Here is a 519,910-nt window from a genome sequence, read left to right on the forward strand (position 1 = left end):
TCCCGGTCAGGGCACAAGCCCAGGTTGCGGGCTCGATCTCCAGTAGGGGGTGTGCAGGAGGCAGCCGATCTATGACTCTCATTATTGATGTTTCTCTCTCTCTCCCTCTCCCTTCCTCTCTCTGAAATCAATAAAAACATATTAAAAAAAATAAGTTACGGTGTGGCTTCAAAACAGCATTGGAGAGGCCCTGAGACATCTGAATACTAGAGTGTCTCAGAGATGTTTCCAGAGCAGGGCTAGTAGGAACCCCAGTTGATCTGGATTCTGTTGTTAGATACAGGGCAGAGTCCAAACAACCAGGTATAGTCTGGGGGGGGGGTCAGGGAGGGCTTGATGTGACAAAGCGAAGGGTGGGATCTGGCACTACTTGAATCAGCCAAGTTGCCACCCATGAGGTAAAGCACGTGATTTCTGGCAGAGTAAGCTCCATGCATGAGAGAAGAGTAGCAGCAATTAGATCATTATTAATATTGTGGATGGAAGAGGGGCCACATACTAAACCTGACAAGCTCAGGGGAGGCCAGCATGGTGGGTCCTACAAACTCAAAGATCCAAAGATAACCACATAGGATGATGGTCTGAACATAAAAATTCCCCACTAAAAGCGGCTCATGGAAGGTAGGTAGGTCCCAGACAAAAATCAATCTTTAACTTAACTGAACGTATCTATTTGTTGTCTTTTTGCATCTAAGGTAACATACCCTTGAAATGTCAGAGAAGTCCCGTTTTTCCAGACCCCTTAAGGGAAACCCACCACTCCAGAGCATGAGGCCACAGAACTCCTCATTGTTACCTTGTTCCCCAAATACCACCTCCATGTGCTGTAAATGTTCATTGTTAACTGTCCTGTACCCACCCATATGAAAGAAGTATGTGTTTCTCCATTTCCCAATCTCAGAGACTTCCCCACTGTGCTTTCTCCTGCCTCCCTAATCTACCACCAGTGAATTTCATGTAACCCTCCCCCCTTAGGGCTCCCCCTTTGATTCTAATGTATAAAATAAGCTGTAAATCTACCACTCTCCACATCATTCTCTCAATCCGTTGAGATTTTACTTCCTGGCAACTGTTGTCAGTTTGGATAAACTCATAAAAATTCTCTACAGGTTTGGACCCTTCTTACGTCAACAATATTATTACCAAGCCCCAGATTAAAATGGCCCTAACATTAAATGGCCAGTTGTGTGTGGGTGGAGGGGTTGACTATTCATGACTCAGATAGTTTCACTGTGAGATAAGTGGACGAGACTTGGTCATCAAAGGTAGTGAAATCTGGTCTTATACCAGTCAAGATGCCTTACTTTAGACAAGTCACAGATTTGTGTTAATGGATGACACTTTTGTTTCTGTCCCTGTGGCACCGAGAGGCCTCACTGAGAGTAGTGGTGAGAAGATTGAAGGGCTTTGTCATGGAGAATTGTTGCCCTGTTCCAACCCCAGATAAGACCTCCACCCCTCTCTCTCTCTCTCCTGGACCAAGAATGTCCTCTTCACTATTGGGGCGACTGTGCTGCTCTGTGGGTGCAACTGTGTCTTCTTCTGTTACCAACTTTCTGTGGCAAGACACTCACCGATGTCTTTCAAAGGCTCAAACAACTTCTGAAGAAAACATCCAAGAGCCACTTCCTTGTAAGACAAACCACCATGGGACCTCATTCCAACAAGGTTCAGACTAGGCAGAGACATTCTAGGTCAGACACTGCAAATATTTTCTATAAATAGCCAGAGAGTGAACATCTTGCCGACCTCACGGGCTCTGCCACAACCACTCAACCCTGCCATTGAACCACACAGTAACCCAGACACTATGGGTGTGACGACAATTTTACTTGCAGGATGGTGGGTTGGATTTGACCCATGGGCCATATGGTCTGCTGACCCCTGAGTGAGAGCCACAGAAGTCTGGCATCACTGAAATGGTGCTTCCGCATCACGAATGTTCTGCATATTGGAATGTTCTGGGTTCCTCTGGGAAATGAGCCTGAGGATGCTTGGCCTGGAGGGCTGAAGGTCAAAGGCAGGTCAATCGCTCCCCAGGCCAGGGCTGGTTAGGGGCGTGAGGGAGAGACAGAGGAAAAATCAGAATGCATGACGATAGAGACCCAGCCACCCGAGGTCTGCAATGGTGGGACAGAAAGGGGGTTGGGAAGAAGGTGGTGGGGTGGGGAATAGGGCAGGTTGGTGGATGGGGACCTCTGCCTTAGCCAATACCCGTTTCCTGGGACTGGGGCTGGGAAAAAAACAACATTTTTCTGGGACACAGATGACTTCTTCCAGTTGCTCCTGATCAAAGTCTCTAGCAGCTGAAGCTGGGCCAACCCGCATCTGGTCCATGGTCTTGGTGGGTAAAGTCCTGGTCCATTCTTTGTCATGCCAGTCCCTGCACTGCCTCCCAGCCTCTCAAACTCACTCACACAGATTTACTTTCAACTGAAGCAAATCAAACAGAAGGTGTGCTTCGAGGTGCCACGGGGCAGAGCCTCTTCCCAGGACTGCCCTGCTCTCTGCTGTCGCAGGGCTAATCTTTCCAAGTATCGAGTCCCCAGGATGGTCACGGTCTCCCAGGAAAGTGGGAGTTAATACTCAGCGATTTCTTCTTTCCTGTGCTTCTGCTTCTCCGAATGCCGAGGACTCTCCTCTGGTCGCTGTTGACAGCTCCCAAATAACGGGTGGTCAGATCACAGGATGACATCAGAAATGGCCATCGGTGCGATGACAACGGGCAGGTTCCCCAAGGAGGTCCGAGTCACGCAGTGTCCACATTGTGCCTGCGTGAGGACCAGGGTGGAGGGATGCCTGGGGCGTGTGTTCCCACAGATGGGAATTCTGAGCAAATGTTGCTCTGAAAGGAAGCGTGCGGGTGGCTGGGTGGCCTGGGGGGGCCTCTCCCCTCTCCTGGTCAGGGCTGCTTTTACACAGACCCAGGGGAGAGCGGCAGAGGGCTGAGGAAGGTGGGCTTAGGAGTCTGATGACCTGTCAGAGACTCTGGGCAGCTCAGTTAACCCCTCAGTTCCCTCGTCTTGAAGGCAAGCACGCTAATACTAGTTAACTCAAGGAGTGAACAGGAGATTAACCTACATAATCCGTGTGAATCGCTTAGGACAGTAAATGCTTATTTTCTGCATCTCCTTCCTATTGTCGTTAAGTGGACGTGACTCGAAGGATACAGAGAAAGCCCCATAAAAACCCCACACCCCCAGCTGACCTGTCCTGGCTGCTGGGCTCCCCACCGGAGATCTCTGTGGAACAACCGTAAATCTGTCTGGGGACAGAGCAGGTGCATGTTCATCAGTCATCCACTCCCTTGTTCATCTGCCAGACGTCGCTGTGGGGGGACTGTGCTGTTCTGCGGGTGCCGAGACCTTGCTTTGTGAGCAGCACTGTGTTAGCGGCCACGCGGCACCGAGAAGTGCAGAGGCCATCGTCCCTGTCCTTGCAGAGCAGAACACAGAGGCAGGGAGGCGAGAGCAACGGCTTGTGACCGAGTCAGTGCCGAAGCCTGGACGGTTCTGGGTAAACAGCGCCGGCTCTCAGGACTCAAGGGTCCCCATTCTTCACGGTGCTTGGGAAGCACCCGGCGGTTTTGTGGGAATTCGCACAAGGCCGCCCCCATCCGCGACGCAGCAGGCCTCGGGCCGTGGGCCGGGGGCCTGGGGATGCGGCGGCACCTACAGAGCCTGAGGCTCCGTGCTCTGGGCCTGGGGTTGAGAAAGATGCAGCCTTTGGCAGTGGCTGTCCCATCTCCCAGCAGGACTGGGGTGGAGCCTGTTGGCATCGCGTTAAAGCGCAATGAGGAGGAGACGCCAGAGTGCAGTTGGCTGCTCCAAAGCTCTAGGGAGTGGCCTTGGGAGAAACAGCGATGACACCTCTCTCCCAAAGCTGGTTGGCACGGTCCCAGGGAACAGCAGAAAGCCTTCCTTGGAGACAGGGACTCGGGCTGAGTTGCAGTGGCCCGGCCTGGCTCTCTCTCCTTCCTGCTCCCCTAGCCCTCTGCTCAGCGGGCCCTAAACCAACGGTGCAGGTGGAAGCACTGGTCAGGCCTGCCCAGACCTGCTCCGCCAGGAAAGCCTCCGCGGTGTCACCCAAGGGGACGCCGGTGCCCTTGTCTCTAGCATTAGAGAATAAGCCTGCTGTGTGTGCCGGGGCAGTGGGGAGTCCCTTGCCAGTGAGCAGGAATCCTTGGACACAGGTGCTCAGTTTCCGGGACAGTGCACCTCTCTCCTCTCTCCTGGGAAAGAAAATCCAGGGGACTGTATCTCCCACAGCCCTGTGGTAGGCAAACCAGTTTGAAATCCACCTGAGATCTGATCCTGGGGTAGCTCTGGGGCCAGGTCGCCCGAGAGTTTGGATCAACCCCGGTCATCCTGAGTCCTGTTCTGCCACCCTAAGGTCCCAAGGAAGTAAAAGCCCCCCCAACACACACACACACACACACACACACACACACACACACATCTGTGACTCACTGCTGCCCATCAGCGGGCCTTGGCACACCTGTTGAGAAGCTCCGGCACTTGCCGTGATCTTCTCTGCTAGATCTGGGAGTATTTAGTAGGAATGGTTAGCACTCTAGTCGCATCAGCACCACACCTTTTACGACCTGATTCTTATAATGCTGGTTTCGGGCTGTTCTGGTTTTATTTTCAGCAGGTACATTTTTCTGACCCTGCCACCCACCCCCCAAATCTGGAATGCCTTCTCTAGAGAATACTTTGATATTCTCTCCAAATCCCGTCTTCAGGGCTGGGGCACCCAGTTCCCAATGGCTCACAGCTGTGTCCTTTACGAGGCAAGTGCCCTTGGCAGAGAACTGCCTGGCCCAAGAATGAGCCCCTCCAGGGGGTGGCTTACAGCCAGCGGCTGGCTAATGCAGTGAAAGAAAGATCAGGCTCCCTGGCCTCAATCGCAAACAATTCTGAAAGCTCGCCCCAGCTCCAGAGCTCCCTGCAGGATAGTCTAAGGCCTCAGTTACGACCAAACTGGGGGTCAGTTTCTCCCTTTGCCCAAGAAGACATGCAGTTCTCCGTCACCAATCTGCTTCCAGGGAGCCCAATCTGAGCCACACTCTCTCTGAGGTCTCCTCAGCATTTCGTGCACTTAGTGTCATATACCTTTTACTGCATATAACGACCAGATGTATATAAACACCCGGAGTAAATTGTTAAAAGCCACTTGAGAATGTGAGGACTGGTGAGCAGCTAGAACTTCTGAGAAAGGACAATAATTTGAAAGAAAAAAATGGAGTTTCCCTGTGAGAAAGGAGGGAGGAGCCAGGGGCCCCAGGTGATCTGTCCCCTACCTGTTCTAGGACAAGACCCACTTTCTTCCTGCATCCCCCCGATTTCTCTGCTCGGAGCTTCTAGGGTTCTATGTTTTCTCCAAGGCACTGGTTCTCAAAGTTGAGCATCAGAACCTCTGGAAAGACTGGGGAAAACCCAGATGCTGGGCCCCACCCCCAGAGCTTCCCATTCAGCAGGTCAGGGGTGGGGCCTGGGAATGTGCGTTTCTAACGAGTTCTAGGCGATGCAGGCGCCAGTGCTGTGGGTCTGAGGTCCACACCGTGGTAGGTCGAGGCTGTTTGTTCTCTCAGATAGAAGCAGCACCATCCCACAAATCATCACACAGCAGCAGTGTTCTATGGGTGACTTTGGCGAGTTAATTTGACTTCTTTATTTGCTCAGTGAGAAGCTCCCTAATAAGGAACAGTGTTCCCCGCCCATCTGAGGCCAAACTATCTAAAGCTAAATCTTAGGTGAAAAGAGGTCACTATTTCCCAGAGGAGACTATGAAGATCAGGAGCCAAATAGGTTTGGTTTTATGGCAAGCTCTTCATGCAGGAGAGGGAGGGAAGAAGTCTTTGGAGAGGGTCTTTCTAGAGCCTGGCCACCTGAACCTGACGTGGGGTGCTGACAGGGTCAGGCGCCAAGCAGCCCCTGGGATCCTGGGGAAAACGCTGCAACCTTCCAAGGCTGCTCAGCGCTATCAGAGTCGTCTGCATGGGGCTGCAATGCTGGAAGCGCCTGCCCTGGCCTGGCCGGGGGCCTCGCCACCCAGTCTGTTTTGACTGGACACCAGGGAGGTCTGAGGGCCCCGGCGTCAGGCGCTTCCTTCTCCAAGTGCAGTGTCTGGGAGGCTGGGCTGGGCCTGCCAGTTCCCACGCACGCCTCCAGGCCATGACGCAGCCTGCTGGCTGGGCCGGTCCGGCTGGACGATGCCCTGGAACTGTCCTCTGGAAGCTCCAGGGCACAGTGGGGGACCAGGGAGATCTTCAAATAAATCTTCCCTTTTCCTCAAGGCCGTTCACCCAGCTTTAGAGCATCAGGATTGCAGGACTCCGAGGGACCTGCAGAGACCACTCAGCCCAGCTCCTTCTCTTTAACACTCGCTCGCATTCCCAGTAAGGAAAATGACGCGTCACCGCTGGCAAAGTGGGCACAGGGCGTCCATGTATATTACACTTTTCCCTCACGTGCAGCACGGAATCCGCTGGAAAGCCCTCTGGACCCCTCCTCAAAAGCACGTCCCATAGGCCTGTGGGCCATCCTTTTGGCCACCATCCATCGCTCTCCAGCATCCGCCTCCAGGCTCGTTTCCTCCTGTGCTCTTACCCCCACCCCCTCCAAACAGCAGGGACCAGCCCACTTCGCAGGTGTCCCTGGAGTAAGGAGGTCAACGGAGTCACTTGAGAACATAGACCCAGAGAGCAGCAGAGGCCAAGTCGAGCTCACGCTTCCCCGGAGTCTAGAGCCCGCTTTACGGACTGAATTTCCAGGGCACACCTCTCCTGGGCTGCGCCAGGCAGGCCTGCACCCGGAGAATGAGGCCCCCAGCTCTCCTCCGTGGGCCCTTCCCTGCATCTGCAACCTCCCTGCTGCGACAGTGGGCGAGCAGAGGAGCCTGAGGAACAGCTGCAGCGCTCTTCCCGAGGCCTCGGCGCCCTTTTGTTTTCTTGTCGTTGGCCCCACACCCTCGGCGCTTCAACCAAGTCAATGAACAACATGTGCGGGAGAAAAACCAAGCCGGGCTCTCGCCCCTGCCACTTAATACCAGAGACCTGCTGTGTGGCAGGCGGCCTCAAAGAGTAGGTGTTCGGTTTTTTCTTTTTGTTAATCTTCATCAGAAGATGTTTTTCCATTGATTTTTTTTTTTTTTTTTAGAGAGAGTGGAAGGGAGGGAGGGAGAGACAGAGAGAGAAATGTCGGACTAGAACCCGAGGCCCTGCGGTGGCGCGGGCCGGCGCTCTGCACACTGAGCCGCACAGGCCGGGCAGGAGTGGGGACCCTGAGCGCCACTCGGCAGCTGCAAAACGGGGGCTTGGAGGGCAAGCAACTTGCCAAGGTCATGACTTGTAAATAGCAAGACGAGCTCAACTCTAGTCTGACTCCAGAATTAGTCTCCTCGCTGCACCACAGGGCCTCCTAAAAGAAGTCAAACCGGTGACTCATTCCGTCTGAACGCCCTCCCCACCCCTCTCCTGTCCCCTGCCAAGCTGAAGCAGGGGTCCCAGGTCCCTTCCCAGCTGCTGGAGCAAGGCATTGGGTCTCTCTACCATCCTACGGCTGATTCCTGGACAAAGCTAGGAGAAAGGGTCACCATTCGGATGAGAAGAGCTGGAAGTCGCCGTATATTGTTATAATCTACACACGTCCTGAAATCCCAATGCTTAAACATTTTGAGAGGATGGGTATTGGCTCCTTCTGTTTTAGGGGTGACAAGGTACAGTGTATAAAAATGACTGAGTCAAAACTCCCGGGCTGCAGATTTGCAAGGCATTTAACATCCTTAGCGTCAGTTTTTAAATTGCTAACGTGATGGTGCCGAACTAGCTTATTGTGAGGCTATTATTTCCAGCTCAAAAATGTTACGATATCACAGACAAGAGGCTAACTTTCTTAACATACAAAGACCTCCTACAAATCAACTAAAAACAGCCCGAAACCCAACAGAGAGGGTGAAGGGTACAAGCAGGCAGTTCACAGAAAAGAAAATATAGGGAACTTTTAAACCAAAAGGGGAATGCACGTTGAAAGTACAAACACATTTGATGTTTTCAACCACCTGATTGAAAACAGAGTTCTGCCCTAGCCGGGTTCACGGTGGTTAGAGCGTTGGCCCTCCGACTGAAGGGCCCCGGGTTTGTTTCTGGCCAAGGCACGCTGCTTGGTTGCAGGCTCGACCCCTGGCCCAGTCCGCGGCGCAAGAGGCGACCCATTGATGTCTCTGTCTCACATCGATGTTTCTCTCTTTCTCTCTCTCTCTCTCTCTCTCTCTCTCTCTCTCTCTCTCTCTCTCTCTCTCTCTCTCTCTCCCCCTTCTGCTCTCTGAAAAGCAATGAAAAAAATATCCTCAGGTGAAGATTTTAAAAAAAGAAAGAAAGAAACTAATCAGAGCCCCATAACATACCGTGTAGCTAGGACTGCAGGGAAGCCAGCACTCTCGGACCCGGGGCTGGAGTAGCCCCTAGGGAGGACAATTTGGCGATTCCTATCAAGATTGAAAGTCCACGTATCCTCCCACACTCACACGCGTGACAAATGTGTGCAGGGCAATCACCGCAGCATTTCTGTGGGATTGATGGATTTCAAACCACCTAAATGTCCAACCTAAATATCCACCTGTAGATTGTTATTTAAGTAAATGATGGTATACGATATTCCCACACAATGCAACAGCAGCAGTCTTTAAAAAGGAGTCATCTCTACAGTCGTAACATGCATAGATCTTCAGGACACATTGTTTAATGAAAAAAGACTGTGTGTATAGTACCACCTGAGTTAATTAAACAAAAAGAGTGTATATTATATGATACACACATTCCTTTTTACTTAGAAATACTTTAAAACTTACAAATATGGTAAAAATAAAAACAGTGAAAGAACACCCATTCACCCTTGACGCAGATGGACCTCCTGTTAGCATTTTACCCCATTTGCTTTATCATTTGAACATATATATAGTTGTAATGTTTCTGGAAGCTCTCGTAAGAAACTTGTAATGACGGCTGCCTCTAGGGCGGGAACCCAGGGATAAGAGGCAGGGGAGGAAGGCTTTCCTTTGACTCTATGCCCTCTTGAATTTTGTGTTATATACCAAAAAAAAGTGAATTAAAAGTTACCTGGGCATCTCTGCAAAAATTCTGAGGCCCGTACTTTTCAAATCAGGGTCACCATCCCAGTGAAGGAGGTCAGATATCTGAAAGGGTAAAAATGAAAGTCAGAGACAGCCAAGAGTAACCAAACAGTGACGAGGGAGAGTTTCTCTTTATAGAAGTCTCCCAGCTGATAAACAAAGAAAAAATGATAAATCTCCCCAGCGTTTCAACTCTTGCTGTGTCAGCGGGTCAATGGCTGTTAACACCAACAAGGACCATGACATTTATATGTCCCTGATGGAGGGACAGTCCACTGCCTGGGAAGAATTCATGCTGAAATAACAGATCCTGAATTGGATCAGCTTCTAGACCCACTTATCAATGAAAGACTACAGAGGGGTCAGAGGGACAGGTTAAATGACATTCTCTGTCCCCAGGTAATAGTCATAAATGCAGAAAAATACTTAACTTCAAGGATAACCAGTATTAGAAATAAGAAAGGGAAATGAACTATTAATATAGAAAATATTTTAAATGGTAAAATATAACACATAATTTAGCATAATAATTAAAAAAACCTCAGTGAAATAAATGATTTTTTTGGAACATATAGATAACCAAATTGACCCTAAATTAGAAGAAAAACTGATCATCAACCCTAAAAAAGGGGTCTGGGCTCAGGTGGGTGCCAGTCCTGAGCCGTCTGCCTGGGATCCAGCCCAGGCCCGTCCCCCGCCTAGTCAGCGGGAGGTGCTGAGAGGTGCGCAGGCCGCTGGAGGTGGGGGAGGAAAGCCGGGGTCTTCCTCTCCTGCTCGGCCCCTCGCGGAGTCTCCCGCACTGGTTACCTCTTTTCTGCAGCTCAAGGTCCTGCTGGTTACCAAGGGGACTCCAGCTTCCACCTCTTGACTTTGGCCTTTGGGCTCCACTAACCCCCCCCTCCCTTAGCTCCCTCCGGGTTAGGGGGCCACAGTTGCTTCCTACTATCATTAACTTCACTTGATTGGCTTGTTTATTCCATCACCCGTGTAATTAATTCTCCCCTTTTAAAAGAAACACTCTGTGCCCCGGCTGGTTGGGCTCAGTGGTGACAGCATCAGCCCACGGCCTGAGGGGTCCACAGTCGGTTCCGGCCAAGGGCTGCAGGCTCGATCCCCGGCCCCCGTTGCGGGGTGCGCGGGAGGCAGCCAATCTCACATCAATGCTTCTCTCTCTCCCTCCCTCCTTCCCACTCTCTCTAAAAAAAAAAAAAAAATCAATGGAAAAAATATCCTTGGGTGATAATTAACAACAAAATCCAGTTGAGTTCACCATCCTCCCAAATCTTCTCCTCTCTGGAGGCCTTGGCAAGGTCACCCCTCACCCGAACCGTGGCCCAGTGAGGACACCCCGTGCAGAGTGACCGCCATGTAGTTTCCCTGGAACAGCCCCCGATTCAGCTCAAGTTCTAGTCTCCTTAAATGTCTGATGGCAGCGGTCACACCGCATGACCCAAATGTGTGTTTTTTTTGGTGGCGGGGAGAGTGTTAAACTTTAAGACAGGAAAGTACAGTATTGTATGCCTGTCCAGAGGTCACCCAGGAGAAAGGTCAGGACGCACAATTCTCTGCTGGAATGTTTGTTTTCAGCGCCTCACAGCAAATCGGGATCCTTCGTATGAGATAATAATTTGGCACGGAGGTGGCCGACTCCTGGCCTTGACTGCTGAACACGATGTCCTGGTCTCCTCCAACTCACCCAGTGACGTATCTGCTTGAGGAATCTTGACATTTTCGCCGCTTCTTTTTTCGATCTTCAGGTTGGTTGCCAGCCGTTGCTGACAGTGCAACAGGATGTAACCGTTGACCAAAACGCACAGGACTCTGTGAACTGCTTCTGGTGCACCGTGTTCTTTTCAGGAATTTGCCTTGGCTGTGTCCTTGCATTTACGATGTTAGTGGGCGGCAGGGGCCGATCCTGAGATGTCATTCTGGTAAATCCTGACAAGAGCGTCTTGATTTACAAAGGATGCGATGACGATGGTACTTTACGAACGGGACAGCGTGCTTTGCAGTTTACGATCTACCTTCAGCTACACCGCGCGGTAATAAAAGTACAAGAAGAGAGTGAGGCCTGGGGATAAAGGCCCGATAGGAAAGAAAACTGGGAAGCTGGGGCTCAAACCCAGGCCTCCTGGCTTCAGAGCTCGTGCTCCCTCTGTGACCTCGACCGAGTCAGGTGCTTTGAGCAAGGAAGGCGGGAATGGATCTCCAACCTGGACACGAGGCTCACTCTTGAGCCCCTCTTTCCGATCTGGGACAGGCGCTCTCTCACGTGCCGAAGAGTGCATTTTTGGTAAAAACAGAGCCACCCTGTATACCTTCTTTATAGATAACTCAATACCAAAAGTCATTTAGATGCTTAGATATTTAAACCAGGGCAAGACACGGCTCCTCCTGCCTCTTCGTCTCCCCCCTCCAGCTGTAACGCATGGCATTGTAGATGCGCGCCTCAGTATTTTCCAGTGATATTGCGATATATAGTCAAGAAACACATAAAAACGGGTGTCCGACAGTTCGATGCCGCCGATACCTCCAACAGCAAGGAGGCTATCTTCAGCTACTTATGTAGGGCAGTCAAGGAGTACGTATTTGTCATGTCACGTCCAGAAGTAACGATAAAGGGCAGGGCTTCCAATGAATGTGAGAGTCTAAGGTGACACTGAGCCCAATCAGTGAAAAAAATACCTACTTAGGGCCGGTGTTGTGCTCAGCACCGTGGATACTGCACACGCAGTGTACAGTCTAGGTGGGGTGTTGACTTTCGCCGAATCCCACATGGGAGGTTAATAAAACTCCTTTTGTAACTGCAGCAGTGAGGAGAAAATATCTTATAGCCAGTGGCATCCCAAGGCCTCCTGGCAGAATTGATGAAGATTGGCAAATGTAATTACCGCCAGGGTTTCCCAAGCAGGAAGCAAGTGGAGAAATGGCTACAGCCATAGAGATAGACCCGTTAAAGACTCTACACTTTGAAGCTTGGACTTAGAGCAACTGCTCACAGTGACAGGTAACTCTCTGAAATTGGCTGCAGGCAGGTCACCAGCCTGCAGACGACGGGGGGCCCACACGAACCTGGCTCCCACAGCAGGTGGGTGATACAGGCCAACATGATCAGAAAGGCCCTCGATGGAAACAAGCTCCCATCAATCATGGATCAGCCTCCTGATGATGACATTCTGCGGGGAAGGGTCGACAGGGACTGAGTCATCACAAATACAAGCGGGGAGTTGTTGGCTCTCCTTCTGAGAATGGCCCTGTGGTCCCAAAACACGGTCCAAGGGCAGGTGTTAGTATTTTAAAGAGACTTTGGAAAGCAACACAGGAGCTCTAGGGTTAGGGTTAGGGTTAGGGTTAGGGTTAGGGTTAGGGTCCTCAGAATCACATGGAAAGAAGTGAAATGTAGGGCACAAGAACCCAGAAGCCTGGCCTAGCCCTGATGAAGTAGAAAGCATATATATAATCTCACTATATATATATATCGCCATATATATTCTTGGTTCATTAACACTGAGCGATGCAAGCAGCTGTGGTCAGTCAGCATCCAGAACACAACCTTTCTGCAACACGTGGACTAGGCTTTTTACAGACACCTCAGGCGAGTGGGGAAGGACCTACTAACTTGTGTATCGAGATTCTCACTGGATGCGGGACTGGGAGAAGTGTCTGTTCAGGTCCTCTGCCCATTTTTTTTCTTAAATGTATCTTTATTGATTTCAGAGAGAGGAAGGGAGAGGGAGAGAGAAACATCAATGATGAGAGAGTCATTGATCAGCTGTCTCTTGAACGCCCCCTACTAGGGACCGAGCCCGAAATCCAGGCATGTGCCCTGACTGGGAATCGAACCACCATCTCCTCGATCATAGGTCAATGCCCAACCACTGAGCAACACCGGCTGGGCCCGAATACATTTACGTGCAGATGGAAGGACTGAGATGGGCAAAAACTGGCAGAATAGACATTTCCCTAGCCCCCCCCCCCCCCCCCCGGCTAAGGATTTTGTCTATACCTCGTTGTGGGGGAGAATTAGTCATTAATATCAGGTTTCCACTTGTCCTATATGTTTGCAAGAGATTCTAATAATTTAATGTTCCTACCAGGCTACTCCAGATGCATGAAGTTAAGGACTATGACCTTTTTGTGCAACTATAACCCTAGAGCCTAGTGCATAGTAGCTGCTTAACAAGTATTTTCTGAGCAGGTAGCAAACTTGTGTCTGTGAACCCGTTAGCAGGACAGACACTGAGCAGGAGCCCCAGTCATAGTGCCGTGGAGAAAAGTTAAAGGGCATGACATGACCAAAATGGGCATAGAGTGACTTGTCCCAGAAACGGTGAAAGAAAATAGGTTTCAGAGCAGAATTTTTTTGTGGGGGGGGGGGGTGTGGTGAAAGAAAATGGGGAGGGCATAGCAGGCAAAGATGGGACCTTAATGCTTTCTGCGTCTCCATAAACAGCAGATTCTGTTTTTAGGGCATTCTGTGAAAACAAAATAGCCTTCATCTTACTCTTTACCTGGGTGAGTCACGATCGCAAGGACGTGTAAACAGCAGATGCTTTAGAGGAGAGAAGACTAAACATCAGCAACACCTGACTTTCTCGTCTATGGTAATAAGCCCCTCTCAGGGTCTTACAGGAGCGAGGGGTGGGACGGGGGGGGGGGGGTGTCCGAAACACGGGGGCCAGGCTGGGCGGCCTCTGTGCGGGGAAGAGGGGCCATCGCCCTCCCAGCCATGCTCCTGAAGACAGAAGCCGCCTGTTCATCTCAATGGGTTGTGGCTTCTCACTGTTCACGCTGAAGCACCTTGGATCCGGCAAAGGTCACTTTTAAGTAGTAATTTTTGAGAGAGTGGCTTTTAAGGGAACCAAGAGTTTTAAACAAATGCTCAGGAGCCATGAGCCGGAACTTAATGTTCTTTACATCATGCTTTTGAAAAAAGAAACAAGACATCTCCGAGTCCTGTTTCTGTGCTTAGAAAAGAACTGTAACGGATATTATGCAGAATATGTGAACAGCACCGTCTTTCAGCAGTTGGCCAAATACTCCGTGCCAGGTTCGTCCGTTTGAGATTGGTGATCGGAGAGATGGGCCAGAATTTACGTTGTTTCTCAAAGGCGTCCCTGACCTAAGAAAAGATGAAGAACTACTGGCATAACAGGAAAACTCACTCATTCATTTATTCACCAAGCATTTGTCCCCTGCCTACTACATGCCAGGCACTAGTCTAGTCTAGTCATGGCACCGGATGAGTCCAATGGGGCCCCCACTCTCACGGGGTCTGTATTCTACTGAGGGCGGGAGGGTTCGTGGGCGTATGAGTCAGACCCCTGGGTTTAGATACTGGCATTGTCACCTCCAGCAGGCTATTTTCCTCTCTGATTCTCCGCAGAGTAAGACGCTTTGATCCTAACAATTAGAATATTCAAGTAAGACAATAGCTGATGTTTACAAGAACTTTAGAGGTATCAAGTCACTGAATCCCTACAACTCTAAGAGGTAAATACTCTTCGCCCACGAGAGAACTGAAAATTAGTTTGGGAAATGTGTCCAAGGTCACAAAGCTGGCAAATTGCCGAGCTGTGATCTGAGTTGAAGCCTGTGCTTCTGGAAGCGAGGCCAATGCCACACAACGGGGAGCCGTCTTACTATTTTAAGTAGCTTTGTACAGGTGGGTTTCCCCATCTTCTCTCCTTTCCGAAACCTGTTCCCTGATATAATCTTACGGCTGGTTTCTTTACTTCTCTAAGACTTTTTTGTCTTCTGTAAAATGGGGAAAATGCCTCGTCTGCAGTTACTTAAGGCTTACAGGCAATCCGTTTATAACGCCCGGTTTCCTTCAATGGCAGCTACTGTTCTGTGCTACTGGGGAGGATCTGCTCCTGCAAGGTGCGTGCATAGCAAATCTGCCACGGCAACTCTGGGGCGGGGAGGTGACAGCTACAGGAGAGGAGACAGTTAGCTACGCCCCTAGCTGGGCTGCCAGCTGCCTGGGTGAGGCGGAGTTGCCTCCTGGGGAGCGTTTCGCACTCGCATCAAAGGAAAGGAGCCGTAGGAGCCGCTGGCGCTGGGTGCGGGGCTGGGGGCCTACCTAGGAGGTGGGTGCCTCACAGCCGGTGGGCTGTTCATGAGAATGAGGTTTCCTCTTGGGGTGTTGAAACATCTTAAATGCAGACGGTGGTGACGGTTGTACAACTCTGAGAGTACACGAAAAAACACCAGACGGTGCACTTTCAATGAATAAATTTTATGAGACATGTGAATTATATATCTCAACAAAGCTGCTAAAAAGGGAAACAATGAACCAACCAAGAGAGGATATGCTCCGTAAGATTCAGAGAGAGAGGCATCTACCACAGGAACCTTTACACTGAAAAAGAATAAAATGTAGGATAATACAATGTGATTTGGGTGCATGTCACAGTAAGTGGTTATAAACATAAGAACAAACAAGGACCCTGGTGCAGAGTGGTCTTGCTGAGCCGCCCCCGCTGAGAGCTGAAACACAGGGTTCTTGCCTTCCCAGCCTCCTGCAGCTCTCACGGGGTCGTGTAGGGCTCAGAACTGCTTGCGTGAGAACATCTTTTTCCAGACCAACAAGGTGGAGCCAAGAAAACGCCCGAGCCGTGTACTGTCCTGTACGAAGCACCATACAGAGAAAACAACTGGGCGGCCTGTCGGCGTCACCTGTCAGAACTCAAGCGGACTCCGCTACGGACTGGGGAGCGGCAGGGTCGGAACGCACCAGGGTGTATGCAGATTTTGACTCACATGGAAACAGAAAAGAGTTCCCTCGATCTGAAAAGTTCCCACTGATTCATGATCCTGGCCAACAACGGCGTAATTTGACAATTCGGGCTAAATTCTGTGCCTCATGCCTGTTTGAACTCAAATGCGAATGATGCTGGACTGGCCCCTCTCCTTGAGGGAAGGGCACAAGAATTAAGGCCTTTCCATTTTTCCCAGTTTTAAAGAATTGGATGAGCCTAAAGTAAACCACCCATAACATCTGGGAGAATCTCATGTTGTCATTAGTTACAGGTCATAAATGCGCAAGACAATGTACAAGTTGAGCCAATGGCCCTAATATCCCTTTACTGGGCCACAACCTAGCAGGACAACCTGTAAATAAAATTTATATTTATTTTGTGTCAATTTGGTTATTAGCACATTTGCACAATTGTTAAAAGGAACCTTAGCCATTTCCCCTCCAAAGAAACATGAATTTTATAACAAATATTGAGAAAATATAATTTAAGATTTAAAACCTTATAAACAACTGATACTGATATTGATGGTCTATATTAAATTATTCTTCATAAGAGCTTGAGCTTTGGAGTCAGACGTGGATTTGAATTCCGATTCTACCACTCAATATATAAAATAATATAAAGAGTTTAGCAAAATGTTAATTATTTCTAATCAAAGCAACAGTCACTACTATTTATAAACACTTACTATACATGCTTCATGAACATTATTGCATTTATTTCTCTTAATTATTCAATGAGTATTATTAACCCTATTTAATACATGAAAACACCGAGGTTCAGGAAATATGCCCTATGTCTGAACCCAGATACGTGAGAAGCCAAAGCACCAACACTACTAACCACCAGTAAAAATTCTTGTGGGGGGCCCTAGCCAGTTTGCCCAAGGCCTGAAAGGTTGCGGGTTCGATTCCAGTCAAGGGCACGCACCTAAGTAATTGATGTGTCTCTCTCACATCGATGTTTCTCTCTGTGTGTCTCTCCCCCTCCCTTCCACTCTCTCAAAAAAAAAAAAAAAAAATCAATGAAAAAAATATATTTATCCTCGCGTAAAGATTAACAACAAAGACAAATTTTTGTGGGGATCTTCTGGGTACCTACCTGAAAAACTTGAAAACATTTATTCACAAAGATATCTGTACCCCTATTTTATTGCACCATTATTTACGGTGGCCAAGACATGGCAACAACGAACGTGCCCTTCGACAGACTGGATGGGGAAGGTGTGGTACACACAGCGGAACACTACTCAGCCGTGGGAAAAGACGAAATACTGCCATTAGCAGCAACATAGACAGATCTTGAGAGTACCATGCTGAGGATATAAATCAGACAAAAAACGTCGAGAACCACATGATTTCACTCACACGTGGGATACAAAACCGAAAGCAACAAGTGAACAAACAAAAACGCATAGACACCGACACCAGTGTGGTGGCTGCCAGAAGGAAGGGGGGGTAAAGGGGTCAAATGAATGGTGACGGGAGATCTGACCTTGGGTGGTGAACACACAATGCGATATACAGATGATGTATTCTATATTGTACACTTGAAACCTATGTAATTTTATTAACCAATGTCACCCCAATAAATCTAGTTTAAAAAATTTTTAAATTCTTGTAGGGAGATAGGAGGGAGGGAAGGAAGTGTGTGTGTGTGTGTGTGTGTGTGTGTGTGTGTGTTGGGGGAGAGGGACCCATGAGTTTGCTATGAGAATTAGACTTTTTTTCATGTTGTTAAAAGTTTTTTAAATAATTAATATTCATGTTCTGAATTATCCGTATAAATGCTTTAAAACCAAATATTACCAGAATGCTCCAGGGCCGAGGTCCGCATCTGTGTTCACTGCATGTGTATTAGGCAGGGCTCTGCCTTGGCTATGGAGGGCTTATGCAGGACAGATAGGGAAGCGGTGCCTTCAAGCCAGATGAAGCCCAAACGACATCACTATGTGCCCAACAAAGGAAAGTAACAGTCCAACAGAGAAAAACAGTGGGAGAGTTGAGTCACCGCTGTAGCACATGGCAATACGCGCACGCTGAACTCAAAGGAACTCTTACTATAGCACTCGGCACCAAATCACATTACGAGGGACAGTTTTATTCTGACAAAACATCATCCATCATATTTAATTAATGCTAGTTCAAATTTTATTAGTTCATAGTTTTGCTTGTGTCTGATCTGTAAACTACTTTTGGTTTTACACTTGTGCAAGAGCTACGAGCATAAGGCAGTGATACGTAGCTTTATGCTTATATATACTTAGATAATGTTATCATAAATAAAGTAAAAACTGAGGAGCTAAGAGAATTTTCCTTATGAGAAGGGACGTGCATTATTCAAGTCTGAGAAACACTGCTCTGTATGCACTGCCTGTGTGAGGGCATCAGTGGGTCCCTCAACCTCCAGCACCGCCTACCTCACAGGGTCTGTAGGTTAAATAAGATAATCCATGTGTGAGGGTCCAGCCCGCAGAAGGGATTACAGTGACAGTTCTGTCTCTGCCTCAAAACGGAGAAAACAAGGTAGCTAAAGACAGTCTGGGCTCTTTTACGCTAAGTGTGGTCCTGGGACCAGGAGCATTAACATCGTGTAAGAGCTTGTTAGAAGCAGAATCCAGGCTCCTCTCCAAGACCCACTGGATTGGAATCTGCACGTTCGCGTGTTCCCAGCTGAAATCATACGTGCGCGTTCAAGTTTGAGAAGCACGGCTCTAATCTCCAGAGAAGGTGGACGGTAAAATGCGCTGCATTTTGTCCTACTCTGTTGGTTAACTGTGGTGATTAGAGAAATGGCCTGGCAAAAATGGCCACAAAGACTGTCCTCCCCTGAATTCCATATTAACATAACCACTTTACTGATGGTAATCATAAGCTGGGTTACAGAGTAGAAACCTCTTGAAAAGGGCCCAATTTTCAATTCAGAAAGACTAATGTGTATTTTTAAATGAAAAAGTCATAAAAGCTTTCTGAATTTTGAATAAAGAAATCCTAAGATCATGTCCATCAAAACACTTTTCAGTCTCCTATGCCCAATAACAATTACAATCACTTACATATATTAAGCTCTAATTTAAATATTTTGGTCCACCTGATTTGGTCTGACGAAGTCCTGGATCAGTTTATGATGACTGTGTGCCTACACTAATGAAACAATTTTTAAAAAGTGTGACTGTGTATCTAAAATGTATTAGTTTTAACTGTTAAAAACATGAGATCACATTCAGCAGTTAAGATTTTGTTAGTGTAACTCAACTACAGAGTATCTATGCTTTCTTCTTGAACTCAGTAGTCCTATAAATTTAAGCCATGCTGTACCTAAAAAGATTCAAAGATACTATTCTTGGAAACATAGAAAACAAGTTAACAACTAATATCCAAGAGAACCACCAATATCTAAAATGACCTTGCTACCATCTATAAAGGGCTATTTTGGTAGAATCAACATTTTATTGCTCTATTTTCTCCATATATGGGTCATAGAAACCACAAAGAATGTAAAGCAAAGCAGATTACTGTGTGTGTCTGTACAGAAACATGCGTGTATGTGTGTCTGAGTTCTCTATTCTTTGATATGACCTAGATTACAGGTAGAACCCCCCTTTATTCTTCATGGTCTCAGGCAATCGCAAACCAAGAATCAATCATATACCGTGAGCTATACACCAAAATGACCAGTACAGCTAAAAAACTCCCCTGCACATTGATGACAATGCCCATAACTTAAGGGACCCACAATCTGAAACTTCCTGGCTAACTCCAACTTCAGAGGTTTATATGCTATCTGGAATCCTTTTGGTCCTTTATACAATCAATCCACTGCTCCTAGAACCATACAAACCATACAATTCTTCTTTCTAATACTTCAAATTCTAATAATTTCTGTTCATATATTAAGCAATGTAAACTCACATACATACACAATGTATCAAGGGAAACGCAAAAAGTGGTTTTTAGCTTATACTGAAACTATACTTTAACTAAAGCTTTCCTATTAACTATTGAAAAGCTTAAACCATTACCTAGTTTGAATTAATTAAACAATAGCTGAACAGAAAACAAAGAGAAATAGGCCAACCATTTTTTTTCTACTAAAGTGATTATACTCACCCATCTCTACAAATAGGAGATATTTTAATCCCTTTAGGTTTCAGATATTTGATAAAAAATCTATATCCATTTTTCTTATCAAAAATATTCTGAAAATCTGTTATTCTCAAACTACTGAAGATGGATTCCTTAAAAAATAAATAAATAAATAGAGCACCACCCAATGAAATAAGATATATATTAAAGAAAAGAAAACCTTTAAAATATGAGCCACTTTGGTCTCTAAATCTTAAGGGTCTAATAAAAAATGAGCTTTTTTCAAGAGGTTATTTTTGCTGTCAAGAAACTTGGATATAGCCCTGGCCAGTGTGCACAGTGGTTAGAGCTTCGGCCCGCGCACCAAAGGGTCTCGGGTTTGATTCCCCATCAAGGGCACGTACCTGGGTTGCAGGTTTGATTCCCACCCCCGGTTGGGGTGCATGTGGGAGGCAACCAATCTGTATGTTGCTCTCACATCAATGTTTCTCTCTCTCTTTCTCTCCTCCCTCCCCCACTTACACTCTCTCTAAAAATCAATGGAAAAAATATCCTCCAGTGAGGATTAACCAAAAAAAAAAAAAAAAAAAAAAAAGAAAGAAACTTAGATACAGACAGTTAAGAAGAATCCAAACATATGCTGAAGCAAGAAACGTACTTGTTTTAAAAATCACATTATGCCCTGCATGAATTAATGAATGAATGAACTTAGTATTTTGTAAGTTGTTGCTTCCTCCATTCAAACTAGCATTTGGCATGACCGAAGTTTAATTGAATTAAGGGCCTGGTGGTGCTTTCAATTAACATCAGATGCTAGTGGTCATCCCCACCCAGTCACCCTTTCATCTTCAAATATGTCCTTGAACAAGACACGTGTCACCCAGGCTATCCAGCCGTTCAACAAAGGCAGATATACACTGAACGTTACTTAATCATTTCAGTATCAGGCCACTATGTTCCACTCCTAGGACTTCAGTACACTGAGAAACAATTTCATTACATAACACTTTAGACAGCTATAAAAACATGAACTTAATCCCACACCAAATTTAGTTTCAATGAGAAGAGCATCCCGTATTTCTAGACTCCATTAAATTATGAAATGAGGTGGATATGCATGTAGTCCTACACTACCTTTCCATCTGAACTAGACATCAGCTGACCTAGAATCTCAGTGCATGCAGACTCCTGTTGGATCACTAAGCATTGATACACTGGTATACACACAGCAAAGAGACATCTTTTCAAAATTATTGCCTATAAGAAAGTATCCATATAAACTTGCTAACTTTCAAACGGCCAAGTAGCTTGCGGCCTCTATTACCTATAGAGAAAATGGTGCCAATTTGAGGTAGCCACGCCCAGCTTTAACAAAGAAGAGCTGGCATATTTTTGTAACTGTTCCCAGTGAAAAGATACCTCAAACTGACCTAACAATTGCCCAGAGGATGAAGTTAATTTTTCAGATTTGCAAGGTTCAAGGCTCATGGGGCTAAAGGATTACTACTATTTGAGAGGAAACTTAATACGAGACATTGGACTGGCTCATTGGGCCTGATGATCTAAATCATCAACAAGTCCTTAGCAAATAAGCATATAAAGGAACAAGTGGTTTTGATTTCCCACAGAAAGCAAATGTGTCCACTACATGCAGATGAGAGCTCGTATCTACAAAACGTAAAGCCTTTCTTGTTTACATGGGAAACTACGGGACGCAGTTAACACACCAGGAGGATTTCTCTGTCATAAACAGGGAAGTTGTCTTTTACTTCCACTGAAGAATTAACTTGGGCACAGGGGACAGGACCCTTGGAAGCACCAATCCCGAGCACTTCAGAACAGACTTCTACCTTTTCTTCTCCAAAACGCCGACGGACACACCGGGGTGAAGGAGATGGGCAGGTATAGGAGCCAAAAGGAACATGAAGCCCCCCAGATGGAAATGATAACAGTGCAACCTTAATTCAAGAAGAAACGCTCACAATGGCTCACAGGCGCCTCTTGTTAAAGTGCAGCACAGGGGGAAGAGGCAGCCGGGAGAAATCCAGACAGAGCAGGATGAAGTCCTCTGGGTTGGGGTTTCACTCTAACAGCTCTCCTCCCAAGAAAAGAGAAGTCACTCGGAAGGTGCCAAGGACAAGAGGAGTGGCCTGGAGCACTCCCTCAGGCATATGTATTATCACCGAAAAAGCTAACAGAGGACACCCCACCACACAAACTCCCCTAGCAGTTTTCATCCAAAGCCATCCAAAGCCCTTTCTACATGCTATCCTCATGGTACCTCTGGGAGGTAGGGAGCATAATTCTCATTTTTATTCATGAGCAAGCTAAGGCACAGACAGAGCCTGAGTGACAAAAATGGTCTAGAATTTTGTTCCATGCAACATACTCCCTCCATGCTGACGTGAGCAACGAGGACGTGTCCTTAGAGGGGCAGCTCTAAGACCCAAACAAGATTGTTCATGACTCTGGGAAGCCAGTGCACCCTCTAAAGGCTCACAGATGAGTGTCAGGGGATACCCTCCACTGCAGATTACCAATATACACAGTCCTCTTGAATAAGACCGAATCCCCTATGATTGTAGGAAAAAGGCTGAAGATACCTACCCTCTTCCTGTTTCCCCCACTGTTGATACCAGAACAATCTTAACCATGTGCTCCATAGAACTTTAGTTCTTAAATCTTTGTCATAACTGGTGCAGTAAAATTCTAAGACTTATATTTTGCCAATGATTTTAACGTTTTTGATCAGATCATTTCCACATCCTTGGTCCCAGACAATTCTCTTTTATCATCACAACATTATCTGTATAAAACATAATGACAGGATCTGAAGTAAATAATGCATCCGGTCAGCATCCATTGGTTCTATATATTTTGAGATATGCTTACATACACAAAGGAAGGGTGTGATGTTAAAGAGATGACGTGAGCGATATTGGTGCCTTGTCTAATGGAGAACCCAGTGTCCTTTCAGGAAACTGAACATACTCAAAAGTTGCTCCCCAATTTCTATTAGCAACCCTCTAAAAATGAACATTTTCATTTGATACAAATATACAAATTTAAAATAAGTGTGCAATTCAGAATGGCCTACCATTTTCAGATTGCTTATATACCAGAAAATATACAGTCAATAAAAAAATACCAGAGAGGTGGGGACAAAAGGCTCTCTGGATCTGTACAGAAAAATGAGTATCATTTTGACAGGTAGTGATTCGTGGAGAACGTGGTATCCATGGAAACCAGGAGCACTGAGAGACGGCAGGTCACAAATCTGGTGATGGGGGATACGATGTATAGTAAGGCCCATTTTCCTGTGGAAGGAAAAACAGACAAGAACACTAAGTCACAGGGTCAATTTAACTGGGAGTATGAAAGAAAGGGATTTATAGTCAAAGACTTAATAAATATAAAATGACTAACACAAGCCATCAGAGTAGTTCCATGGTAATCAGTCAGGTGGAAGTCATCAGGATATTATTATTTTTAATATGTTTTTATTGATTTTGAGAGAGAGAAGGGAGAGGGGAGAGAGAGAGAGAAACATCAATTGGTCACCTCCCGCACGTACCCCGACCAAGCATGGGCCCTGACCTGGTATCGAATCAGCAACCTTTCAGTGCCCAGGACGATGCTTAACCAAGCCACACCAGCCAGGGACGATACTATTTTTTAATATTTCCACTTACTGAATATTCTATATGCCAGAAACTTTATCAACATTTTTCTTTTCTTATCTCTTTATATCCTCACATGACACCATGGAGTAGGTGACACGTTCATTTTACAGAAGAGGAAGCTGAGGCTCACACAGGTTGCACAGCTAGTAACCAGGAGAGCCGGAGTTTAAATCCACAGCTATTGGAATGTGATGCCCAGGTTCTTTGTTGTTAGACTGAGTTTTTTACTGTGTGCTACTTAATTCACAGCCACAAAGCAAAGCGAATGATCGCTGAAGAACTTAACTATAACAGCCTTGACAGAAATGAGTCTTCTCCATAACACGCCTGAGTGGCCAGGTTTGTACCAATGACAGTTCTCAGGGCATTTAGTTCAAGATCAAGATGGAGAAGGAAATGCCAGAACTTTAATGTCAAATGCAGAAAGCACCCATCAGTGTCAGGACATTTCTTGACCTCATTTTGGCTAACTTCAGCTTAATAAAAATCAAAGCCGTTCACTTTATAGCAGATGGGCCCTAGATACCACGTATGAGACTGAGATGCACTTCACATTTTTCAGGAAAGCACTTCTTTGACAAATAACCTTTTTTTAGTAAACCTTAAACAGAAAATGTGCAGCATTAAGGTAAGACAGTAGTCGCAAACGGAGAGCGAAAGGCAGGATAAAACCAGCTCTGCTGCTTTGTTATCAAAGCATGAATCGTTACACCTGTACGTAAAGGTGCTTCTTTTCCACATTATCTTTTCATTTTTGTGTCCAGTGTTAGTAATACACGTAACATCTACAGTGTTTTGGATCCTTTAAGACAATATTGATGTAGGTACCGACAGATGACCTACCGTGTAAACAGACGCTGTGAATTATGGGATTGTGCTGTACTACAAATACATTTTCTCGTATGATTTTCTTGATAACATTTTCTTTTCTTTAGCTTACTTTATTATAAGAATACAGTACATAATACATATAACATACAAAATATGTTTGTCTATTGACTATGTGATCAGTAAGGCTATCAGTAAACAGTACGCTCTTACTAGTTAAGTTTTTGGGGAGTCACATGTATATGTAACTTCAGCGGTGTGGGGCATGGGCGCCCTAACCTCCACGTTGGTCAGGGGTCATCGGTCTGCGGCATGACATGTGAAACCTCGGCATCTCGTGATGCCCTCTGCCTGCCCTTTCCACACCACCTCCTGACGCCTCCGCCTTCCCTCTCTTTGGCCTTTATACACAGATGGTCTAATATCTCAATTCTAGAAAGCTCTAGTACAGGGACGAAGAGAGGATCCCATGCCCCAAGTGTTAGATTACAGGTTATTTTATTTAATTTTGATTAACCATGTTAATTAGGCCTGCATTTGATACAAAATATAACAAAAACCTAAAAAAAACACACAAACAAAACAAAACCAAGCTTGAATGTGGTGCTAATATTTAATGAAATCCTGCTTTCTAGGCTCCCAAGTATATATAAAATGTGTTGGCTTAAAAAACAGTCCTTTGGGTTTTCTAACTAATACAATCCAACTTGTACATTTCTACCCCAGAAAATAAATGATAAATCCAGATATTAGCTTTGAACTGTCATGCCAAACTTTTGGCATCAAAATGCCTTTCACTGTTTTTCACATTTTCTGTCATCCATTTCTTGAATTATTAAAAAAAGTGACATATGTAGTTCAAAAGAATAACAATAAGACTCTTTTCTGCTCCAGCAATCTGCAATAAATACAAACTGATGATATTTTCCCTCTCATAGACTCAACAGTCTTTGAATCTATGATCCAGATGCTCCAGTTACAAGTCTTCTCTGTGCAAAAGCCAAACATGAGGCTGTATTAGCCATCAGAGCACATGAAATCCTTTGCTCTTCACATGAAAAAGGACAGAAATCATAGCTGACGTGAAAGAAGTTAGAGATATTTATTTTAAAGATATTTGTTATAGGATATTTATTTTACTGTATACACACTGTATACACTTAAGGAACACGAATTCACTTCAAACTTAATATAACCTTCAAGTATAATCCCTGGTTCATGCATAAAGGCATGTAATCAGCAACAATGATGGTTTTTGGGTCAAGCATGACGCTTACTTTGTTTTGTTCTAACTACTGCAGTGAAAGTGTGACTAAACACAATGGAATTCAAGAGTAGCCCTTCATTGGTGTTTAAGTAACAGATTCATAAATGCACCTACAAGTAATAATACTAATACATTATTGGCTGATACTCTTAAAAGCATCACACAAACTTTCAGCAAAATGAAACTTTTAGTAAAGGCTACTAAGATAGCCACTTGGTTTACAATTAACACTAAAATGGGCACCAAGAGATTCTTCCAGTTCTATTTATGAAGGTGAAAAGCCACTCAATCTTAAGTAGGCAGAGGTATAGCTGAAAAGTGGTAGAAAATTCACGATACAACCAAGGACTGGCTTCAAAACTACAGCAGAAAAATCTGTGATTTAAAAGTTTACTGGGGGAAAAGCCCTCTTTTAGGATAAAGTGTTTTCCTAAAGTTATTGTAAAAAGAGGATGTTAAGTGATATGCTCAAGTTTACTGAAACACGCTGCTTGCAGTAACGTCATCTTACAACGAAAGGGTGCTGCACTTATAAGCACCTCTCTGTGGAAGTTAAGATGCTACACCAGGGCAGGGGCGCCCCCGGTACTCACCCTGGCATCATAGTCAAGGACAAAAGGCGGAAAGTCAATCTGTTCTGGTGAGATGGCAGAAAACAGCTGGCGGAGGCTGTCCACGTGGCGGATCTTGTCCTTCAGTCCTGAGACAGAAAAGGTGGTAAAAAACCATGTTGATACCTGATTGACAGAAGAGAAAATAATTTAAGCCAGTGGCCAGAGATGGAAATGCAAACATGATTTTGAGAATTTATAATAAAGGCTACTTCAAAACGGAAACTGATGTCAGAAACATCTTGCAATAAGCAGGGTTTCCCAAAGTGCAGGCTGCTGTCCACCAGTAAATTGTGCAATTCGTTTAGCTGATTATGACCGGTAAAGAAAGAAATTGGTACACACTGGAGTACCGATTACTAGGAACTGCAGGAAGGACCTGTGCTCCATGAAGCTTGGTTTCCATGTGTCCCTAGGCTCCTATGCGAGTAGTGTACTGGGACACAGCACACGGCGGGTATGGTCGAACCATGGGACGTTTGGTAGAATAACTGATTCACAGCTACCCCGAAAATGGTCACATCCCCAAATCTCACAAACTTTTCTTTTCAAATGAGACTGAAAAGGAAATGTCTGCCAATATTTAAGACATTTATTTTTCAGCTGACACTTAGCATGCAGTCTCTTTCTCAAAGTGAATCTTCTGTGATGGAGCACCACCTTGGTTCATTTTACTTTACAACATGCAATCCCTCTGGAAAAGCTACTCTGCAGCACTTGTTGGTTCCCAAATAAGGAAGAATTTTCTATAGCAAATAGTACTGACAAAGACTAGGTAACAGCTAGAACTTACAAATTATTATCAGTCTCCCTAAACAGATAATTGGACATGTTTACCAACAGCTTACACAATAGTCCTATGAGGTGGGCACGATACTGTTATCTGCATTTTATCTTTATAAATAGAAATTTGTACTTATACATGTCCAATACAGAAGGTAGAGCATAGGAGAAGGCAACCTTCACAGACGAGTCAGATGCATGGTAACGTGCACACGTTCTACGTAAATACGTAACTTATATTTACATAAAGAAAGTACCATGCATATGATTTCTCGGTGCACTGGCAGAGTACACTCCAAATGAATAAGTGGCCCACGAAGAGTCCACGCCACTGTGGGCACTTGCCACTGATGCCCATCGCTGTCAATTCCTCTTTGACACCTTATCATGTTCCTCAGTGGTTGTTCCAAGCCTCTCACACATTCCAAGCCCCTAATACAACCTACTTTTTCCTACCTACTTAGGAGAAACAGCACAAATAACAGAACCGGGAAGAGCTCATCTCTGCCAGACTCCTATCCAAACTTCCAGGCTCAACATCCTTCCCTTCTAGCTCCGAACACATTATCCCTCCGAGTTCATATAACCTTATGTTTACATTTTATTTACAAAACTTATTCCTACTTCCTGGCATTTCAGTTACTTACATTCACTTCTATAATTTCCCTAGTAGATAATCCTAAAACAATAAAGTTTTATAACATATACTTCCTAGTATTTCAGTTACATTCATTTCTATAATTTGCCTAGTAATCATAAAACAATAAAGTTTTATAAGGTACACACAGAACCACGTATTCTCAAGTATATGATAAAGAAAGAATGAAGATAAGGCCTATTGTATAATGATTTTACAGCCTGGATCACTATCCTATTTTGGCCACACTACAATGGCTGGCAGAAGGCCTCAAATATTAACATTATCCTCTCCCTTCCCATCTTACCAAGTTCATTTGGAAGAAGGTGGGGGGAGGGGAGGGAAAGCACTTGGCCTTGCTAGAACCATGTGAGTTAATTCAAATCAATTAAAGTCATTTAATTACATAACTAAAATCAGGGTGTTTTTTTTAAACACATGTAGTTATAAAGTCAAATGACACAAATTTTTGCAAATCAGATTAGCAAAAATTTCAGATTAAGAAGTCTCCAACCAGCCACAAAGATAGCTGATAAACCAGTAAGAGCTACAGAGAGACCATGGAGATTTTAGAGATTCTAGAAAGAGCTTAAAAAATAAGACCATAGAGAGAATAAAGAGCCTCCAGGATGTGTTAGGAGATACATCTGTGCAGGGAATTAACACCTCCTGGTTACCTCTGTGTGCTGAGCACTGTGAATGGCTATAGGTGGCTCAGGGAAGTAGCAATATGGCCATTCCTCTGAAAGGGGCCTCGCTTCTGGCAGAGGAGTGAGATTCAGCAGAATAATAACCACCTAAGGCAAATGTACCAAACGCAGTGACCGGCCCAAAGAGCAGGCACGGATACCTGTCACGCACAAGGAACTGTGCTACTTGGAAAAAGGAATGAGATTACAGCTAGAAGAGACTGCGGGGAATCTCCGTGCCACTGACTCTTACCTCAGGGCCTTTGTATATACTGCTCTCTTAGTTCTCTTAGCTCTTTCCTTCAGTTCTCTGCCTGGGTAACTGTCCTTCAGAGCTCAGATAAGAACTCACCTCAGTGAGGAAACTCTCTTGACTGTCCTACACCCAAAGCTAGGAAAGGAGCTTCCTTGAGGTGTCCCAACACTGTGTTTCCTCATATTATCCCATAATTAACAATCTGTATTGTATTACCTGATTCTCTAAGTAACATATTCATAGGGTGTAATAAAAAGGAATTCCGTATGTGTTCAAAGAGTTAACAAATGGAGGTATAAGAGCTTCTGAACTCACTGTTCAGAAATGGTCCAATATGCCCTCATTCTACAATAAAAATAAATTGTTCTGCAATCTGAGACTCAGTTTCTCTATCCATAAAATTGATCAAGTTAGCTCTCAGTAATTTTAAGTGATTCTTAAGTAACCAAGTCTACTAAGGACTCCTGAATGTGCTATACCACAAGACACGGGGGTGGCTGGAGAGTTCAAAGAGAAGACTGGGTTGGGGAAGAATCATACAATCTTTAAAAGAGAAGGTTTTCCCCCATTACCCCCTTCACACCCTTCCAGCATCAGCAAGAGAAGATTACTCTAAGTAGACAGAAGCGGAACCCAGTTAAAAGTTTTCTGTTCAGGGAGACTCAAGAACACTGTCTTGGCTTTTTCCATTTTAGTTTTACTGTATATAACTTGGCTTTTAATTTTCTGTTATTTATAAGTTACAAATATACATTTAGTTAGGTAAGTTGCATTCCTTAGTATCTACTATTTTAAGAAACTGAAGAAAACAAAGAATCTGAAAAGGACTGCTGGGATAGTTTGTGAATGCTGGAGATTATGTCATCCCATTATTTACAGACCTGAAGCCAAGAACACAGGATCACAAACAACATAAACTACGAAAAGAGCTCACAGGAGCAATGGTGTGTGTGCACAGCGACCCATGAGAGCCAGGATCAACGATGGGCTTGGCTTCTGTTAGCTGGCGTTCTACTAGCAAGTTGCAAAGGAGAAAAAGAGCAGTGATTTATGTGCGAGCCAATTAGTACTTTGGGTGGAGTGGCTTGGAAAAAAATCTGAGGAGTAGGGAAATCAGGACGGCGGGATTCCACTGTTTTATTACCCCTTGATTTCATCTCATTATAATGAGAAACACTCCCTTACGGTTTCTGACTTAGCCTAAGACAACGGATTTCACTACACATGGGTTTCATTCTCAGCCCTCCCTCGTCCTCCCCACCCCAGAAGATCAGATGGGTGAGCGATGGCCGTCACTTTACTGGTCGGGCCTTTGGCTCTGCCCAACCTGGCGTTCACCCCGACTCCCATATGAAGCAAGTCCAACGACGAGACCATCAAGGATAGTGGCTCTAACACTTTCTAAAGACAAGTTCTTTATCAGATAAATGTTTTATTAAGATTTCTCTCTCAGGCTGTAGATTATCTTTTCATTCTCATATCTTTAAAAAAGCCAAGTTTTTAATTTTGATGAAGTCCAGTTTATCTTATGAGTTATGCTTTTGGTACTATATCTAAGAAATCTTTGCTGTGCTCAAGGTCACAAAGCTTTCTTAAATTTTCTTCTATAAGTTTAACAGTTTTAAGTTTTACATTTCGAACTTTAATTCATTTTCACTTAACTATTGTATATGATGCAAGATATGAAACAAAGTTCATTTTTCTGCATATTGATATCCAGTTGTTCCACTAACATTTGCTGAACAGACTATCCTTTTTCCACTGATCCAACTCTGAACTTTTGTCAAAAATCAATCATCCATATATACATGAGTCTATTTCTGGATTCTCTATTCTGCTCCACTGATCTATTTGTCTCTCTGGATGCCAATACCTCAATGTCTTGAGTACTGTAGCTTTAGAATAAGCTTTGAAAGCAGGTCATGTTGGTTCTCTAGCTCTATTCCTCTTTTCCAAAGTTGGTTTGGCTATTTTAGATGCTTTGCATTTTGATTGGTCAATTTCCACAAAAGAGCCTGCTAAAATTTTGGTTGAGATTGAATTGAATCTACAGATTTAGCAAGAGTTGACAATTTAACAATATTAAACCTTCTAATCCACAGTATATGCCTTCATTCACTTAGGTCTCCTTTGCATCTCTCATCAATGCTTTCAGTATGCATGGCTTGTAAAGTGTGTAAGTTTTTCACATCTTCTGTCATATTTATCCCTAAGTACTCAGTATTTTTTGATGCTGGTGTGAATGATACTCCCTTTTAAATTTCAATTTGATTTCTCATTGCTAATATACATAATTAATTTTTGAATAGTGATATTAAAATCTGAAACCTTGATAAAACTTTCTCATTAGTTCTAGTAGCTTTTCTGAGGATCATGGCACCTGTGAATAAAGACAGTTTTATTTATTCCTTACTAAACCTAGATGCATTTTGTTTTTCTTGACATATAACACTGTCTAGAAAAGTCCAGTACCATACTGAATGGAAGTGGGGAGATCAGACATTATTGCAAAAGCATACTGAAAATCAAGCTAATCCTTCTGTTTGTCCATATTAAAGAATAAGTTTCAGTAGTTACTAGATGAACAAAAAAATAAATGGATGATGAGATTGGGGAAAACAGTCAAGCATGTAATCAAAACTCAACTGCATGAAGAGAGCACTTCATTTGACTGACTTCACAAACTATACTCTTCCTTTTTTTAGTCTGGCAGGCAGTGCTCCCATGAGCATTTAATTAGAACTTTCTGTGCTGTTCGAACACTGAGGGACCAAAAGGAAATGTGCAGTTTTGAAATAATTACTTAAAATACTTCATGCAAATTTTAATGATATTTGGATGAGAAACTCAACAATAATCCTGTAAGTAATGAGAAATCCCAGAGTTGAAAACATTCTCTCACTGAAGTCTTCACTCATCTCTTAATGATGAAATATGAGGACTTTTCACTACTTATCTTAATTTCTCCACAATGTTCTAAAATAATGACTTTCTACCATCTTTGATGCTTTTCCCATCCACTGGCTCCCACGGCATTAGTCAAGTCTTGGTTTTCCTGTTGATTTTTAGATTACTTACTTCCCAATCTCCTTCCTTGACGCCAGGGCTCTGTCTTCAGTTGTTCTCTTGGCCCTAAGTCTCTGTGGTTTTATTCATTAACACCTTTAGAGAGCTAAAGCTCAGTTTACTTGATATTGACTTAAATGTATTTCCCAATCCACGATCCTATCTGATGCTACCTGGGAGTCATGGATGACTCAGTTCTTGCTCTCACTCCTACTCATCCAATAAGTCACTAAAGCCGGGGTTTTAATGCCCAAATAAGTTTTTTTTTCTCTAAACCCCTCTGATAGACTCTTTATTCTTTCTTTTTGCCTAAGACCAGGTCTTGGCAAACTTTTGCAAAGAATTCTATAGTAAATACTCTAGGCTTCTTATATTAACTTTATAAGAAAACTTCACTAGTCAGGCCTGATGACAGTCATGGATTTGGACAAGAGCAGGCACACAAAATTGATGTAATCTGGTGAGAGGTGAGGTAGGGAAAGTACTCAAGGATGCCTCCCTGGTTTCTGGCTCAGGCACCTGGGTGGGCAGTGGTCCCATTCGCTACGATGGGGAATACAGAAAGCAGCCTGGGAGTGAGGGAGGGAGGAAGGAGGAAATGCTGAACTTCAGAGGCCAGTAGGACATCTAAGTGAAGATATCTAATCAGTACGTCAACACACAGTTATCAGTACAGGAATGATGATAATTGCTAATATTTGCCGAGTGTTCAATCTGTGTCTGCTAATGTTTTAAACATTTTACATGTATTAATTTCATCCTTCTAGCAACCCTAACAAGGTAAGTACTATTATCACTCCCATTTTATAGAAGATGAAATTAAAGCATAGAGAGGTTACATAAGTTGCCTTAGATAAGAAGCTAGCAATCAGTAGAGCTGGGATTAGAACCTACATTATCTCAATCTCAAACCCATGCTTTTAAACATTAGGCTTTACTGCCTCTCAGATGTAGACTTGGGAATTGCATATATTCTAGAGGGCTGCTGAAGACACAGAAATAAAAAAAAAAGGTACAGAATGAAAGAAGAGGGCAGAAGATTTGGGGACACTAATACTCAAAGGATAAAAAGAGAAAGGGGACAGCAAAGGAGACCGAGAAGGAGCAGCTAGAAACAAGAGAATAGGTAGGCTAAGGAGGTGTGGAAGAAGCCAAGACAAAGTGCTTCGGGAAAGAAGTGGTCAACAATGTTTAAGGCAACCGGGAAACAGGTTACACAAAGACAGAAGAGTGTCTACTGGTTTAGTAACAGAAATTACCAGTGATTTTGGTGTGAGCAGCTTTAGTGGCCATAGTGGGATTCGAACGAGACTGGAGTAATTTAAGGTGTATGAAATATGGAAATGGTGAACATAGAAGAGATTACACTACAAAATTTTGGTTGTAAAGAAGAAAAGTGGAGACTTTAGCATGTTTAAAAATTGATGAGTTAGATCCAGAAGAAAGGGAGAGGGGAGAGGATAATTACTGAAGAGAGCTTCCCGAGGTAATGGAAGTATGCTGTGTGGTTACAAGCGTAGGCTCTGGAATTAAAATGCCTCGATTCAAATCCTGCCTTTGCTACTTATTAGCTGCTGACCTTGGACAAGTGATTTTGTCTCTCTAAGCATTAGTTTCCTTGTCTGTAAAGTGGGAATATGACTACGATCTACCTCACTGGTACATTATAAGGCTTACAAAATCCCATGGCTCTAGGACTCTCCATTGGTGCTCAGCAACCCAGACACGGGAGTGACAAAAGCAGAATGATGGACTATTTCAGGATTAAAACCTTCTACTGGGCAAGTGTGATGAAAAGGTGAGAGCTTATATATAGGGCATTTAGGCACTGACAAGAGTGGCTGAAGTGACGGAACATGGGTTTTAGGCTGAATAGGGGCAAAAAATCAGGACAAAAAAGAGATAAGATTTTCAGTAAAAGGACCAAAGGACTAGATGACCTGGTGAAGTCAAGATGTAGGATTAGATATTAGGGATATAGCTGTGAGCCAGAGGGCCATCTTCTAGCTCTCAGGGATCCTGCAGGCTAACAACTAAGGCAGAAAATTAAACAAACTGAATTAAAAACATAACGATGATAGATGACTATAAAATCTTAACGGGGTACAATGCAGGAGTGCCTACTAGGAACAGGACGGTCAGGGAAGGTTTCTGTGGAAAGCAACTGTTGAGCTGAGACCTGGAGGACAAATAAGAGCCGTGAGCAGAGGAAGGAAAGTGAATTCTGTACCTACGACATGAGCAAAGCCCGGATGGACAAAGACAAGAAGAGGCAAAGACTGAGAGGCCAACAGCTTGTGAGGGTTGTCTACAAAGATACCAGAATTACATGAGACCAATATCAGGACCACAGTTACAGGGTAAACAAAGAAATTAGCATCACAATGGCAACAGCAAGAATTAAGATGCTGAAATATATCTTAATCTGGCATGCAGTGCACTTAAATTCATGATTTAGCTAAAAAGAGAAATACTGTACCTTTGAACGAAATGTTGGATGAACAAAATAAACAGCCTTCAAGTTCCTCTTATACCTGATTTAAAATTAAAAAAAGGGTCAGTGTAAGTCACGCCTAAAACCAGTCACCATTACGGACAATTAACTCTTTACCTGAGTATATATATTCATTCACAGAGGGAAATAGAGTTTTTAAACAGCTCTAGTTTACATACTAAATTTTAGGTGAAATGTGAAAAAAAATTCAGAGAACATTGCATTATGTAAAGTGTCTGTTTTATAGGAGATACTGTGTTTCTCTAGGCTGTAAAAGAGCCACCTACAGGTAGGACAAAGGAAATTTGTCCTTAACAAACATTTATTGAATACCATTTTTTATGAACCTAAAATCTCAGGGATCAGGTTATAAATTAAACAACAGTAAAACCACTTAAAATTATAGCAAAAACTGGAAACTAAAGGTTTCAATGATCATATTACTACAACAAATATAGGACGTTTACTGTGTCCCAGAAATTGTACAAAGGCTTTATACTTAATTCTCATAACAATTCTGTGAACTAATATTGTCTCTATTTTAACCTTCCAAAAGTTACCCAGCCATCAGCTGGTAGAGCCAGAAACTGAACACAGGGGCATGGCTCCAGAATCATGCTCTTATCCACTACTCTATCTAGCCTCCCCAGGCGTGCCTGGAATTATTTCAACAGCTTATTAATCACCATTGGGTCACGTAAGGTGAATTGGAGAGGACTTCAGAGAAAGAGTACAAACTCTTCATTTCACAGTTGAGGCCTGTTTAAAGTTAGCGAGTTGGTTAGAGGTAGAGGCAGAATTATAGTGGAGTGAAGTTTCCTTATAAAACCCACATTCGAAGCATGCTAAAGAGGAGTCTGGTAGGTAATGGAAACTTAATATTGCTAATTAAGATGATACTTAAGGGACGAAGTGAGATAGTTGGAAATTTATGGTAAACTCCCAGGAGGGTGGACAGCTATTTTTATTTAAGAAATCTATTAATGAGGAAAAAGTTTAAAGCAGAACATTTTATCTTTGCTGTAGTGGGGTATCTATATATTCTGGTTAAAATTTCCATGATCACTTCAAGGGAAATATGGTTTAATGAAAGTAATTTTCTGGTTCCAAGTAAGTAGCCCAGGTTCAAGTCCAAATTCTGCATTTACTGTTGTGAGACTGTAAGCAATGTATTTCACTGTTCAGAATGTCCATAGTTTCCCATCTGTCAACTGTAGATTTTATCTATGTTTATCTAGCTAGACAAAGGACGAAGTAAATTCATACTTAGCAAATAAATTTATGATGTGCTTTTTTTTAAATGACGCTAGAATCTTTGGGACTGGACTATGAATTAACAAACTCACGGGTCACTAGATCAAATAAGATAATGTTCATAAATGTATTTTCCTAAGTGTAACACCTTATAAATAGAAGGTAGTATTTTTGTTATTTTATATGCAAAGGTTAGTAATGACCCCAACCCTTTTTTCAAGATGTTTAAAAGCAGATGAAAGTTTACACATGAATTTACTTAAATGTGTTAAGTCTAAGTTAAGGAGCACCTACTATTATTAAAATAGCTAAACTGTGAATGATGATAAACTTTGTTCCATGAAATACACTTTCACAGAATACACAGCAATGACTGCTACTGCTTCAATTAGGAAAGACAGAAGCTATTTCCCTCTTCATAATTTGTGAAAATAACTAACTTGACGTCAACGACATCGTAGAGTTTCTTCAGGAAGTCAGAGTCCAGGTGATTGTACTCGCTGGTCAGTGTGTGGAAATATACTAATACATATTCCTTCACAGCAATGTGGTCCATCACATGGATAAAATATAAGAGCGCCTAGGAGGAAAACAGCAAAGGTAAGGATCATTTTGCACAGCAGCCGATTTCACAGAGGCCGAGGGGGGGAAATCCAGATTAACCTGATCTGTGCCCCAGGCACTGCTGATGGACAGTTCACGCTGGTGAGTATCAGTTCTCTTTAGGAAGATCTTTGGGGAGTGAATCATGCCACTGCTTAATAATTCTCATCAACGCTACACTGCGATCCCTTTCTGTCTTCTCCTAAGTGATGGAGGATATTCTGTCTCCTCTCAAATTCTTCGGTCAACTACCAGGTTTTTCCTCTCTAGGACAATACCAAAATCATTAGCAGGATTCCTAGACTTTCAACCATTCGTGAAGTTTTTGCTTGAATTCAATGAAAGTCTTTGCAGTCTCTACTGAGGGCCAGACTCGTGGCTCTCTTCTAACTAAGAGTTATATACTATAAACGGACTTTCAGGGGGCACCTCACAGGGCTCACTTTGAGGGCTCACTTTCTTAGCATCTTCAATGTTGATCTGGATGAAAATGAAAACAGGTTTAGCCAGTAGATGGCAAAGGGCTGGGCAGCGTTTCTAGAGCTCTGAAAGACTCGAATTTAATGTGACCCAGATCGCTTAGAGAAATGTTCCGTTACAAGAAAGATAAAATTTAGGAAAAACAAACACAAAGCAGACACACAATATGGGCAGGGCCAGTAGGACCCAGTGGTGTAGCTATGAACTGTGGCAAGGAGGAAGCTAAGAGGTAGCAACCGAAAGATTATCAAACAGGCTGTTTCCCAATTCCTCCTCAGGGGTCCTTGGCATTAACATGACCGGATTAATATGGATCAGGGTGCAGCTCCTATCAGAACAGAGGCGGGCACTAAGAAAACAGCACCTTTCCAGCTGTTACCTGGTCTGACCCCACAATACTTCTCATTATTTGTATTAAATGATATATCATGAATATCCAGACCACCAGGGAAGTGCACACTGACATCGATGCAGGATCTATGTTTTCATCGGTATCAATCACACTATTAATGATAAGAATGAATGTTATACTGATTATTAATAACACAAAACAAATAACTACAAGCAGAAACTTACTAATAATATAATTTGCATTATATATATATAAAACTCAGGTGAGTTTTTCCTTTATGTGTATGTGTTTTTCTTTCTTTTTTTTTTTAAATCCTTACCCAAGGACATGCTTAGAGAGAGGAAGGAGGAGAGAGAGAGAAACCTCGATGTGAGAAACACTGATCGGCTGCCTTCCATACATGCACTGTGGGCATGGGCCCTAAACAGGACGCGCACCAGCAACCTTTGGGTGCACAGGACGACGCTCAACCAGCTGAGCCACTCCGGCCGGGCTGTGTGTGCTTTCATTATTTGTTTTTACCACATTGCTCTGGTCCTTTCTATCCACTCTCCATCCCCTCCCAGTACAATTAAGATACCTATTTTTAGCTTTGAATTCCCCATTTTTAACTTAAATTTTTTTCATTATAAAGAAATATGACCACATGACAGAAAAATGTAGAAAACAACTTCTTCCCTAAACAATGAAACCCACTTTCAGGTATTTACTTCCAGTTTTTATCTTTAATGGATTCAAAAAATCGGTATACATACAATTTAATGTGTCACTTTTTTTCCTGCTGATATTACATTGTAAACATTTCTCTATAACTGTACTTTTTAAGGGCCACAGGACATTCCATGTGTGGATGAACCATAATCACCTGTTAGGAATTTAAGTTACAATTTCATGGTACCAATGAGCCTGCAGCTAACATGCCAGATCCAGTTCTCTCACCATTTTTTTTTTTACCTGAACACCAGTGACCAGGATTCTACAGGCTCAGCCAAAAGCAATTATTTGCTTTTGCACAATTGTGTTTTATCTGAAAAAGCAAACTCCTAACTCACTGAAATGATACGTGCAGATGTGCAGAACCCCAGGGCTGCTACTCTGCCAGAAACACACAATCATCTCACATTCTAAGTCCTGACTCCAAATTCAAATTCTTCTTATTTTTAAATCAATATCATTTGCAAAAAACTCTGCATGGACAAGGCTTACCTTGTCCATATCTATTAATGTCACAGGAATGTTTCTTCCAACTACCACCATCACTGTGCGACCGCAGTTATCAACACCTATAAACAGGAAATGCAATCAGTATCCAGAAACTTGATTCCAGAAGTATCAGTCATCCTGGGCACTAACCTTATAAAAACATTCCACACATATGTAAAAGACTGAAAACCAGGGACACAAATTTTTCAAATTTCATCTTCAGATTTCTTTTACTATGTAGAAAACACCACCTTTTAGTTTACCCTTAGGAGGTTTTGATGACTGGTTTACTTTTAAGAGAAGGCCTCTTATGGGTTTTAAATCAGAGATGTCAAAGGTAACATTGCAGGAAACCACCTTTTCATATATAGCTTTTTGTTTAAACTTACTACAACTTCTAATAATGTTAGTGATCTGGGAAAACAAAATGGAACTCAAATATGAAAATTAACAAGTACTGTCTGAAAAAAATATAATGAAGAGAGAAGGGGAGTCTGAGAACTTTCACTGTCTCTATGATATATTTATGTAAGGTTTGAATTTTGTATAGCAAGTATATGGTACTTTTTAAAGCAGAAAGGAAATTTTAAAGATAAGCAAAAGGACATTAGGAGGAAATGAAACTGGCCAATGTAGAACTACCAGTTGAAAATTTTATAGGTTCTATCTTCATTAGTACAAAAACACTTTATTCGTAGATAAAATGGACAAAATCAGAGAAAAATGAAGTCCCTAATACACGCCAGGTAGGGTCCTTAATTAGTAGAAGCCTAAGTTACCATATCATCAAGCTCACCTGTCTGGTATAAGGCTTTTAGAGAAGCAATATCCGATAGGTCCTCAGATCTTGCTTGACACAACCAGCGATTATAACTGGAGAAATAAAAGGTATAATTATTATAATAAACCCTTGCAAATTAAACAATTGGGGCCTGTTTTTATCTTACCCTGTTCCTAAAGAATAATGTTTTATTATAACGAGGAAGGAGTTAAAGAGACCGTTATACTATGCAGAATATCTACTACATATTACTGATAAAAATTGTTCAGACATATTTAAGAAATCCTTTATGATCAAATGAAGGCTACTCATATAAATGGCTCAGATACCAAGTTCTCAAACTAACATTGTTTTTAAATACTATTACTTTCCTTTGCTAAAAAAAAAAAATGCAAAGAGAAAGCCTAAGGCAATAGCAGCTATACCAAACAGACGTTCACTCATTCCGCAAAGATTTATTTCCTATATGATGAGTATTGAGAATACTGTAGTGAAAAGACATGGTCAGTGCCCTCCAGTTTACTTTTCAGAAGGAAAACGTGTCTTGCACATGCCATGTGGGACCACAAAGGAACTAAGTAATTTTATCTGTGAAGTCCAGGCTTCTTTGATGATCAGTTAATCAAACTAGCTGTACTTATACCTCCTATATCAGATCATGAGGACCACAAAAAAATCTCTAGTCCCTTCCCAACTTCTCCATGGCAGTGGGATGTGGATGGTGGTGGAGAAGTGAGATACGCTGCAGTGGCCTCTTTGAAGGCTCTTCCCAATGAGCTCTAACTCTGGGCCTCAACTGATTCCCCACTCTTGGGGGTCAATTTTCCCTTAGTAAAGTAAAAGGCTCAGACTAGATCAGTGATTTAGGGCACAGAAGAATCATCTAAGCAACTTTAGAAGAAAGATTCCTGAGCCCTTTCCACAGAGGCTTTGATTCAGGAAGTTTGGTAAGGGGCCTATGAATTTTTAGCAAGCGCCAGATGACTAATGCTTGTAGACTGTGCTCTTCACTTTGGACACGTGTATCAGAGGGTCACCAAAATCCCTTTCAGCTCTGAAGGACTGTGGAGAGACCACACACCAGTGGTTCGCAAAGTGGGGTCCACAGTCCTGGGGCTTTTTCAGGGGGGTTGCAAGGTGAAAAACTATTTTCATAGTAATAGTGAAACAGCATTTGCCTTTCCCACTGTGTTGACGTTTGCACTGATGGTGCAAAAGCCACTGCTGGGTAAACCTGCTGGTGCCTTCGCAGGAGTCAAGGCAGAGGCACAGACTGTGTGAGCAGTCACTGTGTTCTCACTGCCAAAATCCTCACAGGGGGGGAAAAAGCCATTTTCACTTTACTTCTTTGATGAGGAAGTAAGAATTATTAATTTTATTAAACCAACCCTTGGGAACACATCTGTTTAATGTTATTATTAATGTGTCACAAAATGGGAAAACACAGGAGGCACTTCTATGCACTAAAATCCAAGGCTGTCTTGAAGAAAAGCACTGTGCTGGACTTGCAAGCTGAAATACGAGCTTTTTTTCATGGATCATCGCTTTTCTTCAAATAATGACTGACAAAGTACGGTTATGCTACATGAACAGTTAGCAGATGTTTTGTCAAAAATGAATAAAGTGACCCTGACATTTCAAGAAAAACAATCAACAGTATTTATTGCCAATGATAAAACTTGAGAGCTAAAAAATATATATGGTTTTGAAAAATTTGTATCTATCACCAGAAGCTTACAGTGCCTAACACTTAAAGACATTTCTGATACCAGTGGTGATATTAACAAACACAACCTTTTGAGTGTGTAGTAAAAGGCATCAATATTTGGAAGATCTGAATAATTCAGTGAATCAGTATTTTTCTAAAGATCAATGCATCATGTTATAAATTCATGCTTGAAATTCCTATTATAAAATCCATTCAAGGAGCAGAATCAAATATATTTTAATGTAACAATATAAAAACTCATGGATATGATTTGCAGTTATACATTACAACTAAACTTTAAGAAGTAACTGTCGAGCTCTGGTGTAACATCGAAGAACAACCTCCCCATTCCTTGAAAGGAACTGAAATCCCTCTCCCTTCTCCAATTATGTACCTGAGACAAGGCTTTCTTCATATACTTCACCCCGCACAACTTACTGAATCCTGATACGAGAATCCAGCTGTCTTCTACTAAGCCCAACAATGCAAGATTTGCAAAAATGTAAAACAGTGCCATTTCTATTCTAATTTAAAAGAAGTTATTTTGCCTAAAAATATGATGGGTTATTTTTCAATGAATTCATCAATACGTTCTCATATGATAAGTATTGGCAGGTACACCCCAGGTAAACAAAAGCTCTCTGGGGTCTTCAGCACTTTTTAAGAGTGCAAAGGGGACCTGAGACCAAACAGTTTGAGAACCATTGCCCTAGACCAAAAGAGGTACCCAAACCTAGCAGAGCATGAATTCTGATATGAAAAGGCTTTAAAATATAAATAGATGTTGCAGTGCCAGTCACATGAGGGATAGCTCAGTCACTGTTTTCAAATAAAAATGTTTGCCAAATGATGCTTACACATGGCCAAGTTTAGAAATCACTGAAACTATCATCTGATTATGTGACTGCCTTTGGAAAAGCTGTTTATTGGTGCCCCCTAGTGGCTACTTTGCTTTTGTTTATAAAAACGAAATCAGAATAAAGTGAAGACTAGGAACTCAGGAGACAAGGAATTTTAACTCTAAGGGAATCCAGAGATCATCTAGTCCAACTCCCATTTTATAGAAGGGTACTGACAACAACCACACATCATTAAATACAGTGGATAAATGCTATGCTAGGCTTTGGTAAAGTACAGTCTAAAAAAGCATATAGGAGGAGACATCTACTCCAGACTTCTATTCCATCTATTCCAACTTATCTCTAACGAGGTAAGTTCCAGAAGCTGTCCCTTCTGAGCTGAAACCTGGAGAATGACAGGAACTGAAAGATGAGAGTGCTCTAGTCCAAAGGGATGGCAAGTAGCAAAGCTCAAAGGTAAAAGAGACCATGATTTGCTCAGTACTGAAGAGAACAGCAGTGACCAATTTTAAGAGCTTGCTAAGTACCAGGTGCTGTGCTAAGCTCATGACATTATCTTATTTCATGTTCACAACCGTATGAGACGTCATCCCCTCAACCAACCCTGTAAGGAATGGATGTTATTAACCATTTATAACTTATGATTCTTTTTCTTTCCTTTACTTTTTTTTTTGAAAAAGCAGCTAACTCTCCAAGAACTGTCAATCCTTGGAAAAGCTTACCCAGAAGGACAAAAGCTGCTTTTCATTATGTTTCAAAGAGGATTTATTCAGAATTGCTTAAACACCTGAAAGAAATGGAATGGCTTTGTAAGGTCCTTAGGATAAATCGAGGAGAAATAAAACTCTTTTTAATTTAATAAAACTGTAGATTCTGTTTTCATTATAAACAGTAAAGTTGGGTAAAAACTTTGTAAGTCTGCCATTCCCTTTCACCAGTTTCCACTTTTACAACAAAACCTCACCCAGAGGCACTAACTACAGTTACAGTAGAAAGAGCAGGAGCTCTGAAATCAGGTCTGCATCTCAACACTGGCTTCAACACACATCCACTCTGACCGCTGACAAGTTAACTTTGAGTTTCTGCATCACAAAACGGGGACAATATCCTCCTCACTGGACTGTCACGAGGAATAAATTAGAACATATTATACACAGATCATTTAGCAGGGGCAAGGCCCTTTCTTCTTTCTCAGGCCCTTACGTGTCTTTCAGGCCGGAGGGGTTTGCCTTACTTTCTCTGATGCTGCTTCTGCAGGGCTGCCTCGGATAACTGCCCCTGAAGGATCAGTCTTCTCTGCTTGTCAATATCTCCTTCCATTCTGGCAAAAGCATGAGAGCCGATGAAAGAGAGATCAGCTCCCAAGCCTTCTTCCTCCTCTTCTTGGTCATCTGTAACAAAAGTGCCATCCATAGGGAGCTTAGGACAAAACTTGACAGTAAATGCTACAAACAGGTTGTGAATGCACAACAGGGATGGCTGTGAGCTAACGCAAAAAAAAAATGGAGTTAAGGTTATGTTTTGAAAATGAAAGTGAAATCAGATTTAGGCATTTGAAGAACGGAAATAAAGAAGGAAACCAACAAATGTTTGGGGTCATTTATCTAGCCTGTTTAAGGAGGAAGCACTTGATTGGTCAGCACATAAACTCCTTTGGTCAGATAACAAAGGAAGGAAGATGTCTGGTGTGGTTTTAGAGGAAATGGTTGAAGCTGTTGGAAATTTCAGATGATAATGTACGTGACTACTGTCTCAACAGTGACCTGAATGAAACTATAAACTTCATGAGGGTAAGAATGTTCTATTCACCTCTGAATTTCTATTGCCTAACACAGACTTGACATTATACATGTGGGTGTAATTTTTTTTTAACTTAAAGAGTAAATCTTAACAAGAATAAGACTCTAAAAACCTCTAAGTTGGTCTTGATCTTAGTGTCGCTAATAGCTTTCCAAAGGTCAAGCTATACGCCCCAGTTCTTTGGTGATCAGTCCCTTCACTGCCGTAAGAGGGAGACTGAGAGAGGTAGAACTCACCTTCCGGGGCGCCAGGTTTCTCACTTATTCGAATCTGCCGTTCAGGTACCACAGGCTCCCCTTCTGCATTTCCAATATCTGCAGGTAGGTACGGCAACGATCGACTCTCCTCCTTTAATGACCTTGGGAAGTACAGAGGTAGCAGCTTTTGGTAAGTAGCCTGTGTTGGAAAAGCAAGATGTTCTGTGACAAATCATGAAGTAATGAAGCCAGCACCCACAGTGCTTGGTGCTGTTCAAATGCTGTGGAGACAGCCTCCATCAAGCAGAAAGACCTCACCTCTTCCAAGCTCAGACTAGATGCTGCCTGGGACCCTCCATCAGTTCTGTGTTAAAGATCAGGACATCATTAGCTAGTTAAACATGACTCCCGTTCTGGCAATTCCAGGTGACTGAACCTGGAATGCACGAGTCCTGCCACTCCTGTCCCCTTCCTTGTACTTCACCTTACTAACAATATCTGTCTTTCAAAGTTCAGCTCAGATGCTCCTCCTCAGTCCTCAGTGTGCCATCAAGGTCCACTGACCTGGTTTAGTTTCTGAGATTTCTTTTTAATACTTCTCTTTGTGAAGAAATGCTATTTCAAGACTTTTATTCTTCTTTAGAGGTTTCCCAAACAACAAAGGTAAATTTTTATTAAAAAATTAGAATGAAACTCATTCTATCTTATAATTTCCAAATGGGTTGGTTCACTGGGCTCATTTATGAATCCATGATACATTATAGGCATTTAGTTCTCTTACTTTTCCTGTATCTTTTTCAACACTCTAGAAATTATTTTATCATTAGCCACCAATCATTCCCAGCTATACTTTAAAAATCTAAAACAGAATAAGAAACCAAAGAATGATGGAATTGCTTAGAAAAACAATGAAATCATTAAAAAAATCATGATTTGTCAGTTTTCTTATTCTGTCACCTGTAATACTATACCATCTTTCACGTATAAAGTATATAAAGTAGATATGTAAGACTGAAGACACCATCTTATAGTCTTTTCCAGAAATGTCCTATAATTGGAATCATAGTGTGTAACCTTTTCAGATTGGCTTCTTTCACTCAGCAATATACATTTAAGATTCCTCTTTATCTTTTTATGGCTTAATAGCTTATTTGTTTTTAGCACGGAACTACATTCCACCATGTGGATGTACCACAGTTTATTTATCTATTCACCCACTGAAGGACATCTTGATTTCTTCCAAGCTTTGGCAAATATGAATAAAGCTGCTATAAACATCCTTTGTAAGTTTTTGTGAGGACATACATTTTCAACTCTTTTGGGTAAATACCAATTCTTGCCCATTTTTAAATTGAGTTATCTTTTTACTGTTGAATTATTAGGGACCAATTGATCTATATTTATTTTGGCTGTTTGTACTTTTTATGTCATATCTAAGAAACTACTGCCTAATCCAAGATCATGAAGATTTATATGTATGTTTTCTTCTAACAGCTTTATAGCTTTAGCTTTTACATTAAGTCCTATATCTATTTTTAGTTAATTTTTGTATATAATGTAACGTAGTGGTCCAACTTCTTTGTTTTGCATGTGGAAATCCAATTGCTCCAATACCATTAGTTGATAAGACTATTCTTTCTGCACTGAATTGTCCTGCAGCCTTGTCAAGCATTTGTCCCACGGATCGATGTTTATTCTCACACCAGTGCCACACAGTCATGATTACTGGACTCTGAGTTAAGTTCAAATCAGATTAAGTGCGAATCCTTCACCTTTGTTTTTTTTCCCCCCCAAGTTTTTTTTTGACTATTCAGGGTCCCTTGCATATCCATGTAAAATTTAGGATCAATTTATTAATTTCTACGAAAAAAGTCCACTGGGATTTTGATATTTTGTTGAATCTGTAGAACCACTTGGGGAACACTGCCATCTGAACAACATTAAGTCTTCCAATTCATGAACAGGGATATCTTTCTATTTACTGAGGTGTTTTAAATTTTTTCTCAAAGGTATTTTGTAGTTTTCACTGTACATGTCTTATACTTTTTTTTGTTTTGTTAAGGTTAGCCTTAAATATTTGATTCTTTTTGATGTTATTGTAAACAGAACTGTTCTCTTAATTTCATTTTCAGATTATTCACTGGTAGTATAGAAAATACAATTTATTGTTTATGTTGCTCTTGTGTCCTGTAATCCTGCTGAACTCTATCAGTTCTAATAGCATTTTTGTAGACTTAATGGGAACTTTTATATAAAAGATCATGTCATCTACAAATAGATATAGTTTTATTTATTTCCAATATGGGTGCTTTTCATTTCTTCTCGTTGCCTAAATGCCCTGGCTAGTAGCAGTACAATGCTGAACATAACTGGTGACAGTGGACATCCTTGTCTTGTTCCTTGGTCTTAGGTAGAGAGCTTTCAGTATTTCACCATTAAGTATAATATTAGCTATGGGTCTTTCATTGATGCCCTTTATCAGGTTACAAAAGTTCCCTTCTATTTCCAGTTTGTTGAGTGCTTTTATCATGAAAGGGTGTTAGACTTTGTCCAATGTTCTTTCTGCCTCTACTGAGATGATCACGCAGTTTTATTCTTTATTCTACTATTATTATATCCATTATTCTATTACTATGGTGCATAACATTGATTTTTGTACATTGAACCAGCCTTACATTCCTGAGATAAATGGTATATAACCCTTTTATACGTTGCTGGATTCATTTTGCTAATATTTTGTTAAAGATTTTTACATCTCGCCCAGCCGGGGGGTGGCTCAGTGGTTGAGCATCGACCTAGGATCGAGGAGATCGGGGTTTGATTCCCGGTCAGGGCACATGCCTGGGTTGTGGGCTTGATCAATGACTCTCTCATCATTGATGTTTCTATCTCTCTCTCTCCCTCTTCTTTCTTCTCTCTCTGAAATCAATAAAGATATATTAAAAAAAGAAAAAAAGATTTTTACATCCCTATTCATAATGGATATTGATCTGTAAGATTTAAATAATGCGACATAATTAGCAAAATACCTCTTCAAGTTCAGAGACAGCAAATACTACTTTTTCAATGGTCTCTCCATGAATCTCTAGAAATCTCCTTACAGTGCCTAAGGGAAAAAAAAAAGATTATTCAATAAATAGAAGTTACTTCCATATGAAGAAAAACCAAACTCTTCAAAGTTTTATTTTTGTAATGGATCACTCCTCATTTCTTTCAGGTCTCTGCTCAATGAAAAGATCTAATATAATATATGAAAATACATACTCTAACTACGAAACATATAAATTTACTATAAAATCCTTGAGCAGTAAAGATCTTAGTTTTAAAAATAGCTTATTAAATAAGACTATTTAAGACTAAAGCCATGCCCTTGCCCCAAATTTTAGGCTAAAGAATAAGAATTTTATACATGCAAATATCTTTGCAATTTTTTGGCGGATATGACTTTTAGCTCCTAATACTTATTTTTTGGTTAATGACACATTATATGTATTTATAACCATGTAAAACATGCATGAAATAATTATTAAATCCAAAAATCACAAGGCAATATATAAGAAATGTCACTCTCTAGTTAATAAATCATATGTCTGTATATACACAGGGAGTTGGTTGCAGGTACAGGATTAAGACAAAGTCAACTTTTACTCTATATACTTTTGTATTTTTTCACAAAGATTATGCATTACTTTGGTAATAATAATCGTTTTTTTATTAAGCTCCCACTCTAAGAAGAGGTGTGGATACTGAGGAGTTAGCACAGAGTGGAGCGTCTTCAACAGTAGATATATGTCCCTCCTGTGCTGTTTCCAATAGAATCCATGCCCTAACCAAGTGAGATTGCTCCTGCATCTAATTCAGTGAGATCACGGACCCTCTCAAGCTGAACAGCATATTTTTATATCACATATGTGACACTTGGCTAATAATGATTGAGCTCAGTCTTTTTTTAAACCTAACTGCAAGGTTTAATATATTCAAATAGCACATGTGAAAGCAGCTGTGGTTTAAACTGCAAAGTGCTATGTGACTCTGATATTATAAAATCTATTTTGATTTCACTGCTGCACCTGTTAAGATTATTCTGAATTATGATTCAAATACCCCATACATTGGCCATACTTCTTAGCTTGGTATCATTCTCAAATTTAATAGGCAAATCTTCCGTTCAAATGGATAGAAATGCCAACACGAGAAAGTAAATCGAGAGCTCTGCACTTTGTCAATACCAGCTTCCCTACAGGTGCCATGATCAGTTAACAAGTTTTCTTTACTGTAACTATTTCATCAGTGGTAAAAAATTGTTAAGACTCATGTTATGTACAGCACCACAATCCCATGATGAATGCTAAGCAATTTTTGCACAGCATCTCCAATGTTACTTACGAAGCGCTATGTGTGTGGCATCCTCTAAAGGATAACCTCGTTTTGCAGAATTGATGACACAGAATCCAACAGAAGACATTGATTGCTCTCTGCAATCAAACAGAAAACACAAAAATTATACTACAAACATTTATAATACATAACGAATTTAAAAATGCAGCTTAACTTCTCATTCCGTCCCTTCAACAGATCTACTGTAATAGTTAACCAAATTGCAGTATTTAATAATTATATTAACATATAATTTAATTGCACCATTTGGCGGAGCTATATTCCAAATAAAGACTGAGTATAATGGGAGCAAGTTAAATTCTCAAATTACCCAAAATCATTCCTTTTACTCTGCTAAGTTTGAGAAGACAATTAACTCTATTGTCAGGGTCCTCTGAAATTGTCTAAATCCATCAAATTTTGCCTTCCATAGCTAGGTTTCATTTTAAAACCAGGGCCTTTAACAGTATATGGCATGCCACGAACAGGAAGTGAGGAAGCCGTACTTTGCCAGCTGAAGGACGTTCCTGTAGCAGCTGTACAGGGAACTCTCAGCTGCTGTGCGGTAGCGGCTCTTGTACTTAGGTCCCACTGTGTGAATTATGAACCGGGCAGCTAGATGAAATCCTTTCGTCAGTTTAGCTTCACCTGTACGGCACCCTGGGCACAGTGGAGCATATATAAGTCATGGTGGCAGTAGACAAACATCAATGAAACAATGCATAAAACAGAAAGCAGAAAGAATGCTGTGAAATTTCAGTTAAAAATATGGGTTCCACACAAACACTGACCTGTTCCCAAAATGACAGTGAAGCAACACAATAGGTATGAAAACAGAGAGAAAAGAATGGGCAAGACCATGAAGCAGATGAGCATCATCAAAGTTCTGGAAGGTAGAAAGACAATGAACTAGAGGTAAATGATTTAGCAGTGCAGAGAAACCTAACCGCCTGCAGCAAGAGGGAACTAAGATGAAGAAAGGTGTTCTGTACTGAAAGGCAGTGCTCTATTCTGGACAGACTGCTTTAGTTCAAATCCAGAGCCCACCATGTCCCTGCTGTAACACATATTAAATGAGTTAATGTGCAAAGTGCACACATGCATTAGCTACTGTTGTTATTAGTGTTGAATACTAAAAAGGCTCAGAAACTGGAGGTTCTAAGTATTACTGAAGGCTATAATGTGAAGTGGGACTAAAAAGAGGAGGCTGAGTTAACAGTTTGCATTGTAAACAGTCAAATTGCAACAACCTTTCCCAGCCAGTACAGCAAGGTGATGATGCTTTCCCACCACAGCAGCAGGAAGGTTTACTCTCTGCAGACGCTGAACTAGAGAGTTTCCGGACTCCAGCCAGAACCACACACAGATGAAGAGAGGTGATTTACTTAAAGTGTAATACTCAAATGAGATAGCTCTAGATCTCTTGCTCCAAATTGGCATCTAAAATGCAGACACCCACACTTACACCGCTGGAAGAGTCCTTTCCAGAAAACGAAGAGACTAAAACCAAAGGACCAACAGATTCTGAGAACTGAGGGAAGTTCCCCAACAAAACAACAAGGCTGCTATTCATATCTACTTCAAGAGCCACCAAGCAATAACTGTGCCCATACACACAAAACTTCCCATCAGATTCTCAGTTCCTTCCTCTGAAACACAGCTGACACTCAAGGGTCACCAGGAAGGGAAGCGTCTAACAAGGGGGGAAAACAAATGCTCAAAAAATAGACAATGCAGAGAAGGAAACTTTAAAACAAACCAAAAAATTCTCTCTCTCAGAGAAACCAAACCAGAATGTTATATAAAGGGAAATATTTAGAGACAAGAAAAAGCACTTACATAATAACTGTTATAGCCAAGTAGAAAATATGACACTAGAAATAAAAAGTTCAATAGACACATAAAAGCTAAAGGAAATCTTCCAGAAAATAAAAGACATGGAAAATAAGAAATAACGGGTATGAAAACTGGAGGATTATACAAGGAGGTGAACATCCAATAGGATTTCTTCAGAGAAAGAACAGAGAACACAGAGGGAAGAAAATTATTAAAGAAGTAAAACAAAAAAAATCTTTCAGAACTGAAAGATATCACTTCCAGACTCAGAGAGGCAACAGAATTCCCACTCCACACCAAGCGGCAAGGCGTGTGTGTCACTGATAAATTAGAGAACATCACAAAGAAAGACAAGATCACAGAGGTTCCAGAGGAAACCAGTACACACAAAAGACCAAGAACAAGAATAAAACATGGTATTTCAAGAGCAAAAATGAAAACAGAAAACAATAAAGCAATGCCTTAAAAAATGTGAAAAAATAATTGCTAACTTAGAATTCTATTTCTAACCAAACAGCCAATTAAGTGTGATGGTAGAAGTAAGAGCTTAGTAATTTTTTGCTCCCTTCTCAGAAATCTCTTGTATACTTATCCACAAAAATAAAAGAGTGCATCGAAAAAAAGAAAGACATGAAACCTAGGAAATTGTGGGGGGATCCAATCCATCAAAGAGAAAAATGGGTTTCCTGGGATGACAGCTGTGTAGCAGGCACAGAGAGCACTCGAGAGGAGAGGGTGGGGAGGTCCAGGAGGGACCTGATCAAGAAAAAACTGGAACCAAAAGATACAGAAGTGTTTGGCTTTATTGAGAGGAAGTTTTTAGTTATAGTTAACAAAATTAATAAAGACTATGTTGGTGCTTGCTATACACATTAGGTTTATCAATAAATTAATTTCATTTCAAAAGTGCAATACTCTAGGTCCAGGAGGTATATAAAAAATTCTCTATCAGCCTGGCCAGGTGGCTCAATTGGTTGGAGAGCTGTCTCATACACCAAAAGGTTGTGGGTTCAATTCCCGGTCAGGGCACATACCTACATTTTGGGTTTGATCCTGTTGGGCACATACAAGAGGCAACCAATCGATGTTTCTCTCTCACATCACTGTTTTTATTTCTCTCTCTCTTTCTTTAAAATCAATAAACATGTCCTTGGGTGAGGATTTTAAAAAAATTCTCAGTATGAAATCACGCACAAAAAAATTTTTCAACAGTCGTTTTACAAAGATTATCAGTGCAAGAAAATATAAAGCCAGGAAAATGTTACCAAAGGTCTAACTGGCTACAAAGACTGTCATTTCAAAATTTAAGAACATAACAGAGGAGTTTTACTGAGAACTTCAAAGTCTCAGTGTTCAGCTTCTATCACATTATGGAGTTTCAAAAGCTGTTTTTATTTAGTTCTAACAACAGGTAAACAGCTAAATCTACATAATTTTCTCACATAAAATGCAAAATATGCTTCTTCAAATATCAAAACAAATATTTCCTAAGCAATAAATACCTAAGGAAATTCACTCACCTTTAAGTTTCTGGAGTTCCTCCTTCAAATCAGGCCCTGCAAGCATGAAGATACTTTCTGACACAGGATTCTTATCCGTAAGATTTTCATTGCTGGTATTCACAATGGCTGTACAGTTCAGCAATGCCACATCTCCTTTCCTGAGGAAACAATAGATAAAGAGCAGGTGTGGGGGTGAGGAGGGAGATAAGAAAGCTAGTTTCTAATTCTTTCAAAACGTGCTACTCACTCCCTTCATAATGTTGGTTTTGCTAGCTCACAAGCTTAAGCAATAGCAGAAAAGTAGTTCTAACTCAGAATGACTAATGTGGCATCCTAGATAGATTTTTAATGCAATTGCTACAACCCTGAGACTAACAAAACCATATTATTCCTACGCTTCCTACATATTTCTGTTTCACTATAACAAAATGCTCACAGTGCCAGAAGTGGTTGGGTTAAAGAGTTTAGACACAGCAGTATTATTTATAATATCCAAAACGTGAAAACTAAAATGTCCATCATCTAATGAACTGATAAACTAAATGTGGTATATCCATTCAACGGAATATTGTTTGGCCATAAAAAGGAAGGAATTTGTCCACACTACAACATAGGTGAATCTTAAAAACATTACACTAAGTCACAACTGATTCAATTTATATTAAAATGTCCAGAGTAGGTAAATCTATATAAAGAGAAAGTAGGTTAGTAGTTGGCTAGAGTTGAGAGATTGTGTGTGTGGGGTGGGGAGGTAGAGGGTAGTGATGCTGAAGGGTACAGAACTTTGGGTTGATGAAAATGTTCTAAAATTGACAGTGGTGATGATTACACAACTTTGTGATACACTAAAAAACACTGACTCATACAATTTAAATTGGTGAATTGTATCTCAATAAAGCTTTTTATAAAAACTAATGTATTACTACTAATACATTCAACAACATAGATGAACTTTCAAATAATTGTACTGAATGAAAGAGGCCAGACTAAAAGAAAGTACATAATTCCATTTACATAAAACTCTAGAAAATGCAAACTAACGTAGAGTGACAGAATGATCAGTGGTTGCTTGGCGAAGTAGAAGCAGGGAAGGACAGGAGGGAGGGATTACAAAGGGACATAAAAAAAATATTTGGGGGTGATAAATATATTCACTATCTTGATTGTGATGATGGGTTCATGGGTATATACATATGTAAAAATTTACCAAATTGTACCCTTTATGTATTTATTTATTTATTTAAACTATATCTTTATTGATTTCAGAAAGAGGAAAGGAGGGTGAGAGAGAGAGACAGAAACATCAATCAATGATGAGAGAGTCATTGATTGGCTGCAGCCCACAACCCTGGCATGTGCCCTGACCAGGAATCAAACCCTGATCGCCTGGATCCCAGGTCAATGCTCAACCGCTGAGCCACGCCCGGCCGGGCCCAAATTGTACACTTTAAATGTGTGCAGTTTATTGTATGTCAGTTATATCTCAAAAAAGGCACATGTCTATGTAAAGCAACATTTCAACAATGCTAGGGCTTACAAAAAAAGGTTTAGAAGAAACTCTGAGAAGAAAGAAATTAGGAAGAAGTTCTGAGAAAGCATCATATCATGATATGATTTAATCAAAAAATTACCAAAGAGCCCAGCCAGGCGTGGCTCAGCGGTGAGCGTCGGCTTAGGATCCAGGAGATCAGGGTTCGATTCCCGGTCAGAGCACATGCCCGGGTTGCGGGCTGCAGCCATCAATGACTCTCTCATCATTGATGTTTCTGTCTCTCTCCCTCTCCCTTCCTCTCTCTGAAATCAATAAAGATATATTTAAAAAAAAAAAAATTACCAAAGAATCACTTTTCCATTGATAGTCTTGTTATAAAGAAAAGGTGATCTAATGGTGTCTGTTTCCACTGCAGTATCAGAAGCATTTAATTCATCTTCACAAGAGACACCCCAGCTGGGTAGTGTATCCACATCCACAAACTGGGAAGGTGCACCCAAGGGATCCATGGAATGGGAACTTCAGCTTGTCTTTTCCCAAATTCTTCAGCAATTCAATATTCACTGGAGACTTCAACTTAAGAGAAAAGAAACAAATATTTTAATAGAGAAGCACAGATACTACTTCACTCCAATTAGAGCAAATAACAAAACTCTACTGCGAAGTGCTCTAACAGTACATTGTGTTATTATTGTTACTTAAACAGTCCATAAAAATCAATGTACAACAAAGAATTGCTGAGGAGAAAGCAAGCAAAAGATATATCCCCAAGGAAAGAAAGGGGGGAGGCAAGGCGTGCTCTAGAGAGTGCTCACACTGGTTCCCTTGTCTTAAGGGTTTTTATCTGTTTTTTAAAGGCTGAAAATTTTAGGGGAAGTCTCAGGAGCCGATCTCCATAGAACATTCATCAGCTTTTTAGGAATGTCCTTTCAGGGTTGTGATCTCTACTGATTGGTCAGCGCTAGGGGAAGGGGTCATTAGACTGTATCTGATCCTATCAGCCGCGGTGTCGCTTTGTCTGGTTTTGCTTCTTTTCTGCGCCTGGAGGCTGAAACACAACTATGACCTAAATGTCATCTTAGTTTGACCAAAATTCTGTCTCTGTGCTCAACAGACCAGAGGCTTTGTTCCTGATTATTAGACGCTGATCAGGACCTCACTGTCCTGAGGGCTTAATGCTTAAGGGAGTCCTGCGACTATTCTCCGCCCCCCCCCCTTGTTCCTCCTCTAAGAGAGTCTAAGCCACATGACTAGCGACATGCTGAGGGAGAAAAGGTCACCCTGGGGATGAGGTCCTAGCCTATAATAGTTGTTTTCTCTAGTTTTGCCCATTGCTAGGCACCTGGGACGTTCCTCCCTGGTGACATTTCATACCTGGCCTATCATTCCTGCTCTGCTCATGCCTGTCTAAATGCCTACTCTATCAATACCATCATAAAACTGCTTGAAAATGTCATTTTTATTTGATACTAAGTACTCCTTTGAAATTATTTTGAAATAAAGAAACTAATTTTATCCAGAAGTTGGTGTTCAGTCAGCCTTTGAAACCGGAAGCAACCACAAGTTCTGCTGACCTGTTCACAAGTTGAACAGGGGACAAGCGGAGACTACACTCCTTTTGCACTTGACAAGTTCTCTAGGAGAAAGCATTATCCTCAAGTCTTCTTCACATCTTGATCTTTCCTTCCCACCTGCCTATTCTCAAAAAACTTTTCCTACCCCATTTCTGCTTCAGAAATGTAAACTCCTCTTTTTACCACTTAAGAGTGATATGTTTTGCAGTGCTACTTCCTTTTCTTCCATTTAGTCAACCTACTGCAGTTTTGCTTGCATCTCGATAGCAAGGCTAAAACTGCCCTTTCAAAGTCAACAATAACTCCCCAAATGTCAAATCCAAGAGCTGGCCAACTACTAGCTGCATTTACTCCTGACTACTCTCTCCCTGAAACTCTATTATCTTCTTTGACAGTACACACCAGGAGTTCTCCTTTATCTCCAATCTCCTCTTGTCAATCAAATTTGTTGGATATTCTTTCCAGATCTTAAAAAGTCATTGTGACCCACAAGATACTGGATGTAAACAAGCAATAAGTACTGGTCAGAGCCGTGCTGTGGGGCAGAGTTGAATGGCATTATATGGGCAGTGCCATGGCACTTAACAAAGGCTGAATTCTTTTTTTCTTCTCCATCTCTGTACATAAATTTATTTTCTAATAAAAAAGAAATTTAAATCCCCCCCCCCCCAACACACACACCTTGGCAATGAAGCAAATGGAGCCCCAAAGCCAAGCTAGGCAGGAAAAATCTGGTTCCTGATCCTTAAGGAACTGTGATTTTTAACATTCTTGGGGTCACAGGCCCCTTTGAAAATCACATGAGCGATAAAGACCCTTTCATCACCCAAAATGTGAGGACATGAGCTCATACAAGTTTCCCAGGCTCGGATTAAGAATCCTAGTGATGGAAAGAATGCAAACAGAGGGCTCAGGTGAGGAGGAAGGATGGAAGAGGGGAAGCCTACAGTAAACTACAGCTCCAGTCAGAATTTTGGGTAACATTACAAAGGAGCAAGGCTTTCCACTGAAAATCAACTGATCAGTTCTATACTTTAAACAGTCTCATAAGCAAACACTAAAGCTTAGTTTAAAAAAAAAGAAAAAAGAAAAAAAAGCTCCTGAAGCAAGATATTTCTGTCCCAGGATCAAAAACTCTACATGGAATAAACAGAAGATTCCAGAATGGATCATATCTGTCTTTTTAGCCATACTATCTCAAGGGTTCTCTAAAGACAAGAATCATTATGTAGCCTTTATAATTCAAATATATGAGTATAAATGGTTCTAATTACACTGTAGCTTGTCTTTTTTCTCAAATTTTGTCATCTTTTAGTTTTAAGTACTGCTTTAAAAAAACACACACATCTTGTCATCTTTTAGTTTAAGAAGTCCTTCTAAATAGTACCTTACATAAATAACTGGACTGGCTGGAGAGATTAGATTTTTTTTTCAAGATTGAACAGAGGCTCTGCCCCAGTAGTTCAGCTAGTTAGAGGATTGTCTGATACACCAAGGTTGCAGGTTCAATTCCCGGTCAGGGCACATACAAGAATCAACCAGTAATGCATAAATAAGTGGAACAACAAAATCAATGTGTGTGTGTCCCCTCCCCCCCACCCCAACACCCCTCCACCCCTCCACCCCCGCACACACTTCCTCTCTCTAAAAAATAAAATAAAATAAAGACTAAAAAGAATTAGGCAGGACACCTTGTATCACTGTCTCAAATCAACCTGATTGCTATCTGGATCAAAAGAACACAGTATCACTTTCCACTGTTTATTTGTTCTTCAAAATACTTACTGATGGGACAGAGACAGCTGGCCCTGGCCTTTGACCTCTCTTTCTGACCAGCTCCATTTCACTGTTTTTGCATAAATTACAGGTTTACCATTCTTTACATATTTGTATTTCAATACTTAAGGCTTCACGGCACATCACACATTTGTGCACGATACCTCTATCCCAACATAAAGTCTATTATATTTAAGTCATTCTACACAGATGGAAAGAATGACTTTTTTTTTCAAAGTTACTTAAAAACAAACGAGCGGTCAAAATGTCCACAATAAATATAGAATATAACAAAGGTATTTCTAAGCCGTGTCAATTGGCCAGGTCAAATTTAACACCGTAATTCAAAAACATCCAAAACGTGCTGAAATGGTGTTAATAGTACCATGCTCATATGAAAAGAGTTCTACTATTTTCAATTCTAACTACTAATACATCGAGCAACTTGACACTTAAATAAGAAATCAGGGTGATATTCTTGTATAGTGCATGTATTGGGAATTTTGTAAGATGCATAAACTTAGCACTCAATCACAGCTGCTCTTTTGCCAACTTTTATTAAATTATTTTTTTCCCACTTTTGGTTGTCCTTTCTCATAATATTTAATATGTTAAGAGTTTTTTAAAAAGGTAAAATCATGACTCATTCAAATATAAAAATGAATATGTGTTCAAGATTTTATTTAACTCACAAGAGAACCAGGCAGATGGAAGACAAAGTGAATCCCAAAACAAGGTTCATTAATAAACCAGGAATATCGAAATGTACAAAGTAGTAAAACTTTCACTGAGCCTCTAAGGAGACAGAATTTGTATGTCTAGACAAAAATTATTTAGTACTGAGATTAGTTATCTACAGTTTACACAGTTGTAAAACCGCTTTCTTAGAATCAGATAATCCAAGGGGTATGATCTAGATAGTATGTAGACTACTAAATTTTCTACTGAAGCAGACATGTTTCTCTATAATACAGTGCACGTCACCTATTAAGAGATACTAATATACACACCTAACTAACATACACAACTAACTTTCCCCACCAAACTTTTTAAAATAGCCTGTTGCCACAATGTCCTCCCTTCATATCCATCCAACCCACAGTAATCTTGTTTCAAAACATCTGCGCTGTTACATCTATCTACGGTCTCAGGATATCCACTCTCTTCTGTTGCAATTTTCTTGAATATGGAAGACTAGCTGAACAGGTCTTAAAAACTCAAGAAACGTCTTAAGGGAATCAGATACTGTAGGTAAAAGTCTAATTTCTAGGCCGGCTGCAGCTATCTTGTTCAGTAAGCGAAAGCAGAAGCTTGTTTCCTTTGTACAGCTAGAGGTTAGCTGTAATTTCCCCCCGCTATACCCACTAGGACTCATTTTCTGAACACTTCCATGCAGCCCAACGACAAAAGCGGGCAGAACCGTAGGAGAGAAAAGCTGGTTCCCGCCAGGGGACAGAGCCCCCGAGCCTCAATTACCCAGCGCGGGGAGAGGGAGGTCGGAGCTGGTCACTTCCTCCTCAGGCGGCCGGGGAGCGGAAACAGCGCCAGACCAATGTCACTCCAGGGACTGCGGGGATCCGGGCAGCTCGGCTCGCCGGGCGCAGCGCCTACCCCGCGCTGACTCCAGCTGCTCCCGGCCTGTGGAGCCCCGTCCACCTGGCGGCAACACGGACTCCGCTCCGGGACTAGAACCAGCAGCGCTCCCGCCGCCCTATTTCCCCCGCACCCCAGGCAGGGCACGCGCCCGTCCCGTGACTACAGCGCCAGGGTCCCTGTGCCGGGTCTGCCGACCCCCTCTCTCCTCCTGGATAAGCCGCCCGCCACGGCGCGTCAGCAGCAGGCTCATTTTTCCAGAGAACCGACGGAGCAGACCCTCCGCCCGCACCCCCAGGCGGGACGAGTCCCGTGCGGCCCGCCGCGCCCCCGCCGCGCCCCCGGCCCGCTCGCCCCGCCTCCCCTCCCGGCCTCTGCCCCGCCTCTCACCGCACTCCCGCGGTCCCATCCGGGCGGCAGGCGGGGCGGGTTAAGCTCCCCGTAGCCAGCGGGCGGGCGGCATCGCCGGACAGCTCTCCCCGGAGCTCCGCGGGTGAGGCGAGTCAAAGCGCCAGGAAGCCAGAATCACCAGCTGCAAGAGCTCCCGATTGCGAAACACCGACTTCCGGTCCTGGAGGGTACGCGCCAATCAGAGCCCGGCTCTTGCGTCATTTCCGCCTAGAAGCCTTGGGAACGTTGGGCGGAAGCGGGGCCGGGGGCCGGACCCGGAAGGGGCGGGGTCAGGGCTGCCCGGAGCCTCGTGGAGGCTGAGGTGAGTGCTGTTGTCGGTGCGCCGGGAACCCAACGCTTTTGCTCCGCTCCTTGGGTTTGGAGCCTGGCGGAGGCCTTCGTGGTTTGCCAGCAGCGGACGAGGCGAGGGGGATTTGGGGTCGGTCGATGGGGTGACGGGAAACCTGGGGCTAGAGCGCCCCACCGCCGTACCGGAGGCCGCCCGCGGACGCCGGGGCGGGCGCGGGCCGAGTGGTGCCGCCGGGCCCCGCGCGTGCTCCGGCTCGCCCGAGGATGCTCCGGCAGCGTGGTGTGCGCCATCCCTCTCACCCTCTCCTGACTCGGAAGACTCGGTTTAGGGACGTCCGACAGGCCTGTGACCCCGTCGCAGCCCCGCGGTGCAGCCGGGAAGCAGCGGGTTTGGGGGAGCTGTGGGTTAGGGAGCAGGGATGGTAGGGGCGCCGGGGAAGGGTAGGTCGTGAGCGCTCTCGAAAAGGCGTTCAGATCTGTGCCCGTGAGACAAGGGATGGATGTCGGGTTGTATGGAAAACAGTTTAAATATCGAGGCGATGGAAAAGGCCGCAAGAATTGGACTAGCCCGGCAGATGTGGGGCTCGGAGGATAACGCCGATTCCAATAGGTAGACGGGAGAAAGCTTGTTCTAGGTGACAGGAACCATATGAAGGCACGGTGGCAGGACGAGGGAGGAAACCAAATAGCCCGACAGGGAGAAAGGAGGGGTGGACAGGATGAGTTCTTGGAAACTGCAAACAACTTAGCCTTTTCAAGGGCTTTGGGGTGGAGACAGTGCATGTGAAAAGATTAGGGTGGTAGTATTAGGACTTTTAAATGAAAAGAATAAAAATCATGCAGGGGGAGGTGCTAGATGGAAGACTAGTTAGTGCAGGACCCCCGTGATTAAAAAAAAAAAAAAAAAGCTGGAACAGAAAGTAGCTGAAAGAGAATAGGATCCTGCTTCAGAGAAACAGTCGGCATTCAGTAGGAACTGTTTAAATGATGAATAAAAAATTAAGATGTCCAGGCATTTTATGTCGTGATTTATTATGCAGGTTAACCACATGATAAACGGGTGGTGTTTGCTAGCGTAGTAGAACCAATGTGCCAAAGAACTGAGTTTTCTTCATTTTCCTGTGCAGCTGCCTCACCTGCGGTTTCAGACCTTCTAACATGGGGCTCACCAAGCAGTACCTACGCTACGTTGCCAGCGCAGTCTTTGGCCTTATTGGCAGCCAAAAAGGCAATATTGTCTTTGTGACACTCCGTGGTGAAAAAGGACGCTATGTGGCAGTACCAGCCTGTGAACATGTTTTCATCTGGGACTTAAGAAAAGGAGAGAAGGTGAGCCAGAGGTCACCTGGGTCGGTGTTGATGGATGGGTATTTGAGGATGGAGAGGCGGAAGAGGGAGCGCCCTGGTTTATCACGCACAGATTTTTTATATGTGTACCCCTAGAAGGGAAATCTTTCTTTGGGTCTAGATAGGCAGGTGTCAGGTTCTGTTGTGTTCTACACTAAATTCTGAAAACCACAACCGAAGAGGAGCTTACCTCTTAGGTGCCTCTTTGTGATGATATTTACAGGTAACTGTTTGTAATTATCATTCTCCATATGTTTGTTTTTCTCTACTTTACCACTTTCTGTTTTTCAGGTTCTTGTCCTCACAGCCAGTCATAAAATTAAGGCATTTAAAAGGAATAGTTCTCTGCTGTGTTGACTGAATCTTTTTTCTTACTTATACAGATGAGGCAGGTTGTTAAACTAGGCTTTGATATTTTGTGTAACTCTAAATTCCATAAGCCTACCACTTCTGCCAAACCAAATACAGGCATTTTGATCTTGTCCACTCACTATGTGACCCCCAAGAGTTAATACTTTGATAGTTGTTGCTGTGCCAGGGTCCTTTGGGGAGAAACCACAATAGCATTCTGGTGGCACATAGGTTGGTTTCTTATTAGATGGAGCTCTGTTAACGCAAGGATGTGTTTATAGTACTGTGGAAAAATCACTCCATGGTGACACAGGATAAGGGACTTAGTAAGTTACCCCATCGCCTGGGGGATTTTCCATGTCTTATGTTGATGTAGAGCTTCAGGGTAAATGATTTTACCTTGTCCTGAATGTTTCATTGTCCAATCAAATGATAGTTCCATGTTAAAGAACTTGACAGGTTGCGGAGTTTCATTATTATTCGTAAGGCTGATTTGGGGTGATGGTGCTCTTAAGTTATTCCCCCCCTTTTCCCTGCTGACAGGCTTAGCTCCTCTGCTTTTGTTTTATTCTTGTGATTTCAGATCCTCATCCTTCAGGGGCTGAAACAGGAAGTCACCTGCTTGTGCCCCTCCCCAGATGGGCTGCACTTAGCTGTTGGCTATGAGGATGGGTCTATTCGAATCTTCAGTCTCCTGAGTGGTGAAGGAAACGTGACCTTCAATGGACACAAGGCAGCCGTCACTTCCTTGAAGTATGATCAGCTAGGAGGCAGGCTGGCATCTGGGTCCAAGGTGAGACCTTGAATCAGGTGCCCAGACTTTGATCTAGTAAAGGAGTGTATTGTCACTGCTTAAACAGGATGTTCACAGAAATTGTTGAGTGAAACAATGGGCACATCGTGTACAAAATGGTATAGGTGGTAAAAACAGAGTGAGAAGGATGGGTCAGAATTGGGAGGTTCATTTTGTTTCCTGTCATGTTCTCTGATTAGAGCCTATTAACTACAGAAACAGGGAGAGGATGCCGTGGTAACTGCTATACAGTATCATTGTGGAAGTGTTACCCAAAACAACACAAGCAGAAATGTAACCAGGTTGGAAAAGGGAGAAACAAAATGATAATTCTTTTCCATTGAGTTTGGTAAAATTGGAAGCTTTCCTATATTTCAAAGTTTGAAAATATAATGTGAGAGATTCCACTTATAATAGTATATTAAGCAACATAGTATATTAAGGAAAATACTATGAAACTTAACTGAAGAATGTAGCAGAATGCTTGAATAGTGATACAAACTGTGTACTTGAATGGGAAGATAAAGTATTGAAGAGATGCTGGTGTTTTCTAATTAATATAGTAAAAGCAATTTAAATAAGTAGGAAAAAGTTAAATAAGTTACAGTATATCCTTAGAATTATTATGAGACCATTAAAAATATGAGCAGTCTGGAAGGATGTGGAAAAATGGAAATACATTAAATGAAGGGGTGCTTTAAATGATACGAACAGCATGGTGTCAGTTTTCTAATAGGAAAACACCAACCTGGATATAAAGACTGGAACAATATAAAACAAAATGTCCGTGGTGATTATATCTTGGTGGCAATATTAACTGATATTTATTTCCTCTGTACTTTTTTGTATGCTTTCCAAATTTTCTACAAGGACTATGTAATAAAAACTTGTAGTAAAAATATTACATCCCATTGTTAGGTCTTGTGCAATAAAGAAAATTCTTCTGTATTATTTGATCCCTGTAGGACACAGATATTATTGTGTGGGACGTGATCAATGAAAGTGGTCTCTACCGTTTAAAGGGGCACAAGGACGCCGTCACACAAGCATTGTTTCTACGAGAAAAGAACCTGCTAGTTAGTAGGTAAAGAAATAACAGCTTCATTTCCAGTTCTGTTCTAGGTGAATTCATCAGGGAGGGTTTTAAAGAGAATTTGCTTCATTCCTTACTCATTTCTCCCGCTACCTACAAGCTCATGTGCTAGTTTCCTTCCTCCCCTGAGGATATTTTTTCCACTGATTTTTTTTAGAGAGTGGAAGGGGGTGGGGGGGAGAGAGAGAGAAACATCAGTGTGAAACAGACATGCGCCCTGGTCAGGGATCAAACCTGCAGCCCAGGTACATGCCTTTGACCAGGAATCAAACCTGAGACCCTTTCGTACTCTGGCTGACACGCCAAGCCACTGAGCCACACTAGCTGGGGTGTAATATTTTATTTTCTGTATGAAAATAACCACATGGAGAGTTCAGATTCATTTTAAAAGAAAGGTAGGATGGCAGCCTTAGACATTATTGCTGTACGTTATCTTTTTAAGGCTACAAATGAGATCTTGATCTCCCTGTTAGTTTCGTGATTCTTCCTAATAAGATTTTTTCTATTCTTTAAGTGGGAAAGATACCGTGGTGAAATGGTGGGACCTTGATACCCAGCACTGCTTCAAAACAATGGTTGGTCACCGAACGGAGGTATGCGCAGACTCACGGGCCTAGGGGAAACGGCAGGGCAGCAGGAAAGCAGGTTTTCTCCTCTGGTTTTTTCATGGCTCTGCTCTCATGGCTGTAGTAATCATCTCATGCTGCTCAAGAGTCAAGTTGGTGTTGTGGGGAAGTGCCAGCCATCGTAGCAGACTCTGGCCTTTACTATACATTGGCCTTGGATACGTTTAGCCCGTGAACATGAGTTTCATCGTTTTGTTTAATCCTTGCCCAAGGCTGCGTTTTTATTGATGTTGAGGGCGGGGAACACCTCTATCAGTTGCCTCCCCTACACACCCTGACGGGGAACAAACCTGCAGCCCTTTGGTACACAGGACAGTGTTCCAACCGAGTCCCTTGGCCGGGGGGGCGGCGGTCATGATTTTAAATACCAAGTGTCCACCTTTATGACTGTGTAGAAGTTTAATGATACTGTGTGTACGGTGCCTGGCCCAGTGACATGTAAACAGCAAATTGTAGTCGTCATAATACTGCAATTGCCTGAACATAGATCTCTTCAGTAGAGATCACCGGACATCAGACATCATTGCTCCTATTCTGTGCTTTGTTCAAACCGGGCTTTCAGACACATACACCTGGAGTATACAAAGAGCAAATTCGATTTTCTGACTGTTGATTTGCTATAGTACTACTATTTTTATTGTTCAGGTCTTGGATATTTGAGGCTGAACATTATGCAGTAGACATGAACAGAGCTTCTTTTATTTGCGAGGCAGAGAAGTAGCAGACTTAAAAACCTTTTAGTGGACTTTCGTTAGGATTTATGTCGAACAGCCGTTTTCTAAATTTAAGGATAGGAAGTTGCAGAGAAACATCGAGTTATCACATAGCAGGTCTGCCACAGGCCATTTTTTCTTTCTAACAGTGGAATTTCTCTTAGCACATGTTGAAAGGGTTGCCTTAATATTGGACTTTGCAAATACCAAAGAGATTTCATACAGTATTCTGCAATTTGGAATGCCACGACATATATCCTAGAGTCTTAAACATTGTACTGTTTGAATCTTTTCATACTCTGTAGGTGTGGGGGCTGGTTCTGGTATCGGAAGAGAAGCGACTCATCACGGGGGCTTCCGACAGTGAGCTGAGGGCCTGGGACATAGCCTATCTGCAGGAGGTAATTCCTTTCTTCTGATCATGTGCCCAAGTGCCCACGTGCCTGTCCTGTTTGACCAGTTTTAGGGGCTCATTGAGGTTAGAATCCGATGTAATTACTGAGTGCTTCACATAGCTTCACGCAGCACAAAAGGAATGCTATCATGTTGGTAACCTACAACTTCTGAACAAAGTTTTCTCTGTTCTGTGCTCCGTTGCCCTCATTGATTTGGGCCTGGAAGGATAACTTTGGGCTTCTAGCTTCTGGTCATGTTAATGTTACAGTTAATGGGATTCTTAGCCTGATATTCCTGGACCTTTGGATGTCCATGGATGGACTTCAGAATATCTCTGACCCTTCCCCCCAAACAAAAATCTATGTAAAGTTTGTGTGTTTATAAATATATTCTGAGAAGATCTATAACTTTTATAAAACAGATTGAAGATCTAGAAGAACCAGAGCCCAAGAAAATCAAGGGGTCTTCCCCTGGCATCCAGGACACGCATGAAGCAGAGGATGGTGCCCTCGAGGTGGATGAGGCTCCTGAGGATGTAATTCCTTTTTGTTCCTTATCTTTGAGCTGAGTGGTGGGAAAGGGGAAATTGTAACTAAATTTGTGATCTTCATCTTTGTAGGGAACGTCTTTGTCACCTGCGTTTCTCGGAATCATCTTTTCAGGGGGTCAGCAGAACTCAGTTAACCTTCATCTTCTCTATTGCTCCTTCTGTAGCGCATCCTCACGTGCAAGAAAGCCGGGTCCATCATGCGAGAAGGAAGGGACAGAGTCGTGAACCTCGCGACCGACAGGACAGGCAGGATGCTTGCCTGCCATGTGAGTACCAGCCTTAGAGAAAGTCACAAGGACCGGGCTGTTCCTTTCAGAGACTCCTGATTTCATACTCAGTGTGGAGATGAGTCTTTCTTTGGTCATGTTAAAAAGTCACGATGATGCTGCGTGGACCTATAATCTGTAGCTTCTGTCTGACTGCTGTCACTTCTCATTAGAAATGGTTCATTACATGCTTGCTTTCCTAAGCAGTTTCTAAGCATTAATTCTGAGCCTTCAGAGCAACGCTGTGATAGGAGGTGGTGTCCCCACTTTACAGGTGGGACAGTAAACCCAGAGAGATTACGTTGTCCAAGGTGATACCACTAGTAAGGGAAGAAAAAGAAACATTATGGTTTAGTTCTTACTAAGAAAGCTAAGCTACAAATTACCCATCCTGGACTCACGGCAGCCTGTGTCTTTCTAGGGAACCGATTCTGTGCTCGAAGTGTTCTGTATCCTTTCCAGAGAGGAGGTTCAGAAGAAAATGGACAAGAAAATGAAGAAAGCTAGAAAGAAAGCCAAGTATGTCTCCTTAGTACTTACTGATAACTAAGTATCCTGGGTGGGCCCACGTTGTACCCATAACAAAACTGCGGGCTCCTTAAGGAAATGTTTACTCTCTTACCAGTTACTGTTGAAAGCTAGAGGCGGTGTTGTGGAGTGCCGGCAGTCCAAGTTTTAAATCTCTGCTCTTTCATACAGCTTTATAACTAGTGCATTCCCAAGTCTTGAACTGAGAGCCACACAGAACCAGAAAGACTGTACAGATTTTTAAAGACTGCTTCTAAGTGACTTAATTCTCAGAGGCCAGCTGTGTGTCTTCAGTGACAGCAGCCTACACAGAAGGAAGCGGTTCCCGTGATGCTCACCTGTGGGGTTGTGTGAAGGAAGACTAGTCAGACAGTCATGTAGTTTAAGTTTGCAGACTGTGTAACCCTGAAGTAGGTTGTTATAACCGTAGAAATTGGTTCCTCAATAGTTGAAACTTACCAGGTCTTGGAAATAAAAATTCTGACTTGGCAACTCTTCTGAGATCTCTGCTTTATTTGACATGTCTGGATTGATAAGTGCATGTAAATGGATTTTCTAAAAAGTCCTGAAGTTAGAAAAATTTAGCAGAAACATTTCAGTGGAATAGTTGAAATAAAAAGACTTGTCCCAGGAAAGTGTATGGGCTGTTGCATTCACAATCCATATCTTGCGAGGACTCCTTAAATGGAACACTACTTTCCATTTGTGACAGTGTAGTTCACGAAGCATTTCTCCATACACTACATTTCTAATGCTCACGCTCATCCTGTGTGGTTAAGTGTCTCCCAAGATTACACAGGTTGTTGGTCTCAGAGCCAGAACTTGACTCTAGTAATAGCAAAGCTGCTAGGAAAGTGGTAGCATGAGAGTCTTTTTCTTCTAGATTAAATTCTGGCAAAGGGGAGGAGGAAGACCTTGAAGTCAGTGTTGAAATGACTCTGCGAGACGAAATCCAGCGGGTGGCTAACATCAGAACTTCTGCCAAAATCAAGTGAGTAAACGTGGTGTATGAAGGATCTGGGAGAAGTTTCTGGAGTATTATAGAAATAGTGAGATACAGAGTTGTATTGGCTTTGTTGTGCTGTTTGTAAGCAGTCTCCACCAATTGTATATTGGAGACAGTGATTGTGGGGTGCCTGTGTCACGCTCGGCTCCCACTGCCCTCACCACTGGCCATTGCTATCTCACATTTGTGCTTTTATAATAACCTGTCTATTTGTTTACTCTTCTTTCCTGCTGCCAATTACAAACAAAAAAAATGTATACCTCATATTCTGAAAGGATTTAAGGTCACTTATCAAAGATAAACAAAAACAAGATATATGTCAGATCCAGTGATTAAGCCGAGATTTCTTAAAAGCCTGTACTCCACTGCTGTCCAATACTCAGAGCACTCTTACGTGTCAAATTCTTTATATTTGTGCAAACTTCATATAGATTGAGGACATTGCAAAGCCCTTCTCCTAGAAGTTAACCTCATGAGCTAAGGTGGTAGCTGAGACATTTGTGAATGTTTCCCATGCAGATCCTTCGACCTGATTCACTCGCCTCAGGGGGAGTTAAAGGCTGTCTTCCTGCTGCAGAACAACCTGGTGGAGTTATACTCACTGAACCCATCGGCGCCCACTCCTCAGCCCTTGAGGACGAGCAGGATCACCCTCGGGGGCCATCGCAGCGATGTGCGGACTCTGTCCTTCAGCTCAGACAATATCGCTATCCTTTCCGCGGCGGCTGACTCCGTTAAGATTTGGAACAGGTTTGTGACGTGGTCCTTCTGTTGCTTTATCCAATTCTTCCCTTTGAATTAGTTCTTAATACTCTTCATGGTTAGTTAACTAGTTTCTTAAGGCCTTAAATACAGTTCCCTCCAAATGGATCTCCCGTGCTTTTTAGCACAGGCCTGTGGAGTTGAGCAGGGAAAGTTGCCTTTTTGTTTCATGTAGAAAAAATTAACACTTGTTCCATGTATGAAGCTGTATCTGTACTTGGCTGAGGAGGAACAGACACACTGCCCACTTTTACATTCAACTAGGCTCTTCGTGTGGACCAGAAACTTCACTGAATTCTTTCCCTCACTTCGCTAGGTGACTGCTCCACAGCCTCTTTTCTCAAGCACCTTCAAACTGATGGCCTTGCCTACTGCTTCACTGGAAAATGGAGTCCTCTAGAAAATGTTCATGTGCTCCCATTACATCTGCCACTTAGCTGCATCTGAATCACATAATCTGTCCTCGCAGTACTGTGTTGGGCTCCTGACAAAATGAATCGTCATTTGTGTGCGAGGCCCTTTCTCATCTCCCTTCCTCACAGCTTCCTCCACCATTGTTAGCTTTCCCCTTCTATCGCGTCATTCCCGCAGCCTAAGGATGGGCTGTGCCATGTCCCCTCCTAAAGGAAACAATAGCCCTGCCTCCTCTCTCCAGCCAGCCCCCGTCCTCCTATTTCTCCGTTCGGTCTTCACTGTCTCCACCAGGCTTTTACCTCTGCCATTCCATCAGAACCGCTCTTGTCACCTCGCCAGTGATGTTTCCAGACACTGACCTGCAAGCTGCATCTGCCATTCTCTTCCTGAGTTGACCACTTTCTCCTCTTTGGAACACTCTGTGACTTGCATTCCTCTTCTGGCTGTTTTTTCTCAGTCTTTTCTGATTCCTTCTTACTTTTAGTGTTGGAATGCTTCAGGGGACAGCCTGGACCTTTTCTGCCTACACTCACTCTCTGTGACCTCTAGTCATGGCTTTCTCTATGCCGATGACACAGACATTCACATCTCTCGCCTTAGCCTCTCCCTGAACATCAGGCTCATTTATCCAGATTCTTAGTTTGTATCACCACTTGGTGTCTAGTAGGCACCTCGTATTCATGTTCTTCCTTCTTTCTCCCAGGTCCACGCTGCAGTGTATCCGCACCATGACCTGCGAGTATGCACTGTGCTCATTCTTTGTGCCTGGGGACAGGCAGGTGGTCATAGGAACAAAGGTAAACCGAGACTTTCTTGGATTTTTGGTGTCTTTTCTAATCAGCATTCTTAAAGATGTCTGAGAAATCTGGTTTCTTTTTTAGCATATTGGAAATGTACTGGAGCCGGATAATATGAGGGTGCATTGTCCCTTTTTGGAGGGTTTTTTGTTTTTATTTGTTTTTAAGAAATCAAACCTTATGTCAAATTATGAGGAAAACAGAGTCACAACCCTGAGATGACTGTCATCAACATTTTGATGATCAGCCTTTTTTGCATCTTTTTTGAGCACGTGTGTAATTGTGTTTTGAGAAGACTAATGATAAATTCATGAGTACCTAGTTTTGTGCTTGGCAGATAGAAACATTCCGTAAAAACACCAACCAGGTCCTCTTTCCCAGCTGCTAATCAGATTGGGGGATGACCATATGGGAAGGAGCAGGCAGGGATTTGGGATCAGAATCTCTCCCTGAAGAAATGGGTAATTTGGAGCAAGTCACATAACTTCTCCTAGTGTGGTTCCTTATCTATATAATGAGATAATGACACTCGCTTCCAACAGCACTTTCCCACCAGATGAGCCCAGGCTTGCATCCAGCCCTTCCACTCGCTGGCTGTTAGACCTTTGGGCAAGTTCCTTAACCCTGTAGGCCTTGAGTTCTTGTGTAAAATGATGTAAATAAGCACTTGGCACGGAGACTGGCTTGCAGCAAGTGGTGAGGAGGAGTGGGAATACATGGAGTAAAGTCTAGGGAATGTTTTGAAAAGTGCTTTGCAAGTATTTGCCATTTTTATCTTTGTAAACCAGTGCCAAATGTGCAGAATTCTCTTATTAGAAATAAGCTGCAGAGATCCTGGGGTCAGTGTCGGGGAAAGAGCATTAAATGTCATTTAAAAGTCTCCCTCATTTTTCACTCGTTCTTCCAACAAATGTTCATCTACCATCTGCTGCTGGGAGACCATTTTGCAAATTGCTTTGAAGATTACCTATATAACTAAAATACAGTCCCTAGCCTCGCCTCTGTGCTATGCAGTTAATTGCATTATCTCATTTAATCTCCGCAACAGTGTAGAGGGGGGTTTTACAGATAAAAAACAACAGGCTCCTAAAGATGAATTCACCAGCAGTCCCTGAGCTGGAACGAGGCAGCCCCGGGAATCAGGTCTCCACTTGATGCTCTTCCGACTGGACGTGCACGCGCTCAGAGCAGGCTTTCCCACTGTGTGGTCCATGCTGGCGCTGGGACCGTGGCTTATACAGAGTTCTAAACAGAAGGGTGGCTCGTTTTTTTTCTAAGCTACCATTTTTTTTTAGGTTCACTGCCCTCCCTAGCACTGTAGGTAGATTGCCATTTCTTATTGTTGGTGTATGGTAGACAAGAAAGCCAAAGCTAGGTGGAGAAGAGTTGATTAAGCCAATAACCACAGAAGACAGTCCACTTGAAGGACTGGTTAAAGGTTTTCAGGTTTGCCATTTGCTGTTATGTTTATTCTGATTTGACTATGGCCATGATAAGTCCTTTTTGAAGTCAGGGAGCCAATGAAAATGTCAGGAGTCCAGTGCTACATGGCTGTATGATTGCATAGTTGTCCAGCATGGCCACCCTCCTGGCGTTAACTCCGCACGGCAGCAGGGGGTTTCATAGCGTTTATTCGGGTGGAAGTACGGAGCATGGGATCCATTTCCTAAGCAGTTGGCCGCAGTGTTGGCGCTTGTTGTGAAACCTTTCCTGACCCATGTGGGCAGGAATCATGGAGGTTGTAGGTGGGCTCCTCAGAGCTGTGCTCATTCTGTGTCCCACAGACAGGACGGCTGCAGCTGTATGACTTGGCCTCGGGAACTCTGCTGGAGACAATAGATGCACATGATGGGGCTCTGTGGTCCATGTCTCTCTCTCCAGACCAGGTAACTAGCCAGATGTTGACATCTGAACTTCAGGAATCTGCCGCATTTCCCTTTTTTCTGTCAGGTTTCACTGCTGCCTAACAGATTTCTCTCAGGGTTTCTTAAAGAAAAGTTTTGTCTAATCTTTAGATATCCTATGTGATGCCGTATCACATGCTGTATAATGTCTCATCATGAAACGAGTCCTTGTTCAGCTGCTCTCGATCATCAGTTACACAACATCAGATTCCTTACCTTTGTGATTTTTTGCTGGTAGTTTATGATACCTCCTAAGAGGAACTGTTTCCTTGGGCAACACAGTGCAGAGATCAGAGTAGACTCTCCTGCCCCTCTTTTAGTCCGTTCTTCTGTGACTACATAAGTCTAGTGTGTTTAGCAAATATGTCAATCCTTTCAAGTCATTCACAGTGTGCTTCCTTTGGGTGTCACCCTGGAGACTGTCCACTTATTCCTGTGATGGTGCAAGTGCTCAGAACATTTTGGATACTTTTTGAAAATACCTAAAGAGATTGTTTGTTCATTTGAATGTTCTCAGTGGTGGCGAACCTTCATTCATTGAATGTAGACATATTTTGGGGGTGAAAAGGAATCTGGAATTTAGAGTGGATAATGCCATTGCAGTCAGAATGGAGCAGCATTTAAAACTTAAATAGTAATACAGTACCATCTTGCATTTGTACAGTTTTCTATCTAAACTAGGTGGTCTTCATCACCACAGCAACAGCAGGGATCACTGTAAAGTTGTTTCCTGTCTTAAAAGTCTCTGAATTGGCCGATGAGATGCTTGAGGTCTAGTTTTTTCTGCCTCCACGTTCTGGATACTTTACACCAGCACTACCATGTGATGAGGCTCATTTTCTTGATATTGGAAAACAGACATAGTAGCAAATTCTTTAGCCTGCTGCCTTCTTAGGTGGAGCAGAAGCCCCACTGCTCACTGAGTTTCTCTTCTTGATGCTGAAGGAAGGTATAACCAGAACTTCCTACCAGCTATCATCTGTCTACATTAGTGTCGCTAGGAGCTCTCAAGTAAGGTCTGTGGCAGCTGCCCCGAGAGAGGGAACGTGTTAGAGAAACCACATTTTTTCCTAATTCTTACCCATGCCATTAAGTACAAGTGATCTTTAGGCTGTTTTGTGTGTCTCACCCAGGTTTCTGTACTAACATACTTTTTCATTGGAATGTCATTTGGCTTCCAGCGTGGCTTTGTGACAGGTGGTGCCGATAAATCCGTCAAGTTCTGGGATTTTGAGCTGGTGAAAGATGGAAATAGTGCCCAGAAGAGGTGGGTGGACATTGTTTTGTGTCCGTTTCTTGGACTGAATGGACTTTCGTGTATTTCAGTTGAGCTCCAGAGTTTTTAGGAATTTTTGTCTGCCTTGTAGAATACTCATTATTTTTCCTGGTGATTTCTGTGATGCTAGACTTTCCGCAAAGCAAACCCGAACCCTGCAGCTGGATGAAGACGTTCTGTGTGTCAGGTACTCGCCCGAGCAGAAGCTGCTGGCTGTGTCTTTGCTGGACTGCACGGTGAAGATATTCTATGTCGACACCTTAAAGGTACAGTGGCCATGCCTAGTGATAGTTCTTCCTTTCTGGCTGGCCTGGGGCAGAGACCAGAAAGAAGAGACCCTGACTGTGCCTGGCAGGAGCATATTTCTAAAAATTTGTATGCAAATCAAACGTAGGTGCACTAGGAAAGCTAGAGTCTTAAAAGAATCCTTTGGTATATAACTTTTGTTTGAAGCAAGTATTTCATATGTTTAGAAAATCTGTGGACAACAAATCCTGCGATAGCCAGTAGGTTTAAGAGCATCTCTAGGTGTCTTGGGCAGTGATTCCACACTCGGCTGTATGTCAGGGTCTTTGGGTTGCTTTAGAAATAACAGATCAAGAGGCCCCAGCCCCAGAGTGTTGGGAGGACTGGACTGAACCTGGGAATTGTGTCAAACAGGTTCCCCAGGGTCTTTCCAGCTGAGAGACCCAGAGAACATCTCTACTATATTCTGACGGAGGCAGCAGGCTTCTGGGGCGCCCCTGGCTCCATTGTGTTGCCGTGTCCTTGGCAAGGGCCTATAGGGTCCATATGCAAGACATGGGTGCAGACTGCCTTCTGTGGTTTGTCTTCTTTGAGAATAAACACATGAAGCAACCCAGACACTGTTAGCATTGCATTTTAAAGTTCTATTTTAGATTCACGTGTAATAAATCATGCCTGTGTTTTATAGACAACCATGAATTATATTCCTTTTTTCTTTTTAATGTTTAGTTTTTTCTCTCACTGTATGGACACAAACTGCCTGTTATATGCATGGACATCTCTTATGTAAGTAAAGTTTAAATAGTATCTCAGTAACAAGTTGTTTTTCTAAGGCACATTCTTAGTTCTTGGCTTGATACCTTCATTTTAGAGTATTTTTTCATTCTGTTGTATATCTTTCTCACTCCCCAAATCAAAGTAATATCTGTTATAATCATACTACTAATATATCTGTTATTTAAATGCTTTCAGAATATTTTCACAAATACCTGAATTAATCCTCACAACTAGCCCGCAGTTGCAGATTCCCCAAATAGTACTTTGTCTAAAGTACTATAATGGATAGAGCACCCTAAAATATAAAAGACTTTAAAAAGGCCCCCTTCGCTTTGAAGGAAGGTGAGGAAGATGGACCTAAGCTTTATATTTGGATGTCTGCAGTATTATGCACTATGTAAACTTTTAGTCTCGACCAAAATGCTATTTTTGCAATGTCTAGTTATGATCAGGGTGGCGATGTGTATATTTAAAAATGTCTAGTCGGTGTGAAAGGCACTGGCTGTGCTCCGGCTGTCTGTGATCAGTGCGTTAACGGAGTAAGTGGGTGTTAAAGTAACTTCCGGTTTTCTCGTTGACGGTCGTTTGAACTGGGCATTGAAATAGGAAGGGCAGAGGAATGGTGATGGGGATCGCGGGGTAAAGGCCAGGTCCCAGCGTCCAGGAGGTTCTTCCACAGCCTCATTTTTGCTTCTCTTTCCCTCTTCTCTCCCCCAAGTCCTGTGACAGGATTCTTTTTCCTACCGACTTAAAGTCAATAGGCAGCGTCCATCAGGGCACAGCACTGCCCTGTAGCAGCAGAAACATTCCAGCCAGACTTCTTGCTTTCATGTAACAAGCTTTTAGGTAGATCTGTGGGTAAAAGCAGAGAAGCAGGTGCGCTTGGTAGAGAAATGGAATCACTTTTTTGTCATCGATTTTAATGTTTTGGAGGGAAATGGGTTAAATGTCCTGGTAGCTTTTCTTTATCTACTTTACAGTTTCTGATAATCAAGTAAAGTGATGTGTCCCTTCTCTTCCTCAGGACGGAGCACTGATAGCAACCGGCTCTGCCGACAGGAATGTGAAGATCTGGGGCTTGGACTTTGGGGACTGCCACAAGTCTCTCTTTGCACACGACGACAGGTGGGTGCAGTCTCTTCAGACACCTCCCTTTGAGTCACCTGCATCGTTTCCCTTGAGCACCTGTGTCTGTCATTTAGCGTCTCAGACAGTCATACATTTAAATTCCAAAGTGTAAATAAGACACTAGAATTGGCTGTTCAGAAGCTGCTTGTGTGTGTAAGACTCTTTGATAACGTGGCATTGAAGGACATTTGACTACTTTCCTCGCTTTCCAGTGTGATGTCCCTGCAGTTTGTGCCCAAGTCTCACCTCTTCTTCACCGCCGGGAAGGACCGCAAGATTAAGCAGTGGGACGCGGACAAGTGGGAGCATATCCAGACCCTGGAGGTAGCCCCCGCCCCGCGGCCCCTTGGTGCCCAGAGGCCTGAGCGCGGGTCTCCGCCAGCGCGAGCCCGGGTGGCCTGCGAGTGACACTCCTGCTCCGGGTGGGGTTTCTCTCTCCAGGGGCACCACCAGGAGGTATGGTGCTTGGCTGTGAGCCCCAGTGGAGACTATGTGGTGTCATCGTCCCATGACAAGTCCCTGAGACTGTGGGAGAGGACACGGGAGCCGCTCATTCTCGAGGAAGAGAGGGAGATGGTAAGGACTCTGGGCCTGCTGACAGATGTGCCGGTGGGGTCTGACATGCTGTCCCAGCCGAAGTTTTCTGTCTAGTGCGGTCACCCCTCAGCGCAAGTCCAAGGACCTCCAATGCTTCCATGATGACTGTCACTGTTTCAGCAGCCAGGCAGGGATAGATGGCACAGGAGATTATATTTTGAAAGCAGCTCCTCACTGTCTTATTCTCATTTCACATGGTAGAGACCATGGTTTTTCTTTCAAATTAATTTCTGTCCATCTCTTGACAGCAAAGGGAAGCAGAATATGAGGAGAGTGTGGCCAAAGAAGACCAACCAGCAGTAAGTACATCTTTTGGGATCCTGTGATTGTGCCCTGTAATTATCTCATTGGAATGTACTGCAATGTCAGTAATTTCTGATTGAATTAGAATTGGGGCCAGATGCCTAGGTCATCAACAGCTGATGTGAGAAAGAATCTGAGTAGTATTTTTTATTCGACTACATACTGGCTTTTTTTTTTTTTAAAGGAGACTTCAGGGTATTATTTCATTGTAGAACAAAAATTAAAATCAGAAAAAATCATTGGGCATTATTTTTAAATATTTGTAGAGGAAGATATTCTTAGGATAATACATTTAAAATACTTAACGTAGTGTCTGGCCCTTACTAAATCTTCAGTGAACGTAGCTGATAACCCAGTGTTGTCATTATAAAACAATAGTGCCTGTTCTTTTATAAGATTAACTTATTGGCTCTTTAATGCTTGTCAACAATATTATTCAAGGATCTCTTTGTTTCTGGCAGGTCCCAGGGGAGACTCAAGGAGAAAATTACTTTACTGGAAAGAAAACTATTGAAACAGTCAAAGCAGTAAGTTGACGTAGAATGTCATTTCTCATTTTTTCATAATATGTGAACTTTTTAGTAAAAGTCTTTGTCAAGCAAATAGTCCTTTTGTGGCAAAATGATTGAATTTGTTCAAAACTCATTTCCTTTCTTTGTAACCACGGACAGCGTTGTGCTGAATCTGTTTGATGAGTGCTACTCTCTGGAAAGGAAAGCTGATCTGCTGAAAGTAGCCCCTTTCAGACGTTCCTGGGAGCTGCCCTACTCTGGGTGTCTGCACCCATTTTTACCTGAATCCAAAACATAGTCTCCTCCCTGAAAATTAGAAAGAAAAGAAAGGAAAAAACGAAGATGTCTTTGCGTGCAGTTCGCTGTTCTATTGGCGCATTTTTATTAACCTGTGTCATGCCGTTTGGTGGTTTTCCAATCAGGCCCTCCGGGTGCAGTGTTCTGGGAGGAAGGCATGTGTTGTGATGACTTCTGTCCTTTGTCATCTGTATAGGCTGAGAGGATCATGGAGGCTGTTGAACTGTACCGAGAGGAAACTGCAAAAATGAGAGAGCACAAAGCCATCTGTAAAGCTGCAGGGAAGGAGGTAAGAGAGCCCATCAAGCTGCGCTCTGGGAGACGTTTATAAATAGACAGTTCCTGAGCAGAAAACCATCGTTTCAGGACTTAGTAACTCAGATCAGGAAGTGAGAGAATGGAATAGAATTCTTTCTAATTCAGACATTAGAAAGAGGGACTTGAGTGTGGGAGAAGGAAGCTTGGTCTTAGTAAAACGGGGAGAGCAGGAGAGAGCGGATTGAGGTGATGGTGGTATTGAGCGGATGCTCACGCTCCTGCTCTGGTTCGGAGGCAGGGTGACCATGTCGATTTCTGGATGAAACCTGTTGCCCAAACTCGCTCATAAGCACTATCGACACTGAAAGGCCCGATAATTCTTTTACACTCTCTTTCAGTTTTGGGCCCAGTTTTTTCTCTTTTCAGAATGTAAGATACTAGTATTGCCCTGCCTGTGACAACCACTGTCAAAGTCTTGTTTTTTAATGACTGGATTTAATCATTTCTTCATAGGTCCCTCTTCCCACCAACCCCATCCTGATGGCTTATGGGAATATCTCTGTGAGTAGAATGTCTAACAGCTTCCCCTTGGTCAGCCAGAGGTCACTCTCAGGGGCAGAGAGGAGGAAGGGTGGTGTCCTCTAGAATGTTCTGAATTTCAGAAGCACCATTTCAGTGTGACTTCCAGGTCACCCTTTTAGACGGGGCTGGCCCGGCCTTCTTCTGTTTCGGGGCGCTTACTCGTGTCCATGTCTAAAGCCCTCTGAGGATTCTGTTCCTAAACGAACTTTGAAATTGAAGGTATGGGAGGAAAAATTGGCATAAGTCAGTCAGATAAAGGGGAGAGAGGGAGAGCAGTGGGACAGCGTGTGCTCTCAGCAACCTCCAGTTCCTTAGGATTTACTTGCATGTCTCGTTGGTCACAATAGTCATGCGAGGCAGGGTCTCTTCATTGTAGAGACAGGAAACTGGCCCCAGAGCCAGAAGGTTTCGTGGTTGGTAATGGCAGAGCTGCACCGTGAGCCCAGGCTGACTAGCGCTAGGTCTGTGCATGTCATCCCACCTTAGGACACTGCATCTCGTAGGAGAGGGGGACCCTGGTTTTAGGAGATGGAAATTAGAGAGTTCAGTGGACTCCAGTCAAGAGTGTCACTTATGCTCTTGTCCTTCCTTTGTAGCCTTCAGCGTACGTGTTGGAGATTTTTAAAGGAATCAAGTCAAGGTGAGTCTCAGTGCACAGTTGTCATCATTGGCCGGCTAACCACATTTACTGAGTGCGTATCTCAATATGGGACAGGGGGAGTTATAATGGACAGTTATCCTTACAGGTTTAACTGTCAAAATTCGGATGGAAAATAATTCATTATAATGTTCTTTATGAAGTAGAGCTAGAAGGCTCTACTTTTAAGGACAAATGAAGGGTTGTGCTACTTTATATTGTAGGTAAGGAAATCATTTCTGTTCAGTTGGAAGTAGCAGCGGGTAACACATTTCCTTTGGCCTGCTTTCTGTGCACATGCATAGTTGGAATCATCTTGTGTACAATTTTGGAGCCTGGCCTTTTTCACAGAACGTTTCTTGAGGTCTGCCGACATCATTGTTTAAAAACACATCATTAAATGAGTTGAGAATATCCCGTTGTACACATGAGCACTGTGGGGTTGCATTTGTTTTGCTCTTATGAATGTTGCTTCTGTGGACACCTTTACATGGAAATCTTTGTCGTCATTGTCATTCTGAAGATGAGAGCTCCAGCAGTCTGATGACTGACCAGTGGTCAGTCGGCATGAGCGAGCCTTCGTTTGGAAGGTTTATGTTGCTGAACTGCTTTCTGGAGTTTTCATACTGGTTTTTACCAGGGGTTAAAAATCCTTTGTCAGCTTGAGAGGTAAAAGGTTGCATTGTATTATTTTCATCTCTTGATTATTGATAAAATTAAAATTTCATATCATATTTGTTTAGCCTTTTTTTGTGTGACTTTTGTTACTTTTCTTGTGCTTTTTAGTAGTTTCTCTTACTGGTTTCTAATAATTTTTAATGTCTTTCGTCATATATTTTTGGAATAATGTTTCTTGTGATTTACCTTCTGACGTTATTTGTGAGTTTGACCTACGATATCTAAATATGTCCCTCACTGATAAACTGACCCGTCTGAGTAATGATGAAATGTCACTGGAGAAATGTAAAGGGAAATTTAGGTTCTTGGAGGCACAGTGCATGCCTAGATGGGAAGGGTCTGTGTTAAGGATTGCATTTTTCTTAAACTAATTTGCAGGTTTTTAATTCCAGTGAAATCCTCTTGAATTGATGAAATATTCCTAGAACTATTAAAAGTAAAACACACCAAAACCAGAACAAGAGGGGGTTATTCTAGATTAAAAACAGAACAAAACTATGAAATTAGCAAAATTAAAATAGTACAGGATTGTTGTTAGAATCAGTTGATCATCAGAACAGACTCGCTCAGAAGCCCTGAAACAGACTATTTATTATATATAAAGATTCAATAAATGGTAAGAGAAGTGTCATATAAAAATGGACTATTCAACAGAAGGCTTTGGAGAAATTAGTTACTAGAAGAATAAAGTTAGATTTTCCTACTATGCCATGGACCCAATAGATTAAAATATTAACTATAGAAAACAAAACATTGAAAAAAGAGAGTCGTCTAGAACATAGAAGATTCCATTTCGTTCTGAACGGGTGAGACCTAAATAAAAGCAGCGGGACCGGTGGAGGGGAGGCTCAGGCGGCCGCGAGGACTGACCGTGGCGCCCGCTTTCCCCGCAGTGAGCTGGAGGAGTCCCTGCTGGTGCTGCCTTTCTCCTACGTCCCCGACATCCTGAGGCTCTTCCACGAGTTCGTCCAGCGGGGCTCTGACATTGAGCTGCTCTGCCGGTGCCTCTTCTTCCTCCTCAGGTAGCGCCCTTCCCGGCCTCGACGTGTCCGCTCCGCTAACTGCTCCCCGGGAGCCTTACCCGAAGCCGCCCCCACTTCGGGGCGCTGCAGGGTTCAGCGCTGCCTCGCGTGAATCGTCCCTTCCCCTTTGCCGCCAGCCTTCCCTGGAAGCAGGCGCTGTGGGCACGACACGCAGGCCGCAGCCTTGCGTGGTAGCTCTGGCTCTGATCAGTTTGCCGGTGGCCTGTAACTGTTCGAGTTCGTGGTTTCGTTTTGTCCTAACAGCCTTTCCGGAACAGTGGGTTTATTTTCCAGGTCTCTATAGGTACAAATGCAAAAGCAGGACATACGTAGAAGGAACTAAATCAGAAAGTATGTTCATTCGCTTACGTTCTGAAATAGGAAGACTCCTGGTGCATGGCTTAGCGCTGTGGTGTGTGCTGCGGCCTCGGGCTACTCTGGGGGAAACACCGAGTACCGGCAGGCCAGGGCTGTGGGTGGTACTCACTGCCTGTGGGGAGATGTGGCAGGTCACAGTCGAAGGCGAGGGTGACCGTGGAGGGTCAAGGAGCCTGCACCAAGGACATCCGGGTGCTGTGGGTCAGAGTGTGAACGTGTGATGAGGTCTAGGACAATAAACTGTCATCAGGTGGCACTGAATAGTAGGGGAGAAATGCCTTTAGCTCCTTTTCTCGAGCGTTGCTTTACTCCCACGATGTGGTAAAAATGTCCCCGCTTTGATGTTGTGCCTGTGCACTGTCTAGAAGGGATGGGAAGAGCCAGCCTGCTGCCCCTCCTCACATGCTGTTTTGTTTCTCTGTTAGGATTCACTTTGGGCAGATCACTAGCAACCAGATGCTCGTGCCCGTGATTGAGAAATTAAAGGAGACAACTATTTCAAAAGTCAGCCAAGTCCGGGTGAGTGTTCGTAGTGATACAGCGGGGAGCGGGCATCCGGTGCGCACATGACTTAGAGGTGGCACTGTGTGACTTAGAGGTGGCACAGAGCACTGCGCCTCGTCCGGACGGGACTGGGCAGGTGCCATCCGCACGGAGGCGAGGTGGCCGGGAGCCGGCAGCAGTGGGATGCAACCGGGCCTGAGGCGGGAGGGTGGGCGACGCCCCGAGGCGCTGGGCCCACTGCCGCTGCCGTGTTGAAGGCGGGCAGGAGGCAGTTTGTCTGATCTTCCCCGGGCCCTCCCCAGGATGTGATCGGCTTCAACTTGGCGGGCCTGGAGTTTCTCAAGAGGGAAAGTGAGGCCAGAAGCGAAGTCCTGTTCTTTGCCGATGCTACCAGCCAGTTGGAAGAGAAGAAGAGGAAGAGGAGGAAGCGGGAGAAGCTGATTTTAACCCTGACTTAGAGCCGGAATGTGGAGCGTTGTCAACCTCCCTGCTTGCTGTGGCTGCGCTCTCCTGCGGCGACAGCGAGGCGCACGGCTGAACGTCCTGTGCCCTGAAATGCAGAGTCATGGGCCCGGAGAGCCGAAAGGACCGTGACGGATCTAAGGCAGCTCCTTGCACTTCACCTCTTGCAGGCTGTTCTGCCTGAATAGAAAAATATCCTACTTGCTAATTGTTTCTATCCCCTCAATAAAACAGTTGTTTTTGCCAGAAGTGAAGTCAAGCTGAGAGGCCCTGCTGGCTTCTGGGTGACTGATGCCCTGTGTGTATAATGTGTCCCCACGCGGCAGGCTGGGGAGTAGGGAATGTCTTAGAAAAAGAAACGGACAAAGTGTTTGCATCGAAGCTTTGACCTGGTTGAGCTCTTGAGTCGCAGAAGTTGACTTTGCACTTCCTTTTTGGGGGGTGGGAATTTACCACATGCCTCAGTGTTGACTGTTGGGCTTAAACGGAGACTTTATGGAGCCTGCATACAGCAGGTGACTCTACAGGCAGGTCATGACCACTGCCAGTGGATGCTGATCTAACGTCACAGAGGCCAAGATGGGTCGTGAATCCGTTCCTTGTGCAAGAATTCTGATTTCTATGTGGAGTGTGGACATAACAATTTTGACCATCTTATCTGTTCTTCGACTTTGCATTTTTAGTCAAATGTTATCTCTTCCCTTTTTGAGAAACACTGTCATTTGTGTGGCAGGATCCTTGCTTTGTTCTAACAACATGTGTATATGTCTAAATAGGTTGTGTAGTTTACATGTTTCATCTTCAGAAACATTCAGAAAGGTTATATTTACCTTCCCAAGGGTGGAAGGCATGGGAATTGCCCAATTTTCTAATTTTCCACTAAAGGAATATGTGTAAATGAAAAATTCATCACTACTTACATATATAGTGCGTGTGTATGGTGTGTGAGAAAGAGCTGCATACTGATTTTTATATTGAAATGTTTTATGATGTAAATGTAATAATACATTATTAAAAAGGAGCTTTTCATTTATATGTATTTTGGGGGATAATAAAATTTGTAAATATAGCCCCATAAAATTGCTTTGGTAATTTAAGATCATTTGTTCTTCCATATACATATTATTTTTTTATGTGTTTTTATTGATTTGAGAGAGAGAGGAAGGGGGAGAGAGAGAAATATCAATTCACTCACTGCCTCTCGTACACACCCTAACCGGGGATCGAACCAGCGACTTTTCAGTGCATGGGACAACCCTCAACCGACAGCCACACGGGCCAGGACCATATAAGTTTTAGAATCAGCTTATAAGTGTCTACCAAAATACCTGCTGGAATTTTAATTTGGATTATATTATATCTTTTGACCAATTTGGGAAGAATTGACATCTAAACCTTAATTGAGTCTTCCAACTCACAAGAAGTTATATTTCTTCATTTATTTAGTTCTTTAATTTCCCAAAGTAGTGTTCTGTAATTTTCAGTGTACTGTTCTTACGCATTTTTTCTGATAAGACAATGCAGTGTTTTCCAAATGTTTTATAAATGCCAAACTAGCACTTTTATATTTGTGAAGTGCTTTATGCTAAATCACATGATCATATCAATAGATGCAGGAAAAGCATTCAACAAAATCCAGTACTATCTGTGAGAAAAAACTCAGCAAAGTGGGAATAGAGGGATCATACCTCAACATAATAAAGGCCATATGTGACAAATCCACAGCCAACATCCCACTCAGTGGGCAAAAACTAAAAGTGACTCCCTTAAGATCAGGAACAAGACAGGGATGTCTACTCTCACTACTCTTCATCGGACACATGCGGAAGGCAACCATTCGATGTGTCTTTCATTGATCTCTCTTTCCCTTCCTTGGGTGAGGATTAAAAAATTAAAATTAAAAACCATCCCATTTACCATTGCAACAACAAAAAACATATCCAGGAATAAACTTAACCAAGGAAATAAAAGACCTGTAGGACATAAAACTATAGGACATTGAAAAAAAGAAAAACAGGAAAATACAAACAAGTGGAAGCATATACCATGTTCATGGATTGGAAGAAAACATCCTTAAAATGTCCATACTACCCAAAGCAATCTATAAATTCAACGCAATCCCTATTAAAATACCAACAGCATGTTTCACAGATCTAGAACAAATATTCCAAAAATGTATATGGAACCAAAACAGACCCCTAATAGCCACAGCAAGAAGAATAAAGTTGGAGGGATCATAATACTGGATATCAAACTATACTACAAAGCCATTGTACAAAGTACTACAAAGCCATTGTAATCAAAACAGCCTGGTACTGCACATATGGACATACAGACCAATATAACAGAGACCGCAGAAATCAACCCACACCAATATGGTCAATTAATATTTGACAAAAGAGGCAAGAGCATACAATGGAGTTAAGACAGTCTCTTCAATAAATGGTTTTGGGAAAATTGGATGGGTACATGGAAAAAATGAAACTAGATGACCAACTTACACCAGACACAAGAATAAACTCAAAATGGATAAAAGACTTAAATGTAAGTCATGAAACCATAAAAATCCTAGAAGAAAACACAGGCAGTAAAATCACAGACCTCTCACGTAGCAGTATTTTCACTGATACATCTTTTGGGGCAAGAGAAACAAAGGAAAAAACGGGACAACATCAAACTAAAAAGCTGCTCAGCGAAAACAACAAAATGAAAAGAGAACTCACACTGTATGGGAGAACATATTCACCAATGATACATCTGATAAAAGAGTTAATTTCCAAAATATATAAAAAACTTACATAACAGGAACCCAGAATTGGATCTACAATCCCATTGCTCCTCCTGTACTTGTTGCTTAAGGGCAGAGCAGGGTCTGCTGCTGCCAGCCAGCCAGGCTGCTTCCTTCTCCTCCTGGTGCCCACCTCCCCTGAGAGCTGGTTGAGGGGTACAGCAGTCCCACAGGTGGGAGGAGGCATTGCCCTCCATATTTAAGCCAGAGGTGCTACATAGCCAAAGGGGCAAAAGATGTGACGCTCCCCACTGTTCAGCCTGGCTGCCCAGCACCAGGAGAGGAGGGACTGCGGAGCCCACACCTGCAAACTTGCCCTAGAGGTCTCAGGGTGCAGCGAGGGGACCCTCCGCATTCCCCATAGCCTCCACTTCTTGGGTGGTGGTCTCAGCCCCAGTCCTGGGACCCATGCCAATGACCCTAGTGGTGGTTTCTCTTTCTTGGCGGTGTGAACATGTGTCCACAGAGTGATGGGCAACCAGGTGGAGAAACTGACTGACCTAAGTTATAAAAGAGTTCCTATGGCCTACCTGATGGGTGTGGACCAGAACTACAGGCCTCGCATGGATGTCTCCTACATCTTTACATATATATATAATTTTTTTTTTTAATTTAGAGAGCAAGGAAAAGAGAGTGATAGAGAGACGGAAACATCAATGAGAGAGAAACTTCGATTGGCTGCCTTGTGCACGCCCCCTACTGGGGATTGAGCTCGCAACCTGGGCATGTGCCCTGACCGGGAATCAAACCAGGGACCTCCAAAGCCCTGCCTCTAATTTTCCCAGCACCATTTATTGAAGAGACTGTCTTTACTCCAGTGTTGTTATATGGCCAGGTCACTCCATGTGCTTGCAACAGGATGAAAACAGTGGAATTCACCCCAAAATAAGGAAATGCTCGAATGCCATTCTCCTAAACAGAAGCAGAAGGCTGCATGGCACAGATGGCAGCTGGCATGCGACTCGAACACAAGAAAAGAGTGGCATGGTACTTTTCAGTCTTTTTTTTTTTCCATTCAAATATTTGTGGATTCATTACTAAGCTTTGTTGACTGGTCCCTCGGGTAATAAAGAACTCATGAAAAAACTGAACTTAATTAAATTTACAGCCCTTTCCACATTTTCCAAATTCATCTTAATTGAGGCCAGGAACACTAGGTTTCTAAAGGGTAGTTTACGTCGTCCCATGAAAGTGGCATAAGATGAGCATGCAATTGGCATAAGTTCAGAAGCAGAACTTGGACCCGCGGCGTGGCATTTAGGACCCAAACGAGGGCGAACTTACTTCTGTTCCGCATCACTTTCCAGACGTGAGCGGGCGGCTCTGCTCCACGAACCGTCCAGGGGCCCTGACGTCCCTCAGGGGATTCAGTCACCCACACGGTCAAAACTGTCCCAACACCCGCGCTCCATCCCGCGGGGCGAGGAGACGGGAGGACGCGGGCACAGAGTCTCCTTCTAAGGGCAGGCCCTTGCCTGGAGCTTAGAGACAGGCCAGGCCTTCCTGTGGGGAGGCTGGGGCGGGCGGTCAACAGCGGGCGGGCCTGGGCCCAACCACAGCTCGGGGGGAGGGCTCGGAGCTTAAAGAAGATGGACACGGGCGCTGAGGGGTTCGCGCAGCCACACCCCATTTAACAAGGCACCTGTGTGCGTGTCTAGGCCGGAGTCTGTGTACTTTCAAAGGGTTGGATTTCCAGAGCTATCGGCAAGTTTTTTCTCCGGTCGCCACCCTAGCACCACCTCCCCAAATCCTCTTTGCCCGGGTGCAGGCGGCCTCCGGGCCCCGCAGCAGGAAGGGGTGGCTACTTCCCCGCACCGAGTAGGCCGTGGCCTGCAGGCAGGCTCGGCCTCCCCGCTCCCCAGCCCACCCGTGCCGCCTCCTCCTCCTCCAGAAGCCCGGCTCCTTGAAGGATCTGCCACCTGCTGTGGCCCGTGCTGACCCTCAGGCCTCCCATGTGCTTTCCTTCAGCCACCAAGACCCTCAGCGCCTCGGTCTGTCTCCCCCCGCCCCTGCTCCTGTTGCCATGTTCTGTGACTTCGGCTCCCTGTGGGAACCCCACCCCCAGCAGTGACCCCTCAAATCCTTATCCTCCTCCCTCGGACTCTTTCCTCTCACACCGCAAGGCCCATTCCCGTGGTCGTGCCTTGGGCCTTGCCACAGAGCCATCAGCACGCTGCCCCCAAGGTATTGGGGTTAACCCCTGGTCTCCCACGCCTCCTCTCGCCCTCCCGGAGCACCCCTTCTAGGGCACCGCTCCTGCGACTGCGACGCCGCGCCCCACGAACCCACGGACGCCACCGGGTCTGTTACCCACCATCCCCTCCCGCCTGCCTTCTGCCCTTCTGCGATTTCTCCTTCACTTCGCGTGTCTTCAAGGTTCCTCCACGTCGTAGCACCTATCAAGATTTGATTCCCTCTTTAAAAAGGCTGAAGGAGCCTGGCCTGCATCTCAGTAGTTTAGCGTTGGCCCATGATCCAGAGGCCAGGGTTCGATTCCCGGTCAGGGCGCAGGCCCGCGTTGGGGGCTCGATCCCCAGTAGGGGGCGTGCAGGAGGCAGCTGATCAGGGGCTCTCATCAGCGACGTTTCTTTGCAGATGTGCTTACGTTAAGGGCCTTAATATGAGGAAATTATCCTGGATCCTCCAGGTGGGCGCCAGGTCATTACCACAGGGCGCCTTGAAAATGGAAGGGGCAGAAGAAGTCAGAATGATGCGATGTGAGGACTCTTCCCGCCGTTGCTGGTTTTGAAGCTGGAGGAAGGGACCACCCACCAAGCATGGGGGGGGGGGGCCTCTAAAGGCTGGAAAATGCAAAGAACCAGATTATCCCTGAGAACCCGCAGACGGTGCGGCAGCCCCGTGCACACCTTGACTTTAGTCTGCTGAGATCCCTGGCAGCTGCAAGATAGCACATTTGTCTCCTTTTAAGCCCCTAAGTGGATGGTAACTTGTTATGACAGAAAAGAAAACCAGCGCAAGGGTCTAGCTCACTCCAGCAGCAGCAAGGCCTGAGGGGAATAACCACCCTGTATAAATTTCGCCTTGATAGCTCGAGAGCTATTTTCACCTGGTTTACGCGCTATGTCGGGTACCTACCATTCCCCCTCCCCTTCCCATCTTGTCTATTGGGCTCTCACCCGGTTCTCCCCACAGGGCTCACCCTGGCTCTTATTTGAATGACGGCAGATCGGAAGACATGGTGGTCACACTGCCTGAATTTAAGAGCAGGCTCTGTTTCTGTCACATGGAAAGACTATAATTCACTAAAAATTAAATGTTGGAGACTCCTCCTCTCAAAAGAGGAGGGGTATTTTTGCAACTATTTTTTAAGGCACAGGGCTACTTTTGGACATTTCTCAAAGGGTGAAACACAAGGATGGCTTTGAAGACTTTTCCCAAAAGTAATTTGTGGCTGGATCCTGACCAGGTCGGAGATTTATATGATGTCCTATGTTGTTTTCATGAAGGTTACATACATAAATGTATTTCTCAGAAGCAACGCTTGAGTTCTCCACTGATCGCTGATTGTACGACCCATGCCTGCCGGCCCTGGCACAGGGGCGAAGGGAGAATTGCCCAGATGCTGCAGTAACCACAGGGCAAGTGGTCCTCAAATTTTACTACTTTAACTTAATGGTTTTGCTGACTTTTTACCCATTTTACTGAACCTGCCAGCGAGTCCCTCTGTCCTGAGAGCCAAAGACACAGAATCATTCAAACAACTGAGTGTGAACACAGATGCCGGGGCCCCGCCGTCTACTGCAAAAGGCAGGCTTGTCTGTAGCTCAGGCGTGAGTCTGTTAATGGATCTTTTTTGTTGTTTTAATTCTTTAACTGTTTCTAGGAAATAATTGTGGAGTGGCAGCTTTATTTTAATTCTGGAAAGCAAGAGGGCATAACTGAGGATTTTCCCCAGGAATATGTTAAGATCTTTAGGTCAACATTTATGGAATGACTTATATACTTTTTAATTAAATTTTATTCATTAAAGTAAAATAAATGTTTTTATAGTTTTGATTCAATGCTTTAAACGTTTCTTGAACTGTGGTCTGCAGCCCACCTGCTTCAGAATCACCTGGGATGTTTATGTTAAAAAAACGCAGATCCTGGGGCCCCCACAACTAACTCTCTTGGGTTTGGGGCCCAGGAAGTAGCTTCTGTAACCTCTACAGCTGACTCTAAGGCACCCCAAATTTAAGAACCACTCTTGATATTTTTAGACTACGGATTCTTACAAAATGGCAAGGAAAACTCTTTTCTTTTAAACGCAGACGTCAAGCATGAGACCGAGCTTCTCAAGGGCAGCCTTACTCTCTGTAAGACTCTTACACACTCAGCCAGAGACCGAGGCAGACGCTGGAGACAAAGCAGGCGAAGGAAAATTCTTTATTCTTTATGCACATTTGCTCTAATCACCACCAGAAAAAAAAGTTTCGTTTCCTCTCTCGGACCCTGTCCACCAGTTACATCAGCCTTCAACCCATCGCTATAGCAACATATATAAATATATATTGTACATCTATACACACACACACACACTAAAGCACCGCGAGGACAGACTAGGTTTTAGCACATGTGGGCATCTCTCCCACAGGCCACCTGGAAAGGGTCACTGGTTTGCTTTACACAAGACTTCCCATGGGCCTGGTCTGGCCTTCAGTCCCCAATCCCCGGAGAGAAGTTAGGGTGTTAAAAAGGGACAGCGTATCTAGAGTGAGGTCGGGACGCTTTGGAGATCCTAAAAGAATAAAGTAGGTGCCAGGCTAAGCGTGAGATGGTAGCCAGGAGGTGACCCCTTTCACTATGAGGGTTCAAAGGACTCAGGTGCTGCTGGGTGGGCGATGCCCAGCCTGACTGTGCCCCAGCTGAGCTGCCCAGTCAGGGGTGGCTCTGTGAGTGGCGTTGGCCGAGCCCCCTGTCCGGCAGGGCACCGCTGCTGTCCTGTGCTTGGACTGCTGAGGAGCTCCAGTGCTGGGACCGCGCCCCACCTGTGGGAAGCAGGGCCCCATCTCCCCTGAGCTGCCATCTGAGGATGGCTGCTGAAGCGAGCCAGCCACGTGCTGCTGCTGGTTCCCATCCCCTGGGCGGCTGGAGGCGGCGCCCCAAGGTCCTCTACAAACTACCGTGCTTTTGCTTGGAGAAAGCGTGGCCCTGGCTGAAGTGTCCGTGAGCGCAGCAGGGGCCCTCTGCCGTCTGCCCCGCACGCCCGGCTCTGGCTCCTAGACCCCAGCGACGTGGAGGCCGGGCTGGGCCGGGCCGGGCCGGGCCTTCCTCAGCAGATCGGCGGCTGCACAAAAGGGGGGCAGGCCCATCCTTCCTGCTGCTTTAAGGACCGCTGGTGGCTGCGCTTCTTGCATGGCTCCTGGAAGGCAAGGGTCACAAGACTGGAGCGCACGGCAGAGCCCTTAGGGATTTCACCTGGCGACAAAAACAAAACCAAGTAAGGCCCTGTTATCGGGCCCTGCTGGTGGCCATGGAGGCTGGAGGGACAGCTGAGTGGTGACAGGAGCCAGGAGCACAGGAAGGGCGGGCCTGGTAAAAGGATGAGCTGCGGGGATGCTCTGTGGCCAGGGAGCAACTGGCGCCACCAGGTTAGTGGAAAGTTTCCCGCCTCCTCGTGTGGTGATGTCCCTGCCCAAAGCCACTGCACATGCGGTGGCCAGGTCCTACCACCCCCTCTCCTCGGGGGCCAGCTCACTCTCCAGTCACTCTGGAGCAAAACGACGGCTTTGTGCTCTCCCGGGAGAAATGCTCAGTATGACACATGCACACACAGAAACGGCCCATTGTGAAAAGGAGAGGACACTGTGCATGGGAGTCCCCGTTATGCCACATTTACTTAACGAGGAGAAAAGGGGCCAAGTCAGCAGGGACCTCAGGGGTCATTTAGGTTAGTGCCACCTCTCACAGATGAGGGGCAGCAGGCTCAGAGGCCAAGGAGCCAGCCAAAGCCACACAAACAGTTAGTGACAGGCCTGGCATTAGAACCCAGGCCCGGGCCCTTTGCAACGGCCCAGGCGACGTAGAGAGGAAACTCCCACACCGCAGAAGCCAGGGGTTGCTAAAGCCATTGGGTTACCTTTGCTGGGGCAGGCGTAAGGCTTTACAGAGGCAATCCTGGAACTGTTCTTCTAAACAGGCTCAGGGGAGAGGAGTCATCAGAGAAAAACAGAAGGGAATTAGCCAAAAAAGGGGAGGGGGTGCAGAGTTCAATCAGGGTCCCCACATTCTCCTTGGTTACTGTGTAGGAATATGCTCGGCTGCTTACGGTGAAGTGTTCAAGTCCAGGTTAAAGACTTAGTTTCTGATTTGTAAGCCATTTCTAATATCTCAAGTTTTTCTTCAAAGTACTTGCTGGGAAATGTGTTAGTGTTTTAAGTAACTGGGGAAAATGTCTGCTGTGTACATCAAATCTTCCCCTTTAGGGCTCAGTCTTTATTTATCACACTCTTTTTTAGGTCAGTAAGACCCAGTGATTTTCTTGTGTGATATTGCTTAAGAGAAAAAGACATATCAAAACCAAATTGCTGCCCTCAGCCCAATAGTGTGCAGTGGAATCCATTTATTAGGTTGCATCTTGCTTTTACTTTTTTCATAAAATAACACAGAAAACCCCAGACCATATAACCGGCCTCAGGAGCCCTTTTACTGGAAACTAAGTCAGAGGCCGACTCCCACGTGGCCTCTGGCCTCCAGAATCAATGAGCTGCATTTCTCCCGCGGGCCCTGATGTGGAGAGGTAACTGGAGCAAAGAGAGAAGATGAACCAACGTGAGAGTGACCCGGGATGGCCGGGAGGGAGCCCCTGGTGGGAGGGCCGAGGGGGCTGGAAACCAGAGGATGCCTGCTGACTTCCTGTGCTCCCACAAGTGGACCAGAAGCCTGGGTGGTCCGAGCAGGTAGCATCACCCACAGACCCTGACGACGGATGGAGATGGGTGTTGGGGTGGGCTCTCTGGCTCTGACTGGTGCAGAGGCTTCCTTACCTCTAAATTAGTCCTTGCCTTCTTCAAAACATCGTGTGTCCTGGTCACTGAAACAACAGAACAGCCCGACAAGGCGGAGATTACCAGCTGGGCCCACACTGGCCTTGGGTGTGTGTTCTAAAGTGTGTCTTCCTGGCAAGCTCAGCTCAGGGTCTCCAGCTGTCCCCCAGGTCCCACAGTTGCTCTGCTTTCATAATGACTCATGGCACAGGAGGTTCAGGACATCACATCAGTCTCCCCCTCCCCCAGCCACTCTGGTCACTGTCGGTCCACAGCACAGGTGGGGAGTCTGGAAGCACCCTCCTCCCCCCCTTCCTGTCCCACTCCCTGGCTGGGCGGCACCCACACTGGCTGAAGATGAACTGCTCCATGCTCTCCTTCTGCTGGTTGGCGGTCCTCAGGCGCTCGGCTGTGCTCTGCAGGAGGCTCTCCTGTCTGGATAGCTGGGTTCTAAGCTCCAGAAGCTCCCTTTTCATGGACTCTCCCTGGGGAACAGGAACAGGTTGGCTGTCAATGGGCAGAAGGCTCAAAGCACCCCATGCTTGTTGCTCCTTACAGGATTCTACAATCTTCCCAACTATTCTTGACTGGATTCCATGGAGGTCTCTAAAACCCTGCAATACTGACAGCCCAGGATGAACCATTAGGTAGGAACATGGAGCACCGGGAAGCCCCCGAGCAGATTGCAGGCCTAGTCTCCTGCTGCTGAGAGGACCTGACCCAGGCCAGCTCGGAAACTCCCAGCTGTGAGCAAGAGTTCGAACTCAGTGCCGACATCAGTTATATCACTCGGCATCACGAGTGAGCCTTGGTAATAGGATTATTATGCCTGGGGAGACAGGGCTGTCCTGAGAGTCTGCAATTTTGTAAGTATTTGTGCCAGTCTCAAGGTGGCAAAACCCCCTCCTTTGGAATTAGCATAGTCAGGTCCCCTAAGGTGTTGGCAGTATAAATCTGGAGGTAAAAGCCTGGGAGAGGATTCTGAAACCTGCCTATCCAAGGTGCTGCCACCCAGAGAGCAGGCCTGAGGTCTGAGAGCACCCGGGGGTGGCAGACACTCCCTGGGCCTGACCCAAAGATGCAGATCTAAGTGCTAAGGTGGGTTCAAGCGGGTGGTTACAAGTGTCTGCGCATCTGGTGACATTCTGGGATCCTGCTGTACTCTGCGGATGGCGGGTGGGTAGGAGTATTGATGCATTAACCTGTCCCTGGACTTCAGCTCAGCCCAACTTGGGAAAGTTAAAGAAACTGAACATTTACAGGCTACCAGGGTTCTCATGTCTCTCCCTTCTCTATACCCTTTCTTTTCCTCTCTGATCTCTTATCCCGGGGTTGGGGCTGGGAGGAGAAGGGATGTGGTTAGAACTGCACATAAAGCAGCCACCACAGATGAGAGGTCCCCCCAGGGACACACCTCTAAGGTCTGGTCTGTCTACCTTACCACTGGGCTCCTGATGTCAGGATTGGAGGGACTGGGGAGGCGGCAAGGTGATTAGGGGGCAGAACCGGTAAAGGATGCTGGTCCTCTTACCGCTTTGCCATGAGGGCTCGGCAAGGCCGCCCGCCAGAACATGGTGAGGAGGGAGGCCGACTCCTCCAGCACGTGGCGCAGGGCGCTGGCGCTGCTCTGAAGCTCCTGGACAGGGCTGCCGCCCAGCACCTGGGAGAAGAGGGAGGGAGCGGTGGGCGTCACTGGGGCTGAGAGGTCACTTTCCCCCAAAGCACAGCGGGCCCCATTCGCTGTCATCATCCATATTAAGCTTCATGGGCCTGCCTGCACCTGGGAAACCCTGACCTGGAAGCCCAGCGGCTCCGACCTCAGCAGTGACCTCCCACCTGCAAGGATTCATCTGATTCCGGCTCCCCCCACATTCTCTTTACTTCCAGGCCTGCTCCAGGCTCGGGAGTCATGATGGCATATTGATTAATTTGAATTAAAGGTACCTAAGGAAGAGCAGGTGCGAGACAGATACTCTGAGCCCCCTTTGCCCCCCTGGAAGCAGGAAAAAAATCCCCCATGTGCTGATGACAGGTGTGTGAGCGTGGAGGGGGGTGGAGGTGGAAGGGGGCACAGAGGGGATAAATGGTGACTAGAAAAGAAAGTAACCAGTGAATGAGTGAAACGCCAAATCAACGTTTCACTCTTACTCTCCTTTCCTCTCTCTCTCAAACCTGCATCCCAGACACAGGCCCTTGAGTGGGAATCGAACCCGTGACCTTCAGTGCCCAGGCTGACACTCTAACCACTGAGCCACACTGGCCAGGGTGCAGTCCCTAATTTTTGCACTGACACCCTCTGCCTTCCCTAAGTCACACCTTACGCCTCACCTGGGCTGGACCATGCGTAGCACCAGGGCCTGAGGGGCTGCTCTCCTCGCCTGGAATGGCCTCCTGCACCCGGGGAACCTGCACCGCCCCCGTGGCGTCCCTCTAGGAGCCTGCTACTTGCCTGGGATAACGGCCCTCACACCCGGAGGGCGGCGTCCAGCACTGTGCCAGGCACCCCTTGTTGTACTTATTGACTTTGATGTGTGCCTCCCTCTCTAGTGTGAATTCTCAATGTCTGGCCATCCGGGTAAGTGGTTTTATTGTCACCATGGATGGCCATGTGCCAATGGGACTGGACCAGAGAATAAGCTACCAATGGGTGCTCAGCACAGCAACACATGGATGTCCACACCTAACAAGCGCTCTGCTGATGAGGAGGGTGAGGCTGGGTGGGCTCCTCTGGGGTCCTGAGGGGAAATATCAAGCCAGCTACATGGGGAGCAGAGCAGAGTCTACAGTGAAAACAGGAGATGGAGAAGCCGGGCCTGGCTGGGCATAAATGTAAGATGCATCTTCAGCTGTTGGGAGGTGGAGAGCATGAAAAAGCACTGGGAGAGGGAGCTAAAATGAGAGGAAGGGCACGAGGAAGGGGCACCGAGGGGCTGTGGTGTGCCTACCTCTGCGCCCTGAGCTTCGAGGCCGGGGCAGCTGCAGGCGGATCTCACAGCAGACGCAATCTTCCTGACCAGCAGCTTGCCTTCTCCGATCTGCTGCCTGAGGGCGCTGTAGTCATCGATGTGGCCCACGACGTGGCGGCCGTGCCTATGGGCAAAGGAGCCGTCGGCAGCATCGCCCTCCAGCTTGGGAGGGGTCTTCATCACTGGGGAAGCATCAAAACCCAGCTCTGCAAAACCAAACCACAGCAAAAAGCCCCAGTGTTACTTATAATCACGTTTCCAGTTCACCTCCATCCTAAAGGTACATCAAACACTGCGGGGCACCAGGAACAGGGAAGGCAGGCGTGGAACAGCATGAGCGTGGTGCGAGGTCCAGATGTTCTGGGTTTATCATCTTTCTTACATCATCTCACAATGACAAAATTGCCAGGAGGCACATTCTGTGCTTTTTACAAACAAAATAGTCATGACAAATATTATTAAAAATTAAAAGACTGAAATTTCTGGGATGAGACACAGAGCAGGAGATCAGGCTGGACTAGAAAGCACTTTCAGGAAGGGCCCGACTACAGTGCATGAAACAAGAGCAGAGCAGAAGGAAAACCACAGGACAAAGTGTGATGACAGGAAAGGCGGCTCATGAGTGGGGCTAAAGGCCTTGGGACACGCAGAGAAAACTCCCTAAATTCAGACAACGCGTGTAGAAGACCAACGGTTACTTGCAGTAGTAACTGTCCATCGCCAGTTCCTGAGTCCTCTAGTTGCATATTTACCATTTGTGCTACTGAAGATGCCCGAGTCTGAGCCGGGAGCCGCGGAGGAAGAGCCGGGGAAGCCCAGCGCCGGATTCATGCCGACATCCCGGACTGGAGGGGAGGCAGCGGGATCTGGGGAGTGAAGACAAGCAGGGTTTTCAGGAACCCAGACACACTGCTCACCAAGCGCACACCCAGCCGCCACTTCGCTGGAGATCCGAGGCGGCCTGACTCGCCTCTTACATAGTCATCACCCACGTGCCACCAGCGAAACAAGAGCAAACCAACCACTTGGTTTGGAACAAGATGTTCCTAAAACTGAAGGGTGTTCCATGAGAAAGCAAGGTCTAGCTTAAGAAATTATTAGGTATATTTTTCTAACCCCAGTTTTAATTACAATTTTGTATGTAGTGTCTAATACTATGCTTTGTAACTAAGTAAAAATATACATAAATATAGGTAGCATGTATGTTAAAAATATTGAATCAAGGAATGAATAGACATATGGGCAACTAAACTCAGCATTCTAATCACCATTGTGATGAGTCAGGACTGGAAAAAACATAATAGTATGAGAATAGGAGACAGGAGCCTTGGCAGGAGCCCAGTGGGAGACCAGGCAGCAAGCCTACAGGGCAGGAACTGGAAAGTATCACAGACAGAAACCAGCCTGCTCAGGCCAGGGTGGCCTAGGGCCTGCTCCCCACTCAGCCTCTGGGGGGACCGGAGGTGCAGTGGCTGAGCCAGTGGGGCTGAGTCCTGGCTGGTGCTGGGGAGGCAGCAAGAAAGGGGAAAGCCTGGTTAGAGGGAGGAGACAACCATCATGGCAGCCCGCGTAGGGCAAGGCGTCCTACAGGCCTCCCCGCTGGCTAAGGGCTGCCTGCTGCCCTTTCCTCCTACCTTGGAAGAGTGGCTGCTTGTCTGCAGGGTCCCTGTTGGCCGGGGACTCCTGGCTGGCAGAGGAGGCGCCGAGGCTGGCTCTGCTGGTGCCACCATCCAGCTGCTGCTCCAGCTGCAGTCGCAGACTGTTGTTCACCTGAATGCTCTGCTCTAGCTGGCCTCTCAGGGCTCGGATCTCTGCCACCAGATGGCTCAAGTCACTGCTCAAAGTGACCTGGTGGCAAGCATCCCAGGCGTAAGCTGAAAGAAGAGACAGGACGGGTTGGTAGCCTCGATCCAAGCATTTCTCAGCATTTGTCAGAACACTCCTCCGTAACATTCCTTTCTGCCAAGGGCTCTGCTGTCCTCTCAGAGTCCCAGGCCACACATCTGTGATGGAAATGTCACTTTTCCCGTGTGGAGTCAGGCACACATCCAAGTCTGGGATTTCACTGAAGCTCAAATTACCCACATGCACCTACAGGGCATTTGACAGGCAGATGAAGTCAAGCCTGTTATCTCATCTCCATATTGACTTTAGTCCTGCTGGCTAGTGAGCAGGGTCTTCTAAGACAGGAGGTCAGCACAGAACTAAAGAGGGGCAGGCGCTGGGGGAGGAGGAGAATTGATGACCACCCCCACCCCCTTAGGAGTCCATGTCTTCATTATGTTCCTGAGTTTGTCAATGTCCCTTTTACAAGGTGGTGCCACGATCTAACCATATTTCTGACATGGTCTCACCATAGGGACACCACACTCACATCGCTGTGGTCTCAGGCTGAGGTGGCCCTTCTAGAAACCTTGGCCTACAACTTCCTCGTGAAAACGAGCATCTACCTCCCTCCCTCGATCTCAAGCCCACAAATGGCTACAGACCCAGGCTCCACAACCTGTGTTTCTATCACCGATATTTTTAATCAAGCTCAGGACTTTTCAAAATCATTATTTCAATAGGCGGCAAACGTCTTCAATAAGAGTGTAAAGTTTAAATCCAGCCTTGAAATTTAGGTCCTGTTAGTGGTATTTCCATAAAACAATTTCCATAGCTTTTCATTTTCTCACTGGGGAAGGGGTCAGAGTGGGAGCAGGCTGCCTGCTACATGGGCTACGTGGGTGGTCGGTATGTATTAGTCATAATATTCAAGGCCTTTTTCAGATGCTGACACCATCAGGACAGTTCTTCATATTTAAACAATGTCATTGTATAATCTGGGCCTTGATGAACTTGTTTCTGGCCTACATGGTGGGTGAAGTTTGACCCTTGTGGCCCATTTTTGAGGATGTCTAGGCTCCATCTTGCTGTTGTCACCCCTCTCTTTTGATTGGCAGCCCCAGGCCTGGTTGGTGGTTTTCTGAGACAGAATTGTGTAGCTTCCCAAGCTCTCTAAACTCCTGAGCTAAAGAAGACCTCACTGGGATTCTAACAAGGATAGGAAGCCACGGGGCAGGGGAGTCGGGGAGAACACACACCTTTCAGCCCCTTCTTGGAATTGCCATAAAGGGCCTCGTAGATCTGCAGCTCCGACTGCAGGGTCTGGAAGAGCTGCTGCTTCTCCTCACACTGCTGCTGCAGGAGGGCCAGCTTGTGCCGCAGCCTGGGGGGAGACGCAAGGCCTGCTGAGCTGGCAGCACCTGGCTGCAGCAGGGCAATACACTGGGCGCCAGCCTTTGCATCAGAGAGTTCAGCCCTAGCTGTGAACCCAGGGGTCACGGAGACCATGGCTTTGATTTTACAGATGTGAAGACAGGCTGGAGAGGGAAAGTGACTGTGCTTGGAGTCGTGTCATTAGCTACAGCAGCTGGGACACACCGGCACAGTGCTCCTACTGCCCTGGAGTGAGTGCTCTTCTCATGCAGCCAGGCAGTTAGAGAATCTATGCTGGGGACGAGCATCATGGCTGAAGTTCTGCCCTCTCAAATTTGGAGTGACAGAGGCATCCCAGAGAAGTCCTTCCTTCTGTGCAAAGTCACCCATAAATCAGGAATAGCAAAGGGGAAACTGAGGTTTCAAAAAGAGGCCATTTACTATCTTGCAATCCCTTCTTGTACATGTGAAACTGGGGCCACCTTCCCTACCAGTGGGCTCCCCCGAACCTGGAGTCTTTCTCCTGGAGGGAGAGTCGCTCCTCCTGGAATTGCAAGATCTCCTGCTGCTTCTCCTTCAAGTCTTCCAGAAGCTGCTGCCGGTCCACCTTCTGGTGCTCCAGCTCCACCTCCAGCTCCTGAAGCCGGGACCGCGAGGTCAGCAGGGCCTCCTTCAGGCGCTCTGTTTCCTGGGAGTGCTCTGGTGGGCAGAATGCAGGAGCATTTAGAGTGGGGGGCAAAGGCCAGCAGGAAGATGAGCCGAAGAACACAGAGCTGCAGGAACATCTGGAGAGACTTGAGAGTGTTTACAAGCACTCAGGTTCCTTCCTTTTCTGGTTCAAAATCAGCTGTGAGCTGGGGGGAGGTAGACCAGACACCCAATATATACTCTGACAGCCAATGGCTACATATCTGCAGGCAGGTTTGCATGGAAGGGGTGGATTTCCTAGAGCTGCCTGCCCCTGGAGCCTGGGAGTCTGAGGGCACACAGTGGGCACCTCTCAGGAGCAGCCAGTCCAGGCTGAGAACGGCCATGGGAGTCTGGGTGAGTGGGCCTGGGTAGCTGCTCTTTCCACCTCCTCTTTGCTTCTCCAATGGGCAGGCGACTGGTGTGGCAAGGGAAGAAAGGGGACCGAGAGTGACCACAGCTTGTGGCTTTTGACACCCACCTCTGGAAACATGACTCAGCTGAGCCTGGAGGCTGCGGTTTTCTTCTCGAAGGGCTCTGTTCTCATTGTAGAGCTGAGGTGTGGACTCCAGGCCCTGGCTGCAGAAGGTAGAGGTGGAGCCTGTCCAGAAAGTGCAAGCAGGCCAGTTACGCATTTGGGAAACAGATGCCTTCAAAGTTGCCACTTCTGTATCTCCAAAGATACTGCCCCACCCGGCAGAAAACCACGAGGACGCGAGCCTGGTGGGCCTAGGCCTGGTTTCACACCCGTCTTCCTCTTGGTGGGTTCTCGGCTGCATCATTTCCTGCCCTCGATGTGGTCCTTAGGGAGGTTCACTCCCCTAAACAGCTGCTGCTGCACTGTGGGCAGGACAGGGTGTGTGGGAGGGATGGCCTCCCAGCAACAGCAGCCTGGGGGGACAGGAGGGGGAACCACCACTGGGTAGGTGGCTGGGGAGGGCCCCGAGACCTGGCTCTACCACCTGCCAACCACACGACAGGGGCGCAGAGGAGTCAGCAGGAAGTATGTGAGCAGGTTAAGGATGGGTGAGAAGCCCGGCTCTGGGGACAGACCTGGTTGGTTCTGCCAGAAGGAAGGTTCCTCTCTGAGCTCCCCTACCCCCATCCACACAGTAAGGGCAATGGTACTTGCCCAGCTGCCTTGCTGGACTGTCTGCAGGGAGCAACCAGAGCAAAGCCGACCGTGGTGCTTTGAAAACCCAGAAGCTGTGCCCGAGGGCCCTCCCTCCAGAAGCTCCGACCCACGATCAGACAGGGAAGCCCGTGGCCGGCCTACCGCTGCCGCGGGCCGTGGAGCTGAGCCGGTGCTCCAGCTGCTCCCGCAGGCGGTCGTTAATGCAGATGGACTCCTCCAGGCGCTGGCGCAGGTTCCGGATCTCACCAAGGTGCTCCTCCAGCAGGTCGGCCCCTGCAAGGAGAGAGGAGGGAGCCGGGATCCTGGTCACGGGTGGGGCCACACCTATCTGAAGGCGATGGGAGAGGAGGAAGGGCCCACCCCCAGGGAGAGGGTAACAGGTGCAGAGGTGGGAGGGGTGCTAACGACAGCCGGCCGTGCCTGCAGCGCCCGCATCACCTGAGCCATTCTGCTTCGGGCTCAGTCTTTTTCTGCAAATGACAATCGTCTCACTGTTGGAACAGAGCTGCGCCCCAGCGTCACCTGTATAGCTAACCTGTCCACTGGGTGCAATGTCCTGGCCCTGACGAGGAGAGCCAGGAGTAGAGGCAAAGTCTGAACTGGGTTTCGTACACAGGATCTCTTTATGGGGTGGGGAGCTGGGTAGAAACGGCCACCCCTTCTGTAGCAATTCCTGGATGAGGGAAGCATGTCTGGGAGTGCCGGTGCCCTTTCACTTTATCCCCAGGGACCAGAGAAATGAGAAAGCCTCACCCAGGGAGGAAAGGCACAGACTCTAAATCAGGTTTCATTTCACTTGCCTGTGGGTTTGGAGTTCAGCTGGCACACAGAGGAGCCTGAGGACAGGTCCCCAGATGTGCTCCCTTTCTGGGGCCTCATCATATCCCACTGGCCGCTGCTGCCCAGGTACCTAGGCTCCAGGATTCTGCCCAGCTCTAGGGTGCCCCTCGGAGGAGAGAGGGGCTGGGCAGGGTTGAGGTAGTGGGAAGAGCTGGCTTCCAAGTGGCTGCCCCGCAATGTAGCCGGGGGGGTGGGATGGACGCTGTTGACACCTGGGCAGAAAGAAACACGAGTGAGAAACAGAGGAAAAGAATCAGTGAGGAAGTGTGTGACTGCTAAGAACAGACACTGGCGGGTACATGTGGGATTTCAGAGATCCCAGCCACTGCGGAATACCAAGGAGATGGAGACATACACTAAAGGCCGTGTATTTGCCACCATGAGACACCAAGAGGCAGGGGACTGATAAAGTATCTGAAAGTCACCACTGTGCACAAAAGAGAAGCCCAGTGGGCCCACTCCTGGCTCCTGCTATAACTCCTATGGTAGAGTCTAGGGAGGTTCCAGGAGTAGAACTCACTCCCGAGTCAGGGGTCAAGGGTGTGATGGGTACAGCACTGAGCACACCTGTGACCAGGACTATTTTGTTGGCCTGTGAGTCCTTGCCTTCCCCAGAAGCTGAGCAGTCCGTTTTTCCTTTCCCTTCGGGGCTGTCAGAGGACAAAGGGAACATGAAATCCAACTAGATAGACATGGTGACCCCAGCTCCTCCAGACCGAAGAACTCCTTGTTTAGGCTGCGGGAGGCTCGATGGCAGGCGAGGGGCGACTGGGACCTCACCCAACATGATTCGCCACTCCTGTCTAAAGAACCCCTGAAGACTTGCACGGAGGGAGTGGGGGAGGGCCTCTCCTTTCACGGGCTGAAGCCTTCATAGATCTTACGAAATCACGGGCCTTCCCTTGAGCACCATCATCGCTGCTTCTGTGCAAAAAGCAGCCCAGCTTGGGGACAGACAGAGAGAGGCGGACAGGGCTGTAGTTTAGGATGGCCATAGTCACATAGCTGCTCTCTTGCAGGGACTATAAGGATGAGCAGCAGAGCAAGCAGGTAGTTCCACCCAAGCAAACAGAAGTGAGGTCACATTTCCTCCTGCAGAGCCAGGCTCCTCTGAGTACTTATTGCCAATTTTTATCTCCATCTGTAACTGGTTCTCAGATTTGGCTACATACTGGATACACTTGGAACAATGTAAAAAACATATATACTGATGCCTGGACCCCCAGAGATGTTGCCCTAATTGGTATGGGGTACAGCCTGGGCACTGGATGTTTCTCAATCATCCCAGGTGGTTCTAACAGACAGCAACACTTGGGAAATGCTGCCATGGGTCTCTCCCTCCCCAGTTTTAAAATACAGATATCCATTAGGATGACTGGGAGTTAAAGAAGAGGGTGAAAAATGTAAGCCTCTACGTTTTACTTGGGATTTAATAAAGATGGGATTTCCTTCAACCCACCCAACACAAGGCAAAGGGGGAAATCAGTGGTTGTTGAGAGCCAGCTTACTGTTTCACCGAAGTTATACTAGGTTCCAAATCCATAAGCACCAGTAATCAGTGCTCTCATTTTCCCGTCTCCCTGGCCCCACAACACAGAGCACATGCCCCCCAAACATGCAAGGACACCCGACAGACTCTTGCACAAGATTTTAGCTCCACAGTGACCTGCGAAGCCGCCATGCACTGCTGTCCACACGAAAGCTTGGTTCAAAGCAAACAAGAGACGCTGGTAAGTGACGGTCCTTCGGAGAAGACTGAGCCTCAGGAGGGCAAAGAAAGGGCTACAGTCTTCCTCACCAACGCTGGGACCACCCCAACTCTGGTCAATGCCCCAGACTAGATATGATTTCAACCAACCTCACCAGACCCCTTTTTATGCAGTGTTCTCCTGCGTTTCCCTTGGACAAAGGTAAATCGACAACAGTGGAAACGGAAAAGTAAGCTCGATAACACGTGCCATGTTGGCATGGGGCAGGTTTGTTTTCATCAACTGTTGGTTCCAGAACTGCCACAGAAATACATTCTAGGTCAGACACACCAGCACTTCCCACTGATCTCTGAGAGACACAGAGAGAGGGGTGAGGGGAGAGAGAGAGGGAGGGGGGAGGGATTGTTGCAAGGGGCCTCCAGAATTTGTTCAGCTGAGCTCAGCCCATGATCTGAGCAGGAGAATAACAAAACCATCCTAAGCAGAAAAGGTATAATGGAAACATGGAACTGGGAGCGGAAGACCCAGATCCAGGCAGGCCCATCTCTCCCGCTCACTAGTGACCTTTACCTAGTAACTTCCATGAGCCTCAGTTCCCCTTTCTGGCTCTCCCTATCACGCAAGCTGTGCTCACAGCCTGAGGCTCAGGTATGATCGGTTCGGTTCATGTTGCCAGGTAAGCCTGGATTGCTGGACCTGTGTGAGCTGATAAGCAGAGGGCAGCCTCTTAGGCTCCACTGACCGCAGGAGGGAAGATGTACAGACTCTCCTAAAAATGCTCTTAGTCTACCTGGTTCTGGAAGTCAAAGAGGGAGGGGGAAGTGCATCCATTTTCAGGGCAGACAAAAGAAACAAGCTGGTCCAAACGGCTCTGGAGGCTTCAGGTGTACACACTCTTGGCTGTGGTCTCGGGTCACTGGACTTCCTTTGTGTTATTTTAAGGTAATTTCAAACTGCTTTCTAGTTGTTTTTAGGACTACTAGAAAGCAAATTCATCATGTGAGGCTCTTTTCTTATTTTTTCTAAGCTATAAGTAATCACACAAAAATTTTAATGACGAGGCACCTAACGCATATATACATCAACGCCTTTTCTAAAAGGTGTACACAGTCTAGGAATTCTGTGAGTCAGAGGACTGAATCCACAACAGACATCAGGGCCTGGGCTTCTGGGTCTAGCTGCCCAAGTGTCCCCTGTCCAGGGGCAGAAATGAACCCTGTGCAATAGGAAGAGGGGCTTCCACCCCCTTCTGAGTCCCACTACCATCACCCCTTTTGGCCTCCACCTGAGGGTGTCAGGATCTGAGCTGACTAAAAAAGCATTTCACAGCAGGAGGGCACAGAAAGGATTCCCCTGAATGTGGCCATCTTCGTCAGGGGCCCTGCACCCTGCACAGGAAGGGCACAAGGGGGCGCTCTCTCCCAAGCCCTGACAGCAGGTGTGTTGCCAGCACGCCCAGCTTTCTGCACACCTGGTGGTGTTCCACACAGTCAGCAGTGGGGAGCACCAGGTCTGGGGCCTGGTGAGCTAGAAGCCTGGGAACAGAGGGACACACACACCAGAAAGATGACAATAAATACATTTCAGGAAAAAAAAAAAAAAAAAAGCAAGCAGTTATCCCGCCCTCGTCCGCTGGTAATGTGCGCCCCTAGGCTTTTCATAAAAACTCTGCCATCAAACCAAAGCCATGCAGAGCCACATGGGGGTGGGGCTGCCACTCGCAAGCACACAAACGCAGAGAAGTGCTCACTTTCTCCCAGCTGCTTCTGCAGCATCTGCAGCTCCTGCTGAGCCTCGGCCAAGGAGCCGAGGAGGGGAGGGCCAGTGGAGCGGAAAGGCAGGAAGCTGGGTGGAGCTGAGAGCAGCGGTGCCTGGGGGAGGCTAACCAGTGTAGGTATGGAGGGAAAATGAAGGCCTAGAAACAGAAAGTTAGGGAGAAAGCAGAGACATCATTAGACAGAAAGGAATGAGTGAAAGATTGAGAAGGTGAAGCTGTTCCCTGACCAGGTGTCTCCTTGGTGAGTGGCTGCCTGGGATGCTAAGAGTGATCATGGCCAGGGCCAAGGGTGAGCACTGCTCCCCAAGAGGCTGGCCTGGCTGACTTTCCTCCCTTCCAGGGCTACCCTGCAGACAGTTAGTCTATGCTCATCTTGGAAACAACTGCCTATAGAAGGCAACATGGCATTGCCACGAGCCAGGCAGCCACAGCCCCATCCCAGTAATCCAGGGCCCCGGCAGGCCAGGAGTGTGGGTCTGAATGCTTTCCAGGCCCCCTGGGGAGGTGCTCCAGCAGCTGCCAGTCCTTCCCCTGTGACTAGGAACTCCTTTTTCTGAAAGCATTAGGGCTCATCTTGAGGAGTGCAGGAGTGGAGTAGGACTGTGGGGAAATTTGCATTATTAATGCATGTAAGTCAAGACTCTGATGGAAACAGATTTCAGAATCCCACATCAATGAGTTCATTCACCAAATGAAAAACAGAGGCCTCCAGGAAGTGACTTCGACACAGTGGCTTACAAACCTGTCTGGGCATTCGCATCACTTGGGAAAAATTCTTAATATACACAGACTCCTCGGGCCCTAATGCCAACCTACTGAAACTGGGAATGGAGCTTGGAAACTTGCATGTGAACAAATCTTCACAGGTGGTCACTATGCTGCTCATCTACAGACAGGTCTGCAGGAGCCCTGATGCTTGAGTCTGTCTCCTTTCCTAAAAACAGGTAGAGGGCAGGTGGTTCATGGAGGGAGCAGAAACCAAGACTGCCCCGTGGAGAAGGTCTCTCGTGGAAGAGATGCTGACATTCTACATCACACCCATTGCCCCAGGATGCTGACCCTGAATCAGAGCAGTACTGCGAGATGCCTGAACTGCCAAGTGACACTGCCCAGGTATCCTCCGGGGAGGCCTTTTGATTTTAAAACCCTGGCTTTCTGCTCTGTTTGACCCTGAAGCATTTACACAGCTGTCTACAGCACTAGGTGAGCAGCTTTTCCCCATGAGTCCCTGGTCCAGCTGCTGCTCACTATGGCCAAGAAATGTGAGCCCAGGCTCAGGAAGACTCAGACACACCTGCCTCGTCAAGATTTTGGCTGACTTGTCCTCAGAAGAGATGGGGGGGTGACAGAAGGAAGCACTATGCTTTCTGGGGTCACCTCTACACAAATCTGACCCCCATCACAGCAACCAGTGAGGGGTGAGGTAGGGAGAGGGGAAGGCAAGACTAGGTTTACCCTTCCCCTGCCCTGGCTGGTGCAGGCCTATGATTAAAAAGAGCACCCATGGCCACTACACCGAGGCAAGGAAATGAAACATACCCCTCCAACTGGCCCCAGGATGCACACCATGTACATATCAAGGACTTCCAACCCATTCATAAACCCTGAATGATGACATAATATGGACAGAATCTTGTCTGAGAGTACTGAGGCCTCCCCAGCTAGGAAGTGAGCGGCCCCACCCACTGCAGAGGCTGGGAGCAGGTAAAACGGGTAACATGTATGGGGCAGCAGTGGACGTGAATTTCTTTGTTCTTTGGCTACTATAATCCTGGGAGAAACATTTTGCCTCTTTGCTCCCGAGGGTGAAATGAAAAAAAGAAATGAAATGTTTGTTTAAAAATGACTAGCTAACTACTGGTCAGAATTAGCACGCAGCTCAAAGTCTGTTGAGGATCACTTATCTTTCAAACAAAGAAAAGTCAGGCACAATTAGCGAATTAGGATGGTGTCTTGATTTTGTCTAGGATTTGATGCAAATAAGCCCCTAACATCTGTGGAAACATCTGTCTCTGAAGAAAAGTCGGACAGCTGGGGAGAGGAGACGGCCCCTGCCCGCTGCCCGCTGCATACCTGGATGGGCCTGGATGGCCTCCTGGGGGGGGTTCTGGGGAGCAGGCAAGCTGCTGGGGTTGCTGCTGGGCTCGGCCTTTACCCCCCGAGGTGCAGTGGATGACGATGGTTGAGAAGACAGTACAGCAGGATGGCTTGAGTGATGGATGGAATCTACAAAACCCATGAATGAAAGAAAATGTTTGATGTTCTACAGAGAACTGGAACCTGTACCAAGGGTACCCGGGCAGAGCCCTGCTTTCAGGGAAAGAGCCAAGCACAAGCACCGTGAGCAGGGCTCATTTCCTTACGCAAAGATGCTCCTTTAGTGACACAGCCACCTGAGAGGTGACATGGGGGGCTCGGGGCCCTGAAACCATGAAAATGGTGCCTCTGATAATACCAGGCAAGACGGGCAGCATCTGTGGGATGCTGCTCAGGAGACGCAGCTGACAAGGATCAGCTTTCCCACCTTAAAGGAGCCAGGCCCTGAGCTCAGCAGGCACGGGGGGAGAGAAACCCGCCGTCATCTGCTCACTGTCCCCACGGAGGCTCGCCTTGGGCCTCACCGCACGCACGTGCTGGTGGAGCCCCCCGACGGCGCTAAGTTGTAGAGTCGGCTCATCAGACAGAGCAAAGATCCTAACTCACTGGGGCCTGTGCTTGGCACTGGGTCCCAGAGCCATGTTCAGCCAGATCCACCCCAAGGCGGATCTCTAAGGCCGGGTTATGCAGGTCTCCTCTCAGCCTAGATAAAGCTGGAACTGCTCAGAAAGCGGCGGCTACCTGGGTGGCCGGGCGAAGCCTTCTTCTCTTCATAGTGTGCGTGCTCGCTGGCTATGTCCATGTCGGAGCAGGCTTCCAGCTCATCGGACAGGAGGGAGGAGCTGCTGGGGGAGCGGTGGGAGCCGGACAAGGCGTGGCTGCTGGACGGCGTGAGGCACTGGGCGTCCAGCCTGGCCTGCAGGACTTCAATCACTCTCTCCTTCTCCTGCAGCTCCTTACTGAGCCTAGTGGGGTGAGGGGGCACAGCAGGCAAAGTCAAGGTCACCGGCCAGCTAGTCCTGACTGGCGCACATGGGAAAAGCCACAGGAGTCAAGGGGACCATTCCTGCAGAGTAATGGGAATAACCCATCTCTGATTGGGGGGGATAGGTGGGGTGCAGAGGGAGGGGAGGCAACAGCTACCCAGTGCACTGGCCACACGATATACCCAGCACTAGCGGGGACCGAGCTGGCCCTCTAAGGCATGGCAGCTGAAAGTGTGGCCCCCACTACAGCTACAGCCTGAAACTGCTGGTTACCCGTCTCTGAGAGGACGAGTACAGAATGGGAGGTGGGCACTGAGAAACATGGCAGTTTGACCCACTGCCTTAACACGCAAGAGCAGCGAAGTCACCTGGATGACTGAGGCACAGACCGTGTGTGTGTGTGATGGATTAGGAATGGAGATAAAAGCAAAAACAAAGACACTTTGTTCTTCACCACGGATATTTTGAGAAGCACTGTGTGGCCAAAGCACACTCATGACACAAAGTGGCTTGAACTAGTGGCTACGACAAACTCGGAGCCCATATTTTACCGGGCATTATAAGGCTATATGCAGTGACTCATTGAAAACCGGTTTCTGAGGCATTGTAGCTTCCCAGAGATCGGCAGTGTCTAGGCCTTTTGCACTAGGAACGGTAATATAATTATTTTTTCCCAAGGAAATTGGGCGGCTATAAATGAGCAACCAACTCAACTGGGGGGGGGCGGGGGCTGGTGGTAAGCCAACTAGGCGAAAAGTACACCCTGGTCTTTAAATCCGGGGAGGGGGGGAGCAAAGGAGACCCTGGGGGGGGGGTCACTGAAACGTGGTTAGTTCACTTTTAATCAGACTGACTCTAGGTTACCGAGCCTGGAGAATAAATATGCAAATAGAAATCAATAGGATTATATCAAAAGAGAGTAAAGAATTAGTTGAAAACAACAGTAAAGTGTTCCATGAATAAGTGAATTAATATTATCAGCATTTTCCTCACCCCCTCCACCCCCCATTTGTGAAGCTGCAGCCACGTGTAATCCCTCGGGCCTTGTTCCTGGTGCCTTTACCAGATCTTATTTGGAATTACCTGAGGGCCAGCGGCTCCAGTCCAGCTTGGTCTTTCTCAGTTTTATGATCCTCTGCAAACCAAATTCAGAAAAGAAACAGTAAAAAAACTTAAACGGGCCCTGCTCCACACATTATAAATGCAGAAGCCTACTTGTGTACAGAACAGTGATCAGACTTTCCCTGGCCTGGCGATCACCATCATGACTTCCTCTGCCCTAAATCAATGTGAAAAAGTTTAAAAGGCACTTGCCCAGCTTCCCTGTGGAATAATCCAGCCTCCAAGCCTGCCACGTACTGACTCCCAGTCGTACAGTTTTCATGTAGGACCTACTTTTGCCCTGAGATGACTAACAGCCCTGTCCCGCCTCGGCACCTGCGACCGACTGGATGTGGGGTGGTTGGCCCCGAAGACTGGTCCCGCTGTACCCAGGAAGTTCTCTCTAAGCAAAGAGCTTCAGTAATAAGCCATGTTCCTAGCCCTTGAACTATGGCAATCAGTGCCCAACCGTGTCCAAAAGGGTATGGTGCTTTAGCTATATTTGAATTGCATTTGTGTACGATACCAGGCAATATATAAAGAAACAGATGCCAAAAACGTAAGGCATTTATCCAAAGCAAGTTCATGGCAGCGTCCAGGGCAGAGTTTGGGTCTTGCAAGTCTAAGTTCAGGGCTCTTTTCACTGTCACAAGGTCCCTCTGATCTCACCTCCCTTTCTCTCCCTCAGTACTGGGTGGAGGAAGCTTCCTCCCCTAAAGGTCACACTCCATGAATGATGACGTTTCTACAGTGGTAATTATGGCCCCTCCAACCCCGTGTGCTCCTCTTCAGTGCTTCCCACTAACAGGCCTGATCCTGTAAGGCCCCCAGGGGATGAGGTGGAGGCTGGATGCTGGGTTAAAAGGCAGCCGCCCAGGCCTGAGGCTGTGAGAGTGACTGACAGTGCCCCAAAGCCCTGTGGCCAACTTACTGGTGCTGAGTTTGCTGGTGAGCCTGTCTGTCAGCTGGCCTCCCTGGGCGAGCTGCTCCCGGAAGCTCTGCCCCAGGTAGTAGTCGATGTCATTGCTCCTTAGCAGGTCCTCAAAAGATTTTACCGTATCTTTTGCATGCTGGGTGAGAAGGTAACAGATACCTCTCCCTTCTCGTATTTTCTGGCGTAGGTAGGATAGCTCTCGGGCCTGATCCTGAATCAGGGAATCGTATTTCCTAACACAGGAAAGAAGGGGAGAGAGTAAGAATGGAAAAGAGGGAGTGATAAATTATGGGGCTTCCGTGGCCAAGTGGAATTCTGGCACATAAACCAAAGGAGAGATTTAAGAGTAAATTCTGCTCTGAGAGACTATGGTATCAAACAATTGATACCACTTTCTTCCACTGTTTTACATATGTTAGTGATACATCCAAAAATGAGTCAGTCATAAGTTCTGTGGGACAGCCATGATATTTTATACCCCTAAAAGCCCAGTATAATGTAGACTCACGGGGGATACTCAATAAATACTGAGATTTACTGAGTATATACTAAATACTAAAAATGAATTGAGTAGGAGTAGAATCACTTCATCTTAGGTCTGGACAGGACCTTCCATGTCATCTGTTTCTAAGATGATCTATGCTATGGCAGACAGTATTGCCTGTATGGCCACTACACAGCTCTCATTCTGCTGCTCTTCTGCAACAAGGCTTTGCATCTCCTTAAATCTGACTGGGCTCTGGGACCACTTTGATCAAAATAATATAGTGGAAGGGACACTGTGCCAAGCCCAGAGCAGCCCTTAACTGGACTGGCAACTTGCGCTTCCTGTGCTTTGGAAGCCAGCTGCCATGCACAAATGAAACTCCCCTGAGACCACTATCCTGTGAGAAGCCCAAGCCCGGAGGAGAAGCCCTGGAAAGGAAGCCACGTGGAGAGACAGAGACGCCAAAGGGCAGAATTACCAGACCGGTTGAGGAAGAAGCCATGTCCAGCCCAGCCAGGCCTTGCAGACGACTCCAGCCGACCTACCGTCGGATGGCAGCCATGTGAGAGGCCCCCAAGCGAGAGCCACTCGGCTGAGCCCAGTCAATCCACATGAATTACTGTTTAAGTTTTGGGGTGGTTTGTTACTCAGCAAAGACAACCAGGACAGATACCAAGATGGATGTCTGCCTAGTGTTTTTCAGCACGAAGTATTGAGAACAGTAATAACTACGGCAGGTAGTACTGAGAGCTTACTATATGCTAGGCGTTATCATGAGTACTTGTATTAATTCACTTACACCTAATAACCACCCTTTGAGATAAATTCTCTTATTAGCCTCATTTAATATGTAAGAAAATAGGCTCAGAAAGGCTTACATGGGTTGCACAGCTACTGAGTGCCAGAGCTAGGACGCAAACCTAGGCCGTCTAACTTCAGTCTATTACACTGTATCTGCTGTCAATTTCCTAATACATTCCCAGGAGAAAATCCCAGAGACCTGGCATCTCCCAGGCTGGGCCGCCATCCAGTGCCCTGCTGGATGCCTCCCTGTCCTTTCTTCAGACCTGGTCGACCACTGAAATAAGTGCCCTGATGGGTTTTCTCTTCTACCCACCTGGCTACCCTACTTCAAGCACAAACTCAGGCATCATCAATCTAGTAAAGGTCCGAGGAATGCCCTCCTTACCCAGGCCATGAGGCTGATCTCAGCTCCTCGGCCAGCTTCCCCTCTAGTCCAGTTTTGGGGAGCTGGGCCTCCAGCTGGGACACTCTCTGGATCAGACTCTCCAGATCCCTTTTAGCCTGATTCCCTGGGGGGTAGAAAGCTCCAGTGCCATCAGACAGCCACCCCTCGTCTTCATCAGTGACACTATGAGGTGAAGATCCCTCGAGGGTGCCGACAGCCTTTAGCTTGCGGGGTCTCTCCAGGCTAGACGAGTAATCGCTTGTGACTGAGAGAGAGCGGACCCGGCTCTTGAGGTTTTGAATGATCTTGTTGGCGGTCTGCAGCTGGGCCTTCAGATCTTTGATGTCCTTATGGAGGACAGAGATGTCTTCTGACTTTCCATATGCCTGGAACTCCTCCTGCTTCCTCAGCTGGTTCTCCAACGGCTTCCTCCCAGGGGGACCGGCCAGTGTCGAGCCCAGGCGCTCCTGCTGAGAGCACAGCCCCTCCATGACGACTGTCTCCCTGAGGCTGTCATGCTCCTCGCACTCTGAGAAAAGACAGAGACATCTTCCTGAGTAAAGCTGGGCATGCTGCCGTAGCCTCTCCCTTCAGGGGGAGGTAGGTTTGGTCCTAAGGACAATAATTTCGAGACCAACACTCAGAGCAGTTCTTTATTCAGCCCTGGCTCTGGACTAGCATTCGGATACGGTATTACTTATCCTCACAACAGCCCTGCAAGTCAGCTATGGTCACCCTCTGTTTTCCTGAGTGTTTTTCTTCTCTTCCTGATTTCTATTTGGTGGGTGTCCCTACAGTCAAAGCCCTTCTATCATAGAAAGATAAGTTTTTAACTTATGCTTTGCACATTACCAAAAGCTCATTAGGGTTTTTTCATTAATAAGTAAGCCTTAGCATTTTTTTTTTCTATAACAATCAGTTGGATAGAAGAGTTTTTTCTTTACTAGTAGTATGCTGGAAACTAATTCTAGAAATTCAAACTCACACTCAGCGTCATTCTTGGACAAGAGTTTTCCTCCAAACTTCCTATCCCTCTCTGGTCCTGTGTCCTCCCCGGTCTACAATCCCCGCACCCCTCCTCCTCATCAGGTGTGGGATTGGCCAACAGCACCCCAATGTGAAAGCTGACTGGAGAAGGAAGGTGAGGCCCCCACGTGCGCTCTTACCGGGGCTGGTGCTCTCCTCCCGCTCTGCCTCATTCTCACTTCGGCCACAGGTCTCGTAGCCCAGGTCCTGGAGGTCCACCTGAACCTGCTTGCTGTCCTGCTTCACCAAGGTTTCACCTGCTCGGAAGAGATGGGGGCGTTACCAAGTATCTGAGTTTCTCACATACTCAGTGGCACATATGCTGGCCCTTGGGGGCAGGAAGTCAGATCCAGAGCAGGATATATGCTCCTTTGGACTCATGCGGTAGAAGAGACCACCTTCTCCAGGCAGCAGGACTTCCCTCCACCAGGATGAGCCTGTGTTTGCCGCCGATGATCTCACCTGCAGAGGACCCAGGTGTAGTTGGGCCCAGACACTGTTAGACAGGTATTGCACACTCTCCTCTCTGGAAGCCCCAGTGAAACTAGCAAGTGCCTTAGCCACGGAAGCTCAGGAAATATGTGAAGGACGCTGAATTAGTTTAGAATCCCAACACATCTAGATCTGCACTGTCCAATACGGTAGCTACTAGCCACATGTGACTATCTTACATTAAATTAAAGTTAAATAAAAACATAAAATTCCCGAGGTGAACCAGCCATGTTTCCTGCGTCCAATAACCACACGTGATATAGACACAACGTTTCCATCACTGCAGGACGTTTGACTGGAAAGCACCGATTCTAGACCAACAATGATGGTGTATTTTTGAAGAATCTGATGTGGTGCAGAGAGGAGCAGAAGAGAAACTACTAGCATACGCTGAGCGAGGTAAGGCAGTTTGCTGACCACGCCGGCAATCACCAGGCCTAGCTGAGAGCCTGTTTCCTCCCTGCACTCTCGCTGCAAACGTGCTTTATGGGTCCCTTCTTCCCTGCCACCTGCAAATGAGAGTTACATATCCACCTCCACGACTCGAGGACCAGGGACAGGGTTAAGTTTGTCTTGAGGCTGGGGAAGAAAAATGAAGTCCGCAAGGCAGGCACGTAGCTTCAGAGGGAGAGGACTCACATTTGGTGAGGAGGAGCTCAGCACTTACTGAACATGACCCTGTACTTCTCCAGCTGATTGGCCTGGGCGAACACCGTGGCTTCCGATATCAGCAGCTTCTCCTGGAGATCTTGATAGCGCTGCCTGCACTGCGCCAGCTGGGAACGCAGGTGCTTGGTGGGTCCCGGGAGGCTGAATTCTGACGGTGGCCCAGGGTCACGGGCTGGGGGCTGGCCATCCAGCTGTGAAAAGGAGCCGGCACAGGGAAGGGAAGGGATCGGGACAGTCTGGGGTCACCTCCCAGGCAGCAAGGGCTGCTTCCCCTTCTGAGCCCTGCGGACTTCACTCGTGTGTCTGTCACAGCCCTGCTCGTGCCATTTGGCAGTGACTTGCTTTCCAGACGGAGCTCTGGAGAGCTGGGGTGATGTTTTATTTACCTCAGGATCTATAGCACACAGCACAGGGCCAATCGAGTCTTCGGAGGGGACACTCAGTAAATGTGTTCAGGGGTTGGAAAGAAACCTCCACTTCTCTCTCCCTGCATTCCTGCCCCTGTCATCTCTCCAAATCCTCAGCATCTCCATTTTACTTCATGCTAAGCAAAGCCTCCCCTTAAAAAGGATCCTGACAACCCCTTCTGAGACCCAGACGCCTGTGATGAAAATGGTAGGAAGGGGGCAGTGAAGGGAAGTGGGAGAGGGGGGGAGGTGGGATGAACGGTGATGGACAGAGACTTGACTTGGGGTGGTGAACACACAATACAGGGTACAGATGCTGTGTTGTAGAACTGTGCACCTGAAACCTATATAATTTTGTTAGCCAGTGTCACCCCAATAAACTCAATAAAAAGGGGGGGAAAGAAAATGCGGTGATAAAAAAAAAATGTGATTACACACCACTCATCTAGGCTGCCTTAAAACCCCGTGCACCCCTACACCGCATCCTATTGGGGGTGACCTGTTTCTGTGCCACCTTTCCCCTCCATACTGAGTACCTGAAGGACAGAGACCAGGTCCTATTGCCTGCTCCCAACACCTAGTGTATTACTAGAAAATTAAGCACTTGAGATACAATTAGGGGGAATTAATTACTCAAAAAGTATTTATGGGACAACGCAGTAAAAGCCCTTCTAAAGGCTGAGCATGTGAGCGATAGTATGACCGCTGCCTGTGGTGCAGAGGTGCCCTTCCCTCGGTACCTCCTGACCCGAGGCAGAACTGCCTAAGGTAGAAACTGACGTCTCCAGCCCTTCTCCAAACGCCTTTCGTTCCATCTAATCCCACACTTACTTGGCGGGCATCCACTGCAAGGGCAGCCCCAAGGTCAAGGCTCCGGGGCCTGGGGCGGGGTCTCACGGTCAGGTCCTCCTCCTCTTGGCCTTGGTGCTTCCCAGGAGAACCACCTGGCTCTGTGTTCATTCCGTCGATCTCCCTGGCCAGGCGCCCAAGGAGCTCTGGACCAAGTTTACTATTCCCTTCCTTGCTGCTGAGCACCAGCTGCTCTTTGAGGAGGCTGATGATGTTGTGGGCATTCTTCAGTTTTCCCTGGAGCTTTCTGAACTCAGCCTGGAGGCTCTTCTCATTCAGACCCCCTTTGGCCACCACAGTCTCCACCATCGCCTCGCCCTTCCCCCTGTCCTCTTCGATCTCCCATCCATCAGACATCGCTTCTCCCATCTGCTCTTTCAGCTCGGCGTTCTCAAGGCAAAGGCTCAGCATGGTGTTCCTGAAGGGGACATACATCGTCAGGGATGCACTTTTCTCTAAAGAATTTGTAGAACCATAAATGCATGGAGCCTGGGTGTGGACCAAGAAGCCCCATGGCAGCGTGGATGCCTTGGCTGCAGCAAGGTGAGCCCCTTGGCTATGGTGGCCTCTCAACTGGCAGGCTCCCTGTCTCTGGAGGGTGGTCCTTACCTGATGTGGGCCACAGAGGAGAATCCTGCTTCCTCAATTTGAGCCTTCAGCTCTTTCAATTCCCCCTCAGCCTTCCTCTTCTCCTCTAGGTGCTGGTGGATCTCAGCTCTCAGGTGGAGCATTTCCTCCTGGAGACCCCTGTTATTCTCCCCTCCTGTAGGGGGCGGCGAGGAAAGAGACACGTTCTGGCTCTCCACAGCAGCCAGGCTTTTCTCCAAAGCCACCTTGATGAGCTGAAAGAAAATCATTGTTTAAAGAAGTCAGGTCATTAAAGAGGATCCAAGGGGAACATCAGATCCCAAGGACAGCCTCTAATGGGAACAAAAAAGAAAAGGTAGACCTAAAACGAACTCCCTCCAAGGTCATCCTCAGTCATAAGGGCCCTGGAGATCGGTTTGGGTGCGAGGACGCACCGAGAGAACAGGGAGAACTGTTGCCATGGGCAGGAAGAGGAGATCCCAGAGGTGGGAGAGAAAAAGACACGAGCAGATGATAAAAAACAAATGCCAACAAATGAGGTATGAACAGGACTGGAAAGCGTGGGTGCTGTGACCCTTCTCTTCCTGAGTGCGCAGAGTTCCCTGAGTCAGTCTTCTCACACGCCAGGAAGCTTCGCCAGCGCCACGAAGACACCAGAGCTCGAGACACTAGAGCTCGAACCCTCAGGCTGTGCCTGTAACTCAGACTCCAAAAAGGAGGGTCAAGAGGGAGGACTCAGGACACTCAACAATCAGGAGTCACAGTGACAGAATCAGAATGTGGGCGGAGCTGCAGGTAAGACACAGCAAGCGTAGGTTCACTGGCAGCAGGAGAACCACAGCCAACTGCTGAGAGGTTCAAGGGAGGCCACCTGCCAGCAGCCAGTTTCACCTGTGGGTTAATCACCCTTGTTCTGACGCTGCCAGCCAAACTCTCCCTACAAATCTAAGCCCAGGAGAAGAAAACAAGGCAGGAACAACTTCCCTACACGCCCCCTTTTTTTTGAGTATACTCTTGACATTACTCTTCAACGTTTCAACGAAAGCAGATGGCACGGTTTTCCCTCAAATGAGAATTTTTAACTTTTAGACTTCCTTATTGTCTGTCTTGGGCTCCTCTCCAGTTTTTCCCACGCTTTCAAAAGTGTAGAAACCAAAATCTGAGTATGATAATTGACTTAGTGTATAACTAAATTATTTTAGCACAATTTGCCTGCCTGTCCAATATTAATCTTATATCCCAATGTCATCTTGACTTCTTTTCCTCTCAATTCTGACCTCCCAATTTCCCACCTCTCCCCACAGCCATTTCTGGGTCATGTTGTTTGTCATCTTTTATCTCTGTAAATACTATGACTTGTACTTGTCACTTATAAATTCATTCTGGCTATACAAAATCATTTCCCAATTATGAAAGTCATCAAATTATTTATGTGCATCTCCATACACCTTGTAGTGGCCACTTGACCAGGGACACATTGTAGAATTAATTAACTGCTTTATTCCTTCATTCAGGTCATGAAGATGTTGAACAGAACAGGGTCCAGAGGAGAGCAAATGGGTTGATGATCGCGTGGCTGCTTGGCTTGGCACAGAGCCATCGACCTTAGCTTTTGACTTGGTAACAGAGCATAGTAAGGTCTAGGCCCTGGTATGTGGTGGGGCTGGTTCATGGCATATATACGCAATGGCCATTAGTAGCATAGATGTCGGGGTTGTGAAAAGATGCGCATCCACGTCAAAGACGAAAGAGATGAGTGAACACAACTGCTCATTTCCTAGGCATCCTATCCCACCTGGGATTGTGAGCCTGAGATTTGGGAGGCTCTGGGATGTCTGTCGCTATGCCTCTGCTGCCAAGTGGGTGAGACTGGTGGCCATCCCTGCATGTGCCTCAAAGCATCTGGGACAAACTAAAGGAAGGGGACTGGATAAAACCTCTTTCGAAAGTTTATAACCTCAACCCTCATTTAAACTGTGGTATCTTTCTGTGTAAACTCTTTGCAACTGACTGAACATTGCCATCAGCTCTGACTATGGACACAACATTTGATCTTTTCTAAACCTTCTTGGTTCCTTCTGCTTAAAAATAATGTCTAACTTTAATGATGCCCACCTATTTTTAATGTGCCTTCTGGATGCATGTCTTTTTCTATTGACTTAAATATACCTACTTTCTTTAAATAAAAAATGAAGCCCCATGGAATGTTAACACTGGAAGGAACCATAAAGTCCATCTGGTCTAATTTCCCACTTTAAATGAGGAAAGAGAGATCTGATTTGTTCCCAGGCTAATTTGGGTTTCATAGTTCCAAGTCAAAAGGAGCTTACTTTGGCTAGCTTGTCTTTAAATTTTAAATACAAATGCATGAAAGCTAATATCCCTCTCCTCCCAAATAAAACTCCAAGTATGTGTGGTGGTAGTATAAATCCCTTAGGTCTATTGTTAATTGTATTCTTATAGGGTTTTTTTTTCTTTTTTTCACATTACCTAATTCATCTGTTCTATTGTGTCCACGGTATAATTCAACTTTTGTGTGCTGGGTTTCCACTTGTCCCACAGAGATCTATGTTGTAGCTCTGATCTCCTATTTGGGTAGAGTTGTGTTGTTTTCACCCCACTGCTTCACATCTCTCACAATGCAAATCAGTTCTCTGACAGTATCGAGGGCATTAAAAATATTCTTTCCTCAAGTTCGTCACACTAAATCTACTGTCTTTTCCTTTGATTTGAATCTTGAATCATAACTTTTCTCCACTGCAAATGTTCAAATAAGAAAGACAATAATTGATTACTCTAGTTTCTTTTTGCAGGAATTTCCTAGGTATTTATTAGGGATCTCACATTTCCTTGAGAATGGAAATTACCACCACAGCCAGACCTGAGACTTCCCAAGGTGGGTGAGTGCAAATATCAGGACAAGGCAACTTGCTTTAGCCAAAAGGTGGTTCTTGCCTTGGAAGAAACACAAAGTTGGAGGTGTTTGTTAGGGGACTTGCGTGTCTGCTTGAGGTGGGAGGGAGCTTTGTGTCGAGAACAAAGTCAAAGTCAACCTTCTAAGGACGCAACTAGAATAAATTCAGAGCCTAATCTTAAGGGACCATTTCCCTGGACACAAGCAAACACATTTTGAGAATCTGGACACAAAACAGTTATGGCAAAACAAACTTTATTTAAATGGTAGCAGAAGAGTCACACCCTCAAGCCCCAGAAAAGTTGAAGTAGATTTACAATGTTTTCACACACCTCTTACCCCAAACTGAAGATCTGAGTTTCAAGGAAAGGTGATGGAAAACAAAATGGTGCTTACCCAAGATATCCTGTATCCAATAGGTATAGACTTTATCATGAGTCAAGCCCCAACCCAAAGATTTTTTTAACCCATAATTTATTATCTTCTATGCCAAGTAATAGAGAAAACATTGCAAGAAAAATACATATGCCCCAATGTAAAGATTTACTTAGGGTTGAACTGACCTTCTCAAAATGTGCTCTGGTCATGTTCTCCATGCTAGGCTATAGGAAAGAAGGTTAAAGAAGAAATGGCTTGACTAACCCGTTTGCCTACAACTGAGAACTAGAGTGAAGGACTTGTCCATCAGAACCTGGCTCTCTTCAGATCTGTGTCTCTTGCTCATTTATTCTAAAGTTAATCCTGTCCCACCGTAGCAACAGCCCTCAGTGGCCTGCTGACATCCCAACTGAGCTCTGTCTTACGGTGGACATTTGATCATCCCGAAGATCCCTCTTGCTCACCCCAAATCCTCAATGAAATCAGGAAGTGAGCAGCAGAGGGACCTGTGCAAAGGGGCTGGGGTGTACATAATTAAGGTTACAAGCATCGGTTAGGAGGACTCCGAAGAAGCTGTTCAAGCAAAAGCGTAAGTAGGGCTCATGCGGAAACTCAAGGGGAAAGTAAGGGTCAGGTATGTCTAGAGCAATAAAGAGAGGATCCTGAAAGAAGGTAAAGAATCTGTGTTGAGGACGTGAGGAATTCCAGACAACTACTCATGTCAAGAGCCAAAGACTGTGCCAAATCCTGGGAGATCTGGGGACTGCTCACTTGGGCTCTTCTTGTTGGCTTATTAGATGTCTCCTCTTTTTCCTGTGCAGGAGATATACAGGCAGACCCAGAAAGCCTCATTTCCCCTAGTTTTCCTAAGAGCCACAAGGAAGTTATCACTGGAAATGCCCAGCTGCTTCCGAAGAAGGACAGATACCAATAATCCACTTTCTCCTTAACAACTCAGAGTCACAGGCATGGTCCATCTAGGAGATGTGACGGCTAAATGTCACTGGGCTAGGTGGAGACACACAGGAGTACCAGCAGATGCTACGGGATCATTATTGGGGACTTGCTCTCTGAGGTCCAGGCGGTTCAATTCTTGAGCTTGAGAAGATGCTGGTCATTCCTTCGTTAACAGTTGGTGAGAAGTGTTTCGGCCTTGGGTTCCAAACTCTGAGGTTTGATAGGGGCTTGCTCTTAAGTGTCATCTCCTGGTCACTGATGTGTCAGGACCTGGGTGGTCTGTCAGGTTGCCCAACAAAGTTCTCTTTTGTATAATGAGGTTTCACTGAGGATTCTGATCCTCTTAGAGTTTCCCAAAGCGCGCTCTCCAGAAGCAGGTCCCAGGCCCTGCCACCTCCCCAAGTAACCCTTCAATGACTCTCTGTCTTCAGTGGTGTGTTTCAGTTACAAAAGCCCAAGAGGGGAAGTGTCTGTGGTCTTATTGTAAGCAAAAGTTCTCCTGAAGCTACAGCTATAGGCAGTACATAGGGACAAAGGCGGGCGGAGGGGCAGGGAGCAGGAGTAAGGGGCAGAGTGGAAACAAAAGGGCGCGGTGGAGAGAGAACTGGAGTGAGGACAGAGGCTGGCAAGGTGGCCGGGAGGCTCCGGGAAGGCAGGGAGAAGGCTGGGAAGTGGTTTATATAAAAAGATAGCGTCTCACTCTAGGTCCACAAAGCTGCAGGAGACCGGCAGACCCCGAAGAGCTACAAGCCTTCCACCCTGGGACCCAGAACCTGACTCACACTTACTTGTTGGTGGCCATTGTGCGCAGCTTCCTCCTCAATACTGTCGGTGAACTCGGTGCTGGCATCTTCGGTGTCATCCCCTGCAGCTACACCTGGAAGCAAGTCCAGAAGAGAAAGGTGACTCCCTCCGCAGATGGCTTCCAGACAGCAGCTAAAATTTCACTCTTTTTGCCACCCGCCTCTGATTTCTTCCCTTCCCCTTACGCACGGCCCCCTGACCGGCAGGGGAGGTCAGAACCAATGTGCCAAATCTGCAGAAAAGCCTTCTGGCTGTGTCCCTGGCACTTTCTTACGAACACCCAGGCTGAAGCCTCAAACCAGAAGCTGGCTCTGGTTGCACAGACCTGTACCTAAGGAGCCAGCTGTCAGCGTGGTTACCCCTCTCACCTGCTTCCAGAAAGTCTGACTACTCCCCCCCCTCCCCCTGACCGGCTATGTCACAACTTTCTCTTCTATAACACGGGCCCAGCATGGCTGGCCTTTTCCCCCACCACTGAGTGCAGAGAGGGTCCCAGATTTTCTGGGATCAGCTGCACACGGGGCAACAGTCTCTCTGAGGAAGCCTCTCCTAGGGGCCGTGTGTCCTACAGCAGCTCAGGTCTAGTCAAGACCGAGGCACAGAAAGGCTCAGGTGCTCAATTTCTCCTTTAATGTCCCGCCTCCCCATCTCTCACCCTTGTTCAACGCCAGCACCCATCGCCTGAAGGGCTCGAGCACTGCTTTTTCCAATAAGGATTTAACCCATTTCTTTCATTCCCCAAAGACGGGCACAGTTGCCCTAGGGCACAAACATCTATGCCCTGCACTAGGGGACAAGAAGCTGCAGCTGACGATCTGGGCGAAGGTCTAGAGCTATGCTGAGCAATAGACTTTCTTCTTCTGCGCTGCCCAATAGGCACCAGCCACATGTGGGTGGCTACTGAGCACTGAAAATGTCGCTAGTGTGACTGAGGAACTGAAATTTTAATTTAATTTAATTTAAGTACAAACAGCCACATGCGGCTAGTGGCTACCATATCGGACACCTAGGACATTTCTTCTTTTTTACAGCTGTTAGAATAAAAGACTGTCCATCCAATTTCAGATTAAAGCCTGTGGCCCACCACCACAGATGTCCTCTGAAAGTCTAGGAATTTATAAAGGTTAATTCATTTGAATATAAAGAAAATCTACCTCGACCCTCCCTGGGTCTTACAGAACCTGCCCAAGTCAGAGAACCCAGAGATCTAGCTGTGAGCCCGGCCTTGGCAACCAACCTATTAACATTCCTCTTCTGACCACTGAGCAGTAACCTGGGCCTCAGAGGTCAGGTGGCCTGACCAAGGTTCTAAAGCCAGTCTGACAAGAGCTGCACCAAGAAATCAAGTCTCTGGACTTTCAGAGGCAACTCACTCCTCCTTCTAGTGACAAATCACATCTTTACCTTTGTTCCTTCCTTCAAGACTCAAGACCCTGCTCCTGGGCTCAGACATTCCTGGATGAGAGGCCTGCGTGAATGACGGGCATTTAGTACCATCTGCAGATGAGGTGAACAGGGGTGTTCACACCCACATTCCATCCCGGCACCTGCAAGTTCATGCCAGGGTGTTTGCCAGGGTCGGGCCAATCTCATTAAAGTGCTGACAGGTAGTAAGCATGTTGTCCTGACAGCTTAATCGTATGACTCATTCCCTGTGGATGAGTCACTGTGGATCTTCACTGTGGATGTTAACTTTGGATCAAGGCAGTAAGTACTCTGTTCAATGAAGTCCTACTTACAAGGTACCTCTACGACTCAGTGTCATTAGAGACCAGTGACGGACAGTGTACAGTAGGGATTCCCAATACCTGCTCTTTTAAACCAGCCCCAGAGCCATCTCGCTCAGGACACTGGTTGCGTAGAGGTGAGTGGACACACTCCCCAAGCTTTGGCTGTTTTGGAAACTCATGGACTCCAGGATGCTAATTCACTTGAGGACTTACCATATACTAGCTATGATATACTATGCTTACTTTCAATTTTTTTTCTCCTGTACAACAGTACAGATCGGAATCTTTATTTTTTCCCTGCAAAGAAAATGAACTGCCCCACTCAGTGACAGATTAAGAAAACACACTTTGCATGGTCTCCCTTCTGAGCGCTGGGCAGAGAGTGGCCCTGCGGTTGGAGGAAGCTCAGCTCTGAGGTCAGGATCCGCACCATTCTCGGTGGGCTGTGTAGCCAGGCTGGGCCCACGCCCCAAAGGGATTCCTGTACTAGGTTCCAGGAGTAAGGTAAGTGGGAATCAGAATGGGTGACTGTCACTGGTCTGGAAGGCTTCTGTCTTTCTGCCCTCCACTTACTGCCACTGCTTTTCTGATGCCACATCTGCCTAGAAAGATAATGCTGCTTCCTTACTTCACTGGGGCAGGATACCATGGTTTTGACTCCATCAGGAGTTCAATGGAGACCAAGCAAGAATGCCCATTTCATCCCCACACTTCCTGACACAGGGGGTTTGCTTTCCTTATTTATTTTTTTAGCTAGTTTATAGTCGCTATACTTCCTTTGGGACAACATTAAGGGCTGTTCAGCCTTTGTCAATTTGAATTAGAATGCAGAAGGCTTTTCTGTTTATTTGAGTGGGGTGAAATAAAAAAAATTATAGAAAATATTGGAATGAATGGTATCCCACACAAAGTCCTATGTATGTTTTACATTAGACATCCCTCTTTCTGTGACCATTTCTGGTGGTGGTTTTTTAAATTTATAAACAATACTTCTCTTGTGGGAAATTCCCCTTTCTAAAAAGCTTTTACAAGGCAACAAAATACTGCGTTGAAAACTAACTTGGAATACTTTAGATTTCTAATTTAAAGGTGCTATATTTTGTATTAATGAATCTAGTACTTATTTTTCATAAATGTGAAATAAAACAGCCTGGCACCTTTAAAATCTCTGAAAGCTAAGAACCTGTTCACTCAAATTTAACTTGCTCCTCCAGGCTTTATCTCCAGGGTTAAGCTTCATGGGTGAAGACTGGAGATTTTACTAAAAACTTTGGAAACTTCGATAACAGTTCTCAAGTTGTGGTTCTTGCAAGTTCCTAGGCTTTGAACCACACATGCTGAGGCGGTACCAAAATCTTCCTCTTTTTTTTAAAATTTAGAAAGTTATTTTCTGCCAGCTACCGGATTATAAAGTATACAGAAATAAAACAAACCTCTAAAATACTATAAAATCCTTGGGCGAAAATTGAAGCATTATGCAAATATAATTTTTTATCATTGAGGCAAAAATGCATGCGTTTGCAGAGCTTTTTAAATTGAGGATGGCTGTAATTATTAGGAACATGGGCTCTGGAACCAGAATGTCTAAGTTTGATTTCTGCTTCTGTCATTAGTTATGTGACTTCAGGCAAGTCACAACCTTTCCGTAACTCAATTCCCAAAGTTATTAATGAGGTTTAACAGTGACATCCACTCCCTATAGCTCTGAACTTGAAAGCATTTGCTGCTTTTGAGGTGCTCAGAACAGTGCTTGGCATACAGCGTGTACCAATAAACACTGCCCTTAACCTATAGTATTGTTTTATTATTGTTGTTGGTAAACAGAAGTGGCCCATGGGCTGAAAAATTGAGGGTTGAAAAAGCAGGTGACCAGCAGAGGGGGATTTTATACCCGTGGGATTAACTGGAGGACCTGGGTTGAGTCTATTGCACTTCTGCATGTTTCCCCCAACAGGAGGTTGGAAAAAATCCTTTGTTCCTGCTTGACAGGTATGTTGAAAGAACACAGTTGTAAGTAAGTAGGAGGAACTCTTTTGAGTAACAGGCGCTTCACACACAGGGCTCATCACTACATTATACCTGCCCTCAAACTCCATTATGCACGAGTAGGCCTTAGAGGGAGAGCCATGAAGTGTTATTTTAATTCAGTAACGAGCCCAAACTGGGTTGAGCAACATTCAGAGAGCCAAACACTTCACATGAACAAGTTCGTGGTGCCAAGCGCCCGGCTGTTCTCGCCCCTGGTGCCAGGCTGGTGAGGCAGGTGCTCTGGGCCCGTCTCACTTTCACTCCTGGGCACGCCGCCCGGGGCTCATTCCGAGGACTCTCACATGTTCACATCGTGAACCAGATACTGCAGCCTCGAGTATCGTGATGCGCTACGAGATTATCCAAGAGATTCTCCTACCGAACTCGGCCATTTCACCTGCAGCCACTCCCTCCCGGACCGTAAGAAAACTTTAAATCTCATATAGTCCTCCACAAGCGTCTGCCGAGAAAAAAACCTCTTTAACCAGATTCTGATCTTAGAAGTAGCTAGAAAACGGTTGCTGCGGTCAAGCCCCCTCATGGTGTCTGTCTTTAAAGCGCAGCCTCTCTCCCGCCGCCTCCCAGCCTGCACCTGCTTCGGAAAGCACCTGCCCCCAGTGCTGCTCAAACCAATAGTTTCTGTTTGGCCTTGGATTTGCCTTTATTGGTCAGTAACGACTTTTGTGTGTCTCAGCTAAAGTAGCTGAAACTCTAACACTTGTATGTAGAAAAAGTACACTCTCCTTGTCAGCACGAGCGTCAACACAGCTCAGCACAGCACAGCACAGGGCCAGGGAGAAACGGCTTCCAGGGCGCGCACAGCGTATGTCGATGCGGAAAGTCCCGGGAATGATCTAAGGCCAAGTTACTGGGTCATGTAGCATGTCGCTTCCTCCTTCATTTAAATTCTATGAACCACTTTCACTTTTCTCAGCAGCCCTAGGAGCAAACTTCTAAGTGATAAAAGTAAAGCTGTTTGGATTATCAAACTGATACTACTTCAGGGAAACAGATTCGTGATTTATAAAACACACCTGCGTATACACATGCAGCTTGAGAGAGGGGTCGGTGTTTTAGAGCAATGACTTTGATCACTGCAAAAAGAATCGGTGGGTACTCATGTTATATATATACTAAAAGCAAACCTCCTGCATTTGCTAGACACTTATGAGCTCCTCAGAGGGAACGAAGAAGCTGATTTGGTTCACGAACTTAACACCCCTACTCTTCAGATTATTTTACATCAAACATTTTCTGATGTCACTGAACTTTCCATTCTATCCTTCCGGCTTTAGCAAGAGGAAACAATATGGTCAAGATTTTTATTTCTGGAATTTGACTTTATAAACAACAAAGAGGGAAAGGAACACAAGAATTAGCACTTCACTTTATAAGTTTAATTACTCTTATTTGAAATCTGGTACAATCAGTATTGTCAGCTCTACAGTTTCGTGTTTCCCTTCCATTCCCATCCTTTGCCGGAAGCTAATTACAATGCTAATGTTTTACTTGGGGAACCATCCTGGCTCCTGTGATTATATAGAAAGAAGTTGAGAACTTACCTTCTGTCAGAAGACTACTTAACAGCAACGTGCTTGCCTTGTAATCATAATAAAAATGGTTTAACAAAGTTATCGCTCTAAATGTCTAGTGAGGGTGGCGTAAATCATAAGCCAAAGTGCGCTAAGACTCAGAAACTGTCAGCCCCCAGGAATCACTCCAATGTACTGCCCCATGAACTCGCTCCTTGTTTTTCACTATTGGTCGCCTCGTGAGCTCCACAGCCCTAGCTCTTCTTTCTACAATACAAATGGTTCTGTATTACCACAGGGAGAAAGCTCTGAGCTTTAACCCAAAGAGAAATGAGAGAAAATGCTCCACAGCTTCATCTTGCAGGATGTTAGCATCCAAAAAACAAAGCTGATGCCATTTATTCTACCTTTAGAACAATGTTTACAAGACAAGATGGAAAGTGAACTGTGTGGGGACGACTCATGTCTCTTCCTAACTTCATAGGAAGTCTGCCCCATTTCCCTGCAGGGCACTTGCTGCAGACCTGTGTAATTATTACTGAGAGTCTAGTTGAAAAGGCAACTTGAATTTTTCAGGGACGTCAAATGTGAAGTTCTGTGACTTTTTCATATAAAAAGACCATGAAACCAGAAAACAATGACTTTGTCCTAACAACAGGAACAAGAGTTTCCTGATACCAGCTCAAGGAAAACCAGGGTATTAACATATTGTCCCCTCTGAGGCTTCCAGTCCAAAGGGAAGTGATTTTAGGTAGGTGGATCAACCTTCGTTCCTTGAGGAAAGGAGCAGTTTGGGGTATAATCTGATCTGCTCCCCCTTTTCCCAGAGGACTCTAGGCCCAGCTGGAAGACAGAGAAAACCGAAATCAATTTCGTGAACTGCTTTAGAGCTATAAGCCACACTTCTCAGGATCAGATACTGAATTAGGAGCATAAACAAACATAATAATGATGGGTCTTTGATAAAGATTTGCCACAGAGATCACTTACATATAAAATGTGCAAGTTAATATACTAAAGGACATTCTAAGAACGTCCTGTAGCTAAAATCTAATATCCTACACAGATCAAGATTTTCTCCATCTTTCATAAAGCTCTTGCTACACATAGCGGCACTGACAGATCTTTTAAACATTTGAATAAGGAAGCAGAAGTACCAAAACTACTGCTGCTGCCCACAACCGACGGACACGAAGTGGGTGGGAGAGGGGCGGGTGGTGGTAAGGATGAAACATCCCATCAAACGAAAATGCTGACGATATCAGAATAGCCCAATCTTGTCTTTTCAGAAGTTATAACATTGGCTAAACAGCTATGACCTGAGGAAGAGTTTAATTCATTCACTTTCTTTCGAGATTTTTTTTATTCAGGCACAAGGTCCTAGGAGCAAAGCACACGATGCTTCACCTAAAACGATGGCAATGTTGAGAAACGCCTGACCAGGTAGAATAATCTAGTAGGAGAAAGGACTACTACTATATCATGCTAAATAAGAATGAAGCTATAAAGGATGCGGTCAGTCACAGCATCACCCATATGCAGGTTACAGAACAAAACACATCCGAATTGTTCCCTAGTAAGACGTCAAATGAGCACGTGGAAGTGTCAGACCAGCAAGCTCCCCGCAGGTGGCGCTGTTTGCAAGCCTCGCCCCAGCTACCATCACACCAGAAAGCTAGTGCCGCCTTTCAGTCGCATCTAGGGGATCCAGATCAAACTCTCAATTTAGCCTTTGCCATTAAAGCACTTAATTTTCTAAAATGTTTTCCAAAGACCAGTATCAAAAGCAAGTAACAAGTTGGTCTTTTCAGAATACAAACCAGGACCAGAAATTCACATCCACTCTCCCCCAGTCTACTTTGATAATTTTTCAATAGGAGGCTGGGGTTCTCATTACTCATCCAACTACCCTAATATTCCTAACACTTAGCAAACATTCAAGACACCATGGGAAATGCCTACTTTTGTTCGGGGTTGACAGAAGCAGCCATGGCAGCTAACGTTAAGTTTCTGAAATCACAAGTGTCACCATTCTGCTTACATTTCCTATCTCCATCCTTAAATGACTCCTTTCCTCCCTGAAGCCATTAAACCTGGAAAGCACTTCCAGGAAGAGGAAGGCTTATGGCTATCAATCTATGCAAAATGCTTCATCAGAAAATGCTAGGTTTCTCTTGGATGGAATTTAGATGTCAGGCAAGCCATGTCAACACATGAATGTGAAAGAAATCAAAGTGTCCTGGAAAAAAATGGAGGGGAAGCAGGAAACTCACTGTGCTCCACCCAGTTTTCAGAGAGCAAGTCCACAGTCACACGTGCAGGGCTAGAAAGCCTCAGCCCCTGCTCACCGGATTCCATGTTTAAAAACTGGACTCTCAGCTTCTAATCTAAGAAATGTCCACCCAACGAAATAAGAAACCTCATATGAACCCACAAAACTCCCAGGTGATCCTAGTTACTTTTTATACTGTAGACACTGGAGACACCAGAAGTACAATCTCCAGGGCCCCTGTCCTTACAACTGTCATGTGGCCGTAAGGAAGCACTGAGACAATGGTCAAAACCTAGGAACACACATCTGTGACATTTCTTTCTAAACCATTCTAACACCTCAAAGCCTGGCATCTATTGCAGATTTTAATATGGAGGGTGTAGAAGCACTGAGAAGAGAAAAACAGGACTCCATCCAGCTGAAACAGACAAGCAATACACTCCTCTGACTGACTTGGTGAAACACTAAATTTAAAGGGGGGCGTTCATTTGAAATTGTCGTTTTACTTAGGGAATTCTGACTCTGGAAGACCTAGGAGCTTTCTTAAAGTCATGTTCTAACTAAATAATATACCCCTGGCTTAAAGAAAAACAATGTAATGGAATTTAACCTGCTCCTAATCTAATTTCACTGTCATCCAAGAATCAACCCTGAACCAGTATCAGAGGTAAGATTTACTGTCACCTCGTGATTAGTCCTTGCCTCCGCTCTTTAACTTGGGCCTCCCAATACTGGAGTCTACCACGGCAAGACTTGGCTCTGATTACCTTCTAATAAGGATGATACCACTTTTGCAAAGTCCTTCTTAGAGGCTTTCAATCCCTCTCCCATCTTGAAACTTTAAATTACTCTCCCTCAAAGAGCAGGTGTGATTGAATGGCAAAAATAACACACACGCATGCAGTTATGACATGACATGGAACATACGGAACGGACTGTGAAAGAGGGGGAGGAATAAACTTTATTGGCCCAGAGAAGGGATGAGGGGATCCGAAGGAGGGGCTGGGGAAAGAATGAAAACTAAAATGGAATGATGTAAAATGTGCAAATACATTGTCACCTCCACTGTTCAACTCAGAGATAGATATGCACTGTGAAATTCAAGCGGACTAAAGTGAGTTTCACTTTGTAGCTGATGCTACTTGTACCAGTTTTATCATTAGTTAGTCACCATTTAATGGTGCCCAGGGCAGGCAAGGCTCTCTCTGGTTAGTACGAACACGGTTTTCCGTCCTGGTTGCAGTCTGACCCGCCAGTGCTCAGAAGGCATGCTTGTGACGAGCTCGCACACTCTCCAGTTGCCCACCTCCATTGGCGGCCAGGGTCTCCAGGCGGCTTAAGCGCTCCAGGCTTCTTCCAAGAATTTCTTCGAGCCGACCGCGTAGCACCTGGGCCCCTTCCAGTTCCACCTGCAGAATTCGGTCTCTCTCAGAGCTGATTGAACATGCCACATGGAAGGAAAATGGATTAGCCATCAACAGTAATGAGTCCACATGTGTTTCCACAGAACCATCAATGCCAGGAGACCTTCTACAGTAACTGTTCTCAGGACACAGTAAATGAATGTAGTCTTTGTTACGGTGTTTGTGGTCATTGCCAGTAGATTCGCAAGGCCTGCTCCTTTCTTTAAAGTCTGTCCCTTTATCCTAGGCTCTGGGTCAATCTCACATAAAATCACAGTTCCCGAGATTTATCTCACACCCCTATAGCACATAAGAGAATTTCATTATTTGACTAAGAGTGTTAGTTTCTGAAAAACCAAAACCCAGGAAAAGCTAAACGCAAACTGAAGCAATACTGAGCCAAGTAAAACTGTTACTGAATATATTTGTTTTCTTGTTTCTTAACCAGACTTGGACAGTGCTCTGAAAAGGAATCCAGTTCACAGAGACTAAAGATCCAGGCTTTTTTTTTTAAAAAGTAACACAATCAAGGGGTCATATTCTACCTTCATTTGCTTGGCATAGAAAGAAAAAAACCTTAAACTCAACAATAAACTAGAAGAAACTGAATAATGAAAGAATAAAAATCAGGAAAGAGAAAAAGGGGCTAGGAGGGAAGGCAAAACGCAGAAAAAGGGGGTTGGGGGTGGGACACAAAAGGAACTAGAACGATAAATTATACATGACCCAAAATCAAGGGGTACAAGCATACAGGTTCCTCATGACGGCTATCAGTGATCCTGGGGTGATATTTGCCATCACAGTATAGTTTCTTCAATGATATTCAATGGATATCGGCTCCCTTTATAGCTTTAGTCTTATAACAGAGCCGCCTTTAGTAGGGCATGGAGCAGAGAAATAAAAGGCCTATACACTGAGCGCTTTCTATATGCAAGGCATTATTTAGACACCTGCCAGGTCTTCTCATTTGAAATCTGCAATAGCTGTATGACTGACCTAAGACTTAGACACTCGGGCTCTGAGTGATCCACACGACCGAGGACAGACTGGGCAGTCCCAGCAGCCGTCTCTGCTTTCTTTCCCCCTCTTCACTATCGTAAGCGTCTGAGCGTAATGAGAATGAAAGGAGAACCAGTGCGGCCACTCTCTTACCTGCCGGGATGGGCATGGAACTTCACCAGGCTGCCGTAGAGCTGTCTCTCTGCTTGTAAGGCCTCGTTGAGCCGACTTCGCTCATCTACCAGGCCTTCTAGCATCAGCAGCAGCTGAGAAAAGAATTGAAGAAATGTGCAAATGGAGACATGAGACATGAAGCCAGTTAATCCTGGGAAAGACACCAAAGGAATGTATTTGCATGTACTGTGACTAAGAGGAAGCTCACTATATTATTACTGTTATTACTTTCAGTTTTCCATGGTATTTTAGTTTTTAAATCAACGTCACATGCATTACCTTTTTTCATCTTTAAAACCCTATGAGGCAGAATTTAAACATGGAAGAAAGTAGAAAACAGGGAGGAGCCAGAATCATAGGAAAGAGGCTGAGAGAAAGGAGTGGAAGGGAGAGAGGAAGGGTGCAAGGGGAACATATAACAGGACTTACTCGTCTCCATTCATTCAGTAAACACTTACGGAGCCCCTTCTTATCTGTTCTAGGAATGACCCTACTGTCTAGTCGGGGGAACCGCGTTTGTCACGGTGTCACTGTGAGCTCTAATAAGTGCTATCAAGAAGAAGTGCTATGACAGTGTATGACCAACAGAGACCGGTTTAAGTGAACTGGAAGAGTTAAAAGCCAGACTGGAGTGAGATGAGCAGTTAGAGAGAGGGCTGACAGGCAAGACCAGGAGCACAGGCAAGTAGGCCTTTTTGAAAAGTTTACCACTGATAATAGGTTAGACATGGGGTAGGAACTACAAAAGAATTTGGGACAGAGGCAGAGGTCTTTTTCTTTTCTTTTTTGAAACACTTTAACCATTAAAAAAAAATGTTTAAATGCAGGCAGATGAGGATTCAGCTGAGACGTGACTCCAGGATGAGGGATAACTGACAGTGTGTGACAGAAAGGAACTCTTCTTTCACAATCACAAGTGTCACGAAGGAGGCTCGTTGGCTGCCACCGACCAGGCAGGACACTTTACAGCAGATTCTCTATGAAATTCCATCAACAGACCCTTTCACAGCTGAGACTGACAGCTTTTCCATTATTTAATTCACAGTAAAAATGAGGTGAGTATTCCAGTAACTTACTTGTTGTCTTCGGTTTCCTGAAGCTTCCTGACCCTGTGATTCTACCAAAGCCACTTTTTCCCGAAGAAGCAAGACTTCTTGAGTCAGGCGGTCCATAGCTGGTATGTCCACAGGATCAACCAGTTGCATCTGCAGGTCCTAGAAGTAAAAAAACAAGAAGAGTAATAAAAACACTATTTGGCAAAGGGGCAAATGCTCCTAAAATAGTCTGCTATGCTTTCAAGTGGGATATTGGTAAGCTACATGAAGGTTATGATATATTCTTAACGAAGTCTTAGTAACTCTGATACAAGTCAAAGAGAAGGTGGTAATATCAAGAGACTCTAAGAGTGTATCAAAGAAATAAGCACTGGCCAAGGGATTCAATGCATCCAAATGTTGCTTGTAGATGCCCTACAGGTATCCTGAGCTGCCATTATTTCCAATAGTCTTTAGAAAGCTTTGAAAGACCTTTATGAGGTCTTCTTTAATCTGTATGCTCCGGGTCAGGGACTCCATATCAGCAGCTTGCACCTGCAGTTCCTCCTCTTGCACAGCCATCATGGACTGCAGAGCAGAAAGTTCCATCTGTGCAAAGAAGAATTCACAAGTCAGTGGGCTGAGAAAGCAGTATCCATCACATTTATATTTTAACATGGAGTTAGTAATGCAAGTAAAACTAGATCATGAACAGTGCTCTCCTGGATCAGATCGATACACCATACAGTGTGGCACCCAAGGATGCTTTATGGGAAACTGTGACAGTGGTTTTAATGATGTCCTCCAATTTCCTCAACATTAATAACACATCAAATTTGTTGAATTAATGAATTTTTATGTATCATAAAAAGATGGTCACCATTAGCAAATGCAAGAATAGATGGAGTTTTTCTTTACACAAGAAAAGATGATGAAAAACTGATGGAGTAATTTCATTTTGCAACCCTTAATGAATGAATGGATACAGGCATCGAGCATCAATAGTTGCTAATATCACAAGACATCACCAAAGTTACCTGTCTCCTGACGGAAGAACACACCACCACCCATGAAGTCCTAGCAAATGTTAGTAGTGTATGCCCTAAACTTTTGGTGCTGTATCATCCATCTCTCCTCACCAGAAAATGACAAGTATTCTATTATGACAAAGTTCACTAATAATCATGATGATAACCGTGGCTGTTAACATTTACTAGGTGCTTAACCATATGTCCTAGGCAGATCTACTGAAGCCCAGTGTTGCTTGTGACTGGGTAGGTAAGTCTACCTAATTCCGGGGACCAGCTAGCAGGCCCACTTGTCTCAAGCGTTCAGTTCTTTACCTAAGCCTCCATCAGTAACCCAGTAGATAAAGTATCACACTATCTGCCATCACTTTATTTCTCAGTTTGTTCAGGACTTGGTTATAGAAAAAGGGGTGCTATGTACCAGGCCCTCTTCAGAGATCTCTACCATTAAATGTCCAGGCATCTGCTCCACTGAAGAAAAATGAAAGCATGAGTAAGAAACATCATTGCCGCATGATAAAGGTCTGCAGTCAGACACTCATGGGTTTTAGATCATGGCATAATATCCCTGACAGGACATTCAAACTGAGCTTCCATTTCCTCAGTGGTAACATGGGCATACTATCTACTCTTCAGGGCTTGTGAGAAGAGAAGAAATGTGTCTCAAGTGCCTGGCACACAGCAGGCACTCAATGAATGACAACTACTACTGCTACTACTACTATCATCTCAAGATAGTGGGGGGCGGGGGCGTAAAAATTTGGGAAAATCTTCATGGCTTTTGGAAAATACCGAATATTAGAGGAAAGGTGATAATAAATATAAGACGCTAAACTGAGAAGTTGGTAGTTACGAACACATGAAGGTATAATATAGCTAAATATCATTCACTCAAAATACACATTTCGTCATTATAATTTTGTAATCCTGAAAACAGGACCAGACAAAAAATTAACATTGCTCTGAATCCAGTATATATAGAAAAAACAAGAACAGCATATGAAAACTAAACATCTGACATGAATAATCAGCTAATGGTTAGGGCAGAGCCCGCCTCCCCCCAAAAGGGAGGGGAGCTAGGGGATTTTTAAAACTGGTATTTTTTAAATGCCACACAATTTCATATCCTCAAACTTTAATCATATAAAGTGAAGTCTGTTTGAAAGGAGATAAATGGTGTAAAAAGAGACATTAAGAGGTATAATAAGATAACTTCATCACAACTATGAACACAGGTTTTATACTACAGACCTAAGACAAAGAGGTGGAACAAGACTGAGGAGCTATACGGATTAGCCAGCTGAACTTGACTTAGGAACCCGTGACACTGACTGATCTTCTAACATAGATGCCATGGTAACATAAAGGCTTTTGGTTTCCGTCTGTAACACTCTACTGTGGCCCCAATATTTCTTCCACATCATAGCTGGACACACAACTGGCTGCATAGGGAGGCAGAAGGGAAAGAGGTTCTGTAAGGCTGAGTGGTCACTTCTAAGAAAATTGATGAAAACTCTATTGCTAGAAATAGAGCATAAAGATGGGGGGGGTAACATCTGTTCTGGGAAATGACCATTTAAAAGGCATTTCAAGTCACAAAAGACCTGAGTTTAAATCTTAGCTCTGGCATTTCTTAATTATGTGACTACTCCCCACCTCCATGTTTTAAAAAAATCCGTGTTTCAGCTCCTTCACCTATAAACTAGAGCCAATACCCCTCGCTTTGCCTAGAACTGTAAGCGTTAGTGCCAACTTAAGTACCCAACACGGTGCACTGCAGACAGCAAGTACACAATAAACACTGTTGTTCATTCTCAAATTTCCCTTATTCCATGTTTCCAAAACTAATTTCATGGATCTGTCATAATTCTAAGCAGCAGTTATATAGCCTGTCATTTACCCCCAAGTACTTGACAATTATTTTATTCCAGTTAGCAATGGGCAGAGAAAACTGTGTTATTTCAGCACTTACAAAGTTTTAAGAGTCCCCATTTATAAAAACAAGAGCATCTTGTGAGGTAATGTGTATATGAAGTGATTTATATTTTTTTCTCCAGAAAGAAAGAAAAAAGGCATACCTTGTTTTTGGACCCAGATACTATACTTGGAGAACCGAACTCTTTTAAATACAAACTATTTTGAAAGAAACCCCAGGAATTTAGAGATTAGGCTTGACTAGAAAACTCACCCGACTTTCTCTTTCTTTTTTAGCCATGAGTTCGAGTTCCTCTTTGGCATTACTCAGTTCTTTTTCCAGCCCTGCAACTGTGTCCAAGTCTCCTAAAATTGAAAAATAGTGCTAGTTTTAGGCACTATCAACATAATGCGATCTCTGCTGCCTCGTTTCTCAGAAGTTTACTCTGAAGATACTCTCCGACAATAAAAAACAACTTATACGTACAGGTTGTTCTTTGTGGGGTTATTTATAAAAGCAAAACACTGCAAGCAACCTATATGCTTATAAAAAGAAGATGAAATAAACCAGAGAATATCCACACAAAGGTTAAATTTCCTGCGTGATAGTTATACTGTAGTTATGTAGGCAACTGCCCTTGATCTTAGGAAATAGATAATGAAGTATTTTAGTGATAAAGTGCCATGATGTCTGTGATAAAATTGTAAATGGCTCAGAAAAAAAATTATATCTTTGTGTGTGTACATACAAAGAAATAACATGAACGTGGCAAAATGTTAACAATTGCTGAGTCTTAATAAAAGTGTATAGGGGTATTCAATATACTATTTTTGCCACTTTCTATAGGTTTGAAATTTGAAAATAAATTGGGGAAAGGTACTTTTTAAGAAAAGGCATATAGAGAGTAAATTAAACAAACCTGGCATTCTTCACTCTTTGGCCAGCATAAAGTTTCCTATTAAAAAATGACTACCTCCATGACTTATCTATGGAATTCAAAACACTCTACACTGTAACACAGACACTAAGTTTCTTCATTCTTAATATCATTAAAAATCATACGTCCACAACCTTTCTTATCATAGGACTACAATGACCACTTCATTAGTCACGGAACTCACTGGGGAATGTCTTCCTCAAAGCTACCCTAGATCCTAATCTTTTGCTCTGTGAAGGTCAGAGACTCTATTTGAAGGTCAGGCATCCATTTGAATTTTGCTCCTACCATCCATAGAATGTGGTTGTTTTTAGGGAGTTCAAGGTCTACAACCATCCCTTGGGTGGAGCTGAGCCTGGCAAATAACTCAGTGTACAATGTCTGCCCCTCCCAACATGGTAATGTAGGTGATGTCAAGTTACAGCACGCGTCCTCAGCCTTCTTGAAAGACACCAAGGTGTCAGCCCCGAGGTCCTGCTGTGCAGGACTGAAAACACTACTCCTGTGTTTCTGAATCCTTGCAAAGCTGTCTGAAAAGGAGGATTCGACTTCCCTGGGCCAAACTGCGTGTCCTCCCAGAGCAACAACCTCAATTCAAGGGGCGTCCTTCCTAGAGCAGACATGTCTCTGTCCTTTCAGGGGAATGCAAGTTGGGTTTTTCTATTAGGTAGGAAGGGAAAGAGAGTCTTGGCCAAACACATTAACAGAGAATTACAGGAAGGAAAACAGAGATTCCGTAACGAAATGAAATTCGGTACTTACCTAATGAGGACTTGGGTATGCTGGCATCCCCTTTGGTAGTCAATGATGTGCTATCATCTCTGGAGAGCATATGCATTGAGCCCTGAAAATGGGAAGAGTTGGGGGGTTTAGGAAGATGCAGGCACTGTGATCACAATGACAAGGACTTGGGATGTTCTCAGACAGTTAATTATCAAACTTAGGCCTCAAATATCTGCACAAGTCTACAGTCCTTACTTGATCAATCTGCTCTCCGAGGTGGGGGCTGATGGAGGTAACTTCAGCCGGTTGGTTAGAGGTGAGTACTTGGGATATCGTGAAGTCTTTTCCTCCTAAATACTGGCGCAGGGCCTGTAATTCTGAATTTCTTTCCATTAGGGCTTGTACCATCTTCTCTGCAGCAGCCTAGTAAGGGAATCACACATCAGAAAGTTACAATAATAAACAAAATTTGTGTTCTGATGTTATTTGTAAAGAGCCAACCATTTATGAAGCCATTGGGACCCTAGAATATAGTTTCCTTGCTTTCAATTTACAGGAGAAAACATAGTCAATGAGTGAAAAGTCCCTCCTAGGTAGAACATTAGAAAAACCCATATTATTATGAGATTATTTATTCTCATCATGGCTTTGAAAAAATATAATCTCTTTTTCCTCTTAAGGTTTTACAAGAAGAAAAAATACACAGAAGTTTTCCCACACCTTGACTGGAAATACAAAATATTACTCATGTCTTAATTCAGAATGAAAACATTCCCGACCCCATAACCCTTTGTGTCAAAATTATCAGAGTACTAAGGAAAAGAAAATGTACACAATGGAGTTAATGGGTGGGGACATGCATTGTTGGGCAGCCTTCCAAATGCAGTGTTCCAAACACATTTCATACTTTGATGACTGACGTAAAACTGTAGTCTCGCTAATAGATCGAAGGGAAAAATCCCTAACAGAGTGAACTGTAAATGACATGAACAGACACATTACAAGGTTCAGTGCTCTCTATTTGCAGACTAAAATGCACTAGGTGACCCTTTCCTGCTCTGTGCGTTGGTCCTTACTTGGCTCTGCTGCTCCCTGGTGCTCATGGACTGAAGCAGGCCCTGAATCTCCACTTCGTGTTCCACCGCTTGTTTGTTTCGATCACTGAGAAGGTCCTGCAGCATCCTTTCCTTGCGCTGCAGACGTTGGCACAGCTCCTCAGCGATCTCGCTCTGCCCAGGTCCAAGTTTGCAGAGCAACGTTGCGCTAACATCCTAAGACAGAAAAAACAGGGTAAGTTTTGGAGGAAAGAATTCCCTCTACTATACATCTAAGGGCTTATAAGAGTCTATCATAGAAGAAAGAGCTGTGAGATTCTGAAGATTCTGAAGATTCACTTGCTTTTGTTTCCCCAGATCTAGCACCAGCCTGCACATGAAGGCTGTAAAAAGATGCTCAGCGAATGCACACTAACAATACAAAAAAATACTGATCATGGCAACTCACATATTGTTTTCAGAAATAAGTCCTTCCTCTATTGGCTCAGGGCACATAATTAATATTAGATGAGAATAAACGGACACTCAGTTCATTTATTTTCTCCGCAGTGTAACCTTATAGGCGAACACAAAATGATAAGCTGGAAACAATCAATGCGCACTCTCTTAGCATGGTGACACAGCTCCCATTTCTACACTAACCACACCTGGTGGTTACATAGTGCCGGGCTACACACTGGCTCTGCCACTTACGAACTATGTTAATGGGTGGAGACAAGTTACTTCACAAGTCTGTTTCCTTATCTGTAAGAGGGGTTAAAATATGTACTTCATAGACTTGAGAGGATTCAATGAGTTAATATCCATTAAGCTCTTAAAATGGTACCTGGCATAGCATGAGCACCATAACCAATAAAGGTTATTCATCACGTTGTAGGTGCACTTAAATTTTTTTTAATTTTATTTTTCAATTACAGTTTACATGCAACACTATTTTGTATTAGTTTCAGGTATACAGCATAGTGGTTAATCATATACTTTACACAGTATTTCAAGTACCCACCTGGCACCACATACTGCATAGTTATTACAATATTGACTATATTCCCAATGCTGTGCTTTACATCCCTGTGACTATTTTGTATCTACCAATCTGTACTTCTTAATCCCTTCTGTAGGTGCATTTTTTAGAACTCACTAATCCTCACACAACCTCTTGGAGAAAGATATATAGTTTTCCTGAGTTTATAGGAGATGGGAGAAAAGTCCCAGTGAAAGCCAATGACTTGCCTAGGCACAGAATGGCATTAAAGACTTGGGTCACTGGCTTCCCAGACCTCAAGAGTCCTAACCCAAGACAGAGATTGTGCAACCACTAAACCAACTGCCTGTAAGTTACTGAAGTCTTGCCTCCACTTCTTTGTTCCTGTCATGCAGAGATGTCTGTAACTGCTGAGTGATGCTTTCTTGCTCCTTCTGCCAATGGCTAAATTTGGTTTCCATTTCTTCTTTCAGCCACTGGAGGTTTTGACAGGTAGCAGATAACTGTTCCACTTCCAGGCCTTTGGCCCTCAGGAGACTCTCCATACTCTACGGTCACAAAGAAAGCAGCGATAAGTCCCAGCACTACCCCACACACCTCAGGTTACACAAGAAACCCGATCTACCTTTAAGTTATCTCCTATATTATCAACTATTTTTAAAAAGGAGAAAACTTAGTATCTAATCAAAAAATGACATACTAATCTATTTTTTGTTTTTAGAAACTCTCATCTAGCTTGTAGAGAGATAAATATACATGATAAATGACATTCTGGAGTAAGTAGGCTGTACTATACAGGAAGTGAAGAGCTGCTGTAAGAAGAGGCAGACAGATACATCAGCTCCAAAATAAATATCCCAAAATAGCCCACAATAAATATTAATAAAATAAACAAATGTTCTGATTTTGATCATACATGACATGTATGAAACATTAATGAGAAAACCACAATGTAACAGTTGCGCCCTGGTAATGCTTATGTAAAAGTATACAGATATTGACAAGGATTAGAAATTAATTAGAGCCCGGCCGGGCATGGCTCAGTGGTTGAGCATCGGCCTAGGATCCAGGAGATCGCAGTTCAATTCCCAGTCAGGGCACATGCCTGGGCTGTAGGCTCAATCCCCGGTAGGGGGCATGCGGGAGGCAGCCGATCAATGACAACTCATCATTGATGTTTTTCTCTCTCTCTCCCTCTTCCTTCTTCTCTCTGAAATCAATAAAGATATATTTTTTAAAAAAAGATTTTAAAAAAATTAATTAGAACCATGTACAGAAATCCATATTCACTGGCTCCCCCTTCAAAGCTCATGAAAGTGCTAAAACTCTTCACTTCCTAATCTCTAATGATGAAACTAATGACTATTAATTTTGTTTTTGTATTTTTTTCTTATAAAGCAAACACGCTGGTTTTCAGAAAAACGATCAAAGGGCTGATGCTTCAGGAAGACAAGTGAGAGAGGGATGCCGAGTCACGCAGAGTGCACTCTTACCTGCATGGTAGCTTCGTTGGAGGAGAGGATGCCACGAAGTCTCTCTAGGTCAAGGTCTCGCTCTCTCACAGCAAGACGCAGCTGCCGCAGCTCTTTTTCTTTTTCTTCTAAAGTGGAGAACTTCTCATCTATAGCCCGCTGCGAGGAAAACAAGGATCCTAAAGCTCTGTAAGAGTCACTATTCTCATCACCCTTTTTCAGTAAGAACCCAAATATAAAGAAATGGAGAATCAACTCTGAAAAGCAGCAAACCCAGTAGACACAGATTTCTACAGGACCTATGTGGATAGAACAGTCCGTAGCATTGTGAGTAAAATTAAGGGACATACCTCTAGAGCAGCATCTCTATCTTGTATTCGCTGCCGCAGCTTCTCAAGCAACATTTCATTTGCTTCAAGGGTTTTGTCCGAGTTATCTCGATACTGCAGGAGCTCCCGAAATTCCTAATGAAGCCAAAAAGATTTTTCTTTATTCATTTATCCAGTACTAACTGAATTTCCATACTCGGCCAAGCAATTTGTTACTTATTCGGGAAAAAACCTAAAATGTGATCACTTTCAAGGGGAACAGTTTAGCAGACATATATATATACACACGCACATATAAATATACACACACACACACAGCTAGCTAGGGGAACACAGGATGCATTGTCTAACTCTGCCTGAAAGTGTGACTAGAGGTCTCACAAAAGATCACATTTGCTGAGTCTTGAAAGCACTAGGAGTTTCTCAAGTGAAGAGGTGATGGAGGTATTTCTATCAGAGAAAAAAAAAAGTGCACAATATATGTATATTATGACAAATTGTATGCACAACAAAATAGAAGGGATTCAATGTGACTGGAGCTTAGAGTTGGTGGTAGAAGTGATCACTGTCTTTTTTAGTGTTCCATTTTCTCCTAAAACTTTCATTTTATCATCTGGGGAAATTTCTACACAGATCTCTTCACCTACTAGACTGAGAGCAGGGGGCATATCTTCTCTGTCTTCCTAGCACCTAGCACACTTTCTGACTCACAGAGTATTTACTGCCCAAGTCTTTCAGGTCTATATTTATTGTTTCCTAGACTTCCTGGTTAACATCGTGGTTCAGGGATTGTACTTTCTATTTATTTTTAATCCTCTTGATTCCCACCTCTCACTACTCTACACATGGCAGGTGCTCAACGGAGGTGCACTGATATCTCAAGATTACATGGACAGGAACTTCAGAGCTCTAGGAGCCCAGCTTCCATTGAAATCATCGTGTGACTCACCTGAAGCAGCTGCTCTTTGTGACTCAGACTATGGTTTAGGTGCTGAATGTGTTGCTCCTGGGTTCGAATCTCATTATATTTTTCAGCCTCCAGGGTACAAAGCTGTTGGCTCTTACTCTGCAATTCTCCTTGTAGCTGCTGCAAGGCTTTTCGCAATTCCTGAATTAAACAGATTCCTTTTGCTATTTTATTTGAGTTTTTATTTTTTGAATTTTTGTAAGAGTTTATTTGAGCCAAACTGATGACACAAGCATGGTCTTAAATGCTCCCTTCCTCAGCCTTTCCTATTCCTTTTAGGACCCCACATATACCTCCCCCCCACAGTACTTACCACACTGAGATTCTGTTCATGTGACTGTAACTCATATTAAATTACAAGTAACTTATGAGGCAAGAGCCTGTGATCGTAACTATTGTATTTCCAGAACACAGCCCTATATTCGGCACACGGTATGAGGGCAACAAATGTTGAACTGAATTACTCAGATAAAGTAAGTGCCTAAAGGGTCAACAGAAACTGTCCTGATAAAGAGTTATTATCAGGGCAAAGTCAGTCTTCAGGGCCACAAAATGATTAATGATTTACCTGGTTATGTTTCCAAGAAGCCTCTTTCTGCTGTTCTCTCTCATGGGCCGCAGCCTCGACAAACTGCGCACATCGTTTGGCGTCAGCCAGCTGGCGTTCTTTCTGCCGTAAGGCCCGCTGGAGCTTCTGTATTTCAAGCTGGCTACAGAATAAAGCACTCTGGAGGTCAAGCAGAGCCACCTGTTGCTGAGCTGGAGAGGTACCCTCTGAGCTCTGAAAAGAGTAAAAATCATGATCACAAGGAGGGCAAGCACTGAGCAGCTGAGAAGACCAACAAGATGAGACTGTGACAGAGAATGGCATGCCCTCCCCTGGAGTCTGCCCATGGGACCCCACATACATGAAGCTGTCCAAGCTGGCTTTGGTGCAGCATCTCTCGAAGCTTTGCCATTGTGTCATTTTGACCTTCGATCACCTGGTACAACTCCTCAGTCTGAAAATGAGACAGGGAGTACCAAATATGTTAGTAAACGAAGTATTAACTCCACTATCTTGTCTGTACTGATTTCAGTAACAGGATTAGTTCAAAATACCAATTCAGGTTAAGCTACACTTTCTCTAGGGTAAGATTTATCAGTTTGACAATATCCATTTCTACAAAAATATAGAATACTTGGCAACTTTAATGGGACAAATAATTTCCTCGTAGGTCCTCAATTGCCATATATTTTACCTCACTCTCCCTGCTTTTCAGAGTTTCCTTGAGGCTTTGAATTGTACCATCTTGCTTCTGAGATGACTCCTGAGCAGACTTTAGTTCATAGCTCATTTCATTCAGTTTCTCTTGAAGAATCTGAATCCGGGAAAGTAAAAGAGTTTATTAGACCAATGATTTCTTTTAATCTCAAAGGCAACCATAAAACCCTCCCTCAAATCTAGGTTTAGAGGATTTCTTGGGGAATATTACCTTGTTAATTTTCCCCAAATATAGTGACTACTAAAGTGCTAAGCCAATTAACAACAGAAAGCAGCAGGAAATGTGAAATACTTCCTTCTACACTCAGCTGCTTCAATTCTCATGCACTGTGCTCTCTCTATAATGGCAGCCATACTGGGCACTTACACAAAGACCAAGGAGCTTCTGCTGTCTAGTATAGAATAGGACTACACCAGGCCAGAAGCTCAGCATCCCAAATTGTGGGACTTTCCTTCTAAGCAGGTGTTAAAACCCATGGGCTATGAAGGGGTGAAAAGTTAAGCTAAAATCAAAAGCACAAACCTCCTGTGTTGCCACCTTATACAGTTAAAGGTTGCATTCAAGTTTTAATCACAGACCTAGATGGCACTAGAAATTCTGATCTGTGCATAACAGCCTAAGGTCCTGACGCGAAATAAAGAGAACTACGCTTTCAAATCAAGTATTACCAGGAATACACAGTATCCATATTCCAAGTCCTTCCCAGAGAGGTCAGCAGACTCAGCTAGAGCCAGTCCCACCCTCAGGAAAGCCTGTGATCTCCAACAGCCACCAGGTGATCATACCTTGTTGGTGGCCTCTGTTTGCTGGATTTTTTCCTGGAGTTCTGCCACATGGGAATCAGACACAGACTGCTGAGTAAGAATGGTCTCGTCTGAATTTGGCTTTTGCTGTTTGAATAACTCTTCGGTCACGGGCTAGCAAGAAGCAGCAAGACGAGCAACTTGAGTTGAAAGTAGCCAACAATAAATTTTATCTTCAAACCAGAGCTGTTGCATGAATCGTCGGTATGAATTCCTGAAGACAGTCTTGCTCCTTACTAATAATACTGATTCCCTCCTACACACTCACACCAACACTACCTACTCGGTTAAAAAAAATGAATTCAGAGTTTAGAGAGAAAGGAGGATTCATAATAGAAAATGCTTCATGATGACCAAATATTCACTTTATCCTGTTTTCGATGAGGGAATTCAAAAGGCACACTGATCAAACTTATGCCCTCCCTGAGAGGGAAGTTATAGTCCAACCATCTTTCTTATAATGTGCCTGCTCACATTATTGGAAACACTGGCAGATTCTGAATATGGACTATACATTAAATAGTATTTTATCAATATTAACTACTGTAGTTATGTAAGAGATGTCCTTGTCTTCAGGAAATAAATGCTGAAGTATTCGGTGTAAAGATGCGTAGTATCTCCAACTACTTCTCAAATGGTTCAGGAATGAAAAAAAAGTGTGTCCATATAGACAGGAGAAGCAAATGTAGCAAAATATTAGGCAACTGGTAATCTGAGAGTTCTACGTACCTCCTTCACGACTTCTCTAAGTTTGTAATTATTTAAAAATAAAATTGGTGGGAGTGGCTCAGTTGGCTGAGCGTTGTCCTGTGCATGGAAAGGCTGCAGTTGCCGGTTCAATTCCCGGTCAGGGCACATGCCTGGGTTGCAGGTTCCATCCCCCCGTTGGGGAGCGCGTGGAAGGCAGCTGACGGATGTTTCTCTCTCCCTCTCTCTCTCCCTTCCTCTCTCTAAGCATGTCCTTGGGTGAGGATCAAAAATAATTAATAAGATAAAATGTATAAGTATTTAAAAATAAATTTTAAAGTCCATGGTGCTCTAAGAAGGAGGTATGTCTTACAGAAAGAGCAATTCACCAAAACAATTCTGGATAAAAAACCCCCACATATTATTTATATATGGGATGATCAATCGGACTAAGATGAACTTACTGAACTGTACCAGTATTCATCATGAGCTAAGAGTCCTTACTAAAATAAAGCTTTAGGAATTCACTGTGGCATTAAATTCCACCTCCTTCCCCCTGCTCCACCCTCTTCCAATTAGAAAAAAATATAAACCCATTAGGCAGAGAAAAAAGGCACTGCTATTCATTTTTTCTTTCCTTTACACTTTCAAACACTAATTACCACCCTGCAGGCAGTGGAGTTATAGCTAACCTTAAATCCCTTCCTGCCAGCCACTGACTGGGAGTATAAAGATTTCGAAGAAAAACCTTTTCTGTTTCTCCAGTGCTATTATCCATTCTTCTATTCACTGTGCATTGTATCTCCTTTGCTCACTGTACTCTAGCCCTGTACTATCCAGTGCATCTGTTAAATGCCATAGTACACAAAGCACTGCGGAAACTGGAGTGGGAGCTACATATAAAGGAACATGGAAACACACAAAAATGTCAGATAGGGACAAGCCTTATGCAGCAAAACAGAAAGCATGGAGACGCAATTAAGTTACCCTAATTGGTTGATCAGCGGAAAGTCTCTATGAGGCAGCCTTTACATAAACATCTGAATGACAAGGAGCCTGTCCTGAACTAGATCTGCAGAACTAGCTGGGCAGAGGGAACAGCTAATGAAGAGACCTAGCGTGGATACAAGCCTGGGAAAGAGAAAGGTGTAAGTGACTAGAATATCACTTTCCAATAGAAATGCAATGAGCCACATAAGTAATTTTATATTTTCTAGTACCTTCATGGGCTAAAGTAAAAATAAATAGGTAAATGCAATTTTAATTAAATACCTTATTTAACCCAATCTATTATTTCCAAAATACTATCACAAACATGTATTCAATACAAAAATTAACAAGACACTTTACATTTTTTTCATACTCAGTCTTTGAAATTAGGGGTTTACTTTATACGCACAGAGCATCTCAATTCCGATTAGCCGCATTTCAAGCGCTCAGCAGCCACACGAGGCTAGCGGCTGCCTTGCTGGACAGGGCACAATGGCCAAAGGAGACAGTAACACACGGGGTGGAAAGGAAGGCAGGGGTCAAGTCACGCACAGCTTCTGTACACCAGGGTTAATGAAACCGAATCCTTCTCACTGAAACGAGAATGGACTGCAGTGTTTTTTAACAGAAAAGTAATCCAATCATATTTAATTTTTTTAAAAGGTCACTCAAGCTGCTCTGTGATGAGTGGATTATGGGGGAACACAATAGAAATGGGGAGACGAGAGGGGAGGCTGATGCAGCAATGCAGGTGAAATGCAGGCTGGATTATAGTGGTAGTAATGGCAGGGGACAGAAATGGATAGGTATGTTCCGAAGGCACAGTCAACAGGACTAGATGGCGAGAGAGAGAGAGAGAGAGAGGGGGGGGGGGAGAGGGAGGGGCACGGCAAGGAAAATGACTCCTAGAAAAAGTGAGATACTTGTTGTGATGTAAGAGGGAGAGGCTTGCCCTAAAGCAGTGTAAATTATGTCTATTAACTATTTAATTGACCTGTACAAGAATTCTAAGTGATAAATACTTTTATCATTTATTAAATGATAGAACATTGTCTATAAAACCTGGCTTAATTCCTCAAGTAAAACAACTTTCCAATAACATCTATTATACCTTTCAAATTTAAACTGTAACAAACAGAATTAGAGAAAAGAGTCTCAAGTTTAAAATGGCAGGAAAGGTGGTAATATCTGCACTTTAAACCAAAGAATCTTAGCACTGTGAGGAAAACTTTAAAACTAATCATCTGGTCCAATCCCATCTTACGTTTGAGGAAATGGTGACTTGGAGAGGTAAGCAATGTGTCCAAAGCTACAGGGAAACTCAGGAAAAGGTTCCAATTTAACCAAGTGCACTTAAGTTGGTAATGTATCTCTCACCTCTGTTAAACCACTACCTACCATGATGCCTGAAATTTAGAGGGACCAAAAGTTTTTGTTTAATAAGAACAATAAAAAACAAACAATCAAAAAATAGGCCTGTCTCCTAATTCTCAGGCAAATGTTCTAATCCTTCAGCGGCTCTCTTACAAATAGATAGGTGGGTAGAGAGATGATAAGTATTTAATATAGACGTTTCAACAACAGTTTTAAAGCCAAAGAATGCCATTATGAAAGTACAAATGAATCTGGAACCCATCTGAACCCATCTTGGCATAGATGATCATAGGAAACTCCTAATTCTGTAATGTACTGACCTAAAAGCTGGAAGAGGCTTGTTTCTTCTTTATTCATACTACTTTGTTATTTTACATCTCTGAAAAATGTCCTTTCAGGTAACATAGTGCCAAAGGAGCACTTAGTCAAGCCCCACTGAGCCAACAGCTCATGAATTCTTGGGAAGCATCAACTGCATGAACCAATCGCTCCTACGAACATTTTATGGAGCCTGAAATCAGAAATACTTGATGTGGTGGATCAGTGTTAATCTCCAGACTATCAGCTACTAAAATCATGTTGTAATAATTTCAATTAAGTTGCCTTTGACTCAGGACAAATCCAGGATCAGAAAAGAAAATTGTTTCCAGGCCTAATGTTGTGTATATTGTTAAGACCTTTAGGCTAAAAGGCAGTAATTTAGACCTTCTGGGTTAACAGCATTTTTCTCGGCACTTTTCTAGTCCTCACAATAGCAAGTCATAGACCTCAAACTGCTATAATTTTCTATCCTATTGTTAATAAGAGGAGATACAGGAGAACCATCAGCTAGCATAAAATTAAAGACCTAATCTTTGACCAGCATCTAACACACCTTCCGGAGGGCCTGACCTAGGCTATGTAGATGAACTATGAGAGGTATAATTTACCACAGTCACACAGGAGCAGACGCTGGCATTGCAAAGCTGGAAGCAAAGATCTGCTCTTTGAATTCACCCAGAAAAGGAAACTGCACGTGGGCCAGAGTTGAACTGCTGTTTATGAAGGAACCACACCCCTCCTATCATAGCTTTTCTAGTTTGGGGCCAGACAATAAAGGATGAATAATTACCAGCTACAATAAGACTTTAAAACTTTCTTTAGATGTTTAGACAACCTTGGGTATTCAGGCACAGATTCTGCAGAAGGCAAGTAAGTCAATTTACAGTCTTAGAATGACACTGTTGCTACCTGTCCATAACATAAGGAAGCAAGAAGGAACGAGAAAGGGAAAATAAGAAGAGCCATCAGGAGGCACCGTGATGCTGACACTTTAACAGTGCACATCGTGGGATAAGTAGGGGGCTGAACAAAGGAATCAAAATGACCTTACAGAACAATCTTGCTCTTAGGATAAGCGGCTTTCTTCCTATTTGCAGTAGAATATAATTAAAGGAAAATTTTTTTCTTTTATGGTTTTTTCTTTCTACAAACTAAAAAGACAACTAACAAAAATAATTTACATTGATTTCTGTTCTTTCTGCATTTGTTCGGAGAAATAGACAAAAACCAGTCTGCCTTTGTTCCACTTGGCTCTGGCTTTGCCATAAAGCACAACAGGCCTCGGGAGCTTAAAAGTCAATCCAGCCTAAAGAACAGACGGGGGCCCCAAAATACACATTTTATTTACAAATATTTTGAGCCCAGTTTATCTTCCTATTTCCCCCCGCATCTTTAATTATTAGAGAAAAGGGCATAGTAATTAAACGCTGTAATTCAAGCTGGATGCTATTTTCTCTTTCCTCTCAATGTTTTACAAACAGTAAAGAATGTAAGCCAGGTGACGTCTATTTTTCTAATGTCCAAATTTAGTGAAGTAAAGGGACTTAGACCTAAAGATATGATCAACATAGTTTAAATGTGCTCCATTTTCTTCACAGAATCCCTAAAGAACCCTCCCAGAATCCTTAGGTTATAGAAAAAAGGCTCTTTGTTTAAAATGTAATTCATTGTATATCAGGCAATGTGGCTTAATATACAGAATAAAAAGGTCTTGGCTGAGAATGGTTAGGGATCTTTGGCTCTGCCTGGGCTAAGTATTTAAACTATGAGCTTTCCAATCTCTAAAGTGAGGGCCTGCATGAGATGATCTTTAAAATCCTTTCCAACGCCAACAATTGCTGAGTACAGGCACCAAGAGGTAGAACTTTTAAATAAATGTGGCTTTAAAAATTCCTCTTGTTTTGCCTGTAAGTCTTTACTTTTCTATAATATTGACTATATATAAGAGGTTAAAAAAAAAAACCCACTTATTTCCCACCCACCCTGCCCGGCCTACTTTTAGATCCTAATATGAAAACAACACCATGTTTAATTTGTGACATCTATGTCTGGTCACACAAATACTGTAAAGCCCAAATTTAGCTGCACGGCTCCACTCCAAGAAAAGCAAGCAAAAGAAAAGCAGCACATAAGCATCAGGCATACTGATACTTACTACTTTATACAAATGAAAACATTTTAAAACTTTCCCTAACACTTCCATATGTACTGTTTCTGACAATTTTGTCACTGTGATGCAAACTTTACATATAATAAAACCACTTTCAAAAATTTCAAGTGAAAATCAACAATCTGTCATCAAGCTGTAAATTTCTAGGATGCTATTGACTTTGGCAGGCTTTCCAAAAAACGCTTTCTAGATGATCCACCTTTATTAGGGCATCACTAACGAATTTGTATCAAGTGAACATGCCAGATGTTTCACAAAGCTAACTGAACCTAGCATTTACTGTTGCTGTAGAAACAAAATAGCATCTGTCAGGTCCCTGTATGTAGCTGAATTTAAAAAGGTGGTATGAAATCAACTGGCCAGATATAAGCAGCTCAAATGAAGATCAACTGCCATCTTCTAGTCACTTAGAAATTCAAGAGTATAATGGATGAAAGCTCCTGTTACTTGATAATGGATGAATCCTTTCTTCACATCAAACATCTTCTAAAGGAGCTCAATAGACAAGCTGGCTATGAAGCTTTCTCCTTAACATTGTAAAATACAACACTTGAATTCCCTAATCACTTTTATGAGCGAGTCACCATCAGTCCTCTATTAGTTTAGTATAAATATTGCCCAGCTGTTGCAATACTTTGGTGAATTAATAGGTTTTCCCAAACCTTTACCCTAGGCTCTAATCCGTTTGAAGCACACCTGAGGGTGAAAGGCTTAATGCTCCAGGAAGAACTCCCTCCCTCAGGGAATGGGAGAAAACCTCTACAAGTCTAAAAATAAAAACACAACAAAAAAGAAGTAGTGTGTGTGGGGGGGGGGGGGGGTAAGAGGGAAGAGTTCTAGTGCCAGAAATAAGATTATGCGTTTTTTTCATAGGATCAAAGTGAATTAGAAATCTTTATCTTTTTTTTGGTCCTCACTGCCGTTTTGATAATGGAAAGGCCACTAGATGTTGCTACAAAAGGGGCCTGTGGGAGGCAAACTACCTTGGGTGTGCATCACAGGTATTAAATGGGACACAGGCGGAAAAAGGTGCAGCAGAAATGGTCTCGAAGATTAACTTTCTTATCAACCTTCACCTAGACAGAAATCATGTGAAGCTTGAGGCCGGATAACCACAATCAAACAGGCACTCTGCAGCCCTGTTGTGTATGTACCTGGACCCGGAGTGGCAAATACTCTTCACAGAGATCGTCCCACAGCTCCTGCAGGTCTGAAATCTCCAGGGAGTAAGTGACAGGTGTGCTGTAAAGGGGTTTCAAAGACCTGTGAAGGTCACCGGAACTGACTCCATCTGCCAAGCCCTGGCCAGGCCTGGCTCCGAGCGGGCTGGACTTCACTGGGATAGGAAGCTTGCTCCCTCGGGGGCTCTGGATGGGTTTGTAATCGAGACCTTTAATCACGCTAAGAGCTAGCTCCAGCTTGTGGCTGCACCCAGGCGGCGGCGCCTGCTCCTCGGAACAGCAGTCGCACCTCGCAGGTTCCTTCGCACTTCGCTCCGCTTCCTCCTCCTTCTGCTGCGGAGGACTGGCCTGGACGCTCGCCTCCAAAGACTCCACGGAGGACGCCGGGGTCCCTTCCTCCATGCTTTCTCCCTCCGGGGGTCCCTTCGCGCTCGCTAAGTCCGGAGGCCCAACCTCAGACAAGGCCGGTTCCTCCGTGCAGATGCTGGTGGACCACCTGGAGGAAGGGCCACCCGCGATACTCCGCGCCACCTTTCGAGGCACTTTGCAAATGGCTTCATAGTCGGCATCGGCGACGCGCAAGGTTGCGCAGCCGCGGCACCGCCTGGGCCGGCTCCCGGGCCCTTCGGGAGCGTGGCAGCTGTGCAGCTCCTGAATCTGGTCCTCGTTCTCCACCCAGCACTCAAACCCCGAGTAGGCGAAGTCCTCCTGGAGCAGCGCCGAGTACCTCACGTCGGGCAGGCCCGAGAGGTCCACCGTCCCGCCCCCCGCCCTGGCCTCGGCGCCCGCGTCGTCGTTGTTCTTGCGGTACAGGCTGGCGATGCAGAGCTTGAGACGGTCCTTCTCCAGCAGCAGCTTCTGCAGGCGCTCGATCGACAGGGCTTCGATGCGGGCAATGACGGTGTCGAACCTGTAGATCCGATCGAGCATGAAAGCGCACTTGCTGCAGGCGAACTCGGCTCTGCCGTCGCGGGACACGTCCCGGCCGAGGACGTGCGACAGCAGGACCTGCAGGTTGAGCTTGGACGTCGTGTGGAAGATCCAGCGCCGCTGGTTGCCGCACAGCTCCCGGGCGCAGATCCTGCAGATCTCCTTCATCTTCCCGGTCGGCTCCCCGGAGGCGGCTGCTGCTCCGTGATCGCTCACCGGCGCTGGGCTGCGCTGCGTCGTCCGCCTCGGTGGCCTCGGGCCGCCCGCATGGCACAGCCCGGTGCGATCCCCGCGGGGCAGCGGGTCACCTCTGCCGCCCGCGCGCGAGCTCCGGGTACCCGAGAGGCCAGCCCCGCCCCCCCGGGGAGCTCGCGGGCGCAGAGGCGCCTCAGGGCGATGCCGAAGGACCGCAGAGCGCGGCGCGCGCGCGGAACCTGCCGCGTCTCCCCCAGAGGTGCCCGCTGCCCGCTGCCCGCTGCCCGCCGCCGCGTCCTCCCTCTCTGCAGGCTGGGTTCGCGGCGCACCCGCTGCCCCCGGCGGCTGACGCGGAGCTCGGGGGCTGAGGATCGGATTTCAAGATGGCGCCGGCGACTGCAGCGCCACGGCCTCCCGCAGGGCCCTCTGGGAACTGTAGTCCGGGCGGCCGCCCTGGGCTCTGCGCATGCGGAGTGGCGGGTGTACGCGTGTCCCTTCGCCCCGAATCGGCTCAGCGCTCCTCGAGGGGGGAACCCAGACCTGGCTCACAGTGCGCTGCAGGCAGGACGGACGCTGGCCCCTGTCGGGCCGCTTGCCCCGCTCAGATTTCCCCAAGAAAGCGCTCGAGGTCCCGCACGGGTGCTCCCCGCACCCCCTGCAGCAGGACGCGAGGCTCTGCGCGGGGAGGAGAAAGCCGAGCCCCTCCCCGTCTGCACCGCGAGCGCCACGTCCTCGGGCCCGAGCCGCGGGGCAGCGCCTCCAGGTCCCGCCGGCCCGCGGCGCGCAGCCCCACCTCCTCCCCCCCAGGCCCGGCCCGCAGGGCGTCGCCCTTTTTCAAAAGAAATCGGGAGACCGCACGGAGCAGTCGCCGGGGAAAGGGTCCTGCGGACACCACGGGGATGCCGCTGGGTAGCCAAGATTTGAAAGGCAGTAGAAGAGAAAGTGGGCTTTCTCAGGAATGCATACGCCTCCCGGGAGGCGATTACCCGCGCGAATTCTCTTTCCGGTTCTGGAAGGCGACACCAGAACCAGAGGCCCGGCTCTGCGGCCGGGCCGGGGGCGGCGCGCTGCGGCTGCGCGCTCAGGGCTGGGGGTTCGACTGCAGGGAGAGCCCTGTCCCACTCGGCGCTGCACGGCTGCAAGTCACCCCACCCTTTTTGGGGTGCACACAGAGGCTGGAGCTCTGACTCAGGAATCCAGGTTTCAAATCATTTATATTAAAGAATGTTCTTGGCGGGAGAAGCTTGCAGACACCCTCCGGGAAAGAAAACAGCCCAGCCGTTCACCTGGAGTCCCGCAGAGCAGGGCCTTTCCCAGTGACAATAATGCTGAATTTCACCAACGTGACCTTGTGAGAGGTCAAGGCCGGCAACCGTCTAAGTCAATCTGAGCCCCTGCTTGTGTTGGGGAAAATGCTAATGAAACACTGATGAATGAAACAAACTGCTTTTCAGGAGCAAACTAAATACTACTTTGTATTATTCTCTACTCTTTAATAAGATTTTGCTTCTGACGGATAGTCTCTAAACTATGACTATATAGAGGTAGAGACAGCTTGGTGTAGAAACTCAAGTTAGTCTAAATGGAGGAAAGGCAATTTACCGTTGAAGACTATGTTTGCTATAAGATCAACATACCGAGAGAGCTGTACATATCTAGGCTTCCATCAACAGGAATAAATCAGTCAACAATCAAAGAAAACCTGAACGTGCTTATGGAATGAGATAAGGTGATAAATGCAGCTGTATGTCCTAGGTCAGATCACTTACATCCAGTCTTTACCTTCCCAGTCTATGGAGTAAACATGTTGAATTTAAACAGTGGTTTCCCACCTTTGGCATGTGTCAGAATCATCTGGAGGATCTGCTAAAACACGGACTGCTGGGACCTATCCCTAGAGTCTCTGATTCAACTGGTCTGGGGTGAGGCGGCAGATTCTGCATTCCTAACAAATTCCCAGATCATGCTAATATACTGCCTTTGGAAATCACAGTGTGAAAACCACTGAATTAGAACTATCCAACTGTATTCAGTAAAATCTCAGTCAAAGATCAGAAATTCTGCAGATGAACTGAAAAAACCGTCAATGAAGAACTACTTACAAAACTGTTGACTTTAGAGAACTGTATACTAATCTGGAACAAGATTCCTAAGTATTACTATGGTCAGGATCTTTTGCACTATCTCTATTTTGATCTCTAGATTTTGGGGGCCCTGGGAAGTCTCTCTGAGGACCGTAGTCACTTTTGTGCCCCTAGCACTCTAGTGTTTCTAAGACCTGATTCTTGGCTGGGAGTTTCCAAGAGAGTCAGATGTGGAAAATCCCCATGTCTCAAATCAGTTGTATTGGGTTTCAGTGCCCTAGTTATGACATTGGAAATAGCTGTTCTAATTACTAAAAACTACGCCCAAAAAAAGTGATTATGTCAGAGAAGTAAAGCAGATGAGGAAGTGAAAGAATATCAGCCAAGCCAGTTAGGCTTTATGGTAATACCACAAGCACGATTTCCCTGTACTGCCTGGAAATCTTTATGATGTCAGAAACAACCGTGTTTTGCATTAATTACTAACATAGCATTTCACAACACTTGTTTAAAAACCAGGAGATTTCCAGTTCAACTACAGATTGTAGTAATATGGGTATCAAGCAGGATCCCTTAAAATAGTAAACATCAGAGTCTTCCAAGTTAAGTTATTAAATATCCATAGCTATTAAAGCGAATTTTAAAGTATTGTTAAGTCAATCAACCCATGAGCAAGAATTTATGCAAACTCAGTAATGTCTTTTCTCTGCCTTCAGGGAGCTTTCAGCTTAGTTGAAGGGGAGAAAATGTGGACACTACCATGAGAACAATTGATTGGTAAACTAAATGGTACTAACTTAAATTCAACGTGACTGCAGAAAAAGTTGAGATCAGCAAGGGTTATTGTAGTTGAAGGGGACAAGAGTGTGGCATTGGAAATGGGTCTTAGAATGTGGGAAACAAAGGAAGGGACTGCAGACAAGATGGTATCATCAGACGTCTTGGAAGTTGAGTTAAATACAGTTGAGTTAAATAGCCTATAGGTGAAGGAAGATTAAGATCTTGTGGGACATTTGAATGGCCAGTTCATCCTACTCTGCGTATCTTACCCTGTTTCTGATACGTGTTATCAATGGGAGTTAGGTCTGGGAGACTGGGACGTTGGCTGAAGATTTGCCAGTGAGTCTCCAGCTTCAACATTCATCAGCTTAAGGAAGGGGTTGCAGAAAAGCTGCTCTAAAAAAATCCTATATGAAGCTGGCTGGGGCCGCCTGAGCTACTAATCCCTGCAAGGTTTCCAGTCTGCGCCTTGAGCTTTTGGAGCGAATTGTTGCCTTACCCTCCCCACTTCGGACCTCTCCGTGGTGACGCCTGAAGGCCGCTATTTTGGGAACCGTGCCTCGCTGAATGGGGTGCGTCTGCTGGCATTCCGAAGGAGCCATGGACGCAGTGGCTGAGGGGCTGCCGCTTTGTGGGGTGCCTGACTGTTCAACGAACGCCTCTCCCTGATTCTGTTGTCCTGTTTCGTTTTTGAGGCCAGCCACAGTGAAATTACGTGTTCATGAATATTACCTTATCCTGGGGGGACGGGGGATGGATAAAAGAACAGGAAAAAGACAAGACGAGAGCTTCTCTAGACTTTCCTTTGCAGGCACATCGTTTCCCCTGCCTGCACCCCCTCCGGGGTCCGTTTCACCTAAAAGGTTCTTTGGGATGAAGCTGCCACCGTTCTGTAGGAAGGAATCAAACCAGCCACTGGAAGCGCCGGCCGCTTTCCCCTGCAGCGCTCAGGGAGCCTTCATTAGAGGAGAGAGAAACGCTTTGTAAACTTGGCCTTATTTGGTTTTCTGACTCCCCAGTGAAAAAGCCACATCTAACGGCTGCTGGGCTCCCATCGCTGAATGGATGCGTAGCAGCGAAGCAAACACGGAGCGCTGCCGTCGGCTGGTGGCATACCAAGCTTATGGCATCCTTGCGCTGTTCTATGAAATTAATTACATAATAGAAGCTGCGAGGCACTGTGCAAGTACGCCCCAGCTAACACGGACGCTGTGCCATGTTTTGGTAGAACGGAAAAGGAAAACGGAGGGATAGTGAAATCAGTTACATCAGATAATCTGTATCAAAGCCGAGTGTCTTATTTGCGGGAACTAAACTGCAGCTACTATGGGCAGATAAGGTCAACACCCAGAGCAAAGCCTTCCCGTGGCACAGATAGCAAGTTGCACACATCCCTGTATACAGAGGGGGGAGACAAAGTGCTTTATAACTGGTTTTCTAATATTCTTTCTGCCCCTATCCAATTCACAGGATGGATTAGATGAGGCAGTTCACAGCTGTGTCACACCACAGTTTTACTACCTCCAGGAGTGATATCAAATATCTGCTCAGCCAATCCTCAGTCTAAACCAACAGCAGGATTATCTTTCTAAAATGCAATCGTGTGGTTTCATTCCCCTTGCTTAATTGTTTAAAAATTCTCTGTTGCCTACAACATGAAGTCCTTAGCTTGACATTTATGGAACTTTCCAGCTATTTCACTCTCCAACATTTATCATATATTTGGTAATACCAATTCCTCCCAGTTCCTTAACTATGTTCCACACCACTATATATATACTGTTCCCCTTGCCTAGAATGCAAGTCTCCAGTTTTCTGCCTGGTGTGCTCAGTCTTTAAGTCCCAGGTCAAGGGGGCTTCCAGGTGAGGCCTTCTCTGGCTTCCATAGGTAGACTTACTCCCTCTATCTATGAGTTTATTTGTCATCCTGTATTTTAGTTCTTTACATGCCAGTCTTTTACTGGACTGTAAACCCTGTGAAGGCTAGGACCCCCCTAGACCATGGTTCTACTGAGCAACTGTACAATCTCCTATAAGTGTATTTTGCAAATTCCTGGGGGTCTTTCTTGTTTTTATTATAGTCACAATGATAAGTGGGGCAAAGGGTGCTACATAACTTGCAACGGACAAAGCATGACATTTGAATGACTTTCAAATGTCCCATGGGGCACTGATGTAGGTAATAAAGCCATTTATATAATCATCTGAACCTAGGACTGACTTCTACTGTACATATGACCACATTAATACACACTAAATTTTCCATTAATTGAACTGCTATGTAAATTAGGAGAGGATTGTTTTTGTTTTATTTGGAAATTTACCAAGTTTTTCACCTTGGCCTCACCACTAGCTCATTACTAACAGCACTGCCACTTGCCATTTCTGAAGTGCCAATGTAACATGCCTGCATATTATAACATCAGACTGCATCTGAAGCTGCGATATTCACAGTGATTTTCATTACAGGTATAAGCACATATTTCTTTGTGTTTTTAAATATCGTTGTGCTCAAGAATTTACATATTAAAATAAACATTATTTTATAAATTACTCTCTTTTTATGTCTCACACGTCAATATATACTTCATAGGGTTGTTTTGAGACTTAAATGAATCTGAGTTAATATATAAGGTATTTAGAGCCACTCCTGGCACATAGAAAATGCTACAATATGGGCTGATTTCACTGCTACAGAAAAGTTGTTGATTATTCATTGATAAATATTTTAAATTAACTTGGGATATGTAGTTAAGAAAGCGTATAAGTTCACTTCTGAGTTTTATATTACAATAACCTGAACCATCTGAGTGTAACCAAATGTTCCCAAGATGTTACAGAAAGTGCTTCAATATTTCTTTTTGTCTAGATTAAGTGGGGTGTAATTATCATTGTGGCCAATTTGCCCTGAACCATTCATACTCCACCATGGTCCTCCTGAGGTGCAATAACTCGAATTGAGAACTCTGAGTTTGGTTTTTGCCTATGAAATAGTTTTTCTATGTGCAAGGCTAACAGGTCCAGAGGGAGAATTATGACCATTAATCTCACTAATAAACAGCGGCTATATTTATTAATTCTGTCTTTGTTATAAAACAAAGAGAGTTACAATGTGAGTGAGGTTTGCAATATCTGACTCACTATGTCTTTATAGCTGCCACTCATTTTAAAACAGCCTCACTCTCTTTCAGGTTGTCAATAAGGATGGTGGTGATAGTAGTTACCATGTTCTAAGTGATATGCCAAAAGCCTCATATATGTTATTTCTAATCCATACAAATAGCTGAACACTAGGGATTTTAAAGCCTATTTTATAGAGGAGGAAACTACTCAGAGGGTTTATGTTAAGTGCCCAAAGCCATACATAAAAAAACATGTTGCCACTCAGACTCAAAATCCAAAACCCGAGCTCATTCTTTCATACCACTTTCTTTCCCAGGTTAAAATTCAAGAGACTTGCCCTGGCCGGGTGGTTCATTTGGTTGGAGTGTCATACCACACACCAAAAGGTTGCTGGTTCAATTCCCGGTTGGGGCACATATGGGAGGCAACCAATCAATGCTTCTCTCTCACACTGATGTCTCTCTCTCTCTCTCTCTCTTCCTCTGTCTAAAAATCAATAAAAACATATCCTCAGGTGAAGATTAAAAAAAAATTCTTCCAACAACCAGAGGAAGCTTAGTCGTGGATCATTTTTGAAGCCTCCAGAAGAGAAAGTAGCCCAGATGAAACCTTGGGTTCAGACATGTGAGAACCTGAGCAGAGAAACCAACTAAGCCATTCCTGGACTTCTGGCCTACAGAAGCTGTGGGATAATAAGTGTATATGGTTTCAAACCACTAAGTAAGCAGTCATTTTTTTATGCAGCATTAGATAGCTAATACATTTAGATATAAGAAAGCAGGACTCCTGAAAGCATGGAGCGCTCAGGAAGTACGGCGCAGACCTCACCTGCACTTCCATGCTAGTCGGCTCCTCCAACAGGTGTAGCAGTTGTTGCTTCTCTTGAGAGAGCTGTTCTACAAGCTTCTCCTGGGCAGCCAGGCTCTGACTCAGTTCTTCAATTTGTCTGGATCAAAGAAACAGTTAAGAACAACAATTATGGTCATGATACTATTATGACCTTCAGCCCACTCCAAAGAGAGCCTGGTTCAACACAGTAGGTTCTTAGCTTTTGGGGTCATTGAACTCTTGGACTCTTTTCTTCGGAAAGCCATGTATGATCTGCTCCAGCCCTAGAGATTTACACAAGTGACTTTTTGCTTCCATTGTCACCAGGTTTATGGGCCTCCTGAAGCTGATCCATGGATCTACAGACCATAGGTATATAACTCTTAAAATAAGGGCCCAGAAGTTGTGGGGGGTTTTGGGTGGTTGTTTCAGTCAAGAAACAATTTTTAGGTAATAACCATTATGTATACTCAATGCACTCTACCAAATACTGGGAACATAAGGTTGGAAAAGACACAATCTCTGCTCTGTAGAAACTCAAATTCTTTTAGTGTGTGTGCCAAGAGTTTGGGGAGTGGGGAGACACAGCAAGAGAAACAAACAACAGTAATAGGATGTAGTAAGTGCTACCATTCCAGAGGTGTACGTGTACCATGTAGTACATTGCGTGCTTTTTACCTGGTCAGTTAAAAAGCACTCAAGGCCTTTTTTGCCACCATCATATCATGCACCTAAGAGGCTAAGTTATTTGTCAATTTGATAATGCTGAATTCTGCACTAGTTATGTAGAACTATTTGCAGGTCTTGAAATATGCCCTTCCCTGTGTCTCCCCTCCACAGTTTCTCTTATTTATTTATTTATTTATTTATTATTTATTTATTTATTATTTATTTATTTATAGAGAAAGTGGAAGGGAGAGGGACAGACAGAGAGAGAGAAATATCGAAGTGAGAGAGGCACATCGATTGGCTGCCTCCCGCACCCATCCCAACCGGGGCTGGGGATCGAGCCTGAAACTGAGTTACGTTCCCTTGACCGGAATCGAACTCGAGATCCTTCAGTCTACAGGCCGACACTCTAACCACTGAGCCAAACCGGCCAGGGCCGCAGTTTCTCCTTCTGCACAGAACATTTCTCTTCCCCACCCACGTCCTACGCTTTCTTCTAACTTCTATTCGTCCTTCAAAACTCAGCTCAGATTTCAGCTCCTCTGAGAAACGTTTACTCTGGGAGAGATGACAATCCTCCATGTCCCAAAGCATCCCATGTTACTTCCATCAGAGAATTTATAAAGACTGTGCGACATGTTTCCTGATGAGAGAACTGGGCCTTTCATCTCCGTAACCTTAGTGCTTAGCCCAGTGCCTGGAATGCAGCAGGTGCTCAATAAATGTTCACAGAATAAGAAAATCCAGGTCTCGTGCTCGCCAACATTTGACCACTGTTCTATTTATTCCTCCTCAAGGCTCCTGACTGCCAACAAATGAGCTCCTTAAATGAAGACCATTGAAGACTCAACCCTAAAAAGAAAACCTTTGGTTGTGGGAGCCACAGAGTCTTAGAAATGGCCAAGGTAAGTCCTAAAAAGGGAACAGTGCAGCACTATAAGGGCTCCTAGCCTCGAGAACAGGCAAAAGTCAAGTGACAAAAAGACCTACTTGTCCCTCTGGGCCAGGGCCTCAGTGTATCGGTCGGGCTTGCCCGGGTCTCCTGATACACCCTCCCTGTCCTTGGTGATGCCCTTCAGTTTCTCCGAGAGCTCCAGGTTACGCTCCTTCTGGGCTTCCACCAGGGCTGCCATCCGCGCAGCTTCATTCTTTGCTAGCCTGGATTCCTGCAAAAAGGACACGAACCCAGAGGCTGCAGGGTCCCAGCGGGGGCAGGAGCCCGAGGGCGCAGGGACACCTGATGAGCCTGGGAAGCCAGTTAGGGAGGGAGAGGTGATGCAGGGGGCAGAGCAGCAGGGAGGGGTCAGCCAGGGGCCCCGGCCTCGGGCCGCTCACCTCCTGCAGAAGCTGGATCTTGCTCTCCAGGAGCTCGTGGACGTGCTGCGTCTCCTGCCGCCTCTCCGCGGCCTGGCGCCGGAGCTCGGCCTCATCGTGGCCGCCGGGACTCCCCGCGTCGGCACTGAAACCACGAGCGTTAGCCGGTCAGCGCCGGTCACAGAATTTAGCACGTGAACCCATGGAGGCTGTTTCACACTGATGAGAAAAATGAAGCATTTCCCCCCTCGGCCATTATTTGTGGAACGGCTCTCTCCAGCCTTTCCAGGTCATCGCTTAAGAACTCTAAGCTTTGGTTGCTCCTCCATGAGACTACACTTGGCTCCTACAGGCTCCACCACTGCTACAGCTTCAGGGGGGAATCTTTCATTCGGAAGGTGGGCAGCCATCAAACGGTTCAGAGCTCAGCCATCCAGGTCCACTATCATCTTCCTTCCAGAGTGTTTGGCTGGTTCCCTGCCTTTCTTGCTATTTCAACTGAAAGTGTTCCTTCCACGCGGGTTGCTGGGACAGAATAGCCATTTGGACAGCCACAGAAATGCTCTCCTCCTTTATAGCCAGTAACCCCTAAATATCTACCCCGAATCTGGGCTACCTGGCCGGGGTTCAGCCCGGCTTTCCCATGGTCCCATGCAGAGAGCAGGCATTTAATCTACAGAGGCTCGGGGTTCGGGCCCAGCGCTGCTCCTCTGACGTCCGCAGGAATGAATGTCCAGGCCCTAGCATGAAGCGGGTAAGGTGTCACCGGCTTATTTTTAGCCAACAACAGCTGCCCTTGGATGTCTGAGGATTAGAAATCTGGGGGCAGTATCGGGTGCTGAGTGATCTTAATTCCGGTTGGGTTTTATTATTGCTTTAAGCCATTTGTTGAGAACCACAGACCATCTTCTGGTTCTCAGGGCCGAGAGCAACACTGAACCTTCACAGGCTCGTGATAAATCAAAGCTCCTCGACCCAAGCCCAGTGGTACTTTAATATTTGACCCAGAAGGTTGGGTCCATGGAGACCAAATGGAACTTCCCTGAAGATGACAGGATTCCTTGGTCACTGGTGGACACTGCTCGGTACCATCCCAGAGGCTATGTTTAACTCGAGCCTTCCAGGGTTAGAAGGGTCTTGGTTGTACAAGGGACACATAGTCAAAAGAATAACCCTAAGTAGAAAGACCCCTAAATAGGCAGACCTCGGGAACCATCGACTTTTACTTTGACTCCATGCTCCTTGATAAATGCGACAGACAAAAGCTCACTGTAATATCTTGAGAATGGAAGTTACACATTTTCTGAGTAGCTCAGTTGGCCAGGAATTCCTGATTTAACAGGCTGCAGCTGTTGTAGAATCAGAAGAGCCTGAATCGACGCCCGAAGATGCGGGTTCTGCCACTCATTTGACAAGACTTTAATACTCTGTACCTTATTTTTTTCCATTTCTAAAAATAAAGCCACCTAATTAAAAGCTGAGATGACATAAAAGATTTTTAAAGTGTTACACAAATCTCAAAATCTATTACTCGATTGTTATTTTACAAGTTTTCCTAAAGTCTATCAGCTCACTTAATGCTTCAGCAAGTGTTTAATAATACCAGTATATCATGAATTATTGAGTCTGGTTTTGAGTATTCTGATCTTGCTGGACTTGTCATCACAAATATCGAGACACTATGGCGACAGGAAGAATCTCAGATCAGAGTGAGTGTACACTGATCGCAAGATAGATCTGAAAATTTTTTTTAATGACAATTTTAATACCACCAGTTAAAACTCAGTTTTTTTATTATAAAAACTATAAATTATAAAAGTAACTATTTCAACAACACAAACATATATAAAGAAAAAAATCAAGTCTTCCATCACAAACTCCAATCTCACTCCCTTGATATATGCAATATTAAAGAGTTTGATACATAATCCTCCAGTTTTTTTCTATGCATCATCGAGCAAACACATGTACACACAGAGAGGACTGTTGGTCTTTGCTCAAAGGGGATGATACTATAAATAGCATTCAGCACTTTTTCGCCTTACTTAGTCTTATCGGGGCCACAGCAGGATAGAGCTAGCTTATTCTTTTTAATGACTGCATAATATTCCACAGTATGGTTAGATCAAAACGCCTTCCACCACTGCTCTATTGATGCACAGTGGATTCTAGGTTTTTGCCATTACAAATAATGACTCAGTAATCATCCTTTCATACTCATGCTTTTATTTATAAGGAATAGATTCCTTCTAAGGATTATTTGATCAAAGGAAATGTTTTTGTTTTTTGTTTTTTACTTTGCTAGGTAGTGCCTCATACCAAAAATGTTGCCACAATCCACACTCTCACCAGCAGTGTATGAGAGCGCCCATTTCCCCCAACTCTATGCCAGCCTTGGTGTTATCAGTGGACTACTGAATAGGACATTTATAAGCTTAGGCCTGGTGAATTTACCAGTCTACGGCAAGGTCTGTCAGACTCAGACAGAGAGCCCAAGGGAAAGAAAACACATCATTTCAGGTCCTGAATTGGACACGGCATCCAGACGCCAGAGTCCAGGGTAAGGAATTTGGTTCCAAATCTACTATTCTCAAATTTGCAAGCCAGACTCTGGAAAGGACCAGAACTCAACCAGGGCAAACTACAACTCACCAAGTTTTATCCAAATGCTGTTTCTTGTCCTGGAGTTCTCGTTTTAGGCTCTCTACTTCAACCTTCAGCTCGATGTTCTGAAAGGCACACAGGCATTCATTGTCATTAACTGCCACAGACCCTCTACCCTGGAACCAGGTTCCCGCCTGAACTAGCCTTGGTCCTCAGCTTGTCATCTCAACTCAGCTCTCTTCCTGGCCTTTGACACAGGTGTGGATTCAGCCCGGTCAGTTACCTGGCCAATGATGAATGAACTGTACGCCTGAGGACTTCCCCGAGCCACTCACCCACCCTCCTAATCCGTCCATCACTGCCCCTGGTGATGAGCACTGCCCAAACCTGTTTGCTCTGCATGATAAAAACCCTTGCTATTCCCTAGCTCCCAAAAGAAAATGTCAGTGGTCTAGAAACAATCCTCTTTTGTTATTAGCTCCCTCTCCCCACCCTTCTTCCTGTAAAAACCTCCCATTTTGTACAAGCCCTGGGATCATCCTAGTTGCTAGATGGGATGCAGCCCGATTCAGGAGCTGCTTAATAAAGCCAATGAGATCGTCAAACTTACTGGGTTGAATTCTGTTTTTTAACAGTCCTTAGACCCTATGATAAAGGAAAGACTTTAGAAAGAGGTGTAATTTCTGCCTTTATACAGATCCCAGGTTCACTGTCTTCTCCCAGTGCAGTTAAGTCCCAAATTAGACACATAGGTTGCCCCAACATGTGACAAGCGTCCTTCATGGCCAGAGAAAGGACAGCAGGGCAGCGTCCACAGCCTCTGTAACCAGAAGACTCTACAAGGCCAGGCACTTTCTTGCCAGAGCCTGCTTTAATGTCCAGTCCCCCAAAGAGATGGAAAAAACCAAGTGGAAAATTTCAGTTTATACAATACATAATACAAGGATCCACATCCAAATGGCAAAGTTCCTCTGTTCGGGTCACTCCTTCAAGCCCAACCCATGTCAGTCCTTAGTAGGGGCCTGAAAACAATACCGCTCTCTTCCCAGCCCGAGCAGACAAACACGGTCACACCTGAGTAAACACTGAGGCTGTGAATGGCATCTAAGAAGGTAAGGAGGTCAGGTGTATGAACAGACAGGAGAGACGGAGCGAGGGGGAGAGAGAGAAAGGGTGCTCACTGGGCAGAAGGCAGGGGGACCTGGGAGACGGTCGCATTTGTTAATTTATTTTTCGATCAAATATTTCTGAAGCACCTACTTTGGATGTGCAAGTTCTTTAATAGGTACTAGAAAGGGCAAGGCTGGCACAATCAGTCCTCAGGGAACTGACAGTCTCTGGGGACAATGAAACAGATGATTAGAGTAGAGTGTGATAAACAGAAGGGACCCAGAATCAGACAGTGTATGGAAATGCACACAGGTGGCAACTGCAAATAGCAGCAGATACATAAGTCAATACGGGTTCATTCTGTAAGTCCAGCTTTAGCCCCCGAGAAACACTCCTAGGCCCAGCTCAAGGTAAGTCGGACCTTGGGCTGCCCTTCCTCTTGGCTCCCTAGTGCTAGTGTTTTAGGGGGTGAGAGAGATAAATCTGAAACTACAGCACTGAAAGGGAAAATAAAGAATCCTGTGCTTAGGGCAGCATGTGGTACACTGCAAAGTGTGGAGACTTTAGAACTAAAGCACTAGCTCGCTCACATTCTATTGGGTTGAATCACAGGAAAGTGCAGATAGTCAACCATTTTTCAGTTTCACATAGTTCACATAGTTCCTGGGAGTTCAACCTCTGTGTTCTAGAGGTAAATCACTTAACCCAAGTTTTAGTTCCTTCAAGGGCTAATGACTACCTTTCAGGAATATTGTGAAAATTAAACGAGGAGATATAGTGAAAATATCTGACATAAAGTAGGTGTTCAATAAATGTCAGTTTCCCCCAAGGTAGTAAGATGCATGAGTCATAAAAAGGAGAGAGCTATTTCTGGTCAGCGCTAACTTTAGGAACCCAAGAAAAGACAAATTAAAATGAGGTGTCTGGCTCTGGCCAGTGTGGCTCAGTTGAATGGGCATCGTCCCATGTACCAAAAGGAGACCGGTCTGATTCAGGGTCAGGGGACATGCCCAGGTCGTAGGCTCCATCCCCAGTAGGAGGCGTTCAGGAGGCACCTGATCATGTTTCACTTTCACATCGATGTTTCTCTCTCTCCCTCTCTTCTCCCTTCCTCTCTCTCTCTCAAGAAAAAAAAAAAAAATCAGTAAGAATTTTTTTTTTAAATGAGATGTCTTTGGATTGTGATGGTGGGGAGGCTGTGTGTGTGTGGGGGGGGTGGCAGGAGGTATATGGAAAATCTCTGTACCTTCAGCTCAATTTTTCTGTGAACCTAAAACTTCTCTAAAAGAAAAGTCTGTTACAAAATACGGGGAGAATTATGAGGTGTCCTGGGCTTGTGTTAGTTAGACTCTGAGCTCAGGGGTCGCCGTGTCCACACTGCCTCGGTGTCCACACTGCTCTCCGCTGGAACTGTTCCCAGTGTGTCTCCAGCTATTCCTTCCCCACGGTCACTCTACCAAAATCTTGGTTGAGTCCCCGAAGCCGCTGTTGATTTGGCAAGTGAGAAACGGTACACACAAATACCAATGATCTCAGTGCTTCTCTCCCCTCCCAGAACATTCCTTAGCTGGACGAGTCTCTCTCACTTGGCTGGAGCCTCTGGGTCCACAAATAGGCCTGGCGGGGCTTAATTTAGCCAGGAGCAGGCCTCCTGTGAAAGCTGGGGTGAGGCGGGAGCCCCTCAGATCCCCAGGACACCTGTGTGGAGACAGGAACCCAGCCCACTCCAGGGGCTGAGAGGGATGCTCAGGATGGCTCGTTTCCCTCGGCCAGTCAGGAGGTGGAGCTCAGGGAACCATCCTGAGCTTTCCTGGGCTTCTCTCTGGGCAGCGTGTCTAGAACTGGAACAAAGGAAAAATTTACTATGGAGTTAAAAAGTATAAAAGCTATGTTAATTTTTCTATAGTTATATTGGTGCACAGGAAACATAATGGCCTACTCAACGTTTTTAAATTATCCGTGTGGTCTAACGCCATCTGACATTTATCCCCACATTCAGCTCACTGGCTTTTATTTTTCAAAAGGATAAAGCCACTGATCGGTGTCCTGCAAAGTGCAGGACAGTTTTTCTTACACTGAAGCTTACCCTCCACCTGGAAGCTAGTCCCTCCTCCCTTGAAAGCCTTGCTGTGCCCTGCCGCCAGGCCCATGATCAGGGGACTCCTCTGAGGCTGTGCTTCGGTGTGGGACCAGGGACAGCACTTAGACAGTAGACTCCACAGCTCGCCGCCCAGGACAGCAGACACGAGCCACATGTAGCTGCTGAACCCCTGAGCTGTGACCAGTTCAAACTGAGAAGCTCTGTAAGGACCTCAAAGACTCCATGGCCACTATCGCAAAGGCTGACCGCAACGGAAGAACATAAACTCTCCATGCGCGAATATTCATTTCAGGTCGAAGTAATATTTTAAATATATATTAATGTTAATTTCACATATTTCTTTTTACTCTTCTTTTAATATGGCCACTAGAAATTTTTAAATTTCGTCTGTGACTCGCATTATATTTCTACTGGACAGCGCTGCTCTGAGATGTCAGGAGAAGGATGCACCGGGCCTTCGGCACATTACACAGAAACACGCTCTGGCCTGCGTTACACTTAATCCTGTGGCACAGGAGGATCTTCTCGCGTTTTACGTGACTATGGCCTTCAGCAACCAACAAAACACAGACGTGACTCCAGCTCATTATCAGTGAAGCAAAACGAGACGGGCGGTAACAAGCATGACACCGAACGGGGGTCAGGTCACGGTATGACTCACACTGCGTTCAGGCACTAACCTGTGAGTGTGTCAGGAGGACAGGGACCCCTCTATTTTCTCACCACTGTATCCCCACTGTTGGTAGCACAACGCCCATACACAGAAGTTGATTGTGTCTTTATCAAATGAATGAATGTTGTTCAAAATAAAACAGAGCCCACTTTTAAGCGATTCTCCCTGTCAAGAGTTTCCTCTTCTTACCTATTTCTCTTCTCGATTTGTTTGCTTTCTACTTCTGCCAGCCCTTCCGTTGGAGACACTGCCCAGAGCCTGGAAGAGTTGAAGGTTCACCCAGCGCGCTCGGTGGAGGGGACAGCAAAGGGTGCAAAGGCAGCCACCGCCTCCTCTTTTTCTGTGCAGACGAGCCTCACCTGCAACTCCTAGGGTGTCTGCGATCCATCCGCACTAACGTCCTGAGTTTCTACCACAGGCTCAACAAGGCTGAAGGCCACAGAGGACGTCTGAGACCACCCCACCCCACAAAGTGTTCATAATCTTAAAAGAGGGACAAGAACTGTATACATGGAAAGATCGCTGCCAGCCAGGAACTGAGTAGCATTTGCTGAATAATGTATCTGCACTGTATTTCTGGAGTTCCAGCCCGACTCGGGACGGCGCACTCGGGTAAGGACAGCGCAGTTTCTATGACATGCCACATGGCAATCTGCACCGGGCTCGCAAGTGAAAATGAGGTCAATGCTGCCTTTTACTGCAGATGCACAGGGAGACAATGCCACCCCTTCCTGTCACAGTCCTGGTGAAAGCCACTATGAAAATAGATACGGGTTTACTACAACTCTTTCTTTTCTCTTTAGTCAGGCCTTAATACAATGCAGAGTTGGACACTAAAAAACATCATTTGCATTTGAAAGAGGGACTAACTTTTAATTCTAAAGGATGTGCCACGGCCTCGGTTCTTAACTGAAGAATCAGGCCTTGTAGCTGCTGGGATACCAGGTACCCTCCCTGAGGCGACGGATGGCAAAGCTGGCCCTGTGAAAAGCGAGGACCAGACGCCAACCAAACAGGGCTCTTAGGCGGTCAAGATTAAACATGTATAAAATGCAAAGCCTAGAGCCTGGCCCAGTAACACTATAAACGGATTTCCTTCTTCAGAGGGTTTAAATGGAAAGCATTTAGGTGTGGAATTGGGGAAAACTGAGAGGGGGTATGGGACAAAGGACAGAAAGAGACTAAAAGTGGGCAGAACACTGACACCAGAAGGTGGAACAAGGCCCAGCTCTAGAAACTTCTGGAGAGCAGTAGCCTAGAAAGGAGAGAGGCCATGTATTTTCCTCCTGACCATGTATTTTCTTCCATCTTAAGCCAAGACTCTGAGGCACTGGTGACATACCCTGACACACCTTGAAGAAGTGGGGAAACAGGAGAGGAAAGAGAAGAGAGCAATTTGGAAGCAGCAGTGGAGGGCCAGCTGAGGGTGGAGAAAGCCTGAGGTAGGGCTCCAGTTCCGATTGACACCACCACCCCCTACCTGCAGCAATGCGGGCAAGCGCCCGCACGGGACCCGCTAATCTGAGCCCACAGGCCCGCTACGTTCATCTGAGTTCTGCGCTAGAAAGACCCTGGGATCCAGCTCTGGACTCAGGAGTTCCTGACTGCGGAGTGGCGTCATGACAGCTCACCTTGTGCCGTCAGTTGAGCTGTGCCAGGTGGACGGGACCAGGTTTATGTTTAGTACTGAGCATTGACTCCGTTTGATAGAATGTGCATGGGGAGGTCTGATGCAAAACTCTGAGAGGGGCAGCCACCTATGTGGCCTCAGAGGAAGCTCAGAAACCTACCAAGAACAAGTGACCTGGAAGGACTTCTCACTTCTGTCCCTCGGCCAGGGCCGGGACTCTCCTTTCGCTGCTCCAGGTCATGGCCTTCACACTGGCCAGCTCCCTGAGCTTACCTAGGGCCCCCCCTGAGCAGGCTTCTTCCTCAAGCCTCCAGAAGGGCCTCCAAGGCCCTGTGTACAGAAAGGGGTGGCTTCCTGCCCTTCACGCAGCGGGGCCTTGCCTGAAGTTGGGAGATGAAAAGCTGGCATTGCAAGGCAGCCAGTGCCTTTTATTTACTCCCAACCTCCTCAAGCCAACTTTCCAAATAACAGGTATGGTAACTGCCCAGTGTGGCCCAAAGTCCGTTCTAAAGTTGCTGGGCCAACAGCCACCTGGACTATTACTCAGTTCTGCACGGAACAGCATGTACCAAGCCTCCTGGTGTGTGGGTGGCTTAGCTGCAGTTTAACATGATAGGGTGGACTCTTTCCAGTGTGCACCAGCCCCCAGTCTGTGCCTTCTCCATGTACATCACAGCCTCATTTAGCTATGAAGTGTGTGAGCTTGAACTTGCTTAGATGAAATGGCAAAGGCCAGAGCAAGAAGCAGAAATAAAATAAAATAAAAATCTTCGCAGTGGCTTTTGGAAACAAATGAAACTCCAAGGAAGGCTTATATAGGCTGAGGAACTAAATATATTCTTTTCATCTGTCTATGAATTACCCTAGCTCCTGCTGTGTATATTCTATTAAGAAAGTCTGAATCTTTGACAAGCATGTAAATTCCTTGAAACTGCTGAAGACCAAGGAAGTCACTGCGAATGCCTGGATGGGTAGCAAGGCCTCCTAGATTCTAGTCCCAGCCTGACCGACCATCCATTTGCTGTGTGACCTCAGGCAACTTACTTTACTATTTGGGGCCTCAATTTCCTTATCTTTAAAACAAAGGGTTTACTCATTAGGAAAGGCTGAATAAATGGTATAGAAGGACTCTCTATAATATTTTTTGCAACTTTTCTGCAAGTCTAAAATTATTATTATTTTAAAATAAAAGGCTTTCTTAAAAAGTGAAAGGACTATATAGGTTACCTCCAAGATCCTCTCCAGCTCTACGCTGTGATTCTAAGTTCTTATTTATCTCCCTTCATGTAAAAGGAAGTCTCTTTCCAGCTCTCCAAATATAGCTCAAGCAGAATGTTGCCCACTCCTCCTGCCACACAGAAGATGCTGATTAGCCCCAGCACAAAGCTGTTTTCTGCTTTTAGCACATCTTATACCCTAGGCAAAAACTGAGTCCTCTAAAACCACATTAAGACACTATCCCTACCCACGCTGTTCCTGCAAACCAGTCGCTTCTCCGAGCAGGGAAAAGTTGTTTCTGGCAGTCCAGGCTCACAGAATCTCAGTTTTCCCCTAGCAACTGGGCTAATTATAACCCCAGCTACCTGGTAACGGCACTAGATCTTCCTGACCTTGGCTGGTAGTTTTAAAGCCATCTCGGCTCTGCTGGCACCTCCCACACTGAGAAGGCACCATGAGCTGAGAGGCTGGGAGAGGCAACGACCTAAGCTAGGGTGAGAGTTTCCAAAAGAGGCCGTTCAGAATTGCAGAACTTCGAGCTGGGAGGGATGCTGCCATCAGTCCGGGTCCTCCCCACTCATTCTATCCATAAACAAACAGAGGCCCCGAAAAAGTGACCCTTCTTAGCTAGGGCTTGACAGTGTTCTTGATTCTTGCTCCCCAATCTTCCCATCCCATCAACCACCAAGTCCTACAGATATTTCACCTCCTCAATATTTCACAGATCAGTTCCCTCCCCTCTATTCCTACTGCCCCTGGTCCTCATCGTCTCTTTTTAAAATTAATTTCTATTTTTTAGCTTTTAAAAATAGACTTTATTTCCTGGAGCAGCTTTAGGTTCACAGAAAATTGGGCAGAATTGTACAGCGAGTTCCCACATACCCCGCCCTCACACACAGCCTCCCCCATATCAACATTCCCCACCAGAGCGGCATGAGTGGCAATCGGTGGACCTACATTGGCACACGACCATCACCCAAAGCCCACAGTGTACATCGGGGCTCACCCTTGGTGTTGGGCGTTCTACAGGTTTGGACAAATGTATAATTACATGTACCCACCACTACAGTATCCTACAAATAGTTTCTCTGCCCTGAAAGTTTTCTGCGCTCTGCCTAGTCATCCCTCTCCCACCCCCGCCATCCCCTGGCAACTCCTGATCTTTTGTCTCCACAGTGTGTTTGGCCTGTCTGTCCTGCTTTCCTGCCCTACCCGCCTTAAGTCCCTCTTCGTCACCCACCAGAAGAATCTGAGTGTTCCCTGCTGTCTAAAGCCCATCCACGGCTCCTTATCACCATTAAGATGAAGTCTACACTCTTCAAAATGGCACAAAGGCCTACACCCTGCGTACTCCCAAGCCTTATTCTGCTACTTCAATTTATCAACACAAAACCACTTTCATTCTCAACACGAACCACGCGCTTTCTCGTCTCTAGGTTTTTGTTTCTGGCAAAACCCCTTTCTTTCCACCACACCCACCATCCATCAGCTAACTTTGTACACATCTCAATTTTTGCTTTTTACCACACTCTCTCGCTTGTATTTTACAATCTTTGAACCCCCAAGTTCTAGCACAGTACTTGGAATATAGTGGGTACGCAATTCGTGTTTATTAATGAATGAATGGATGGATAAATCCAAGCTCTCCATGATCTGCTTACCTTCAGGTTTCACCTTACCGCCCCCACAAGCCTTACCGCGTGTTCCAGCCAAACTGAAGACCTGCAGTGGGCCAAGCACGCGATGCTTTTTCATGCCTGTCATTGTGCCTGCTGTTTCTTCTGTCTGAAACGCTTTTCCCCATTCCTTGTTGCGTTAATTACCTTTCAAGATTCAATTCAAAATTCGTACACTAGGCAAGGCCTTTCCTGGTGGATTTTATTACTCTCCTTAGTACTAAGGACCAGTCTGTGCAAACCTCTATGGAAGCCCTCATTACACTACTTTTATTTATTTTTTTAGAAAAATATATATCTTTATTGATTTCAGAGAGAGGAAAGGAGAGGGAGAGAGAGAGATAGAAACATCAATGATGAGAGAGTCATTGATCAAGCCCGCAACTGGGCATGTGCCCTGACCGGGAATCGAACCCCGATCGCCTGGATCCTAGGTCGACGCTCAACCGCTGAGCCACGCCCGGCCGGGCTACACTATTTTTATTTATTTGTTAATATCTTTATCCACCAACATCGAGCACAGGAACTGGCACGTAGTAATCCATAGATGCTTGAATGAATGCATGGCTGTGTGCAAACGTGAGTTAACAAATGGCCCAGATGACAATGCAAATAAGGGAAACATTTGAGACAGGAACTTAGAGTGCCTCCTTTCAACTCCACCATGCTATGGCTATCAGTGTGTAGACCTGGATGGGCATAACCAATGGGAAGAAGGGGCTTTGCACTAAGTTCATGCAAAAGTATAAATTAGGCAGATACAGTTAAGGGGATACCTGAAAGTGAATTAGAATTAAATCAGGCTCCAGCATGTAGTTTGAAATTTGTTTCCCAGTGATTGGGGGGAAAAAAAGATCTTAAGTATTCAAAGGAAAAAATGTCTTCTTCCCAACAGGCAAGTATTATGACTTCTAATTAAAAGCTCTTAAAAAAAATGAGAAAAATTGTATTAAGCAAAAACAGGAAACAAAGTTGTTTTGGTCAAGGGTTCCACAGTGTTTTTAAAGTAACTGTGACAGTTATGGGAAAGTTGCTGTAAAAATTTTTTTATTGTGGTAAAATATATACATTTTACATAAATTTTACCATTTTAACCACTTTTAAGTATACAGTTCAGTGGCATTAAGTACATTCGTATAGTTGTGCAACCAACCATTTCCAGAAGCTTTTCTCCAACTGACTATATCCATTAAATAACTTCCCACCTGCACCCCCACGCTCCACCCCCGCCCCTCCACAGCCCTGGCAACAGCCATTCTAATCTTTGTCTCTGTGACTTTGACTGTTCTAGGTCATATAACTGGATCCATACAATATTTGTCCTTTTGTGCCTGGTTTATTTCACTTAGCATAATGTCCTCAAAATTCATCCATGGTTTAATACATGTCCGAACTTTCCTTCCTTTTTAAGGCTGAATAACATTCCTTTGTAAGTGCAGGCCATATTTCCTTTCTCCATTCCCCTGTCAATGGACACTTAGGTTGCTTCTACCCTTTGGCTACTGTGAATAGTGCTGCTATGAACACGAGTGTGCAAATATCTGTTCGAATGCCTGCTTTCAGTTCCTTTGGGTATAAACGAAGAAGTAGAGTTCCTGGATCATATGATAATTCTGCTTCATTTTCTGAGGAATCATCACGCCATTTTCACAGTGGCCACACCATTACACATTCCCAACCTGCTATGCATAGGGTTTACAGTTTCTCTACATCCTGGCCAACACATTATTTTTTGTTTTTATTTGTTTTGTTTTTTTAAGAGCCATCCTAATTGGTGTGAAGTTTAAGCTTTTTTAACCAAGAACACAGGTACTGGTTACAACGGTTTAATGAATAGAGTCTCCCAATTTCTTCCTACGTCCCCTCCCGAGGAGAGGACAGGGACAAGCACTGACAAGGAGGAGTCAGCACGCACAGGTGCACAGGCATGGCACACACAGACTGGCCATGCCAGGCTTCCAGGGAACTGTTTAAAAATAGTTTGGCCAAAGTAGTTCTTATTTTTAGGGAGAGAGAGAGAGGGAGGGAGAGAGAGAAATATCCATCGGTTGTCTTCTGCACACACCCCGACTGGGGCCAGGGCTTTTTTTTTCTCTTTACTTATACTTCTCCCTTCCCTACTATACATATTTCTCAAAGTTTAGGTAAATAAAACATAAGGGGGGGAACCTTAGCAGCTAGTTAAACAAGGTAGCCAATGGTAAAAAGAGAGTCAACTCTGTCAAGTATAAGAAAACCATTCACTGTGCAGCAGCAGCCGCAACAGCACTTTAGAGAATCATCTGAGAAGTGCATACTCTCTAGTGTGTGTCTCCAGGTGGATCTGGCCCTGTCAGATTTTAAATTCCATTCTTAAATCTTTTTTAAAGCACCTTAATAATAAACTCACAGAAGTTTAACAAGTAAGTAGTCATCATAAGGCGGAACACAGTGGATGGTGTTTTTAGGTGCTGTTTGGGAGTTGGGGGTTTACCACACAGCAGTGGATTTCATAAATTCCAGGGCACAACATATTTCTAGGGGTGGCACACTCAGCTATAATGAGAAGACGCAGGATTAGATAAACAACAACGAGGAAATCGACCAAGTTGCCACCCAGAAATTATTTGCCAGAGCAGCTGCAGTCCAGAAATGCGAACAAGCCACTCTCTGTAGGGGTGGGCCATGCTCAGCTGCGGACCAGCCACAGCAATTCCTCACTTTACTTTGCTCCAGAAGCAGCAGCTAATTGTACTGCAACGGTTCCTCTTTTCCTTGCTTTACACATTCAAAACTGTCTTCCCCAAACACTGAACCTACAATTACTATTTGCTACCAAGAGGGGGCAGTGGCACTTAGGTAGGTATATGCCTCAATTTTTCTGAGCTGAGGATATGCAGCCTCTTTCTGTATTTGTTTGTTTTTAATTATTTACAAAAGTGGAAGTTTAAAGGATAGTTTAAACACTCAGCAGAAAAGTAGCCAGTCTCACAGAACCAATTTTTATGTGTACTTTAATACTACTAGTTTATTAGTCCATGGTTAGCATGAGTCTTAAGATTATTTCTGAATTCTCTGAACAGCTTGAAAGAGAGAAACCTTTAGCTCCTTTTTTATTTACTAGGTTTTTATATAACTCTCTAACTCTTACAACTTCTCTTACAATTAGTTAAAATCCCTATGAATTATATCTATTTTAGTCTCCCCCTTAAGCAACTACATAAAGCGTGGCTTGCCACTTGGAAGGACAGAACCCTCTCTCCAGTCTTTTCCTCCTAAAGTTTCCTGTATTTCCCTTCCCTGCTGCCATCATGGTAAAAAGCTTGACTGTCTCTCCTTAAGACAGTAATTTTTCACTCTGAAGTACAAATATCTCAACAAAATTTGAAGTAGTAGAAATATGTAAAATGATTAACCAACAGACTTACATGTTTCACAAACGCTGGTTTTATTTAAGAGAATCGTGCAGACCGCACCCAAATTATTGCAGATTCTAATTCAGCTGGGTGTGACTTAATGTTTTTACTCTATTTAAGGAAGTGTCCTTTCAACATTAAAGAAAAACCAAACTAAGTCTGGTCACAAAACAGGGCCTGGAATTCCCATCTGAATCACCTGACTTATGTGTGATGATGCAATGCATGTCACCCTTGATGTCTCTTTGCCAACATGGCTGTTATTTAATCCACCTAATCTTGTGGAGTCATGATGTGACTAACAAGGATGAACATTGGACACTGTTGGGGCCCAAGACAGACCACCCCGAAATGTCCCACAATGGCATATTGACTACTTTGAATTAAAGTTACCTGACAAGCAGCTGCTACCAGAAGGGCACCTTGACCTTCCCTTGTCTCACTGAAGGCAGAAAATAAATCTCGCAGGTGAAAGGTGTCCTCCCCGCACCTGGAGGTCACCCCTCATCACTGGAGTTCAACAACTCAGAGCTGAGAAGCTGCATAAACAAATCTCGGTGCCTCTTTTCAAATGTACTACTCGGCTTCAATTACTCATTACTCAATACCCAAACCTTGCTTACATCCCAATCTAATGAACCCCAACTTTCTCTGACCTGTAAATTCCTCACAGGTGGACTGTTTCTTTGTCTAAAAAGTATGAAAAGGTGCCTGGTTTCATAATTTCTTTGAGCCGCATTTTATGGTCTGAGTATCATGTTGTGATTCTCCTATACACATGTATTAAGTTGTTTTTTTCCCTGTTAATCTAGTTTTGTGTCAATTTTATTACTTTATTACTAGTCTAGCCGTAAGAACTCAAGAAGTGGGGTGGGGGTGAGGGTCTCCCCTTCCCTAACAACACATTCAGGGGAATATCTGAGGGTGAGATTAAATGTGCCAAACCTCTTCCTCATTTGTAAATATCATAATAACTACTAGTAGACATATAACTACTACCCTTTCTTATTTGTATGAAGCTATGAAGTTTAACGAAGTGGTTTGATATGTCTTCTTATTTAATCTTTACGGCTGCTATGTATTCACACTCTCAACAAATAACTTTCAGGGCCTATGGTGCTGTGCGCTGTTCTTCATGCCAGTTCTACCGGGGCTGGAACAAGCCCAGAGCGGTTAATGACTTGACTAGGTCCCCTGTTTGTCCAGGGTCCTCATGGGCTGGTTTTCTAATGCCTTGTCTTTCCATCCAAACAAAACTGCCCTCGTCACTATGTGGTGTGAGAAACTAATTTCAATGATGATGTTAATGATTGAAACAGCTGTATGAGTTCTGTTTCCCAAATAAGACCATCTGAACCTAAGCCTTTAGGGTTTCCCAAGTCACAGGCAAATGGGATGAGTGTGCGACAGGTGGGGTGAACGATGGTTTGGTGAGAGGGGAGATACAGGAACACAGTAGTCTGAGATCCCTCCAATCATGGGGTCTGACTTCTCGGCTCTTAACATCAGGAGGGGACAGGGCCGTGTCTGCTTCCTAAACCCGACAAGTGGCAACACTGATCTAACAAAATGGTTGTCGCCTCTGCAGAGGACAGTGTGTTGTGACCACTCCCTCCCCACCCCTCAGCAGCTCCTACAATCTAAGATCTAAATCACTAAATCACGCTTCTTCCAGACACCAACACCGCCTCTGCACAGCGCCCCCCCCCAAGTGTTCACTGGGGAGGGTCTCCTGAGCCGGGACAGAGCAGGGGTGAGACCAAACAATTCAAGCAGTCTGTTGATTCAAGCTAAAAAACAAACAAACACAAAAAACCCTTTCCCTCAAATTCTCTAAGAAATTACTCTTCCTTCGGCCTTGTTTTGGGGACAGTTAAAGCAAAAATGCTCCTCCGTCTGCACAGTGCACAGATTCATTCACTATTTCCACCCCCAGGCAAATACTGACATTTACTCTCTCCCTCTCTCTGAGCCACCAGCTCTCACTTGGCAATATCGCCCTGGGCCCTGGCAGTGCCACTGAGGCACGTCACTGCTCAGCCATGCAAACGGTGAAAGGTGAATCTAGACCAGTTTCAGGGAGATTCAGGTGAAGACATGGACATCCAGGAAAGACAGAAAACAGGGCTAACTCCTCCCAACGCGGCTGTCCGCATTAGTTGATCCACCAAATAAATGATCACTTGGGCGTCACAGACACCAGCTACTCTGAGCAAGATCCTACCTAGGAGCCTGTAATGCTTCCAGAGCGCGCCCCCGGCCTTATCTGTACAGGCTTCTGTGCAAACAGCTGGAGACTTGGGGTCTCTGGTAAAGTCCAGGCGGCCAGCTCCAGGTGGCTCAGGCCACTTCGGCCCTTGCCCAGACACAAAGAGGGCTGTGGAAACCAATGTTGTGGAAACCAGTTGGGACGCTTAATCCGCCTAACCCACAGCCCCACGTCCTGCTGCCAGGGCGCTGTCTCATCTCACCCACAGCTGGGCCAACCCCCACCCCCGTCGCTCCGCTGTCAATCAAGGCAGCCCTGCGCGCGGGGAAGCACCGTCTCCCCTCCCCCTCCTCAGGCTCCATCGGGAGCACCCAGTTCTTCATTCCAAGGGTACCTGTTCCTAAGGCTGCAGGTGCCTACGGTTCTGTCGTCAAGCCTTATGTGCATGACGGTCTTCTAAGCCAAACATGAATTTCTCAAGACGCAGAAGCGCCCTGCTCTCCGCAGCATCACTCCGGGCCTTCCCCGAGGCGGGGCGGGAACGGGCCCTTCTCTATCCCGGCGAGTGGCCTGGGAACTACCCGCTTCTGAGTCCCCTGGGGTGGGGTGGGGGGAGCTTGCACTAAAATGCAGATTCCCCAGCTCCCCCTCCCGTTCCCAAGTCAGACTCCCTGGGGCGCGGCCCGGAATCGACGCTGCAGCCCGCACCCCGGGGCGCCTGTTCTGCGCCCTTGCACGCTCGCCGGAGTTGGGGAGCCTCGGGCTCTACCCCGCTCCCTCTTTAGAGAGAGAAAGGAGACCAACAGGCACGAGGAAGGTGAGCTGGGCCCGGCCAAGGTCGCGCGGCGCTGGAACCCGCCTCCCCCGCTCGTGCGCACGGCGCGGGCCGGGAACAGCTCCGCGCGCGCCGCCTGGAATATCGATGCGCGCCCGGCCCCGCGGGCGCCCCGCGCTCTTCCCGCGCTCGCCCCGCACTCACCCGCTTGTACACGTCTTCCCGGCCGGCCTCGCATTTCTGCTGCATGCGCTCCTCCAGGAAATAGATGCGCAGCTTGAGGCTGAAGTTCTCCTTCTTCAGGTCATTGAGGTGCTGGGACAGAGTGCGATACCCATTAGACATGGTGGGCGGCCCATGGGGAGGAGCATGCCCAGGCACCCCTTCACCCCAGGAACGCGCTGCGGCGGCCCCGCGGCATGAAGCGAGCGGCCGGCCGGCTGGGGCTACGGCGACATGGCCCCCACGGCTGGCGCGCGCTCGGGGACACGGGGCCTCGGGGACTCGGGGCGTCGGGGCCCGGCTCGCTGCTCTGGGTGCTGGAGCGCAGCGCGCTTTCCTTTTTTAACCTCGGGGAGATATTTGCGGAATCCCTGACAGCGGGACATGCTGCGTGAACTCAAGACACACACAAGTGGTGTAACCTGACGCCGAGCCAGGACTCCAAGCTGCCACCCTCCCCGAGCCGCCCAGGCCCAACTGCGGGCAGTCAACAGCTTCTCTTCTCGGAAAAAGAGAGGGGAGTGACCCCCAGACGCTTCCAGGAAATGGGAAAGGGGCGTAATTCAGGGCGACTGGCGGGGTTACAAAAAAGGGAAGGAAATGAAGGGTGTTTGTGTGGGGGGAGGGGGCATTTTAGCTCCTGTTGGCTGATTTGCACAATAAAACACAACAGAGTGTGGCCAGGAGTAAAGAAAGAACCCGTGGACTCGAAATGGTGAGCCCATGTCAAATAGCCCCTTTCTGTCCGGTGCAAATCTTAAAAGAGCTACTAGCCAGAGGGGTCCCTAATTTCCTTGGATGATCCCAAACCTCTAATCAGTTCCTTCAGTTTTCTCCCCTGACTTTTCCATCCCAGAGTTAACTTGAATCAATTGCCTTTATTTCCATAAGCCTCCCCTCCCCCACCATGCATGCGAGCCAGCCCAAAATAAAGAGCGAACTTTCTAGTTCACTGGAATCTTTGCAAACTCTGTTGACCAGTTACAGGAGCTCACAAAAAGGCAGGGTCAAGGGCTCCTCCCCACAAGGGATGAGGGAAAGGGAGGGGAGGGAGGCGGCAGCCTGGAGCCCAGAGATTTCGGCCAGCCCCTGGTTCTCACTCAGGCACCTGCCAAGTGGTGCCAGGCACTCATCACCAGATCCTGCTCCTAAAGCAATTTAAGATCCTTGAATGACAGCTGCAGCATTAGCAGGAAGTGTTATTTATATCACATCACACAGGAGGTGAAGGTCACTGGAGACACACACACCAAACACAGGTTCTCCGTTGCGGTAAATATTAGGTTGGAAAAAAATTAACATTATTAACATCCAAAGTAAAGGAGACTAAAAGTTTATACTTAATTCAAGTACCCACTTCCTCCCCAGCCTACCTGCTCTTCATTCGTCTAATTCTTTGTCAATTCTTCACAGTAATTCCAAGAGACATCTCCGGAGTCCCCTCCAGGTAGTAAGAATGCTGGGCATGAGGGGACTCGAAGATGGACACAGTCCCCACCCTCAAAGAGCTATATAGATATAGGTGTGTGTTTTACACTGTAATCCTCCAAGCTTGTGTTAGTCACACTTTTTACATGTTACACTGCAATCCAGCACACACACTTAAATGATGTGAAGGTGTCATTAAGTAAAGTCACCATCACTGCATGTGGAGCACGTTGATGTTATTCATTCGTGACACACTGATGTTCCCACCTAAAGTTTGAAAAACACGGACTCTCTGGGAACCCAGAAGACACAGTGGGTAATAGTTACTGGCCTAATGACAGAAAGCTTCATTCGGAGCTGCACTTGCCCTTCGCTTTGAAAGATGGAAGAAGTGAGTGGATCAAGTGGCCCTACGAGGGTGTAATTAGAACTGAGCATTCTCTCGAATAGATTTGAATTGTAAGTCGTCAGTATGTTTTTTACCATAGACTGTTAGCAACTTAAGACAAAATATTCCGCATTTTTTAAAAAATGCAGACATTTAAAATTCATTTAGCTATTTTCGTTAAATCTGTGCTCTTAGAATAAATTAACGTCACTTAGGCTCAGGGTGAGGAAGAGAAAAGTCTAAGTTAAAACTCAAGAATCCTTTTCTGGTCCCAGCTCTGTTACTGAAGGGTTGTCTGACCTTAGAAGTGCGCTTCTCCGGGCCCAACTGTCCTCATTTATAAAATGAAGAGGCTGGGAACTGGGTGATTATTTTATTTATTTTTTTATTTTAATGTCTTTATTGTTTTCAGCAAGAGGAAGGGAGAGGGAGAGAGAGAGAAACATCTATGAGAGTCACTGATTGACTGCCTCCTACACACCCCTGACTGGGGATCGAGCCCACAACCCCGGCATGTGCCCTGACCAAGAATTGAACCGAGATCTCCTGGATCCTAGGTCGATGCTCAACCGCTGAGCCACGCCCAGCCAGGCGAACTGGGTGATTTTTAAGGCACTTTCTGGGTCTCTGCTCTGAGAAGAATAATCTAGTTATCATCACCTCCGTCTTGCACACAGGGAGCCACGGTGCCGGGTTCGTGATTAGTATTTGATAATGTTTTCAACGTCTACTTGGATTCTTTTATCAAGTGAGAGAATTTAATAAAAGCTTTATGAAATGCAACACTGCATCCGAACGCAGGGCATTCTTCTCCCACCTAGATACTCCTTCCCGCACATGAACGTCGATTCCCTCTTCGGCCCTGTGATCCCTTGCTCTCAGTCTCTGGCCCCTTTCCTGGTTTTTGCTGCTCCTTATAGTGAGTAACCTAAATGATGGTTATAACATCCTTAGTCTGCTGTTTTTTTCTCTCTTCATAATTTCTCCACTACCACTGGCACCTCTACCACCCTGGCCCAAGACAGTATGATCTCTCTCCTAAATTATTTGAATAGCCCCTTTAACTGGTCTCCCTGCTCCTAACCTTGCTCCCCTATAATCTATTCTTAGCACAGCGGTCACAGTGACCCTATTAAAACATATCAGCTCGCTCCTCTGCTGGAAACCCCACTGTCATCTGTGTAGTTTAGAGGGAAACGCTGAGTCGTTTCATTAGCCCATAAGGCCCAAGGCCCTACATAATCTGGAGCCTCTCTCCTTGCTTGGTCTTTTACTTTGCTCCTCTCCTCTCCCCCTACACATTCTGCATGAGCCACACTGTTTCTCTCTGCTGTTTTTCAAACACAGTGAACACCTCCCTCCCTCCTCAGAGCCTCTGAGCTTGTTATCTCCCGTATGGTATGCTCTGTCTATATAGTTAAAACCATAACTCACTCTGTGCGTCCCCCCAGCACTCCATATCTCCATTGTTTTTTCCCTTCCATAGCACTATCACCGTCTAAAATATATTTACTTACTTATTCTGTTTCTTGTCTGTCTCCTCCCACTAGCATGTAAACTCCAGGATTTTTGCCTATTTTGTTCACTGCTATATCATCAGTACCAAGAGCGGTACTTGGTACATAGTAGGTGCTCAATAAATATTTGCTGGATAAAAGAATGGATGAATAGTTAAGCTACTACTGACTTTGACCTAAACAGATTTAATCCTAAAAGAACTCAGTCTGTATACAAAATTATAGAGGTGTTTTAGGATGAAGAGCATATCTAAAGGCATTCTCTCTTTATAAAAAGATTATCTTCTAAGTAAAATAAATTATTCTAACAGACTAATTTTAATACACAATGCAGAATCTTAACTTTGTATGAGTTCTGAACAAATGGGGTATGATATATGACAAATCACAAGGAAAGGACAATCTGAACTGTATCAAGGAGTAAAAAACATAGAAAATAGGAAGGAGAGCAGGCAGGAGGTTCCACAGAGAACTGGCATCCCAGCTCTCCCTAAAGGCTGAATCAAGTTTGGCCAGGCTTCGGGGAAGAGCACAAGGCAACCTAGGCAGGTGGAACTTAAGCAAAGGTTCAGAGAGCCCACTGGACTGAGAAAATGGCACATACTATCCTGTAATGGGGGAACAGAGAGGATGGGGGGTAAAGGACCATTCTGGGAGATCTTGAAAGTCAAGGTAAGGAGCCAGATCTAGGCACATCCTGGCTCTCAGCTTGGACAAAGCGTAAGGAGAAAGGCCGTGCGGGAGGGCCAGGAACTGCTTACTAGGAAGATCGTTTTGTTTGTTTATTGCTTAAGTTGATCTTTTATAGCTTTAAAAAATGAAAATGCACATACCTACTAAATGGGATGCGCACTAGACCTACTAAACCAGGGCCTCTGGCGGGCAGGCCCCAGGCCCGTGTGTTTCCCTCAGCTCAGAGTTACTTAGGGGAGGAGCACTGCGGGCCCTGAGCAAGGCTTAGTCTTCTATCCTGGTTCTTTCTTTATTACACAGGACATCGAAAACCTTTACTCTTACCTCAAAATATTTTTCCAAACATTAATGGCTCTCCCCTGCTCTTTCCTTAATTTCCTCTTCCCACTGCTTCTTAATGTATTAGCTCAAACTGGAAATAAGACTTTAATAAGGGCTCGATCAATGCCAACAATAGCAGGAGGATTACAACCCAGCTGTCGCATGTCATGCCCCATTAACACAAACAACTGTCAAGTCAGCTTTCAAAAAAAACTCAGTCTCACATCTGCCTAATCATACTCAGACCCCCCACATAGCTCTCATAAATGGAGATGCTTGAAAACATATTAATCTCTTACCATTCTCTCTTCTAAGACTAAAGTTCCGCTCCACCAAAAATGATTAATCATCTTAATGGACACATTCTTTTCAAATATAATAAGGCTTCTGCAACTTACACTCTATTAATTTGATATCTGTGATAATTTGTATCTTTACATTTCGTGAAAATAAAAATATTCTTAAATAATATGGTAAACAGAGGAACAGGAGAATAGCCTTCTAAGTAACCTTTGACACTATACTTACTATCCATTTACAAACAGGCAATAAATATTATCATTATTGTGTGTGTTTATCTAGGTGAAGTAGCTGGGAATTGCAGAAAGAGAAAAAGCTCTTGAACCAAGGAGGTGTAGGTTCAGATCCCAGCTCTGCTGTTTTCTAATTATGCAACTTTGGGGAAATTACTTTCTAGTAATTAATTAACTCTAGGAAAGGAGTCGGGAGACAGATCTGAGTAGGCTACTAAGAAGCTTGTAACTGCGTCTGAAATGCTAACCTTTGCTTTTTAGTCTGAGCCAGATAGAGTGGAGCATCCTTTAAGTGGCTTAAAGGATACAGGAAAAATGTCCTCGTTCTGCCGTCCTGAAGAATATGCACAACTTCTGCAGACCACTCCAACAAGGAAAGCGTCAACCCAAGTCAACGAACTCGGTCTTCCGTTCACCAACCCTTTCACTTCCGCCCAGGGTTCCTGACCCGCGTACCAGATGCCAACTCTTGGTGCCAGCTTCAGAAAGCAGATTGCAAATTCCACAAAGACCTTTTTTCCCCCCTTTTGGGCCGCACGATAAACATGTCTTTCTTCTGAAACTATGTTTATGAAATTTCAACATCATTCCCGAAGTTCCAGCATCTTTTAAATGCTATGGTATTAATATCATTCCAGTTTCTCCCCTAAAACTCAGAAGCAAACTAATACCCATCCTCTACAGGGCCTTTTCTTGAAACAACTGGCCTGATGACAAGAGAGCTAACAACAGACCTATGACATCAGGTCGATAAATAACCCTGTCTCGGCAGCGTCATCATGTGGATGGAGGACGGGGGTTCAGACGATGTTCCTGCTGACCTCCCCCACCACAGATACACCCCCACACCACCCCCAATCCTGGAATACCAATGTGCTGTCGTCATCACATTAGAGAACTATGAACTATATAAAACGGAAACAAAACAAATAACAGCTTCCCTGACTACCAAAAATACATGGTCCAGCCAGAAACGGTGCCGTCAGACAGTTAAACGAGCTCCGTGGCAGAAATGACAGTTGAGCTGCACCAATGCTGGCAGCTCCCAAGGACTCCCAGGCTCGAAGCTAGATTTTCCATCGGTCTGGCTCCATCAACACCAACAGGACTTGGTGGTGTTTTTTCATCGTTGGTTCAAACCAGCAGGATTATTTGCTCAGCTTCTAGTACTCAAAGGGAACATATCGATTTATGGCCTACCCTGTTTTTCTAGGTTTTCGACAAACCTGTCTCCATGCTTCTCTAGGAAAGGAGGTGATTTCAAGAGCACAGTTAGGGCTCTCTCTAGGCCTAAGAGCTGAGAGGTCACAGTCCCCATGAGCGACCACGGCTGCAACAGTAAGGCTTTGACCAGGAGCGGGGGTGGGAAGGGGGAGACGCTGCCAACTGGAAAGCTCAGTCGACACTCTGGTGCTCCAGCCACGATGAAAAGCCTCCTACTTCTGAACTCACTGTGCTCCCTGCTGCCTGCAGGACGTGCCATTGGTATCACCATGAGCCTGGCAAGTCTCTCCTCTTCACCACCCACTTGGCTCTGGCTGAACGATCTCCAGCTCGCCCTGGAGTTGACACAGCACCTACTACAGGACGCCCATCTGATCCTAAGGCCCGGGTCAGGGCGCCTCCTGAGCGCGTCCCAGTCTTACCCCCGGGACTATCTGTTTGATCGTCTTATTGATTGGATTTAGAGTTCCTGAAGAGCAGAAGGATCCCCTCAATTTTCCTCCAAAAAGGCAAACCCCTTCCCTAGCTTTCGGTCTTCGTCGTTGTCGTTTTAACGATTATAGAAGAACTGCTTGTGCCTGCTCCACTCGTTCCCTTTCTCAGTGATGGCATCACCTGGCAGCTGCCCAGGCAAGAAGGCTTGGTATCATTCACTCACCCAAAGCACAACCAGAAAGAAGGCGGCGTGCCTGCTATGGCCCGCACTGCGCCAGCACCGCGTCCAGCCGGGCCGAGACAAGCCGGCTGCTCCAGCGGAGCTCAGGCCCCAGCGGGAGAGAGCGGCCTTGCACGCGTAAACCATGTTATTAAAGGGAAAGTATAAGGCGCTCGGGAAGTGCACCCAGCCGCCATGGGCCTGGAGAGAGGAATGGGTGGGAGGCCACATTCGGGCTTCTCCATCACCAGTCGTACATCCAATCAGTTGCTTAGTCCTGTCACTTCTCCTTCTGAAATCTCTCTCTTTCACCTGCCCATTTCTCTCACGCCCACAGTGTCATCTCTAGCGACCTTTGTCTGGACTACTGCATCCTACCTGCCCTCTCTGCCTCAGACTTGGCTCCGCCAACCCAGGGTCCATACAGAAGCCGAAGGGATGTATCTAAAGGGAAAATCTGATCATGTCGTCCTCCCTGAACCACTGAAGCTTTCAGTGGTTCCCCGCAGAACTCTGGGAAAATCTAAAGCCCTTTACATAACTCACAAGGCCTCTGCACCGGCTTCTCTCTCTCCTCCAGGCTCAGCTCTTCTCCACATTTCTAGGTGGCATGGTCTAAGACCAATGACCTTACTACAGTCCTTTTTCTCATCTGGATCTGGATCCATGCTGTTTCCTCTGCAAGGGCCATGCTTTGCTGTCCCACTCGCAGCCCGTGTTAGCGGCTAATGCGAATTCTTTCTTCAGGGCCCTGGTTAGATATAGTTTCCTCCAGGAAACGTCCCCTGAATAGCCCCGCCTCTTCGGACTGAGTTAGGAGCCCCAGCTGTAGACTGTGTAACACTCCTTCCTTCTACCATAATGATTATATTCTGTTGTAATTGGCTCATCTGCAAACTCTATAAGGCAGGACCCATGCTAGCATATTCATCATTGTATTCTGTCATTCTTAAGACATTGTGTCGTACACATAGTAGGTGCTTTAGAAACATTTGTTGAATGACTAGATAAATAAAATGAATACATAATTATTAAAAATTCAGATAATACAGAAAGTTATAAAGAAGGCGAAAATCATGGCTCATCCCATCACCCAGACATAATCACTATCAATATTTTTATGTATATTCTTCTAGGCATTTCTATTTTTCTCTCCCTCAAAAATGAGGCCTTATTTTATGTAATATTCAGTCAAATTGTTGTTGTTGTTTTGTTGTTTAATCTTACATTTGTTGTGATGGACATCCTCCTAGCCAGTACATTGCTCTATGATGTCCTATTTATGTATATGTCATACTTGAAATAACCAAGCCTTGATGGATAATGAGATTATTTCTAATATTTTATTAGTATAAAAATACTGAAATAAACATGCATCCTTGAACATTTAAAAAAAATTACAGTCATACTTGATCACTGGGCATTTAATAGCTAGAACTGGGCCTGGCATACAGGAGGCTCTCCTACACTGAGGGGACGCATGGCTACACAGTCAAATGAATGAGAGGATCAGCTGTCCATAGAGAAGCATAATAAAAGCGTGGCTAAGCCCTGGCTGGTGTGGCTCACTTGGCTGGAGCATCAGCCAGTGTACCAAAGGGTTGCGGGTTCAGTTCCCGGTCAGGGCACATGCCTAGGTTGTGGGTTCCATCCCTCTCTCTCTTTAAAATCAACAAAAACATATCCTCAGGTGAGAATTAAAAAAAATAGTAAGTACACTTCTGCTCAAATCCCAGTTCTAGCAATCAATGGTCTTTTTCTAGCTTCAGTGCCCCTCTCTGTACAAATCAAGATAATGGTGGCACCAACCTCAGCAAACTGTTACAAGAGCTGAATGAGATAATACAAGTCAAGTGCATTCACAGATCCCTGCACACTATAAGCACTCAATCAATATTAATTGGCATCACTATTTTCATTGCTATTCTAAACATTTACTTTTGGAATGGAAGTTATTACTGGAATGAAAATTCCTCGAGGCCCATAGAAGACAGAGCTTTCTTCATACAGTGAAGAAATGACATTTACACATGTATACATGATACAAATTTTAAAATGTTTTTCTAATATTTAGGTTTTTAAGACATACGTTTGCTTGGCAAATACTCTAACCTTGTGATATCTCTTTCACTGTTGCCTTAGCTGTCATTTAAGTTAAATCCTGCATAACATACATTTCATATGCCCCGATCAGACTGTACACTCTTTGATAAGTTGTATGCAGCTCTGTATCCTCTACAACACTCAGAACCAGTCCTTTCCTTCGCAGTTTTTAAGAAAAGATGGTTGTGTTGATACACAGCTGGCAATGATGCTTAGGAATGAAAACCTTTCTGAAGTTCTGTGGAAAGGCTGTGTGGAATCCCTCTGAAAAGTCATGTTTAGAAAGAAGAAAATTCTGTCCTTATGATTGCTGAAAATTTAGGACTTCCCCCTTCCCTTCTCATCTAGTAACTTTCTAAAAATTTATTCCTTATTGATTTTAGAGAGAGAGGGGAAAGGAAAGAAAGAAGCACAGATTCTCTTGTTCCATTTGTCCATGCTACTCATTGGTTGAATCTTGCATGTGCCCTGACCAGGAATCGAACCCTCAACCTTGGTGTATGGGGATGAAGCTCCAACCCGGCTGGGGTCATCTAATAGCTTTTCGAATGCCTCAAACACCAGTGGAAACAAAATCAGTGTGCTTGGGGGACTGTGGTTCCGGGGGCATAACTGCCGGTTGGTTATTTTCTAAATGAAAATGCACTTCACTGGGGGCGTTCATTTCCCAAGGCTGCAATTAGACAGAAACTCACAAGCAGCACGAAGCTGCTGGCCTAAGCCAGCGGCGACAGGGTCCAGATTCACCTAACCCAGAACAGGAGCCCAGGCTGAGAATTCAGATCTCCAGAAAGGCCGAAGAGTCCCTTTTAGGATTTGCTCCCCCCCCCCATCCCCACCTTCCCCGCCCCTCCCCCCCCCCCCCCCCAATTTCAAGATTCAAGTAGAAAAATTTTCCAGGATGGGTGGAGCTTCACCAGGCTGACTGACTCACTGTGGTTGGATTCAGACTACCAGGGAAGGCTGGCTTCAGACTATAATTAGGCCAACACTGCAGCTGGTTTTACTGGCATTTTCACGTTAAAGACAACATTACTAAAAATGCGTAAACAGGAGGGGGCGCTGGAGGCCCCCTTATGACCTTATGGCCATAGATTCCCCACCTCTCTGTAGCTTTTCCATAGCATCTGCCATTTGATTCTATAAATAAAACCACATTACGTATTTTGCCAATGTAAACCCCTTTCTCTGAATGGTTGGTTCTCTCATTTCCCAAGGAGCCTTGGAAACTACTGGAGTAATCTTGGTTCTGTCACGTTAAACCTATATACCCTTCGGTAAGTTATGTGAGCCTTGGTCTCTTCACGGGTCTAATGGATGTAGTAATACCCATCTCATAATTAGGAAAATGAACTGAAAAAGAGTTGAAATAAAGTATATTAAGTATATCTAGAAAAGTACCTAGTGTATGATAAACACCCAATAAATATTATTTATTATTATTAGCTACTATGAATGATCTTGCTAATAAGTCCTGTCAAATATTTTAAAGGGTTTCTGCTTCTTTCTCTTACTTGGCTGTAGAACTTTATCATAATCCCAGTTTAGGTGGAAAATGGCCTTCCTTTAAACTCACTGTTAAAAATAAATGTACTTTTCTTGACTTCCCAGTTTCCTATCCTAACCATTCAATATCCTCCTTAGAAACATTTGACTTACTGTGAGTACATTTCAGTGAATCCTGAGTAGAGGCTGGGGGGATCCACATCCAACAAGTTTAGTTCTTGTGGTGGTGTGTCTTTACTGAGCACTTACTATGCCCCAGCATTACGCTAAATTCTAGAGGCTAGAAAAAGAAAAGGAGGTGTTTTCTACCCTGGAAGTGCTTAGAGTCAGGGCACATATTTTGAGATTGGAGAGTCAGGGAAGGCATCCTAAAAAAAACAGAAAATGGCTGAATCTTGAAGGATGTGTAGGTTTTAACCAGGTAAAGAATAGCAGAGAAAAGGCATTCCAGGCAGAACCAAGACTGGGAAATATCACACAGCTTGGAATTGCAAGCCGTTCAGGATTAATGGAGTAGAAAACATGTGCTGGAGAATATTGGGAAATAAAAGTAGATTTCCAGTTTACCCAGAGAACAGAATTGCACTCTGTACCTGTCTAAATAGGAGGAGCTAATGGTTCCGGTTCCATTATCACCAAACCTTCATCGGCTGAGCTCCCTAACCTAGAAAGTACGCACTCTTTTAGATCACAGAAATGACGAGTGTTTTCAGGCCCACATTATGAGACATTAGGTAAGACCCTTGGTTACTTTTTGTGTCTTTATTTCTCATTTCTACACTGGGGTAATAATCATGCTTTCCTCGCAGGGCTGTCATCAGCATTAAATGAGATGATACTGCACATGCTTAAAACAGTACCTGACACATAGAAAGTGACCGAGATACGTCAGCTAGTACTATCCACGTGTGCTCTAGTCTCACTCATCCCAGACACGCTGGGGGTGGGGTGGGTACTGTAATCGGAAGGAGTTTTTCTCAACACCGTTTACATGTAAGAATCTTTCAGACCCGATAACCTGTCAGGATTTATGATCATGGTACAGAAACTCTATGGCCCTGAAAAAGTCACCATTTCTGAGCCCTGGCAAGGACCTCTCTGACAAAAAAGTGTGTCACAGCTGTTGTTATTTATTAATACTTGACACACAGGGAAGAGATTTAAAATATCTCCTATTGGCCTTTTCTCTGAGTCCCGGCTTGGTTTCTGTCGGTGGTTCCCAGCGTAAGGACTAATCAGGGATCTCAGGCCTGGGTGTTAAAAGAACTTAGAGCCCCGCACCTGAAAGTTAGGCGACTTCTGTTTGCCACCCAACTCAGCCCTTTCTTTTCCCTCTCCCACAGCACCCGGCCATTTGTTCTGTCAGTGGAGGTGACAGCCCTCGCTTCTATGTTCCAAATCCCCTCTCAACCAGGACGGCGCAGGGAGGCCTGCTTTCGGGGAGCCGCGCCCCAGCCGGGAGGCGCACTGAGGCAGAATCCGGGGCGAAAGAGGAAGGGGCTGGGGGCTCACCCGCCCACCCCCACCGTCAGCACCGCAGCCGTTCAGAGGTTCAGTCTTCAAAAGCCACTTAATGTTCCTGAGAACTCTGTGTCCTAAAAAGCACACACCCAGGATCCATGACAACTCCGGGTGAAAACCAAACCAAACCAAACCAAACCGAGAACAGGCTGTTTAATTGTCAGCCCACGGGACGTGGAGCATCTTCTCGGTCCACAGGAAAATCTGGTAGGACGCGCATTAGCTCCCAGTGAAACATTTCCATCTACAAACTGAGGGAAGGCAGGGCAAACCCATGTCAACGCTGCTTTATTAACCCTGTTTTGAAAATGGAATTTTATTATTTTATGTCAAAAACTGTCAATTCAAGAATGGAAGAAACCCACGGATCTCAGGGTACAGACACACAGAACTCCCCTGTTGACTGATGCCTGGGTAACCCCCAGGGGGCACCAAAGAACTGTTTCTATTTTTAGCGCACAGCGGTGTAAGAAATCCTGGGTGCTCTTCTGGGTCATAGAAATGCCAACAGATGGGTTCTCTCTGCGCAGCCTTCCTGGGACCAATCCAGGGTGCCGGGAGCTGGGGACCTGCATTACGTTATCAGTAATCTGGCTCGGCCAAATCTAAGGATAAACATATCAAGACACAGAGCCAGCACTTCAAGAGTTGAGTGTGGAGTTTCAAGCCACAATGACAGATTCTTGTTGAGAAGCAAACGGTTGTGGCTGAGCCACCTCACACTGTGGACAGTATCCACATAAGTAGAGTTGTCCGAGCCAGCTACAGAAAATATAGCGCCAGCCAAGTGGGACTAGGTTCCCTGGGCTTGGGTGCCATTTAAACCTCCTGACTTGATCTGAGGAATAAACCAGGGATGAAAATGGTGTAGCAGCAGAATCGCTGGTACAGGCAATGACCCACACACCACACCGCTCAGCACACAGCTACTATTGGGCACACGCTCGCACAAGAGACACCATTATGGGAAGAATGCCCACAGTTTTATAAGACATCACTACCCCATGGGGCTCCTTCTAATCGGGGTAACAATTACCCACCCACGTGACTTACCTTCTCAAAATCTCGAAGAGCCTGGGTCTGCACCTGAGGGGCTTTTTCAAATGCTCTCAGGTAATGCGTCTGCCCAAAGGGGACCTTCTCGCCACCTCTCCAGGTCTGGGGCTGCACTGGAGGGCCTCGATCTTTAGTGTCACTAAGGAAAGCTGCCAGTGAAACAGAACAACAGCTGTTACACAATGATGGCATTGTGATCATCATAACCTGTATGATCCCGCAGAATCTGGCCAATTCTTGGGCAATCTCTCTACAGAGAAGCTTTCAGGTTATCATTTAGGAATAACAGTTGTAACAACCAACATCTTTAACTGGCATTGCAGGTTACAAAATAGTTGTACACGAATTATTTCATTTATAAAGGTCCTGCAACCAGTAAAATAGACCGATGTAATCATTAAATCCATTTTATGAACTAGTAAATAAAGGTTCAGAAAGTTTGCCTGATCAGGATTACATCTCCAAAAAGTGGCAGAACCATGCTCTCTCCACTCAGCTCTCCCAATCGTATGCTAGTACTGTGTTGTTTTAGCATCAGAGGGGATTGTAACACCGGTAAGAGTTGGGGAGAGACAGGCAAAGGGACAGAGATGCCATCTTTCCAATAATCAAAGGAAGCACTGCCCTGGGGGAAGCTTGTGAGGGCGAAGCTGCTGCTGACCTCAGGCCCGCCTTTGAAAGTAACTCTGGGAATGAGTAAGAGCCCAGGGCTTACGTCAAGCGCAGCCCTCAGAGGGTCTGGATTGAGCGCAGGGCTGCACACTCAGGTAGACGACATAGGAAAATGCGTCTTTTCTTGGCTGACGGGCGGAAACAATGAGCCTTTGTTACCGAACAGCTGTGTTTTTTGAAGTCAGAAAGGACAGCCGTCAGGACACACTGAGCTCACCGGCGTCAGGGCCAGTGAGAGCAGAGCGGGCCCAGTGCGCCCCACAGAGGAAGGGGTAACTGGACACAGACACAGGGGCCAAGGGGGTCCTGAGGGGCCAGGAGGCAAGAGGCCACCTCGCACTCTTCTGTCCTCTGTTTCCCTCTCCCGCCTGCCCTCCTGCCTTCCACCCTCCTTCGCTCTTTCCCTCTTCTCCGCCCTTGTGTGCTCTTAGCTCCTTGTCAAAAATTAACTGGCCGTCGGTGCGTGGGCACCGGAAGCAAAAGCACCAGAAGCAAAAGTGAGCAAGTGGGGCTGCGTCGGAGCAAAAGGCTTCTGCTCCGCCGAGGAAACTGCCAAGAGAATGAAGAGGCTGTGGGGTGGGAGACAACACCCCTCTCTCCCTCCCCCCCTTTCTCTCTCCTCCCGAACACTTGCCAGAGGGAGCGCAAGAAAAAGTACCCAGACGCTCCCATCGACCGCTCAGAATTTTTTTAAATGCTCGGAAAAGAGCATTTTCTGTTTAAAACAAAAATGATAGGAGAAGAAAGACAAAGGGATGGGGAAGGGACAGTGAAGAGAAAGATGAGGCCTGGAAAGGACGCGGCGATGACACGCAGCACGGTGTCGGGGCAGCCTGTTCCTGTCTGAAAGTATTTAACCTCCCGTCACACCACCGATTCTACAGGAAAAAAACCCCAAAAAACCCTGAAGTGTAAGGCCGCACGGTTTCTTTCTGAACTGGATTCTGGACAGTGTCTTTTCGGTTTTGTAAAACTAATATACTTCCCCGGCCACCCACTAACCCCGCGTGGCAGAGAACAGGGGTTCAAGTCGGCACGGAAACCTACAGCAGGGGTTGCCAGCGCCCGGCACGCGCTGCACACAGAGGTGCTCCTTCCCCCCGCCGGGTCCCTGTGTCAGCCTGAACAAAATGACGGCCTTTCTGTCACCCGCGTGCCGCTCTGGGATCGCGAGTTCGTGACAGGAGCAGTAATACTGATGTTGCACCTCTTCTGGTGATATTCTGAGTGTTTCTAAGTAAGTGCAAAAATTTCAATTCAAAGACATCAGAGAGAATTATTTCGCCCATAGTTAGGTGAAATTAAACAGAAGAGAATTTGATAAAACAGAACAAGAATATATTAAAGTGAGGTGAGTGGGATATGATGGAAAAAGAAGAGCTTTTGAGGCTTGCTAATCGTGGGAATTTAGGCAGATCTCTAAATTTCAATGAGCCTCGTTGCCTCTGTAAAAACGGGCATAATACTACTTACCTCGCCGAGCTTTTATATGGGTTAAATAAAACAATAAGTGAGAGCGCCCGATCTAATATCGTGCCTGTACTAGGCATTTTTTCCATGCCCCTTCCATTTTTACCTCGGCATGGGGGATCTTGATGCTAAAACGAGTATGGTAGTTCCTTGGAATTTGTAGATTTAACACACACAATGACAAACGCTAATGTTAAGTGACTCTGAAGTCCCAACACGCTCGAATTATAAACTTATTCCGCGCCACGCATATGAGCCACTGTGCTCCAAGGCTGTATGAAAAAGGGGGATCCCTTAGCACAGTGGAACCCTCCAATGACTACGTTTTTTGAAACCCTGTCCCCAAAAGGACACTGGAATGTGGTGGTGTAACTTAGGCAGACCGCTGGCTAATGCCAGGGCAGTCATGGTGAGACATATTATGAATACATTAACAATTCCGTCTACTGGGTGCTACTCCTGCACGGGCTCTGTCCTAAGAGCCCTGCCCCCTTAATCTCATCTGTGAGCTCCACACTGTTATTATATTCATTTTAAGGGTATAGTCCAGTAAAGATGTCCCTGAAGTGGCAGACTCTGTTTTAATCATTTCACAAGTGACTTTAATCTTGTGATTACAGAATCATTAGAAGTATGAAGAGTTCACATAGGATTTCGGATATGATTCACCGCACTGTGCTGGGCAGGTGAGGAATTACATGCCACAGGGGTATGTTTGGAAATTCACAGAAAGTCTGAGGACACTGCCATGGAGGGTTTTAAGGGTCCATGATTCAAGGGACTCATGAGCAGCGAGAAACCAGGAATTTAGAAGACAAGGCCCGTTGCCTCCTTACCTGTAGCATGGCTTGTCCTGGGCACCATCTCCCCTTCATCCTCGGCAAAATAATCTCTGTGGAGAGAAACAAACAGTGAGATAACCTCTCTGCCCGGTCCCCAGTCCCTGGGGTGGCAGGACACCAGTGTTCTGTGTTCATTTATTTCTCCACAAGTATTCATTAAAGTCTTGCCATGTATCAGGGACAGTGCTAAGTGTTGGGGATACTAAGACAAGTCCCACAGGAAGGGTTCCTATCCTCAATAAGTACACCTAGGGACAGCCCCTGACCAACCAATTCCATGAGTATTGAACTACCATGTGGCAAATGCTATGAAGGAAAACGCAGAGTGAGTCAACTAGTAGAGAGGCTCAGAGAAACTCAGAAAGAAGAACATTAAAACTGAGGTAAAGAGAACATTGACCAGCTGAAAAATGGGAACAGAGGAGTATTCCATCAGGGGTTACAGCAAAGACCCTGGGTTGGAAAGGAACAGAGAAAATTGGATTGTGACAAGACTTTGTCTGGCCTTGTGGGATGGGGCAAGGATACTGAGTTTTACGTGACAGGCAATGGGAAACCAGTGAAGGATTTTAAACGAGGGAATGAATGGTACATGATCAGATTTAGCTTTTAGGCAGATCGTTCTGGCTGTTGAGTGAGGCTGTGGAGGAAACAAGAATACATGGGGAAAGCAAGAAGTTGTGATGGTCTTAACCAAGGAAAAAGACCGTGGAGATGGAAAGAAGCGAAAAAAATGCAAGATATATTTAGGTAGCAGAATTGACATAGAAAACTCAGAAAGCAAAGTCCATTAATGGAAATGCTAAAAACACCAAAATTCAGCAGCAAGAGTTGTATCTATCCAACACAGCGAAGACCACCATCCCTAGCACAGAAGCGGGGGAAAAAAATCTCAAAATTATTTAACAGATACTTGTCAAGGGCCTACTATGTTTTTAGGCACTATTTTGAGCTCCATGAATGTAGCAGTGAACAAAATAGACAAAAACGCCTGCACTCATGGAACTTAGAGCAAAGTAAGGGGAAGCAAGGAAAATGTGTAGCTAGCAACTGGGGACAGGCTGTGCTGGAGGTAACGGGGGGGTAACGATTTTCAGTAGATAAGATTTCTCTGAAAAGCACTAAGGATAGCCATGGGGTATTTGGGGAAGAGTCTCCTAAGCGGAGAAAATCAAATGCAAAGGCTCTTAGGAGGCGCACGCCAGAGCGGTTTGGGAACAGCAAGGAGGCCAGTGTGGCTGGGCAGGGTGAGCACGTGGCGAGGAGCAGGAGGTGAGGTCAGGGGAGTAATGGGAAGGCCGGGGGGGGGGGGGGGCGAGATTCTGTAAAGCCTTTTGGGACATTGAAAGGCATTCAGCCACTGAGGTCCTGTGAGTCAGAAAGAGAGATGAACTGAGTGATGAATGTTTTAAAAGGGCTGGCTACTGTTTTGACACGGGGCTGGCTGGGTGGGGAAGGCAGAAACAGAGAGAGGATTGCAATAATCCAACAATGACACTCTTTCAACATTTAGTTTATTCCTTAAACCTTGGGTACTCCCAGCTGCTGGTTGGAAAAATAATTCTGTCGACAGAGATTTAGAGGGCTTTTCTCTTTAAAAGCCAGCCGCCACTCACAGGGAGGCAGAGGAGAGCCTGGCATTTGTTTAGAAACTGTTGATGGTCTTTGTTCTCTGTCTCAGGTCTGGATCTTGGCACAAATCTCCACTTTGTTAAGTTCCAGATGGACGTGAAAGTACCAGAAGAACATGTTGGTACACACAAGCCACCTGCCAATTTTTGACTACTCAAGAGCAGGTCACCAGTTTGGGGTTCCTTCCAGGCCCCCTGCCTCTTTCTTCTTCCACTTCTCATTAAAAACGTTCCTCATGAGTGAACGATGAAAGAGAAAAATGTACTACTTGGGTGTTGAAACTACCAGCCAGAACGATCTTGAAAAATGTGTAAGGACTAGCACTTACACGTAGCTGCTTCTGTTCACGTGTTGGGTGGATTCCTTTACGCTCAGCCCGCACACCCAGGTAACCATCGGGAGCAGGGTCATTCCTCGGGTCAAACTCAGCCCATCCAGCACGTTTTATTTGGTCAACACAAAGTGGACCCATTTCTAACTTCTCTTGGAAAATGAATGGGTCTAGCAATACTGGGCCCGTCTTCCCACATGAGGATGACCTGCCGCCTTTAAACAGAACAGACGTGCTCTCTAGTTTGCCACAGTCCCACCTTGTAGTCCCAGCTCATGAACTCATTCGTGATACCTGCCAGGCTCCTTATAGGTCTCGGAGGCTGTTATCCTGATATAGATCAAGCGCAGACAGAATTTCATTTCTGCTTTTAGACACAGCCTCGAGTAACCTACTGGCTTTAGCACATGATTCATTAATTTGTGATTATACGCTACTAACTGGCTTATAAGTCAGCTTTATCTCTTCTGGGCTTTAGTTTCAGATGTCACAAACTGCAATCCCCTAGACATGTATATGTCTAGGGAATAAAGGTCACACATATGACCTTTCCCCCAAGATGCTTTTACCTCAAATATTTGTAAAAGAAGTGCATGACTTTCTACGGTTCCTTGCAGTAGCTACTCAATTCTATTCTAGTAGATGCTGAGGCATAAAACCCATTTTAATACTTTCCATGGGTCCGGGGATCTGTTCAGACGTGATCTCATTTAATCGTCCTCGCTCTGAAGACTCCACTTTCTAGGTCAGGAGCAGGTTACAGCAAGGCCACGCATATGGGCCCATGAGACACCACCTCACCTTCCCCCCCGCCACGCACACCCACTCTGAGCTAGCTGCCTGCCCGGGATGAATCCATAACTGAAAGGGGAGAAAGGTCACTTTGGATGGGTACTGAGTTAATGGGTTTATTGTAGTCTCAGGAGACTTTTTTAAAAATCACTCTAACTCTATTAACAGCTCAAGTTCCCTCTTATTGCCAGAGAGTAGGGCTCACTCAGCTGCTCCAAAAGGCCGGTGAGGAACCTGATGCTACCCTAGGGAAGGGGCTCAGAGTGAAGAAACACAGGGTATATGTCTAGGGGATTGCAATTTGTGACATCTGATAAACCAAAGTGCAAAGGGAATTGGAGTGTGCTAGAGACAGACTCCCAGCTTGCCCGCCCCACCCCACCCCAGCACACACACAATCACACACGCAAAGCAATCATACATATTGGTAAATTCTTCCATATTGCCCAGGTCTGGAAAAAAGCTTGTATATCCTTTCTCCTAGTTTCTCAAATGCAAGTGTTTCTAGGTTTCTTTTTTCAACAGGAGTCCCTGAATGAGTCATGCTCAGCGAGCACGTGGGTCACCGGGGCATGTATAGCTCTCCCGCAGAGATGGGCACATGTGACCTTTCCCGCAAGATGCTTTTCCACCGCAGACGCACCATACTTTCCCTCAGTGAGCTTCACCCTCTTCTCCCTCCCTCGTCAACCCGTCAACACTGACACCGAGGAAACGAAAATTACACTCAGCGACTTTTACCAAGACACTGTTCTGCTGAATTTGAAGAACCAGGCATTTTCCAAATACAACCCACCCACCGGCTGTTCACTTACTCTCTGCATGGCTCATCCCCCCCATTTCCATGATTCGCTCATAAGCAGCTCTAAAGACCCTGGGCTCAAACAGCACATCAGCACTCAGCACCCCCATGACGCGCTTCTCCCGCGGTCTTCCGGGGCGATCGGGTGGAGGAGCATCGGGAGCAACCGCTCCTCTCAAAGCCACCGCTGCCCTGGGCTGCTCTGAGGCTGTGCGCTGCGCTCTCGTTTCTTCCCACAGCGGTCTCAGCGTGGGAGGTTCGCCTGCGTCGGGCATGTCCAAGGCAACCGCACTCACTGACGTTGCTGGATCAGCACTAGTCTGGTCCCCACCACTTCATCACTCGCCACCTCCCTGCTTCACATCCCTGAGCCTGGGGACAAAGGCCATCTCCCAGGAGCATTTTCTATCGTTCGAACTTCTCTTCATCGGGTTTTCTTATTATAAACAAAAATTCAGAAGGAGGGAAAACACTATGCTATAGCAGTACTTAGAGCAAAAAAACTAGGCCTCTGATTGCTACTTTCAGGGGTTTTCATTCCATTTCATAAACATTTATTGAGAGGTTGCTTATGTGGCAAGCCAGCACTGGTAAAATACAGGTTGAAAAAGAAATACGCCCTGTCATCAAGGTGCTAGGAGTCAATTGGGGGAGGAAGGCAGGATTCAAAGAGATAATTGTGAGAATAATGAGATTTACAACAGATTTCAGAACATAAACAACATAACAATGAATTTTGTCATTCAATCTAGGCCTTGAAGGATGGGTATGAATACATAGAAAACATGACAAATGCCCCAAAATCTTCCTCACGTTCAAAGATCTACCTTTCATATTTTTAATTTATATCCACACTCAGCCCTTGCAGATATAAAAGGGCCTGGAGGCAGAGGAGAACTCTGGCCTACTTTCTTTAACATGTGCAGCTCTGGCTCTGAGGGTTTTTGCATGGTAGGGTTTCACAGGAGGTGCCGACTCAGAAACAAAGGCATCGCCGGGTAACAATCTCTGGACTGCCCTGTGCACAACTTCACAGTCCAACATGTTTTCTTACATTGGAATTTTCCTCAACACTAATCTAGAATCGAATGACCATCATCATTATTTAGACAACCACCACCACCCACCACCAATGCTGCCACCATAATTTAGTGAGTGCCCAATATTTTCCAGGCAATATCTCACTCAAGCCTCACAAAATCCTTTAAAATAGGCACCGTTACCCCAAGTTAACACATGAGGAAACAAGAGACCCGGAAGGACGAAGTAACTTGCCCAAGGTCATACAGCTATTTGGCCAGTTGGTTCGGAAACTGGAAAACTGTTACCTGTCTGACTCCAGACTTTTACTCTGTCCTATCCACCCTATTTGCACCCACGTGGTTACCGGGTAAATGAGCCTCCTCTGGACCTGCCTGGACTCCAGGGAAACGACCCCTGAGAAAGTGAGGTGAGAGGAAGGGTGGGCATCGGTGCTGTGGGAAGGAGATGGGATTTAGATTCAAATCCTAACACAAATGTGTTCACACTTGAGTATGTGAGTACTGGTATAAACAGATGCCACGTGAAGGATGATTAAAATCCTAAAAGGGAAGTGGCCGGTATGACTTTTTAAATAGATCCTACCCTAAACAGTGAGTCATCTATTATTTTATCTTTCCCTACTTCTGGCCAAATTCCTCCAAGTATTTGCGCCTTCCTTGAACCCCTTCTGTGATAACACTTGGCACTGTCCCTAACAGACAAGGGGAATGACCTGCAGGCAGGAAGGAGGGGTGATGGACATAGACACAATCAAAATGGGAGAGGCCATTAGTGAACGAGTTCTGACACTTCCCAGATCTTTTTTCCTCTTGCCAAGGGAGACACTGAGTATATGTCTCCTATGTGCCAAATATTGCCGGCTACCCCCTATTTGGCACCATAATTGCAAAAACATACGTTCAAATGCAAATAAGGTAGCAGCCACAGATGCAGAGCACAAGACTACTACATAATAAATGCAGGAAGATTATGTTTTTTCTTACCTCAAGACCTATCATTATAAAATTGCACCCTAGATGCTTAATTGGCAGCCCCTCTGACAAGAGAGGGCATCCCTCGGAGCCTCCCTCCGCACACTAAGTGCGGGCTGACTTGGCACTGCTACAGGAGCATCCAGTTTTCTCCATCACAGCTGCAATCTACACCCTTCACTCAACAGTGTCCATTCAGTGAGACTGACCACGGCCAATGGGGCTCCGGGAGGCAGTTTTTCTGGAGTGCTAAGTCCTCAGTAGCTGCAGGGAGCTACAAGCGTTATTGTGCATCTGCAACAACGTTGAGTTTTATGGCCTACTTTGCTCCTGCACTAAGTCTTCATCCTAAAAGGAACTAACATTATTTTTCTTGCTGCCATCCATCAAGGCTCAGAAAAACCACTTACTAGTGTAAAAAGATAAAGGCAGTTCAAGTAATTATATTCCTCATTTTGACCTATGAGGTTATCAGACATCCAAATATCTAATGAATTCTCTTCCCAGCCCCCCGAATCAGCCAATACGCTGATATCACTCACTGTTTTAAAAGAGACATGAAAATAATGTGCTTTAAATTCAGTCACGTCACCCAGGGATGGTGCATGGGCTCTCCACCCACTTCTAAAACTTAGCTTGTGCTTTTTGCTTTGGGTTCTGGCAATGCATTCTGTGCCCCTCAGTTTTCATGAACAAGCACCACTCGCAAAGCACTGGGGTAGGCCGGGCAACGGCTCAGCCTATCTCAGAGCCCAAGACCAAACATCCAGAGAGGTGACTTTTTCCTGCTTTCGTCTTTTTATTCACAATATCTTCTACTGTTTCCTTTCTTAGTAGTGCCTGATTCTAGTGATTTGAGAAGAACCACAGGCTGCTTCTAGGAATTTTGGAAAGGAGAAATGTATACAGAAAAAATTTAAAAATGATACCACCTGCCCGGCTGGGCGTGGCTCAGTGGTTGAGTGTCGACATAGGATCCAGGCGATCGCGGTTCGATTCCCGCTCAGGGCACATGCCCGGGTTGCGGGCTCCATCCCCAGTCGGGGGCGTGCAGGAGGCAGCTGATCAATGACTCTCTCATCATTGATGTTTCTCTCTCTCCCCCTCTCCTTTCCTCTCTCTGAAATCAATAAAAGATATATATTTTTTAAAAATGCTACTAAGCAATATTGATAAAGGCAATATTGATAAAGATTTTTATGTATTTACTTTCAGTTGCTCTTCAGGTCACATGCCTGTGTGAACGCTACAAAAGAGAAATAATACTGAATGAACTATTTGCACCTTGACTTTACATTATTGAAATCGAAGGTTTTGGGGAATGCATTTTTCAGCAATGAGGAAGAGTAGAGGAGGAGGCAGGTGAGTAAGGAGGAGAGAGTGTGAACATTACAGACCTGGCGGAGATGAGAAACAGAACTCGGGCCCAAAAATAATTCCAAAGGAGGCAACGCTGAGACGCACCTCTGAAGGATCCACAAAGTTATCTTAGCGAAGGCAAGGCTAGTGTGTAGTGGGAACTGGTATACTGAGGCCCACTCACAATAATTTTAGCTCAGGGTAAATAAAATGACGCTCTACAGCCAGCGCCCTGGGTCTGCCAGCACCAATGCTCCGCCCATGGCACCAACAATCTGGAAATCTCCAAGCGAAGGAGCGCACAAGAGTCTTTCCAAAACCAGCTCGGTTCCAAACTTTACATGTTGTCGCTTGGTGGACATTAATGTAGCCTGATATAAAAACATACATTGACTTGGTTTTAAAGCAGGATATCAAGAGTGTTGCCCAGGTAGTGGAAACAAGACGGCAGCGTAGGTAACCGCCTCCCGCAACCACATCAAAATTACAACTAAACTACAGAACCACCGTCACTCAGAGCCTCCTGAGATCCGGCTGAACAGAAGCCCCACAACCAGGGAACTGAAGCAGCACTGAGACCGGGAGGAGGGGCGGAGATGCGGGGGGATCTCACCTGGATCTCGGAGATGCGGCCTCGGGCCCACAGCCGGTGCCGCAGGGTAAACACGGGAGGGACATCCCCGTGGAGGAGGTTTCCTGGAGGAGTGACACTGACGCAGGCAACAGACGATCATATCTCAGAGGGAAGAGGGAAGGGGGTGGAGGGTGGGAAGAGATTAACCAAAGAAGTTATATGCATATATGCATAATCCATGGACACAGTCAATAACGGGGTGAAGGCCTGGGGAGGGGGGGTGGGAGCACAGTGGAGGGGGTCAATTGGGGGGGGGAAATGGGACACCTGTAGTACTTTCAACAATAAAGATAAATTAAAAATAAATAAACAGTGTTGTCCATAATCCTACAACCAAACACAGCATGTCTTTTTTTTTTCTCTCTCCTCGGAATAAACATCCTAATATATATGCACACTTTTGATGTAAATTATATCCACTTTTACTTTCTTATATTAAAATATTCTGTTTATTTCAGGAAACACCTCAAATTGGTAACAGAGATCATAGCAATAGTGAGGCATTTTACCACAGAGAGAATTCAAAGTTGGGACTGATGCTACTGACTCACCTAGGATATCCTAGTGTAAGTCAGTCTGTGCCTCCATTTCCCCTTCTGCAATAAAGGGACTCAGGTCTTGAAAGAGATACTTAAATTGAATGTAACATCCTCTATATTAGTGTGAGTTATATGATTCTAAACCCTAAGCAAACCGCAATGTATTTTCAAGAACCAGAAGTGTTTGATATAGCTATTCTACTTCTGAACACTTATCATTCAAAAACAAACCTATGAAAGAAGATGCTTTATGCACCTAGATGTTTATCAAATGTACATAATAGTTAAGAAGTGGGAACCTAAAGGCTTTAGTATAGGGGAATGACTAAGTAATGTCCTATTCCACATGACATGCTATTCAACATTTAGGAAAGTAATATACTACATTATGAAATGGAAAATAAATACATTCTTCAATTGTGTGAGATTCTAGGACTTATTCAATTTTCTCAGTCAATCAATGTTTTCTACATATCAGCAGCTATTGCTTCTTTACTCCCCTCCACCTGGGCCATGAGGAGGAGACACCCCCCCCTTCCCTAGGGCCCTGGGGAAGCCAAGCGAGAAAGAAGTTTCTACAGAGTGCAACAAGCAGAAAAGGGCTGGAACTAATGACATAGGTGAAAGGAAATGTGTTCGAAACTATTAAAGTGCAATGAAAACACAAGTTATTATTATAGTTTATGACTAATGAAGTGCTTCAGCCATGAGGAGAGAAAATAAAATTCAGATCACGCTCGTCTTGCTGACCACAGAACGCAGAAGATGTTCTAAGACGGAGGAAAACAAGTCCTCAGAGCATTTGAACGCTTTAAAATAGAATCGATAGAGCCACGTTGGGTCATCATGACATCTCTTTTATTCTGGACTTTCTTCTAACTTTAAATGCTATTTGAGTTTTTGCCAGAGACAACTTGTGGAATGTTCTGAGCCCAATTGGGAATTTTATTTATAAAATAAGGTCAATTTCAATAGGAGTAGTGAGGGCATCCACTGAATGAATGGGTGCTCCACACAGCCTTGAATAAATTATCCCTGAGTCACCCCAGAGTGGAGAGGGCACTGTGATGGAGCAGAATTAGCCAACTTATCCTCTCACAGACAAACACAACCTTGTCCCAGTCTTCTGGCATTTTAAATCCCGCCTTAACATGTAAACTGAAAGAAGGGGGGAGGGAGGCTCATTGGATCTAGTATGTGGGAAATAAGTGGGGGTGAAAGCACGGCTTGAGATGAATTCCTCAAGCCAAAATCCAAGTATGGTCCTACTTAAATCAGATCCGAGCTGTGAAGGCAGAAATAGTCCTTCACCAAATGCAAAAAAGGAACTGCTAGAAGTGCTGACTGTTAAACAGGAAATCCAATGTCCAAAGATGTCCTGATGATAGAATTATGAAAAGGAGCATGCCCTAAAATGCAAAGCTGCAGCACCAGGGTGAGCAAAGATACGGAAATCAACCTGATCTTCACGCTCCAAAGCTTACTGAGCCTCCCGAGCCCGAGCGGCTGCATCTATAAAATGGGGGAGACTCTATCTCTGGCTGTCACAATGCGTTATTAGTACACAGGACTCTGCTAACTCACCATGAATTCAAAGAGAAATCAACATCCTTGCTTCCTCTAGCTTAAGAGTTAATATTGAGCAGAAAAAATGCAAATAATCTATATCAATGGGATCATTTAAGTGCAATTTAACTGTATCTCGTCTTATTTGAAGACTACTCGTTAGCTATGTGGGAGAAAAACAAAATCAAAGTTCTTGAATTGTGAGACCAAACCACTATTTTTCTTGGATATTACTTCCCTTCTCCAAATTTTCACAGCCACAGCAGGCGAATACAATCAATGCTCATCTTTTATTAAATCAAATTGCAGGTTAAAACAAGACAAACAAAACAGACTAACTTGTTTTCCTTCCTAACCTTCCTATAGGTAGCCCTTAAACATTTCGAGTTCACTTTTCCTTGATTTATGTGCTCAGGGAGACTGCGTAAGGGTCACGTATGACTCACCTGACTTGTATTCAGCTTTCCCATATGCTAGAAACAGGGCATTTCCACCTAAAAGGCGGAGAGAATGCAATGACTTTTCCAGCGATTCCCAGTGCGGTCGGCTGGAGAGTGGCCTTCCAAAGCGGCCCACGTGCCTGCTATCTGGAGCCTGTGACTGCTCCTCCGTAGGACTAAGGATTTCATGCGGGACTAAGGATTCTGAGAGGGAGCGATTAGCCTGGATTATTCAGTTGGGACAAATGTAACCACAAGGGTCCTTGTAGGAGACAAGCAGGAGAGAAAGAATGAGGGGAGGAGAGGAGATGAACAGAGGCTGGAGTGATGCCGTGTCTGGAAAAAAGCAAGGAATGGAACACAGTTCTGCTCACACCTTAATTTTAGCCTAGGAGACCAATTTTCAGACTTCTGACCTCCAGAACAGCAAGATAATAAATTTGCATTGCTTTAGGTCACTAAGTTTGGGGTGACTTGTGACAGCACCAAAAAAATACTAATACAAACAGAGGCCCTGGAATGCCCCCATGGTCCTAGGGAGTTGCTAGTCCAGAGAGATGAACACTAAAACTCAAGAGCAGTAGAAGAAATCATTTGTCTGATTGCAACGATCCGCATCCCCAGGCTCCTCACACGTCATGAGCTCATACCTTTGACAGCTCCTCCCCTAGTCGTGGGTATCAGTTTGATTAGTGACCAAACCAGCTTTTTGTAAGGCTTAGGCTATGTATTCATGTGAAATGTGTTATTCCAGAACCGACCATGCTCTCCCCGAATGATTTAACCACAGAGTCTGGTAACAGCGAGGCAACACCCCTGGGAAAAAACAGTCCCACTGACCTGTGGCAGGGAAGATGCGTACAGCTGGAGACAGGGGATATTTAACTTGGAGAACTCAAATACCCAGCACCCTGTCCCTTTCTGGAAGACTGGGCAAGATAAACAGTATGTGGGTCACGTGAAGGACCCTGCAGGGAGGGGGCTTTCCAGAGCCGCCGAGAATTAAAACTTGGGAATAGAATCACAGTCTTGCTCATAAGCTTACGCGCAGGCAGGTTAAGTGGTTCGGGTCAAGCAGTTCAGGTTAAGCACAGTCAGGTCAAGTGACCAGCTTCAGAACCAATTCAGAGACTGAGTCACCTACAAGACTCAACTCAAACAAAGCGATTAAGAGCATAGCCTTTGGAGTCAAATAGCTCCAGACCATATTTCTTCCGCAGCTGGGTGCATTACCTGGGGATATTATTTAATATTTGAAGTTCCATTTTCTTGGCCTAAACATGAGTGTAACGTTTACCTTATACGTCACAGGGTTTTGAGGATTGGGTAAGATAAAGTGTGCAAAGGAATTAACACACCCGCTAATGAGTGCAAGCTCAGTCAATGGCAGCTCTCCGGGTATTTTTATTCTCTGAATTGTCCAAGCTGAGCTGCTTCACGGTGCCCCCAGAGCTGCCGATGCACGTGTGCCTTAGCCTGTCTCCATCAGAATCACAGTGAGGAAGGGAAACCCGCAAAGGCAGGGACCAGCCTCCCTCGTGGATCTACCCTGAGCACTGAGCACAGGGCCCGATCTGCACGGGGCCCTCACATTTTCCATAAAGAACTGGTCTCAGCTGCGAGTGAGCGCGCATCTGAGACATCAGTTACGATACCGATTATAGGACTTTTCCATGTGTGACCCGTTAGAGGTGGTGAAATAAACTTAGTGAGTCATGTCAGCTTTTTTTTTTTTTTTTTTTTTAAGAAAAATAACAGGGTAGAAAAGATCAGAGTACAAAACACACGGCTTAAGCGTCGTTACAAGAAACACTTGTTTCAGTGATATATGAGAGTGACATATTACACGTGGTTGTAATGTAAATACATTTCTTACTGTGGGTAGGGGGGAAAAGAAAAAAAAGTGAGCCTTCTGGCTGTTTCACCTCACCGACACTTGGCATTCTCAGTCCTTTCCAGTGCCACCATTCGACATGTGCCAGTGGTACGCGCTGTGGCTGTAGTCGGCGCGTCCCTGACCGCTAGTGACGTGGAGCGCCTCGCTGTGTCTCTGTCCCCCTGGAACGCTCTTTCTAAGCACTTTAGAAAACCACCTGGCAGTACCTACTGGGGTTGAACATGCGCTTCCTATTACCCAGCAATGCTACTCGATGTGTTTACCCAACAGAAATGTGTACACACGTTCATCAAAACACAAGTACAGAAAGGGTCACAGCAACACCATTCATAATAACCCCGAACTAGAAACAGGCCGAAAGCGCATTAACGACAGACCAGATAAATAAATGTGACGTATTTACACACCATAGAATCCTACATAGAAGCAAAAATGAATGGACTACTGCGACGACACACAACAATGTTTTAAGAATCCCACAAGCATAAGACTGGGTGAAAGAAGCCAGATACACAGTGGATAATTTCAGTGACATAAAGTTCAAAACCAGGCCAAACTAATTCACAGTGTTAAAAATTAGGATCATGGTTATCCTTAAGGTCACAGGGGCTTCAGGGGTGTTCCTTTTTTTTTTTTTTTTTTTTAATCTGAGTGCCTGTTACATAGGTATGCTCAGTCTGTGAAATTGGCTGGACAATACACATATGATTAGTGATTTTCCTAAAGTTCAAAAAAGCTAATAATACTTTTTTAAGGGTAAAAACCACATAGAGAGCAAGAACCCCTGATACACCCTCTCATTACCATCAAGTGGTCACCAAGCCTTTGCTTGACCAACTCCAGGGTCAGGAATCTATTTACTGCCCAGGTAGGTCACTGTTAAAAAGCTTTTTCCTTGCACTCAGCCATAACTTGCTTCCCCACAACTTGTTCCCGTTGGTTGTCTGTCCTCATAACAGATTCCAAATACCATAGATCTACTCTGTCAACCAGCAGCTGCTCTTCAAATATCTGCAGGGAGCTACCATATAACCCCTTCCCCAGGTCTTCACTTCTCTGGACTAAAGAGCCCCGGGGCCTCCAGGCACCCCTCAAGGTCTGGTTTTCGGTCCCTCTTGTGTCTTAATTGCATTCCTTTTATCTAGTGATGCCCAGAAGAGAGCCCAGGCCCCTAGGAGAGGCCCGAGAAGAGCAGAAAAGAGCAAAAGGTAGAATAATCAGTTGTAAATCTAGATAGTGTACTTATCAGCACAGCCTAAGCTTCCATCGGCCCCTTCTTTAAAATTCACATTATATAGCTCACTCCTACTGAACAACTGGCTAACCCCCCCCCCCATGTCGTTTTCACAAGTATGGTTAACATTTACTTTCTGTGTCTGCCCAGCCTCGGAGCTCTCTTAGGACTCAGAACACTCTTTGGCCCCACTCCAATTCTCCAAAGCGAAGTCTTGGAGACGGAGGAATATCTGCTATGGAAACACCTCCGAATGCAGTCTCCCCACCGACCCTCCCAGTGGAAACAAAAATGAAGTGTTCCTCTCAACACCACATCTCATCCCCGAGTGAGCTCCATTTCAAAGTCTATCCGGGGGAAGGAGTGTTGAGTGCAGAAAGCACGATTCCACCAGGCACCTCCTACGGCCTGAGCAATGAAGGGCGCGGGGTGTTTTGTGGGTTTTTTCCTTGTGCCCTTCCTCTCCCAAAGTCAGCTCCAACCGGAGGCCGGGGAGATGAGCGTGGCTGGCTCTGCTCACTCAGCGCCTCGCCTTTGTGTGCCGGGTGGAGGGTGAGGTTAGGAAGGAAAACGTGGCAGGGCGAGAAGGAAAACTGATCTTTCCCAAGGTGTCTAGAAATCATAGGTATCGCCACCGAAAAACCCGCAGGGATCCCTCTCATCTGTGCCACAAGGAAAACACACAGAAACCTTTCTACAAAAACTCCCCATGAGGCAGCCTCGTGGGTATTTTTAACATCAGGACGAGATGGAGGGGAGATTCCTGAGGCAAAGGAAACACCAGAGAAGCGAACATGTGCAGGGCACCAAGAGACGTGGGCTGGAATTAGGGAGGGCGAGGCGATAAAAATAAAAATGGGGAAAAAAAATAAAAGCAGCTGTCCAAGGCCCCTAGGGGGCGAGGGGCGACCTGTGCGTAAAGGCGCGGGCGGGGGGTGCGGGGAGGAGCAGCGACCCGGGACGCGCGAGGGGGAAGCGGCTGCCTACCTGGCCCGCGCCTGCTCCATCTTCCAGGCGCCGCCCGACTCCCCGCGCTGCTCGGCGGGGCTGGAAGCCGCCGGGAACGGGCGCAGCCCCGCGCGCCCCCAGCGCGGCCCGCGGCCGCCGTCTCCTCCCCGGCTCGCGGCTCCGGGTCCGCGGAGACAGGGCTCTGCCCGCTGCCTTTCTCGAAAACCGGGCTCGGGCTCGACGTGGCCGAGCCTGCAGCTAACGGCGCGCCGGGCACAAGGGAGGGACTGTTCTCGGTGGGAAGCTGGACGCGGAGCGCAGCGGGGCCGCGGCGGCGCGCGGAGCCGTTTGGGGAGCAGCGCGGGGCTGGGACGCGACTGGCTGGCACGAGTCGCTCGGCACCCGCTGAGCTGTCAACCGCGAGCGGAGGCGGGGCTCCCACAGCCCGAGCCTGGGGCTGAGCCGGCCGCCTGAACGCGCTCCCTCCAGCCTTCGCGGCCTTGGTGATGTTGGCACAAGGGCAGCGGGCTCAGAGGGCGCCCAGCCCTCTGTCTCTCGCCCACCCCGCCGAGGGGCTTTCGGAAAAAAACAGCCAACTGCTGGGCGAATTTAGAGAGGCGTCACCCCACCCACAGGGAACCCCGGAGCCAGGGCTGGAGTGTAGGAAGATTTGAGGCGCAATCCTGGCTGAACCTGGATGCACATACCAGACGGTCAGAGGACGTGAGCTCGGAGATGTCAGTCTCACCATTAACTTGGGGGCAGGACCCTTGCTCAGGAAGGGAAGCATCCTAATAAAACCTTGCGGCCTTGTCAGCTGTCTCCGTCTCGGACACCCCTGGTTTTATGGCATTTCTCTCTCTCTCTCTATGGGTTTCAGCTCCTCCGAGCACAGAGGCAGCTGGGCTCTACCACCAGCTGCAAGAGGGCAGAGGGCTCCCGAACTTCCCAGGGCACTAGCAAAGCTTCAAGACAGTGGCCGCCAGGACCTAGAATCTCCCCTGTAACTGTTCTAAGATCATGGAAAAGGGTCCTTTGAAGATGGCACTGACCCAGACCATGTTCCATCTATTTCTGTAACAAGGTTTAAACAAGTCAGACGCGCTATAATTAACGTGCTTACAGCCCTGAAGCTCCTGTTTAGTTCTAAAAGAAAACCTTTTTATTAAGTGACATAACCACCGTTATTATTAGCACCACCACTGGCCTTTCTTTAATTTGCAGAAAGTTTCATAGTGCCCACGTGTGGCAATGCTGACTGAGTTATCCTTGTGTCACAGATGATAAATCTGAGAACCCCAAAGGCTCAAAGGCTCTGCTAAGGCTCAGATACAGGTTGTTTTCTACACGGTGTGTCCCTAGAAACATTTTCTCTGAAGATCAGACCAATGAGGCTTCTCTGGAATGAACTGATTCTCTCAGGTATCCTAGGAGTTAAACTCAGGAAGGACCCTAGCATGCGAGTATGGATGAGATTGGAGGGCGCTTGTATTCTTGGGGCACACTGTCATCCTGCTTCCCATCTCTTGGATTAGTTCTCCTAAGTGTCAGTACAGAATCGGGGCCGGGAGGGCAAGATAACATTAAAACATCTGAGAGTTCAGAGGAACGGTTTAGGCCCCTCGTCTAGAGTCCCCCAACCTCAACACGTAGCTTCTGCCTCCATGCCACAGTGCTCTGGAGCTTAGAGTATTTCCAGGAAGCATTTTTAAACAGTTAAGGAGACAAGGGTCACGGGCCACCTGTCTTGAAAAGAATCTGCTGCTGTCCCTGCAGGATAAAAGGGGGAGGGCAGGGAAAGTCAGATTGCCCTCCTCCACCCCAAAGTCGGTGCTGTATTTAGTTTTGTCTCAAATCAAATTATGGGCTACTGAGTTTGGAGAGGAGCTCTGTCTATAGCCAGACATGCACTGCATTTAAGAAATGACACATCAGCCCGCCGGCGTGGCTCAGTGGTTGAGCGTCAGTGACCTATGAACCAGAAGGTCACGGTTTGATTTCCAGTCAGGGCACATGCCTAGGTTTTGGGTTTGATCCCTGGAAGGAGTGCGTGTGGGAGCAGCCGATCAATTTGATGCCTCTCTCTCTCTCTCTCTCAAATCAACAAGCATATCCTCAGGGGAGGATTAAAAATAATAAAATAATAAAATAAAATGCCTGTAAGAATCTTAAGCAGCCTCACAGGCAGCCCCAGGTAGAGAAGAGTATGTTTCAGAAGAAAGCATGGGTGTGGTTTTTGTCTAGAGGAGTTGATAATAAATGAGTACAAAAGATGCCCTCAACGTCTTTAACTGAATTCTACCAGCATGGACTGAAAGGGATTAGGCAGTGCAGAAAGAAAAAATGCCTCTGGACCCTCAACCTGCTACTAGGACGAAGCAGGCTAAGAACATTGCCTAACTGCAAACAAGTACCATTTCTTATGGGGGGGAAAAAGAAATGACTCAGAACAAACCAGGAGCCCAGAGGGCAGACCAAGAGGTCTTCAGGTCAAGAGGAACCATCCTTAAGGACCTGTACCCCGGGAGCCTCACCTGAACTTGATTTAGATGGTGAGATTCTGAACTTCTGAGCTGATGCAGTAAATGTTAGGAAATTTGGGGGGCTTTGGGAGGGAGTGAGTATTGCATGTGGTAATGTTTATGGCCAAAAGGAATGTGGTAGATTGGAGATGGCTGAAAATTCTTTGCTACTTGTCCCATTGAGACTTGGGGTCTAATTCTTCACCCCTTGAATCTAGCTGGTCTTGGTGACTTGCTTGACCAACAGAATGCAGTGCTAGGTCATAAATTCTGAGGTCAAGGCATAAGGAATCCTGCAGCTTCCACCTGAGTCTCTTGATACACTAAGCTGCCGTGAAAGAATTCGGACCACTTTGCTGGAGAGACCCCAAGGAGAGGCTCTGAGACCACCTGAGAAATATCACCCAGCAGTCTGCATGAAGACATGAGGCATCACTCACACTCGGTGCCCGATGCGCGTGAAGTTGTTCTGAGACCTTGGGACCGGCCTTCAGATAAATACCACAGAGAGACCCAGCTGACACCACATGAGACAGGCCCATTGCTCAGCTGAGACCTGTTCAGATGCCTGACCCACAAAATCGTAAGATGTAATAAAATGGTTGTTGGTTTAAGCCACTAAGTTTTTAAGTACATCATTATGCAGAATTAGGCAACTGGACGAAGGCCTGCTAATGTTCACAAGAATTCTGATTCATTATCTCACTCGTTTATTCATTAAATATACATGGAGGACAACTGTGTGTCAGGCACTATTCTATACACTACAGCAGTTTTTTAAAAAACACAGCAAAGACTCTTTATTCGTGGTGTTTACAGTCTACTGATAGACAATAAACAAAGAAATAACCTTAATATGCCAGATGGTGATAAGAAACCAAGCAGTGTTACGAGAACATCCCAGCAAGGCAACCCTCTTTTATAAGTGAGAAAACTAGGTCTTAAAGAGACTACATGACAGGCAAGTAAGAGAAGCAGGTTCCCACGTATAATAAAGCTGGTTTCATGCAGCGAAAACAGTCGAGTTCATTAACTCAAATCTGCGAACTGTATTATTAGTGCAGCAGAGGAACCTAGTGGGCAAAGCTGAGGCCCAGGCGGATGCGCCTGGTTACCCAGGCCACGTGAGTAACCTAGAGAGAAAAGGTAGTCTGTACGTAGATGAAATGAAGGATCCACCCTTCAGTAGCTGGAGCAGGGCAGGGCTAGGAGGATGCGTGGCTCTGAGGACCATGCACGTAGTAGGCGAAGTGGCAGCTGCGCCTCAGAGCCAGAGATCAGAACCAAGAGCAGTTCCTGAGGGACTGGGAAACACCCCTGGGACAAGCAGAAACGCTTGTGTGGGAAAGGGGGCTCTGTAAAGACTTCGCTCCTAAACGAACCGGTGGGAGTTCAGAGGCAGCTAATGCTCAGGGGACTTCACTTATTCCCACAAGCTGATAAGAAAGGCATTCATCAACCCATCATACAAATCAGGCTGTGTAAGTGCTACAATAAAGACACAAAGGGGAACATCAAGGAGGGGTGATTCATTAAACTTGACTAGAGAAGGTTTCATAAAGAAGCAGCGTCTGAGCAGGGTCCGGAATGATGCTAGTAATACAAAACTTTATCACACATTAGGATTGCAAAAGATAGTGCTTCTTTCTACTAAGCAATATGAATTTTCACTGGCAGGAGGAGAGATGTTCCCAGTCTCCTCTGAGTGACTGCCTAGGGTCCCATTCAGCCAGAAGAGCCATGCAGCGCAGCGCTGCTGTGGCTGGCAGGCCAGTTACAAGAGAGTGGTTAAGATTTCTGCCTCTGGAGGAAGAGAGACTTGGGTTGAATCCCCCCCACCTTGGTCAGTTTCCAGCCCTGTGATTTTGACAAGTGACTTCAACTCCGTCCTTTAGCTTCCTCATTTGTAAAATAAGGTTAATGATAATAACTACCTAATAGGGTAGTTGTGAGAACAAAATGAGATATGACGTGTTTAATTTGTTGCCTAGCACATTTTAAGCATTCAATACATCATAGCTATTTTTTCTTATTAATGTTTGCATACCAGGCAGGATTCCAACCCTGAATAGAAGACGCGAGTTTTCATTTCAGTTCTGTTCCAAACTGCTCTCTAGGGCTAGGCCAGTGACCCAGGTTTTCCATTTCCAGCTCTGTGATTTATCATGAGACCAAGGCACTGGCAAGGAAGCTGAATGAGCTGGTTCCCTCACCACCTGGCTGGAGTTCCAGGGACAAAAAAGTGGGTATTTCCATCATCTTGTATTCCCTCTCTTTATCTCCCAACCTTTCCTTCCATCTTGAGGACTGTGTGTGTGTGTGTGTGTGTGTGTGTGTGTGTGTGTGTGATTCAGACCCATCTCCTTCCCTAGCTAGCCCTGTCAACTGTAAAAAAAAACAAACACAAAAAAAACCCCTTCAAGGAAAGAAATTACAACCAAGCCTTCAGACAGCTGGCAGCAATTTACGCACACAATCCCCCTCATTCTTTCAACACCCACTATTTATGTGTATCTGATGTGGGAGGAGGGGGAGTTATCCAAGAAATGTGGTATGGAAATTTCTAGGAAGTGAGGTTAGAACAGTGAAGAAAGATGTGTATGAAATACCTGGATAATTCTCATTGCTTTGAACATAGATATTGGGCCTTAAAAATAGAAGGGGCTGATGTGAGGGTTAAAAAATAAAGTTCTGCACTCAGGAACAATACTGGAATAAACTCTCAAACAACTTTCAAGGCAATCCTGACAATTGCACCATCACAAAAACCTGAGTCATTTTCCGAGAGGGGACAAGCAGTTCCAGTCCACAGCCAGGGAGCGTGTATCAGGCAATCTAGGCCACATAAAAAACCCTTGGGGATAACTAAAGCAGTGCAAGGTTCTGGTTTAGGGCTCAGACTAGATTCTGAATTAGAAAACATATTGCTAAGGGTAAGGCAGCCATACAGCTATGGTCCCTGCCTTTGTTTCTTGTTTCATAGCCATGCCATGTCCTTCATGCAGGGTCTAGTTAATTTGAGCTGCTTAGAAAACTATCAAATTGGAGCCTCTCCTTTGGCAAGAAGTGCCCATCCAGCCCTAGCTGGGTGGCTCAGTTGGAGTGTCGTCCGGTACACCAAAAGGTGGAGGGTTCGATTCCTGGTAAGGGCACATACCCAGGTTGCAGGTTTGATCCCCAGTCGGGTGCGTACAGGAGGCAACCTGTCAATGTTTCTCTCTCACATTGATGTTTCTCTTCCTCTCTCTCTAAAAAGCAATAAAAACATATCCTTGAATGAGGATTTTTTTTTAAAAAGTGCCCATCCACAAATACCAAACCTGGTGTTGTGACAGTGCAAACCATCTACAGATGCCCCCTGCTGGCAGAACCTATCCTACAGAGAGGCCTCACTGTGTATATCGTTTGGTCCTTAGAAGGGACATAAACACTCCAGGTGATCACAGTCACCAACACTACCTGCTAAGGTCTTACACCGGACCTGCTTCTAAATTTACATTACCTGCCAGGCCACCTGAAGGCAATAGGTATTTGCCTTTTCCTCCAGGTGGCCTGCCTGGTTCCTAGTGGTGAGGAACCCTAGGCCTGCTTTCTGCCTCTCTACCTACATCTGCCCCACAGAGCCAGGCTGCCCTGCTAGTTTGGGGTCCCTTGTGCCATTTTTTTTTTTTTTTTAGCCTACCCTCTGGGCAGTACACTGGAATCACCTTTCTAGCTGAACCATTTGCTGGGTTCTTGACAGTCCCTTCAACGGACCAGACTCTGCTTCCAGTTTTCTTTTATTGAAGTGTAACTCAGGGCTCAGTCCAATTGAAGGCAGCATCCTAGCTCTTCAGCTCAGTTTCTGGAAGCTTTAGTTTTAGGGATTGGGCCCTGCTTCTGGTCTGCCTGGACATCCAATTTCTGCTGGTGAGACCAGGACAGACCAAGTGGGAACTTTCCTGGGAGGATGGGGAAAGGGAGGGGAAGGCCTGGGAGCCAGCTGAGACAGTGGGGAGGGAAGATACATGAAAGTCTTTCAGGGTTCCACGGAAGCATGAAAAAGAAAACAATGCTGCAGCCGCTGAAGGAGCTCGAGTTGAAGGTTGAGAAAAACTAGCCAACGTGTCAAACCAGAAGAGCAAAAAAAAAAAAAAAGGGTACAAAATTTACAGATGCCCCAACATTCAGGATCGCCATTAAGCCAAAATCTGCCATTTCTTTGGCTTTGCAAAACCCAATACAGTAGCCCCCGCCCCCCGCAATCTGCCTTTGTAACACCATTCTGTACAATATACTGCCTAAGCACTCTCTCCAAATTTGCTTTTAATTACTACCAAAAACATTTTTCCTTTAGAAAATATGTAAAATCCATTAAGAACTTTCTTGTTGAGATTGTAGTAAAGCTGTACATTTCAGCTGCAGTATATAGTTGGCGATTTCAAAGTCAAGGTTTATATAGCAATGAGGCAAAAAGATGTCAGAGATTGGAATATTATAGAAACTAAAGGATGCTAAAAGAGGGTACTGCTTCTGTTTGTACACTAAGGTCACTCGTGCATGTTAACATTTCTTTTATTGGTTCCACTTTCTCTGAGCTAATGTATGGTTAAATGTGGGTACACATGAGAACACACACAGTGAACAAAAGCCCCCCATTCTGTGAGCACATGTCTGTAGTTCTGGGCACTGAGCTTTAAGTCTTTGTGATTTGAACAGTGCCCCAGATTCTCCTTGGAAATGTGCATTTCACCCATTTTTATTAACCTACACATTGAGCTATCCAATGGGTTTTTAACAGATTCTTGCTCATGTCCAGGCACACATCCTTTTCTTTTAAATAGATCATGTATTTCTTTGTGTTGACCTTCAGGCATTTTGTGGTATAAAATGAAAGCAAATCCCCACAAAGTCAGATTTTTAGTAAGGCAGCTTTTTAAAACTATTTTTATTTTTTTTAAATATGTTTTTATTGATTTCAGAGAGAGGAAGGAAGAGGGAGAGAGAGAAACATCAATGATAAGAGTCATTGATCCATTGCTTCCTGCATGCCCCCTACTGGGGATCAAGCCCACAATCCCAGCATGTCCTATGACCGGAATCAAACTGGTCGATGCTCAACCACTGAGCCAAGCTGGCCAGGCAGCAGCTTATTATTTTAAAACAAATGACATTTCACACTTGATATGCTAATTTGGAGACAAGAACATTTTTGTCAAAGCTCAATCTGGGGTGGGGTGGGGGTTGGGGCAAAGTGGGAAGTGGGGACACATCTGTAATACTGTCGATAATAAAAAGAAATGAATCTTGATCAATACTTTGCACTTTAAAAGTTAACCCAAAATGCATCTTAGATGGAAATGTAAAACTATGAAACTCCTAGAAGAAAACATGGGAAAATATTTTTGTGTCACTGGGTTAAGCAATGGTTTCTAAGACATTACATTAAAAGCAAAATCCATAAAAGAAAAATTTGATAGTTTGGATTTACTTCCACAAAATTTCAAACTTCTGGTCTTCAAAAGACACTGTTGCTAAAATGAAAAGACAAGCTATAGATTGGGAGAAAATATTGGCAAATTACATCTATAATAAATACTTGTATTTAGAATGTGTAAAGAACTCCTAAATTTAACAATAAAAAAGCAAACAACTCAATAAAAAATGGGCAAAAGACTTTAATAAACACTTCACTAAAAATATACAGATAGCAATTAAGCACATGAAAAGGTGTTGAACATCAGTAGTCAGTAGGGAAATGGAAATGGAGATACCATTTCACACCTGCTAGAATGGCTATAATAAAAAAGACAGTGACAAATGTTGGCAAGGACGTGAAGAAATGGGAACCTCATACTTTGCTAGTGAAAATGTAAAAGGTACAGTCCTTTTGATAAAGAGGTGGCAATTTCTTTTTTTAAATTTATCTTTATTGTTGAAAGTATTACAGATGTCCCCCATTTTTCCTCATTGCCTCCTTTCACCCCGCCCCTGCCTTCCAAGACAATGGCAATTTTTTAAAAAGTTAAACATACACTTTCTATTCTACACCTAGAAATTTACCCAAGATAAATGAAAGCATATGGGACACACAAAGACTTGTACATAAATATTCACAACAACTTTATTTGTAATAGTCAAAACAACAAAAAAACTGGAAACACCAATGGCTGGTAATTAATAAACAAATTGTGACACAGTCGTACAATGAAATACTCAGCAATGAAGGAAAATGAACTATTAATACCCACAACAACATAAATCTCAAAATAACTTGGGCCTCCACCATCATTGCTCAATAAATAACACTGAATTAAATCAAATCTGGATAGTATGCAAAGCTTTCTTACATTTTTTAGTTGATTGAAAATTAGAAAATTGGATTCCAAAAACACCCTTTCCCAAGGGACAAGCCTCTAAAACGCATAAACCTCTAATACTATAGCTAAAGCAAATATGTTTTTTAAAGTATGTTGCACATTTCTGGAGAACTGGTTTTTAAATGAGGGTCAGAGAAGGACCGACCTTGGCGAAGTTCCTGACCACTGAGAATTTCATTTGAGAATTCCTGAAATGTTTAAAAGCATTTCAAGGTTCAGCATTACATCAACTGAGATTAATGTTGAGGTCTGATGGAGGAATAACTATTAAGGAAATAGTGAAAGTGTGCTATGTATTTTAACAATAAAACCACAATTCAGAGAACTGAATTCTAACCCTACAAACTTTGTGTTACCAATGACAGTAAGAAAAACCATTCCTTTATGACAGTCATGACGTATTTAAATTTTGGCTTCTTCTGATTAGAAGAGTTTACCCCAGTGAATATACTCAAGAAAACTTTAAATTATAAATATATATATCAGACTAAATTTTTTTTGTTTCAGACTTTTAAAAAATAGTCTGTGAAAAATAGTCAATACCCCACAGATACACACATGTTGTTTTTTAAAGTAATTCTGTTTGGGCTAAAATTCTACTTTATAAAAAAATCAAATAATAAATACTTCTTGTTTCATTCCTTCTTAAAAGCAGTAATTCATTATCAGTTTCTTAATAGAAGTGTGATTCCTTTAAGCTGTGTTAACTGAACATCTGACTCAGTTTTCTCCAACAGTGGATAGTGTGATGAATAAATACAACTAAGTGTCTGTGAATAAACTACGTTTCCTAGTTCACAGATAAAGCAGAGTCCTGAACACAGAATACAGGCCCATTCATATTTACTCCTGCAATTAACACTCAAGGGATCCAATTCCTGATTTTATGCATAGGAAACTGAAGCCTAGAGAAATGAAGGAACTTTTTCAGGTCCCAGTTAGTCAATGGTGCTTAGAGACTGACACCCTCCCCCCACTACCACCCCGTTGCCTTTTAGTTGGATTTGTGAGTACTAGGCTCCCCAAAAGAATCAGCTAAAGATGCTGACAAGGAGATGCTTATTTAAAAAAAAAAAAAAGCAGCAGCACAATCTGTCTCTTCTTTAAAAAAAAATAAAAATCGTGTGTATGACAAATTTTCATCCTGCTGCTGTTACATCAAGAAAATTTGGGCCTAATTTGTCTGGTCTTCCAAGCCAGAGCCACGGGAGGGACTAGGCTTATGTGGCACTTATCCTGCCCGGCCTCATCCAGCCAGCAGGCAGAGCTCCAGCTCTGCAGGGGAAGATAGGCAGCCTAGGAAAAATGAACCATCAGCACCCCCACCCTGCTGTCTGTTACCTAATAGATTTTTTTAAAAGGGGGTGTAAAAGAAGGCAGAGCGCGCTTTCAACTGCCCACCCACGCACACATCCCAATCCTTTATCTCCTTTTACTATCGCTAATGCTCCCACCCTGGCATGGCCTTCGGAATCATGTGCTCATCTCTCCTTTGACCAACAGACAAGGCCTTCAACCTCATCTCCACCAGCAAAGCGGGTGCCAACACATTACGCAAGGATCTTGGGATAGAGATGGTTTCCCAAGCGTTAGCCCAATAAAATCCAGCTCCACACCTTTCTTTCCAGGCAACTCCCCACCGTCTCTCCCCCCTTCGCCCCCGCCCCCATCCCCATCGCCTCCCACCACCCCCGTGCCCTCCAACCTTCCCCAAGTAAAGGTCGCTCCTCGAGACCCCTCCCCCAAGCGCTCCAGTCTCCAGCCCCGAGCACGGTGCTCCGGGCCCCGCGGTGCTCTCACCTCATCCAGGGGCCGGCCACCGCTGCTGCCTCTTCCTCCGCGGCTGCCGCTGCCCAGCTCCGGGCCGCCTCCGGGTGCCGCCCTGCCGGGCCGGGAGACCGCCGAGAGGGCTGCAGGGGTCGCGCCGCGCCCCCGGACCGGTAACGCGCGCCGTGCGCACGGCGGGACGCGCGGCGGCAGCGGCTGCAGACGCAGGGGCGGCGGCGGCAGGACCCGCTGTCGGTCCTGTCCATGGATTTCCCGGGCCTGGCCACCCCAGTCCTAGTTACGGCCCCCGCTTGGCCGCGCCGCACTGGAGCGCGCACCCCCGGGTGTGGGTGAGCGCCCACTGCGGCTGCCACTGTGTGGCCGAGACCGGGAAGGGCCAGGCCTCCCCGCCACCTGCTCCGCCCAGGCCGCCCTGCCCCGCTCCCACAAACACCCGCCGCCGCCGCACCCTCCACCACCTCCTCAGCGGCCCCAACCAATACCTCCACCTGGACACCTTTCCGTCCCAGGCCTTTTTCCCCTTCTATCCGCTCCATTGTCACCTTCCTCGATGCCCAGCCTCAAAACGCTTCTCCCTTTCTCACTCCCTCGCCCTGTGTCTTACCGGTTTGTTTTCCTCCCCCAAAACCAGTCACCCTCTCATACGGTCCTCTCCCCGAATCACCACTTCTCCAGATTGTTCGCTGGCCTCCTATTTCCCTCTTTTAAAATCTACTTTTCCTTTCAATTTTCCCGTTATTGTAAAAATCTTTCTCCTAAACAAACTCAATTTTCCTTTCAGTTGAGACCTTCCGATTCCATTTTTCATGAAGAACTCAGAGTAAAGTATATATAGCTTGGCATCCACCATCAAGTCAAGGGAATGTTTTCATGGTTAAAGAAGTTCATAGGTCAAATAAATACACTAAATGTTCATTCTGAAAATGTTTTTCTTAAATACCCACAGTGTCCTCTAAGGACAGAGGCTAGTGAGTCTCCAGCAGAGCAGAAGGCCTCTGGTGCACTGTTCCATACAGCACAGGCCTTCCAGGGAGGTGGATACTGTGGGTCCCGAGGTTCGCAGGCCATAGTCACTATTGCCGACTGACTCATTATGAACAAAGCTAAACTCAAATCCTTAACTCATTTTCCTTCCAAATCTGCTGTTCAGCCCTGTTTTGTTTTTTAAACAAACAAACAAAACCAACACTACCATCTACCCAGCTGCCCAAGCTCCAAACCTGGGAGTCTTTAGAGACTTACCTCTCTCACTCACTCAGCGCATCCTGTCTTTAATTCTACCTCTTTTCTATTTCTTTATCTGTAAGTGGTCCCTCCCATCATGATTCCAACTGCCTCCAGAAAATGACACTATCAGGGACCACACCAATCTTTCTTTTAAATCTTCTAAATTAATCTGTCTTTACCGCTCTCCCCCCCCCCAACCTATCTTACTTGGGCAATTTACCCTACCACTTTCATCTGTACTAAGAAATTCTTAATTACCTTTTTTTATCTTTGTATCTTTAGCCTTCCTTTCTCCCTTAGCTCCATCCCCCGCCAATAAACATGCTTAAGTCTCCTCACCCCCAAAATAAAGTCCTTCCCCCACTAACCACCATCATCTCTCTCACTTCCCTTCATAAGCAGTTTGCTTAAATACATTGTGTTCATTTGATGTCTACACTTCCTGACTTCTGTTCATTCTTTACCATCTAATTCTCCACAACCAGGCCTCTAAACCTATTACTTAGCTGAAGCTGCTGTCCTAGCAGACTCAGACTTTGGTTTTGCCCACAGAAGAGTTGTAGATTTTATCTAATACACAAATTAAAAGGAATAGGAATGGGGTTCCTTAATTTAAAGGGAATCTGCAATCTTAGTTGAGGCTGATAAATAGTTCGGTGAAATTACTGCAAACCCAAAAGCTAAGAAGTGCCGAGGAAAACATATGCTTTTCAGAGAGACATCCCGCAGGCCCGGAGATTGAGCCTGCAACCGAGGTACATGCCCTTGGCCAGAATCGAACCCTGGGCACTTCAGTTTGTGGGCTGATACTCTAACCATTGAGCCAAACTGGCTAGTGCTCAATTCTTTCTTTCATGGCTTACATCTGTGTTCTATCTAAAAAATCACCAAAGTGAAGGCCATCTAGATTTTCTTTTAGGAGTTTTATAGTTTTGCAAGTACATTTAGGTCTTTAATCCATTTTTATTCCATTTTGAGTTAATTTTTGTGAAAGGTGTAAGGTCTATATTTAGAGTCATTGTTTTGCATGTAGATGTCCAGTTATTCCTGCACCATTTGTTGGAAAGACTATCCTTTCCCTATGAATTTGCCTTTGCTCCTTTGTCAACAATCAGTTGACAATATTTTGTTGGTCTATTTATGGGCTCTCTATTCCATTCCTCTGATCTATTTGTCTGTCTTCCACCAAACTCACACTGTCTGTCCTCTTTGTTCCTCTCCTTCAACATTGTGTTGGCTATTTGGGGTCTTTTGCCTCTGCATATAAACTTTAGAATCAGTTTGTTGATGTCCACAAAATAACTTGCTGGTATTTTGATTGGGATGCATTGAATCTACAGATCAGGTTGGGAAGAAATGGCATCCTGAAAATATCGAGTCTTCCTATCCATGATCACGGAATCTCTGTGTATTTAGTTCTTCTTTGATTTCTTTCATCAGTTGTTTTTTAGTATAGTCCCAGAATTGTGGAACATCAGAGCTACCTAATTTCAGAACATTTTTATCGCCCCAAAAAGAAACCCCATAGCCATCAAAGGCACTATTTCCATCCCCATCATCTGCTCTCCCTCCTCCCAGCCTCCGGCAATAAGCTCATTGCTTATTCTATTTCATAGAAATAGAATCATATGATATGTAGTCTTTTGTGTCTTGCTTTTTTCACTTAGCATAATGTTTTCAAGGCTCATTTACTTTGTAGCACATACCAATGTTCCATTCATTTTTACTGCTGAAAAGATATCGCATTGTATGAAAAGACCACCTTTCTTTATTCATTCATCAATTTTTTGACATTTGGATTGTCTGCATTTTTTACTATTATGAATAATGCTGCTACAGACATTCATGTACATGCATGTGAGTAGACATATTTTTTTTTATTGTTGACAGTATTACAAATGTCCCCCATTTTACCCTCTTTGCCCCCATCGACCCAGCCCCTGCCCCACCCCAGGCCTTGTGCCTACGGGATATGAATATATGCATATATGTTCTTTGGTTAATCTCTTCCCATCCCCCCCACACACCCCTCATCTGTCAATCTGTTCTATGCATCCATGCCACTGGAGCTTTTTTTAGATTCCACATATAAGTGAGATCATGTGATATTTGTCTTTCTCTGACTGGCTTATTTAGTTTAGCATAATCTCCAGGTCCATCCATGCTGTCTCAAAGGGTAAGAGATCCTTCTTTTTTATATCCACATAGTATCCCATGGTGTAAATGTAGCACAGCTTTTTTATCCACTCATTTCCTAATGGGCTCTGGGCTGTTTCCAGCTCTTAGCTATTGCAAATAACACTGCTATGAAACATAGGGGTGCATATGTTCTTTCTGATTAGTGTTTTGGGATTCTTAGGATATGTTCCCAGAAGTGGGATCGCTGAGTCAAACAGCAGTTCCATTTTTAATTTTTTGAGGAAACTCCATATTGTTTTCCACAGTGGCTACACCAGTTTGCATTCCTACCAGCAGTGAATGAGGGTTCCCTTTTCTCCACAACCTTTCCAACACTTGTTATTACTTGTCTTGCTGATAATAGCCATTCTAACAGGTGTGAGGTGCTTCCTCATTGTAGTTTTGATTTGCATTTTCCTAATTGCTAGTGAGGTTAAACATCTTTTCATGTATCTGTTGGCCATTTGTATGTCTTCTTGGGAGAGGTGTCTGTTTGGGTCCCCATTTTCTAATGGGGTTGTTTGGTGTTGAGTTTTATGAGATCTTTATGTATTTGGGATATTAAACCTTTGAGCTATTGTTTGCAAATATCATCTCCCACTCGGTTGGCTGACTCTTTGTTTTGTTGTTGGTTTCTTTTGCTGTACAGAAGCTTTTTAACTTGATATAGTCCCACTCATTTATTTTTGCCTTTACTTCCCTTGCCGTTGGGGTCAAGTTCATAAAATGTTCTTCATGACTAAGGTCCGTAAGATTAGTACCCATGTTTTCTTCTATGTAACTTTTTCCATATCTTATATTTAAGTCTTAGATCCATTTTTAATTAATTTTTGTACATAGGGACAAACTGTAGTCTAGTTTCCTTCTTTTGCATGTGGCTTTCCAGTTTTCCCAGCACCATTTATTGGCTTTCTTTACTCCATTGTGTGTTTCTGGCTTATTTCTCAAAAATTATCTGCCCATATACATGTGGTTTTATATCTGGGCTCTCAATTCTGTTCCATTGGTCTGTGTGTCTGTTTTTCTGCCAATACCACGCTGTTTTGATTATGGTAGCTCTGTAGTATAATTAGAAGTCAGGGAGTGTGATACCTCCGGCTTCATTCTTTCTTTCTCAGGATTGCTTTGGCTATCCCGGGTCTTTTGTGGTCCCATACAAATCTGATGATTTTTTGTTTTATTTCTTTAAAAAAAGACATTGGCATTTTGATGGGAGTTGCATTAAACCTGTATACTGCTTTGGGTAATACGGCCATTTAAACTATGTGGATTCCTCCAATCACGAAGGAAATGGTTATGGATATGTCTTTACTTAGTACAGTACCACTGTGAATTGTGCTGTATGCAACCAATGACGAATTCTCTCAATCCATGACCATGCCATTCATTCAGTCATTTTATTCAATAAACATTAATTGAGCATTTGCTAAGTCCCGGGTACAAGATACTAGGCTCTGGGGAATCACAAATGACTACTTTTTCTGCTCTTAAAAGAATAGGGGCTCGTAGGGGAAGAAAGAAACCTGTTAAGAAATTACTTGAAACTTCAGCAACATATTTAGATGCTATCAAAACCACCCCAACTCTCCTTCTCAATACCCCCCCTCCCCACGCCCGGGGTCCCAAACGCCAAGGCGGGCCTGGCCTTCCCGACACCGCGGGAGACACACACACCGTGAAGGCGCAGGCTCGCGAGGTGGCTTCTAGAAGGCGGGCTCGATCTTTGAAGCAGGCCATCTAAGGGGGCCATTCCTTTAACCAGGGGCTTTCACGTTACTTACAATACGCGCTCGGTGCTTTAACCCGCCTTCCTCCCCAGATCTACACGTTTCACGTCGTCGCCCGACGGCCCACGCGCACAGGCGCAGGGAAGGTCAGCGAGCGAGCTCGAGAACGAACGCGACAAACACCTGCCTGCGCGGAGCTCGCGCTGTGGGAAGGCTTAGTCAGGGATGACAGGTCAGAATCGCCACCGGCACAGGCCGCGTCACCGGTCCACGCGAGGCGCCGCTTCTCCGCGGGGACTCGGCTGCAGCGCGCGGCGGACTCGGGGCGCGACCTCGGGACGCGCGCCAACGTGAAGGCGGGCCGCTCTGCAGGTAAGCCAATGGCCGCCTGGGGGCGGAGCTTTTACAGCTGACTGGCACAAACACTGACCAATCAGAACCTCACCTGGGTGACCTGCGGAGGCAGAGCCGAAGGTGGGGGGCTGTAGAGGGGTTTTTAAGGCAACAGCTGTTTATTTACTAATTTGTAAGGAAGCGGTTCAATTTTTTAATAACAGGTTCCGCCGTAGTCGTGCATATAGCTTGCTCTCAGTCCAGATATAGTGCCTGTCTGTTTTTGTCTGCTAAGCGCATCATCACCTCCTGCTGAGAAACGCTTAAAGCAATAGTGAAATTCGAACAGGAGCCACTACTTATTTACAGACTTTCCCTCTTAAGCGACAGTGTTTGGTCTGGGGGGTAGATAAGGGCCACAGAGCTGTTATTCCTGTTCAAGGAGCTGGTGGTACAGCATAAACAAGCCAAAAAAAAAAAAAAAAGACCAAAATCTCTCCCAGAAATATATGAACATATAAAATACCATGTATAGAATACATAATATAGAAAATAGAAAAATTAAATGTGAAAATATGTAGCCTGATTTTGTTTGATTTTACACACCCTCCCCCTAAGTACCCATTAACGCCCACCTTCCTTCCCAGCCCTCTCCCCAAACTTCAAGCCTCAGGAACTAGAAAATTCTGTTTCAGTTTGTGTGCCACGCCCGCGGGGCTTATTGGAAGCTTGAAACCCAGAACAGCGAGTGGGGCCTTGGAAGTCCCTGAAGGTGGAAGGAGAGAAGGCGGAACTAATGTTCCGGGAGTTGTGCTTCTCGGTGGGAAGCCGATTCTGGGGACCGGTAGTGGAAGCTCTGGGGCTTGTTTCCGGCCACCTCAGCAGGAAGCGGAGACGCCAGCAGCTGGATCTCCGGGAACTAAGGTAGAGACCTAACTGTTGGAGCGGCGGCGGAAATCGAGAGACGCCAGCAGCCCTGCGGCCCGGTCTTGGGTCCCCGTAACCCGTGAAGATGTTGTTACTCACGATGATCGCCCGAGTGGCGGACGGGCTCCCGCTGGCCGCCTCGATACAGGAGGACGAACAGGTGAGTGACCGGGTCCCCGCGACCCCCAGCCCCTGCCCGAGCGCTGTGCTCTCAGCGCCCGATTCCTACTTAGGACTCGGGAGACCCTGGCCGTTTCCCAGACACTCCCGTCCTCTCTCAACTGCTCTTTTATCTGCTGACTTTGGAGAGACTACCTGTTAGAAGAAATCTGTCCTGGAGGCGCAGGTAGATTTTTGTGTTACATGTTTCTCTTGAACGAACAAAACGCTCTGGAGAATGGATCAGGTTCGGCTGATGGTGAACACCCAGGGTTCTGTAACTTGTTAGGGACTTTGTTAAAATTCAGGATTTCTAAATTTTTGCTGCCAGGAAGGTTGACTGACAGGCCCCGGGTTAAATCAGCTCCTGTATCCTTCAGCTCTAGCACCTGATCCTTGACCTAGCTTGCTGATATCTTTTCAAAGTGGGTGAGGTAGTATTGCCACATATAGGCACCTGTTTGAAGTTCAGTACAGTACCTTCATTCAAGGTTATGCCCAATTCCTACAATAAATCTTACAGTTGGAATTATAACCCCTGTGTTATATTCCTGTTGGGCTTTATACCTTCATCTTAACTATTTTTCTTTGCCTTTTAATAGAGTTTCCTAGCAGGCAAGCGACAGATCTTAGTCAAATTGTGTTTAGCATAGCTTTTACAACAGCAGCTTTATGCTAGTAGGTGCTCAGAAATGTATTGGGTTGGTTAAGACACAACAGCCCCACACATCTTGAAAGAGAGTTCCTTTGTGCCATAGACTCACAAGGGAAATTTCTGGTGTGAAACGAGTCTCTGGAGCAAGGTTGGGAGGTCCCTGAAGAAGGGAGGCTGAGAATGAACTTTTTATATCGTATTTAAAAGTAATTGATTTTATATTACTTTCTCATGTAACCTAAGTCTTTTTGGAAAAAAACCCTCAAGGCCTAAAAATAAGATGAGTTGTAGAAAATATTATTTTGCACATGTCTTTCCTTGGAATTTTCATTCATATATTCATGGGGGGGAAAAACACACTTATTAAGCACATCAAATGTGCCAAGCATGGTGCTAATACAGGGGATCAGGGGACATAGTCCCTAGTCCCTATTTTTATGGAGCATAGAATTTAGTGGAAAAGCCAGACAACTAACAAACAGTTAAAATGTAGTGTAACTGCTCTGGAAGAGGAAGAAGTTTCTGTGGTGGAACATGGAAAAGGTACTGTATCTAAGTTGATTTGGGGAGATCAGGAAACTTCCCAGAAGAAATGACATCTAAATTGACAGTATTGTCTAGAAATAAGGAAGGCTTCTCTTTGGTTATATGCCTTTGTGGGTTTGATATAGAAATATGTTTACTTTCACTTTTAGAAGAATAGTGATACAGACTTTAAAGTTGCAGGTCATGCCAAGAGAAGTGTTTTCTATTCAACAAAACAAAGTTTAAACATTATTATAAAATGTGAAAAAATGGAGCATGCCCTCCATTTTAAATTGTGAAATATTTTTCTCTTTCCCAATTTAATATTTTCTAGGACCACTCTGCAAAAGAAGTAAAAGTTTAAAATGGAGCATGATTGGACAAGCAGGATGATATGGGGAAATACCCGTTAAAGTATATGTCATTTGACTCAGAAATAGATTTCCCAAAGTGGAGGAAATCTGGTCAGTTTTCCAACTGTTGCATTAAGTTTCAGTGTGGGCAAAGAATACAAAATGGATTTGAAGTCAACTTAATATTAGTAGGCCTTTATCTCTACCTTGATACTTTTTTGAAAAATTGACATATTATTGTGTGTTTCTTAACTTAATTCCAAAGTAGACATCTACCAAGATGGGTTTCTTTGTTGACAAGGAAAGAAACTTGACACAAAAATGTTTTTTGTGATTGTAATCCCATAGTGATTTCCTTTAGAAATGTTGACTTTGAGTGATAAAGTCTTAAACTTATTATCTGCAAAAATATCAATTGTAGACTAATTTTTACTTTACAGTAGTATACAGGAGGTTTAGAGAATGCTTAGTACATACCGTGTACTGTGCTAAGCCCATTAAGTGCATGATACCATTCAGTTTTCATACCAATAGGTACTGTTATCCCCATTTATAGATACGGAAGCTCTGAAGCTTAGAGAGGACAGGTCTCTTGAGTAAAGTCCCACAGCTTTTAAGTAGCACAATGGAATTTTTTTTCCTTTTTTAATTCTCACCAGAGGACATGCTTAGAGAGAGGGAGAGAGAGAAACATCGGTGAGAGAGAAACATTGATATGAGAGAGAAACATCCATTGGTTGCCTTCCCTACATGCCCTGACTGGGGATTGAACCGTAACCCAGGTATGTGCCTTGACCAGGAACTGAACCAGCAACCCTTCAGTGCACCGGATGACACTCAACCAACTGAGCCATTCTGGCCGTGCACAATGGAATTTTTTATCAGGGTTTCTTAACTTTGGCACTGTTGACATTTTAGGGTGGATAATTCTTTGTTGCATTTTCTTAGTGGCTGAGTAGTACTCCATTGTCTTCTTTATCCTGCCTCCACTGATGGACTCAGGTTGTTTCCATATCATGGCTGTTGTAAATAATGCTGCAGTGAGTATTAGGGGTGCATTTATCTTTTCAAATTCCTGTTTTCATTTTCTTTGACTAACTACCCAGAAGTGGAATTGCTAGATCATATGGTAGTTCTATTTTTAACTCTTTGAGGCCCCTCAGTACTGTTTTCATAGTGGCTGCACCAATTTACATTCCCACCAATAGTGAACGAGGGCTCCCTTTTCTCCATACTCTTGCCAACACTTGTTATTGCTTGTCTTTTTTATCTTAGCCATTCTGACAGGCGTGAGCTGGTACCTCACTGTGGTTTTGATTTTGATTTTCAATTCACCATTTTAAATATAGCTATGCTTACTTGTACATTGCTTATCTGCCACTTAAACAATTTTTTATTGCTTCCTTGTTTTTACTTTTAACTCAGCAGTTTACTATGTAGAATTTTAAGATTTCACTTTGTACTTTCTCAGTACTAGAGCTCAGATCCAGACCTGGGGCAAACCTTGTATAAACACTTTCCTGTTTAAACATGTATTTATTAAACATCTCTCAAGGAAAGACTGTATTCTGTCATTCAAACCAAAATAATTCCTTCCTGTCCCATGGCAAAAGGCCCCTCCCCCTGTATGTGGCGAATAAATAATGTGTATTTGCTTCTTGTGTGTCAGGGATTCCTTTTCCTTCTGAATCTAGTAGGTTAGTGAGGTACGAATTTCCTCCATTTGATGACACTGCTCTTTCCTTCTTAGCAAATAACTAACTGATTTTCTTGAAAACTAGGAGTCTAACCTTCCTTTTTGCTCTAAAACTGGGCCTGTTTGTCTGTTAAAATGAATCTCACTAATCTATAAATGAAGGACCTTATTCCCATAGGGTCCTCATAATCTGATGCCTCTCGCCAATTCCTAGAGTATTTAGTGTGTGTGTGGAAGGTCCTTAAAGGAAGGTGTCTCCTTTCAGGCTTTCCGGGACCTTCAAAAATACCAGAGTCAGGCTAAGCAGCTCTTTCGAAAGTTGAATGAACAGTCCCCTACCAGATGTACCTTGGAAGCTGACACCATGAGTTTTCAGTGAGTATAATCCTGATTTCTTTTTTATCATTTAAGTATGAAACACAGTAAAGGTAAGTAACACCTAATGAGAATGGTAACAATTTTTTAAAATTAAAGACAACAGTAAAAGTATAGTCTCTTCATGGAAGCAACTCCCTCGCTCCAGTTCTGCAAAACTGAAATCTTGGTTTGTCTATCAGCTTGCACACAGTAGTGTAACCTGCTGTCCTGTGTCTAGGGACTGCTGTTCCTGTCGTGCAGTAATAGATAGCTTTTGCTTTAGGAGCTTCGTAGAGCCAGACATACTCAGGCGAGTACCCTGCTCAAACATTTACTAGCAGCATAACCTTGAACAATTCCCATGCACTTCTGTAGGCCTCAGTTTCCTCTACGAAGTAGGGAAAGTGATCACAGTTATGATCACACCTGAAGGGAATCCATGCACATCTCTTAATGTCTTGCCTGGCACATGGAGAATAGTCAGTGTTACTACTTAGGAGAAAAGAGAATGATAAAAGATACTTTAGGAGCATCTCAGTCAGTGGTTATAGATAATGCATGTGGCTCAGAGAGGGATCAACGGTACTTCGTTGGATTTCAAATTATCTACAGATAAATTGGTATTAAATATTTAACACACTTCAAGTTTGAAGGTGATAAAACAGGAAGGATTAAAGAAAAGAGAGGACAAGAAGATAAGAGGGGAAAAAAAGGATTAGCTGAATAAACTTGCTATTTTAGGAACTCAGATACCAAAGTAATATAGACCTGGGAGCAACCTTCTGTATTTAACTTAAAAGGAAAAAAAAACCTACACCAAAAACAAGGGGGTTGTGAGTAATGATTTGGGCCCTTAGACACCTACTTAAAGAATTTATTTTATTTTTTTACACATTGGTCTTCTGAATGTAATTTTTGCTGAAATAAAGAGTACGATGCTAAACAGGCATTTGAAAAGCCACTGCAAGAATATCTCAGACATGTACTCATGTTACCAGGAAGGGAACCTGGCCCTGAGTGGGTCTGCCTAGGGCCAGCCAGTGATGTGTGGGTTCGTGACTTCGTGCTGGAAAGATTTCACAACACAAATCCAGGTGATTTTCAGAGGACTTTATTAAAGCTGGGGACAGTGAAACAAGGAAGGGCCTAGGGTAGAAGAAGCAACAGGAGAGGGACTAGATGGGGAAATGAGCCTAGGCTGGGCTGCTTTGGCTCACTAAAAAGTCAGGGAAAGGGGGCCTTGGGGACAGGGTCAGGGGGTTCGCATTGAAGAGCTGCTACTGCCCATTGCTCCCCCGTTGCAAGCCTCATGGGGTCCCTTAGAGTTTTGGAGATGTGTCCCTGTGGGGGAGGAAGATGGGAAAGGGGAAGGGGAAGGTGTGCTCCTAGGAGAGAGAACGTGCCCTGGGACTTCCGTTTTGAATGTTTTAAGGCTGAGAGTTTAGGGGAGGATCTCAATAGAATATTCATCAGTTTTATGCTAATGTGCCAAAGTGATATTTATTCTCTTAACTTCATCAGTCCTGGGGTGTGCTAAGGACAGATGGCATTAATTGGATTTCTCCTCTCTGTCTCCCTAAGTAGGGTGATTTAAGCTGTTTACCCTCTGGTTGGGGAGGAGAAGTGCAAACCATTTACTCTTAAGTAGCCTTGGTTAGGGAAGATAGGATTGTGCGATTAACTAGATGGCTGTAAACTGCTTGTGTAACTTACCTGTCTCAGTTTCCCTATTTCGCTTGTCCTGCCTTACTAGCCTGTCTCAATCATATAGCCCCTTCCAGAATGCTGGGAAGCTCACTCTCACAGAGGAAGTCAGTTCTGTTATTGTTCAGTTTCCAGTTTACAGAGTTTCATACAGAGTTCACCTACCCCAGATATAAGGGAATATTATTAGTCCTGAGGTCATTATTTTCTGTATCCAGTAATGTTGTGGCATTAAATTCCAACTTTTAAGTATCTGTGACATTTTTCAGTTTCACTGTTTTTCTTACAGCTGGAAGGAGTTTAAAACTGTGTATATTAGTTTACCATACATAATCAAAGGGTGGATGGATGGAGTCACAACTCCAAGTTTTCAAGAAAAAGCCTTAGGTGTTAGGATATTTTAGTTTAAGAATTATCTAGTGAATAGACAGTTATGATAAACATGCCTAAGTACTCCTTTTGGAATATACTTCTAATAATAAAAAGATATTTGCTTTCCGATTCCAGAGATTTATGGTTTGAAATTGGCTTTCTGATTTAGTAGCCTCCAAGGGCTTAGGTTAGGCTATTTTTTAAAAGTTTGCTGAGAGTCTGCTTCAAATTGTTGGAGGTATTGTTACTCTACAAACAACGTTTTTCTTGCTTTTTGTCCCTCCAGCTACATTATTGAGCAAGGGGTGTGTTACTTGGTTTTGTGTGAAGCTACCTTCCCTAAGAAGTTGGCTTTTGCCTACCTGGAAGATTTGCACTCCGAGTTCGATGAACAGTACGGAAAGAAGGTGCCCACTGTGTCTAGACCCTATTGCTTTATTGAGTTTGGTAAGTTTTGCCCCTCATCTCTTTATCAAGGGAGCAAAGAATGTGGAAAAGCTATTTGTGACGCTGATACAGTCTCCACAGAATTGTACTGATGTTCACTTACTGAAGTTTCAGATTCTGCCTCTTGTATTCCACCTCCTTTTGTCCTTGTAAATGAATGGGGCTTCCTTCTTATAAGTAATTTTCTCTAGTCTTTTAATCATTTTCCCATAGAACTTGTTGCCCTTTCCCCTTTTCGGTTATTTGGTCTGATTCCTCATTAAGGTCAAGAACTGTGCCTAACGATCTACTCAATTGCTATATAACAGTTGAGTTCTGTTCCCAAACCCACAGACACATACACTCACAGTAAGGCTCATTTTATGGAGGTCAGAATTTGGAAATCAGAAAGAATGGTGTTTTGTTTCTTTTAGAAAAATAAGATTCTCTAATTTTAAAGAAAAGTCCTAGAAGATAGATGGCATTGGGGGATAACATTTACTACACGAGGAAGTAGTGAGATGAGTGGTGATATTTGTGTAAGAATCGTAGACTCATCACTGCTCAGACTTGTTAAAGTAGCAAGAGATTAAAGGAAATGTCCCAAGTTCAGCAAGTAGAGGAAATGAAAACAAGTATGGTCAGACTACACCACTGACATTTTTAGTTAAAGAAATTGGAATAACCTTAAATATAAATGGGTTAAATGTCTCAATCAAAAGTTATAGGGTAGCTGAATGGATAAGAAAACAAGACCCAAATATGTGCTGTCTACAAGAGACCCACCTCAGAACAAAGACTCACACAGGCTGGGGAAAAACAACTTCGGGAGGACTTTAAAGGAGAGACTGACAGCAATACAGTCACAGTAGGGGATTTTAACACCCCACTGACTACTGGATAGATCTCCCAGACAAAAAATCGACAAGGAAACAGTGACTGCAAATGGCACACTAGATCAGATGCATTTAATTGACATTTACAGAACATTCCACTCCAAAGCTGCAGTTAGGCATTGTCCTCAAGTGCACGTGGGCTTTCTCAATGATAGACCACGTGTGAGAACACAAAATAAGTCTGTATAAGTTCAGGAAGATGGAAATCATATCAAGCATCTTCTTGGACATTTACACAATGGAATACTATTCAACTGTAAAAACGAAGGATTCCTAACCCATTGAGACAGCGTGGTGGGACCTGGAGAGTAATGCTAAGCAAAATAAGCCAATCAGAGAAAGATAAGTGTCACATGATCTTACTCATATGTGGAATCTAATGAACAAAATAAACCGATGAACAAAATAGATCCATGGAACAGATGAATCTCAGAGGGAAGGTGGGGGTGGGTGGGTGGGGAGATTCACTTAAGAATTTATATGCATATATGCATGACCCATGGACACAGACAATGGTGGGGTGAAGACCTGGGCGGGGGTCCAGGGTGAGGGGGATTAATAGGGGGAAAAAGGGGACATTTGTAATACTTTCAACAATAAAGATAAATTTTAAAATAATAATAATTTTAAAAATTTTGGTTTTTACTATCTCTGAATTTTCTAGATAATAAGGTCATCTTGCTTTTTAGAAATAAATAAATTTAGCAAGATATTCCAATGTTTTATAACTCCCACTCTCCAAGCAGTAATTTTTTTAATGTCTGGTTTTTCAAATTTTACTTTTGTAGACAGTAGCAGCCCAGTAAACCCAAGAAAAAATAAGACTGCTGTTGTCAAGGTCACACAGGAAATAGTTGGTACACTCATATTAGGTCAAAGGACTATCTACAAAGATATGAACGGGTTATGATGAACTGCAAGGTACTGGGCCCTGTAACACAGTAATTGTTACCATCCCTAGGCCTGATGGAATGAGAGAAAAGAGCAGTTTCCAGACTGGGGAAGGAGGAAATTTATAGAGAAGGCCAACTTGAGCTGTAACTTGATGGAGGGACACTGCCTGCCCAAGGATACTTCTCAGGGAGGAGCTAGAGGAGTAAATACCCTGATGTCACTGTTTGCTCTTCTTTCCTAGTCTTGGGGCTCCCCCTTTGCTGAACCTAACTGGAAGCTATGGGGTAAGGAGTCCATTGATGGAGTCCTGGTAGGTCAGCTTCCCAAGGCAAAAGCAGGGTGCAGAAGGGTGGAGAGAGATTGAAAGGCAAATGAAAGGTATCCAGCACACATAGCTTAAGATTTTTGCCAAGTGTTGAGAATATATCTTTAATAATAAGTCATTCTTCTTATAGTTCTGAGAAATATAGACATGGCCTAAACACGAATGAAACTGCAGCTTTATAGTGGTTATTTGGGAAACTCCCTAACACGTTTGCTTTACCTGAAGTTTACGAACAGAGTGAAATTGGGAATGTATGTTAAAGAAAATACTTTAAGTCGAGTTTTTTCAACTTTTTAATCATAGAGTGATTCTTTTGCCATGTTAGGCTGTAGAAATGTTAGATTGTTGCCAGAATCTTTTTAGAGAATGTGTCTAGTTAACCAATGAAACCCTAAGGGTCCTCAGAATAGTTTGAAATGTTCTGCCTTCAGGAAAGGCATACTATAGTGAGTTTTAGTTTCTCTAGGATCCTGAGAGCAGATATTTCTAATTCGAAGGTGTGCAAAGGACACGTTTTCCTGAATGGTAATCTCATATGTTTACATTTTACAAGCGAAGAAGTCAGAACTCACATTTTCATACTCAGTAGCTTGGTTAACCGTGGATAGCTGCAGTCCCAGACTACACTCAGAGGTCCCTGTTCCCTACCTCAGTACTTCGATGGACATGAGAGAAGTCGTTAATGTCATTTTTCTTCATCATTCTAGAGACCTACATTCAGAAAACCAAGAAGCTCTACACTGACAGCCGTGCTCGGAGAAACCTCGGCTCCATCAACACTGAGTTGCAAGATGTGCAGAGGCTCATGGTGGCCAATATCGAAGAAGTGTTACAGCGAGGAGAAGCACTTTCAGGTAGCAGCTAAAGGCAATACGGGTCTTATGAAGGGGCGGTTCTCATTCCATATGCTGTCAGATTCTCTCCAGCACAGTTAAGACTTCATCTCGCAAATAGATTACATTATAAAGCTTCCAATATGATGTTTTTTCCTAGCATGATTAGATTTGTTGAGTTGGCACAGTGTAAGGGTCTCATTCCATATCAGAAGCAATTACTGTTTCCAAGATTTAAAAAAGTAAGTATTTGCAGAAACACATAAGTTAAGGGAAATGAAAAAAAGAATGAGAGGAAATTGTCAATTGCTGTGGTTTCCTGAGTAGCCACTTGGGGAGACTTTACTGCTGCCAGATCAAATGTTGTAAAATCCTCTGCTGAAAAACTTGAAGACCTCTGGCTGCAAGATAAGATCTAGTGTGGTCTCAACTTACTTTTCATTCATTACGTCATTCTTATGGAGTACTTGTAATGTGCAGAGTGCTGTGTTCCCTATAGTGGGAGGTAAGGAGATTACAAACTCCTCTCCTCCTCCCTAGTTGGCAAATGTTCTGACTCAGGTCATCCTGCACCGGTTCTTTAAATCTAAGTGAGAACTACCTTTGTGAAGGAGCCTTTTCTGACTTACAGCCCACGTTCAACTTTTTAAAGCGCTTAGCTACATACGGTTTCTTTTAGCACATTAGAGGGGTGTTTGTGTATATAATGTGTATGTACTTATTTACCTGAAATATATATATTTAATATTAATAAATGTTTATATTTAATATATTTAGATATTTATTAGTAATAAATATATATTTATATTTAATGTTTAAATGTTACTTGTTTAAATGTTACCTAAATGGGCATGTACTCTTTAAAGGTAGTGCTTATGTTTTATGTGTATTTCATATATTTCTTTTATGTCTCTCATAGTAATGATCACAAGTAGAAGTCTTAATGAATATTTCTTGAATTTAACCTTGCAACATATGTATGAATAAAATCTTTTATTATATATTGCAAATTTTAACCTTTATGTTAGTAGTAAGCAGATGGCCCAGCATATAGCCTCACACTCTTTAAAAATCAAATTTTCAGTGAGTCTTTGTATATTTTTATCATAACAGACTTAAGTTTCTACCTGGGATAAAGTCGACCCGCACAGAAATTTTTTTTAGTTCAAAATATATATATTTATCAAAAATGTAAAGAAGTCTCTCCTAGTGCTTTGCTGGTTGCTACAAAGCTGAAAGTACATTTATGCTCTGAAGTAACTTCATTTGATTGGGAAAGTCAGAAACGTTGCCACAGAGAAATTTGTAGATGGTGTAAAGAAACAAACATCAATGGAACACTGTGCTAGGCAATATGGTAGGAGGACTACATATATTTTATTTATTCTTTATAGAGTAATCCCAGGTGAAGTGGGTGGTATCAGACCAGTTTTACAGGTAAAGAAGCAGAGACTCAGAAAAGCTGAGTATCTTACCAAAAGCCACACTGCTTTTGTGCTGGCCCACGGAGTTGTCCGTTTTCAGTGTGTGATGGTTTTAAATAGACATACAGACAACGAGAGCTCTAAAGATATAGAAGGGAGAAGATAAATGTGAAATGGGCAGGAAAGATTTCTTGAAACCTGACCCATCAGGAAGGAGTCAAGGGCAGTATGTTACGAGGAAGGAGCAGCATTTCTGAACAGAGCCTATGTGAAGGACAGTGGAAAGCTGAGCCTGCCTCAAGTGTTTTCTTTCTCTTTAAGCTTCTTCATAATAAGAATCCATCTTTTATGCCTTCTCTAATTTTTGAAGTTGTTCAGCTAATCTACTTTGCATTAAAGACCCAAGAATAGTTCATACTGTTTCTTTCATAAAGATCAAGCTATTACCTTTTTTACTGCCTAAGTATATCTGTTTCTCTTAAGCCATGGGGTTTGTTTTTTCATTCGAAGGTGTCACCTTGCTGGGCTGCAAAGTCCACAGATGCAGGGATTAAAAAGACACGTTGTGCCCATCATTGTATCTTCTAGCACTTCACGGGGTGCCTTCACACATTTGCTGAATGGCTTCTCCAGGCTTTGTGTTAATGATATCACGTGCTTCTAAATGCTCCGGTGCAAAGGAAGTCTCTTAACTGTTACTTATTTCCTATGACCTAATACTTGTTCCTCTGCCCAGTTATTCTCAGCAGATTTAGATTCATTTAGCAAGTATTTATTTATTGAACACTGACTATACTCCAGACCCTGTCCCGGTTACTGGGGATATAGCAATAAACACAGTAGTTAAAAACCTCTGTCCAGTGGGTTGTACACACTAATAGACTGGCAAGAAAGATCCCTTTCAGCATTGTCATGGTTATTTCTCATCCTGTAACTTTTTCTTTTTACATGACTAAGTTTTTTTCTTATTCACAGGATGAGTTGATAGTTTAGAAGTAGTGTCATGCCTGTGTTATTAAGTAATGCCACATTTCTCAATCAAAACCAGTCTCTCTTAGGCAACTCCAGATAGTCCAAGAACATTCTCCAAGGCAGAACAAACATTCAGATTGCAAAACAGGTTTTCAAAATGTAAAGAAGTAAGAAGTTTGATCAGAATTCATTTATGTCAGACTGAGAGTTTGTTTTTATTATTAAAATATGCCTTATCTTTTAGTCCAGTCTAGCTTGTGTCTATCTGGCTATTTCTCTAAGTGCTTGGTTAATAAATTATAAGAAGGTAACAACATTACAAATGTCCTTGTAGGGAAAAGAAATATTGAAAAATATTGTAAAAGCTTAATTTACTAGATATTGGTGGTTTTCTAGCACCTTTTATTGTATTTTAATTACAAAACAACTTTCCTATGTCTGTTGAAATATAATTGCTGGTAGCTTTACTGTCATAGTCTCTACTGTGTGGAGAATCTTAGAAATTTGGCAGCAGTCACCATTTAGATGTAGCTTAATACTCAGTGTCTGGTTCATTAAATTCTCTGGTTATCAGAGTCTTATTTTACATGGATTATTGTTTTTCAAAATATGAGAGAGTATGATTTAGACCACTGAGAGATTATGGAGATGCTTAATGGCAGCTGACATTGATCAGATATTCACCAGGTGCAGGCACTGTGCTCACTGTACAGGCATTCTCATGTACCTATAATCCTGTGACATAGTTTCTGTTGTCCCTGTTACATGGATAGTGAAACTAGGTTAGAGAGGCTGAGTTGACCAATGTCACATGGCTGGTACATCTGAAATTTGAACCAGAGTCGGAGGCCAGAGCCTGCTCTTCTAACCATTTCACTATGCAGCCTCAGGAATTTGAACATAATTTGGTCTGATAATTTTAAAATGCACTGTAGATTTCTCAGTGCTTTAGGATCATGAGTTAACCAGTACATGCAACCTTACCCGTAAAATAAAAATAATAATTTAAGCTTCGTGGTGGTTTGGTATCATGCCACTCATTTTGGTTATTTTTATTTCTTAATACATTTGATAAAATACTTCCATGGACTAATGTTTTCCTTTCTTCCTCTTTGACAGCATTGGATTCAAAGGCTAACAACTTGTCTAGTCTGTCCAAGAAATACCGCCAGGATGCGAAGTACTTGAACATGCGGTCCACTTACGCCAAACTTGCAGCAGTAGCTGTGTTTTTCATCATGTTAATAGTGTATGTGCGATTCTGGTGGCTGTGAAGTAGTGGATCCCGTCACTGGCAAGGGATAACCTAGAACCCGGCAGGTGTGTGTTTTCAGGAAGCTGAGCTCACAGAGATGTTAGAATCCAAGTGGAACTTCTGCCTCTTAAGGACCTTGCAAGAAAAGACAAATCCTGAAAATGAAAGGTTACACCTCTAATGAAGCTTAACCCTGTGTAGAAAGTCTCTCTTGGGGGCAGAGACTTTCTCTGGGTGCTAAGCCATATATGTTAGGGAACAGTAGATTGTTTTATTTTGTTTTGTTTTTTCCCCCTCCCAGTGTTTTACATTTTTAAAACAGCACTGACTGGGGCATTCTCATTCTCTAATGGAGCCATCAGTGAGACTTAACGCAACCAACCTGTCTAGCAACAGCCTGAAATTCCTTCAGAGAAGGCAGCCCTTTGGGAAGTTTGTGACTGTCTAAGCAACATTCCTTTTGTTGGTGACATTTGTGATTTTCAGTGATCTGAGTTTTCGATGGCCTTTTAAATAAGACTCCAGTATGTGAAGGTTAATTGCTGTGCTGCAAAGGTTTTTTCTGTTGGCCCCTGTAGGAAGTTAACCTTTGTCATTTCCCTTTTATATTTTGCTTATTGCACATTTGCTTTAGGGTTAAACGAATTATATTAAGATGCCTTGAAATTTTATTGTAGCACTCCTTGATTAAGCAGCTAAAATGTTTTCTGTCATTTGTTCCTTAAAAGACTTAAATTAGTTTAACGCATTTTTAATTTTATTTTTCAGCATCTGGTTTATATTAATATAAGAGTGAGGATAGTATACATATAGCCAGAGGCCCCCAACTTAGCGAGAAGAAAGTCCCAGCTCATAACTATGGTTTTGTCCTGCCCCTTTCTCACTTTCTCCACTGGAGTTTTCCCCACTCTCTTTTCCTCTTGCCACAGTTTGCTGACATTTTAAAAATTCTTCTGTGCCCAGTAGTTTCGTGTCCCATAAGCATCCTCTCTGGACAATCTCTAATTTCAGAATGGAGACTGTTCAGCTGCGTAGTTATTTACGCTTCAGGTTTTGCAGAGTTACTCCTCAACTACTGAGTCCATTTACCTGAGAAGGTCTCGGAGGGCGCCTCACACCTACTTCGGGTTACCTAATTCCTCCGAGAATGGTCAGAGCCAGGCAGCCCGTTCATGGCGGCTTCTGTTGACAAGTGAAAACGCCTGTGATTCCCCCTCTTTGCTCAGGGATGCGGGGGTTTTCTTTCACCTTCTGAGGTGAATTTTTTAAATGGGAAAAATGGGCCCTTTAAATATTGTCACAAGGGCCTGCCGTACAGCCTATAACTCCTACAAGTACTGCAAATACTTCTTTAAGTTGTATAGGGAAATGAGCCAGCTTCTTACTCCTTAACATCTTTGAGAAGAACTTTAACCAGTGAGCAATTTTATAACTCTGTGGGGTCGTCAGAGCTACTGTCCTGATTCCTGATAGAGAAGAGAAATTCTGTTTCCTTAGAACAAGGCAAAGGGAAATGCTTATTTTATTCCTGATAATTTACAGAACTAGAATACTTTTTTTCTTTCCATTTTGGACCTAAACCTGCCAATTGGCATTTTGTGCATGGAATATGAAGCTACTTTTTATAGAGATTAAGTGCTTTTAAGTCCCGAAAGGGTTGTCCCTAGGGAATGACATCGGTAACAAAAGCCCTTGAAAGGCTGAAAGCTCAGTGGTGGCACCGTAGCATTTGGTGCTTCTGTAGGAGTGGGGAGTGGCCGCTCGTCATTGAGAGCCACACGCTGTAACCAAGTGGTCAACAGTGAAATAAATACTTCTAGAATGTTCCCTTCAGTGTGAAGTTTTTTTATCTAGTTTATTTATGTACCTATAACCTTCTAGATACATTTCTACCTAAACTCAGTGGGTTGATTAAAAAACACGGAGTGACGAACAAAGGAATAAGAAAATGGTTTAAGATTACAATGGTAGAAAGAGAACAAGACGGCCCCAGTACGGCCCCTACTTCCATACTGGAGGTGGTGGGAAGGGGAGGTGTCTGGGTGAAATGTGTCGGCCACCACACAGCATCTGGAATAGAGTGTGTAAGTCGTGTGCGGCCTACTGGGAGCACGTTGAGAAGAACTAGTTCACGTGGGGAAGGAGCGTGGTGAGAAAAGGAGAGGGGGGTATTCTAGACAGTGGCTTATACAGAGTCAGGAGGTAACAGAATAAGGCACATTTGGGGTCGTAATTGGTTTGGGTCAGTGTACCTGGTAGGGCGAGTGGAGGCAGTGGAGACAAGGAAGCAGAGCTAGACCGGCCACTGCCACAAAGGGGCTCGTCTGCCGTGCCGCGGAGCTTAGGCTGCACTACATCAGGGCAGGAGATGGCATCAGGTTTATAGTTCCAAAGGGTCATTCTGGCCACGGTGTAAAAGATAAATTAGAGAGGGGTAAGCCTAGAACAGGAAGATGAAACAGGCGCCGTCAAAGGTAGAATGAGACCTAGGAGACAGGCCTCAAGTGATTTTCAAGAAAGGAGTTATCCCAGGTACCAAATAGTAACTAATATTTACATGATGCTTTGTTGGGAGCCAATTTAATTCTCACATTGACATTTTGAACTAAGTACTGTTCACACAATATGAATGAAGACACTTTACGGAGGAGAGAGAGGCAATTTGTCCAATGTTGCAGAGCTGGAAAGTGACAGGGCTGAGATTTGAACTTAGCAGTTTGGCTCGAGTCCGGCCTTTCTTCATTATACTATACCACCAAGTGGTCAAATAAATACCCCAAAATGTAATTGAAGTTAGCAAGTAGGAACTTAATCGTCCAGGCAGAAGTCATTCCAGAGAACTGGGGACAGTCGGCTCGCAGTCGGCTGAGGATTGTGTGGATTACTAGGAAGTGAAGGCGTAGAACTGCTCCTATGAATAACTTTCCTGGTTATGACACTGAACTTCCCAAGGTGCTTATTAAATTTAAAACATCTTGCAAATATTACAGATACAGCAGTATTTGGCAAATTGTACATATATCTGTTCATTAAACGTCTAACGTTCTTAAGCTTTTTGGAAAGCCTTTGAAAATCTGATGAAAGGTATGTGCCTTTACTCAGAAAAAAGTTCATGCGTGCGTGCGCACTGAGTGTCACGTGCTGTGTCAGGGACCCGAGAACTCCATGAAGCCTGCTGCAGCCTAGTGGCCCATGATCCCCCAGTTAAGAACCCCAGACATGTAGATGTGGAATTCAAAGGTAAGTACCCAGAAGCCTCAAAAACTGTCCAGCCTTGGTGAATTGGGAGAATTCTATAGTTTGAACTGTGTGGATGAGATGCATTCTTGAAAGATTATGTACAAAAAAATTCTATCCATTTTTTTCTCTAGTACATTTAGGGATCTAGTTGTACAGAAAAAAACATTTTGGTCTCAGTTCTGCAAAATCCCTTTTAGGATCTTAAATTTTATGTTCTCTACTTTTATCAGTTAAGACAAATGGTTAATTATTTCTGCACACACAGTATTTAATAATACCTGTATACGAAAACATCTCATAATTTAATTTACCATCTTACTGGGAGTTTTTATGACTAAAAGCTTGAATGTTGGTGGCCACACAATTAAGGCTTTTTGATTAGTGCATTTAGCAAAACTGACTGAACCCTCCCCCGGTTGTCTTTTCAAACAGCTCAGCAAAGGGCGAAGAGCAGTGGGTATACAGAAGTAACTGCTGTAATCGCAGGTTAACTGATTGGACCGAATAGCTTGAACTGGAAAGGTCCCCAGAAGAAACCTGTAGCACGTGTTACGTAGTTTGAGATAGAATGGGGAAATCGAGTCTCACATCCTGTTCTTACTCGTCACAGGTGGTAAGACCTATGAAAGCAAAGACTGAAGAGCATGTCGATTTGTGTGCCTTTTGTTTGATCATTTCGTTAATGTGCAGAATGTGTTTATTTGCACACTTGGAACTGTAAAATAAAAGCACTTGGACCTTCAAGTTGATTTTTTTTTTTTCATCTTTGCACTCTAGTTTTTCTCCCATCTTTCTCAAACTCAATTTCCCCCTGTAGCAGAGTTAGGATTTACTGTTACAAAACTCAATGTGCCAAAGATTCTTTAAAAAAATAACAATAAAAAAACAAAACTTTAAAAAAATAGTCATGAGATGTAAAGTACGGCATAGGGAATATAGTCAATAATACAGCAATAACTAAGTATGGTTGCTGCCAGGCGAGTACTGGACATGGTGATCATTTCATAATTTATATAAATGCCCAATCATGACGTTGTACACCTGAAACTGACATAATATTGTATGGTAACTGTAATCGAAAAACAACGAAATACTAAAGAAGTTCCAAGCACAAGTTTAAGAAGTTCTGCCATAGTCCATCCACTTGCTTGTGGGATTTCGGTAGATAGATTTTTGTGGTTTTTGCCGCAGTAAGCATGGCCTTGCTAGAATCCGATGCAGCCCTGTGCAAAGCAGCGCGTCTACTGTCAGGAGTTAGGTGAGCGCTGTGGAAGGTGCTGATGGGCTAGAGATGTACCTGGAGGCGCAGCCCTGACAAATCACTGCCCTCACACCTGTGGGGCGCACGGGGCGAAAACGCTGAGCCGGGAGTCGGGAGGCTTGGCTTCCCACCCAGCCCCCCACCCTGCCCCGTGGGGCTTCAGGTAAGTGGTTTAGCCTCAGTTTCCCAGGGTCGAACATGGGAGTGATATGCGCTCTGCCTACTTCACCCGGACTGTTGGAGAAAAGCAGGTGAAAACGAGGCAGCGTTTGTCGGGGTTTTATGAGCTGTGAATTGACCTGTATGATATTATTTTTATTATTGCTTTATTACTTTTCTAACTTCAAGGAAGCATTGGGACCAGTGCAATCTCTGTTCCTCTAGAAACTAACAGCCCAGTTCCGTAATTACTTTACTCCTGATGGAGCAGCATAAGGGTCCCCTTAGCACGGCCGCATCTCAGGTCATGACTTGCTGTTTCCAGAAGAGGGAGCAAAACTCCAGCTCAAGGGCTCCTGGTCCCTTCCTGAGCATCTAACTGTTGCCTTGAGAGGAGACAATTATACTGTAAAGAGAACAGCCTTTTTTTTTTTTTTTAATCTATTTTTTACTCTTAATTCTTTTAAAAAAATTTGTTCCAATTACAGTTTACATTCAATATTATTTTGTACTAGTTTCAGGTGGACAGTGGTCAGACAGTCGCATACTTTACAAAGTGGTCCCCCCCGCCCTGTATTTCCAGTACCCACCCGGCTCCATGCACAGTTACTGCAATATTATTGACTCTGTTCCCGATGCTGTACTTCACCTCCCCGTGACGATTTTGTAACTGCCAATCTGGACCTCTCAATCCTTCCCGCTTTTCACCAGCCCCCCCAAACCCCCCACCCCTCTGGCAACCATCAGTCTGTTAAGAGAACAAACTTTTTAGAAAGTGTGCTCTTTAAGTGGCAGATGAGGCAAATCCCATTATTATAAATACTATAACAGATTCACTCATTTCAAATAATGTTGTCTTTTCTGTATCTTCTGGAGAAAATAATTTGGGCCATTCTTTTAATCTCACTTTAATGATTTGAACTGTGTAACCAGAAATTCCTATTCATGTTTTCCCATTTAACTCCAGAATTTTAGATCTCACATAGCACTAGTTTTTAAATATAAAAAATATATATTTTTTATTGATTTTTAGAGAAGAAGGGAGAGGGAGAGAGAGAAAACATCGATGTGAGAGCATAACATCGATCGGCTGCCTCCTGCACTCCCCCTACCAGGGATCGAGCCCGCAACCCGGGCAGGTGCCCTGACCGGGAATTGAACCGACGACCTTTGGGTGCACAGGGACAGTGCCCAACAACTGAGCCACACTGGCCAGGGCTTAAATAATGTTTTTCATAAGAAGAAAGTAAGTTGTTCAGGCCTGATTCTTTCCATTTAAGATGCCTACCTAAGTCCAAAAAATGATTCCCAACACTTTCTAAATAAGTCTGTCGTGGACTGTGCCTGTGCCACTCGGAATAAATGTTACCTGTATCTAATCTTTCTTACTGGTTCATTATTCAAATTTGTTTTAAAACATCCTTGTGCTTTTTTAAAAAACTGATTTGAGAGAGAGAGAGGAAGAAAGAGGGAGAAACATCGATTTGTTGCTCCACTTGTGCATCATTGGTTGGTTCTTGCATGTGCCCTGACCGGGGACCGAACCCTCAGCCGTGGTGTATCGGGACGATGCCCTAACCAACGAGTTACTCAGCCAGGGCCTCTCGCCCATGCGTACTGTGTAAGAGCACCGGCGCTAACACTTGAACTGTTTCGATAGCATATGAGGTGCTCTCCACACGTCTCCGAGAGGCTGACAGCCACGGCCCCCATCTTACAGATGCGTTTTCTCATCTCTAATCAGAATAGCTGCTCGTTCCTTAGAGGGAAAGAGCAGGGAGATGCCCCTCTGCCAAGAGAGCTCGAGGGGCGGGTACTTGCTCTCTCATAACAAGTGACAAAAGAGCCAGTTCTGAATCTGATGCTTTTTCTGTCCCCTGCCTCAGTCAGGGTAGAAAGGCATTCCGTTAGCTTTTCCATTTCTTCTGCTTTTGTCAGTTCATTTCTGGCTCTGCTCTTTTGGAAAAACAAAACAAAACAAAACACACCACTGTTTCCCATTCCACCCCCTCTACCGCCACCCTCAAGTCAGAGTCATCTTTCCATTCCAGCTAAACCTCTTCCTGTCCTTCAGAACTGCATCACGCTCTTGGCGAAATGCAGACCAACACCCCCACAGCGCTCCGGGGGGGCGCGGGCCTCCCGGGCTGAAAGTTCCTGCCTGGTGAGCACGGAGCAAGTCACTCACTTCCTGACTTCCAGCCCGGGCTGAATCTACTTTCTGGAAGAAAAAATAAAATATATATATTCATTCCTTGGATTTTTGTTGGTCTGTAAGTCCCCTTCACTTCAGACTGGCAGTTGCAAAATAGTCTCGGGGATGTAAAAAGTACAGCACATGGAGTGTAGTCAGTGGCACTGCGTTAACCATGTCTGGTGCCAGGTGGGGAACAGCAGTATCGAGGGGTCACTGTGGAAAGTGGCTGATTAACCACTAAGCTGTACATCTGTAACCAACACAACATAAAATTGAAAGATAGATGATAGATAGATGATATAGATAGATAAGTAGATGATAGATTAGATAGATGATAGATAGATGATAGATGATGATAGATGATAGATAGATAGATAGATAGATAGATAGATAGATAGATAGATAGATAGATGATAGATGATAGATAGATGATGATAGATGATGATAGATAGATAGATAGATAGATAGATAGATAGATAGATAGATAGATAGATGCTAAACAACTAAATAAATCCCCTCCACTTCAGCCCAGTCCTGGAACATGCGAGACTTCACCGAAGAGGCGCGGTGTGGAACGGCATTTGGAGAGCTAAGGGGACGCGCACCCCGCCGAGCAAGCCGCCTCCCCTCCCTGTTTTCTCTCTCTCTCTCTCTCTCTCTCTCTCTCTCATTTGAACCGAGTCCAGTCGGGCCTCGGCTCCCACTGCGTTGACGGGGCTCCTGCTAAGGGCGTAGTGCCCCTTGCATCACCAAATGCAGGGGACACACCAGTCTTTATCTTCCTTGACTCTCAAGTATCTGGTGCCGCTGACCGTGAAGGACCCACTGCCTTCCTTCGGTTCCCTGCAGTGCTGTCTTCCTCCTGCCTTCGTCATGAATCTCCCGCGGTCTGTGCAAGCTCCTCTTCCCTGCGAACTTCTTCAGTGTCGGCGTCCCTCGGGCTCCTGGCCTGCACCAGCCTCCTTTCCCTCTGTGCGTCCTCTGAGAGACGTCACCCCATCCATGACCAGTGGGGGTCTGTGTGCCGGTGCCGTCCAAGTCTCTCCCTCCCTTGAGCCCCAGGCATATATTCCGTCGCCTTCTAGAGCTTCTCCAACTGGAAATTCCCGAAACTATTCACTCATTCGAACTACTCCTTTTCTAACATTCCTTATCAAATTCGCGTCACAACATCCACCCCATTGCTCTTGCCAGAAACCTAGGATTCGTCCCCGATCCCCCTTTTGCTCACCCCCCACACTCAATCAGTGACCAGACCCCGTGGCACCTACATCTTTGCATCTACCCACCTGCCCTTGTCCCCACCGGCCCAAGTGATCACCTCTGGATCTCAGCAGCTCTTTGCTGGTTTCCTGCTTTCGGCTTCTCTCCCTTTGGATCGTTTCCCACCAGTCACCAGAAAGTTTTTTATACATACAATTCTGATCAATTTACCTCCCTCCGTTCAAACTCCCTTGGGCTACCGTCCAGTCCTTTCAGCTGGGCTCGTAAGCCCTTTGTGCTCAGCAGCCTGCCCACCGCCACCAGTCTGCACGCCGCCCACGCTGGATGCCAGCGTTTCCGACGCACCCCGCTTCCCTTGCTTCTAGGCCTTCACGGATGCTGCTCCCTCTGCTTGGAACCGCCCATCGCGCGACCTCGAACGTGACTCATCTAAATCCCACCCCAGGTCGTCACTTATCTTATTTCTGAATTAAAACTGAACTTAGACTTCGTTTTTAATTAATTCTTTTAAAATTAGTAGACATGCTTTTAAGTTAAATGTACTGGGGTAACATTAGCTGGAAACATTGTATAAATTCCAGGTGTACGACTTTAGGACGCAACATCTGTACCCTCTATCTTGTGCTCCTGACCGGAAAAGTCCGGCTCCTTCCACCCCCTTGGGTTTCACCCTTTATCTTCCTTGTCCTACCCCCACCCTCCTGAATTTAATTAATTCTTGAATTAACCTTATCTCATCCTATGCATTTCTTATTTCTTTGAAAAATACACTTGAGGGTATGTCCTAATGAAAATGCATTTGAACGAATTAGCAGAGATAAGGACTGACTCTAACCGGGGCTGAATGTGAACTGGAGCCTATTTCTTAAATTACTGGAAAAAAGTTATCTCGATTGTTCCTCATCATGACGTTCTACCTTTGGAATTTTCCTCCTCACTTCCAGCTGGCTTCTACCACTTTCCTTTCTCACCTCTCACCCTCGAGGATCCAGCTTGCACTGGGCGGTAGCTGCCGTGGGGCCGCGGTTGACTAGAGCGGCCCGGGCTGCAACAGGAAAGCCCTGAACCGAAAGCAAACGGGAGGAAGCACAAACCAATGCCCGCCGCAGAGCTGCGAGTGCCCAGCGAGGCCCAAGCTGCACCCCGATGGGGAGTCTTGTGAAGGAGTCAGAAGCCACAGGCTTTAGTAAACCGTCAGCACGGCCCGCTCTTCACTTCCCCTCATCCGACCTTCCCGGGTGACCAGGAGTGTCACCAGGTACTGGCCTAAGAAGGGGGGGCGATGACAGAAAAGCCACCAGAGAGGTAGAGGTTGGGGGAAAGCCCCTGAAATGAACAACGGTGGACCATTCATCTCAAGCTCCCCGCACGGCCCAGCTCCCCGAGCAGGAAGGCCCTGGGCTCAGCAGTGTTTCTGAGAGCTCTCTACCCGCGGCGATTTCCAGGCGAAGGCTCCCAGGTTCCCTAAGCCCACCTTCGCTACCTGCCCGAAAGGCTGCTTCAGGCAGTGCCCCAAACTTGTTTATTTTATAACTGCAGATAAAGGCCCCGTGAGATACAGGAGAACTGGACATTCACATTCAGTTACAAATGAGTATTTTCTGATTCTTTCCTGACTTCAGTAGAAGGGGGAGGAAGGAAAGACGCGGGAGCACCAAAGATATATTTTGCTTACTTTGTGATTTTGGCCATGGCCTCCCCGGCTACCTGCATTTGTCCCGGTTGCTACCAATGGAGATGCTAACTCTCCAGCAGCCTGAGTTACAGAGAAGGGGTGAGAAGTGTGGGGAAACGTGCAGGAACCAGCTCTAGGTTTTTAGACGTAAAACCTGGTCAGGTTGGGAGCGCCGTGGAATGACAGTCTCACGGGGGCTCATCACCTCCGAGTCTGGGGAGGCGAGCGCCCGGCCTGCTATGGCAGCTGGAGACGCAGCACTGAGCACAGGGGCGGCCAGCTGGGTCGGAGGAAAAGCTGCTGTGCTTGGCTGCAAGTAGGCACTTGCGTCTTCACACAGTGCCAGCCAGACTCACATTTCAGATAACAGAACAGGAAGTATGGTTAGTGCAGCTGGGAGGGGGAAGAGAAGTAGCTGTACCCAAGACCATTAAGTGACTCTCTGGCCTCTTTGCACTGTACTTTTCTACCCTGTAAGTGACCCGGGGGCAAGTCTGAGAAGCACTGTGGAAGCAGGTAGTGCCTGCCTCAGGCCTCCATCCCCCGGCCCCTGCAGCATGCTCGCCCCCTCCAGGCAGGCTCAGCTTCTTGAGGCTCTGCAACCCAGAAACTCTTTCAAGATCTAGATCATTCAGGGAGGTTGAGGGGAGGGATCATGGGTGCTTTGAGAGGAGGTGAGGGAAACAATAATTGTGGAGTAGAGAGACCTTCTCCTCTTACACAGCCAGAGCTGCAAGTCCCAAAAATGTGGCCTCTGTTTTGCAACGTCAACAGCAGCGAGCTGGAAGGGATCCTAACAAAGGGGTTTGTGGTCAGAAGACTCTGTTTTGAAAGAGCCCTTCCTTCTTACCTCCCTCCCTTCTTTCTTTCCTCCTTCCCTTCAGAGGGGAAGGGAGGGGAAAGTAGCCATGGATGGGAAGCTCCTTGGAGCTCCAAGGAGCACTACAAACTTCCCAAGACCGACGGCCTGCCCAGGGTTTGCGCCCTTTCTTGAGGTCAAGGGCATTCCTCTCGTTAACCCCTCCAGCTGTGTTGAACACGTATGTGCGGTCCCGGCTGCAGGAGCTGGGTGACCACGCTCCCCAGGTGAGACCTTTCAGCTTGCCACCTGCCCTTTGTACGTTACACTCCTCAGACAAGGGAAGGAATTAACAATATGCGTGCAACGATGGGGAGACAGGGAGAGTGAGCTACTTTTTGAAAAAGCTTACTTATGGGAGAAGAGACCGAGGTAGGCTGGAGAACAGAACGGAGTTCATTTTTTTAAGCTGAAGAGAGGCCCAGGTATGTTTATACACTTGAGGAGAAAGCAGTAGGAGAGCTGGAGCGAGTCACTTCATTCCTAAGCTTTGACTTTCTCATGAAGGGGGAGGTTTCTGTAAAGATTAAAATGAAATGAAAAGCAGCACGGTAGCGACTTGCACACTGCAAAGCCCTTCACATGTGTTAATTGTTATAACCACCATCATCTAGGGATGGACAGATGAGTAAGCCGGGGTCACAGGGCCTCTGCCTCTGTCCCTTCCACCCGATGTAAGAGGCTGTGAGGAAGAGATGGACTTTCGAGTACCCACAAGAAGAGGCTACTGCTGGTGTGGTTTGCATCTTGCTGTGCTTTAACCATGGAGTGATGCTCTGTGGTGAGCGCATGTGCGCAAGGAGTGACCATTTAACTTGCCCTGCATTCTTATTTTAAAAATCTTATTTAAGCCCAGGATGGTGAGGCTCAGTTGGTTGGAGTGTGGTCCTGTGTGCTGAAAGGTAGTGGGTTCCATTCCCAGTAGGGGCACATACCTGGGTTACGGGTTAGATCCCCTGGTCGGGGCGTGTGCGGGCAACCAATCAACGTATCGGCGTTTCTCTCAAACACTGATGTTTCTCTCTTCTCCCCCTCCCCCCTTTATCTCCCCATTCTTCTCTCTCTAAAACCCAATTTTAAAAAATAGGCACATTTCAGATCCAGCATCTCCCTTAAAAGCTCTAATTTAGGGAAAACATCTTTAGAAATTAAAAAAATACCCTTCTTGTGATGCGAGGGGCTGTACAAATAAGATTAACACATGCATTTCTGCTGGGACAAAGGAGCACTGTCTAGAAGTTACCTAACCTTAATCCACAGCTTTGTTTGTAGGAAAGGTTAGCCTTTTGTTTATTTTTCCTGGCTATTTGCAGAATCGTATTATAATTTGGAGGCAGCAACGATGATTGCTTTTTCCAACTGGCTACAGCGATCATACACTTTTACCAAATAGTTCCCATCAGCTCTACACAGCGTTATATATACTCAACGAGTCAGCGAGGTCTTAGCCTCGCAATTATTTGCTCTGCAGCTTTGCTTTGAACCAGCTGGCCCCCATTTCTACACAGTTGGCAGTAAATATATCCTGCAAATTCCACTCCCCCATGTCCTCTCCCTTTGCCACCTGGCCGTCCAACCTTGAGATGACTTATGCCTTCATTTCTGGGTGCATCTCCTGGCCTGTCCCTTGTCTTCCCTCCTCCATCCCCTGGCCCCTCTCCACCTCCAGCTTTTATTACTAGCGACCCTTAAGGCAATCCTCATAGCATGCTCCTCCGTGCATTACAGGGACAGATGTTTTGAGGGCACCGAGTGGAACAATCTGGTGTCTTTTTCCAATAGTGAACAAGTCGCCGCTTAAAAACTATAGCTTTATTGAGATGTGATTTATATCCAGTAAAGTTCACAAGTTTAAAGTGTACAATTCGATGGTTTTTAGTATACAGGGAGAGCTGTGCACCCATCCCTTAATTAATTTAGGACATTTTCATTACGCCCAAAAGAAACTGTACCCATTAGCGGTCACTCACCACTTCCACTCCTCACCCCACCCTTTTGCTCCCCCTAATTCTAGGCAACTGCTCATCTACCTTTTGTTTTTATGGATCTGCCTGTTCTAAACATTTAATATAAATGAGATCACACAGTCGGTGGTCTTTGGTGACGGGCTTCTTTCACCCAGCGTAATGTATTGAGGCTCAGCCGCACTGTAGCATGTATCTGTATTTGGCTCCTTTCCGTGGCAAAATGAGATCCCATTGTGTGGCTGGGTCACATTTTGCTTATCCGTTCACCAGTTGGTAGACATTTAGTTTGTTTACATTTTTGAGTCTACAGATAAAGCTGCTATGAACATTCACGTACAGGTTTTTGTGTGGACGTACGTCTTCATTTCCACATGAATTTTAGGATCAGCAGAAACTAACAAGCTGATCCTAAAATTCATAAGAAACCCCCTACTTTTAATAAATGATTAAATGGGGTAAGGCCGACAGAGCAAGTAGACTTTGGAGCTGTGGAAAGAGGGGGGGGGCACCTTGGAAAAGGGGACCAACCGCTGAAGGAGAGGAATAAAAGAGCCCGGAGTTTGGTGAACTTCCCACCCCGGGCAGAGGAATGTTTGTCCAGAGGAGGCAGTTTGATCTAGCACCGGGGGACATTGTGAAAGATAATTGAAATTGCTAAGTCCATTGATCTCCCCAGAAGGGGAAAAAAAAAAACAAAAGACGGTCTCTGAGTAAGCAGTATTGTTAGTTTGTTGATTCTGACCAAAGGAGATCCCCGTCTGACTAAGGGAAGCAGCTGGCCCTTTCTCAGGGCTGCAGCACAAGAGAAGAAAGAAGACATTCCTCCCTGCCCTTTCCTACCTCTCTGCGGCCAGCCCTGACCTTTGCTCATCCGTGTTACCCTGCCCCTTCATAAGTTCCCCGAAGGAGAGCGAGGCGAGGGGGGAACAGGAAGCAGGTCCTAGTGGGTGAGAGAGGCGGGGGTAGGAGAGGAGTCGCCGAGCATTTAAGCGGAAGATCCCCAGGGCGCTGCTGGCAGAGCCTCTCGGAGCGACAGGCCCTAGCAAGGGCGCAGGGACGCCAGCCCCTAGCAGCCTGTCCCCAGGGAGGAAGACATGCAGAGAGCATGGGCGGCGACGTTAGTGAGGGCGTATCTGTCACAGCACCAGCTGGAACAACCCGCATCGAGGCTAAAATAAATGTTTCGCGACCTCGTGCCACGCAAAGAAGGGAGATGACTGTGCTGGCTCCACTGTCAAGCTATACCCTGAACTGCATCACTTTCCGCATCCTGCGTTCCCTACTGTTCCCAAGTCCCATGGTCTCTCATCCGAATCGCGGTGGCAGTGGCCTCCCAACCGGTCTTTCTGCTTTCTCCCTCGTTCCCCACCCCCTACTCGACTTTCCACGCAGCAGCCACAGGAGCCACAGAGGACTTTTTTTCTGTGTGTGTCAATTACAGTTGACATTGGAACCACTGAGAAAATGTAAACGTGTTAATTCTCCGTTCAAAAGCTTCCGTGGCTCCCTTCTCGTTTAGTGTAAAAGCTGATGTCTTTTTGGTTGGTCCCACGCCGCACCTCACCGGGCTTCGATTACTCCCTGATCACATCCGATACTATTTTTCCCCTTGCACGCTCCACTCTGGCCATATAGGCCTCCTCGCTGTTTCTTAAACATACCAGGTCTTCTCCTGCCTCGAGGGCTTTGAACTCACTCTCTCCCCGCTTCTCCCAGGGATCCCCTTGGCTCGTTCCCTCGCCCCCTCCCCTAAAATATCACGGGGGAGCGTGACTTATTTATCCGGGCTATTGTCTGACTCTGGCTGTAGAATCTGCGCCCTGTGAGAGCGGGGATTCGTACATGCTGCTCACTACTCGGTTTCAGTGTCTTGACTGCCTGGCACGGAGGAGCTGTTTGATAAGTATTTATTGAATGGATGAAAGTAATAATTATGAAAACTGGGTCGTAAGTTTGAAAGTGGGAGAGGGTACAGATCTAAACTGTGGTATGCGCAGCAGCGGTGGCAACGTGGTGCATTGGACTCTGGAGCTGCAGAGTCAGAGAGACCTGGATTCGAATCGGGACTCCACCACCTTCTAGCTGTGTGACCTTAGGCAGGCATGTCTCACCCCTCCATCTCATCCTCCGTGAAACACTAATTTTAGATTAGTGTGAAAATTCAATGACGGGATGTAAGTGAACAGTTGGTGCAGGGTGAAGGAAGAAAATATACCAGTGGAAAAGAGCTGGGTGGAAGCCCTGCCAGTATGGCTCAGCTGGTTGCACATCCTTCCATTCTAGCTCTCACAATTTAAAAATTAAAAAAAGAACTGGGTGGAAATATGCAAAAGTGGAATTGTTTGGGTGTGTCAAATTAAGGAATTAAGACTATTTAGAAACATTTAAATTTTTTCAATAGTCAAGTCCTCCCTATGTAAAGAGTGGCAGACCGGGAAGGAGATTCTCCCAGTTGTCTCCTGGGTTCTGGCTTCAGCTCTGACCCAAGATGTGTGACCTTAAGCAAGTCCTAACCTCTCTGGGCTTGTTTTCTTATCTGTAAAACCAAGAGATTGGATTTAGTAACTTTTAGTCCCGTCAGTGCTTAAAATTCCAGCGTTCAAGTAGGCAGGCCACTCCACCTGGCTTTGCCAGACTTCAGCCCAGCCTGACTCAGATGTGACGGCCAGATGTTTCTAATCTTAGGCGTAAAAGGCTCTGTTCTTTGGTTTCCAGGGGCCGAAAGAAACTGCAAAGTTTAGGAAAAGAACTGAGCCCTCCTTCTCTCTGACTCTTAAACACAGCATTCGTTTTGTTCAAACTTAAGGAAACACGAGAAGCAAAGCAAATAGGCACCTTGGGGTTTGAATCAACTGTGTTGTGAAGCTTTAAGCCACGAAGGAAACTGTGTGCGTGTGTGTGTGTGTGCGCGTGTGTGTATGTGCGCGTTTAAGCAACAACCAAAAAGTAGGCGTCAGCAGTTCTCCCCTGTAACTATAACCTTGTGCCCGAGTGGCTGGGAGCCCAAGGGAGGAGTGAGGGGCTGGAAGGGAATGGCTGCAGCCTTCCCCTGCTCTGAGAGCTCCTGGCTTTGTTTTCCTCGCATTGCTACACCGAGGGAGGCACGCGAGGCAGAGGAGAGGAGGGTGTTTGGGTTTGCAGGCACTGTCAGCAAGTTTGCAGCCCTGGCTTCACTTCCCTGAAGTGGGGCATGGGGAAGGACGGGGGAGGGACGGGAGGGGGGGCAGCTGCCCTGGCCTCCCTCCACAGGGGATTCAAATACCCCGTCAGTTGCAAGGCTCTGACTTTACCCAGCTGAAAAGGGCCCATCTCATCTGGGAAGGGTCAGTTAAAAAATGACAGAACTGCCCAAAGTCAACAGAGGGAATGACCACAACAGAAACGTCCTCTGCAGTGTTTCCTTATAATTACCGGCCGGCCACCCGAGCTCTGGCTGGAGTCCCCACTCCCTCCCAGTTGCCCCCACAGGCCTCGCTGACCTGGGCAGCGCCTCCCTGAACTCAGGCCTCTCTCCAGCCCTCCCCCCGGCGATTGGGGAGCGTTGGGATTGCAGGCTGTTTTGAGAATGGAGCGTGGAGATCATCAGACAAGAAGACCCTGTAGAGCTCATTTATTAGGGCTCCTAACAGATGAGTCAACTCGGCCTCAACGATGTGCCCAAAGTCGGAGTAAGCTTGAGGCAGAGCTGGTCTCGTTACTCTTCACTGACGCTCTTCGCAGGTTATCCTACGCTGTTGTCAGGGACTGGAAGAAAACCAGAGCCAGCGAACTTTAAAGTTCTCTTTCTCCACCTTCCTTTCTAACCAAACCCTATCCTGTTGACCTTTCAGGGCTTGTAGCAAAGCATATTTTGCACCGAGACTTGTGTCAGAGCACCTCCTGGGCTTCGGGTTCGTGGTGTCTGTCTGCCCTCCAGGCAGCACCGTGAGGCCAGCAGCCGGGCGGAGCGGGTAGACCCCGGGTTTTCGAGTCCTCAGAACTTGGGCTCTGCACATTCTGTGTGCACTTGTACAAACAAACGATCCGCTCCCTCTACGACCCTGTTTCCACGTCTGCACAATGGGAACCATTGCAGCATTGCCTTCATCGTATTGTCCTGAAGGTTTCGTGAGATGATACATGTCGTGTACAGTGAAAAAACTCAACAAATGTTAGAAAGTGTTGCTGATCCTGGAAGGCACTTTTTGTTCGTTTTTGCAGATGAGAAGAGAAAGGCTCAGAGAGTCGTAAAGGGCTGTAGTCATACAACTGGTTACCAAGGGAAGCAAGGGTCAGCTCGGCCTCCTGATTCCACATCCTGGCCCTTGAGTATAGACTGCTGAAGGTGGCTCTGGGCCACGGGTGGGGACTGTCTCTAGCATCATGAAATAACATGTTATTGATTAAGCCCTCACACGCTCAAGGGCCTGGGAAATGGATGCTTCAGGGGTGAGGCAGGAGCTTGTGTGCAGTCTTTTTAGAAGGCAGCCTTTGCAAGGACACCAGCCTAGGAAATGAAGCCTGGCACCATGCCCTAGCCCACGCCCAGGGGAGCTGGGCTCAGGGCTCGGCCCAAAGTCCTTCCACATTCTCAGCCTTCCTCTCCTTCGGCAACGCTTCCTTGGTGCTCTCAGAACACTCTGCTTACCCTGACGTTAGAGCCCTTTTCGCACTCTCTTGGGTTACAGTATTTTAGGGTATCCATCTGAGTCCCCTGCTGGAACAATGGGCTCCAAAGGGGGGTGCCCGAGACGATACACTGAGGTGCGGGAAGAGACTCTATGGGCACTTGTTTCTCTTTATTTTTAATACTAAACTATTAAGAAAATTAAGCTTTACCAATGTGTAAAACTTAGTACAGTAGAGCACATCTACTTTATAGTAAGTATGTAATTACGGGGCATGCATGCCAAATTTTTCTTGCTGGAATGTAATGATGAAAAGAATTTGGAGGTACCTGCTCAACAGGAAGCTCCTAGAGAGCGAGACATGTAACTTGTTCTGATTTGTACCCCTCCCCCATCCTCATTTTCCAGCACTTAAGGGCCATTCCCCAAATAAATGGATCTGGCATCTAGCTGAACTTGGTTGTCTCCCCCCCCCACACTCCTTTTGTCAGCCATCTGACAGAATACTGTCCTGTTCAGTATTCTGCCAAGACCCATGCAAATAATAAAGCCGTGTTTGAGGACTAAAGAGTGTAAAGTGCCGTGACCAAAAAATACAAGACTGATGGTTCCAAAACCAAGAGTTCATGGCCGTGAAGAAGGCGGACAGCAGGCGGGAGTGAAACATCATGGAGGAGCTCACCTGCACCGCCGAACCCTGTGGTCTGAGCATCTGAATGTTTTCAAGCTGAGCACCGCCCTCCCTCTTCCTCTCGAAGCAGCAGAAAGCAACACAACACTATGAGCAAGGGTCTTGGAGAAAGAAGACCAACGTTGTCACTCTCCCTGGCTGGGTGATCTTAGGCAAGGCCCCTAACCAAGTCCTCCCCTTCTCCCAGGAAAATAGCTCTTGACCTACAATTGAGGTTGGACTGGATGATTCGGGAGGTCCTTTCACGCTCTGAGGCAGTCCTGAATGTAGAAGTTGGTGTTTTTCTATGAAAGGTAATTTATACTTGGAGGGGCACCCTGAAGCCCACTGAACCAAAAATATCACCTTACCATCAAGCCTCCCACGGAACATGACATCCCCTCCTCAGACACAGTGTCTCCATGTGCAGCTTACCACCCGGCCAGTGATTTATTGGCGTGTAGCCACTTCAAGTCTCAGCTATGTCCATTTTACATGCCGATTGAGACAGCAAGTTATAAAAGATTACACACGTGTTACACATATCTAGAAATAAATATAAATATATGTGTGTATGCACAGAAAAAGAACTGAGAAATACCTAACATACTTTTAACATTGATTATTCCTACAACATAGGGAAGTGGAAATGAGGGTGGGGATTTTACCATTTATTTTCAGTTCTTCTATAATGTTTGCTTATTTTTAATAAATAAACTATTTTAGTAATTAAAAATAAAATTGTTTAAGAAATAAACCTTAAAAGTCCTATACAATGTTTCAGTACTATTTAAAATAAATAGTACCAACTGTTCAGGAAGAGGCTCTACCAGAAACAAGTCTATATCTTGACATTTCCTCAGAGCATCTGCTAAAGTATTGATTGTACACAAAGGTTCTATGGAGGCTAGGGACCCGCACAGGGAGGCCCTAATCACATCATCAAAAACTCTCATTGGGTCATCTTGGTCAACTTGAGTTTGCACAAACTTAATTCATTTGGATTTCTCCATGATAGCACAAGGCTATTAAACCAAATGACATATACAGGCCTTTCTATTCTGAAGACCTATGATTCTGAATATTGTGCATGTGAAGACCCAGCTAGGGAAGTTTGTCTGATGGGAGCCAGAAGAGAATCTTTTGCTCTCCTCCAAAGCAAAGTGAAAATTGATGGGAAACTACCCCTTTCTTCCCTACCCCATCTCCCTTGCTACACCCCAGTTATCTAAACTCTCTATATTTGGGACATTCCCCACTTTATGAGTCCTGATGGAATACAGAGCCTCTCATGACAGAAGCTGAATATATCAGATATTTCTTTCCAGCCTCCCTTGCAGCTATGCACAGATATAAGGATCTGCACTAGACTTTGACTCAGGAACTAGTGACCTGAAATAGCAAAGACTGCTAGATCTGCTCTGCAGAGAGGGGCATTAATTGCAAAAACCATATTCAGTTTCCAGATGCTCCAGTAGTACCAGTTGTAGTAGCAAGGTTCAGCATCCAGACTTGGGGTGTCTACTGACCAGCAGTGGTGTCCATGCACTGGAGGCATTGCTATCTCACAGGATTGTTACAGAAGCTGTTTCTGCATGTGTAACCTCTAAACCTGGATCTCCAATCCTCCTGGATTGGACTTTGTTAAAAAAGAAAAAGGTTTTGAAAAGTATTTAAGAGCCCTGGCTAGTGTGGCTCAGTTGGTTGGGTGTCATCCCATCATGCACCAAAGGGTTGCTGGTTTGATTCCCGGTGAGGGCACATGCCCAGGTTGCAGGCTAGATCCCTGGTTGGGGGAGTGCAGGAGGCAGCCAATTGATGTTTCTCTCTCTATCTCCCTTTCTCTCTCTCTAAAAGTCAATAAAAAATATATATTTTTAAAGTATTTAACACAAAAAAAGCAAATCTCCTTCCCTTTCTTGACCTCTTATTTCCCCCGTTCCCCTCTCTAGAGGTAGCCAAACTTGTTAGTTTCTTATGTCTTCCTCCAGAGATATTCTGTGTGTATGTAAGTATATCTTTGTAACTAAGAAAAAACACTTGAAAAACCACCAAACACAGAAATGGGGCCATTCATAGACATTTGTTTTATATCTTGCTATTTTTTAATCTTTTAAAAATATATATCTTTATTGATTTCAGAGAGAGGAAGGGAGAGGGAGAGAGAGAGATAGAAACATCAATGATGAGAGAGTCATCACTGATCGGCTGCCTCCTGCACACCCCCGACCAGGAATTGAACCAGGATCTCCTGGATCCTAGGTCGATGCTCAACCACTGAGCCATGCCTGGCCAGGCCATATCTTGCTATTAAACCTAACAATACATGTTGGAAATTATTCCATAAGTATAAAGGTGCCCCATTCTTTTTAATGGCTGCGTAGTATTCCATAAAGTATGTGGAATGACCACACTACAATCTATGTAGTTAGTCTCCTACTATGAACGGTTGGGTTGCTTACAGTTTGTATGACTACAAATTAGGTCACAATGAGTATCCTTGTAAATATGTCTTAAATATATCTTAATGCCCAGTGCAAGCATATTCACAGGATAAATTTCTGATGGTGAAGTTGCTGGGTCAAAGGCTATAACTTTTTAATTTTGACAGATGGTACTAAACTGTAATACAAAGAGACTACACCAATTTTCAACATCACAAAAAATATTTTAGATTTCCTGTCTCCCCGGATCCTCACCTCATTAATATGTACTATCAGATTTTTATAATGTTGCCGTTCTGATGGGTTAAAAATGGTTTCTCATTGTTTTCATGCTCATTCTTAAAACCATGAGTGAGGCTGAGCATTTTTCCGATATTTAAAAGCCATTTGTGTTAATTTACCAGTGTATTCTATTTATGTCCTCTGACTACTGTTTTCTATTAGACTTTGGTCTGTTTTTAATTCTTTTGTAAGAACTCCCTATTTTAAGGAAACTAGCCCCTTTTCATATTAGTTGAAAGTATTTTTTTCCCTAATTTGCTTTTGGTGTCCTGGCCTTATTTTATTTCTGCCTCACAGAAATCTTGCATTTGTATGGAGTCAAATGTGTCCATAGTTTTACTTATGGCTTCTGAATTTGCTCAGCATGGCTTTTGGTTGGGAAGCTTCTCATGGTCTCTCAACATTGAAGCTGCTAATTTAGAAAACAACACTGAGATGTCTGGTTAAACACAAGAGATTAAACACATGCATTATGCTCCACTCCCTGCTAGGGCTCAGCCAGAAGTTAATGTTTGATGAATACATTCACATGGTTCTAACAGGGGGAGGGGGAAAAAGTAAAGAGGCACAGAACAAAAGTATCCCCCCTCCATGCCCCCCATTGGCCCGGGTCCCACCTTCTTCCCACCATTAGTAAGCACTGGTACCAGCTTCTTGTGCGTGTTTCCAGAGTTTCTCAAGAGACCTGAGAAAGCAGAATTCCAAGCCAGCAGATGAAAAAGCTCAAGCAACTCACTTTACTTATCAGAATCCTGCACGTGCTCAGCCATTGGTGGCCCTGGGTACTCTTGTATTTTGTGAGTCAAGTTGTGGTTAAAAATAGTAGGATGAATTGAAAGTCGGTTCAAGGGGTATTGAGGTCCCCAGATGCCCCCTTCCCCTGGCTGCTGTCAGGTGGACTGCCCCTGCCCCATGACGGCCAAAGAATGGAGGTTTTCCTCCTGGTGGGAGAGTAAGACAGAGGGAGGGCCAGGCACAGTTGTGTGAAAGGACAACATACAGAAAGAAAAGATTACCTAGAGACCCCTGCCTTCTTCCCTCACGTCGGTAAGCCAACCCTGACATCCAACCAGGAGATCAAAAACTTTTTCCCTGGGAACCTGACACACTGGAGAGAAGTACCCTAAAGATCATTTGAAAACAGGGGCACCCCTGAGAGAACAAGAAAAAAATTATTAATATCCTCATAGAGATGAGAGGGGATAGTACACACATAAAATGAAATCATCACACTATTTTTTTTAAAAACAAACTTTTAGAGAGTAAAAAGGTGACCTTAGAAATTTAAATATGATTGCCAAAAATAAAAAATAAACTCAGTAGAAGATGTGGAAAGTAGAAAGTAAAGCATAAAGAGATGGAACATAGAATATATAAGAGCCCAAGTAGTTTATTTGGGAGATGATCCCAGGAAACACCGGTAAGACAGTGGAAAGTGAAACGATGGAAGCCAATAAACCCAGCCAGTTACTGTGAACAACTGGAACTTGATTCCTTTGAGGAATTCTGAAGACCAGTGTAGAAACTGTGCCTCAACTATCCCCACTCAGGGCTGAGGAAACTGGGGTATTTATCTGCTAACTCTTACCAGCCGTTGGTTAAGGGCTGCTCGCAGGGAGGAGGGGGTTAATTTCTTAAGATTTCCTGAACAAACTTTCAGTAGCCAAAAAAAGCCCTCAGGCAAAGAGACATCTGTGTTGGTAATTTAGAAGGCATGGATGTGGTAGGTGCCAAGAGACGGTGGGCAGGGCATCTGTTATATCTTCTTTGCACTCTTTCTTAGAAAATTACTAAAGGATGTGCTCCACCAAAACAATAGGGTGAATCAAGAACAAGGAAGAGGTGGAATCCAAGAACCAGAGTATTCAACGAAACAGGTGCAGGGAATCCCCAGGATGTGGTGAAGGGAGATCCCAAGGTGACAGCTGTACTGTGTGGAGGCTATAAAAAGAAGAATACTTTTCTTCCACCTTCTAAGTTCTTCTAGTTGGGCTAAGAATCAAATTAACACAGACAAATTAACAGGTGAAAATAGATTTTTAATATGTGATTCAACATTGAGTATATAAGACATTTTGGACAAAGAAAAAGGGAGAGATGGGGCATTCGATTTCAGAAGAGAGAGTGGGCAATTTATAGGTAGTTGAAGAACAGACATGGCAGGAAAATTCTTGTGAGACAACTTGGAAACAATGGGACACATGGGTATCTAGCTAACAGGCCTGGAGTCTTCCTGACTGCTGCTAGGGTGAAGATACTTAATGTGATAGAGCCAAGGGTCTCTCCTAAAGCAGGTTTTTCTGTTTGAAGCTCTTGGGTCTGAAACAGAGGGAGGGTCAAAGGTTCTTTCTGAGTCGGCGAAAGACCCTGCAGCCCAGGTATGTGCCTTTGACCAGGAATCAAACCCAAAACCCTTTGGTCCACCGGCCGACACTCTCACCGCTGAGCCACATCGGCCAGGGCTCACCTTTACAGAGTTTTGATCAACCAGCTCTATGATAGAAATCACATCATTTCTGTTTGTGGCCCAATCAAGATGCCGGAGTCTATCGCTTTCTAATTGCAGGCCAAGCACCCAGGGGAATGGGACCTCCCGAAAACTACCTCTGTCCCACGGTCTCTTCCTGCCTGCAATCTCTAGCCACTGGACCCTTCTCCCCAGCCTAAAAAAATGCTCAAAAATTCTCCCACCTAAAATAAAAGTAAACAAGAAAGTGTCCTTTTAGCTGTCAACCAACGTTCTCTCCTTCATCACAGTACTTCTGATGCCAACTCCTTCCCTCTCTCACCACGAGCGCCGCCCCCCCCCCCCGCCACCCGCTTCCCCATGACCTGCCGCCTCGCAGGCCAGAGGGCTTCGTACTTGCCCAACCCTTGGTCCTGCTCAGTCCCCACACTCCTCAACCTCCTGAAGCCTCTAACATTTAAAACCCCTCCTCCGGGTCCTTCTGAATCCCCGCCACCACACCACCACCACACTCAGGTCGCACTGAAGTTTCTTTCACTTCCTCTGGCCCCTCCAGCCCGCTCATTGCCTGCGGCCCTGTTCCCTCTACCTGGGCTTCCTTCCCCACCCCCTGCTGGCCCCCATCTGGCTGTTTCCAGCTCAACTTCGACTTGGGGGGGGGTCTCCGTTTGCTGTCACTTCCTCACAGAGCCCCACCCTCGGTGCCTCCCCTCCCCACCCTGGCCTAGCTAAAATTCCCCTTTCCATCCTAGAAGTTAGTTTTCTCTCCTCATGTTATTTATACAGTTCCTAATTGTGGACTTGAATTGCACGTTTATCTCCTTAAATATCTACCTTTCTTTCCAGAGCATAAGTGCTCTGAGGACAGGACCCCTGCCAGTATTCTTCACTGCTGTGTCTAGAATTTGGCACAGTGCCTGGAACAGTGGATCCCAAATACTTGTTGAATGAATGAATGAATGAATGAATGAATGAATGAATGAATGAAGTGCTCTCTTCGTGCCAGGCACTGCAGGAAGTACTTTACATAGAGGACCTTGTTTTTGTTTTCGCGATGACCCTGTGGATAGGTACTGTGACCAGGACAACAAATGGAAGCCGAGAGAGACTGAGTAGTAATGCCCAAGATCTCACACCAAAAAAATGCGTGTGAGAGCTAGAACTGGACAATACACTTCTCTGACTCTTTAGGACTTCTTAATGATCATAGCACAGTGCTTCATAGTTGACAAATCTTCCACGTTCGCCTCCCCAAAGTTCCCTCACGCTATTACTTCGCGTGGGTTTCTGTGGTTTCTCTTGCTCTTCCTTCCAGGATCTCATCCAAGCTAAACAAGGGTGTGTGGGTGAGGGACTGGTCCTGGAGGAGACTGGGCGGTCCTGGCAGCTTTCCTTTTCTAACACATGTTTCTGAGAAGCCCTTGGAAAGCCCGCGAGGTAGACGACCATGTCAACAGTCTGCAGTCCGACGGGTTCCTGCTCTTTCTATGGCTCTGCTCACCTCTTGCCCCTCCCCTGGCACATGGCTTTGGATCGCACCTCATGTGGTGCCCACTCAGGCCTTCTCTCCCTGCCCACAGGTGCCCTCGGCACATCCCAGGCCCCCTTCCTGACAGAAATGTGCCTGTCCAGGAAAAGCTTCACTATAGAATGGTAAGTGAAGGGAAAAAAAAGTAAGATGAAATATTGTAGAAATAGTTGCTATAGGTTGAATTGTGCTCCCTTCCCTCACCCCAATGCATATGTTGAAGTCCTGACCCGGCACCTCAGAAGGTGCCCTTATTTGGAAATATGGTGATCGCCCAACTAGCCCTGCTCAGCAGTTGAGCATCAACCTATGATCCAGGAGATCACCAGTGGGGGGCGTGCAGGAGGCAGCCAATCAATGACTCTCTCATCACTGATGTTTCTCTCTCTCTCTCTCCCCCTCTCCCTGAAATCAATAAAGATATATATAAATAAATAAATAATATGGTTATCATAAATGTAATTATTCAAGCTGAGATGAGGTCATGCTGGAGAAGGGTGGGTCCCTAATGCAATATGACTGTTGTTTTTATAAAAAGAATGCCATATGGCCCTGGTGTGAGGCTCGTTTGGTTGGTTGGAGCTTTGTCCTGCACACCCAAAGGTGGTGGGTTTGCTTCCTGGTCAGGTCACGTGCAGGAGGTCGCTGATTGATGTTTCTCTCTCACATTCATGATATTCTGTCTCTCTCTCTCCCCCCTTCCTCTCTCTAAAATCAATTAAAAAAAAAAAAAAGAATGCCCTGCGGAGAGCCAGACATGCACAGGGGGTGAACATGAAGGCCCAGATTGGAATGATGCAACAGAAGCCAAGGAAAAACAAAGATTGCCAGAAAGCCACCAGAAGCTAGAGAGAGGCCTGACCATTCTCTCTCTCAGCCCTCGGAAGGGGCCAACCCTACCGACACCCTGATCTTAGACCTCCAGCCTCCAGAACCATGGGACAGTAAGTTTCTCTTGTTGAAGCCACTCAGTTTGTGGTGCACTGTTGTGCCGGCCATAGTGAACTAGCAGAAACAGTATAATCCCACCCCACCTATGTATGGACTATCCCTCTCTTTCTCTCTCTCGCACAAACACGGAACTAAAAGGAAATAGTTTACAAGTATAAGTTCACAGTGGTTCTTTTGGGAGGGTGGATGATGGGGGACGTTGCTTTTTACTTCTTTCTGCACTGCTGGGTATTTTCTGAATTCCCTTACATCTCTACAGTAGTATGTATTATTACAGAAATAAATAGTATGGAGAGCAAAGTGGCACGAGGGAGCTGGCTGGACACCTTGGGTTTGGGAGGGTCAGCAAAGAAAAGCAAGAGAGGTTGGATTAAAAGGTTGATTGGGGGAAGCCTGGCTGAAGGAGGCCAACTTAATCCACTTGAGGTAGTATGTCTTAGTTTGGGTGGCTGCCTGACAGGGCAACTGGAAAGGAAAGAGGGACCAAGACAAAGTAGGAAACACATCAGGAAGCAAACGATTCCCTCCAATATGAAGACCCCCCCCCCCCCCCATTTCTTCTCTGAAAACCCTCTGGAAATGGAGTGAGCAGCATAACTTACTTCCAACTTTCCACAGCCCATGGGAAGATGTTCTTTCCCAAGGAGGGTTGTTTTCCAAACATCCCCCCTTTTGGCCATATCTCGGGTAAGATGTCTTTTTCTGGAGACTGTTTAGGTAGGTGCTACCCAAACATTTAGGCTCGCCTCCGACTTATCTCAACAGGGAGGGTTAATTGTCTTGAATCCTGAATTTAGCCATTTGTGACTTCAACTTAATCTTTGGTTTTCAAAAATTAGGGGCTGTTTTGCCTCTTTGTACTCAGCTATGTCTTCTCTGTTCCCATCTGAAATCCCAGCAGTTCTGGGGAAGATTTGGGTCCCCACAAATGCCAGTCACAGTCCATTCCTTTATTGGAGGTCACCGATGGCTTTTGTCCAATCCCTTTGCCCAAATCTACATTTCCCCCTTTCCTTTTATATCTGCGAGATTATGTAGCAACGTGGGAAAACATTTAGAATATAATATTAAAATCATGATTTTGGCTATGTAAAGAATAAACAAACAAAACGCACACACACACACACACACACACATACAAGGAAAACCTGCCCAGAAGAAAACAAACCACATAATTAAGAATGGCTGTGTTAGAGTACCCAGATTGTGGGGTTCTTTTTTTTCCTCTATTTCCCTAAAATTTCTCATTATAATGGAAAAATACTTATATAATCAAGAGATAGACTCACTAAGATAAGAAGCAGAATGAATAACAAAGTTTGATAAAAGAAGTACAACAGGGAAGCCAGTTGTAGATAAGGTTTTTCTGGAAGTGAATACACGTGGTTCTCAGCTCAGTGTGTGAGAGACAGTTATGACCACAGGATTCTCATGGCGGACATTTAGCCACTGGTCCTCTTGTGTACTCTGAGCATAACCAAGAGCAAGAACAGCACAAGACTTCAGACCTGCTGAGCATTTGAGAGGAGCCGGGGATGGGAGCCCAGGCCCATTAGAGGGTTGGGGGGCCGTAGAGAGACTATGTAGATGTCTCTAAATCTGGGGGTTTCCGGGAAGTGTTTCAAGCATGACAAGGTGAGACTCTGATACTGTTTATTTTTAGAAGTCCTGCTGAGAGGAGGATCTTTCACCTCTCACTGAGTTAACTGTGCTCCTTGGAACCATGGACATCTTTCTGCTGCAGCAGCAGTAGGATCAAAGCACGTGTTTAGAAAGAGAAGTGAAAAACACCAGATGTGAGCAAAAACCACAAGGGGAATTTCAGACAGGCAGTGTGCACCAGATTACCCAATTTGGAATGTGTCCCAAGCCCCAGGACAGGCCGACCCTCTAAGGATCAGGCTGGAGGGACGGAGGTTATTGATCCTGGTTTAAGCCAAATGCTGCTAACTTGACCTGTGACCTTGCTCAAGCCACTGACCTCTTCCAAGCCACTTTCACTGTCTGTAAAGTGGGAGGCCTGGCTGATTTCCTCTGGGGAACATAACGGAAACCATGCTGAGTACTAGAGGTAAGCATGAGGCATGATCTGGAAGACGGATGGTAAATTGTGTTTGAGGATATAAATACCACAACATATACACACTTCCAATGTGTGGATACAAATATTTTGTGGGAAGGATATGTGTAAAAAAACAAAAACAGGGCTTAAAGACAGTGTCACACAAATCACTAAGTAAATCAACTTGCAATGTAAATAATCTAATTGCAAATAAATAATGTAAATTGAAGGAGATGTGACAGGGTATGTTTTTCTGTCTCCCACAGCTCTTTAGGTCCCCTGGGGTCAGCCCAGATCTAGACTAAAGCATGCTACCTGGTGCACAGTGAGTGCTGAATAAATGCCAGTAGGAAATACAGCTTAAGCTTCGAATTCCATCTTTCTTTACCGCCGAGTCGCATGTGGCCTTGGGCAAACTACTGCATACTCTTGTGCCTCAGGGTCCTATTCTGTAAAGTGGGGACAGTACTAATCTCTGCCTCAGACTTGTTGTGAAGACCGTATGGAGTAATATAGGCAAAGAGCTTAGAATGCTGGGCGGATGTTAATTACTATTATCTTCCCAAACCTTCCATGTGGGCTTGAAAGCTCTCTGCATTTCTTCCTTTTGTCCGTGTTCGCATCCAAATGTTTCCCACACTCTTGCTCCATTTAGGAATATTTCCTGTCCATGTTACTCATTTCTGTAGGACACTGCTCCCTTCAGACGTGAACCAAGCCCCCTCAGCCCCCACCAGGGCCATTAACTTACTCCTAGTCAAGCCAACGTTGCGCCAACATCTAAGCTGACCCCACAGCCACGCATCTATGAGGCATCGCTGAGTCCTCTCTTCTCCGACAGCTGGGGTTCTTACGTAACAAGATGCCCTCTTAACCAGGGGAGGTGCCCCCCCAAAGACGAAAAAGTATGTTTTTATGCTCTTTAGGAGAAGTTGTCAGTGATGGCAGTCATGGTGTAGAGGAGTCATGGGTCTGGTGACCCCCCCCATCCTTCCCTCTTCCAGCCATTACCCAGTGAAGTGACGGTGGAGGTGAGTTCTTGTTCGAGTCCAACTTGAGAGGCACCTGAGAATAAGTGGGGGGAAGGCAACTCTCGCTTACAATGGGGAGTAGCTGGAGACTGTGCCCCTCACCAATATCTCCATCCCCTCCCCTCCCCTCCCAGGAATCGGATACCCTTCATACTTCTCCCTGGTGCTATATGGGCTAGAATCTCTTAAATATATACATATGAAATACCATTGGTTTGTTCATGAACAATAATTGAAGGTAAACTCAATTATACAAATACTGAGCTTCCAAGGAAGTATAGGAAGGGCTTCCAAGGAAATGTGTGTGGGGTTTTTTTTAATTGGAAGATGCATTTAAGATGAAGGCAAGTGGAAGGCAAGAATCAAGTTTCAATTGATGGCAATGAAACTACTTCTTATAATATTAGGGTGTTATAGTGGATGGAATAGCTGACCGAGCGGGGGGTGTAGTAAATCTCCCCAAGACCCCATGACGGAGGACTGACTCACTGTAACAAACTCAGCCAACTAGTGATTAACTGGGTCCACAGAGCAGCATCCTATTAGCATAGAAAGGAGCATTATTGCTTATAATCGATTGCCATACAAGATAACATTTGGAATCAGATGTCCCTGGGTACTTCCGCTCAGGTACTTCTCTGTCACCTGTAGCGTCCGCTGCCCCTTTATTTTCTCATTTGCATAAATACAGATTTTAAAAGACGAGAGTGACGAAACCGAAGGCACTTGGTGCAGAGCAGGCACTGGGTCAATACTCTTTTCACAGTACAGATAAGAAGCCAAAGTCGGAGGAGCCCATGAGCTTGTCTGAGGCCCACAAGGAACTGATGTCACACCTGGACTAGAGTCCCTGGCTTCCTGACCCCTGGGCCTGCTGTCTTTCTACTGTTTTCAGAATGGGAGTTGAGCAAAGATCATTGCAAATGTCTTTATCTCTGGTTTTCTGAAGCTGGAGCGGGATGACATAAAAAGAGGGGAGGAGGCTGGTGTGGGGTGAGAGGTGAAAAGAGCAGGCTTACCGCCTGGTTTTGTGTTACTTTCCGGAGTGTACGCTTGAGCACATGCCCACTAATGGTGGAGGGAAGTGGCAGAGCGTAGCCAACTGGGATTAAAGATTGTGTCACATCAATCCACAAAGTAAATAATCGACATGTGCACCATTGGAGGGTGTGTGACACAGTGTCTTTTTTTTTTCCTTCTCACGCACAGCCGTTTGGGTCCCCTCGGGCCACCCCAGATCTAGACTTGATCTTCCAGAAGGTCTCACATAAAAATTTTCTCCAGAGTTCTGAGCTTGCTAATGTGTGGGTTTGGCAGAGAAGCCCAAATTAAAGGGGCTATGCATGAAAAATCACTTGTAACCTGAAAATTATTTCAGTGTGGGATGGCTGCTCCCCATGGTTGAGTAGGAGGAGCCCTGGGCCAGAGAGGGGATGCCTGACTGCTTCCCCTGGCACTGCCACGACATCAGCTGGGGGGACCCAGAAGAGGAAGTGGTCTTCTCCAGGCATCTGTGTTGTCACTTGTTAAAAACACCATCCAGGAGTCATTTACTAAATACCTAATGCAAAACACTCACCAGGTTTTCTTTTCCTTCACCCTGACAAGAGCTCCACGAGGTGGACAGTGCTCTTCCCATGTCAGAGGTGAAAAAACAGAGGCGTAGAGACACTGTGACTTGCCCAACTTCATTCAGCTAGTGAGTGGCAGAACCTGCTGGACCTGGGATTTGAACCCAGGATGTGCTCTGACCTCTGAGACAGGTGACCTCTACTGTGAGGAGGAAATGGGTAGTAAAGCTCCAAGCCCTTTACAGGAATCTAAGGAGGCGCACCAGGATCATTTAGGAGGGTGTAATACCTAGGAGGCATCTGCGTGCAAGCCACCTTCAGCCCATTGACTTTCTCATTCACTGTTTATCACCCCATCTGTGAGCATCAAACCACACTAATATCAAACCACACTTATCCCCTTTCACCTCATTTGTTTTTGGTGTCACTTCTGCCACATTGGCTGCTTTCAGGGGGAGCCAGCGCCACTTCTTGCCGAGTAGGGCGTGCTGAGTGTCAGAGCCGCTCTCACGCACACATGCCCACACATATCAGCACACGCACGCACACACACGTTCATATGAGCTTGTGCTACCCATCCACGGTTTCAGAAATCGACAACTTAAGAATCTGTCATTATTACGCCAGTGCATGTAGTACATGTATAAGTAATTTCCCAGAATCGGGGTCTGGAGTGAAAAAATGCTGAGATACAGTGGAGGAAGTGTAGAGACAAGCACCAAGGAAAGTATCGAGAGACTTAGGCCCTTCTGCCTTCAGCCCCAACCTTGAGTTCTGCTGTCAACTTGCGGCTTCCTCCCAGCTCATTCGGCCTCCTGAAAGACCCCTCGCCCTCGGCGGGCAGTAAGTTTGCTGTGACCTCCGTGCCCTCTCAGGAGCCAATGTGGAGCTCGCGCTCTGTTATCTGGGTATGTGTTCCTGGCAGCGGTGGTCATCAGACTGTAAACTTCAGAGGCTCGGGGTCACATCTGTGTAATTCTCTCTCCGTGGTTTGGCACCACGTGCAGTGAGCACATTTTTCATTCTTGCTCCTGCTCTTTGCTTGGTTTGCTTGGGAGGCAGACGCAAAAGACGTTGAACCCCATTTAATTACATGCAGCCCGGAACTGTGGCCTTCGACAGATGAATTCAGTCATTATGTATGCACCTGCTGAACACTGCGGCAATGTCATTCCATTTTTGTATTAACCCTTAACAGTGACAAAGCACATCTGTGATTGTGTCACACTGAGACTTCCTAAGAACCCTTTGAGAGGGTAGGAAGGGGTAAAAATATGACCTCCCTCATGATGTTTGTAGGATTAAATGCAATAAACTACAATAAGCACACAGCACTGGGGGCTGGCACAGAGTAAACATCATTAAATATCACTATTAGCATATTACTAGCCCATATTACTAACAAGGAACCACAGCTCAGAGAAGCTGAGTCACTTGCTCAGGTGGTAGAGTTAAGGGGTAGAATTTGGGTCAGAATCGAAGTCTCCAGACTCCAAACCCATTTTAGGAAATTATCAGCTGAGATTGCAATCATGGAAGGAAAAAAAGCAGAGCCTCAAAGAAAGAACATACATGACAGGTTTTACGGTGGGTGAGCAGGCAGAAGTGTTCAGGGGCAGGGCGCGGCCCAGGTCATGCACCACAAGCGGCTATACGATTTGTTTTAGGTTTTGCAAATGCTCTGCCTTCCCTCAGCACTTTCACATACATTGCCCCCCACACACACACCGTCCCACCTCTCCCCGACCCTTCACCTGAGTAACACTCATGTTTCCAAGCTCAACCCTAACATCCCTTCCAGGGGCCTTTCCTGAGGCTGGCGTGGGTTTGCACCGACTGGGGTAAGCACCCCAAACGTCTCGTTTTTGAGAATACTTGCCCAAGATCTGCCTTCCCAGCTAGACTGTAAGCAACGAGAAGTCACCAAGTTTATCTTGCCAGCTGGTCCACGTATCCCTGGCACCCTTCGGAAGGTTTCTGGCATGTTTGTTAAGTGCAGAGCAGGTGCTGGCCAGCAGGAAGCTGGAGAGGGAAGACTAAGAGAAAGAGGGAACACAGGGGCTTCAAGTGCTTCACCAGTTTGCCACAGGATCCCTCTGAGGGGTGCCATTGAAGGAGTGAGGAAACGTAGAGCAGGCGACCGAAAGAACTGAGAAGACAGACTCAACACACAGGAAAGTGTGGAGGGGAAAAAATCAATGCAAAGCATAGCACAGGGAATCCCGAGGTGCCCACGGCTAGGCCTAGCCTTCGGCAGACAAGTGAAAGGGGGCTGGGAAGGAGCCATTCCTGCCTCGCTGCCTCCTGTTTTGCTAGAAAGAGGCTGGAACTCCCTGCTCCATACAGATGCCTACCCAGGAAGCCGTCTACGGAGCACAGCGTTGAGCCTGCTGAGGGGCAGGGAGAGGAGTTTCCACCAAGTTGACAGATCTCTGACTCTGCTGTGCTGACAGCAAAGGGTGCTGGCGGTGGGACTTTTGGCAGGAAGTGTCCACCTCTGCGGGAATCAGAGTGTGCCAGGAGGTAGAGCCACCCCGGCACCCCAGAGCCCTGGCTTTTTTTTCCCCCTCCACACCCCCGGCAGTGGTGCCTGAATGATCTCTCAAGCCTCCCCCAGGTGAGGGCAGCCCAGGTGAGGCTGGAGCTGCAGCCGGGCCCATTTTGTTTATGTTCCCACCCCCTGGCCTCGGGAAGCCCCGAGTTCCCACAGTCACTGAGGCAGGAAGGTCGCCACGGACACCTCATCTGTCTGGGTGGCTGACTAGCTCCAGATAAGCAGCAGCTGCTGCCTCCATGGTGGGGTGGCCTCCGGGATTGCCTGCCTGCCCGCCCTGGGTCTGGAGGGAGAGGCCCAGGCCGCCCCCACCATGCACACAGGGGGCCTGGCGACCAGGGGCAGGAGAGGTCTGAGAGCAGCCTACCCAGCAGCCCAGAGCTGTGAGTGTCGCCTTTGATTTTACACCTCTCAAGTGTTCTGCTGCTCTGTTTCTCACATCACTCTGACCACCACCCGTGAAGAACGCAGACCTGATGTTTTTGTGTCCATTTTGCAGATGAGTAAACAGCCTCAGGATCTTCGAGTGACTGGCCCAGCTGCTCACAACTAGTCAGTATTCAAGGCTGTTTTCCACCTCTGCTCAGTGGGTCTTTCCTTTGCTCTATGCAAAGACAATGAGCCAGGGGGACAAGTTCCAATTTTATCCCTGAAAGAGAGCCCTTCTTCCCAGGTTTAACTTGTCTTCACCCAGTCTGGGGTATAGGGAGAGACACTTCAGTCCTGTAGTCTGAACCCTGATTCCTCTTCTTGCTGGCCAAGTGACTTAGCAGCTGTGTGATTCTGGGCTCAGTTGCCCTGAATAGTCGCTTTCACATATATAACATAGAGATAATATTGTTTAAGTTGCAGGGTTGTTGTCAAGGTAAAGAACAACAGTAAACATCCACTGACTGCTTTCCACATCCTGGGCTCAGTTCTAAACATCTTTTATGAGCATATGAATCCTCACAACCCTATGTTATTTCATATACGCTATGCTATTCCACTTTATAGATGAGGCAACCGTGACAGAGAGGTAAAGAAACTCATCCCAGGTCACACAGCCAACAAACAGCAGAGTCAGGATTCTAACCCAGCTTGTCTGACACCAAAGCCAAGAGCTTTATCTCCACGCTCTACTTACTATGTAAATTATGTTTACGGCCTAGAATAGGTCCCCAATCAAGAGCTGTTACTAGGAATGGGTGCAGAGTTGGCTTGACTTAGAAGCAAAGTGAAGAGCTAAACCACCTGAACTAGTCAGATAAACCAAAGGCCTGTCCACTCAAAAGTATCTTCAGTTTCGTAATCCATGGCTTCTCATCTCCCACCACTGGAGTCATTCCTTTAGAGCAGGAAGACACCTCAGGGACAACCGGCAAAAATGTCTGGAGACATCTTTTGGTTGTCACAACTGTGGGGGTGCTACTGGTATCTAATGGGTAAGGCCAGGGATGTGCTAAACATCCTACAAGGCACAAGGCAGTCCCCACAACAAAGGGTTATCTGGCCTCACATGTCAATATGCTGAGGTTTAGAAACTGCTTTAATGTTGAGTATTGAGTATTTAGTATTGAGTCAAGACTATTTTAGCTCTCGAACAGCCCTGTTAATACACAAATTTGTCACATGGAACTGCAAAGTAATGTTCTAACATCGATTGCTGTTAACACAGCTCAATATACGTGACCATTGGTTATTACCTATTGTTATTGTTGCTGTTGTTGCCGAGCAAAGATGTGTGCCCTAGAAATGGTCAGGCTGACGTGGGCCTTGTGGTGGGGTTAAAAAATTGAAGTTGTCTTTCTGTCAAATTATGTTACCAACCCTCAGAATGCTGACATTTCTTCCAATGTGTTGAAGTAGGTCATAAATAAATTCACAGCAATGCAATTTCCTTTCAGCATGGGACACTTTTTTTCTTTTTTAAAGTCTGATTTCATATGTGAAGTATCTGTGTTGCTTGGTAACACATCTAGCTTTCTTACTTTGTTGGAGAACACGGTGCCTTGCATCATTATGAATCAATGATTTCCATACCATTGTGCATTAGCTTCAAATGCTCTATGAATAATCCTGGAAGGAGTTATAGCAGCCAGTTTAGGCTAGGTTATGATGCAGTAACAAATGATCTCAATATTCTAACATCAAAAAGACTTATTTCCTGTTCATATTGTGTATATATCATGTATTGGCTGCTGCCTTATTTTATCTTTTTTATTTGGTATTTAGGCTGAAGGAGCAGACCATACTGGGACATGGTGGTGCCACAGCAGGGGAAAAGGGAAATGGTGGAACCACATGATAACTCTTACAGCTTCTGCTCAGAATTGCTCATAACTGGTCAGAATTGGCACATGCCAAATATGCTCGCATTCCATGGGCCAATACAAGTCAATAGCCAAGCCAGATGTCAATGGGACAGAGATGTATAGTTCTCCTATAGGCCCCCTGGGCAGGGGCAGTGAGTATTCTGAACAATAATATAATCTACCACAGGAGTCTGTCTTTGCCACCAATGTCATGAACTTCATCAGACCCAGGGCCTTGGCCTTGAATCACTACCTTGTCAAGAGATTTTTGTCAAGAAATAGGGGAAGAACCCTGGCCAGGTGGCTCAGTTGGTTGACATGTCATCCATACACCAAAAGGTTGCAGGTTCAATTCCAGGTCAAGGCACATACCTATGCTGTAGGTTCAATCCCCAGTCGGGATGTGTATGGGAGGCAACCAATCGATGTTTCTCTCTCACACTGATGTTTCTCTCTCTCTCTTCCTTCCTCTTTCTCTAAAATAAAACAACAACAACACACACATATCCTCAGGTGAAGATTAAAAAAAGGAAGAAAGAAATGGGGGAAGAATATAAAGTGAAAGAGCTAAAGAGGGAAAGTCATCAGATTCTAATGACTGATTTGATGAAGGGCAGAGGTAGATGGCAAGTGTCAAGGAAAAGACAGGAGTTAAGGCTGACTTCCAGGGTTCCAGCTTGGGTGACTGATGAATGACAGTGCCAACAGTTAAGGTAGAGAACAGTGAAGGAGAGGAGATTGAGGAGAAAAGACCAGTTTTATTTTTGACCCAATGAACATGAGGTGTCTTTGGAACATCCATGTAGAAATATACAGTAGATAGACGGATATATATATATATGGTTCCCAAGAGAGTAATGAACTAGAAACAAAGATCTGAGATTCAACAGCATATAAATAGTGATAAATAATAGCTCTATGATTACACTCACTGAGGACTTACTACATCAGGCATTGTACAAAGCAATTTACACACATTATTTAATTCTCATAAGCTACTTGGTACTACATTTACCCTCATTGTGTAGATAAGGTTATGAAGCCTAAAGAAGCTTAAAAACAGAACAAAACAAAACAAAATTTCACCCAAGTCTCACGAAAGTTTGTAAAAGGACCCAAGCGCTTTGTCTCCACAACCCACGTTTCAATCAAATATGCTCTTAGTTGGAAGCATGACAGCAAATGAGAACATCCAGGCACCACGGAAAAGAAAGAAGATAAGAGCAGGGGGTCAAGGCGGGACCCTGAGGAAAATAAACATTTAAGAATCAAGAAGAGCCCTTGAAGAGACAGAAAAAGAGCAAGTAAGAGAAAACCAGAAGAGTACTAATCCTCAGAAGCCAAGTGTGTAGAGAGTGACAGCAAAAAGGGACTGTCTAACAAACCAGGGACAGCAGAGCACGCAAAGGACAGGGCTGGGAAACGGCCATCGGTGTTGACAGTCAGGTCTAGTCCCTGATGCTGTCTAACCTCACAGAAGCATCCGTAAGCAGCCACATTCCCCACCCAGAGCCCCAGGGGTAAGAAATGAACCACAGGTGGCTAGTCATGTGCTGACTTTGGAAACATTGACCTGATGCTGGTTCGCTCTCTTTGAACTCTGCCTCCAGAGACTGTCTTGATGCTTTGACCTGTTTAGGTAGGTCTTTGTGATCTGGCTTTTGGACTCTACCTGTGTGTACGTGTCTGAAGTTCTGGACTGCTCTCTCCGCTCAGGAAACCCAGCCTTACACCACATCTCTACTTTTGGTTACTATCTACTCCTACTTGAGGCCATGAGGTCAGAGACTGTCCTTCAGTCCACAAGGCTGTGTCTCCTGCTAATTCTCAGCAACTCAGCTTCCAGAAGGGAAACAAGGAGTGCAGTCTCCAGTGGTAGCTGCTGTGTCTGCTCTGTAGATGTGGCAAATTCCTGACAATGGGGTTGCTGGCTTTGAGATCACAGGTTGCTGGTCAGACCTTGCCAAGCCTTGCAATGCCTGTTGTCAGAGCAGGATCTCTGTCTTCAGGTGGCCCTCCCACTGGCCACGCTTTTCAATCCAGCTCCAGCAGTTTATGGAGATACAAGATTTATATTTGGGGACAAGGGGACACTTATGCAAGTGGGACTTCTCATGTATGCTGGAACAGTGGGATGCTATTGTCCAACTATAGCCTGGAAGACCACACCACATGATGGGCGTCACTGGGACTTTCTCACGCCACAATGAACCTCTGATGTCCATGGAGTGGCCAACTATGGCATTAGAGTGGGTAGGTATCCAGACCTGCTCCACTCCCAGCTACTTGAACTGAATGAGCCAGTATTAGGGGTCCCTCTAAGGTGAGGGCACCAGAATCCTCTAGCATCTTTGCTCTTTGCATTCAGTTGAAGGCTGCACGTATCCATCACCCTTCCACGACTACACCCCACCCCTAGGGAGGGTTACCAGATATTAAATAAAGATACAGGAAACCCAGTTAAATTTGAATTTCAGATAAACAACAAATACTTATTTAGTATAAGTATGTGCCACACAACATTTGGGTTATGCTTATACTAAAAAATTATTCATGGATCATCTGAAATTCAAATCTGACTAGGTGTCCTCTATTTTATCTGGCAACTCCCATACCCTGAGACTCAGTAGGAATTCACAGGCCTTGCGGTCCACTGGGCTTCCACTTCTCCCAGGAAACACTAGGGCACTTTGTGAAGGAGAAAAGCAGAGAAATGGGCCTCTGCTAGGACCACTGAGGACCTGATCCTATCTGGTCGCCTCATGCCCCTCCTTGGGCCAGCTCTTCAACCATGTCCTAATAGACCCTTGACTACCTCCCCACATACCCTGAGTTCCCTGAAGCATCAGCACCTCCATCCCAGTCTCCAGGAATGTGTGGCATTTTTTGACCAAGTTCATTGCAGCCGGGTGTTTTTAATTCTGGTCACTTGAGGACACTTAGACATCCCAAGATATGCTTAACAGCAATTTGTTATTTTCTGTGCAACTAACCCAGTAATGACCTCCTGACCTCCTACAAAAGAGAAGGAAGTTGGTCTGATGTGCTGAGGTTGACACCATTTTTCAGGCAACTCAGACTCACTTCACCTCTGCTCCATTGTGGCATTAGCAGGAACTTACTGTGTGCCAGACACCCTTTTAACGACTTTACTTATAGTAACAAATTAAATGCTCCTCATAATCCTATGAGATATGTGCTGTTATTATTGCCGTTTTATAGATTAAGAAACTGAGACAGAGAGATAAAGCAATTCTTCTACGTTCACACGGGTAGAAAGTTGACTAGAAGTAAAAGCTGAGTTTTGAGTGTGGGCAGTGCAGCTTGAGTATATCCTCTTAACCTGGGTGCCAACTCTAGGCAGCCTGCACCCAACTTGGTTCGACTTTATGCTGCTGGGACTGGTGCTGGCAGCACTGTGAAGGGGCCACCCTGACCGAGGAGGAGCCCTGTCCTGTCCTCCATTATCCCTGTTTGGGAAGGAGAATGGCTTGCTGTCAAGATATCTTCAAGGCCTAAAAGGTCTAAGGCATGATAGTGAACTCAGTCTGCAGTGGCCTGGAGCAGCCAGAACCAAGCTGGAACAAAGCTGCTCATGCTATGCCGGTGGCTCACCTTATCTCATGTGCCTTGGGTGCTCCATCAGCCACACAGCCAGCAACAGCACCACAGAACCATGGTCGGTATTGTAAGGCTGGGTACAAGGGGCCGCAGAGGGACTCACCCCTGGGAGACTCTGGCTTGAGTACTATGGTCATCTCAGAGGGGTGTAAATTACTAGGAAGGCCTCTGTGTGAGTAGCATGGTGTGCATCCCGCCAGGAAGGCCTGAATGAAGCATCAGCCCAGCCACCTATCTGTTCTGCTACCCAAACACAATCCGTGGCCCTCCCAACACATACATTCTGGTACACTATCACAACACATGGACCTCAAGCAAAGAGAGCCCGGGCTTCCTGAAGAGCAGCTGTGACTCCTGATCCGCACACGCCTCCAGCATTCCACCTATGGGGCTTTTATCTCCATCTGCCCTCTTGCCCAGTCAGGACTGTCCCGGGAGTGATAGCGTCATAAAGATGGCACACTTCCCTCCCTGCATCGCTCTTCCACCCATCCGGTCCCTGTATCCTGATGGGTAACAGAGAGCTCCTGCTCCCACGGTCGGTCAAAGCACTCCTTTGCAGCCAGAGCCTTTGGACCGATCAAGCCCACGTCCACCTGCCTGCCCACCACAGGTGGATGGATGGATGGATGCCAAGGGTGGTGCTAAAGGAATACCTGCATTCCTCTGCCTCTCCCACACAGCTGGCTGCTCGGGCTGGTGTCGCTGCCACAGACTGCTTTCAGAATCTACTGTTTCCCTCCTTCCAGAGCTGCTTTCCTGTGCAACAGCAATTTTCATCCTTACGTTTTCTTGCACCAATTCTTCCTGGCGCCATCGATACTTCTGCAGCTAGAGAGCGCTTGGAGAGATACGCACCAACTGAAGTAGGTCTAATGGATAGACCATGTTCTGGTACAGAGAGGAAGTCTGCGTGTAGGACACCATGTACTTGGCCCCCGACCGCAATGAAACGCGAAGGCTAGAGGATTGTTGATGATCACACCACCAGCAACGACAGCTATCATTTATTGAGCACTTACTATGGGCTAAATGCTTCGCATGTGCTTTCTCACTGAATCCTACAACAGTGCAATGAGGAGGGTACTATTTTACCCCCGATTTACAGCTAAGGAAACCGATTCACCAAAGATCAACAGTGAGCAAGCAGTCAAGCCAAACCGTGAACCTCAGTTCATCTAAAGCCTGGGCATCCGGCCACCCCGCCGCCCTGTCATACAGCAGCTGGCTTCCTCTATGTCCAGTCTCTTAGCTCCTGTTCTCCTCTCCCGGTTCTCCAACCACCACCCCAGTGATGCAGGGAGAATAGGTATGAAACGTGTTCCCAGGAGGGAGCAGACTCATTGTGACACTGTGACTGACCTCACCAACGGGGCCAAGGGAAAGAGGCATGTTTTAATTCGGCCCCTCTGAACCGAGGACCTTACCTGAAGCACGGAGAGGGATTTGTTACAGCTACTTTCCTGTTTTATTCCGTGATGGATCCCACGTACCCACAGCCACCTAGCTCATTAACAAACATCAGCCCAACAGATATGAGCAAGGGAGCCCAGGAAGTTGGGTTTGGCCTGATGAAGACACGGGGACCTCAGTGAATCTGAGTAGCAGGGAAGTGGCTTTTAGTAGAGCCAGGTGGCAGGATCTTCGTGACAGTGGGGCACCATTTCTCCGCTACTCTTTGCAGGTTTGCTTTTTTTCCTGTTCTGTTCCAACTAACATATTCTGCTGAGTCTTCACGTATTTTCTCTTCTGCATCATCGCTGCTCATTTATAAATCCTGCTGTCTTGTCATAGTAAATCCTGCTGCCCTGCCTTCTCATGGCTTTGGTTTGCACAATCATAGTCCTCCATGTCCATTGTACGGCATCCCTTCCACCCCAGTTTTTATGGCTAACTGGTTCAGTATCTCCACATTTCTCTATTCAGATCCCAGAAGGAGAGGATCTGATTGAACTCAGTCATCTTTTCCATTCGTGCCCTGATTTTTGGAGGGGGAGCCCTCATGTCAAAGGCCAATCCCTGGTCCAATCAGGAGCCATCCCTGGGTAAAGAACAACCTCGCTCTGTTTTTCAGAACAGGGGGCTGTGGGTGGGGCAGTTTCATCTTGAAGAGGAAGTTGGGTGTGGCAGGCACTTTGTTGACATAGTATCCAGTATAGGAGTGCTCCTGGGAGCCCATCTCTCATCTCTGAAAAGTGACTCTGTAGGTTGGGACTTGTCAATCAGGCATTCCCAGGAGAGCCCAGCCAAATGCAGCTGGGAACTTGCTGAGTGTGGAATTCCTCTGGGCCTGCCACCTCCAGATACTCTTCCTTCTGGGACTACCTTGATTTGACAACTTATTACCTGTTTGAAGTTGGCTTGTTTCTGGACTCCCTCTTCTACTCAGGTGAGTTGACTTCTGACTAGAACTGCTTGACTCTTGGACAAGGTGAGTGTTTGGATTCAGCTTTGGTCTTGGGTCATGCTTTTAGCTTGGATGAAATGGCCTCACTTCTTGCCCCTTTGCCCCCCTCTCTTCTACTCAAATCTACTCTGCTCCAAGTTATCATTTACCTGAGGGGGCCTTCCCTTTCCAGCCCACCAACATATACCTGAGGGCATGACATTAACAAATAGTTGGTGGCCTCAGTGAGAGCAATTTTAGAGGGATGGTTGGGGCAGAAACCAGATAGAAGCAAGTTGAGGAAGTGGAAAGAGTGCGTATAAGACTACGCTTCTGAGGAGTTCAGATGAAAAGGAGGGGAAGAACACAGCTATGAGTTGTGTGTTTTCTATTTTAATAATTTGCTTCTGAATATATGATGCATAATTTTGTAAAGCATTTTGAAAAATAAAAATTAGAGAATAAATTTGTAATTTCCCATAACTCAACTACCCACATAATCATGATGGTGACTACATTTTGAGCACCTACTCTATAGAAGGATCATGCCAGTCACCTTATAAATAGTGTTTCCAGTCACTGTGTAATACAAAGGCCCAGGTGAGCCAGAATTAAGACAGATTATGTCTTTGATGCAGAACATGACAATATTCCTTCCCCTCAAGCAATGATTGGCACCCACTAATTTACAAGGGGGCTGAGAAGTTTTCTGGGAGGAAAACTCAATCCCAACTTCAGTAGGGTTTGCCATGGATAGATATGTCTGGGGGGAGTTCCAGAGGTAGGCAGACTGCTGGTAGGTAGAGTGGGGCCTCCCAGGGAGCACACAGCTTGTGGAGGAAGAACTCTGCAATGGTCAAGCTGGGCTCTAGTCCTAGAAGGCCATGGCCAGTCTGGCTGTCACAGGGCAGGGCCTCCCTCAGCCTCCCTGTATGTGTCTTCCAAGAGGAAAACAAGGGAGGACCTCTGTGTAACAGAAAGAACCATTTTACGAAACTCTGCAGTACCCTGGGACCTATTGGTGGGTGGGTAACAGAGTGGAGCACCCAAGAAGAGAGTTTTCCTTTCACACTTGGAAAGAGAAGGCTGACAGGCATCACAGGGGCCATCCAGCCCTACATTTCCCATAAAACTAGCAATGGGGCCAGCTGTGCTGGTAGAAAGAGTCTTCGTCTAACTGGCAGCAAGGTAACAGCAGCGGACATCATTTCAGTAACACTTTACCTTGAGCGTTAATGCTGAAGAAATGGACTCTCTCACTTCCTGTTTTTCAAAAGCATTGTTGATAGGGGAACAGCGCAGGGCCCCGAAGGAGGCACGGTGTCGGTTCCAGCTGACTGTTGTGCTGTCGGAGCTAGCATCATGGTGTCCGGCTAAGCTAACTGTAACGATAAATGATGGTATGACTGATTTGAGAATACCAGTAAGATCTGCCCACTAATGTCTTTGAACAGACAATACCTTTTCAATGAGACCACCCTGTATAAAACTGAATACCCCTTCTTCCCTACCTCCTAGTACCACCCACCCCAACTTTCTCTCCATAGCGCTTATCACCATGAGAGCAGTGTCCAGGTCTGTGTGTTTATGGCTGTGTCCCCAGAGCCCAGGTCAGTGACTGGCACAGAGTATTCAGTATTCACTAAGTTTGTTCATTTTGTGGGTTTCCTGAAATATTTGGGAGAGGATGGGTACTATTAAGGCTTTTAATTAGCATCTGGATTTATAGCCTGGGGGAATCCAGGACGTTTGCTTACATTTATCACAATGCTACAAGGCATGTACTAGAATATGCCTATTAGACAGATGAAGAAACCAGGGATTAGAGAGAAAGCAACTTGCCTCAGGCGCCCCATATATAATAAGAGCTGGGGCCAGTATGAACTAGTATGAGACGAAAGAAGGTCATGTAGGAGGCACTGCTATAACTGAGGCAAGAGCTAACAAAAGCCTTAATTGATATGGTAGAAATGGGAACAGAACACAAGAAATGGAGAGGAAAGCAACTGTGAAGGCTGATTGGAAATACGGAGACAGAATTCAACGCACTACTAGAAGTAGCCCGTAAAAGTCAGACGACGATAGGAGGGCTCCTTCTAACAGGGAGGTAACTTCAGTTTCTTTCAGAAAGAGAAGACTGGCTGGTTGAAAACCAAGAACAAAACAGACCAAGTGAATTCCAGTCTTTGGCGCATTGAGCAAATATTTGGTAAAAATACATTAACGTGAATTCCATACTTGGGTTTTCATTGCAAAACAGATGAGAGTGAAATACCTTATGGCAAACAGGGTCAACGTTGAGTCATAACATGGAGAAGATTCTGGCAATAGAGTCCAAGGGATGAGTCAGGAAGCAGCACAAAGCCTTGGGGACAGGGGATTCTCAATATTAGGACTGAGAGTTGTTAATCACGAGGTTCCCAGGCAACAGGAGAGACCTTGGAAACGGGCCTTGGCTTAGGGAAAAGAAACTATTGGACCCGAGTGAGCAGGTCTGGCCCACTCCACTTTCCACCTCACTCTGGCTCATCAGCTGGTGTTGCAGACTATCCCAGGATCCTCCAGGGGGTTGGGAAAGGAAACCAGGGGCAGATGACTGCATCAGAAGGGCCAGCTGGGATGGTCAGCCACACAGGGTGAGAGGCAGGCAGGGAAACTGAAGATTCATGGCCGTAAGAAGCTTCAAGAGGCTAAATCCACCCCAATCGCACTCGATACTGGCGAGAGGGGTGGCAGCCTATTTGTTCATTCAATCAATATTTACCGAGTGTTCTTTATAGGCCAGGCACCGTGCCAGGCATTGGACTTAGTGCTGGGAACCGAGCTATGAATAAACTATTTCCTGATTTTTCCGCTCTCCTCTGGAGAAAGAATTGGAATGACATCTGGCTCTCATTGGCACGAGGACTGCGCAGGGCTGCGTCTGGAAGAGGCAGACATCAGCTGGGGCAGAGAGCTCAGGTTGGGGACAGTGTGGCCAGGGGGATACAATACTTATATTGTACCTGTAATTTCTGTTTATGTTCTATGCTCAACTTGGTACTTTTTAAAAATATTTGATAAGCAAATGAACTACTTTATATTTTCTTATAAGTAAATCCTAGATACACAGTTATGCTATTTGGGGGGTGGGGAGTTTTTTATTTTCAGTCTTAACAGCAACAGTGTGCCTAAATTGCTGGGCTTGACAATCTAAAACAATGGTATTTCACATCGCTGACTAGAAGCAGTCGCAAGTTGGAAAGAGGACACCATCCATCGTCCCTTTATTACATGGCCAAACCATGAATCACAGTGGGGAAGTCCCAGCAGGGTGTAAGGATTTTCAATCACTACAAGAGCAGAGGTCGGTGTGCAGATACTCTGGACAGAGGATCCCACCCAGAACTCTTGAAGACACAACGTTTGGTAACCACTTAACTCATAAGGGCAACCCGGCAGTGAACATCCCTTAGGGTTTATGCCGTTTCACTTAGCCTGCAAGTTGGCCTACAAGGTCACCCCTGTCCTCCCAGGCAAGAGTAGTTGTCTTAATTACTTGAAGAGAAGTGAAGAGAGATGGTGTCATCAGTACCCCTACGCCCTTGACTTATTAAGTAGAATGGCAATGATACTCAAACAATTAGTTGCCACTGTGGAGTGTGTTTTCACTAGCAACAACACTGTGTTGTAAGATCTCTATAGCAGTTTAACTCCGAAACATGTATTGGTTGACACCTATACAGAATCCAGCCCGTGACTTTACTATAACTGGAACACAGATTATATTAATTGAAAAAATGTTGTACCAGTAGGAAAAAAAGGGGAAAAAACTAGGAGAATAAATAAGAGTAGGAGCCAAAATAAAAGTTCACTTTTCAACTGTATCTAATTTTGGCTCATACTGTATGTTTATAGGTATGGGTTCTAGCTGAAAAGATTTCAATCTCTGCTCTGATGCAAACAAGGGTTCTAGGAGACAGAAGATTTTAGGATCCACTTTTTAAAGTTTCCAGATCTGTGGTCGATATGATTTCAGTCTCAGTCCTATGCCTTATTAAAAACTGAGGCCATTCATTGCTATGAAGAATTTTAATCAGCGTGATTCAATTACACTGCGCCAGGCGCTTTTCTAATCATTTTACATGTATTAACTCATTCAAACCTCACGAAACTCTGACGTAGGTATCATTATTGTTCCCCTCTCGCAGAGGAGGACACCGATGCGCAGAGAGTGAGTAACTTGTTCAAGATCTCATGGCTAGAAAGTGACAGTCAGGATTCACAAGCAGACAGTCGGACTCCGAGGCAGCACTTGCAGCTACCAGGCTGCCTGGGCCCCGCAGACCCGGGGGTTCTCTCAGCACAGATCTCCAGGTAAATGGTTTGTTAAAACCACAAGTAGATGCTTAAATGTTTGGTACTCATTTATTACCCATTGAAATTTGTTTCTAAAACAAGGTGACAGGCTTAGTTTTTAAAATCATCTTTCTCTGCCCTCTTTTTCACAAGAGATAGTAGTAACATTTTAAGAAACAAAGTGAGTGTAGAGTTGCTTTTGTGAGGACAAATGGTTAGGGCCTTTCTTACATAAGCTGGGCCAGCATCCCACAGCCTGTTTTTAACAGGTACCAGTTGCCAGTATGCGAAAGCAACCTACATACCAATGAAGTTAATATTCAGTAAAATTATAAAATCTTCCTAGAGAGCAAAAGGTCCCTCCCTCCCTCCCTCCCTCCCTCCCTCCCTCCCTCCCTCCCTCCCTCCCTTCCTTCCTTCCTTCCTTCCTTCCTTCCTTCCTTCCTTCCTTCCTTCCTTCCTTCCTTCCTTCCTTCCTTCCTTCCCTGCCTGCTAAGTTTAATATTCTAATTCCATACATGCTACTTTCTTCATCTTGACTAAAAATGCATTATCTGATAAATCCGTGACGTGGCCAAGGAGTTTAGAGGTTAATCTCAGCGTGGCTTCTTCCGTAAATCCCTGGTTGTAAGACTTTTGTTCAACTGGTCTTCAGCTGGTTATTTGGCTGATTGTTCTGTAATTTAGCTGTAATTCTGATTTGGTTTTGGGAACAGGTGAGTGTGACTTCCACCTGCTCTGCTGCATCTGGGATCCCTCCCAAATTCCTTTCATTTTTCTTACCTGCCATTTTCTGAAGTTAGTACTCAGTTCCCTCTCGGTTCTCCCAGGTTTTGATAGAAGGCTAGCCTTTTCACATTTGATACCCGTAGGGGGAAATCAGCAAAAAGAAGTGGATGGGAAAGCATTTAGACTATGTATTAACTTTGTGATAGTTTAGTATTTCAGCAACTCTTTTATTATTTTCTCCAGGTTCTGCTAGGCCTATGGTGGGGAAGAGAAACTCATCTGGAGTGACAACATTTCTCCTTCCTGTTATTATTTCTTGCATAGGATATTTTTTTTAAATGTCATAATCATCTCATTTTGGAGATAAGGAAAGGAACAGGAAGTTCCTTTTTATTGGGAATTTTCCTATAGAACATTATTTTGACTTAATTCAAGAGATAAAAGAGAAGCTAAAATTATATTCTGCTTAAGTTTCAAATAGTACATTTTGGTTCAAAATTTGCTGTGAATTTTTTAGAACTTTCTATTGTGTCATAATGACCTGGCTAAAGTTGTTTGACTCCTGAGGACTGCTAATCTTATACCCCCAAATATATTTTAGATGCATTTCAACAAATGAAAATGAGATGCTATTAGTGAGTTTCGGGGTAAATAAGCCAATGAGAATAAGCCCCTTAAGAACAACAGCCTCGAGGAGATGGACCCTCAAGGACAGTCCTGTCTCTTCTCGAGTCCTGGAGCACTGTTAGAAGGCCAGGGCCCTCTCTGGAGGCGAAACCGCTATGCTACACATCTTGTTTGTTTGGATGACACTGGGAGACCTGAATCCACCCTGTTAGCTCATTCGATAAGAACAAGCCAAGCAACTGAAAACAGAGTCCATGCTCAGCTAAGCCCAAGCCCAAGGGGTTACCAGCATCACAGGCTTCACCCGCCCACCCAGAGCCTGGGCGTGTGCGAGAGACTAAGGGAAGGGTGGTGTCACCACTATCTTTTTTTGGTGTGTCCACCAAACTACTAAACAGGCCTCTTTCCCTCTCCTCAAGTCCTATTTTAAAGGAGGCTCAGTTTAGCTGAATTACTTCCAAGTTGTTGCAGCTGGTTTACAAGCCACCCTGTGAAGTTATGCTTGGGCACAAATTCGTCAGCTATGTTTTACAGTAAAAAGGAACCCAGGGATGTTGCTCAGCATGAGAGTATGGTCAAAGTGAGAATAGGCAGGATATTAAGAAATTAGGTAATTTATATATTTGAGCTCAATACTAGACAGTGAATGTTATTTCTTAGGAAAAGGCTAATGTGATATTAAAATTTCAAAACAAAATCTCCAATATTTAGATTTAAATAATTATATTCCAATATCAGTGGAGAAAGATGATGGAGAGGTATACATGGAGGAAATTTTTATTTAAAAAAATAATTTAATTTGATATGGTTTTTTTAATTAAGAAAAACAGGAGGCCTAGAGAGCAAGCAATTCAGGTTGGAGTATGTGAAGGAAAGGCTCCAGGGAGATCTCGTGGATTAAAACAAAACAAAACTAACATACTTAATTGTGCAAAAAAATAGAATCGAGAGGCATATTACAGAGCTATTGAAGTATTTAGAGTTAATGATTTTATAAATTAAGAAAAAAATTAAAGTATTTACACAGTCATAACCATGTAAACTCTCAGTGTTGACTTACTCAAAAATTACTATATAATTTAGGAAGAATGGGAATTACTATTAGATTTCTAAAACTATGTTCATGAATTACTTTAATAAAATTTAAAAAAGAAAACCCTCTGGATAAAAGACAGCAAAATCGTATCAGAAAAAAATAAAAAAGATGTTTCATAAGAGAGTCCATTGAAAGCTATAGTCTCAGCAAGAGAGAGATCAAATAGAAGAAAGGCTAAGAGAAACCTTTGCTTTTTTTTCCTGTAGAAATTGGCCCTGTTCCTAGAAATCCTGAATTTTAAACTCTGGAGATCAGGCGGGTGCTCCACGGATGAAGCAGAAATGTGAGAGCATATTCTACTGAGTCAAAGACACACAGAAATTATGAAAGGGCCCTGGGGAAACTGACAGAGCTCTATGTATTCTGCTGAGCTAATAACAGAGAAATGACTAATTTAAGGTAGATAAAACTCGGGTTTCTCTCAAGCTCCTAATGTTTTCAAAATGTATTTGTCTTATCCCTCAAAGGCTTAGAATCACAATCACCTAAGTTCTGTTTATTTTTCTCAAAAAAAAGAGTAAACATTTGAGGAGACAATTCTGCACCCCTTCAGCAGGAAGGACCCGTCCTCCTACCGTGTGAATAATTTAACCAGCGTCCTTGTGTACTAATTGGGTCAACTTGTGCTTCATGGGGCACCAAGCTCTTGACACCTCCGTCAACTGGAGATGGACTTGTTATTTGTATCACCAAATATTGACCACAAACTTTCAAAAAAAGGAACCTCCCTTATGGGATTACAGAATGAAGGCAAAAGAAAACTGGCAGATGATCTTGACTCGGCCACCACGTCATGGATGGAGAAGCTCTAGCACAGGGTGTGTGCTGAGGTGTCGCTGAGCCGGGGCGACCGCCGGCCCAGGGCTCGGCTCCCGACTCAGACCCACGCCCCAGCCCTGACGTCAGGTTGCTCCTCTCTCATCGCTTGATGAGTGAGGGCCCTGGGCATGGAGACAGTAAAAATGAGAGACATAAAACTTGACGTCAAGGGGCTCAAAATCAAACAGGGAGAGAGGATACATAGACCCCCCCTCCCAAAGCATTATCTTGTGCTCAGTACACTGTTGCTAGAACGATCTCTCCAAAAAACAGACCTCGGAAAGTGCTGCCTGTCCCAGCTTAAAGCCCTGCGGTGGTGGCTCCTGGTTGCCTGTCAGGTCAACCCTCCTGCCTTTCTCCGGCCTCTCGTCCAACTGCATCGATGCCACTGACGAAGGTCGGCCGTAGAGAACCAATTGCTCTTCCCTAAACGTGACAGGCTGTCGGGTGCCTCCAGGGCTGTGCTCCCACGGCCCTCTGCCTGGAGCGCCCTCTCCTCCTCCGGACGGGTCGGCTCCTGTGTAAGCCGTTGGGCAGGGGCCTCTCCTCTAATTTCCCCTCCCCGGTGGAAGGAGCCCCTCCCTCCTATTTATTGCCCGCTGTGTCCTACTCACACTTCTCCTACAGCACCCATTGTGCTTTGTAACATTAATTTTTTTTTAAATGCATAAATGTATTTGCTATTTACACCTGTGTCTTTCTCCACCCGCTGAAGGTACGCTCCTTTATGGCAGGACCGTCTTCTTCGTACCCCTAGAAGGTAGCTCAGCACCCGGCTCATAAAAACTCCGCTGACTGAACTGCCCATATACAAAGCACTGTGCCAATGCGACGGGAGGAGCCCTGGCCTGCACTTGGAGGAGCTGCCCCAGAAGACAGAGTGCGTGGACCGCGCCTCGAATGGTCAGTGTAGCCCGTCGAGGCAGAGGACGGGGGTTGGTTGGTCACTTGGTGGCAAGAACAGCACCACGCCCAGAGGCGCAGAGGCCTGAGAGCTGGTGACAGCGCTGGAGCGTGCGTGAGAAATGCCAAGGAAGCCCGTGAGGATGGGCTTTGGGGTATGGTAGCCAGTCAGGGCCCGTGCGTGCAAGTCCTGGTAGTCCACGCTAAGAAAGGAGTTTTGATGATTGTATTACAAGGAGCCAGTAAGAGAGTTGTGAGGGCAGGTATTCAAGAGTGTGAATAATTGGATGTGCCCCTCGAGAGGACGGCAACGCAGCGGCTGAGCAGAGGCAGCTCTGGAGAGGGTTGGGACTGGCGGCTCTGGGCCCGGGAGGACACTGCTGACCTGAGGGTGGAGGGAACTGAGAATGGTCCCGGTGAGAAAGTGATGGGAGCCAGGAGCCAGGCGGTGGAGACGGAGGAAAAGAATGATCGGAGGAACGGTGAGTGGCGACCGGCGGGAGACGAGGAATGGTGGGAAAGAGAGGAGCCCTTTCCCTGGCTGTTTAAATGAAAGGCAGTGTTCTGAAAGGCAATGCAGGAAGAGGGGGTTTTTGATAAAAATTGAATTTGTGATGCTTGTGAGATACACCTACATGAACAGGTTGAGAAAGCAGTTGGAATTGTGTGTCTCACGCTCAGGGAAGAGTAGAGGTCATGAGGACCCGGATGATCATGGGATTCGCAGGAGAGGTCAAGGGCACCTAGAGGTCATGTGAGTGAGAGAGGAGGGTCCAGGATGAGGCCCCTGGGAGAGGAGGGGAGAGGAGAGTGAGGCAGCAAAGACTGGGTTGGAGTAGACAAAGAAAGAGGGACACATCCCACGTGGAGACGTGGAAGCCGCAGACCGAGAGCGTTTATTCCATGGGGAGCAGAAGTAGTGGTGTTCAGACCGGAGAAAGGCTGGGGAGAATGAAGATCGAAAAGGCGTCCTGGAAGGGCTGCGGACCTGCCCGTTGCGGGCCGGACGATGCCCAGCGAAAGCCAGCCCCAGCGCTGAGCCAGCAATCAGGGACAAAAGGCTCCTATCTCCCGGTCCCACCCGGTTCATCAGCCGGAGGTAGCATCCAACTATGGTTTATGCTAAAACGCCTTCATCTATTTCGGGCTAGTGAAATTGCGGTGGTTGGACCATCTCCGGGGAGAACTTGGTAAAGAACCGAGGGGCTTTCTCATTAACTTGTGTCTTCATTTGTATCAGCTGGGACTGGGTTCAGGCCATAGCTGACTCAAGGAATAAGAGAGAAACGTAAAAAGGAAATAAGAAGTGTTTGCTCTTTAGAAAGGCGACGTGCCAAAGAGCAGTGCTAGAACTTTTCTCCCCCTGCCTCCACACAGTCTAGGGTCTATTTATAGGAAAACTATAAGCTAGCATGGCCAACAGAGGCTCCAGTGGGCTAGCAAAAAAATGCGATCACCATGTAATTTGTTCCACGCTCCTCAAAACGGTTTTCGGAAGGGATTTGGTAAGCATGGGGACTCCAAGTGGGGTCTGCGGACAGTGTTGAAATGGAGAGCACAGGAATCGAGAGGAAGCACTTACAAATTGTCAGAGCAAATGAAGACTGCCGTGACAGACGGGCATGTCACCAGGGACTCACTGCCGAGCAGGGCCCGGGTGAGTCTGCTTGTTGTGAAAGTCACACACAGTGATTCACACGGGGCACGGCCTGGGCACTGACCATGTGCAAGAGGACCAGGTGTCAGACCACAACACTTTGGAAATGCTTGAAAAATCAAACAACAACAAGCCCACAGATAGTTTGAGAAGCACGGCTTTTAGATCACGACTGATTTGTTAAGTTAAACTTCTTATGGTTAGCGTGGGGCAAGGTGGCTGACAGAGTTTGAGCACACATCAGAACACTTAGGCGCAAAGTGAGAGGAAACTGGAGGTCATGGTCAAAGGTGTGACTTGGTGCTAGAAATGTCCAAAATCATCTTCTGGAAAAACCTTCTAGATTAAATGCAAGCTAGCTTATTTTTTAAAAATGATTTTGTTCATTGTAGTATTTCCCAGGTCTATAGCAGAACCTGGTGCATGGTCAGCACTAAGTAAGTATCTGCTTGACACTGAATTAGTTGTTCTGACTACAACGTAGAAACTAGATTGAGTAGGGGAAAGGCGAGCATTAGGAAACACAGCTAAGAGAATGTAAAGACAGTCTAAATATAGGCTGATGGGACAGATCGGCCTACTAAAACAAAGAAAACAGAGGTCTAAGAAATACTGAGAGAAATCTCTAGGTTTCCCCATCTGAGTAGGCAGCATGGCTGTCCATTAGGGCGCAATTCAGAAACCGGGGCTCATCCGCCACTCCTCCCATTGCCTGTGCCCCAGCATTCTGTCCAACACGTCTTTATTATGACTTCCACTCGCCGGCGCTAGTTCAAGCTGTAGCTCCTGCCCCAGGACTTTCGCAAGAGCTTCCTAAACAGTCTCCCTGACAAGCTCTTCCCTGTCAGCCTCTCTTTCAAAACTGAAAATCTGATATTTTTAACTCTGTTGCTTAAAACGATGAAATGGCTCCCAGTTCCTCCTAAGCTTAAGCAACACCTAAACTCTGAGGTAGCACAGCCCCTTGCAGGGCCCTGTGTCATCTGGTACCTGCCTCCCAACCCCACCTTTTCTCTGCCCCTTACCTGGTGATCCTTGAACCTCAGCAACACGAGGCTCACTGACACCCCCAGCCCAAGGGCGCGCCACGCTAGTTTGTGTTTCTGCGCTTATGCTGTCTCTTTTGCCTGGACTGCCCTCCACCCCCACCCTGCCTACTGCTCCATCTGCATTCGTTTCCTATGGTTGCTGCAACAAATTACCACCAATTTAGTGGCTTAAAAATGGCAGAGATTTGTCGTCTTACTTTTTTGGAAATCAGAAGTCTGAAAGGAGTCTCATGGGGCGAAAGCCAGGTTCTTAGCAGAGCTGCATACCTTCAGGAGGCTTTAGGAGAGAAGGTGTTCTTGGCCTTTTCCAGTTTCTAGAGGCTGCCCACATTTTTGGGCTGGTGGCCACATCATTCCCACCTCTGCTCTCGCTGTCCCATCTCCTCTGGTTCTGACACTCCTGCCTCTCTTTCATGTAAGGATCCTTGTCGTTACATCAGGCTCACCTGGGTGATCTACAATCTCTCCATCTTCCCTGAATGAAATCACAGCTGCAAAGTCCCCACTGCCGTGTAAGGTGACATTTTCACAGGTTTAGGACATGGACATCTTTGGGGAGCCATTATCCTGCCTGCCACACCATCCAATGGTCATTGATCTCCAAAGCGCAGCTCAGACAGCATTTTTCTCTAAAGCATCCTCTGGTATTTTTTTTTTAAACTTTGAGAAAGAGAGAATCACTGATTTGTTGTTCTACCTATTTATGCATTTCTTTGGTTGATTCTTGCATGTGCCTTGACTGGGCATCAAACCCACAACCTTGGCATATCAGGATGGCACTCTAACCAACTGAGCTACCCAGCCAGGACTCTGAAGCATCCCTGTTATCCTTCCACGCAGAGCCAGTCACTCTATTTTGTGTCATGTATGTGCTCCATCACTGCATGGATTGGCCTGTATTGCACATATTACATTTTAAACATGTCTATCTCTCTACTATACGTTGAGCTCTTGGGGGGGGGGGGCAGCTTATTTCTCTTTGTATCACCAGCACCTAGTACAGTACACAACATAGAGTAAACATGAGCAAAACTTATATTTAGAAAATGGATGTGCCAGAACCTGTGATGAACCATTTTCATGAGCCCTAGAGAGGTAGAGTTACATGGAAACTGAAGCTAGTGTGCCCTGGCTCTCCCGGTTCATCCCCGACGACTCCCACCCCCACCCCTCCAGCCTCACTCTCGCACATGGGCTTTCTAACCCTTTCCTCTGCCTTTCCCACCCTCATCTCTCTATCTGTAATGCTCTTCCTCCAACTCTGCTATTTTATGAACCTCTATTCCCTCTTCAAGGCACAAATGAATTTTTTTCCTTCTGCAATGCCTTTTATGACCTCCTCCGGAGAGAATTAATCACTTCCTCACTTGGGTTGCTAAGATATTTTTGTGCGTGTCTGTATTACATATCTCACATTGTGTTTTGCTTGGCTGTGTACATATCTGCTCTCCCACATGGCTGTGCAAGGACCATGTCTTGTTTATAGCAGTGCTGGGCATACAGCAAGTGATCGACACTGTTTTAAATTAAACGGAACACGTGCAGGCATGAGCATGGAGGGCCACAGGAAGGAATCCGGGACAAAGAATCCCCGAGAAAAGTAAGGAGGAAGGAGGAGATGGGCATGACACTCACAGAGAGTTTCAGGAGGCTCAAGGAAGCAGAGTGTGATGAAGACCAGACTTAGAGGGGCGAACATGAGCAGCAGCACCGAAGGCCACAGAGACGCTGACCTGGGAGACCAACGAGAAAGGCCCTTGAGAGATTCTGATGGTTTTAGGAAGCACAGCTTTGAGAGCGTTCAGTCAGGGCCCTAGCTCCACCCTGCTTTTAGGTCAAGAGAGGAAGGATCTCCAGAAAATAAATGACTTGGGGAAGAGAAAAACCAGACTTCTTATTCCATCGACTTGTTTGAATGCCTGAGGACATGACACCACAGCGCAGCCCCAAGTCAGGTTGGAAGGCTTGGTTCTTTCATCTGAGACAGAGGGTTCGAAGTATGGGGTAATGTGGGTCATCCTCGGGGAATACAGGGACGAACTTGATGCGTACCCCTATAATAATCAATGCTTTCATCAATGAGGCGCCGTCAGCCTAGTGGTCCAGGGGCTCTTAGGATCAAAGGTGACATGGCTAATCTCGCTTCAGACCTGAGAGCAATTTCTCAGCCATGAAATTTTCTGGATGTTGGGATTTCTCTGTACGAGGCATTCTTTGACCCAGTGGACCAATATTCTCCATGCCTCTGCTTGTCTTGAACTTTGCTCTCCTGTCTTCCACCAACACTACCTTCAGCTGCCAGTCTATGTTCTCCTTGGCTAACCTCTATGGCCAGCTGTCTGTCTTGACCCATACTAAGCCTGACCTAGACAAACTCCCATGCCTGCCACCTGCCTGGAGTTTCCCCAAAATTGATTTCACGTAGCATCTAGTTCTGTAATCTGCTTCTGTTGTGTCTGCTCTGGGTCATGCTGGGTCATGCATTCTCAGCAGGACTGAGAATGGTTGTTGGGGATAAAAAAAAAAAAACACCTGAATTTTTAAAAATACAAAGTGCAGATAGACACACAGTACATAAACTGGAATAGTAATATATCTGTGGTATTAGAATGTCATAGGAAGAAATTTAAAAGGAGGGCAATATGGGGGTGGGGGGAGACTGAGAAACAATCAATAGGCTATGAGACCAAAATTTGATTTACATGAGGATCATTAGAAGAGTGGGTGGTGAGGAAACGGAGGTAGCCAGGGGTGGTTACTTGCCTGAGAAGTAGATTATGGAGAACATTCCAATCTAGCAAACACATTTGGAGCATTTATTAGGTGCCCTGAACTGTGAGACACCCTCTCACATTTGTGTGAAAAGCTTCTCTTTATTTTAGCCTCAACGTACCCCTCCCTTTTAGGAACAACAGCAACTCTTTTCCATTGGGATAGCAGCCTACCTCTCTCCTCTCAGCTTCAGCAGTTTTTATGCTAATTACCAACGCACTTGGAGGTAACTCCTCAAGCACATTTTGCAACATAAGAAAATGAAAAAAAAACACAGCCCAGCTTGTGTGCTTGTAGAAGCTCCTTTCATGGCAGCCTTTCAACCGGTTGGGCAATTTAAAAGATGCAATTGTAATCATGACTAACTCATTAAGATGCTTCAGGGAAACCGGAATATCCTTAACCTACTTTTGAAAAGAGAGGCAAGGAAAACACGGGGGTGAGAATGATCCAAGGAAAACAATTTCAAATCTCTGAACAATAGACAGGCTCTAGAACCTCCTTCGCTGGGCTGGAGGGAGGGTAGGACATGAAAAATCGTCCTCGGAGGAAGCCCGGCAGTCGCTTGTGTCTACCAGCTCTTCCAGAGTATGATCTTTATTTGGTTGTTTGTAGACTTCTAAAACGCTCCCCTTTGTTCTCTCGTAGCAGTCATTAAGCATTTACAAGGGAGTCTTTGCACTGAGACTGGTTCATCTCCTGTGCTCGGGTCCCGAGCTCTCCTCTCCTGCCTTCCGACCTTGTCACGAGGGCTGAAGCCGCGGGAGGCTGTTGGGGTGGAAAACTGAGGCGGGGAGGTGAATGAGCCACAGTGTCCACTTTGAATCTCTGGCCAACTCTTGGCAGCTTATCCGCGGTAAATCTTGTTTTCGGCTTCTTGTTGACTTTATCACCCACTCTTGTGTGCTTAAGTCTCCGATGGATGTTATCATTAGCTCTGCTTATTTGTAATGCAAGAGCACCAGCTGAACAGGGGACTAGTCAGGAAAGCCTCCTCTTTAAGGGTCAAATTGACCAGAAAAAATAGAAAAAAGAAAGAAAGAAACATCATTGTTTTTTGTTAGAGTTGGCTTTGCTTTAGAAATGACCGTTTACATTTAGTCAGACGAGTCTCGCGTGTGCCGGCACAGTCGTATTCCTTCTTCCTGGTGAAAGGAGCGGGGGCCTGAACCACCGGTGAGCGTGTGACGTTAGGGGATCGGGAAACACCTCTGCTCGGGTGCACGCAACAGAGAGGGACCCCTGAGAATAGGCAAGGGACCCTGGTGGGTAATCGGGCAGCTTTTCCAGTTCCGGATCGTTTTCACACTGTGACCGCAATATGTCTTTTACATTTCATAAATTCTTGGAACATCAGAACTCAAACAATAGAGTATTTTTCGCCTGCTCTGGAAATCGGGACACCTTAAATTTAACCCCTGCTGTGACATTGGCTGACTCTGTAACCTTCAGCCTTCTTACCTCTCCAAGACGGTATGAACAATGGAAAACATACAGGCTTCGGAATTATTACAACGTGGGTTCAAATCCTACCCCTACCACGCTTATTAGCTTGTTGACCTTGGACAAGTCACTTAATTTCTTTGAGCCTCCATTTGTTAAATGGAGATAGAGAGATCTACCTTGCAGGGAAGTTTTGAGGACCTAACGAGATCGTGTATGGAAACATCTAGCACATGGTAGTCACTCAATAAATGGCTGCTCTCATAGGAATATCTGCACAGAGGTGGGACAAGGCTAGGTGACGAAAGGCATGGCCTTCTGAGCTCACTGGCTGCTAGATGCTTCCTTAACCTCATGGCATCATTCGAGAATGAGGAGAATGCAGCTTGGCCACACAGAAATTCAGGCCTGTTTCATTTCTGCAGGATCTGGTCACCACAGAAATCAGAATGTGCAGGGGTGAGAGACAGAGACACAAAGACACAGAGACAGAGAGTAAAGAATGAACAGGGTCTGCTCTTCCCAAAGGCAGAGAGCGTGCAGCTTCCTTGGCTCACCAAGCCAAGCAGCCAAAGCATTTCCTGCTCAGTCCCCACAGACGTAGCTCCTTAGCTCTGGACAAGGCCCCCGGAGAGGGGTTTGTCAAAAGCAAGAAAGGCCGCTGCATCACTGCCTCGGTGCATGGAGCTGACGAACCGGTATGTCATCAAAGAAAGAGCGAGTCATGGGAAATGGAAGCCTGCGGTTCACCCTCTTAGGCAGGGAGTCAGGTGGGTGTGAGGTGGCACCTTCGCTCGTGCTCATTAACGAAGCTTCTCTTCACGTCCTTCTCTTTGCCTCCCACCCACTGCTGGGACCCACTGGGGAGGCAGCAGGCACCCTCCCAACCCATTAATTATGTATTGCATGTGTACCCAGTGTTCATTCCACACACCCACACTGAATTTCTTCTCTGAGAGCTACACAGATAAAAAGATAGCCCTGGCTGGTGTGGCTCAGTTGGTTGGGCATCGTCCTGTGCACTGAAAGTTTTCGGGTTCGATTCTCAGTCAGGGCCCATGCCCAGGTTGAGGGCTCGATTGTGCAGGAGGCAGCCGATCAATGTTTCTCTCTCTCTCCCTCTCCCTTCCTCTCTTTCTCTCTAAAGAGCAATAAAAAAATATTTTAAAAAATAATTAGGTGGGATATAAAGTACAGCATAGGAAATATAGTCAATAATATTGTAATAACTATGTATGGTGTCAGATCGGTACTAGACCTACCGTTGTCACTTCATAAGGAATATAATTGTCTCATCCCTATGTTGTACACCTGATACTAATACTTTATGTCAACTATAATTTTAAAATAATAAAATAGAATCAGACTGTGCACTCAAGTAGGTCTCCGTACAGTAGTCACATGTTCAACTGATTGTTAAGTGGTATATATAATATGTAGAAACCAACTGTGGAGGGGCTCAGGGAAAGGCACAACAAAACTGAGGAAGGCTCCCCAGAGGAGATGACATTGATCTAGGCCTTGAGCTAGGATTCCACAGGTCCTGGGGAAGATGGGGTATAGGAAGGGAGGGAGGAACGGCATGCCAGGGAAAGAAAGTGCACATGCAGAGGTGAAGAGCAGCTGAGCTCACAGCCCATCTGGGGACTGGCCGGTGGGCTGATGTGCCTGGAACATAGACCATGCAGCAGGGGGCAGCCGTGTGAGAATAGGTAAATGTGGCCAAAATGCCAGATTTTGTTTTTTTTATTGTCTCAGCCTGTGGAATTTGGGCTCTAACCACACGGAATGGGGAGCCACTGGTGGGTTTTAAGTACAAAGTGATAGGATTATGCTTGTATTTTTGGACAGTCTAGTGGCCTTCAGTGTAGTCAGTGGATTGAAAGAAGGTGAGACTGGAAACTGGGAGACCAGTTAAGAAATCATCAATTATATCAAAAGGCTGCAAACTGGTCCAGACGATGAGGACTGAAGAGTCCACTAGATTGGGCAGGTGAAGGTCTTCGGTGACATCTAAAAGTAATTTTACTAGAACAATTCAAGCAGAAGCCAAGTTACTAAAAGCCAGTGGTTGTCCAAGTGTGGTCTCCAAACCAACAGCACTGGTATCACCTGGGAACTGGCTAGAAATGCAAATCACCCAGCCTCACCCCAGACCCCGCCCCAGCGCTCTGGGAGCGGAGTTCAGAAATTTGTGCTTTCGCATGCCCTCTGGGTGATGCCGAGGCATGCTCAAGTTTGAGAACCATTAGCCTAAACAAATTGTACTCAACTCCTGCAGTAACCGAGCTAACTGATATTCCCTAAGTAATTGTCAATATTATGTTTTTTTGGGCCTCTGCATAAATTGTTTCCTCTGTCAGTTGTCGCTCTCACCGACTCAGTGTCTACCTGGCAATACTGAATCCATTGTTCAAGGCCTAACTCCCGTCACCTCCCAAGGAAGTCTGCCCAGTTGCCTCTCCAGGCAGCCCTCCTATGGGTATTTCTGCACGAATTTCTATTATGACACTTATTTTACTGGCTTGTGTTTTTTGGTTTTTTATTTGTTTCCCCGCTAGTTAGAAACTCCTCAGGAGTAGGGACCGCCTTGTTCATATATATTTGCCCACTGTTTTCACATACTAGGTGCTCAATAAATGTAGGGAAAGGAAGCTATCCTGGGTTGAGAAAGTAAGAACAGCAAGGGATAAACTACTCTTTTAAGAGGTTTGGGAGCGGGGAGAGGACACAAGATGGCGGCGCAGGTAACCGCTGCACCCGCCGCCTCCCGCAACCACGTCAAAATTACAGCTAAACTACGGAACCACCATCACTCAGAGCCTCCGGAGATCCGGCTGAACAGAAGCCCCACAGCCAGGGACTGAAGAAGCACCGAGACCGGTAGGAGGGGCGGAGGCGCGGGCGGGTCGGGGCTGGATCCCGGAGACGCGGCCGCGGGCCCACCCCCGGCGCCGCGGGTTAAACCCGGGAGGGAATCTCAGCGGTGGAGGTTTCCCGGAGGAGCGAGGGGTCCCAGCCCCACACCAGGCCCCCAGCCCAGGGCTCCAGGGCCGGGAAGAGATGTCCCCACAACTCTGGGCTGTGAAACCAGCGGGGACTGTCGCGCGGACTCACTCGGACGCGCTCCCCGAGCCCAGCGCTGCTGGAAAGGAACCTGGGACACTCGGGGAGGAACTAACCTGCCTGAAATCCAGGCGAGAGGTGCTGGGGCAGCTTCCTCCCAGGCAGAAGGGCTGGCGGAGGCCCTTGCTCCTGTGGCGAGTCCTCCCCGCACAGCCGGCAGGCAGGCGCCATGTTTGAATCGCCAGCACCTGACTCACACCTTTGGCCCCGCCCCGTGATTCCCGGAGGCCCCGCCCCTCCCCACCTGCAGGCCCGTCCAGGCCATTTCCAGGGGCTTTTCTGTGCAAGTGGCCTCTGGAGCCTCATGCTTAGGACTTCCCTAAAATCTCTCAAACAAGCAGCAGCGGGCCCCATACAGCTTAATAAGTGGCCCCAGGCCTGGCACTAGCGGCAGCTGCACTGGCTCATAGCTTGGCCTCTCCTGGGCACCTCCAAGCCCAGCACAAGTAGCAGCCAACTACGGTTTGCTGTGTAGCTCATGCTGGGTGGCCCTGGGAAAGGCACTGGCAGAGGCTGACTCTGCACCTCCTGGGAGGCCCCAGAGACAGTGCACCTGGTGGTCAGACTCGACCACACTGGGTTACAACCCTACCACATCCACGAGTGACACACTCAAGGGGCGCACTCAGTGAACACCAAAGCTCCACTGAAGTAAATCCTGATCCAAAGGGGTGTCTCCAGCACAGCAGCTCTCTGGCTGTAGTTGCAGCTGGTCCTCACAGCCGACTGGCCTGGGGGTCAGTTCCTCCCAGTGACGCCAACAGCAACCAAGGCTCAACTACAACAGGACAGTGCACACAGCCCACACAGGGGAGCACCTAGAAGGCCCAGCTCAGGTGACCGGGGAGGCTGAGCCATTGGACCCTACAGGACACCCACTACACAAAGCCACTCTACAAATTCCAGGAGACATAGCAGCTCTACCTAATGCATAGAAACAAACACCTGGAAGCAGCCAAAATGTGGAGGCAAAGAAACATGTCACGAAGGAAAGAACAGAAGAAATCTCTAGAAGAGGAAATGAAATAGATCCAAGCAAGCTAACAGATACAGAGTTCAGAATTTTGTTTATAAGGATGTTTAAGCTGACTATGAGGGAAATAACTGAGAAAATCGATGGCATAATAAAGTACCATTTGAAATGAAGGCTACAGGAACTGAAATGAAGAATAATTTACAGGGAATCAGCAGTAGAGTAGATGACACTGAGAATCAAATCAGCAATTTGGAACATGAGGAAACAAAAAACACCCAACCAGAAGAGCAAAAAGAAAAAAGAATCCAGAAATATGAAGGTAGTATAAGGAGCCTCTGGGACAACTTCAAGAGGCCCAACATTCATATTATTGGGGTGCCAGAAGGGGAGAAAGAATGCAAGAACTTGAAAACCTATTTGAAAAAATGACAGAAAACTTCCCCAACCTGGGGAAAGAAATAGACTTACAAGTCCAGGAAGCACAGAGGGTCCCTAACAAGAGGAACCCAAAGAGGCCCACAGCAAGACACATCATAACTAAAATGCCAAAGGTTAAAGACAAAGAGAGAATCTTAAAAGCAGCAAGAGAAAAGCAGTTAGTTACCTTCCAGGGAGCACCCATACGACTGTCAGCTGATTTCTCAACAGAAACCTTGCAGGCCAGAAGGGAGTGGCAAGAAATATTCAAAGTAATGAAAAACATGGAACTACAACCAAGATTGCTCTACCCAGAAAAGCTATCATTTAGAATTCAAGGTCAGATACTAAGAGCTTCTCAGACAAGGAAAAGCTAAAGGAGTTCATCACCCAGACCAGCACTACAGGAAATGTTGAACAGTCTTCTTTAACAAGAAGCTAATGAACAAAAGAATCTGAGGAACTAAATAGATCCAGAGACATTGACGTATGCAAGAGATGATCATATTTCAGAGGGAAGATGGAAGGGGGTGGAGGGTGGGAACAGATTAACCAAAGAAGTTATATGCATATATGCATAACCCATGGACCCAGACAATCACGGGGTGAAGGCCGGGGGAAGGGGTGGGAGCGAGGTGGAGGGGGTCAATTGGGGGGGGGAATGGGACACCTGTAATACTTTCAACAATAAAGATAAATTAAAAAAAAAAAAAGAGGTTTGGGAGTAAAGAGAAATAGAAATTTGCCTGAGCCAAATTAATGATGTGTGTGCTGTGTAATGCATTAAGGATGCAATAAAATTGTCAGCTGAAGGGATTAAACCAGTAGAGAAGAGATGAGTGACTACGGCAGTGGGAGCAAAAAGGTAATGAGTGGTGAAATGGTCTTGCAAAAGGTAGAAGCAGGTGAAATCAATGGCCAGAGCAGAAGCATTAGCATTGGAACAAAGAAAAGACTTTTCCCTGAGATACAAGGACAGGAAGTAAAGGGGTGCATGAGAGAGAAACCGTGAGATTGAGAGAGAGGGGTTGGGGGAGTTTTTAGATGCTCCACCCCCCCCCCCCCCCCGGGGCATTGTAGAAGTGGGAGGGTTAGGGAAGGTTTTGCAGGGGAGGTGATATTTGAGCTAGGAGATGGCTTTCTTTATTGAAGTGGGAAGTGAAGCCTTTTGCTGGGAAGGAAACAGGGAACAGAAAGAGGGAAAGAGGCCCAGGAGTGGTGCAGTCTTGCAAATGCCATGGAGGTAGTGGTGGGGGATGGTGGTGAGTTTAAGAGAGCAGCAGCAGCAGGGAGGTCTTTCGGGCTGATCGGTATCAGCTGCTGAAGGGCCCACCCATCCACCCCACTGGCTTTGGCAATGGAAGCCCTATAGGAGGACTGTCTGCGGGGGCTGTCTCAGCAATGAGACAGACAGCTCTGGACACAGAGCCCAGTACTAATATAGAAAGCATTCTAGCTCTATTTATCATGAGTGCTGAAACACAGGCAGAAACTAACCATGCTACATATGACAGCTATGTAGCAACAGGGCAGAATATTTATGACACATGAATCAGCTGAGAAACCGGATACAAACTGCGTGCATGTCTTGATTGTAACTATTTGAAACGTGCACATGAAGGAACAGCTAAATAAAATATTCCAAAATGCTATCGGTGGTGGCATGATAGGTGATTTCCCTTTAATTTTTTAAATAATATGTTTTGTTTATCATTTAAACAAAGATACGGCAGTACATAGAATTGGCTCTTTCCCCACTGGCTTTGTTTTTGATTAGGTACAGTTAGAAGAGGGCATTTCAAAATAAAAAGTTGTAGTGTGGAACCAATCTGCAAAATCGTCTGCCTTCCTCTCATCTAGGGGGCAGACGTAGGGACAAGACGTCCTTGAGTTACCCCAGGGTTGGAGGCTGACCGGCAGGAGATTGGGCACCATGCTGTCGGGGAGCTCAGAGGACAGAGCCCTTGTCTCAAGAAACTTGGGAGACCAGGTTTACAATAAATGACTACAGGGAAACTCCTGCTCCGTGCTCAGGCGGGTCGTCTCAGCAATGGGTGGGGTTGGGTCCCTGAGGCAGAGAATGGGAGGAGCCACAGGTACCACACAGAGGTCAACTGTGTGCCCCTGGAGGTGGTCAGGTGGCCCCGGGCTGTGCCGCTGTTTACAGCTGTGAGCTCTGGGGCGTCTCAGGTTTCACTCTGTCGGTGAAGTGGGGCTGATACTACCTGCTCGTAAACCAGTTAGAGCCTTACAGGCAATAAAGTAGGTGCACACGGGAGGCACTCCATAAATATTTACTGCTGTGATCATTACTCATGTGATTATTGTTATTATCGATTGGGAGGGAACTGAGGCGGCCCAGGGGCATTTCCAAGCCCCCGGAGGGAGTCGGGCTGTCTGGGGATGGAGGGCAGTTCTCTGGAGCCGTAGAACAGGGCTGTGGGTTCCCCGGGCCTCCGGGAGGGAACGGGGAGATGTGCCCGGAGGAGCTCCACGCGGCTGCTTCTTTTGCTAGTGCTGGTGCCGCTTCCCCTCTCCTGGCGGGCGCACACCACTCCCGACCTTTCCCGACCTCTCCCTCTCTTCTGGTTTTCTCCTGTTTGAATCACTTAAAAAATAAGTATCCCGCCCGGCCTGGCGTGGCTCAGCGGTTGAGCATCGACCTAGGATCCAGGCGATCAGGGTTCGATTCCCGGTCAGGGCACATGCCCGGGTTGTGGGCTCGATCCCCAGCAGGGGGCGTGCAGGAGGCAGCCGATCCATGGCTCTCTCATCATTGATGTTTCTCTCTCTCTCTTACTCCCTCTCCTTTCCTCTCTCTGAAATCAGTATATTTAAAAAAACCAAAAAAAACTATCCCTCCCCCACCACCACCACCACTGTCTTTAGTAAATACTCTTAAATGATCATCACCCGTAGACAGACACGGATTTGGGACCGCAGGAATGTTCAACGAAGGCAGGCTCTTTTCAGGTAACACTAGATCTTGCAGAAGAAACCGACAGAGGTGTGAACCGTGCACAGGGCTCTTCTGGGCCACGCGGTGCACTTCCCTGGGCCCAGATGCAGGTCTCAGTGTGGGAAGCAGTCTCTGTTCTTGCTAGCATCCGCTCTTCTTGTCTTGCGTAGACTTTTAGTGAGAGTGATAAGAGGGAAAGAGTCAAAGGTGTGATAGAAAAAGGCCTCGACCAGTGGTCTGAGCAAGAGAATATATAGCAGTCTTATTACATTACTTTCTATTTATTTAATTTACTTTTTATATTTAAGTGTAGTTGGTATACAATATAAAAAGTAAATTAAGTAAATAAAAAGTAATGTAATAAGGCTACACATTGGTGTCCGGACCAGGTATGGCCGCCACTCACCTGCTGCGTTCCAATGACACATCCCATTCCATCTTGATGAGTAAGAGTGATGTACTTTCAGCTTTGTTGGAAACCCGATTTGTACATTTACAAGGCCATTATCTTCAGCAACAGACACCTTCCCGGAGCCGAGCAATTACCTGTGTCTCTGCACACATTAGCACACGCACACACCACAGCCCAGCAATTACCACCTCCGGCCCCGCACACATTAGCACACATACACGACACTGATTTGTACTTTCCTATAAAATTACTCTTTCCCTTTTTAATTAGAATGTTTTCAGAAGCCAACCCGGTCGTTAAGGCCATGTATGCTTCTATTATAAATACCAGTTGCCAGCCATTAATTATCTCCTGATGAGTTACTTTAGAAGGAGGCTTTTTAGTGCTTACTTTCAAAAAAATGGGATTTCGTTTCCTTACTTTTGATGGCCCCACTCTCACACTTAGTTAACCATTTTTGAATTCTACATACGAAGAAAAGGTTCCCTTTTCTTCTGCTTCAGAGGACTTAGATGTGATCTGCACTCAGATAATAAGATTTTATTCCATACTTTAAGGCGGAAACTTTCTATCTGTCTGAACCTTGCTGCTCAAGAATCTCTTGGCTAATCTGTGAGGGAAGACTATAAGAATGTTGGGTAGAAACAACTGAAGTCTCTGAGAACAAAGACCTTAACATTTCACAAATAGCCAGAGTTGCACAACCATTGTAGTGACGGAGGCCCTGCAACTCGTCCAATAACACTGCGGCTTGATAATTACACGGTTGTGGATTTATGCTGCTCTTGAGTTGGGGAGATGTCCTGGTGCACACAGGTCAATCCTTTTACACATCATTATATATAAAAAGTATATACTGACTTAGGAATTGAAGTGTAGTACTTCCCGGCATAAAATACTTAAAGTATTTCCTATACTAACTTACCTGCTTATCTCATGGGTAGCAGAGAGTTTTGGATTCCTAGATAAGTTTTATAGGTGCCATTTGTTACATACACACGAGAAGGGTTCATTATACAAGGGCAACCTTAAATTTTCCTCTCTGTGATATTAAATAGAAACATTCGCACTCCTAAAGGGGCAAAAATAGGTCCAGAAGCCCGAATTACAATTTCTGATGTTGCTTGTAGCCTTAATCAGAGCAGAGACACTTGTGTCTTTGCTCATTTAAAGGGTCTGACCGGTTTCTAACTCTAAGAGTAGTTCTGAGTTTGACGTTGACTCCTGCCTCCCGGAGCTTGTCCTCTGTTTGGCTGAACCTGGCGGACCTCTCGGAATGGACGCTCCCTCTGTGCTCTCTCTGAGAGGCAAAGAACCAGCTACCGTGGGGCTTACAACCACACACTGTGTGTCTACACAGTTTACAGTTCAGCCGTATAGGCCACCTCGGTTCATGCACATCTCGCAGGCCGGGGACTGAACAAAATGAAAGCGACCTTAGAACTAATCCCAGGGCTCTCTGCTTCCCCTTAGTCCTGTGCTTTATCTCTGCTGTAGTTATGTTGTTGGTATGTTGTCCCCCAGCCCCCTCGATGCTCGGCAATCTCCAGAGAACAGAGGCGCAGGCCAACACATGTCCGTATTGCCACAGAGTCGAGGATGCACTTTTTGCGGAGGGTAAACTCTTCAAAAATGCTTTTAAATCAAAGAGCGCGTGTGCTTATGTAGGCTTCGTAATTACAGTGGGTCAGCTTGTTCTGTACCAATGCGGACGTCATGAGAAGAAGATGGGCCTTTTTGCCCAGAGCTCCCTATGCTAAAAATCGTCTTGAATGTGCTTCACACTGTTGCAGAAAGAAAGAGCAGAGAGGCTGAGTCAGAAGCCAGAAGCTGGGGGTTCGGTCTCAGCTCTGTCACTAATTACTTATTTAACCTTGGGCAGACACTTCAGCTCTATCTCAGTGTCCTCATCTGTGAAATGGGGGTAATAATGACTGGCTGGGCTATTTCCCACGATTGCTTTGAGAATGGAATGAGGTACTGTATATACTTAAGAGTGTTTTTGGAAAGCCTAGAGCACTGTGCAAATGCAAGGCATTATTATGCAAAGAAACCTTCCTTTTAATTCCTGCTTCCATAAACACCTCATCACACATTCCTGGGTTCCTGGGGAATGTGATGAGATGGGTGGATTAGCTCAACCGATGCTGGATATCTACGCCGGAATCTCTCCTGCGACATCCATAGTGTTTTCCTGATTCAGCTTGGTCACACCTGCACCTCTGTTCAATTCATTATAGATACAGATGCGCCTCATTCAACACTTACTTAAACGTACATTCTTGAGCACGAATGTGCACTAACTATGGGGCAAAATAGACAAATAACACAGGGTCCCGCCCTCGAGGGGTTTAGAGACTATTGGATCTGAGAGAACACACTTGAGAACAACTAAGTGCCCAATTCTGCATTTGTTTTGGGAGGCAATTTTACAGGTGAGTTTTAATTAGTAAAGACATATGTGTACATTTTTAGCTTTGACTATAATGAAAACTTCCTTGTGTCTTTCTACGGCTAACGGCCTGTAGATTTTTTTTTTTTTTTAATCCTCAACTGAGGATATTTTTTCCATTGCTTTTCAGAGAGAGTGGAAGCAGGGGAGAGAGAGAGAAAAACATTATGTGAGAGAGACATAGTGACTTGGTTGCCTCCTGTACATGCCCTGCCGGGGATTATGCCTGCAACCGAGGTCTGTGCTCTTGGCCAGAAATGAACCTGGGACCCTTCAGTCTACGGACCAATACTCTAACCACTGAGCTAAACCGGCCTGTAGATTTTAATTTGGGCTTGGACAGAGATTTTTTTTTCTCAGATGAAAGTCTGTGCAGTCCCATTTTTCTTTGTATCAGTGAAGCTATAGAACTTTAAGGAATAGCAATAGCTATGATTCATTATAGGATCACCTGAATGTTTTCCTGCTAATTTCTTTATAAAGTAGGATTTGCTTTGACCAGGAGCACTGTTTTTGGGGGAGACCATTCCCAATCCAGTTGAGCAATTAAACTGCTGAGTACATTTGGGGCTAATCTCTCCAGGCAGCTCCTGGCATTTCATGTCCTCGGCGACTATCTGAGTTTTGAGACACCCCCCTAAGACCCCCTGGCCTCCCATCGGGATTAGGGAAATAGTGAAATGGTCACCGATACGCACACAGTGGAATCTGGGGAGAGGCCAACCACAGAAAGCATACTTCAGTGCAAGTCCACCATCCTTTTAGTCAGTCCTGCTACTCCCAGCTCTCACTACAGCAGTCAACAGTTCCAGCTACCACTGAAAGTTTCCCCCCTTCCAGCTACATTGATGTCTTATCCTTCCTGCTTATCTAATCCATCTAATCTCCTTCCCCTGTATTTCCTACGTCCATCCTGCCTCAAGATACAGGTCATTGCTAACTCCCCGATCAACCTTTCCTCTCGTATTGAAGCCACTGGTAGTCTTCGGAGCCAATGCCCATCTTTTTCTGCATCCCCACAGCCCCTGCCTAAGTTCCTATCTTCCCATTTTAGGGACCAGGTTCTGGTCTCTTTTGTTCACCTGCTTCTCTACTAGTTCCCTTGCCCGGGACAGCTTAGGTCACTGAACAGGAGAAGTCTCCTCCTTGTCTGTACTGATTAATGTTTTGGTCTTTCAGTTCTCAGTCCAGCTGCTGAGGTTGTCCGGGAAGCCTTCCCTGACTGCCCCTGGGCCGGGGGGCAGGACTCACAGTCCCTCATCTGCCACTCGCACCTCTTTCTTTACCCTTCCGCCCCTCAGCCAGGGTCTGGCCTGTGCTGAATAGTCATCCAAATGCTGGCTGACGGGTGGGATGGACTTGTTCTCATCTCAGTCTTTGCCGATTCCAGTTTCTTCCCTTGGTTTTCAGCTCCCTTTTTTTGTTTTGTTTTTACCCATCTGTATCCATAACTTCTTTCGAAACATGGCTTTAAAAGCATCTTTTTTAGTCACAGCCTCTACTTGCACTCATAACATTTACTCTTTATTCCTCTTGTCATTATGAGAATGTACGTAATAAGTTTAACATTATGACGAACCCAAAAAGCGTTATAACAGGATACCCGCTTTCCTTAAAACCTAGAGAAATTGCGTACCTACTGTCATAGTAATGTCGTCGTCAGTCTTTCCGGAACTGCTCTTTGGGGATAATTACAATTTACATTCTTCTGAATATATGTGAGTAGTGATAAATCTAATCATTGCAGGTGATTTAAAAAATTCCTATACCACTAAGAACTGCATTGAGCGAGTGAAGAGAGTGGTCACGCTGATAACTCTTTGCGTCAGCCAATAAAAAGTAATGTTATCTTTCTCTGAACATATTTGCACAAGGGAAATTCCAAAACCATTTGACTATGTTATTTTTGAAAAGAGTTTCTAGCATCCCAAGGTGACTACTTTTAATAACAGCACTTGCTTATCTATTATAAAGTGCTTATTAAAATCCGGTTGGGAATTTTACAGGCCTGCGATGATACTAACTTGTACTTGCTCTGTGTGGTTTTACATTCTAGTCCATCTCTGACGTTGACAGACACTAGGGATGAATAGGCCGTGGTCCTTGTCTGCAAGGACCTCCTAATCTAGTTGAAAAGATGGAAATACAAACAGTCCTGTGTGAAAAGTAGATACAGTGTAAGATAAAGCAGCAGCACAGTGGAGAGACTGTCTGTGAGGGGGAGGAATTTGTTACAGTGTCGGCAAAGGCTTCCCAGGACTGAAGGATGAATAGTTACAAGTTCAAGAGGAGAAGGGAAGGGGACTGTAAGAGTCCTTCCAAGTCAAGGGAACAGAAGGTACAGAGACTGAAACAAGAAGATATGTTTGGGGGCATCTCAAGTCATTCAATACTGTTATTGTGTAAAGTTCACAATGGGGCAGAGAGGACAAGAGAGGGGTTAGGGACCCAGTGAAGAAAAAGCCTTGTATTTATCATTTTTAGAAGTATGGACTTGATCCTGTAGGAGCCGGGGAAAGGCTCTGTGAATAGATTTCCCCTCCCCACAGGATCATAAACCTCCATATCCAGCTAGTCACATAGAGTTGTCCCCCTCCCAAATCTTTTTTTTTTTTTTTTCCTTTTTAAGATTGTCTCATATCCATCCCTTCCTTTTCATGAGACATCTACCTCATTAATTCAGGCCTTCATCACCCCATGCATGCCTGGACTGTTTCACAAACCCCTGACGGGCGGGCCCTTGGTGAACAAAAGTTCACTTTTTTGTTCCTGACAATTTTGCACAGTATTATCAGGGCAACCTTCCCACTGGGGATCAAACCCCACAACCTTTTTGGTGTAAGGAGGATGCTCTAACCAACTGAGGCACCCCTCCCCACTTTCAGCTGGCCATTCAAGGTCCTGCATGATCTGGTCCCAAACCCCTTTCCCTCCTTGATTCCTGTCACTGCTAATATAGCACCAGAAGTCACCTGCCGCTTCCCTGGTCCCTACACTTACTTTTACGGTGGCTCTCCCTGGGATGCTAAGCTCAGACAAACTTCTGTTGCTGTTTATTTCAGCTCTTCTCTTACACATCACAGCCCACTTGTACCCAAGCCTGGTCACATCCCCCACTCTCCTGCCCTGGAAGTAACCGATATTCTGGTTCTGTTCTTTGACTATATACTGGGCGTATGCATCCATATGTAATATATTGTACTGTTGTGAGAACTTTAAACAGATACATATGGCATACTTTATGCCTCCTTCTGCAACTAGCTTTTTCACTATCGTTTTGTTTTTAAGATGCATCCCTCCAGACATACGTGAACGCAGTCTCTCAAGTGGTGCACGGCATTGCATTTTATAAACGTACCCATTCGTTCGTCTAGGGGCGGGCGTTTGGGTTGTTTCGCGTGTGGGGCTATTGTAAACAAAGTTGCAGTGAATACCCCAAGCTGGTCTCCTTGCCCTTACCCACCTGGCTGACTTTTTAAGCTCCTGCCCTCACGCTGACTCCTCCATGAGAGCCGGCCCTGAACCCCACAACCCACAGCAGCAAAATCCCGGGTCTCAGGAGTAGCTCGTGCCTCGCGCGTCCGCGGGGCCCGTCCATTGTGCGCGCCCGCGAGGGAAGGAGGGAATGAATGAGCCGTGAATGGAGCAGCGCGGCCGGCGCGGCGCGAGGCTCTGTTCCTTTTCAATGGGCTTTGGCGCCCTGCCCCCCATTTCCTTGACAGCCCGGGTCCTCCGCCGCGCTCCCCCAGGGAGCCCGGGAGTGTGTGGGTGTGTGGATGTGGGGGCGATACCTAGCTCCCTGGGCGAGGGCTGGCTGTCCCCGCAAGTTCAAGATCGCGGCGAGCCTCGTGTCTGAAGTTCAGCGCCCGCCGTCGCCAGCGGCCGGGCCGGGCGCGGCGCAGACGCGGCGATGGCGCGGGGGCGCGCGGGTCCCCGCCGCGGGCCGGGGGCGGCCGGGGCGGCCCGAGGGCTCGTAGTAGATCCCTCCGCGCGCGGCCCGGGCCGGCGCTTCTTCCTGCGGGAAACCCCTGGGTGCCGGCGGCGGCGGCGGGGCCCGGGCCGGCGACAGGGGGCGGGGCTTGGGGTGGGAGGAGGCGGCGAGGCGGAAGGACACACGAGGCCGCTTCGCTGCACAGCCGAGAAAGTTGCAGCCAAACTTCGGGCGGCGGCCGAGGCGGCGGCCCGGGAACGGTCGACTCGGGGTTCAGGGAGTGGAGGCACTGAGCCTGAGTTTCGGGGCGCAGCGCGGGGCTGTGAGCCGCGGAAGCAGGAAGAGGGAGGAGAAAGTGGGGGCTCCTCTGTCGGGGACCCCCTCCCCATGTGGATCTGCCCCGGCGGCGGCGGCGGCGGCGGAGGAGACCGAGAAGATGCCCGCCCTGCGCCCGGCTCCGCTGTGGGTGCTGCTGGCGCTCTGGCTGTGCCGCGCGGCCCTCGCGCGTGGTGAGTATCGGGGCCATCGCGCCCTCGGGCCGGGGGTGCTGCCCCCACGCCGCGGTCTGCGGTCCGCCGTCCGCGCCCCGCCGCCCCCGCCTCGGCCGGCCACCTGGGGGGACCCTTCCGTCCCCTCTGCCCGAGAAGGCCGGGCTGGGCCGTCGGCTCGGAGCGAGGCCACTCGCTTCCCGAAAGTTTGGACATCGTGGGGGTCCCCTCCCTGGGCGCGCCCCCTCCCCCGCGCTCCCCGCCGCCCGCTCCCCTCGGCGGGTGGCCCCCCAACACGCCTCCTCGGCCGGGCAGCGAGGCTCAGAAACTCCCTTTCTGAGCACAGACTTCGGGGTGTTGGGCAGCCTTGCCCTTTTGGTTCCGCGTTTCCTGGGGTTGAAGGGGAACCGGGGGCGGGCTGCCGGTGACAAACCATCGCGGCCGCGGGCCGCCGAGAGGCTGAGCGAAGGAATCCAGGTCCTGGCCTGGAGCAGCCGGGGCAGGGCCTCCCGGCGAGTGCGCGCACCTTCCAGCCCGAGCGAGCGTGCCCGGGGCAGGCACGCAGCCGGCGGGTGGGGAGGGTCTGCGCGGGCCAGTGTCGCGCTGCGCCCCAGCCCGGACCCCGGGGCCGCGGCCCCGGCGAGTCCCGTGCGCCGCGCTGCGCCCGAGCCTCTGGAGGCTGGAGGCAGGAGCGCTGGGAAGGCTGGTGTGGCCGCTCGCTGGGCCACATGATTTTAAAAATCTCAACTGCTGTTTATTCTTTCTGAGGCGCGGAGCTCGGGCGCTGTTTCGGAGTTTGTCCAGCGCCAGGAATGTGGTGTGACGATCACCTACTCCTCCAACCTGGCAGCCGAGTTTGCAGCGCTTTTTGGCAGGTTGGGGGTGGGGCACGGGAAGGCGAGGAAAAGTGGAGACTTTGATTCAAAGTGTTTCCTTGAGAAAGCCTCTCTGCGGTTGGATGTTTGCAATAGTTTTTCTGAACAAGGTTGCACCAAGGAAAGGAAATCCAATCTTTTTTTTTTTTTTTTTTTTTTACCCATCTCACCCACAATCACAGATTCCAAATTTCTTCAGACTGTTTAGTGGGAAGAGCTTGGGCTTTTGAGCCCTGCTCTGTAATCCTGGGTTCAAATCCAGCTCTGCTGGATGAACTCAGCAATAAAATGGGAATGAAATTACCCAGCTAATAGGATTAATTAAGAGAGTGTATATTAAACCCGTGGCAGTCAGAAGGTATTCATAAAGTCCTTTCAGGGCAGGGCTGTGCTTTATTTTTTCTGAACTCTCTACTTCCAGTGGGGTGGTGGCTTGTGTATGTTTGCTGAACTGAAAGTAGCCTAATCTGAAGGAATCTTTTTCCTTGACCAAAAAAAAAAAAAAAAAAAAAACAGGTACATGAGCTATGTCTCTTTGCAAAGAAAAGGTTAAGATGATGAACTTCAGAAAAATTTGCTCTTTGCTCACTGTTAACAGGCAGTCGACAGGCCAGTCACAGATGTTTAAAGAGAGCAAGGTGATCACAGTTCTGGGTTGTTCAGCACCAACCAGATCCTTTTAGGAAAGTTCAAATTCCATACACCTCTAAAAATTTCAGAAGTGGGCGCGGCTACTGCGGGGTGATACATCGAGCCTGTTGTTTTGGGGAGCATTTAACAAAGCACAGACGGTGGCACTTTTGCCCTAACTTTTCCTTTGAGTGAGAGCTTTAGCATGAGTGTAGATTTAGAACAGAGACGACTATCAACAGGGGGCCAGTCTGAGGATTACAATCCTTGGTCTACCGTCAACTTGTTTTTGTAAATAACTTCATCTTCATGATCTATAGACTCCTCCCCTGTGAAAGAGAACTGAAGAAATCACCTACTTTAGAGAGTTGGAGGGAGTAATAAAGTGATTGCAGAGTGATTTGCAAAGCTAAGTGTTAAATGATAAGACATATCAAAAATAGAGTTATTCTGACACACAGGGCCTCTTTCATCCTAGGATCTCAGTAGGTAGAGAGATGTCCTCTTTATTTATTTTAAATCCTCACCTGAGGACATGCTGGGAGAGAGAGAGAGAAACATCGATGTGAGAGAGAGACATTGATGTGCTGCCTCACGCAGGCGCCCTGACTGGGACTCGAACCCCAGCCTTTCCGCGCACAGGACAACACTCAACCGACTGAGCCACTCGGGCCGGGCAGATGTCCGCTTTTTTACTTCTGCATTGATGACGTATTGCTATTACTAGCAAGCGTTCAGGCGGACCAGCTGAGTGTCAGTCAGTTAGCCCAGAGGACAAGACTTAGGTATTTTGATTTTTAGGCAGGTGTTCTTCAGATGCTAAACTGTAGTAGGAGAGATTTAAAAACCTGTTTCTTGGTACAAATCTTAAATCTTTTCAGAGTCTGGCAGCGACGCCTTCTTCACTTGTTTTAATCTGTTATTGTGTTTTGCCGAGGTACCGGCAAACACACCCTTCTAAACTTTTGAGTGTAACACACCCAAACCTTTGAGTGTAACACACCCACCCAAACCTTTGAGTGTAACACACCCTTCCAAACTTTTGAATGTTCCTGTATTTGGCTTGTGGCCAGTGGTTAATTTAAACATCACTGGTTTCCTAAGGCAAGGAGCCGTCAACCCATCCGTCGGGTTGTCTAAACAGCTACCCAAGACCACCTTGCTGCTGGTTTTCTTCTGCTCTGCAGTGTGAGGTGACACCCTGGTTTTGCTGCCTGCTAGATAATTTCACAGCTGCATTCATCTCTTGCTTTTAAAAAATATCACAAAGTGCAATTGTGTTTCTTTTTTCAGATGGACATGAAACTATTTCCCTTTTTCTTTCTATATTATTATTCTTTTTTGGGGGGTGGAAAAGGGGGAGGAAGGAGAGTGATTATTTCCAGCCTCTTTTTTTTTGTTTGTTTCCCAATGTTTTGATTTTTAAAACTACTCACCCCCGTCTTCTGCACCACTTTCACTCTCCCGCCCCTTCTGTAGTCTTCTCGTGGCGTGGAGGGGTAGCTTCTGGGTCGCCTGAGTTGTAGCCGCTGATTTTGGGACCTTTAGAAATGTTTAAATTCAGTGGGATATGTTTGGATGCTTCAGAGAAGCCTTGCAAGACATTTTAAAAATATCACACCCACAGAAATTTTATTTTGCCCACAAAATTTGCATCAATCTAGTTCCCAGTCTCAGATGCCATCCCTCGGCCTTTTTATCCTGCCCACTGTCACAGAACAAAGCCCCGCATCCTGGTGCCGTAGAAATCAGCTGGCGTGGTTGTTGGACTCCAGGCCCAGGGATTCCGATACACTGCGTCTGAGCATCGGTGTTGTTCAAGGTTGACAGGTGATTCTAATACAGCAGCTTGGCTGGAACCCACTGGTAGTTCATGACTCTGCCTTCGGGTCTGTGTGTCGGGTTGTTGCTAATTTTAATAATGTCGGGTTGTTGCTGATTTTAATAATTCTCGAGTGAACCTAACCTTAGCCAGCCATTCCAGTGTTTAACCCTCTGTTTGACATACAAGCGATCAAGCGTAAGGCCGCCTCTTCTTGTTGACCTGGGCACGGTGGGGCCCCCTCGTCTCTTCAGAAGGGCTTTATGAATTTGAGTGATATTATTATAAGGTCCCCACCCCTTTTTCTTCTCGGTCATCTCTTTTCCTTCAAGTTTTATTCGTTTATATCCTATTGGACCTTCTACGTATTTGCCCTTAATGGTTTTAGAGTAAAAAACTCTAAGCCATGATTTAGATGAGAATATGAGAGATTTTACATTGTACAGATAGTGTGTTTATGCTCCTCATTTCTTGATATTTCTACCTGGATGTCACAGCTTGAACCTTCCATTTCCCTGCCATCCTTTCCCAGTTCTTTCCCTCCTCGCTCCTTCCCTTTCTCAGCCGATGACTTGAAGTCAAAGGGTTTACTTCCACGTTTCCCTCCCCGTGCATGTGTTTTATACATAACCTGTACGTATCATATTTTGGGAAGATCGCCGGGCCGGGCACCAGACGACGGAATTCTGCCCCAGGTCCGGTGTTAATTCGTCTTGCAGGCTTGTGGGAGGGGGGCTGTGTCAGTCTTGCATCTGCTCAGGTACTTTGTCCATAGTCACTGAGCCAATCGCAACGTTGAGACTAGAACCCTTCTCTTCTGGCCCTCAGTCCGGTGCCTCATTTACTCTCCACACCACTTGCAGCTCTTGTACCAATGAGCTCACGTGCACAGAGCCGCTCAGGACGCCCTCCAGTGCATATTGTCAATGTGTGCTTCTTGAGGAGGAAAGCTTATCCTTTCATTTGTGTGTGTCCTAATTCTCCCACCCCTACCCTAGCACAGAGCCTTGGCCTCTGCAGGGCTGTCAATAAATGTTTGTTCAGCTGAACAACTACGTCTAGTTATTTTCTTATTTTGCACTATGATGGTACTCCAAGTTAAAAAAAAAAAAAATGTAGTATTTGCAAGAGTCATCGTGTACACGTGGGGAAAAACCAAATTTTTCCCTTCCCCAGATATTTTATTTAAACTTGCTATTTTGAATTTCTCTCTCTCTCTCTCTCTGTTTCCTTCTCTCTCTTTTTTGGATCACTTCTGCAATTCATAAAGGTCACTTTGACTTTGGAATTTAGCCTCAAAGGCACTGGCATCCACCCCCTGCCTCTCGGTTGAGTTGCTTCTACTGCTTCCTGTATTACTGTGTTTCTGGGCCAGAAATTTCTATTCTTTTGTTCAGAGTTTTTATACCTCATTGTAATTTGATCATTTTAGGGAACTATTGGAACCATATTTTTAAATTCTTAAAATTAGAATTAACTCCGTTTATGCTTAGATAATTTTTTTTCACTGCGAGTTGGATATTGCAGACTTGTAGTCGACCAAGAGTAAGTACAGTCAGTAAAGGTCATTTTTCCTCCCACCAAGAGAGGTCCCAGAAAACCACCACCACTAATGAAAAACGCTAAAGGCGAGATAATAAATAATTTTTTTTTTTTTTTTTGAGAGAGAGCCATAAAGTGTGCGAGCTCTCTCTGCCATACGGTTTGCTCCTTGAGGGCAGGGACTATGACACATGCATCCCTCTGGCCTACAAAACCCGTCTGGCATGTGCCCAGCCTGCAGACTCAGCAAGCAGCAGGTTTTGGTCACAGCACCTATGACTTCTGCTCTGCCCTTTCCACCCCTGGGATATTCTGGAGGAGAGGCCTAGGGTGAGTCAGGGGTGTGTCTTGATGATCCTTTCTCCTTTGAAGAGACAAGATCAGTGGAAAGCTGACCCCACCTACAGACTTTTATGCTATCTCTTTTTATTAATTAATGGGTAGCTGAAATTTTCCTCCTTCTTGGTCTGTGTGTTGGCAGGAACTTTAAATTTCATCTAGTCCTTCTGCCCATCCCATGCTGGAGGTGACCCTCCTACAACATCCCCGGCAAGAGGCAGCCTGCCTTCTTTCTGCTCGAACACCCCTTGTGATAGACAGACAGCTCCCTGCCTCTGGAGGCAGGTTCCTCCATCTTTTGACAGCTCTAATTCTTTTTTTTTTTTTTTTTAGTATGTTTTTATTGATTTTTTAAAGAGAAGGAGAGAGAGAAACATGGAGAGAGAAACATCCATCGGCTGCCTCCTGCATGCCCCCTACTGGGGATCCAGCCCACAGCTGGAACCGTGACCTCCTGGTTCATAGGTCAACACTCAACCACTGAACCACACCAGCCAGGCGACGGTTCTGATTCTTAAAAAAAAAAAATTTATATTCATCTGTAATCTGTCCTATACTGACTTGCCTCCATCTTCTCAGGAACCTGTCTTCTTATGACTTACGTCTTCTCAGGAATTTGCCTCATGGAATCGTGAGCCTTGTGTGGGTGACAGTATTGGAGAGGGGTGACCCTTTACTGAGCTGGCACCTACCCCTCCTTAGAAGGAGTTAAACCCAGTGAGGAGCATGGAGATGACCCCATCTGGGGTGTTCTCCTGAACATCGTCGTGACCCAGTGGGTCTGGAGTAGTGCCTGAGAATTTGCGTCTTTCAGGAAGAGCCAGGTAACTGTGATATCAGGAAGTTTTGGAATCACTGACGAGCGAATCGGAGGGAGCCCAGGGTTTTCGGTTTAGTTTTTGTCTCTCTGTCCTTTGGCAGTGCTAGAGACATGGGTTGCTTTGACTGGGCCCTGTGGTCATTTTTGCCCCCTGGAAGTTGTTGCTGCTTGCCGAACGCCGAGGTCACTAGACAGAAGGAAGCTGCCTGGGTATCTCCATAAGTTTTATCTATAAAAAAAAGAATCTGCCAACTATCCAAAGCTGTGGGTGTGCTGTGCGACTTGGATGGAAGCCTCCCCGGCCCTTCATCAGAATATTAGCTGCGATGCCGGAACACACAGGTGTCCGCGGCCGCTGGCATCCACCGAGGACGTCTGGCCTTGGCCCTTGGGATGTCTGCTCTGTTAACCCCTGGACACGTGTCAACGTCAGGGGTTTCCTTCAGACGTGTTCGTGCAGAAAGATAAAAAGTCACTCATTCAGGCAGCCCTGCTTTGGGGGCATCTGGGCTGCCGCAGCAACTGGAATAAGAAAACGGAGAATGGAGGAGGAACCCAGGGCCTCTTGAGCAGAACAGAGCAGCCTGCAAGGAGGGGCCCGGGAGTGCTCCTCAGACGGAGGCACTGACGTTGTTGTCTTTGATGGGAAGTGGCTTCGGATCTGAAGGGACACGCTCACGACCTCTGGGTGGGACCAGCTGCGGCTTGGTGGTGGTGGTAGGAGGTTTGCTGGGGATCTGTCCATTTTCTCCAACTCTGCTTGTTTGAGGGGAGTGGCGGCTGTGTGGCAGAAAATACGTGGTGGCCTTAAAAAGAAGAGGCAGGCCAAGAAAGGGGGATGTTAGGAGCAGTAGGTTGGGGACAAGCCAAGCCATTATTGTATTAACTTGTGTATGTTATATCGATACCTGTTTCCGTATAGTATTCTGGTGGGAGCCCTACCTGCTGGCTCTAAGACTGATCATCTTGGTAGCTCTCTGAACGGCGTGTTAGGGAGGACTGTGGTGTGTTTTCACCCTTAATTTGTGTGTTTCCCTTAGCATCACGTGGTAGGGAGCACAGGGTATTTTGTTCTTCCGGATGTGTGGGAATCACTGACCAAGTAGAACATTAGGCTCCCAAGGAGCTGACATCACCGTGGAGCCAAATGAGCACACAATTAGCGATGTGAAGCACAGTCATTTACTCACCTGTCTACACCCTGTAAAAGCAGGTTCCTGCAGTCAGGGTGACTGAGAGCTGTGGGGTCTGGGAGAGCAGGCTCCACGTCCACCCAGGTCCAGCGACCCCCAGCTCACCCCTGCCCGGCTTGTGTGCTGTCTTCCTTTCTCTGCTGTAATTTAGAAATATGAAAACTTGACTTGGGGAAAAGACAAAGACCCCTTTGTCTGGTGAGGGTGTAACTATAAATCTGGCACATGTCGTGGCGTCTATTATGTCTATTAGTGGGTTTGTGGCGAGAGGGAGGGCTGTGTTCTCAGCCTGAGTGCCAAGCCCAATCTAGGACATATTAAGGTGGAAGAATCTTCTCTGGAAAATCTAGTTCCCAGTGACAGCCGCTGAGGGAACTTCTCGTCACAGCCAGGCAGTGACTGAGGTGCGGCACGGACACACCCAGAGTGGCTGCCTTAGGTGGGTGGCATTGGTTAATCACACATCTCCCTCACCCTCTTGTGCTTGTCTTGGCAAAACCCTGTTCTACCTGCTCCTCAGAGTTTGGGCTTTACTAGATAGGATTGAGCAAACTCTTGGGTGGGGGTGTCATTTGACTGTCCCTCGCCACTGTTGAACTGCAGGCCGGTTGCCTTGGTCCAGCGCGGGTGCCCTTAGTCTCCCGGCCGGGCAGCGAGGGGCCTGGGTCTCTCTCCCTCCTGGACCGAAGCACCTTCCCCAGAGGCCGGCCCCGGGGCAGTTTCTGGTCTTCCACTCAGTTCCTTTTGCAGGATGTTGGCAGCTGGGCAGTGGCTCTGGTTCTTTGAACACATCAGCCAAACATCATGCCAAGACAGACTCATTGTCTCACAAAGACAGGTTGGGCCCGAGGGTGTTGCAGAACCTGTCTCCCACCCTCATGGGTATTTGTTCATATGAAGAAAGTGTGTGTGTGTGTGTGTGTGTGTGTGTGTGTGTGTGTGTGTGTCTTGCGAGGGAAGGAACACATGGTGATAATATTTTGATTGGAGTCAGAGATTGTCTCGCTAATAATACGTTGCCTTTTAACAAATCGCATCTCTTTAAAATACAGCTTTGCTTGCTGAATGCAGAGTGTGAGAAGCTGCGGTCACGGCCTGGAGTGCACGGCCCTGTTCCGAGGCAGGCGCCTTTGTAAAGGGTGGCTCATCTTTTCCCTCTTTTTCCTCTCATCCCTCTTTCGGGAGGGGATTCGGGAAGGCTTTCCGCCTCAGAGGTGAAATAGCCCATTTGAACTAGCACCTAACAGGGAGAGGTTGCCACGTGGGCGCACGTATGCTGACCCGAGACTCAAATAAGAACGCTCGACTACAGTTCGCTCGCTGTACATTCTGCTGCGTCTTTTAATATGTATAGTTAGAAAACTAGATAGTGCTAAGGTGTTAAGTTCTCAAAATGGTAGACGTGGTAAGCTGCAAAGCAACTTTTGCTGAATTCTTTGCTTTCACATGCTTTTTGTGGGCCCAGAAAGTGTTGAGACTCACTGAAGTTTTAGGGTATTTCGATTAGTGCTTTCTTTGTATTGTGTTTTTCTTTGCTGTGACTCTGCCTTGACTTGCTAGATCTTCTTTCTTTGGAAACATTAAGGACATTTACTTTATTACAATATTTAAAGTACTTTTTAATCTTCATGAGGATTATTAGAGAAAAAAACATATTCTGTGAATGGTGCAAGTCTTTGGCCTTATGTTACTATTTAAAGTAAGTAACAATATATCCTGGCTCCTGTGACACAGGCCCTCTAAGAGATTTGGGGAAAATGGTTGTAGCTACAAACAAATATTGTAACATTTGAAGGTAGGTTTACATAACAGCATCATTTCTTAAGTTTACACATAATTAAGTCATCTGTATTTTGTTGATTTTCTCTGGCACCTGTACAATATTTGCAGAGCAGCTGGTGGTGGTGCTGGTATTTTACTGTTCATATTTTGGTGTACATCTTTTGGTCTTTTTTCCTACCTTTAGTTTTAAAAAGTTGATTCATAAGATATATGCAATTTTGTTCTGCCTTTCTTCGGCAGTTGTAAATATTTTTCATAAATGGAATTTTAATACTTAAGTAATATTCTAATTAATAAGTTTACTATGTTCTGATCATTCCCCTTTGGTTTGCTTGCATATTTGGTTGGTTTCATCTTTTTCTTTTTTTTTTCCTGTATAAATGATACTGATCATTTTCATATAGAAAGAAATTTCCCTCTTTAGGAATTTTTTTTTATTATTAAGTTAGATTTCCAGAAGAGACATTAATATGTCAAAGAGAGTGATTTTTAAAAATCAGGAAACAGGATTTTAAAAAATCAGGAAAACATAAGAGAAAATTAAGACGTCCAATAATCCCACCATCTCCAACCCAAACCCACGGTAAATATGTTAATACATTTCATTGTTTTTCTGTCTATTATTGTAACTGGGATTTTAAAGTACATATAGTTATTTCCCCACATCTGTGTGTTCTTTAAGAATGTGGTTTTAAAGGCTGCGTATTGTTCTACCTTGAGAATCTACTATATTTTATTTAAATTGAAATTATTTATAGTTTTCTATTGTCATAGTTACAAATGATGCTATGATGAAACGTTTTGCATATAACCCTCTGTAGGAATATTTATTTCATTAACATAAACTCCCAGAAGTCAAATTGTTGTATCTGTCAGAGAGTATGGACCGTTCTCTGGCTTTTGACACCCGCTGCCAGGTTCCCTTCCATAGAGCCGGATCAGGTTATACCTCGCTCAGCATGTGAGCATCGCCAGCCACCGTCAGCGCTGGTGTTATTTTGAAAACGCTCTACCAATTTGGATAAGTGGTAAACGCTACTTCTGCCTGATTTGCCTCCCTGACTTCGGCGACGATGAGTGTTTTTTCACATGGCCAGTGGCCCATTTGTGTTGTCTTTTATTGACTTATTTTGGCCAATTGTTTCTTTTACCCGTCAAGGTGTTTATTTTTGGTGACTGATTTGAAAAAGCTCTTTCAATATTAAGTGTATTAGTCTTTTGTCTATCGTAAATATTGTACAACCGGTCTGGACAGGTCAATTACATAGTATAAAATTGCTTACCAGTGTGGATATAAAATTCATTTATTTTCTAGGTTAAATTTTTTTTTTTAATCTTTCGATTTCTAATGAGCTTGGTCAATTTTCTGTGTAATTTGTTAACTGGAATTTTCTGTAGCTACTTTATAATTCTAATCTGACTATATCATACATCAATAAACTGTCAGTTGTCTGTGCCCAGGAAATGCACATTTACTTTAATACTTAATAAAAGGATACTGGAGGAAAACAGTCGCTTCTGGAGCCAAAGATGTGATTTTGGGTGGGTGGAGGGTCACCTGCCTCTGCCCTGTCTTCCTCGATTTCCAAGGTTGTGGAGGTCGCATCCCCGAAAGGCAGGCCTAATGCACCACTGAGTCTGACATTTAACCTAATCCATCTTTGTAGGTACAGCGGCCTAGCCAGTCGGTGTGGTCAGACAACAGGGTGACTCAGACTCCCTCCCCCTCCCTCACCAAATTGATTAGTTGTGGGACAGAGCTGACTGAATCAACCTGTCCTTTTGGCACCCCGTGGACACCACCTGTTTTTCCCATTCCTCCCTCCAGCCTCCCACCGCCCTGGCGCAGCGCTGTGCACACAGTGGGTAGGAGATCAGTGTTGTTGCTGAAGAATGTTGCAATAAAAAGGAGTAGATTGCCTTTTTTTTTTTTTTTTTCACGTTTGTGTGTTCTTAAGACACCCCGCTGCTTTTGACATTAAGAGCTCCAGCTGAACTGCTCTGTGCAGAAGCCCTGCAGGTCTTAAGTGTTTGATTCAGAGTAATATCAGGCACTGTGAATGCTTTCTTAAGTATTATTGGAATTTACTGGGCTGGTTGTTTGCCAGCGGTTACCATATTTAGCATGAGGAGACCTGGGGAACAAGGAAATGCAGATTTCTGGACATTTTTGACCAACCAAAGAAGGAAAAAAAACCTCTCTTGAGAGATGGAGACTTTTCTTTAAAGGCTTAATGAAGCGAGTACAAGTTAGAGTGAGATTCCGGTTGGTGTCCCGTCCACAAAATTAACTTACGGGTGATGCTAAACGAGATTTGATAGGGAAGCTTTTTCCCACCCTGAAGCCTAACACTGCTTCTGGGGGGAGCTGGAGAACGCTCAGGCCTAGGCTGTGCCCGAGAGGCTTCCTCGGCGAGGGACGCCGCTGGTTACCGTCAGGTTGATGGGCATTAGGCTCCTCTCCCTCCTGAAGGCCGACTGGGTTTCTGCTTTGTCATGGTCCGAATTTATTTTGGCCCAGTCCTTTCCTACACCCTACTTTTGGAAGCACCAGCCTTCCCTCCATGGCTTGAACTTTCTCGGCCTCAGTTTTTCCGTTTTAAAGACGAAGACAGCATTTGGAGGGACCCGTCGATACCATGAACATAAAGGTAATTTTTATAAAGTAAAACGACCCCAGCGTGTTCGTAGCAGGGCAGAGTTTACAGGGCACTCGCCCGCCGGTTGCCTCTGACCCTCACAAAACGTTGGTGGGAACTGAGCCTCGGAGAGGGGTTAGTTGACTCCCATAGCGTTGTTTAGCCCTAGAGAACGAGTGGCAGAGCTGGGCCTTAAACTTGTGGTTTGACTTTTAAACCTCAGCTTGATTTTTTTGTGTGTGTGTCAGATTCTTCCTATGTGTTTGTGATTCCTCTAGGGGCTTTACGTGCATTTCCTCACCTAGGTCAACGGCTGCCCTGGAGATGGACAGCAGTTACCTATATAACAGTAGCTTCAGGTATTGGGGTGAATCTCGTGGTCAGTGAGGGATGGAGCCAGGATTCAAATCCAGGGCCTGTAGGGGCTAGCTGTTAGGAATCGTTTGCGTCTTCTGAATTCATAAGGAATGGGTGGTATTCGTTGACCAATGGACCTTGCCTTCTCTCAGTTGATTTCTGCCACCGGGACGAGCACACTGAATTTGGGTTGAGAAGAGAGGAGTTCCTGTGAAGGATGACTCTTTGGGCCACAGCCATGGGCCTTTCAGAGGGCTGCTGGCAGGAGCAGCGGCCGATGCCTGAGGGCTCTGCTTGGGGACATTCCTGTGTGTGTTTCTGGAGAGTTCTCACTGCGAGGGAGTGGTCAGCTAATGGGGAAGGAGGGCGGGGGTACTTAGAGTCCTGGTTCGAAGTGTACTAGCCCTGTGTCCTTGGGCAAGTTTCTTAAGCACCCTGTGCCTCAGTTCCATGATTTATGAAGTGGAGAGAATAGCGTGTACTTGTTAGGGCTGTTAGGAGGGTTAAATAAGTCAGTAAGCGTTAAACTCCTAGTCCAGGACTTGCACATAGCAAGGGGGCAGTGAGAAGTAGGCGGCGGTGGGGGTGGTGGTATTTTATGTCGCAGGGTGGGCGGGCTTTTTATTGCATGTAAATTGTTCACTGGTTTCTGGTGACCCTATAACTATTTAGGGGTATTGTATTTTAGTCTGTTCCCTTAATGGGGTATACTTCCAATTTAAATTTTTTTTTTTGGTCTATTATAAAAATTGCAGAGATAGGTGTTCAATTATTTCCCTATTATTGATTAACCAGACATTTGTGATTGGATCTTATGTTTAGTACAGAAACTGATTTTTTTTTTCTGAGGTATAGCTTGAGGACAATATCAGGTCCCACACTTTTGCTCCCCAGTTTCCTGTGTTATGACAGACATCATGGGCCATCCACTGTCACCATGTGGAACAGTAGCCTGAAGCCAAACTAGTTGATGTTTTAATTAGCCTTACAGCACTTACTGGGCTCTCTCTGTTTGATATTTTGAAATAATAAAAATATCCCATGGTCTGTTATTAAAAGTCCAGGGACTTCTGGAGATTTGGGGATCTCAGGCTGGGAGCCACCCGTGTAGTCCATCCTTGTTTGACTGGTGAGGAAACCAAAGCCCAAAGAAGTGAAGTCACTGGCCAGAGGGCCTAGAGCGAGGTCAAGGTTGGGGCCAGAATCCAAGCTTTTGTTTTCTAGCCCAGCGATCTTTCCTCAAATGATGTATCGATATGTCAGCCCTCTGTTTTTGGAAATCTGAAAACGGAACAGTGGAGGAGTGGGAAGGGTGGGGGAGAGGAGGAGTGTGGCCATTATCTGTGGAGCTTGTCAGCCGCGGCGGAGAGAGTATTCACCTGTGAGCCCCTCCCTGACCCGTTGGACGCCTTCGCCGTGGTTAAGACGACCCAGCAGGGCTGGTGTCATTAGTGATTCAGAATTGGATTAGCCAAAACTGGTGGAGTTACTTTCTCAGAAAAGGGTTTCATATTTTCACATTTGTTTCCTCTGACAGTTTGCTTAGTCTCAAGTTCTGGCAGCCTTGAGTAGATGGTCGTCAGGCTTTTTTGGTTTTGTTATAGGACAAAACTCCAAATTTTATTTTGCCGATTTAGTAAACTGTCTTCTTCCTACCACTCCCTCCTGCTCCCTCTATAATTATTGCTAAGACTTTGTTTTTCACTTGTGGGAGTGCTAGGAAAGGGTTTCTTTTATGGTCTGAGATATTTATAATTATGCGTAAGCACGCTGTTTACATAAAATGTGTGTGGTGATATGTTAACCCATATACCCTTCAGACACTTAAAATATTTTTCAATAATTTCAGTCTTTACAAAAAAGCAGCTGACGCCACTTCCAGTCGATGAGGAGGTGACACTAAGGATGGCAGTATTTGAGTGTAATTAATAGAGATAAATGTGGTGGTCACTTTGGAGGAGCTGGGAGTATTGGCATGAAAGCTGACCAGGCCATGCCTCCTGTCACTAGAGTGAGCGAAGCAGACCTGGGAGCTTATCAGATGGAGCAACAGCTTCCATAGGCCGAGAGCTTGTTATGTGACTGATGCCTGGGAAGAAAGTCCCTCACCCGCTCCTCTGGTCCTCACCGCAGGTGCTGCGATGCCCGTTTCCTGGGGGGCTAAGGGCGCCCCCCGCGCCCGGCCTGCCCCCTCCCCGACTGCAGGGCCCCCTCTCGCCCGCCCTCAGCAGTGCCACCGTCCGCGGCCCCGCGGGTGAAAATGCGCCTGCGGATTTACTAGTATTTTGCGTACTACACCGACTTAAGGTTTACTCTTTTTCACAGCTTTCCTCTGAAGGCACATCTGCATAATATGGAAATGATTTAAACATCAAAATTCCGTTTCGAGGAGCTGCAGTTTTTCCCCAAATCTTCCTGAAAGGGAAGGAATGGGTTTATGTTCGTCGCAATCCAGGGGAAGGTATTCCGCGTTTCCTTCCCCGTTAACATCTTGATCCTAAAAGGAATTCTTTGGTAGATTAGGAACCCTTTTTATTTTATTTTTCCTTTTAAATAAAAAGCATTTTGAAAGATTGAGAATGGCGATCCAGAGTCGTATTTGCGCCGGCTTTTCGAGTGACAGGTCGCGGTTTCCTGACTGCACGCGCGTCCTCGTACCGGTCCGAGGATGCCGGGGACCGTGTCACATGTCCGGATGCCTCCACGTGTGGACAATGGACACAGCCGGTTACTCACACTGCCCGGGACTAACCCATCTGGGCCTGGGGACCTTGGGATTAGCCGGGTGCAGCCTTTCTACACATATTATTATAGAAAAAGCGTGAGGGCAACCTTGGTTTTTCTTTTCGGGGAACCTTTCCCTTAGTATTATGTCCTTTGTTACTGAAAATTGATGGTTGTCTGTACTAATACATGAGAGAAGTATGTTTGATACCAGCAGATAATCCCTTCTGTTTTAAAATACAGTGAGACACTTGGTTCCTTGCAAACACCCTGGACTTCCTCTTTAAGGTTTAGTTGTTTTTAGCCACCAGTTGAATGCCCAGGGATACTGAGGATAATGAAAGAGACACATGACAGTGAAAGTGGATTGTTTTGTTTTGAATTCTCTCTTGGAACCGCTTTTTGATACCCTGTGTTTTGGTTTTTACTTTAGCACAGCTAGTGAGTTTTGGAACCAGCTAGACCTGGCTCTGATTCTCAGCTAAGGATATTGGGCAAGTCACTTCACTTCTCTAAGTCTCAGTTCCCTTGTTTATGTAACGATAATAATAGTAGTAGGACCTAGCTTGCAGAATTATTTGTAAATGTTGGAAAAAACATTTAATTGCATGGTTCTGAGCACAAAATAGGCGGGGCCCCCCAGAGTTTGAACTTCACTAGCCTCATGGTAATTCCCCCATTTGGAAGATGTAGGCTGGGAATACTTGTCTCGAGACCTCCTTGTTTCAGGTTTCTTTCAGTGATTCCTTTTAGGCTCTGCTCCATTGCCAAGGCAAGATTTTGGGTTGCCTAAAAAACAGAGTAAAGCATGACTGTCTAGTAATTTCAAGTTTATAGATTAACTGCCTGTGAATTAAAACACTCCTGTCTGCTGGTAGTTTGCAGCATCTTGCGTCTTTCACGTCAGATGCAACTAATTCATAGGAAAAAATTATTTAGTGTTTCAGATCAAAGCTGGAGAACTCTTTCAATAAGGAGATCTACTCGGTCGGCTTATTTGTTTCGATCTTTCACCCCTGAGTCTTCATGGAAATCAGGTTTGAAATGTTAGAAGCAGTTGGTTTTCAGCGTTGGGAAAGCTTATCTAATCAGGCATGTGAAGTGGCCTATGTCGGATTTCTGTGCCAGAGAAGGCTAGGGGCGGTGGAGGAGATTATCACTCTTGCTTGTAATTCCTGAGCATTGTTGAGACACTAGGAGAGCAGTGGGGAAGTTCGAAAAAATTTTTTGAAGTTGGTTACAGTAGCCCAACACGCATGCATCTCCCATCCGCCATTTGAGCTAGTCTTATAATATAGGTATATGTTACCTAATTTGAATCAGGTAATTAATAGTTTATCATTTGGGGGCTAGATGATAAGGATTTTTTTTTTTTTACAGAATTTAGGATTGGGAATTTTACATAAAAGAATATTTGACATTGAATTGTGCTTTCCAGTTTATAATCACTTGTCCAAACATGATTTTACTTGAGCCACCAATGAACTCTGCTAAGGAAGGAGGTTCCAGTGATATTATTTTACAGATGAGAAAAATAAGTCTCAGATAGCTTACGGGAATTCCTCTAGCTCACGCGGGACAATATGGCAGAGCCAGGATTAGAACCCAGACCCTGACTCCTAGGGCAGTAATTCTTGTGTCATTTTACTGCATTGCTTCCTCCACGATGTCCCCACATCTGAATTCTCTTCCCCGTGAGGTGAAGGGCTTCTCTACCCTTCTGTTTGATCAGCTGTGTCAGCCCTGAAGCAGAAGGTGAGGATTCTCTCCCCAGATGGGCCACTGGCTTTTCTTAACACGATTCTATGCCTGCAGGAACCAGTTGTCCTTGTTGCCTGGACAGGATGTTCCAAAATTAAAAAGCCTGGAGCCTGTGGCTAACTGAGCTTAACCCATCACGACTTCCGCAAGTTCTGCCGGTCGGTCCACAATGCCACGTTCGTGCACCTGCCCTTTACGTGCTCTCATGCCTCTTTCTTACCTTTCCTCAGCTGTTTTTAACGTCTCATGCCTTAATTCTTCCTGAGTGGCCCGAAGCAACTTTGCTGTTCCTTAAAGTTTAAGGTCCCTCAAGAGCACACAGCTCGGGCTGCTGCTCAATGTAGTTTCATTTCATAGCCCTTGGCATTCCTCTCCTGAGCATCGTAACCTTAAACTGAAGCAGCATGGGAATTGTGTATACGGACAGGCATGTCCGTATTGCACTGCCCTCTGTGTAAGTGCATTTCAGCATTTCGTCTTTCCTTGTCATCAAAATGAGGAAATAGAAAATGTTTTGTTATGGTAGCTTTACACATACACCCACAAGGAAATGCGTAGCTAGCTTCTGTGGGAACGGTAACTGATACATTTCAGGGAAGAAAAGGCATGTTGGGTAAAAGGTTAACCCTGCCAAGTGTTCATGGGGAAAGAAAACCGATCGAGCTCACACGTTGCACTTCGGTTCAGCTTGCGAAGCCTGAGGCTGCCAACTTGTGCGAGTGCATCTGTCTGTCCGTGTGTGGAAAGCAGGCCGGCCTTTCCACAGAGCGTGTCTCCCAAGTTGTGCCGCTCATTCAAGGGGCCGTCTCGGCCAGCGTTCTTCCGGGCGTGCGGTGCAGGACAGCTTATTGCAAGTTGAAGGTTGGACACCTTAATGTCAGCAGGATGCTCAGCGGCCCATGTTGACTCCTCCAGCGATCCAGCTGGCCAGGCCCCGTGGTCAGCTGAGAGCTTCTTTGAAGGCCACTTGCCATGTAGCCAGACTGCGGCCGGGCACCTCTCTCCCTCGGAAGAATGTGGCACTTGCCTATCGTGAAAGCTGGGATTCCCCATTCCCCTTCGTCCTGAGAGCTTCGATAGCAGGGTTGCTCCTGAGGCACGCAGGGCATCCAGAATGCTTATAACTTGTTCATAGACAATTACATGTGGATTCTATTTTTTTATTTATGACAGGTTGAAATTAATAGACTTGTTAGAGTCACTGCAGTAAAGGAATATTTATGGTAAAGTCTCAGATTTCAGATTTGATGATGTGAATATTTGAATTAAACAAACATTGCTGCTGTGTGTGTGTGTTGCGAGGAAGAAACTTTTTAGAACTATTTTTTAAAAAAATATTTTGTAATACTGCCTATTCTCAGTTGGCAGAAAATAACTATCCAGAATGTTGCTCAGGTCTAGTGAGAAGATTTAGGGAAGTTGTAACTAGCCTAATAACTATCCGTGGAGTGACATAGATTGACACACCCAATTACACAAGACCTGACTCTGAGAACTGTTGATGTGCAATCGTCCCATCAGCATCTGGTCGTTGTTATCAGCGAGAGTAATGGCTCCACTGTTTCTTTGGGGCCCTGTGAAAAGACAGTGTACCCCTGGTAAAGGGGAAGTCGGACTTGACAAAAACATAGCCCTTGTTTGTTCCCAAACTTCTCTTTAAATATACCCTTATGTGAAATTTTGAAGTAATTCACGTTATTTATTGTTTTTCATAAATTTTCCTCCTTAAATGCCATGTCTTTCCAGCTCAAGTTTTTGCCAACCCAAACCAGGAATGGCCAAGGTACCCTGGGTCATTTTTGTACCATATATCTTCGTCATTGGAGAGTCGTCACGTCTGTGGTTTCCTGCTGCTGTATGTGTACAAAAGAAGTCAGTATCTATTCTGGTTTATACTTAATGTTCCAAATGCTTTCAGGCCACTTCTGAGCACTGTCTAATAAAAATCATTTTGGCCACTGTGAGTGGGAGGGAAGGAATTAGTTCACAGGAATAAGTTTGCATGTGGAGAAGATAATACCTAATAGTTTGCACTGTCTAAGCACTTTCATGTGCTGTATCTCTTTTACTAGGCTGTGTATTCATTTGTGGAGACTGAGGCAGAGACCCTGTGAGACCTAATCCGAAGTCACCCTGTAGGTACCAGGGCAAGCTGGAGAACCGAGGCCAGCTTGGTGTGTAACTGGATGATTATTTTATTGGCAGAAATATGGAATCTTTCTGTTTTTAAAGGGTACCCTTTTGCCCTTGGAAGGTATGTTAGCAATTCTTTCCATAGTGGAAAGAAGACAGTTATTTTTTTCCTCCCTTTTGATAAAAATCATTGAGTTTTCTCCAAATCTTGTGTTGTTTCTAGCGAGAGCCTGATGGCACTGCAGGGCTTCTAAGGGACCCTTTGGGAAATTAAGGTTTTATAGAAATTAGCAAGCTTTTCCATGGTTTTCTGAAGGAGCAGACTCAGTCTAGTGATACAAATGTGTTCTTTCATTTATCAACACATTACAGCACATTAATTTATCAACACATTAATTTTGGAGTTTTAATATTTACCTTCTCCCTGAAGTATATATCTGTGCACAAAAGGGATGCTCAGTATTTGTCATTCATTTGGCCGGTGGGGAAATGTGTGGCGAGTATCGGTAGAGCAGTGCCATGTAACTTCAGTGCCAAGGTGGTTGTGTGCAGACTGGCTGTGACACCTAGCTCATCTTTGGAGAAGTGCTGTAGAGTTTCAGGAAGCACCCTGAGCCTGGGGCCGGAAGTCCTGGTATGGGACAGTGTGAGTCCAGGGAGCATGCTTAGCTAAAAGACCATTTAAGAAATAGATTTTGCATTTCTTTTAAGAGTCGGGCCTTGTGCTGAATGTTGGGGTGGTTGTTTCAAAGGCCTTCTTTGTCTAGTTTAGGCTCCTGTTGGTGAGCTGAGGAGAAGCAATTCTTGAGAACTTTCCTTGGAGGTTATAGCTGGCTCTAAAGAGTCTTGATTGGCTTAGATGAGTAACCAGTCCCTAGGACTCATGAACTTCCCAAGAGTCCCTTTGGCTGTACATGTAGCTCCCTGGGATTGTGTATGGTTTCAAGTCATCATGTTTTGGAATAGTGGCTTTCAAACTTGATTGTGCATCAAGTTTTGGAGGGTTTGTTAGAACACAGACTGCTGGGCCCACGCCCAGGGGTCCTGATTCTGTAGGCATGGAGGGGGACCTGGTAATTTTTATTTCTGACAAGTTCCCAGGTGATGCTGCTGCTGTTTGGGGAACTATACTTTGAGAACCATAGAGCTGGAGCAATTTCAGGTGTTTGAATTTTAGGGCAGAGGGAGCTATGCAAGTTTGGCTGGAATTTTTTTTTTCACAGCTCTCCCAGTGCACAGAGGAGAGCTTCCAGATGTATTAATTAATTCATTCAACAAATATGTGAGTCTCCACTATGTGCCAGGCACTGTTCCAGTTGTTAGGGGATACTGTGAAGAAAGCACACAAAAATCCCTTCGTTGGTAGAACTTCAGGGAGCACAGGCCAGGATTAACCTGGTATCAGTCCTGCTAGTTACTGAAGCTTGCAGATGAGCCTGTTCTTTTTCCTAGCTCCCTTCCACTTATTTTACTTTCTTTTGGAATCTTTGCATTTAGTAATAATGACACTGCTGTTATTAATCATCGCCATAACTTTTTAAAAAATATATTTTTACTGATTTTTAGAGAGAGAGATAGAATCATTGATGAGAGAGAAACGTTGACGGGCTGCCTCCTGCACGCCCCCTACTGGGCATCAAGCCTGCAACCCGGGCATGTGCCCTGACTGGGAATCGAACCAGCAACCTCTTGGTGCATGGGATGACGCTGAACCACTGAGCCACACCAGCGGGGCCATCACCATAGCTTTTGATTCCATGCTTATTCTGTTAGACATAGTGCAACCAAGCACTTGACATTCATTACCCTTTTAATTTTCCGAACCACCCTGGTGGTTTCATCTTGATCTAAAAGATGAACTTTGAAAGGGTTGGTAACTTCCCCAAGATTATGCCGCCAGGCAGTGGAGCCAGGCCTGTCTGCCTGCAAGGCCACACTCTTTATAACTACCATGCGTTTGCTAGTCCAGTGTTTTTAAGCTGCAGACTGGCGACTAGTGGGTCATGAAACCAGTTTGGTAGGTCTCAACCAGCACTTTTTTGAGGGGAAAATGTAACAGAATAGACAATATTACACAGTAAGGATAAGCATTGTTTCTTGAAATTTTTGTTTTTGCTGTGTACATATACATGTGAATATTGAGTTCTGACATAAAATACATTTCTTACAGTAGACCACAGTAAAAAATGTTTGTAAGCCACTGCTTTGTTGGCTGTGGGATCATAGGTCATCAAATCATTTTTTAAAACAGGTTAGAAAATTTAGGCCTTAGAAAAGTAAGCAATTTTTTAAGAGCACAAAAATAGTCAGTGTTGGTACAAAGAAGAGATGTCTGACTTTTAGCCCCTGGCCCACTGCTCCCTGAAATGTGTACCGTATTGCCTGGGAATCGAGTCTTATCTTTCCATGTGATGGGAAACACACCATGGAACCTTCAGAGATGTTGACAAAACCTGCAAAGGGAAGTTGAATCCCAGCCTGCTCTGGGTGGGTGAAAAGTCTGCCAAGGAGCCCCCCGAGTCTGCAGATGAAGATCCATTTCTCCTGCGAGTTCTGGTGTGCTCGGTGGGGGGACATAGCAGTACAGCGCTAGCTAATGGTGCCGGGCTGTAAGCACGTTTCATATGTTAACTCACTTAGTCAGTAAGCGTTTTGACAGGGTAGCTCTGGCCGGGAGGTGAACCGGCTGTTTTGAGTGAGCGGGGCATCCTACCATAGTTGACACTTCTCTATGCTGTGCCCACTTCCTCCTCACGTCCTGACCAAGTTCAGAGCTGCTTTCCTCATGGTCTCAGCTTCATTTTCTTGTGCCAGACATGTACCTCAATTAGGTGGGTAAATTAGGTTCCTGAACTTTTCCCCTTAAATTAGTATATTGCTGATTTGCATCGGGGCAGGGTCGTGGGTCATGAGCATGATCAGTTGATGATGTATGTTGGTCCCCCGTGCCGAGTGCTGACCCAGCACTGTACCCGAAGGAGCTCGCCAGTCTGCCCAGGAGCACTGGGGGACACTCGGAAATAACTCAACAATGCTTACAAACCCTTCCAGCAAGTGCCCTTGAGCATTATGCAAAGTCTGGAAGCTGAGGGAAGGCAGCCTGGGCCTTGTCAGGGGGCAGGCAGGGCCTGAGATTGGCAGGGAGGAGAGGCTGATAAAGAACGGCATGTAGAAGCAAGTGAGGATGGGGTGCAAACCTTACCTTCTGAACCATAAAGATTGAATGAGGAGGAGCTTGAAAGGCCTAGAGAGAAAAGTGAGTGGTCTTCAGCTAGATGTAAATGAAATAGAGACACCAGGAGCATGTACCAGGTCTACCCACTTTCTTTGCATTGGGAACCAGCAAACTTAAAAAAGAAATGTATGCCCCAAGAAAAACTTTTTTTTTTTTTTTACCATAAACTCCTCCAAGTAAGTAAATAGATACTTATAAATTATATACATGTACAACTATTAAACCACACATGCACGTTAACTCTTAGTAAAGTATAATTATACGTTTTTTAGACTGTAAATGTGTAGATGTCCTAAAAGTTTTTCTGGTCGCCCAGTGGATGATCTTGCACCCTCCCCCCCACCTCTGGGACACGCATACCTCATTTGCAGACCACTGGTCCAGAATGAACATTGAAGAGTTTAATGTCAAAGCTATTGGTTCTTCCGTTAGATCATTTTCTTACTCGCGGTATTTCTAATGTCCCTCTGCAACATAGTTTTTGAATTGAAGTTTTGAATTAAAGAGCTGTCTTCCCAGAGTGGAAGAGAGAGGGACAGAGAGGATGTGTGTGAATTAGGTTGACTCTCTCCTCCGGAAAGAATGCTGTTTTTGATCTAAGGAGAATGGACAGCTTTCCCTTTCATGGTTTCTGTTGGTGAAAAACTTTTGTTTGATGTCATTAAGCCTTCCCTCCTCACCATTATAGTGATGAACCTGCTTCCTAATCCATCTAGGGCTTGGCAAATGTTTGGTGATTTTAAAAAAAGTTCTTCCAGCCTTAACTAGGTAGCAAACTAGAAGTGACGGAGTAGAAGATTAGAGACTCTGCAATGCTGTTGAGTGGTACTGGTACCATGGGAGGGTTGTTGATTTGTTGCAGGCCTTTTGCAATACCATCCAAAGTTGAGCAAGACTTGTAATAAGAAGTAAAGAAACTAAGTAAGTTTATTCATTTCAGAGTTTGGAAGCCCAGGCTTATGGAGATTAGTTAAAACAAAGATATACTGAGTAAATGCAGTGAAAGGTTATTTTGGTAATGAGAGGAAATTCCATTTTCATTTGTGGAGAGACTCTGGAGAGCAAATTAGAGAGAGAGATAAAACTCACTTTGGCTACACAGCAGAGCCAGATCAACTCAGGGGCATATATTCTACATATGTAGGTATTTCCAAATATTTTTTTCAGTTGTGTAGATGCAAATCATTTTGATGTTAGAGCAGCTCAGTTCATTACTGTTACTGGAAAAACGAGTTAAACCAATCACATGTCCTACCGAGGGTGAGTCAACAGTGTCATTTTAGCACAAGGAGGGACAGTACATTAAGCGAGTTATTCCAAGCCCTGTGGTTTTCCTCCAGCTGAGCAAAGACAGCTGTTGTCTCACAAGTCGGGCTCAGATACAAAAAAAGAAGTTGCCCATTTCCTTTCTTTCTCAATTATAGCCATTTAGTTTTCTTTTTGCTTGAGACTTTTCAAAAATCCTTTTTCTCCTTAGATTTCTGTCATCAAATTTCCTAAATTAGAGAGCGTATTATTTATTATAGACTGATTGTAGTTTAAAACTTCCTTTTGGATTCATCTATCAGTTCATGGGCCTGGGTTGGTATATGGCAGCTATCCTTTAAAAATGTCACGAGAAAACGGAAAAGTAATCTCTCTTATGTCATCATTTTCTACAGTTCTTTCGTGGTGTGGACATGAAGTGAGGTGGTATTTTATGCAACATTATACCAAACCGTGGTGATGAGATTTATCCTTGGCTTTGGAAGCCAAGAGTCTGGTGTTCTCAGCCTTCTGGAAAAATAGTGCTGCGAGCTGTCTGAGGTTTCCTCCAGTGGGAGCCAATATTATTAAGGGTATGTGTCTGGGTCATTTATTTCTTGGTCTGGGAAGGTGAGTTTTTGTCTTTTTCCCCCTCTCGGTTGATTCCTTTAGTTGGAGAGAAACAGTCCAGATGGAGAAAACATTCTCTCTCTTATGGCATTTCTGGTTTACCACATCACTTATTACCCGCCCTCTCTGAGGAGCAGGCCGCACGCTTCCTGTTCAGTGGTTCACTTTTCACCAACTTCACTGCAGATGTGTTCTTTGAAGGATTTGTTTCTTATCAAGTAAAGTACCGATAGCTTTATCAAATGGTCGTGGGTTGCTTACTTTTAATAAGGTTACCATTCTTAAGAGTAAAATCTTGTCAAGATAAGGTGACATCATTCATATGCTCTGCTTCCATAATTCCCTTGGCCTCTGCGATGCTCTTCTGTTCGTCGGAAGAAATGGTGTCTAGTTACAATTTTACAAAGGAAGCACACTTACAATCTCACCCGTTCTCTTACCTCACAGGGTAGTTTGTTTTTGTGTTTTCCCCAAGAAATAATACTTAGCAGTAGACCGAATCCTCGAGTTGGCAAGTTTTCAAAAGTGGGGTTCTTTAGTTGTGGAGGTAGGACTGGTTCTGATGAATGGATGTCAGTCCTTATTAGGGCATGTTTGTGAAAAGTGGCCCTGAAATGCGGCGTCGGTGGCCCCTCCAGTCCTGGGAACTCAGTCTTGGGTTTGTTTTTAACAAGCATGTGGTCATTAGCTGATCTTTGGTGTAGATGTTTTTTATGTACATAGCTAGCATGTGGGTGGTTATCAACACAAGAACGTTATAGTTACAAATGTGTACTATGGAGGCCTGAGAGTTTGGGTGGGTATCAGGGTTTTCTAACTGCATCTCAACAGATGCATTGAGTGAAAGGGTGCTGGACTAGAGGGTGAAAGATTTGTGTTCTAGTCCTAGTTTAGCCGTCTTGACTTGAATGACTTTGGACAAGTCCCTTATTTCTTTGAGTTGTGGATTTCTCTTCTGTAAGATAGTGCTAATACCAATTTACATGCCCTACAGGGCTGTTGTGGGGATCAGATGAGAGTGTATGAAAATGTTTGTAAATTATGAAGGCACTTTTATTATAGCATTGTCTGTGGCCGGTTGATGTGGGTTCATCCAGCCTTCTCATGGCTGAGAAATTGAGGTTTGTGAGCTGACTTTCTGATTTGTTTGGCCAAAGTGTCACATTGGCCTTAGAATGCTTGTAGGTTTGAGTGGGGAACACAGATGGAAATCAGCTGAAAACCCCTGCCCATTGGAAGCTGGGATGTTATCCTAAATACACGTTACCAAGTCAACACCAGCTCTGTCTTTAGGTAGGGTAGGTGCTTGTCACTCTTATTTTACTGGAAGGACACTGACCAACCAACTAATTTAGGCTATGACTGTCCAGATACTGAAATTCACGTCATTAGAGGTCTTCCTTGATGGTAGGGCAGTGAGTGTGTCTTTGGAAGGATGCTGATTTGGGGTTATCTTCTGTGGAGGTGGAAGGGAAGCTCACTGCACTCAAATTTGTAAACTTGTCTTACTGAACATTCTAAAGCCAGATTACGTTGAGGGGAGGATACTTGGTTCACTTGACGTTTTTAATATAAAATGTAGAGTATTGGAGACTTTCTATGGCAACTTATATTTAGGCCTGTCGCCAAGGTGATTACAATGCCTTGGTTTCAGTATTTTCGATGAGGTAATGTGTGCTTTGGTGGGGAGGAAGAGAATGTTATTCAATCACTAGCACTGCACTAATAACCACATTCACTAAGTCTTTTGTCCCTTTGCTTGAACTGAGGGTTACTTGCTTTAATACTGGTTTTCCAAAGAACTTAATCCTGTTAATGTGATGAGGTGATGGCGAGAAGGACATTCCCACTGGGCCTGAGTGGTGTAACTGGTAAAACTCCCTTCGTAAATCCCTCTTGTTTAACATGAGTGTCACTCCCATGTCCCCAAAGTGAAATGAATTTTTATTGAGGAGAGTATTTTAAGAGTGGTAAACAAAAGAGATTAAATTATCTCCTCTGCCAGGTCATTGTGATCTTAGAAAGCTAGAATAAACGATCATTTTGCAGATTTTATTTTTGTCTTCTTCTGTGGGAAATTAAGGAGTTGTTTATGTTCTCTTGGAGGGAGATAGAAAACGACTGGCCTGCCCCTTCAACAGTCTGGCTTGGCAAACATTTTGCAAGATTTTACTATGTGCTTGGCATCACAGTCGTTTGAAGCTAGGTGGAGCAGACATTGCACAGGTGTTGCCCAGTGTCTTTTGCTGGAACTCCCTTGGGCTGCCAGGCAAGGGGAGTGGCAGTAAAGCAAATGAAATGGGTTGTGGGACAGGCATCTGCTTTTTTTTTTTTTTTTTTTTTATTCCTCTAGGAATTTATGACTTACTCATGAAAGTTGGGGAAGCACTGGGCTCCAGAAAGTCAACACCTACAGGATTTACTCTCCCAGATTTTAATTTAATATATTGGAGTTTAGGTCATTTCTTTTGCTCTTTCTGAGAACTCTAGAATGAAACTGGAACAAGAGAAGTCTTTTGGCCTCTCTAGAACCAAAAAGCACACACCACACCCACAACCTTTGTCAAAGGCAATGTGACTTTTGGGTTTGCTAAATCAGGAGTTGCTACAAATGGAGAAACCTAGATCCCTTGTGTTTGAAGACACGAACATGGAAAGTTTAATTTTAGTTTGGTCATTTATTGGTCTGCTCAGGTTTTCTGTCCTTGCTGCCTTTCTTTGTTCGTCCAACAACTGAATGAGCAAGAATGGACATGAGCATTGGCGAACCAGATCGTTGACTGTCTGTTAGCGTGCTGGGCTGTTTTTATTCAACTGGCTCTTACAACGTCACAGAAATCTAAGTAGTCTTGGAGATAAATTCTTGCTTACACTCACAGTCAACAAAGAATATGAGTAGTTGAAAAGATCATGGAATTGGAGGACTGGGGTTTTTAAGAGGAATCGATTGAGCATTGAAATTATGAGCTCTGTATCAACTGTCTTTAAGTGTGCTTTTTTTTTCTTTCTATAGACCATGGGGCCCAAGTTATGTTGGTGTGAATTGGCATTGATTTGTGTTTGAAGAAACAAAAGAAAGGGGCAATTAAGACAAAACTAAATACAAATTGAAGTTTGGGGCTATATTTCATTTTTTTCTTCTCTCAGTATTTAATAAAGATTTAATATTTTCCTGCTATCTTCTTTCCTGTTCCAAGGTTGTTGCCCCAGGCATGTTCTCTGGAAATGGGACACTATGCATTAACCATTTCCAGATTTAGATCTTTTCTTTGCAATGCTGGTTTCTATGCTTATCTGGAATATTCTGGGTCTGAGTCCAGGGTTTATAGGGCCTCTTGAGCTCTTGGGTTTACACAGTTCTCAGTGATATGTGCAGGAATTTGGAGTTGAATATTGTCCACAGGTGAAGAGGGTTAGTTTTTAGCTGGAGTTGTAGGAACCTCTGTTACCAGATAATAATATAGAAATAACTCATACGTTAGGACCTTATCTTCTGCAAACCATGACTTCAGAACCGTTAGCTCTATATGCAGTAGGACATGTAGGACTCAGATTCCTATCATCCATGAGCACAGTACCTTGATTATCGCGTTCTGTTGGCGCATTTTTGGTAACCTTCATCACTACCAACCAAGGGTTGTGGTGCTTTTTTTTGCTTGTTTTTTTTTTTTTTTTAAAAAAAAGGCTGTATGGAAGACTGCCTGTGGGGAAATTGGAGCCTGTTCTCTGGATTTCCCCCATTTGGTTTTGGGAAGTCTCTATGATTTTATATAATAACATCTAACAATCTTAGGTTTTTCCATTTTCATTTTTAACATAATTTTATAACTTTTTCTTTTGGGGGTCTACTCTAAATGAACAAACAATAGAAATTATCTGCTCCATTTAAAAAGCATTCTGAACAATTTAAGCTAAAAGAATACTTTGTTTCTTTGGGGTGGGTATCAAGATTATATATATTTATAAAATTCTTTTTCCAGCACGGGTACTTAAAAGCATATATTTAAAATTAAGGGCTTTTGAAAAGATGAAGCCGTACTTAACAAAATAGTCTTTAAAAAGCGTTGAAAAGGGAGCATGTATTGAAAGCACAGGAAGTTGGTGACAGGCAGAATTTGTTTCTGGTAAGAGAACAGATATAGGTTATAGAACAGAACAGATAATAGATATAAGATAAGACAAAGGAATAATGCATCGGATTGGCCTTTTTTTGACCACTAAGCAGTACACAAATATATATAGCCCTTTGTGTAGGAGTAATTTAACATCTAGATGTGATATAGCTTCTTCTCAACCTTTTGGACATGTAGGCCCTGTAATTATTTTGCTCCATGTCATTTTACAAAGGGTGAGAGACTTAGAGCAAAGAAACACATTGAGGTTGTTTTGAATCAGACTGGTACATGTTCTTCTATAGATGTGAATCAGTGACTGCTCATGGGGAAAGTGGTACAGTACAATGGAAACATACTGTCTTAGCTTACTAGTCACTTGGAGTTTTTAGTGCTGTGTGTTGTGCATTTAACATTTAGATGTAAATTATTTTGGCTTCCATTCAACCCATTTTAATCAATTCTTAACATAATACACATAATATACATGGCCTAACATTCATGGGGAAGGGTGGGGCAGGGTGTGTCTTCATTCATGCAAATTTTGAGGCAGGAACTTCCAAAGATGTTTTATTTTCGTGAGGATTAGAAAAGTATAGTTCCCCTCTTAAGTTTATATCCTGTTAAAGGCCAGGAAATTCGCATTTTATTTTCATTCTACTTTTCTTTTTTCTTTTTCTTTTTTAATTTAATTTCATTTTAATTTTTTTTTAAATTTTATTTTTGTTTAAAATATTACAGATTTCCCTTTTTCTCCCTCATTCTACTTTTCTACTCTTTTTTCCCCCCTATGTTTTTATTGATTTTAGAGAGAAGAAGGGAGAGGGAGAGAGAGAGAGAGAAACATCAATGATGAGAGTCATTGATCGGCTGCCTCCTGCATGCCCCTACTGGAGATGGAGCCCACAACCCGGGCATGTGCCCTGACGGGGCATCGAATCTTGACCTCCTGGATCATAGGTCGATGCTCAACCGCTGAGCCATGCCGACGGGGCACTTTTCTAATCTTATACAAAATTAAACCAGAATTAATAGGCACAGTCACAGTTGGGTATCCCTATGCTAATTAAAATTGGAGCCTAGAACACATCGAACACACGAACTGATTGTTGAGTTTGTTACTAGGTTTTCTCTTAGTTACAGAGAGTTAGTTCATTGTCTTATGAGTGTTGAGTGTACCTGCTGTGGTCCAGGCACTGGGCTAGCTAGGTCTTGGGGATACAAAGATGAGCCAATCATGGCCTTTGCCGTTAGGGAATTTGCACAGAGGTGAGTGAGAGAGATGGGCAAGCCAGCACTGATAACACATCTGCCCAGGTTGCAGTGGGAGAATGGAGGAGGACCATCTGAGTCAGACTGGAGGGTTTCTGAGGGCTTCGTAAGCAATGCAAGACTTTGTCTATGGCTTGAAATATAAGTAGGAGTTAGCCAGATGGAGAAGGAAGAGAGGGACAGGATTTTCCAGGTGGAAGAGTGTACACATGTGTAGAGGTGATCATTGACAAATTGGCCACATCTGATTTATAAGTATATGTGGATTTTTCAAATCTTGCATTTCATATGGAAGAACTAAGTCCCTTTCCATCCCCCAAAATGAAAAGTTAAAATTTAGCTCACAAATAATTTTCTGCAGTCTTTAAAACGACAGAAAAAGAAAAGAAACAGGAAAATACACAGTGCATAGTATATGTCAGTAAAGCACAGCAAATATGGATGGATTTTGTTTTCTGAACTAAATCCAATATTATAAAATAGGACAAAATTGGGATTTTCAAAATTAAAGATTGTTCTAGATTTACCAACTCAGTGGGAGAAAGACACTGGGATGAATATCTTTTTAAAACATACTTTTAAAAATTCTATTCGTGATGTCAAAAATACCCTTATCGCCCGGCCGGGTGGGGCTCAGTGGTTGAGCATAGACCTAGGATCCGGGAGATCTCTGTTCGATTCCCGGTCAGGGCGCATGCCCGGGTTGCGGGCTCCATCTCCAGTTGAGGGCGTGCAGGAGGCAGCTGATCAATGACTCACTCATCATTGATGTTTCTGTGTCTCTCTCTACCTCTTCTTTCCTCTCTCTGAATTCAATAAAGATATATTTAAAAAAAAAAAAAGGCTACTGTTCATAAGAAGAAAGTTAGTTAAAAAAAATACCCTTATGTTATTTATAACTTCACTTTTTTTGTTGGCTGTATTTTCTTAAATCAAGGCATACCTGTTTTTGAAAAGTAGTGGTAGTATTTTGCTATGAACCCTGTAGGTAAGTCTTAATAATCTCAGTAGGTCTGGTATCAGCATCTCTTCAGTAGGAAACACATTTTCTGTTAGATGATATCTGGAAAGGGCATAGAAGTTCTTGGAACATTATCAGAAAAATAAAATTGGTATCTCCCTTGTTGCATTTACTTGCCTTTTAATCAAGACCAATTTAGAGGAGGAAGACAGATGTTTCTTCGTTTTGTTTTTATTTAAATGTACCACCACTTGGGATTTGAAGCTTCTGCACTTCTTCTGTTTGTTTGGATAGTTTTTTCATGGCTTGATCCCCAAAAAAAATGGAATAAAAAATGTAGCGAAAGCTTTGTTGTGTGAAATTGCAGGGTGCCACAAGAATTATTGCAAATCCCCGATGTCTCCCTGTCTGCACTCAATTCTCTTATTTTCGGTAATAATGCAAGCAGTCATTTTAGAGAACTGTGCCTTTTTGTTCATTTTCCTGAGCCTCTCCCAGACACCATGTGCCTGCAGCAAGAGCAGCCAGCCACAGCCAAGGTCCTGGGGTGTCAGCTCAGGCTTCATCTTCCTCAAATGCGGCTGCTTGAAATTTGCATAAACGTTGAAGAGAAAATGAAAAGGGCCCTGTGTGCCTCCTCGGCCCGTGTTTTAGGAAGCTCAGCCACTCGGGGCATTACCATGTCTTTTGAGTGGGCAGTGGATCTAAGCACAGATACCACACTGCAGACAGAGGGAGCAGGGTCTGAAAAAAGTGATGCAAGACAGACAGTAGGCGCGCTGGAAGAGGCTGCAGGGCCACACGTCATGCCAGTGCAGCCCGAAGCCGGCGGAACGCACCGAAGCTGCTCGGGTGACCCCTCTTAGAGATTCCTGAAACAAGGGGAGGCTTTTAAACGGTGATGTGGACCTGGCCCGGTACTGAGAAGCCCCGGAAAACCTAGGTCAGCGCCTAGAGAACATTTTAGGGACGATTCCATCAGGTTTGGACACCTCGGGCCTGTCCCTCAGTGGGAAGATCCCTGAGGCACTGGAACTGGTTAGAATCAGTGACAGCTTAGTCCGTTGCTGCCAGTCGTGTTTACAGACAAACCTCGGCGACACTGCGGGTTTGGTCCCAGACCGCTGCAGTAAAGTGAGTTGTAATCTTTTTGCTGGTGAAGCATCTCTCTCGCCTGTATATACAATTGAGGCCAATGAACTTGAGTAAATACTAGAACCTTGACGGGGCTGAGTTACACTTAGTATGAGACATCAAGGGCTAAAGGCTCTTTCTGGAGTGGTTCTGAGGTTGATATTGAGAGGGTCTGCTGACGGAATATAATAGAAGCGGTTTTTATTTTGTTCCTGTGGGAGTCGTTGGGTGGGTCATGTTCCCTCTGGGGTCCCTGCCCCTCATTCCCTCCGTTAGATCATCTAGACCATGAGGATGAGAATTGCTTTGCTCCTGTTTGATTTCCAAGTAGTGCTTAGGTGAGGGCCATGCTCACAGTAGTTGTTCAACAAATATTAATAGAATTGTATTAAAGTTGAATGACATTTTTGCTCATATATTGTTTATTGTACCTTTAGCAAATCAATTCTTATGCCTACAGTGCTATACCTTTTTTTCTTTAAAGAGCAGTGACCTCTGTTTTTTGGGTGGTAGTATGTCTTTTATCAGCCTGCTATTGATGGCCACTGGGAAGAATTTAATCCATTTATTGATATTACATCCTGAGTTGCCTCGGCTCTTTTCTTTTTCCAGATTCCTCAGTTTGTTTAAACTGGGGTTTGTTTGCTATAACAGGTTTCCCTAAAGACAGGTTTCCGTTTATTGTGCAACCAAGAATTGAAGTACCCGCTTTGTGAGCTAGTTTTTTTTTTTCGAGCTCTTATTATGTGTCAGGCATTGTTTTATGCTCTTTATGCTATTATTCAGTTCATTCTTACCAGAGCTCTGAGAGATAGATTATTTTACAGATGAGGAAACTGAAGCTCAAAGAGGATCCAGAGATGATAGTAAATGGTGGAGCTAGAATTCGCACCCAGACCCCAATTTCAGCATCTGTGCTCTCAGCCACTAAACTACACCACCTCCCATCTACCGAAAGAAGAAATGTTTTCTATCCTCTAGGTTCTTAAACGTGGAAAGGCAGAGAGCATTGGAAGACTATATAGAATTAAATGCTGAGTTATGAGTGTTACGGGAGTATGGGTTGGCCTGTGAGGGCCAGAACTGTCAAGAGGAGGCTTTGTGAGTGAGACGGGGTGAGCTGACCGCCATCTGTGGCTTAAGATGAAAATTTGGAACAAAGTCACTCTTTGTGAGTGACAGGTTTCTCTTAGTCTATTAAAACATCAATTTAAGCATCAGTTCTCCAACTGTGGTATGATTGAGCATTTCGTTTTTACCCTACAAATATGAAGCTGCTTTCAATTTTATTGCTTAAGTTGTAGTTTTTACATTGGGAAAAAGTAAGTTGAATTTTGAAGTGAGGTCTTTCCCAGCCACTGTCATGGTTTTGAGTTATCAAAGTTTTAACTTCTCTTTGTATAGCAAATAATTACAGTATTCATTTAGGAGTAGCCCCCAGGCGAAGTCATGAGTCTCACATTTATTTTTCTTCAGTCTGTTCAGGCAATGTGTTATCATTTGGGTCATACAAGACCTCCAGTGGATTATATAGTCTTAGGGGAGCCCTTAAAGCAGACACTCATGCCTTAGCACAGTTGCTCTCCAAGTGTTCCCTGGACCGGGAGCATCAGCGTCAGTGGGGGACTCATTGGGAATGCAGATTCCCAGGCCCCCTCTAGACCCACTGAATCAGAATCTGTGGGGGTGGGGTCCAGAAAGCCTTCCAGATGATTCTGCTGCACGCTAAAGGTTGAGAACCATGGCTTAGTAAATGTTAAAGGTTCAAGGTAGCCTGACCCTACACATTAGCCAGGTGGCATTAATTATTAGCCCTGTAAGCCCACCTCCTTTTTGGTCACTGAATTCGATTGGTTCACTAAGGCTGGGCTGTAAAGTTATTTGGTAGATTGATTGCCACATGTTGACTTTGTGTTGTTTGTATTTCTCTGAACCTGTCATTGTATTGATTTGCCAGGACACTTAATAGGGACAGACTGTGATTTTTTTTTTATTTTTACACCCATGGCTGAGTCATGGGCCACTGGGTCCTTATGCCCTTCTGGATAGATTTCTCTAGGTACCAGGCATTTAGTCACATACTTTTAATGAGGGAGGTGTCACTTGCTGGATCACATGGGACCTTCAGGAGCATTTAGTTCACCTTAGATTGGTTTACAGGTAGGGAAAGGAGCCCGCAGGAGGTTGTGCTTTGCTTGTAGCAAGCAGCGCAGCGCAGCGAGTGGTGGAGGCAGGATTTCAGGTCTCCCGGCCCCTCCACTGCACCAGGATTCCTGCAGGGGCAGGACAAAGCTGCAGTTTGCTCTCTGCCTATGGGACATTTCTTTCCTACTGAGAGGTTTTCTTTTTTTTAAAGAAAAAAAGCAAATAGTAAAAAGTCAGGAAGTTCTCATTGAAACTAATAAAAGTGTCCAAAGAGAATGAGAGAGAAAAAAACCAGTTTGAGAACTTTGGTATGGAGGAAATAACCTGACATTAACTGTTTTAATTATAGTTGTTGCATTGGGCTTATCAGTGTGGGAAGAGGGAGCATTTGAGCCCTACAGGGAAGTGGGATATAGACAACAAGATGACCCTTTTCCTGAATCTGCCTGTTCGGGCTGCAGCCTGGTGACTGCTTGTGTGATCCCAACAGCGGCCATGGAGAGGGGGCTGAACTCAGTAAGAGACCTGGGGCTCAGGCCCAGCACTGCCAGCTACTGGTGTGATGTCCTGGGAGGAGGTCACTGAACCTTCTTGGCCTTCACTTTCTATTAAATGGGTATAATGCTATCCTGCCCATCCCAAGAAGGAAAATGTCAGATAGTGGGAAGCAATGGATCACTGCAGTTAAGAGCACAGACTCGTGGGCCCCACAGTTCCTAGGTTCAAGTTCTGGCTCTTTAATTCACAGATGTGATAATAGGCAGGTTACTTACCCTTTCTGTGGAATGGGCCGAGTGAAATTAACTACTTCATAGTGTTACTGGCATTGGGGTTCTTGGATTCCCCAAGATAGAAATTGAGAGGAAGTCCCGGAGAAATTTCCAGACAGATTTTATTAAGCTGATACTAAGGCACAAGGGAGTCAGCACAGAGGAAAGGAAGTCATCTGAACTGACTCGGGCTGGCTCTGCGTGGCCGCTTTTACAAGCTGGGGACAAAGTGGGCTTGCACAAAAGGTGGGCGTGTGCAAAATGGCAAGCTTTTCAACCATCCTAGGAGATGGAAGCCGTCATAATCTTCCAGCAAAAGTTCATGAACTTAGATTTTTATTTTGATTGTTTGACTAGGTTTCTTTCTGTCTTGCCTTTTCAGTTGTTGTTAGAATCATAATAAGCATTCTGGTGATGAAAACTCCAACTCTAAAAGCTAAACAATCAAGGTATTGTAATTATATAGCAAGTGAGTGACAGACTTTGGATAGCTTTCCTCCTGTTTTGGCTTAAATCAATGAAACTTTCTTCGTTTGCTGTTTATTTCCGAGTAGCCTGTTTTGGGGAGGGATTAGGGTGGCGAAGTGCCTTTTCTTTGCCTGGTAAAGGGACTGGGGTTCAAGAATTTGAGAATTACTACTTTATCGGTGTGTCCAAGTGAACTTTTTCATTTTCTTTACTTTGATCCCCTCCTCTACAGTCTTTATTCAGGGTCTGTTCTCCTTAAAGGTAGAGATTGTGTTTTATTTATTTCTCTATGTATTCCATTTCTCCTTTTTCCTCTGGATCCTAATATAATGCCTGGTACATACTAGGCTCTCAGCTACAGTTTGTTGAAGGATTATTGTTGACGTGTCTGCTTGCTTCTTCAAGTGGCCTTTTCTGAAACCTGACCTGAAAGCTTAAGTAATTAATTAATATCGTGGTGACCTGGTATCTACCCAGGTCTTTCTAAATATGCATTGACGAATCTTTACATTACTCACCTGAAGTATCCAAATCCCAAGATGCTCATGTCCTGTCGTGGGTATTACAGCTTGGGTTTCCCGAGTACCACTGGGAGACAGGGATGTAACAGCTGGGGAGGTCCAGGCACAGAGAATTAAAAGCATCATTCAAGGCCACAAAACAGTTATTGTGGGAGGAGAGACTGAGATGAGCTTCCATGCTTCTATGACCCCAGGAGCCAAAAGAAAAACAGATTAAAACTCTAAAAGGAAATCCAGATCGGGTTGGATATGGGAATGAATGTTGAGTTAGATTGGATAACATTTCTTTGATGTCTGAGGGTTATGCTTAGTGACTTATTTCTAAAGTGTGTTTGTTTTTATTTTTAGCGTTGCAGTGTCGGGATCGCCATGAGCCCTGTGTCAATGAAGGAGTATGTGTTACCTACCACAATGGCACAGGATATTGCAAGTAAGTTTTCCTCTGTGCTTCCCCTTCTTCATGTATTTTGTTGTATCTCAGTGGGACACTGGATAGGATTCAGTTCTACCATTCTCTGTTTCATGCTTCTGTGAAATGTTGCAGGCTCTCTAAGTGTCCTGATGTAGTTCTGGTGTGGATGGAAGGGTGTGGGAATCAGATAAATGGCTAATAAAAACCCCTTATTACTTTACTCTCTTCGTTTTCCTATGAAAAAGACTATTCAGGGAGTATTTTGAATGACTAAGCTAGTTCTTAATGAACGAGCCTAGCTAATATAAAGTGCATTCTCTTTTCTTTTTCGGTTACAGGCAAACCTTTGGAGTCACTCCTAAACATGTTGGCTATGACCTTATTTTTCAGTGAAACTAAACAGATAATAACGTTTTAATTCTGCCTAATATACATGATTGTTATAGCCACATGAAACTCTTTTTTGTTAGTGTAGAGAGTCTGAAAGCGACTGTGCTGGAGGAAGATGCCCACATACCTGTAGGGCTGGGGCAGGGAGCAGGGGCTGGGCGTGAATGTCTCAATGTCATTATAAGTGTTGAAAAGAGTAGGTATGAGGAACAGGACGAGGGGCCGCCGGCTGGTTCTCCAAAGTGTTTCTTTTCTTTTTTTCCAACCACTTAGTTAGCCATATTTTTTTGTTTTGTTTGAGGAAGCCTGTGAGATAATCCTATAAATAGCTTTTCTAGGTTTCCTCTGACCTTTTTTGCCCTTCTGCCTCAATTGAAAATGTTTGATGGGAACATGCATTTATTTTGTTTAAATCATGGAAAATAAGGTTTGATAATAAGAAATTTATCTTCTTTAAGACTTTTATGAGATATATCTATTTTTTGCTTTGGTGTAGGTATTTTTGCTTAACAAGCGTTTTAAGGGAGTTTATCCAACACATTTTTGTTTCTTCTCTGGATATTTAATCAACTACCATAAAGATAATAATGACATTTGTTCCCATTAAGCCCATTCTGACCAGGATCTAGGTTCTTTAATGTCATAAACAAGAATTTTTCCAAGTCCGAAAGAATTTTCTTCAGTGAAGTGAAAATATTTTAAGCTATGATGACAGTGAGGCTTTTAACAGTAGGTTGTTTGGATTGGAGTAAAGATAACTTTGGAAATGAAATTTTTTATGTAACCGCTTATGTGCTGTTTACTTAGTTTTTCCAGCTGGAAAAAAAACCCCACCTCAAAACATGTGATGCATTCTCCTCTTAAGAATGGAAACACAACTGGAGACAATAAGGGAAGGAACTTAATACCTTAGAATCGGCCACTGAAATCTTGTTTAGTTCCTTTTAGCATCTGGCGTCTTAGTTACTCGCTTTATTCTATTATTCAGCTCTCTTGTGATAGTTAACCCATTACATTATGATCATTTGTTGATATATTTGTATCTCCTACTGGGTTGTGAGGTCCTGGTCTTAGGCATCTTTGCATAGTTATAATGCCCAGCATGTAGCCAGTGCTTAGCAATGTGTTTCTTGAACCAAAAAGTGCTCAACAGATATCGTCATTTACATTTAAAAAAATCTATTTGTCTTAAATAAGGAGAAACGGGTCCTCTCCTCTAAGAATTTTATTTGCTTCCCGTAGCATCTAGGATGGTAGTGATATACAGAGAGGCAATTTAATTTACTTCCAAGCTATTTGGAGATAATTCGCGTGGGTGACTTACATAGGGAACATTTCAGGTAGGTTCTAAGAGTTGACCTACATAATTGTGGTCTGACATAGGGGGAGAGGGTTTCTAGAAGAGACCAATTTCTGAGCATTTACGAGGAAAGAACACTAAGGATCACTTTTGGGAGCAAACAGATTTGTGGGCTTCTAGTCTCCAACTCTCCAACGAAGGTGAGAGAGACAGAGTTGCCCCCAGTTTCTGGAAGAAGCACCGCTAGGGAGCAGGGAACTCACTTTGTGAATGACATAAATGGAGCTGCCTGAATTCTGTCCCTGGATACTTGTTAATTGTTGTTGGGATGGGTTGCTTATAGATGTAGTTCTGGGTGGGTCCCTCAGATGTCTTCCAGCCCTGTTGTGAGGGAAACAAGCTCCCTGAGAAAGGCAGAGTAAGAAAAAAACAATGGGCGAGGCCATCCTTTTGGGAGACCAATATGAACAACAAAACTTGGGGGAAAAAGAGTGTTTCTCTACCTCAGTAAAAGTAAATTAGCATCTTCAAGAGTGGCAGTGTCAACATAAGTGGGTGCAAGAAACATAAAGACAATATCAGGGAGGCCAAGTCAGCCATCCCTGCGATCCCATGCCAGTCTCCATAGAATGTTAAGTAAAATTTTAAGCAAAACGAACATCTACTTAACAGACCTTTCAGTGTATCTTCATCAACGTTTGTTTTTTTTCCCTGGGGAAAGAAGGTAGGTAATCCAGCTTGTTCAATAAATATTATTTTCACAAAATCGTAAATGAATATTAGAACAGTCAGAAGGTTTATAAGAATTACATCAGACATGCAAAGCATATGATTATCTTTTTTATTTATGAGATTGCTTAGTGGATTAAGGAAAAGAACCTTAAAGCCAAATTCCTTTGGGGAGGGAGTAGTAGAAATTAATGGAAAGCATTTTAAAGTAGAAGGTATCTGACTATCTCTTTAAAGAGCATAATGCTACTTACTGATTCAGCTAAAATATAATGGTTGTTTACAGAAATTATAGAAATCCTTGATAAGATCATATTGACAGATGGGGATAAGTACTTGTAGAGGTTAGTTTTGTACACAGCTCAACTGTTGTTTCTTTTCTTCTCACTGTTAGGAGCCTAAGTAGTCAATCAGCCTGTGATTATATTGGGATGCCAGACAAGGAGAGCCTGTGTAATCTTGCATAAAACTCAATTACTGCTCCTAAATAGTTGTTGTCAGATCTTAATAAAGCCCTCTCACTACAGAGAGATAAGACATTTCATTCTCTCCCTTGTCCTACTGGGAGGTGTAAATATATAATTAAGTTTGACTGTCATTAATCACTTTCAAGTTGTTCGTCTCAGACTTTCAGATATAAACCATCCCAAATCCCAATTTGATTAAAAATCACGGGCAACTCAAGTTCACGAGAATGTTGGGGGTGGGTGAGGTTATGATTCGTAAAATTCACAAAGTGTGCATTTTTTGACATGTTTATCAAAATTATTGAAGGTCGTTGTTGGCCAGTTCTTAACATCTGGTTTATCTGTGGGTGTGTTTCTATCAGCAGCTCTTTCTCTTGACTCTGGGTACAATTTTCTTTTACTTCAGAGCTATGGTAGTTTTTATTATTTACTGGACATCGTGAGTGACGCATCTTAAAGCTCAGGTCCACCAAAGAAGGCTGAGTTTTGCTCTAGCAGGAAGCTGCATTACTGGAAAATTACCTTGAGCCTATGAAAGACTTGGTTTTAGGCTTTGCCCTCGTGGGTCTGTTTTGCCCTGGGTCTGATGGTTGAAGTCTTAGTCCTGGGATATGGGCCTGACTCCCAAGGTATGACCCGTAATGGGGTTTAGTGGAAAGGTGAGGTATTTCCCAAACCCCAAGGTGTTTCCCAAGCGCCTCTAATTTGGTAGGACTTGAATTCAAACCTCCCACTCCCCAGAACCATGCTCAGCCTTTCAGCCCTCCAACCCTTGCTTTCTCTTGGGTTTATAAATATCATGTTCATGCATAGTCAGGAGTAGTTAAAAAATCAAAATTAACGCAAAACACGATAATAAAAGATATCCACATTTTAAATAAAGAAAAGATCAGTATTACTGATTTTTTTTCTTTTGCTACAAACTCCAATGTGGTTCAGTCTGCCACTGGTGAGTGGGTCGAGGCATCTGGAAGAGCGCTGGCTGGCTGGTGACATGGAGAGGACATAGGACTTTAGGTCAGACAGACTTGAGTTTGAGCCACAATTCCTGTCAGACAGACTTGAGTTTGAGCCACAATTCCTGTCAGACAGACTTGAGTTTGAGCCAATAATTCCTCTCGCCACTCAGATCTTTGACAAGTTAAAGGATATTATGCCAGCTAATATTTATCAAGCACTTGCTGTGTGCCAGGCTCTGTGCTCAGTTAAGCTCTTTACATGCATTTTAGTCCTCATGTGAAGTAGTTAGTCTTAATATCCCTGGTTTACCAAGGAGTATATGGACACTCAGAAAGGTAAAATGATTTGCCCAAGATCACATAACTCTTAAGGAGCCTGATCTCTTAGAAAATGTGCTCTATCTCCGAGTCTCAGTTTGCCTCTCAGTAAAATGGGACACAATTGCCTATTTTAAAGTGGTAGTACAGACAGTAAAGGGAATGTGGAACATCTGAAGAATATGAAAGGTGGCTTTTCAGCTAAGGGATATGATTAAAACTCTACTTTATATAGTACCTGATTTTAAAATAGAGACGGTAGCATTGATAGGCCCAGGCAGCCCCGAGAACACTGGGGTATCGAGCCTGCTTGTAGCTACGTGAGTACGCGCCCCAGGCCCGGCTAATGCTGCATTTCTGAGAAGCGGCCTTTGACTTGAAATCTCAGTGAACTTACCGCAGATGAAATGTAAGAAGAGGACAGTGAAGGTGGGAATAGAGGATTTTGTCGATTAAAAACTTCCCCTTTCTTTTTCTTAATGAAAGAAGAGCAAGTTCAGACAGATTGCGTGCAGCTGTGAAACTGAGACCAGGTCAGATTCAGCGACCTCTGATAAACGTCGCTGCCAGAACCAAGTCGCAAGTTGTTGAACACGGCGCCTCAGGTTTGCGTCGCCTTGCAGGTGTATGGATGTGTGTCCCGGGAGGCCTGCCTTGTTGAGGACGTGGGGTCTGGACCTCTAACAGAACCAGGCCCCCGCGGTTCTTCTCATGGAAACGCCTTCAGCACTTACGTTAAGTGTCCCTTGGGAACTTCTCATGAAGGAAGTCTTGGTTACCAGCTTCTTAGCGATGCATAACAACCGAATTCCTGCCCTCTTTTAACCAATCTTTATTCTTTACGTTGGAGTCTTTATAAACTTCAGTGTTAGGTGGTAAGTAGGAGAGGGGAGGTTCTTAGGCTCGGCCTGTCTCCTTTTGCCTGTCTTGGGTAACTGCCAGTAAGTTAAAGCAACTAATTTTGGCCTGCAGACCTGGCATGAATAGATGTGAGCTTAGCTGGACTTCTTTCAGCACAGTCCCCAGGTTGACCATAATCCTGTGTAAAGTTTCTTTCTTACTGTCCCACAGTGGCATGTCAGCCCCATTAATTTCATGTGGGAATTCTTCTGCCTTTTTCCTTGTGACTAAGCAGGATGAGAAATATTTCTCTTTCAGGATCTGGATTAGCTTAATTAAATTCTTCATTTTAAATTTTGGCTCCCCGTCTTTCATCAAGGCCAGCAAGGTTGACTGCGAAGGGGCGGGGGACATCAGAATGTGATAAAAATGTGATTATCTAGACATTTCCAAGTACTGTCGTCTTTGTTAAGCTCCCATAAGGGTGTGGGTGTCACCGAGGTTTCCAGGTTCCTCGGAACCTGGTAGCTGGGAATGAACTTTAGTGCCCCCTTCACCCCCAGCGTGTGAGCGCGTGCACGTGTGTGTGCTGTGAGCGTTTTGTTTCCATATTTGTCTTAGTTATGTTTTACTTTACGTCTTAATTTAAGGTACGCTGCAGTTTCTCTGGGGCTTCCCAACGTTCTCTGCGTTTAGGCGTTGTCCGTAATCTTCATTAGCACTTTGTTCTCTGTGTCCAAAAATGTATTATTGACTCCTATACCGATGCGTTCAGCCTTTCCTTTTTATTGCAGTTATATTCTGTTTAAAATGTTCCTCTCCTAAACAGTGTCCTACTTGGATCTTTATGAAAAGACCTTTATAAGAGAAAAGTAAAAGCAAAGACTAATAAGGGAAGTATTTGAGTGACAGGTGGTATTACTCAGTGAACACATCCAACTGGAATATTATATCCAATTTTTCTTCTTCACATAACTATGAGCAGAAGGTAGATGTTAATGAGAAAATAGCCTGGGTAGGACTCAGGTAGAACAGCAGCACTTAGGGTACTGAATCTCTGTAGACTCAGGCCACTTTCCTGCAGTTATTATATCTATAAACTTGTACCCTGAACACTGAAAGCCAGGTAGACTCTGAAGGATCCTCATTGTCTGTCTTAGTCAGCTCTGGCTGCTATAACAGACTATGATAAACTGGGTGGCTTAGAAACAGACATTTATATCTCCCAGTTCTGGAGGCTGGGAAGTCCAAGATCAAGGTGCTCACTGACTTGGTTCTCTGCGAGGACCTTCGCCCTGGTTTGCAGATGTCTCCCACCTTCTCACTGTACCCTTACGTGCTCACGTGGTGGGGAGAGGAAGCTCCCGTCCCTTCGTCTCCTTATAAGGGCACTGATCCCTCAGTGAGCACCCCACCCTCATGATTTCATCTACCTAAAGGCTCCATCTCCAAATCCTATCACATTGGGGGTTAGGATTCAGCATGTGAATTGGGGGAGAGGGGTACACGCCAACATTCAATCGATGGCTCTTCAAAGAAAAGTTTGATTTTCACCACACTGGTATTTATGGAGCCAGCCGCTGTGACTGAGCACTGTGGTGGGTGTTGTGAAGAGACAAGAGGCCTGAGCTGTCTGGCTTCCTTGTCACAAGTATACACGTACCTTGGCAGTGTCTGGTGGCAAAGGCTGTGTTTCTCTGGCATATGACATGGTGGCAGCCCTCTGACATCGTGCCCTCTTGTTGGAGAGATGAGGCATGCATGTGTGTATAAAATAAAATCACCTGTAATCGCCCAACGTAGCACGCAGATGTTAAGAGCTACGGCGATGCAGACAAGGGAGCAACTGTGGGACAGAAGACTAAAATCAGAGGCGTTTTAGTGGGTCACTTAGTTATAAATCTGAAAATACTGCCGATGCTTTAGGAGGTAGAGGGCAAGAATGAGGGAAGTGGCAGGGCTGTCGCTTCCTGGAATCATCATTACCAGTATCTACATCACTTTTTTCTTAATGACATCGTTTTAAAACTTTTCTACATCTTGGTTGGTCTCTCTGTCTATACTTCAGTTTGTGCGAGGTTTACTAAACCGGTAGGTGGGTTAATCTGGTTTCAGAGCGACAGACAAGTGATTTTAAAAATCATTCCTTTAGCACATGTTGGTTGGCATGCTTGAAGGTAGAATGTCTAGGGTGAGGGGTGAGGGGAAGACCTGGGAGCAGGAGGAGAGGGCAGCTCGGGCAGTCACCTCCTCCCTGGCCCCCGACCCCAGACCTTTTTAGACGTGACCGCTGATTCCTGTGCTGCCTCCAGAGCAGCCAGATAAGGTTGTGGGCACCGTTTACAATCAGAACTCAAGCATCTTGAGGCCAGAGGAAGGATGGGCTGGGGTAGGAGTTATGGAAGAGCAGAAACACTAAGAACAGCATCAGTTTTCATACGCAGCATAGTGCGTTGTCTTAACTGAGAATTCAGGTGTCCCACCTTAAAACTCTTCTGTCCAGCATATCACTGCCTGGTCCAGTTCAGTTCAGGGTTCCAGGGAGAGTAAGCATCTGTGAGCCAAATCTTTGGTTACCCCAAATTAGCTCATGTCTTTTACTGCTTGTTTCCTCTGATTATACAGCACATATCCAACCCCTCAATTATCCAGAATAAACCAGAGCTGCCTGTTCTGTGCGGAAAACATTTGATAGTGATCATGATTCTCTTGCCTAGACCACGGTGGAGCCTTAGCCATTTAATCACCTGTCCCTTTAAGATTTTGAAATGCTGGTTCTTGTTGGGTAAGCCTGACACATCTCCCTGGGGAATTATTTTACTGGGCATCTGGCCCCTTCTGAAACCTCGGTCATCCTGAACAGTGCCCCAGGGACCTCTCTGACTTCAATTTTTTCTGCTTTAGTCCTGTTTGTATATCATGATTGTGGTGTCCCACTCTCTCTCACATTGTTAAAATATAGAGCCTTGGATTTCTGGGTCACTCTTGAAAAACGGACAGACTTGATTACTAATGAGAAGTTGACTCATTTCCTTCCAGGCAAAGGGTGACACTGACTGTCGGAGTTCATTAGTCTCCGCAGGAGCCAGCTCTAATTACGGGACATCACCCACTCTTTCCTAAATTTCAAGCATCATGAGCTGGGGAAGCAAGATAGGTATTTATGTGTTGAGAGGATACGTAGAGATGATACCTGGAAAAAGGTCCTCCATGAACTTACTTAAGTGCTCCATGCCCTGTGAGTTTAAATTCTGTGCATCTCCTCCGAGACCATTGTTTTTACAGTCATTTCTAGCCTGTGTGATTTATCAGCAGCTCAGGTTCCATAAAGAGCCTGCAGTGTCTGCCACTGTTCTTTGTTGACGAAAACAGGCCCTCACGCGGGCCAGTGGTTTGGGGAAGATGCTGAGACTGTTCTTTCCCTTCTAGGTTCAGGATTCCTTTTATCATCTGTATCTTGTTTAAATATATTTTTCTTCCTCCTTTGCTTCCATATGCTTCCCGCGAGCTGCGTTGAGCTGTGTGAGCACTTGCAGGGATCGTAGGTAGGCGGTGCGAAGGATATAAAAGAAGAGACACAAAGGGCACTCCTGGCCCCAGGGAGCCCTCACTTAGAGGGGGCCGATGGCCAAGGCGTGTACAGCCACTGACCCCGAGCGTTAGCGTCGGCCAGCATCGTTGCATCCTTGGGCAGTATTGCCGAGGGAACTCGAAAGCCGAAATTGTAGAGTCATCATACTTAGGACGATGAAGGGACTTTGGGGGGCACCTTCTCTACTCATCTGGTTTTATAGGTGAGGAGCCCAAGTGACTTACCTTGTGTTATATAACTGATTAGAATGTAGACTGGGGCTAAAAGTTGTTTGTCCAACCTCACTAGGCAATCGAAAGGTTCAGTACTATTTCTTTTCATTCTTTTGTTGTTGTTGTTGTTGATAATACTCTCCCAAGGATATTTTTCCCATTGATTCTTAGAGAAAGTGGAAGGGAGGGGGGAGAGAAGAGGGAGAGAGAGAGAAACATTGATGTGAGAGAGACACATCAATTGGTTGCCTCCTGCATGCACCCCGACCAGGGCCAGGGATCCAACCTGCAACCCAGGTACGTGCCCTTGACCAGAATCGAACCTGGGACCTTCTGGTGCATGGGCTGACGCTCTGACCACTGAGCCACGCCAGCCAGGCTCTTTTTGTTCTTGATACCAGCCCTCAAGGCACTGATGTGGGTGAATGTTCTATTTATATATGTGAATGGGGAGGGAGAAAGAGAGAGAATTAAAAAATAAAAACTTAGGGCTTTTCTGAGTCAGTTTTTCTGAAAGACCAATAATTTTAACTCTACTTACACATTTTTAATTTTTAACATTCCGTGAAACAAAACAATGGACATTTAAGTTTCTTATAAAGGAGGGCTGGCCTACATGAATATCCAAGGGGCCATGGGACACACCTGCATGGAATCGTACAATATTAGAGCTCAAGGGAAAATTGGAGATTATTTGCCCTAGCATCTTGTTTTAATACATAAAGAGGTTGAGGCTCAGAGAGGAAATGGGGCTCGTTCAAGGTTAACATCTGGTAGCAGAGCCAGGGGCTGGTCTGGAGGACAGGTTTGTTGGGAAACACTCTATCAGAAAATTCTGGGAGCCTGTTAAGGTCTTGGGTGAGAGATTTTTGTAAAAAAAATACTAGTTACATTTTTATTCATACATATATATACACACACACACATATATATACACATATATACCTATATATACATATATATGTATGTATACACACACACACACACATACATATATATATATATCCCAAAGTGTCCTAAATACATCTCACCTACCACTATATATGTTTTTTGTTTGTTTTTCAGAGCAGAATGGGTACAGGAAAATGAGGCCCTGTCAGGTGAGGCTTTGCCCTGACTCAGTGTAGTCAATGAAGTGCCTCCCCAGAGTTAATGTGAAAACATAGGTTGTGATTTATACTGTGGTTTCTACTACAATACAGGTTTTTGTTAGATTTGGGAGATTTTATTTGGAGCTTCAGCTTGGTTGCTGAGTACGGGTCCAGCCTGGGCCATTTCAGGTGTCGCAGTGTCTTGGTGCTTGTTACCTCCATCTTTCTGGTTTTGGGATAAATGTACTGTATTCTCAGGGTGCGTGTATCTTCACTGTAAGTAAACCTGAGTGTATTCTTTCAGGATGCTTGTTGGATACTCAGTTTCTCTGGTTTGGAAAGGCACAGATCATGATAATATCTAAGGTTTTTGTTTTTTTTTAACCTCTTGGGCTTTATCATTTAAGAGAAGTGCAGTGGTTTTTGTCCTGAAGTAAACACTGTTATTCTTTTCCTGAATGCCCACTGTTCTTATCTGTGGGTCTAATTAAGGCCATTTAAATGGGATTTTGTCGTGTTTCATGGCATTCTGAAATAATAATTCTAATTATTTGTCGAACAGTTTTGCATGCCTGCACGTGAGATTACTTTGAGAATGATTTATTCAGCATCTACAAAGAAATATTTTTTGCCCTCTTAAAGTCTGAAGAAAAGCGGATTTTCCTCCGGCTTTCTTTTACATTCGATTTGGTTTGATATGATTTGGGTACAGTTATTTTGAACCTGGAATCTTTTCGGATCAAACCGTCAGCTTTTGGAACTGTTTTGCTTTCAGACAATTTTTGGAGCTCAGAACTTTGAGGGCAGTCGCCCACTCGCACTGGAGAACAGAGGGCAGGCACCACGCTCGCTTTTCTTGAAGTCATGTTTGATCTTCACTGCTCAGGCTCTGAAGGATCTAGCAGCTCATGCTTCTGAGGCCGCAGGATGTTCTGTCACTCAGGGCTCCTGGCTCCTGGCGGTGCCGTGTTTTATCAAGGATTAATAGAAGATTAATAAAAGTACAAGAGAAAATGAAGACTCTGTGTGTGAGTGTGTGTGCTGGTTGACTTCATATTTTTGGGGGAAATGCGGTTTAAAAAAATCTACTCCATGTGCTGTTGGCTGGCCCACTTTGAATGATTTAGGGATGAGTGAGGGTTAGGAAGTCCTCTTCAGATCAGGAATATTAATTAGTTTTGATAGTCTTTGGGTAAGTATCTCAACCTAGTGGTTCCCAAACTTTGAGTGTAAAGGGTCTTTTTTAAGGTGTCAAGAGCCCACGGACTCTTGTGTTCTCCTTTCGGCTTCTGTTCAGAGTACCAGCACTGAGTAGCTGACTGCCTTCCGGGGCCAGTTCCTGCGTGGCCCCGGCGCGTGGTGAACAAACAGCTCTTCATCCGTTGGGGAGGACACGTATTCATAATGAAATGTAGTAAGAGATACGCGCTGTTAGGGTTGTGGAAATAGACAGGGGCCACCGAGGGCAGAGGGGCTTAGCTATGAGCAGAGCGTGGGGGAACAGCACGCACAGAGGCCTGGAGGCGAGACGCCAGGTGCTGTAGCAGGTCCTGGGAGCAGAAAGGAGTTGGGCCTGGCGAGAGAGTGATGCAGAGAGGGGGCCGTGAGAGGAAGCCGTTCCTCAGCCTCCTGTTTGGATAGAATGCATGATTTCAAAATCTACCAAGAAGTCAGTAACCATTTTCTGTATAATACCTTTATCTTTTAATAATCATAAGAGCATCTAAAATCCACTGAAGTAGGGACGGGGCATTATTTAGTAGTCCAGGGAGTGCTTCATAAGCATTTGCAGGCTCCTTGCTGGAACTGTCCAGTGTGTAGCTTGGGTTCGAACAACTGGCTTCACTCATTCATTTTTGCCCGTTACTGTGAAGGGTGCTTTTCGTAAACCCGTCTGTTTAGAGTACGTTTGCCATGTTTTAATCACAAGTAGACGTCTTCTCGGGGTTCAGAGCAGTGAAACGTGGTAAGGTACCAATTGCGTGCTGGCAGACAGGGGAGAGACCATCCCCCGTTCTAGCAGCGACGCGAGCCTTCCAGCGCCGTGTGCGTGCCCTTGCCCAGCCTCCGCAGTGATGACTGAAGAGCCTGGGCGCCCCGCTCAGCGTTTGAGTTTTGATAAATGAGCCCAGACTGTAACCTGGAAGATAAGGGCCCTCGCGCGTTCCTGGGTAAATAAAGCGCGGTTCCCGCTGCAGTGGGTGCTGACTGCGGTCTCCCAAGAAGACGAGCGATGCTGTGAGCTACCGGCCTCGCCCGGGGCTGGGTTTGTTAAAATCAGGGTGCGTTTACTGCTTTATTCAGATGGGGGTGCTGAACACACGAACACCAGGCGAGGCGGTGTTTCAGATCATTCCCAGCCTCCCAGTTCCCCGTGAAATCCTTTTCCTGTGGGAAACTTTTAATTTGGAAGCATTCAGCCTAATGTGGGAACCCAGATTAACATTTTCTGAAATACCTCCACAAGAAAAGCAGAAATGTTCTGCTCCGGAAGCCGGATTTACATAGTAGAAAAATGGGCTGTCCTGCAGGATTGGGTAGTTTTTGTTTATTAGTTGTGGTAAAAAGTGTTTGTGTGTGTATGTGTATGTGTGAGTGTGAGAGAGAGAGAGAGAGAGAGAGAGAGGGAAGGAGGGAGGGAGGGAGGGGGAGAGAGAATTGATTGTATATTTGTCTTTGTTTCCATTACATCCAACCAGCGAAGCCCTGGAAAGGGCGTTTTACCGCAGCCCAGCCCAGCACGGGTCCTGGCTCTGTGCATGAACACTGTTTTAGTTTTTTGTTTTTCCTCCTTGCTGAGTACACTGTAGTGTTTGGGGGGGGGGGAAGGAGAAGTGAGCATAGCAGAGCTCCTTCCCTTTTCTCCCTCCTTCCCGGGAAGGGAACTACAAGTCCTCTGCACAGGCTTCTTTCCTTTTTTTGTGTCTGTAATTAGCATAACCCAGTTAGTTACCTTTACACAGAGTTAGGGAGTGAACAGGTTGACAGTGTGAGATGTCACGCTCGCTGGAGGTACTGGGAGGAGGGGGACCACGAGGTTAGACTAACGGGCCAGGCCTTCTGAAGGCCAGCCGAAGAGTTTAGGCTTGAGGCTGTGGGCTCCAAGGCATCTAGAAGTTTGTAGCCAGAGCCTTGGGAATTACATGTTAAATGGGAACTTTCACTGGTTACAGTTAGCCTTGGCTGTTAGCAATTATTTTTATCTGCTTTGACGGGGGGAGGGGGGGCAGGGATGGGGGCAGGAAACTAAGCTGGCATTATGGCCACAGAAAAGAACCGGCCGATTTGGGGCCCTTTCAAACGGCAGACCTTTGTTACTGACCAATGCTTAATTTGGTTTCTGGGGTTTGTTATTCCCCCCCCCCCCCCTTACCTCATTTACCTTAACAACAGCTCCCCCCTCTAGAGCGCGGCGAGGGCAGGCTGCCACTGCGGATTGGGGGGCCAAGAGGCCCAGAGCTAGAGGAAAGTGGGTTGAAAGCAGAGTTCTGTTTAAAGAATTTTCTGCTGGAAACTAGCCCAGAGGGAGTAAAGAGGAGCTTTAATGAGGAGCAGCTGCAGGGCCGACACAACCCACATGAGACATTTTTTTCCCCTCCGTTCCACATTCTGTATAGTGTTTTTTTAAAAAAAAATCATGATTTTGAAATAGCTGTTTTGTAAAGCCCGCCTCTCTTTTTCTTCCCCTTGTGTGCGGTAGGGTTTTGCTTTGTTGTTTTATTTTTTTTAATGACCAAATCCTCGCTAAAAAAAAAAAAAAGAGAGAGAAGCTAAAGGCAAAGCTACAGCAAAGCCCTGGGTGCAGCCCGGGCTCACCCCGCTGAAGCAGAACGTTCGGTGGAGAAAACAAGAACAGAGAACACTGGCTTTTATTTGGAAAAGGGGCTTGTTTCCTGCTCGGGCTCCGGTCATCTTGGAGCTGACACGCTGCCGCGGTGTTTTCAGCTTTTCTCCAGACGGGCGGCTGTGCGCTCAGGAGACTTAAAAGAACACACTTTCCTGTCCTGAATGACCGGGGAGACCGATCCCGAGCCACGGCCATTGCCAGATAGAGGGGACTTGCTGCTCAGACCCCAGGGGCGTTGAAATCTGTAAAGTGGCTACATGCAAACGAATCCAGGCTGCCGGCGACATGTGAGAGCCGGGTCTGGTTCTCATCTGTCTTCCCGAGGGGGGCTGCGTGGGCATCCTTTCCACCGGGAAGTTCGCTGGTTCCATTAGGAGGAGCCCCTTGTTTCTGTCTTTCTCTCCCTCGCCTCATTCCCCACGTGTTGGAACAGCAACAGTGAAAGAGGGGACCTCTTCATGTCAGAAATGGCAGACTGTTTCAAAAAGGCATAGATATGTGTGTATTTATATATACATGCATATGTTTGTATATGTCTATGTGTGTGTGTACACACTCTTACCTGGTAAGTATTCAGATCAGTTTGGGGGATTATTTTACAGGGAAAAGCCCCCCTCGCCCCCAGCTCTCCAGGTATTCACAGCCTGCTCCGTCAACTGTACTCTTCCAGAGTTCCCGAACTAGAGAAGGGAAAGAATGAGAGGAAGTCACCGAGGGAACCACTAAAATAAACGAGCAATTCCCTCCAGGAGGGAGGCCTTCAAATTGTTTTGGGAACAAAAGGCAGCTGTTAAGATTTTTTTTCCGGTTATATTTTAGAATATATTTTACATAGACCTTTATTCAAGATGTAGGCCGTTTTCGAAAAAATGTTTACTGGGGTAACTTAGTAGAATGATAGATTTGTGAGGGAACGTGGACAGTTAGCCATGTCTCCAGCCTCGAACCAAACTCAGCTTGAGCCATCTCAAGAAGAGAGCTATTTAAGCTCTTGTTTTCGGGCCGAATCTTAATTCCCACTGAGATTAACAGGGTATGTGGTGTATGGTTGAGCAGGGATTTGCGGAGTTGAAAGATCTCTTGCCTTAGGAAACACGGGCCCTTTATTTCTAGCCGTCTCACCCGTTTCTCTCCGTTCTTCCCGTGTCCGTAATTCTGCTGAGCCTCCTGGGGACTGAGGGATAATCTTCTACCTCAGGATGATTCTTAGGGTTGATTTGGCCTGTGTTCTACCAGGCAGAGCACTGTGTGGGGGTGGGAGGGGATTTCTTAGCAGACTTGGATTGAGAGACTGACTTGATCCATCAGCTGAAATTTAACCTGCTTTGGAATCAGCTGCCTAATGGTACATAGGTGCTCATGGTATATAAAGCGTACTCACCGGGGTCTCAAGACATGCCCTTCCTCTCCCCCCTGCGCCCCACACACAAAATCAAATGGGAGCTTGACAGAGGCACAGGAAAGACAGTGGCTTAAATGAAGGAGAACCGCGCTGATGGAAATACTGTGGTTCATAGCAGGCCCTGCCCCTGCTGTTGGAGGGACCAGAGCTGGGTCAGGATGGTTTGGAAGAGGCCGACTGGAGGGCATAGGCTTTGAGCAGGTCTTTGAAGCACAGAAAGAAGAAAGGAACATACATTAGACATAGCAGAAGGGAAAACATGATGCTTCTCACTGGGAAGTAGAAAGAGACAAGCAAGGAGTAGATGGAAAAGAAAGGAAAAATAACCTGTGGAACTAGTTATAGAAGTTCGGCCGTGCAGGAAGAATTTGGAAAGGGCAATGGGGCCCAGTGGAAAATGTAGGTTAAAAGAGATGTACATGTTTTAAGGTCAAGAAAGAGGCTGATGTCTAGGCCTTTAGGACATCTTAAATAAGAAGTTAAATCTTTATTATTATACCAACAATAGGTCTAGTTTCACACAAAAGTAAGATGTGGTTCTGTACGTGGAATTTAGGAGAGTAAGCCGATAGGGGCAGGTGTTTTTGGTGGCGTTTCTTTTGCAGGTTTTCATTTATTTTGTTGCCAATTACAGATTACTTTCAATATTATTTTGTATTGGTTTCAGGTGTACAGCTTAGCGGTTAGACAGTCATATACTTTACTTAGTGTTCCCCTCAGTAATCGAATGGCGCCTTAGTCAGCGCAACATTATTGCCTGTACTCCCTGTGCTGAACTTCCCACGTCCGTGACTGTTTTGTACCTGGCAGTTTGCGCTCCTAATCCCTTCACTTCTTTTTCCCTTTAACAGTTCATGTGACACTGGTTTGGTGGTAATGAACTCCTGTGGCTTTTTCTTGTCTGCCCCTCCTGCCAGTCTTGATGTGGCTTCTTCTTTAAATCCCTAGTCGGAGGGCTTCCATTCCGCTAGATTTCGGGTGGTTCTGGATGATGGTGGTTCTGTAGTTTAGTTGTAATTTTGATGTGGTTGTGGGAGGACGTGAGTATCACGCTTAACTACGCCACCACCTTGACCGGAAGTCCAGTATTTTATGTATTTTAAACAGGAGAAGATAAGAGGGTCACGTCGTGCGTTATGTGAATGTCTTCATGGTGTCGGACGCCTTCATCAAAATGAGAACGTTAATGAAATTAAACAGACAAGTGTCAACAACGCTGCATAAAAAGGTGCTGTTGCATCATAGCAGCCTGTATGTCTATGAAAAAAAAAATCCCAGGTTGTCTTTTGCCTTAAATCTGAGTCATGCTGACTGGCCATGGCAGACCATGCTGGGTCACCCACTTAGTATTCTGTCCCCAGCCTAGACTCACAAGGACGTGGGGATATGTGGTTAAGTTCTCTAAATACTTCTCCTAAGGCAAGGCAGTTTTACAGTTGTACTTTCAGGCCTCTCAGCCTAGTGTTTTCTTGGCTGGAATGCGTTATCTTCTTAGTTTTTGGACTTACAAGAAGTAAAGTCTTTTCATGGACTACTCTCTTTTCCACACAGATGTCCAGAGGGCTTCTTGGGAGAATATTGTCAAGATCGAGACCCCTGTGGGAAGAACCGCTGCCAGAATGGTGGGACGTGTGTGGCCCAGGCCATGCTGGGGAAAGCCACGTGCCAGTGTGCCCCGGGCTTCGCGGGCGAGGACTGCCAGCACTCAACCACTCACCCCTGCTATGCATCTCTCTCTTGTCTGAATGGAGGCACCTGCCACGTGCTCAGCCAGAGTGACTACGAGTGCGCCTGCCAAGTTGGTTTTACAGGTATCAGACGGGACTCGGGCAAATGCTTTTCTCTTCTCAGTGTGCGTCTTTATTTAGTATCTTTTAGATCTTGACATCTGGCTCTTACGGGTCCCCCAACTTGGTACATACTTAACATTATGGTAAGGAACCGGAATGTTCCAGACGACTATTTTTAGCTTCCTTTTTGAGAGTTTTAAGAGAGGAGAAAAAAGAATGAAAAAGAGTCAGATACTTAGACGCATTTGATTGCTGAAAGTATACATCCCAGGACTGGGGACCAGAATCACGGCGCTGTCGCCCGAAGAAAAGCTGGTTGTGCTGTTAATTACTCGCTTCTTGAAAGCTCCTCTCCCTAGACATTCAGGGCGTTGGCGCCTCTGGCTTTCTGAACGCTGGTTGTTCCTTTTGCTTCTGCATTGCCTTGTCCACATCGGTGGCATGTTTGGGTTCTTGGAACTCTGCTTGGAGGCCTCTTTTAAGCCGTATTGCCGCCCTCCCCCCCGGGGAATCGCACTCTCTCTGATTGCTTTATCTGTCTTGGTCTTTGTCTTCATCGGTTGCTGAGGACGCTGGTAGTCATCTTTATGGCTCCACCCTGACCCTGACATTCAGACTCATATTTCTAATTACGCAGTGCACATTGTCCTTGGAAATTCAACAGGTACCTCAGACTCAACATGTTGACCTAAATCACGGTTCCCTCCAAGCGCTTCGAACCAGAAACGCCCTCGCCCTCACCCCCTTGGACTCAGTCTCCCAGTCCACCCTCTGAGTTACCTCTCACCTGTCTACTCCTCTCCATTTGCTCTCCTGCCCTGCAGTCGAAGCCCCTGCCCTCTCACCTGGACGCCCGCAGTCATTTCCTAACCGGTCTCCTCGCCTTTGCCCGTCGTGTGCACCTGTCCCATTGCCGCGCCTTTCATTATAAATGCAGATCCTCTCATAAACTCACCTGCTTACGATGCCTTGTGACTTCCCATCACCCACAGGGCCAGGCGCAAACTCCCTCAAATGGTTTCTATGGCCCGTCCTAGCCTAGACCTCGCTTCTTTCCATAGCCTGGCCGCCCCGCAAGCTTCCGGCTTTAGTCACACGTTCATCCTCATCATTTCCTGACAATGTCATATGTCCTGTCGCGTCCATGCTTTGCTGGGAATGTGCTTTTCCGTAATTGGGGATTGCCCAATGCTATTTAAAACTCTGTCTCACTGGCCCTTTCATGACTCCATTAGGCAGTCAGTCTTTATGCTCTGTTATTTTGTGTGTCACAATTTATTGCAATTAATTCCTTACATGTCTCTCATCTGACTAGATTATGGGTTCTTCCAAGGTAGACCTGAGCTTTATTCAAAATGAACCGTGTTTATTAAGTTAGACGAGAAAAAGGAACCATTTTGTCGCTCACGACACCAGTGACTCTGTAAATCTAATGAGCAAAAAAAGAAAAACATACTCAGAAAACTAGACTGGATCAGTCAGTTTGGAATCCTGGCTCTATTGATTTTCCATTAAAGGGCATTGGTAGGGGCAAGTAATAGTTAGGGTGATCCATTATCTCCGTCATGACTGTAATAGCATCGATGCTGTGAGTCACTGAAGAGATTTGGAGGTTAAGAGAATACAGTCAAACCCTAGTTCTCAAGTGTCTCCCATCTGGAACCCTTCCGTTCTTGACCAAGTTGTTCAGGGGGAAAAAAGTCTTGGTTGTTGAACAAAACTTTAGTTCTACACCTGACAACCCTTTCCTGCTGATTCATCAGCATGACAAAAAGTGTCTCTGGGGCCACAAACAAAGAGAGAATGCCAGTGAGTTTACCTGCTAAACCTCCCATTGTTAACATCTCAGGAAATTGTGCTGTGAATATTTTTGTGGGTTTTTTGTTTTGTTTTTTGTTTTGTTTTTTTTGCTTCTGTTGCTGGTGAAATGGATGATTAGCACAATTTTGAAACATAAAGAGGCCCTCAAGAGTGCTAATGTTGCTAAGGGCGGGAAAGAAACAATGATCACAGGCAATTGAAGAGGTAGAAAAACTGTTGCTGATTTGGATAAATGAAACGCAGTTAGGGAGCAGCAGCCTTCCGAAGGCCCAGACATGAAAAAGCCAAGATGCCACATGCTGACCTCCTGAAAGACACCCCTGGAATGAGTGCTCAGAGGGATTCGTTTAAGACTAGTAGGGCGTAGTTTGATAGATTTAAGAAAATAAGTGTTTGTTTATAGATTAACCAGCACAGTAGACATGTACTGTATATAAGAAAAGTTAAAATGTAATCATTTGGGGGTCTGGAACGGATTAATTCAGTTATTTCTAATGGGAAAAAATGATTCCGCTTTCAAACAGAGGCAGGAAGTTAATGCCCCTACTACGTGACATGTCTGGGAAGCCAAGTTCAGGGACCTTCTATTGCAGTTACAGGCAAACACTCTGATACACGTGGTTGCTGGAAGAACCATTTTAATCTCCTCTCCACCGTAGGTAGGTACCTCTCGGTGGAATGAAGAAAAATAGGGAGAGAAATAGCAGTTTTTTTCATTTTCTCTCTGCCTAGTGCCCTGAGATACATGTTTTGCGCCCACGTTTTTATTGCCCCTTTCCCCTTTGATTGACATTCCGGGGTGGGCAGAGAGTACTTTTGTGTGCTCACGTGTCACCTCGCAAAGGAAAGCTGTCCTGAGTCTCACGTGCTTCCCCAGGGGGTCAAAGACTTGTGTGTTCACTTTGACAACCACTGGGAGTCACGGACTCAGGGTGTTCTCACAGCTTGTGTGTGTGTGTGTTTAAAAAGCTTAAGCTAATTGCAACAAAAAGCCACATGAATCCCACATTTATTAGTAGCATGGGAGTGTTTTTCCCTCTCTGTCTGCTTTGCTCCCTTGGCCTCCTGCCTCAGGACCCAGCATGTTGGAGCCTTGCTGCTTCCTTCCGGTACCTTCCTACCTGAGAGTCCACCAGACTTACCTTTCTAGGCTTTTAAAAAGTCTCATGACAGTTTCTGGTTTTGTCTAGTTTTTATATACAAGGACTCAGAGATTCTTCCTCCCCTTCAAACACATCAAGCAGCATTTCTAGCCAAGCCACGTTTCCCAGAAAATGTGCGCATGTGTGTTGTGTTTACAGGAAAAAGAAATCGTGTTGACCTGTTTATATCCTTCATGAGGTCTGTTTAGTAACTATGTATTGTGGAAAAGATGAATACATTTTGTTCATTCAGAGAGCTGAGGGATTCTCCGTGCAGTGACCCCCGATGTCACCCACTGGGGGGGTGGTGAGGATGGGGCCCACTCCCATTTCCAAGAGCAGGACTGAGCTCCGTGACCCTTCTTCCAGGTAAGACGTGCCAGTGGACTGACGCCTGCCTGTCTCAGCCCTGTGCAAACGGAAGCACCTGCACCACCGTGGCCAACCAGTTCTCCTGCAAGTGCCCGGCAGGCTTCACTGGGCAGAAATGTGAGACCGATATCAACGAATGTGACATTCCAGGGCAGTGCCAGCATGGTGGCACCTGCCTCAACCTACCCGGTTCCTATCAGTGCCAGTGCCCCCAGGGCTTCACAGGCCAGCACTGTGAAAGCGCCTACGTGCCCTGCGCCCCCTCGCCCTGCGTCAATGGAGGCACCTGCCGGCAGACCAGCGACTTCACTTTTGAGTGCAACTGCCTTCCAGGTAAGGAGCCCCCCCCATCTCTCACCTGGGATTGGGAGACGGGCCTCCTGCACCCAAGGAAGGTGGCGGGTGTGGCTGGGTGGCTCCCGTAGGAAGCGTCCTTCCCAGCAGGGAAAAGGGGAAGTGAAAATTGTGTGCGAGGTGGGTTTCTGGTGAGGGAGGAGTTTTATGGGCCCAGTGTGGTGTATAAACTGAGCAGGGGGTAATTTAACATGTCAGGGTTTATGATGATGAGTGGCTAGGAAGTTGTTTGTTGTCCTTTTTGGAGAAACAGTAAGAAATTAGAGAAACAGCTGTGGGAAAGGGACAGGCAAGCCTGTGGGATGGAAAGGCACGCCATGAGAAGACCTTGAAAAATAGGTGTGATTAATGAAGTGCTTTAAACCGAATTAGCAGTAACAGGCGATCAAGTTTCCTATTTGCTTTTTACCTCTAACACAATATTTTCCTACCTACTTAAATGGACCCAACCTACGCTTTTGTGATTTTTCTCTGGGCTTCTGGCCCTCAGAACCCTCCCCAGGTACCCTCTCTGACTTGGGGGTAACCCTGCCCTGATCGAAGCTAGAGAATCTTGGAACTGGGATGGGGGGACCTCTGTTAGTCAGTGAACACTGTGTGAGGAGCCCGGGTAGATTATATGCGACACAGCCATACGTCACCTCAAGATGGAAACACTAAGAGGAGCATCGCGTGGGAGCGTGGGGCCCGGCGCGGCGCAGGGGCGGAGAAAGGCGCGGGCGCGGCCAAGTCACTCAACTCCTTGTAAAAACGATGAGAGGGCTGAGAACGGAGAATTTTGATTGGGAACAGAACACGAGCAGCTGGAGCAGATGAATTACTAAGCAACAAAGATTCTGTTTTTATACAAATATCCTCAGTACAAAAACAAGAGGAGGAAAACCGTAGGGCGACTGATGTGTAAAGTGAGCAGAATTGCCTCGGAAAGAAGTTGCGCTCCCTGCTCGTTCCGAAGGCGGATCTCAGATTCTGGTGCCAACGGCGTGGGTCACGTAGGGTGGGAGTGTGTGTTTTATTTTGGGGGGCACTGAAGGCCCCGTATGTTGGTCCCAGGATAAAAGCAAATGCTAATTTACTCGTTTCATTCAGTAAAAATGTGTTCACTGCCAGCTCGGTTCTTGGCACTGTGCTGCGTGCTTGGGCTACGGCGACGCAAGACACTGCAACGTGATAGAAAACCTTATACTATTAACTGGAAGCCACAGAGGAAGCTGTTACTATCTTGCTTTCAGTTTCTCTTTCAACGAGGAAGAGATAATGCTGTCATTTTAGACACTAAATAAACTTTCACTGACATCATGTTACTACCCTCTGCATTATCTTGTATAAAGAATAATTAAGAGATATTTTTCTTCAGTCCTGTTTTTATTTTAAGGGTTAAGGAAGGACATAGAAATGTAAACAATTTAATTTTACAAATATTTCCAATAGTCTAATTCCTCCTAGTCTCCTAAGTGGCCGGTAACTGAGGGTGGTGTGATTTCTTGCGGAAGGCTGAGTGTGTTTTTCAGCTTCGGGAGAGTAACTTTTAATAGTTGCCTAGAACAAGGGGCTCATTTGGCAGCAAAATCCTGACGGGAAGTTTGAGAAGTCAATAAAGGAAGTTTTTAGCTAGGAGTGATTACTCACTCCCAGCGTCTCCGCATTGTTATCCGTTAGCCACGATGAGAACCGTAGGGAATTCTGAGAGTGTGTCCAGGAAAGGATCTGTCAAACCAGAATAGCATCTCCTCCTTGAGAAAGGAAATAACCAGGGATTCCACGGCGGAGAGGCTGCCAGCGCCGGAGCGCCGAGGGCTTGGCGCTCTTACGCTCTGCTTGTAGTTTAAAGCAAGACATTTATTGACTCACTGATGAAGTGTGAGAGTGTGTGTGTGTGGGGTGTGTGTGTGTGTGCGCTGGGGATGCGGGGGGTGGGGGAGATTTGGCAAAGAGAAAACTAATATTTATTTAATGCCTTTTATGAGTCAGGCACTGTGCCAGGTTCCTCTGCATCCATTAGCTCATTGACACAAAACCTTGGGGACAGGTATTCTTTTTTTTCCAGTTTTCCCAGGTGAAGTAACGGCAGGTTTGGAGATGTCAGTGACTTACCCGAAGTTGCCCGGCTGTCACGTGGTCAGGCTGAGTCCCGAAACCCAGGCAGGGTCTTTCCAAAGCCTGTGTTTTGCATCTTGATGCATCGCCCTGCACTGCTTGTCACCCGAAGGTGCTTAGAATATGTATGAAACTTCTGTTAAATGCTTTGAGGCGTTCAAGTTAAAAAGGAAAGTAGGTTCATGTTATAAGAAAAAAGAGATACTCCTAGTTATGATTGACTAGTATTTGTTACATATCAGCCGGTGTAGGACATCTTGCAGACACTTAAAGATGGGTAGGTAGACGAGCTCTTGCTGGCACCCATGATCTGTTAAACAGATGACTTCAGCCTGGACAGTGTATAGAAGGAAGTTAAAAAAGAATGGAAAACAATAGATGATGCAGTAACGAATGCTGTGAATAAATAGGTATTTACACCATTTGTAAAATTTTTATGTTCATTGCCCTTAAGTCCCAGATGGCGTTTGGAAAATATCAACTTTATTTCCACATAGGAATTACTGCCTGGAAGATGATTTGTCCTTTAGAAAGTTTTTTTATTTTTATAAATGCAATACCATTCTCCTTGCCCTTCCCTCCCTCCCTTGCCCTCCACGCTATTCTGAATGACTGAAATGTTACTTAAAATAATCATCACTATCTCAATGTAAATAACACTTATTTGAAGAGAATCAATATTTCACTTCTAAAAATGGGGAAACCAAGCCAGCAGGAGGCAGAGTCGCTTGGGAAGGGATCCTGTGGCTCCCGGGCGGCTGCTTCCCGCCACATCTCAGGCCTTTGCCCTTCCAGCAGAAGCCGCCCCCCCACCCCTCACCCTGCTTCAAACTGTCACCATCCCCCCCAGCCCCCCGTAATTACTGGCCCTTGTCAACTTTTTCTGTAACCCGTATCTCCTTACTATATAATTTGCGGTATATAATTTACTTCATGTGTCTATTGTTTATTGTCTGTCTTTTCCCCTCTCCAGCGTGAAAGCCGGGATCTTTGTTTTTGTTAGTGATGTGTCCCAAACAGCTAACAGCGGTGCCAGGTACTTAACAGATGCAGATATTGGTTGACCCACTGAGTTCAGTAGAGTGTCACCGTTCTGGGCGTGTCACTTTGCTCTTCTCGACTTTTTCCTGGTATCTTGCACCTCAGGCCCCGGTGGGCCCCTCCCTTTGTTCCCATGTCCTCTAACTGGTGAAGGAGCATGTTAGAGGGCTTTTCACTCCAAAAGTCAGTGAGCCCCACATACGTTAGTGATTACATTGGAATGGCTTAATTACAGTTCTCTTCCTGCAAAGGCACTATTGTTTCAGTGAGTCCATCTTAGTTTTATTGTAAGACTCCTGGGAGGGGATTAAAACTGCAAAAATGACTCATCTTGTGTGACAAAGAAAGATGGATTTCTCCATAGAGGGAAGGAAACAGAATATATTTGGGGGGAAACTAATAGACGTAAACCAAGGAATCGCATCTCTTCTCCTCCTTGGATCAGCCACTGTCCGTAGTCCAGGTCTGCGTGAGCTGCCCTCAAGCAAAGCGCTCGGCAGATGCCCTGCGGCGGGACTCTCAGCAGAATAATTTTAACGTAAGGGCAAAGTAGAAAAGAAATTATTGAATCGTTGGGATTCAGTTTTGGGATTCGGGCCAACGAGCTGGGGACAGAATGAGTTAGGCTGGTTTTGCATTTGTGGACACTTTAAAAAGAAAACGGTGGGCCGCCGGAACCTGCTCCTGTGCCTCGCGAGCTCGCCGTTGTAGCGAAAGCCCTCCGCGTACTCTCTCCCTTTTTCTTCCTCTCCCACAGCTTTTCATCCCTCTGCGATTTTTTTTTAAAACTTCATACAAAGCTGCCTGACCTGTCCTCTGCAGATGGCGAGCATTGGTCCTTTGTAAACCACCCCTGTACTTCACGGGGCGATTACGGGACGTGTCCCCGTAGCATTGGCATAAAGCTGGAGCGCGTTCCGAGGCTTAAGAACGGCTGGAGCTGTGCCTGCTTCCTCCCTCACCGGCTGCGCCGTCCTCTCGGCACGGTGGCCGCCGTGTCCTGGCAGGTTTCTGTGGGGCAGATGCAGAGATCTGCCCATTCCCCTTTCCGGGTGCGTCGCGCTAGCTCCTTCGACGTGGGCCCAAGGCCAGTTTTGCTCCATATTCTTGAGGTGTGTCCTGTTCTCCCGGGCTCCGTAGTTTTGCGCACGCTGTCTCCTCAGCTTTCCATCCCCCGCACCTTTTTAGACAGAGCTCATTCTTTACAGGGCGTCAAAGGCGCCTATTTCCCCGAAATGCCTCATATGTCCCCTGCCTCCTCGGGCACTGGAGACCCTCTGGGGTCTTGGGCAACCTCTGGCAGATTATTCATTTTATCTTTCCCAGCAGACACTCCGTGTTTCCCCCCCAGTACCACCAGCTTAGTGCCTGGCACAAAATTGAGACTCAATGAATATTTGACGTGTGAATGAGTTGAATGAGGTCCAGAAGAAAAATCCCTATATTATATCATTTTTTTTTAATGTACTGAATTTCTTTCTTTTGGATCCCTTATTCATTGCCGTGACTCCTTTGGTGATAAAGTTAGAAAGGAAAGTGGGGGACATTAAGGAGACCCCAAGGGAGGCGCAGCCTGGGCGGGTGGTGTAGCCAGGGGGTACTCGGGCCAGTCATGGGGGTCCGGGAGCTCACCCGGGCTCGTTCAGAAGGTGGGAAACATGTGCCAAGAAATGCAGTTGGACCCAGATGGCACCAGGTGCTTCTTTCCCGGGGGTGGGAGGAGAGAGAGCCTTGAAGACTTGTACCTTTTTGCCTTTGTCCCCCGATTCCAGGCATCCCTGGCTTCTTCCTCTCCCTTCCTGAGACCGGGCTGTGCCATCTCACTTTCCCTTTTCGGTCTCTCTTCTGTGCCTCTGCCCCTCGCCTTTCCCCCCTCACACCTCCCGGGCTCTGAAAACGCAAAGACAGGGACGCTCCCCGGAGAGATGCTGTTCTCCGAGTGGGATGACAAGTTCAGGAGACCCTTTCTGCTCCCCACCCTCACTGTCGTTATCCATCAGCCACACGGCCCACAGTTTTATAACAGCGCGGCTGAAAACGTTCCTTCTAAGTTTAATTTCTCTCCTCGTGGCCTTTTAAGGACGTGAATTGGCTTTCAGCAGTAGATTCCTTTCAGTACGGTCATGGGAGCCTCCGTGTGAGCCTGCTGCACCCGTCCCACACACAGGTCTGAGACTCGTCTGCTTCCCTTTCCCCCAAAACCTTAAAAATGTATTTTTAAGAAGCGATTGCACCGCCGCTTTTTCGCAGAAGCCTGACCCACCGCCCTCGCGCAGACTTCCTTGCAAGAATGCGCCAGCTATTTCCAAAAGGAGTTCGGTATCTCTGTTTTTAAAGCATAAATCCTGCCTTAACTTTGGAGAACTGACTTGGCTTCAGTTTTTCTCAGACATGGGAACTTTTGACCTAAGGTCGGTTTTTCAGATTATTGACAGAGAACTCTGAGGTCCCAGAGAGCGTTCCGGCTGGAACTGGGTGAAGTCCCTAGGTCACCCAGACTCCTGCCTACTAGTCAGGTAAGCTTAGGTCGTGCTCCCCAGCCGCCTCATCTGTAATGTGGAAGGATTAGGGTAGACAGTTCCTGAGGGATGTGTTGATCCCGTTGATGAATAGTATTAGCTAATATATGAAGAGCCCTTAAACTATGCATCAGGTACTGTTTTAAGTGCTTTCCCCTCCATATGGGAACTTTACTGAGATGTAATTTGTGTACTGTGTAATTTGCTTTTTTAAAGTGTAAAATTCAGTGGTATTTGGTACATTCACAAATATGTGTAACCGTCAACACAGTCAATTTTAGAACATTTTATCACTCCAGAAGAAACCTTATACCCATTAATAGTCACTTCTCATCCCCCCAACTCCCTTCTAGCACTAGGCAGCTACTAATCTAATTTCTGTCTCTATAGATTTGCCTGGTTATGGACATTTCATATAAATAGAAACACATAATATGTGGTCATTTGTGTGATACGCTTCTTTCACTTAATGTTTTCAAAGTTCACCCATGTAGTTGGAGGTAGCAGTAACTCCATTCCTTTTCATGGCTGAATAATATTCCATTGTATGGATTTACCACGTTTTATTTATTCACTCCTCAGTTAATTGACATTCGGACTGCTTCTAGTTTTTTGGCTATTATGAATAACGCTGCTATGAACATTCTTACACAAGTTTTTGTGTGGACATACGTTTTCACTTCTGTTGGATATATACTTAGGAGAAGAATTACTAGGTGATATGGTAACTATTTGACCTTTTCAAGAACTGCCAGACTGTATTCTAAAGGGGCTGCACTATTTTACGTTTTAACCAACAGTGTATGAGGTTTCCCAGTTTCTCCACATCCTTGCCAACACTTATTATCTGTCTTTTTTTTTTATTATCGCCATCCTAGTAGGTGTGAAGTAATATCACACTGTGGCTTTGATTTGCATTTTCCTAATGGCTGATGATGTCGAGCATCTTTCATGTGCTTATCTGCCATTCGTATATCATTGGAGAAATGTCTGTTCAGATCCTTTACCCACTTGTAACCGGGTTGTCTTTTTATTATTATAACACTTATTTATTTATTTATTTATTTATTTATTTATTTATTTATTTATTTATAGTATTTTTATTATTGTTTTAAGAGCTCTTTCTACATCCTAGATAGAAATCTCTTATCAGATACACGATTTGCAAATATTTTTCCCCATTCTGTGGGCTGCCTATTCACATTTTTTTTTTTAATATATCTTTATTGATTTCAGAGAGAGGAAAGGAGAGGGAGAGAGAGACATACAGAAACATCAATGATGAGAGAGTCACTGGGGATCAAGCCCGCAGCCCGGGCATGTGCCCCGACTGGGAATCGAACCTCGATCTCCTGGATCCTAGGTTGATGCTCAACCGCCGAGCCACGCCCGGCCGGGCCCTGTTCACATTCTTGATGGTGTCCTTTGAAGCCCAAATGTTTTTAATTTTGATGAAGTCCAAACGATCTATTTTTCCTTTTGCTTGTGCTTTTGGTCATATTTAAGAAAGTTTTGCCTAGTCCAAGTCTCAGAGACTTACTCCCGAGTTTTCTTCTAAGAGGTCTGTAATTTTGACTCTTACATCCGGAGTTAATTTTTGCGCGTGGTGCAAGGAAAGGGTCCACCTTTATCTTGCATGTCGATATTTAATTTCCCCAGTACCGTTTATTGAATTAAGTGTGTGTTTTAAAATATCTAGCTCATTTATAATCTGTACAGCAATCCTTTTCGGTCGGTCCTGTTAACTCCCCCAGAGAGGAAAGGTTTGAGCAGCTTGTTCACCCAGGTTCTTCACGGCCAGGGTGAGGTGCAGTACCTGGGTGACGCTGGCAGTTTGGCCTCAGAGGCCACGCTTTAACCACGAGTTAACTCTTTCCCCTCTCTCCTTCTTACCTACCTACCTACTGGCATGGAAGAACTGCCTCAAAAAAACAACCAGTCGGTCATACAAGGAAAACATCTTATTTCTCATATGTTGTGGTTATGCCGAAATGCTTCTGCTTTCTTAATTTGTCTGTGGTCGGTGAATTCAGCTAGCTGTAGCATTGGCTCGAATAAGTTCAGGGCCACAGTTTCCAGTCCTCATGGCTTGGTTGCCAGGGCTTCATCATCTCCCCGACACCCTAGTCAATACCATTTAGTCTCAGTCATCAGAGAATCAGAGTAGGGGGAGGGTGACCATCACCAGTTCTAGAACATAACCAGACCAATCAGACCGCACAAGTTCTCGCAGTGGTAGGCCAGGAGCCCTGTTTCCCTCCCACACTCTAAAGCTGAATGTTTAACTTCTCGAAAGAGCACTGGACTAGGAACTCAGGCCTCAGTTCTTGCTCAGAGACTGCTGCTTGGTGCATCTGTGGATCTGCCCTCACTTTATCATAAACGTTGTCTGACTCAGCCCATCTGTAAGACTTTCATAGACTTCAACAGACACATGAGCTATGATATGATAAGTTTTTATAAATCTGAGTCTACAGAAATTTTGATAGTCTTTCTCAAACTTACTTAGTGATTCATCTGCTTGAATGGCCTGAGTACCAAACACAGAGAGGACCAGAATTCTCTTCAGCCCGGCTTTCACTTACCCCCATCTCCTATGAAGTGATTTCCTTTGGCCTCTGGGAAATTACTTCGGCTACTTGATTTGTACACATTTGCGCGACTCCCGCTACATTCAGAGAAACGAGCCGTGTTCCAGCTTAACAGAGCAGAGGTAGACGACCACAGTAGCTCGTGGTAAGATGTGGTAAGGTGTGACTGATGTCTTTCCCAGCCACCAGGCTGCAAATGCCCCGAAAGCAGGGACCCTGTCTCTTGCATTCACTGTTATATCCCCAGTGCCTAGTATAAGACTCAGTAAGTGTTCTGAGTGTGAGGGAGGAACCTTAGGGATGTTTTGAAGAGGCCCAGTACAAAGTCATACTGTGTTTCAAATCGGGCAATGCTCAGTGAACATTCTCTCGTTTTAAAGCTGGTTGTCTTCTATTTTAATAGCTAAGGAATTTGGTAGCAAGGAGACAGGAGGAAAAGCCAGATACATAAATTACTGTAGTTAGTTAGGGTGAAGTGTGATGTGCTAGTTTCATTTTTCATAAAAGGAGAAAATCAAGAGGAAGGAAGCAGTGCTATAAATGTACAGGAGGGTGGAGAACCTGAAGTGTTGGGAAGTTTAGTTAGTAATAATGCTACCCCATTTTCAGAGAGCTTTTTATATTTATAGTGCATTTGACTTATAATGTGGCACTTAGAGCAACCTAGAAGGGCGGGCCAGGCAGATGGAGGCAGCCTCGTTTACAGACGAGAGAGCTGATTCAGAGTCAGGCATTTACCAAGTGTTAAGTAGCTTATAGGTAGTGAGGTTGAAATTTGACTTTTATTTTCAGACTTTAAGTTCAATATTTTCCTTATGCCTTTTACTCCTGTCTAGTTTTCCCAAACAACCATCCCAAGGAAAAAAGAAAGGAATTTAAATCTAATTAGATAATCTTTTATCTGTTCTTCTCATTAATCTAGCATGGAGCTGGGGTAAATCGAATACTCCCTTTTTTAAGAACCAGTAAATCGCTGTCCCAAGTAGAGATTTATCTTCACTGGGCTTTTATTTCATGAAACACTTTGAAACACTTATGAGGTAACTGTGAAAGCATGCCATTGGCACAGTGAGTCACTTTAACTGTCTAGCTATGCTGGAGGCAAGAGAAGGCAGAGGACTGGGGGATTTTTTTAATGTAGTGAGCCCTGGGCTGAGCAGCTGCAGGCCGCCCGGCTGGAATGATGAAGCCGGTCTGTTCCGATGACCATGCCCTGCGCGATAAGAGGAGATCACTTCTGCACAGATGTCATCGTTTCCTCTTGCTCTTCTCTCACCAGGTTTTGAAGGTAGCACCTGTGAGCGGAATATTGACGACTGCCCTAACCACAGGTGTCAGAATGGAGGGGTTTGTGTGGACGGCGTCAACACCTACAATTGCCGCTGCCCCCCTCAGTGGACAGGTAGGTACAGCGCCCCGAATCGCATTGTCACCGGGCGCAGGCTGTTCCTGAAATAGGCCTCGTCCAGAGGGGTCTGTGCTAGGTCACTGTGCTAACCGTCTGCGTCCTCCTGGGGTCACTTCAAGAAATGTGTTCACAGGGATTTATTGGGCCGTTGCTCTGACTCAGCCCCGTGCTAGGTGCTGGGGCAGATGTGAGAGAGGAGCATTACTGACAGGCTCGGAGGCTCCCTGGGAAATGCAGCCCATTGCCTGGCACAGAGTAGGTGCGTAATAAATATTTGAGAGGAAGAGAGCACGCTTAAGCGCGAAGATATAAATGTTCTCAGCGCACACGCACACACTCTAGCTGTGTGAGGTAATGGATGTGTTCACTAATCTGTTCGTGGTAATTATTTGCAATATATATGTGTATCGGCTAATCACACTGGGTACCTTAAACTTACACAGCGCTACATGTCAGTCATATCTCAGTGAAGCTGGAAAAAAGAAACTACAGCTTGTCACGTTTTGGTGTAGTATCAAAGAATATTCATAATGATATGAAAAGGCTATCAGGATATTCCTCTCCAGCTTAAAACAAAGTACAAGGAAGTAACAGACCTCAGGAGTTCAGAGCTTGTGTGCTCACAGACAGAACTCTCTGGTGGTGTTGTGTCCTATAACTATGCAAAGGGCCGGCGGGTGCTCGATACGCCTCTATGACACCCACCTGCGTTCCTAGTTTGTCCTTTCTGGTATCCTTTTTGTACATAGGATAAAAATAGATTTATTTTTTTTTTTGCCTCTTATATTAGAAGAGTAGTATGGCTTAATTTTACAGCGTCGTGGAGGTTTCCGATACTGTCCTAGGCAGGTTTTCCACTTCTGCTTGAAAGTGAAGTGATTTTTTGCAGACATTTGGATCCCGTTTCTGTTTATTTATCTAACTGAAAGTGGAGACGATTAAGTGATTAAGAACTGAGCCTTTTCGGGGGGGATAAATTGATTGATTTAACGTGGAAACCCAAGAATAAGTTAAGGTATAAAGGAAGAAGCTACAGTACCCGTGAGGGATGGTGCCCACCAAGGCAGCCGTGATGTTGGATTGCCGCCGACACTACCCGGTAGGTAGTGCTACGGGCAGCTAATTATTTAGAGTACTTTTTAGAGCTGTAGGCTGTGAATTAAAAATGTTAAAAGGGTTTAAAACTTCAGTAACACGATTTCCTGGAAAGGCACACATTTCTGCTTTTAATCCCCAAACTGTCCTTATTTAAAACTTTCCCACTGGGCTTCCTAGAATTGGATTTCCCCTAGAATTTCTTCTCGGCGTCCTGATCTTAGGCCTTCCCTCCCAACCCTCTGCTCTTTCTGTCTTGTTCTCTCTTTAGCTTTTGTCATTTCTCCGGTAGTTTTTTCAAAGACCTTTCCCGCCCGCCCCCCCCCCCCCAACTTAAAAATTACCATGAAGCTAATTACAGGACAATAACTGGAAAGACCTGGATTTGTCTCTCCTCGCCTCTCTCAGTGGTATTGGGTGGGCTGAGATACTCGTGAGGAACTTGGCCTCATCTCCACCTGCCCCTTGCCCTATGGCAGAGGCTCTGTGTGCTTCTAAGGCTTCCGATGCCGGTCAAGATGGACCGATATTGTGATTTTGTTGTAGGTGTTTTCATTGATACCACACTCCGTTTCCTGGTTTAATATTAATGAGGGAGACCCAATCTTAGGGGGAGCTTTCCCAGGGAAATGACAGTTTACCAACGTGTCTTACCCCAGGACGTTTAATAAATATCTCTTTCCTGTGAAGGCCCTTGTAAGATGTTTCTCTCTCCACGTGCTCTTGTATTTCTGTAGGAGGGGTGGCAGAAATGATGGGTAAGTTCAGCGTGGCCGTATTTATTTATTTTCTATCCGCTGTCATTTAAAGTGGCCCTCAGCCTTTGGCTTCTCACCACAGTTTTCCTTCCTCTGTTTCGCTCCTCCCAGTTCTTTGCTTTCCAGTGACAACCTTGTGTGTTGCTGTTCTCATCACCGACAGGATCAAGTCCAAGGTTCTTCCACTTCATGTGAATGGAGTCCTTCCTGGCCTCAGCCCCGTCTGCTTCTCCAAGCTTTTTGTGCATGCAGCACTACTTCATATTTCAGCAGTGAGAACGGTTTCCAGTTCTGTGTCTACCACACCCTGTGTCTCTATTTATGCCGTTCCTTTTCTCTAGTTTTCCCTTCTCCACTCCTCTCCCTGTCGTCCTCACCGTTTTTTACCTGCCTGGCTCAGAGGAAGTGGTTGCCTCCTTCAGGAAGCCTTCCGTGATCTCTTTCACTTCTCTCCGGGCTGAACTAAGTGTTCTCCTCTGGGCTTCTTCACGGTCCCATACCGTCCTGTGATAACCTCCCCATGTCAGCATTTGCATTATTATGTGCTTGAGGTGTGGGAAGCACCGAGTTATGGTGGTAGAATTATTCTATAGATGACACCAGTTACTAGAGCTCTTTTCAGACCTTTGTTCTCAGTAGCAGGTAGCTGACCTGTTTACCATCTGGCCCAACGCAGAACCTTGTTACCTGACGTGGCTGTCTAGGTTAGCATTAGTTCGTGCCTTCAAAAACTAGCCCCCTTCTAGACAAGCTATAAGGCCCAGGCAGAAGAAACAAATGGAATTGGGGTTAGACAAATGATTTGCTTTTTTACTGGCATCTTGTTATAGAGATAGGTCCCTTTACAAAACGCAAGTACACCCGAGGATTCGACGAAGCCCGAGCACACGTGTTTTTACTGTTACTCTATTTGGCCCCAAGCCATCAGCCATCTTACGAGAGAAGATCTGCCCTGGCAGATAGCCACTTAAGAAAACAAAAGTCATGAAAGGCCCCCAAATTAACTAAGGCATTGCAGATTAATGTTTTGTCTACGTGGATTGCTATTTGAATTTTCTCTTTAAAGGTTCATTTCCTTCAGCATTAAAGTCGCCTCTAAACTCCACTCACAAATTCCTCTCTGGCAGCCTTTGGCTTTGGGTTCAGTCCTAGGGCAGACGTGATTTATTTTCCTGTGCTTGTTATTAACCCAGAAATGTAATTTCAGCTTGGGCTTGGAACGGTGCTCGGGGACACTAAGCAGAAGTGTACAGTGGAAGTTAGGTGGCCGTGAGTCAAGTAAAACCGGCCGCATTTTTCTCTCAGCTCTCCTCTCTAACACGACAAGCCTGAAATGTGGGCTAAGACTCCCTTGGCTGCCGCTTGCTCCAATTTCAGGAAAATTTTTTGGCATGAATCAGCTCGGAACATACCGCCAGAGGAGCTGCGTGAGCCCCTTACGGCAGGAAGTGGCGTCTTTGCACACTGGCATTTGGATTTCGAACCGAACGTTCCCACTCCAGGCTGGCCTCTGGTTGGCTTCCCTCACAACCACTTTTCTGCTCTTCTTGGTTGCGAGTGGGAGCTATTTAATTATATCTGGGACTGTGGAAGTTCCCTTTCGCGTCCTGGATGGGGACTGGGAAAACACATCTCCCATTTCAGCTTCTCTGCTGGCAACTCGCTTGCGAGGTCTTGATAATAAGCCTGTTTGGGGGAATTCTGCTTCTGCACCCCAATTTCAATTGGCTATCAGTTGGGAAGACTGCCAGGGTGCTAACCCCCGAGCTGACTCGTGGTTGTATTGGTGGCAACAGGGGTGAGTGGCTAGTATACCCCCCCCCCCACACACACACACACACTAAATGCAAGAGGTGGGACTGATGGATCTTTTCTGCCCTTGTCCATGACTCAGTGTCTGGCTCTGGCTACATTCCAGGCAAGATCCAGTTTCACTTCCAGGCTTTTAAAGCCCCCCCAGAATGGTTGTAAGGTAGCTTCATTAACAGAGACTTACTGAGTAGTTGTTGTATTCGGATGCCATAAGAGACGTGAAGACGTAGACCGATCTCTGTCTTTAAAGGAAGATCAAACTGACTAGAAAGAAAGAAGTTACATGACCCCGGTAGGAGGTAGAAAGTATGAGTAGACGCGAGTTTGAAAGGGACGGATGGGAATTGGGGACCCTCCAAGTACTCCATTGGGTGAGGGGGAAGCTGAGAAGGGTTAACGTCTGCTTTGAATCTGAGTGATGGGAGACTGTGGGGACTGTCAGAGAAATGGGCTAGAGATGATGGTGAGGTTGAGGTGAGGTTTCCAAGTGAGAAACATTCAGCAGTAAGACCCAGGAGGTCAGAACAGAAGCAGGGACCCAGATTCTGAGTCTTGATTTGGGTTGCCTTGGGCACGTGTCAAGCCCGTAAGGGAAAGTGCATGGCGTGAGAGGAACAGAGCTTCAGGACCTGAGCTGTGAGAGAAATGTCTACACTAAAGGACACGGGCGAGGAAAGGGATCCGGAGAAGGAAGGTGAGCAGAGGGCATGTGTGGGAGTGTGGAAGAAGGCCCCCATTATGGCGTCGCCGAGTCGGGTGCATTTTAAGACTGTGCCCTTGACTCACCTCTGCACGCCTCTGTCGTGGCACCCGTGGTGGTTCTCTGCTCTCCCCGGTTCATGCACTTGCTTTGCCTCGTGGACTCTCAGCCTCCGGAGGCCTGGGAGCTGGTCTTACTGACGGCAACATCCCCGGGTCCAGTTTCAACACATGATGGCTGTTGAACGAACGACAACCGGGAGACTCAAATAAGAATGATCATTGCACAGAGTTCATCAGAATTTTTGAAGTCATTGGAAACCTTCGAAAATGTAGTTTCAATGTGAAGGAGAGAAAGAGACCAGATTGTGAGGAGTTAAAAAGAAAAGTGGGTGTTGAGGCCGGAGGAAGGGGAGGAGTGGGCAGAGTCACGTACTCAGTGTTTCGTACACCTGGAAAGGGGAGAGGGCGACACAGGGCCGGGGCTACGGGAACAGAAACTTCGTTCATGTGACCGACCAGAGAACCTTGGCTAGACTAAGGGTTGAGACAGCTGGAAGGAGGTTGGCTAGTGAACTGGGTCCTTTAGGAGGGGCTCACTCTGACGGGGTGTAGTGAGGGATAAATTAGGTGAAATGGTCGTTGGGCATGGGCAAGGAGAGAGATGGGACGCTACAGGCAGAGAGTGTACCACGTCGGAGGTCTTGGAAGTGGAACGATGAATGTCATATAATGAGACCCAGAATGTGAGTATGTTTGTGCTGTGGAGTAGACGTGGAGGTCTGTTGAGCTGAGAAAATGAACTCTTGGCTCAGATGACGTTATTGGTCCCCAACCCAGATATTGATTTCATGGGAGATGGGAGAGGAAAGAGTGGAAAGAACATGAACCATGTGCTTAAGACATTTAAGGAGGTGGAAATGGTCCATGAGGACAATAGGTAGGCGTGAGGTGATTTTAAATTATAGTATTTAGCATTCTGCTTACTTTTAAAGGTATGCATGTTTAGAAAAATTTGGATTTGAGTCCATTTCTCTATTTTTTTAGTGTCAAAACGAAGCTGTATGCTAATTGCCTTTTCTGTAAGATGAAGAAAATTGTCTCTTCACTCTTCAGGTTTTGTTTATGTGATCCGGCATTTTAAAATTCATATTATAGTATTATTAGTATTGAATTTTAAAATCTTATACATATATTTTTAAAATTATTCTTGATATTTATACTGTTTTATAATCCACTTTATAATGTTTTAGACTTAGTTCTATGTGTAATTTGCTTTGTGTTAACTACCAGTACATTCATATCATAACCTTTTCATTCCTAGAGTTATTTATTTTTATTTTATTTTTTTCAGTTAAATGAGTACATCTTTATTTTTCCCCCCAGAAAAGTTAAATGTTGGCATATCTTCAGAGTTCTTGGATTTTTGGAAAATACCTTTTGGTTTAGTTGCCTTCACATACAAATGGCATCTTGCCTAGATGTTGAATTCTTGGGTCACACATTAATCTTATCAAGTTTCTAGACGTCCCTTTACTTCTTCTCATGAGTATTATAGGGAAGTGAGTATTATAGTGTCAGACAAGCCAAGGGCTCTCCGTCTCTCCTCTCTCTCAAATCAAATCTGTAACCTATCTTGGTTATAGGCATTTTTGAGCCCTTTGGAGAAGCAGACTCGTGTATTCTCACCTCGGAAAGTACCGTCTTTTTCATTTGTTCTGCGTTTTCAGGACACCTGTTACCTTTACATCAGATCTTCATTCTTCCACGGTCGAAATCTCCTCTGTCACTATTTTGATTGGCTGTGTTTCCCTTTGCATTTCATGAGAATTTCTTAAGCTTTTCCTTCATAACACTGATTTATTTTTCTTCAATATTAGTTCTGTCCTTTTTAGCTTCCAATTCTGATTTTTACTTTAACTGCATTTTATTTTATATTATTATAATATTTACTCATTGTATCTAGGTCCTCTCTGTTTCTGCAGTTCGTTTTTCCTCCCAGGGAAGGGAGCCCAGCAGCGCCATGGAGAGGGAAGGAGCCAGAGCGTGGGCCTCCTAGCAGGGGGACTGAGGCCTGGCACCGTTTTCTTCTGCGCCAGGGCTCAGCTTTCGGAACGTCCGGCGTTGGCACAGCATCCATCGCTCGCCATACACAGTCTGAGCCTGGGTGCTCTTTGGTGCTGCTGCATCCAGAATTTGCCCCAGATGCACCAGACTTTCTTGTTGCTGTAGAGACCACGGGAGCCCGGGAACTCCCAGAGTTTTAAATTGCTTTTGACTGGAAGGGTGAGATGGAATTCAGTCCATTCTCCCCACAGCAGTGGCGTGGGCTTTTTGAGCACAAATGGGTCCTGTGGTTTCTTGGCTCAGAGCACTTTGGCGGGTCCTGCTTGTCTCTGGATGGAGTCCCAAGGCTCTGCGTAGAACTCCCTCTGCAGCCCTGTCTCCCCGATGCACGCCTTGTAATTGAACCACACTGATTTTTTTTCCATTGCCTCAAATGAGCCACGTTCTCTCTTCTGTTCAAACCTATGCACATACACTTCCTTAAGCCCGAAATACTCTCCACTCCATCACGCTCTCACACACATACACACTCTTACACCACCTGGTTAACATATGAAGTCTCTCCCCATCCCCTTGCTTCAGTAACTTAAAGTTTATTCGGCTGTAATGCAGCTTATTCTGACTTTAAGGTAGCATTAGATGGCATACTTCTGAGTCTGCTCCCAAGATACTCTGGTGTACTTATCTCTGATTTAAGATTTGTGCAATCTCTGGCTCTAGGAAGTCATCTGGGTTTGGATTACATAGCAGTAAACAAACGGATAAAAGAACTTTAGAAATAGTTAAAGCAGGAGACACCATGACCTTAGAGTATGGAGCCAAATACTGCCATTACTGTTAATGTTTGGATGATAAATTCTTGTTGTTAATGCAAACTTAGGTGATTTGAAGGGGCAGTCTATAGGAAAGTGAATTGTCAAAAAAGTAAATAAATACCCTGCCTTGATACGAGATGCCATTAGGTCCCATAATTATAGCTTCCCAGTGAAACATATTATCCTCAACTGGACCTGGAGAATGTAACCCTGTTCTGCCTTCCTGCTCTGTGCTCCCAAGGCTGCATGTACCTTCTGGAGCTGTTACCGCCCTCTTTATAATTGTTTGATTGTAAAACCTGCATTTGTCTATAAGTTGTGCTGGGTGGAAGCCACAACTGTTTTATTCACTACTGTTTATAATCCCAGTGTGTATAGGTCAGGCTTGGCACGTAGTATATACATACTTGTTGAATAAGTGAATGAATGAATGAATGAATGAATGAATGAATTGGGGTACTGCATTTTCCATTTGTTTCTGCCCCACCCTCACCTCTCCAAATTTAGGGCTGTCATTGGGGATTTACTGATGAAGTAAATAGTTACCACCCATTTCTTCTAGAAGGAACAGTCTAGTAAGGAACACAGTCTAGTAAGGAGCACAGACATAAATTAGATAATTATTTCCAAATTTTGAACTGTAATAAATGCGTTCAGGAAAAGGAAGAGAGCATACTAAGAGGCAGAAGTAACTGAGCTTGGGGTAGGCGTGTGCCTTTGAGAAGGTGGCATGTCAGATGTGGACAGCAAGTCAGAATTAGTTAGAGAAAGGTGAGGATAAGAGTTTCAGGCACAGGGAACAGCATGTGCAAAGACCTTGAGGGAGGAAAGGCTGTGATAATTTTGAGAAGTGGGGAAAAAAAGAAAAAGCCAGAATGGTAGAGCTAGTGGTGTCTGAAAAGGAGAGACTGGAGAGGTAGGCAGAAAACCTGGATAGGATTTAGAGCCTTATCCTAAGTATAATGGAAGTCATCAAAGGGTTTAACAGGCAAATGGCACAGTCCACTGTACATGTTGATATCATTCTGGTGACTCTAGAAAAATGTGTAGATCAGGGTGCAGGGAAAGCAGGCTTATGAGGAGTCCAGAAAAAGGTGACGTCGTCTAGGAATAGAGGCAATGTTCATGGTCACTGAGATTCTTGAATTTACCCGTACATGTATCCCTCACCCTACGCTATCCCTTTAGCACTGCATACCCCAGGCCTCGCAGACGCATTTGTGCTTGTGTATTTGTGCACAGACATTCTCTCATTAGGCACACCCTGTGGGCTCTAATATTTATACAGAATGCTCCGACCAGCCTCAGTCCCCAGCAGGCAGCAGGGTGGCCAACCTTGTCCTCTGGTCCTTCACTCCAGCAGCGGAATGGAAAGTCCGTGTTTAGAGGAGCAGGTTTGGTAGGACAGGGGTTCTCAGAACACTGTGCTATGAAATGGAAAGCTGAAATTCTAGCCCTCAGGAGCTTGGGTGACTGCCGGTTGGGAGGGCATATTGGAGACTGGATTCTCTTGATTTAACCACAGAAGAGGAGGTAGCAGGGTCAGGGCAAGGGCCAGCCAAGCTCTTTTTTTCTGTGTGCTCTGTGGTGATTGCCGTTGCAATGAGAGCTGACCCTTAGCATGGCCATTGATGTGATAAAAGTTTTTCCCACACACTTCACAGTTGAGAGATGACTAGGAAGGGAGAGGGCTTCTTCCCAAAGGGCTGAGGCTCAGTGATCATTTCTTTTCTTTTTCCCCCCTCCTCCTCTTACTTCTCAGTCACTCGTGACTCCACGTCAGATTGATGGTTTGTTTGTGGTATCCTGAGAGAGCCACAGCGGGCTGTTTGCATCCCGGCATATTGCCGCTCACCATGGTGCCTGTTTCGTGGTCTGCAGCCCACTGGGCTAGAACCTGATGCTGATGAGGCCCAGGTCATGGTTTCCATCTCAGCACAGTCCTCTTGGGTTCCTTGTTATATTTACGGCCACAGTGGTACCCATAACGTACTCTGATTTTCAGGCAATAGGCTGGGGGCAATAAGAGAAGATTGGCATGAAGATGACCCTCCTCCTGTAAAACCAGTACAGCAGACTTGCTTTTCTAATGGTGAATTAATAGCGTCATCATCCTGAGTAGCACTGCTGAGGCCTTTTGCTCTTCCCTGTGTTTTTCGGTCCTGCCTTGTCCCTCAACAGTCTGCTCAGAGCCCCCTTCCCCATGTTGCAGATCAGCTTGATCTGCCATCAGCACTTAACCATTTCCATTTTTAATTTTATCTATTTCTAATTCTCCTTCCAACTAGCTGTACAAACGTGGACGCGTCACTGTCCCTCTCTGGTCCTAGTTTCCTCATCTAAAAATGAGCACATCAGATTAGGTCTAAGGTCTGTTTCACCACCGATACCAAGTGTCTGGTACAGCGAGTGACATGTAAAGTGAGGTGAGTGGCAGACACGGTCCCTGCCCTCATGGATGTGAATTGGGAGATCTGCCTAAGTCACAGGAGAGGTCAGAGGGTGAGAAGTGACTAGCCATCTACATAAGATGGGGAAGAATAGTTGAGGTGGAGAGAACAGGATATGCAGAGGCTCTGAGGTAGGAAAGAAGTTAATGTTTAAGGAACTGACAGTAAGCCATCATGGCTGGAGTAAATTGTGTTCAGGTAAAGTATGTACTTGAGATATATTTATGAGGCAAAACCATCAGCCAGAAAATTATCAGTAGCTACCGAAGGCTGTAAGCATTTAAGGGGTCAGCAAAGGATTGGGTAGTGTGACATCTCATGCCAAGTTAGCCCAGACTCCTGGTGGCAACAGAGAAGGTACTTTCTAAAAACAGGTGGTTTCTTTTTCTTTTACACACAGAAAGTGGGAAGGGCCTCGGTCCCAGCGTTAATGGCCGTAGCCTGCGATATCTGGCAGGTGAAATTACCAAGAGGGGGTCATTGATGCCCTCAGAACCTTGCCCACCTGAGCTTCAGACAGCCTATTTTGGAGCTCACCAGCAAAGTGTGTGTGTTGAGACAGATGCCGATGCGTGCTGAGACTTGTCTGGACTGAAGATTTAGTAGCGTGGTCAGGCACGGAGACGACACAGCTCTCCCTTTTCACCAGAGGCTTTTATGTGTTAGGTAGCTCATAACTTCATGCTCCCTCCTTCTCTCCCTGTTAACAAGAAGCCGTTGGCTTTTAGCGCCTCCTATATTCTACCGGCAGACTAATCTTCAAAGGCAATTTTGGTCCTGTCTTTCCCCCACCCATGAACCTACGATAACTCCCTTTGCTGGTTGCATCAAATTCAGAATTCATAGTCGAATTCAAAGCTTCAAACGAGCTCCAGACTTCCTCCTTGTATTATTTTACTTTTATTTTTAGTCCTACCTGAGGATATGCCCATTGATTTAAGAGGGAGAGGGAGGGAGAGAGCGAGAACATCCATTGGTTGCCTTCTGCATGTGTCCTAACCCGGGCTGAACCCAGCACCTTTCAGTATACGAGACAATGCTCCTATCAACTGAGCCACCCTGGCCAGGACCAACCTTTCTTCTTTTAAACCCCAGCCAAAGAATATACTTTAGTTGTTTTGATATCTTCAAGACCTGACCTTACCACCCTCAGTGAGCACCTCCCTCCAGCCCAGGGTGTCGTGGGAAAAGCTGAGTGACCTAAATGCACCCAACCCCTCCAGATGATCACCAAGGAGTTTTCCTACGTCAATATGTAGTGACCTGCCTGTGTTCATTTCTAACGAACTCTTTAACTGTCTCATGCATCTATGCCCTCTCGGTGTGCTTTAGGACCTAGGATCAGGGACCTAGTCTGTAGATCTTGTTGATCAAATCCAGGGCCGGATACTTAACTGCTGCTGTAGAAAGCAGTAGATTTAGAGTCAGATTGATCTGGCTTTGAATGGCAGTGCTCTCACTTACTGGTTTATGACCATGGGAAGGTTATCTTACCTTTCTGAGCCATATTTGTTATTTTTAGGCTTCGGCATTGGTTTCCTCCTAGGCCGAGAGGGTAGTGACACGAAGGAAGCACAGTGTCTTAGTAGATTTCCCATTAGGAATTTTTGAACAAGCAACCTAGGGGCCCCCGGGTTACTATTTTCTACCTTCTGAATTTAAAAACTAGTTGATAGAATTGGAATTAGGAGGAGGAAAAAAATTCTGGCAGAAGTGAGCTTGGGAAGGAATGTTCTGGAGAAATGTGCCCGAAACCTAGAGAAAAACAATCCATTCTGCAGAAAATTCTTATAAGCCCGCGCACTCTTGGCTCCAGATTTGACTTTTCTGGTGAACAATATCTGACAGATGTACAGTCCTAAGATGTTCAGTGATGGTATTTAACCTTCAAAGTAAATCTCAAGACCTGACCTGACCTCATTAAAAAAATAATGAGCTATATACCCAGAAGTACATTTGGTTTTTGGATGGCAGTTTGCACTCCTAAGTTTCTCCGGTAATTGGATTGTGTGGGTCGTGACTAATCCTCACCGTCTTCCTCCTCTCCACTTCCCCAAGCCCCTGTGTGCCAGGGAAGCTGAGCCACGCAGAGTTGGTCTCCATAAGCTGAGATGCACATCTCAAGTCTTTGTTAGGCATTTTAGTGTCAGGTAGCTCTAGTTCAAGTCCCAGTTCTCCTTGGGTGCAGGAAACTGCTCACTAGGCCAGTTATTTTACCTCTCTGAACCTGATTCCTCAGCTAGAAATGACGGAATTTTTGTTGCGGCTCAAACACAATGCCTGCTTCCTAGTAGGCAGGCAGTGACTTTTGGTTTCCTTTCCCAAGAGTGCCACACTGGCATTCTGAGCACTGTTTATTTACCTAGTCTGTCTCATCACAATATTTAGTGTCTGGGTATTATAATGCATAAGGAATATGTGAGATATTTTTAAACACAGTGTCTTATACTCAGAATTATCACAGAGCCAGTCAAAAAGAGAAAAACAACATCCACATTGCTCACATTCAGCAAGTCATTTGATTTGAGGGCGGCTTAGATATTTAAGTTAGCGTAAGTGTAAGTGACAAGATTCTCAGTAACTTCCAGGTTGCAGCAACTCTTCACCTACTTCTCGGTCATGTTTTTATTTCTAAGTCCCGCCTGTATCCTAATTACACACCTGTCTGTATCTGAGGTAGCATGTCTGTCAGTGCAACAAGGGAGCAAAGCTTCTGTAACAAATGACATCATCTGCCCTGGGGGAAGTCATTGCCAATGCACGCAACTCAGGCACAAATGCAACTCACACGACTCATGCGCACACTCACACACTCACACACTCACTCTGTATTCGTTAGTACTGTGGGTTGCAGCGGACAGATCCTATTCTGAAATTAGGGAAACCATTGCAAGGGACATCTCCCAGAATAGCTATGCCCCTGAAAGGGTTGGAGCAGTTGGGCTTCAGGAACAACTAGAACCATGAACTTGATTCCTTTATCTCTGGTGGACTTCTCATTGTCTTCGTTGACTGGCCGCTTCATCCCTTTATTCTGCGTGGCAAAAGGTCCGTAGTCCAAAAGTTTGGAAAGAGACACAGTGATATGTAACTTGTATCAGATACTCATCCTGCACCAGTCAGTTATGCCCAGGAGGGCATGGTCATGTAAAGACACAGTGGCTCCTTCGAGAATTATATAGATGAAGTGGGACAAGGAGAGGAGCACAGAAGGGGGGTGCGGAGCACAGAGTTCCCGAGGTGCTCACACACCCATCCCGCCACCCCAGGCGGTGGGGTCTTAGCTGGGAATACAAAAAATTACTCCCGAACTGAGAGGCTGGTTGCAGCCAAGTAATGGGAGACAGATGTGCAATTAAATAACTGGAATAGAGTGGTGTTGGTTTTGTAATAACGGGTGTAACAGTGAGGGTGAAGAGTGGTGTAAGAATGGAAGTAGAGCATGGGTGGTCAGTTAGGTTCGATGGGACACGCCAGCTTCTGCTCGCAGTGAAGCCTGCACATTGCAGGCTTCTTGGAAACACTTGAGCCAGTTGAATTACTGTCAGGTACCCTGGGGACTAGGGATAGCCTTGGCATTTTCTGAGTAGAAGCGTCATGTGCTTTTTTATTCAGAGGCCTCTTCATCAGAATACCTTTCTGAATTATTCATTGAGTTCTTTTACAGAGCAAGAATTAGGGACAGCTTCAGATTTTTTAGTTTCAGCCACTTGTTTGTTGCGTTGTGTTTTAGAGAATTCAAATGGCCTGAACATTCGTTCCCTTTGATAGCTCTTGAAACTGGTATTAAAAGACCTCCAATAAGACCAATTCATCAACTTGTTCTGCACTTCAGCTGGCCTGGCACTGCTTGCTAATCACAAATTCCTTGCATGCATGTTGAAGACATACTCTTACTCCGTGTCATGGGTCCCGAGAGCCTTTGCCGTGGTCTCCCCTCCATTGCTCTTGTAGTGACCTGCAATCAATGGCCTCGTGTTTATCATCCCCAGTTTGCCCTTTTTCAGGCAGAGCATACTGGTCCCTTTTCCATCTTCTGTTGTATTGGGTCACCTTTCTGTGTCTTAGCCCACAAATCTACGTCCTTGAAGCGTGGGTGCCTCAGGCTGAGCACAGGGTGCTTCAGTGTCATCATCTTGGCTCTGGTTTTCTGGCCATATTTTACCGAGGCTTTTATCATCCTTGATCTTTGCTCTCTACCTTTGCTTACCCTCAGCTTCATCTTCGAAAATTAAGCTTCTTATTTTGAGATAATTGCAATTTCACATGTAGCGGAAGTATTAATACCCTTCACCAAGTCTCCCTCGGTGGTGACATATCCCACAATACTGCTGTGCAGTGTCATAAACAGGTTATCAACACTGATGGTCAAGATACAGAGGGACTGCCGAAATATTTTGACTTTCACGTTCCATCCCTCTCATTTTCCTTACTCGCCTCTTGCTTTTCTCCCCTCGCTCTATATAGTCATTGTCCCAGGGATTTAACTGAATCAAGAATCCTAAAAGACTTACCTTCTCTTTGACAGGTTGGCTAAATTCTCATGTTGTGAGGGTCCCTGGAGATAGCAACTCCCTTTTTTATTTTCTTTAAATCACTTGCCTAGAATAAATATCATTTGGATGGCTTAAGGTGGCCTTAAAATTCATGGGGGAACCTGATCTGCTGTGAACTCCGCTTGCCTTAATTTCAGGCAAGTCACATTCGGGTGAAGAATGTGTGGGGGCTGCTATGCTACTACTCCTTTGAGACCTAAGAGCCCTGATCAAAGGCACTTTCCCCCCAAAGGACAGTTCTGCACGGAGGATGTAGACGAGTGCCTGCTGCAGCCCAATGCCTGTCAGAATGGAGGCACCTGCACCAACCGCAACGGGGGCTACGGCTGCGTGTGTGTCAATGGCTGGAGCGGAGACGACTGCAGCGAGAACATCGACGACTGCGCCTTCGCCTCCTGCACACCGGGCTCCACCTGCATTGACCGGGTGGCTTCCTTCTCCTGCATGTGCCCAGAAGGAAAGACAGGTGAGGCTGGCGGAAGGGCAGAGCTGGGCACTAGGGAAGGGACCCCTGGGCATCCAGGGTTTCTGCCTCCTTTCATTCCGGCAGCTGTGTCCTTGTAATTACCACCGGTAGGCACATATCACTCAAGGTTGTTCTGGAAACGTAATCGCTAGCCAGGGTGCTAGGAAGTTAGTCTTTTCCCTCATCACTTCTGGCTGTCATCTCAAGTCTATGTACCACAGTTTTTCATCCTAAAAAACGAGTTAGTTGCTATTGCCTTGGGAGCATCTATGGACCTCCTTAAGATCTTAGGCTGAAAAGCACCTCAGAAATTAAGACAAAATTACTATTAAATGGATGTAAGCACTTCATATTAAGAAGTCACCCATTTACTCAGAAGGAGTAGGCAGGACGGAAGCATTTAAGTGCATTCCTGCTCTTAATGTCATAGAAATACTCCTCTAAGGGTGGATTTTTACTGACTTCAGAGTTAACATTGCTCTAGCCCCTCAGCGTAACAGCTTCTGGTTCTAGGCATAGAGAGCAATGAAGAGAAGAGTGTCGTGGAAGCAGGTAGCTTAGCTGAGAGAGCTTTGTGCCCAGCCACTCTGAAATGTTCTCATATCTATGCCTTTGCAAGGGCCCCACCTCCAGCTTTGTGGAAGACGCCTTAGCTACCTGTTCTTAACCTAATTGCAGAGTGGAAAATCCAGTTCCCATGTGAACTATGCAGAACATGGGGCCTGCTAATATCTTCAGAGTCCTGAGGGCACTCAAGCCAGGAATGTCGACACTATTAAAAGACTGCCCAAGCATAGGCTGATGATGTTCAGCTGGGGTTTTTTTTTTCTTCTGGGGCTAGTGAAATGCCGGTGCCGCCATGATCACCAGGTAGCATGATTTTGGGAAAGTAGGTTGCCAAATAAAATACAGGATGCATGCAGTATCCTGGACATAGAAGAAAATCATTTGTTTACCTGAAATCACTGTTGAACTGGGCACCCTCTAATTTTGCTTGCTCAGTCTGGCAGCACGGTAGGAAGGTTATCACCATTGTCCTGTCTCTGTCATCTAACCATCTCATCTATGGCCTGTAGGAAACTCTGTCCTTGAGGAGGGGCCTAGCCCAGGGTTAGGCTGAGGACACCAGGGTTGTCTGCACAAGCTCCTTACTTTGCAGCATGTTCCTGAGAAGGGGTCAGCCAAGGGGAAAGTGGCCTCAGTCTCCGTAGTGGATTTTGATGAGCCAATTTAAGGTTTTCCCTCCTCCGTGAAAGAGACAACTCTTCTCCAGTGGAGACATTTTCTCTTTGTTCTTGTGACAGGTCTCTTGTGTCATCTGGATGATGCATGCATCAGCAATCCGTGCCACAAGGGGGCGCTGTGTGACACCAACCCCCTGAATGGGCAGTATATTTGCACCTGCCCACAAGGCTACAAAGGGGCCGACTGCACAGAAGACGTGGATGAGTGCACCATGGGTGAGTTCACAGCTTTCCTCTCCTCGTGTGTCTGCCGAGCTCAGCGCATTTAAGCTGAAGCACATTTTACTCTAGGAGCATGTTTTCCCCAACCTCAGATCTCCTGTTACATGCCCACTGTTTACAACTGTCCTTTCAGCGAATCGTATATTCTATTCTGAGAACAGAAACATATGGGCGGTCTGTACTCATTCTTAATGTAAAGCCCAACCCTAGAGACAGTTTGGACAAAAGAGCAGCAGAGACGCATGAGTTGAGATTGCCCTAATTAATTTGTTCACAAGAAGATAGGAAATGGAGAAGCAGGCCATGAAGTGCCTGGCCCTAATGATTGTAACAATGAGACCCACATCTGTAGCCCACACTTAGGAAACTCTGCCGTGCTCTGATCCTGGTCGTTGGCTTTGTCTCTTTCAGCCAATAGCAATCCCTGCGAGCATGCAGGAAAATGTGTGAACACGGACGGTGCCTTCCACTGTGAGTGTCTGAAGGGCTATGCAGGGCCTCGCTGCGAGATGGACATCAACGAGTGCCACTCGGACCCCTGCCAGAACGACGCCACCTGTCTGGATAAGATTGGAGGGTTCACTTGTCTGTGCATGCCAGGTACTTGGGCCCATGCGAGTGTGGGGTCTAGACAGGAGAAACTAAACTGTGCCTCTCTTAGGGGGAGCACTCAGGACAGCGTGGCCATACCATGAGCCCTGTCAGCATCTCCTTCCCAGTAATGACAGGGCTCCCAGCCAAGGGACCCTTGAGGAGTGAGGCTGTCCTAGTGTCTTAGGGCTGGGAGGACCCAGTTAAACAAGCCCAAAACTCAGATACGTGTAACGGAAGATTTCAGAAGGGAATGTTTTTATGCAAGTATTCTTGAATAAAATATTTACCATAAGAATCTTTTAAATAGCAAGCTTTCCTGATTCCCTTACGTATTGCAAATACCATGCCACTCCATTTATAGAATTAATTTTACCCATTGTTATGTTGGGACCTGCCATTTCTCCCTGGTTGATGACACATGATTAATTAGTTGTGTGCTGGAGCTCTTCTGCAGACACTGTTTCTTGGATGGTCAGAGAGCACAGCTGAGTGCAGTGCACAGTGAAGGCTGACAGTGCCTGGGGGCCTCACTAAGGATGCCAGTCACTGTAGCCCAGGGAGGCCTCCTGACCTTGACTTGCACCCTGAGAACAGCAGCATCTCTGACTTAGCTGGTCTTTGGGAACAAGCAGTGGGGATCCCCCAGTGGGGGTCCTGAGAGCAAAGCCCAGACTGGTCAGAGAATGTAGCCTAGTTTCTGTTGGCCTCTAGGTGTTACCAGTGTCTTTGGAGGTAACTTCTTCCCCTGTTCACAGTGACATGGACGTCCCAGAGGATTCCCTGTGGGATCTAACTGTCACCATCGTGGCATAGTCCCCTGTCCTCTACAGAAATGTCCCTGCTCATAGAGCATGTCGTCATCTTCGCAAGTTTGTGCTTCCTTGGCTAGAATATACCTTTCTCTCTTTCTAAGCCGCTTGTGTGGTTTGTTTTGTTCAGGTTTCAAAGGTGTGCATTGTGAGCTGGAGATAAACGAATGTCAGAGCAACCCTTGTGTGAACAATGGGCAGTGTGTGGACAAAGTCAACCGCTTCCAGTGCGTGTGTCAGCCTGGTGAGTGCCCACCGCCTGCCCCTGTCGTCTTTGAAAGCACGAAGCTGACTGACCCCAGGGAGGAGGGGAGAGGCGGGGGGAACGTGTGTGGGCTGTGCATGAGGAAGTCATCCGAGGGAGCATTCAGCAGAGGAGAGGGTGTACAGACACGGGGCGTTTGCTGCAGCTAGTGTGCCTTTCCAGCCCTCTGCTGCCGGAAGTCCAAGTCTGTTCTGAAAGGCCCGTGACCTCTGTGTCTGTGCGTATATTTCAGAAAGTGCGTATCTCACAGAGGCTTTAGTTTCAGGCTCTTCAGGACTGTGTTCTCCCCCACCACGGGTCACAGTTCTCCCCCCCGTGGGTGAGATTATTATTTTTAGACATTTCACCTCCGAGTCTAGAAACAGACAACACAAATCAGTTTTTCCAAAGAATGCTCCGCCTCCTCTTTTGCTCCCCAAAGCTATTGTTGAAGACGTGCCAAAAGTTCTGCCAGACGCTGGAGCGTCTTCCGTTGTTTTCAGAGAGAGGGTCCCAGTTCCTCTGACGCTACACTCACTTGTTGGAGCGCTTCCCCCGTAACCATTCCGTCCGTTTTAACTGGAAGTGAAATGTGTGTGGGGAAGAAACAGAGGTAGACACACACACAGGTGCCTCTGGTGCCCTGAGCGTCACCCAGTTATCCCATTTTCCTGCTTGGGGGGAGAATTTTACTTTTGCTGACCCTTTGGTATAAACCCTGCCAGTAACAACCCAACGCTTCTCAGGCATCAGTCTGCTGGTGAAGGAGCACATAGGATAATCTTGTGCCTGTGTCACCCCTGTGCCCTTTCAAGGTTTCACTGGGCCGGTTTGCCAGATTGACATTGATGACTGTTCCAGTACTCCCTGTCTGAATGGGGCCAAGTGTATCGATCACCCGAATGGCTACGAATGCCAGTGCGCCACAGGTAAGATTTTTCTCATTTTTTGCTCCCCCGGTAGGTCCACCTGAGCAAGCAGGAGCCTGTCCCCTTCCAGATGCCCTCCCAGGCCAGCCTCTGAAAGGGGCTGTTCTGTGTTTAGGGAGATCTTCCAGAATATTTTTTGCTGCTCTGTTTCCTTCCACAACACCTGCCTCTTTCTCCACCACAGTGGTGGCCTGGCCTGGACATTTCCATTTGGTGTCCATGTCCTTTTGGGACAGATTTTGGCAGCAGTGAGTTTCCAGCTGGCTTGACCAACTCCTTTGGGAAAGGGAAGAATTCCCGTTGAAAGTGATTTTTCACTGGGGCTTCTCAGCAGGAGGCTTGTTGCTGTGTTTCTGGAGCATGTGATTGTACAAAGGCCCAGAAATCTAAGGACTATTGTGTGCAAACGCAGAGGCTTCCTGCATACAGGACAGTCCCACCATGGGAGTCAGGTGTCCCTCAGAACAGGCGAGAGAGAGTCCGCTTTCCTGCATTCTGCTACCAGAGTGAAAAGGACTCTGTTTATAAATGTTCTGCATTTCTGACCTGTGGCCATGTTTCCCGTTTGGGAGTGAGCCGAGCCAGCCAAACATCCCCTACTACACATTTGCCTCTGCCCGGACCAGTACTGTAGAAATGGACGAGACATGATTAGAAAAGGTGATTTCCCAAATTTTTTTTATCCCACTGCCCGAGAGTGAATGAAGTGAGGAGTATAATTCAAGACCTATTTCTTTATTTTAGAAAATGGGTTCTTAAACAATTTAAAACACTATGTGCATTTTTTTCTGATCACAGAAAAGCAAACTATGCCATGAAAATAAAGAATATTTCCGTAGCACCGGAACATGACCACTTCGGGGCCTCCTTAGATGAGGCCCTGTCCAAGGAACCACTTCATTCCCTTCTCTCCGCACCAGCTGCTGTCTCTGGTGGGAGAAGTTCCAGGTTCTGTCCTCGGGGGCCAGGTTACGCTCATGGGGAGTAACCTTCACGGGAGAGAGGTGAAAAGGGAGGAGAGCCTACATGGAGCCTCCTAGGAGAGATTTAATGTCGCATGACGGGGTTTTTATTTTTCCCATCTATTTAGCTTTAACTTGTTCATTTATTTTACTCAACAAGTATTTACTGAAAACTTACTATATATGCACAGTACTCTGGGAGCAGTTGAGAGGAATAAAGGAAAGTTATCTGTTCTCTGAATATAGTACCTATGTATTAGGTTTGGGGGGGAAAGGAATTTAGAGGTGAACATATACAGGAGAAATAATGAGAGCTATTAGCCACCGAAGCCCAGTACGGAGTGAAGATGCAATTGGAGCATCTCTACCATGACACCATCGATCGCTTGGGAAAAAGGTATTTGAATTCTACGAGTTTGGCTTGAAGAACTTTATTTTAAGCACAGCTCTCTAGCCCGCCTTCTAAGTCAGTCAGGGCCAATAGTTTCAAGTGCTGGTTCCTGCAGGATGTGTCGAGGCCTGGGAGGAGTCGGGCAAGGGGATGTGGCCACGTGCACGTTCAGGTGGGAAGGATCTGCCTTGGGTTTTAAGCCTCCTTGGTCAAATTCCTTCCAAGGGTTCACTGGCGTGTTGTGTGAAGAGAACATCGACAACTGTGACCCGGATCCCTGCCACCACGGCCAGTGCCAGGACGGGATCGACTCCTACACCTGCATCTGCAACCCGGGCTACATGGGCGCCATCTGCAGCGACCAGATCGACGAGTGTTACAGCAGCCCTTGCCTGAACGAGGGCCGCTGCATCGACCTGGTGAACGGCTACCAGTGCAACTGCCAGCCGGGCACGTCGGGTAAGCCCGCTCCCGCTCTTGCTCCGTTTCCTTTGGGGTTTCCACTGCTTCTCAAAAACAGTCTACACAGATGTCTCAGACTTTCTTGGCACGTCCTTAGACACCTAAAACGCAGTCCTTTTTTCTGAGAAGCACAGCAAAAGCCACAGCCAGAAACATCTCAGAGGGAGATGGCTCTAGCCAGGGAAGAAATTAGAGACAATAGGTTTACAAAGCTGGTGATTTTATGTATGTGTTTTCCCTAAAAGGAGGCATACCACTTCAAAAAAACTGAAATAATTATTTAAAGTTGAAAACCTTCTTGCTTTCGTGGCTGGATTTTATTGTCTTATTTTTTTCTATAACCTCCGCCACAGGCTAATAAAGTTGTCCCATCTCCCTTCAACCCCACACCCGGTCCCTTTAGTTCACCCCCCCCCCCCATAGTTTCCAATAGTTTCCTCTCTATTTCAGAGCCGAGTGTCTAGTGTGACGCTTTTCTTCTGCCACTTGTCTCTGGTGGGCTTTGGGCACTGGTGGGGATTGTGAGGGGGAGGAGCGACTGCAGCACCCCGATCATTGGGAATTAGAATGCGGGGCCACCATTCCGCGTCCCGAGCTCGCTGCCGTTTCCTGCCTCGGGTTGAATGACTGTTGGCTGTGAGGACGTGCTGCTCCTTGCTGGGGAAACGCTGAATTATTTTCTCGGGCAGCAGCATTTCACAGGTTTCAGTGGATTCTGTTTCACTTATTCGAGGAATAATTATGGTCACAACTGTGGTTAATGGACAGAGAAGTACTATGTCTCAGATCAAAGGAAAATGTATTAGTGGAAGATTAACTAGTGTGTGCCTTTGTTAGAGGGGAACCTGCCAGTACAACGGAGTGATTTATTGAGAACTCACTGTGGATTTAAGGAAAACGGCCTAGGTAGGGGGCAAAGGTGGGGGAGGTGGTGAGCTGCCCTCGCTTTATTTTGTTATTTCCAAACGCATTCCTTCAAACTTGTCAAGGGCCCTGGGCTTCATCCAGGACCTCGCACATGCCAAGTTTGAAAACAAAGTCCTTTTTCAGTTGCTCAAGCATATGAAAAACATCCCATGCCTTCACAGTTGAAAATGCCTCCCCCTCCCCACGTTTAGATAACTCACCAACAGGGCTGAATAGATCTTTGTGAGACCTTCCAAAAGCAATTTGCTTCCGGGCTGGTCCCCAGACATGAGAAATTGCAGTACAGAGAGAAATTTGAGAGATTTACAAGCCATTGAATGGATGCCTTTAGAATGGCGGGCTGTTTTAGGCCTTGCTACCGTTCCCATTATAACAAGTGCACTGGAAACCTGGGTGGGTGGGGGGTTAGCAAGCACTTTGTTTTCTCTGCGATTATATCACTGTGGCAGGATGTATCAGGTGTGTTCCCTGGGGAGGACAGCGAAGGCAAGGTGTGAGTAGCTGTCACCGAGAAAGGCAAGAAGTGGGTATGCAGGCAGCATAGAGAAGGAAGGTCAGAACCTCTCAGAAAACCGCCAGATTCATTCCTGTGGCCGTCAGGAGCATTAAAGCAGAGACACCCAGGCAACTTAAAGAAATGTTGTAATGCATGGAGGAAGGCTGGGCACGTAGGGCCCTGGATTCAGTTAATCGTTATGAATAAACTCTCGAGTTCTGGAGTGAGAACCCACCACCCATTCATAATATGGCCCTAGGTTGGTAGGTTGGGGTTTGGATGGGCATGTAGACAGAAGGGATACTTTGCAATTTTCTGGTTATAACTGCGGTTTCTCACTCACTGGGCACTGAAAGTGGGGTGCACTACCCAGAATCACTTCTTTCACCTGCTCTCTTATGATGGGACACTGTTTTAAGTAAGTTATTTTTGGTTTGAAGTCACAGGATCCAATTTGACTAGCTTAAAGAACTATTAGCAAGCAAGCAAACAACAAAACAAGCAGAATTTAGTGAAAGCACAAAAAAGCACCTTATGGATTTCAGGTGAGTTTGGAACAATAAGGCTTTGCAGAGATTAGCAGGAAGCAGGGCCATTTGCAGACCACGGGCCACACAGTTCATATTCCCACATGCCAATGAGAGAGTCGCATTGGCCCAGCTCGGGCTGGGTGTCTCTTCCTGCTCAAGTAAAACGTGGTCTTGGGGGCAGAGCCACACTGGACCACCTGGCTTTCTGGGGCCTGCTTGGTCAAGTGGGGGTAGGTGGGGGCTGTCAGCCAAGGGCTGGACACCTCTTAAAGGGATCCACTTGTGTACAGGGAATGTGGGAACCCTTGCCTCCTTTGTGGGTAGAGAGAGGGGCAATATGGCTCATCCCTCATAGAATGACCCGTGTGGTGTGGTGCAGAGTGTCCAGTCTGGAGAGCCGGGTTCACGCCCCATTGTGGTTCTGTGATTGTACACGTCATGAGGAAATGGGTGTAGCACAGCTTGATTTGGTGGTTGAGTTAGAAGATTAAAGTTATGTAATGTGGGAGGCGGAGTACTTTACACATAATTATGGCTCGGGACCCCTCTCGCTGCAGCAGGAGCTTTTCTCTCTCCTCTCCTTCAATGAATTTTTGCTTTCCCTTAAAAAAAAAAAAAAAGGTTCAATATATTTTTGATGTAACTATTGTTACTATTAATACAAAGTGAATCAAAATTATGGCATTTTGTCATGGATGTTTCATTTGTTAGTTTATAATCCTTATTATTAAGACTTTATTTTTTAGACTTTTTAAACTACCAAGCTATTCCTCTATGATATCCAAAAAGCATCTCTAAATCCAGGTTAAATAAATCATGAAATATCATGCATCTTTTTACCAAATAATGCTAATAATAATGATTGGTATATCTCTACTGTTTAGTTAGGCATATCTTTAGTTAAACTTTTCTTAGCTTAGCCAAACTCTGCAGTTTGTTCTGGGAATAGAGCAGGAGGAAGGCAACGTACTCTAGGAGGAAGTTACCAGACTCTAAAATTTCTGCTGAGCTGTAGCCCAGAATAGTGACTGTCAGTTTAGAGCTTATGGTGGTGGATACACGTTCCAAAATTCTAATTTTCACGTGAAAGCTTAAGTTTTACCTTTGGAGCACAATATTATCAGTTGTGTGTGTGTGTGTGTGTTTTCTTTTGAAATGACATGTTTACCTTTTTCACTTAATGTAAACTAAATAGTTAGGTCTGAATAGCCCTGGTTTGTCTGTCAGTTTTTCTTTCCATGAAAATGGGATTCCATGAAAAAAGCAACTGTTTCCGTTCAGAACTAAAACAGTCACACGCCTGCTTTTCCTGGAGACACCTCTGTACTTTGGCCACAGAGCTGCTTCGTGTGTATTTCCCATTTCATCACGCAGAACAGTAGACGTATATACACTCAAGGGTCAAGATGTAATAAAATGACAAAGTTAATAATTTTGACTTCACCAGAGTCGTTCTTAAGTGAGCCCATCTCTTTCCTTGGTTTTCACTGTGAGTGCGTGGAGGTGACGAACACAGTGCCCACGACTGGTGCAGTGCCACTGCTCTGATTCCCACTGAGGTGCCAGCAGTCCTGCCGCCATGAGTGCAAATGCCAACGCGGTGAAAAGGGCACATAGTGGCTCAGCACGATGAGGAAGATGGACTTGCCCTCACGATCCCTCCGACAGGGTCTGGGGGCTGCGCTCTGAGAACTGCTGCTTTCCCCGGGGCTGGCTGGGCGCTCTAGCTTTCTTAGCACTCAGCGTCGCAAGCGGACACCCTTGCATTTCGGCGGTAATGTTGCATGGCTCCTCTTTCTTGTATCCTGCAGGTGTTAATTGTGAAATCAATTTTGATGACTGTGCAAGTAACCCGTGTGTCCACGGAGTCTGTATGGATGGAGTTAACCGCTACAGCTGTGTCTGCTCCCCAGGGTTCACAGGTAATGCCGTTTGTCGTGGGAGGTCCCACTTACAGCCCCGTTACTTGGTAAAAGGGCATCTAAAGGAACACGACTTAAAAAATGTTTCCTGTTTCTTTGTCTCTGGGAAGGTTAGGCATTTGTTTCTGTGCTTCTGCGGCCCGGTTTTCTACTTACAGGCCTTCCCTAAACTGTAACATGAAACTTCTCATTAGTTAGGGGCTTTAGACCATGTGTTTATAGCAACCTGAACAGAGCTTGTAGTTAGACCCTGAATTTGTCACTCACTGTGCTCGAGTTCCGTTGCTTGCAAAGCCACCTTTATTTTTCTACACTTAGTGGCCAATGCCCCCTGTAATGGCATAGCCAACGTAAAATTCTGTGAGAACACTAAATGCTTTCTTCTGTATTTCTCCTTCTGGGAGCGGGCTGGATGAAGCCGGAGCCAACCTCGTTTGGTCCGCACAGTTGAGATATTTTTCCTCCCCAAGAGGAACAAAGTAAATGCCTAAAATAAAGTTGGCCAGAATCCTTCCTAAATTATAAGCAGCCAGAGCATTGCACGTCTCTTCTCTCTTTTGTTAATCAGATTACCTTTCTCTTTGACTCTCCCGATCAGAAAGTGCTAGAGGCTACTGAGGAAACCGGAGGCCCCTTACACGCCCGAGGGCAGGCACTCTGCCTCTCCTAGTCTCTCTAGACTGCTGTACACATATGCCAGCAGGCCCTAGCATATGATGTGACCGTTTAATAAATACCATGTGGTCGTTTGCAACCAATGTGAGAAACTTCCCTCAGAGCTTTTTACTAGGATGTCAAAAGGCATTCGGAGCCAAGTCAATATCTGCCTCCCACTTGCCAGGAACTTGCATTCCCCTGCGTTTCACAGTCGTTTTCTCCTGCTGTGTGTGTGATCGTGGATGCTGGAGAAGAATGTTGGTGGCCTGCACGGGTCACTGTCGTCCCTGTTCAATGGGAGATCCCTCAGAAGACAGGGATAATGGAAGCTGTCATATTCAGTGCCCAGCACTGCTGGTGGTGGCCAGATGTACTTCTGTGTCCTGAAACTTGTTAATCTTTGACAGCCCAACAGAATACACAAAACTCCCTGCTAGATAGGATATTGGTGCATTTTTGTTAAATGAGTAATAAAAAGAGAATAGTTACCATTTGTTAAAAACTTATTGTGAGCCAGGCGTTAAATTAAGTGCCTGATCTCATTTAACTGTCACTGCTGTGATCATTCCCACAGTATTGATGGGAGACCCGAGCTTAGAGAGGTTGAGTAACATTACCAGTGCTCTGCTCGAGGATTCCACCCCAGGGCTCCTACTCGAGAGCCCATGCTCATCCCACCTCCCCGGACAGCCTGAGTGGTATATAAGCCTTAGACTAGATTTCTTCTTTCTCTTTTTCTTTTTTGGGAAATGTCCATGAACCATAGCCTCTCTCTTTTTAGCATTTGGCAAACCAGGAAGGTCAAGGAGGGAGCACATACGCTAAAAATATTCTAAAATAAACTTAAGGTGTAGTATGAGACTACATAAGCAAGAAATGGAATGTTTTGATTCCTGGGTGGTACCCTGTTCTTGGAACTGTTTTCTAGTCTGTTTCGGGGTGTTTTTTTGTGGGGGAGGGTTTTAAGTCAGCTGCTGAAAATATCAGTCAACTGTGGTATATACTTAGAGCTGTGAATGTGAGGTGCTTTAGTCTTTCCTTTGTTTTATTTTAATGCTACTTTTTAAACAGATTTAAGGGAGTTTTAAAATTAAATTTATTGGAGTGATGTTGGTTAATAAATATATATAGGTTTCAAAGCCAACTCCCAAGAGTTTAAAAGCAAATGAAGAAAACTTGGGAGGAGGTGTACATTCTATAATACATCACCTGTGTGTTTACCACCCGAAGTCGTATCTCCTTCTGTCGTCATATATCTCCCCCCCTTTTCCTCCCCCCCGTGCCTTCTTCCCTCTGGTAACCACCATACTATTGTCTGTGTCTATGAGTTTTTGTTTTTCTTGTTTATTTGTTGCTTTCAGTTTTATATCCCACATATGAGTGAAATCATAAGGTCCTTGACTTTTCCCATCTGACTTGTTTCGCTTAACGTGATCTTCTCAAGACCCATCCATGTTGCTGCATATGGCAGCATCTCATCTTTCCATGGCCGAGTCGTATTGCGTCGCGTGTATGTGCAACATCTTTATCCCGTCCTCTGTCGCAGGACACTGTGGTGGTTTCTATGTCTTGGCCACCGTGAGTATGCTGCAGTGAACATGGGATACAATATCTTTACAAATAAATGTTTTCAAAATATTCAGGTAGATACCCAGTAGAGGGGTTGCTGGGTCATATGGCAACTCTATTCTTAATTTTTTAAAAAATTATTTTTTTTTAATTTATCCATACCGTTTTCCGTAGTGGCTGTACCAGTTTACGTTCCCACCAGCAGTAGACGGTTCCCTTTTCTCCACAACCTCTCCAGCACCTGCCGTTCATTACTTGTCTTGTTGGTAATAGCCATTCTGACAGGTGTGCAGTGTCAGCTCCCGCAGTGGACTGCACAAGGGCGCACCTCACTCTCTCGGCTGAAGATGGCTTGAAAATTGATTCTGGAAAGAGTTTAAAAGCAAATGAAGAAAACTTGGAAGGAGTGGCTTCTGAGAAGATGCTTCCAAAAAAGAACAGAGAATGAAGGCTTTTTCCACAGTCTCCACCACATGGCAGGCTGAGGATAGCTCATGTCTTGGTGCCATTGGCCAACATCTAAAAAAACCAGAGGCTGAGGCCGAGGAAGTCGTATTTTAAAATAAGTTATTAATAAAACACTTAAGAGGAAAGCAGCAACCACTACCAGATTATGGGCCTTTAACCGCAAGAACCGCCAATCGAGGTTTAGAGAGCAATGGAGGGTGAAAAAAATGCTAATACCCATACTTTAAAAGGGTGTGTATCTGTTTCATTTGGAATTTCCTGTCCTAAATGCAGGGATACTCTTTCTTGAAAAAAAAATGCATGGGCTGCTCTTTTTTTCTGAGGCAGAATATCAGAAACTGTGTGAAATTTGCCAGTTTACAACTTGTTGCCACTCATTTACAGAATGGTGGGTTATTTTAAAGTTTTATATCATTTTGAAATATAATTCAAAATGTAACAAAGCAAAACTCACATAACTGGCAAACCCAATTCAGCTTAAAACAATAACTGTTAAGGTTACAGCAGACAGCTCTCCAAAGCGCAGTCTTGGGTATGTCCTAGAGGATGACCGTACTTCAGTGTCAAATATTCTGAGCATTTACATTATTATATCATGATAAGCTGATAATTGTCTGCATCAGAGTTTCTCAAAATGTAGTATTTGAACCAGCCACGTAATTTAAACTGTGGTTTGCAGAACCATCCCCGTCACGGTCCATGGGGATGGGGGCCTAAGAATCTCCTTTAAAAAAGTACTTTCGGCAACTCTTCTTGCACATTTTAGTCTGTGAACCACTGTTCTTGATGAAAAGACCCTAAACTGTTTTCTCAGTTATCAAAGGACCATAAAACTGTATTTAGAATATTCTTCCCCAGGCAGATAATGGATTAATACGGCTCGACAAGTGAAAGCCAAGTGGCTTGTCTTTTAACGAAACTCACCGTTCAGTTACCGTTTCATTCACTGAGCGTCCCAGCTGCCTGGGGTTTACCGTGTGTGGATGTGCACGGGGTTGACCAACTGGAAAAAGGAATTTTCGGTAAAGCAGCCGGGAGCCGCGATAAGATAAGCGTCCAAGTGCTCCGGTGACTTTGATGGTCTCTTTCCAAATCCCTGTGGAGTCTCCCCTTTTCTAAGATGGAGTGAAGGAGAAATACCCGTCAGAGCACTTCGCCACCGTCCCAGCGTTCTGTCAACTTCACATCGGAAGACGGTGGCGCTGGCTTCTCCCTTGGTGGCGCTCAGGGCTTTGGGGCGTCTCATTCCTTAAATAAGTGCGGCTGGGCGCCCGTGCAGACGGCGGTGTCCGCACAGCATATCCCGGTCCTGTGCCTGTCCCCCCAACAGCCTGGCTCTGACAGAACCGTCCCCCTCCTCTACAGGGCCCCGGTGCAACGTTGACATTGACGAGTGTGCCTCCAACCCCTGCCGCAAGGGCGCCACGTGCGTCAACGACGTGAACGGCTTCCGCTGCCTGTGCCCCGAGGGGCCCCACCACCCCAGCTGCTTCTCGCGGGTGAACGAGTGTCTGAGCAGCCCCTGCGTGCACGGGAACTGCACCGGCGGCCTGGGCGGGTGAGTAGCCGCCCGCGCCCTCTCACTGCCCCGCGCCCGGCCCGCGGCGTCTAAGTCCTGGCCTCACGTACCTGCCCGCGTCGGTCGGGCACGGGAGCTGAGACTTGGCCGAAGAGTTGGGTTAGCCTGTCGCTGTCTTGCCCGCCTCCCGGGACTGAGCAGATGGGGGAGGAGGAGGGCCTCCCCGCGTGGGGGGGCCGCGCGGGGTCGCCCAGGGCTGGTTTTGCCCTCGGCAGCCCTGTGCTTACTGCGAGGCGCAGCTCCGGGGGATGCTCTCTGAACCTTGCCCACTTAAAGTGCAGCCCTGTCCCGGTGCGCGACCAGCGTGCGCCTCTGCCGCAGAGCCCGTCTCAGCTGCCTTTAGACGTGGCCCTGGTCAAATGGCCGCAGTCGGCAAGGCCCGCAGAGTTATGCGATGTGCTGGTAGGTGAGTTTCTAGAACCACAGAGTGTGGCGTTAGGCCCCATGGTTGGGGCCGTCCTGCACCCCCGCTGCGCCTGCCGGAGGACAGGGCTCCGGGCACTGCCGTCGCCATACAGCGGGTGGGAGAATGAAGAGCGTGTTTCGAGAGCCGTGGAGGGCGCGAGAGTGTTAATACACATACGTTAAAGGGGTGTGTCTGTTTCCTCTTGGAATTTCCTGTTCCGAATGCAAATGGGGAATCAAGCCATTTCCAAGATGAATTTCCTCAGTTTTCCTGCTTCAGGGTAGGGCAGGCTTCAGCGCATCCCAGCCCACCCACAGTTTTCCTAAGAATCTCCAGACAAGCAGGCCTCCACCTGCTGGTACAGCACTAAGTGCTCGTGATGTTCAAGTTGTGAGCAATGCCCACATACTCAGATACCCTCCTTTTCCTCCTGTTTCTGCTCGGCACCCCCAGGTGCTTTCTGAGGCGGGGTTCTGGTCAGAACAAAGCATACCTCAGAACTCAGACGTTCCAGGAGGTCTTCAGAGTGGCTTAGGGTCTCTGACACTCATCTACTTTCTGGGTGTCTGTTTTGCCTTAGAAACAAATGACCCTAAGTTTGCTTTACGTTAGTTGTATATATAAGAAAGAAAGAAAAAAATTACAGGTTTACCCATGTTAATGTGTCTTTCATGTTTGTACCAACCATGCTCTTTACATATGAAAGCTCAGTATAATTAATTAATTTCTCTAGCATCTTTGCGAACCAGGGAAGCACCAGGAAGGAAGGTCATTTTACTCTACGTGGGTCCACAAGATCCACACCGTGTTCGTGGTGATCCACGTACAGGTCCCTAGAAGTGTAGAAATGAGACTAGGTTCCCTTCATCCCCTCTTTCTCTCTCATTTCTTCACCGAGTCCTGTATTCAACTCCGACTCAACTGTACCTTCACCACCACCACCACCCCCCATAGTAAAGAACTCTGTCTTCTTTCAGGTACAAGTGCCTCTGTGATGCAGGCTGGGTTGGCGTCAACTGTGAAGTGGACAGAAACGAATGCCTTTCCAATCCATGCCAGAATGGAGGGACTTGTGACAACCTGGTGAATGGATACCGGTGTACTTGCAAGAAGGGCTTTAAAGGTGAAGGCAAAAGTGCATATTTCCATCTCCCCTCTCCGCCCTTTCGCTGCTGCAAAGTGCTTGGCTCACTTCTTTCTTTCCATTTTTTTCTGTTCATTCATACAGCAAATGTACTTTGAGAGCCTAATATTTATAAGGCACTTGGGAAATAAAAACATAAATAGATATAGATTCTACTTTCAGCCTAGCAGAGAGGTGAGCGGTTGAAAGAGTGCTATTGCAGGCGAGCAGCTAGGACTGCACTGACTCAGCTTTGGACAGGTGTTGTCATTGTAAGATTCTCGGTGCAGGTTTGATTCTGTGGTCGTTCCAAAGAGATATTGGTGGTAGAATGAAAACTTCTTGCTGTAATTTCAACAGCAGTAATAGCAGCAGATTCTCTCACACGGGGAGATACTACTCTTAGTTCCCTACGACCTTCTCGAAAAATACATAATATAGGGGCTGTTGTGTAAAGCTATTTTTTGAGTTGTCACTGCTGTATTTCTGCCGTCAGTTTTCTCTTGGAAACTCATGAGAGAGAAGCCCGTGGGTCAGTCATTGACATTTGAGCTGCTGTGTTCACTTAGTCATCGAAATCCCCACTCAGAAGTGGCTCCCGGCTACTTCGAGTCATCAGTATGTTTCAGAGTCCCTTTACTCGGTTAACTGAAAGTTTTCTGAAACCGTATTTTAGTCATTAACTTACTGGTATATTACATTACACTTGCTAAGAAACATAGATTTAAGAGCACTTCTAAAAAAATAAAAAGTAAAAGCGCTTATGTGTCTTTATCGCATTGAGACTTGCTGATCAACGAACAAAATCGAAACGTAGAGCCCGTAGCTGCGTGACTGTCAAATAGCCAGCCCTCTGCATGCCCGGGCCATCTTTTTTCTTTTTTACACCACTCTAGCTCCTCTATTCGAAGGCTCCGTGCCAGGGATTATTGGAGATGCAAAGGTGTGTAACAGTTGGGGACTGTCCTGTCCCCATGAATGCCTCTTTGCTTTTCTCTTTTTCATAGCTGGAGTAGATTTCAGGTCTTGATCAGGGGAAGGCAGCTTTGTGGCCACGGGAGGTACAACCACACCGATGGTGGGGCCTGTGCCTATGAGACGGGGCGGGACTCGGAGGCTCTGATTCACGTATTCAGGGACGGACCCCCCTCAATAGCACACCCCCTTTCTAAGCCCTGACCAGATACTTTGTACACAAAGAGCTTATATTTACTTACAGCAGCAGATTTTTGCCCTTCACGGATTTCTTGGTTCATTATTGAGAAATTGTGCTGTATTTGGGGGTGCGTTGGACTCGGGATGTTAGAACATACTGTTCCTCCATTCATCTTTTTAGCTAATTAAGCACTGTTTTTAACCAGCTTACTGTATGTCAGGATCTTGTCCCTGGAATGAATGAACAGGCGTTCCAGTGGCCTGAGGAAATGAATGCAGTTTCTGAGGTGTTTTATGTTAGCCCTGAGGATCGCTTAGTAATTCAGATAATTGGGAAGCTAACGAAGTTTCACTGTTTTTGCTGTTTCCCCTTTCCTGTCTACAGGCTATAACTGTCAGGTGAATATCAACGAGTGTGCCTCGAATCCGTGCCTGAACCAGGGGACCTGCTTTGATGACATAAGTGGCTACACTTGCCGCTGTGTGCTGCCGTATACCGGTGAGCCCCGCAGGTGCCGGGACGGAGGGGGTGCGCGGTCTCGCCTCGTCACTCCAAACCTCTGAGCCTCAGAGACGGGGTCCGTGGGGGCGATGCTGCTGCTCCGGTCGCCTGTCCTGCCCTCACTGGCTGGAGCTGGAGCTCTGAGAAAGCACTGTGACCTCCCTGGATGCATGTGCTGGGAAGCCTCATGTCCCTTCCTTGCTCTTTCGGGTTTGAAGTTTTTGTTCATTGTGTATGGTTGGGACTGATGCCCAGCTGATGGTTTAGTCCATCGTTGTGAGCGGACCCAGCGTCTCCATGGCCGAGGCTCTTAGTGTTAGTTTCAACAGCAAGGCTACCGCTTACTGCTAATTTACTACGTGCCAGACACTTTGCATACTTTGGAGTATTTACCCTCGTGGTCACAATAATTCTACAGAGAGATGTTCCTGTCACCATTTTATACGTGAAGGAGCTGAGGCAAAGAGAGGTTACTTGCAGAAGGTCACGGAGATCGGCGGTAGATCTGGGACTTGCCCCCCGGTCTCTGGCCCCAGAGCTTGTCCTCTTACCTGCCATTCTCCCCTCACACTCAGCACGGCTGCATCTCACTGAGAGGCCTTGCCCCTGGATGGCCACCACCACAGAAGACACGGGTGTGACTGCACTTTGTACCAGGTGGTCTTGGTTTCAGGTGGTGTTTCAGGAGTGTGCTTGGACATTTCCGCTTTGTGTCCTCCCGCCTCGTCACTGCCACCTGTAATCGGTTGTATTTGTGTGGCCAGTTTTCTCCTTGTCATCCCATTTTCTCTGTGTCCGGGAAACAAAGCAAACATGAGCGATGGCTGTGCATGGCTCCCCAGTGCGGCATGCAGCAGGAGCTGGGCGGGAGCCTCACGCGCTTGGAGTCCTGGGCTGTGGGCAGTAGCTGTGACTAGTGACTGAGCCGTGTAGAGAGGCGGGTGGCCTCGAGCATGACTGTGACCTGGAAGACTTGATGCCTTGCCCCAGACCTCTTCCCTCTGCCCCACGTTAGAAGAAATGTTCATGTAGGGAAACGGCATTTAGCCAGCCTGGTGGGTAAAATCAGAGTTATCGCAGATCCGTAGCTATCCCCAGACAAGGCAGCCTGCACCATGTCGTTTCACAGCGACAGCGCTGGCCGCACTTGACGGTAGTGAGATCTTCTCAGTTGCAACCATAGACTGAGAATTGAGGGCTGCAGGGAGATGTAAGCAGACGTTGCTCTGTGAAACCACATCATAGACTTGCCTGAGTGTGGATTATGTGTACAGTTCATCTTGAAATTATTTATTCTGTCTCCTTGCTGTTCATATACTATAAGAATATTTGAGTATATGATGGCTGTTGGATTAGGATACCAATGAAAGAATTTCCTATGTGAGAACTTTGAAAAATTACATTAGGCTGAAAGCCTGTGCAGGTAAAATTTCAATGCTGAGTGTAGCTAAGGCTTCTGCATGGCATTGAGTTTGGCCAGCATGAAGGCTGCCAAGCAACATTGCTTCCCCTCGTGAGCCACGATTCCGACCAGACACACTAAAAACTGGTTGGAGATATTGGTGAAAATTTGTGGTAATTATTTTTCTTTCTGAATACAAAATTGTAGGATAAAATTTTAAATCAAGTCAGTTGTAACTTGACTTTAAAAACAACCTCATGTTCCTTTTAATAAGAGCATCCCATTATTTTTATTAATTTAATTTTTTTGCTGGAAGCTTTGATTCAGCATACTAAGGCAGAAAATACTGGTGGGCAAATACTGATATTATGCTGTTGCTGTCAGTGTTAGGAGGCATGTTGCTAGGTAATCAGAATTACTTCACTGTTTTCCCATCTCTGGCGGTCTTCTGGTCAACCTCATTGCCTTCTGGAATGGGCCAGCAGAGGCTCCGAGGACTAGGAGGCCGTGCTCTTGCTTCCTACCTGCTCATGTGCATGGGGTCAAGTGTGGCTGAGCCTCCAAGTAGCTGAATCCTAGCTGTGGAGATGCAGAAACTGTCACTCCTGGTTGGTGCAGGTGTCCACATGCATGTTACCACTCGTGAGGATAGCATGACAGTGACAGCTGCTTGCCAGTTGTCGAGTGCCCACTCTGTGTGATATGCTCTGTACTAATAAGGACTTTGTGAGCATTTCTTCACTGAATCCTCAGAAGCCTCTGTGAGATTCATCCTAATTTCCATTGTACTTAGGGGAAGGCTCAGAGAAGATACACAACTTGCCTGAGGCCAGGCAGTTAGTGATCAAGACGGAGCCAAGACTCAAAGGACCATGAGTCTCTCAGATTCCAAAGCTCTAAACCACTACTGTAGATGTGCATTTGGAGAGCATCCTTTGGTATAGAATTTGGGGAAATTTCAGTGTCCCTGGCTAGTTCTCTGTCATGAACTCTGTCGTTTGTTTTGCAGGCAAGAACTGTCAGACTGTACTGGCTCCCTGTTCCCCAAACCCTTGTGAGAACGCTGCTGTTTGCAAAGAGGCACCCAATTTCGAGAGTTACACCTGCCTGTGTGCTCCTGGCTGGCAAGGTAACAACATGGGAGAGGAGAAACCGTAGGTGTTTTGAAAAGTGGGCAGGTCATCAGAATAAATGGAAGGCCCTGGTCTTTGTCGCAAACACAGGCCTTGTACAGGAGCTACTAATGGGAATGACTTAGAAAACCTTTCCACTTTGGATTTTTGTGGCATCCTCTAGTGACTGGAAGATTCTAGCCTGAGTCTGAAACCATGATGCCCTACAGGGAATTATAGCACCTGGGCAGTGACTTGCCAGGGGCACAGGAGCCTTAAGGGGCTTCCCAAAGCAGAATACTAACCAGAGGAGCCCCATCCACCCCAGCTGAAGCTCAGGCCCCGCATAAGTCTCTGTGGGGGTCAGCTTCCGTGGACTGAACCATTCGTTGCCCCTGTGTTTCTAGGTCAGCGATGTACAGTTGACATTGACGAGTGTGTCTCCAAGCCCTGCATGAACCATGGTCTCTGCCACAACACCCAGGGCAGCTACATGTGCGAGTGCCCTCCAGGCTTCAGTGGTATGGACTGCGAGGAGGACATTGATGACTGCCTGGCCAGTGAGTATGCCAGCCGGCTCCTCAGCCCCGGGAGGGAGCACAGGAGCGCAGTGGAGGCAACTGCCTCTCAGTGCCGAGACTGGCCACCCCACCAGTTTATCATGTATCTTTAATATCAATATTTAAAAATCTTCTTTTTGAAGATAGTAGCTTTAGGACTTAAGGCAATGGAATCTCTTTTAAGCATTCCCTTAGTGGTTTACATCAACAAAGTGGGGACAGTGCTATGATAGCTCCTTTTTTTTTTTAAAAAAAAAAAGCAGATCTGTGGAGGTATAATTAACATGTAATACACTGCCAACATTTTAAATGACATATGGCAACCCAAACTGCCACTCAAGTTAATGAACATATCCATTCTCCCAAAAGAATTCTCATCTCTTATAATTTAACCCATCTTTCCATTTCCCTGTTCTAGGCAATCAGGGATCTGCCTCTGTCATTATGGACTTGTTTGCATTTTTTACAGTTTTATAGAAATGGAATCATATAATACATACTCTTTTTTGGAGGAGAGGGAGTGTGGCTTCTCTCCTTCAGCATAGTATCTGAGACTCATCCATGTTGTGTGTATTAGTAGTTCATTCTGTTTTGTTCCCTTATGTGGATATACTTCAACTCACTAGTAGGACATTTGGCTTTTTTATAGTTTGGGGGTATTGCTAGGATTTTTTACAGAGATAATCATGTTATCTCTGAATAAATACAACCACTATACCTTTTATTTTTTGGAAATCTGTATGCATTTGATTTACTTTTCTTGCATTATTGCAATTTAGTATGTCCTAGGTACAATTGATGGAGAAATTTAAGGGAGTGGGATCAAACTGTTTGGATTCCTTTCCCACATTAATAAGTATATCAGTCAAATTTTTCAGTATTTAAAACTTTTTCCTGTTTGAAGTAGGACTGGTAATGTTTACAGTTAGTTTAAAATAATTCAGTCAATTATGGTGGGTCTCCTAAAAGATGCTATGGAAACTATAGTAACTGCTGTAAGAAGGGATAATAGGATTTTTACAATTGCTCTAATAGAGATCACAGGTGAGCCTGGTGTTTGCTTTTTTTTATATTTTTGACCTGTCTTTGCAATTATATTTTAAGGTCCTTAAGAGTAGGGGCTACACTTATTTCTCTTGTTCTGATTTGAGTGACATCTAAATTGCAGAGGACAGTACCATGATGGCAGTTCAGAGTGTGTTGATTAACTGGTATGAGTGTAAAGTGCTCTAAGATTGAGCTATGTGATATTTAAAATAAAATAACAAACCACACATCTTTGTTTCCTAATTCTACCTAAATCTAAAAAATAAAAATAAAAATAGGAAGGATGAATGGCAGGGAAGGGAGGGGAAAAGAAAGGAAAGAAAGATCGGTCAGCACAGGGGGCTGATTAATATATATTAACATACACACACGTGTGTGTGTGTATCCTGATCTGTCCCACCCACTCCACGGCCACATACAGCTTTTGAAAATCTTTATTGACATTTCTGAGATTGTGTGTGTTGGGGGCACATATTTGATTTGTCAATGTGTCGGATGCCAAGTTTTATGACTATTAATTTTGCAAAACTGTTAGTGGTGTGTGTAAAGTCCAATCCAGTGATCACACCAGGATAAGACTCTCAGGCAGGCGTTACTGCGTTCACTTTCGTAAACAGAGGAGTCGGGGCAAAGAGATAAGAAGTGCAAGTAGAGATAGGTCAGTCAGGATGTTAAGCTCTCAGCGTGACGCGGTCCAGGCCGCTCTCCTCCTGAGCCTCAGGTTAGTTGCTGCTGCCGCTCAGAGCTCTCACGTTCGTCTGTAATGGCTTAGATCCCTGCCAGAACGGAGGCTCCTGCGTGGATGGCGTGAATACTTTCTCCTGCCTGTGCCTTCCGGGCTTCACCGGCGATAAGTGTCAGATGGACATGAATGAGTGTCTGAGCGAGCCCTGTAAGAATGGAGGGACCTGCTCCGACTACGTCAACAGCTACACCTGCAAGTGCCCGGCGGGATTTGAAGGCGTCCACTGCGAGAACAACATCGACGAGTGCACCGAGAGGTGAGCAGCCTGGGAAAGAGGGAGCACCGGGGCGGGGGACGGCATCCACGGGGGTCCCGTCCACAGTCACCCCTGTTGCCCAGTCCCGATTCCTTGTAGGTGTGTAGTTAGCAGGTCAGAGGTCAGTGGTTGACCAGCTTAGTGGGATGGATCATCGGTTATTTCTTGCTTAGGGAACCAAAAGAGCTATAATTCTGAACAAAAGACAAATTCTCCTCTTTGTCTTTTGTTCCTATTAGCTGATAATTTAAAAATTCCTATTTCTCTGCAGATTTGTCATCGCTGTTTAAATAATTTCTGGGAGGTCTGTTTTTTTTATTATTATTATTATTATCAGCAAACTTGTTGTCTTTCTCTTTCATAAAGAAATCTAGAGTCAAGAGCTCTCTATTTAGCACTCTTATAAATTAAACCGACTTAGGAATAAACTGAAATATGATACAGAAGGACTGGGTAAAATTTGGGAATGTTCACTTCTCCGGGAATCTCTCATAAACTCGGCCTTTTAAATACTTTTCTAAGCTTCTTGGTTGTGGACAGGAAGCTGGGACTCAAGGCTGATTGGCGAGCAGTCTAGTTTGGAAAAAGGTAAAATTTCCTGGATGTAGGAGTTTGGGATGCTCAGGAGTATTAGCCTCTGTAACATCTTAGGTTCTGGGAACCTTGCTTTTTAAACAGCAGGCCAGAGGCCCAGATTACCTAGCTGATGGTGCTCTCCCTGTTTGCTCCTTAGCTCCTGTTTCAACGGCGGCACGTGCGTCGATGGGACTAACTCCTTCTCTTGCTTGTGTCCTGTGGGCTTCACTGGCCCGTTCTGCCTCCATGAGATCAACGAATGTAACTCTCACCCGTGCCTGAATGAAGGAACATGTGTTGACGGCCTGGGTACCTACCGCTGCACCTGCCCCTTGGGCTACACTGGGAAAAACTGTCAGGTAATTCAATGCCAACCCACTCAGTCAGCTTCCTCAGAGCAGCAAGGTATATACCTGTTTCTTTTCTGGCATAATAAGCCCCTCCTAAAAGAGAAAATTCAAGGTCTCAGGGATATCTCTGAGACAAATCAAGTTGACTTCTTAATAGCTAGTAACTTTTCAATAGCTAGTGAATTCCAAAATAGTGACATTGGCAAGGTTATACGGATTAACCAGCATAAGATTATTATTAACAGACTGAGAACTACAGAAAAATACAGGTAGGAAATAAGCACATAGATATTATTTACATTGGAAATACAAAACGGGGAAAAACAATAAAAAATTAATTTCTAAAGGTCAGATATAATATCTAAGGGGATAATAAATATCATGTCTTACAATGTTGTAACATCCTCAAACCAAGCTATTCGCATATCTTTTAAATTCAAGTACATAAGTATACATTTTTGTGGACTCTTAGGATGGAAGGCCTCCTCAGAACCAACCAGTCTAGCCTTTCCTTTCATGGAAGGAGAAACCAAGTCCCCGAGGGAAAAACGAACTCTTCTAAGGTTCCATACCAAACACACTGTTTAATTTTATGCTGTTTTACCTCCTAAAACAATGGTAAACTGATAGAATTATAGAGCTCCAAAGAATTTAGGGTTAAATGGCCAATTTTCCCCAGCCTTGCAGGTGCACTTCAGTAAGGCCGTGTCTATACTGGACATGCGGGCATCACCACCTCTGCATATTAAACAGGAGGATGTTCTTCCTTGGGTTTCTGCTCATTCTGGCGGTGTGAGACTATAAATGCTGGTGGGCACTCTGCCCTTCCCCCCCCCCCGGCCCCTTTCTGCACAGTCTGTGCAGTGAATTTGCCTTCCTGTCCCTGAGGCCATGCCCACGTGGGAACTCTGGGGAAAGGCACAAGGCCGCTTGCACTCTGCCTCGTGTTTTCCATAAGCCTGATTTTCTCCTCCAAGCTGTTTGACAGTTTTTCGGTTTGTTGACAGGCTTTAAGTGCTTTTACTCGTGTTCACCACCGACAGACTTGCTCAAGACCCACGTGGGTTTCTCACGCAGGATTGGCAAAGGGAGTTACTTACCTCTCTGGCAGCTTTGATTTGCCTTCTAGGCCCTCAGGGTGGCCAAATATCTAGACATAATCATGACATAGGGAATAACTTAACCTATTGGGCTTCCTCGAGTTCTTTAATTTCTGTGGTAGGAACTTTTTAACTAGCAGAGCTAAGAGGAATTGGACTCTATTAAGATGATTAGGTTACTAGGGAACACTGGATCTAGTTTAATGCTTGGGTGACGGCTTTTAAAAAAAAAATTAATTAATGTGCTTTTCTTTGAGTTCTTAAAATGCCATGTGACCTGTTTTCTTTGTTTCTGGGTGCGGACGTTGATGTGTGTGCCTCTGTTTCAGACCCTGGTCAACCTCTGCAGTCGGTCTCCTTGTAAAAACAAAGGCACCTGCGTTCAGGAAAAAGCCGAGTCCTGGTGCCTGTGTCCGTCTGGGTGGGCAGGTGCCTACTGTGACGTGCCCAATGTGTCCTGTGAGGTGGCAGCCACCCGAAGAGGTAAGCTCTGCCCCCTCAGGATGGGGAGAGGGATGGGTTAAAAATGTGAAGGGGATTAAGAGACACAAACTTCCAGTTCTAAAACAAATAAGTCGTGGGGATTTGATGTACAGCATAGGGAATATAGTCAATAATATAATAATTTTGTGTGGTGACAGATGGTTACTATATTTATCAGAGTGACCATTTCATAAGAGATATGTGTTGAATTATGAATTTATACACCTAAAACTAATATAATTTTGTATGTCAACTATACTTTAATAAAAATAACTGTATTCTAAAGGAAACAAAGGCATATTGCACTTGCAGGGCTTTATTTTCAATACATATCTGGTATCGAGGGTCCTAGGTTAGTTGAGAATAAAATTTGTCGTGTCAACTGGCTTGATTAGTCTGCCCATTGATTGGTCTGAACCTGACACGTCCTGTGTCTTCTGTGATGTCTCTCCCTCCACTGGGTGTCCCAGGGTTGCCCGTTGACCGCCTGTGCCAGCACTCGGGCGTCTGCATCAACGCTGGCAACTCACATCACTGCCAGTGCCCCCTGGGCTACACCGGGAGCTACTGCGAGGAGCAGCTCGACGAGTGCTCGTCCAACCCCTGCCAGCACGGGGCCACCTGCAGTGACTTCATCGGTGGATACAGGTGTGAGGTGAGTAAGACAGGCAGGCACTATCAGGGACCTCCCAGAAGGTGGTGCAACAGTTGTCATCAACACTAGCTTATTGAATTTAGCTGCTGATTACACTGCTTACTCATTACTGTTTCTTTAAGTCCCCTGTGCAATTAGTTAGCATATCTCTAGAAAGAGATTTTCAGAGAAGTCTGAACCATCTGGCTTCCACGGGGTTGCCCCTGCTCATCTTAACTTTTAGGGCCAGGATTCACTACCAGGGTGCATTTCAGTCTCACCCAGAGACTCCGGCCTGGCGGCTGAGCGACATCACCAAACACACAAGCCCCTCTCAGTTCCCGCTTCCCTGGACACCGCCGCCCTCCTCTCCTTACCCTCTTTCCCCACATCGACACCTGCCACAGCATTGCCCAAATAAAGCCACCTCATGGTCAGTATCTTTTTCCTTGATCAGCCCCGAAATCCCTCGAACCCCAAGATCTACCACAGCTCGCTAGCCTATTCCCCTCCCCTCCCCTCACCCTGTCTCCACCAGTTTCTCGCACATGCATGTAGTTTCCTGAGCCTGGAGGTGCATAAATGCAGCATCTTTACCACCATCCACACAGACTGCTGAGTCGTAGCATCTTCATCACATACAAAGGGATCCGTATTTTAAAGATGGGACACCCTGCACACGGGGACAGGAGTTCTGCACAGGGGCCCTATCTGAATATCCCTCAATATTCAGTCCTTGCTGTCCCATTAAAGTGGCCTGGCGATGTCAGTGCTGGTGAGCTCTAGTGAGCCCCACACAGGATGATTATTGAGAGTGTGGTGACGCCAGAGAAAACATACATGTAGGAGCCGGGTGGAAGTGGGGGCAGAGGGTCACAGTCACGTTCCGGATGTCATTGACTCTCTTGGTCTGTTTCCAACGATGGTCCAATATTTCCTGTCCTTCTGTTTGCTCCTGGCAGTGTGTCCCAGGATACCAGGGTGTCAACTGCGAGTACGAAGTGGATGAGTGCCAGAACCAGCCGTGCCAGAACGGAGGCACCTGCATTGACCTGGTGAACCACTTCAAGTGCTCCTGCCCACCGGGCACCCGGGGTATGGAACCAGCCCTACCCGTTCTCTGCCCAGGGTGTTCTCTAAGTTATAAATCCAGTTTTAGTGTTGGGGGTGTTTTGTTTTTTAATCAAACATTTAGTTCCGAATTCTGATAATTCAGTCATTTCACTCTCTCATCTCTTGCCTGGCTCTGAAGTTCTGACTCATGTCCTTAGTGACATCTGGGTCTTGCTGACATTTTATATTCTGTGAAACACAGAATGTGGAAATCATGTAATATTGCAACAAAATTAGCCTGGTGCGCAAGATTTCTTGGAGCTTTAAGGGAAAACAACCAGCGGCCTCTTGAATAAATAATTCACATTCACCAGCTTATGTATTTTTTAAAACTTGCCAAGTCTTGCCCCCTCTAAGGTGGGGAAATGAATGGATGAAAACATTGGTCTGTTTTCAGAAGCCCAGGGAGGAGCCTGATGGCCTAAGTATTGCAGTAAGGCCTACTGAGACCAACCCTAGACTGGAAGGGTGGAGCCATCTTTCTCCTGTGGCCCCAGCCTCCTGGAAGGAGCTTAGAGTATTGTCTGTTAGAAGAGATGTAGTTATAATGGTATCTGCTCTGAGCAGCCTGGGGGGGGGAGGGGGGAATGTAAGAGACCGTCCACATTGGTTGGACGTTCATCCTCAGTGTCAAAAAGAATGCCAGGGAAGTTTATATACAGTGTTAGACCTTTGTGTCAGTGATTCTGGATAATTTGCCTTCCTTGAGTTCAGGGTTTAGCTAAACATAAATAGAAGAGTACCCCACTAGTAGGCTAGTTATTGAGCAATGAGGCTAAAGAGGAATAGAAAACAAAGGAGAGACAAGCCTTTAAACATTTAGAGATCTGTCCTGTGAAATGGAGAGTTGCTCTCTGCACTGGAAATCAATAGTTGAGACAGAAGTAGAGGTCAGCTTTGTTTGTTCCTTTGAATAAGTGTACTGTTTAGGACTAGCTAGGATTCTGGTGGTTAGCAAATTGGTCCTCAAATCTCAGTAGCTTAACACAGCAATGTGGTTTTTTGGGGTTTTTTCTTTTTCTTTTTGGTCATGCAAACTTGGTGTGTTGGGCTGCCTCTCTCTCTTTCTCTCTCTTTTTTTCTACCAGAACTTTATTTTTTTTAATTTATCTTTATTGTTGAAAGTATTACAGATGTCCCCATTCCCTCCCTTCCACCCTCCCCCAGGCCTTCACCACACTATTGTCTTTATCCATGGGTTATGCATATATGTATATAACTTCTCTATGTATTTTAGATGTGTGGTTTGAAATACTTGGCTTTCAAGGCCTCCACAGTAGGGGCAGAGAGACAGGCTTGCAGGGTTATATAGCAGCTTTCAGTAGTACCTCAGTCTGGAAGTGACACCCATCACTGTTGCTCATAGTATATTGGCCAGAATTAGTAAAATGATCTCAGCCTGACTGCAAGAGAGACTGGGAAATGTGGGCAAGCACATGGATATCCACCGAACACTAAGCTCTATGCTGTATTTATACCATGAACTTTTATTAATTAGAGACAGTTTTAGGATAGACCATTTCTTAAGGCAACACAATTTCTCTCTTCTAAGCACTTGTTAAGGATGACTTAAACAGTAGATTTGCTTTTATTTTTGACAGTCTTTCTTTAGGAATTTTGAGTTTTTCATCCCACTGCTTTTTTTTGCTTTTTTTAAAAATCTTTATTGATTTCAGAGAGAGGAAGGGAGAGGGGGAGAGAGAGAGATAGAAACATCAACGATGAGAGAGTCATTGATTGGCTGCCTCCTGCACACCCCCCATTGGGGATCAAGCCCACAACCTAGGCATGTGCCCCGACCAGGAATCGAACCAATGACCTCTTGGTTCATGGGTTAACACTCAACCACTGAGCCACACCGACCAGGCTTGAATTTTTTATTTATTTATTTATTTACTTAATTGGAGATGTTTCCATATCAAAATATAGAACTTCCTTAATTGTTTTTATCCTGCAGAATTCCCTTTTATGGGCACGCCACATTTTATGCAACTATTGCCCTAGTGATAGAAGTTTGGGCTGGCTGACATGTGTATAAGTGTATTTGTAAAATAAATTTTCGGAAATGGGATTGCTGGGTTAGAGGACATATGCATTTGTAATTTGGGTTGATGTTGCTGAATTACAGTGTATGAGCATACTGCTTCCCAGTGTGGATGAGTGTATTCTCATTTAAGAGTCATTTGGGGGGGGGGGGGAGCCATTTGATTTCCTTTTTCTATGGTTTCTCCATTCATATCTGTATTCTTTTTTCCCATTTCATTGTTGATCTTAATACTTTACAGAGGTTAGCCGCCTATGATACAAATGTAAATATATTTCCCAGATACGGTTTTTTGTCTGGGGTTTTTTTTTTTTTTTTTTTATGCAGAGCTTTTTATTGTAATCAGGTTGAAGTTATCAGTCTTTTCTATGGCTTCTGGATTTCGAATCCTAGACAGCAACACCTTCCACACCCTAATATCCTAAAGGAACTCTCCCATATTTTCTTCAAGTACTAGAATACCGGATCACTTTTTCCCCACGACTGCTGATTTTTCCAACATGATTTACTGAACATTTGATCTTTATATAGTGATTAGAGATGGCACCTTTATCAAATGCTAAATTTCCCTATATATTTGGGAGTTTTTCCAGAATTTCCTTTTTTTATTCTTTTGTTCAATTACTTTATCAATATTACCCTAGAGGTTTTAATGATTATGATCTCCTTTTTCCAGGGTTTTCTAGGCTATGGTTATAGTTTATTTTTCCATATAACTTTAGAATCAGATTGTCTATTAAAAAATCCCTGGGGACTATGTCATTGAGTGAAGAAGGCATGTGAAGCCCTAAGCATATTTTTCCTTTGCTGTGACTGGTCCCAGGAGGATGGTGGCTGCCGTAGATCAAGAGTGTACTTTGCCCTGTCTGACCTTCAAAGTCCCACCTCAGGTCGAGGACAGGAGTGGGATGAATTTTGGAAGTGCCGGCAAGGGTGGCTCTCTCCCCCTGCTGGGAAGCAATGTCCCAGACCAGTCCTGACTCTCGCGCTCTTTCCTCCAGGCCTGCTCTGTGAAGAGAACATTGACGACTGTGCCAGGGGACCCCACTGCCTCAATGGTGGTCAGTGTGTGGATAAGATCGGGGGCTACAGCTGTCGCTGCCTGCCGGGCTTTGCGGGAGAGCGGTGCGAGGGGGACATCAACGAGTGCCTGTCCAGCCCCTGCAGCCCGGAGGGCAGCCTGGACTGCATACAGCTCACCAACGACTACCAGTGCGTGTGCCGCAGCGCCTTCACCGGTGAGCGCTCGCGGCTTCCCGGGGGAGGCTGGGCCCGTGTCTCCCCTCCGGGGCCCAAGGAAGCTTCTCACACGGGAAAACTAGTCCTGCTTCATTCAGGGCCCAGTTTTTCCCTAGGTCTGTGCCCTGTAGATGTTATAATCAATCACTACCTTTTATTTTTCCCCAGACACGTTTTCTCTCTTGCTATACGTTGATTTTATATATATGTACGTATGTATATGTATACATATGCTATATATACATATACACATACAGTGTATGTACAGTTATGTAGCAGAAATATAAAATAATGGAATGGTGGGAGAAGTTGAGCAAAGTAACATTTTTTAGTTGTGGTGAAATACACAGAGCAGAGTTTACCATCTTAGCCATTTGTAAGTGTAGAGTTCAGTGATATAAGCGCATTCTCACTGCTGCGCTGCCATCACCAACATCCATCCACAGAACCCTTGTCCTCTGAGCAAAGTAACGTTTTGTTTTCAGGAACCTCACATCCAATCTGGTTCCATCACCCCGCCTTCATTCGGCGTGTAATGACCCGAGTTACTAAGTAGTCACCGCCCCTGGGACCTTCTTTTCACCTCTGGGACCCGGAGATGCTTGGGATCTTCCAGGATCCTTAGGGGGATAGGTCCAAATTGGGGTGTGTCAAGCTTTTTTTCCCCCCCAGCAGAGGACATCAAGATGACCACATCCTGCCTCAGGACAGGGGCCCTGTCCCAGGCACTTACTGGTTTCTTCTGGAACAGGGCACTTTGATGACTTTGGGGACTGAAATTGCTGTTCATTCTAACCGTGGCAGTACCCTCAGATACTCAGTTTAGAGCTTCGTTCTGCGCTTCTGGGGTGTTTCAAAACTTACACCTACTGCAGTGGGAAAATGAACTCCGGGAAAGTTAGGCTGTATTTTAGAGCAGCGCCAGTCAGGTTACAGAAAGGCTAAAAAGTGATTGAAAAGAGATGTTGTGGATGAAAATTCTCTGTAAATTTCAAGTCACCGTTTGTATGTGTTGGCCTGGGTTAGCCCCTCCTGTGAAGTAGATGATGTTAACCAAGTGCAGTGAACAGTTTTGCTAAATGTGTCTTCTGACATTTGAGAGCTAAATGCCTTCATAAAAAAAGCGTTGTCCTTTTTTGAGGTTTTTTGGTGATGGTTTCAGTTTTTCATACCCAACCTGCTTTGTGAGTCGCTTGGGAATGTATGCCACGTGTGCTTGTAGTGTAGACAGGACAGGCGAGGAGGCTGGCCTGAGCCAGGGGTGGGTTAGGCACTGTGAGATCCCGTGTTCCTTCACATGCCCTTGACCTGAGCTCGCGTACCTCTCACCCCTGCCCCCCGACCCTACGGCACCCGCCCCCTCCCCGTGTCCTGCTCGGTGACTTCCACTTTTTAAAGCTCCTTTTCACTTTCTGCCTCAAGGTCGTCACTGTGAAACTTTCGTCGATGTGTGTCCCCAGATGCCTTGCTTAAATGGAGGGACTTGTGCTGTGGCCAGCAACATGCCGGATGGCTTCATTTGTCGTTGTCCCCCGGTAAGTGCCGTGTGTCATCACACAGCCTGACAGAGCTGAGCTTAAGCTGGTTTTCCCGAGCTGCGTGGGGAGCCCTCTTGGTGGGGAGGTGTCTTCATTTTAGCTGCCTCAGAAGGAAATGCTCGGGTTTTCCACTTAGAGCTGTTAGATACTGAAACAGTGAGCTCCCTGATCTGCCATCATCTAGCTTCAGAAGCACCCAGGGGAAAACCACAGAAAGTGGCAACCTGTTCCCTGCAAAAGGACTGCTGTCCTGGCCTCCAGGCCCTGCACTGGAGGGTCGTCTTGCAGCCCAGATTGGGGCAGAGTTGGTTGGAAATGCTCTTTGCTTACATTCCTTAGCAGGGCTGTTAGTGAACAAGCTGCTGCTTAAACTAAACTTTAGCCATTTGCTATGCAGACTCTTTCCCCTCTGCCAGAGGCTGAAACATCCCTAAAACAGAGATCACTGTGTGGGGGGAGACCCCGAAAGGAAACCTGCGCAATAAGCTTGGCCTGGGCTACGCAGGAAGTAGGGGAATGAACTAATGTGGGAAAGCGTTTACTTAGACCTCCTGATGGGACTCCCGGCCCTCCCATAAAGCTGTTATATAAGTGATGGGATGATAATTAGGAAGGTGCCTGTGGATGCAGTGTCACCTGCATCTTATCCCACCATGACCTGTGGACTTAATTTGGAAGTGATCTCTTAAATTGGCAGAGTCCACATCACCCCGTGGAACCTTTAGCCCTAGGACCTGTAGGTTGACTTGAAGAGGTCCCTTCTTGGAGCTTGGTCCAGGAGGCTGCATGGAGGGATCTTAGCCAAGTGTCTCGTCTTCACCTCTCTAGAGCTGTGGCAGAGGGGACTGGGAGGGAAAACAGGGCACGCCCTCAAGAATCAGTCCACCAGCCTCATTTGTTCACTGACTTCCACAGGGCTTCTCTGGGGCGAGATGCCAGAGCAGCTGCGGACAAGTGAAATGTAGGCGAGGGGAGCAGTGTGTCCACACGGCCTCGGGACCCCGCTGCTTCTGCCCCAACCCCCAGAACTGCGAATTGGGCTGTGCCAGCAGCCCCTGCCAGCACGGGGGAAGCTGCTTCCCGCAGCGCCAGCCCCCGTATTACTCCTGCCAGTGCTTGCCGCCGTTCTGGGGCAGCCACTGCGAACTCCACGTAGCCCCCACCAGCACCCCTCCTGCCACCTGTCACAGCCAGTACTGTGCCGACAAAGCTCGGGATGGCATCTGCGATGAGGCCTGCAACAGCCACGCCTGCCAGTGGGACGGGGGTGACTGTTCCCTCACCATGGAGAACCCCTGGGCCAACTGTTCCTCCCCACTTCCCTGCTGGGATTACATCAACAACCAGTGCGACGAGCTGTGCAACACGGCCGAGTGCCTGTTCGACAACTTCGAGTGCCAGGGGAACAGCAAGACGTGCAAGTAAGGGTCCCGGGTCCCTCGGAGCTGAGGGAGACTGTCACTAACACACCTCGGCTTCTCGCTCCTGCTGCTAACCACTCAGCGCTTCAGCCCAGCTGCCTCTGCTTTCAGACTGGTGCCGAGGCCCCTGCTTCCTGGCGTCAGCCTTGTCTGTCCCACCGCAGGCTGCCCTGTGCTCTCCCTGCTGACAGAGGCGCGGGGATGCTCGGGGCACAGCCACCCTCTCTCTGCCTATTTTTGTCTTCTCACCTGCTGCTCTCGTGACCTCCTGGGGAAATAACTTTTGGAAGTGGTGTTGCCCAGTCTCAGGCAGCCTCTCACATAACCTGCCTGCAGGATGGATGGAAAGGTCTGTACCTCTGTCTGCTCACCCCATTCCTTTCCCCGCGACTGGGTTTCCCAGCTAGATTTCTCAGGAAGCACGAGCGAGGTTAGGCCGCTTGACCCCCCTGGTCCTGACTTTGCAGTTAGAGGGTGCTCTCTGCTTTACACAGTGACTTTCAGCCGTCTCATTTAATTTGGCCCCAGTGAGTTCTCAGCAACCTTGTGAGGCATAGGTGTTAGGGTCTCTCACAGGCGAGGGAACTGAGACCCAGGAGGTTGAATTTCTTGCCGAAGCAGGTACGGTGCTTCCTGACTCCGCGTGTCTTCACTGAGCTAAGGTGGCAGGTCGTACCAAATGGCGTAACTACCACCGGGCAGGATTTGGGGAGGGGCGTGCAGATGCTTTTGCTTCCTAAAGCCCATGGTTACCTCACCAGGAGCAGTGTATACAAAAACAGAGGAAGCATGAGCCAGGTTGATTTCCATTTCAGGTGTGCAGCTCCATTTATGCATCTGACTTAAAACGATGACAAGCTGCCAGGGGGCCCACAGCCCATATGGCGTAGTAAGTGCTGTGCTGTCTCTCATTCAGGGAGCACCCGCTGGTGCTGTGTGGCTTAGACTCTGTATCCGCTAAGATGGCAGGGGTAGGAAATTCAGGGAAGGCTTCATGGGGCATCTGGGGCTTGATCTGGGCCACAGAAGTCGGGTAGGAAAAATCTCCGGTGGTTCCCAGTGGAAAACCAAATAGAGCTCCTGTCTCGCCTGAGCCCTGTTCCTTGTTTTGCCACCCCCACCCCCCGCCAGGTATGACAAGTACTGCGCAGACCACTTCAGAGACGACCACTGTGACCAGGGCTGCAACAGCGAGGAGTGCGGCTGGGACGGGCTGGACTGTGCTGCCGACCAGCCAGAGAACCTGGCGGAGGGCACCCTGGTGATTGTGGTGCTGATGCCCCCTGAACAGCTGCTTCAGGACGCACGCAGCTTCCTGCGGGCGCTGGGCACCCTGCTGCACACCAACCTGCGCATCAAGCGGGACTCTCAGGGGGCCCTCATGGTCTACCCCTACTACGGCGAGAAGTCAGCTGCCATGCGGAAGCAGAGGATGGCACGCAGGTCCCTTCCTGACGATCAAGAGCAGGAGGTGGCTGGGTAGGTGTTTGGTGTCTGAGCTTCTTAAAGCTGAATTTTATAGAGCCGAGCACTGCTGTACACAGACGTGGTAACTAAGTCTGTAAAAATGGGAAGTTCAGACAGAGCAGCCCACCGGGTAAAACAAACACATGGTCCCAGTGTTTACGTTTAAGGGTAAAGTTGCCTTGATCTTGGGAACCTGAAAGGTGGGCTGGAGCCAGCGGGAGGCAGGGTGTCAGGAAGCTGCCTCAGATACTAGGATTAAACCTTTTGCCGGGTCGCCTCAAACCCCTTCGGCAGGACCTCTCTTTCGTATTAGTTGTTGGCTCCTTAGCTGTGTGCTGCCTCAGTCAGGAAGCTTGGTCTTCACCAAGCCAGGGAAGGTGAGACGCTCCCTAGGTAAGGCTTAGTGTATAGGATCTGAAGGAAACGTATTTGAATCTCTGAGAGCTTCCTGGAGGAGGCATCATCACAGGGGCAGAGGCTGGCACTGCAGGTGTCAATTAGGGCTCGTGCGACCCTCTCGGACCCCTCACTCCCCTCTCTCCTCTTTCCCTCGGCACCCCCGCAGCTCTAAGGCCTTTCTGGAAATTGACAACCGCCAGTGTGTTCAAGACTCAGACCAGTGCTTCAAGAACACGGACGCAGCCGCGGCTCTCCTGGCTTCTCACGCCATCCAGGGCACCCTGTCCTACCCCCTGGTCTCTGTCGTCAGTGAGTAGCTCTGCTGATGGGGGGAAGGTGTGGGGGAGGCATCCCCTGGGGCAAAGAGGAAAGGGCACCTTTCAGCCTGCAGCTCCGGCCTCAGCTGTGAGCTCAGCAGCCCCCTCAGTGAATGTAAAGCTGGTATTGAGAGGTGGGTGTTTCCTTGGTGCACCTCCAGGTGAGTCCCTGATTCCCAAGCCCACCCAGCTTCTCTATCTGCTGGCCATCGCCGTTGTCATCATCCTGCTCCTGCTGCTGCTGGTGGTCATCATGGCGAAACGAAAGCGCAAGCACGGCTCCCTCTGGCTGCCCGAAGGTTTCACGCTGCGCCGGGACTCCAGCAACCACAAGCGCCGCGAGCCGGTGGGGCAGGATGCCGTGGGGCTGAAGTAAGCCGGCTGCCAGCGAGCCCCTCGCAGTGGCGACGGGCAGGGCTAAATCAGAAAGCAGGGCTTGTTCAGTCGTGACTTTTAGGTGTGAGCTCTGGCCACGCCACATTACCACACCTGCCCCTCATTCCGAGCTCCTCCTGAGTAACTGAGGTCGCAGCCGGAGCCTGGGTGCTCCTGTTCTATGCGTTATTACCCCGTGGGTGCTCGGCCTCTGTGTCGAGGCACGCTTTCGTTGTAAGCTCCTGATCAGTGGGAAGGGAAAGGATGTTTACTACGGTAACGGGATTTAAAATGCCGCCCATCCTTTGTGGGCCAAAGCCCCTTAAAGTCCCGGTCTAGCAGTGAGAGTGCATCATGGTGGGAAAAGCATGGAAATCCTTCGTGTTAGTTGATGATACACCTCTACTCTCGTTTTCCCCCTCCTACTCCTGGCACATCAGGAACCTCTCAATGCAAGTCTCAGAGGCTAACCTGATAGGTTCTGGAACAAGTGAACACTGGGTCGATGATGAGGGGCCCCAGCCCAAGAAAGCCAAGGTAAGCTGGCCACCATCAGCCACTCTCCCGTCACATCTCAGCCTCTGTCCTTGGTAGCTGGAGCGTCCCCAATGGGAGTGATCATCTTTATATGTTGCCCAGGCGGCAGCTATCCCAGGCTATCAGGGAAGGCGGCGATCTCTAGGCCATCAATGGCCTTACCTTACCTATGTATGTTTTCAATAAGAACCCTAAAAATAATAAAACAAGCAGTGCTTCCTTCCTGAAGGACCATAGATGGTAGTCGAGAAAGGACTGGGGCATGGAAACAGCCATTTCCAGCACGGCTCCATCTCTCCCCTGTTCTTTCGGGCTTTTCCCCTTCTGGAAGGGGAGGTGGGATTAAACAGTGAAGAGAGCCAGTGACCATCAACTTCAGAGGCTCCTCATCTCGGGCCCAGGAAATGAACACCACTTAGGAGTAAGAGGTAGATTGGGCTGAGGCTGGGGTGAAATAGGAGGCCGGCCGTCAGTAGCTCCATGTGGCTGGGACATGTGCATGTCCCGTGGGTGTGATAAATCAGCACACCCACTACTAGTAGGGATATTAATAATTCTTTTCTCTGTGAGCTGTTGTGAGGATTAAATGTGTCAGGTGCCTTGCCTATTCTCTGTCACATACTAGATATTCAGTAAAGGGTAGCTGCTTTTAAAATTACAGTAACAGTTATTCCTCAACAAATATTTCCTGGAGCTTGCTCTGTGCCGGGCACTGTGTTCATACGGGAAGCAGCCTTGAAAAAAGGCTCATTGCCTTTTCTCGGGAACCTTAGTCTAGTGGCAGAGACTGCAGTGGAGGCCCCAGCGCCAGTGAGCACCTAGCATGTGATCAGCTAAGGAGAGGTGAGCAGAGTCCTCTCCAGGACCAACAAGAGGAATTAAAGTCCAGAGTCATTTGAAGGAGGGGAGGCAGGAGTTAATCAGAGGACTGGAAGAGACCCTGGCAGGCAGAGGGAACATGAGCAAACGCCCAGAAGCAAGAAAACGGCACTTTGGGGACCTATAAATAGCATGTCAGATAGGTAAGATAGGTCACATATTAAGGCTAAAGCCTGGAGTTTGGGCTGTCTGTGGAGGTAGGGAGAGTTGTACAGGTGACACAGGACAGGTGAGCAGGGGCCACATCATGAGGGCCGTGGGAGGCTGATGTGGGTGCAGATCTGAGGGTTAGAGTCAGGGTTGGGAGAAAGCTGGGCAGGAGGCTCTGGGCCAGCTTTGGGGCCACAGCTCCTGGTGGTCAGCCAGGTTCACATCGAGAGTGGTCGTCCCCTTTCAGGGCGAAGATGAAGCTTTACTCTCAGAAGAAGACGACCCCATCGACCGACGCCCATGGACACAGCAGCACCTCGAAGCCGCGGACATCCGAAGGACACCCTCACTGGCTCTCACGCCCCCGCAGGCCGAGCAGGAGGTGGATGTGCTGGACGTGAACGTCCGGGGCCCAGGTCGGCACCCTAGCCTCCCCCTTTCCCGAGCCCATGCCTGCCTTGGCTTCTGTGTTGTCATTCCCTAGTTTGTCCTCCTTGGTGACGTGCCCCCTGCCAATTTCACAGACTCCGAATCAGCTTGAGGGAACAGATGCTTAAGGAGTACAGGCCTGCAGACGTTATGAGCACACATGAGAAGCGGGGGGGTGGTTCACATCGATTCGCATACAGTGTGCTTGCGAGCAAATGGGCCGATTATATGGGTTAGGTCTTAGAACGACAGAAAAATCATATCCCAAAGCAGAGGGATAGGGAATTAGTTTAGCTGATACCTTAGTGACTATAGTTCTATTAATAGTGAATATTTTATATTTTTAACCTAGCACTTAGAGACTTGAACAGAAAGGTTGCTTAACTTGGAGAAGAGCCCCCTTCTTGCTGTCCGTTGCTCTTTACAGGAGGGACAGTCCCAGAGGACAAGCAGGTGGCCAGTTACCGCAGGAAGCACAGGGTTGTTTCCCAAACTATTCCGACAGCAGGGTGAATCGAACCTCAATGTCTTTCTCCTCCTGAGCGCTCTGGGGTTTTCCTCTCCTGTAGATGGGTGCACCCCGCTGATGCTGGCTTCCCTCCGGGGAGGCAGCTCAGACATGAGTGACGAAGATGAAGATGCAGAGGACTCGTCTGCCAACATCATCACAGACTTGGTGTACCAGGGGGCCAGCCTCCAGGCCCAGACAGACCGCACCGGGGAGATGGCCCTGCACCTCGCAGCGCGCTACTCACGGGCGGACGCTGCCAAGCGCCTCCTGGACGCGGGCGCAGACGCCAATGCCCAGGACAACATGGGCCGCTGCCCTCTCCACGCCGCCGTGGCAGCTGACGCCCAAGGCGTTTTCCAGGTGAAGAGCAGGATCTGTAATGTCTTACCTTTGTTAAGGCACTTAACCTCCCATGACGTTCACTAAATAATTCTTTCAGAGAATAAAGCAGATGCCAGAGTCATGCTTGCAGAATGGGAAAGCAGAAAAAGGGAGGCAGGAAAATTGACCTAATTATCTACAGCCAGATAGTGATGGGGCCAAAAGCAGATAGCATCAGTCCTCTGATTGTTAAATCACCGTGGTTTTCTGAGGCGCCAAATGCCTCCCAAATGAGTAGATCAGATGGGAGTGGTACCTGTGATAAGCCTTTGATAGTGTCGGCTCCTGCCTGTAGGTTTAATTGACCATAGGGGCTTCCATGTGCTCCTTGGTGGTTTTCTTGATGTGAGTTCACAGTGTGCTTCCCGGTGCCTTGTATTGTATTCTCATGGGGAATTGGAAGTATTCTGTCCACCGCAGTTGGGGTGGTATTTTCCCACATACCTCTTCTTTCCTGGGAAAGTAGAAGGACTTCACTTTACATGGTCCCATTGTCTCTTGAGCACACGTTTGCTCATGGACTCATTCATTCATTCAGCAAACATCTGTTGATTGGCCATGGTAGAAACTGGGCACAAAAATAACAAGGCACTCCTTGACCTCAGCTTACAGGAACTTACCGCATGGCCTCAGCTATGGTGCTCTCGTTTCCTCCTCTCAGCTTCGTTATGTTCTTTATCCAGGTGACTCTCTTTTCTGTCTTCTAGATTCTAATCCGCAACCGAGTGACTGATCTAGATGCCAGGATGAATGATGGTACCACACCCCTGATCCTGGCTGCTCGCCTGGCTGTGGAGGGGATGGTGGCAGAGCTGATCAACTGCCAAGCAGACGTGAATGCGGTAGATGACCATGGTAGGCGAGGCTGGCGTTGGGATTCTTACCTGGGAGGCATCTCTAAGGAGGAGAGTGTTATATGATCCTTAAAGATCTATCTCAGACCCAAATCCACTGACCATTCAGTCAGTCTTTCTTTTAACATATTGAGCTCAGAGGACTGAGCCATTGGAGGTGCATAGGTGAAGATGGGAAGGGGTTGTTAGTGAAGGTTTAGGGCTTCAAAGCAGGTCTATGAAAGGTTTTCTGATAAGTTCCTTAGCATGTTACTCTTGACATGCGAACTATGAGAGCTGAATTCACTGGGGATGGGGGACTCTATATCCTAAATACACATTCTGGCATGTGATACAGAAATAGGTCACTGTTTTCAGTGTGTGACAGGGTAGATTCTGCCACATGGAGGACGGGGCACCATAGACAAATGATCCCCATACCTGGAGGTCTTCTGAAGGCCAAGCAGCCTGTCCTGCAGTATTTCCAGAACAGGGAAAGAAGATAATACTTAGATTTTTTTCTCACGGGCCCCCACAGAGAACTGACTCCCTGCTGCTCTCCAGAAAGTTCCGAGTTTCCTTACACGTGCCACGGTGCTTCCTCACTAGGAACCGGACGTGTTCCTGTACCCTGTCCGCTCATCCGTATGTCTCTCCCTGCAGGAAAATCTGCCCTTCACTGGGCAGCTGCTGTCAACAATGTGGAGGCGACACTTTTGCTGTTGAAGAACGGAGCCAACCGAGACATGCAGGACAACAAGGTACAGTCTGGGCCCCGAGCTGGAGGCAGCCAGCAGTGCCCAGGATGTAAGGCACCCCTTTTTCCCCCACAGTTCCTCCTGTGATGAGTATAGACAGAGACAGAAGCAGGTAGGGAAGGGACTGGGCCCAGAGAGCTTGAGGAAGGGCATTGGGCTCGTCCGGGAAGGGTCGGGGTTGGGCCCTCTGCCCGCTCAGCACTCGGGCCGGTCCAGGCTGGTCTGTACAAACTTGGGCACAGCCTTCTCTGCGTGTCTCTTCGCTGACATCCCCCTTTCTGCTGTTCTGTGTGCTGCTCGAGCTCACTTCCATTTCTCCCATTTGCTTTCCTGCTGCCTTTTTCCCCTGTCCTTGGACACCAGGTGTTTTCCAGTTCGCTTTTCCTCCTCTGAGTTTATGTTACGCTTCCCCTCTCTGGCTCACCTTCTCTCGTCCCCTGTTGTAGTTCTTTTTGTGCATGTTCTCTCTCTGCTTTCTTCTACTTTCTCTTATTTTTCCCAGCTCTGTACATGCTTTAGGTTCTTCCCCTGCTACCTTTCTTATTGCTGACTTTCTCCTATTTTGATGAGCTCAGGGCTCCTTTAAGCAAGTCTTTGGCTCCATGTCATGCTTGAGGTCACCCATTCCCACCTACAAAGACACTGCCCTTGACAGGCAAAATGGGTCCTTGGGTTGGGGTGAAATAACCTCACTCTTACGTCTAAAGCATAGACATCCGTTCAGCACATAGCTAGAGATACAGTTTATCCGTGGTGTTAAAATTTCACGTGGGGAGACAGTTTGGAAAAAATGTCTAGGGGGGCCAGTAATGAGCAGATCGAGGAACGCTGCTCTATTCTCGAGGGTTATTAAAATGTGCTCTTCGTGGGCCTTTTCTGTAGGAAGAGACGCCTCTGTTTCTTGCTGCCCGGGAGGGGAGCTATGAAGCAGCCAAGATCCTGTTAGACCATTTTGCCAACCGGGACATCACAGACCACATGGACCGCCTGCCCCGGGACGTGGCCCGGGAGCGCATGCACCATGACATCGTGCGCCTGCTGGACGAGTACAATGTGACCCCCAGCCCCCCGGGCGCCGTGCTCACGTCTGCCCTCTCCCCCGTCATCTGCGGGCCCAACAGGTCTTTCCTCAGCCTCAAACACACCCCCATGGGCAAGAAGCCCAGGCGGCCCCATAGCAAGAGCACCATGCCCACCAGCCTCCCTAACCTTGCCAAGGAGGCCAAGGAGGCCAAGGGGGGTAGGAGGAAGAAGTCACTGAGTGACAAGGGCCAGCTGTCTGAGAGCTCAGTGACTCTGTCCCCCGTCGACTCCCTGGAGTCTCCTCACACGTATGTGTCCGATACCACGTCCTCCCCAATGATCACATCCCCTGGCCTCTTACAGGCCTCCCCCAACCCCATGCTGGCCGCGGCCGCGCCCCCCGCCCCGGTGCACGCGCAGCATGCACTGTCTTTCTCTAACCTGCATGAGGTGCAGCCTCTGGCTCACGGAGCCAGCACTGTGCTTCCCTCGGTGAGCCAGCTGCTGTCCCACCACCACATGGTCCCCCCGGGCAGCGGCGGGGCGGGAAGCCTGGGTAGGCTGCATCCAGTCACTGTCCCCGCAGACTGGATGAACCGCATGGAGATGAATGAGAGCCAGTACAATGAGATGTTTGGTATGGTACTGGCACCCGCTGAGGGCACCCCTCCTGGCATAGCTCCTCAGAGCAGGCCGCCGGAAGGGAAGCATATGACCGCCCCCCGGGAGCCCTTGCCCCCCATTGTGACTTTCCAGCTAATCCCCAAAGGTGGCATTGCCCAACCAGCCGGGGCATCCCAGCCTCAGTCCAACTGCCCTCCCCCTGTGGCAGGCCCCCTGCCTTCCATGTACCAGATTCCAGAGATGGCTCGTTTGCCCAGTATGGCTTTCCCCACTGCCATGATGCCCCAGCAGGATGGGCAGGTGGCTCAGACCATCCTCCCTACCTATCACCCCTTCCCAGCCTCTGTGGGCAAGTACCCCACACCCCCGTCCCAGCACAGCTATGCTTCCTCGAATGCTGCCGAGCGAACGCCCAGCCACAGTGGCCACCTGCAGGGCGAGCATCCCTACCTGACACCGTCCCCGGAGTCTCCTGACCAGTGGTCGAGTTCGTCACCCCACTCTGCTTCTGACTGGTCAGATGTGACCACCAGCCCCACTCCCGGGGGTGCTGGAGGAGGTCAGCGGGGACCTGGGACACACATGACCGAGCCGTCACGCAGCAACATGCAGGTTTACGCGTGAAAGAGTCTGCCTCCGGTGTCGGGACAGAACTGCCTATTGTAAATGCTGCTGAGGACAAATGAAGGTCATCCGGGAGAGAAATGAAGAAGTCTCTGGAACCAGCTTCTGGAGGCAGAAGAGAGGAGATGCTCTTAGCTTTTCAGATAATGCAGTGGAAGCAGTTCCATCAGCTTCAGCGAGTGTTTGCAGGGCTCTGGGCGGGTGACGAGCCTCCTTCCGGTCTCTCGCCCATCAAGCCACCTTTGTGGACATGCAAGATAAATACAAGACTTGGAACCATGTTTACTCTTTCATTTGGAGAATAGGACGGATGCCTGATGTAGCTCAGACATTCTTGCAGCTCGGACTGCATTTTGCATCCTGGAGGCTCCTGCCAGATCCATGAGAAGATGCTACAGTAGAGACCTACCTGGGAACTGTGCCCTGGAATTCTAGCCGAACTGACCTGTCTCGTCTTCTCAGCTTTGGAAATCCTTTGGACCTCATTTGGTGCTTTGGGTTTTGCACCTGTCTGGCTGTAGCCCCACCAGCAAGGCACAGGGCCCGTCCTTTGTGCCTTTGCTCTTTCCTGCTCCAAAACGTGACTCCGCCTCCTTTCCCCTCCCGCCTTCCAGCACCCCTGGGATTCTCACAGGGCTTCCTTTGGTTATGGTTCTCAGCATAAACCTTTCTGTGTTTCTTTAGAAAGTGGACATGCCGCATTCTCCTACGTAATAGCATTCCTAGAAGAAGAGCAAAACATTTTTCTTTAAACCCAATTTGGGGAGAGGAGAGCCCTTCAAGAGGCTGCACCGAGTCTCGGGCCTGCGTGCGGGGCTTTGTGTGAACCTCACAGGAACAAAGATGAGAATCCGTTTTCCATTTGTGGGCCTGGGCAGTGTGAAGTTTTATCCTTGGCAGTGTGGGTACTGTGACCCCCTTTAAAAAAAAACACACAAAGATTTGGAATGTTGGAATGACCAGGAGATTAACTAACTGATGCAAGAAGAGTCCCCGTTGGCCGGTCCCTCCCCTTCCTGCCAAGCAGCGACTCCCAGGTCTCAGAGCCCCCGGGTGCGGCCCTCACCCAGCCTGTGAAGCTGGTCTGTGTGTTGAGCCTTCCTCCCGTCAGTCCTCACAGAAGACAAAGTCTCCTGTGACTTTCCCTCACTCCTAGAATGGAACTGTCCCCTGGCTCGAGGGAGCCCGTGAGGGTCGGCTTCCCTTCGTCACGCTCCCAGTCTCCGCTTCCCCACCCTGTTCCTGGCCGCAGGCCTGTCGCCAGTCTTCCCCCCACACGGCGTGGGCTGGGTTACTGGTGCCCCCAGTAGGTTCTCACCGAACACAAGGATTTTCAAGTGCAGGAAATGGAACGCTGGCCTTGTTTTCTAGGGTTGAAGCCAGTCCTGTAAGAGGGCTGGAAAGGGAGGAACTGTGAGGCGGCCTTTGCTGCTTTTTGCTACCATTTCCCTTCCTTTGAAAGCAGTCGTGACATCTCCCTTTGGGTAACTAACAAGACACTTAACCAGGGATGCTTTTCCTTGCTAGGGTCACCGTCTAGATGATAATGGGCAGTTACAGACCCACTGGCCTTGCCGCCCTCCTGTTCAGTGTGGAATTGCATCTCACCTAAGTCTGCTCTTTGTACTTTTGGTCTTGGCAACTTCCATGACCCTCTGTCAAGGGCAGAAGTGTTCTAGGTAACACTAGAAACAGGAAGACAATCGCTTGTTTCCCCTTTCTCCCTGAGTCAGCAAATAGTTCGTCCTGTGGCCACTGTCGCATCTGCCTGGTGCTATGAGGCGACACCTGGAAGATCAGTTCTCCTGGAGCAGTTGGTAGATACTAATAGCTGAAGTGCCTTCTGCGCTGTGGTTTGAGTAATAGTCTTCATTCCTGCCTTGGCTGACAGTGTTCCTCAGTGCTCCCCACAGGCCGCATCTGTCTGTGCCCTGTACAGAGAAGCCCCATGTGTCCGTTAATGTGACAGTCTACAAATGACATGCTTCAGTCCTGCCCAAGTCCATGAGCCAACAAAGATAATTCATTCTGCTCTAATACATGCAGGTGGTTTGTTCATTCTGTATGTTTTCTCTCGCGGCAACTCCAGCAGCCCCTTTCGCAGTGTGTAACGCCTTATCATTCCCAATGCCGCCTCTGTCCTTGGACCCATCTGGTAACTCACAGATGGGAGAACCCTTCTGACTGAGTCACTGTGGACCCCACCACGCCCGCCCTGCTCTGCCATCCTGTGCCAGCCCCTCTTATCGAAAGGATCAGCTCTGACCCAGCAGCTTGACTATTTCATCACCTCCCCGCTCTCCACGCACTGTGTAGGCCCCACCCGCTGTTTCTCCTTGGAATCCTTTGGGTTTCGGGGAGGGACTGTGAAAGCTGCCGTCACAGACAACAGGCCTCAGCGATACGGAGGAAGATACTGCCATTCAAGACCTTGTCAGGCCCTTAGATTTTAAAGACCCTTGAGTTGTACCAAATCTAATACCAGAGAAGGTAAGGTGGAGGCTCACTTTCTCATTTGGTTCTGAATGGCAGACGAACTTTTAAGGGGACACAGCTTTTATGCCATGTATGGGTCAGCCCCCCACTTTTGGTTTATTTTTATAAATTCTTCCATCATCCTCTGGGGATAGATTTTTTTATGTATTTGTTTATTTCTTCTGTTTTGTGTTAAGCATCCTTTTCTGACTTAAACGATGGTGAGGGAGGTAGAGGTTTGAGGGCAAGAGAGGCTGGGAGTTGAAAGATTTTAATGTAAGCCATCCGCTGTGATGCTCGAGTTCCTTATGTCACCTTACGATTAAATGTGCTAGTTCGTCCTGGTACAGAGAAGAACCAAAGGTGGAATGTGTTGTCGGCAGGTGGTTTGGGGACTTGGCCTCATCCATACATTGAACGCATGATGGCCTTTTGATAAGACGCGTCCTGTGCCCCGAGGTTCCCACCCCAACTCTCTGGTACCCCAGCCCCTTCCTTGTGTACATTTCTCTTAAGAGTGATATTATATCTGTTTGTATGAGAAGAACAATAACCAATAAAATGACTGCATATTCCTAACTATATATAGTAAGGAAAATGCACACTTTGTTTTTACTTTTCAAAGTTTCATTCTAAAAGTAGTTAAGATGAAATTTATACGAAAGCATTTTTATCACAAAATAAAAGCAGTTACATGTCCAGCTCGGTGGCGTGGCAGCCTTCATTTTCCATCCCCGCGTCCCCAGTCCCGCGGCGATCACCTCGTGCCGTTCCCCCGAGAGAAATCCTCTCCTCTCCATCCCCAGCCCCGCAGGGCCCGGCGCTGGGCTGCTGCTTTTCTTTCTCCAGGCAGATCCTAAATAAATGCTTTTGGTGAAGAAGCTACTAGAAGTCAAATAGGAAGCATCGCAAGACTGAGTCGCTTTTCTTTCTGTGCACTGGCTGGCAGCAGAGACAGCTGCTCGGGACAGAGCGCCCTCCGGTGGAAGTGGAGGGAGTCTGCTCAAGGCAGGACAGAATCCGGCTGTAGGGAGTTAGCTGATGGTGCTGGTACCCAGACTGTTAGTTTGCAATATTATTATTAAAATTTTGTAAAGAGCTTAATATATACAATTGTAAAATAGTATTTTGCATATAAATATGCTACCAAGTTCATCCATTCACTTGTAGAGCCAATTGAGTGAACGCTTGCACACAGATACTTGACATTGGTGATACCTATGGCATTAGCAGTCTTCTATCAACTTCAGCACTGAGTTTATTTCTGTGATATATGTGCCGAAATTTCTGAATCACACACACCTAATTCTAAAGGGTAGCAGTATTTTCTGTATTTTTTTTTTATAAATGACTGACTTGAAATCGTAGGATATATTCAATATGAGCCTAAACTCCTAGCCCTTGATGATGCGGGAGAATCCAGGACTCTCCCAGCCGTGAAATGCAAGGAAGGAGAGCAGGCTGGAGGCTCACGGCTGTCATGTCACACAGCTGGAACGATAGATTCGGATACCAGGCCGGATACCAGGCCGCGATCCCACCGGGGCAGGGATTGGTGTGTCCCTCCATTGTGCAGCTAACAAGCCTCACAGCCCAAGGCCAGGGCATTGAGTTCCTCTTTCAGAACGTGATGAATACTGTGCTGGACGCCTCACAGATGCGATGGGCAACGGGGGAACTGCGAGCCTGTTGCTGGCTCTGCCTCTGTAAGTACTGAACTCCCCATAGACACCCCTGCAGGCCAGCTGTGTGGGTGGTCTGGTCACTCACCTCACCTGGAGGACACTATATTTTTAAAATTTTAATAAATATGTCTTTGTTGATTTCAGAGAGAGGAAGGGAGAGAGAGAGAAACATCAATGATGAGACAGTCATTAATCGGCTGCCTCCTGCATGCTTCCCACTGGGGATCGAGCCCGAAACCCGGGCACGTGCTCTGACCAGAATTGAACCTCGATCTCCTGGATCCTAGGTTGGTGCTCAACTGCTGAGCCATGCTGGTTGGGCTATAGGACAGTATTTTTAAAAATAAAATAGGGATCAAGTGCTTGCAAAAGCCATGAAGAGAGAGAGAGGGTGTGTGTGTGTGTGTGATAGAGAGAGGGTATTCCACTTTTCCTTCTTTTGACTTAGAGCTTAGCAAGGCACATTTAAAACATTTGCACCAGTCAAGTCCCGACTGAGAAGTGGGCAAACTCAAATGAGGGTAACACAAGAAGGGCCTGTTTACAACAGGACTGATTAGGAAGTGTGCGTCTGAGGTGCAGGGGAACCTTCACGGGCGGTGCCGAAAGTCCTGGCTAGTGGCAGCAGAGCTAGGACCACTCAGGTCCAAGGGGATGAAGGTTGGGAACCTGGAAGGAGAGGGTTCTGAAGAGCAGGGTTCCTCAGGAAGAGCTGTGACTTCTGTTGGGGACACAATGAGCCGGAGGCCCCTCACAACGAAGAAGCCAGGGAATAGATACCCTGCTCTCATTCCCCACCTCGCCTCCACCCCGAACTTCCTATTTGCCGAATCCAGGAGGAAGACTGAAAACACAGGAGCCTGTCGGATTTTATGAGTTGATACAGTCAGCTTCCTGGGGGGGAGCGCTTGATGGAGAGAGGAAGCGAGTGGATCTGACGGTGCAGATATATTACCTGGAACATCCTCCCTCCAACTGTAACGTTTCTAAGAAGCTTCTACTGACAGCCTGCCTTTGATGTATCACGGTGGGGAACGGAAAGTAAAAGGAATGGCGTTTCAATAATCCGGATTTGACTTCCTTTCCTGATCTCCTTACTGGCGTGTCTCTTCCCTCCTCGGCTTTGAGCACCCAGACTGGCGGCAGTGGAAAGCAGAGGCTGGGTAACTCGTGGTGTGGTGCCTTCACTCAACGGGATGCTACACAGAGCTGAGTGGAAAGAGCAACAACGTGAAGAATTGTCATTGACGGAACATTGAGTAAAGGGAGCCCGACACAGAGGAATACACTCCGTACGATTCCATGATCTAAGTTTGGTTTTGTTTTTATAAACACTGTACATTTACACTACACCACATTTATTTTTTTTAAAAAAATAAGATTAGCCTTGAGCTATGACATCACGATGGCTGTGACGTCACTAAACAGTAGTAGTCTTATGAGACCACTGTGTTATATGGTGCCCATCATTGACTGAAATGTCATTATGTGGAGAATGACTTTAGACTTAAAAAACTTCAAGAGAAACTATAAACTATTAAAACCTGTTGCCATGAAAAGAGAACAAGATAAACTTAAAAAAAAAAAAACCAACACAGAATCTTTCCCATTAGTGATTAGTTGAATCAAACCAAATGGTGAAGGAAATCATATGCATTCTGGGTCTGGGGTACAGAAGTCTTCTATCCATGTCAGTTGAGAAAAAGTGGGTGCTGAGGGAATATGTACCTGGGTGTGCAGCACCGCAGGCAGACGAGAGGTGGAGCCCAGGACGGTGATTTACACCACCGGGGGGCTGCAGTATTTCACGAAGACACTAGAGAGCGCAGCGGAGTAGAAACTGGCAAATCTCTTCAAATAAGTCCTACATACAAGCCCAGAAAGGAAGGACACATGCACATTTTACACACACACACACACACACACACACACACACACACACACACAGAAAATACTTAGATGTGTGGACAAAGTCCACTCTTGACGAAACCAGGCAGTAGTCTGGGAGGGTTGGCTTATTCTTTAGAAGTCAAAATCTCAAACACTACAACAAAGACAAAAAAGCCAATCAGACAAACCCCTTCCTTTTCCCCCTCCACCCAGCCCCCGCCCCACCCCAGGTCTTCTTAATCAAATGGTCAAAAGTCACGAATACAGAATGTTAATATCTGTGAGAGACAAGTGACTGTTGCATATTCTGCATTCCCTCCAACAGTGCACAAGAGTTCCCTTTTCTCCACGTCTTCGCCATCACTTGTTATTTGTTGATTCTTGGTAATTGCCATTCTGACAGGGTGAGGTGATATCTCCTAGTGGGTTTAATTTTCATTTCTCTGATGATTAGTGACGTTGAGCATCTTTTCATATGTCTATTGGCCATCTGCTTGTTCTCTTTGGAGAACTGTCTATTCAGGTCTTCTGCCCATTTTTAAATTGGACTGTTTGGGTTTTTTGGTGTTGAGTTCTATAAGTTCTTTATAAACTTTGGATATTAACCCCCTATCAGATGTATCGTTGATGAATATCTTCCCTCATTCAGCAGGTTGTGTTTTTCTTGTGATTATGGTTTCCTTTGCTGTGCAAAAAGTTTTTAGTTTGATGTAGTCCCATTTATTTATTTTCTTTTGTTTCCCGTGCCCCGAAAAGACAGTAAAGAAAAATATTGTAAGAGAAACGTCAGAGATTTTACTGCCTATGTTTTCTTCTAGGAGTTTTATGGTTTCAGGACTTACATTTAAGTCTTTAATACAGTTTGAGGTTATTTTTGTATATAAGAAGGTGGGGTGGGGGTGGGGGTGTAGCATCTCTACACGGATATTTTCAGGCTCCTGCCCTTTGCTGCAGCCGAGCCCAATGGGAAACTGGGAGCGATGCGGGGGCCATGTGGGCAGAGAGGCCTGGGAAACACCCGATTCCAGCCGATGGAGAACATCAGAGGCGCCCCAGGGCGCACAGAGCAGCCTCGGGGCACGGGGCACAGGCCGCCTCAACAAGGCCTCTGTCCTTCCTACTTCTCTGCTCCTTCCCCCGCGCTGCTCTGTGACTCTCACCGCCCCTCGAGCCCGCAGCCCCTCTTTTCCTTCTACTCGCGCGCACCCGCCTCGCTCCCCCCGCGTGCGCCCAACGGCACCGCCCAGGAACCGACCGGGCGGCCTTGGGCGGGACCTGCGCCCCGGCCGGGCTGGCGCTGCGCTCCGCACCCGCTCGCTGGGCCCCGCACTTTGCGCGCCTCTGGTGGCCGTGCCCGGAAGTGCAGGGGCCGCCTCCCTGCGTCTCAGCGGTGCCATGAGGTCAGCCAGGGCCTCCCCAGGCCCTTGGCTCCCGGCGCTGGTCCTCGCCTTGCTCCTGGTTGACTCCCTCGGCGAGGATTTAAATTTTCACCCGAACTGGGGCTTTGACTCGTATGAAATCACCATCCCCAAGAAGCTGAGCTTCCCGAACAGGGAGCGGCATATGAGCAGCCGCATGTCCTACCTCCTGCAGGTAAATGGCAAGAAGCATGTCCTCCACCTGCGGCCCAAGAGGCTTCTCCTGGCCCGACATCTGCAGGTTTTCACCTACACAAAAGAGGGGAAACTCCTGGAAGATTACCCTTACATACCCAGGGACTGCAACTATGTGGGCTTCGTTGAAGGAGCTAAGGATTCTGAGGCTACTTTCAGCACCTGCACGGGGAGTCTCCGAGGAGTACTGAAAATTGATGACAAATATTACCAAGTCGAGCCCCTCAAGGCCTCTTCCAGTTTTGAACACGCCGTCTATCTCCTGAAGAACCCGGGGGAGTTTCAGAACCAGATCTGTGGCATATCTGATGACCAAAGAGCAAAGCAGATGCCCCAGCATGTGAACATGGGTAGGTCTGCTGGCTTAAATGGACCCTCTGTGCACCAAAAGTATTTTGAATTAGGCCTACTCTTTGATCATGAGAGATATTTATTTTCAAATTCCAATGTTACCGACGTGACAAACGATGCCATCCTTCTGACTTCGATTATGGACACTTACTTTCAGGAACTCCATATGAGAATACTAATGACTGCACTTGAAATATGGACAGATGCAAACAAAATAGATACTGAATTTCCAACATTACAGAAAACTTTAGGCCAATTTTTGATATACCAAAGAAATATACTAAGTAATCAGCTTAAAGTAGATTGGGTACAACTATACATTAAAAAACATTATATTGATGCTGTTGCCTGGTCCTGGGGTAAAGTGTGTACTGAGAGGTATGCTGGATCTGTAAGTGTTTTTCCCGATATAGGCATCCTTGGACCTGCCACTTGGGGTGCTCATAATCTGGGCCATAGCGTGGGGATGATCCATGATACAAAATACTGCAGATGTCGCGGGAGGCGTAGTTGCATCATGGGCACTGGACGAAACGGGTTTAGTAATTGTAGTGTTATCCAATTTTTTAACCATGTGCAGAGAGAAGCAAACTGTCTAAATAATATCCCAGGAAAAGATTTTGTGATTAAGAGATGTGGAAACAAAATTGTGGAAGACAGTGAACAGTGTGACTGTGGTTCCTTAGAGGACTGTGAAACAGACCCGTGTTGTGAAGCAGGCTGCAAACTCAGACTTGGCGCCAACTGTAGCACTGGACTTTGCTGTCACGACTGTCACTTTCGCCCATCCGGGTACGTGTGTCGGAAGGAAGAAAATGAATGCGACCTTGCAGAGTACTGCAACGGGGTGTCAAATTTCTGCCCAAATGACACGTATAAGCAGAATGGAACCCCGTGCAAGTACGAGGCCCGTTGTTTCATGAAGGGGTGTCGGTCCGCATTTATGCAGTGCCAGAACATTTTTGGACCTGATGCCCAGGAGGCTCCCCATCAGTGCTATGAAGCAGTTAATGTAATAGGTGATCAATATGGGAACTGTGGGATCATAGGAGCTGGTAACTATAAACAGTGCTCCAGGAAAAATGCATTATGTGGCAGGGTCCAGTGTATAAATGTCAGAACCCTCCCCGATATGCCAGATCATACGAGTGTCATTTCTACTCACCTGCACGATGAAAATCTGATGTGCTGGGGCACAGGCTATCGTCTGTCCATGATACCCATGGGGCTTCCTGACTTGGGTGTGATAAATGATGGTACCTCCTGTGGCAAAGGCAGGGTATGTTTGAACAGAATTTGCATAAATAGTTCAGCCCTGAACTTTGACTGTTTGTCTGAGAAGTGCAACCACAGGGGCTTTTGCAACAATAACAAAAACTGCCACTGCATGTATGGCTGGGCGCCCCCGCTCTGCGAAGAGGAAGGGTATGGGGGGAGCATCGACAGCGGGCCGCCGGGGCCCATGAAGGACGAGGTGCCCGCCTCAGTTCAGATTGTGTTCCTCATGTTAACACGACTCACGTTATTAGCCATCACGGTGATTGTCGTGTTTTTCAGGCAACTCATAGGAAATTACTTAAAACCCACAGCGAAAGAAACACCACCAGCTGACACTGAAGGTGTTAAACCCAAGGCAAAAAATCTTTAAAAAAAGCAAAAAGGAAATCCATAGTCACTCGGCAACACGGGGCCATCCATCGACAAGCGTATCGTTTATCCAAATGGCTCTTCATTCTTCTCCAAACGCTTTTTTACTTATTTTTCCTTCGGCAAATAAATGATATTCTTGTGTGGGGAACAAACCAGTGCATTTGGCTTTCTGGTTTTCACGTGCCCCTTAGTTTGTGATCCAGGTGGGCATGTCCCGAGAGGAATGCCCTCGCTAAGGCTCTGGATGTTGTGAGTTTCACAGAATTACAGCGGTTTTCAGAATAGAGTCCTGTCTCCAGAATCCCAGCACACAAAGAGGTTATTTGCCTTTCCCTCTGCCTCCTCCAGCGTGACCGTGCTCAGTTACTTGTGGAGGAAAACACAAAGAATGCCAGCCTAAGGGAAGGAGCGGGCGAGTAGAACAGATGCCCGGGGGAAACACAGACCGTGTGATCCCGGAGCCACTGGCTGCATCACCCACGAGTGGTTTCCCCAGCCAAGGCCCTGGAGGCCCAGCCACGCTTTGTTTCAGCAAGACCCTTCTTTAGCCTTTCAGGGAACCCCCCTGGGCTTGGGCTTGAGCTCGCTGGAGTGGTTTTCCTTCTTCATAAGCAGGTTGCACTGTAACAATCGCCAAGGAACTGCGAGCACAGAGCGGGGCTCAGCCCCGCTCCGGTTCCATTCTCTCCCCCGTGCACGAGGAGGCGGCACCGGTGACTTCCATGTTCCCCTCTGGCTTTGACGGTCTGTAACTCTGGCTCCTTTCCAACTGCTTTGCTTTGGGAAGCGCACAGCCGAAAGGAGCCAGTTGGCCACCGTCTGTCTGCGGCGCCCAGGCATTCCCGGGCCGTTTCAGATAAGGGGCGCTCAGCGCGGAACCGGCTCCGTGGCCATCTGTGCCGCGGCCCAGTGTTTGCCCGTTTGATGTGTACGTAGAGGGAGGAGACCGATACAGAGCTTGCATGTTACAAGTTGTGTCATCTTTAAAAGACGACAAACGCAAGACTTTGCAATAAAACCATAAGATTTATTATTTTTAAGGCTGCTCCCTGTGGAGGATGCCCATAAAGTTCTTATCTAAAAGAATGTTTAGGAAATTGTTGAACCAAGACATCGTCATCGAAGAGATATAAAGAGGGCTTCTCAGCTAAGCATATGGGCTGTATTAGAAAAATAAACAATGAAAAAAAACCATCTTTGCTCTGGTAAAACGAGTGGCTTCTTCCAAAAACCTCATGTGTTTCACTCCACTCTTTGACCTATAGGCTCAAACTTGATGTCCCCTGTTTGCCTCTTGGCATTAACCCTGCATTCCTCTCTTTTAAATCTTATCAAAGACCCAAGTTTCTAGATATATATATATAGATAGATAGATAGATAGATAGATAGATAGATAGATATTTTTTAACCTTCCTTATCTTCAAGGGTTACCAAGAAGGCACAAAAAAATATATTTCCCTGTCCCCTAAGCACAGGTGTGATGACTCACCATGAGATACCTACAGTTAACCTACTTTCTAAAGCCCAGGGGATGATGGTGACGGGGGTGTTCCCAGATCCCATATTCATGCCCCTGAGGTGATCGGCCATGTCTCTGGTTAGAAAAATGCACACCTGTAGGCGGGAAACCCCTTCAGATGCAGCAAAAGGCTTTTACCCCCTCTTACATAGTTAGTGGGAATGAAAAATGGTTTAACCAAGTTTGGGGGAAAGTTTGGCAGGTTCTTACAAAACTAAACAACTACCTAGTCACCTATTCTATTACTCAGTAATTCCTAGGTATTTATCCAAGAGAAATTAAAGCATGTCCACAAAATGATTTATACGAGAATGTTCATAGCTCTGTTATTATAGCAAAAATTGAAAACATCCAGGTATCTACCAATAGGATGGATCGAGTGTGATACATTCATTCCCTGGGATACTAAAAGAGAGCAATAAAGAAATAAATTGTGGATACACAGAACGGTGTAGATGAATCTCAAGAACATTTTACTCCGTGAAAGGAGTCGTGCACAAGAGTATGTACTCTTTAATTCCAGGGGTAGAAGTCCTGGGATTTAAATTAATGTAAATTGATGGAGAAAATCAGAACAGCCCTTGACTATGGCTGGGGTAGGAGATGATTGGGAAGGGGCACGAGGAACTTTGTAGGGTGACGGGAGTGTTCTGTATCCCCACAGGGGTTTGGTTTACATGTTACATGCGCTTGTTGAAACCGCAGATGTATGCTAGAGACGTGTGCGTTGCGTTGTATGTAAATGTTACCTCAAAATAAAAAAACTGCAAGTAAATATTCAGCGTTAGTGAACGATATGTACTATGAAGTATTTAGAGGGAAGTGGACTGATGTCTCCAATCTACGTTGAAATGCATTAAAAAACCACCACCCCAAACTGGATTACAGGCAATTGGGAGATAGGAAATGTGTGAGTCTGTGATACGGCAAGAGTAGAAGTCAATGATAGACTCTAAGCGGTGGGTACACAGAACTATCCCACCTTTGCAATGTCTTTCAACTTTGTTTTACGTCTGAGAATGTGTGTGATGATGAAGTACTTCAGGTCTTTGAAGATCCCCTGGGGGGAAGCCGCCTTCTCCATCCCGTCAGCGACACTGAGGTTGTTCATTAGGACGCCACTATCTCCCCCAGAATGTAATTTAAAAGTGTCCATTTTATCAAAACTCTGATATTTCTTGTATTTCGTGCAATGTAAATGAAACCTAATAGAGTAATTATCATAAAGATATTTTTAATGCAAAACAAGAAAAATTAAGGAATTCGGCAACAAGGGGAATTACGTTTTCACCCGATAATTTAGCAGGTGTGATATGGTATCCCCTCCCCCCTGCCCCAGACGGGAAACAAGTGGATAGCAGTACAGTGGAAATAAAGCAATTTAAAGAGTAAGGGAAGGAAGGGAGGGAGGGAGGGAGGGAGCCAGTCACGTATAGACTTTTCAATGGACATCTCTGTGGCCTGACTTCCGTCGCACCCCTTGAAGGAATCGGTTGGCACTTTCTCACTGCAGGGCCCTCCGCACAGTAGATAACAGATTGTCCAGGAACCGGGGAGACGGGGAGACCGCACCATGCCACCTGCCCCCTGCATCGGGGTGAGTGAGTGGGAATAAACCCTACTGTCCAAGAGAGGAGTTTCCACGGCTGTAAAAGTTAATGAACATCCTCAGTGACTCATTTCCTCCCTCCTGCTGATAGGATTTGTTCCACTATCAGGGGATGTTACAGGGCTCCTGATCAATCCTTTTGTCAAATATGAAAGTACGAAGTCCAAGACTGTAACAATGTGCACCCTAGGGGGGTGAGGAGGAATTCTTCCATGGCTTTTTGTTTGTTTTTTAACAATGAGTAGCTTATGCTGTTTTCTTAGGATGTGGAATTTTTTAAAATGTTAAGGCCCACTGTTTCATTATTACAGTCACTTTAGATTTCTCCCAGCTCCCTCTACCAGACTTCACTTCCCACATTCTCCTAAAGCACCTTTCCCTCGTCTTTCTCACACTGACCGTTCCCTTAGGTGCCAGCCAGCCCCCGGCCCCTGCCAATTGAACGGTATTGAAATGTTTCGATACCGAAAAATAACTGATCCTTTAGAAAAGCTTCCAACAGGCACCGACAGTACAGTAGGAACTGTCCATTTGTTACAAGGACCGAGGGACTCGCTGTCACACCAAAGCCGGGGATGATTCTCCCTGACCTCCAGTGAAGAAGCTGGCGAGCAGCCAGGATTTGACTCAAGACGGAGTTCACTGGCCATGGGAAGGCGAAGGCACAGGGACACGGTCATCCCAGCTTCGAGCAGGAAAACCGGAGTCAGAAAGCACCCTGCAGACGCCACAGAGACTTCTTAGTGACGCGTGACCTAGGCATCAGCTTGGCGATCTAATTTAATTTAACGGGAATTTAAGTTCTACACCCCAGCCCCCACCCAGACTCCCCACAGTTCCTTCGAGCTCTCAGGACTCACTTCTCCAAAGTTTCCCTCTGTCTCTAAGCTTCCTCACAAATCGGAACCAATTCTCTTTTGTTTCATGTTTACCTGTTGCTACAAAAACACCTGCTCCCTTCTTCTGGGTCTGTGCTGTCCAACCTGGTAGCCACTAGCCTCGGGTAGTGCCATCAGGCCGGCCCAGGGCAGGAACCGCAGAACAGAGACCCGGCCCGCGCTGCTCGAAGAACCAGCGCTCCGCAGGCCGGGCGTCAGCAGCCCAGAGCCCTGCCCTGTCGGGGGGCTCCCTACCTCTCTCTTCCCCTCATCCAGGCTTCAGTAAACCTCTTTTGAATCTGTTTGGCCCGCTCTCTTGATTTCTACCCTGAAAGGGGGCAAGAACCCCTCCATCGATGAGCTGAGGAGTTGTGCAACATGGAAGGTTTTTATAGGAAACTGGACAGGACAAGAAGGTTATTAGCCAAAGGACAGAAAGGATTGTTTCAGGTAAGGTGACCTGTCTTTGGAGGGAGGGACTGTCAGGGGTCTTCTCAGGCACATTACCGAGTTCATCAGGAAATCCCAGCTTCAAACTCCACCCCTGAGAGGAGCAGAAACGGCCAACTAAGTCTTGGGTTGCTGACCTGGGGACAAGTAGCTCCACCTGGGGCCGTGGGTCTTTTTTCTTTTAACAAGAGCTCCCTGAGTATTTGTGGAACTATCTCAAGGGGTCATATTTTATTTTCCACCAGAAAATTCACTCTGTTGGCAGCATTTTTAACCACCTTCCTCTTTTCAGAAACGTATCACCCACCTGGAGAGACATATCACTGTAAGTGTTTGCACGTGGAGCAGTCTTTTCACGTGGCCAAGTAGAATTGCCACGTGGAGGAAGGTAAGATGCTTCACGTGGGCTTAGGGCATAAATTTTGCCACAAGAGGACGTAAAACACTTCTCTCTCAGAAAGAGGTGACTGTCTTCTCAAAAAATAAAAATAATTAAGTGAAGCTTTTTTTCTGTTGCGGGGGGGAAGATATGCGTGCGCTTGCTTGTCCTGCAGAAGGAGGCACCTAAGAAGACAAAGGAACGGGCCTGGAGGCACCTGCTTCCTTAGGATTCTGGTCCACTTGGCATTGAAACCTCCTGAGCCTCAGGCTGTAGAGATGAGGAAGGCGTGGTGCCAGGCTGAAGGAGCTTGGAGACTGAAAGGTCTCTTAAAGTCTTATGGGCATCTACTTCTCTTATCTGATCTCCTTCTCTGACCTCTCTGATCCCAAGACGTGAAATCTTTATACAGCGGCATGGAGACAGCAGAGGGAGGGCTAGGGAACAGGGAGATTTACCTGAACACATATTTTGTCGAAACTCTCCTCTCTCACGCTTGGACCAGTGCCTTTGAACTGACGAGCCTGGGACTTAATACCGTTGCTCTCTGCTGTGCGGGGAAGCGATGGCGATGCCCTTTCAGCTGCCCAAAGGGGGAGGGTAGTGTGAAAAATAAAACTCGCCTGGTAATATCACACACATACGGTTAGTTAGGAAACCAGGGCTGCAGAGAGGTTCGGGAACATGCCCGGCGTTACACAGTGAGTGGGGAACAGAATTAGGACCCGGACCAAGACCCACGGGAAGCCAACCCTTGTGACAGTTCTCCAGAGCATCACTGGAATGGCAGAGGTCCTGTATAATGTCCTTTGTAAACCATGGGAGCCTTACTTTCTTCTGTCCTTCCGTGAGTGTGTACCCAGGCTGGAAACCCCAATGACAAAGGCTGAGTAGCAGCAGAAGGAGAGCACTGTGCCGGGGGCAAGGAAACCCTGCTTCTGAAACCAGCGTCACTGCCAACTGGCTGTGCATCGAACGGTCACGGTGCGTCTCTGGGCCTCAAGTTCCTCATCAGCAGAGCAAGTGGGACTTGATCACCAGCAAAGTTCTAGTCTGTTGAGGTTCTAGTCTAGTAGTTGAGGGTTTTTTTGTTAGAGAGAGAGAGAATTTTGTCAGTTTGTTGCTCCATTTATTTATGCCTCATTGGCTGCTTCTTGTATGTGCCCTGACCGGAGATGGAACCTGCCACCTTGGTGTATCGGGACGACGCTGTAACCAACTGCGCCAGGCCTCTAGTTGAAGCCTGAATAATCTCCGGCACCTACGACATAGTTAATCCTTCGCTATCTACACTGGAGAAGGGAACCTTGTTACCCTTTCCAAACAGGCTATTTTTTAATCAGGCTGTGGTTCCGCAGAGGGAGCTAGACTCGGGGTGAGAAAGCCTGGGCCGCCCCCGGCTCTGCCGCCCGGCAGCCCTGTGAAGGTGGCCAGGCCTCCTGGCTCCCCACGTCGGGTTTCTTGGGTGCGAATGGGGGGTGCGCGTCCTACGTTGCTCCCAGGGGTTCTGTGAAGATCTCATTTGATGACTGAGGTGAAAACACTTCATTGTAAAACACTGCTTGTCACGTAAGCTATTTAGGCTCGATTGCCCTGGGTCAGGACAGGGTTCAGTGTCTGGTCCCGGGGCTCGAGGAGGGGGAGCTCAGTGAGATCCTGGAGGAGCCAGGTGCCTGCTGAGAGGGGCCGGTTGGCGCTTTAGAGAGAAAGCCTGTAGGTCCTCAAGCTCAACGCGGGGACATAACCCCTGTCCTGTCCCCGGGGCAAATCCTTTCCGCAAGGGTACAAATATCATGAGTCCCCAGAGTTGAAGTGGGGCCTCTTTATAGAAAGGAAGGAGAAATACAGCCAAGGGGGGAAAAGAGAGAGCAAAGAAAACCTGAGCGAGCGGAGAGGAAGAGGCAGCTGTCGCTGAGGACGGGGTCTCGCCGGTTGTGACAACCTGGCCTGAAGGGAAGAGCCTGTGTGCAAACGGGGAGCGGCCCCCTCCTGCCGCTGGGCCCGCAGCTGGGCCCGCAGCTCCCACCCGCCGTCAAGCCACCTCTCACACAGCTCCCAGGACGAGATAAGACTTTTATGGGCTGATTATCACTTGCAAACATTGTTATTGCTCTATGATTACAACAGAGGCCACATAAGTCCTGAGGGAAGAAGATATAAGAACCCCCGGAGCTGCCTGGGGTCTCTCTGGAGGCTGACGAAGGCGGGTCCTCAGAGCCTTGAACGGCGACCAGGTAACAACCCCCCTGCTCTCCGCCAGCTCCCCAGGGGCAGCCCGGTGGTGCCAGGCGTGCCGGGCGCGCTTCTCGTCTCCGTGTCGATTGATGCGAATGACTTTCTTTTCTTTCTTCGCTGATTAGAAAGAGCACTGGCCTTGGCGTCAGTGCTGGGGCTAAATCCTGGCTCTGCAACCTGGCAGCTGGGAAGCTTTAGGAAAGTTCATTTTTTTTTCACCCAAGGATATGTTTATTGATTTTTAGAGAGAGAGGAAGAGAGAGAAACAGCGATTGGTTGCCTCCTGTACTCGACCCCCGACCAGGGATCGAACCCGAAACCCTTTGGCGTACGGGACGATGCTTGAACCCACTGAGCCACCCGGCCAGGACGGGAGAGTCAACCCTAACGACTGCCAGCGTCTTCACGTGTAAAGGAAGCAAGTGGCACCTGCAGGGCAGCCTCGTTGTTGGGGTGAAATTAGATAGATGAGCCGTGAATACTCATGAGTGGGGTTCGCTAACATTCACTTATAGGTTCTTCGGAAAGATGCTGCGCCTCCCTCCCCAGCCCCAGATCGTGGGCTTGGCAGAGGCCTTCTTACTATTTGTGTTTCAGGGGTGCTTCGGGGCGCTGAGAATTCCTCCATCGCTGTGGGAGGAAGCTTGTCAGAGGAGTGCAGGGCGAATGCAATGATTTTTAAAAGGGGGGGGGGGGCGGTCCTCACAGCCCCATATTCTTCATCCTTCTGTTTCCTCTTGCTTAACACTGTGTCCAAGTGTCCATATGGTGCTCATCTTTAGATTTTCCAGGAAAGTTTCCGTTTCAAATGTTACAGCCATCATTCCCCCTAAGCAATCTATTCTGTGAGAGTTAGAACATGTGCCCTGATTTTTTTTTTTTTTTTATCATAACACATGCGTAAATGAGAAGTCAACGGATTGCCCATCTTAATAATTATTTGGGGGGAAATCTTGGACCCAATCTCATGCTTACGCTAAAATAAATGCCAGATGGATGAAAACAGAGGCGAATATGGGTGGGCGTGTGGATGGTGATGGCCAGTTTTTCTAATATGAATTCTAAAAGTTAGAGAAGATGGTTATGACAGTTTTTGAAATTGTCAGTATGGCAAACAATATATAAACAAAATACAAACCGGGAGGTAATCTTAGTAATATAAAAAAAAAAAACAACAACAATAACTGTTCAAAGAAAGGCTTTGCAAATTCCTGAGAAAAAAGATAAACGGTCAAACAGGAAAGTGTGCCAAGCTGTAAACCAAAAATTTACAAAAGAACCTTTAAAAAGCTAACGATTATATAAAGAGATGTTCGGCTTCTTCAGTTTGTTGTTGTTATCTTCACCTGCAGGTATTTTCCCCAGTGATTTTTAGAGAGTGGAGGGAGGGAGGGGGAGAGAGAAGCACTGATTGTTGCCTCCCGCTGAAGTCAGAAAATCTGGTTGTAGCTGGGTGACTATGAGCGAATGACTTCAGACCCGTCAACCTCAGGTTTTCTCATCTGTAAAATGTGGGCATTAGACCATATATTCACTTTTAAAGCTTAACAGCAAACAGTTCACTGCTGGGACCAACTTGATTGGGTTGGCTTGGCTACAGAGAGCCCACCGCTGCCACATGGGTGAGAAATCTTGCCTGTGACTCCCCGTGGTGTCCTCCTGAGAACAGCAGGGGCAGGCTCTCCACAATATACCAAATGCCTCCACTGGGGCTTTTAAACCATTCAGCCCAGTATACTTAGGCCCCTGGCACTGGTCCAGAGACCTTGCAGGTGAAAACAACACCTCATAAAGTGAATTTTCCTAATCTGCTGAACATTTAATTGAAGATTTCCTTTATTGTATAATCTTGGTTTAGCCAGAAAAATATTTTTTTCTCCATATGTGATTTGGCATCTAAATTCCTGGGTCCTGCCCAGTCTGGCGTGGCTCAGCGGTTGAGCATTGACCTATGATCTGTAAGATCGCGGTTCGATTCCTGGTCAGGGCACATGCCTGGGTTGTGGGCTCGATCCCCGGTGGGGGACCTGCAGGAGGCAGCTGATCAATGATTCTCTCTCATCATTGATGTTTCTATCTCTCTCTCCCTCTCCCTTCCTCTCTCTGAAATCAAGAAAAGATATATTTTAAAAATGTATAAAATAAAATAAAAAATAAATAAATTCCTGGGTCCGTCTCACCAGTGCAAATGTGTTTGGATTGCAGATCTAGGTGAACCCAGGAGCTTCAAGGCAACAGTGACAAGGGCCCTGAGATCCTTTCAGTAAAGGTTTCCAAAGCCTGTCCGTCTGTCCCCCAGGGAAGAGGAAGATGGCTTTCAAAAGCGTGTGGCTGCTCCTGCTGGTCGCCAGCACCGAAGTCCTGGGCGGTAAGTATCAGCCACTCAGCTGGAACTGAGCCCACAGCCGCTTCCCCTGGCCTTTTCTAACCAGCTAACCAGGTAGTTCCAGTTGCTCTGGTTCTGGCTTCCCTAAGGCAGCTTGAAGTCTGCCCAAGTTCTACCCTGGGACGCGAGAAACAAGCCCCTCCCCCACTGCGGGATTTCTCCCAACCCCTCTGGTTTCTCTCCTGGAGAAGGTAAAGCCAGAACACTCACCCCCGGCCCATCCATTACTTTTCCACAGATCTTCCTCCCAGCTGTGCACAGGCTTTCTGCTATTACTGTCTTGGGGGACCCTGTCACGACACATCCTAGGTATTCTTGGCATTATGGCTTATGGAAAAAGTCTGATCTTGCACTGACGGGGAGCATGGGGAACGAGAAGCGAATTTTCTCTCAACAAGACTTGATGGTCAAGATCATTACCCTGTTGCCTCAGCAGGGATTTCTCTGTCCTGGCTCTCGGCTGCCCTTCCCCTGAAACAATTCACTCAGCGACTAGGGAGACAAAAAGCATCACGATCTGCGGACAACAAAAGGCTCCATCCAGGGACTATTTTCAAAAATATTGCACCAGCTATAATGATAATGTGATTATTTTAATAGCCGCAGTCGGTTAAGCAGCTACTGTTTATTGAGCAATTACTACGTACCAGCTCTATGCTGATCACTGTCCATGCATTAGCCCATTTAACCCTCCCAACAGTCCGATGAGAAAGGTACATATTATCAGTCCACTGTGCAAGCAAGAAAATTAAAGCTAAAAGAGGTTACAGAATGTTCCCGAGGCCACATCTAGAAGCGAAGGCATAAACAGACTGTTGCAGTCCGGGCCATGTGCCAGCAGCTAAAGGCTTTGCCACACACATGGTGACAGGGAGCTCTAGCACCACGAGAGGAGGGGTCAGGTTTCCAGGGCTGCTGGAGGAACTCTAGCCCTTTCCCAGGTCCCACCTCACCTCCATCTAAGGGACCTCAACAGGCCACTTAACCTCTTTTTTTTTTTTTTTTTTAAGAGATTGATTTCAGAGAGAGGAAGGGAGAGGGAGAGATAGAAACATCAATGATGAGAGAATCATCGATCGACTGCCTCCTGCACACCCCCTACTGGGGATAAAGCCCAAAATCCAGGCATGTGCCCTGACCGGGAATTGAACCGTGAGCTCCTGGCTCATGGATCAATGCTCAACCACTGAGCCACACCGGCTGGGCAGCCACATCACCTCTTTGAGAAGTTGTTCTTATCTGTGCAATGGGACATCTATCTCTCAGGAAGGTTCTGGTAGTTAAACAAGGCAATCTGAATGGCCCAGTGACGTGGCCCATTCACCAGTCGCCCAGCAAGGAGAGCGTGGCCTCTCTGGATCACGCCTCCCTGGCACCTAGGCCCTGACTCTCCTTCCCTTTCAACCTTGCTTACCTGGCGGATACCCTGCGCTTCAGACAAACACGTACTTGCCCTTTCCGTGCCCATCTTGCCCACTCCTTTTTCTATTTCCCTGCTCACCCACCCCCTTTGCCTAATGTGTCCCCTCCCCTGGCTACTGACCCACAGCCTACCTACTCTCAATTTTCAGCCAAGTTGCCATTTAACCTGTCCTGTATCTTCCTGGACAAAAAAAAAACTCCATTCCCTCTTTGTGATGCCTGAAATTATAGCTGTTTGATCTCGGTACCAATGTGGGGGTTCTGCCTGGTGCTGAGTGTGTCTAGCCAATCATGCATTCAGTGACGGGAAATAACCACAGGATGTCCCCACTGTGAGACGGGCCTGAGCCAATACTCCATTGACCACCTGACTCCAGAAGCCCCTCCCCTGACTGGTGGAGTGACATTTTGCTTCTCCTGGAATTAGTGTCGGTTCAGAGCCAGCGTCCAGTAATCCGCGAAGGATCTGATTATTTCATTTTCCCCAGCACAGCTTCCCTGGTCAGGGGGCACAGCTCCCCTTGGGGAGGGCTGGGAGAAGGGCCCGCCGCCTAAAGAACTGAGAGCATAAGAGGGTCCTTCCTCAGGGCCCCAGGTCTGTAAACGGGACCACGTGTGGAAATGGACGGCTTTTGCAGTCAGAGCTCGTCATTGCCTTTTGTCTGTGTGCAGACATCATCCTGAGGCCCAGCTGTGCTACCGGATGGTTTTACCACAAGTCCAATTGCTACGGCTACTTCCGAAAGCTGAGGAACTGGTCAGATGCTGAGGTAAGAAGCGCGGGCCCCGCTTGGACGGGCTTCTCTAAAGCCAGGGCCCACCCTGGGCTCCGGGCCTCTTTTGACTTAGAATCAAGGGCCAGCCCTTGCTTTGCATCCTGAGGAGTCACCTGGCTGGTTAAAGGGAGGGAAGAGGGTTGTGTGTCCAACTCATTCCATTTTTCGAGCATTGATGGAGCACGTGCTCTCTGCCCAGACCCTAGATGGGCTGCAAGGGCATAAGAATGAAGAAGGGACAGCCCCTGCCCTCCGGGAGTTCACTGTCAGGAGAAAGGCAGAAACCCCTGAGCCAGAGGAAGACCAGGAGCTGAGAAATCACGGGAACAGTGATTGAACTGCAGCAGATTTACGAGACAGGGAGCCGGCGTGGGCAGCCTGCGCTCAGGCCTCAGGGCCCTGCCGAAAGGGCGGCAGAGGGCTGCAGAGTGGTGTCTGCCGGGCCCAACATGCACATCAGTTGTGTTTCGCCGCAGCTTTGCCTAAGAGACACCCAAAGAGCCAGTGAAACTGAGTTACCTCAGAGGAGCGTGGGGCTGCTGCCTCTCTGGACTGAGGTTGTTTAATTGAAGTGACTGTGAGGGACCCTCATGCGGGGATATGGGGGGATCTGGGCCCAGATGGGCAACTGAGCAATGACGGAGCACCTACCGTGACATAGCTACCAAGGATCCAAGTCTACTCTGGCCTTAAAAAGTGCCAAATTAATGTGAGATAATGAAACTAAGCCTCGGAGAGGTGAGGTGACTTATCCAGGTCACGTACACTAATGAGAGGCGAGACCAGGACCCCAGGCACTTCCATGGACCCTAAAGCTCGTGCCCCTGCCTGGAGCTGCTTTGTCCTCTGAGACCTGACAGTGTGTTCTGCCCTTGGGTGACTGGAAAGACAGGAAGTCTTCTGTGGGGATTAGATGACAACTTCTGGAGGAGGTGGGGCTATGCAAGTCCCTGCTGCCTGGAGCACTAGGGCCTGAGGTGAGGGTTATGCTTTTAGGCCTCAAGGCATCATTATCTTGACTTCTCCTTGCCCACAGCTCGAGTGTCAGTCCTTTGGAGCCCACCTGGCGTCTATTCAGAATTTAAAGGAAGCTAAGGCCATCTCAGAGTACATAAGTGGCTATCAGAAAAACCTGCCCGTGTGGATCGGCCTCCATGACCCACAGAAGGTAAACTCAGACGTGGCCCACAAATGCCCCCCTGGGGAAGCCAGGGAGACAGCCCCTCCCTGGGAACCGGCTGCCAGGCCCCTGACAGAGGGCACACAGAGAGGATCTTGCTCAGTCACACACCTCCAACTGAGAGGGCCCAGGCCTCAAGGTCAGGGTCCAGTTCTAATTAAAATCCTCCCAAACCTTAGGACACAAAATTACCAGCTTTTATTTATTTATTTATTTTTTATTTTTAGAGAGAGAGAAGGGAGAGAGAAATATCAATGTGAGAGCAAAACATTGATCAGCTGCCTCCTATATGCCCCCTATTGGGAATCCAGCCTGCAACCTGGGCATGTGCCCTGACTGGGAATTGAACCTGCAACCTTTCGGTGCACAGGATGACGCCCAACCATCTGAGCCACACCGGCCAGGGCCCAGACTGCTTCTTGATAAAACTTTACCATAGATGTCACAAATATTTTTTAAAATTAATTTTCCATTTTTATGTATTCACACTGCTATCAACCAGAGCTCTCTCATTCCGAGATAAATATTTAAAGCTATTTCCACTAGAGAGTTTTTGTAACTTAATTTTTTACATTGATGACTGAGGAAAGTAAGTGGCCAACAAACATTCTGAAAAGTGTGTGGTGTCTCTGGTTATCAAGAAATGCAAATTAAAGTGACATGACTTATGATGTCAAACTTTTGCCTTGTCATAATCAATAATATTTTTAAGGATAGGAACAAATCGCCCAGTAGATGGCGATGTAAATTCCTCCGAGTGAATTGTCTTGGGCAGCAGTTTGGCAATGCATCTCAACACCCTCAAGACATGCATGCCCTCTGACCACTAGTCCTATTTCTGGGATTCTAGTCCAAGAAAATTAAGTACAGAAACAGCTTGATGAGCCAAGTTGTTCATAGCAGTATTATTTGTAATCATTGTAAATTGAAAACAGTATAAACATCAATCCTTAGGGGAATCATTCAGGTAAATTATGCTACATCCTTACTGTTAAAAAATGCTTCGGAAGCAAGATACCAAGTTGGGTATGTATTTTAAAGATCACCATGGTTTTTAGTATTTAAAAATACTGTGATGGATAAAAATGTTTACGGTAGAAGTAAATACCCTAAGAGATCAGTAGTGTTTATGGAGTGACTTTCAATTTGTTCTCCTTCACACATTCCTGTGCTTTCCCAATTTTTACAATAAAAACTGAGTTTTAAAGGGGCCGAGGGGAGAGCCTGGGCTGTGAGGGAGTGAGCGCTGACCCCGGGCTGTGAGAGGTTGGGGGGCTGACGCCTGCGTGTCCTGTCTCCTGTCATTTCCAGAGGCAGCAGTGGCAGTGGATCGACGGGACCTTGTATTTATTCAAAACCTGGGCTAGCAAGTCCAGGTCCATGGCTGCAAACAAGCACTGCGCGGAGATGAACGCCAACAGCGGTGAGTTCCGAGCATCGCCTCCCCCCTCCCCTTGACCTGCTCTGAGCAGGAAGGGACTTGCTCCTCCCTCGTTTCACACCTGTCTTGTTCTCCAGGACAGTGGCCTTGTCACAAACACTGTGTCCCAACCTTCAGTCATTTGCAACCATTTTACAACCTGCCATATCAATGTACCAGCTGTTCGGTTATTAACATTTTCTTTACACCCACTCCCTTTTTCCTTAAATATGGGTGTTGTGTGTTTTTTAAGTCCTATTTTATGCCACGAGGGAGGAATATGTCACATTTGGGGAACCCCAGATTCCCTCCTCTTTGGGGGACCTCGGTCTTTTCTCTTACGGCCTTCACTGATTAGATGATCACCCACATTGTGACAGGCTATCTGCTTTATTCCAAGTCTACTGATTTAAATGCTAATCACATTTTTAAAAAATACCTTCACGGCAACATCTAGGCTGGTACTTGACCATGGGCACCACGTGCTAGCCAAGTCAACACATAAAATTCACCTTCACGGTACCTTTCCAAGCAGAACACCCAGAAAGCGTTGCTGAGCTCAGCATAGAACCCGATGCATTTCCATGTCTGTTCGTTTTCTTGCAGATTTTTTGACCTGGGACAGCAAGGAGTGCCACAAGGTCCAACACTTCCTGTGCAAGTACCGGCCGTAGAGCAAGAACCGAGGTCGCTGCGGGCCCTCGCGCGGGGCCCCCCCTCTTCTTTCTCTGCCCCGCTGGCCGCCCCTGATCTTTGTCTCAGAAAGTAAACGAGTAACCGAGGCTGCTGGGGTTCTTATTGCACTGATTTTATTAGGCTAGAGGCAGAGGCTCCTGGCGCTAAATGTTCACCCCCAGTCGCTGTCCATCACACTCTCCACCTCCACTTGTCTCGGGCAGACTAGGGGTGCACATCCCCCCGATGAGAGAGTTGGGTGTTTGGCCATCAGGGATACAGGTTTGACGGCGGGAGGAAGAACCCCGGTATGAGCCCCCAGCCCCCTCCGCTTGGGCATCCCGCACGCCCCTCCTCGGCCACCCGCCTCTTTTTCCTTTGGCCATGGGAACGTCAGCCAGGAGAGTCCCTACTGGGCTGATGTGGACCCTAAATTCCAGGGCCACCTCTTAACAGAGAGTTGCACGCATCGAAGGCTGTTCTGGTCCAGTTCAGTTGTGCTGGAAGAGAAAAGGTGAAATGAGACTCAGAAAACACCCCGAGTGTTTCTTCAGCTCCTTCCTTAGTCTCTGCCTCTCATCTCCTTAGAACAGCTCCTCCCCGGGGCAGCCCTCGTTTGAGTGGAGAGATGGAGGTGATCTGCCTGCGTGGCCTCTGAGCAGGGCTGAGTGGTGGGTACTTCACTGTGCAGGCTGCAGCCTCTGAGGGGAGATGACAGTCACAGCAGGTGCGGTGGAGCTGAGCCGGGCCTTGGGTGACTGTCTCTTCCCTGCCACTGGCAACCCACGTGGCCTTGCTCGAGTCTCTCTGCCTGTGAGCTCCAAGATCCTTTATTGGAGGTGGTTGCTCCAATACCCGAGGAGGTAATTTAGCCTCATGAAGATTCATGACTCCTTGGGTCAGGGATCTACTTGGCAACGTAAGAAGAAATAATACGAACTTGATGGTTACGGAAGTGTGGCTTTGGTGGGATTGCGTTTGCATTTCTCAGAGGGACACACCGTCGGACAGGAGAGGGTGCGTGGCTGGACCGCGCGTGGACGGCCACTGGCTTCGCCCACGTCGCACCGCCAACCAGTAAACAAAGTCTTATGCCGGGACCTGAGGACGTTCCGATCACCGTAGCGAGTGCTGGCTGAGAGAAGGGTACACACAGCGAAGAGGGGACACGAAACAGAGCCCTGGCCCTGCCCCGCCCCTCTCCTTTCCTGGCCTCTTCCTTCCTCCCATCACACCCTTGTCACTCTTCAGTTGTCAAAGAGGAAAACAGCAGAAGTAATGTATTTCTCCGCACCCAGCATTAAAGAGCTAGTCAGCCCAAAGGCAGATCTCTTCTTGGAGTCCAGACAAGACGGCAGGCAGGTGGGAAGGGGTCATTCTCGCAAAGTGTCTTGATACTTTAGCAAAAGCCACCACAGGTCCTAAGAGGGTTCTGGGTGATTCACTGTTGGGGAAACACACAAAAGTGTCAGATTCCAGGGCAGAGGTGGTAGGTAAATGGGGAACACTAGGCTGATATGAACCAAAACAAACAAACACTTTGTTGGATTAGTGCCAGATTCTTGGCATTACCTGTTAAAATGAAGAAGAAAAAAGGAAATTTAGATGACAATATCCCCAAAATGTAGAAATTTTATTTTTTCTGACTATAGCATACATGAGAGAGAAAAGACACCTTGGCCCACTTAATTCATTTATAATCTCCAAAGGAAAAAACATGTCATTATAGCAAAGAAGTAGAGGTGAACAAAATAAAAATACAGTAAGTAACAATACAGAGACACCAACACAAAACAAGGAACTTACTCAACATAGTAAAAGGCATTTTTGAAAAACCTACAGGTAGCATCATACTCAAGGGTGAAAAACTGAACACTTTCTCCCCAAATCAGATACCAGACAACATGCCTGCTTTCACTTCTGCTGTTCAACATTATACTGGAAGTTCTAGCTGGAGCAATTAGACAAGAAAAGAAATAAAACTGCATCCAAATTGCAAAGGAAGAAGTAAAACTCTACTTAAAAATGACATGATCCTGTATATAGAATATACCAAATGAGAAAGCTTGTAGAGCTAATAAATGAATTTGGAAAAGTCTCAGGGTACAAGATCAATATGCAAAAATCAGTTGTATTTCTATGCACCAGTAATGAACATTTCACAGAGGAAATTAAGATATCAATACCTTTTATAATAACATTTAATAAAAGAATAGAATACTTTGGAATAAATATAGCTAAAGAAGAGAAAGATGTGTACATGAAAAACTACAAAACATAGCTGGAAATGAAAGGAGACCTAAATAAATGGAAAGTCAGTCTGTGTTCGCGGATAGGGCAATTTAATATTGTTAAGGTATCAATACTACCCAAAGTGATCTACAGATTCAACACCATCACTATCAAAATTCCAGTCTTTTTTTGAGAAATACTAAAGATGATTCTTGAATTCATATGTAATTGCAAGCCAAAATAATCTTGAAAAATAAGAACAAAGTTGGAGGATTCACACTCTCCAATTTTAAAACTTACTACAAAGCTCCAGTAATCAAAACAGTGTGTTACTGCCCAGCCAATGTGGCTTAGAGGTCATGGTTCAATTCCTGGTCAGGGCACATGCCCAGGTTGCTAGCAGGCTCCATCCCCGGGGGGCGGGGGGGTGCAGGAGGCTGCAGATCAGTGACTCCCATCATTGATGTTTCCATCACTCTCTCCCTCTCCCTTTCTCTCTCTGAAATCAATAAAAAACATTTTAAAAAACAAAACAACAACAAAAGCAGTGTGGTACTGGCTTACAAAGGGACTGCCATACAAACTAATGGAATAGAATTGGGAGTCCAGAAATAAATCCATACACCTATGGACAACTGGTTTTTGAAAGAGAATCAGATCATTCAATAAAGAAAAGATCTATTCAACTGATAGTGCTGGAAAAGTGGATTTCCACGTGGTAAAGAATAAAATTGGACCCCTACCTCACACCATATACAAAAACCAACTAAAAATGTGTCAGTGACCTAAATACAAGTGCTAAACCATAAAATTCTTAGAGGGAAACATGGGGTAAATCTTCATAACTTTGGGTTTGCCAATGGATTCTTAGATATGACATCAAAAGCATAAGCAACAAAAGAAAAAATAATTAATTGGACTTCATCAAAATTAAGAACATTTGTTCATGGGCAATTGTAAAAGCTAGTATTGTAACAAGGGTTTGTAACTCCACTTTTTGTTTTCTACATGACTTAATAGACTAATACATTTTAAAAAGCTGTTAGTCTAAAAGCTGGTAATTTTATAACAATGGTTTGTAAATCCAGTTTGTTCTCTACATAATTTAAGAAATTAGTGCATTAAAAAAAAGTTTACATTTAATTTTAGGACATCAACTGGAAGGGGTGGGAATGAAGCTGTTAAAAGAGCAGAATTTGTGTATATTATTGAGGTTAAGATGATATAAATACAATTAGGGTATTAGGATGTCAGATGTAATCCCCATGGTAATCACAAAGAAATAGCTAAAGAATATACACAAAAACAGTACAATATTATTGTTTTCAAATCTCAGTAATGTGCAGAATTTTTAATAGGGAAAAATCTTGTGAATCCCCAGTGTATAAGAAAATTATCTTCTTACATTAAATATATACACATTAAAATAGGTATAGATCCTTTATGCTGGTAGCCCTGATAAAACCAAGAAAAAATGACATTAAATAGAAATAAAACTATCTAGTAAACTTTAAGTTCACACTAATTTGCCTTAACAGAATTCATTGGTTTGCTGCAACTAAGCTAAGCTAACAAAAGAAGCCTGGTATGTTTTGCCACAGTGCAGGTTCTTTGGGAGTTCAACGGTTACTCTGTGGCTCAAATATCACTTTGCTTTTCTCCATCGCAACTACAATGCCTTCATTCTTTGAGGGCCTGGCAGCCACACTTGGCCTCAACCCAATACTGTGTGACGTAGGAAATCAGCCTGTGTCCTCTCCCACTGGTTCATAGTTAAAGTGGCCCAACTTGGTGCCAATGAATGCATCCTATGTGCAAATGCAGCATAGAAATCTCAAGACGTCACTCAGAAAGTCATCAAGCATACAAAGGAAATTCTCTTTCACCTCACATCCCCAGCAAAATGAAAATACACTTTTAGAGGTGTGGGGTTTTTTTCAGAGAACCAGACAACTCCCTGAATTATTTCTACATAGCACTAAAGGTACACAGCTCTAGTCTGAGAGACACCTGTTAGTGTTTAGGTTCCTAAAGGCAAGTGTTTATATGTCAGAAGACAAGGACAATCCTGAATTCTGTTGTCAAAGACGCTTGAGTGCTAATTCCAGGTGTGTCGATGAATAGCTGTGTGACTTTGAATAGCTCTCGACCTCTCTGCGACGCACATGAAGGTGTTAACCATGGCTGTGACGGCATCTGGGCATGCTTTCTGTTTGCTTATTTGCATTTTTCTGAAACGAGTTTTGTCTTCCTAGTAAGAAGAGAACAGTCAAGGAAACAGCCTTTGTGGGGGGAAATGTACGTTTATTGCCCAGATGTTTTTACTAAGAATTCCGGATATTTAAGAATAATTTTCAGGCACCAGCATTTTAACGGGAGTGTAAGTCCAAAGTCCTTGGCACCATTGCCCAAGCAAAGCATTTCATTGTTCTGATTCTGTTTGCTCTGTAGGATTATTACCTGACTTTTCCTCTAGTTCCCCCGCCCCATAACTAAACACAGCTTTCAAAAAAGTTTCCCAGTGGGTGCAAGAGGAAATCTATTCTGCCTCTGATTGGAGCTAAAAGCCCGATGATCGCATTCACCAGGCTTAGAACACCTGCAGGGATGGCGACGGTGCTTTGATGCCCTAGATCCTGAAGCCAGCGGAGTCGCGGGCTGCCAAGTTCCTTCCTTACAGCCAAATGGCTCTTTTTCTCTCACGAAAGGCTGACAGCATTCACACGCAGACCCTGCCTGGATTTCCCAAGGTCCCGTAGTGTGCACAAACGAGAGGCACGGGCTCTGGTCGAGGAAATGGGCCGTGGGCAGTGAGAGGGAGCTTCTGGACTTTCTGCAGGCCGGGTCCCCTTCAGCCCGTGGAGACGGGTTCACCTTCTCCTCCCCTCCCCAAGACACAAAGGTAAAAATGACAGCGTTCAATTATCCAACACTTACTGTGTTCAAGGTACTGTGTTCAGAGCCTTACACGCATTACCCGCCTTCACCATCCCCATACTCCAATGACACAGGAACTACTATTTTCCCCACTAATAAGCGAAGAAACTGATTCTAAGGAATTCTAAGTGATTAGTTGAGTTCACCCAGGTAGGATACAGCTGACGCCAAAGTCTGTGTTAATACCACTGCACTGTCAGTCATGTAGCTATGGATATAAAATCTGTGTTTCTATCATTTATTCTTCCACGCCAGCTCCCTCCCTCACCCCACCTTGACAACCATTCCTATTTGTAGCTGTTTTTGTAAAATATGTATTTTGCTCTGTGAGTATTTAGTTTAAACTTACGTAAAAGTTACTCTGCCTTAGTTCAGCAATGTTGCCACGTGTGTGCACTTGAACTCTGAGCCTGACCATCTCGTAGGCCTGCGTGTTGTACCTCCAACCACATTTTACAAATTTCTCTCCAATGATAGACTCCCAAAATACCTTCGGCTCCCCGTGTTAGTTTAGTTTTACATTTCTTCACAAAATACATATCTAGTAGATGATCTATCCTCCCCCAATTAACTGGTGACACAATATGTATCATGAAAATGCCCATGTGGGCATGAGTCTGCTGCTGAGTACTCTATTTTACCCCAGTGGCCTATTCTTGCACCAAAAAAACCCCACCATTTTTATTACTGGAATTGGTATACCTGAAAGAAGTGTCCTTCACTGTTCTTGTTTTTCAAGTTTAACTTAGACATTTCTGAAACTTAAAAAAAAAATCGATATTTCAGAAAAATAATAACCAAGTTCCTAAAAAAATCCAACTGGCATTTTTATTGGGTTTCAATGAATTTGTGGATGGATTTTGGAAGAATAACTATCTTTCTAATGTAAATTGTGCCACCCAAGGGCCATAGAATATTTCTCTATTTTTTCAAATCATCTTCCATGTTGTTGATTCAAGTTGTAAAAGTCTTTCCATAGAGGTATTACATAATCTTGGTTAAATTAATTTCTAGACATAATAGAGGTTTTGTTGCTATTGTTAATTGCATTTACTAGTTCTGAGTTGGTTAATGCTAATGTAGAGAAATCCTATGGGCTTTTTTTTGTTTGTTAATCCTCACTTGAGGATATTTTTTCCATTGGTTCTTAGAGAGTGTGGAAGGGAGGAGGAGAGAGGAGAGAGAGAGAAAGAGGGAGAGAGAGAGACAGAGAGAGAGGGAGAGGGAGAGGGAGAGAGAGAGAGAAACCTATGTGAGAGAGACACATCCATTGGTTGCCGATGAGGGCTGATTTTTTTTTAAATTGATGTCTCTGACAACTATTGAATCCTTTCTTTAATTCAAATATTTGATTAACTTTAGTTGAGATTTCTAGAAAACTAAATACATCATCTGCAAATAATAATAATTTTATATCTTCTCTTCAATCCTCTCAACTATTATTTCTTTCTCTTTTTTAAAGCATTAGCCAGAATCTCGAGTACAGCGTGATAAATGATAGTGGTCATCCTTGTCTTGTTTCTGATATTAAATGAATGATTCTCCCTTAAGTACATGTAGGTTTTTTTAGTTTTAAAAAATTTTAAGCAAGTTTTAAAAGTTCTCTCCTACACCTACTTTGCTGACTTTTCAACAAAGATAGAAGGTGAATCTTGTCAGATTTTTTTTCCTACGTAAAGACCTTTCTTTTGTCTTTAGCTGAAGATGTAACCAGGGGTAGAACCTGCAAACCAGTCGGTGGTCATGTAAGAAGCAACCAACAGACGCATATCTCTCACGTCGATGTTTCTCTCTCTCCTCCTTTCCAGTCTCTCTAAAAGTCAATGGAAAAAAATATCCTTGGGTGAGTATTAACAAAAAATAAATGCTATGCAAATATTAAGTATGCCAACTATCTATCAACAAAATTCTGAGACCTCAGGAAAAGCACAGGAGATCACTTATGTAAATTGGTCACTTTGTGGCATATTATTTGTTATCGACATAAAATGACTATAAGCGCCTAATTTTCCCCCAACTCTTTAAATGTCTGTGAAGGCAAAAGCTGACCATAAATACCAGAGAAGGGATGACAGGTGGTGCCAGGGTTGCTCATTGAGAATCTCACTGGCTTTGCTCCCTGGGTGGTATGAACACAAGACCACGCCTGCAGCGGGAACCCCAAAACAGTGACTCACCCAGTGTTTTTCTTCCGAGCACTTCATCAGAGCCTTACCCTTTGCCCTACTTTTCCCCGGGACCTCTCACCTGATTAGATAAAAATCTATCCCATCGCCTGTAAGCCTCAGCCCTTCTCCCTCTTAAAGCTGCAGATCTGAACGTCGCCCCAGGCGATCACAAAGGCGGGACCTGCCAAGTAAGAGGTTTCTGTTACCCATTAACAGGGCCCCCAGCAGCGGGCGCTTCCCCCCTCCCGAGCGGGCCCGCAGGTGGAAGCAGTGGAAGGGCCTTAGCTACGCAGACGGGCCCCGCAGCCAGGCCCGCTGAGGGCCGCTGAGCTGCGTGGTTGCAAACGAAAGCGAACCCGTCAGTGCAGGGCTGTTTCTCTTCAGCCATGTTTAGCTGCTCAGATACAGGCAGAGTGTAGACCAAGAAGGGCCTGGCCGGTGTGGCTCAGTGGTTAGAGTGTAGGACCAGGGATTGAAGGGTTTCGGGTTCGATTCCTGGTCAAGGGCACACACCTAGATTGCAGGTTCAATCCCTGGCCCCAGTCGGGGCAAGTGCAGTAGGCAACCAATTGATGTTTCTCACATTGACGAGTCTCTCCCTTTCCCTTCCTTTCTCGCTAAAATCTATAAAAACAAATCCCCAGGTAAGGATTAAAAAAAAAAATCTAGCAGGTTCCATACCGTTTCTGATACCAGCCCTTTGCCCGTGTGCCAATACCCACTCCCAATGACTTCAAGGGCTACTATTAAAAGATTCACTCCTTTTGGTTTTGGGAAAAAAAAAATTTTATTATGCATAATACATTAAAATAATAACAGCTAACCCCACAGAGAGCACTCTGGACCACCAAGCAAAAATAACTCGGATGAGAAGCCAGGGTCCGAGACAGGCCAGGCGGAGCTACCTTAGGACACGTTCCCGGGGCCAGCGTAGCCCCTGAGGGGGCTGGGCACCCCTCAGGCTGCCACGGGGCCGAGCAGGGAGGAATCAGAGCTGCTCACTCCTGCGCACACCCGGGCGCAGGGCGGCTGCGTACATGTTGGAGAGATGTTTTCCTTGGACTTGCCCGTGTTCTGAGACCTTTGGCCCAGTTTAGGAAGCCAACGGAGCCTCGATAAGCAGGGGCGTGACCTCCGGGGGCAGGAGTCTTGGGGCTCTATAAAGCCTGGCAGGGTACAGCCGGGCACATCTCCCAACGACTGTCTGCAAACTGCTGGCTTTCTGCTCGCACCCCTGAAAATGCAGAGGCTGTTGACTCCAGCGAAGAGGTTCTTGCAGCTGCAGAGAATGATGCAGGAAGCTCCTGCCCTGCCTGCGCACCTCCTCCCTGCGGCCCAGCACAGGTGAGTCCCCTTGTTCCCAGGGGCTGTCCAGGTCACCCTTACAGAGGTGTCCTAGAACCAGTAGGAGATGGGCAGCAGGCCGGCCACAGGGAAAAGCTCACTAGAACCCAAGTCAGAGGTGGGCAAGGCTTGTGCCCAGCCTTAGATAAGCAAGGTAACCTCTCGGGGTCTGAGTTACCTCATCTCTGAACAGACAGCCCCTTCCAGCTCCAGAGCTCCGGGATCTCAAACGTCTGACACCAGCTATTTATAAATGGGGACACCTTTCATCCACCCCCACCCCCAGCTGCATGAAGCAGCGGAAATACCAGTCCCAGGGTCCAAGCATCCTCTCCACCACCGCCCCACCTTTGCCCACAGCCTCTGCCAAGGCCTTCAGGATTCTGTGCCAACAGCAGCGTTAGCAAAACCAGCAGCCTCAAGTCACTGCAGCAAGATTCCAAAAGGACTGAGGAGAGCAGGTGTCTTTCTCTGCCCTCTGATTTCATGACAGGGTAAAATGAGATGTAAAGATGTGTGTGAGTGCGCGCGCGAGTGTGTGCAATCTGCTTGTGCACAGAAGCTCCTCCGCTCTCCTTTTCTGGGGAAACACTTCCTCAGTCCGGCCCGAGTGCTTGCAGTCTCCGGGAGTGGATGGTAACTCAGCCACAGCCAGTCCCCCAGCCCCCCAGCCCCCCTAGGCCATCCCCTGCGCTCTAGCACCAGCTCTTTCTCTCCCGCCGCTTCTACACTGCATTCCACAAACGCTGAGAAAGACCTTGATCTAGTGTCTTCCCTCGCTGGGGACCCAGGGAACCTGGGAGTACGGATGTGTGGGGCAGGTGACACTCTCTAGCCTTATTTTCCCTCGGACTCTCGGCCATTGTCCACCCCCTCCACCACCCCCATGTACAGGTCAAATGTCCTGGTTCAGAATTTCACCTGTTTGGGTATTTGCGAGGAAGGGATTGACGTGGGTTTGCTCATTTCAGTAATCAACACTTGGCCGCCCACCAAGAAACAAGCCTGAGTCCCCTCCTACCCGCCCCTCCTCCTGACGTTCTTGGTTCAAGACCTTGGCATCATTGCCCACATTTCCCTCATTGGCGTATTCACAGCTAATCCCATTTTCCGGGGCCTGAACAAGTATTAAGAAGCTTCTCTATGGCTCTCTTTTCCTCTGTTTGTCTGCCCCCTCTAATTCAACATGCATCAGCTCCAAAGCCAACCTAAGAGCCTCTCGCATCTCGGCACGTGCTTCGCTGCCTTTAACATGAAGGAAGGCCTGTGCCCCCACCTCGTGGTCCCACCTGCTTTGCTCACGTGCCGTCTGCCTCCCCCCTTCACTCTCCACCCCAGAGCTGCCTCTCCAAGCCCCATCCAGTGCTTCAGCAGCAGAAGCCCCACTCATCGGTGAAGATCGATCTCAAGTGTAGCCCTTTCCTGAAGCCCCTCCTGAGCCCCCCACCCACAGGGAGCCCACTTCCTTTGAACCCCTGTGGGATTTGTCCATGTCCCTCTCATGGCCTCTATCCAGGTCTGACTCCTGGTTGGATTATGTGTGTAAGTGCTTATCTCCCTCCTCCCTCCCTCTGTGCGGGAGATCCACAAGGACCATGACCTCCTCTTTGCTTTGCTTTGCCCACTCCCCTCACCCCGCAGCACCCCCCCCACCCCCCCGCACAGTGCCTGGCATCCAGCAGCTAATTTTGAAACAAAAGGGAAGGAGATGACATGAAATAAAGACATAAAAGCTTGTTGCATGTTCTTGAACCAAGTGACGCCAGATCAAAACCAGTTTTAAAGTAAAATAAGGCCCAGCTGGGCGTGGCTCAGTGGTTGAGCATCGACCTAGGATCCAGGTGATCGGGGTTCGATTCCCGGTCAGGGCACATGCCCGGGTTGCGGGCTCAATCGATGACTCTCTCATCATTGATGTTTCTATCTCTCTCTCTCCCTCTCCTTTCCTCTCTCTGAAATCAATAAAGATATAGTTAAAAAATAAATAAATAATTTTTAAAAAAAATAAATAAAGTAAAATAAGACAGTTATTCCACAGAGAAAATATAAGACGTGAAGGATACTCTCATTTGTTTGTTTGTTTGTTTGTGGGGTTTTTTGTTTTGTTTTCGTTAATCCTTCCCTGAGGATATATTTCCCTTTGATTTTTAGAGAGTGTAAGGGAGGGAGGGAGAGAGAGAGAGAAACACTGATATGAGAGAGACACATCCATTGGTCGCCTCTCACATGCTCCCTCACCAGGGCCTGGGATGGAACCCACAGCCAGGTACGTGCCCTTGACAGGGAATCGAACCTGAGACCCTTCAGTTTGTGGGCAGATGCTCTAACCACTGAGCACGCCAGCCAGGCTGTGAAGGACACTCTTAACTCCAGTGGCCTGCTATTTCTGGAAACCTCTATATGTTAACTTTTCTTCAAGGCTCTGAAATCCCTGTCCAGAAATAGCCCCAGACAGTTAGAAAAGTCACCAGGTTGCCCTTCAGCCTTAGATTTCCAACTGGGAGGAGAGGGAGGGAGGGAGCTCAGAGAAGGCAGAGTGAGAGTTGAGGGGAGAGCCAGCAGAGCAGAGGACCAAGTGCTGGCTAACCATTAGCTCCCAGGCAGGGCAGCTCCTCTGCAAATATTTGAGAGTACAAACTCCAGTTATTGGGGCGGGGGGGGGGGGCATGCTCTTGTCAGATATGGGTGAACGTATATCTCTCTGCCCCACTGTCTCGTGATCATAGGACCCACTCTGCTTTGTCCTTTGAAGTAACCCTCCTGATGGAGATGTGGGGTTACCAGAAGCCCAGAATCCTTGGGATGATTGACACACACACTCAATCAAGAGCTACAGTTCCTGGGGCACAGAACTAAACGTATGTCTGTGGAGCCACCCTGTCCGTCTTCCATGGTCAGAAAGTCTGTAAGCAGATACAAGTCAAAAGGAACTTGGTGGCACTCATGAGTGTAACACACACTGGACAGTGAGAGGACAGGAGATTTCTAACACAGGACTAACTGTGTAGTTGCTCTGAGCTCCTCACTCCACCAGTGTGGTCCTTGATTTCACCCTCTGTAAAATGAAGGGTATTTCATTATGGTTTCTAAGGTTTTAATTCTAGTTTCCAACTTAGTAAATAATTAGGGAGGGACTAACCATTAGCTCTGTCATATGTCACGTGGGAGCAGGTGGGAGGTGGGCTTGGTGAGCTCTGTACTTGTGGATGGAAGGAAAGACTCCAGATTTTCAGCAGGGCCCTTAGGAGTCGGGGCTGAAGACAGGTGGGTGGGTCCAGGAAAGAAACAGACTGTCTCTTTCTTCTCCTACTGCCCTTTTCCTTATTTTCTTTCTGCTGCCACTTAGACTTGCTCTCATGCCTTCTGTATTCTCACAGCCTTTGCTCATTCCACTGTGTATTTAGCTGCAGAAACATCTGCCTCTCCCATTAGACTGTGCCCTCTTGGTGGGCACAAAGCATGTCTTGTTCACTACTGTGCATCTGGAGCCTGGCACTGTGTTGAGTGTGCTCAATAAAAACTGGGAGGCCCAGTCAGGAAAAGCAGAGAGGATGACATCAAGCAGAAAACTTCCTTAAAAGTAGAAAGACAGCAGGTATGTTCTTGTGTAGAAAAAAAATAAAGAAAAAAATATAAAGGGGAATAATGAGAGGACACGTTAAAAATGAATGAATTTTTTAAAACTATGCCCTGTGGGCTTTCTAACACATGTAGCAGTAAACTATATGACAATAATAGCTCAAAGGGATGCAGAGGACAAGTGAAATTAAAGTAAGGTTTTGCACTGCTTGGAAAGTAGTAGAAATGTTAAGTTATATTATAAGCCATTTATGTATATTGTAATCACTAAGATCATGACTGAAAGAAAAAGAGGAGATAACCTGGAATAATAAACACCTGCTTAATCCAAAAAAAAAAAAAACCAAACCAAAACAACAACAAAAAACAACCAGGACAAAAGAAATAAAGAATAGATGAGGCAAATAAAAACAAATAGTGACATGGTAGACTTAATTCCAACTATATCAGTAATTACAATAAATATAACTGGATTAATTACTCCCGTAAAAGCATCAGTATTGTAGGACTTGCTAAAAAATTTTAAAGACCCAACTATATGCTGTTTAGAATAGATGCATGTGAAATATAAAGACCCTAAGAGGTTAAAAGTATAAAAGGACAGAAAAATAAATACCAGGCAAACAGTAATAAAACAACTAAGGCAGCTTCATTAACATCAGGAAAAGACACTATGACAATAATATCACACACATAAAGAGGGCATTTAAATAAGGAATAAAGGAGTCAGTTCAAGAGAAATATGTAACAATCCTAAATTTGTGTTCTTCTGATAACATAGCTTCAAAATATATTTTTAAAATGAATGAAATGATGGCTGTATTATTCTTTGAGGAAACTGGCTAGAGACCATTAGTGAGATTTTTTTTTTATTGTTATTTCCACTGTAGGTTTTCTACCATCCCTGCTGTCCCCTTGGCCAAAACGGATACTTGGCCAAAGGATGTGGGTATCCTTGCCATGGAGGTATATTTCCCAGCCCAATATGTGGACCAAACAGACCTGGAGAAGTATAATAATGTGGAAGCAGGGAAGTACACGGTGGGCTTGGGCCAAACCCGTATGGGCTTCTGCTCAGTCAAGGAGGACATCAACTCCCTGTGCCTGACGGTGGTGCAGCAGCTGATGGAGCGCACGAAGATCCCATGGGACTCTGTGGGCCGGCTAGAAGTTGGCACTGAGACCATCATTGACAAGTCCAAGGCTGTCAAAACAGTGCTCATGGAGCTCTTCCAGGATTCGGGCAACACTGACATTGAGGGCATAGATACCACCAATGCCTGCTATGGTGGCACTGCCTCCCTCTTTAATGCTGCCAACTGGATGGAGTCCAGCTACTGGGATGGTATGTGCTGCCAGAGGTCTTGTGTAAGAAAGGGCTGGGGTTGGAGACAGAATGTTCAGTTTTGCTTCCCCAGGTGGTTTCATCCAGGCAGGGAGGGACAAGTTATTCACACAGCTACTGCTATCATCCAACCACCACCATGATAATAACTGCTTAGACTTGCATAGCTTTGTACAGTTAATTAGGTAGCGTGTTCATATAATCTTTCATGTATCCTTACCACATCCTAGGAAGTGGGTATTATCCTGATTTATAGGTGAGAAAATGGAAGGTCTGATATCTTACCTATCATGTGTGGCACAGACAATACACTGAACCAAATCCAGTATGTTTCCCATTTCACTGTACTTGTTTCTCTAAAGCTTCTCCTAAGTGCCTGAGAGCAAGAGACTGGTGATATTGAAAGATCTAAAAAAGTTAGGTGTTAAGGGAAAGACACCGTGGTAAAAATAGGCCCAAAGAATCACTAGATATACTGTTACACAAGTATTTCCAGTCTTTCTCCCTTGCCTTGTTCCTAGAAATTATATTTGCATATTAACATTACCCTGTATCTTCCTTATGTCTTCCCTCAATTGCAAGAAAGAATCCCTCTTGTGATAGCATGAAAAGGCCCAAGGGAAACAGCGCAAGTTGAGAGTTAGGAACGTAGTTCTATCCGTAAATGTCAACAAACCCATTAACCTCTTTGAGCCTCAGCGTTCTTATTTGCCTGCCTGCTTTTGAAGAAGACACCCATGGAGGTGTGGTCAGTCAAGGCACTCAGTGTTTACTAAGTTGGAAACTAGAATTAAAACCTTAGAAACCATAATGAACATTTTGTCGAACTTACCGTTTGTTTTTAATGCTTCTAAATACATAGACATAGATGATGATATAGATATAGACAGATATAGATATAGATAGATGTAGATATAGATATAGACAAAGATATAGACATATATAGATACATAGATGGTAGGTAGGTAGATAGATGATAAATACATAGACTAGATAGATTGATTGATTGATTGACTGACTGATTGATTGATTGATTTGGGGGGAAATACTTTTTTGTTGGGATTGAGTTGGAGTTGTTATAATTTTTAAGTGAAGGCTCTTGGGTTTTGATGAATTCGGGTTGGAATCCTGACTGAGTCCTTATTACTCCATCTATTCGCTCTGTGGCTCTGGACAGTGACTTAAGGCCTCAATTTCTTCATCTATAAAAAGGGGATAACTGTATGTGACATACAGGCTTATCATGAGGATTAAATTATATACAAATATGGTTCCCAAAACAGCACTGGAATAACCCCTAGGGACTTCCTTACAGGTTAGATAGAATACTAAAATTACTACCATCTCTCCTAGAAGCTCAAGTTTGGTGGGGTTTTTTATTGGGAGAGGGGAAGGATCAGTACTATCAGATGCAAGTGGAACAAACAATAGTCAAGACAACAATTATTTATTAATAGTCTGGCTATTACAGAGGTAGGAACTATGATTCATCTACATTAATGTGGTTACTCAATATAAACCCTTTTCACAATAAAAATACTATCAGGTCGTTCCAAGCACATGGTTTAGGATCCAGTCAGAACTGGGTTTGAAGAGCAAATTCCACATTCACTAGGTGTGAGACCTTAACAGGTGACTTAATCTCTCTGGGAGGCAGGTCTTCCTCTGTCAGTGTACATGCTCTCTGCCTCATGGAATGGTTTTCAGGGTTGTTTGAGAATAACTAGTGTCTAGCTAGTTTTTCAAATGTTCATTTCCCTCCCCATCCCTTGGCTTTCTATGGAAAGAAATTTCAGCCACAGAGTGCTAACAGTGACGGGTACCAACTTAAATTACCTCCCAAAGTCCCATTAATAAAATTGTTCATTGAATTCAGAAACAGAATTCTGAATTAATGAGCATTTTACAGTCAGAGTACTGGGGCACTGAATTTTGGCTTTGCATTTCAAATGTGTCATGATAAGTTTCATAGAACATAAGCTCCACGGCATGGGGATTTTTAGTTTTGTTTGCCAGTCTATCTCCAATACCTAAAATTGTGCCTGGCACACAGGAGGCACTCAGACTACTTGAGACTTGCCTCTCCTTACAGGTCGCTATGCATTGGTGGTCTGTGGAGACATCGCAGTGTACCCCAGTGGCAATGCTCGGCCGACAGGAGGCGCCGGAGCAGTGGCAATGCTGGTTGGGCCCGAGTCCCCCCTGGTCCTTGAGAGAGGTTTGTAGTAACCTGCGGATGCTTGGTACCAAGAGATTGTGCGTGGGGTGGCCAACTGGGTAGCTCCTGATCCCAAACTGGCATACCCACTACGCAGGGCTGAAGGATGGATTTGAGGGCATCACTTCCTTTCTAAAGGCGGGCCTGGGGAGCAGAGGGCAGGGAGAAAGGGAAGAGAGAGGGATCAGGGGGGTTTCCTCTCCTGCACCGTCACACGTTGGGATAATGACGTGTGGAATAAATGGTGTTTTGGGGAGCCAAACTGGCAATTGAAGATGAAAGATGATAATTGGGTATGAAATCAAAGCCTTTCCTTTGAGATTTTTGCCATCTATTCCAGATTTTGTTAAGCCCGTATAGGTGTGGGAAGGGAAATATAAATCCCATTTCTGTAACAGCAACAATTTATTCCACTGCCTTTGAACGCATGAGGGATGTTGAATGGGCTCAAGCTTGGCCTGAGACTGTAATATTGTCCCATCCTCTCTGCTTGATGAGGGCTGCACTGTGCAGTCCCTGGATCCCAATGTGTGCCTTGCCAGGGCTCCGGGGAACCCACATGGAGAACGCATATGATTTCTACAAACCAGACGGGGCTTCGGAATACCCAGTCGTGGACGGGAAGCTCTCCATTCAGTGCTACATACGGGCCTTGGACCAATGTTACAAAGTTTACCGTCAAAAAATTCAGAACCAGTGGAAACAAGGTATGGGGCTCGGAGGGCAGAAAGCGGGGGCTCTACGTACACGGGGCCACGAGTTTGTCCTAAAAGCTTAAGATGAGGTCTCCTCTCTCCTCTGTAAATGACCTCAAGAGAATCGTTTCATGTCCGCTTCTTACCCCCTTCCCTGGGTCTATGCTCAAGTCCACGTGGAAGTCATTCAAAATCAAGCATGAAATCGCCTCTGACTTGAGCTAAATAAAGTAAACACTCTAGGTCCAAGCCACCAGCATGAAAGCAGCGGGTATTGGCCATCTGGGGAGGTACTGTAGTGAGTCAGAATAACCATATCCTGCTGGGCCTCTGATTTGTTTCCGCTGAAGTCAGGGGCGATTTGACTCCTGGTTTGTAGTTTGCCACCTTTTAAAGTCTGGTTGATGTTGAAAAAATCTCACCTGTATTTTCAGCATACCTTTATCAGTGATTTTTCTCTGGATGGTAGTGTTATAACTTGATTTTATTTTCACCTTCAGTTTCTAAATTTTCTTCTAAAAAATATATGTACTGCTTTCATAATCAGAAAAGAAACAAATTTTATTTTAAAAATTTGCCCTGGCCGATGTGGCTCAGTCGGTTGGGTGTCATCCTGTGCACCAAGAGGTCTCTGGTTCTATTTCCCGTTCAGGCTCATGCCTGGGTTGTGGGCTAGATGCCCAGTAGGGGGTGTGCAGGAGGCAGCCACGGGATGTTTCTCTCTTCCTCTCCCTCTCGCTCTAAAATCAATAAAAAAATATTTTTAAAAAATCAAGAGAAACCTACTTTTTCAAAATACAAAGGGTTCTTACCTGCCTAGCCATGCTCAGATGGGCACCTGCAAAAGACAGGTTCAATGTGGGCAAAGGCAGGTGCTGAGGCATCAGAGCATGGATGCTGGAGGGGTGGCACAAGGAGCCACTGCTTGCCCCTTTCCACCGCAGAGGGGAGAGGCCAGCTGCCCCAGCCGCTCCCCATGGGCCAGGAGCCAACCTGGACCTCCCTGCCTCTGCCCACCCACAGCCAAACTGCTGTTGGCTAATCGCTGCCGCCTCTTCCAAATTCCTACGGCATCCGGATTTTACTCCATATTGTCCTACGGAATTTGAATGATGCTGCTTGGGAGAAGCACTAACCTGTCACCTCCCCTCCTGGGGGCAGAGGGTGCACTGCCCTTCTCTTCAAAGTGAGAGAAACAGCCTGAAGTGTAGAGTCAGGGACGCCGGAACCTGAATCCAAAGCCAGGCACTTTCAAGCTGTGACCTTGGGCACGTAACTCAGCTTCGTGCTTTGCACACACGGTCTCCTCCTCTGGACAAAAGAGAAAATGATGGAACACGAGGTTGATTGGGAGGAATTAGCTTCCACAGAGGTTGGCAATAGTAGATCGGAGGAGCCTATTTGTTCCTTCCCCTCCTTTCTTTGTAATGGGCGCTTAGTGAAATGCTCGCAAGGTGAGTGAGCAACCTTAGGAGTGCTTGGGGAGGGGGGCCGGCGGGCTCAGCGCAGTCAGGTTCTGGGGCGCAGTCTCAACTGGTCCGTGGGTCGCGCCACCTCCTTGTTTTCACCCCTTCTCCAGCTGGCATCGACCGGGCTTTCACTCTCGACGATTTGCAGTTCATGATCTTCCACACGCCCTTCTGCAAGCTGGTCCAGAGGTCCCTGGCTCGCCTGATGTACAATGACTTCCTGTCCGCCAGCAGCGACACTCGGGCCAGCGTCTACAAGGAGCTGGAGGCCTTCAGGTGGGTCCTTTTGCGGGGGGCCTAGAGGCTCCGAGGCGTGTGGAAGGAGGGGGTTCCTCAAGCCTCGGGCCTGGGCCGCCAGCTACTCCTGTGGGGGGAAGGACAGTCCTCCAGAAGCGACACCGAGTCTTAGCTGGGTTATTGGGTTCCTGTCCACATAGGGTCCTCCACCTTTCACCTCAGGGAGCGCAGGGATGAGCCAGGACCTCTGCATCAAGTGACTAGGAGAAGCTTCAGAGAAAAGGGGGCAAGAGGGGACGGCTACATCATTTGGCCGATAAACATCCGATGGTGTCAGGCACCATAAAACTCGAGGGTCACAGACACAAGTGGGACTCGTTGGTCTCTGCCTAGCGGCCCTCACAGTCTATACGGACAGAAACACCTAGAAGCAAATAATCTCAGAACAGGACAGCAGCTCGGCGAGTGTGTGGTCTCACTCTCACTCGCCATGGACTCCATTAATGTCTTGCTTGTTGCCTCAGTTTCCCCATATAATAAAAAGTCTTCCCCCCAGAGGCGTCCCTTTCCCCAGCCGCCCCCCTCCCGTCCCCAGCCTCTCACCGGCCTGTTCCTCTGGCTGCCTCACAGAGGGCTGAAGCTGGAGGACACCTACGTCAACAAAGACCTGGACAAAGCTCTGCTAAAGGCCTCTCTGGACATGTTCAACAAGAAAACCAAGGCCTCCCTTTACCTCTCCACGCACAACGGGAACACGTACACCTCGTCCCTGTATGGGTGCCTGGCCTCTCTTCTGTCCCAGTGAGTACTCCGTCTGGTCCCACCTCCTGCCCCCACCCACGGTCTGAGGGGTCAGCCAAGTTCGGGTCTTCTTCTGATTCAGAATTATTTTTAAGAAGGAAGGCAGGGAGGGAGGGAGGGAGGTGAAAGAAGCTTGTTTTAAAGGGATGTACAGAAGGGTTACTATCAGCATTAAACAGTCATCTCCAAAGTGAAGTTCATGCATTTGTCGGGGGATGTGCGAGATCTACTCAATGCAGCAAGAAAATAGAGGAACTTTTATGTATATTTCTATCTCATCCATTTAAAACCTCTATACTTAGTAAAGCATAGTGGTTATGAGAGTCTAGTTTTAGAGCCCACAACCTAGCTTCAATCTCTTTACCACTATGTGCCTCCCTTTTCCCATCTGAAAATATGTGCAACAATATGTACCTGCTTGAGTTTTGATGAGTGTTAATGTCTAAAGCAATTAGAACTGTAACGCTCTGCAGGGGCTCAAATGTTAATTGTTATTTCTATTGACATTCTATTTTGTGGGGTTTAGAAAGAAATACTTGTACTATAGCACATGCATATAATCTAGGAGATACATATATATATGTATCTAATGAAATTATTACTAATGAGGGGGACAGAGCATTACCAGTCAACATGAGAGCTTGCAGGTAAATCCAATGGTCTGACCTTCACTCAGAGACGCCTTCGGAGCTCTCTGAACTCACCTTGTCCTCAGGGGTGGGGAGAAGCTCCTTTTATGCCCCGAAATTCTGTTATGCTCACTGTGCCTTCTGCATCTTGGATTTTAGCTGCTCCCTTCTTGGCATGTTTTTCTCCTTCTGGGGCTATCCCCAGGGTCCAAAAGTCTCTCTTTGTGTGAGTGCTGGGAACCCACTTAGAGTCGCAAGAGGTGAACTACTTTGGGTTGACAGGTTGGTTGTTTGTTAGAAGCACAGAATACAATGCTGGTGTGTTTTCTAGGTTTTGATTTCTTTCCCTGCAGGCACTCTGCCCAGGAGCTGGCAGGCTCCAGGATCGGTGCCTTCTCCTATGGCTCTGGCTTGGCGGCCAGTTTGTTTTCATTCCGCGTGTCCCAGGATGCGTCTCCAGGTGAGTCCCGTCTCCCTATCAGGCACCTCTGGTAAGATTCATCCGGTGAAAGGAATGACTTTCCGCCTCACCACCGCCGAGGCTCCCACCTTGACAGAATAATGTGATTAAGAACAAATCCCCAGAGGGATTTCAACACTGGAGAAAGTTTGTCTAATTTATATATTTGAAACTCTCCCCTGGGACAAACGTGGATGTGGGGAAGCCGGTCAAGCTGTTCCAGCAAATAGTCCAGGGGAGAGTAATGACGGTGTGGAGGCAGCTCGTTAAAGAGAAGCTGGTGGGTTTGAGGTGTCCAGGAAATGTTGATTGTTTTATGACAAATGCAGTAAAAGTCACCCATCTGGCACCGCGTGAGCTGTACCTTGACTAGATGAGTGCGTCTGCCCCTGTGTTGCTAGCATCGCGTTGGCTGGCCCTGATCCCTTCTTGGCATTCTAAACCACAAGCAGCACTTTCCCCCAAGCTTCGAGCTCCCACAAAACCTGGCTCTCGACTGGGCTGGTGATCGGCGGCAGTGACCGTGACGATGAGGCAGGTTTATCTGTCTTGCCTCTGCTTCCCAGGCTCCCCCCTGGAAAAGCTGGTGTCCAGCATGTCAGACCTGCCCAAACGCCTGGAGTCCCGGAAGCGCATGTCTCCTGAGGAGTTCACAGAAATAATGGACCAACGAGAACATTTTTTCCACAAGGGTAAGGAAAAGGCAGGAAGAGAGAAGGAGAAGGCGATTTTCTCGGGCTCTGTGGCAGTGGCTGCAAGCCAGGGGTTCGTCAGAAGTCGAGGGGAGAGTGGGCCAAGGTGACGGTGTCTCTAAGATATGCTAGGGAGAAGATCTGTTAGGGGCCAAGGGGCAAGAACTGGGTGGGGAAGCAAAAGACAGCGTTAGCCGTGGCTGGTGTGGCTTAGTTGGTTGAGTGTCATCCCGTGCACCGAGAGGTTGTGGGTTCGATTCCTGGTCAGGGCACATGCAAGGGTTTCAGACTCGATCCCCAGTAGGGGCCGTGCAGGAGGCAGGCAATGGATGTTTTTCTCTCTCCCTCTCCCTCCCTCTCTCTCTAAAAAATCAATAAAAACATATATATATTTTAAAGACAGAGTTGGGAAGAGGTAGCAGGCAGCATGTGGCTCCTCAGTACAGATTGTAGCTAACCAGCCAAAGCAGGGTACTAGACAGTGTAGCTCCATGGAGGCCAGATGTGCGATCTTTGGAAAAACCATCTGTCTAGCTCAGACTTTGGAGCTAGACTGCCAAACCTCAACTGACTTATGACACTCACTAGCCCTTTATCTTTGGGAAAATTATTGAACTTTTCCCAGTGGTCTCATTTCTAAAATCATACCAATTTTGCAGGATTGCCAAACAAATTAAATAAATGAATGTGTTCAAATGAGTTCTGAACAAACTTAACTATCTCCACCCAACTGCCCTTTCTCTCCCAAACACAAAAACGAAATATGGCCCCAAAAAGCAACAGAAGAAAAGTAAACCAAAGCTAAAGGTATAACTGGGGAGACCAAATGGTGATTTTCAAACCACGGTAACTGTATTTTCTCAAGCAAACCTTGAGACACATGGTTTGCACTGTGGTCTGAAAGGGGGACAGAACCTATGGAATTGGGAATGTTCCGGAAAACCTAGATGTAGCAGTCATCGATCTTATCTGGAACAGGGAACACGGTAGAGCAAAGAAGAAAAACAATGAAAATAAAACTAGGACCTCTGAGATGAACATTCACGGGCAAAACGCTGAAATACTACAATAAGTCAGAGCCAGAGAACTTAGGACACAGAAGGAAGCGTCTATTGGGCAACAGGGAGCTCTCGGTACGCCTCAAGCTCAGTACCATTGATAAAGGGACATGAAGATTCCAGTGGAGGAGAAAGGGCACGTTTACTGCAGGAAAATGTCATACTCCTATGATAAAATTTCTAATAGCCGAGCCTTATGGACTGGAGCCTTATGGACTAGAACCTTATGGGCTAGATCCTTAGGGGCTAGATCCTTGGGGACTAGATCTGCTCTGGTCCTTCTACTGGCCCAGTGCTCCTTTGGGTGTAGAGGTGGCCCCTCAGCCCCTTGCAGCACAGCCAGGAGAGGGTCCCCATGAAGCTATAGGTGTCCCAATTACTAGTTTCTTTTCCCCAACCGCCTATAGCTTTTTGAGTATTGCCTCTTCTGCTCATTCCACAGTGAATTTCTCACCCCCTGCTGACACAACCAGCCTTTTCCCAGGCACCTGGTACCTGGAGAGAGTGGATGAGCTACATCGCCGAAAGTATGCCCGGTGTCCAGTCTGAAGGGGGTGAGTGAAATTTTGCAGGGTTGGTGGCAAAGGTTTTCCTCCGGGGTACAGATGCAGGTTTGGAGACCCCTGTGCACAGCCCCGCCCCGGGCAAGAAGCAGGTACAGGGGGTGGAGGTGTCCAGGACGAGACTCACTATTCAATGTCCATTTTCTGCTTCTTTAAATTCGACAGCTCCATGGAGCGGTTCCTGGGAAAAGTACGCTAGCAGAGCTTTTGCCCACAAGTCGTGTAAAACAAACTACAACCCATCCTTAGCTGGTAAATAGATCAGATTGGACACACTCGCCCCATAAGCCGTGGCCCTGTAGGATGACAGCCACCTCAGTGGGTCCTTCATGCCTTCCCCTGCTGCAGTCACCATCAAGGGCTGCGGGCTGTGGGCCAGGGGCCCTCTTTTAAAAAAAGAGACTGAGAGAAGGCCTAGCCTCAGCCTCCAGCAATGTGGCAGATCTGCTGTCTCCAGATCCAGATACTTGTCTATCACTCATTATAGCTTTGTTTTTATTATTATTATTATTAAACTTCTGTGCCATTATATCTTCATTCTTTCTTCAGGTTTTCTGTGAATTTCTCAATGTTATACCAGGTACCAAGCTAATACAACACTATTGAAAAAGAGAAGTAGGTGGGGGAGGGGGGAAAGGGTCCATTGTATGGTGCTGGATATAACTAGACCTTGGGGAGTGATGACTTTGTGGTGTATACAGGTGTAAAATTCTAATGCTGTACAACTGGAATTTATATAACAAAATAATAAAAGGAAAAGGCAAGAGAGGCAGCCAGGCCCCAATTGTGCACAGAAACAAAAATCACAAGCAAGAAAATAAAATACTCAAGAAAAGGAGGAAAGGATTCTTCTATATCCCAGAAACCAGAACATGAAAAATGCCCCAGCTGCCCAGTGCCTCCAGGATCCTGCTGTGAGAGCCCCACTCCCCGACCTGCCCTGGCACCTACCCCCAGTGACACAGTTGCTGAGGGCTCACCTCACAATCTACCTCTTCCCCCTCTCCCCTTCCATTATTTTCTCTGAGAGGTACAGGAGAAATATGCAACAGTGTGGGCCCCCAGCTTCCTTCCCTGATCTAAAAGACACCCCACTGAGGAGCCAGCAGACGGGCCAGAGAGGACTGGGACTTAGAGAGCCTGTAGATCAAAGCTGCCTGGTCTTTACCAGTGTTATCTGAACAAATAAACACAGGGGTCAATAGGTAACGTTTTTGGCTCCTCCAGCCAAAAAAACACTTTTGATAACTAGCGGGCTGTTTTTCCATTAGAGGGTTGTTTGTCCCCCTCGGGTTAGGGCACTGCTTTTTCCAGGATCCTCTTATAAAATAGCTGTGGTTCAGGGAGGTGGGGACTGAGCTGGGGAGGGGACTTGGAGGGAGGACACTGAGTTGTTGCCCTTCATTTCCTTTAGGAAGTTTCCTCAGCCACCCCGATGAGAAAGGGCACTTTGGAGGGGAGCAGAGCTGGCTGGGATAAAGGGGCACCAGACACATGGGACTGTGATGCTGGGCCTGACCAGTCTGGTCTTCAGCCACTGCTGTTCATGTCCCAATAGGCACCAGAAAATCTGGACTCTATTACACCAGCTGGGGCTGCCCCTTAGCCCTCGGCAAGCTAAGTTTGGGGGCCCTCAGTCTGGTTGGCATCCCTGGCAGGACAGTATGTGCCTTTCCTGAGATCTCCCAAGTAGCATCTGTAGTCATGGGAGAAAAGCCCACGTTCACCTGAGATCAGACTCCGGGACTTGCCTTATGTTCATACAATTCGCTGGGGGCTCTTGATGCGAGAACTGCATCGGCCTCGGCCACCAGGACCTCCCACAGCACCCGATGACGGGCCAGCCCTGCGTCCACGCAGCAGCCACTCGGCAAAGCCCAGGGATGATGCTAAAATTTAATAATGAAGCCCTGGCCGGTTCTGCTCAGTGGTTAGAGCATCGGCCCCTGGACTGAAGGGTCCCAGGTCGATCCCAGCCAAGGGCACCTACCTCGGCTGCAGGCTCAGTCCCGAGCCAATGGCATACCCACACCCAGGCATGCAGTGTGCCCATCCAGATCCTACAGCCAAAGCCAACCCCATGGCTGCCTGCCGACGCCCTCTGGTGGCTCTTGTGGGTAATGACAACACAGGGAGACGGGGGGTGGGCTCTTTATTAGGTGGTGACTGTTGTGCTATAGGGGTCAGACCACAGAAGCAGTGTCAGCCCCAAGAATGTGATCTCTCAGTGTGGATCACAAGGCCCCCGAGGCTGGGCCCGGTGAGCCCCGAGGTTAGAAGTGAAACTGGAAGGCCTCCGTCACATGCTGCTTCCAGGCATCCAGGCTGGGCAGCGGCAAGGAGATGCCCATGACGTGCCAGGTCTCCCCATCCGACACCACTGAGGTCTGGTAGGACAGCAGCTGCACGCCTGCCTCTGCCAGGAGCCCTGGGAAGAAGAAACCCTTGGTTGGCACAGGGCATGGGAAAGAAGTGAGAGGCTGGGAGTCTAAGACAGCTGTGATCAAAACTCCCTGAGGCCCAGGCGCCAGCCGACTGGGGCAGGTCAGGATGCCCGTGGTGCCGGAGGGGATGCCCGACAGGCTTGGCTGTGGTCAGGAGACCAGCGCTCTGTGGCTCTGAGCTCCTGGGATTTGTCTCCACAGGAAGGTCTACACTGTGCTTTACATGGTGAGCAGCCCAGTTAATAGTGGCTCTGCGGTCCAACCCTTGCCACACTGCCCTGTGACCTCAAATAGTGGCTCTGCGGTCCAACCCTTGCCACACTGCCCTGTGACCTTCCTCTGAGCTCTGTATCTACTTCTCCATGTTCTGGAAACTGGAACCACAGACCCTCTGTCAGCTGCAGATCCAGAGGTGCCCTGAGGCTGGAAAGGAGCTGAAGGAGGCAAAGGTCTACAGAACCCAATCCCAGGACAGGACAGCCCCTTCCCCAACCAACCACCAGCAAGCCCACAGGCCCCTCCTCACCAATCATGGTAGGCAGCATTGCAGGGTTGGAGGGCTGAGCCCGGAACAGGAGCAGGGGCAGACCCCTGCGGAGAGGCACTTCTGGTCTGAAGACAGCTCCGTTGAGTGCCTGCAGCACAGGTGTGGTGCCCTGGACCAAGCCCACAGCCTGGTAGGGGGCACCTGCCAGGGCCACGGTCAGGAGGCCTTCCCCGCATCCTTGCTCTCCTGGCCCAGCAGAGTTATGAGAGATGGTTACCTGCAGACAGAAAGCAGGGGGCACAATTAGGCCTCCTGGCTGCATCGCGCCCACCCTCTCCCTCAACCCCCTGGCTGATCTGTAGGGCTTCAGCAGGGCCAACCAGGCCAGCAATTCAGGGCCAGGGGAATGGGCCAGTGGGCTAAGCCTTGAGCCTCTGAACAGCAGCTTCCTAAGGAAAGATGTGCCAGGTACTGGTAACGGCTTGGAGGGGAGGGGTGGGAGGCAGGGTTAGGACCTTGGTTAGCAGGTCTGCCTGGAGGCTGAATGAGCCTGAACCCTCCTGCTCGCTGCTTCCTGCACAGAACCAGTGGCCAGACTCAGATGTGGGGGTGCAGAGCAGGGAGGAGGGGGGTCATGGGAGTCCTACTTCCCATTGCTTCTGCCAGCTCCCACTGGCTGAGAAACACAGACTTTGATCTACAAAGGGAACCAGAGGGAAAGGTGCCAAAGAAAAGCCATGAGGACAGCAGAGGCTCAAGGGTGTGTTGCTGGCTCCCAAGGAGTCTGCAAGCTAAGCAAGAAGCTGGGTTCTGCAGTGGACCGAGCCCTGGATGGAGTCAGAGGCCCAGCAGCCTGGCTCCTCAGTCTTCTCAGCTGTGAAATGGGGGGTGTCAGAGCACGTGTACACAGCACTTTCAGGCATAGCAGCGCTCGGAGGCAGGAGGAAGCCCCACTTTGCAGATGAATACGTACCTCTCGGGTACCTCACAGGTAGACAGTGTCAATGGCAGGACTGCACCCAGGGCCCCACCCACTGAGCAGGGCTGCAAGCGTGCTTTGAAAACATGTTTGGGGGGAGGGAAGGGCAGAGCTGGCAGGATGGGGAGGGAGGGCAGGTGGGCACTCACATTGAGGCCAGCCTCCTTCACCAGCAGCTTGGCGTTCACCAAGTTCACATCGACGTGATTGGAAGCGTCCTTTAGGAGGCCAACAATGACCGCAGGGCTTAGGCAGTTCCCAGCATTCTTTAGGGACATACCTGGGGACCGAAAAGAAGCCACCATGAGGTCACTGTTTACTGAGAAACACAGGAGGGGCAGGAGACCCCACTTTGGGGTCACGGGCTCATCGCTGCACTGGGGGCCCCGATTCCAGCCTGCCTGGGCAGTCCTACTTCCCCTGGGGAACGGAGACAGAGTGGGTGAGTGGACCTGCCCCAGGGGCTGGCCCAGACTGGTCCTGAGGTCAGGACCCCGATGACACACTCAAACAGTTTCAGAAACTCCTGTCCAAAACTCAGCCCAAACCCAGCGCCCCCACATACCTGCCATGGCCTGGCCACCCTGGCCTGCTTATCATACTCAGACCTTGCCCAGGACAGGCAATGCTCAGGGTCTACCCACCCCACCCCCAATCTCTTCCCAAGAGAGTAAATGCCTAGCAGTCAATGGGGAGGACAATCCCGTGCAAGGTTTAGGGGACGGGAGCCCTCCCTGGTCTCCGGCACATCTGCAGAGGGCTGGACCTACGGCAACCGTGGCCAGAGTCTGCTCAGCCACCGAGGGGCAGAGAGAAGGTGCTGTACTGTTCCCAGCCACAACTGAGCAAATGCCCCCAAGGCGATCAGCTTGTCCCAGGGTCCATTTCAGCCTGTCACAGAACACAGAATGTCCCCACCACCTCATGTGGCACCCCCACCCTCACTCTCACGTCACACATGAAAAACCCACAGCTCAGAGACAGGAATGTCACACAATAGGTAAGTGACAGAATCACATGTCCTGTCACCTAACCCGGGACTCTGTCCAACAATCCTATTGCCTTTCACGAGAAACTCCATCTCTTGTGGAGGTTTCTCTTGCACCCCAAACATGTCTATCTTTAAAATACTGCACAAACATGATTTGTGAAAATTAAGTATATTTCCCAATGACTTTTTGCCCCTCCTCTTCTGTCCCCACTCAGTAGCAAGTGAGCCATACTCAGAACGTGGGACGTAGAGTCCCCAGACCAGAGTCACCTCTGAGTCCCTCACTGTCTGACCTGCAGCAGACACACCTGGTGGGGTGCGTAGTCCACAACCCTCTCCCCTTCCCTTTGCAGTGTTCCCAGCTCACCCTGCGTTACCACCTGGATGGTCCCTTTGGGGGACCCGGCCCAGGCTCGCATCAGTGTCCCCAGAGCTTCTGCCAGACCGATCCAGGGTTTGGTGTGCGGAGAGAAAGCACTGGTAAGGGCCTGGGCATTTACCTGCAGAGAAAGGAGTGGGGCTGAGGTTAGGAAGAGGTGGGACAGGGCACGCCTGTTCAAACAAGGTCTTGCTGCTGAGACTTAGCTCCCCACGGAGAGCAGAAGGCATGGGCCACCCTGGCTTTCGGGGCCTGGGGTTTGACAACTTCCATTAGGCACCAAAACAAGATCACCGCTCGTTCCTATAGCTGAGAGCTGTAGAGCAGGAAGGGCACAGAAGGCTAAGACCACAGCGAATTGCCAGAAGGGGGAGGCACCTCCCCTTCCCTGAACTGGGCCAGTCCCACCCCCTCCACAGGAGACCTGTTTCTCTGGTGCATGGACAGAGAACAACTGGGGAGTCACAGATCACTTGGACACAGAGTGGAAGCTCTCTGGATGGCATTCCTAATATGCTTTCTCCCCTTTACTTAGTATCGTGATTTAAAAAAGAAGTGTTTACATTGTCATTGAACACTTTGACCAAATAACACACTTTATATAAAGCAGGGTGGATTCATATACTTTTATCCTATCACTCTTCAAACAGTGAGCCTTGTGGAGCCCACCACAGGCTCGTGCGCAGGTGAAGGAGGCGGGAGCCACACATCCTTCTAAAGCTCTAAGTCTGGGGTCTGGCCACTTGACGCCCCCACTAGGGTTTTGATAACAAAGCCAGCTTAATGTGAACCTAAATTTCTGTTCCATCCTGTGGTCCGAGAGGCTCTGGGTCCGAGTTAAGCACTGGCCACTTCTGCGAGGCAACTTGTAAAAAGAGCCAGCTATAAAGGATTTAATTAAAAACCCGGGCTTGACAGAAATCCAACAGGCTGCTGCAGGAGGTAAGGGACGGAAAGCATGGAGGCTTCTATTCCTGTTTATAAGATGTAACTGGCCGGGCACTGGAAAGGCGGCGGGTGAACCCCAGCGCAGGGTCCTAAGATGGACACGATGCAAAGGGGCACTCAAGCCCCCGAGGTGAGAGCACCCTGGCCCTCAGGGGCTCTGCCCACAAGCATTCCTGGCCCCCCCAGTCTACCCTCCCCAGCCATGCTCCCCCATTCGCAGGCATGTGGAGTACCAAGGAACCTCTTCCCAGACGCCGGGCCTGGGAAGAACTGCAATCTCCGCGCGAGGCTCCACCGTCTCAGGGCGGAGCTGGGCTCCCCGATGCCAGGCCCCGGCTATCAGGGCAGGGGACCGCCAGCTCCGGCCACCCTGCCCACAGGCTGACTCACGTGGGATCCTTCTATCTTCAGCTCCCAGAGCTGAGTCTGGTTGCCACACTCGGCTCGTCCCTGCTGTCACCATTCCCATCACCAAGACTCCCGCTCCTCCCTCTGACCTCTGGACCACCCCCCCACACCGAGATACTTACGACCCCAGCTAATGCTCTCCCCTTCACCATGTCCACGAACTGGACGGCGATCTCCTCCCCGCAGCGGCTCTGGGCCTCCCTGGTGCTGGCGCCCAGGTGGGGGCAGCTGATGACGTTCTCGTGGTCCACCAAGGCTCGGTCCTGCGGGGGCTCCTGCCCAGAAAGGGACAGTGCTGCTTGGCCGCCATGCACCACCCCAGGGCAGGAGGGAAGTTGGAGGGGAGGAAGGCCCGGAGGGACGTCGCCTTCCATTTGTATTTTGTCAGGGTTGTCCCTGGGCTCAATGACCAGCTTCCTCACGGGTGTCCCACCACAGCACAGTGGTGGACAGAGCTGTGGACCACCTTCGAACGTCCCTCTGGGTAGATCTCCATCTCTCTGAGCCTCAGTTTCCCTCTCTTAAAAATCGGGTAGTCCTACCTACCTCACAGCATCACCATGGATTACACGCCATAAAGCAAGAAGTTCCCCAGCAGGGGTAACTACTGTTGTTCCTGGTTTTCCCCCTGAAAGCCTCCCCCATCCTTACAGCACTTACTGCTGCTTTTTGCAGACCTTCTTCCCGGGACAGGCAGCCCCCCCAGGTCCCTCCACGCCTTCTGCTCGCTGCCCTCGGAACGTGACTCAGGCCTCTTCACTTCTGGGCATTCTCCCCAGGGCTCTGCTGGCGCCCACATCTACTCCGTGAGTGCCAGGCCCTGGCAGTAAGTGCTCTGAGGAGGCTGAGGGGGGAGGGGAAGGCTCTGTGCTGGGGGGATGGCAACCGAGGGGAGGGGCAGGCACACCCACATCAGGGCCCTTACGACCTAGTTGAGAAAGGTTACCAGAAACACAAACCAAATGCACTGTGCCCCCTGGGCAGGGGATGGACAGCGAGTGCTAGGGGCTCAGAGGGCGCCAGGGACTCGCCAAGGCCACAGAGCTCATACATATCCAGCACCCGCCCACTGCCCCGTCCAAAGTCCACGCCCTTTCCCCTGGACCTCTGCCGTTAAGAGGCGGTGGGATTCAAGTGGAGATCGCTGGTCTGGTGTGAGGGCAGGGTGGGTGGGGGTAGTGGAGGAGACCAAGGGAGAGTAGCCCAGTGCATTGGGGGGGGGGGGGTGGATGCCTAACCACTGTCCTGGGGCTTCCTTTCCTCCCGGGAGAGAAGGGAAAGGAAAGCCAGTGGACACAATGGGTGGACTTGGCGTGGGATTCGTGTCATCAGACCCGTATCAATGCACGAAACCCTGTCTCCCTGCCCCAATCCTCGGCTTCAGAATGATTTGCTGCCGTCTTCTCTGAGGTTATCAACACAGCAGCCCTAGAGGAGCACAGGCCAGGACCTGGGTCCGATTTAAACTCAAGTTTTGCAGAAGCCAGTGTGGCTGCCTCCTACACTCTGCAAGGCCTCCTCAAACCACGCAGGTGTTACTTTTGACATACATTGGACCATTTCTCCCATTTATCATGGGCCTAGAGACGTGACCCAAAGGCCTCCTGCACCACCCCGAGCCCTGCCCCTTCCCCCTAACCCCCGCCCCCACCGCCCACTGCGGGCACTTACCTCCGTGAACACGTCCAGCGCAGCCCCCGCGCAGTGGCCCGACTGCAGCGCCCGGAGCAGGGCACCTTCGTCCACAATCCCTCCACGGGCACAGTTCACCACGCGCACCCCCTTTTTGCACTGGGCAAAGGTGCTGTCGTTCAGCAGGCCTGGAGGGGAGGGAAGGGCTTCTTGTAGGGATGGTGCCAGGAGCCCAGGGACTTGGCTCCAGCTCCCGATGGCCCCTTCCCCACCCAGCTCTTCCCTACAGGCTTCCTCCCTTCTCCTTCCTTAAGGAAAAGGGGCTCTGGCTTCACCCCTCCCTTCTCAGATGCGCTGGGCCACACCCAGCTTAGAAACATCCTGGAAGTCCCTGAGATATTATTGCTTCCAGTGGGGCGGGAACCAGAAAGGCCTGCAGTGGCCCCAGTAAGTATCCAGCTCACCCCGACACCCCAGAATTCCCTTCTGGCTCACCCCTCCCGTCTGATTAAGGGCATTTCACAAAGCGTCCCCATGCTGATGCTGGCAGACCTGGGGGACCCTCCCCAGAGCTGTCCCCCAACCCCCCCCACACACAGTGTCTGTGGAAGCTCCAGACTGGGGGCCTACCCTTTTCTGGTCTGTGTCTTCTGTGGCCAAATCACAAGGTAGGGACACACCTACCTGTCGTGGAGGGCAGGAGAGGGGTGTGCACAGTGATGAAATCACAGAGGGGCCAGATCTCCTCCAGGGGCAGCTGCTGAACACCGAAGGAGGCCGAGACCTCTGGCGAAATGATGGGGTCATACCCTACAGTCTGGTCATAAGTGACAGAGAGGGAGTATCATTATTAATTATTAGTATTTGTATTATTAACAATGGCAACCATTGAGCACGTACCATATACTAAATACTGTGCTAAGCCTGTTGCAGACACCAGAGTACTTCTTGAGACAATACAATGGGGCTGGCACTATTCTTTCTACTTTAAAGCTGGAGGCAGTGGGGTTTACACACTAGGCAGGCGCAGGGCCAGAGTTGAAAGGGAGGTGTGTCTGCCTGCACGCTCTTAACCGTTAATGCAGGAGCAGCTCCTGTGTGGCCACGGTGGAGCTTGGAAACCCTTAGAAAGCAGGGAGCCCACATAAGAGAAGACGGTGACGTGGGGGATCAGTGTGGGATACAATCAGGAAAGGGAAGAGAGAGGCTGGGGGCCGCCTGAGGACCCACAGGGCCAGAAAACAGGCAGGAGCACTGGCTACTTGAACAGAGTGTGGCAGAAGGGAGGGAGGGGCAGTGCTGGTGCAGAGCAGGGTAGACCAGGACTCGTCATCCGGGAAAGGGGTGAAGGACATGTGCTGACACCAATGGGGAGGGGATGGTCCTTTCTCCCGAAGTTAGTTTTAGGCTTAAGATGCATCTAGTCTTGGAAGGCATACTGTGGCGACTAATCACAGTGAAGGACAGATGCTTTCAACAAGGTAGTGCTGATGGGGGTGGGGAGCAAGGACATCAGAGGAGGAAAGTGAGACAGGAAAGTGAGACATCAAGGTGCCATGGGTGGGCGCGGGCCCAGAAAGAACCTTAGTCTGGGGAGGAGATGGGTCTCCAAAGCAGAAGGGCCTCCCTGAGGATGCTGAGGAGGAAGGAAGACTGACTCCTGGGAGATGGGGGCAGCCAGGAAACTTCACTAATCTCATGGAATTGGCCAAAGGTCATCACATATTAGTGATGGGACTGAGACACACCAGTAAGCTAGGACAGTGGAATAGGGAAACAGACAGATAGCTGAACAAACCGGCTGAGCGGCTTACAGCCAGACAGAGAAGGTCACCTCCCTAGAGATAACATCTAGGCTTCAGTTGCATTTCAGCTCCAGGCCCAGAAAAGCAGCAAAACCAGGTGGGTGACTTCAGGACCAGCTGCAGTGACTAACAACCCCCTGCCCTGGTGCTGGCCAATCAGTAGAGACCTGGAAAACCAATGAATATTCTGCTGAAACCTTCCTGGAGACCTCTCCTAAGAATCCCGCCAGCAAGGGGGAGATAAAAAGACCCAGCGTGTGCTCCCCGTCCCAAGAGATGTGATTTCTGGATCCCACTTTTCATCGCCCTGTGGAAGAAGGAAAGTCATGTGGGACCGACCTCGGCCACCGGTAGAGGTTTTGGGGAAGAAGGCTGCCTCCCCGGCCCTGTAGGATCACCAGCTGGTGACCGCCACAGGCCCACATGGCCCTAGTCTCAGAGAGAACCTTCTTGTTGGGGAGGGCAGAGGATCCTGCCTTGCTCTCACAAGTCTCCTTTGTCTCGCAGGCCAAGGCTGCTGGAACAATGGCCCCTTCATCTCTAATCCAGATGTACTTGCTCATGGGGAGTGGGGAGAGGCCGGGACATGGACAGAGTTCACAAAGCCAAGTCTGAAGGAATGGGTTCACACAACTCTAGGGACCCTGGGCTCACAGAAGCCAAGAAAGGGGGGTAGCTGCCTAGAGGAAGCTGAGCCTGGCCAGGTGCCCATGCCCAAGGTACCTGGGGCTACAGGGAAGTGGACAAGACAGGAGAAGATAACCCCAAGCTTTCTTTAACAGAGACAGTATCTCACTCATCTGCAGGGGAAGAATTTGAAAGAAAACCCGTTCTTGTTTTCACTGGAGACACCCAGGGCAGACAGGAGCTGAGCTCAGCTAAGAACTGGGCTCCTCACACCAGGAGACCATGTTGGAGATGGGGGAGGTCAAAAGGGTGACATCGGTCCCAAGTACCAATGCCTCAGTAGGGTCCTGATGTTTCCTGGAAAGGGTCAGATGTCCAAATGCGCAAAAGTTGGGGGAATTTCGGGTACACACCATGTGAAGACTAGTCTTAGAGAGGAGCCTTGGGGAGATGCCTTAAGGAACTCCCCGCCTCAATCTTAGCCTCAAGAAAGACTTCTGAGATAGAGACAACAAAGGAACCTGGCTTTTGACGCTCCTCAGCTGTGGATGGAGGAGATCAAGGCCCCTTCCAGTGACAGAGGCTCCAATGAAGGAGCCTGACAGCTACGCCCACTCTTTACTCTGTAGCCAAATTTTTTGGCTTAGCTTTGGAACTCTCCCCTCCCACAAAGGAATTTTAAACAGAAGCCCAGTGTAAAACCAGATAAAGTCAAAGCTGCAGAGATAAGGGCCAAAGCCCCGCCTGACCACCTTTCTAGGACCTGAGGCTCTGGGAAGACTTTGAAAATCACAGCTCTGGGGCAGCAGGAATTCCAACTACCAGATTGAGATAAGAAAGCTTTTGTCATAGAAAGAACTCTGGGCAGAGACTATTTATCAAGGGTCAGGAACAAAGGAAGACACTGGTGGCACACGGCAAAGAGCACAGATTAGAAGTCATCTCTCTGCCTGGAGACCAGATTCATCTGGACCCACAATGGGTTAGGGCCAGGACTCAGTCAAAGCGAGAAGCTGAACTTGTAAAGGGAGGCCACCTGAGTCACTCCAGAGCGGCTAGGTAGCTCTTGAGGGGCTGAGGTCGGGGAGACAATCCAAGGCATGTCTCAGAAGCAAGAAAGCCCAGAGCAAGCCTCCAGAGACATCTCGACAGAACCCCCAAAGGGAAGCACCCGCACCTCAGCGCCATGCTGGGAATAAAACATGTGGGCGTAAATGCAGGCTGTGCCCAGGGACATAGGTTAACACCGATGAGTAGGTTCTATACATCTTTTTGAAGCAAACACGTGTCTGAGGGGTACCTGTCACTTCCACTGCCCCACTCAAGGTCCTACATCCCCCTGGGCCTCCCAGAAGCAGTTTCTGCAGGAGTTGAGTGCCTGCTTGTGGCCAGACGGACAGACAAGCTTCCTGATTACATCAATTATTCAGGAAACGAGTGAGGCAAGGCTTTTTGTCTGGGTTAAGTCACTGCAAAAGCCTCAAGTCCTGAGTTGGAAGAATCCAACGTGCTATGGCACCATGGACCGGGAGTGGAAGTAACGGAAGGAACATTGGGCTTGGATCCTGTTCCAGTTACTGTATCATCAATGAAACAAACACTCACCTATGTGGCAATATGTGCTGGGTTTACCTAACCCCTGACCCCTGCTTTTAGATGACCAGAATTCCCTGTGAGCTAAACCTTTACCTTGATCCCTCATAAGAGGCAAGAGGAGAAAGTGCTCTTTGTGGCTGAAGGCACCTGGCCTCCCCTGCACAGGACGTGGGGTTAGTTTGTGTTCATGATCAATGGATCCTGCTGGGCCACACTCCCCACTCTTGGAGATCTAGCAAAATGTACTTGCCCTTCCCAGTGCTAAGGCTCAGGAGAGACGTCTGAATGACTCAAACATGGTGGGGGCTGGAGGCAGGAGGCAGAGGCAGATGCTCAACGTGGTATAATGGGATCTTCTCTACAATCCATTTGCTATGAGCCCTTAGCAAAAATTTACAAGCTCAGGAGGTCAATATAAAACCAAGGGTTCATCTAAAGGGTCCCTCTAATTCTATGAAGGTCGGGGGGACAGGCAGAAAGGGAGTGAGCAAGGGAGAAATGGAAAATTCTGTAACAGTGCTGTGTATATTTTTCTAGACAGGAAATGATCTGATTTTCAAAGCTATTTTCCTTTGTTTAGCTAAAGCCTCCCTGGCTGCAATTTGAACCCACCATCCCCTCACAGCCACCATAAACAGGGAGACATCCACCAGCCCTCCCCAGAGCCTGTCACTCTGGTCTATCTGGGCACCTCTGCAGTCCCCTCTCTTGTCTAAGTGGCCTCCCCCTATGCAACATCCCCGGGGGTGGCACTGCTATTGATAACAACCCTCCCTCAACTGGAAGCCTCCCAGAACAGCATAAGGCAGGGCTCTAGGGGCAGACAAGGGCCAGGAATCATTTTTGAGAAACGTGTGGGGTCTTCCAGCCACCATGAGCTCTACGATCCTGTGAGAATACAGACAAGTACCTTTCAATCTCTCCTGAACCGTGGAGGGGAGCTAGAATATGGGTGGACAGCTGCTCTGTTGTAAGGCTATAGATTTGCTCCTGTTTTCTGAATTATCATAGATGACAGACACAGCAAACAAGGAGGCCCTCACAGCAGGATACAAGGCTCCTCTCTGCTCTGCGGGGACTCAGGGCTATTACACACCCGAGAGCTGAAGGACCTCCACCGAGCATTCCCAGATTCTGAATTCAAGTGTTCACAGCAGCAGGAAATGCTCCCTCTCCCCGGCTTTACCGCCTATTTAAGTCAGGGGCTCTAAAAGGGGATGGGAGGGGGGGCAGACCCTCCTAGGACAAAGCCTTCAGCTTCTCTCAAACAAAGCTGCCTCTTCCAAACATCCTATAGGAAAGCCTGCCGACCCCTTACCTTCATCCCAAAGGACTGCATCCGGATGGCCACCTCTCTCCCGATTCTGCCCAGGCCAAGAATTCCCAGGGTCTTTCCATTCAACTCGGTTCCCATGAACTACAACCAAACAGGCAAAGAAGCCAAAGTCAGCACCAGGAGTGACGGTCAGGCACTGGGCCAGGTGCAGGGAGGCAGGGCCAGCTGCTCACCTTCTTCCGATCCCATCTGCCGTCCTTCATCGAAGCCGTCGCCTGGGGAATCTGCCTGCAAGGACAGACAAGGGTTCAGCCAGCCCACGCAGACCCCCGCCAGCCCAAGGAGACGTGACACGACGGCCGCACAGCCACCACCTCTGGGGGTCATGAACCAAGCTCCGCTGGGGTCTGGGGGCTCAGGTTCAGAAACACAGAGAAGGGTGGAGGTTGTGCAGCAGAGGGAACCCTTGGTGAGGCTTGACTTGGAATCTGTCTCCAGCTAGGAGTCTGGGAAGAGATTCTGATCCCACGTCAGCCACCGGGGTATCAGAGAGGCTCTAGGCACATAAAATGCAACAGTCAATCCTCCCGGGTTTGCAGGAATAAGAAAAGTGGTGTTGAGGGTCCCCGATGGCATCAAGAGCGCCAGGAATTCAAGGATTTGCATTTTCTTATTTATTCCATCCAGGGCCACAACCTGCAACATCTACTATTGTATCAGGGGACAACTGATTACCGTTCCTGGGGAGTTTCTTAAGGCCCAACCGAGGCAGGCTTGATTTGAGTGTGTGGCTACCACAGTCCACACACTCGTAACTTCTCCACCTCCTGTCCCACCATGCGTGCAGGCAGGCACATGCTCGAGCACACACACACACGCCACACCCCACAGTCTCTCTCCTATTGGTTAACATGAAAGTCGCCTCCCCACTTGTTTTCTGGAGACAAAGGAAGTAAGGGCAAAGTCAGAGGTCCCAGGGTAAGATAAGTCCCCTGGGACAAGGTCATGCAGGCTTCTTGGGAAGCAAAAAATGTAAGAGACAAGAAACAATGTTTAGAAAGTTTAAGGAGTATCTTCTCTACTTCAGACATTCCTACAGGCAATGTTCAGACACCCATTAGCTCCTTCAGTGCTCCCAACTGCAGGCTGAGGGGCACCGGGGGTTAAACGCCTCACCCAGCACCACCCACCTGGAAGCAGCAGAACTGATTCGGAGCCAAGGCCCCCATCAGGGAGCCTCCTGTACTGAAATGCAGGCTTTCCTGCCGGCCATGAAATTCAGTGGGGTGGGTGAGGGTGTGCAGAGAGAGGTTCCAAAATATTGTTCTGTGTTTCTGCTTCACTGACTTATTAAAAAAAAAGAAAATGCTTTCATGTCTACACAGTATCAGGATGTCCGCCTGCGGGTAAGGCTGTCCTCTTCTGATGGGAGCTCCGTGGACTCCTGGTAAACTCAGCCAAGCTTAAGGAACGAGCTCCGGGGGGGAAGCTCCATCTCCCCGCCCTGCCCTCCTGCCCCATTTCAGGAGAGTAGTAAGGGAAGGTGCTTTGCCTTGAGGAAGCGCTACCTTCTCAGAGAGCCAGCCTGACAAATGCCTCGGCTAGTGAGACGGCACCCCCAAACCCCCAACGCCCCACCCCCCTCCTTCACCTGATACCTGCCCACCTGACCCAGTGGTGCTGAGAGGTACATACAGGTGGCCGCACAGGGCCCAAGAAATCTCCAGACCCTCCCTCCGGCTGCTGTACCCAGCTGGTCAGAGAGCCTCCCCGGGTCAGGCCCTCCCCAGGCCATCCTGGGGATCAGGATGTGGGCGAGGGGCCTCGAGAGCGGCCCGACTTACAAGCGGAGAAGGTAAAGCAGGCAGAAGGGGGCAACGTGCATTTGTTGCATTCTACTCTCTCCTCTCTCCCCGTGGCTCTGTCCTCCTGCACCCGAGGAACTCCCACCATCTGTCCAAAGCCCCGCTGTGAGGCCCATTCAGGGCCTCCGCACCCACAGGGCCCAGTGCTCTCCACTTGCCGTCCACAGCGCCCATTCCTGCCTAGCCAGGGAAGCAGTCTGATTAAACATACAAGCTAGGAGAGACAGTAATTCCTTTTTAATGGGTACTTATTTCTTAGTTTCGATGCATCTTTGATGAGTGAGGTTGTGGATGAGGGATGGGACCGGGGAGCTTCCTTTAAATCATTCCACTATACTGACGCTTTTAAATAAAGCTGGTCCTGGAATAGGGGGAAGATTATTCCTCGCTCCCAAGCCTCTTCCCACCTCCAAAAAAAAAAAAAAAAATAGAAAGAGAACTAGATAGAAAGCTGCACAAAGAACCCTCCTTCGCTCAAAACACAAAAAACAAGAAAGGATCAGTGGTTTAAGTAGCACAGTGACAGCAGGGCCCAAGGCCTCCACACTCACCCAGGAAAAACACACACAGCCCACATGGTCTGGAGACCCAGCCAGCCAACTCAGGGACCCCTTCTGGGCTGGGTTCCAGCTGCTGTGGAAGTTTTGCCTGTTCCTCTCTCTCCAACCTCCTCTCCTCTTCGCTGGCCAGTGAGTATCAGTGAAGACCTCAGATCTCAGGCAGAAATCTCGGGGAAGAGTTAGGACAAAGCTGAGCCCCTCCAGGCCCTCGCCAGCAGGAGGAAGAACAGGTCCTGAGAGAGGTAAAGAGTAATCTCTCGGCCCCAAATTTCAGGCCTGAGTAGAGAAGGAAGGAGACCTGAGTGCTGGTTTAAAGATCCAGGATCTCAGTGATGCAGTTTCCAGAGATCCTGCTGATCCCCCACTGTGGACCCAATACCAGGGAGATGAAGAGGACAGTGACTGAGAGATCAAGGAAAAAGAAAAGGGATCCAAGGTCCTAGCAGCTCTACAGAGATGCCTCCTGTCCTGTCCCTGGCTCCATGCCCTTCCCCGACCACAGAAGGGCTGGAACTGTCTGTTCAACAATCATTTAAAGACTCACGCATATCATGTGTCATATCCTCTGGTTCCTAGGCCATCCCCTCTACTCAGGAGGCCCCCACTCCCAGAGTCCCGGCTAAAAACAAGAGATTTGACCATTTGGATGGCCTTGTGTTACGAGCCCACTGGTAGGCACAGGGATCTCAGGACAGCTTTTTATTCTATTCTGTTCCAACAAAGACCTGTGAGGACAGTGACAGAGAGGTAAGCCCTGTCACGGGGACCAAGGGAATCAGTGCGGGACAGAGCTCAGAGGAGGAATCCAGAGACAGCTTCTTGGATGAATGAAGAACAAAAAGAGTTTTCTAGACGAAGCTGATGGAAAGGGTGCTCCAGGCAGCAGAAAGAGCATCTGCAAGGCCCAGAGGGTAGAAGTCAGTGTGTGAAAACCGACTGCCGACCGCCAGGAGGGGCACAAAGGATGGATGCGGAGAGTGGAAAGTGAGGGCAAAATGAAAGATCCCACGCAATTTCTTTCTCCACGACCCTGCTCCTAGGTAACGAGCAGTACCCTGGTCACCGCCCCTCCCCACTGGCGGCACTGGGAACCCGACCTGGAGGCTCCAGAGTCAGTGTTCAGCCGAGGACTGATGGACTTGAAGGTTCTCAGCAGGCTGCACGTCGCCAAACTGAGGTGTTCCTAAGTTTCTGCAGGTCACTTTGCCTAGGGAATCACACTCATTGACATACCAGAGGGACTGGGTCTGCTAAGAAGTCGGTGACTTACCTGGCCAGACACATGATCATCCCACAGGTGAGCTCGGCAGCACTGAGACTGTTCCCATTGGGGGTGCTAAAGAGCAAAGGAAAGAGGGGACATTAGTGGGCACAGGCCCGGTACTCTCACTCCTGTCCCAACAGAAAGCCTTGAGGACACGCTGTGCTGTCTCTCCTGCTCCATGAGCTTAGGGGCTCTCAACACAAATCCCACACCACCGTCCCTGATTTCTCTGATGTGCTCCTGCCCACATCCCAGGGCTGGAAGGAAACACTGGTTTTATGTTCTTATGCTGAGGGACCTCCAGTAGAGAACACACCTGGCCTCTACCCAAACTCACTTCTTCCGAGGCAGAGAAGTGTCTCCCTCCATTGGGAGAGATGCGTGTGGCTCAGCCCTTCTCTGTCTCCTCTCATTTCTGAATCTACCTGCCTGCAGGAAGCACAAATGTCCCTAGGCTCCATGCCACCAATCTGTGCCTGTGATGGGTGATACATCTATCAGTTGCGGAAGTCAGCCCGTTGCCCACTAACCTTCACCAAGGTGCCCACCCTGACTTATTTGTAGCAAAGCGAACATCTCTCCACCCGTGTGGCTTCTCCTATCCCTCAACAAGTTCTGAGCTGAGAAAGCTTCCTCACACCTTCACGCTCACAGCAATGCTGAATTCGCCCATTTTACAGAAAGGAGAAGAGAGATAGCGATCCATGAAACTGTCCCTCTCAAAGGCTTGTGTGTTTGTTTTTGAAAGAATTATTAACACACATGTTCACCCTCCTTCTTCCCCTAACTGGGTCTTTTCATCTCTGGAAATGAAGGTTACAAGGAGAAAAAAAGGTCGAGAGATTCTATATTTTTAAAAAGGTCAAGATAAAAGGATTCTCAGCTATCTTGGCAGCTGCTCTTGGTTAGGGGACATCCTATACCTACAGCAGAAAAAACGGTGTCTACAAAAACAGCTCCAGTGGGGACCCTTTTCCTATTGGCCCTGGAGTGTGAAAAGAGAAACTGGGGTCCTGGCCACAGGGTGCAGGGAAGTGGGGAAGACAAAGAAGGTAGAGTTACTCTATTTGCAAAGGTTGTGCATTTACGGAGAGATAAGAGCAGGGCTAACAATACCTGGCTCCAGACAGAACAATGGAGGGGGAGGGTCATGGCTGGAGCAGAAGACAGATAAGTTCACTAACTTTCTTCTGACTCCCAGACCAGGCTGCAGACCTGCAAAATATCTGTGGGGTGGGTTTGTGAAGCACTGAGTTTACAAAGAGCCTCAATGTCAAACCCTCGGGCACCACTAAGCTGTGAGCACTGACTACCAAATGGACCAGGCCTACACCAGGCCTCCTCCTGGAAGCCCTCTAACTCCGACCCAGCTTTCTCTAAAGTAAATTGTTTTCCTGCCTCTTCGAGGTCCATCTCCACACCCACCCCTGGCGTCTGCGACTCACTTCATGACCAGGATGCCCTTCCTTGTTGCGGCCTCCAGATCCACGTTGTCCACGCCCGTGCCAGCCCTGCCCACTACCTGGAGCTTTTCTGCTGCATTGATGACATCAGCCGTCACCTTGGTGGCCGAGCGGACGATAAGGCCTTCACAGTCCTGAGGCAGAAGACAAAACATGTGGGTCCACAGTTGGTCTGGCTGTCTTTGGATCTACTCAAGACAAAGGAGGCAGTGGCATCTGTGCACAGTTTACACAGAGAAGCTCCACCAGTCAGGTCTGGGTTCAAATCTAAGATCCATCCCCTGTGAACTATGAATCTGAGCTTCAGCCTCCTCAACTATGTGAGAGGAGGCAATGAGATAGGACAGGTACAGCTCCTGCATGGTAGGTGGCCCAGCGCAAGGGACATCGCTGGCTCCACTGACCCTGAGAGGTAGGATCGAATTCTACCTTGGAAGCCACCATACTGGCACATGGAAGGCACTCCATAAATGTTGGTTGGCTGAATGAATAAATGAAGTAAAAAAAAGACGAAACTGTTGAAAGCCTCTTTATCACAGTCAAGAGAAGGGATTTCTGATGCTGGATTTTCAATCATGTGACCTGTTCAAATATTTGGGGATGATGGGGGTGGGAAGAATGGTGAGAGTAGGTTTCCATGGGCCTCTAATCACTGGATTGAAACTGATGGGGGAAGGATGATCTATGCAATAAATGGCATTAGGAAAATGTAAGGAAAAAAATACTTAATTTCTATCTTGCTACAGATTTTTAAAATCCAGATTATAAATTAAAGAATTTTTAAAATACAAACATTAGAAGAAAATGTAAGGAGATATTTTTATGATCTCAGGATGGGAAAGTTTCACAAGCAAGGCACAAGTTCCAGAAACCATAGGTGAAAATAAAAACAAATTTGATTACATCTGAAATTTAAACTTCTGTGAGGAATAGATTCCACAAACAGAGTTAAAGGCAAGTAAGCAACAGGCTCGACAGAAGACAAACTCCTAGCAACATATATAACAGAACAAAGATTCATCACCAAAAATGCTCAAGACTTCCTGCAAATCAATTCTTTAAATGATAAAAAACCTAGTTTAAAAAAAAGATATAATAGGTAGGCAATCAATGAAAAACCAACAAAGTAGTAGCCAGTAATTTATAAAAACTCTTAAACACTATATATCAAAGAAATACGAATTTTAAAATGTGGTATTTTCGTAGTTACAAAATAGTCACGGAGTTGTCAAGTACAGAACAGAAAATATACAGGGTGGGATAAAAGTAGGTTTACAGTTGAGTACAAGAAACAGTTTATTCTTGTAATATTATTTATTAATTCTTATATCATTTTCCATACAAACAGTAGACCTACTTTTGCCCCACCCTGTAGTCTATAATATTGTAATAACTATGCATGGTGCTGGGTGGATACTAGAATTACCGGGGGAATCGCTTTGTACATTATATAAATGTTTAACTGCTATGCTGTACACCTGAAACTAATATAAAATAATACTGAATGTCAACTGTAATTGAAAAAAAATAAGGAAGCTAACAATAATAGTTTAATATACCCTTCTTAGTTTACCTGGTGTTCAAATAAAAAGATTACCACGTTTGACTTTTTCTCATGAACCAGTGATACATACATAATTTTAAAATTACTTTCAGCTTACTAAAATTAAAATGTCCTTTGCTAGACATCTCTGAATAGATTTTTAAAAATCAAATCAGGGAACTTCCTAATTTGCCATGGGACTACAGTAAAACAAATTTTTGTATTAGGTTCAGAAGACCAAAACACAATGTTTTAAAAATAAAATGTGGTATTTTCTGGTATCATATTGGCAAAAAGGAAAGTTTTTAGTACTCAGTGTTCGTGAAAGCATAGAAAAATAGGAGAGTAAATTGCAGAACCTTTTTGGAGGGCAGTTTCGCAGTGTGGGAGCACATTGTTCAGGTGTATTCCTTTACCACCAATGGCACGGTAGGCAGTTGGCAGCACACTGAGGACATAAAACCTCCTGTCAGGTGGTCGGTCAGCCCAGGACCAAAGGTCAAAATTCAACTCACAAGAAGGGGGCAGGGACCACACGGAGTCAAAATTCTATCACCCTGCCTCTCCTATCAAGTTCTGGGCCCCATTTCAGGCCCAGTCCTGCTCCCTGCACTCTACTCAATCACCCCCTTGGGTTGCAAGGGCCTGGCCTCCTTGAAGGTTCTCTCCAAAGCTGCCACCACCCTCCCCAAACCTTGGGCATCTTCTTCCCACAGAACAGAATAGACTGGCTGTGGGGGAGGAAGCAGGCTCTCCAGCTGTCCACCCAAGGCCCTGAGGACAGGCTTGGAAACAGCACTTTGAAGTTTTTCTTTAACCAGCCCAGCCTCTCTCTATGGAAGGATGGTCCTTAGGGATGCTTCCCCTGCAGCCTCTCCCTATCTTTCCCTCAAGGGTGATGTCCCTCAAACCAGCTTTCTTTGAAACCAGGACGCCTAAAGAGTTGGGATGTACATTCAGAGCTTGCCTGGACCAAGAGGACAATCTTCCCTTGGAGACTCCCATTCAGCAGACCCTGGTCCCACCCCACATGGCCGGAGTTCACTAGTTTCCAAGGCCTCTTACACCCCCTACAACCCCAGCTTCATTAAATTGAATCCTCAGCTGATTCAATCAGCACATATTTAATAAGACGATGTGCCAACCTATCCCCCTATTTCCCACTGATCCCTCAAAATACCAGGTGCTCCTAGGCACCATCCCCTTCTCAGGCCACAAGCCATTCCTCCAAGATTTGGCTCCATGCTGCCCATTCCTCTCCTCTCCTCTCCTCACACAGCAAACTACACAGCCTTTTGCAAACGCAATTCATCCTGATGCTGTGACTCTAACTTTTTTCTCCAGCATCTCCCAGGTCCTCTTTGGCACTCCCAGGGTGGGAATGAGCCTCTCTCACCACTGTCAAGGCTCTCTGAGTTTCTATCCCGTATCAGGGTTCTGCGTGCCAGCTGGAACAGGCATTCCCTCCTCCCTGTCCCCACCAGCTGCCTCAGAGCTGGGAAACAGCAGGCCACTGTTCTGCTGGATTTATGGCTGTTTCCAACAAATGCTAAACTCAGCAGTGAAAATCCATTCACGTTGCTCAAGTTCACACATGCTTCCTTTCCCAAGGAGGCCAGGCTTGGCCTTGGGGGCGATTCAATCATTGCTCATGCCTCTGACTTAAATCACAGAGGAATCAAAGGAACGTTCCAGGTCATGCGCCCCGGTTATAGAGGGTGCAGGTAGGCACTGTTGTGCACAATAGGCATAATCCTGATTAAGTAGGGGATTGTTTAACTTTTGCAAACGAAATCCTAGTGTACAGGCCAGAAGTCCCTATTTTGAATGAGACTTTCAAAAGACTCTTGCATGGAAATTTATTCCCTTCTTTATCTTTCTTAAAGTTCTGAGATAAAGGTGTAAATGCATTACTGGCATGTGGTCTAATGGATTCTGACCAGAACTGCTATTTAATCAGATAGAAGAAAATATGCGAATGCATCACATATAGTAAGGGTATTATTTCATGAAACTTAACTGTGTGTATACATGTATATGTGTATAGTGAGTTGTCACGTAAAATGAATTTCTGATTGTGGGTCATGGTCAAAGTTTAAAAGCCACTGATCCCTGGTAAGATTTAAATGTTTCTGCATATTAGATTTAAGAAGTGGCACCTGCTGAGAGAGGAGGGATTACACAGTCCAAGTCTCGTGAATTCCAAACAAGACGCTTTACTATTTCAAGCCAGTGTTTCCTAAATGTTTTTGACTAAGACCCACAGTTAAGAAACACATGATTAAGTTGTGGTTTTAAACTTACATACCCCACAACTACACACGTAACTGAAACAAATTTCATGACTTAGTATTAGCCTTACTATCCGCACTGCTCTCTGATGGTTATTTTGGTGTGTTTTTTTAAATGCTAATCATGACCCATTAAACCAACTTCATTACCCAGTAATGGACTAGCTGTGACTTGCTTAAAGTCTGAAAAGGACCGTTCTGGGGGAGTAAGAGAGAGCGAACTGTGCCTGCCCAGAATACGAAGGAGTGGGGACCGAGGCGGGGCTTGGTTCCAAAACGTGTTGGAACTTCCTTCAATATTATAAAGATGTAAACCGGGGAGGGCAGGGACACCAACCCAGATGCCTCTCCAGGCAGAATAAAAGATTACAGAGTGGAGAGAAGGACCCTCCCGTCAGCTGCCAAGGAGACTAACCAGCACTCCGAACTGAATGCTTTGCACAAGCAGATAGGAAGGCTGGGCGCTCCCAAACAGCCCAAGGGTGCCTGGCTGCCTAGCCAAGAAACACCCCTCCTGTCCAGCCAGTTCCCAGCGCCTTGGAAACGGCCTCCAGATTTCAGCTCCCCACTCCCAGCTCCCACCTGGCTGACTTCCCAACTTCTCGGAACCCTCCCCTACAGGGGAGGCCTCCCATTCTTCCCAACGCCACCCTCACCCCTCCCTGCCCCCGCTGGGGGAGTATAGAATCGCTAATTTCCATGAGAAAAGCTACAAAGCCCCAAGAAAAGGCCACTCTGCCCATTCTAGTGATCTGGTGGAGGCGAGGGTCAGGAGCTGGGCTAGAGGCCGCTCAATTGCCTTCTGGCCACTGCCCAGAGCCAAGGTCATTGATTCCATCCATACAAAAGAGGAGGTGGGGAGTGTGAGGCGCCTGCCTCTCACACCTCGACCCACCCTGCTCCCAGGATTAGGTCCTGAGCCCTTGCCCCCCACGGGGTCCAGGCCCATCCCCCCTTCTCTCCACTTCTGCAGCGGCGGAGCTGGCAGGGGCTGGGCTGCCAATGCCAGGTGGTCTCATTTACCAACTCATCTGGTCAATCGATCGCCGTTTGGCCTGGTTCCCTAACTAGCCAGCAAGCTTCCAGAAGGCAGGGTCCGGTCTGAAACTTCTCAGCGCGGGTACAGCACTGGGGGGAGGGGAAGGGAGGGGGAAGGGGGGCGGGGGCGGGGGGCGGGGGAGGGTCAGTGGAGAAACGGCAGCAGATGCGACCGCAGAGAAGCGAGCGCGGGCAGCTGTGCGGGCCACGCGGCTGCGGCACCGCGACAGCAGCCGCCGCCTCTACGGTAAGATTTAGGGACTCGGGGAGGAGCGAGGGATGGAGGGGGCGGGTCGGCGCGGAGGCCGGTCGGGGTGGGCAGGCAGCAACGGCGCGGGGGGGGTAGGGCGGCGGGCTGCTGGGTGCAGTAAAGAAGCGCTGGAGCTGGAGTGCAGAGTTCACAGAATAAATGACATTCCCTGGACGAGGCCCCCAAACCTCACAGGCCCCCCTTACAGCCAAGGTAGATTAAGGCTTGAAGAAGCCTGTGAGATGGAGTCCCGAGAAAGGTTTGCTAAGGAACAGCAATGCCCTGGAGGCGCCTGGGACCGATTCGAGTCCAGCCTGGTCCTTCCTGACCGGCGATGAGGCCAAGGTGAGGCCATCCGCCCGGGCCACGTGCGGAGACTGAGCCCGGACCCCGGCGGCGGCCGCCGCATGGGCCGCCCAGCAACCTCGTGCGCCCCCCGCCCGCCCCCGCTTCCTCCGAGCTCCCAGGAAGCCGAGGGGCGGTGAAAACTCTCAGCAGTCTTGCGTCAGACAGGCAAGTACGTTTGCTGCCTCGCCTGCAGCTTCTCCAGCTGCCACGGGCCCGGCTGGGGCGCGGCGAGCGCCCCCCGAGGAAGGCGGGGCTCGGCCGGGTGAGCCAGGGCTTAGCCGGGGGAGGGTCTCGGGGAAGCCGCTCCGGCCGCCTCGCCCGGTGCCCGCGCGCAGCCCGGCTGCCTGGGCCGGGGCGAGCCAAGGCGCCGGGGAGCCTGCCCGGCGCCCCGCGAGCGGGGGCAGGCCAACGTGGTAGACGCAGCTGCAAACTGAACGGAAAGTTTACACCCTGAAGCGCGCCGCCGTTGGTTCCTCCCCCATCCCCAACCTCTAAATCTGGAGGCCCCGGGACCTACAGATACCCGGCCGGGGGTGGGGGGTGGGGGGTGGGGGTGGGGCGCGCTGGCCCCGGCGCAGCCAGCCTGTTTCCGCGGAGGATGCCACGGAGCGCTAGTCTTTCCCCCGCTCGCATTACCTGCAGCTCGGCTATCAGCTCCTCTTTGCTCAGGTTCGGCTTCTCCACCACCTGCAGCCCTCCATCTTGCAGGATCTTCCTGCAGCAAGGGTCCAGGCTGTCGCTGATGAGCACTTTCTGGAGACTTGCGAAGGCCATTGCTGGGGCGGGCCTCGGAACCGACCGCTGTCCCTGGGCAGAAACACCTCCGAGCCGAGGAGCGGGCGCTCGGGGGGCGGCCGTGCGTAACTGGGCAGGCTCCGCGAGCTCCCGCTCCCCTTTTATCTCCCCGCTCGGGCTGCTCGCGGCCCCTGTGATTGGGCAGAAAGGCCCCAACTCTCGGCGACTCCGCCTCCTCCTCGAGGCTCCGAGCCTCTGCTCCCCTCCCATCTTGCTGTTCTCGGGCTTGAATTTCTCAATCTCAGCCAAAACCCTCCCCTGCACCTGGTGAGCTTATAGAAGGACGATTTGCGCTGACTAGCGCGTTATTTATACCTGAAATAAACTGAGAAAGGTTCGTTCTCGCCGTGAGAGCAGGGCTCGTTTCATCATCGCTTCTTTCCTCCCAAGGATTCATTCAGGGACTCCTGAACAGCATTTATGGAACACACACCTACTGTGTGCCAGGCACTGTGCTGGATGCTAAACGGGGCTCAAACATCAAAAAGGCATAGCCCCTGCCCTCTGGTGGCCTCGCACCTGAGGGCACTGAAGACACAGACACCGAAAGTTATATAAGCAAAAGCAAGAGCAGACTTTCTGAGAACTCACAAAGCTGTGGTTAATTCCAAATGAACGATACGATGAGAACCCTGCGTTTAGAAACCAGCAAGGGACCGGGTGCATTTAGACAGAACATTTGTTCAGGTTCAGCATCTTCCTCTCCCTCCACTTTCTCTCTGATAATAAAAATGAAAAGGGAAATGATATGTCAGTCTATACAATCAATATGCTGACCCACCAGGCACTTCCCAGCTCTTAACTTTCTGTTAAAACCCTACAACAAGCGTGCTCTCCCAGACCCCACTTTATAGAAATATTGGAAAATTCCACCTTGGATTATTTCTCTTTTTAATTATTTATTTATTTATTTAAATATATCTTTATTGGTTTCAGAGAGAGGAAGGGAGAGGGAGAGAGAGAGTTGAAACATCAATGATGAGAGAGTTGTCATTGATTGGCTGGGAGCCCGCAACCGGGCTTGTGCCCTGACCGGGAATCGAACCACGATCTCCTGGATCCTAGGTCGATGCTCAACAGCTGAGCCACGCCCGGCAGGGCAATAATTTATTTTTAATTATAATCGACATACAGGATTACATCAGTTTCAGGTGTACAACAGCGATTCAACACTTATATACCTTGCAAAGTGATCACCACGTAAGTCTAGTCACCACCTGTCAGCACAATTATGATGTTTTGACTCTATTTCCTATGCTGTACAGTATTTCCCCATAACTTATTTTATAATTGGAAGTTTGCACTTCTTAATCGCCTTTCCCTTTTCTACCCTTCCCCTCTGGGGACCATCAGTTTGTTCAGTTTGGGATTATTTAAGGCCACCTAGGGTGAGAAGCAGCATGAAGGGTGCTCATAGATGGCTGGCCCAGTGAACCATTGTGGGCCATTGTTCTGCGCCATTCAAAAGACTCCAGGGCTAGATTCGTATCCTCTAGAACTATGCAATATCAATACTATAAAGGAATAGAAATTTGGGACCCACAGTTCCTAGGCACGGGTCAAATTGTAGACCAAATGCTCCCAACGGTAAAGATGATTTGTCTATCCTGCACTTGCTTGGGTGGTGATTTCTTGTTCCCACATCCCAGCACTCATCAGTATTTCACTTCTCTTCCTCTCAGGAGGTATAACCTTACCCCTTGACCCTAAACCAAACTGTTAACAGGGAGACGAAGAGGCCTCCATTCTTGTCTTCTTGAGGGAAAGATTTTAATCAAGAGACAAAGTGTAGAAAAGAAAGCAAGAATTTATTGACCGCAGCAAAAATATCCTTGGGACAGTGAAACCAGGAAGGTGCACAGAAGAAGCAACAGGAGAGCCTAGGCTGGGCTGCTCTGGCTCACGGGGAAGTCAGAGAGAAGAGGGCCTTGGAGACAGGTTCGGGGCGTAAGCCTGGGGCGAGCTGCCGCTGCCCATTGCTCCCCTGGTTGCAAGTCTCCTGGGGTCCCCTTGGAGGGAAGAAGGGGAAGGAGATGGTGCTGGCGTGCTCCCCTGGGGGTGGGGGAGCAAGTTGGGACCTTCATTTTCAAGGATTTTAAAGTCTGAGGGCTTAAGGGAGGTCTCAGAGGCAGATCAATAGAATATCCATCAGCTTTAGGCTGATGTACCAAAATGAGATTTGTTCTTAATTTGTCTGTCCTTGGGTGTGGTTCGCAAATGGCACTAATTGGATTTCTGTTATCTGTCTCCAGGAATAGGGTGACGAAGTGCCTCCTGGGGTTGGAGAGTAAAAGTGCAAACCATTTACTCTTAAGTGTCCTTAGTTTAGGGAAGAGAGGAATGCTGTTTAACGATCTGTCTCAGTTTCCCTATTCCGCTTGTCCTGAAATTTCCTAGCTTTTACTTTGCTATAACAAAACTTCTTGGATACTGTCCAAAGTCACATCCCAGAGGCCCTTCTACACCTGTCACCTGAGCATTATTTTATTTATTTATTATTTATGCCCCATGTACTTTCAAAAGAGATCCAAGCCACACAGTGAAAGATACTTCTAAACCCATTAAGAAAGTAGTTAGCAGATAAGAGTCCATTTCCAAGTGGAAAGGAGGGTGTGTGATAATTTTTACCATCAATAAGTCAGAAGTGTTCTTAAATTTCTATAATATATCATCAAGTTATCTCACAGTGCCTGGTATAATATATATGGGATCCTCTCGTGTCCTGTGCCCCCCACCTCCATTAAGATCAGAGATACAGCCTCTAATAGTGCCCAGCACAGTGCTCTCCACATTGTGGAGGTTCAGAAGAGATTTCATTCAAACATCAATTTATTGAGCATATACTATGTGCCGGATACAGTGGCTTAATGCCAGGGATGTGGTGATGCATGAGACACACCCACCCCTCTCCTTAGAGAGAAAGAAAAACACCATTTAAAGTATAGCATTAGAACTATAAATAGGGAAGTGATGAAGTGCTTTGGGAGGGAGAAGAGAACCCTCCACCCCCTCCCCCGCACAGCTACGGGGCACCGGGAAGGTTTCTGGCAGGCTTGCCTTTGAGCTGACACTTTGGTTCTCCTTGAAGACAACTGCACGGAAAGGCTGAAGGATATGGAGATAAGTAAAACGTAATCTGCCTTCAAACTGCTCTTCCAATTGCCTGACCTTGAGAGCTGAAGAAGTAGCCAAGTAGAGAAAATAATGACATTTACAAAGGCCTAGAGATGTGAAGAATTGCAAGATCGATGCCAGGGGAGCAGATGAGACTGCTGAGGAGCCAGGGGCTGCTCACGAAGGGTCTGGCTCTGAGAAGGAGTTTAAGCTGGACTCTAAAGGTAGTACAGCCTGGCTGGCGTGGCTCAGTGGTTGAGCATTGACCTGTGATCCAGGAGGTCACGGTTCGATTCCTGGTCAGGGCACATGCCCAGGCTGTGGGCTCGATCCCCTTTGGGGGGGGGGGCTGCAAGGAGCAGCCGATCAATGGCAAGTATTACCGTAAGTTTTTAAATGATCACTTTATATTAACACATCAAAAAAGCTCATTTCACGGTGCTCCTTTTATCGTCACTGTGATAAAAATGACCATGAATACCACTGATAATGATGATAATGATTGGTAGAGCTGGGTCTCTTGTTTGGCACCTGAAGCAATTCAGTAAGGCACACTCTGAACTTGACAAAGCAACTCTCTGACTGTGCAACTAATAAAAAATCAATGAATAATGGATGAAGTTAACCACCTGAGAGTAACCCATCCTGAGAGAAGGTAAATGCCTGACCAAGGAGTTGTGGGACCCGCCAGGTCAAATTAAGGGAAGCAGAATACTGTTTCATCCAAATACACTGAATGTTAAAAAAGAAAAAAACCTCAATATAATCAATTGAATTCTCCTTTTTCTGTAGGAAGAATATATTAATAGAAAGGCTGGGCTGCATCTGGAAGATGCCCCAAGGCGAGTCTTGGCTTTTACCCAGCACTATTCCAGCGGAAAAAGAGGAAGACAATGCATGTGACGGACAGGAGGACTGTGGTCATTAGCAAGATGTGCTTTGATATGGAACAGGGACAATTCATCAGATTTTAACATGTCTGTATAAAAACATCCCTTCTTTACCATTCTTCTGAGTAACTATTTTATTTTCCAGATACTCTGAAGCCAGGTAGGGGCTGCCGGGTGGATCTGTTCTCTGCAGATCTTATCATCTTTAAGTCCTATGGCACAGGAGAAACAAGCAGGTGTGAAAAGGCTGATTTTTGAAGGGCCCCTGTCAACAGGGACGTGCTGTGAAGCGACAGGAGGTGAAGGAACTATTGTGACAGTGACCAGACAGGCAACCCCCCCTGCTCATGAACACAGGCGCCTTCAGTTTGTATTCTGGTCTGGTGGTAGACTCTGAAACTCTGAGCAACACTAGGGACTCTGATAAAATTGCAGTAGAGAATGGAGTGATGCTCTTCGAGAATGGACGAAGGTCCACGAGCCAGGAATACAGGGCCCTCTAGAGTCCGGAAAAGGCAAGAAAACAGATTCTCCCCCAGACCCTCCAGCAGGCCACCCCGACCCGACGGCCCAGTGAAACCGATTTCAGGTTTCCGACCTCCAGAATTCAAAGAGAATAAATGTGCTTTGTGTTTTAAGCTGCCATATTGAGATACGTTGTTATGGCAGCAACAGAAAACTATCGTACTTGAAAACCATGCAAAATGAAAACGAAATTTCATCCAGGACACAGAGACGAAGCAGCAGTGACACAGAAAATTTTAGAAGGCAGGAAGGGTAGGAGGAACACGAATGGACCCACTCCCCACCTTGCCTCTAATTAACCAGGGAGTTTACATGAAAACAAACCAACCAACCCTGGGTAGTCCTGGTTAAAACACAAAATTTAACCGAGTTATTTGCAGATCCAATGGGCTCTATTAGGTGATTCATGAATAGGACAGCATCCCGTTTAGCCATGAAGGACGCTCGGAGAAGTCCAAAAGGAAGGCGTTTACAGGAGAAGGGTGGAGCAAGGGAGCTAATAACAGGAGAAAAGGAAGGGTTATTTTTAGACCAAACCTCTTTCTGGGGAAGAGACTGGAAAGGTTTTGATCATGCAGATAGCCTCTTCTGTACCCGGGATGGAGAGGGCCCCTGGGCCTTATTATCTCACCCGTGCTCGACCAGAAAATTTCACACTGGGTGATTAAGATTTTGGTTCTGGAAGACATTAAAATAGCAATTAGGTCAGGTATTAAATCGAGGCCTGGTCTCATGGGCTTTATAGCACGTGACTGACTCCCTTTTGAGCCTCTGGTTTTCTCTCTAACGTCCCTGCCACCCAGGTACGAACCCACCCAGGACCCTTCAAGTGCGTGGGCCGGTGCTCTAACCACTGGGCCACGCCGGCCAGGGCAGAACCCTTTCTTGACTTTCTTTTTTTTTTTAAATTTCTTTCTTCCTTTCCCTCAGTCTCCTCTTTTTCTCTGGCAGTCCCTACTCCACTTACGCGGTGCTCAGTCTTTTCCAAACTTAAGACCTAGACACAAAGTGAGACCTAAACCCCTCTGCTTTGTGTTACACACTTGATGCAGCAGACACTTCACTCTTACACGTCCGGGGCCTCTACCACGAACAGGGGATACAAACAAGAATCGGACGTGGTTCTTGACCTTGAGAACCGCCATCAACTGGCATTAAATACAATTCAAATAAATCATGTGGATTTGGCAAATCCAAGGGGATTGTATTGTGTGAGACGATGTTTAATTTCATCACCTTGTGAATTTTACCGGACAGTTGTTTCTCCCTGTCCAAGTACTGACTCTTCTTCATTCTTTTTTTTAAAAAAATACGTTTTTATTGATTTCAGAGAGACGGAAAGAGAGAGAGAGAGAAACATCAATGATGAGAGTCATTGATCGGCTGTCTCTTGCACCCCCCACTACTGGGAATTGAGCCCACAACCCAGGAATATGTCCTGACCGGGAATTGAACTGTGACCTCCTGGTTCATAGGTCGATGCTCAACCACTGAGCCACGCCAACTGTGCTGTACAGCTTTCCTGAGTGATGAGATCTCAAGATTGTTTACAGGCGATGCTAGTCTGTGTTTTTGCTGTGCTATTGGGGATCAGGACACTGAGCTAATTACCCTGGAAATAATTGGCGAGTATTTTGGCAGTGTGTGTGTGTGAATTTGAGATCACCTTTAATTTTGAGAAGGCTGATTTTATTCCAGATGAGTTTCTTTTGGGAGGGGAAGTTCAGGAAACATCCAAGAAAAACGTCCTTAAAGCAACTGAGCAGGTCGATCCGCTGCAGGAGCCACGTCATGAATATTTTAATGTCGCTGTGTACTAAATGACTCCTCGACGAGTGTGCAGACTCTCACAGAGGAAAGGGAGCTGATAGACTTATGAAAGAAAATACCCTATGTATGTTTTAGTGATATTTCATCTTAAACACATCCATGTCATTTGCGATTAATATTATAAGAGGAAAACCTAGCAATTGTTACACTGTTTACCAAAGGAAATATAGCTGAAAAGCTGGGCCTAAAGAAGCAGTGGCATGATATATAGTATGGTCTGGTCTTCAAATGTTGAAAGGAAAACTATATTTAGTGTGACTACATTATAGTCTCTATGAGCTAATGTGTTTTAATATATCACATAAAAGTGTATATGTAAATACAAGAAAGTGAAATCTGTACTGTTACATCATTTAGAATAAAACATTCACAGTTTTTAAGACATTTGTAATGCCACATTCATTGAATCACATTTATGCTATGTAATGACATCAAACAATCCTTTTAAGAACTATCAGAAGGTTACATCAGAAAATCTCATCTGCAATATCTATTTAATAGTAAGTAACCCTTTCAAATTATCAATACTGAGTTTATATAGTTAAATTCGAAAATCCAGTATAAATACTTATATTTTACTGGTTATAGCTTTATCATAGTCTTCATTTAAAATACTTAATGATTTGTTAACTATGGTTTTATATTTCTGAATATTCAAAACTTTAATACTGATCATTTTGTATACTTTTAATAAAACATGCAACATAGTTTTTTATAAAAGTACCAAATAATTCACTGTTTATACCTAGAGAGTTTAAAGCCCTAGTTGAGTGAGTAATCTATCATTAAACAATACATTCAAAAGAAGCTTAAACTTTTACCACTGAAGGAAGACCATGAAAATGGGTATCAGGCAGCATGCAGATCAGTTTTATTTTTAATCCTTACCTAAGGATATATTTTTTTCCCCATTGCTTTTCAGAGAGAGTGGAAGGGAGAGAGAGAAACTTCGATGTGAGAGAGACACATCAATCGGTTGCCTCCTTCACGTGACCCAACCAGGGCCAGGTATCGAGCCTGCAACTGAGGTACGTGCCCTTGGCCAGAATCGAACCTGGGACCCTTCAGTCCGAGGGCTGACACTCTAATCACAGATCCAGACTCACCAGGGCCAGTTCTTACCATTCTTACCATGGCACCTGGATGGGCTATCAAATGAGAAGTTTAGCATTATACATTGGAAGCATTGGGAAACATTGGTCTCTCATTTCCATTTTCCCCTCCATCCCTCCACCCGTCCTGCAATATGTCATTTATCCGGTTTTGATGCTGCATAAATATGCATTGCCTCGTGTTTGTTTGCTCTGGATGCTGTGTGCTCAGCTGTAACAAGATGTTGAGTCTTTTGTTGTCTGTATACAGATGCTTGCTTTAAATGAGTAGATTCTGAAATAGCTTTCCTTGCATGTCTAAAATAAAAATATTGCTTGTAAAAAACAAAAGCAAATAATTATATATACATGTATATATGAACATATTTTTATTATAACAAATAATTACATATATGTACATACAAAATTATATATGTATATAAAATTGTGTGTATATATGTGTGTGTGTATATATATATATCTGTATATGTATCAGGGTTTATATCCAACCCTGTTCTTTTTAAAGACCAACTGGCAAAGTGATTCAAAACTTTAGCATGGTTGGTGCTTGACTGACATTAGTTTAATTAGTTTGCTAGTATCATAGGCTTCTTAGTAAATGAAAAGAAAAAGTTTACAAAAGACCTTACCCTGGGGAAAGGAAACAGAGGCTTGATCAGTGCACAAAACATAACATGTGGCAGAGATCTGTAGCAGAAAGAAGCCCAAGAGACAGCTGTATTTGGGTGCGGTGGGATTGGGGGAGCTGGATGGAGCCTGCTCTGGAAGGTATTTTACCTAAAGAGAAACACCTTGGTCTTTTCCCTGAAAAGGAACTGACTGTCCTGAAACTTCAAAGAAAGCGCACTCTTGATTCTCTGGTTCACAGGATTATCATTGGGCTCATTTAAAAACTAGCCATGCAAGATGTGGGCAGAGGTCAGAAGAGAGGAAAGAAGCTTAGAGATCCTGTAACTGACGGGTCACTAACTCTTGGCCACAAACCCATGTGGGTTTTTTTGCCCATTGAGTATTTCAGAAGCAACCTGAGCCAATATTGGAAAATTCACATGATAATCAAGATTTCCATTTCTTTTGAGAAGTCTGAAGACAACGCAACACTGGTCTCAAGTACCCACTGGGCCACTGGTTGGCAGCTGTCCCCATTAGAAGAGGGAGTTTTTGCTATTCCCCGGGGGCCCACTCTGGAGGCCAGGAGTTGTGTTATTGGAGAACTGAGAAGAACAGAACTGAAATGACAGGGATGAGTTAAATTACATATTCGAGGTTCTCATTACAGGAGAGGCCTGCGTCCACTCTGTCAGTCGTTGCCTAAGCTCCAGGAGAGTCCTGCGGGCTTCCTGTGTCCTGCCCAGGAGCCTGTTTGGAATCTCAGAAGCTCTTCGGCCTGGATTCGGTTTTGTTCCGGGACACCTTACTCCTGGTTTTCAACTCCTCCCAACACCAGTTCAGATGACTCCAGTATCCACTCCCAGTTTATAATGGATCCGTATTTACTCTTTCGACTATTTCTGGTTGCCTGTAATCTGTCAATTGCACAAGGTGCCAAGAAACAGAAGACAAGACACAGCCCTGCTCCGGAGAGGAACTTAAAATGTAGACAGGGGCTAATGTGACTATAACGTTTGTGGGGAAGATGTGAGAGCAATCTTGTAAATAAAAATCTGTCCACCAGTCCACCAGATGGCACTCAAGAGATTCCAATGTAACAAAACAATTACAGAAAGAAGAAAAAGAGAAAATTTAGCCCCTGGAAGAACAAATAGCACTATGACTTCTATTTCACATGTACTTTTATGTTCCATCAAGCTTCTGTTACATCCCCCAATCCCAGGACTGGGTGTGATGTTTGAACAGGAAAACCCATTCCCACACCATCCAGCCAATACTAACCTGCGGGCAGAGCACTTCCCAGTGAGACTGGGAAAGGCGTGACCTCGGGTGAGGTGTGCTCTGTCTTCCTTTTGGGTGGAGGCTGGTTCCTACCTGGGTTCCACACCTAGCTCAGGATCCGTGTTTCCCCTCTCATAGCTGCTCTGATCTTGCCTTCTCTCCGTTTGCTCATCTGCTGCGTAATTTGATTAAATATGTTGATTTTTTTTTTTTAATGTCCCATCTCTTCCCACTGTTTACAGCTTTTCGAAACATTTTTTCCTGATTATAATAAGCTCATTAAAAGACACGCAAACAGAAATGAATGACTTAGGAAATGTGTAATTTCTCCATAATTCAACTCTTGGGGATGCTGTTAAGAGTTTGGCATCTATTCACCTAGAACAGGGTCTCTTAACCTCCACCCTATGGGGGTATTTTGGACCAGAAAATTCTTGGAGGACTGCCCTGGGCATCACCGGGTGTTTGGCAGCATCCCTGGCATTTAACCGTCAGATGCCAGTACTAAGCACCCCTCCCCCCATCACCACCCCGCTGTGACAACCACAGCTATATCCCAGATATTGCCAACCGGCTCCGCACTGTGCATGCTTTCCTGCAACTTGCTTCTTTGTCTCTTTTTATCTTAATAACACACGTTGGTCATCTTTCCATTTCAAAACATCCAACTCCAGTACGGTCTTCACTGTTTCACGACTTCTTTAGCTTGTCATCTTCCATTGATGATCATTTGGATCGTTTTAAAATTTTCTCACTAGTATTAAATGTAGCTGGGTGAAAAAAAAAAATTGTATTGAAAACCCAAACTGTCTGTAGTCATTTCTGCCTTTTGCGGGGAGAGGAAAGGCATATTTCATATCAAAGGGGAAACAAACATCTATACGGCTTCCCTTTTAGTTATAAAGCCTGGTGAGCAAAAGAGGAAGGAAGAGTCTGAAATGGGAAAGCCTCTAACCCCAGTTTCGGTGTGGCCTGAGCTCGAGGCCAAATTCATGGTCCTTTTGAGGAGGCTAGCCTATTATTGAAGCTTTAGATATGCAAAGAGAGGCTCTGGACTGGAACCACGTGGCAAGCGAATTTGCTCTGCATGACAAAGGCGGGCTTTCTCCCTCACCCCAACCAGCAAACCCTGGAAAGGCGGAGCTGAGAGGATGCGAGGTTAAGTCCTGGGTCAAGTGAAAATCAGGGCAGGAGCCGAAGGAGAAATGTGGCCAGTGAGAAATTATTCGTGGGAGGACTTTTTTGTATGAGAATGTCAAATGTGATTTTTTTTTTTTTTTTTGGTTAATCCTTACTCCAGGATATTTCTTCCATTGATTTCTTTAGAGAGAGTGGAGGAAGGGAGGGAGAGAGGATGGAAAGAGAAACATTGACGTGAGAGAGACACATGTGCGGGCTGCCTCCTGAGTGTGCCCCAACGGGGGCTCAAACCCACAACCCAGCTATGTGCCCTTGATCGGGAATCGAACCCAAGACCTTTCGGTTCACAGGCCGATGCTCTAATCACTGAGCCACACCAGCCAGGGCTCGAATATGAATTTTTTTAAATCGAGGAATAATTCACATAATATTTATTATATTAGTTTCAGGGGTACAACATAGTGATCCAATATTCGCATCCATTGCAAAACAATCGCCATGGGAAGTCCAGTTAACATACACAGTTACAAGTCTTTCCTCTCACAGTATTTTCGAGATCTATTCTCTTAGCTACTTTCAAATGTGCAATACAGTATTATTAACTGTAGTCACGATGCTAACCTTATATCTCCCTGACTTATTAATCTTGTAACTGGACAGCTCTGCATTTTGACTCCCTTCGCCCACCTCGCCCACCCCACCCAGCTTACACTCTCCCCAGCAGGGCACGAGGGCTTCCTTCCCTCCAGGTCCTCGCCGAGGCGGCTTGTCTTTTTGATCACGGCCTTTCTGACCGGAGGTGATATGCCCCTGTGGTTTTGACTTGCATTTCCCTGCTGATTAGCGGTGTCGAGCATCTTTTCATGTGCCCGTCGGCCAGCTGAACGTCTTCTTTGGAAAGCTGTCTGTTCAGATCTTCTGCCCACTTTTAAGTTGCATTGTTTGGGTTTTGGCTATTGAGTTGTACAAGCTTTTAATATGAATTTTTGCATGACTCCATTTGTGTGGCTATAAAAATCCCATTTAAAAAAAAAATCTCAAACCTGTAAATGCTGTTACACATTCAGATGCCTTGGGAGGTGTTTTGTGGTTTTGCTCTGTCTTGTTTTGTTTTCAAAAGATGGAAAATCAAGGAAGGGGACTGAGTGCCCCGAGTAGGTTGGTTGATGCCAGTGGGGTTAAGGATTCAGCCAGAGCCCTGGCCGGTGTAGCTCAGTTGGTTGGGCAGCATCCCGTGTATCAGTTCGATTCCCAGTCAGGGCCCAGGCCCAGGTTTTGGGCTCCGACCCTGGAAGGGGGCATGTTCTGCTCTCACACTGATGTTTCTCTCTTTCCCTCTCTCTTCCTGTCTCTAAAAAATTAGTCAAAATATATTTTTTAAAGGATTCAGACAGAGCCAGAACTCTGAGCAAGATACAAGTAAACTATGAGAAAATAAAAACACCACAAGTCTCAGAATCCATGGGGAAGGCAACAAACATCCTGTAGGGTTAGGATTCTCAAGCCAACTTCATTTAAATCTCAAGGCACCGAGTGACTGCTGCCTTGACTCACACAACCAGGGCGGCAATGACCCCCTTACACACACGCCTTTAAGTTTCTGCATCATTTATTTGTTTATTCCATAAACATTTATTGAATTCCCACCTTTCTCTGGATGCAGCAATAAGCAAGACAGTCAGTGACCTTAGATCCCAAAGGATGCAGCTCGCATCCTTTTAGTTACATTGCTGGGTCAAAGGCCATGATAATTTCAAAATTCTGAAAGATGTTTCACAATGTTCTTTCCCATCCGGAAATCAAACTTTCTTCCAGACTTTGTGTCTATTTGCTAATGGTTTCATGAGTTTTTCCATCAAAACGGTATATTGTTGCATCATGTGAATCTCTAAGTTAAATACTCAGAAACCTAAGCATATACGTTCTTTTTTACAGGCAAAAGGAAAGAAACCATTATTTGTACAGTTGATCCTGGAAAATATATGGAGTTTGTATGATGCTGTCTTTTAAATGCCGTCTTTTAAAGGTTAATTTTCCCTTAAAATATCCAGCTAGTTTTTATGAGCCACAATTTATTCAGTAGCTCCATCTTCCAACATTGATTTGTGATGCTTCCCTCCTGCTATTTTAACTTCTGTGACAGAATCTGTTTCTGCGTGTTTCCTTCTGTTTCATTGATTTGCTTATCTCTTTTTATGCCAGAACCACAATTACTTTTTATTATTATAACTTTATAAATAATTTAATATCTGACGAGGCAAGTACTCTCTCTTTACTCCCTGTTTTAAACATTCTTATGATTCTTAGCTATTTATTCTTCCAGTTCAACCTAAGAATACTTTCACAAATTTCCATTAAGATTATGTTAACACTATCATCCTATTTGGGAAATTTGAAATCCATACAATGTAGTCAATCTTCCCATTTTGGTATCTCTCCCTCTCTAGATGTGGGAAGGGTTTGAGATTTTTTACCTGACTTGCAAATCAACAAGCGAACCTCTGACAGTTTTATGGATGTTGGGAGAACACAAGAGATTCCAGGGTCAGAGACAAAGGCCTTCATTTCACACAGCATTAGCAACAGAGCCTCAGCATTTGTATCCGTTCCTCTAGGACCCAGGTTGATGGAAGAACAACTGCCTGGAGTATGGTCAGCTGTCATGCCAGAGGAGAAAAGAAAACTGTGGAGTGTCTCGTGGTGCCAATTAAATGCACTGGCCACAAACTCATATCTGCTTATAATTCCTTGTCCAGAGCTAGTTACATGGCCTTTACAAAGGGCCATGAAACACAATCTCCCACGTGCCTGGAAGACAGAAGACTGGAAATACTTGTCCAGCAGCATTAATGGCTAGCCCACTGAGTATTCCAGAATGTCTTCACAACTCCAGTTTCTTCTGGACACTAGGCCCAGACAACACCTCTAGGTGGCCTCTGTTTGCCCCCTCTCCTGCCCACTGCTGCCAGAACTCTGACCAGCAATGCAGCGTAATCAGGAGAGGATGTCAAGAACTGCCACAGGAACAGAGGCTGGTTAGAGCTAATTTATCCCTTTACCCCTAACCCCATGGAAGAACTGATCAGCTGCTCCTCGGTGCCCCACTGTCTGCCATACACACCTGGATTGAGGCGTCTGTAATGCTTTCCTGTGTGTATTTGTTCACATGCCTGTGTTTTCCTTAACAATCTAATGACCGCAAACATGTTTGTATACTCCATACCTGGCATAGCACCTGGAGCTAAGTAGAAGCTCGATAAACATTAGTGGAAGGGAAGCATTAAATCTACGACTGCAGTATTAATTTCCCTTGCCTTTCCTAAGACGGTGCAGTGATTAGCAGCAGCGTGAGACGTGGAGTCAGACCTGGGTTTGAAACCTGACTCTGTTACTTACTGGCTGTGTGGCCTTGGGGAAGTTACTGAGCCACTCTGAGCTTCGGTGTCCTCACATTCACGATAGAGAAAGTAGCAATGCCTAATTGGGTTGCCAGTGAGGAGATGCATTTAAAGCTCTTAGCACAGTCTCTGGCATCTAGGAAGTGCTTAATAGTTACTGGCCATTATTTTTTTTTCAAAACTATGTCCCTCCGTGGGCATCAAATCTAAGCATTTAAGACTGACTGGATCCTGCCCACCTACTGTGATGCATTCAAACGACACTATGAAGTGGCCCACTGCCATCTGAGGGGTTACCAAGAAAGTCAATGATGAAGACCCTGCCCATAGCAATTATATTTTAATAGAGATATAGGAAGCAGAAAAACGTACTTCATTTCTTCCCCTTCTCTCCAAACAGCATTCACAGCAGACACTCGGTTCTGAAACGGAGACAGAGTTGAGAAACAGTCATGTGTCTGGTCTGCTAGACACATGGTCAGAGTCCATAGAGTAGATAACTTCTTCCCTAAGAATAGGATCCTCTACCTGCCAGCTCACTAGACAGCCAGTGAATTTCACATGGAGAATCCTGCTCCTCTGTTTTGCTCAACTGTTACCCCCACCCCCTCCAAGTTAGCCCTGCCCCCCTATTCCTGGCTTCCTACAGCTCTCAGCTGTTCATCGGTGGAAGACACACTTGAATTTTCAGATTTAGAAACTGACTCTAGGATGAGGAATTGGGGTTGATGTAAGCAGCATAAAGATAGAGAAGCTACTGCTTTGAACCACGGGCATTTAATCCAGCCTGCTCTATACTCAGTCAGCCCATTTTTCAGTACCGTCCTTGGAAACACCTGGTATTTTCTGTTGACCATGAGGTTTTAGCCCTGGCTTCTGGTTAAAACGGCATTCTTTTTTTCTTTTTTTTGGTGTAAGGAGTGACACTCCAACCAATTGAACCACCAGCCCAGGGCTGATCAGCAATTTTAAAAAATTGATTTGAGAGAGAGAGAAAGGGAGACAGAAAGAGAGAGAAACATCCAAGCATGAGAGAAACATCGATTGGCCACCACCCCTACTAGGAATCTAACTCGAAACCCAGGTATGGGCCCCGACTGGGAATCCAACCCAAAACCTTCTGCTGAATGGGGTGACGCTCCAAAGGCGACTTTTTTTTTCTTTAATTGATTTGAGAGAGAGAGAGAAAGGGTGACAGAAAGAGAAACATCGATTGGCCGCCTCCCACAAGAGCCCCGACTGAGGATCTAACCACACCCCGGGAATGTGCCCTGATGGGGAACCGACACCCAAGGTATGCGCCCTTGATCGCGAATCAAGCCTGCGACCTTCGGGCTGCGGGCTGACCCTCTAACCACTGAGTCAAACTGGCTAGAGCCCGAGGCGTGTTTTCACATTTCTGCCCAAGCACACTTCCTTCTCGAGTGGGAACAGAGCCAAGCTACGTTTCATCACTTGTGTTGCGGGAGTGTTGGTAGAAACCTGAGTGAAACAGCATGGAATCTCTGAGGAATTCCTGGGATGCCTTAGCCCCTCTATGGGTTGAAGGCCCTCCCCCCCCAGCTGTCCCTGCCCTTCTGACTTTGACTTTGGAACCACACTCAGGTCACTGAAACTCTAAAACTCGGTTTCCTCATCTGCATGGGGATATTAATACCTACAGAGTTTACGTCATAGGGCCGCCTGAAGCTCAAATGAGATAGATAACTAATGTGAAAACATTTTTGTAAATTGGGCAACATTGGCCATACGTAGGCTGGAGAGGAAGGGAATGTTAGACTAGTAAAGAAGTAACCCAGAGAGAATCCCGACTTACAGCACCGCTTGACTTCCTGTCAAACCCTTCTCTTGAACCCACAGTTAAGAATATATGAGGGAGCAGGGTGTTTACTAGAGAGAGCAATTGTCATGAATGTGTAGGTCAAGTTTCCGACACCACACTACATCGAGATGTACGAATTTGGGTAAATCATTTAACCACTTTAGTTTCTCGGCCTGTAAAATGAGATGAATACTTTTACACATTCTGTAAGTTTCTCGAAAATTAACAAAGGGAAACCTCATTAAAATGGAGTTAGGAGGCCACAAGGGGGAGCTCCCACACAGTACCTCTGGGTGTCACTACAGGAAGAATTGTCAGTTACAGACCCCACCAGAAGAAAGGTCAACAGGAACCATCACTTACAGTCCTCAACAGGAAAAGATGTACATTACATCTCAATGTAGTCCGAAGACCAGTTTTCTCACCCACATGCCTTTGCTGTCACTCTGGAAAGGGCAGAGAATTTCATTTTTCCCACCTGGCATGGCTCAACACATCTGACTCTTGGCCATTTGGGTTTGTCGGCTGGAGGCAGAAAGAATATCTTTGAGCCAGGCTGTCATTTCCCTCCCTCTTCTTCCACGCAGGCCCGTTTCAACATCAGCAGGACTCTTTCTTGAGAACATTTATAGGTACCACACGTAGCCCAGACCCTCCTAAAATCCTGACATTCGTCAGTCAAGATTTCTAAAACGACACCCTTGAAATGCTAGGGTCTGAGACTCCTTTCTACTCTCACCCTTCCTTAAATTAGGAGCCGCACAGCTAAGGATCTGCACTGCAACACCCCACGCCCGGCTGCACAGAACTCTGGGAAGCAAGAGATAGAGAACCCAGAATAGCTGAAGCCCAAAGGGAATGTTTTGGCTCATGTAACGAGAAGTCTGAGGGTGTTTGGCTTTGGGCAAGATCAAACAGTATCATAGGATTGGCCTGCGTATGAATGTTCTCTTTCTCTCTCCCCCCACCCTCTCTTTCTTTCCCCCCCTCAGTCCCTCTCTCTCTCTCACCCCCCCCCCCCGCACAGTTTTTCTCAGCTCTGCTTCCTCTAGTAGCTTCTCCCTTGTGCAGCAATGGAGTAGCTTCATTGGCAGGTGTTGACCATGTACCCACCACTAAACTGGAGGTAGAGACAGGCTCAGCCCCTCTCTAAGCCGCAAAGACTAAGGGCAGGAAGGGGGTAGTTTCCTCAAAGGTATTGTTACCAAAAAAGGGGGAGATGGGTGCTTGCTAGGGTAAGAAAAACAATGGATGTCCACCTTATAGCTGCAAGTTTAAACAATGCAGGCAAATGTAGCCAGGTCAATTTCCCCCTTTTTGTCCCCCCCCCCAACATTTTACATAGTTTTACACTCATTTTTAGTAAAACAAATTTTACAATAGAATAGTTTTTTAATGCAAATGTGAGGAAATAGATTAGAAAAAAAAAGAAATAAAAGCATAATTATAAGGGGTTATTCTTCCAAATATTAAAATTATCATGCTATCACAGTTGAAGCAATACTCCATGAAATAGAGGAATATTCATGGAACATATTTTTAAATCCTGGTGTATATCTCAGTGTACATAAAATTGAATGAATCATTTTTTCAACTATCAATTCCCCTTTTGAAAAGTGAGGATGAGAGTAATTATTTTACTTCAAAGTGAAGGAAAGAAAGACCAGGGTAATATATTTGCTTGATTAAAAAATAATAATACTCAAATTCACAGGCTTAAAAGTTTAGACTTTTCCGAAGTTGCTGTGTGCCTTTGGAACCTGCTGGGAAAGGCTCCTCCTCTCACAGGCCTTTCTATTACTTTCCCCTGAAGCCATGAAGGGCCCGGGAGAGTCTGTGACCGGGGAGGGTGCATGACCGGGACGAAAGGAATGTCATTTCTGCCTGGTCTCAGACTATCTCAGCTGGCAATGTGCAGTTTGGTCATCTCAATCTCCACAGTGCTCTGTAGCCGGAATTAGTTAATTCAGCAAGTATTTGTTGAATGCCTAATCTCTTATCCTTTCTCTCTCCTCTGTCTTCACCCTCTGCCTCTCTCCTGGACCTTTTCCATCAGCGTTTAAACATCCCCAGGGAGCGCTCATCTTAAAAACCAAACAAATAAGAACCACACAGAAAACTCTCCTCAGAGCTCCCTTCCTTCCTTCCTTCCTTCCTCCTTCCTTCCTTCCTTCCTTCCTTCCTTCCTTCCTTCCTTCCTTCCTTCCTTCCTTCCTTCCTTCCTCCCTCCCTCCCTCCCTCCCTCCCTCCCTCCCTCCTTCCTTCCTTCCTTCCTTCCTTCCTTCCTCCCACCATCGCTTCACAACCAAATGTCACACTAAGTCCCCTATACGAGATCTGAATGTTCTCACCTCCTGGTACCACCTCTGGCCACTCCTGCTGTCACTGGAACGAGAGGGTCTATGGAAAGAGCATCACTTTCTGGGAACACAAACCTCTGCTTGTGGCCTGGTTGCAGCATTTACATACCGCGGAGTAATTGTCTGTGTGACGTCAAGTGGAGCGTGAGCTTCCTGAGGGTGAGACTTGCCCGAAGTTACTCAGTGAAACCTTACCGTTGAGTGTTGTCATATGTCTACCCCAGGCGTGGGGACTAGCATGGAGTAGTGGGAAATACACCGTTGTCGAAGCAGCTAGTTGACCTGGATTGGCAACAAAAGGGAAGGGCCAGGTTGGTATGGGATGGAGAGGACCAGTGAAACTCTCGGTTAGAAAAAGAGAGGGTGCTGTATTAGAAGCAAGGCAGAAAATCGCTCCAGTGAGGGCGCAGTAGACAGTGTTAAATGCTACAGGCAAGTGTGTCATGTTTTCAAATTGAACACCGGAAGAGGTGGCTGGATTGGTCAACGACGATTATCAATTATTCAGCCTCCGTTTTTTGAGGGGTGGAGGGCAGTTTTGCTAGAACGTTGCCAGGCTGCAAACCATTAAGGATGGTAGTTTGCAGGGAAAATGCAAGGATCACAGCACAGTTAATCCACATGGACAGTCAACAGAGGGAACTCCGGGGAGGGAGGTGCTCACATCTACATGTTTCTCATCGATTCTGCACCTTAAACGAACCCAGCCTGTCTTCTCCCTGTGGTTAAGGATCTCCTGAGAAAGGGTCCTGGCCGATGCTCTAACCACTGAGTGAAACCGGCTAGGGCCATTTTTCTTAAATGTAAACTAAACCCCTCACTCCAATGTTCTAACTCATGTGCACTTGAAGTGGGAGAGACCCAGTGGCCGTGACTGGTAATTCTGACCTATCTTTTGGGACACATTTTGGAGCATCCTTGAACCTCCCTCCCTAGCTCCTCGTGAGAGATCGCAGCTTTTAGCTATTTAGTCTCCGTTTGGCCCTTCATGATTTTCCCGCGAGGAGCCTGCCTGTGTGGTGCGGGAATTAGGAATTTGGCGAGGATGCCATGGACTCCTGGCAGGCTGGCAGTGGGGTTGCTCTCCCCCGGCCCAGGTCTGCCTCCCCTAACCCCAGCCCTCCTCCCCTTGCGCTGGCCCAGACAGTGGCCATCACCCCAGCTTTGGAGGGACACAGGAAACCGAACCCCCAAGGTGAGCGAGGAAAAGGTAAGCAGAAAGTCCAGTAAGTTCCCAATTCAGCAGCACACGTGGTTTTTCTGCTTGTTTGCTTTGCTTGTTTTTCTTACGTGTTGTTGTTAATTCCTGTCATTTATTTCCAATCTTTGAAATTTAATCACTTTTCTTGAAAAGACGCCTGGGACGAGGCCAGCATCGGCTGGAGGAGGAATGTCACCGGGTCAAGGGTGTGGAAACAACCGGCCCTTATGATTTTAAGGACGCAGAGCCAA

The 519,910-nt window shown here is 46.2% G+C and overlaps 9 protein-coding genes and 1 pseudogene across 29 annotated transcripts; 6 read left to right on the forward strand and 4 right to left on the reverse strand.

Moving 5' to 3' along the window:
• Window positions 1-22,754: 22,754 nt before the first annotated feature.
• GDAP2 (ganglioside induced differentiation associated protein 2) lies at window positions 22,755-58,278 on the reverse strand. Of its 2 annotated transcripts, none has more exons than XM_081121482.1 (14): window positions 58,074-58,278; window positions 53,083-53,316; window positions 51,267-51,406; window positions 48,417-48,570; window positions 47,920-48,008; window positions 46,563-46,639; window positions 43,573-43,732; window positions 42,771-42,927; window positions 38,984-39,060; window positions 38,191-38,267; window positions 35,990-36,129; window positions 34,281-34,335; window positions 26,353-26,496; window positions 22,755-23,298 (listed from the first exon to the last, which is right to left on the reverse strand). In XM_081121482.1, the coding sequence occupies exons 2-14, from the start codon at window positions 53,247-53,249 to the stop codon at window positions 23,251-23,253; spliced, it is 1,485 nt and encodes a 494-aa protein (XP_080977608.1). In that variant the 5' UTR covers window positions 53,250-53,316; window positions 58,074-58,278; the 3' UTR covers window positions 22,755-23,250. The 2 variants fall into 2 exon arrangements, with proteins under 2 accessions (XP_080977608.1, XP_080977609.1); XM_081121483.1 differs by lacking the exon at window positions 22,755-23,298 and adding an exon at window positions 25,092-25,540 and having other exon boundaries at window positions 58,074-58,256.
• A 59-nt stretch (window positions 58,279-58,337) lies between these two features.
• WDR3 (WD repeat domain 3) lies at window positions 58,338-80,665 on the forward strand. 2 transcript variants are annotated; one of them, XM_081122127.1, is made up of 27 exons: window positions 58,338-58,395; window positions 59,510-59,711; window positions 60,664-60,873; window positions 61,839-61,957; window positions 62,481-62,559; window positions 63,611-63,706; window positions 64,123-64,236; window positions 64,416-64,517; window positions 64,939-65,036; window positions 65,929-66,036; window positions 66,571-66,801; window positions 67,931-68,024; window positions 69,809-69,910; window positions 71,110-71,195; window positions 71,335-71,470; window positions 72,180-72,236; window positions 73,252-73,352; window positions 73,568-73,679; window positions 73,797-73,931; window positions 74,201-74,251; window positions 74,717-74,782; window positions 75,261-75,353; window positions 75,836-75,883; window positions 76,501-76,544; window positions 78,113-78,241; window positions 79,045-79,138; window positions 79,426-80,665. In XM_081122127.1, the coding sequence occupies exons 2-27, from the start codon at window positions 59,541-59,543 to the stop codon at window positions 79,579-79,581; spliced, it is 2,832 nt and encodes a 943-aa protein (XP_080978253.1). In that variant the 5' UTR covers window positions 58,338-58,395; window positions 59,510-59,540; the 3' UTR covers window positions 79,582-80,665. The 2 variants fall into 2 exon arrangements, with proteins under 2 accessions (XP_080978253.1, XP_080978254.1); XM_081122128.1 differs by lacking the exon at window positions 58,338-58,395 and adding an exon at window positions 58,438-58,662.
• A 6,076-nt stretch (window positions 80,666-86,741) lies between these two features.
• PDE4DIP (phosphodiesterase 4D interacting protein) lies at window positions 86,742-276,783 on the reverse strand. Of its 17 annotated transcripts, none has more exons than XM_081120339.1 (48): window positions 276,756-276,783; window positions 190,380-190,435; window positions 187,399-187,550; window positions 174,439-174,549; window positions 159,496-159,572; window positions 156,865-156,988; window positions 156,520-156,695; window positions 154,861-154,978; window positions 140,180-140,311; window positions 139,371-139,490; window positions 139,038-139,130; window positions 138,698-138,910; window positions 138,112-138,270; window positions 137,184-137,297; window positions 136,855-136,992; window positions 135,730-135,909; window positions 134,401-134,595; window positions 133,580-133,747; window positions 133,364-133,445; window positions 131,938-132,029; window positions 129,214-129,330; window positions 128,764-128,901; window positions 127,667-127,779; window positions 126,418-126,545; window positions 117,534-117,622; window positions 112,518-112,750; window positions 111,891-112,326; window positions 110,651-110,843; window positions 109,632-109,748; window positions 108,466-108,994; window positions 106,787-107,022; window positions 105,838-105,889; window positions 104,510-104,733; window positions 103,745-103,897; window positions 101,645-101,809; window positions 98,146-98,397; window positions 97,487-97,618; window positions 96,692-96,811; window positions 96,033-96,222; window positions 95,409-95,533; window positions 93,960-94,199; window positions 93,078-93,191; window positions 92,305-92,531; window positions 90,891-91,019; window positions 89,706-89,844; window positions 89,360-89,406; window positions 88,453-88,504; window positions 86,742-87,791 (listed from the first exon to the last, which is right to left on the reverse strand). In XM_081120339.1, the coding sequence occupies exons 2-48, from the start codon at window positions 190,405-190,407 to the stop codon at window positions 87,646-87,648; spliced, it is 7,308 nt and encodes a 2,435-aa protein (XP_080976465.1). In that variant the 5' UTR covers window positions 190,408-190,435; window positions 276,756-276,783; the 3' UTR covers window positions 86,742-87,645. The 17 variants fall into 17 exon arrangements, with proteins under 17 accessions (XP_080976465.1, XP_080976471.1, XP_080976466.1 ...); XM_081120345.1 differs by lacking the exon at window positions 276,756-276,783 and adding an exon at window positions 215,256-215,591 and having other exon boundaries at window positions 86,742-87,735; XM_081120340.1 differs by lacking the exon at window positions 276,756-276,783 and adding an exon at window positions 215,256-215,584.
• SEC22B (SEC22 homolog B, vesicle trafficking protein) lies at window positions 220,501-238,465 on the forward strand. Of its 2 annotated transcripts, none has more exons than XM_081120354.1 (6): window positions 220,501-220,747; window positions 221,356-221,795; window positions 225,289-225,398; window positions 227,743-227,903; window positions 230,705-230,851; window positions 234,346-238,465. In XM_081120354.1, exons 2-6 carry the CDS (start codon window positions 221,721-221,723, stop codon window positions 234,498-234,500), a joined length of 648 nt encoding a protein of 215 aa, XP_080976480.1. In that variant the 5' UTR covers window positions 220,501-220,747; window positions 221,356-221,720; the 3' UTR covers window positions 234,501-238,465. The 2 variants fall into 2 exon arrangements, with proteins under 2 accessions (XP_080976480.1, XP_080976479.1); XM_081120353.1 differs by having other exon boundaries at window positions 220,505-220,747; window positions 221,404-221,795.
• Window positions 276,784-305,405: 28,622 nt separating the features above from the next.
• NOTCH2 (notch receptor 2) lies at window positions 305,406-431,541 on the forward strand. Its single transcript, XM_081120352.1, has 34 exons — window positions 305,406-305,746; window positions 341,184-341,265; window positions 357,946-358,205; window positions 361,517-361,852; window positions 371,401-371,523; window positions 386,014-386,247; window positions 387,552-387,707; window positions 388,125-388,313; window positions 389,247-389,360; window positions 390,176-390,289; window positions 391,868-392,101; window positions 395,869-395,979; window positions 400,039-400,231; window positions 401,636-401,781; window positions 403,322-403,435; window positions 405,850-405,969; window positions 406,360-406,512; window positions 408,332-408,560; window positions 409,294-409,495; window positions 410,916-411,069; window positions 411,540-411,724; window positions 412,666-412,798; window positions 415,862-416,098; window positions 417,522-417,634; window positions 418,553-419,058; window positions 420,190-420,537; window positions 421,091-421,233; window positions 421,403-421,613; window positions 422,057-422,153; window positions 423,430-423,598; window positions 424,181-424,482; window positions 425,211-425,358; window positions 426,000-426,097; window positions 426,977-431,541. Exons 1-34 carry the CDS (start codon window positions 305,674-305,676, stop codon window positions 428,363-428,365), a joined length of 7,416 nt encoding a protein of 2,471 aa, XP_080976478.1. The 5' UTR covers window positions 305,406-305,673; the 3' UTR covers window positions 428,366-431,541.
• LOC308549298 (ubiquitin-conjugating enzyme E2 D3 pseudogene) lies at window positions 378,596-378,953 on the reverse strand (annotated as a pseudogene). Its single transcript has one exon. The product of its transcript is annotated as a ubiquitin-conjugating enzyme E2 D3 pseudogene (transcript).
• A 4,269-nt stretch (window positions 431,542-435,810) lies between the features above and the next one.
• Window positions 435,811-438,027, forward strand: ADAM30 (ADAM metallopeptidase domain 30; the record flags this gene model as incomplete). Its single annotated transcript, XM_081121876.1, has 1 exon — window positions 435,811-438,027. One exon carries the CDS (start codon window positions 435,811-435,813, stop codon window positions 438,025-438,027), a length of 2,217 nt encoding a protein of 738 aa, XP_080978002.1.
• Window positions 438,028-447,409: 9,382 nt separating this feature from the next.
• Window positions 447,410-453,065, forward strand: REG4 (regenerating family member 4; the record flags this gene model as incomplete). The annotated part of the gene is made up of 5 exons (XM_081121877.1): window positions 447,410-447,467; window positions 449,472-449,677; window positions 450,720-450,851; window positions 452,175-452,286; window positions 452,890-453,065. 5 exons carry the CDS (start codon window positions 447,410-447,412, stop codon window positions 452,955-452,957), a joined length of 576 nt encoding a protein of 191 aa, XP_080978003.1. The 3' UTR covers window positions 452,958-453,065.
• Window positions 453,066-461,466: 8,401 nt separating this feature from the next.
• On the forward strand, window positions 461,467-475,920 carry HMGCS2 (3-hydroxy-3-methylglutaryl-CoA synthase 2). The gene is made up of 10 exons (XM_081121484.1): window positions 461,467-461,639; window positions 466,109-466,563; window positions 468,656-468,781; window positions 469,324-469,488; window positions 471,056-471,221; window positions 471,813-471,983; window positions 472,966-473,072; window positions 473,639-473,764; window positions 475,265-475,376; window positions 475,551-475,920. The coding sequence occupies exons 1-9, from the start codon at window positions 461,536-461,538 to the stop codon at window positions 475,369-475,371; spliced, it is 1,527 nt and encodes a 508-aa protein (XP_080977610.1). The 5' UTR covers window positions 461,467-461,535; the 3' UTR covers window positions 475,372-475,376; window positions 475,551-475,920.
• Window positions 475,921-477,524: 1,604 nt separating this feature from the next.
• On the reverse strand, window positions 477,525-500,467 carry PHGDH (phosphoglycerate dehydrogenase). Its single transcript, XM_081122228.1, has 12 exons — window positions 500,216-500,467; window positions 494,092-494,243; window positions 492,653-492,718; window positions 489,191-489,245; window positions 489,000-489,098; window positions 484,338-484,470; window positions 483,693-483,841; window positions 482,144-482,296; window positions 480,654-480,786; window positions 479,445-479,575; window positions 478,356-478,593; window positions 477,525-477,813 (listed from the first exon to the last, which is right to left on the reverse strand). Exons 1-12 carry the CDS (start codon window positions 500,351-500,353, stop codon window positions 477,659-477,661), a joined length of 1,602 nt encoding a protein of 533 aa, XP_080978354.1. The 5' UTR covers window positions 500,354-500,467; the 3' UTR covers window positions 477,525-477,658.
• Between the last annotated feature and the right edge of the window lie 19,443 nt (window positions 500,468-519,910).

Source organism: Miniopterus schreibersii, assembly GCF_964146895.1.
Source record: "Miniopterus schreibersii genome assembly, chromosome: 19".
Classification (NCBI taxonomy): Eukaryota; Metazoa; Chordata; class Mammalia; order Chiroptera; family Miniopteridae; genus Miniopterus; species Miniopterus schreibersii.

Bases quoted from the DNA above. Each gene is read 5' to 3' on its own strand.
- PHGDH (XM_081122228.1), bottom strand. From the start codon at position 500,353: ATGGCCTTCGCAAGTCTCCAGAAAGTGCTCATCAGCGACAGCCTGGAC. The intron at 482,297-483,692 runs GTAAGTGCCCGC...CTTTCTGGGCAG, and splicing joins CGCTGGACGTGTTCACGGAG to GAGCCCCCGCAGGACCGAGC. The intron at 479,576-480,653 runs GTGAGCTGGGAA...TTCGGTCCCCAG, and splicing joins CATCCAGGTGGTAACGCAGG to GTATGTCCCTAAAGAATGCT.
- WDR3 (XM_081122127.1), top strand. From the start codon at position 59,541: ATGGGGCTCACCAAGCAGTACCTACGCTACGTTGCCAGCGCAGTCTTT. The intron at 64,237-64,415 runs GTAATTCCTTTT...CTCCTTCTGTAG, and splicing joins TGGATGAGGCTCCTGAGGAT to CGCATCCTCACGTGCAAGAA. The intron at 68,025-69,808 runs GTAAACCGAGAC...TGTGTCCCACAG, and splicing joins AGGTGGTCATAGGAACAAAG to ACAGGACGGCTGCAGCTGTA.
- PDE4DIP (XM_081120335.1), bottom strand. From the start codon at position 148,018: ATGAAGGAGATCTGCAGGATCTGCGCCCGGGAGCTGTGCGGCAACCAG. The intron at 132,030-133,363 runs GTAAGTACCGAA...TTTCAATTTTAG, and splicing joins CATACCCAAGTCCTCATTAG to GAGACTTGGACACAGTTGCA. The intron at 117,623-126,417 runs GTGGGCAACTGG...ACTTGCTTCCAG, and splicing joins GACCCTGGCCGCCAATGGAG to GTGTAGCTGCAGGGGATGAC.
- NOTCH2 (XM_081120352.1), top strand. From the start codon at position 305,674: ATGCCCGCCCTGCGCCCGGCTCCGCTGTGGGTGCTGCTGGCGCTCTGG. The intron at 392,102-395,868 runs GTAAGCCCGCTC...TGTATCCTGCAG, and splicing joins CTGCCAGCCGGGCACGTCGG to GTGTTAATTGTGAAATCAAT. The intron at 416,099-417,521 runs GTGAGCGCTCGC...TTCTGCCTCAAG, and splicing joins GTGCCGCAGCGCCTTCACCG to GTCGTCACTGTGAAACTTTC.
- HMGCS2 (XM_081121484.1), top strand. From the start codon at position 461,536: ATGCAGAGGCTGTTGACTCCAGCGAAGAGGTTCTTGCAGCTGCAGAGA. The intron at 461,640-466,108 runs GTGAGTCCCCTT...TTTCCACTGTAG, and splicing joins CTCCCTGCGGCCCAGCACAG to GTTTTCTACCATCCCTGCTG. The intron at 473,765-475,264 runs GTAAGGAAAAGG...CTCATTCCACAG, and splicing joins AGAACATTTTTTCCACAAGG to TGAATTTCTCACCCCCTGCT.
- SEC22B (XM_081120354.1), top strand. From the start codon at position 221,721: ATGTTGTTACTCACGATGATCGCCCGAGTGGCGGACGGGCTCCCGCTG. The intron at 225,399-227,742 runs GTGAGTATAATC...TTGTCCCTCCAG, and splicing joins GCTGACACCATGAGTTTTCA to CTACATTATTGAGCAAGGGG. The intron at 227,904-230,704 runs GTAAGTTTTGCC...TCATCATTCTAG, and splicing joins CTATTGCTTTATTGAGTTTG to AGACCTACATTCAGAAAACC.
- GDAP2 (XM_081121482.1), bottom strand. From the start codon at position 53,249: ATGGATCCCTTGGGTGCACCTTCCCAGTTTGTGGATGTGGATACACTA. The intron at 48,009-48,416 runs GTACGGCTTCCT...GTTTGATTGCAG, and splicing joins AACGTCCTTCAGCTGGCAAA to AGAGCAATCAATGTCTTCTG. The intron at 23,299-26,352 runs GTGAGTACCGGG...TTCCTTCCACAG, and splicing joins TCCTTGACTATGATGCCAGG to GAAAATGGGCCTTACTATAC.